At 40.4% G+C, this 477,562-nt stretch overlaps 25 protein-coding genes, 2 long non-coding RNA genes and 2 pseudogenes across 50 annotated transcripts in view; 17 read left to right on the plus strand and 12 right to left on the minus strand.

The window, feature by feature from the left end:
• fam20b (FAM20B glycosaminoglycan xylosylkinase) overlaps nt 1-38,497 on the plus strand; it is a 52,296-nt gene extending 13,799 nt beyond the window's left edge. For all 3 annotated transcript variants that reach the window (XM_026158067.1, XM_026158068.1, XM_026158069.1), the window contains 4 exons: nt 30,730-30,901; nt 34,173-34,364; nt 37,214-37,273; nt 37,359-38,497. In XM_026158067.1, the coding sequence (XP_026013852.1) occupies nt 30,730-30,901; nt 34,173-34,364; nt 37,214-37,273; nt 37,359-37,590 (656 nt within the window). In that variant the 3' untranslated portion in view covers nt 37,591-38,497. The remainder of the gene's footprint in view (nt 1-30,729; nt 30,902-34,172; nt 34,365-37,213; nt 37,274-37,358) is intronic.
• LOC113015785 (histone H1-like) lies at nt 2,531-3,630 on the minus strand. The gene has a single exon (XM_026158070.1). The coding sequence runs from the start codon at nt 3,124-3,126 to the stop codon at nt 2,650-2,652; it is 477 nt and encodes a 158-aa protein (XP_026013855.1). The 5' UTR covers nt 3,127-3,630; the 3' UTR covers nt 2,531-2,649.
• A 43,038-nt stretch (nt 38,498-81,535) lies between the features above and the next one.
• LOC113016564 (uncharacterized) lies at nt 81,536-109,725 on the minus strand. Its single transcript, XR_003271257.1, has 4 exons — nt 109,549-109,725; nt 86,123-86,204; nt 85,590-85,690; nt 81,536-81,667 (listed from the first exon to the last, which is right to left on the minus strand). It is a non-coding gene; the product is annotated as an uncharacterized LOC113016564 (long non-coding RNA).
• A 5,866-nt stretch (nt 109,726-115,591) lies between these two features.
• Nucleotides 115,592-117,519, minus strand: faslg (Fas ligand (TNF superfamily, member 6)). The gene is made up of 4 exons (XM_026159922.1): nt 117,160-117,519; nt 116,562-116,607; nt 116,412-116,474; nt 115,592-116,328 (listed from the first exon to the last, which is right to left on the minus strand). The coding sequence occupies exons 1-4, from the start codon at nt 117,457-117,459 to the stop codon at nt 115,910-115,912; spliced, it is 828 nt and encodes a 275-aa protein (XP_026015707.1). The 5' UTR covers nt 117,460-117,519; the 3' UTR covers nt 115,592-115,909.
• Nucleotides 117,520-119,345: 1,826 nt separating this feature from the next.
• On the minus strand, nt 119,346-123,647 carry LOC113016791 (uncharacterized). The gene is made up of 5 exons (XM_026159921.1): nt 123,492-123,647; nt 122,440-122,480; nt 122,271-122,345; nt 121,998-122,187; nt 119,346-119,883 (listed from the first exon to the last, which is right to left on the minus strand). Exons 1-5 carry the CDS (start codon nt 123,556-123,558, stop codon nt 119,396-119,398), a joined length of 861 nt encoding a protein of 286 aa, XP_026015706.1. The 5' UTR covers nt 123,559-123,647; the 3' UTR covers nt 119,346-119,395.
• An 11,084-nt stretch (nt 123,648-134,731) lies between these two features.
• caiap (CARD- and ANK-containing Inflammasome Adaptor Protein) lies at nt 134,732-138,046 on the minus strand. Its single transcript, XM_026159336.1, has 4 exons — nt 136,660-138,046; nt 136,362-136,545; nt 135,598-135,820; nt 134,732-135,515 (listed from the first exon to the last, which is right to left on the minus strand). The coding sequence occupies exons 1-4, from the start codon at nt 137,825-137,827 to the stop codon at nt 134,769-134,771; spliced, it is 2,322 nt and encodes a 773-aa protein (XP_026015121.1). The 5' UTR covers nt 137,828-138,046; the 3' UTR covers nt 134,732-134,768.
• A 2,572-nt stretch (nt 138,047-140,618) lies between these two features.
• Nucleotides 140,619-142,540, minus strand: jun (Jun proto-oncogene, AP-1 transcription factor subunit). The gene has a single exon (XM_026159791.1). The coding sequence runs from the start codon at nt 142,349-142,351 to the stop codon at nt 141,368-141,370; it is 984 nt and encodes a 327-aa protein (XP_026015576.1). The 5' UTR covers nt 142,352-142,540; the 3' UTR covers nt 140,619-141,367.
• A 34,677-nt stretch (nt 142,541-177,217) lies between these two features.
• LOC113016929 (uncharacterized) lies at nt 177,218-188,292 on the plus strand. The gene is made up of 3 exons (XR_003271331.1): nt 177,218-177,393; nt 177,691-178,003; nt 186,040-188,292. It is a non-coding gene; the product is annotated as an uncharacterized LOC113016929 (long non-coding RNA).
• Nucleotides 188,293-221,842: 33,550 nt separating this feature from the next.
• Nucleotides 221,843-228,456, minus strand: prdx6 (peroxiredoxin 6). The gene is made up of 5 exons (XM_026158697.1): nt 228,234-228,456; nt 226,178-226,334; nt 224,728-224,871; nt 222,840-222,986; nt 221,843-222,137 (listed from the first exon to the last, which is right to left on the minus strand). Exons 1-5 carry the CDS (start codon nt 228,323-228,325, stop codon nt 222,012-222,014), a joined length of 666 nt encoding a protein of 221 aa, XP_026014482.1. The 5' UTR covers nt 228,326-228,456; the 3' UTR covers nt 221,843-222,011.
• Nucleotides 228,457-228,939: 483 nt separating this feature from the next.
• On the plus strand, nt 228,940-233,834 carry plpp6 (phospholipid phosphatase 6). Its single transcript, XM_026158696.1, has 2 exons — nt 228,940-229,651; nt 231,758-233,834. Exons 1-2 carry the CDS (start codon nt 229,159-229,161, stop codon nt 232,123-232,125), a joined length of 861 nt encoding a protein of 286 aa, XP_026014481.1. The 5' UTR covers nt 228,940-229,158; the 3' UTR covers nt 232,126-233,834.
• Nucleotides 233,835-237,575: 3,741 nt separating this feature from the next.
• LOC113016364 (dimethylaniline monooxygenase [N-oxide-forming] 5-like) lies at nt 237,576-243,317 on the plus strand. 2 transcript variants are annotated; one of them, XM_026159150.1, is made up of 11 exons: nt 237,576-238,247; nt 239,156-239,294; nt 239,394-239,582; nt 239,696-239,861; nt 240,004-240,146; nt 240,248-240,447; nt 241,394-241,529; nt 241,615-241,834; nt 241,930-242,002; nt 242,665-242,917; nt 243,012-243,317. In XM_026159150.1, the coding sequence occupies exons 2-11, from the start codon at nt 239,163-239,165 to the stop codon at nt 243,159-243,161; spliced, it is 1,662 nt and encodes a 553-aa protein (XP_026014935.1). In that variant the 5' UTR covers nt 237,576-238,247; nt 239,156-239,162; the 3' UTR covers nt 243,162-243,317. The 2 variants fall into 2 exon arrangements, with proteins under 2 accessions (XP_026014935.1, XP_026014934.1); XM_026159149.1 differs by lacking the exon at nt 237,576-238,247 and adding an exon at nt 238,635-238,655.
• A 2,372-nt stretch (nt 243,318-245,689) lies between these two features.
• On the plus strand, nt 245,690-255,910 carry LOC113016489 (dimethylaniline monooxygenase [N-oxide-forming] 5-like). Of its 3 annotated transcripts, none has more exons than XM_026159351.1 (11): nt 245,690-245,805; nt 249,770-249,908; nt 250,030-250,218; nt 250,315-250,480; nt 250,558-250,700; nt 250,912-251,108; nt 251,695-251,830; nt 251,928-252,147; nt 254,730-254,802; nt 254,986-255,238; nt 255,341-255,910. In XM_026159351.1, the coding sequence occupies exons 2-11, from the start codon at nt 249,777-249,779 to the stop codon at nt 255,485-255,487; spliced, it is 1,656 nt and encodes a 551-aa protein (XP_026015136.1). In that variant the 5' UTR covers nt 245,690-245,805; nt 249,770-249,776; the 3' UTR covers nt 255,488-255,910. The 3 variants fall into 3 exon arrangements, with proteins under 3 accessions (XP_026015136.1, XP_026015138.1, XP_026015137.1); XM_026159353.1 differs by lacking the exon at nt 245,690-245,805 and adding an exon at nt 247,136-247,320; XM_026159352.1 differs by lacking the exon at nt 245,690-245,805 and adding an exon at nt 247,348-249,387.
• A 5,291-nt stretch (nt 255,911-261,201) lies between these two features.
• LOC113016660 (dimethylaniline monooxygenase [N-oxide-forming] 5-like) lies at nt 261,202-266,225 on the plus strand. Of its 4 annotated transcripts, none has more exons than XM_026159649.1 (11): nt 261,202-261,222; nt 263,252-263,392; nt 263,584-263,772; nt 263,867-264,032; nt 264,131-264,273; nt 264,360-264,559; nt 264,832-265,065; nt 265,255-265,376; nt 265,451-265,523; nt 265,619-265,688; nt 265,767-266,225. In XM_026159649.1, exons 2-11 carry the CDS (start codon nt 263,261-263,263, stop codon nt 266,142-266,144), a joined length of 1,707 nt encoding a protein of 568 aa, XP_026015434.1. In that variant the 5' UTR covers nt 261,202-261,222; nt 263,252-263,260; the 3' UTR covers nt 266,145-266,225. The 4 variants fall into 4 exon arrangements, with proteins under 4 accessions (XP_026015434.1, XP_026015432.1, XP_026015431.1 ...); XM_026159647.1 differs by lacking the exon at nt 261,202-261,222 and adding an exon at nt 261,332-263,069; XM_026159646.1 differs by lacking the exon at nt 261,202-261,222 and having other exon boundaries at nt 261,332-263,392.
• Nucleotides 266,226-268,669: 2,444 nt separating this feature from the next.
• On the plus strand, nt 268,670-272,511 carry LOC113016860 (dimethylaniline monooxygenase [N-oxide-forming] 5-like; annotated as a pseudogene).
• Nucleotides 272,512-274,395: 1,884 nt separating this feature from the next.
• On the plus strand, nt 274,396-280,394 carry LOC113016685 (dimethylaniline monooxygenase [N-oxide-forming] 5-like). 2 transcript variants are annotated; one of them, XM_026159699.1, is made up of 10 exons: nt 274,396-274,458; nt 276,365-276,505; nt 277,306-277,494; nt 277,645-277,810; nt 278,244-278,386; nt 278,616-278,812; nt 278,911-279,058; nt 279,144-279,351; nt 279,464-279,536; nt 279,619-280,394. In XM_026159699.1, exons 2-10 carry the CDS (start codon nt 276,374-276,376, stop codon nt 280,025-280,027), a joined length of 1,665 nt encoding a protein of 554 aa, XP_026015484.1. In that variant the 5' UTR covers nt 274,396-274,458; nt 276,365-276,373; the 3' UTR covers nt 280,028-280,394. The 2 variants fall into 2 exon arrangements, with proteins under 2 accessions (XP_026015484.1, XP_026015483.1); XM_026159698.1 differs by lacking the exon at nt 274,396-274,458 and adding an exon at nt 276,129-276,281.
• Nucleotides 280,395-282,294: 1,900 nt separating this feature from the next.
• On the plus strand, nt 282,295-286,958 carry LOC113016615 (dimethylaniline monooxygenase [N-oxide-forming] 5-like). Of its 2 annotated transcripts, none has more exons than XM_026159555.1 (10): nt 282,295-282,380; nt 282,791-282,931; nt 283,489-283,677; nt 283,829-283,994; nt 284,202-284,344; nt 284,623-284,819; nt 285,546-285,693; nt 285,779-285,986; nt 286,099-286,171; nt 286,254-286,958. In XM_026159555.1, exons 2-10 carry the CDS (start codon nt 282,800-282,802, stop codon nt 286,666-286,668), a joined length of 1,671 nt encoding a protein of 556 aa, XP_026015340.1. In that variant the 5' UTR covers nt 282,295-282,380; nt 282,791-282,799; the 3' UTR covers nt 286,669-286,958. The 2 variants fall into 2 exon arrangements, with proteins under 2 accessions (XP_026015340.1, XP_026015338.1); XM_026159553.1 differs by lacking the exon at nt 282,295-282,380 and adding an exon at nt 282,401-282,682.
• Nucleotides 286,959-289,643: 2,685 nt separating this feature from the next.
• LOC113016864 (dimethylaniline monooxygenase [N-oxide-forming] 5-like) lies at nt 289,644-294,116 on the plus strand (annotated as a pseudogene).
• Nucleotides 294,117-301,148: 7,032 nt separating this feature from the next.
• Nucleotides 301,149-322,941, plus strand: prrc2c (proline-rich coiled-coil 2C). The gene is made up of 34 exons (XM_026158213.1): nt 301,149-301,575; nt 306,793-306,962; nt 307,384-307,558; nt 307,747-307,856; nt 308,196-308,315; nt 308,622-308,920; nt 309,033-309,112; nt 309,322-309,458; nt 309,567-309,654; nt 310,264-310,447; nt 310,593-311,211; nt 311,304-311,476; nt 311,732-312,005; nt 312,105-312,315; nt 312,423-314,888; nt 315,535-315,695; nt 315,784-315,938; nt 316,023-316,413; nt 316,519-316,604; nt 316,689-316,883; nt 316,989-317,246; nt 317,795-317,887; nt 317,989-318,090; nt 318,192-318,363; nt 318,458-318,679; nt 318,785-318,906; nt 318,998-319,152; nt 319,238-319,469; nt 319,555-319,665; nt 319,792-319,974; nt 320,057-320,157; nt 320,385-320,511; nt 320,614-320,856; nt 320,948-322,941. The coding sequence occupies exons 2-34, from the start codon at nt 306,848-306,850 to the stop codon at nt 321,212-321,214; spliced, it is 8,427 nt and encodes a 2,808-aa protein (XP_026013998.1). The 5' UTR covers nt 301,149-301,575; nt 306,793-306,847; the 3' UTR covers nt 321,215-322,941.
• A 1,542-nt stretch (nt 322,942-324,483) lies between these two features.
• Nucleotides 324,484-331,132, minus strand: myoc (myocilin). The gene is made up of 5 exons (XM_026159849.1): nt 330,326-331,132; nt 327,565-327,630; nt 327,396-327,488; nt 325,687-325,898; nt 324,484-325,599 (listed from the first exon to the last, which is right to left on the minus strand). The coding sequence occupies exons 1-5, from the start codon at nt 330,819-330,821 to the stop codon at nt 325,018-325,020; spliced, it is 1,449 nt and encodes a 482-aa protein (XP_026015634.1). The 5' UTR covers nt 330,822-331,132; the 3' UTR covers nt 324,484-325,017.
• A 2,065-nt stretch (nt 331,133-333,197) lies between these two features.
• vamp4 (vesicle-associated membrane protein 4) lies at nt 333,198-345,786 on the minus strand. Of its 5 annotated transcripts, none has more exons than XM_026159269.1 (9): nt 344,143-344,385; nt 343,313-343,450; nt 342,418-342,519; nt 338,210-338,256; nt 337,846-337,896; nt 336,834-336,934; nt 335,059-335,138; nt 334,590-334,641; nt 333,198-334,493 (listed from the first exon to the last, which is right to left on the minus strand). In XM_026159269.1, exons 2-9 carry the CDS (start codon nt 343,313-343,315, stop codon nt 334,468-334,470), a joined length of 462 nt encoding a protein of 153 aa, XP_026015054.1. In that variant the 5' UTR covers nt 343,316-343,450; nt 344,143-344,385; the 3' UTR covers nt 333,198-334,467. The 5 variants fall into 5 exon arrangements, with proteins under 5 accessions (XP_026015054.1, XP_026015053.1, XP_026015057.1 ...); XM_026159268.1 differs by having other exon boundaries at nt 344,086-344,385; XM_026159272.1 differs by lacking the exons at nt 343,313-343,450; nt 344,143-344,385 and adding an exon at nt 345,745-345,786.
• On the plus strand, nt 345,582-346,929 carry rangrf (RAN guanine nucleotide release factor). 3 transcript variants are annotated; one of them, XM_026159266.1, is made up of 2 exons: nt 345,582-345,644; nt 345,770-346,929. In XM_026159266.1, the coding sequence occupies exon 2, from the start codon at nt 345,783-345,785 to the stop codon at nt 346,362-346,364; it is 582 nt and encodes a 193-aa protein (XP_026015051.1). In that variant the 5' UTR covers nt 345,582-345,644; nt 345,770-345,782; the 3' UTR covers nt 346,365-346,929. The 3 variants fall into 3 exon arrangements, with proteins under 3 accessions (XP_026015051.1, XP_026015052.1, XP_026015050.1); XM_026159267.1 differs by having other exon boundaries at nt 345,590-345,652; XM_026159265.1 differs by having other exon boundaries at nt 345,609-345,665.
• Nucleotides 346,930-357,308: 10,379 nt separating this feature from the next.
• itpa (inosine triphosphatase (nucleoside triphosphate pyrophosphatase)) lies at nt 357,309-359,798 on the minus strand. The gene is made up of 8 exons (XM_026159835.1): nt 359,683-359,798; nt 359,374-359,431; nt 359,219-359,283; nt 359,065-359,138; nt 358,942-358,973; nt 358,011-358,123; nt 357,854-357,930; nt 357,309-357,657 (listed from the first exon to the last, which is right to left on the minus strand). Exons 1-8 carry the CDS (start codon nt 359,743-359,745, stop codon nt 357,522-357,524), a joined length of 618 nt encoding a protein of 205 aa, XP_026015620.1. The 5' UTR covers nt 359,746-359,798; the 3' UTR covers nt 357,309-357,521.
• Nucleotides 359,799-359,855: 57 nt separating this feature from the next.
• Nucleotides 359,856-364,465, plus strand: mettl13 (methyltransferase 13, eEF1A lysine and N-terminal methyltransferase). Its single transcript, XM_026159834.1, has 9 exons — nt 359,856-360,144; nt 361,425-361,697; nt 361,779-362,247; nt 362,335-362,534; nt 362,633-362,822; nt 363,064-363,228; nt 363,335-363,547; nt 363,647-363,778; nt 363,994-364,465. Exons 1-9 carry the CDS (start codon nt 359,992-359,994, stop codon nt 364,284-364,286), a joined length of 2,088 nt encoding a protein of 695 aa, XP_026015619.1. The 5' UTR covers nt 359,856-359,991; the 3' UTR covers nt 364,287-364,465.
• Nucleotides 364,466-364,848: 383 nt separating this feature from the next.
• dnm3a (dynamin 3a) lies at nt 364,849-385,326 on the plus strand. Of its 4 annotated transcripts, XM_026158564.1 has the most exons (21): nt 364,851-365,471; nt 368,981-369,054; nt 369,459-369,608; nt 369,712-369,915; nt 370,554-370,652; nt 371,457-371,617; nt 371,694-371,836; nt 371,917-372,052; nt 372,464-372,531; nt 372,621-372,759; nt 372,860-372,946; nt 373,053-373,123; nt 373,219-373,279; nt 373,879-373,905; nt 374,600-374,713; nt 379,327-379,436; nt 382,071-382,182; nt 382,833-382,994; nt 383,272-383,495; nt 383,591-383,740; nt 384,937-385,326. In XM_026158564.1, exons 1-21 carry the CDS (start codon nt 365,311-365,313, stop codon nt 384,968-384,970), a joined length of 2,487 nt encoding a protein of 828 aa, XP_026014349.1. In that variant the 5' UTR covers nt 364,851-365,310; the 3' UTR covers nt 384,971-385,326. The 4 variants fall into 4 exon arrangements, with proteins under 4 accessions (XP_026014351.1, XP_026014352.1, XP_026014349.1 ...); XM_026158565.1 differs by lacking the exon at nt 373,879-373,905; XM_026158566.1 differs by lacking the exons at nt 383,591-383,740; nt 384,937-385,326 and having other exon boundaries at nt 364,849-365,471; nt 382,071-382,208; nt 383,272-383,338.
• A 783-nt stretch (nt 385,327-386,109) lies between these two features.
• Nucleotides 386,110-388,742, minus strand: pigc (phosphatidylinositol glycan anchor biosynthesis, class C). Its single transcript, XM_026159470.1, has 3 exons — nt 388,607-388,742; nt 387,731-387,962; nt 386,110-387,632 (listed from the first exon to the last, which is right to left on the minus strand). The coding sequence occupies exons 2-3, from the start codon at nt 387,956-387,958 to the stop codon at nt 386,976-386,978; spliced, it is 885 nt and encodes a 294-aa protein (XP_026015255.1). The 5' UTR covers nt 387,959-387,962; nt 388,607-388,742; the 3' UTR covers nt 386,110-386,975.
• Nucleotides 388,743-391,735: 2,993 nt separating this feature from the next.
• tmed5 (transmembrane p24 trafficking protein 5) lies at nt 391,736-395,877 on the minus strand. The gene is made up of 4 exons (XM_026159471.1): nt 395,546-395,877; nt 394,470-394,567; nt 394,202-394,382; nt 391,736-393,578 (listed from the first exon to the last, which is right to left on the minus strand). The coding sequence occupies exons 1-4, from the start codon at nt 395,744-395,746 to the stop codon at nt 393,360-393,362; spliced, it is 699 nt and encodes a 232-aa protein (XP_026015256.1). The 5' UTR covers nt 395,747-395,877; the 3' UTR covers nt 391,736-393,359.
• Nucleotides 395,878-396,879: 1,002 nt separating this feature from the next.
• suco (SUN domain containing ossification factor) lies at nt 396,880-439,495 on the plus strand. 5 transcript variants are annotated; one of them, XM_026160130.1, is made up of 23 exons: nt 396,880-397,151; nt 417,792-417,906; nt 419,683-419,784; nt 420,865-421,184; nt 422,464-422,650; nt 423,603-423,714; nt 424,124-424,251; nt 424,502-424,569; nt 424,678-424,785; nt 426,226-426,331; nt 427,716-427,736; nt 427,972-428,027; nt 429,036-429,127; nt 429,395-429,460; nt 430,591-430,674; nt 432,639-432,708; nt 432,825-434,216; nt 434,367-434,454; nt 434,600-434,704; nt 435,670-435,824; nt 436,043-436,134; nt 436,915-436,970; nt 437,410-439,495. In XM_026160130.1, the coding sequence occupies exons 1-23, from the start codon at nt 397,099-397,101 to the stop codon at nt 437,974-437,976; spliced, it is 4,143 nt and encodes a 1,380-aa protein (XP_026015915.1). In that variant the 5' UTR covers nt 396,880-397,098; the 3' UTR covers nt 437,977-439,495. The 5 variants fall into 5 exon arrangements, with proteins under 5 accessions (XP_026015915.1, XP_026015916.1, XP_026015919.1 ...); XM_026160131.1 differs by lacking the exon at nt 427,716-427,736; XM_026160134.1 differs by lacking the exon at nt 436,915-436,970 and having other exon boundaries at nt 437,410-437,519.
• Nucleotides 439,496-442,183: 2,688 nt separating this feature from the next.
• mysm1 (Myb-like, SWIRM and MPN domains 1) lies at nt 442,184-447,959 on the plus strand. The gene is made up of 20 exons (XM_026160135.1): nt 442,184-442,363; nt 442,538-442,610; nt 442,686-442,756; nt 443,129-443,203; nt 443,296-443,380; nt 443,523-443,621; nt 443,821-444,343; nt 444,423-444,657; nt 444,738-444,868; nt 444,950-445,053; nt 445,146-445,223; nt 445,312-445,394; nt 445,486-445,540; nt 446,186-446,236; nt 446,330-446,404; nt 446,504-446,692; nt 446,796-446,928; nt 447,128-447,233; nt 447,364-447,421; nt 447,536-447,959. Exons 1-20 carry the CDS (start codon nt 442,308-442,310, stop codon nt 447,830-447,832), a joined length of 2,577 nt encoding a protein of 858 aa, XP_026015920.1. The 5' UTR covers nt 442,184-442,307; the 3' UTR covers nt 447,833-447,959.
• Nucleotides 447,960-448,032: 73 nt separating this feature from the next.
• oma1 (OMA1 zinc metallopeptidase) lies at nt 448,033-462,407 on the plus strand. The gene is given in 9 exon segments (XM_026160137.1): nt 448,033-449,692; nt 453,096-453,324; nt 453,500-453,673; nt 453,779-453,886; nt 458,041-458,169; nt 458,314-458,388; nt 458,797-458,946; nt 460,920-461,023; nt 461,025-462,407. Coding segments are annotated over 9 exon segments (1,539 nt in total). The 5' UTR covers nt 448,033-449,354; the 3' UTR covers nt 461,257-462,407.
• Nucleotides 462,408-477,562: the final 15,155 nt, after the last annotated feature.

A 477,562-nucleotide genomic window follows, 5' to 3' on the forward strand; every position in this document is an offset into this window, starting at 1 on the left:
TGGACACACCCATGCGTCAACTCACCAAACCTGGATTCCAGTCTTAAAGAAAAAGATTAGCTAGATCATATCCCAGGCAACATCAGGGCATCTCCTCCCCTGGAGCAGCACCACCCTGGACCTATAATCCTGCAATGAAAATGTTAGTGAGCTTTGCATATTAAGTTTGCTTAACACCTGGCCCTCCCAGGAGCCTGCATACACACCATCATGGCCTGGAAAACAAAATCTGCAAGTAAAATCAAACTCCATACCTGTAAACAATTGTATCATAAGGACAAGAAGCATTCAACATCAGCAAGACAAGTGTCATGTGCAGGTTTTCTCAAATCAGTAAACTACAATTATTTTCATAAGTCGCCTCAGACATGGATCATCCCATGTACTCAGGCAACATTAATGTAATCGGTGACTGCTCTTAAGCAAAGTCACTCCACTTATATATTACTATGGGCTCAAAAGTGGCCAGCTAATGAGCCCATATCAAACTATCCCAGAAACACTGTATCTCTTATTTGTTTTACTCATGTCACTTGTCCGTTTCAGCTGAATCTTCCACAGCATTCTCAAAGAAACTAACATTAGCAATACACATTGACTGTAGTCAGACAGAGGTCAGACACAGGTCAACAGGTTCCAGAGGTGCCATAAAAACACCATAAAGTCAACCCTAGCTGTGGAAAGAAGTAACACCAGTTCTCAACACAGGAAATTTCACACATGTTATTCACATTATCAAAGTAACCTTCACATTTTCCCATCAACACAATGCAACAGCATCACCACTCATAACCTGTAAACACAGTTTTCCTCACACATAAACCCAGAAATCCTGTAGTAGGAAAAAACATCAACCAGTTGTCCTGGTATAAATCGCATCATCAATTCACATGAAGAACTGGCATGCTGTAAGAAAAGAAAATGCAAATATTAGCGCTTGCGCAGGCGTATGCATACTTTGTCACAGTTATCTCTGTGAGCAACTCAAGCCTATGAATAACACACCTGATAAATGCACAGACACAGAAAATGGCATTTAAAAGGTTAAATCATCATGCAACCTCGAGTGTTGCTGTCATCTTTCTGCTCCTGTAAAAGGAAACACATGGGTTCATCTGCACCTTTGTCAGGTGGGGGTTAACTTCACACAATCATGTTCAGTCAGTCAGTCAGTTATTTTAAAATTCTTACTCATTCACTCAGTGGTTCCTTCTTTTGCTAATTGTGGAAATTATCATCGCATTCGTTTCCACGCTCAGCAAACCGATGTTATTTCAAAAAGAAAAATAATTTAGACTGGATTTCCTCGTTGAATCCTTTTTGGGGGGGACTCTCATTTCCTAATTGTCCCAAATAAGTGGCTTTCTCCTGAACCCATTTTAAATGTGGAGAAACTCACTTGCAACAATTTTCTTGACGACGTGTAACGCTTTTAATTCCCGACTCGCAGATCTGCTCAAAGAACAGAGATTATCGAACAAAACTTTCAGTGCACTGTGAAAGTATCAAAATAAAAAGGCCTTGTTAAGTCATGACACAAACTCCTCATCATCTTCACAACAGGAGAAGAATCATCAGCTAGATTCACTCCAAACCAACCATCAGCTGCACAACACACAACATAACCCTAATGTCATATTAGCTATGAGTTTAATCACCCGGTCTGTGCTCTTCACTCATTTAAGCCACAGATCTATTTTATTCAATTTTTCCTTTTTCCCTTCATCATAAAACATGTGACATGCTGTCATGCACTTCACAAAAGACGTTTGTTCTGATGTATTCAGAGTTGTGTATCTAAATACAGGATTCACTCGCACATCAAAACAGGAAACTCAGTGTTTTAGAGTCTCCACTCAACACACAACAACTCCAACACATCTCATTCACTCGTGCTAGAATTCAATCACCTTTCATTAATCTAAAACCGATCAACTAATTTGCATATCAGCTATTAACCCACTAAGTTGACAGGACGACAGAAAAGCATGTTCAAAATAGTATCACAAAAGACAATTTCCCTCATACAGTAAATTACATGTGCTGCATCAATCAAGCAGGAAGCTTCTCCCAATTTACCATTTTAACAACTAAATTTATTGTCTGATCACTGGTTGGTCAAACCAGGATCTTTTTTCCCACAAAAGTTAAACTGTTGTCCTGCAACCTGGAGAGTCAATTTTTTGCATTGGATACATTCAGTATTTAATAACAAGTGTCTGCTAAATTGACACTAATTTAACACTGATGAAAGATAACAAGCTAATTTTCATTGCATGTGTGTTTGTGTTATTAGGCAGGTCTAATGCATGTCTGTGGAGCTGCATCTCCAGCAGAGCATGTTCTTAAAGCTGCCTTTCCTACACACTTCTCTGCTATTATTTAATCATTTCTTAACTAATGTGCTATGAGTCTTCATGAGTCATTTTGTGTTTGGAATTGTTAGTAGGGTTAATGCATGTTCTGCTTGTGTGTGTGTGATTTTGTATATGTTTCAGACTCCGTCTCAATTTTCCAACTTAAGCAGTCAGTTTTCTTTTCCCCAGGTTTGCTAACCCAAATTTTGATTTCCCACATTAAATAATTCCTATGTGTTCTCACCTAGTCTTCTCACTCTGTTGTCCTCTCACTCTTTTGTCCTCTCCCACTTCAACAGTCCCGGCAGTTCTCCTTCAGCTTTGTCCTGTCTAGTAGCTGAAGTGCTGCTGCTGCCTTCTTGGGCGACTTCTTAGCAGCTGCTGCCGGTTTCTTGACTTTGGCCGCGGCGGGCTTCTTGGCTTTGCTCTCAGTAGCCTTGTTCATCTTGAAGGATCCGGAGGTCCTGGTGCCCTTGGTCTGCACCAGAGTGCCCTTCGCCACCAGGCTCTTGATGGCGGTCTTGACACGGGCCTTGTTCTTGTCCACATCGTAGCCTCCGGCAGCCAGAGCCTTCTTGAGGGCGGCCACAGACAGGCCGTTGCGCTCCTTGGAAGCGGCCACGGCTTTCACAATCAGCTCGCCCACGCTGAGGCCGACCTTCTTGGGCTTGGAAGTCATCGTCTTCTTCTTCTTGGCCTGAACCTCGGCGCAGGGCGTGTTTATGATGGAGCCTTTCCCACCACAGCGCTGGCACGTTGAACGCATCATGAAGGGTCCATTTCTTTCATGTCGCTAGCCAGCATGCTAGCTGCATGTGGCTTGCCCGAGTCACTCAGTCCTTTTTGAGCATTTCAACATGCTGCCGCCGCAGAACCTGACCTCAAATCCAGCAAGCTTAGCGCGCTGATCTCCAAAAAAGTCCCGAAGGCCAGAAAGACGTCAAATAAGTGTCTCGTGCTGAGAACTCAAACAAAAACTATTCTTCACGCCACCATCTTGCTCGCCCTTCCGTGGAATTCATCCAATCAGACAGGAAGATGGGTTTGCTTTCTTCTTCTGCTGCTGTTTATCCACATTGCTGCTGCTTGTTGGGACTTTTTTGCTCAGGACTTGATGCTGTCTCTTTATCATGTTATTGCTTTGGAGCTGCATTCCTTGTCTTCAGGGAGGGGTGAGAGCTTGCTTGCTTGTGAGGTTGAGAGACACATACACATTGCGCTTTAAATAAGTCAGCCAGAAACTTGGCCTGCATGTTTCCAATGATGTTAAACTATAACTTTCTTCCGACTGTTGCATGTGGAAAATTGATACAGGTCTGCTTTTCACCTGAAAGTGACAAACTAAAACATGTTCATTATTATCATCACTGCTTAATCAACACACATCTCTCTCTCTCTCTCTGTCTGTGTTTGTGTGAACAATCCTTTCTTAAAAGCAGAAAATGACATTGTAGTTGTTTTTCGGCTGATCAACACAAAACCTTTTTCCTATGATTATTTCTCTTCGTCTACAATGTAGTAATTTGTCTCTTTTTCACTCTTTTTTTTTTCTTCACAATAGCTGGTGGTCTGCAAAATCACCGCTCTCACTCACAATCAGAGGCAATCACTTTTACACAGTGCACAAAAACACTGTGATGTCAGACACATTCACACTCACTTTTTCATCTGCATAAATAAACCATATGGCTGGAGATATGTGCCATGGTGATCCATAAGCATGATCACCAGTTTATTTAATTATTTTTAATCCAACAAAACAAATAAACAAAAACATGATGCTGATGCTACACACACACACGAGTCAAGGTGCAGAAAAACTGCTCATGGAAACGCTGCACACTCTCTGTTTCCCTCTCTTTGAGTAGTTCTCAGACAGCTCTTGATCTGATAATGTGTAGCTTGCTCATCAGCTCAAAAAACAAAAACAAAACTGCAACGCGACATCACACAGTAGTTGCATGCTCTGCCCACAGTGGCAAAGTCTTACACTTACATATTCAACACAGCTTCTCCATCATGTATTTTTAGATGTTTCATACAGGGTTGAGCATATTAGTTGTTTTCACAGATGTGCTCTATATCTCAACAATGGCTCATAATAAGACGACAGTCTTTCACACAGGTCAAGTGCCTCTATGCACTTCATGAGTTTAAATATTTACCTATATCACTTCACCTCACATGTCATTGTACTGAATTTAAGCAACCACAAGCTTAATGTAGATTACTTTTAACAACTATCCACCTCAATTACGTCTATGGTCTGGCACACAGGCTGTTGTCGATCAGGGCAAGCTAAAGAATAAACATTTTGTGTCAGCTGCCAGGAGCAAAGTCCAGCACAAACGTCTGTCTCCCTCCAACTCACTCTTGGTTGCTTAGAAACCCATGATAACAACAACAGTCGGTGTCACAGACCACATGTTCTGCTCCGCACACACTCACACACAACAACAACAAAAACGACGACGACGACAACAATGACAACAACACAAAATAGGCCTACTCCGGACTCACACCGGACCGCTCGGGACCCTGACCCAGTTGTGGGACGCTCACCCACTCGCGCGACAAAACCCAATGAAGGGACGCTCGGGACACACACCCAGGGCGATTTCAAAACCGGACACTCACCGGACGCTTGGGACCCTTGGGCGATTTAACCAAAACTTCTTTTTCGGGACACTAACCCAGTTATCGCTCCACAAAGCAGCGAACTTCTCAACGCCTCACAAAATGGCGGAGACTGCACAACGACACGGTTATAGAGTCGGCCTCTTTAAACTTACTTGGCGTTGCTTAGCGTGTAATATCAGCCTGAATCCCGCCGATCGCCATTCATCGAGGAGAAAGACAGACAGCGAATCCACAGGAACTTCCTGGCTGACGTCAGTCTTTCAGCGTGCATCCCCCCCCTCGGTGAATGCGATCCCAGGGCTCTGGCATCGAAGGACCAATTAATGTTAGGTTTGTAGCTTGAACCTATTCGCTGGAACGTTAAGACAATATAATTACACTGCAAGCAAGACGCAAGTAGGCAAACTTCTTCATGGTACTCGTGCACGGGAGAGACTGGACAGAGCGCCGTCCCTTCGCTTGACCCCAGTAGCTCTCGTCCGTTCCCCCATACACTGTCCTTTTATTGAGGTTACATGAATATGCATAGGTTCATTAACATACGACGTCTACATACACAAAGAGTACCTTGCCTGTGTGTGTGTGTGTGTGTGTGTGTGTGTGTGTGTGTGTGTGTGTGTGTGTGTGTGTGTGTGTGTGTGTGTGTGTGTGTGGACTGCTGATCAAAGGGTCAAACATCCTTGGTCAGGAAGAGGGTAGCCTCCCCCTCCCCCTAGATGGTTCATCCTAGATAACACGGTGAGGAAGTCCTGCAGTTCATCTAAACAAAGAGCACTTAGACTAGAACAGACGCAACTACATTAATCCTACCATAAAATAATAAGACACGGTATGACCTCTCATGCTCCCAAAGTGCTGTCTAATACACACAAAGTTTGCAGACTATCAAGGATCAAAACCTCTACCAATCTACAACTAATTACAAAACTCTAAGCATATATAAGTAAATATTTCTAAGCGTAAATGACAATCAACAATACAAATCTAACAGTTTCTGTCTGGCCAGTCCATCATATAGGCCGGATTGGTCGAATGTTTCAGAAATTATAGTCCTTTTGGAAGGTTCTCCTTTTTCCTCAAAGCCATCTTGGAGTTCTGATGAATGAATGAATGAATGAGCATCTGGTTCTTGGTCACCTCTCTGATTAAAACCTTCTGCCTTGATTACTCAAAATTATTTGGTGGCCAGCTCAAGTGAGAGTTGTGGTGTTTTTTGGATTTCTTCCTTTTATGGATGATGGAGGCCATTGTGCTCACTGGGACCTTTGGTGCTGCAGAGTTTTTTCTTTACCGTCCCCCAGATCTGCGCCTCGATATTATCCTGTCACGGAGGTCTACAGACAATTCCTTGCTCTGACATGCACTGTCACCTATAAGACCTTATCTAGACAGGTGTGTGACTTTCCAAATGATCTTCACTCAACTGAATTTACCACAGGCGGACCTATTACCACAGGTGGGCTTGGACGAATTAAGTTATGGAAAAATCTACAAGGTGATCAGTGGAAACCAGCTGCACCTATGCTCAGTTTTAACTGTCATGGCAAAGGCTGTAAATACTTACTGACAAAATGAGGAACAAGTCAACTACTGTAAATACTTTCTGGAGGCACGGTATGTTTTCGCCACGTTTGGCATAACTTTAAACTTGGATTTTGTGGATGCAGTAACAAAATGTGTTTACAGACGGACCATCAGGCCATGCACTGATTTCCTCTACTTGGAAATCCTCTACTTATAATGGTTTACCACTGAGGTTCAAGTTTGGCTTTTGTTTTACTCCCTCATTTAGCAATTTAAAAGTAAACTAGAAAAATTTGCATTTCCTGCGAAAATGCTGTGTGGATGCTTTAAAGCTGAAGCTGTCTTCAAAAACTAGCTGAAAAAGCTGAAAAGTTGCAGAAATTGTAAAAACTTTGCATAAGCAGAGGAACTTTGCTAAAATGTAATAACTTAGCAGAACTGCAATATCTTAGAGGAAACATAATACTTGGCAGAAATACAATAGCATAGCAGAACATAGCAGAAATATTGTAACTTACCAGAAACATGATAACTTCTCAAAAATACAAGAATTGAGGAGAAATAGTATAAGATAACAGAAAGAATATATTTAGCCAAAAATACAGAAACACTATGATTTAGAAAAATAGTACAACATAGCAGAAATACTGTGATTTACCAGTGACACTGTGATGAACTATGAATATTGTAATTTTTAAATTAATACTATGTTTTAGCACAAATACTATCACTTGGCAGAAATACTATCATTTTGCAGAAATACTATGTTCCAGCACAAATACTCTGGTTTAGTACAAATATTATAACATAGCAGAAATACAATTATATACCAGAAATGCTATATTTAGAAAGAAAAATATAATATAGTAGAAATAGTATGATTTAGCAGAAATACTGTAATCAGCACATATACTGTAACATGACAGAAATTCCTCCACTTAGTAGTAATACTATAACATAACACAAATGTTATGATTTGGCACAAAAACCATGATTTGGCAAAAATACTATGATTTAGCAGAAATACTATGATTGAGCAGAAGTACTAAGATGTAGTAAAAGTACTTTGATTTAACAGAAATAAAATTATGGAGGAGTAATACTTTAAAATGGGAGAAATATTGATACCCACACACATACACAGAGCCTAAAGGGAACAGTATTTGTGCCATGGAGTGTTAACAAGAATCTGAGGTCCATATTAGAAAAGCTGGTAAAATCATAAAAGTTTGCAGAATTGTAATAAATGATCAATATGAATTACTGGTCTGTGATAGTGTATTCATTTGTAGGGAAAAAACATGTTGACCAAGGTAGAATTGAACCCACGACCTTTGTGTTGCAGACCCGTGTCATTACCAACTGCGCCACTGGTTCAAGGTTCTTTATTTGTCACATGCATAGTTATACGAGTATAACAAGTATATGACTGGGAAAGAGAGCGAGCGCCTGGAAAACAGGGTGATGAGCAGTCAGAATTAGATCGCGGTGAGAAGCGAAAAACGCAGTTTTTTGGAGTTACAAAACGTTGTCTAACTCAAAAACTAGGTGGGATAGAAGCATAATTCTTGTACTGGCTGAATCAGCGGACTTTGGTGTACTTTGACCGCGATTTTCATTGCTCTTTGTACAACCGTCGCTGAGATATGACGAGAGAGGAAACGGAAGACCTCAGATATGATTGGCTGGCTGTGAACCCGTGCAGGCCCTGATATGTATATTTGAATGTCTCAATCCTCACAGAGGATTGGCTGCCTGGGTACCTGGCAGTAATATATAGAAATAGTATGATTAAGCATAAATACTATATTTAGCAGAAATACTATATTAAGCACAAATCCTATAAAAAGCAGAAATACTACATTAAGCACAAATCCTATAAAAAGCAGAAATACTATATTAAGCACAAATCTTATAAAAAGCAGAAATAGTATATTAAGCACAAATCTTATGAAACAGCAGAAATAGTATGATTTAGCACAATAGTAATAACTTAAACAGAAAAATTGGAAAAGCAAAATGGACAGCTGAAAAAATGCTGAACATGCTGAGGGTCCCTCAAATATACTTGTTAAATGAAAAAAATCAGGAAAAAAAATCTATAACAGCCACACAATCACAAATATGTACACATAAGGAAACACACATGCACAGAGAGACACACACACAAGATCCAATTCAGTCAACCAGTCTAAATATATTGAATTTGAATCTTACAATGAGATCATCCCATTAAAAGGCGCTCTCTCTCTCTCTCTCTCTCTCTCTCTCTCTCTCTCTCTGTGTGTGTCTCACACACACACACACACACAGGGAGAGAGAAGTAAGTTTCTAGGTCAGCCTGGGAGCTGCTGAATTTGAATCCACCAATCAGAGAGGCTGTGTACTTTTTCCCGCCAAAACTGGTGCCTGCAGCACACAGAGAGACACAGGATTATTGCAGTCTATTTCTCATAGTGAGGACTGCCCTCAAACAAATGACTATAATTTCCTAACCGTAGGGGCTAGAGCGGTCATTCTTACACCGTTTTGTTCAGAAAAGATGGGGGAATCTTCCAGTGTTGACAATCTATCATTAAAATATGAATTATTAAAGATATTTGACTTCTAATGCACCATAACTGAGTAGAGCGAAGCAAAAACTGCCTTGACTTGCCCTCAAACAACGCTTTGTAACTCTAAATCTATTTGGAGTATCGATATCATTCTTTCACCGTAAGAGACAGCAGGCTTTGGTGAACAGTCATGGAAATTTTCAGGTCTCTGTGGAAATCCAACAAAAAGTTATGACGAGAGAAAAAAGTGGTTCATTTCCAGAGTTTGAAATCTGAAGAAATCTGAGCGACGGACGAATTTCCTACCCTCAAACAAGTCCAACTCATTTCAGAACGGTAATAGGTGAGAAAGAAATTCTTGAATTGTGAGCGTCAGGAGTGTCTGAAGATATGTCTTAACTTTGCTTCGTTAAGGAGATATGACGATTCGAATATGCCTCTCATTACAGAAATCAAGCGGTGATTTTGAACAAACTCTCCATTGACTTTATATGGAGAGTTTTCTGACTTTCTGTTGGTCTGAGGAGATTTGCCAAAATTCTATGAATCCCACAACAATGATAGTGACATTTTCTGAAAGCCAGCAAAAATACCTACGTTTTGATGTATAATTTGTGGAAGTTGAGTGAAAATTGAGCAAGTAGCAAGAAGTTGTTTGGACATTAAGAGAAGACTGCAAAACCTTCAGTGGCACACTGGAAGCCAAGTGCATAGCAACCATAACGACGCATGTATTTTGTGAAAAATCACAATTTTGCAACTCAAAACTTTAAGAGGCATAAAAGTAAAACGGTAAAAGATTTGAAAAAGCTGATTTATACCTGAATAGCCCAATAATTTGAGAACATTTTAAAGTTTGAATGGTTGCTCTATGTGAAAATATGAGGAAGTAGTTAAGTTTCAAAAACAAGCAAATTTTAGCAGAATTGCAGAAGTTTCCCATTCATTTCAAATTAAAGGAAAAAAGCTTAATATTTTAAAAAGTATAATAGTGAAAAATACCAAAAGACATAGCCGTCATTAGCAGAAATAGCTGAATAGTTTAAAATTTGAACGGTGAAAATAGCACAAAAATTGTGGAAGTAGATCCACGGTGAAAAGTGTACGGAAACACCAAGAAGGAACTCAATAGTGTGGATGCTTAAAGCATCCACACAATAAAGTTTAAAGAATAAAGAGAAACAGGAACTCAATAGTGTGGATGCCTTAAAGCATCCACACAATAAATAAATGGCTGCAGTTCATTGCATTTGGGCATGTAGATATTGTCACCTGCTGAAGTTCAAATTAAGCATGTAAGCTTGCAAATGAAATGTAAATGTAAGTTCAAAATAAGCATGAATGGGGAGGAGAGAGCACCTTTAAAGTTTAAAAAACTGCTCATCTACTGGGAATTTTGCAGAGCAACCTCTAGAGAAAATATCCAGTGATTAACTATTCTCACTGGATTTGTCTTGTTGAGGTCAGAGGCGAATGAGAAGACTGCTTTGAAGGAAGGAAGGTAGCAGTTACTAACCAGAATACCATAACCAAGGTATTCTGAAGAGGGGCACATTTGGATTGTAGGGTCAGAAAGTGGCATAAACAACAGAGAAGCATGGATGCATCCTGACTTATATGAACGGTGAAGGTGTAATGGTGTAGAGATACATTCTTGGCAGCGTTTGGGTGCCTTATGCCTGAATTAGGCTGCAGTTGGAAATCTACATGAAAACTTACAACGTTGCTAGCGACCAGAGATGGGCAGTAACGCGTTACTGTAATCTGATTACTTTTTTCAAGTAACGAGTAAAGTAAGGGATTACTATTGCAAAAACAGTAATTAGATTACCGTTACTTTCCCGTAGGAACACTGCGTTACTAAAACCGTGATTTTTTGCGAGAATGTCTCACGATAGTGACGTAAGCGAGTGCGCCGTTAGTGACAACAGCTGTGTGCAGATCAACAATGGATCACATATCGATTGTGGGAGAGCGTACAGCGTTTAAAGCGTGGAAGTACTGACCTTACTTTGAGTTTGATTCCATAAAAAGTGACAAAAACATTAGCGTCCATCGTGCGTGGGAAGAAAACTTCTTTTTACAGCGAAAAAAACCCCTAAACTTCCAAGCAAGGACCGAGTGCGCAACGACGTAATGGGAAATTCACAGAGAAACTCGCGGATTCTTCAACTGACCGCGGCACACCTGCACCTGGGTAAACCTCCGCCTACCGCAGTCCTGCTTTACAGGTGAAAATAGAGCAACAGGACCGCTGAGTCTTTGACTTTATTTATTTTCTGCTGTGTTTTACTTGCATCTATTTGAAAGAGTGAGTGTAAACACAAAAAATATTTTATTTTATGTGCTGGAATGTGTAGAAAATAGGTTTAAATGTTAAACTACTTTATTCAAGTCAGAGAATGTTGCATATAATTAAATTTTTGCTTGATGCATAAAGTTAAAAGATTAAAACTGATAAAACAAGTAAAAAAAAAAAGAGACTTCCATTTGATTACATTTTGTATGATGGATTATGTAGAAAAAGTAGAATTGGGCTGAAAGATCTATCGCTTTATCACCTCTTCAGGTTGTAAATCGTGTTTTTTAAAAGTAACTAAGTAACTAAGTAATTAATTACTTTTGAAAATAAGTAATCAGTAAAGTAACGGGATTACTTTTTTGGGGAGGAATCAGTAATTAGTTACTGATTACTTTTTTCAAGTAACTTGACCAACACTGCTAGCGACCTCTCTTAATGTACGCCATAACATTCCACGCCAATCAGAGATGTTGTGGGCTGCATCGACCAGATGTGTTACATTCCTCGGGATGTCTACGGCATAGAGATATACTATACTGTACAAGTTTACTACTTTAACATGACTGCACTACATCAGTTCTCTATCAAGCACAGCACCTTTAGGATTGTTGAATCTGTTCCACATAGAATTAAAGTAGTTTTGAAGGCAAAACGGCATGCAGCCCAGTGCCAACAAGGCACTAGCCGAATGTCTTTATTTGTGAAAGAATAAATCTTTCTGGGATTCTTTTTTTCTGTATATCCAGTCATAACCAGCGGTTTTATTACCAATGTCCCAACATTTCTTTGCATTTTTTAAGCCACTTATAGTGTTTAAACAGCTTGGAAGTCATGTATGTTGGCAGTATACAACTTCTTTTTTTATGGGTAATCAATTCTAAATTAATAACTAAATCCTAACCATCTGTAGTTTGTGTGATAAATGACACTTTGTTTCTGTTTGTAGTTATTTATTCATTCATTTATTTATTTATTTTCTTGCCTGAAAATCAAAATTTGTCTTGTTTGGTTTTGTCATTAACACGGTGTAAAAGTGTTTTGTTTTTTAGTTTTGTTTTGTTTTTCCCCATATTTCATTACCAGCTTTTCAGGCCATTCATATAGTTGGCTTTGTAATGTAAAGCCAATTCTTTCTTTCAATGAACTCATGAGTCGTCTCTAAAAGGTACAGCATAAAAGCTGCATACCCGGGGCAACGGCAGCTACACAGATGTGTCATTTACTTCTTACTGGTGGTGTTTAATAAAGGAGAACTTCAAAGAGGTGTTTGACGCTAAAGAGGCCCCCACCTTCATTTAGTCAAGCATGAAGTTTTGGTTTTATTGTCCAGATTTGTACAAACATTACACATTTTCTGATATGTTTCAATGGAATTTCGTTCTGTAGAAAAAACCCGCTAGAAATTTGCAAAACGATGTCTCGATTACCAAGAGCCGCTGTGAGAAAATATTAGCCTTTGATGTGAGTGAGCGAAACATTTACAGCTGCATCAGCAAACATAGATGTTAGAAGAAGTCATTATCTGAATATCTTTTAGAGTTGAAACCACTTCCGTGTACAAGTTTGATCTCGTAATTTAGATAATTTGTCCTAAGAATTCATTGTCAAAAGCCTGTCTTAAATGAGCTGAGTACACAAACATCACCAAGTGTTAGATTTTTTTTTTTTCTTCACAAAGCCAACTTTGAGCAGAAAGAAGTGGAGACAATGTTATTTAATCACACACCATCAGTTCACAGTGAATTAAACATAAATGTGCTATAACTAAAATGTTCACACCCACTTACAGTGGGGCAAAAAAGTATTTAGTCAGCCACCGATTGTGCAAGTTCCCCCACCTAAAATGATGACAGAGGTCAGTAATTTGCACCAGAGGTACACTTCAACTGTGAGAGACAGAATGTGAAAAAAAAAAATCCATGAATCCACATGGTAGGATTTGTAAAGAATTTATTCGTAAATCAGGGTGGAAAATAAGTATTTGGTCAATAACAAAAATACAACTCAATACTTTGTAACATAACCTTTCTTGGCAATAACAGAGGTCAAACGTTTACTATAGGTCTTTACCAGGTTTGCACACACAGTAGCTGGTATTTTGGCCCATTCCTCCATGCAGATCTTCTCGAGAGCAGTGATGTTTTGGGGCTGTCGCCGAGCAACACGGACTTTCAACTCCCGCCACAGATTTTCTATGGGGTTGAGGTCTGGAGACTGGCTAGGCCACTCCAGGACTTTCAAATGCTTCTTACGGAGCCACTCCTTTGTTGCCCGGGCGGTGTGTTTTGGATCATTGTCATGTTGGAAGACCCAGCCTCGTTTCATCTTCAAAGTTCCCACTGATGGAAGGAGGTTTTGGCTCAAAATCTCACGATACATGGCCCCATTCATTCTGTCCTTAACACGGATCAGTCGTCCTGTCCCCTTGGCAGAAAAACAGCCCCATAGCATGATGTTTCCACCCCCATGCTTCACAGTAGGTATGGTGTTCTTGGGATGCAACTCAGTATTCTTCCTCCAAACACGACGAGTTGAGTTTATACCAAAAAGTTCTACTTTGGTTTCATCTGACCACATGACATTCTCCCAATCCTCTGCTGTATCATCCATGTGCTCTCTGGCAAACTTCAGACGGGCCTGGACATGCACTGGCTTCAGCAGCGGAACACGTCTGGCACTGCGGGATTTGATTCCCTGCCGTTGTAGTATGTTACTGATGGTGACCTTTGTTACTTTGGTCCCAGCTCTCTGCAGGTCATTCACCAGGTCCCCCCGTGTGGTTCTGGGATCTTTGCTCACCGTTCTCATGATCATTTTGACCCCACGGGATGAGATCTTGCGTGGAGCCCCAGATCGAGGGAGATTATCAGTGGTCTTGTATGTCTTCCATTTTCTGATGATTGCTCCCACAGTTGATTTTTTCACACCAAGCTGCTTGCCTATTGTAGATTCACTCTTCCCAGTCTGGTGCAGGTCTACAATACTTTTCCTGGTGTCCTTCGAAAGCTCTTTGGTCTTGGCCATGGCGGAGTTTGGAGTCTGACTGTTTGAGGCTGTGGACAGGTGTCTTTTATACAGATGAGTTCAAACAGGTGCCTTTCATACAGGTAACGAGTGGGGGACAGAAAAGCTTCTTACAGAAGACGTTACAGGTCTGTGAGAGCCAGAGATTTTCCTTGTTTGAGGTGACCAAATACTTATTTTCCACCCTGATTTACGAATAAATTCTTTACAAATCCTACCATGTGGATTCATGGATTTTTTTTTTTTTTTCACATTCTGTCTCTCACAGTTGAAGTGTACCTCTGGTGCAAATTACTGACCTCTGTCATCATTTTAAGTGGGGGAACTTGCACAATCGGTGGCTGACTAAATACTTTTTTGCCCCACTTAGCAGCAGCAGTAAATGAACCACGTCATACAGCAGCTGTTAGCTCAGACCTTGACATAAATGGAGATAAAATTGGACCTTTGAACATATTAACTCAGTTTTTATGTTGTGCTTGTGGAATGAAATACCGTATGGATAGTGTGAACTTTGTATCAAGTTGATGAAACAGTCATGGCATTACTGCTACACAGGTGGGCATTTATAAATAAATTTAGATTTTTTTTTAAAAAAATTATATGCATTTATAAGTTTTTGCTTTTGGGAGTTTTAATTTGTTCCATTTAGTTTTACAATAGTAGAAAAAGAAAAGCTTAATGTGACCTTGCAGATAAGTGTAATTCTCTTTGATACTGATTCACACATCCAGCATGAAGAATACAGCTTTATTAATTTATCTTAATCTATTTTAAAGCAAGAAAAATAAGGGATTTTTTTTCCTTGTGAGTTTTGTAACTTGCCATGTAAAAGTGACATTAGAACATGTAAATTGTGTAAATTGCTTTCACTCAGAATCTAGAGTCACATATAAACTCACCAGCAATTAGCTAGCACTAGGTTGGACTCCCTGTTTGCCTTTAGGACTGCCTCAAATCTTTATGAGATAGATTCAACCAGGTGTTCAAAACATTCCTCAGTATCACACAGTTTCTGCTGACTTTTACCGGTGCAAATCTCTCGTTCTGCCACATCCCAAAGGTGCACTATTGGATTGAGATCTGATGCCTGTGGAAGCCAAGTACAGTGAACTCAATATCATGTTGAAGCAGCCAGTTTAAGATTATTTGAGTTTTGTGACATGCCTCGTTATCTTATGGTAGCATACTTGGGTAGCATGTAAGTTTGTCTATGTTTTGTTTTGTTTTAAATTTCATCTTTTTTAACACCTCCACCATCCAAAATTGCAGCACAAATCAGATCAGGCAACATGGCAATCTTAATCTTCGGGCAATCTTCTGTCCAGTTTTGGTAAACCTGTGTAAACTGTAGATTTTCTGTGCTGTAACGCAAGATCAGCTTTGGGTCAGGAGGATAAGACACTAGCTTATAGGTTGCTTGTAAGCCCCCTTAATCTACTTTCAATGGTAGTTTAAATAATATTTTAAATATTCAGAACTTACTAATACCAGACTCTAAGACCAACAGCTTTACCGCTTTGGTAGACTGAAATGACTATTTTAAAGTGCTCTGCAGTCTTATTGGTATCTCTTTGAATTTCTGCAGAAATTTATTTTATGATTTGCCTGTTAGATACCCAGCAGAAATTAATCAGTATGTTTTTTAAAAGTGAAAATGGATTCCCTGTATTTCATTTGAGTGTAAATTAGGGTTTTGAAATGATTAAGAAAAGTATGCCACTAACCACAGAATAAAGTTCAAGTGGTTATCTATTTATGAATCTGTCTGTGCGTGCTGTGGGAATGCATGTTCTATGCAGTTCACTGTCATTTCTTTCACTTTTCCTAAGAACTACCTAACAGTGGTTTGTAGACTACTGACAGCCTGTGTCTAGCATTTTCTGCAGAGTCCCACAATTATAAACATGCCCCAACAATATTTTCACGGACCGGCCTTTAAGGTGTCGCGGATAAATGCAACAAAATAAAAACAGTACCAGTACCCACGGCAGAGCCTCAACGCTTGCGGCCTGGTACTGGTCTGTGGCCTGGGGGTTGGGGACCACTGCTCTAGATCAAGTGGACTGGACTAGTAAAATCATTACAAAGTAACTGGAAAAATGTTGGGTTACTTAACGTAATCCCTGGTTCTTTTTTTTTTATTTTATTATTATTATTTTTTTAATAAATTTTATTTTCAGTCACAGCAGCATGTTAACAACAAAACATTGAACATACAGTAGTTTGCTGTTCAGTATTTACAATACCCCATAAGATAACAGAAATAGAGAAGGAAAAAACAAACAAACCAAAGAAACCCCCACAAAACAACAAACAACAAACAAACAACAACAAACAAATATAAAAATAAAATGTATAAGGGACATTCAGTGTACAGTTAACTATGATAGTGATATAGAGATATGGCATCCGGTCACGATAAGGTGGTCATTTTAAATGTTTCCATGTACATCAGGAATGGCTGCCATGCCTTAAGAAATTTGGTGGTTGAACCTGCCAGTGTATATCTCATCTTTTCTAAATGTAAAAACCTCATGAGCTCCGCAAGCCACTGTTCATGTGTGGGAGGAGCTTCCTGCTTCCATCTTAAAAATATAAGGCGTTTTGCGATAAGTGAAGCAAAGGCAATAGAATTTGAATAGCATTTTGGCAAAGTGATGTCTTGAGGTATCACCCCAAAGATAGCCGTTAGAGCAGAAGGATCATATTTAACGTTATACATCTCTGACAAAGTGTTAAATATAGACACCCAATAGTTATGAAGATTGGGGCATGTCCAAAAGGTATGAAGGAGCAAACCTGTTTCTGCTTTACATCTGTTACACAGAGGGTCAGCTCCTGGATAGAACTTGGCTAACTTTTCCTTGGAGATATGTAATCGGTGTAGGACCTTGAATTGAAGGAGCCCATGCCTGGCACAGATTGCCAGAGCTCATCTGTTATAGTCATCCCAAGGTCTTTCTTCCACTGTGCTTTAAGGATGAAGAGAGAAGGAGATTGAAGATCTAATAGTATAGCATAGATTTCTTTAGTCGCCCCTCTCTCATGAACGTTTATATTAATAATTTTATCCAAAGAAGTTTCCTCAGGTAGTTCCGGAAATGAAGGAAATCGACTCTTTACAAAGTGACGAACTTGTAAATAGCGGAAAAAATGTTGCCGAGGAACATTAAACTGCTTCAGGAGCTGCGTGAATGAGGCAAAAATCCCATCTACAAAAAGGTCTTTGATATTTCTAAGGCCATTACTTTTCCATATTTTAAAGGCAGAATCCATCATGGAAGGTGGGAACATATGATTTGAGCAGATAGGTGCTTTAATTGACATTAAGTGTAACCCCAACCTTTTCCTACATTGCACCCAGATTCTGAGCGAGTCATACAACAAAGGGTTACGTTTATAGGTGTATAGTTCTAATGGGAGAGCTGAACTCAACAAAGCTGATAGGCAAATTTTGCCACAATTGGATGACTCAATTTGGAGCCAAGCTGGAGTCTCTGTAGTAACATTACTCATCCAGTACAGCATATTACGAATATTTGCTGCCCAATAATAAGACTGAAAGTTTGGCAAGGCTAATCCACCCATTGGCCTAGTCCTCTGCATGAAATCTTTACGAATTCGTGGACTTTTGCCATTCCAAATAAATGCAGAGATATGCTTATGCAGTGTTATAAAATACTTATTGGGTAAGTAGCATGGGATACATTGAAATAAATAAAGGAACTTGGGTAGTATGTTCATTTTGATAGAATTGATGCGGCCAATTAATGACAGTGGTAAATTGTTCCATCTCTGAAGATCTGTCTCAGTATTTTTAAGCAGCAGGACAAAGTTTCTTTCATAAAGATCTTTGTATGAGTGGGTAACCTTAACCCCCAGATAGGTCACATACCCTGATTTAACGTTAAATTGAAAATCTGAAAATGAAATCTTTCTGGCTATAGAGTTGACACAGAGAAGTTCACTTTTATGCAGGTTCAACTTGTAACCTGAAATATTACCAAAACATTCAAAAATGGCGAGAGCACGGGGAAGAGAGCATAAAGGCTCTGACATATATACAGCAGGAGGTCGTCAGCATATAAGGATATTTTGTGCTCCTGGTCACCTCTGAAGATGCCCTTAATGCAACTGTCAGCTCGCAGTTTAATCGCCAGTGGTTCAATTGATAATGCAAAAAGAAGAGGGGATAAGGGACAACCTTGTCTCGTACCACGGAGAAGTGGGAAATAAGAAGAGAATAACGAATTTGTTCTAACACGTGCCATAGGTGAGGAGTAAAGTAACTGAATCCATGAAATGAAATTAGGGCCAAATCCAAATTTATGTAGAGTATAAAACAGATAATCCCACTCCACCCGGTCAAATGCCTTCTCAGCATCAAGTAATAAGGCAATTTCAGGGGTTGTAGTTGACTTGGTGTGTAATATGTTTAAAAACCTGCGCAGGTTGAAAAAACCATGCCTACCCTTCACGAAACCTGTCTGATCTGGAGAAATTAACAATGGTAGATATTGCTCTAGCCTGAGAGCAAGTGTTTTTGACAGTATTTTTAAATCTACATTTAAGAGTGATATAGGACGATATGATGAACACTCTAATGGATCCTTATTTGGCTTCAATAGGAGTGAGATGGTCGCTTGTCGAAGCGTTAGGGGAAGACATTTTGAAACCAATGACTCAATGAGCATGTCTCGTAATAAAGGTGATAAACTGTCTTTAAAGGTCTTGAAAAATTCAACCGGATACCCATCCGGACCCGGGGATTTGCCATTCTGCGTTGAGCTAATTGCCAATTTAATTTCTTCCACTGTAATTTGCTCCTCCAATTGGTCTCTGAATGCCGAGGTTAAAGTCGGAACTGTCATTCCATCAAAAAAAGCCTCAAACAGTCCAGGCGTGTTTAAAGATTCAGAATCATAGAGACTGGAATAGAATATTTTGAAACTCTCATTTATTTTTTGTGGTGTAGTGGTGACATGTCCAGATTCAGTCCTAATTTCAGGGATTATACGAGTTGCTTCTGATTTACGAAGCTGATGTGCTAAAATTTTAGATGCTTTTTCTCCGTGCTCATACCATCTTCCTCTAGATTTAAGAATCATAGACTCTGACTGCTGGGTTGAGATTAAATTAAATTCAGTTTGTAACGTTAGTCTTTGTTTATACAAATCTGGAGAGGGGGTTGTAGAGTGTTGCTCATCCAATTGCGAAATAAGGTGTATCAATTCAGAAAGACGTTTCTGTTTCTGTTTTCTAGTATATGAACAGTATGATATAATATGGCCCCGTAAGAATGCTTTTAAGCTTTCCCAAACCGTACTATAGGCCATGCCAGGCGTAATGTTTGTTCTTATAAAGATATCAGTTTGTTTGGAAAGATATTCCACAAACTCCTTATCTGACAAAGAAAGAGGATTGTGTCTCCAGGAGTACACAAAGGGTTCATCCGGGAAGCCGAGTTCCAAAACAAGTGGACTGTGATCAGATATTACTATGCTATTGTATTTACAAGTCTTGATATTGGGAAGCAATTTTTTGTCAACAAAAAAGTAGACTATACGAGAATACATTTGATGCACTGCAGAAAAAAAGGAATATTGTTTAGTGGAGGGGTAGAGAAATCGCCACGCATCAACAGCCCCATAGGTTTGTAAATATGACTGTAACACTAATGAGGATTTAGGGAGTTGAAGTCTTTTATCTGAGGAGCGATCTAGTACTGGATCCATAACAGTATTCATGTCCCCTCCAAGGATCAATTGGTGTGTATTGATCTGTGGAAGGGAATTAAGAAAGTCATTGAAAAAAGTTGAGTCATTCCAATTCGGAGCATATACGTTTGCCAAAATAAGTGAAGTATTAAACAGGGACCCTGTCACAACTACATAGCGACCATTTGGGTCAGCTATTGTGTGAGAGACTATAAACGGAGTATTCTTATTAATCAAAATTGCTGCACCTCTGGCTTTACCATTGAATTTGGAATGAAAAATTTGTCCAACCCAATTTTGTCTTAATCTGGCATGATCTGTATTCTTAAGGTGTGTTTCTTGAAGAAACGCTACATGTACTTTAAGATAAAGAAGATGAGAGAGTACCTTATTTCGTTTCACTGGGTGGTTCAATCCCTTCACATTCCAACTAATAAAGTTAACATGGCAGCCATTACTCACAGCAGTTGAAGTGTCATCAACAGAAGTCATCACCATATAAGTACATGATGAAAAAGGCGGTTCCAAACACAAATACCAATCCTATCATGGGTGCACACTGAAACGTCGTTGTTAACAATAATCTGAGCAAATAATATACAACAAAAAAGAAAAAAAAAAACAAAAGAAAAAAAAGAAAAAGTAGGTAAATCCCTCCCACCCACCTCCCCGTGTTCAGTGTTGTCCCCAAACGACACACACCAATTTCCCAAAGCTCCCCTGCTTCTATTAAGAGGTCCCATTCACCTTATTCATAACCACAGCCCCACATGAGCAGAAGCATCTGAACTATGAATCACACATGTAGTCCAAAATATATTCAAATTAGAAAGTCACAAAGTCCAACATAATAGAGTAAAATAATTAAGAGAAGGAAAGAGAAAAACTCCCACGTCACATTTACCCGTAACCAAAAAACGGACCTGTTTCACTTCTCATCAAAGCTGACCCCGGAGTCCCTTTTAAGTGACAAGTACTGGAATATAGTTAACCTCCCAGGAAACAAGGGCAAACTCACCAACATCTGAGATTTCTAAATGAACATTGAACATGAAACTAAGCTAAACCAGAGATCGTCCGTTTATTGATTGACAAAAATATAGTCACGATGGTATGAAAGTCCCGGTGGTTCTTATGAAATGTCATTCGGGAGATGACTCAAACTTGGAGTCAATGAAATCTTTCACTGCTTTAGGAGAGTCAAATACCTGTGTTTCTCCATTAAACGAGATCCGAAGCCGGGCAGGATAAAGAAGACCGTAGCGAACTCCGTCTTTTTTCCGTAGTAGTCCCTTCACCTCGCTGAAAGCAGCCCGGCGTCTGGCCAGGTCGGCGCTGTAGTCAGGAAAGATGAAGATCTGCTTCCCTTGAAACTCCAGCCGGCCTTTCTGTCTGGCTAAGCGCTGTATCCGCTCCTTCTCCTGGTAGTAATGAATGCGAACAATGAACGGCCGCGGTCGCCCTCCCTCCGTGGGCAGCGCAACCGCCGCCCGGTGAGCTCTGTCCAGGATCGGAGCCTGCTCCAAACCGCCGGGACCACCCAGTACAACGTGCAACAGATCAGCAACAAACTTAGTGGGGTTTCCTTATTCGGCTCCCTCCGGCACTCCTAAGTACGCAAGTTGCATCGTCTTCCCCGATTCTCCAAGTCGTCCGTTTTCAGCAGCAACTTCTTGTATTGGTTACTCAGATCTGTGAAACATGTCTCCATAACTTCTAGCCGCTTGTCCAGATTATTCGAGCCTTCTTCGTGTTCGCCCAACTTCTCAGTACATTCGTCAAGAGTGGTTTGGATGGACGAAATGGCTCGTTTAATTTCGTCCCGTAGGTTGTCATTTTCCTCTTGAATCACTTCTTTGACAATGTCGCGGAAAGCTAGCAGTGTCGCTGGGTCAACGGTAGTTTTGCTAGCGGTCTCTGAGCAGCTAGCCTGCGCTCCTTTAGCAGACTGCTTAGGAGGCATTTCACTTCGAGATAAGGCAAAAAGACGGAAAGAACAACAGCTAAAACAATGCTGACTTTCTTAATAGAGCTTAAGAAATCTCTGAATTGGGCCACAATAGGTGAACCATAAAGTAATTTAACAGATAAACGGGACCTCGTGGTTTGCGCGTCTACTCCATAACGCGCCCCCTAGCGGACCCCCATCCCTGGTTCTTTGATAACAGAGTGAGGTGTTTCACTATGGGAATCGCCTCGGTGTGACCAACTACGGAAGCTCCAACGACACCACGTCTGTCTATGATAGACCTGTCGAGCCGTGCTCAGGGCTCTACCCCCACATTCTAACACGGCCGACCAGCTCCTCCTAACTCATTCCAAGCAGATTTCTTTCCGTGCCTAAGCAAGGAGGGAAGTGTTGGTGAAACTCCTCACTCCGTTATCAAAGAACCAGGGATTACGTTAAGTAACCCAACGTTCTTTTTCTAACTCCGCTCGGTGTTTCACTATGGGAGATATGGCCAGCTCCCGAAGCTACTCTCCAGTACTACTCCAGGATCTCAGGTTGAACCTGAGGCCCCAGAATCCAGCACTACCGGAGCCATGGATGATTGTGAAACATCCAGCCGATAAAACCGGACAAACGTGTGCGGCATAGCCCAGCTTGCTGCCGCACAAATATCCTGGACTGATACACCTCTGAACAAAGCCCAGGATGTGGCCACACCCCTAGTGGAGTGAGCTCGGAGTCCCGGGGGGGCCTGCGAGCCCTTACAGCTATAAGCCAGAGCTATGGCCTCTACGATCCAATGAGCTGGCATGATACGGGCCTGCCCTTGTGAGGGGAGGCCCAGGAAACAAACAGCTGATCCGACTTCCTGAATCCAGCTGTTCTGTCAACATAAGTTGACATAAGTCCCCAAGGCACAAAGTGTTCAGCCTCTGCTCCCTCTCTGAAGAGAATGGAGGGGGGTGAAAAGCTAGGAGCTCTACTGTAGAGCACCTGTATGACGTTTCCAGCACTTTAGGGACAAAGGCTGGGTTAGGCCTCAGGCGTGCTTTAGTGAGTCCCGGGGCCAGCTGTAGACAAGAGGGGTGAATAGACAGAGCCTGTAATTCACTAACTCGCTTGGCTGTGGTTAGAGCCAACAGCAGAGTGGTTTTAAGAGAGAGAAACTTCAACCCCACTGCCCCAATAGGCTCAAAGGGGTGGTGGGAGAGGGCATCTAAAACGACTGACAGATCCCATAAAGGCACCAGTAGTCTAGAAACTGGAAGCGTTTGACGCGCCCCTCTCATGAAGCGACATACAAGGGGGTGCTGACCGGCAGGTTTATCACCAAACCCCACGTGGCAGGCTGAAATGGCTGCTAAATAGACCTTTATGGTGGAAAAAGCGCTCCTTTTGTCCAGCAAGTCTTGAAGAAATCACAACAGCTCCACCACTGAACACTGAAAAGGGATAATCTGCTTTTCATGGTACCACTCTTCAAAAACACGCCATTTACTGCTGTAAATGGAACGAGTGGAGGAGGCTCTGGCATTCTGAATGGTTTCAATAACCTTCAGAGGCATGCCTGCTGCCTTCAAATTCCACCTTTCACAGGCCAGGCCCAGAGAGCAACCTGGTCTGGATGTGGATGGTATATCTCCAGCCCCTGATCCCTCACTCTGATCAGTGTTGGGGAGATCGGGCTGAGGGGAGGGAAAGCATACAGCAGAGTTTTTGGCCATGGATGGGCCAGTGCATCCACGCCCAGTGGCGCATCTGCGTCTGACAGGGAGAAAAACAGAGGGCACTGTGTGTTTTCTCGCGAGGCGAAGAGATCTACGGCAGCCCGGCCGTATCTCTGCCAAATCTGCTCCACCACCTGTGCGTGAAGCCTCCATTCTCCGAACAGTGGATTTCCTCTGGACAGGAGGTCCGCCCCCCTGTTCAGAATTCCTGGCAGCCGAGTGCTGCTCCACACAATTATTTCCCTGGCTAACCTGTGTAGCTGCTGGGAATGGGTGCCTCCCTGGCGGTTGATATAAGCAACTACAGTGGAGTTGTCTGTTTTCACTAAAATATGTTGTCCCCGGAGATACGGCAGAAAATGCCGTAAGGCTAGGAGCACCGCACGGAGCTCCAGCACATTTATGTGATTCAGAGCGAGTCTCTGTGACCAAACGCCATTCACTGCTCTGCCCGTCATAGTTGCACCCCAACCTGACAGGGGTGCATCTGTGGTCAGCGTCACCCTGGATGATACTGCCCCGAGAGGTACCCCCGCAGCGAGAGCTGTCGGGCTCCTCCAAGGCCGGAGAGCCGCGATACACGGCTGCGTTATTTTTACACCACGACTGAGATGTTCTCGAGGGCGCAGCTGCAGAGAAGCGACCCATCGCTGAAAATCTCTCATCATAAGAAGCCCCAAATGTACCACCGATATCACCAAGGCCATGAGGCCAAGGAGGCGGAGACAGAGTCGGAACTGCACGACTTTCCCCAGCTGAAAACGGGAAAGACAGTGAGTGAAGGATGCGATCCTCTGCTCTGAAAGTGCGATACGATAAGAGATGGAGTCTATTCTGAGCCCCAGATACTCTGTAAACTGTGCGGGTTCCAAGTGGCTCTTTTCCAGGTTGATTGTGAACCCAAGCTCCGTGAGGTGATTCACTACCACCTCGGAGTCTTTGATCGCGCGATCGTGAGCATATTAGATAATCGTCTGTGTAAGAGAATATTCTGATGCCGCTGTTCCTTAACGGAGACAGCGCTGCCTCCACACATTTGCTGAACACCCTTGGGGCTAAGGATAGCCCGAATGGGATAGTTTAAAACTCGTACGCTACGCTCTGATAAGTGAACCTGAGATATTTCCTGTGTGGAGGATAAATGGCGATGTGGAAATATGCGTCTGATAGGTCGATTGTAACAAACCAATCGCCTGTGTGAGTTGAGCGGCTATGCGTTTTGTGTGTGAGCATTCTGAATGTGTACTGTTGGGTTTAGATTTTATTATTGTCATTTGTATTAGGAAACATTTAACCATATATGCTTAGAGGTGTATAATCAATTGTGTAGTGATAAGTTGTGTGATCTTTAACAGGCTACAGAGGCTTGGTGTGTATTCCACACTGGAATGCACCCCTGCATCTTGGGGGCATGGGAAAAGTTTGCATCTTGTCTTATTGTTTTATGGTAGGATTAACGTAGCTACGTCTGTTCTAGTCTAAGTGCTTTTCTGTTTAGATGAACTGCTGGACTTCCTCACCGGGGGGGGTCTAGTCTACCCTCTTCCTGACCAAGGATGTTATATGACCCTTTGATCAGCAGTAACACACACACACACACACACACACACGCACACACACAGTATTCTTTGTTCACATGTATACCTATGTAAGATGTTATATGTTAATGACCCTATGCATAGTCATGTAACCACAATAAAAGGAGTGCTGTGGGGAAACCTGGCTGAGAGTCTGACAGAGGTCAAGTGGTGGAACGACGCTTGGCTCCAGCCAGGTCTCCCTCATGCATGAGTAACCAGAGAACTTTGGTGCCTTGAGTCTTGCTTTTTGCTGTGTAGCAGATTGTCCTTAACGTTCCATAATAGGTTTATGCTACAAACCTATCATTAATTGGTCCTTCGAGCCGGAGTCGAACCAGCGACCTAAGGACCAATTAATGATAGGTTTGTAGCATAAACCTATTATGGAACGTTAAGGACAATCTGCTACACAGCAAAAAGCAAGACTCAAGGCACCAAAGTTCTCTGGTTACTCATGCATGAGGGAGACCTGGCTGGAGCCAAGCGTCGTTCCACCACTTGACCTCTGTCAGACTCTCAGCCAGGTTTCCCCACAGCACTCCTTTTATTGTGGTTACATGAATATGCATAGGGTCATTAACATATAGCATCTTACATAGGTATACATGTGAACAAAGAATACTGTGTGTGTGTGTGTGTGTGTGTGTGTGTGTTACTGCTGATCAAAGGGTCATATAACATCCTTGGTCAGGAAGAGGGTAGACTAGACCCCCCCGGTGAGGAAGTCCAGCAGTTCATCTAAACAGAAAAGCACTTAGACTAGAACAGACGTAGCTACGTTAATCCTACCATAAAACAATAAGACAAGATGCAAACTTTTCCCATGCCCCCAAGATGCAGGGGTGCATTCCAGTGTGGAATACACACCAAGCCTCTGTAGCCTGTTAAAGATCACACAACTTATCACTACACAATTGATTATACACCTCTAAGCATATATGGTTAAATGTTTCCTAATACAAATGACAATAATAAAATCTAAACCCAACATGTACTTTCTCAAATGCTTGTTTAACACACGCAGATCCAGAATAGGACGGAGCGACGTTCCGTCCTTTTTCGGGATGAGGAAATAGTGTAAGTAAAAGCCCTGCTGAGCTTCTTCACTCGGAACCGCTCTGATCGCCTGTTTCCTCCTCCAGCACATTTGCTGAATCGCCACTGGCCACAGAAGCTAACACTCCGCTGAATCTCGGTGGTTTTACCGCAAACTGTAGTCTGTTACATGGGAAATGGTTGACAAGACCCAGGGATGAACCACGCATGCGTGCCACCGCTCCAGCCGCGCCGCGAGCGGGCCTCTGAAGATGCGGAAGCGTGACGTCACCCCTGTTTCCCGGAAGGAGTTGGGGCTCTCCCCCTCGGGAAGAGCGTGAGCTCCCCCCGCTGGGAACAAAGACAAATGGCAGTGATTTCCTTTTGTTTTTATTTTGAAACTGGGGGAACATTCTGCCCTTGGCAAACTGCCTGGCTGCAGAAATGCGCGTTTTATTTCTTTTGTTACCCCCAAACCACAGTGAAGTGTCTGGTGACTCTGGGCAGTGCTTGGTAACACAGACAGAGTGCTTAGGAGTGCTTGGTGACGCTGCGCCATTTGTCCACAAGTCTGTCCTTCCTGAACTGGAGGAGGAGACTGAGAGGGTGCTCCTGGTGAACTGGAAACTTCCGGAGACCCTGAACCTTGGAGTGATTTGGTTACCCCTTCTAACACCTTCCTTCTCTTTGGGGGAGAAGAGAGGGGTGACACAGAATGTTGCAGATGTGCTAGGCTGACCGCTTCTTTTTCCCCTCTCCGGGGTGTGACGGCTTGTTCTTTGCAGCAGCTGCTGCAAAGGAATGCTTGCCCCAAAGTCTTTGGTTCTCTACCTTGGCCTGGTGGGCACCCTGCTGGTCTCCTGCTCCTCTCTGCATTCTGACCCCACTCTGTCTCCCTCTCACAGCTGTTGCTGCAAAGCCAGCTCTTGGCACCTGCTGGGGCTGAGAGTTAGGTTTTCTGGGTAAGCAGAGGTTGAATGCTTCTCCCTCCTGCTTTCTGCGAGTGCTTGTTTCTCTCATTCTCTCCAGGGCTGGGCCAAAGAGACCCTTGGTTGGGTCATAAGCTGCATCCATGACCTCAGCCTTCTGAGCATCACCTAGGCCTGACAGGTTTAGCCACAAGGCTCTCTCACCCGAGACTGCAAGGCCCATAACACGGCCACACCCTTGGACTGCGAATGAGATCATTAACCACGCAGATTTCATCCCAGGGGGCTGGGTTCGGGGAACCCGAGTCAAGCTGACGGCCCATGTCTTCCAGAATTTCTGCCTGATATGCTGATAGCAGTGTGACTGCATTAAGCGAGCATACTGACTGGCAGCATATTTGTACATCCTTTGATAAATAGATGCCCTGAGGCGATCTATCTTATTGGGCAATGAAATGCTAGAAGAAGCTGAGATTGCCCTGCGGTTAGGGTGAAGGTGATACGCCACTGAAGGCTCCACTGCTGGGGGTTCGGTCAGCCCCAGTTCACCCATCCCCTGGATCTCAAGCTTAGAGCAGCCCTTGGTCGGAAGCTTGTTTTTAAAAGGGCTTGACCAATAGCGACTCATTTCTTTCATGCAGGCCGGGACTGCTGGCAGAAGCTGCTTCGGTGGTGGCAAGGCTGGTGGGAGCCTTTTGCCGTCATACATGTCGCGTTCTGCCCCTTCGGAATCCTGGGCGGCTGGCCATGGGATGCCTAGCTTGGCAGCAGCCCATTTGCAGACCTCGTACAAATTGCTGTCCACCGGGGGTGCAACTTCAAATGCAACTTTTTTCCGTTAGTAACTTAATGCTAACCGAACCCTAGGTCGACCAACAAGCTAATGCTAGTGAGACGCTAATGTGGTTTGTGGCCTGCTAACAAGTTAATGCTAGCCGGACACTGAACGAACAGCTCGCCGTAACGCGTTAGCCCGAGTCACACAACGTCGGCTACCTCGCTACCTGAAACCAGGAACCGTTGGGACAGCTCGCCTGACGCGGTTGCTGTTCCACAGTGCAACTCTAAGTACACTTCTTTCGAAGGACTTACTCAGCACGATCCAAACTGGAACCGGAAAAACTGCGTTCGGCAACGTACTCCTACACGGGACGCCTGAGAACTGTTAAGCAGCTAATCAAGTTAGCCTGGATGCGATGAGGGAGCTCAAAGTAGTTTCTCATGGGAAGAAAGCGAGAATGAGTTAGGAGGAGGGGATGAGGGGGCGGAGCCCTGAGCACGGCTCGACAGGTCTGTCATAGACAGACGTGGTGTCATTGGAGCTTCCGTAGTTGGTCACGCCGAGGCGATTCCCATAGTGAAATACCGAGCGAAGTTAGAAAAAGAACAACACATTTTGTTTGTTTTTTTTGGTACTGAAAAAAGCACAGCTATATTATGAAATCATATACATTTATTGAATTGTCTGTTTATAAAATGGGTAAGAACAGGTTAAGAGATTTTACAGAACATGCCTGTAATTTTCTTTCTACATTCATTCAGTATACTGTCATCACAAAGAAAGACATCAGTACACCTCCTTGGTGGTAACATGATGTTTCTTCTGTTAGTTTTTTTCATTATGCAGAGCCATCCAGTGGGTTGAGGTAGTAAGCCTTTTCTGGCTTGCAGGCTTCCTATGTTTACATTCATGATATATTCAATTTTCATTTTTATTTATATAGTGCCAAGTCACAACAACTGTTGCCTGTATTTTGTAAGGTAAAGACCCACCAATAATACAAAGAAAACAGAGGTTCGACAGTAGGGGAAAAAACCCTCCTTTTTAACAGGAAGAAACCTCCGGCAGGACCAGGATCAGAAAGAGATAACAAGATGTGATTTTTTTTTTATTTATTTTTTTTACTTTAATTCAAGCAGTTAACAAAGTACTGCATTAACTGCTCAGGTCCCCATTTTCAGAGGCTTAAAAGTAATTGGACCGTTGACTGAAAAAACGTTTCATGGCCATGTGAGATTTACTACAAATGTGACTGATAAAAGGTCTGGAGTTGATTCTAGTAGTTGTTGTTGAATTGGCATTTGGTATCTTTCTTTCTGGGATTGTCTGCAGCCCAACGAAATTTCTGCTATCATGAAGATATCAAAAAATGTTAACTGATTGTTGATTTGGCCATTCCTATGTTCTTAAAAAGAATGAATGTACTAGCCAGCTAGCAACTACCGAAAGGCTCGAAAACCACAGAAGACAATTGAAGCGGATAAGGACATGATTTCCTTGGTTAAGAAAAATCTCCTTTGATACTCAATAAAAAGAAGGACAGATCAGATTAAACTTGGCCAGAAAACATCTGAAAAGATCTATCTGCTTGTTTGTGGATCTCTCTGCCTTCAGGTAAATCTTCAAATAATTGAAAGTATCGTCAAACATAGCAATGTTACAGAAAGAGCACGCATGTTTGCATGTATGGATCCAGACAACAAATCTTTCTTCATGAGGATGGTGATAGAAGCAGTAAGATGACATTTGAAGTATACAGGTTTATACTCTCTGCTCAGATCCAGATAAATGCTACAAAACTAAACAGAGCAACCCAACAGTTTATGAAAAAGAAACGGGATCATGTGCAATGGTCAGATTAGTCACTTGATACCACCCCAATAGTGCATGCTTTTCAGTTGATGAAGACAAATCCAGAGAGACCAACAACCAGCAGCATCTGAAGGAAGCTGCAGTAAAAACTTCACTGAGCATCTCAAGGCATGAGAAACAGCATTTGTTGATGTCCATGGGTTTTAGACTTAAGATAGACACTGACTGCAATGGATTTTTTTCTCCAAATAATAAAAGCAATCTTTATATAAAAATAATGTTTGTCTATCCAGTTAATTTTAAAAATTCTAAAGCAATACTTTTGTTATAACTGCTGAATTCAAGGTGAGACTGCACTTCAGCGCATCTTTTTCCAGTAAAAACAGAAAGTGTTTGGTCTCATCGTTGTATTTGGAACTTTAGGGTCATGATCTGTATGAGATCTTAGCAGCGAAACCCTGTTTCACTTGTTCATGGTTTATTTTAGTGCCTGAAGGTGCTAGCGCTGCAGTTTCAGGGATGTTTTGATGGTTTGGCCCTAAGCAAAACTGCTTTGTCAAATGTCACTGAGGTCTTTGTATCTGAAAGCACAGGATAAGGTTGTTTGATTAATCTGTGTGTGTGCGTGCTCACACTTCATAAGAACTAACCCAATTAACCTAAGCATTTTGTCCCCCACCCACCCTCCTTCCACCATTGTGCTAGTTTTTACCTCTTTGTTTGCATCTCTTGTGTCACTGATGCCAAGCTGATTTGTTTTTATCGGTTTAATTTTTTTCCCTGTGTCCCCAGGCAATAATACATGTTTCTATGGGAAGTGTTACTACTGTCGGGAGAGTGAGCCAGCATGTGCAGAGGGGGAAATCATGGAGGGGTCATTAACCCTTTGGCTGCCAGATGTCTGGCCACTGCAGAAACACAGACACCCTTGGGGACGCACATACAGAGAGGGGAAACTGGCAAGGTGGGTGTCAAGCGTGAGTCCCAAAAAGCAGCGGTTTTTACAGTTAGGGGAAATCCTCTGACTTGAATTCATTCTTGTGTTTTGATGTTGTTGTTGCTGCCAACATATTAAATAGTAAAATGTTCAGTTGCTGCTTGTTTGTGAGTCTATCTGCCTTAAATTATGTCTTCAGTTACTAAAAAGCATGATGTGTTGCATGAAATCAGGTGACAGATTTGGCCATTGAGGAATATCAAATTTCTTTGATTCTGCTTTTCCAGTATGTTTGCGTCATTATTTGTTTGTCCTGGGACGTGTTATTTAACTAGTTTTGGAACAATTAGCTGACTCTGGGCAGAGAGTATAGCTTTGCACACTTCCAAATGCATCCTGCTATTGCTCTCAGCAGTCACATCATCAATTAACACTAGGGGTCACGCATGCCCATACCATCACATGCCTCCACCATGTTCGACAGATGATGTGATAGTTTTGTATCATGAGCTGTTCTTTTCCTTCTCCATACTTTTATCTTCCAATTTTTCTGTTACAAGTTAAACTTGGTTTCATCTATCCAAAGATTGTTTTTAAAATGTTATATATATATATATATATATATATATATATATATATATATATATATATATATATATATATATATAATTTTTTTTTTTTTTTTTTTTTTTTTTTTTTTTTTTTTTTTTTTTCAGAGCTGTGCTGGCAAAATGTAGAGTTGTTTACACTTTCTCGTAAACCCTCGGTGTTTCCATTCATGAAAGCATCTCTTGAGTGAAGATTTTAACAATGATACGCCTGCCTCCTCGAGAGTGTTCTTGACTGGGGGGTTTTCTTAACAAAAGGAAAAAATTCTGCAGTTGTACATTTTAGTTGTTTTCTGTGTTTTCTAAGGCTTTTTGGTGTTGGTGAGCAGTGCTTTCATTAATCACTTGTTTATGATCATTGTTTGTAAACTTGCACATTTTTGCTCTAGAATAGACAGAAATTTATTTTACCTTTTCAACCTAATGATGGCCTCCTTCACATTTTGCTTATCTCTTTTTGGCCCTTCACCCAGCAAAATGATACCAAAAACAAGCTCAACTCCAGAGCTTTGGTGTACTTAATCTGGTGTGAAAAAATGAGTGAACAAGCTTCAACTGGCAATGAAAGCACTTGGTATTTTTGAACCTCTGTATGGAGAACTGTAGGGGAAAATTAGACTAGTTGATAAGTAAGTATTCTTATTGCTCATAAATGTTTATTAACTCTAAATACAGCACACAGGATTTCTACAGTCAGAGAAGATTACATCAGCAAGCTAATTATGATGCTAAACACAACTGATCAGTGTCATCCTGCCGTTAGATCACCATACAGCTGGATCAGAAGAGTAGCTATGTGATCTGTTCTTCACACTTAGCAGCCTTATACTCATGTGCAAAAGTCTTGAGCTTTTGTGCGTGCGCACAAACACACACACACACAATTTGTACAGTTCTAATGACCTTGAAAGTCAGTTTCTTTAAGCAGTCTTCATGAATAGTTCTCCAGGCTTCTTGAAGGACATTGAAAGCTATTCTTTGGACGTTTGATGCTATTTGCTCTGTTCTCTTTCAAGATGATTATTTTTGCATAGCTTTTGCCAGACAGACACATTCCAGAGAGTATTGCGTGGTGGATTAAAATATGATTGTATATGTCTGCTCGGAAAGACATGACAGGCTGCTAGCAACAAAGTGCCTAAAAATAGCAAAGAACCAGTTTGATATTGTTGTTGTCTTCTGTGCAGCGTGGACACAACAGTCGTTCAGCTTGTAGTTTGTAGCCTTTTCAAATTCAAGTAAAAAGAAATGAGGGTTCACTCAAGAATTTTACACTGCACTGTGTCTGTGTTTTATTACTAAATTCAAGTTAGACCCATTATTCCTCCTGTTTCAGTTTATCTCAGTTTATTCTATTACTGTAATATTGACAATGCGATGTCAAATGGGAAGAATGGTCCTCAAACTTCTTCTGGCATGCCATCCATTGGATCCCAACCACATTTTATCATTATCCCCCAAAAATAAAAAATGCTAGTTGAGTTCTAGTGATGTAAAGTTCAGAATGATTACATTTGAAAACTGTTTAGTTGCACTTTCAAAAGAAAAATCATATTCATTTGACTTAGTTTGTCAGTTTGTTGTCAGTTGTCAGTTTTTCCACCCAGTGGTCACTCATGTCCCACCTGCAGCAGCTTTATTCCACACCAGTGGGGTTTTCCAGATTGAAGTGGGGAACCGTTTTCAGTTTTTCAGTTTAACTTGCAGTTGTATGAAATTTGCAACAAATTCTGATGGAAACATTAACCTGAAAATTAAATCAGTGCTACAGACTTGCTAGAAATCTCTCCACTTCAACTACTGTATCTTACCATGAAACAAAATAGATTGCACTGTCCTTTTTTGTCAATTATTAACAATAAAAGAGGATCCAACTTGGATGTGGAACTTTTGGCATGTGGAACTTTTAGTGAAATAAAGTTCCACATGCCAGTAACAACACATGACTCGTATATTGAAGGAAATTATAAAGTTTGGTTTCACTCTCCTTTTTTCCCACCATGGTCATCTGTGCCCCCATGAGTCGTTTTTGCTCCACTCATGGGGGCATCCCCACATTTTGAGAGTCATTGACCAAAGGGAACCAAAACAAGGGAGTTGGCTTTCATTATGATAGGTCACTTGTAACCATTGTCCTTAATGTAAATATGTAAGAAAAGTTGTGTATGTTTCTGTTCCGTGTCCTGTGTACTTTGTTTGTATATGTGTCTTTTTGGCTGCTGTTACAACCAAATTTCCCCTTGTGGGACAATTAAAGGATTATTCTATTCTATTCTATTCTATTCTCACTGGTCTCAAAATATTGTGTGAAGGCCACTGAAAATAAGGGATTGTGTTGCCATCAATACCAGAAGTTTGATTGCATTTCAGCAAATTAACTCTACACTTTGACACGTGCATTTTCTTAAGTGTAAGTGTTGTTAAATGTTTCACTTTACCAGAGAACGTCTGGCGCTGCGATGCTGTATTAGTGAGCAAATTAACAGCAGTAAGAGAAGCAACCTGGTCTTATTTTTAGGATCTTTTTACTTTTTAATAATTCTGGCTTTCTAAAACCCTGAAATGACCTGAAGTGGTTTTTCTTTTCTTTTCCTGTGTGAGGGGCGTGGTTATGCACGCTCCCTGTTTGACAATATGGTGATGTGCGAAAATCTTACTTCAGACGATTTGAACGTGTGTTTATTTTTCAGGTGGGAGTATGACGAGAGCTACTGTGAGGCAGTGAAGAAGATGCCCCCATATGATGCAGGGCCAAGGCTGCTAGATGTTATTGACACGGCGATTTTTGATTACCTTATTGGAAATGCTGATCGTCATCACTACGAAAGTTTCCAGGACGATGGAGGTGCCAGCATGCTTATCCTTCTTGACAACGCCAAGAGGTGAGCTGTGGGTTTCGTGGTTTTTTTTTGTTTTTGATAGTTAGGTGGGGGGGGGGGGGGTGCTCTTCATGAAAACGGGAATCCAAAATGGGACTTTCCCTCCTCAGATGAATGTTTACTTTTTCTTACTGGCTTTAATTACTTAACCATTTCCAAACTTAAGTGGGAATACTGTCCATCCAGTAAAGAAAAACTGCAAGTTTAACCAGAAATCTTGTGTAAAATTGCAGCTAATTCTGTCAGAAACAATAACTTTTGAAATAAATCAGTGTCACGGACTTACTGGAAAATTCTGCACTCTGTTCATAACAATAGTCTGAATATTTGTTGGTTTAAAATGGAGCACTGTAACAAAAAATAATTTCCCCCAGGGATCAATAAAGTATTCTGATTCTGATTCTGATTTTTCAGACTAATAATTATATTTTCATTTTCAGGTTGTTGTTTTTTTTTTGTTGTTTTTTTTTTACATTTTCCGGTGCTCGTCTTTTATTTTATTTCTTTTTTTATTACAAGAATTCACTTATCACTATTGAAGCTACTTTATAACTGACTCATGAAGAACACCCACTTCCATGAAGTGAGGACTTTGAGATGTTAACCCGTCTTTGAAGTTATTTTTGTTTTTGCTGATCAAAACCCAGCAGTGGAAAATTTCTAAGCAGCATTTTTCAGTATTGGCAGGATGAGGTTAAGTGTGGTAAGAAACAAACCTTTTACTGGGAATAATGTATACCAATAGAAGTGCTGAGTAATTTCTTGTCTTTCCTTTTTTTAATGAAGAGTATAATCTATATTTTCTATGCAGTGAAAATACCCTGCAGCTGGTACTCTTTGCAGGCCAATAATGGCCCAATTCTTGGATTTTTATTAGAACTCTTTCAGATTAAGCTGGAAGCAATGGATTCTTGCTCTCTGTCATATAGCTGACTAGCATTGGTAAGGCTAAGTGTGGAATTCATTTTAGTTCTTACCAACATGATCAAAACAAACTACACCTTCTGTCAACAACACATGGCATATTACCGCGTGCCATTTATTTTTTCATTTATTCATTCATTCATTTATTTATTTATCTATTTATTTATTTAATTATTTCACAAAAGCTAAGCTAAAGTCCAGAAACCATGTTTAAAAAACTCTGTGCATGCCATCATTCATTAGCTGGTAGAACCACTTCTAGCGGCAAGTAGTTTTCTGTATGACTTTATCAGCCTCTCACCTCATCGTGCAGGAATTTGAGCCCACTCGCTTACCACATTGACTGAGTTTATTGAGGTTTAAATGCATTCATTTAAGCCCAACTGGCCTTTCAGTTAGAGGTCTGGATTTTTTGGTTACTGCAACACTCTGATTCTTTGAATTTTCGGCCATTGTGTTGTAGAGTTGCTGCTGTTCTGCTCGTTGTGTTGCATGACCCAGTTTAGGCCAAGCGTTAGCTGTTGGACGGATGGCTTCACCTTTGACTCTACAATACTTTGAGTCAAGCATGAACTCCTTTGTATACCAGTTACTGCTAGTTCCCCATTTCCTGTCATTACCCCTCCAACACTGTGCTGTCAGTTGCTATGAGGTGTTTGTTCTCATATGCTATGCTTGATTTTCAACAAACGTGGTTTTGTGCATTATGGGTAAATATCTCATTAAGTTACATTTACATGTAACACACTAATTGAGGCCTGTAGATTATGAGATGTAACACTTGTGTTGTTTGCAGTTTGCTGCGACGCCCACCCCTGTTTCTGAAACACATATTTTGTTTAGTATTTTGTCCTAGTTCCCTGTGATCTTTTTTTTTTCTTTCCAATGATCGGCCGCAACAAGTTGCAGCAGATGGTAGCTTCTCCCTGAGCCTGGTTCTGCTGGAGGTTTCTTCCTGTTAAAGTGGAGTTTTTCCTTTTTGAGGTTTTTCTCTTATACTGTAGCATCTTTACCTCACAGTGTAAAATCCCTCACGACAAATGCTGTGGCAAACTGGAGATATATAAATAAACTTGAAATGAAAAATTACATTTCCCACTTATGAATCTTTCTCAATGCAGAATGATGGGTTTCAAATTGTTTGCAGATGGCCTTAAACCTTTGCCAGATTGTCAGGAAGCAACAATTTCTCCTAAAATCATTCTTGATGTCTTTCCTCCTTGGCATCACACACCTAAATGCTCCATACCTGCTTGCCCTCATAATTTCTCTTAATTCAATAAGACACACACTTCTTCTGCATTCTGCCCTAGTTTTTGTTGCATAAATGATGACACAGTGTAATATGTCAAGTGTTGTTGTTCATCTGAGTTTATTTAATTTTAGAACTTTTTAAAGACCAGATGATTTTGTTTATTATGTCCTGGTACATAAAACCTTGGAACTGAAAAAACTGTGTATATTTATTTTCACATTACTGCGTTACTGTATGTATTACAATCAAATTTAATTAGAAAAGGGCTTAAGAGCCTGACACTCTCAGTCTTAAAAGTCGTGTGAATAGGAATGAATGCATTTAGCCACATTGCCAGGAGAGTTTTCACAATGGGATACAGTTAGATCTTGTAATACATGATTTAACTGTATGTAAAGATATAAAATATACAGCTCCTGTTTGTTGAAGGTCATGCTAGTTTTGGACATGGCTGGACTCAGATCCAGACTCTAGTTTGGAAAGCTTTACGGGTTTTAGATTGTCCGAGAATCTAATAACTCCTCAGGAGCTCTTCAGAAACAGGGAAACTGCTATTCTAGCAAATTCAGTCGAGGTGTGTACGTGTGTGTGTGTGTGTGTGTGTGTGTTTCAAGTGCTTTATGCTGGGGTTTTTTTTAATCTTTCGTAATTTTTCTTTTATGTCCTCGTGCAGCTTCGGGAACCCAGCTCTGGACGAGCGAAGCATTCTTGCACCACTCTACCAGTGCTGCATGTAAGTCGGAGAATTCCCAAATACAATTTCCTGTTTACCAGGTTATGTTTTTTTTCTACTGTAGTGTCTCTCCCTTTCTCGGTAGGGTTCGTGTGTCCACGTGGAATAGATTAAACCTGCTGCGAAGTGGAGCTCTGAGCTCAGCCATGCGACAGGCTCTGGCATTTGATCCCATTCACCCAGTCCTAGCTGAACCACACCTTGCAGCCCTGGATAGGCGTCTATCTGGAGTTATAGAAACCATAAAGCAGTGCATGGAGGCACAGGGCCCTGATAACACCCTAATAGAGGACCGAATGAACCTACCACATCCTTAAAAGGAAGGAAAGGAGAAAGGGAGGGGAAAAAAGCCAAGACTTTCCAGCCTGGACCTGGAGGGAGACGAGTGACCAAACAGATCAGCTCTGGTGTTTAAAGAAGGGACAGCAAAATGACAGGGTGGAATAAATGTTTCTCCCCCCGTTTCCCTTCTTTGTAATGCTGAACACTTGCACTCGAGTGATTCTCTAAAAGGTGCAAAATCATGGGATTCAAAGAGTTGAAACTGCGTCACCGTTAACCATTTAAACTTTCTCTCAGGACTGTTGTGCACTACAGGATGTGATCTGCTGTAAGGACCGCTTCTTCTATTACTACTGGTTTAGATGAAACTCATGCCTTGTGCCAAATCCTCTCTCCTGGTCACGCTTCTCCTTGACAGTCGGCTAAGGAGAAAGGATGGAGATGAACATATTCGAGAAAGGAGGAGGGAATGTTAAATTGAGCCTGTTGTGAGTTGTTGTTGGTTCAAGCAGCTTGGAGTTTACAGTCCAGGAAACTGAAAATGTTTTTCTGTAGAAATGACAGGAAATTTAAAAAAAATATTTTTTTGAGCTGATTTGTTTTTCTCCCTTTCCTCGAATTGAAAAATAACTCGAAGAAATAGAGAACTGACTCAATTCTGTGTACATAACTAAAGTAACTAGTGATGTAGAATTATGAGACAAAAGAATATAAATTTGTGGATTATAAATTAAATGATGTTAAAGCTGTGTGTTTGTGTCCGGGGGTACGCGTGTGTGTAGATGAATAACTGCCACATTGTGTCACAAATAAGAAAGCTACTGACTTGCCCGACTCGAAGGATCATGATGCAGAGGTCAGGTGTGTGTGTGTGTGTGTGTGTGTGTGTGTTCGTTCATCTTTAACAATAAACTATTGTCTATTTAATTCCGATTTCTCTCAGGCAAACTTTCTTCTCTGTGTTCAGTACTTGAAAGTTCAAATCCTGTGGTCAGATGTGTGGAAGGGACTTTCACTTTAGTCTTACTAGTTTGGATATTTTTTTTTAGTCAGATTTGACCTGAAATATGTCACAGGTCATATCTGGAACACACCAACATTCAGTTTATTATAACTAGTTTTGTTTTTCGTGTTGCCTCGTCTCACTTTCTGTAAACGATTGTTTTGAATTGTTCAAATTTGAATCACCTCTCATGTCCTAAATGTAGTTCAAATTTAATGCAGCAGTTCCATATTAGTCAAAAAAAAAAAACAGTTTGTGTCACGCTGTCTGATTTTTGTGCCATAGCTTTGATTAAAGGCTGGTTTCACTTATGGTGACCTTAGATTTTAATAGATATTGGGTTTTATAGAGCAAGTGCAGTTTGCACACATCGAGGGGAGAGAGGGGGGTATTTTAATGATTAAAGTGTGTGTGGGGGGGTATTTTCAGTTGTGGTTAGCACATCTGTGAGAAGTGAGTACCATCCATCCCCCTTTATTCTGTGATCCTCCGATGCCGTCAAGACTTCAAGAGCAGGTGATATGTCTGACTTGTGTTTTTGCTTTCAACTTTTCACCTTATATACACGCAAGAAAGCATTTAATCTCTGTTTGCTTTTTCTTTCAGAAGAAATGTTCCAGGGTGGGGGATGTAAAAGGATGTGTGTAGGCTTCTGATGATCGCACTGCTCTTCATGAGCTTTTCTCATTCTTCTGAGAGCTGAACTCGAAATACCCAGCTTGTCCAAAAAAGAAAAAAAGCCCTCATCCCTCTGAATCTGATTCGTGCCGCCGCAGTTCTTTTGGTTATGGATTTCCCCATGTGCACATATGCTTCTGTTACAGATCATCTTTCACCACTGTTACTTATAGTTATCACTTGACATTTACCTCATCTTTGTTAGTCCTGGCAGTGGTGGTACAATGTCTACAAGTGCGTCGTCTTAAACCCTTGATTGGTCTGGTTTTGTTGTGCTTTCTGTACCCACAAGGGCGGACGCTTCATTGTGAAACCATGTGGCAGGTCCCCCCCTTTCCCACAGGCAGGTGTTCACCGTCAGCTGCCTTCTCATCTTGCTGTCACATCCAGCATCTTCCGTGTTTGTGTGTGCAACAAGTCAGATGATATAGGACACCTGTTTCGTTTATGCTAAGCAGGTGTTTTACTTGGGACATATACCAAAACATTGAAACTTCATGAAAACCACAATGTTTATCATGTTGGGGCATGCCAGGTCATGTCATGTCAGAGATGCAGAGCGTGCTCTAACACAGGAGCAGCTCAAGTTTCCCGAGGCAGCCTAAATTTTCACTTCTCTCATCTGCTTAGTTATTCTCCTGCTTGTTGCGTCACCTGTGCCTACAGTGAAGGTAATGTGAACAAATGTACAATAAATAGTCCTATTACTCATGACAGCTGACACTAGATGTCCCCCTAGGATAATCTAGTAATTTTATAGATTCTCAGTGCAAACTTGGCACTGAATGTCACAAACATTTCAGAAGTCCCAACACCTATTACAGGAATATCAAAACCCAAATGTGTAGGAGATGAAGATAAAGCTGCAAAGTGTGAGAGCTGAGTCACTGTAAGTACCACAAGCACACTGTACATTACTCTTTGAATGAGGCAGCGAGGTTAGCGACATAGGATATTTTGCAAGGAAACCACAACAGTTTGAAGTCAAACTAAACGAATGACTTTGTGGGGAAACAACAGTAACAGCAACATGATGAGGTGGTGGGCTATCAAGTAGGCTCCAAACCTTTGGGGTCTCCAGGCACACTGCGCACTGGCTAGTTTGCGGTAAATCGACATACATTGAAGTAAATGCGCTGCATTTTGACTCATCTTCAAGCTTCACATAAAAGTCGATGTGTACTTTTAGTGCAAAGAAGAATTCATTGATTTTTCTTTTTACATTTTAAGTAGTTTGTATTCTCGTCAGAATATTTTGCCATTTGAAGTTTAGAGTTTGTTGAGCTGATCAATGCCGCTCTTGTAAATGTGTGACAATCACTGGCTGTCAGATTAACTTAGTGCTAAGGCTGAAAACACAGAAACAGGTTGAGTGGTTGTCCCAAGATGATAAATCCACTGGCTGTGCTTAGTGACTTTCTGGATTAAAATGACCCCAGAGCAGCCTGAGAATGGGAATAATAGCATTTCTGTCATTGATTTAGATCAATTCAACATAACAAAAAAAAAATCCTTCTCAGTGAAAGGGTATATGCTATTTTAAGACTTCAACACCACAATAATAGTTTCAGTTTGTAGGGGTGCATTCTTTTAAAATAACTGCTGCACACTGCTTTAACCCAGCAACTGGAGCGGTCACAAGCCAGTTACCCCTAATGCCAGTCCCAATCCCAGATAAATGGGAAGGGTTACATCAAGAAAAAGGCCATCTGGTGTAAAATCCTGGCAATAATCAAACATGTGGATCACAATGAATGAGATTTCCAAAAGAAGATTTATGGATGTAGTGAAGCAGGACACGTAGAGTGTTGGAGTGACAGAAGAGGATGCTGCGGACAGGTTGAGGTGGAGGCAGATGATCTCTTCTTGCGACCCCTGACAGGGTCAGCTGAACGAGGAAGAGGATGTGGCTGCTTTCACTGTAGGAGTGGAATTAAACAACGTGCTTTCAAACTTCCTGCCATTTTAAATAGAAAAAGTGCAGAGCCTAGTGTTTATAGACTTAAAAAGTTAAAGAAGAGTGACAAAGGGCAAACCAATATAGACTGTTGTCCCGCTTTGACACATTTATTGTGTTTCAGAAACTGTTCATGCATCTGTGCGAAACTGATTCAACATCATTCATCCAAATATATGGCGAGAAAGTTACCGCTCTAACAACTGCTAGTGATCAGTTTAGTAAATGCCATGGCATATGATTCACATCCTTTTCATGAAAGCTGTGCTCTACAAATAAGGCCATTGTTATTGTCACTGAAACCAACACCAATCAAGAAGGAAACGCTAATGACAGTATTAAGGTAAAGATTTTGTATTAATTAAGAATAACTTTACTTCTTGGTAGACTATTGAACTCTAAACCATCTCAGCAAAATGTCCCCCACAGCACTAAAGAGCTACAAGATACCCTCACTGTAGAGGCCAAGGCACGCACACACGCCAACCGCCGCCGCCACCAAGCTGTTTCCCATTTCTCTCAATCTTTATGCCAAGTTCAGCAGCTTCTTCATCAGTCTTCTCATTCGGGGAGGGTGATGGGAGATAGTTTGTTATTTTCTTATTAGCAGGTTGGCGGTTCGATCCCTGACTGCTCCAATCTGCATCCCAAAGTATCCATGGGCCATATACTGAACCCCAAGTTGCTCTGTGGTGCATTCATATTTTTGAATGTTAGATAAAAAGCGCTTAGATGTTGCAAAAGGTGCGTGTGTGAATTTTATTGAATGCTGTAATGAAGCACTTTGAATGCTCGAGGAGAATAGAAAAGCGCTATATAATAACCAGTCCGTTTATTATTCAATTCTTTAATGTGGATCTCAAAAGTCAGTAATAAGGATGCTGAGGATCTCCGTCCACACCACTTTTCTGAATACCCCAAACTGTTGCCACTTCTAATTTAACCTAATTGAGACAGTTCGTCTGCTTTCGGTGTTTCAAATAGTGCTCGATCATATAGGCCTCAGAGAGATGGACAATACTAAATACACCAAAAATAGCATTGTTCATTGTTTTATTTTTTTAATAAGGCCATCATCAAATCTTTACTTTTTCAGGACGATATTGGAAATTACACGCACGTCAGACACAGCAAAGGCAGACCAGTGCAGACCAGGGTTAGTTAGAAAAATAATAATAATCGTAATATTTGTGGAATAATTTGTAAAAATGTAGGACTTGCAAAGATAAATTTGCAAATTTGGTAGGGTAGGCACACACGTGTCTCCGTCAATTTCAAAGTAAAACCCACACTTTTGCCCAAAATAACAAAAAACAAAAAAACTGTTAAAAACTTTGTTAGCTTCATCATCCATTGTCTGCTCACATGTAGAGCAATAAACTAGATTTAAAGTGAACTGAGAGGTGGCAGCAGCCGTTTCTATCATTTCTCTGCTCATTAGTTAAGTCTGGGAGACCCGAAACAGACGCTGAATAAAATATCTTTTTACTTTATTTAGTTTAATCAGGTGTGTTATCACTGACACCAGATTACTGCATCACTCGTTTCCCAGAAACAATGTTTTTTCTTTCTTCCTCAGCATGCTCAAATCTCTCAGAACCCCCTGATGAATATTATGGGAACATTGATTGAAGCGCACACAATGTGGGAGGATTCACTCGGCTCGTTTTGTGTTAGAAGATCGCAAGCGTCTTGGCGCAAATCGGCACACTGACAGCCAATCAGCTCACGGTGCGCTGGTTTCGCTCCTGCTTCTCTCTCACTTTGTGAGCGTGTGCGCGTGTGCGTCTATCCCCAGCGTGTACATGGCACGAGCGCGCTGCAACCCCCCCACCCACACGATCTCAGACACAATAAAGTTAAGACCGTGAGCGATTTCCTTCCAGTCACTCCCCTCCTTTGCACTTGCCCACTCGCGTTTAAAGCCTCGCTGAGCTCCTGCAGGGAGCTCAGAGCACTGATGGAACAGGGGATGATGGATGCTGAGAGAGGTCGTGTGATCCACCGGAGAAAGCGCACAGGGACACTCGCGGTGGTGGTCGCCGTGCAGAACGTGGTCGTGGCCGCCTGCCTGATAGCCACTCTTTTCCTTTACTTGGACTTCCCGAAGGATGTGAGTACGCTGTGAGTGGAGAGGTTAAGTGGAGAGCTCGTGGGCAAGGATGCGCACACTTGGTTTGTCTTTAAGAACATTTTGGATGATTTTTTAAAACACCTGCAGTTCAATACCGAGTAAAACTCCTTAATGCACATTTATCTATCAACTTAAAGTTAATATTATAAGCAGCTCTGTTCATCCAGACGTTTTCTAGCTCTGGAACTCTTTTTGAAAGCTTGATACTATTATTACACTATTGTTATTTCAATATGATTAATATCTCTTAAAATAGTGTGGGGACTGCATGTTCTCAGAAGGGAAAGGAGACTGCAGAAACAAACTGTCAAATTACGATTAAAATATAAGAGTTATAACTAAAATGTTCTATCAGGTTTGGAAAGTTACTATAAAAGCTCCTGCTGCTATCTTAAGTTTCCCTTTGTGTCTGAGTGAACTATACGGAGCGAGATTATTTAAGATAACTTGCGCGGATAAAGGAAACTTTGCGAAAGTAACTGGTTGCATTAGGTAATCACAGCTGGAAATGCAAGTGGTACAGCACAGATTAGAAAAGTGCTCAGACTATTTTTTTAGGCTATTTGTACCCGATAATATTAATTTGTCTTTGATCTGCCCGCAAAACTGAAGCGCTTTCCGCTTATCTTTATTTAAAGTACACTACAGCGTGACATCTGAGAACACAGATGCCCTGTGATGTTCAAATGCATCGGGTCTAACACTTCTCACCCTTATGTGCAGCTGTCACATTAAACTAAGCGGTGGCGGGCGATAACAGCAGATATATGAGCTCATCAGTTCACCAGAGCGATTTTCTGCATGATCGATCCCTTATTTTCGGCACATTTTGCCGCTAAAGCAAATAAACAAACAAAAACAAAAAAGCCTAATAATATTTCTTTCTTTTTGATCACATCATTTGACCAAATCTCCTACTTAAGTAGGCGGAACTCGTTCCGTCAATTTTGAACGGAAGAAGAGTGAAATGACGCATCAGACGCCCCCTTTATGCACAGCAGAGGCTGAATCAGAAAGCCTGACTTATAACAGAGAAAGTTGATAACCGCCGTCGTGGCACCTCTTATCTCTGACTGGGTTTTTTTTTTTTTTCATAAAGTTGATCGAACTAGCTAAAACAGAGAAAAGTTGTGTTCAAATGTGCTGATAAAACGTGTAAAGTAAGTAACCTAATGTTTCACGTGGCTCTGCATCAAGTCATGCTGTTTCAACTCGATAAGGTGGATGCTATATTTTAAGCGTCTGCGGCTCTCCTCTTTGAGAGAGATGCGTGTTACTATTCCATCCATCCATTTTTTCCCGCTTGTCCAATTCAGCGTCTCGGGTGTCTGGAGTCTATCGCAGCTGTCATAGGGCGAGAGGCGGGGCACGCCCTGGACAGGTCGCCAGTGTATCGCAGGGCTATCAAAATTCCAGATTATTGAATTAGAGGTGGATTGATTTGGTGCAGTAGTAGTAGTACTAGTAGTAGGTGCTGTTGCTTGTTATCACAGCGATGCCTTGAGGCGTGAATAGTCATCCAGGAAATCCCAAAAAGTTGATTCTGTTCATCTGGATGTAGCGTAGTGTCTTAAAGATCCGCGTTTAACTTTTGATTTTCAGTTTTAATTTTAAATTCTACAGTAACATAAGGCTTTCAGAGATTTGCTTGAGAAAACAAAAGTCAAAGTCAAAGTCAACTTTATTTGTCGATTCTGCCACATGTACAGGACATACAGAGAATAGAAATTGCGTTACTCTCAATCCCTAGATAAATAGCAAATGAACATTTAAATAAACATTTAATAAACAGCTTTATTAGTGACACAAAAAAAGGAAAAAAGACGAAGCTAAACCGAGAGACAACCTGAATAGGCGCACTTTTTGAGGCTCTCCATATTCTTTGACCCGGATGACTGACAATCTGCATAGAAATAGCTGCACGGTTACTGTATAATGATGATTGTATTAGTGACTAACATTTGTTCTACTTTTAGGACATCTTGTTTATTCTTGAGATGCTACTCTCACTACTGTTTTTAATCAAGCTGCTGTGAGACTTTCCCTAGTTTCTGTCAGCCTGTCTATTTTCACACCGCATCACTTAACCGCTGTATCAAGCAAGTTTGTGCTTCCCAGAGTGAAACATCAAGAAATTGCAAAACAGAGCTGTGTGACCTTTACAAAGAAAAAAACAAAACAAAACACACAGAGGGCAATAAGAGCAACGAAGAAAATCTAGAAACCCAATAAGCCTCTAATCTTTGCGTTTTTTCTTTCCTCAGCAGACGTCAACTGACACGATTGTGCACATAGAGTTTGAACCTTTAACAGGTGAGAAAAATAAAACCTTTAGTTTCTGCTCTGATCTTCCCACCCACAGAGATACTGAAAAAGACTACAGAAAGTCATATCAAGTAAAAAGCGTGCTTTCACCTTAAAAAACAAAAAACAAAACCAAAAAACATGCTGCTCTCTTTGTCTCACATTGTATTTTCATTTTTCAGTCCCCCTAGGAAATATGACACTGAAGTTTAAGGAAATTGCAAGCAAGTACAAAATGGATGTAAATACGGATAAAAATAAGATCGACATCACATGCAAGGGGCCCTACATTTGGTATATGGATGTGTGCTACAAGTCGTTGACAAATGGGATGGTGACCACAGGGATACTGCAGCTGAAGATGGATGATACTGTTGTCAGTAACGTCACACTGACTGTTTCAGATGTGTTAGATGTCTGCAGGGGGCACCAGAGCGTAGTTTATCTCAGGGCAAACACGAAGTCTAGTCTGGACTTGAACCAAATAGATGGTTTCAAGGTCTTGAATGTGACCGTGGGCCTAAGCTATCTGCTGGGAAAAAGGTGTGAATTCTGATGAGGGCCAAGACGTGCCTTCAGGAGACCAAACCCAGAACTGGCTGGCATGAAAAGAAAACTCGACACTGAGCTGTGCTCATCTGCCAAGTGACAGCAGACACACTAAGCCTGATTCACGCTGATGACACGAGTTGTGTTGACAGAGTCTCTTTTTGTTTTCTTTAATCACCTCAGCCAGGGTTGCAGTGAAATCTCTACAGTGTGCGCGCAGCCCTGGGCACGAGCAACTTGGTGGATTTTGGTGGTGACACAATCTGTTTTCTTTAACACAAAATAGCTAAAAAAAAAAAAGAAAAGAAAAGAACAAAAAAAAAAAGAAAGACAGTGTATTTGACTTCTTGAATAAGCATATTTTTTTATGCACAAAGACCACACTGATTCCCATTCTTAAACCATTCGGATTGAGGCTGTAACTGACTGTTATTTTTCTTATTGATTTATCCTCCATTTATTTATTAATTTTTATTTTTTACCATTGATGGTTTGATTCAGAAAACGAACCGAATACTGATTGTTTTTCCTTTTTCCTTTTAAACTCCTCGTGTTTATCTCCATTTCCTGGTGCCAAAAAGTGACTTTTTCAGCATCCAAAACCAAAGTTATTCAGCTTACTCATATATAGAAGATTGTTGTTGTTGTTGTTATTATTATTATTTTTTACATAAATGTTTGTTGTACCAAATGAATGTATTTGTTATGGTCCATTTGTCTCCTGTGTAGCTCCGATCTGAGTCTGTGAACTTTCTGTGTGCCAAAAAAAACATTCCTCACACATTTCTATGTTGGATTTTCTGTCATAATACCAGCACGACTACAGCAGAAACATGCAGGAGAGCCTTTTTTGCGGCTCTTTTTTGCCTACATGCTGTTAGACATTGTCTAATCTACTCTGTGCTTGTGGTGATGGATTATTACTTATCAGGCTAAATGATGCTGCAGTTACACTGGCACACAGACCTCTCAGAGTAAAGACCAGAGAGGAGATGAATGTAATGGGACTTTTTGATTGTATATGCACTTGCAGTGTGCACAGTCCTTGGATTTGTGTGTGTGCGTGTGTGCGCGTGTGTGTGTGTTTAAATTATGCATAAAGCACAGACCAAGTGTTGACTGAAGTTCATCATATTGTGGTGTATTAGTTAAGCTATTATATTTAAAATAAGAAGCCACATTTCATGATTGTTTGGCACACTGTAAAACATCTCGTACAATGTTTTAAGCAATGTCACATTCCGTGTCATTTTTGCTTACACTGGATGGTTTGATTTTTTTAAATAAAACATTTTATGCAGGCTGAAAAAAAAACTGTGTTTACATTTTTGTTTTCAAATGATCTGGTACTGGTGATACTTTGAATGATTGCAAACTGAGCTAAAGGAGGCTTCTTGTTTTAGCTGGATTTTCTGCTGCATGATTTAACAATGCATACTTAATCCAGGGTTTCTACCTCCTGTAAGGTTTGGCCTAGTTCAAATGTTGGGATGAAACTTTAATAAAAAAAAGAGTTTCCATTCATTTTGCAATAAGCTTCACTTCTTTGTTTTGATCGTTCCGACTCTCGCTCTGCCCCTCCCTTTCTGTGTGTACATGTGGCTCCTGTGAGAGTAAGCAGTTTCATCATCATTACCTGATAATTCAGCCTTGCTTAACCAAAAGTGAAAGTGAATTGCACAACTAGCCTTTCCATGTCACCCAGTGACTTAATGTGACACAACTTATGTACACTTCTGAACTTTCTACACTTTGAGTGTCAAACTCACTTTAACCCATTAAGCTTAGAGGTCTACGGTACTGTGCAAAAGTCTTGACCCACCTCGTCTTTATATTTTGCTTCCAAGCAGCTGGACTTTCTGTGACTTTTAAAAGTGGGTTTAGAGACAATAGTGTTGCTGGACATTGTTTGCTTTTTCACTAATTTACAGTCCAGTCCTTGTACCTGACTATTTTTAGAGGAATGTTTTTTTGTTTGTTTGTCGAATCACTTAGAACTGACCTATGAATCATTCAAGCATAAAAAGCACCTAACTCATGGAATGAACAAATGTTGTCTACACATAACAGACAGCTTAGCTAAGACTCGGCTTTAAATTGTATCTTTCGGGACTTTGTTCCTATCAGCCTGTCACAAAAGCAAAAAATAATTTGATCCATAAACATCATTTATTTTGTTAGCTGAGTCTACAAATAATGACAATGATAACACAATTTGGCAGAAAAAGAATGGCATTTTTTTTACTAACAAGGCGATCCTTAAAAAGCTATTAGCTGAAAAGTTTGCATATTTCAGCATATTGTGTGTCATTAAAAAAATACTGAGGAAACTTGACAAGTGGAGGAAAGAAGAAAAAGTGGTGGGCCTAAAAAACAAAAATGGCCTACAGCAAATGAACAGTATCTGAAAGTCATGTCCTTAAGAAATAGGACAAATTCCAGCAAAGACCTGATGTAGGACCTGAGAAATGCATCTGAACCTTCAGCTGATCCATCTACTATTTACTGAAGCCTCATCAGAAAAGGAGTCAGTGAAGGGTGGTCTTTGAGAAGCCATTTGTCAGGAAGAGAAACGGCGAGAAAAGGCTGATGTATGAACACAGGTCTGATTAGAAGTCCAATCATCATCAGTATGTACGGAGGAGGTACAACAGTGAGCATCTACAGCTATCTGTAAGACACCACGAAGGCCTGTCGCTGTTTTGGGCTGCATTTCAGCATAACAGTGATCTCGATGACACTGCCAGTGCAGTAAAAGCAGAAATAAATCACACACTGGAATGCTATCGTTGAAGAAGTGTCATCTTGACAGAGAACAGAAGCATATATGTTGCATGAATGTAACTAAAGTCCAAGGCCTAACTGAGCAACATCTATAAATAAGATAATCTTGGGAGAATTTCAAAATTTGTCATGGTCCTGGGTCGGTGACCCAGCGTTATGAGTTTATTGTTATTATTTTTTAGTTTATTCTGATTTTATATTAGTTCTTTGGGTTTGGTTCTCTTGTTTTAATTATCCCTACCTGTGTCTTCCCCCTGTGCTCTGTTCGTGCCCCTGAGTTTCCTGTTTTACTTTGAAGGTTTGTTTCTAACTAGGTTCAGCTGTGTTCCCCTCTTCTGTGTCTCGTTTCCTTTGGTTGTATTTATAGTGTGTGCCTGCCTGTGTTCTTCATCGGTTTGTCTGCCCTGCCCTGCCCTCCCCTCTCTGTGCCATTTCCGTGTATCTTCCGGTGTCTTTATGTTTTCAGGTTTGTTTTTTTAGTTTCTCCCAGTTTAGGTTTATTTTTAGTTCAGCCCTTGCTTTTGTTATGTTTTGTGCACTGTAAATAAACTCACTCACATCACCGCCGCTGTCTGCTACTTGGATCCTCCTTCTCATCTCCACACGACTGCTGCCCCAGCCGTGACAAAATTCAAATATTAATTTCATAATCAGAGTGAAAGTGAGATTTGAGTGAGCCTCCTATTTTACATTGACAATCTCTGGGAACCACCAGCCTGCACTCCGAGACCTTTGTGCTCTGTCAGCATAAAATGTTGCAAAGAGGAATCCCGTTTCGGACTTTAAAGTGGTTTTTAAATTCCATCCATCCATCCATACGCTTCCGCTTATCCTTTTCAGGGTCGCTGGGGGTGCTGGAGCCTATCCCACCTGTCATAGGGCGAGAGGCGGGGTACACCCTGGACAGGTCGCCAGTCGGTCGCAGGGTTTTTAAATTCAGTTCTTATTTAACAGGAAGCACCGAAGAGAAGCTTATATGAGAGAGATATCTCTCTGTGATCCTCTTTTGGTACTCTTGATCTTGTTGTGGAAAAACTGGAGACTTTTCTAGGAGCATTTATAACAACCTGCTAAAAAGAAATAGTCCACCCTGTCATGTGGGCTCATGGATGAATACAACTGGATATCATCTGCAAACAAATTGGAATTTATACCATGTATTCTAATAGTCCCTTATGTATCCTAATAGGGAAGCATGTATAATGTTAAAAGTGCACAGCACCTTGGGGAACTCCATGACTTCTCCTCGACAAGAAAAAACTAAACTCTATCAGATAAATATGATTTAAAACAATGCATTACGTTTTCTTTAATACTAATGGTGCATTCTGTAGTAAAAGGTCTAACAGGGCAAAGACGGAGATGTGTCAGAGGCCATAAAAAGATGATTAATAACCTTCATAAGCCTTGTTTCCGGTTGGATTGCCCCCGACGCTCTGTCAATAAATCACTCCTCTGCAGATGAAATTCTGCAATAAAGGAAGATTGGAAATTGGTTCGTTATTAGTTAGAACATCTGGATGAGGTAATAATAGAAGTTAGGTTAGAGAGATCAAAAGAGCTGTCTAAATAAAGATTAGCATCACTCAGTTGCTGTGCTTGAGGATACAAATAGCAATAGCTGTGGTGAGGCTGTGGTTATTTTTTTTTTTTTTTTTTTTTTTTTTTTTGCCTGTCCCATTTGGCTCTTTTGCCATCAGAATTGTTGTCTAAAGGCAAAGAAAGATGCCCAACGGATTTACTTTACCAAACTGACCATCCCAGCCTTGCCGTAATGGTCCATTTGATTCACCTTTTATTGTTTATTTTATTTTCACTTACTGAATACGGGACAGACTTGACTGGGGGAAAGAAGGGGAGAAAGAAAGAGGGAAAGAAAAACAGCTGAGAAGAGGGACGGGGGAGAAGGGCAAAAACCAAAAACCAACAGAACGGGCAGAGAAAAAAAAATGCATATATCAATCACCTGGATCACCTGCTGAGAAAGAAAAAAGAAAGCAAGCAGAAGAGAACAAGAGTAATAGAATAAACAACATCACAATGATATATGGGAATATGACAGTAAATACTAAATGTTAAACATTATTGTGCAGCACATAAGATCAACAGAACACAGTGTGCTTTGAGGTAGGAGCCAAAAAGGGTGTAGTTTGTGGGTGTGATCACCCGTGTGTACACCTGTGAGCATGGACGCGCTTGTTTTTTGTTTTTTAAAAGGTTCCTTCATGTAATAATCTGCTAGAGGGTGTGGGGGGGCCACAGCCCCGTCCTCCAGGGCATGAAGCAGGTGTGGAGGAGATCAAAACTCCAGACATCCAGAGGCCCCCAGAACACAAGAGACCAAGGAAGACCAACAGAGGGGCAGCTGCACCACTGTCCCGGAAAGAGCTGAGGAGAGTCCCAGATGAGGGCTCACTCAGCAGCCGCGGAGCAGAAGCCAGGGGGAGTTGCAGTGACGCGCCCGTGAGCTCCGCCGGCAGCCAGCTGCGCCTGAGTGACCGGGCCCCAGGCCGAGAGGCCGGGGGCACCCCACCTCCGAAGTGGCCCGAGCGAGCCCCAGGCTCCAGGCCCCGATAAGCGGCCGCCAAGGAGTGAGCCGGTGTGTACCTGGACGCCCATCCCCGGACACAAAGAACCACCAACGCACCGATGTCTGAGGGGGTCCGCCACTGGCAGGGGAAGTGGTGGTAGGGGGAGATAGGCCTCCAAACCTTGGAGGGCCTGAGATGTCCCCAGAGAGGTGGCGCCTGACACCCAACCTGACATATAGACACAGACATACAGGCACACACAGATACAAACATCCATTCCCACCCTCATGCTCTCATATGCACTTACTCCACACTCAACCAACGTGGAGACAGACATAAAGAGACGTTGTACTAGGGCTGGGCGATATGACCCAAAATTCATATCTCGATATTTTTTAGCTGGATGGCGATATAGGATATATATCTCGATTTTTTTTAAGCCATAAAGTAAGAACAAAAAGAGAGTTCTTAGTCAAAGCTGTGTCCCAGATGTCACACAGGCACTTTTATTAACATACAGCACAGATGTACATGAAAAATTACTCAAAATTAAATTATGAGAATTCATTAAATAATAAGGCTCCATAAATAAAAGAAAACAAGGTTGTTTTTGTGCTAAACAAAGAGCTCACAATTGTGCAGTCATGTAAACTAAAAGACGCTGAGCGTAATAACAAAGACAGATTTCACAGCTGCTCTGTTCCCAAGTTTTACTGTGTGACTGATAGCCTGGAGTTTGAAATCCGCTTCATAACCACCTCTCTTACAGGTGCCATTTATGGTCCTTATACACACACAATACGGTAATATTACGTTGATGCACAGTACGTATCACTCCGCGAAGCTCCTCGGTAGCCGTAATGCGCCGACAATCTATCAAGCGGTGCAGCTCCGTAGCTTACCAAAGTCGTACTCAAACATTTTTGACAGATTGCTGAGCGCCGTGTACCACATAAAATCGGTTCGCGGCCATCAAGCACAACCAGAATTCATACATAAGGCGCGCTATCAACTTTTGAGAGAATGAAAGGATTTTAGGGTTAGCGCTGTTAGCTCGTTAGCATGTTTAGCTCGTTAGCACGTTGACGCCGTCCAGCCCCACGCATGGGGCGATGCGCAGTAACTCGTTAACGGAGATTTGCCGTGTCCGTCTTGTCGCTGCCTGCACGTGAAGCGATGGGGGAGGAGGGGGAGTTGTCTTCAGTGAAGGCGAGGCGGAGTAACGTTGCGTAGAGACAAAAGTGGACGAAAGAGAGGCAAACTTGCGGCTCCACAACTATAATTATAACGTAACATAGACTATATCGATATAAAGGATATTGTCACATCTTATATCTCGTATAAAAATATATCGATATGTTTTAAAAACTCGATATATCGCCCAGCTCTACGTTGTACACACGATCACACTCCCCAAGCGTACTCTACAAACCGGGTCTAGGTACCCCCGCCCCTGGAGGGGGGAACTGCACCCAGACCCAGGTGGTGTTTCCCTTTTCCCTGCGGTGGGGGGAGGCAGACCGCCCCGACTCCGCAGCAGCAGGAAGGCTCCACACTCCAGACCGCAGTCGGACGGCCAACTCCTCCTCCTAGTCCTAGCCCCCCTGCTCCAGCAGGTCGCAGAGAATGGGGGTGAGAGAAGACTCCAAACCTCCCTCCACCCGCTCATTGTAATGTTGATGCATGTGTGTTCTAAGGTGCATTTAAAACCCAGGAGGGCTTGGAGCTACCTGCCAGAGAGCAGCAGGTAAGCGCATGGTCCCTCCTGCTAGCCCTCAATGTCTACGTGTATTTAAAATTGAGAGGTGGGCAACGATGCCAGGGGTGGGGTGTACACCCTGATGGTACTTTGGACTCCGTGTATCGTGCCCACCCCCAAGATCCTATATGTATGTGTAATGAGAGTGTGAGTAATGTGAATGTCTAAGTTGTGGGATAAAATTGAGGCAGAGGCAGCCAGAAGGGGACAGAGGGGGGGGTGGCCTCCTCTGCACCCTGGTGACATACCCCTACTCCAAGGCCCTGCATGTGTGGGTGGTTGTGTTGGAGCGGGAAGAGGGAGGCAGCTGGAGATGGGGAGGGAAGGAAGGGAGGGGCAAGTGACCCCTCCCTGGGGCCAGCTCCCCCGCTGACCCCAGTAGGCACCCCCATACTCCGCGACCCGCCAGGGAAAGGGGCCCCAGGCCCATCCAGACCGGGCCCAGTGGTTATTTTTGTCTCTTATGATTACAATTTTATTTGTAAAGATGTTCAGTATGGCGTCACTACTTAGAGCGAAACACATACAAGCTCAAACTGTAGCTCAGACAGACTGGCTACATCATTTGTTTCTATCAGCGATGATCTTTTTTTTATTATATAAGAGCACACTTTTTTTTTGACAAAAGTTTAATGCAACTTCCTTATTAAAGCGCACATTTGTAATGTGTACCAGGGAGTCACATAGCATTGAAATAAAATTGAAATAATAGTGGAATCGCTTCCTTAAACTGGATTACAGCCCTTTCTCATAAACTACCATAATGGAAGTCTTACCTGGTCAGGCAAGAAGAGTCTATTCAGCAACTTTCTAACACGTGCTCCCTAGTCCCCGTGCATGCACATTACAGTTTAACGGTTGAATTGGATTTTAATTATTATTAGTATTTTTTTCCATCTCAGCTTAATGTCCGGAAATTCTCAGCTTGGCTTTCCTATTACTAGCTCCCGTCTCTTCTATTAATAGAACAATAGGCTTTCCATCACATATGGCAGTTGAAAGACTTGAAACATTCCGAGATGTTTTTGTGGAAAATTTCATCACTCAATCCTTTCATCACGCTGTTAGGAAATCAGAAGAAGCCGCAGCAAGTTTAAACATGAACAGTCGGACCATCGATTGCGTCTCTGAGGTTATTTTTAGCCTGAAACTAAGTGTGAGAAATTGAAATTCTTCATGTAACACCATTTGCAGTCAGTTTGTCATGTCTGATTAAATCAGCAGATGGAAATATAGCATTATATGTATTTTTTTTTTAATCTTTAAAAACATTAAACCGCTCATAGGTGGAGTAAAAGTATACAGAATCTGTGCCCAGTCTGGATCACCTAGATTCTGGTGATTCTGAGCAAAGCAAAGACAATTTGAAGGGTTGAACTGCAGGTTAGCAACTTGTGTGTCTGTTTAAGTTAAGGCAATGCCATTATATAACAGGGAAAAGTACCAAAATTCATTGTGATATGCAGAAGTGAAACACACAAATTGATTAGTAACAAAACTATAGAGACTAAAATCAACTGACACTGTTTGTATGGTTCTTAGGAAACCTGATAGACAGGTATTGTCAACCACCAATAGCATTCAGTTGGGGAATTTCCTCACAATGAAATGAAAAGTGCTTGCAACAAAGAAACCTTTCCACCCTTTCTCATTCTTTTTGCATGAATAGAAATGTATTATGTCATTATCAGTGTTTAATGGACTTCTCCTGCTTATTATTATTTTTTGTTAAAGTTTGTACATAGAAGTTGGATATGTAGTGTGATAACTTCTTAATTTAAAACCCTTTTTTTTTTTATGTCTAAACGAAAACAGTCACTGTACATCATATCCTTGTAAATGGTGAGTGACTTGTTTACAACATTCACCATAGTTTTAGAGAATTACCTGTCATAATATTTGTTTTGCAGAGCTTTGATGTTTTGTCGCTACTGTAGAAAGACAAACTGAGCTACGTCACATTTAAGAGGATGGCTGTCTCAAATGATACAGCCGCACTCAGCAACTTGCAGAAGGCCAAAAACGTCCAGAGCTAGAGGCTGGGGATTCCACTTTAGTTTTATGGTTTAGAGAAAAAAATGTTAGAAGCTAATAAACGTTTGTCCATAAAGGGATGCATGTGACAAGCAACAGGTTGCAACACATACGTCACAAGCACCAAGAAGTGGAATTCCCCACTGTGTTATGCTATAACCAGCCTGCTGTGTTAATACTAGCTAGTTTGACTCTATGGATGTGTGCTGATTCATGAAGCTTCAGAAAAAGGAAATTCCTTTTAGTTAATTGTAGGACCTCAGCAGTCATTTAGGAATGACTCCAGCTAGTTATTTTACACACCTACTATTTATTATGTTCAGCTTCTTGTTAATGCAAGAAGGCATGGAGCATAACATGGTTGTTGGTGCCAGACTGGCTGGACTGAGTATTTCAGAAACTGCGGCTACTGGGATTTTCCCACACAACCATCTCCAGGATTACAGAGAGCAGAAAAAAAAATCCAGTTCAGTCAGTATTTATCTCGGCAAAAATGCCTTGTTGTTGTTTACAGAAGTCAGACAAGAGAGGCCATACTCCTTCAAACTGGACCGTAAGGCAACAGTAACTCAACCAAGATATGCAGAAGAGCACACTGGGTACCACTCCTGCAAGCTAAGAATGGGAACTGAGGCTCCAGTTTGCTTGGACTCACAAAAATTGGACAGAAGATTTGAAAAAAATACTACCCGGTCTGATGAGTCTGCTGTGTTGGCCATAATATGACATAAACAACATGAATGCATGGATCAAATCCAACTATATTTGCATATAATTATAGAATATAGTATATAACATATAGTTTGACATAATTACAGCTTTAATAACAAAGGGCATTTCCAAAAGCACTGGTCAAATGCCAAATAATGGTATGCAATGAAAAGTCATACAAAAAGCAAGAATCTTAAATTAGGTTTACACTAAAGTGAATGCTTCACCACACAGCTAAACTGCTAAACAGTTGTGCCCCTCTCCAGCACTGTGTGCATTTGTCAGTGTAACAACATCGATGGTACAACAGCCTCAAAAAGGACTAACACATCTCTTTTGTGCTGTCAGAAATCTCTCATACGGGTTTCTTTGTGTGTAACATCTCCTCCTTAAATAATGCCCATGGGACAAGTCAATGGCTCAGGATCTGTAATTCTATGCTTTAGCTCTCTGGCATTGGTGAGTCTTTGCCATTTATGCCTTCGGATGCTCTTTGCTGACAAAAATTGAAAGTGAAATGGTCGCCTGCAAATCCATCCACCTCAAGGTTTGACAACTCTGAGATTTTCTTTCTTCTCAGTGCAGTAGTAAACAGTCATAATCTCACCTACAACAGCCTTTCTTTTAGCTCCAAGCAGTTTGACCTTCTCCCTGACCATCTCATTATGACAAAGGTTTTTTCCGCATAAATGCCACTCACCAAAGACTTTTTTTTTGTTATTCGCACCTTTCTGACAAATCTCTAAAGACAGTTGCTATTAGCACTTTATTGGAGTCTAAGATGTTTCCATTATTTTCACCTCTCTTTTAAAGTAGCGAACTATTGCATCATGTTCTGGATGCTTAATTTCTAGTTTTCAGGTTGACATGAACCTTTGAACACAACTGCAATAAATTGACATCATAAAACAACATTCAGGTAAATCATTTCACAGTGAGATTAAAGTTTAGTAGGTTTGTGATGACTGCGAAAGACATCCAGCCACATAAACCCGGTGATCCAGTATCCAGTACAATGAATTAAAAATGGCCGACGACATAGAGTACAGTAAGATAATCCATTGTTTTTATAGAGTGCTCTAAATGTAAGTAATTAAGTAATCAAAAAAACAAACAAAACTGGAGTATATCTGAGTTAAAAGTGAACTAAAATTGCCTCTTTTTCTGTGTGAGCGAGAACTACCTGCTCTTTGACACATGCTTCAAAGTGTCAACCAATCTGTTATTGGTTTACACACACCGCTTTGCATTGGAAAGTGGTCGAAAGGCAGCGCAGATGAAATGTCATCATCCTCACAAAGATGGTAAAAAACAATTCGTATAGCGCTGTTGAGCTTTACCATATATGTATAAAGAAAAAGTAAGCCCTGTTTGTCTGCTGAAGACGAGATCACAGATAAAACACAGTCTATAACCTTTCCAAAATACTGCATGTCATATTAGTGTGTGGGACAAAAATACAGCTTTGACGCTTTGGGTGAGAAAGAACGTTTTTGTTGTTGTTAGTTTTTTTTCTTTGTTTTTCACTTTGACTACTCAGAGAATTGTTTTTCATATTTTTATCCCCGGTAAATTCTGCACATATGCTCTTAATCTCATACTGAGCTGCAGGTTTGCTTTCATGAGGCTTGCAGGTAGCATTGTGGTCTGCCACCACAGATTTGCAGGTACTGAACTCTGACCACAGAAAGTTTTAGGGACATCAAGTAAAAGCTAAAGGCGTCAATGGAAGCACTGTAATTAATACAAATATGAATTTAAGTTACATTTCTAAATTAAGTCACACTTGTCGGTTAGACAGCTTACCTTCCAATCTAATTATACTCCTGATACCAGAGGTGTCATATTCATTTTACATTGTAAGTCACATACAGCCAACACAGCACCTTCTTTCTCCTTCATTATAAAGAAGCGCTTCGCTTGCCGTTGTAAATCCATGAAACCCATCAGTGCAACTCTTTGATTTAGGAACTTTATTGTTTATTAAATGTAATTCTAACAAAACAAACAACAAAAGAACACCTAATTTTCAATTACTGAGTGGTTTATCTTTACATACTTACTTTTGTAGCATGCCAGACTTTGTCAGTTAGAAGCCTGTGAAAACTGATGAGTTCAAAGACCAAGGGCAAGCCTTCTTTTGCGTGTGACATCTGTGATCTATAACCTCAATAAAACAGATTACATGCAGGTACATCAGAGCAGGGCCACGGGAGAGGCTCATTTGAATTCATATGACTCGTGCAGAGAAAAAAACAAAGATTTTGGTGATTCTTTTAGGCTGAATTTCATTATGATTCAACTTGGATCCTTTGTACTTGCTTACTAACCCTGCCTGTGTTGGTTGAGGAGTCTTGGTGCATGTGTCAGTGATCTAAAATGTCAAAAAAAGTAAGCGTTACACTTGGCATGTTACTAGAATTGTTGTTCACATGCCAGCTTTTAGTAATATAGCATGCAACCTGAAGTACTTTAGTGTGGTTGCACAGATCTGCTTGCATTGTTTTGCAGCAACTGTGTGCAGCAAACAAATCTTTACAGGCAGTGTGAACCACAAGTCGCAGCCTTATGAGTTTGGCAGGTATATCACCTTGGTCAAATGTTAGAGAGGGACATGAGAATGTCAAAGGTTTCCAGTAGAACTACTCATTTTACCCTGTCCACTTCAGGTCAGAGATTCATTACAAAACAGCGCTCTTAAAAAAAAAAGCCTTGTTGACTGTATGGCTAAAATTGGGTCTTCAGAGAGGGTACAGGGTAAATCCCTGTGTGGTCAGCAATTACTCCATGGTGGTTTCAAGTTAACAACAGGTTTTCCCTACAGGTAGCATGCTAATAGAAAAATTGTCAAAAGTTGCCACTTTGGTTAAGTGACCTTTGAATAGTTGCTGTTAGTTTTGGTTGTGAACCATTTACTCAGATTTTTTTTTTTAACAGTTACGTCAAGAAGCCACAAACATCCCTGTGTGCCTGTGTGCTTCATGACTTAATATGAACATTGACATTAGGAAATTCAGTGTAGTTAACAGGTTTTGATATACTACTGAATGTAATTTAAAAACATGTTTTTAAAGGTTCTGTGCTTCTGAGTCATTGATGTACTTTGAGATCTTTGCTTTAACCTACCTACACCTACCTAGATTTTGTTGCTGTTTCCCCCTCTCACCTAAGTTTGCTAACTCTTCCAGAAAGCCCAGTTTTCAACTAAATCTTTATCAGACCAATAATTTTGTCTGTAAAATCACACAAAAAATACTTTTGTATGATTTCTTTAATTTTTTTTTTATATGTATGTTTATTTTTACTGTGAATCAAAGCTCAATACATTTCTATCTGTGTCATTCATTGGGTTATTCCATGGTGACTGGATTACTGTGGTGCACTTAGATCTTGCCTGACACAAGAAAGCCTCAGCTGGAATAAGGTCGATTATATTTAAAAGGTTATTATGTTTAATTTAACTTTTTATTAACAGTTTACTAGTTTAATTGTTTTTGATCATATGTTTTAAAACATAACATATTTTAAATATCAGACCAAAACATTTGAAAATGGACTGTTAACCACATTCATCAGATCATCAGCATTTAAAAAATTATGCGACTCTATTAAAATAAAACTTTATCATCTCATGTTTTACGACTTTTCCTAAAATGAGTTTATTGGTTACACAGAAAATTTTGGTGTGTGTGAGATAAACTAGAACTGGAGGGGAGATGGGCGGAGGTGTGATTTGTCACAAAAGGACAGCAAGAGTGAAAGGGAAGGTTTGCAAGATGGTAGTGACACCTGCTATGATGTATGATTTGGAGATATTGCACTTGCTAACCCTGCTTTGACCTCAACCTCTGCAACCTCCACCTCAGACAAGGCTGAGGTGGAAAAAGATGGTGTTTATGGAGCTGAAAGGTGGAATGAAAATAGGAAGACCACAGAGAAGATTCATAGAAGCAGTGAAGGACATGAAGACAATTGATGTGACAGACTAAGACGGTAGGGATTGGGTGAGATGGAGTATAAGAATGAGTCTAAGTAAGTTGTTAAACTAATGAAACCCCTAACATTTAATCTTAAATATATATTTTTGTCAAATTTTATTCATAATAAAAAAATAGATGAAAATTAACAACTTCTTTAAGAAATCACTGCTGCTGTTGTTGTGGGACGCGGTCAAAATGACCCCCGCTGGCAGTTCTAGTGTTAATACATTCAGTTTTTACTAGTACAGTAAAAAGCCATATTCAGCTTCTCCATGAATGCCTCTGTTGACACAAGCCACATTTCAAGAATGATTCCTCAAGTGCAGTTTCTAAACAAACTAGAGATGGACCGATCCGATATTACGTATCGGTATCGGTCCGATACTGACCTAAATTACTGGATCGGATATCGGAGAAAAATAAAAAATGTAATCCGATCCATTAAATATCACGAAAGCACCTCACAAAACTTGCAACACACCGTAACTCACCTCAGAACGTTAGCAGTCGGAGCAGTATGCGTCACGTGATAGAGCGGCTGTGGCATGCAGGACCTGTCGGTGGTCTGGATAGCATTTGGAGCTTCGCTAGCAACCTGGCATTTCATCTCCGACAAAGTTATCCGGAGAGAAGTAAAGCACGTGTGTAAGTCCATCTCTGAATGTTTGTAAAGCATTCCCACGTTAAGCTTAACGAGCGACTGCCTCTCGCTCTCCGGCTGCTACTTCAATCGTGAAACTGCTTAAATGATCAGCTGATCGGCTTTTCTGTCGTGAGTCCGTCTCTCTTGTTTGTTTTTGGTCCACTTTGCACCAGACAGAGGAAACCAGCGGCTGAACAACAGCAGCACGTTTAAGCTTGATCAGCTGTTGTTACAATTTATTTAATATTACTTTCTACTCCAGGATCTTTTTCTACGTAGCTGACGCTGGTAACTGTGCAGGGGCGGATCTAGCAAAGTTTAGCCAGGGGGGCCGATAGGGCATTAACTGGGAAAAGGGGGCACAAAGACATACTTTTCTTTCTTATTCTCATTTAAAATGTCGAGCTTTTAATAAATAATTATCTGACACCCAAAGTTTTAATTTGATGTAAAATGAATAGAAGTCAATTACTGTATATAGTGACTATTAAGTCTAATATATATACCCTAGTAAGCTATAGTACTTTTTACTTTGGGAAGGTACCATCTGTGCAGTCTGCAATTTTGTTGAAGAAAGATGTTGAATCTATTTAATATTTCTTGAAAAAGAATTGATTTCTGTGCATTTTTTTTTCACACTGCATCAAATTAAGGTTGATTACGTCGATTAAGCATCATGAGGTGGAGCGTGAGGGGTGGTTCCCTATTTTTTATTTATTTATTTTTGTTGTTGCTGGGAGTTGGAACCCTATTAGTTAGGTTGCTTAATATTTACGCTAAGTACTCTTTAAAATACCAGAATAGGGAGGATGGTGTAGGTCTAAGTTTATTAGATTGATCAGTATTGCTGAACTATGAAATATTTTTTTTGTATACAGGTATAACAGAATAGCTTTAGTGTAGTTGTTGTTTTAAACTTGAGTATGAACTTGCAGACTTGCAAAATGCAGCAAGATATTTTAAAAAACAGTTTTGTTGATTAAAAAACACTATATCGGATTCATATCGGTATCGGCAGATATCCAAATTTATGATATCGGTATCGGTATCGGACATAAAAAAGTGGTATCGTGCCATCTCTAAAACAAACATTATGATGAATGCCAGGAGGGCCAGCTCTGCTGCAGAGCTCACTGCGGTTTCAGGGATCAGAAACAGAATTAACAGTATTGCAGAGTTAATGCAACAGGAAGGCTTTGTAGTTTCATCACAATTAGCTGATGAAGCGTGCAGATCATGACAAATGATACAGTATTCTTGGAACATTTATTGTGAAAAAGAGTTTCATAATTTTCTGCCACACAATAGCCTCATTAATGCCTTGCGTACTGTACAGTGGTGAAACCTGCCTAGTTGAAAACATCAAAAATGACTTCTTGTCTTTAAACTGGGTTTTAAATTTCTAGAACACACATGCAATAAGCAGCTAACAATCGATGTTGTATTTTCTTATGAATTGTAAGAATGTGAAATACAGATTTGGTCTTTTTTGGAGGGGAGAAATAAAGTAAGCAAGCTACCTTTAACAGAAATTTAGTGAAAATGAACTGTAACTGTATAAATAAATGATCTGCCCTACTCTCTATGACTCGGCCATGGTGGGAGTCATGAAATAGTCATAAGAACTTATGAACTCAGCATAACATACAATGTAATTTATCTTTGAATGCCAACCAATTCATTTTAGTGAAAGCCAATTAATCTCAACCACTTTGTTTGGCAGAAACTGTGGGTAAATAGTTGTAGCCTGTCACTTTCTGTGCTTGTTATCAATAGTGCAAACAATGAGACTATGCAGACACTCTTTTCCAACCCCGCAAGCCCGGCCCATTTCAAATATTTCAACAGTCCATTCATTTTTGCTTTGACAGCAAAGAATTTCTTGTCCTTGCAGCACGACTGACCCAGATGGAAATGCATACAACTTTCTGTAGTTTTGTATGCTTGCAACATAAGGTAAAGGATTCTCCACAAGCCTGTGTGTAAATGTCACCCCAACTTAACTCCTAGATGAACATTTGCTATTTGTGATCGTTGAATTATGCATATGTATTGCAAATGCCCCCAAACTTGTTCACATCGCTTCTTTTAAGATGTGATCTAAATATTTGTGGTTTGAAACTGAAAATAAGTAAAGAGGCCTGTGCTCCATTTATGGTGATTCATTTCTGTTCTGGTCTCGGCCATTTAACTGAAAAAACCTTGAAATAACCACAACTTGAATCATGCTCATGATCAGTCTCATGCTTCCAGAGAAATCCAGTCTTGTTTTAATCGTCTGTCATTCTATTTTAGGGTATAATTTCCTCTCGTTTTCTTCCTGGTCCCTGGATATGACACCTCAGTTTCGTAATCTCATTTACCGCCTACAACGCCCACAGTATATGATCTCCGGATTGTGCAACCACACCTTGTCAGATTATTCCGTGAGCTCACACAATGAGAAATGCTCACAGGTCAGCTTCAGGTTTGCCTCGCTTACAGCTACTACTTTCCTGTTTACTAGCCTTACCTGAATGTTTGGTTCCAGCATCATGCTGCTGCCACAACCCTGTTGCAGGCTCCAAACTAACTTTTCATTTTCACAAAAACAAAGACACTTATTATCTATTGATTACCCCAAATTTTAAATCTTTACTCTGCCTGCAATTATTGAAAACATGCAGCATAATCAGTGATTTCTGTAAAGTGATAACTAACCCAGGCCTGTTATCACAGCAGTAGACTTCATAAAGCCCACAGTATGCATGTTTAACATGTTGTCAGCCATTCGCCTTTACTCTTTTGTATATTTCCTATGGATGGTGACAAAGCACCTTTGTTATTTAACTGTGACTCCTCCTGTCCTCTGTTCTCGTGTCTATGACCCACTTTCAATACATCATGTTGAAAGATGTTTCATTTCCTAAAATGCATCGTGAAATCAGAGGAGAGAGGTAGTTATTATATAACTGACACTGCTTAAGCTGATGGCTCCCAGACAAGGATATTTAATTTCAACAATTGCTCCTTGTGTCTCTTCTTCACCTCCTCTTCTCACATCTTCGGTGGGAGGGACTACGACATGAGTAGAGGAAGTGAGAATGTGCAGTTTGGGAAATGAGTTAATGGAGATTGCTTTGTCTCATCAAATGGTATGCTGCTTCACACACAAACCATGTGCTCTCACAACTCCTACACACAGGAGGCTACTCTGTGACAGCTCTAAACACAACTAGGTGACACTTTCCTCTGTGACCTTACAGCTCGCTTCGGGCATGGTTATGGCACATGTTACCAGAAATGCATGATGTCAGTTTGGTTAGCTGTCTAACCACACTGTCTGATAGACTGGAGCAAGTTTCATTTTCTCTGGTTACTGAAATTCTGCACGTTGTAACACGAATGAGATTTCATGGAAAAGTGGCACACGTAAAATAAAGGGGAATGAAGCGCCTTGAGGTGACTTTTGTTGCGATTTGGCGCTATATAAATAAAATTGAATTGAATTGAATATTTGTAATATATAATATGTAACCAGCCTGCTGTATTTTTATACTGTGTGTTTTGAAACTTGAATACAGCCTAATTTCCCCTGAGGATTTACTTAGGAAATCTGTAAAAGGCTGTGTGAAACCTGACGTAACCTCTCATCTGATCGTCAATGAAACTGAGGAGACACAAATGTGATAAGGAAGTGCAGAAGTCTGGGATGCATTAACAGCCAGACAAACAAGGAGTTCTTGTCTGTGTGCGTACGTGCATGCATGTGTGTGTGTCTGTAGCTTCAGTCAAGTCTTAAAGCTTGTGACCCAACCTTACTAGTTGGAATAAGGCCAAAAGGTATAAAACAATGCTGATGCAAGAGCTACCCCTTTGTACACGTGGGTGGAACAATAACACGATGTGATGTAAATGCAGTCAGTTTCTCTGTTGGAGGAATTTCCTGGTAAATAGGTGAAACAGAAAACCTAAAACAGACTGAGACTGAGAGAGAGATGGAAATACCATTTTCGTGTTCTTGTTTATCTTTGTTTCAGTCGAGCTTTTTTTTTTTTTTTTTAAATGTGGACTTGAGTGAAACAGGTGAAGCCAAAAGACAAGACAGTGCATGTATAAGAAATAAATGCTTCCTGCCAAGTGTCATTGTGCAATCTCACTGAATCGTTAATTCTGTGACATAATTCACACTACATGCAGTGCATATATTAGACTAGTGTCATAGGAGACACCAGAGGAGACAGGAGCTTCAAAGTGCAAGAAAAATACCAAACTGGCATCGAGCATGTACAGTAAACAGGCCTTTACAATTATTCCCACATACAACCTGGATATAAGTCAAGTTTTCCAGAATTAAATGCTAAATATCTGACTAATATCCCTTTTATCATTTCACAATAATCTCCTTTATTTTCTCCACCAGAGATCATTTCACAATCGTCTCCTTTCCCAGTCTTCAGGTGACAATAACTAATTGCATCCGTCTTTGCAGGTCTTCACAGGTCTTTACAAACAAAGCTGCAGTAGGGATGTGAGTCAGTTTTTCCACAATTAAATTCAAAATATCCAGTAATGATCATTTCACCATTTAATCATTTCACAACCGGACATAACGGCATCCCAGAAGCTCAATAGCAATACATCTGTTCATAACAAGTATGTAAACTCTTCATTAGCAGATCATAAGAGGCGATCTAAGCTTAATCTTGGTTATAAATATAGACAAACTGATATGCATAGGCTATAATAAAAGCATAGAACATTCCCAGTCTTGCATATCACATGCGCACAACAGCACAACACAGTAAAACTAGAGCGTGTGCCACAAGGCTAAATTTATTTCCATTTGTAGACAGTCAGACCTACATGCCTTTCCAGCTTCAAGCAGGTGTGGAATTGGGGGTAACATCAGCAGATGCTTACTGTGAACATGAATTAGCCAAAGTAGCTACACCTTTAATCTTTTCTTGCTTAAATGTCTGTACTCCCACATGCTATTTGAGCGCACATTAACACTGACACTACTAGTGGAGATGCAGTACATTCGTATTGTTGGATGTGAGGCACTCCAATATCACTTTATATGGTCCTGTAATGCAGAACTGTATTAAATTCAGAAATAACACACAATTGTATAATTACTTTTTTTTTTACTTTGACTTCCAACAGTGCACAAAAAAAAGATTTTTAAAAATCCCATTAACCTTTTATGTCATCCTCTGGTTTTACAGAATGGAAAATTCCAAATTAAACAAGTACAAAACATTGGCTTTTTCGTTTTCCCATTCCACTAGGGAGACGTCAACCTCATGTTTTTTGGATCCTGAAAGAGTTTGGCAGATAGCCAAAATAAACTGCCGTAAACAAAAACAGAAAAAGAAAAAGGGTAATCATTAAACCAGCTCTTATGCGTGGGTGTAAAGGGATTCCCTTGTCCCTTTCTATTTGCTTTTTATTGCATGGGGAGGGAATTGAGCTCGGGATTCCCACTTTCACTGTCTGTACGTGGGAAGAAATGGGCTATATTAAGAGCAGCACACAGCAAGTAAACACTTCACTCAATATGGACAGACAACAGGCAGAACAGCAGGATAAACTAGTGGAGGTGAAAATCCAGACAGACTGTATGGAAGACAGTCTTCAGCCCAGAGGTTCACATGGCTTGATTAAGTGTGCACTGACTTTCATGGCAGGGATAGTTGTGGCTCTGGCTGCGGGCTTCATCCTTCATTATTTTCTGTTCAAACCCTCATGGAACCAGGTAAGAAACACTTCATATCAGTAATAGAAAGTCTTCCATATATGAATTGTCATTGATATGTTCGTTCACTTATATTTATAACTAATCTATCTACAGGATGCTCCAGCACTGAGTGACACATCAAAAGTCATCATGACTTGCAAACTAAAAAGTAAGTGTCGTTTAGATTTCAGCTGCTTCCAAAATCTCATCAGATGTAAATGTTGCCTTGTATTAATGGGAGATATTTCCATTTCTTCTGTAGTGACCGATCAGCTGGGAAGATATGACATCTTCACAGCTAATAAAACTGGAACCTATCTTGTCTACGGATGGGTGAAGGTCCCAAAACCGGTCACCGAAGAAGAAATTGTGCTGGAGCAGGGGAGAGAGGGGAACACCATAGAAATGGAAACAAAGCAAATTATATCCGAAGAAGTGTTTCTGTTTTGTAGAGTCATGCTTGCTGAGAACACTACAGTGAGTGTTAGATTCAAGTCTAATTACACAGACAACTCTTTCCATGTCTATGAGCTCTAATTAAGCTGATACCAGTTTGAATTTGAAAAACTCTCAGCTTTTTTGTGGCACTCAACTGTACTCAACTGAGTCTGCAGATGTTCAGTTTATCTACATCAAGATTTGTACTCATGCAGTAGTTTCATGGCAAGAGAAGCAGTTTCGTGTTTGATATGTCTGCTCTGGGTAGAGTGGGTGTGGCTTTATGAACTCTCCAAAGAGCGGATGCGACTTTTCTCGGGAACTGGGTGAGCAGGCGAAAGACTAGAGAGTCATTCACAGCTTTGCTCTAGGAGGAATATAATATTTTGACAGCAACTCACACTCATAGTGTGATCGTCCTCTGTACCAGCCATCATTCAAACACTTCACCACAAAAATTATTTAAATCTCACTTTCACAAGAAAAAGTTTCCTTTCTTGTCATCTTCTTCTCTGATTGACTACCTTTACCTGTGAAGATAATCCACCTAGCACAAAAAGCTATATTTAAAAGATTGTAAAACAGAATATTTGAAGGTGTTAAAATCATGTAAAAAGTCAAATGACACTTTGTTCTGTTAATGTTGCTTTGAAAATCGAAACTGTGTGTATATAGTTTTGGTATTGTTAATTGTAACTATGTTGGTATTGGTCAAGCTTTGTATTTTGTTCATATCATGGTTGTAACTGTACAGTATGCTGTGCATTATATGGATTGAAAACCTGTAATTAAATGTCACTACTATATTGGGAATGTGATTCTCAGCTTTTACTTGTGTTGTTTCCATGAAAGCTTCAAGTTTGAAACATTTTCAGCACACGCACACACACGCTGTCTCAGGATATGCTTGTCTAAAAACGACTTTTTGGACAAAAAAATGTTAAAAATATATTTTATTTACATAAATTATTTACATAATTACATAATTTAGGAATTTATTCCCTTGATTCCATATCAGCAGGTATGATTTGTTTGGGGTTTTTGGTATTATTCACTACACGTACTTGTATAAATGTGTTCTCACTCTTGATGGAACTGGTGTCACAAGTCAATATTTGGATAGAATACTGACTTACTGATAGTGTAATTCAAACAAAATAAATACAAGTGTTATTTGAAACGTGCAGTCTATGTATAACATGCCTTCTCATTATTAGATTATCAGCAACATCTGGTATGAATGTGTATGGAGGTATGCATGTGAATGGACTGTGATGGACTGACGACTAAAAGCTTTGACTGACTTGATACTGAGACAATGACTGCACCCACTTTAGGATTAGTAAATGCCAATAAACAATTCACCCAGCCGACAAGAGAAGGGTGGATGCTTCGCTTTGTTTTGTTTTGTTTTTTCAGGAGCAGGAGGATAAGAGAGACTGGAGGAGGAGACTCTAGCTTCACATAAGTATGAACTGCAGACTTAACACTGTGGTTGCTGATTTTGAGTTACTGATGTTTGCATTAAGAAAACTGTGCTATATTAGCTGTGTTTTGATTAAGGTATCATGTTATATTATTGGGAATGCCAAATGCTACAGTGGAGATAACTATTGATATCACTCATGACTGGAATATGTTACTATTAACCACAGCAGGCCACTGTAAAAAAGTCAATTAAATTTTATAGAGGAAAATCGCCAAAATTGAACAATACCTATGAATGACTGGCCACATTCAGAATAGAGATATGCAATAATAAACATTGGTCCACGTGATTTAGGTTCTCACTTGAAATAGTAAGTTATTAAATGTAGAATATAATCGACAGGGACATTTGATAGGATGTGGTACTGAAAAAGAACAAGAGCAAAGTAAATAAAGAAAATATTGTGTTTAGTTTGGATAAATTCAAATTAAAATGTACCATTACACTCAGAGGATCAATATGAAATAAAACATATGCAAAATTTGTAGGAAGTACATGACTGATAACTGTTCTGTCCTGAGCGTTTGTTTCCAGAGCACCCACTTGACCACACCAACAGTTTCTCGCCACCGAGGAGGGGTACTTGCAAAAAGAATAAAATAAAAATCTGAGTTTAACAAAACATTTTAAATGTAAATATCAAGCTTACCTTTCTTTTTCCATGAAATGTGCTTGTGGGCACGCCAGCCATTTTGAAAAGGTGGGCAAAACAATTGGCAAGGCCACACCCCCACACATGTGATATAATTTTAAAGGTACTGTTGCCTTCTCTAAGAAACATCAGGACTTAGAGGAGTGGCAAGTAGAGTATGCGAGCTACAAGCAAAAACTAAAATGTGTACTACAGTGTGCAAAAATGAAATACTGGGTCATCAGGGGGACATGAGGGACATTTATAAAACTAAAAGTCCCACTAACCTTAAAGTGCACTTGAAAAGCCCACACAAGAAGGCTAACCTAGCTTACCTAGAAGACCTCATCAGGGGGAGCACACTCCCCCTCCTTGAAGAGCTCACCCACTCAACCCGCATCCCCAGAAAACAGCTAACCCCAGATAAGGCAGCGTGATGTATCCCGAGACAACAGGACTGGGACATCTAAATAAAGGTGTGAAACAATCGCCTTCAAAAGGTTATCAATTCACTTCAACCAAAATTAGGACCACACGGTGCGGCAAGAGTTAATAGTTATTAGTCTCAACACCCAAGGATAACCAGAAGAGCATGACTGATATGATGGAACTGGGATTTTGTTACACTTAATTTTTGCAAAACACAAATAAAACTAAATTGAAACTAAGGATTTTCAGAAAATAAAAACTAAACTAAACTAGCAAACAATTGGTAAAAACTGATTAAAACTGATGAAAATTGCAAAACTATTACAACCCTGGTCCAGACTAAGATGGTGTTGGACATCTTCAGGGCAGAAAAGGGTTGGTGTGACCAAGGTGTGGTTTGGCTTGTTGTATGTACATTTCAAAATGTTACAGCTCTGGATGGACCAGTTACCAGGGCATGGAAGGATGACAGACTTTATTACATGAGGAGAAGGGACATTTTCGGGATCGAAGATCCTCAGGGATGACAAGGCTGGAGCAACGGTACTCGAGAGAAGAATTTCTGATACTTTCTGAGATATGATGTCACCAACCTTCTCTTTTAATTGTCTAGCTCCAATGAATTGACACATGGGAGTGTGTCAAAAAGGGGGAGTTGAGTCCGAACATCAAACAATGGTTTTATGAACATCTTATGACGTTATTTCTGTGTTTAATAATTTAGCTATGGTAAAACTTAAGCTTATAATGTATTAGACTTAGAAAGGGTTCAATAATTTTTGATTTCTTTTACACACACATAGATTATGATTAGAATAGGTCCTGAACATAATATTTTAAACCAAATTTGAATCATTAGAAGAACAATGGATAACAATATTAGATTATCAAGGCTAGGGAGAGAGGTGTTTTGGTTTTCTGTCTCTTGCAGAGAAAGGAAGAGACACCAGACGGGGACACGGAGATGTGAGGACCCTTCACAGCAGAGACAGATGTAGGGACAGCCGAGACAGCAACTGGGGTCAAGTGTCATGACGTTTGGGCTCCTGGAGAAGATGGATCCCACAAACACAGCAATAACCATGAAGGGGTTGGCGAAAACCAGGAACACCAGACCAACGAGGTTCGAGAGGCTCTTGGAAAAAAGGGGGACACGCCGGTGAACCCAAAACACACAGATCCTTGTTTGAAATCGGGGCAGAATAATCCCCAGAACTGTGCAATGACTAAAGGGTGGTCTAACCCCGGAGGTCGAAGAAAGAAGCTGAGAATCACCCAACTGGAAGACACTGGTAGCTGCAGCAATAAAAATAAAGGTTAAAGATTCAAAGAATTGGGAGATTTCAACATCATTTTGCATATTATTTATCAAAACATGAATAATCAGTCAGTCACTTGAACTCTGTGATGAATCAATGAAAACCTTTCATCACCTTTTAACAGCCAACTCATCAAATATTACTGACTTTGGGAAGAGTTCTGCAAAGAACTAAACAAAACAAAAAACAAAAAATGCAGGCCTAGTGAAGAGTAAAAGTTTTTCAGAAACAAAAATAAAATGTGAAAGATTTTTTCAAAACTTTACAAAACTGATGGAATCGAGAATATATATATATATATATATATATATATATATATATATATATATATATATATATATATATATATATATATATATATATATATATATATATATATATATATATATATATGATCTAAGAATATAGCACCAACTACTGTACAGTCCAGTAAAGTCATGCTACACACATTCAGGAACCAGTTTATTAAGTCCGCCTGTTTCACTGCTCGTCACAGTAATCCACATATCTAGTCAGCAGCAACTCAAAGCATTTATGAATGCAGTCATAACCAAAACAGCCTGCTGAAGTTCAAACCGTATTTCAGACATTGCTGAATTCCTGGGATTTTCCAACACAATAAATTCAATTCAATTCAATTTTATTTATATAGCGCCAAATCACAACAAAAGTCGCCTCAAGGCATCTGGAATGAGGACAGGGAGCGTCAGTTCACTGCAAATACCTTGCTGATGTCAGAGGAAAATCGTAAGACTAGTTTGAGCTGATTGGAAGGCAACAGTTACTCAAATAACCACTCATTAAAAACAAGTTATGCACAAAAGCATCTCTGAAGGTACAGCACATCTGGCCTTGAAGCAGATGGGCTATAACAACAGTAGGCCGCACTGGGGGCCTCACCTGTCAGGTAAGAACAGGAAACCGAGGCTACATTTTGCACAGAGGATAAAAGACTAAAAAGCGTACCCTCCCACTCTCACCAGTCGAGTAGAGCATCCTTGGGATGTGGTTTTGTTGAGCAGCTGTGATACAAGACTGTAGGTTTTTATTTGTATTTGTTGCAAGAAATTCTCTGAAAATGTGTTACGGGATTTGCTCTTTCACACATATTTGAGAAAAGCTTGAAGTAATTTAATTGAAAACACTACTAGATTGCTGGACAGTAGTGAGGAAAGTCAGAAATCTAGAGTTGAGACTAAAAAAAGTACAAAAAGTCTGTTTTGATGAGTTGTCATATTCAAGTGAGAAGTGCATGAACACACTAACAAATATCTTTCGTAGTGAAGTACGTGTAGGAACCAGTGTGTGTAATAGCAATAAAAAAAAAGTCTAAAGTGGGTGAGGAAATGTTTTACTGATTTGAGAAGTGCACTAAAAGTAGTGAGAATGACTTTTCTGCTATGAGAATTGAGGCAGAAGTGATCAAGAAAGACAGTAACGTGTAATTTCATACCATGAACAGTGCTCCAATCCTCATCTGACCCTAACTGTCTTTTTTCTACAGGCTAAAGCTTAAAATGAATAGACAGGAACTACATGTGCTTTAAGTAGTATACTTTCACACACAATGCCATCCTAAGTTGGAAACATGTTGACAGAGTGTTTTTAGTGTTGTTTTTCCCATTATAATCTTATGTAGGGCAGAAATACATGTTTGGTCTTACATGCTGAAATTAAAATATCTATAAATAAAGATATTTTGTTTGATGATTAGGCTTTCATCTTATCATCTTAGAAACAATAGTAACATTTATTCAAAAAAGGCTAACTATTTATTGTCCGGTATCTGGATAACAAAAGGTTTCATTGCGACATTTTTACATTACGGCATGTGTCATATCCCCACACAGTTGGTAAACTTCCGTTCTCCTGCTTTTGTAAATCTCTCTTGTTCAAGCGGAAGTGAAAGTTTTAATGCGGCGGCTTAGTCTAGGCTACAAGGCAGTGTTTCATCATCATGATGCAATATCTGAAGTAACACCTCTGGCTCTCCTGCCCCAAGTATCCACCTATACACATTCAAGTATCTGTGCTTCACCCAGCCAAAACCAGATACCTAACACCACGTTCCTATTACACTCAGGGGACTTTCAGTGACTCAAATATTGCCATATTTTTGGGAAATGTGGGAAATATAGATGAGGCTTGGGACTTTGAATTAGAATGTGACTAACAAAGTTGCAAAAAAGAGCAGCTCACAAGCACACGTTATGAGCCTTTTTTAAATACCAAGTATGACTGACAAATCTCAATGAATAATGCACTTGAATGTCATAAAAGTTTCAACTCTAAACTGGAACTGATGAAAGTGACTGAGATGAAATAAGGTTCTTAGTTTAGAGCCGTTCTTAAAACAATTATAGCAAAGAAACAAAATGCAATGTGAGACGACATCACGGTGAATTTAGTTCAGCTTGTCAGTGAATGACAACCTCTACAAAAATAATAACTGCCTGTAGTGGTCTGTAGTTATGTAGGAACCAACACATTACAGTTTCTCTCAGGTTTAGTGGAAGCACCACACTCGAATAACAAAGGTTTGAGTTTAAGGTAGGATGTTTAAAATAATCCAAAATTTAATAAATCACAAATTTAACCCAAGTTGTCTCCAGCTCGGGGGCTACATGCTGGTCAGACATCATTAAAATGATTAAAAGTTTTCTATATCCTGCAACCTCTTCTTCGGTGTTGTCCTTGAGCTATATCAGATCGAAGATATAATACGCAAACCTTTTGATAATGAAGTTTCAGTCTGCCTGAGCTTTATTTGTTGATATTGAGGTTTCTGGGGGGTTTCTTTTCAGTTAGTTTAGCCTTTAATGCTCCCACACAAATTCGTAACGGAAGCATAATACTCTCTGTTTGTGCCAAGATCTCTTTTAAACTGTTAACTGGTCACATCCAAGTCTCTTCCGCATGAATTTTCAAATCTATGAAAGTTTCCCTAAAACCCAGAAAAATGGGTGCACAGCACAGTCTTTGACCGAGCCATTGCGATGCCTCGATTCTTTTCTTTTTCAGCCATTCTGTTGTAGATTTGATGCTGTGCCTAGGTTCATTTTCATGTTTTGTGATCCACTTTTGGCCCAGTTTAAGCAGCTGAGCAGATAGTCTCACATTTTGCTCTAGAATACTTGTGTTTGACCTGTGGCTGGAAAACAAGTCCAGTTGGTATAGTATTTAGTTTCTTGGTTTTTACCAAAAATGCCATTAGGTGAACTTCTCCACTTTGTTCTTATCAAAGGACACTGATAATTATTAGCAAAATGAAATCATTCGACTTGTCATTTCGGTGGTATATGTCCTGTATTCTATAACCTTTTCTTAGGTCTTGTCCTTGAGCTATAGCAGATCAAAGATAGTGTAAATGCCAAAATGGCAAAGCCACTTTACTTTGTGCTTTTATTTACAAGAGTACCTTAGCACTTCCTCTTTTATTGTGTCACACTACCTGTTCTGTTCTCAGTAAAACGACACAGACACGTTGCTTCAGAGTAAAAAAAAACTTTACTTTTGGAAATATTCATGTAAAACCTTGTACTTTATTTGCCTGTCACATGCTATAACTTGGGAACGTTTATACAATGTGGTTGAATTCTGTGTTTTTCTATATGCATGTCATTTGTTTGTGGTGTGGAAAGACTGGCTAAGAGATGCTCATGGAGGAGGTTGTTAGCAGGTTCAGCATGATTGGCACACTTGGAAGCAGAAAGACTTTGGTTTAATGATTGCAAACGATTGTTTATGCATTTAAGAGACAGAAAGGTTGTCTTTAATTCATTTTATTAAATGCTGTAACATAAATTATTTAAACGCTATTGATTTATGTCAGTGTCATGAATTGAGTTCATCAAAATAATTTTCTATATAGTAAAATGTGAACATTTCTGCACTTTCTACTAAAATGTTATAATGGCATTTGTTTTTGCATCTTTATAGTTTTCACAGTGCCACATTGTCCGTGGTTTAACCCTTTAAGACAGGCATACTGATGTGAAGAAATGTTTTTTTTTAAATTATTATACGAAAAATGGTTTAATATGATGGCAGAGTGTTACAGGCATGGCCCTTTAAGACTGTAGCCTCATGGGCGGTGTAGTCCTTGCTGCAGGGAGAATTTGTGGGACCGCCCCTCCCGCTGTGTATGTGTGAACATGAGGGAGGGAGAAAAAGGAAAGTGAAAAGTACGAGGTGCTACCAAGCAGAAATGGGAGATGGAAGCATGTAAATATAAAAATAACCACTGCAGCCAAAAAGAGTGCCTGACGAGCCCAGTAAGCTATTAAGACTCGACTGTACACTGTGTTTGTATTTTCCTCCCAAACAATAAAGTTCTGCTGGAGCAGCCTTTCAACGCCTCTCTCTCGCTAGCAAAGTTGACCCAGACAGTAAAGCTAGTTCCTGGCTACGAGCCCGACATAGAACCCAAAGTATTAGCCAGAGGTCACCTTACCACGGTTCGGAGCCGCGGACCTGGCCGAGGTAACAAGAGAGTGCAAACATGTTGAGGGATTGGCTGTGTTAGTTCAGTGAGAGATTTATTTGGAAAGAAAACAATTTTCACTTGCAGTCGAAAACTAATGCGTACGCTTATGCCTGCATTTTTATTTTGTTAAATACAAACAAAATTGTAGCAAAAAGTGCTGCCATGTGTCTGGCCAGAAAGAGCTGTTTATTTGGTAGTTCAATGAAACGACTGTACTATACTGCTGAGTGACTGTCTTCTGCTCGTCAAATACATTTCATTGCAATGTTGACCCTGTGCTGACTTACATATGACAAATGAAACTGAAAGGCTTCAGATAGTTAATAGTGAGAAAAAAAAATTGCGTTCATGTTTGCAATTTTGTCTTGTTACACAACAAAACAAACAAAACACTACATTTTAGTGGGTGTTTTCGTGTTTTGTTTTTTTGTACTACTTGGACACTAAAGTGGCCCTCCAATGAGATGACGGTGCCAGAAGTGGCCCGCGGCTTATTTGAGTTTGCGACCCCTGCTTTAAGACCTACCATAGAATCAAGTCCGCCAGAGCTTATCTTGATATTTTTACATGCTGTAGAGCCATTTTTGGGAGCATTTCAAGTTGCTATACATCAATATAATCGTTATAGCCCAAATTTTAATAATATCTATGCATTAAATCAAAAGAAACTACATAAATTGCAAAAAAAGTGCACTAAACTAAAAAAATCGTTTGAAAATCTTTTTTTTTTTTTTACATATATTTCTAGTTAGAGAAATTTAAGAGGTTGATTGCTCAAAACTGTAAATATAAAAAGTTGCACAAAATAGTTTCCAATCACAGTAAATTTATTTTTAGTGTCTTCATAGTTTTATTTTTGAGATACACCAATTTTTATATACTGCAAGAAAAATGAAAATAAATATTATAATGCGAATTTGCAAAAAAACAGCATGTGCATCAAAATAAACTATTTCCAGCAGTGCAACTTGAGTTCTAAGCATCCCAGAAACCATACAGAAAAGATTAAAGCCAAATACGACTTTTAAAAACACAAGTATAGGCTTATAAGGCCCTGAAGGTAAAAAAAAAAAGAAATTCAGTGAAAATGACGTCATATTTCTCCTGTAATGCAATACATGTCTATGTTTAAACTGTGACAAAACTATCAATAAAAATTACAGTGTCAAAAAAAAAGAAAATGACGCCACTTCCGGTTTCGGCCAGGTAATGGCGGACATAGGATAGTTTGCGCTGACGTCGATTCCAACATCCTCCGGTTTCATATGCAAAATAATTATTGTGCTACCTTACGTGGTTCCAGTTCTACAGAGATTTAAAAATAGCTATGCTAAACGGAGCGTGCCCGCTCCGATCGGTTTTAAAGGGCTAAAAGAGGAGAGAATAAAGTTGAATCTGTCGAAGCTCTCTGCGTCACGAGTGGTAATTCCAAATGGGCAGCTACAGATAGTGCACGCAAGTCTGTTGATAATAGATAGTAGATTCAATCTGTCTTAACTTTATTTTTCCATATTGAGGTTTCTGGGGGTTTCTTTTCACTTACATGTACTGTCATAAAGTTTAATATTGAACATGCTGAGGCCTATAAAGTCTGAGATGCATCTCTTGGGTTTTTTTGCAGTTTCTCTGCACATCGTCTGGTTTTAGGGTAAATTTGCTGGGACATTCACTTCTGGGAAGACAAGTGTCTTGAATATTTTCCACTTGTGAATAAACTTTCTTGGTGTATAATAATGGACTTCAAATTGTTTAGAAATGGTCTTATAAGTCTTTCCAGAACTTGCTCTGATCATTTTATCATGCATGCGTCTTGAATATAGCAAACTGTCTCAAACAGAGTGCCAAATAAACTGATCTTTAAATATAGATATATAGACTGGCTGTTACAAAAATAAACACGACCCCATTTACACAACCAAAGAAAGTTGCTCAGGGACAGATCTTACTCATTTAGAGAGGCACTATGACAAGGTGAGGCAGTTTCAAGAAATTCTACATAGAAAACAAATGTATGTTCTTCGTGATCCAGATGTTTAAATTTGCAAAGATTTATACCGGATGTCCTTCCTGACGCAGCCCTCTGACGATTGGGGCTTGTGATTCCCACATAGCTGGGTTCAGACAAAATGCAACATATACACACACACACAACACACAAAAACTAGTTTTATATTGATATGTAACTGTATATTGACATTTTCAAATATAAATAAATGATTTAAACAGCATCTGAATTACTTTGGCTCTCAGAGGAGGCGGGCGCATCTTTCACCCTCTCCTTCCCTTATCTCCCCTGCTGCTGCTTCTATGTCTTTGTGTACTCACCCTATTAGAGCACTTCGCTCTCGCTCTGCAGGCCTACTTGTTGTTCCTAGAGTATTTAAAAGTAGAATGGGAGGGACAGCCTTCAGTTTTCAGGCCCCTCTTCTGTGGAACCAGCTTCCAGTTTGGATTCGGGAGACAGACACTATCTCTACTGTCAAGATTAGGCTTAAAACTTTACTTTTTGCTAAAGCATATAGTTAGGGCTGGATCAGGTGACCCTGAATCCTCCCTTAGTTATGCTGCAATAGATGTAGGCTGCTGGGGATTCCCATGATGCATTGAGTTTTTCCTTTCCAGTCACCTTTCTCACTCACTATGTGTTAATAGACCTCTCTGCATTGAATCATATCTGTTATTAACCTCTGTCTCTCTACCACAACATGTCTTTTATCCTGTCTTCCTTCTCTCACCCCAACCGGTCGCAGCAGATGGCCCCGCCCCTCCCTGAGCCTGGTTCTGCCCGAGGTTTCTTCCTGTTAAAAGGGAGTTTTTCCTTCCCACTGTCGCCAAAGTGCTTGCTCATAGGGGGTCATATGATTGTTGGGTTTTTCTCTGTATCTATGAAGCGCCTTGAGGCAACTTTTGTTGTGATTTGGCGCTATATAAATAAAATTGAATTGAATACTCGTCTAACTCTAACCCTCAAAGAGTCTCTCAATCTTGTTCTCTAAAACTGAAAGGATTATGGATTTGATCAACTGATTCCGTAACGAAATTGACACCCTCCTGGGCTTGGGAGAGCCTAATTGTCCTGCTGAGACGTTTGCTGTCGTCGATGGTCGGTTGCATCATGTGTCTGGCGACACTCTCGATGGAGGACATTGAACAACATCTACCAATTCGGAACCACGTTCTGGCTGATTGGAGCTGGCTTTGTGTATTGTATGTATGGTCAGCAAGGTCTGTCATCTCTGTTGTGGGCAATTGAAACTGACAAATAAAGGCTATCTCATCATCATCATCATCATCTACATACAGATGTGTGGAGTGTTTGATTCACAAGAAATTTGGAAGCAGGGCCCACCAAATCTGCAGGTGTACTGAGGCTGTTACTGCTGAAACAGAACTTACACATGATGCAATGATATCACAAAGCGCTTTATTAAGAACACCTTTAATGCACTTATCCAATGAGCCAGTCATGTAACGACAATGCAGTATATAAAATTCAGATACAGGTTGTAAGCTTTGGGATTAGGAAAGCCTTAAATGTGATATGTTTTTTTTCTCAGGATTGTCTAAGTGTTTCTAAAGGAGAGCTAATCTCCTTAGATTTTCAGAACTACAATTTAATTCTCTCTAATTTGTGCAAAACAACAAAACCCTCACCACCACCCTGTATCAATATGGTTTTCCTACAAAGCTATCTTCAGGCCTGAAAAACTTAACCAAACCCAGACACATTCCAGGCTGTTAAAATGTACTGGCGAGATCAGTTTTTCCAAAACCTTGAAGTTTGGGGAATACCAAAATTCTTGTTTTGGTTACTGTGAGGAGAGATAAAAGAAATAACATTTGGGTGATGTCTAATCTGCAGACAGTGGTTCAAGGCCATGTTTCTGTCTCGTCTGTGACAGAAAAACTCATTTTCTAAAACAGGTCCAAAATAAAGGTAATCCCTATAAACTACCATTTGTTAGGGGGACGGAGGAGCCCTGTAATCAGGCCAGAATTGCTAGTTATATGGCTGATGGAGTCAGTTCACTACCAGGAGAGAATTTACTAAATAAGAGTCTGCCTGTGTGTGTGTGTGTGTGTGTGTGTGTGTATGGATGTCTTATAATGTCTTTTTTTTAAAAATCTCATCTATTTTAACTTTTTAGAAAATGTTATACGTTATCCCTCTGTTCAGCACTTTGGCCGACTCTTGATGTTTTTTTAAATGTGCTATATAAATAAAGCTGACTTGACTAAAAAATAAATGAACAAAGGAGACAAAGAGATTAAACATAAAAATTACAAACAGTCTATCTGGCCAGAAAGAATGAACAGCGCTGTGTGGCGATAGGAATAGATAAGAATCGAATGATTCCGATTCCATTCTCAATATCACTAATCACTTATTGTTACTCAAAACAGTAATTTATTACACAGAACACTTTTCTTAAAAGTGATTGCCGCAGTGATTCTACTCTAGAAACATGAGCAGGTAGAAACGGAGGCTATAGTCTGAATGCTCATCATTGCTTTTGTTACCTGTTAAACTTTAGCATCTGGCTGCTGGGCTGGGGTCGCCATTCAGTTTTAACATCATTCTGGGCTCTTGGCAGGATTAGCGTTAGCATGCTGTCTGTGCGGATGCTTGCAAAAAGCCAAAGTTATATTAGTAGCACAATGCAGTTGTTTCTGTCCTGGATGTAGTTTTGCACTTTTCCATTGCGCCCTTGTCCTTTTCAGCAATAAAAGTAAAAGTAATTTCCATGCTGTGGACAACACCCTTATTTTCCCCCTCCAGCACATGAACAGTACAGCTGAGATCACTTTCTCGGAAATCCCGAAGTTCGGAGAATATAAATGTCATTCCTGTGGCATTCTTGTTGGTTACTGTGATAAAAATGTGGTAGCAGAAATAACATTCGGTTGATGCTTAGACTAATCTGCAGACAGTGGTTCAAGGTCGTGTTTCTGTCTCATCTGTGCATTCATTTTCTACAACAGCTCCAAAAGAAAGCTGCCATCCTACAATGCATAATCAAGTCGTTTTTAAAACTATCTTTACAGACTGGCACAAAAATGGTTTCACTATCTTTGGATAGATTCAAAACAACTGTACAGTGTAAGGTTCTTAAAAAAATCTCATAGCTGTCTGGCAGGCTGCACCTCCGCTAAAGAGCTGTGAAAAAGTATTTACCCACTTCCTTTCTTGGTTTTTTTTTTAAAATTTGGTTGGTTTTTTGCATATTTGTCACACTTACATGTTTAAAAAAATAGCCAGAGTAAATTAAAAAAGCAGTTTTTAAATGATAACTTTATATATTAATGGATGTAACAAAGATGTTTAAACCTATCTGGGCTCCATTTAAAAGAAATGTCCTCCAAACCCACTGAGAATATTATAATAAAGCTTTGATTCCTTATTTGTCTCAGAAAAATCTAAATAAAATTGTCCACACTTTTCTTAAACTGGTCTGGTGTCAAGAAACAAAAAGTACCAATGACACAAATACTTGAAAAACAAAAATCTTTATTTAGAATTGTGTTCATTAAACGTTGTAATAAAGCATCCTTATCTGATCTCTCACCCAACCTTTAATGAGCAATCCACACATGACAGGCTTTCATCCAAAATTTGGGCAAAACACAGTGAGTAACTCAGGTTATCAATAACAGCTATAAAAGCCCAACTGAGACGCTGATCGGCCTTTTTCTTTCTTTTCTCTCTCTCGCGCTCGCTCTCTCCTCCTCTCTGTCGCCGGGGCGGAACTCATTGTGGGTCTTCGCTGGATCGTTGTCTACCACGCGACAGTGAGAGTCAAGCTACAGCTCAAGATAAGTCAAGTGTCTTTTGTGAATATCGCACTCATTCCTGATTCCTCATCTACAGACCCCCTGGATTACCTTTCCCGTGTGAATCTGTGTGTCAAGTGTGAAGAAAGGAACTGCAGTCGTGTATGTGGAGAGTTGGAGAGCGAGTGATTCCCCCCTTGGATTTCCCTGGAGCCCCGTCCCTCACATTGTTGTATATAGCACTGCCCGGCACTCTCTGTATATACACCTGGTGAACTCTGTAAATAAATACTTGTGTTCAGCTGATTCAGGAGTCCCGCGTTTGAGTCCCCTGCGTTGAACCTTAATAGGCTGATGGATTCAGGTCACAATCAGGAGAGAATTTACTAAAATTTAATGAAGAAAGGAGACAAACAGAGATTAAACACAGAAAGCACAAATGGTCCATTGTCTAAAAAGAATGAACAGTGCTGTGTAGGGACATCCATCCAGCTTCTTCTGCTTATTCGGGGCCAAGTCGCGGGGGCAGGAGCCTAAGCGGATAAGCCCAGACCTCCCTCTCTCCAGCCAACTCCTCCAGCTTGTCCGGGAGATATAATCGTCCCGGTGGGACATGCCCGGGAGGCAATCAGGAGGCATCCTTGTCAGATGCCTGAACCACTTCAAATGGCTCCTTTTCACTCTGAGCTCACTGAGCATGGTGCTGTAATAGTCAGTTCCTGAAGTATATCCCCTCTTAAATATTCCACAATCAGCCATCTGTGGTATTATTGCAAAATGGAACCGTTAAGCAACTAAAGCAACTCAGACACAAAGTGGCAGACCACGTAAAACTGTGTGCTGAGAACTTCACGGCAGGGTAATGTGTAGGTGGCCCAGAACAGCCAGTTCAACAAAAGTTGGGAAGCTGTTGTAAAATGCAAATAAAAGCAGAATTAAAAGATTTGCAAATGTCATAATCCCAAACTCTATTAACAATATCAAACATTTAAAATGAGAAAATATTACTATTTTAATAGAAATAATGGCTTGTTTTAATTTTGATGGCAGCAACGTGTCTCCAAAAAAGTTGGGACAGGGTGGGAACTGAGGAGACGGGTTTCTGGACTTCCCATTGTTGTCTGATAGGATTCTAGCTTTTGTTTCAGGTGAAAAATCTGGGCTTTGCGCAGGCTGGTTCAGCAGCTGGGGTCTTCTACTACGATGCCATGCTGTTCTAATAGATATACTATGCAGTTTAGCATTGTATTGCTGAAATTTGCATTGCCTTCCTTGAAAAATACATCAACTGGATGGGAGCATATGTTACTCTAAAACCTTTCAGCTTCTATGGTGCCTTCAAGTGTGCAGACTGCCAATTCAGTAGGAACTATTGCTGGGTATACAGTGTGCAATTTTTGGCTAATTTTGAGACGATTTTTCAGTCGTTCGACCGTTTTGGTGATCGGCCCGAGTTTTGCCTTCATGTGTCGTGCATCGTGGAGGTACGTGGAGTAACGATAAGCGATTAACACCCCACAACTAGCTCCCGATCATCAATCGCTTGGTTGTAAGAAAATCAAACCTGTTTGAAATCCTGGCGACCATCGTGAGGGTGTCAACGCAGCCTCTCACACTGTGCACGCGCAAACACAAAAAAAAAAAACCCACTGAAATATACACTACAATGGGAAAGTACAAGAGGAAAAAAAGAGACCTCTACTCATGCTGGGCTCCTGGGAGGACAGCGTGAGAACAGGAAACAAAAAAACTCCTCTGCACAAAAAAGCACATAAATGTCCACAGCACAACATTATGGGACACGTGACAAGCCACAGGGTCGGGTGGGGGGATGAAGTGTCTATGTTTTCAAAGAAATTCTGCCTCCGTAAGATGCTTTGTTTTGTTTTACCAATCATGTCACTGATCTGTTGCCAGTTAACGTAATTAGTTGAAAATCTTTCTCTGTTATTTTAATTACCATTTAATTCTATAGACTTTGTTGTCCCTATCCCAACTTTTTTGAGACATGTTCCTGCCATCAAATTCAAAATTAGCTTGTAATTTTTTACAATTTTGACACTTGATATTTTTTCTGTTGCAAATAAAATATTTGGTTATGATATTTACAAATCATTGAATTCTGCTTATGCATTTTTCAGAGCATCACGACTTTTGCGCAACTGAGTTTTATATAGATAATTCAGTGTTTAAAGATTAATGTACAAAAAAGAAATACAAATTACATTTAAACTGGCATATACAGTTGTGATCAAAGGTTTAAGTACCCTCTTCATGGATACATGAATGGTATGCTAATTGTGTGCTTTTAATGTTTTTTTGAACTGTTCTTGTCCATGGTGGAATGATTGTACTGCATACATGAAACAGCATAAACAAGTTTGAGGGTCAAAGTATACATACAGACCCACTAATATTTGGTTAAATATTCCCAAAACTTCAATCTTAACCCTATTAAAATTTGTGGATTGTGCTTAAAAGCTGTGCTTCTGCAAAAAACAAAACAAAAAACAGCCTAGTTTTATGAATTCTAACATTTCTGTCATAAAAGTCAAATATCCAACCAGAATTATGTCAGAGACCTGCTGGTGAGTGCCAAAAGTATCAGATTGCAATATACAGTGGGGCAAAAAAGTATTTAGTCAGCCACCAATTGTGCAAGTTCCCCCACCTAAAATGATGACAGAGGTCAGTAATTTGCACCAGAGGTACACTTCAACTGTGAGAGACAGAATGTGAAACAAAAATCCATGAATCCACATGGTAGGATTTGTAAAGAATTTATTCGTAAATCAGGGTGGAAAATAAGTATTTGGTCAATAACAAAAATACAACTCAATACTTTGTAACATAACCTTTGTTGGCAATAACAGAGGTCAAACGTTTACTATAGGTCTTTACCAGGTTTGCACACACAGTAGCTGGTATTTTGGCCCATTCCTCCATGCAGATCTTCTCGAGAGCAGTGATGTTTTGGGGCTGTCGCCGAGCAACACGGACTTTCAACTCCCGCCACAGATTTTCTATGGGGTTGAGGTCTGGCTAGGCCACTCCAGGACTTTCAAATGCTTCTTACTCCTTTGTTGCCCGGGCGGTGTGTTTTGGATCATTGTCATGTTGGAAGACCCAGCCTCGTTTCATCTTCAAAGTTCTCACTGATGGAAGGAGGTTTTGGCTCAAAATCTCACGATACATGGCCCCATTCATTCTGTCCTTAACACGGATCAGTCGTCCTGTCCCCTTGGCAGAAAAACAGCCCCATAGCATGATGTTTCCACCCCCATGCTTCACAGTAGGTATGGTGTTCTTGGGATGCAACTCAGTATTCTTCCTCCAAACACGACGAGTTGAGTTTATACCAAAAAGTTCTACTTTGGTTTCATCTGACCACATGACATTCTCCCAATCCTCTGCTGTATCATCCATGTGCTCTCTGGCAAACTTCAGACGGGCCTGGACATGCACTGGCTTCAGCAGCGGAACACGTCTGGCACTGCGGGATTTGATTCCCTGCCGTTGTAGTGTGTTACTGATGGTGACCTTTGTTACTTTGGTCCCAGCTCTCTGCAGGTCATTCACCAGGTCCCCCCGTGTGGTTCTGGGATCTTTGCTCACCGTTCTCATGATCATTTTGACCCCACGGGATGAGATCTTGCGTGGAGCCCCAGATCGAGGGAGATTATCAGTGGTCTTGTATGTCTTCCATTTTCTGATGATTGCTCCCACAGTTGATTTTTTCACACCAAGCTGCTTGCCTATTGTAGATTCACTCTTCCCAGTCTGGTGCAGGTCTACAATACTTTTCCTGGTGTCCTTCGAAAGCTCTTTGGTCTTGGCCATGGCGGAGTTTGGAGTCTGACTGTTTGAGGCTGTGGACAGGTGTCTTTTATACAGATGATGAGTTCAAACAGGTGCCATTCATACAGGTAACGAGTGGGGGACAGAAAGGCTTCTCACAGAAGACGTTACAGGTCTGTGAGAGCCAGAGATTTTCCTTGTTTGAGGTGACCAAATACTTATTTTCCACCCTGATTTACGAATAAATTCTTTACAAATCCTACCATGTGAATTCATGGATTTTTTTTTCACATTCTGTCTCTCACAGTTGAAGTGTACCTCTGGTGCAAATTACTGACCTCTGTCATCATTTTAAGTGGGGGAACTTGCACAATCGGTGGCTGACTAAATACTTTTTTGCCCCACTGTATCTTGCTAAGGGACAGTAAAGTAAATATGAGCCTACTTTTAATGTATATATTTGAGCCAGTATGTACAATTTTGATCCTCTGTGCATGAGAGGAAATCCAAATTAAATTCAAACCTGTGTACCTAACTTTTTTCTCTTTTTTAAAAGTCTTTGAAGTAGTACACTCCAAAATCATTCCACTTTCGAAAATGAACAGTTCAAAGAAATCATGAAAAATTCCAAATTACGACAACCACGATGAAAAGATGGAAATTTTTTACCACAACCGTATTGCATATGGTAATCGATACTTTCCCAAATAGGAAACTAGTGAAACTGAGAGCACTAAAAAGTAAAAACAGCATAAATATATCACATACACTAAGTATCAAACTATTCATTAAGTATTTGGAAAAAGTGAAGAATCTCTCTTTATAATAACGTATGATCATGTATGTACTTGTGTAGGTGGTGAATAATCTGAATACCTCTGACCTTGCTGTAAGGTCATGGAACTGTATGTTGTAGCTTGCAGGTATACGCAGGTGTCACAGAGTGATAGAGAGCAGCCAAGGTGAAGACACTGATGGGTTTATCTGTAAACGTTTAAAAGGATCTTTTTCACACACGTATCACCATTTAAAACTCTTTTCTTAGGAACAGCATGCAAATCTCGGAGAACTTTGTATTCTCAGTGGGGAAGATTTTGAATAGTCATAGAACAAGATGTCTCTCCTCATTTCAGTTGATCATTTCACAAACTGTAGAACAGTAGAAGATGTCAAATAAGTCAAACTTTTAACCTTATTACTTTTAACCTAATATCGCTTGCATGATATCTTTTTTACTTTTCCATCTCTGAAGGAGGTTTTAAGCTTCTATGTGAATGAGGTCATGGTATTATAAAGACTTAAAATACTGATCAACAGTGTAGGTTTATTTTCCAGCAAGATACCCTTTACATTTTCATTAAGTGTGAGAATATAATCGTGTGAAATATCAAGAAACCTTACCACGTCTACACCTACCTATGTTAGCTGACATTTCTGGTAATTTTGATCATGGTCTTGGTTTGTAGGTGATCAATGTCATCTGGCTCCAAACTTAGGGCTCATTGGAGAGAGAGAGAGAGAGAGAGGGAGAATCATCAGAATCTTCACTTTCAATTTATCTTTCATTTGATCCTTTTTGTAGTTTATTGTTTTCTCTTTTCTGTTCTACAAATTCATTTGATTTTACGTTTCTTGTTTTAAAGTGGCTGTAATGCAACATTTTTAGAAAGGTCTTGACAGAGTATGGCATCTGTGTGGAGCTCCTTTTTATAAAAGTGTCAATGAATTTCATCTCATTGTTTAGCTGTCACTACAAATTTAACTTTCTGTCAAGATTATGTGTAGTGCTCATATCCGATCACGTCACATACTTACACATCATTATGGAAAGAAGCCCAACCACTTCCCGTGACCACACATATGCATGTAATTAATAACAGAAAAAAATGAACGAGTCGCTTATTCAACTTATAATATTAAATTATTTAAACATGACATTCATGCAGCAATGTAACACTTGCATTTGTACTTGGATATGAAGGAATGCAGTTTTAATTGCAAAAAATAATTACATAGTGTAGTGCTGCTAGCGTTAATCTCGTTAAAATGATGTTAACGCCATTAGCGAGTTAGCGTGGATCGCCCCATGCGTGGGGCTGCACGCATTAGGGTGGTTAGCTCATTAACGCCGTGTTGCGTTAACGTCATTTTAATGAGATCAACGCTGACAGCACTTCTACATACACATTTCAGTTTCTAATAAAGAGAAAAAAAAAGTTGTAGCCTTGTAAGAGTAAATCTTGAAAATCAGGGTAAAAAGACTATTGTTCATTAGTGTGACTTATGTTTATTTGGCCCATACAGTGTATATGAGAGATGGACATAATTTGAAGAGTTAACAGTGAATCCCCTTAAACCACTTTCATCCTTATATATATATATATATATATATATATATATATATATATATATATATATATATATATATATATATATACTGCATATATGTGTACACACATTTTGCTTTTTTTGTATTATTGTTGGGTCCTTACTAGGGGTGGGTTTTTATAATCGATTCATCGATTAAAATAGATTCTGGCTTGGATAAAGTAAAATCGATTCATTAAAATCCTGAATCGATTTTTTTAATATAAATTTATTTTGCCCGAAATGCCAGAATCTCTGGTGACATCTCACAAAATTTCAAGAACCACCAAACAGTTAAGACAGTAAATGACAGCAGGTACACAGATTCTAAAAAGAAAAGAAAAAAAAAGGTACATGGATTCTGCACATAGACTTAAACACACAGCGCGACCCGCGGATCAGAATCAGTTAGATGTCGCCTTTCTCACGGTCGGGGCTGAAAGCCGACAGCTCGCTGATTCTGATCTGTCGGCGGGTCCGTGCTTTGTGTTCACGCCCTTTATGAGCCGATTCTAAAGCTGTTAGTTTGATCTCTCTCCAAACAATATTGACCGAACCAGCAGCAAAAGAAGACCCAAATGCTTCACATAAACATCGTCATGACTTCACTCTGACTTTTACTGTTTTGCTTCCACCGTGATGCACAGCTCTCTCTCTCTCTCTCTCTCTCTCCCTCCCCCCCCTCTCTCTCTCTGTACTTCAAGAACAGTTTCCCTTTCTTCATTATTCGCTTGCTTGTTACGCACCAGTCTACTGTTGTTTACAGCGCTGTCAGCCGCTGTTTTTTTCCCTTTTACATTCTTCCGAAAAGAAAACCTCATTTCTGCTGTTCAATACTGAACAAATTTAAACTTTTTAAAATTATTCAAAATGCAAAACGCTTAACCGTGTCTCTAATAAAACCGCTGTAACTTCAGAGGTAATGTTCATATGTTGATTAATGGTTTTCTTTCATTTTTGATGTACTGCAGAATATTTTTATAAAATCCCAGGCCAGGAAAATCACCTTCATGTTTTTCTGTGTTTTATCTTCAGCTACTTTGACACAAAGGCATCTGCTGTGATGCTCACACCTTTGATAAAGTCTTGCGTGTGTCAGCTTGCTTTTTATTGATACAAAAATATGTAAATGTACTGATCTGAATTATAATATTTCTGACTGTCAAAATTTCCCAGATTTAAATCGAATCGAATCGAATTAAATCGAATCGTGGATCGAATCGATTCGGGACCTTGTGAATCGGAATTTAATTGATTCTAGAAATCAGTGACGATACCTAGCCCTAGTCCTTACTATACAACAGGGGTTGGCAACCCTGGGCAAGCGTGCCACAGCTGGCACGCGAAGGGTTAACTGATGGCATGACCATAGCTGGACTGGCCATCGGGCATATTTGCACATTTGCTCGGTGGGCCGATGGTGATTTTTCGTTTTTATGGGCCAATGATTTATTTATTTTTTTGTAACGGCATAAACAATGAAAGTAACATTAGCAAGTGGTGAAGGCCAGCAGGTACATGAGGGAAAGGGGAGGCAAGAGGAGAGACCTTCAGGTAAGAAGTTATGACCTGCAGTCTATCTGGGTCAGATATAAACCAAGTTTAGGTGGAGTTTATTTTTGTTTTGCTGACTTTTTACAGTCAGTTACAATAACTCGTACTGCATGCTAGCTAGCATGACGGAGTTTCTATACAGCTGGGTGGGTGCTATGATGTTACTGATAGTGAACTTTATTTTATTCATAAGGTTAATTAGTAGAGTTGCCAACCATCCCGTAAAAAGACTGAATTGCCCCACATTCAGAGAAAATATTAGGCATTTCGTATTGAGCTGAAAAGGAACGCAGTTTGTCCCGGACTTCAGCTAGAATGGAAAAAGACAGAAAGCTGGAGTTATTCTGTGTCTTTACACTGCAGCTGCCTTTTCTTTTCTTATTCTCTCCCCCTCTCCCTCCTGTTGCTACTTCAATCATCAAACTGATCAATGATCAGCTGTTGTTAGAATTTATTTAATATTAATTTCTAGTATCAGCTGATGTTTGCTGGAGCCACAGCTGTAAAGCTGCTGGTCATTATGTTGTTTTGGATATGTGAGAGGGAAACATACAGATGAAACCAGGAGATGTTCTTACTGAATCATCAGAACTGAACAGGTGATGGAGAAACAGGTTTACCTTTTAGGTGACATGAATGAGTTGAAAGGAAGTTGTGAAATTTTCAAATGTATATCGTGATAAATATTTTTGGTCATATCGCCCTGCTCTATTTGGCATCATTCTTTTCAGCACAACCTCACATGTCTGAATTTACTTATTTTTTCATTTTGACATACTGTATCAACACAACTGATCTAAAATCACACAAAAAGCATCTCTGAGTAGAAAAACATGATACAACCATTTAAACCAACTACTAAAACTAAAATTAGAGAACAAAAACGTGTCACAATAAGATGCCACACAAATTATTTGTGGAAGTCCAGAAAATATTTTCTGTCAACCACAAAAGGAGGAGCACACCGCAGGCCTAAAACCTGCAGGCCTGACAGCAGGAGACGTATCACTCCCCCTGTTTTCCACCTGGACACAGCATTTGTATTGCAGTTTACATTTGGTGACTTTTTAGCAGCAACTGTGACATTCACTAGTGCCCTCATTGTTGTGACACACAAAACAAAACAAATGACCACACCGCACACTAACTACACACTCCAAACATGCTAAATGTTACAAATCTCTCACATGTGAAAACTCGCTTGCTCACTCTGTCGTGCCGCCGTCACTCCCAAAACATCCCCCTATTTCTAAACAACCACATGTTGCCATATAATTTTTTTGTCCATCCATCCATCCTCATCCGCTTTGTCCGGGGCCGGGTCGCGGGGGCAGCAGCCTAAGCAAATAATTTTTTTGATTGGTCAATATGGTACATTTTTTCACCAATATGAAAGGGGTCATGGTTTTTATTCATGCACTGTCCTGTAAGATTAGGATTTGACCCCAGGGGGTTAACCAGTTGATGACTTCATGGTGGCTAGAGGCATCTTTTATTTACAGTCTGTGGTTTGTACTTTTTCTCTTGATCTTTTATCACCACCACATCTGCGGTAACAATTATTTCCCCCATTCAGATGACATGACTCTTTCCACCACAGATGCAACGTTGACCCCTGAGTTGGTTGTTCAGGTCTCGTATTCAGGAAACCTGCTAGTTCTTTCACCGTAACTTTCTCACATTTTTGGTTTAAACGTGGCAGAAGAGGAAATAAGGGTGATGGTTGGGGATTTTTTTTTTTGGTAAGCATTGATCAAAACTTCCGTTTTTCTGAGAATCAAAACTTAAAAGAGATTAGAGCATGTCTTGTGTCCTTGGTTTTTGGTCATAAAAACCCCCCAAAACAAACAAAAATGCATAGAGATGACACAGGTAGTGAACTGCTTGTGTGCATGTGCCCTAAATATCAGTCAAACTAATGAATTATTTCATAAGAAGGTCATCACAGTTCTTAGGATAATGTGTAACATAAGCAAACAAAAACTCACTGAAACTTGACCACATGTTTTAAATTGTTTAGCATGCTTCCCAGTGGACTCAGAGTAAAAGACGGCCCAGTGAGTTACATGATAGTGAAGATGACATTTAGCTTGTGCTGAATGTGCATTTTAGGAAGTTCAATCAAAGCATAAACTGGGGTTAGTATATATATAAATATTTTTCCCTTCTTATGTATTCGGGAAAGTCTGTGGTGTGCTGCTGTACGTCATAAAACCATTTATTTTTCCATCTATACCACAGTCCATCAGGTTGCCCCGAGATCAACTTTATACTCCCCCCGCTGTGTCTATCTGTGTTTCTGTGTGTATGTCTTGTACATGTAGCGCACGCCCACAGTCTCTCCACCATCATCCATTTCCTCTATTTTTTTCCTCAGCCGGGGGAGGTGAAGCTGGAACACACTATGTCTAGCATTATCAGTGGTCTTAATTTCCGTTGTGACACATAAACATCCTCTTTCTGTCACCATAGATCGCCCCACACAGGCCAGCTGAGTTCCTCTGTAACTGCCTGGTGCTCAGGGCAGGTAAACAAACTGTCCATTCAGATACTCTCACATATACTCTCAAATTTAGGTATAGTTGATAAATTGATTGTTTATTCAAACTCACAGTCATAGCATTCATATGATTATATTCTACTGTGAATGATAGAGTTAATTTGTGTTTTGTTTGTTTCGTTGCTTTTTTTTGTCTGCAGTAATTGATATTTGGCGTTATGGTGCCGCTGTGGGATCATTGTGCTTTAATGCACATATATGGAAAGCTTAAGGTTGGGTGTGCAACAGTAAAAGCCACAGCTTAAGGACTTTTTTGGGATTACTGGTGTTGTTTTACAATTGTTTTTGGTTGTATCTATCTGAGAGATCTTTTGCTGTCTGTATGCATCTAGTGTTGTCTGAAACATCAGTTCTGCCTTCCGGGGTATCTCAAGGATCAGTTTTAGGTCCGGATCTCTTTTTGCTTTACATACTCCCTATAGACCAAATTATCAGATGTTACAGTAATATTTCTTATCATCTGTTCTTTTAAAGCTTCTGAGTTTTATAAATGGTCTTGTTTAAATAATTGTCTGTCAGAAATCAAACAATGGTTAAATGACAACTTCCTCCAGTTAAATACATATAAAACAGAAACTTTGATTATTAAACCTGATCACATGTTCTCAGAAATTAAGCAGCATATCAGTTTTTTAGACCCTGCATTTCAGTTGATTCTCAGAAATGTAGGTGTTATATTTGACAGTTCAATGTCTCTTGAAAAACACTTCAAACAACTGTTTCATAACTGTTTTTATCATTTAAGAAACATTTCTAAACTCAGACTACAGGTGTTTTAAGCTACGTTCACACTGCAGGCGAAAGCACATCAAATCCCACTTTTTTCACCCTATGTGACCCATATCCGATCATGGTATGACAGTGTGAACAGCATAAATCTGATATTTTCAAATCCTATCCGGGTCACTTTCGTATGTCGTACTTCTTCTCGTTTGGATTATTTTAATGGTCTTTTTACTTGTCTCAACAAATCAGCTTTGGATCAAGACTCTTAACTGGCACAAACAACAGGTCAGACAGTTTCGGCTTCTCTTCATTGGTTGCCAGTAAATTTTAGGGTTCATTTCAAAATTTTAGTCGTAACTTTTAGAGCTCTTCACAGCAAAGCTCCCCAGTACATCTCTGACCTGTTGAAACCTTATGCTTCATCCTGAGCACTTAGGTCTTCAGGTCAGAGGTTACTATTGGTCCTACGTACTAATTTCAAAACACGTGGGCATTGGCTTATCAGGCACTGGCACCAAGGCTGTGGAAATCTCTTCTGTTGTCTTTATGCTGTCTAGACTCCACTGACTCCTTTAAAAAGCAACTGAAGACATTTTTTTTTATACAAACAAGCTTTTTAATAAATTTTTCATTGTTTTATATTATTTTATTTATATTTCTGGTTTTATTGTGAAGCACTTTGTGATTTTTATCTGTTAAAAGTGCTATGTAAATATTTTATTTATTTACTTACTTACTATCTCAAATAGCGAGACCTGATATGTCACTGATTATGTCAAACATTGTATGAAAAGGAGGGGCTGGAGTTGAAGTTGGTTTGCAAAGAGGCTCATCATCTGTGGACAGGTAAACGGTGAGCCCTATATTGATTTGCCAATTGAATGCATGATTGGCAATTGGCTAAGCTATCGGCTATTGTGCTGACATCAAGTGAGCTTAGACTTTGTGACCTGCCTGTCTGATATACTTAATGTAATAAGTCTCTAAAGGTTCTCAGTCATCCAGGTGATTGTAGTCTAAGCAGCTTGGAAAGAAAAGCATCTGGACTTCTTTAAGTTGCTTGAAGATTGTGGTCTGTGGTTTCAGGCCCAGCCACACACTCAGTCAAAAACTGATTCATCCCAAAGACAGAACTCCTAAACAAAAACTTAACAATGTGGTGTATGCTGTACAGTGTAGCAAGGAATGCCCAGACCTCTACATTGGAGAGACCAAACAGCCACTTCATAAAGCCATGGTACAGCATAGAAGAGCCACCTCCACTGGACAAGACGGCTGTCCATCTGCATTTAAAGGACAAAGGTCACTCTTTTGAGGACGCCAACATTCACATTTTGGACAGAGAAGACAGATGGTTTGAAAAAGGAGTAAAAGAGTCCATCTATGTCCACTGTGAATGACCATCTTTGAACAGAGGCAGTGGTAATGATACTAAGTGCCTGTCATATATAATCCAGTTTTGAGATCCTTTCCCAGACGCCTTAACGCCTACTCACATCCTGGGCCTTTTGGCCTCCAGAAATCACATGATTAGGGTGGGGCTAGGTTTCAGAATGGGTTCACCCGAAACCTTGGCTGATTGTGACCTACACACATTTTCACACCTTGGCTTGTGCAATTAGGTAGAGGATCAACAGGGGGTCCATGTCTCTCTTGGGGGGTCACTCCCATAGGGCGTAAACCTGGGACTCTCCACCATTTGACCTTAGAACTGAAGAAGCTTCTCGGATGAGAGGCGAAACATCTTCAAGCAACTTAAAGAAGTCCAGATGCTTTTCTTTCCAAACTCCTTAGACGACAAGGAGCTTGTCGTCATGTAATAAAATGACTATTCTCTGAAAAGCAAAAAAGACAGAACAATGCTGATCTGAAAGAATAATAATGGTTTGAAGTTACATTATAGTCACAATCCACTTCAAATGTTTGATAAAAAATACATGCATAGTGCTTTCAAGGGTGAGAAAACAGTGGTCCAAATGGAGATGCAATGCTAAGGCTGTAATGAAGAAAAGGTCAGTGATTCAGGTGCAGATAAAGGGGATTTCCTTCAGTGTGTCACAGCATTAATGGTAATAAAGCTGTCACATCCGAGTCTTCATCTTTCCTTTTATCTGTGTCTCTATCTAAGTGAAAGAAACCATTGAAAGTAAACAGATCGTGGAGATACTGTGGTTTCACTAATCGGTTTATGAACCTGCAATTTTTTTTTTAAACCTGTCCTGTTCAGCAGTTGTAGCAAGCAGAATTATGGGCTGAATGCTTTGTTGTGGTAGACGTATTTTCTTTCCCAAGAGGAGCACCGTAGACTCTCTGTTGGCATCTCTTGGTAATGTTTTTCCCTAGTGGATGTTTTGCTGGAGCAGACAGCGGATAAAGGCCAGATGCTGGGTCTCCAACTGCTGCTTCCACCCCAGCCTCTGAAGTGTGGACTGACAGGTGCCACCCCATAGCCAGCAGTGATCCTGGGATGCAGTTAACCTGTCCCTAGACCCAGCCAACCCCAACGCCAGAATCGTGTAGGAAGTGGGGATGTAGAAGACCCGCCTACTCCCCCTCCCTGCTTGTCGATGTTAAAAATGGCCTGTTTGATTCGTGTGTTGGTATACGTGAGTGAATGAGATGTAGAAAGCGAGTATGACTGTATGAAAACTTGAATGCTGTTAAAATTCACATGAGCCCATTGGCAACAGCATACCCAGCAAAGCCACTTGAATGGTCCGACCAACTGTGGTCTATGCAGCTCATGTTCACCCACCGAGACCCTACGTGTGTCAGTGATGTGTTGTCAGAGGAAGTGGGTGGAAGAGAAGGCTAGGGATGATTAAGACTGAGATTCAGAGGAGAGAGCCAGGAAAGCAGGTTCAGTAAGCTCTTTAGTTTTTATAATTATATTTTTATATTTACAGTAATGCCTTTGGATTTAGTCTTTAACATTTTTAGGAACACTGCAAACATATTAAGCAACTATTTATCAATGAAGCCGATGATACAAATCCACTAGTTGAATTACAGGCACGTCTTGAATTCATAAATTCAGACAAAACTGAATTTATGAATTAAATGAATTAAAAATCTGAGAAACATGGTGTCTAACCAGATACCGATAATGCCACAATCAAAATGCCCATCTTGACCAGGGTATGTCCTTCAGTATGCATATTAAACAAATATGTATTTATATTGTGCATTCGCCCAATATTTTCAAACGTAAAAATTTAAATAATGCCATAAAATATCTCTAAGCTGTCTCATAGTCATGCTGAGAAAACTGGGCTCGATTATTATCTGGTTCTAAAAACTATCCCTGAAAAGTCTTCACAGTGGAGGCTCCTTTAACCTCCTAGGACCTGGCATCCACATATGTGGACACCACATTTTGGGCTATTTAGACCAAAATACTCAATTTTGCTCTACAAGGGCCTGATATCCACTTACGAGGATATTATACCATTACTGTTCTATCAAAATTTTAAACAAATATCCTCATATGTGGCTCTCATTTTCCTAGAAACAAAAATTAGGTAAAAAAAAAAATCTGGTAATTCTTTGTTTTTAACATTCATCAGGTCCCAATATGCCCAAATATCAAAGAGAAATTAAAAATGCATGCCATGAATGAGTTCGGGTCTTAGGAGGTTAAAGCACCCATGTCCTAACTATCTGGTAAAAAAAATTGTATGTAAAGTAATTAGACAATTTAAATTAAAAAAAAAGGCATATTCTGACATAAAAGTGAAATAATGTGTCTGTTTCTATCACCAAGTATGTTTAGACTTTGATTTACACATATGTATACAGTGAGCTTCCTCGGTTGCTATTCATCAGTGGTTAAGCATTTAAAACTTGGCTACACCTACAAAAACAAATGAAAGTCAGAACTCGATTAGAGTGGGCAGAAGTTGTACATGACATCACCGTTGTCGCCCACTTCAACCCAGTGAGAAAAGTTTGTGTCCTACATCATATGCTCAGATACCAAATGAGAACATTTATTTTAAGGGCCTTCAGAGGGGACCTATTAGGCTCTTTTGCAATTCAGAGAAGTTCCCAGTTCTATATAATAATGTGTCTTAAACTTGACCTTGGAGCAGCAACTTAGTTCATCCACTGCCTGAAATTGTGCCTTTATGTCAGGAAATATTCATTAATGTTGTTTAGGCATTCAGCAGTTATCCGTCGCGCCACCTGTTAATCACAATTTTCTCACATTCCACACTTTGGACTCAACCACATTAAGATTAAAAGAGTCCAAGAAGTCTTTCTTTAATGGCCTAATATATTACATATTGCTTTTAAATGCTTTTACCCAGTGGACCTTGTTGTGATGGCAAAACACAGACTCTGCTATTAGTGTTTCTTTTTTTACTCGCCCTGTGTTTATACACCACTTTACATTTAATCATTGGTTGTTATTATTAATCTCTGACTCTTTTACACAGTTTGACCTTTGTCCTATCTCCTTCCGCTCACCCACAACCAGTCGCATTAGATGGCTGGTTCTGCCAGATGTTTCTTCCTGTTAAAAGGGAGTTTTTTCATTCCCACTCTCACCAAGTGCTTGTTTCTAGTTTTCTTTCTATTATTGTAGGGGACTGACCTTAAAACATAAAGTGTCTTGAGGTGAGTGCCTTGTTGAGATTTGGTTCTATATGAACTGAATTTAATTTAATATTAACAGAGTCTCATCCCAGCTACCATTAATTTTATTATAATGATCACAGCATTGGCCCACCATTGCTTTGATATACAGCTATATCAATACTGAGTTCACAACTTGTGCCTGTTGTTCCCAGCAGGGGAGGCCAAACAAACATTTAATCAGTTACTGCAGATTTCAATATTTCAGATTTGCCACTTTATTTCTAAAGCCTCTTCCTGATGCTTGTGAGTGGCACTAGGAATACACTGGATGGAGGTGGAGGTAAGCACTGATAACAAGAGAAATGAAAGTAAGTAGAAGATGTGTGTAAAACAGAAATAGGCAGGTAGAAAGGTAAAAATGCTAGTAGTAGAGGTCATGAAAGTGGATGAGTTTAAATAACTGGGTTCAGTCATCCAAAGCAATGGATAGTGCACAAGGGAAGTGGAGAAGAGAGTGCGGGCAGGGAGGAGTGGGTGGAGTGTTAGGAGTGATATGTGATAGAAGGATAGAGCAAGAGTGAAAGGGAAGTTCGTGCGACAGTAGTGAGATATGCCGTTTGGTTTGGAGACAAACAAAAAGGAGGTGGAGTTTGTGGTGGCAGCTGAAGATGTCATGATTTTCATTGGGAGTGACCAGGATGGACAAGATTAGAAATGAGCACATCTGAGGGACAGCTGAGGTTGAGCAGTTTGGAGACAAAGTATGAGTTGTAAAGACGAGATGGTCTGGATATGTGCGCAGGAGGTATAATGTTTATACTGGACAAAGTATGTTGAAGATGGGGCTGCCAGTCAGGAGGACCAGTCGAGGTTTGTGGATGTAGTGAAGGACATTAAAAGGGCTGATGTGACAGAGGAGGATGCTAGGATAGGGTGAGATACAGGCTGATGGTCAGCTGTGCTCACTTCTAAAGGAATCGGTCAAAAGATCTGCTACTAGTGTCAAAGCTAAAACATTGAACCATGCTGTTCATAAATCGTTTTGTGAGAGGTTGCAAAGGCAGCATAATTATCCTTATTACCCTTCTTTGCAACATTACCACTCTTTTCCATGCACTTGATTTGCATTTATAGAAAAACACTTTCTTTCCATTTTCACTTTTTCCAGAAATTTACATTTTGTGTAATTTGTGTGTCTTTATCTTTATCGCACTTTCAGGCTTGCAATCTTGGATGTACTGATTTAAATAAGTAAAAAAAGATAAATTTTTTGTATTCTTGCTTTCCAGTGAGCTTGTCCAGAAAGTAAAAACCGCTTAGTTATTTGCAGAAATGATTGTTTGTTTAATCAAATGATCTGCAGCCCACATTTCTGGTAAATTCATACTTTCCATTTCATTCACACAGGGAGAAGATGGGCACATTTCTTGGACAATACACCCACACTTTTTGGTACTCTGCTCCCAAAACAGCAAAGTGTGATGGTTGTGGGGAGTGGGGAGCACTGTGGAAAAGTTTTCTGCAGCTGGCTGAGTCATTATGAACCTATTTATGCATCAGAAAGGACAGAACCAGAGGGACAATGAAGGGGAGAGAAGCCTAGATAAACATTTGACACTTTTCTATAGAAAATCAAAAGTGCACACGTGGCAGGGCAAGATCAAACTACAGTGGATAGATAGGAGATTGAAATTGAGATACAAAGAAAAAAGAAAGGGAGAGGAGAGGGAAAAAAACTGACAGCGAGAGAAAGAGAGAATCAGAGACAAAAAGAGAGATAGGTGTCCCTACATATGGACAGGGGAGTCCCCAAGGCCCTGCTATGGTGAGGCTTATTTGTCCCACCTCCACATTGGGCTAGAGGCTTTATCTTGTATCTCGAGTGGGCTTTTGTCAAAAGTGTTTATGTCTGGCTATTTAATGTCACCTTTCCTAAACAGACTCATAGAGCTTTAAGATGGTATGGGGATTCCCCCCTGTAGCTTTCTGCCCGTATCTGTCAAGTTCTCCAGCCTGCAAAAAGCTTCATAGACATGTTAAAGGCATTTGTGAGCAATTTATAGACATTAAAGGCATACTGTACAATTCCAGGAAGCCTTCTGCTGACTAAAATAATAAAAACTGGTGGACCCCCTTAGAGCTGTTGTTAATGCACTGTCAAAAGAAAAGGTACAGTCCCTGTAGACATTGGATGCCACTCTAGCTTTTTTTTTTTCTTTTCTTTTTTTGGGAGAACGTTGTAGTCTCAGTTTCAGACAGGCAGTTGAGTTCTGTCTATGAGTGCTATCTTCATAATAAGTGAAGTTTGAAAGAATCAGTTGAGATTACATTAGAAATCGAGTTTCTGTGACTGCCGTGTTAGTCAGTGGCAGATGCACAGAATGATAAAGATACTACAAGAATGTATGTGGAAAATGCTGAACACTAATCATGCAAATTACACATAAGTATAAGCACAGGCTTGACTTGCATCTTTGTACATCATTCACAGTGTTGGCTTCTTTGTCTTTTTACCCTATCTTGCACAGACACATATGGGTTAGATGCTTAATGATCTCTTGAGACCTTTCTGCAAGAGACCATGTTCTGCAAATTTCACAGAGTCAGAGATCTGTGTGTGCATGGTTAAGGTCAAGTGCATTACATCAACAATAGAAACGGGAGTGCTTAATGTACCTATAAGTAGAAATGATTTCATTCGCTATCTCATATAATGATGTGGCTTTTCAAAGTGTAGCCTGCAGACCAAAGATGTATGTAACACAATCTCAGTGGTGATAGGATTTAGGACAGGACCACCCTCCCCCAGAGTCTAAATGGTGGTGGTGGTGAAGATGAAGACTGAGGTTTGAATGGACCTCTGGTTTAGGTGTCTGAGGGGAGGTGGGGGAGGGGGGGGGGTCTGAAAGGGAGATTTAAACCATGTGAAGCACAAGCTCCAAGATGATGGGTGAGAAGATTTGACTACAGTACTGATGTCAGTATTGTGATTGACAGCGTGGGAAAGATGTAGTCATGTAAGGAACAGAAAAGCAGCCAAACACCCAGGAAAGCAGGCAGATGAGTGATTACAGATCTACCTTATTAAACTTCATAAAATAGAGATAGTATCAAGAATTCGACCAGCCATCTCAACTAGTGGTTAAAAAACCCCCCAACAACACATGAGCACCAATATAAAATACTAAAAGTGCAGGCATTTTCCCCACGCAGCCTTTAATCATATGCTCATACCACTCAGTCATAAATGAATAATTAGAAACTTGAGCTGTATTTCAGGAAGGCAACTTTAAGTGTGATGATTTTATTGATAATAAATGAGAAAAGAGACAATTTGCAATGTTACGGGAAACATTTTGATTGCTTTTACCAAATGTAAGACTGCTGCACCTGTGCAGTTTGGTGTCTCATAAATCCTTTCATATATGGCACAGCATTTAGAACAATTTAACTCCTGCATGGCTCAACAATGGCACAATTAAAGCCAGTGACAAAAGTCCCTATCGTTTTAAAGTTTGTAAGATTAAGTAATTTAGGACTAGTGTTTAGTTATTCAAAACTTGAACTAATTAACTTGAATATTAAGTAGTATGAAAAGGTGAAGGAAATGCCTTATTAATGTTTATTATTATTATTATTAGTCAAATTTGTCAGTGCAACCTGTCTGTTGAGAATTTTTTTTTTTTGCCCGCCCCGTTTGGCTATTTTGCCATCAGAATTATTGTCTAAAGGCGTCCGTTGAGATTTTGAGATGAGGGATGTTGACATGACTGTAAGTAAATAAGTCTGTCCTACACTATTTCTGCAATAACTCAGAGGTTAACAATACTGATAAATTGTAGCTAAAAGTGGGATGGGTTTTTCAGATCACAGCTACATAAATCAACCGTCAGTCAAGAAAAGACCACAACAATGGAATGATTGCATTCAAATCTGCCAGTCATATTGCTTTTACTTTTTTGATATCACAGAAACCAACCTTTATGCTGTGGGAGGGTGATATAACCAAGTTTTTGTTTACTGCTGAGTAAATGAACCGTTTAACTGTTTTAAATGTAATTAGTGGTGGGCCCCAAGTGAAACCTAAAGGGCAAATAAACTCACTGTTCAACTAAGAAGGTAGTCCCAGCTTTGACGTTACTCATTTTTCATGCTAACGCAGACACACACTGACAAGGTGAAAAAAATCCATACACGTGCTCACACACACCTTCACATATCTTAGAAACATTACGCATCATTTAGAAATGATTTACAGCAACAGTGGGGATCTCAGGTCTGTTTTGACCTCCTTTCAGTTTATTCTTTTTTTGGCTAGGAGAAAGATAAAATCTGTACATCGAATATGAAGAGAGACATTGTTAGCTTAGTTGGAATTTAAAAACTGTCATTATGTGAAATTGCTGCCCTGTAACCAAAACCCCAAAGCCCCCAAATTAATATTTTATATCTAATTTGTTACATCTATATGAAAACCAAAGTTCAATCAAGAGCAACATGGCTGCATAAACCTTAACCCGTAGTTAGAGTCAGGCTATTTCTGACCCACCCTTTGAAATCTTGAGTAAAAAAAAACACAAATAAAATCAGTGATTAAACTAGCAGGTGAAAGCAGCAGCTTCTTCTTTTTCCATTTTTTCTTTTAGCCAAAAATCTTTAAAGTTTAATTTTGGCTTTGATAGTCTGTTGTTTTCTCTTAAAAGCTGAAGTCTTTTTGTTATCTTTGTTAATTCCTTTAATGCCATTTTCCAGGGCTGACAATTAGACTCCTGCTTTGGATATAGCTTACAATCCAGTTCTAGAAGTCAGAATAGAAACGGAGACTATTTTTGTTGCAGGTATTCCAGAAAAAGATACTACGGATGTGGGTGGCATGGTGGTGCAGCGGTTATCGTGCGAAGCAGGCTATCACTTTCCTGGCTGTCTAAGGCCTTCTTCTCCTTCTCTGGAGTTCCTTTTGGTATTCAACCTTCAGTCCAAAGACAATAATGTTTGGTTCATCAGTGACTTGAGGTGACTTGACTGTAGATGTACAGATGTATAGACTTCTGTATAGCTTGGCAGCCTTTTCAGGCTGTAGCCCTTCTCTCACCCTGTGACAGCTGAAAGAGACTCAAATCTCCCCATGACCCTGATTTGGATGAGTGTTAAATGAAGGAAAACTGTTATCTTTGCTTGAGTAAATAAAAGAAACCCTGCAATAACAGAAAGCCCACTAATTAAAATGTTGTATCTGAGTTACATTTGTATGAAAACCAAAGTGTAGCAACAAGTAGCGTGCATATTCTAACATAACTTTGATATTTCTGTTTTTGTTTTTTCTGGGCAATCCTGCTTCCTCTGGGAATCTATAGAAATCGATGTTTGGTTATTCACTGACTCGAGGAATTTACTGCAGATGTGGATGTGAGAGTGTGTGGTGTGTCTCTATTTCTCTTTAGACTTGCAACCCCTGCAGGGTATTAACATTTTGCAGACACATGACCACTAACCAAGAGACATTAACTTAAATTTTGAACAGGTGATAGTCAGGCTGACAGTTTATGGTAAAGTGTCATGCAGGCCTGCAGGCTTTGGTCAGCGGTCCCCTGGCAACCACCCCTTGCTGGAAAAACATGCATTGCCCAACTGGGTGGAAAAACCTTACATTGCCTTGGTCATGCTATCATATTGCTGTGGTCGTAGTTTAAATGAAAGTGATGGATTTTTCTGGAAACTCTGTCCAGCTACACTCCAAGCTGAAAAGTGCAGCACAAACAGGTAAAAAAAGCAAAAAGTATGCCTTTTGAAACACCTTCTCCGTTATTTTCTTTTGTGTTGCACTATTTCAAGTTTAATAGAATAGCCTATTATTTTCATTGTAAATGTTCAACAGTTACAGCTGTTGAACATTTACAATGAAAATTGTAAATGTAAAAATTGTAAACCCCCCCCCCCCCCCCCAAAAAAACAAACAAACAAAAAAAACAGCATCCCCTGTTTCATCCAAGAGTCAGCAAGCTCCATAAAGCACTGGCAGATAGTCGGGAAAGCACATTTTTCCCGGCAACAAGTGGTTGTGTCATGAGGGCCAACTCTTGAGCAAAGTGCAAATTGACATGAGAAATCTCAATATCCCACCTCTATCTATGTGTCACACACACACACAAGCCGCCCACACACACACCCACGCACAGGGCTAATACGTAAGGCTAATTCTTACCTGCTGTTATGAAATACCTTATGATTTTTTTTCTTTAAAGTTTCATTTTGGGATTTTAAATGTAAACATGAATTTTTGTTTAATGACTTACAAAATTTAGTTATCTCTGTTATTTTGTAAAACACTGAATTGTTGTGTGTAATGTCATTTCACATGGCAAACAATAAATACATTTGGAGAACTTCTAATCTTGTACAAACTTGTTCTTGTTCTTGATGCCACAACAGAAAGTGAGAGCATTGGCATGTCAGGTATGCCAGTAAAATATGTTACTGTTGTTTTTGTGGGTTACTCAGTTCCTGGTTTCACCATCCTGGTGGTCTGGGGCCTTTCTATGTAGAGTATGCATCTTTCTGTGTCTCTGTAGATTTTCTGTGAATATTCCAGGAAATCTACAAATACCAGAGGAATAAATGTTTGATTAGTCAGTCATGACTAATCAGTTGATGAGTTTGTAAACTTTAAACTTTTCCTTGTGATTTGGTCTCTTTTCTTTTCACATGGAGATAAATCCAAGTGAACTCCAAGTGAACCAAAATGCACCACTACAAGCCACTAGAGAATGTTCGGCTTGCTTATTGGCCAGGTGTGTAGGACAGGAGCAACAAAAGGTAATACAGGAAGAAGGTGCTGTGTTCCAGACAACTGGAGAAGATGGAGAATTTACATTTATTTCATGGCTAGCTGCCCGAACAGACCTTTGCACATCTATAGTACCTTGTCGTATTCAGAATTAAAAGCATATGTGTCTACAGGAAGTCTTTTTTTTTAGCTCATACTTGCAATGTACACTTGGTAGTTGGGTTGGATCAAAGTAAACAAACAAACCGCACTGAACTTCATTTGGAGGAGACCACCTCCTCCAAAGGGTCTTGGTGCGGTTGTTTTTGTTGGCACCTGAGTGCGATTACTGTGTTCACACATACGCAAGCGAACCACACCAATGGGGAAAATTCACCAGTGACCACAGACCAGCAACACAAGTGACATCACACCAATGACCAAATGACCACTGGCATGGATGTAATTGTGTGTGGTTGACTCTCTCTCTCTCTCTGTTAGCTTGTAATGGACTGCCTACCTGTCCAGGATGTATCCCACCTCTTGACCCATGACAGCTGGCAGAGGCTGTTTACTTTTTGCAACCTACTTTTAGTCTATTGTTATTTGTTGTGAAACTTCAAATTGAACTGAGCTATATTTTGAACAATATTTTTCTGGATGCACACATGTCAACCCACGCTAATGATGTCAAGATCAAAGCTCGGAAAGTTCCAATTCAAATGCCAGATGCTTATCTTAAAAATAACCATCTTTATCTTAAAAAGCATCTTTATCTTAAAAATCCGTATTGCATGACTGAAAAATGAAGCAACTCAAATACTAAAAGACAAAACAAAAACTGGAGCTGCAAGCCATAGCAATGGTCGAGCAGAGCTATGGCTCAGGTGTCATGCACACTTGGGGTGCACCGATACACAAAATTCACGGTTCGATATTTTTTTGATACAAAAGAATGTTCATGCCTTTTTAATTTGTCATTTATTAAAATTACAAATATATATTTTAACTCAAAAGTACCGTTTTTAAATTTAATGTTGCTGAAACAACAAAGTAATAAAAAAAAAAAAATCTATCTGATGGAGAAATCACTCATCTTTGGAAAAGAGAGTTTATTACAGAGAAATGGCTCTTTCCAAAATAAAAGCTATACTATATGCTTCTTCTGGGCTATATTCTCAGCAGCATATTAAACATATCAGGTCCCCATAAGGAGAATCATGTGCTAACGGCTGTCTAAATGACTCGGGTAAAGTTTGTAGCATGCGTGCTTGTTGTTTTTGTCTGCTTTCACTTGTCTTTGCACTAGGATGATGTCGGCGTAAATGTGCCGTCATATTCGTTGTGTTCCCACTAGTGCTGTCAGCGTTAATCTGAAATGACGTTAACGCCACAACACGGCAAATCTCTGTTAAAGAACTACCGCGGATCGCCCCGTGCGTGGGGCTGGACGGCCAACACCTTAACAAGCTAACTGCGCTAACGCACTAGTTCCCACCAATGTAATTGAGCATTGCGTGGCACATCCGACATGCTGTTTTACTTTTGTCCATGACGCGCTTACCTTCAGGGTCATAATTCACATGAAAACCAAAATAGTTCCAAACGCCAGATCTGAATGAGGGTGGGGGAGGTTCAATTTGCCATGTTGCAAGGAGAGCTTAACTTCTGTCTCGCTAGCTTGCCCTGTGCTCAGTGAATCTGCGTTGCATCCCTAATTATCACCTACAGTATATTTCTTGTTGCTACTAGGTGGCACTATGACTCTGACAAAATATTGACACCTACACACCTTCACATTTGGAATCTGGAAAACCTATACTTGAGACATAAAATTTCGGATACTGCCACAAATGACCCAACTACTGCCATTACCACATCCTTTCATTCAAAATTTAACAACACTGAGATCTTTAAATTGAACTCCCCAAAGATCATGTTGATTAAATTAAATCTCCGGGAGGATTTTGTTATAGTACAAGGCCTGAGAATGGCAAAAATGTTGGCAGCATTACAAAATTTAAATCAAAATGGCTAACTTCCTGTCGGGTTTAGAGTATAGCTCCAAGAGACTTTTTTTTCCAACCTTAAGACATTACATAAGGCTGCTGAATCTCAGAGACCTTGATTAAACTAATATATATTTTTTTATATTGTAGGTGGCACTATGGAACCAGTTTGCAAAACCCAGAAAAAGCCACCATAAATTTTTAAAGCCATACACTCCCGGAGGGTGTGTGCTAAGTTTCATGACTTTTTAAGCTTTCCAATCCTCTCCACAACAACTTCTTTTTTCATGGCAAATCGCCATACCACCAGGGTCTGCTGTTAAATAAAAATTCAGAACTTTCACACTGAAGCGCTGCAACTATAGTTAACTATTATCATAGTCATTTGTTCTGGACTGGACAGGTTATCACACTACTATGAGATTTGGGCCTGATTGGATAATGTACATGTGAATGATAGCAACTTAAAATTTCATGGCTGAATGATCAAAATTTAACATTGTGCATTGGACACACTCTTCAATAAAAACAGAAAACTTTCCCAATTTAGATTGATTAACTTAAGCTGATAAAATCAAGGGGCCTTGGGATTATTTTGTACATTGGCATTTGTTTACCAAATTTCATGTAGCTCGAACTATGTGTAGGTTATATTCTAGAGCAGTGCTCCCCAGCCCCTGCACCACAGACCGGCACCGGTCGTTTGGTACTGCACAGCGAGAGTTGAGGCTCAGGTGTAAAATGAATGTTTTTCAGGGTTTTTATCAGTTTTTAGCGTCATTTTTAAAAATAAAAAATCTTTTTTATCGTTAACTCTGTTTCCCTGGTTCTTTCCCCTTGTGTTATGAATAAATCTTCTCTTTTTTTGTTGTTGCATTTATCCGCGACATTTTAAAGGCCGGTCCATGAAAATATTGTCAGACATAAGCCGGTCCGTGGCACAAAAAAGGTTTGGGACCATTGTTCTAGAGTCATTGCACAAAGCCCATTTCCAAAACCAATGAAAGAGGTAAAATTTCACCAGACCTGATGTGAACTTTTATGAGTTTCTAAGCATGGTTAGGCAATCTAAAAGGTGATGAGTTATTCCATTGATGTTTAACCCCACACACTGCACTACAAACTGTCATCAAGACAGCAGTTTTATATCTGAGTGTGTGTACAGTAAACATATAGTATCATCACATTTAGTCAAACTCAACATGTCACATACAATTTACATTAAATTTAAAGTTGAAATTGAACATTAGAATTGGAATTATCGGAATTAATACAATATTTATGAAGTAATTTTACATATGCAAAAGAGTTACTTGTGCTTCCTAAATACTGGCTGGCAGTACCAAGGAGTGTTATAAAATGATAATTTGGCGCCCTCTAGTGATAGAACCTGAACTTGCATGTTGACATAAAGTGAATCCAGCGGTGGGGAACCCCAGGCCTCAAGGGCTGGTGTCCTGCAGGTTTTAGATCTAACCCTGGGTCAACACACCTGAAACAAATAAATTACCAGGCCTCCAGAGAACTTCAAGACACGTTGAGGATGTAATTTAGCCATATAAATCAGGACACATCTAAAACCTGCAGGACATCTGTCCTTGAGGCCTGGAGTTCCCCCAGCCTGCATTATAAAGAGCAAGGTTCTGGAATATTACACATTCAATTATTTATTTATTTATTTATTTCAATTTTTAAGTAATTTATGACACATTTCATTAATTAATTATATATGTAATTAATTATTGGCACATTTAATTGTGGGGTTTTTTTTCAAATTTTAATTAATTATTGACACATTTAATACATTATTTAATGATGTATTTATTTAATTCAATTTTTCATTTCTGGCCCTCCATACTGGAAATTTATGGAGCATAGTTATAAAAGGTCCTCTGCTAACTGCCGCTGACAAAATAACATCAGCACAAAAAGGAGCTTCAGGGCAAGGGTTTCTATGGCTGAGCAGCACCTGTAGGCTGTGTCCACATATAGATAATATAGTGGCTAAATATTATTATTAATGCACAGAAAGAAAATTAAATTCAGTTTAAAATTGCACATGCGCTTGTATATGATAAATAATCACGTTCCAATATTGTCTGTGGCTGAAGTGCTGTGGTTTCTAAACGCTTCCACTTTGCAATATTACATCTTATGGCTGGTTGCGAAATGTCTAGGAGGGAAGATTTAATAGACTGACATGTTGCAATGATGACACCTTATTACAGCACCATGGTTAAATGTAGCAACCTCTTTAAAATAACCTTTACAAGTTGTGTAAAAACAGAATGCATGGACTACGCTCTTCCTCACATCAATGGGAAAGATTCCAAGATAAAACATCTATACATTTATATCTTCAGATTTGAGCATTTATTTCACTGGCATTAATAATTATATTGTTATTCAACCAATCCATCCATTTATTTTTATATATTTAGGGTTTCCAGCGGGCTGGTGCCTATCGCTGTTATCATAGGGTGAAAGGTGGGGTATGCCAGGTCACCAGTCTATTCTCACATTCACACCGATTGCCAATTTAGAACTGGAGTCCATGCATATCTTTGGACTGCTGGTTGCTGGTGCATCTGGAATGAACCCATGAAAGCAGGTGGAGAACATGCACTGGCAGGCGGATTAAACGCCCTGTTTTGTTTTCTCTTTTCTTTTCTTTTCTTCTCTTTTCTTTTCTTTTCTTTTCTTTTCTTTTCAGGAAGAGGCTTTTCATTTTCACAGTATAGTTTTAGTCTACCGTAGTGTGATGTGAAAGTAGCTCAGTATGTAAGAATTTTTCTGGATGCACACGTCTGTATAAACACCCACACTAATGATGTCAAAAACAAGGCATGGAAAGTTCCAGTGCTTATCGCTCATAAAATCAGTATCGCATGACTGAAAAATGAAGAAAACTCAAATACTAGGAAAAAAAAGGGCAGTTCATGTGTGATAATGACTTGATATGGGGAATTTTGACATAGCTTTGTATCATGAAGGTGGTCCCGAGCAACTGAAACTCTAGATGTGTCAATAACCGCACTACATGAAATTCCCGATTTAGGCTCTCTTTTAAACAATGTTGCTGTTTAACCCCACTACAAACTGTCAACAAGACAACAGTTCTATATGTGAATAAGTTTACAGTTACTTTAAGTGCAATATTACCTGCCAATCATTTTCATAAAAAACTATCAAGTAGCACAATTTTATCTTCCAACTCAAGTTGTACTTCAATGTATTGTTGTGTTCTTTTCGCCACAAAATTATACGTAGTTTAAACATGATTTTCACTTGGTTGCACGGTCGGTTTGAAGTTTGGTGACTTCATAGTTTCGTGCAAACATCTGCCCACCTGTGGCTGAAGATGAATTACAATCAGTGCCATGATGTGCTTTTTGATAGAGCCAGTAAAGGGCGCCAAAGTACTACTGTTTGGATTTAATGTGAATCAACCTCTATGTTCAGGAGTAACATCATTACAAGCACCGATATTAATATTCGCCTTAACCCCGAAGAAAATGATTTAGTTCGCCGAAACAGTGTAGTGAGAAAAAATAAAGTGAGCCGTAGCCTTTCACTTCTTGTCACAGCTTCAGCCAAATGATGGTGCCAGGCACATGACTCAGTGGCTGTGTGACTTATTTACAGTAACACAACAGAATAGCAAAAGTTTAGAACAACTGAATATCTGTTCTCAAGATCTAGCCTTTTTTTCTTTTAGTATTAATCCGCTATTATTTATTCATTTTGCTTTGCAAACCCAAAATCTTCTTATTCCGGCTGCTCCCTTTAGGGGTCGCTAAAGTGGAGCTCTAGCTGAGATCCTCCTCTGCAACACCAAACCGAAGGGAGACAAGCCATGCCTCCCTTCACTAAACCTCCCCTGTTGTGTTTTCCTCTTACCTGTGTATCCACCATCTCTCCTTTTCACATTTCCACACCATCTAACCGAGCCTGTCGAACTTTATCAACCTGTGTGTGTATATGTAGTAGTCAGTCTTTTTCTAATGGATGTTTATTTTTTGCTTTTAAACCACTTTAGCTTCAGACACACACTCAAGCTCTCCTTTTCACACAGCGTGTTTAATCTATGTCTCCAAACGCGTCAGTTCCTACAGCTATTTAATGGTGAATCACATTCACCGTAGGCTGCGCCTTTCAGTTTCAGTTTCCTTACCAGCTAACGTAGAAGTCTTTTTTCTTAAATCTGATGAGTGTTTAGTCCAATTACTGGCTGCTACACCGCCGAACAGACATCGGGAAAGGTTTATTCCTGCAGGCCTACCTTTGATGACTGCAGCTCTGTCAAGGCCACGTGCTGCCAAAATAACTGGTTTATCCAAACTGCTGCTTGAGGCTTCGGACGAGGACCTTTGTGATGACTTTGTCTGTTGATGACTCTTACGGTGACAAACTGTTTGTGCATCAAAGCTGGAACACGTCTCACGTGTAAACTAAACCTTCCTGCAGCCGCTTTGAAGTCACAGCTACGTGGTTTTGCTTTGTCTTTCAGCCTGATAGATGTGAAACCTTATGAAGACTCCTTTGATCTTCCTCAGTCTGATTTTTTTTTTTAGATGAGTCCATTGCTGAAGTGATCTGTCTTACAAGTACTGAAGGGTAAATTAAGACATAAGCACATAAATAACCTCATTATGATTTGGGGAAATGCTCTTGTTTGAGTCTGATTGCTACAGGGGTGTGTGTTATTTCTTTTAACCAATCTGGACGCTGCTGTGTAACTATGAGATCAAACTTTATTTGATTGCCTTCCTTACTCTATTAAAAACAAAACCCCCTGCAGTTTACTGAATATCAAGCCTGTGGCCAGAGCCGTGGGTTAACCCCTTGAAGTTAGGGGAACTGAAATAAGTGTCTCTGTATTTGTTCTTGTCTGGTGTGTAAAACAGGCAAAACTTAAATTACCTGCCCCACACACTCGAGAAACGTATATCATTACTGTGCCAAAAAGGTGATCCACTGCCAAAAAGTGATTTCCGGTATTTGCCAAAAACTGATTGCCTGTATTTAGAATGCTATAAATGAATTGTTGGCCTATAATATGTGAAGCATATGCCAAATGTATCCCTATAATAATTCATAATATCAATTCATCTTGAGCCACAAACAGCATTCCTGTCACAGGGTAGAAGCCACAATCAAACTTATATACAGTCAAGCGCATAATTATTCATACCCCTGGCAAATTTTGACTTAAAGTTACTTTTATTCAACCAGCAAGTTTTGTTTTGGGGTTTTTGTTTTTACTGGAAATTACACAGGCGTCTCCCCAAAAAATAATAAGACAATGTACAAAAAGCATCATTGTGGAAAAAATATTTCTCAGCTTTTATTTATATTTTAGCAAAAAGTGTCATGTCCAGAATTATTCATACCATTCTCAATAATCAGTTGAAAAGCCTTTATTGGCATTACAGCAATCAAACGCTTCCTATAATTGGAGACCAGCTTTTTGCGTGTCTCCACAGGTATTTTTGCCCATTCATCTTTAGCGATGAGCTGCAAATCTTTCAGGTTGAAGGGTCTTCTTGCCATCACCCTGATCTTTGGCTCCCTTCACAGAATCTCAATTGGATTCAAGTCAGGACTCTGGCTGGGTCACTGCAAAACATGAATGTTTTTGTCTGCTAACCATTTCTTCACCACTTTTGCTGTGTGTTCTGGGTTGATGTCACGCTGAAATGTCCACTGGTGCCCAAGGCCAAGTTTCTCCGCAGACTGCCTGATTTTGTTGTTGCGAATCTTCATGTATTGCTCTTTTTGCATGGTGCCGTTTACTGTGATTAGGTTCCATGGTCCATTGGCTGAAAAACACCCCAAACGCATTAGGTTACCACCACCGTGTTTAACAGTGGGGATGGTGTTCTTAGGGTTGAAGGCTTCTCCTTTTTTACGCCAAATGAAGGAAACATCATTGTGACCAACCAATTCAATTTTTGTTTCATCTGACGTAGGCTGCCGGGGATTCCCATGCATTGAGTTTTTCCTTTCCAGTCACCTTTCTCACTCACTATGTGTTAATAGACCTCGCTGCATTGAATCATATCTGTTATTAACCTCTGTCTCTCTTCCACAGCATGTCTTTTATCCTGTCTTCCTTCTCTCACCCCAACCGGTCGCGGCAGATGGCCGCCCCTCCCTGAGCCTGGTTCTGCCGGAGGTTTCTTCCTTCCTTTTCCTTCCCACTGTCGCCAAAGTGCTTGCTCATAGGGGGTCATATGATTGTTGGGTTTTTCTCTGTATCGATGAAGCGCCTTGAGGCGACTTTTGTTGTGATTTGGCGCTATATAAATAAAATTGAATTGAATTGAATTGACCATAACACAGAAGACCACAAGTCTTCTTCTTTGTCCAGATGAGCATTTGCAAAGGCCAAGCAAGCTTTTGTGTGCCTTATCTGGAGAAGTGGCGCCCTCTGTGGAACACAGCAGTGTGCAGTGTCCGTTGGACTGTCTGCCTTGAGACATTGCCACCAGCAGAGCCCAGATTCACCAGGATGGCCTTGGTGGTGATCCTTGGATTCTTTTTCACCTCTTTCACTATCCTCCTGGCCAGCACAGGTGTCACTTTTGGCTTCTGACCACGTCCTCTGAGATTTTCCACAGTGCAGAACATTTTGCATTTTTTAATAATACTTTGCACTGTAGCCACTGGAACTTGAAAACATTTAGATATGGCCTTGTAGCCCTTTCCTGACTTGTGAGCAGCCACATTGTGCAGCCGCAGGTCCTCACTGAGTTCCTTTGTCTTAGCCATGTCTGTCCACAAACCAACTGCAGAGAGCTGCTGTTTTTCACCTGTTGAGTTGATTAAAACAGTGATTCTCAATTAACCAGGGTACTTAGGATGCTTTAGAACAGCTTGGACTATTTGGAATGATATAGAACTTTGAATTTTCCCAGAGACTGTGACAGTTTGTGAAGCATATGAATAATTCTGGACATGACACTTTTTGCTCAAATGTAAATAAAAGCTAGGAAATTTTTTTCCCCCATAATAATGCCTCTTGTACATCATCTTATTATCTTTTGGGCGACACCTGTGTCATTTCCAGTCAACAAAAAAAAAAAAAATGCTGGTTGCATAAAAGTAACTTTAAGTTAAAATTTGAATAATTATGAGCGTGACTGTATCCTTTATTTACCCAGTTAAATAAAGTCTTGTTGACATCAAAAATGTAGTTTTGAAATGTCCAAGACATTAACAGAGATTGCAGCTAATATAACATCATAATTCTATAAAGATATTTTAAGTGACCAAAAGGGACTGGATTGATTATAGTGAAGGTACAATAATGCAGTCATAAAGATACCTCTTTCATAATTTCTTTATTTTATATAGAAATTTATTTATAAATCCTGTTCACTATAGTCTATTTACTAATATAAGTAGACAAAACACATATTAAAAAAACACATTAAAACAATTGAAATCACTTTTTGCCCGGCTTACACACATTATTCTAACACAGGTGCGACCTGGCCCTCAGAAGTTTAGGAGATAAATATCCTGAAATATCCAGAGAGGCACCAGCTTGTTCAAAATGTCTGTAAGGACATTCATCAGGGACGGTGTGTGAATCTCTTTTGTGTCATGGTGGTCGATAACCATGTTTTTAATCCCAAATTAGAGAATGATACTCAGATGAGGGGAAAATTCCAAGAATTTCCAGGGGGATGAAGGTCATTAATCTGATGCTTTTCTAACCTTGTAGTTGGTCTTTAGCATGTAACGTCATTTGAATCAGATGTTGTACACCATAGGACGTGTTTCAGCATCTTTATCTACAGTACTATTGTTTTCACTTTTGCACGGGTCTTGTGATGTCTGCCTTTTGCGACAGGGGGTGCTGCAGACCCCCGCCTCCCTCCTTTTTGGGTTCTTGCATGTGGCACTAAAAATATGATGAAGTGTGCAATTTGAAAAAGGTTATTAGGCTTTGGAAACAGGGGCAGTTGGCAACACAAATGGTAAGGCGGCGAATTGAAGCTTTAATGAAGTGATGCATCAGGCAGCAATTACTCACACATTTAAATTCACTTGATGAATAAGATCTCGGTTTTTTTAAATTTGTTTTTATCACTATGATCATGGGTTTTAGAGCATCACCCTAACGTATGAGACTTATACATTAAAAAAAGAAACTCAAAATCACACCTTTGCGTATTTGTTAAACGTACCACTCCAAAACCATGCCCACTACAATAAAAACTCCACTCATCTCAAGACTCTGGAACTGCAGAGAACAGTGAGGTTGATGGTGATAACGTGAGAAGGTCGGTGTGATGCTTTGCATTCCATCTGAAACTCAGTCGGATACTCAGTGTTGTCAAGTGGGCAGAGCTTGGTTGGAAAAAGGTGATGACAATGGGTATTTTCCTATTTAATCATTAAAACAAACCTCAGTATTTAGAGTCCTTGTTACTTGCATAAATACATCTCAACGTACAAGTTCAATTACTATGAAGCTGTTCTGTGAGTTGGCTCCTAAAATATTTCTATATTGACCAGAATTCTTTCCTTACTTCACATCAGCTTTGGTAAAACCTTTGGCACAGAGAGTGTAACTTCGATCCTTTGATCTCTTGCACTTATTTGGAAAACACTACCACCGTCACTACTAGTATGCATAAGAAAAGTAGAACAGAGCGACAGTGCGCGAGAATTCATAATAGCAAAAAATAAACCAGAGACTCTGTATGGGTGGCAAATAAATTTTTAATCTTTCTAGTCATCTACTTGACTTTAATTTTCAACATGTTTGTGTCAGCCTCTTTGGTGGATCTAAAAGCCACAGGGGATGTTTTGCTCAGGCAGAGAGTAACCGCTTATCGCTTAGCTTGATCGTGTGATTGAGTTATACATATATCTATATATATATATATATACAACACTCTTTTGCCACATACTATCTAATCTAGTTGTCAGACGTATAAGGTTGCGATTAAGTCTTACCGAGGAACTCATTTTAATGTGTGTTTTTGTTTGGCAACTTTTTACGCAAAGTTACAAAAGCTTAAACGTAAGGATTTCAGTTGCAGGGCCACCACAGTGAAATGTGTGTACAATAAAGATTGTGCAGTAATGCAATAATTTGGATTTGTTTTATAAAGTGCAGCAATTATATTCCTGTCTTCAGAGGTTTAGAGGGCTTTGGAGGCAAAAGCGAGACTTAGTATAGAGTATTGCTTTCAACAGCCAGTATCGAGATGATTATAAACAGTGAATATTGGAACAAGATGAAACCACAAGCCTAGACCAAGGCTTCACCAGACGGATTTATACCGATGAGTTAACGCTGAACACCTTCACAGCAGTGGTTTGAATAACGCTTTCTAGATAACTCTGTACAGCTGCATCTGGAGGAGAGGCCTCAGCAAAGTAGAACAGACGTGGTTCACTAAATGACGCTGAATTTGTTTAGCACAGCAAAAGAAACACAATTAAATGCACTTCACTTGCTCAACTGTAGACTTCCTTTAAGGACTGCACAGTGCATGAAAAATATGTTTCATTTTTGCTCTTACTGATCATTAAAGACTGTGAAAACAGTAACTGCTGAGATAGTTTAATCCAAATTATGATGTTTTAAAGGATTAGTCAGGTCTCATTCACAGTTGTACAAGTGTCTTTTAAGCACAAAGTCTTTCACATAAATCAGGATGCACGCATGCACGACCCTCGTGATAGTCTCACAGGAAGGAAACACGTCAACCCTGTTTCAGTTTTGTCCCTTCATTTGTGCCCAAGCTGCATTTTCTCACATCTACTAACATGTGTGTTTGTGGTGTACAGAAAAAGAACAGAGCAATGAGGGTGCTAAACTGAAAAAAAAAAAAAAAAAAGTTGCAAAAATGCAAGTACAGATGCAGCGTGGTCTCTAAATCATCTATGAAACGATTAGCAGGAAAAGGAGCTTTTAATGACTGGCTGGTTTTCAGGCTCCTTTTCAGATTTAACTGAAAGCTTTAAAGAAAATCTCCTGAAGTGTTAAACTGATGCTGAATCTGAGTGGAACATATGGAAATGAGGGTCATTATCAGTAGTAAATTCAGGTTGGTGTCTTCATGTGAATACTTTCCAGTGGTCATACTCAAAACTCATGTAGGTGTTCCTCATAAGACAGACTCCTCACACACCAGATGTCAAATGGAAATACTTTATTTATTAACAAATGTTTGCTCTTTCGTCTCCTGTTGAAAGAAAATAGGAGTATATACTTTATCTGTATATACTTTTAAACTTAAGCATAACAACATTAGTTTTATAGACAAATATTTAGATCAAAACCAAAATAAATACTTAGAAAATGCTGAAATTAAATCAGAACTTTAGTGTCAAGTGACTCCCCCATTATCAACAAAACACACAATACTTCTTTCTGCATGTGGTTAATTTAATGTCACTGCCTTTTTTAAGGTGCCATTCACGAGAATGTGCACTATTTCCCTGTTTTTACCTTCAAAGATCATATTATGCAGAGTGCAGTTATTGTGTATGATAGAAATAACATTCGATATATCAGTCAAATAAAGTAATGAGTAAGTTTCACTTCTGCCTGAGTTGTTTACATTCAGTTGTGTACAATTTCAATATAGGACACAATGCCCAACACCCCGGATTCTTTAGATTTTGTATAGACCAAAGAAGTTGCCATAATGCGAGTGACTAAGATATCTTGGGTGGGATACATTCACATAAACTCTGTCATATTTTTCCAAGTGCTCGACCGAGCCGAGGTAACTCTCTGTGGTCCACGAGTAGCTCGTCTGCTGAGGGCAGAAGCCCCCCCTGTGGGCTTTCATCAAAGTCCGAGGTCGGGTATCTGTTGCTCTCCTCACAAACACAGTGTGATCAAATGAGGATATACGTGAGCATTCCTTAAAGATCAACTCAACCCGTGAGTAAATGTGGTAGAATCCGGTCTCATTGACCTGCAGAGCACCATCTGCAGTGAGATAAGCTACTGCTCCGGAGATGAATGCCCGACTCGCCCTTGAATCCCATCTTAAAGTCATAGGGTGTTCTGTTTTCTCAATTCGCCCTGCCAAATGAAAGATCTGATGTTAACAAATGTGCAGTTTGTAACAATCAAAGAGCATGGCTTAAATTTAAAAAAAGACTTACCTATCACATGTGCTGCAGATCTTTTGCTTTTGTCCTGACCATTAAGGCCAGATTCATCAAGACCTGAAACAACACACAGATTAGAGTCACATCATCTTTTCTTATTCTTTAATGGGAAAAAAAAAAAGCTGTGTGATGAGAGAGGCCTACCGATTTGCTTCTGGGGTACACTAAACTCAGCCGCAGGTTGGTTCACCTTCAGTAAAACAAAAGTGACATAGAAGTCTCAATACCACATCATAGACGCTGTGTCTCAGTGCTTATTTCTAAAACTCGCAGAGAGAGGATATCCTGTCTCACTGGACTGGTGACCACAGATGGAACAATGAAGCCCTTGGTATGCCTTTTAAATGTCAAGGCACAGCTAAAGAATAACACATCTGTAAACAGTGCCAAACCGAAGTTAATTAATTAGTAAACTTTGCTGGTCTGCTAAACTTTCCAACTACTCTTCCATTCTCCCACCTTACACCTACCCATCACTCCCCCTCTATGCATGGGTGACAGTAGTCACCTTTTTCACTTTTGGTGCGTGTCACCAATTAACACATCTGAAAAACCAAAACCGAACATAAAGGAATGTTATTAAAATTATGTCTTTGCAAATGTTACTTACTCCCCTGCTTTGTTAAGAGTCATCACATCATTACTGTATCTCTTTCTTGATTGCACTAATCATTAGCTTATTAACTCACTGTAAGATCGTTGGATTTGTTCATTCTTATGAATTTTCCATGTTAGTCCTTACCTCTCCATCACTGTTCCTCAGTTGGTCCTCTATCCTGGAAATCTTAAAGGCTTCAAATCCCAGGGCTGCAAACACGAGCAGAAACAGAAAGAGCACGACCAATGCAAGCCCGGGGCTGATTCCCATGCAGCCCTTACTCTTCCCACGGCTCTTCATTCTCTCCTGGGCAGGCGGGAAGGACCAGCAGGGTATAAGACTTGGAGGCTGAGCAGAATCCTGCTGTCTTCCTCCTCCTCCTCCATCCACAAGAAACATTTGTGGAAATGGATAGTTCTGCTCAAAGTTCACGGTGCAGGCCATACCACTGATCTGTGATGTGTGACAGATATGTGCATCTATGTCCTCTGCAAAAAGGTGGTGTGTGCTTCTGTCTGAGCACCTCTGACTTAAAAGAAGCTGTCAAGGCATTCACCACCCACAACCCTCCCACGCATTGAAGCGAGCATGTCATTTTACATGAAAATTTTAACCACTGCTTATTTCCTCTGGGCTGTTTTGTTGTTTTGGGTTCGTTTGTGTTTTTCAAAATATTGCCATGTAACTTTTTATTTAAACGTTATCAAATAATTTGGTTTTTCTATGCTTCATAGGTCACCTATATGAGTGTACTGTGCAACTAAGTCTGAGAAGAAAGGAAGTTAGAGGTTTCAATTGACCCTCACCTCACTAACCACCTTACAAGTCACTTGAGACATGAAACTTTTTCACAAATTCCACAAAAGGAAAGATTGAGCAACTACAATCACCTGCACTGGATGTTAGAAAAGTGTAAAAAGTCTAGCTGCCCAGTTGACATAGTTCTGAGCTTCTTTACTGGCCTTTCTGGTTTGACAAACTGAAACTTGAAATTTGAACCAGAGAGAGATGTCGCACAAATCTGAATCGTTTTAGAGAATAAACACGTCATTATCAAATGGTATTTTTCCTTTGATTTACTCTTAATGAGACACAGTCTGTTAGTAAACAGTGATACAGCAGTTTCAATAGCACACAGAGTATTCTTGGTGGGATGATTGTGCTGCCACATAAAAGAACGCACATCTCTGCACTGGCTTTCCTGCCGTCTGCTTGTGAAGACTTGACAGCAACGATACTTCAGAGGTGAGACTCAACCCCAACCAATACCTCAGAGATGGGCTTCCAGGAAAGCTGAGCACACACCGCTTCCCTCCCTGCTCAGTGCATTGTTAATAGCGTTGTGGTCTTACTGACATTTTGGGTTGGTTTCCTAGGATATGGAGCAAATGCGCCTGCCATCTCATAGTTGTGGGTGCAGCAGTTTCCATTACCTATTATCTTTCAATCACAAAATTCTGCTTACAAGCACAAGTAACCCCTATTAGTGGGCTCTTGGGACAAAAAAAAGTGTCTTTCGAGTTTCGACCTTGCAGCTGTGAGAGCTGCAAGACATTTAGAACTGCATCGAAGCAAACGATTTACATCAGCTGTGAATTTAACTAATAACGCCCATTGTCTAGATTCTGTAGTCTTTATCTTTTTTTGGTATTGGTATATTTTAATCAGTTCGGTGCAAGTCCTCAGTCCTGTCCACAACTGTTTCATTTTTCCAAGTTCATGCAGAGACAGTGGGAACTCCACCATAAAGTGTGCAATAGGTTCGAAGTAAAATGGCAACTACGTCACACTTAACCATAAATTGCACAGACTGCATTTAGTCTACAAGCTGATGTATCTGTTTCCCAGAAGTGTCATGCTGAAAGCGGTCCTCGCAGCAACAGTAGCAACAGCTTTAGCAGCAAAGAATGGGTTAGGTGGGAGGGTGGGGTTTTGGGGTCTAACCAGGCCGTCTACGCGGCTGCTCCAGTTAATATAACCTGAAAGAGAAGACTAAAATGAATCACTGAATCAGCAAGTGACTCTATCAATTAGTTGTCTTCTCACACATTCTTCTTCTGTTGCATAATGGAAGTTGATGTGGTCAGGATGACTGACTTTGCTCAGAAGTGCCTGAAAATGACAATGAACTTCTCTACCTGAAATCAACGACATTACTCATCCTCTTTGGAAACATGCAATTTCCTTACACAGCAGGTTTTGTAACTTTGTCCTAAAATACTTCATAGTTTTCATAAATGAAGCTATTGTTATGACATTATATGACAAGAGACATTTATATGCCAATATAAACTTTGGATGGATGTGCTAAATGAACACAGGAGATGAAAGAGTTTTCAATAAACCATTGTATTATAAAATATGTAATATAAAAAACAAGTTATGTGTCAGAGTCATCATCAGAAGAAGAATAACAGTCTAGTCCCAAGACATGACCAGTCCTTTCCTCCATTGTCTCAATGTTGGATGACTTCCCAGGTATCCTCCCTGCTGCTCCACAGTTTGAGTTATTCTCTTGGAAGGCAGCTTTCTGCCCAACAGTCTCTGATACCCCATCTTTGCTTTTCTCTGAATATATTTGTCTTGAATGGGAATTATTAAGATTTGGCAAGCCACACTGCAGGATCCTGGCAAGACTCTGCGTTTGAGAGGAACTAGGCTGAACTGGTGTTCCTCTGAATGAAGCAGCAGCCACTGCCAGCCGAGTTTGATCAAAAGAAAGCGGCTGGTCCTGAACTGCGCACATGGCCTTTGAGGTTTCAGAGACCAGCTTAGTGGGTGCAAAACATCCTGCCATTCTGCTAATAAAGACACTTTCATTTTGCTGACTGCCATCGTTTTGTGAGTCACAGGTCCGAGGGTTTTTAACTGTAAATAAAAATGAACACACGTGAGATATATGTATGACCAATACCACTGTCTTAAAGCAACAACAAAACACACAATGTTAATTTCACAGGATAACAATTTGTGTTAAAGATGATTATGTTTTAATATAATTTTTTTACGCTACATCTGGCAATTTAAAAATTGTGTTGTTACTGATATAACTGTTTGTTCTAATTTTTATATTATTATTTTTTTTCCAGGTGGTCTCAAAAATATTATAGAATATTTTACTGAGTATCAATATGACAGATTGAAATGCATTATGTAGCATGAACGTAATGATGCATTAACCTTCTCTTTCATGGCGTGCATTTTTAATTTCTCTTTGCTATTTGGGCTGATTGGGACCTGATAAAAAAAACAAAAAAACAAAACAAAGAACTGACTTTTTACCTGACTTTGCTCTACAAGGGCCTGATATCCACATGAGGACATTTGTTTTAAAATTTGATAGAACAGTGGCAGCATAATGTCCTTGTAGAGCCAAATTTAGTACTGTGGTCTAGACCAGCAGTCCCCAACCCCCGGGCCTCGGACCGGTACCGGGCCGTGAGAGTTGAGGCTCAGGTGTGAAATGTGCGGTTTTCAGGGTTTTTATCGGTTTTCAGCGTTATTTTGTTATCGTTTTGATCGTTAACTCAGTTTTCCTGGGTCTTTTCACGTGTGTTATGAATAAATCTTCTTTTTTTCGGTACCGGTACTAGTTTTATTTTGTTGTATTTATCCGCGACACATTAAAGACCGGTCCGTGAAAATATTGTCGGGCATAAACCGGTCCGTGGTGCAAAAAAGGTTGGAGACCGCTGGTCTAGACAACCCAAAATGTGATGTCCACATATGTGGACACCAGGTCCTAGGAGGTTAATATTTACAAGGTAAACACCTTACATTAGTCAAATGTAATGTCAGCTCAAAATAAAAAAAAGATGTATATGCTAACTCACAGATTCTATATTGTTTAGTAAAGTCTTGTTACAAGGCCTTGCGTTACAGTTGTGGTCTGCAGTTTCCATCCAGTCATCATGAGCATGAATGTAAGGATAGTTGTAGGCTCTTCATGATTTCCTTGAATTGTTTTTTTTTTCCAGAGAAGATTAATTATGTAACATTAAAATTAAATGACTTTAAAAAACAGGAATTGGGGCGCAGAAGTTTAAATTATCACTTATTCTAATTATTATTATTGAATTTCTCTAATTCACACAAGATCAAAATTTAGGATGAAATATATAATTTGATAACTCTCGCTGGATGTTTTCCCACTGTTCTTGGCAAAATTACTAGAGTTCATTTAAATTGGTTATTTTCATGTCACAGACCTGGTTATTCAATAGGATTGAGGCTGTGGCTTTGGCAAAGCCATTCCAGGATCTAAACACATCAAAAAACATGTGGACACTTGTGTCCATGTTTCAACCATTTGGCTGTTAAACTGAAGGGAAGTTGTAGAAGTTGAATGTAGTCCCCTTTCATTATATCGTCTACTTTGTGTAATGTACCTGTACCACTGACAGCAAAATGGCCCCACAGCTTCATGCTACCACCATTACCAGATTTACCTGAAGGTGCATATACTTTTGACCCTCTGAAAAGAAAATTCAAAATAAACTCATCCTGGAAAAAGAACTGTTCAAAGAAATCATGAAAAATTGCCATTCATGGTATTGATGGTACCATTCATTCCTCTTATTCATGCCCATGTTGAGTGTATACAAACAACTAAGTGTTTTCACCGTCAACATCTTGGAGTTTTGAAACCTGATGCCACGAGCTGGTGATGGATCTGAATGCGAAACTCAAAGAACACACTCACCAGCTCAGCTTGCCCTGGTCTATCCTGCTTTCTGAAACTAATAATGGCCATCATTTACAAATATTTTATTCAGTATGAACTAAAAGTAGCAAAGTTGTTACTTAGGAGTCACTTAAGCTTTAGCTTCACTTTTCAGACTTGGAAATTATGTATATGGTTTATCTTATTTCCACATTACACATTCAGACTGTATTTTTTGTGACATTCTAAGATGAAATATTCTCATAAGTCAAAAAGAAAAACTATTAGTTTCACTCAAAGCAGAAGATTAACTTCTTACCAATTGCTGGAGAATCTTGCATATCTGCTCTTCGTTTGCAATAAGCTCGAGGAGTCCATGGCTTGTGTTTACAAGATGGATCAAGAACTCGTAGTTTGGCAATGAAGCGTTTGTACTCTTTCTCTAAGGCCTCAATGTGCAGCTGAAACTCTCCTATCTTCCTCTCCGGGTAATGAGAAAGTTGTGATTGCTGGAAAAACAACAAGAACTTGGTAAAGTATAAATAAATAAATAATAAAATAAACCCAATCTTGCTTTGTTACAAACACTCACCTGTAGATAATACTCAATTTCATTCTTGATGCTGGGGATCCACTTTTTCACAGCAGCAGCTGAATTAAGAGTAGACTGTGAAAGGAAATGGCTTGATGAAATTAGCCAGTTAAGTGAATTATGGTGACAATTTCATGACTTTTGTGTGTTTTGTTTGCTTCTTCATTACCAGCTTTGGTCGACGCTCGTGAATATCTCTGAGGCGTCCCTCTGTAAAGGAAAAGAAACCAGTGTAGCCAAAGTCCATCTAGAACATAAGTGAGCCCCCCAGCGAGGTGCAATACCATCTTAGATAAAGTGCACAAAGTGCCAGTGAATATCTTCATCAAAACATGGTCAAAGGTCACAAGGAAGATATTACTAATAACATAGATAAATTAACTAACGAACAAAAAAATCCTGCTAAATATTCTTTTCAGTAGCACAACAGTTACTTGCCTTGAGATTCTTAGCATAATGTTGCCTCTTATTAATTATTTTGTTTTCCTGCAGAATAGCCCACAGGCCATATTTTATGTGTCTGTAATCTAGAAACATGTCTAACCACTCAGCCATCTTGGTCGACCTAAAGGCAGTTATTTGGGCAGTTATTCTGCAGCCTTATGAAAATGACCTTAAATTTCATTAGCCATCTGGGCATGAAATATTTATTTACAGATTCACTTGATGAAAATGCTTCTAGTATCATCCACCTAACTTTATAGATAGATATAGATAAAAGTTACTCCCCTCTTGTTTTATATCTGGGGAAGTTTCTGATTAAGAAGTACTTACTTGTCCCTACTGGGAAATCATCCACAATCACCTTAAAGCTTTTATGTAACAGTCATCTTACTCTTCTTTTTTCTATTTTCGAACATAACAACAGGTAAAAATGCAAACTTATATTTTAGTTGCTTTTGTCTCTGGTTATCTCTGGGTTTCAGAAGGGATCGCTTATGGTCGGATATGCGTTTTCACGTGGGCTAAAGCCTGTGTATTAAACCAAGTGAATATGTGAGAATGAGAGACAGTGGACAAATAATGCTATGTAGTCCAGCAAAACTCCTACTTTTTGAGCTTTGGTGAGTGTGTAAACTACAAGATTTCAATGTATGTTTTTAATTGGACTAGCAGCTGAGGGTTAGCACTACTGTAGTTAACAGGCAGAGCTAGCTGCCCCCAAAGCGGCTTGTTTTTATCAACTGAATGCATATCGCACTAAACGTATTACCCGCTTACCCTCTCTCTCTTTCTGGAGCCACAGTCTGTTCAGTCTGCCCTGCTGTTTTTCCTCATTTCTCGCCATTTCCACTTCGTCCACAAAAACCGCTGCGAATAAGGAAAAACAATATCACGTGACACACAACAGCCCTCACGTGATCTCAACCAACATAACGCGAGAGCAGCAGTTAAAATCGCAAAATACATGCAATCCCTCGTAAAACCAAACCCAAAATGTTTGTCTTGTGGTTCGTTGGTAAGCGAACGAAATGAAATGTAATATATGGGTTAAAGCGTGCAAACCAAGTGCATTTCTTTTTCTTTTTATTATTATTATATTATTATTTTTTTAAATATTATTATTATTATATTTTTTAATCTATTACCTGCAAAGGAGCAGGAAATCCGAATATTCAAGCAGAATCTGTGTAGAAAATAGTGTACATAACAATCGCCCCTGTTACAGATTTATTACATGCAAAGTTGTTAGACATGATTAGATATGTTTTGTGCTGGATAATTATTTAAAAAAAACAGACATTACTTAAAAATATCTAATAATACTTAAGTAGCTTTAAAAAGTTCGGGCGATTTAAAATATAATTAAGCTACTTAAATGTAGAATTGCACTTTTCATAATCACAGACGTTATACATATTCTTAAATGGAAATTATTCATTCATATATGTGCATATCAATTTAATGAGTAAATGTATCTATAACAATTAAGTTGACATATCTGCAACAAAATGTAAACAATCATTTATACTGTTTATTTTATTTCAAGCAACTAAGATGTTCAAATGAATTATATGGAGTAGAAAGAACAACATTTTCATCCAAAATATAGAACAGGGAAAGTAACAAGAAGCCCCTTTAAAAAAAGACAGTAGCGCAACATTGAAATACTAATATAAATTACATTAAACCTGTACTTCAGTAAGGTATTTGAGTAAATGTACGTTAAGTTACATTCCTAATCGCTGTCATTGATATCCAGTGACGTTTACCACTGTAAGATTAACAGCACTCTAGTCCAGCCTAGTCAAGCACAACAACTACTGGCAATATTTGGGTAACAAAATACATCCTCAAACATATTCTTTAAATTTGTTATTTACATATTTCTTCACAAGCCTTGACATGATAACAGTCTAGCCTATGGGTGTGCAATCTGCTCCATATATGGTGGCCTCCATAATGTTTAGGATAAAGTCACATTTCTATAGTTTTGCCTCTGAAGTGCAGATTTTCAAATGTAATTCAAGGGTTTTTACATAAATCGTGCATGAACCAGAATTACAGCCATTTTTATAAACAGTCCCCCATTTTCAGAGGCTCAAAATGAATAGGAAAATTGACTGACCAAGAGGTTTCATGGTCAAGTGAAACCTGTTTCACTGTTATTTCATGACAAACAAAGCAGACATACATCTCAGCAACACCAAAAGGCCAGAAAGATCACAGAAAACAGAGAAGTGAATAATTTTGTATTATAAATTATTTCCATAGTTAAGAATAACAGCTTTGCAATATCTAACCAAGTCCAGAACTGTCAAGAGACATAAACCATGAAAGGAAATACTGAGAGTGCAAACCACTGATTACACTCAGGAACATAAAGGTCACATTTGAGTTTTCCAAAAAACATCTAAAGACGCCTGCTTAGTTCTGTTTAAAAAAATTCTTTGGAAAGTTGAAACCAAGTTGAACTTGTGCCAGAATGGGAGGAGACAAATATGCTCATGAACCAAATTGCATTATCTTTCAAACATTGTGGACTTCAAGTAGTCATTGACTGCAAAGGGTTTTTTTTTATCCAAGTATTAAAAAGAGTCTATAGTTTTTACATATATTTTAGTTTGTCCTATTAATTTTGAGCCTCTATAAATGGGGCACTGTGTATAAAAATGACTGTAAATCTTAAATGGTTCATACAAAAAAATTTAACACCTCGAATTAAAGTTGAACATCTGCACTTGAATCAAATATTGATTGTTTGATTTGAATTGAATTTGATTTAAAAGTTGTATCCAAACTTTATGGATGACACTCATTTGGGAGTTTTTTGGAACCTATATTGACTGAAAAATGGCAGTGTGCGGCCACTGAACCTATAGTTTAATTATAAATTTGTTTAAAAAAGGAGCCGTATCAGACTCGATGACTTTATAAAGCTTTTCAACATATTTTATTTACACTTTCCTCACAGTTGCTGTACACACAGTTAGATGCCGCTCTCCCACTGCCAGCCACACAACTCCACAACAACAACGACATAGGACCCCAGTCAGTCTTTTAACCCGGCGAGGCGTGATTGCGGATGCCGTTGCAGATGCGTTCGCCTACCCTGTAGCGACACCACCGACCACGACCCGCCACACCGACACTTTCATCGCGCAGCTGGGGTGAAGAAATATAGAAATAAAAAGAAGAATCTGTGAATTCTTTCAGTGAATCAGATTATAGAACTAGTCCAGGCAGTAAAAATGCATTTAAGCTTTTACATTTCCAATATACCCACTTGATGAGACCTGATATTACCTAAACGTTAGGAAAATTTAGTCTAGTTCTTTGAGGACAGAGCAGTTGACCTCTATCTAATTTGCATTGATCTATATTTTGTGTTAGTAAACTTGTAAAACAGGAGCGATGTCATTTAGTTTTACCCAGTGTAGCAGATGGTGTGAGGGATAGCTGAGCAGTGGAAGCACAGATGAAAGGGCCTAAAGATAAAAGGCCAAAACTAAATACAGCAACTAGGAAAATCGTTCAGGCCCAGTTTATTAGTTTATTTTGATGACTACTAATGACGCTCAAGAGGAGTTGAAGTTCTTGCCTAAATAGTCCAGGAAGGACTCTTCCTATTCCTTGAGACCAAGTAACCATAAAGTAAAGTCCTGTGCATAAGTCTTGAGTCACATCTCTCTCTCTCTCTCTCTCTCTCTCTCTCTTTTTTTTTTTTTTATTAAAAAAATTGTTTCCAATGATTCAGTTTTTCTTGTAAAATTTTCAAGTGCTCTTTTTATGTCTACTTTTCCCTCATTTTTGGCCCATTTTCAGATGATTTTTTTGGAACCACTTTACATTGACCTTTGGGTCATTCATCATGAACAATGCACATAACTCAAGGGATGAACCAGTGTTGTGTCTACACATAATAGAAAACCTAGTAAAGAATCAATTTTCAATTGTATGATTTGCCACTCTTTTTTTTTTTTTAGCAATTAGACTCTATATGGAATCCTTACGTTGGGTGAGTGCTGAGTGTTTGTATATGTGTGCATGAGGGTGGGAATGCATGTTTGTGTCTGTGTGTGCCTGTTTGTCTGTGTCTATATGTCAGGTCGGGTCTTAGACTCCACCTCTCTGGGAACTCCCAGGCCCTCCAAGGCCTATCTCCCCTCACCACACTCCCTGCTGGTGACTGATGCCCTCAGGGGTCAGTGTGTTGGTGGTTCTTGGTGTCCGGGGCTGGGCACTCAGGTATGTACCAGCTCACTCCCGGTGGCTACCTGGCGGGGCCTGGCGCCTGTTGCTCGGTCAGGCCTCCTCCGGGGTGCGGGGGGCCCTCGGGCCTCCGGCCTCTGGGCCTGCGGCTCGGTTCACTCTGGCACAGCTGGCTGCCGGCAGAGCCGGCGGGCACGCCAGTGCAGCCCCCTCTAGCTTCTGCTCGGTGGCTACTGGGTTACACCTCATCTGGGGATCCTCAGCCCTTCCCATGAGGGTGGCACGGATGCCCCTCCGGTGGTCCTTCTTGGGCTCTCGCACTCTGAGGCCTCTGGATGTCTGGGGCCTGGATCTCCTCCATGCCTGCTTCATGCCCTAGGGGACGGGGCTATGGCTCGCTACATCCTCTTGCAGACCATTACATGTGGAAACCATTTGAATACAAGCGCACAGGTATGCACACGGGTGTTCACTGCTCGTAGACTTAAATTACACCTTTCTTGGCTGCTACTTCAAAGCACATTGTGCGCTGTCTGTCCTGCGTGCTGCACAACAACATTGAATTTTTAGTATTTACTGCTGTTTACACTTAGCTAGATTAATGCGATGGTGTTGTGTTTAGTATATTGCTTTGTTTGTTTTTTTACTTGTTCTCTGTTCTTCTTCTCTCAACAGGTGATCCAGGAGATTTTTTTTTCTCCCCCCCTTTCTCACTGTCCCTCTCCCCTTCTGTTTTTCTTTTCCTTCCTCTTTCTTTCTCCCTTTCCTATCCCTCACTCATGTCTGTCCCATCTGTAACATCTGAAAATAAAATATAATAAATAATAAAAACAAAGGTCGATCAAATGGACCAATACGGCAATGCCACGATGATCCATTTGGCAAAATAAATCCATTGGGTATCCTTGTTGGTCTTCAGACAACAATTCTGATGGCTAAAGAACCAAATGGGACAGGCAAAAAAAAAAAAAAAAAGACTATATGGAATTATTGTTGATCGTCAGATCAGTCTTTTGACCTTGAAGGAGAGGTCAAAGGTTAAATGGAACACAAGCTTTTACATTTGATGTTGTACTTTCTATATGTTAATATTGTGATGTGAGAGTGGCTATAAAACTGACATTTTCTAAATCTCTGAAAAAATCTCTAAAGAGTATACTGATTTAATTGTGTTTTTGGTTTTTTTTGGACACATTTTCAGTGAATTATTTTAGTTCACTAGTTCCAGGAGGTCAAAGTTCAGACTTGTGATGTCATCAGTAAGTGCAAGAAGGAAAAAAGTAAACAGCGTGTGGAACGTGACAGCATGGGTTGCTGATGATATGCTATGCTGCCTGTAAACTCCAAACCTGAACTGAGGAAAATAAAGTTGCCAAAAGGAGAACGGAGCCATGTCTGTCTGAGGGTGCAACATTAACAATACGCATCACACTTGTGAATGTGAGAACTGAGAAACTTCACAGACATCTTGTGACTTAAAAGGCTTTTTGTAAAATTTCAACCAACAAATCATTAAATTGACCTTGCAGACCCCGGTGGATGTAAGCCAAGTTTTAATGGATTGTTAACACAACCCCACTATAAACACCCAAAAAGTTTAATCACAGTTCACTCAAATCTATCTTGTTTATAGATGGAATGATGACACGCATTTGTGCTCACATGCCTGCAAGCATACGAGCACACATGCATGCAATAAACGCTATCAAAAACATAACCACTCAGCAGAGATAAAAATCCAGCAAAGATCTGACATGAGTCCCGAGAGCTGCATCTGGCTGTTTCATACGGTAAAACATAACCATACAGCAGGGGAAAAAAGCTGCATCTGGCGCTTCAGTTGAACCATCTACACTTTGCCAAGCCTAATCAGACCTCATCATGCGCTTAGTGGAAGAGCAGCTGTCAAAAAACATTCTTGAAGAAGAGAAACAGGGACAAAAGCTCAGGTGTGCAAAATTAAACACAGAATGAGCTAAAAATCACTGGCAAAAAATACTGTCAAATTGAATCCTTATATAATTTGTTATAATTCTATTACTTAACACCAAATAATACAATACATTTTTATGATGAATATTTTAGCATTGTCCTACGATATTTTTGACCCTTGATGGAAAAAAGTACATTTTACACACTTTAACAGTTGTTAGTGCGAAGTTTCGTTGACATTTCTTATTCATATAACAGCGTTGGAAAAGTAACAGTTAGCCTGATGAGAAGGAAGCGCACATTTTTCCTGTTGTCATTAAACCTCAAAAAAAAAAAAAAAATCCCACCCTAGTGCTAATAGGTCTTCAGGGGTTTTGCTGCCAGGACCACAATCACACAGGAAGATCTAAATGACGGTAAATGCAGATAATAATCACCGCTGCACAATCATCTACAACATTTTGCAGCTATACCAAGCTTTTGTAAAGCATTTAAATGCATCAAAATCTGTGTGAGTGAAAGATAATCTAGTGTGTGAAATTACTGTTCTTAGAATTTTCAGGTATTTGTATTTTACTCAGCATTGTATTTTCATAGTTTTTATTTTCTCAGAACTTTCCCCCCAAGTTTTCACACAAATTTCTACTCCTACCATTTGCAAAATAAACTCATTGCTTTAGGTTAAAGACATTTGAGGCAAGTTTATATTTATCATCACTGCAGGCCTTCAAACATCAAAGTGATCTGAGCGTGTATTCTCCATCACTGGAGCTTATCAGACAGAAAGAGATAAAATCATATCGTTTATGCATCATTTATAGCAGTTTTAGAAGTGGAGCGAGTGTAAGAAGTAATGTTTTTAAGTGGCAGGTAATTTTAAAATGCAAAGTTTCTAAAACTTCAACAAAAATCAGCAAAATACAGAAAGTAACTCTATTACAGATCTTTTTGGGTTTGTGCCAAGAATTCATTTGTCAAATCAAATATACGAGCTATCTGTTGTTGTGATCCCTTAAGGGGGAGCAGCTAAAAGAATCTAAGGAGGCAGAAAGTAGAGTAACATAGAAACACTTAAGTAAATTAAACCTTTACTTCAGTAAGATACTCAAGTACATGTACTAAGTTAAATTCCTACCGATCCTCACTATTCCATCCAATGATGTTTGCCAAGATTAACAAGTCCAATGTGTTGGATGAGTTGCTTAACCTAGTCCAACACAATAACAGCAACTGGCAACACAAGTGCCAGGAACCAAGCAATAAGACATAAAGACAAGGACAAAGGTATAAAAAGTACTTTTTGTAACTTTAATTAAATGAAAAATTTTTAACTGTATCACTAAAATCCAAATCTGTATAGAGAAAGTAGATAAAAGTAAATGCTAAATAGGAGAAAACTCAAAATGAGGTCAACTAAATGAAAACCCTACCCTACCAAGGTTAATATAACATAGCTGACTTGCTTACCAGTTAGTGCACAAGGCAACATTGGCTAGCCTACCAGACACAAAAAGGGGGCTGATGGTTACACAAATACCACATAAATCTAGAAACCCTATAACATACGGTAATTCCATCCTAACCCTAACCCTGCCTTAACCTCCTAGGACCTGGCGTCCATATATAGGGACATCACATTTTGGGTTGTCTAGACGACAATACTAAATTTTGCTCTTTCAAATGGCTTTTAAATGAGCCATATTGCTCAAAGGGGCACAATTGTTGTTTTTCCTTTTGTTTTTGCACTCAGGAAAAATGCTGCTGTGTTCAAACACCAAATAAGGAGTTTTGCACATGATTACTCAATTGTGACTTTATAGTGTTCGAACACTATAAAGTCACAACAGCAAAGAGAAATTAAAAATGCATGCCATGAAATAATTTGGGTCTTAGGAGGCTAAATAAGGCAACATTGTGCCATCTCATTTCAATATTTATGTGAAAAATAACCACTAACCACTAACTAATCAAAAATACTTACACTGAAGGGTGGTGAAGCCGTCCCAATCGAGGTAACACATTACATCCTCAAAACTAAAATGCTCAACTTTTTTAATGTGTCGTTTACATACTTTTTCATAAAGCCTGACAAGATAACTCAGCATGATAACTGATTTTGTGAAAAATGATCAATATACAGTGACTACTGTAATGTTTGGGACAAAATTAGTTTTTTTTGTTGTTTTTTTGCAGTTTTGCCTCTGTACACCACCACCACATGGATTATAAGTCAAATATATGTAAACAACCATATTGTGATTGAAGTGCAGACTTTCTGCTGCAATTCAAGGGAAAAATGCATTAACTATTTTAGAATTGCAGCCATATTTATACACAGTTTCTCATTTTCACAGGCTCTCCTCTTCCCAAGGAGGCCCAAATCACTGTCACTTTATAAGGACCCTTGATTTTTATTTTATTCAACTTAAGTGCATGTGTAATTTTTTCCATGACAAATTTTTCTATTCTTTCCTTTTCCTAATGCAAAAATGGTATTGCAAAATTATGTTAATATATTTAAGACATGCAAAACTTTACTTTCACATGATAAAGTCCAGGGGTGGGTAGAAATAACAAAAGAACCAAAAAACGACCTGGCCCTAAAAAAGTAATATTTCCCAAGAAACATATTGCAAATAAGTAGCGACTTACTATCTGAAGTTGAGGTGTTGAATTTGTATTTTATGGATTTTCACTGTAATTATGTCATTGTCATTTTAAATGTGAGACCCAAAAGAGTTGCAAGCCATGCAAGCCATGCTGTGGCCATCATTAGGCTGAAAACTCCAAATAAACAGAGAGAGAGCAACAGCGCTGGAAGTGGACGAATAAACAATCTGGTGCATTGTTAAAATGAATGAATGACTGCACTGACCAGCTCAGCAACACTAAAGGGGCTGAAAGACCACAGAAGAAAACCAACCAAAGTGGATGATGATTTATTTCCATAATATCAGCAAATACAGAAGCTGTTTGTGTGCAATTTTTCCACATAATGTGTCTTCTAACTAAAGGTCGAGCTGCTGCATTTCCCAGAAAGAGAAAAGAATGAAAGATAACTTAATTCAGAGATAAAGACAGATAAAACAAGAAGGAGCAGAAGAAGAGCGTTTATATATAAAAGCAAGGATTGCTCAGTGTGTTTTGTAATGTCTTCATTTTTAAATCAAATATTGGATCTGTATATGATGTGAAGTTGTTTTTTTTTCTATTGTGAAACATCCTTAAAAACAAACTAAGCTATATCACCTTTGGATTATTCAAATTCTCAGCAGTTTAGTGCAGGGTAAACAGGTTGGTTTGCCATATTGTGGTGAATCTATAGCACTGAGCTGTTCAAGGTGGGAGTTAGGATACATCAAGAGTAGCAGAAATGTATTTGAATGTAAGCTGATTATTAGATTCCTTCACTGAAGTTAACCCTTATACCAGCTGTATGCTGTCTTGTAAAGACAGTATAAACAGAATGCTGCCAGTGTTCGGGATGGAGCTCCGGCAACATAGCATGGGAAACGTGCTTACATCTAGCTGAATTCAGCTGTGCAAATCCACAAAAAGCAGCAGCATAACTGCAAAAAAACCTACTGGAGCTCGCATTAGAAATGATTGTGAGTTGTGATCCTTCCCCATGCTGAGCCACTAAAACTGCTCTCTCCCCACCTGTTCCCCACCTTCATCCCTGGCTGTAATCATTTTTCTGGCTCCCTCCGGGTACTCTGGCTTCCTCCCACCGTCCAAAGACATGCAGTTTGTGGGGATAGGTTAATTGATTAATCCAAATTGTCTATAGGTATGAAGGCGGGAGTGTGAGTGCGAATGGTTGTCTGTCTCTGTGTGTTAGCCCTGTGACAGACTGGTGACCTGTCCAGGGTGTACCCTGCCTCTTGCCCCATGACAGCTGGGATAGGCTCCAGTGAAAAGGATAAGCGGAAGCGAATGGATGGATATTATTTTATTATGTTACAGCATGAGGTTCAGTTAGCTTTGCACAAAGTTCTACAAAAGGGTACTTTTTACTTTCTTACTTTCAGTACATTTCAGAGCCTGAACTTCTTTTTTTTTTTACTTTTATTTGAGTAAATAAGTTGAATGAGTACTTCAGTACTATGACTGGAGTATTTTTCTTAACACAAGTATCTGTATTTTTACTGAAGTGAAGAACGCCCGTGTCACTTCTTGTGTCAACAACAAACCACTTGTTTTCAACAACAACCTAAAGTTGCAGATATCATAACACTTCCTTCCTGCTTTTTTTTTTTTTTTTTTTAGATTTAGAGATGGATTAATTTAGTGTCAGTAGAAAAAGAGTTAGGTATGCTTAAGTTATACCTACATAGCTTATATATTTTGATATAACAAAAATATCTTGGCATCAGAAACTAACATTTCCAAGCAGAAATAACTTCCAGGGGTTTGCATTACTGTCAACTATTAAGTTTAGTTCAACATTACTTATAGTGGACCAATTCGGCAGTCTTCAGGGAACTTTATGCTCCAAGCTAAACATGGTATACAGAGGAATACCCTCTATTCTCTTCCCTGGGTGGATGGGGGGAGCAGAAGCTAAACAAAATATCTATGGAGAAACAGCAAACATTACCAGATTAGAAAATGCACAAACTGTGCAAGGGACGAGAACCAAAGCTAAATTGTGTCATTTGCAAATAATATTCTCTAAAATTGGTTTGCTTTGACTCCATCAACCAATACAAATTATTTGAAAGGCAATAGATAGACTATTGTGACTTAAGTTAATCTTTTTTTATTATCTTAGATATTCTGCAGTCCTTTTCTAAAGGCCTCGGAGAGCTCTGTAGGTCTTGGCATCACACTACCCCAGACTCTCAGCAGCTTCACCAGCCTCTTCCTAAGGAGGCCCAAATCACTGGCACCTTATGAGGACCTTTGATTCATATTTCATTTAGCCCAAGTGCATGGGTGTACCAACTTTTTCATCACAAATTTTTCTTTTCTTCTCTTACTGCAAAAAGCTATTGCAAAATAAAATTAATATTTTTTTTGAGTTTGAGTCCCATTAAAGCTGGCTTGAACTAAACTTTAACAGTAGTAATGTGATGGTCTGAGGCTGCTTTACTGCTTCAGGACCTGAAAGACTTGCCCTAATTGATGGAACCATGTACCAGAACTCATTCTTGCTAAAGGGGACAATCATAGCTTCTGAGGCCAAAAGCTTGGGTTTTCCTATTACGTCAAATGATATTTTTATAGAGTATTGTTCAAGTAGGCCACCTCCATATACAGACATTAGACCTTTACTTGTCCAAAAAAAACAACAACAAACTGAAATAAAAATAAATAAATGGAGGAATAAAATCGTTATTCAGCTTGCCATGTGCTCTATTCTTATGAAGGATGTGGTTCAAAATAGCTGTCACCAAGCACTGCTGTCTTTCTGTGCTTGGAGTTTGACCCAACGCTTGCAAACCCAGGCTTGCATACAATTTGCATAACCTTTAAAGAGGATCTGCAAAGGTGTAAGCTGGGCTAGATGCTATCAACATACTTTCCTGTATGGTCGTTGAAGTGACTAACTCTAAAACCACAGGTGGGCAAAAAGAAGCAATGGTTAGATTTTTTTTAATGCTTCACCACAAAAAGGTATCAGTCAGCTTAGCCGAAGGTGTATTCGGTAGAAGGTGCTAGGAAAAGTCTGAGTTTCATTTTAATCTGGATGAAAGTAGAAGAGCAAAAAATAATCAACCTTTAGGTGCATGCCTAAGAATAAAATATGAACAGTTGACTGCAAGAATACATAGCAAACAGGAAGAAATACAATGAATCAAGAGCGATATATGCAAAACGAGAAAAATATAACCAAAAATAAGAGAAAGACACACACTAGAGAACAAGTTGCAAAGTGCTTGGATCAACATCGTTCACAAATTATGATGCTTACTTCATAAGAAACATCTTCCTCTTGAGTAAAATTGCAGTGTTCTCATGCTCTGGTGTGTGTTTAGTTTCTGCAACTTGCAATGGTGTCTTCCCTATATTATTTTTAGCCTGCAGATTGGCTTTATTCCTCCATCCTACATTTCCAGCTTGTCCCCAGTTTACAAGTATTTTCATTACTTTGTGGTGTCCACCACGTGCAGCACAGTGCAGAGGTGTGTCTTTATTGTGATCTGTAGCATTTATCTTGGCCCCAGCTTCCAGGAGCCGCAGAGCTACACTATCATGTCCCTTCTCAGCTGCAGCATGAAGTGGTGTTTTCCTCCATGCATTCCTGTCTTCAGTCCCCTTATTGTTGAGCGGCTGAAGAAGGGCTGTAACCACACTGTGCCCACCAGCTGCTGCGTAATGAAGAGGAGTGGAGCCATCCATGTCTCTAGCTCGCCTCTTTGCCCTGTGGGAAAGCAGTGAAATCGCCACGTCTACTTTTCCCTCCATAGCAGCCAGGTGGAGGGGAGTTTTTTTCTCATTATCAGTGGCATCTGGGTCAGCTTTGGCTGACAGCAGCAAGTCCACCACACAACTATCTACCTGGGAAAAGGCTGCCCAGTGCAGGGCTGTCCTCCCCAGCCGGTCTTTGACTCCAGGTTCTGCCTTGTTATGAAGAAGTTGGATCACTGTGTCTGTGTGACCCTGCATGCTGGCTATATGCAGAGGGGTCAGACCATCCTGGCCTACTACATTTACCTATAGCAATGACACACAACTTTGCATTAATATACTGAAAATCTACAGAACTGATAGCAATCGTTAATGCTTTGACAATTACCTGTGCTCCACCTTTTAACAGCAGACCAGTTATGTCAGGCCCATCACATTGAGCTGCCAGGTGGAGAGGGGTGTGGCCTTTAGCTCCCTTAATGTTTGGGTCCAGTCCTTTTTCTAGCAGTGTGTGCACTATGGGCTTGCTACCACTGCGAGCAGCCAAGTGCAATGCTGAAGAGAGGTCAGATAAAGTAGCATCCAGTTTTGCATTTTTTGCTACGAGAACACTAGAATAAAAAAAGCCAAAATGTAAGATATTACATATTTGGCTTAGCTGCTAAAAAAAATACAGAAAAGGGACAGTTAAAATAGATGCATATGCTCTGCACCAAATATGTACAACACAACATAAATGATGATATATATAAAATTAGAAACAAACATGGAAAATACATATTTGTTATAGAAGGACAATGATGAGCATTTTGCCTTTTCTAAACCCATTTGTGTCATTGCGCCTGTACAGTCGTGATTTTATTCTGCTATTTGACTTGGACCAGCATCTGGTGCCACAAATATCTCACTGCTATTTTTTTTTAACATATACATAAATTATATTTGTGAATATAAACATTTATGAGGCAGGGTGGATTTTATAAAGGTAGTTAGACAGTGTTCTTCTTATTCTAGTATGTTCTTTAAGTAAACTACATAATTACGTGATTCCCACAATGATATGATTGATTTTGTTGAAATGCTCTTGAGTGTGAGTGTGAAGGCCTACGGGGGCTACTTTATTGCCACTGAATTTATTTTGAAAGAGGTCACCTGAAGACTTCTGAGTGTCCCAGCTCAGCTGACAGTAGGAGAGGCGTATATCTGCGACCGTCGCGCATGTTCACATCTGCTCCACTGTCTATCAGTGCACTCACCGCACCATCAAAGTTCATTCGAACAGCTGAAAAGAGAGCAGAGCCCAGGGCATCTTTGTTCAGGACTCCTCTGGCATTAGCTGTGGTTTGAACAAAACTGACCGTGAGCTTGGATGTTTTGCAGGTTTATTCTGTATTTGTGTAACATCTCAAAAACAAAGCAATGAATTGAAATAGAACTGGACCAAACTCACCAAGCAACAGCTGGAGAATTGATTCTTGATGAAGATTAATGGCTTCATATATGACATCATAGTCAGCTTTAGCCCCTGCATTGAGAAGGACAGTCATTGTTTTCTCATTGCTCTCCTTGACTGCATAAAACAGAGCTGCTTTGTTATGGCTGTTTAAGGCATCAACAGTGGCCCCGCTCTGCAACAGCAACTCAGCCAACCTCCAATCATCTTCCATGGCAGTCATGTGCAGAAACATATTCTGTCTGTGACTTTCAGACTGCCTGGCTTCCTCCTCCACCAGGAGTTTTACAGATTTCAGATGCCTATTTTCTGCTGCCAGGTGAATGGGAGTTTTGCCTTTCAAATCCAGAGTATGTATAGGGGCCCCAGCCTTCACTAGGGTCTTCATGAGCTCTGTGTGCCCTCTGCTGGCTGCTCTGTGAAGAGCTGTGTGGCCAGCGTCATTCTGGAGGTCCAATCTAGCCCCTTTTTGAATCAAGAGCTCAGCGATGGATAAATGCCCATTTTCTGCAGCTACATGTAATAGAGTTTCTTTGGAAGAATTGACAGTGTTGATATCACTGTCTTTTAACAGCTCCTCAAGTAATAAGAGATCCCCTTTTCTAGCAGCCATGTAAATGAGGCTTTCTGGTTTACTTTGAGCTGGTGTATGCTCTGATGTTGCAAGTACTATGGTACCACTTCCTTTCTTTGTAACACTAGATCCTTTTTTAATCCTTTTAGTATAAGTTCTCTGGGTTCCAGTTTGATCTGTTAATTTCCCCCCCCATTCACAATCTCTCTCCAGCAAATACCCAATCAGCTGTCTCCTGTTATCTTGAACTTGCTCGTTCATACTCCTTACATAGGTCTTGATTCGCTGGTATAGTTCAGGTTCTGCCAGCATAAGACACGGATGGAAGAATTTCCGACATGCTCGTTCACCTCTGGCCTCCAGGATGTCCAGGACCCTGGAGTTCTGATCTTTATGGGTCCTGATGGACAAAACAATAGATCTCCTTGCTGTTGTCATAACCCCCTCTGCAACCAAAAGATTCAGGAGATCCTCAGTATGTGAGATACCATAAACCAAATCCCTTCTCTTTGTCCGGATCACATCCACGGCATAAGGGTTCTTAGAATTTGATGCTGCATGGCTTTCAAAACCTTTGACATTATTCCACATTTTAAATTTGCAGGAAAATAAAAAAATGTTCCTTCAGCCTTCATGCGCCACAGTTGTTAGAATTTGTTGTTCTGATTTCTGTTTGTGTATTTTGTACCATATTGCTTAGTAAAATACCCCGCCCATAGCAACTACAACAGACAGAAGCCTTTCACTGTACAGATTCAGCCGGCTCAACCTGACCTTTGTGCAATTACGCGGTCAAGTTTCCATTAGATGCAGTTAATTGTTTTATCTAGTAATAGCACTTCAATCCTCAATCACTGTGAAATTATTGTATTAGTATTGTATTAGTAAGAGGTGACAAGAATAATAGCTGTGTAAAAATAACATTGTTTTGCATGTTTGTGAAAGCGATAAAATAGATAATGGTGTGTGGGGGAGAAGAAAGATTCTCCCTTATGTCTGAATCACTCTTGGCCTAAATGTCAAAATCGGTTTGATATATAATAATGACAACTTTTGATTTCCTTTTATCATTTGATGAAGAGATATAGAGCTATTAATAATATTTATGAGTAAAATTAGCAGAAGTTTTATACCCTGAAAGACACTCCCCCAATACAAGTACAGTTAGACTTTATGCAGCAGAATGCTGCTGCATAAAGTCTCATGGAGACAGTCTAACAGTATTTATTAGCATGAAGCAGCATGTTTTTGTATAACAATCCATTTTATTTTATAGATTAGATGCGTAAATTAAAGACTCTATAGTGTGACTAAGGGAGTGGCTGAAGCCTGTACTATAATGCAAACATTTGCGAAGTAACTTTAACTTTCAAATACATGTAAACTTCTTTAGTAAAAATATACATATGCCCCCTTTGAATGTGGGGAAGTTTAGGTATAAAATAGCCTGGATACCAAGCAACTAGATCGATCAACATATTATTTCTGTTCTATTGTTCCTATTATCATTTATGTGAGCTGTTAGTGAACTATTCTACAGAATGCGGATTTTGTTAAAGAACGTTTGTTTTTATTATGATCTCCTGATATTTAACATCTAGACGTCTGCTTTTAGTCGCCCTTGGAGTCATTTGATGGATTTGCCTGTTTAATTAAGTCCGGTCTATTCTTTAGATTACGTCTCAGGACACATCGTATTATGCAAAGAGGAGATTATGTAGTCAGTCGATTCACTTCCCGTAATAAACGCCTCCTCGGTCCTGACGTGGGTCTTCCGAGCGTTCCCTCTCCTTATATGGCAGGGGAGGGCACTGCTTTCCGGAATGATGTCACAATGCCCCAAGTTTGAGAAATCAGAGCAGATTTGTAGAGAAATCGGGATTCCTGAAGGAATAATTAAAGGGAAAGGGAGAAAAGTGTCTATTTGGATATGTCTCCCACAGAGATTGTCTCTATTAAGGAAAAATAATACAAACAATTAAAACAAAGACAACACCTGAATTCCCTTATTTGACGTGTTCAAACAGGTTGTGTTATAAAGATATTTGATGTTTGTTTGTATATAAAAGAATTAAAAAGCAAACAAAAAATAAAATCGGAAAATATAAAGATTGAAAAGAAAGAGAACATTTAATATTCTGTCAGCCTTAGCATCGCAGTGTGTCAGAGACTTCGTTAGGTTTTCAGTCAACAACCCGTTCTGTTTTATTTACACTCTATATGACAGTCTCTATTAATTTCCACAAAAATTAATATCTGATAACCCGATATAAATTGCAACAGATCTGTGGAGATTTCGAGCACCGGTAATCCACCCCAATGTATGTCGCCCTCCAGTGTTTCATTAAGAGCAGCACACGTGCTGATGTCCAGCAGTATTTGAAAGCCCACTCCTTTTATCTGCTGTAGGCCACGCCTGAGCTGCACCTGCTGCGTAAGCATGAACGAGACTCACTTTAATTGCTGGGTTTAGTGAAGACATCAAGAAAAAAAATTTACGCCTGTTTTTTTATAAGTGAAAAATTTGACCCCCCCCCCCCCCCCCCCCCCAAAAAAAATCCCAATTTATTTCAAAAGTGCTCATAACATATTTATAGGCCCACATTGCTGTACCGTAAATAAGTTAAAGAATATTCAGCACTTTGAGATACTGAGCTCCAGGCTTGTATTTTCTTTTTTCTTGTGGTTAAAGCCATCACCACAAAGCCTTTGTTTGGGTTATTGTTTGTTCTTTTAGCTGGTACTGACTGAAAGATGACTATGTGATTAAAAAAAAAGACTCACCATATATATACATAATCCCACCAAGCCACAGTTTATTGTATTAATTTATCCCATACAGAGATTTGCACTTCAGAACCTAACACTTCTTTTTTTTCTTTGACATGCTGAAACCTTTTTGAATACTTACAAAAGGACAGAGCAATGGTGAATAACTGAATGATGAAATAGCAAGGGAGATGTTGTATTAATCAAATCAGTTCCAGATTTCTTAATTAAGGGTTGCACACCTTAGCCTATTGTGACTGAGTGTTACATGATGTGAAAATGTTACTTATTGCTCAAAGCAATGGGAGACTTTATAGGGCAGTTACACTTTTCTTCTTCTGAGCCTGTGTGAGCTGAGACACAAAAGTGGAGATCGCAAACTCTACAACCCCAATTTGCAGAACTGGCCTCCATCAGGAGTAAGTGAGCCCGGCCTGCCAGCTGAAACACAATCACTCAGCTTCAATCAATACCAGTACTAATGGAATTTAGCTTGAGGTACTCAGCACTAGCAGCTCTTACAACATGTTGCAACATGTTTTATTGTTTGACTTCTTCGTGGCACACCCACTTTTTATGTCACACTCTTACAAGTACACAGAGGCGATGTTGCTTCATTTTATCTGGTTTATTTTCTTAAATATTGATTAATTTCTTAAGTGCTCAGAAAACAAACATAAAAAATTATACAGTATTCTTATTACAAATGGTAAACATAAGTACTCCAAGTTGATCTTATATACATATAACAATGAGTGAAACCCCATTAACAGCTTTAGAAAAAAACAAGTAAATCTTGAAGCTTTTCTAACTTAATTTCTTACAATTAAGAAAAAAATGTACATTGTACTTTAACTCATGAGTCAGGCAGCATTTGTTGCAACTTTTCAGCCGTTTAGAGTTGACCAACACGCCTAAAAAGTGAGGCCATTAATTATGGCTACAGCAAGAAAAGTCTGTATTGCGTGTGATTTAAAAAAAAAAAAAATCCTCTAATACTGAGTTTTTCCATTGATGGTCATGATGAAGTCCATGCAGGGCTCGGTGTAAATCAAGAAAACGTCAGTCCTGTCCAGTTCTGTAAAGAAAAACAGCACGACACAGAAACAGAAGGGGTTTCTGCCTGTTGCCATGTCCCTTCTGGTTCATGGCTATTGTCACAGTCCTGAGCCCATCTCTAGGACGCGCCACTGGGGAGCGCGTGGCACTCAGTTTGGTACCGTCCCCGGTCCCGCCAGTGTCGCGCCACATCATCCCAAATACCGGAACGATTTCGGGAGTCGCAGACACTCACTACCACAGGAAGCGTCCTATTCTTTCAACTACAGTCTTTTCTCTCTCTCCTCTGTCGCTGACACCACCTCAGAAGGTCTGGAGCTGCTGCGTTAACATAAGCTGGCACCCGCTGTTTACGTGGTTCATCACCTTCTGCTTCAGCTGGGCCACCTGCTCGCGCAACATGTTGGCGGTGGATGCGAGCTCGGAGTTCTGTGACTTTAGGGTCTTCACTTTCTCCTCCAGCCTTGAGATCCGCTCCAGCTTCCTCTTCCGGCATTTGGAGGCAGCGATGCGGTTTCTCATCCGCTTTCTCTCAGCCTTGATGCGCTCCTGACTCTCCATATCGATTGGAGAAAGAGGAGGGGTCTCCCCTGGCATCTCGGGCACGGTTTGGGGCTCCTCTTTGAGCGCAGTGAGCCGGGGGAGCTGGGCAGGGGAAGGCTGGCCGTAGATGGGAAGCTGAGGCGGGGCAGCAGAGAAGGACATAGTGGGGGCTGAGGTGGTGTAGTTTGGTGCCGACACGGTACTGATGGCCGGGTTGAAAGTGTTCAAGTCCTCATAAACCGGCGACTCAGAGCGCATGGCAGCATTGTTGTTGTATACGGTGGCACCGGCAACAGATGAAACAGGCGGCAGCGCAGTGTTGACAGTTGCCGGTGGAGTCGAGGTGACACTCACGTTTGTTGTGCCCGGCATGTTCTGGTGGTGGAGCTCAGCCAGGGCGCGCACAAACCCCTCCGCGAAGCCCTCCTGCTCGTCAGTGACATTCTTGGGGCACAGGAACTGGGTCGGGGTCGGCGTGGTGGTGATGAGTCCGTTGCTGGACTGGATGATCAGCCTCTCCAGCTCCGGAGAGGCCAGCTTCAGCAAACCCACGTCGGGGGAGGTGAGGATGTCGCCAGCTTTGGCGCGGAGGTGAGGTTTCAGAGCGCTCGGCGGGTCGGTGAGGTTCAGTGTCATGTTGTGTTTCAGCGCTTTGGGGTTGCTGTATCCGTAGCCGGCGTTGTCGTGCTGGGAGAAAGCGTTGAGTGAGTCGTCATAGAAAGTAGTTTCCATCTTGGTATACATAGAAGAAAAAATAAAACAAAAACCGAATGTAGCTACACAGTCTTCTACAAAAACAGCTTTCCGTCCCCCCTTCTCTTCTTCCTGGTTACCGAGGAGGAAAACACTGGTTTCCAAACGTCCTCTCTGTGCGTAAAAACTTCCAAACTTTGAGAGCGCACTTTTCTCGACACAGGAATCAGAACTTACTTCTTTCACCAAGCGATGGTCGGTTGTTCTATGTTGAGTGGAAATTGTTCACAAAGCTTTTGTCAAAGTATCCAGACTTATATTGAGTCCGTGAATGAAAAGCGCCTCGCGGCTCTAACTTTTCCTGTCAGCCACCGAGCGTCTCCGGTGTGCTCACCGCTTGCGTGTGTGTATACTCTGAGCGGTCCAGCGTGGAGGCAAACCTTATCTGCTGCCGCTGCCTCTCTAAAAATAACCATGATGTCATGACGGGGCTCTCCCATTGGCTGAGGGGCGTGTCTCTGAGGCGGGGCTGAGTCCTCCGATAAGGCGCGTTGCCTAGACGACCACCACCCAGAAGATTCTTAATCTCGCGGTGGATTGTGGGATGAGGTAATGCTGTAAAGGAGAACGTAAGCGCGCTGCATTGTGGGATGACGTATTGTTTTTGAATATTTGGTTACCCGCTTTACTGTCAGTGGCGGGACAGGCAGCGATCAGAGCAGCGCGTCCAGACCCCAGTCTCTCTTATTACGATGATTTTGTTGTGAACCAGCCCAAATACTCATCTGCTAACTTTTACTGTTACTTTTATTTATGCCTTTTTTTATTTGCTTAAAGTTTTTTGCACACATGGAAGCTTTTCATTTAGTCGTTTAGAACCACGCGAAAGTAAAAATAAATCATAATATATGATGAATTTCATCAGGCTAAACTTTTCAAAGTTTCTATGACTTTAAAATAGATGATACTATGTGGAGAAGTGATATTTTCCTTCAACACTCAAACTGCTTGAAATTAAATACTTGTCTTTTTATATAGGGTAAGAAAGGTGTATGCACTCAGTAATAGCTCTGGTTTACTAATAATGATAAAGAATATATTGCTGAATTTGAGACAAAAAAATCAAAGTTACACCTGACTCATAATATTTTGTAGCAGGCCTGTATTTGTTTCTTGTTTTTATCAGTTTGTAGAGTTTTATTTAATTTTATCTATGTTACTTTATAAAAGTAAATAAATTGTTTAAAAAATAATAAAATAGGGTGGCTTTAAAGTGTTATATATAGATTATTATTATTATTTTTATTTTATTTTATTTTTTACAAATTGAACTCTTTTTATTGCAGGTTTCTTTGTAATTAACCTCATTTCTTTTGTTTTTGTTTAAGTAAAACATGGATAATTCTGAAAACTTACAGATGAAATCACCGAAACCCTTTTTGTATGAACAAATTACAGCTTATTTTTCCATGTATATGCAGACTTGCGATGGAAAGTCTTTGTGACGTTTTACTTATTGGTCTCGGAATATTATGGTGGTCTTGGGTTGGTGGTCCCATATAATTTGTCTTACCTAGCACATAGACACACCCTGCATTTCCTTGTGACTGTACTGTGTACGGTAAATGCTGAGGGAGTTAAAATTTGACACCTAAGAAAGGTTAATATAAACACAGACATATTTAGTCACAATCCACCTAGCACTGCACATTCTGGGTGGATTGGCATCAACCAGTAGTCTGACATTTCAAGACAACTGTCTGTTGATTCAGTCATCAAGAGACATGTTTTAATCAAGTCTCTTGCTTCTGCAAAGACGGCACACTGCAAAGCCATATTTAAGACCTTTTATTTCTGCTAAAACTGCAAGTTGTTAAAGAGATCTACAGACGTCTGTTTGTTCTCATAAAGAGCAAGTATATGTCCTATTATCTGTGTCAGGGTGTGTAATTAGTGCAGTACACTCCATTGTCCCATGGCCCTTGGTCAGAAATCAAGCTGGTTTAATGGCAGGAGGTTAACTGGTGTGTCTTATGTGTCTCCCCCACACTCCCACTGTCTGGGTCATCCACTGCCCTGCCAGCTTTACTGCACACTCTCTCCAGCACATCCAGTCTAAATATGTCCCCCTTGTGTGACAAGTAAATCAGTCCCCTGGCGCTAGCTGGCTCAGAGAGGCACCTAAGGAGGCTGAACTGGATCATAAAAAACCACCACCGTCTGACTTTTTATGGCTGCTAATGTTGTCTTTATGTACTGTTTTATGTGTCAAACTCGGGCTATTAATAAAGTCAAATATAATCTGATCTAACTGGTTGGCTTAACAGATCTTATTTTGTTTCAGTTATGAGACAAATTGCTTTTCTTTAAGGCGACGGGACACATTAGGAAACGCTTAAGATGAGTTTTGCAAAGTAAATTTATGCAGTGTTTCCTATTATGTTACGTTCTGTCAGTTTCATTCACTGTTTTGTAGTTTCATAACAATCACTCTAGTAACAAAATAAGAGGAAGCAGAATATGTACGAGTTCTTTAGATGCCTGCTTACGATGTTCAACCAGCACATTCTGAAATATTTATCCATCTTTGCTCATTAATCTATTCATGACTTCTTTTCATTTAAGTTAAAGCACACACACACACAAAAGAAATCAGTGTTCTTGTGGTCGCCACCAGACAGCAGGGATCCATGTGTATGGCTTCACCCATTGTCCTGAATAGACGAATTAAGTTAAGGCAAAACATATGATGTCATTTAAAGTTATTATCTCATTTAAATTAAAGTGCTTTTAAGAGTCAAATCCCATGGCAAAAGTCAGGCCTTGGTGAATTCTGTTTTATATACTTTCAAATGGTGTTTAATACAGAACCCTTAAATGCTTCAATATGACTGAAGCCTGGATGAATGAATTGGGCCTGCTTTTCTTCCCTGGTTGCCATGCATAAAAAGTTATAAAGGGGTAACCACAGCATGGTAGTTTGCCAAAGTGATTTTCTGTGCAGGAACGTATGGGATAAGTACCCATACATTTACCATAAGAGTAAGAAATCATGTAGTTGGCTGTTCCCGGACCTGGACATTTAGGCAGCAGTGGATGCAAACATCAAGTAGCCATAATGGTAACCATAAAAAATATATAATGTTTGACCTGTAATTTTTACATGCACTTTTGCAGTCATTGTTGAGCATATTTAAAGATTAACATCCACAGTTTCTTATATGATTTTCCTCATGCTCACTAAAAGAATACATGAATATGTTAATAAGTAAATTTAAAAAAGAAAAAGAAGCAAAACAAAACAGAGGTCATCAACATTTTTAAGTGAAAAAAAAATAGGATGTCATCGTAATATTTAATCCAGATGTGAAAACAAAAACAGATGTTTATTTATAGGACAGATTTTACAGAAACACTTTGTTTTATATGCAACACAAAGGCCAGAGACACTTTCCTGGCTGCTTCTGGGGTTTATTTTCAAGATAAAGAATCAACATTGTCACACAAACATGTTTTTTTTTTGTTGTTTTTTTTTTTTGTCTTTCTTAGTGCTTTGTTCCTGCTCAGCTGCATCCTGTCCCGAAGTGGTACAATTGTGCCTTCTAAGTTGCCTCGTCTTTCCTCTGGTTAACTAACCCTTGCTGCTTGCTCAACATTTGTGTATTTTATCATAACCTTTTCCTCTCCGGCCTTTCATTCGTATGTTTCACCCCCTACATTCTTACGGTACCTCTGCGCTGTTTTCCCTCTGGACTGGATCACAGATGTCCTCCTCACGTATCCCCCCACACTTTGCTTTTCTCTTATCATTCTCATCCTCCTCTCTCACTCTTTCTCTCGTCTCACTCCTATCAGTGGCCAACCAGGCAGCAGGATTTCCCCTGTGATGGAAACAGGCTGTGGCCTAATTGTATTGTTACAGCAGCTCATTTCAGTAAAATCTCAGACTGCTCTCCGTGTTTGTGTTGGTATCAGTAGCTTAAACTGAAACACTGGCCAAAGCACCACACAGTGAGAAAGAAAAGCACAAGTGCAAAAGCAGTGAAACGTTTTAGAAACTTTTGCTCTTTACGTCAAACTGGGCATCCCTCGAGATTTGCAGGGTGAGTGAGAGACAAGGAGACAGACTGTTGAAGCGTTTGAGACAGTGCACACACACAATGGTCTTACGCTGTGAGAACAATTGTTGTTTCAGCTGCTATGTGACGGAAAAAAGCACCCAGCTGTGGCGATTGTGTGTGTCCTGCTGGACTGTAAGCAAGCTCGCACATTCGGCGTATGTGTGTAAATGTCTGGGTCTGTAGACTGAGGCCATCATAACACCTGAACCACACAATTAGAGTGCAGTAAAAGTGCACAAAAACACTGATCAAGCAGATAAATCAGTTGATAAACATGCAGATGAAAAGGAAAGCTAAACTTTAGATCCAAATGGCTGAAATATTCAGCTGAAAGTAATGGATTAAAGAAAGAGCAAGCATTTGCTTTAGAGTACAGATCCAGCTCTGGAGACTCCATGTGGACCCGGTTTACAAAGGAACTGAAGTTAAAAATGAACACAATTAAAATATTTCATGCACAGTTTCTTTGGGATTTTGAGGATCATGTCAGAAACTTTAGCTTATACTTCTTGAGAAAGTCATTTACTTTATTTTAAGGTATGTTTAGGATCTGTATGTTGTTTTAGAAGCCATTCTATTCAGCTTTTACATGCATTGTGATGTTTGCCTCCAGGATTTGCTGTGGATTAATTTAATCCTTCCATTCCATGCTACTGACTGCACGATCCATGCAGCCCTGTCCTCGGGATTTGAAAAGGTGTTGCTTTTATACATTTCCGCACCCCTTTTCCCTCAAAACACATTTGCGTTCATTGCACGCCCTCTGAAATTTCATTTTACCATCATCAGTCTACAGGACTGTTTTTCAGAATGCATCAGGTTTGTTTAGACTTTTATTTGCAGAAGTCTGGATGGAGAATTTTGGGTTGTGGATAGTGGAAAGTTTTTCTTCTGATGATTCTTCCATGAAGGTGGCACTCTATTTGTGCAGGTGTCGCTGCTCGGCAGAACTGTGCACCACCACCACAGAGTCTGCTAAATGTTCCTGAGGGGCTTACTGCTGTCAAATGGGTGCTCTGACTTTTTTTTTAAGACGTCAACTTGACCTCCACTGTTTCGTGTTTGCATTATGAACTGAAGAACCAGCATCCTAAAAATATGTTGCTTCAGCTCTTCTGGTTTACCGGCATCAGTTATTTAGTCAGTTTAATTTTGTGAGGCTTAGAGGAGTCTCGACGGTGATAGTTAGGCAGACACAGCATATAGTTGAGGACACACCGTATTTGGAAGGCTTTGAAATTTGCTTCACCTGGACTTTTTTAAATGATAACTGTGAACAGATCATAGCCCAAAACAAGCCATTCAAAGTTTGAGATCTTGCTAAAAAATTTCAGAGAGATAAAATTTTCTCAGGACCTTTCCCCTTAATAATACACCAATTTTGGTAAATATGTTGAAAAGAAGGTCTGAATTCTGACTTTGGGTCATTTGGGGAAAAAAGGTTAATCTTTTATTTACATAATTGTTCAAAGTAACACAATTTCTAGTTTTGGTTTCCAAATTTTGCAATGCACATGGATGCTTAATTGTTAGATTAGACGTAACTGAGTGAATTTGAAAAATAGATCAACTTGAGCTATTTAAGTTTATGTTACCTGTCACAAGGATGCCAACCGCTAATTTACTGGTTTAAGAGTGGACAAACTTCACTACAAAGTTTAAACTGAACCGAGGCTCTGAGACAAAAACAGTGGCACAGTTCATCATCCATAACAATGTCATTTTCCCCCTCATGCTCTCCTTTGTTAGCCTCTGCGTCTTTATCCTAGAAAAGATCTCCCCCCCCCCCCCCCCCCCCTCCTTGCTTTTTTTTTAACCACCATTTGAGAATTATGTTGGGTGCATGCACACTTTCACGTGGACCCATCTTTACACATGCTCATAGCTCTTACACGGTAATAAGATACCGTGGCAGCAATTTTTATAATGAAAGAGGAAAGACAGTGCTAAATGACAAATGTCCCTCTTTCCTTTCTAGATTTACAACATGGAGTAAAGGAAGGAATCATTGTGTTTGATTATTACACACACTCAGACACACATTGAATCTCCCAGATTGATGTCTCTTTGTTCTGCCCTTCCCTGAGTGTACAATGACTGTTTGATGCCGGACTTTGACTGGGATTTTTAAGGCGCCGTTTTAATTAATTTGCTCGTAAAATCAACACGATTCCCAGCAGCCTCTCTGGCACCCTCACACTCAAAGGACTTTATTAGCTTAGCCAATTAATCGTCGCTAACTACCCTGACTAATCACATCTTAGATTTATTGGTCAGAATCATATGGAATATCGATTGGCTCTCCCTCATTTTGACCCTTTTCAGATCACTGTAACTCACTCACAAGTGTGCGATGACGTCATTGGGTGAGGGTGGGCACACTGCAGGTTCTCAGAGTTGACTTTTTCTTTACAGTTGCTCTTTTACCACGGCCAAAGCAAAAGAACAACTCCAGTGAAAGGGTTACATACTGAGATTTGTATATTTGTAGGGGTGCTTGTCTGTATTCATTTTTATTTGTTGTCTCAGAGTAATTCAATCTATGAGAGTGAGCCTGGGCCTCATTATGTAAATTAAATAACCTCATCTAAAAAGAAAGGCAGAGTGAGCCGCAGCAGGTCTCTTTCATTTTCTCTCCACGCACGTTTACACACGCACACACACAGACCAAAAAAAGGGCTTTTTGGTACTGTATTATTAGGTTGTGTGCAAATGTGCAGTGTGTGCCTTTGTGTATACTCTTGGGGACCTGTATGAGTCCTCAGCTGGCTCTGTTTGGCCTGTAACAGGGAGGTGAGTGTGTGAGTGTGTCACCAGGGAAAATGATCGATAGCTATTAAAACCCACCAGTGCCTCAGTCCAGATGGAGCACTATTAGTGTGTGTCCGTGTCCATGTCTGTGTCTGTGTGTGAGCCTTTTTAGCCACGATCAGGCACTGTGTTTGTACAGGTGGGACACTATAAGGCAGCAGTGCTAACCTGTTCCACTCCATTTACCTCTGCAAGCTGGGGGAACCTTACCCAACCGCACAAGGTGCGTGTGTGTTTTTGTTTTAGTATGTCTCGGGCTGCATTTGTGTGTTGTTTGTGTGTACAAGTGTGACTGGGAGGTTGTCAGCATGTGTTTGGACTTGCTGGTTATTCCAGCCTGGCTTTTCAGAGGCAATAAAAAAGTAGAGGGAAGGGGGAGGGAGAAGAAGGTAGAGGGAGGGAGAAAGTGACAGGACTGAGCGATTGTTTTAAGCTGAGCAGCAGTTTTAGCCTGTGGGTGAAAGAAGGAAGAATGGATGTTTGTTCTTTTGTATTTACTGAAGAGGAAAGAACGTAAATGCAGGGTTGTCAAAAAGCTTAAGATAAATACAGAGTTACTCAGAGCACAGTGAATGTTTTGTTTAAATTATATTCAGGTCTACCTGATATATATATGAATATACGCTATCTCTATCTTGCTGAATGCTCTCCTATGAAACCAGAGATGTGCAACAGTAAAAAGAGACTCTCTTCTCTCTGTTTTCATCTTCCTCTCTCTATCTCTCATGGATCCACACATGTACAGGCCAGCACATTAACACACTCCAGCACATAGAGATCTTTCTCAAAACACTCCTCTGAGACGGCTATGAAACCTGATCATAGATCAATATTGAGTGGTATTATGATTTTAGAGGAGGAGGCTCAGACTTTGATCGCTCTTTGGCTGTTAACGATGCTGTATTAACACTGTAGCAAATACTTCAGTCATATTGGCTTACATGTGTCCATTAAAATGACACTCTAGACCACCAATTTAAATTTATTTTAAACAGAAACATAAGCATTTTATAGCAGATAGTAAGTTTCTATACTGTAAACTTTCGCAAACAGCCACCGAAGTTGGAACAAGACAAAATTACAATAAATAATAAAACACAGAGTAGCAACAGCAACATGACAGGGTAAGTATTATCTTAGATAAGTTGCTTGTCATACTGATGTGGCAAGATCTGCAGTTGTTCTGAGGCTAGGTCCAAAGCCAGGTAAGCTCCCACAGACTAGAAATTAGTACTAAGGGCCCTGAATTAAAGCAAGGAAATATCTCCCACACTATTACACCACAACCAGCAGGCTGAACCGTTGATACCAGGTGGGTTGGATTCATGAAATTGTGACTGTGGCATCAGAATATTGCAGCAGAAATCAAAGCATTTTTCCAAACTTCTATTCTGCTCTGTTGACGGGAGAGGCAACCGGAGTATTCTTCTGCTGCTGTAGGCCATCACAGCACATCAAACCTTCATGGGTGCTCTCCCAGAGAACTGGATATTTTCTTTGATTTTCTCTGTAAAATGTTAGAAATCGTACCCAAGTAGAGCAGCAGTTTCTGAAATATTCAGACCAACCTGTCTGATGCTCTCAGCCATGTCGCATTCAAAGTAATCTAAATTGCCTTTCTGCTCTTTGCTGGTGCTCAGTTTGAAAAATGTCTGCACGCCCAAATACACTGAGTTGCTGTCAGATTAGATATTTGGATTGGCAAGTAGGTGATCAGGTGTACTGAATAAGGTGTAGATGTTGTCTACAACAAGGTACAGAAAATGTTTTGGTGTCTATAGTTAATTTCCCTGTTAATGAACCCTATATGTCTGTCATTGGAATTGTATTAACTTGTAAGATTATGCATGATTAAGGGCGTGGTAGCTTAATCATTACAGTGTGTGCTGACACTGATTTCTATCATCTTCATCAGTTTATTCTATATAAACAGATTCTGCATATCATAGGGAGAATCTGTAGGCGAAGGACAAAATTTTTAGCAGCAGAAACTTTCTTCTCTGTAGCTTTGGTTGCATGAATTAGATTTACTAAAATGCTCAGACAGCCATTGGTTATTGTGTGATGGTAATTTGGTTTTATAACAGTTTTTAAATATTTATTTGTATTCCTAAACAATTACTGTTCAATGAAAATACATATCTTGGTAACTACAGCACAATTGGTCAAGAGAGTAATCAAAGGATTCACAAATGACTGATCTGGACTTCTTGGCCATGTTTTTGATTTTTTGAGTATTTTTAACCAGCAGACCACCCAAGAAGTCTTTCCTCCAGTGTTTACAGTGCGTGGAGCTTGTGGGGATGAACAAAAGCTCTACTTTCATTTTTATTATGTTTGCACTAATTAACTGGAATCTGTGTGTCTGTGCATTACAGACATTAGAAGATAACGAATTTAATGCACCGAGTGTTTCTTCTTCACTCACGGGTGCTATATAAATAAAATTAAACTGAACTGAATTGAATTGAATAATAAAAATTAACAAAACCAAATGATATCAGTGCCAAATTTTATATATGGTTATCAGATTATACGATTGGGGAAACCTGCAGTCAGCTGAGACTGAAGAAGTCACTTGGATGAGTGACAACACGTTTCTCCTACAAAACGCTATGTCCAGATGAACAGAATCAACTTTTGGAGATTTACTTACCTGGATGATTGAGCACGCATCAAGACGTGAGACTGTCAGTTTATTGAACTGAAAAATTGTATAGCTTTGCATTCAATTTATCATTTTTGTTTCTCAAAGGGATAAAGACTCCCAGAATCTATTTTGTTCTTTTTTGCATTGTTAACTTTCCACAGTGTGCGCTAGTAATGGAGCATTACATTTCCTAATTTGATCACCTTGCTGTATGCATCATCATATATGGTGACAGCAGACAGCAGAGAACTGGGAGAACATGGGAGATTTCCCTCCTTTGTGTGTGTTTAAGGCTAAGTTGGGTGAATCTGAGGGAAGCAAACGGCCTCCATAGTTGAGTGACAATAGTTTGTTCTGTTCGCCATGTGTTGCTCCACTTGCAGCTGTGTGCAGCTACAGATACCTGTAGCTTCCACTGTACGTGGTTATGTGAACATGTTGGTATTTCCACCCTGCATTTACCAATGTAAAGTCAACAATGAAAGTCACAGGCTGTCTCTTTTTATTGTTCAGCCCTGTTGTGTGTGCGTTTTTTTTTTAATGATAACTTTTTGTTCCCTATCACGGCCGTCATTCCTTTTCACTGGGTGTTTCCTCTACTTCTCTGGACTCGCTGGTATCGTGGTAGGGATTTGCTAATAAACACAACGGTTGTCCTGTTGCCGTGCCGACAGAGCAACAAATATTTTGGAACAATGTAGCACCTTCCACCAACATTCCAGGATCTGCTGTTTTGGAAAGTCTTTCTGTCAGTCGTCTTTCTCTTCTCTGTCCTCGCTCTCTGTTAGTCTTCGCTGCCTCCTCCTTCTCTCGCTGCCTCCCCTTAGATAAATGGACTCTTTGTCTGCTGGTAAAATGAACTTGAAAACAGTAGTTGGGACAAGTGGTTTTGTCTAACAGCAGGAACACACACTATGACTGGGCAACAGCACAGATCTGGGACATCAGCTGCTTTGTTATTATCTGCATCTGTACTGTACAATTTATCTGAGAGTGACAGTTATACCAGATAGAGGTATATGGATATGCAATTTCATGCTTTTCTTGAGTTTAGGCTGGGGAAATACAGCATCACTACATGGGGTATTAAAGGGTACTTCAGATTTTAAAAAAGTCAGTACATTTAATCCAAGTAGTTTTCTTGTAGTGTTACCTTTGAGTCTACTAGAATAGAAGCAAGCTATTTTTTTAGCTCCTTTTCCTCTGTTAAGCCAGCTTTGTTCTGATTGGCTGCCCCCTGCAAACCGAATATTAGAACAGTAGGTGGGTGGGGCTTCTGTGCTTACAGCTTAAAGAGTTGTGCCTGAGATGACACTGCTCTCATTCAAGCTGATGTCAGTGAAAAATTTTATGATTAGAGCAGCCCAATACCTGAGCATCCATTACTTAACTCTATATAAAAATATATATATATAGTATATTTATATAAAATACCATATTATGACATATTAGGACATTATGACTCTTTAATTATCCTTGTGAAATTCTTAAGTGCTGCTTTTCAATTTTATGCTACTTACTTTTTGTACATTTTGACAGATAGTGCTACAATAGAGACTTGATGGTTGAAAATATGAAGTCGAATGTTTCCAAGGTTATAACGTTGCAGTTAGGCCCACCTTTGCAGAGAGCTGGAAATACAAGCATATGGTATGTAATGACTTCGAGCGAGGTAAGACTGAGATGACAGATGAGAACTTCCCCTAACTGACATGCTGCTTCGATTTCATTTCGAGTTTTCCTTCCTGTTCGTTCTTTTTAAATTTAAATCAGTGTTGGGCGGCTCTTTGGTTAATCATTGCATTACCTAGCAGAGCAATACTGGGTTGCTGGAAGACAATCAATTCCTTGTGCACGAAATCTGAAACTTCTTGCATGTTGTACACAGCTGGTCCCTGAAAGTGTGCCCGCTTAAGGATTTAGATGCAAGCTTGCACATATACTGTGCACCCATGTCAGATCAGTTTGAGGAGTACGTGCTATAACTTGCATGCACAAACATTTGTAAGTGTTGTAATGGGCAATAATGCAGCATGCTGATGGAAGCCTGAAGCAGTGGAATTCTGCAAAATTCCAGTTCATCTGGTCCATCTTGTACAATTCATCTAAAAGTGTTACACCATGATTTTACAAGTGTGTGCTAGATGAATTTTGCTTAAATGTGCAGAAAAACAATGTATTCTCTGTTTATTGCTGTACAGAAGAAACAACAGTGACTGTTCTTGTAAACTGAGCTTTTTAGCATCCTGTAACTGCTCAGGCTACAGAATTTATGGGATCAATGCATCTCATTTTCTTTGGCTGTGTGGGGTTTGTTTTGTTGTTGTTATTGATGTCCTCTGTGTTTTAGGACATACATGCAAGTTTTCTTGGTGACCTTAAATCTGTAGGAGACCTTAGTTTATGTGTCTCTAATTAAACTGTGTTTGCAACCTAGTCCAGTAGGAAAATGAAGGAGCTTAATGTCTACCTACTTCCTACAGAGTTGACAGAAGAGATAGTAGTCTTGCAATATGCAGCATTAGTGTGCATTTATAGTTTGTTGTGCACACTGGCTAATTCTGTGGAATGCACTTCCAGCCTCTCTACCAATCAATCAGTATTTGCTCAGTGCAGACCGGGGCACTCTGGCCGTGAGAAATCTTTCACAAATCACCTCTCTACTTTAGCACACTTATGTATGCACATTTTTGTGCATGTGTTTGTTTCTACTAGTGTGTGTGTGTGTGTGTGTGTGTGTGTGTGTGTGTGTGTGTGTGTGTGTGTGTGTGTGTGTGTGTGTGTGCGCGCGCGCGTGCGTGTGAATATGTGTGCAGTCAGACTGGTTTGTCAGAGAGAAAAAGAAACACGTCTCAGCCGAAACTAACTCCGATACATTCACATGTAGGCACACACTGTCCATGTTTCACATACATACACACACGAGTGATTGAGAGAGCAGTAGAATTCCTGTCTGCACTTAAAGTTCTCCCTCTGTCTCAGAGGGTTAAGGGCTGCAGCACTTATCACATACTGCGACTGTGAATGCACATGCATGTGTGTGATCGTGTGTGTTTGTGTGCATGTTTGAGAAAACACAGACTGACCCACGGGACTTGCTCAGGCTGTATGTTTTGGCTCTGTCAGGCAGACCATTACTATGGCGTCGAAGGTCAGGTGGTCTGGCAAAAAGGCCCAGATATATTTCTGTGTTTGAATTAGATATGCTGGCTGATGAATAATCTCACTGGGAAGTAGATGTGCACTTCCTTAGTTGCTAGTTGGGTTTGTGGGACTTTCAGGACCAGCATGTATATCTTTTAACTGCTTAAAGGTAAATCTGTAACGAGACAATTCACCCTGGAAGTTAAAGCTTCTTCTTGATCCATCAGCTATTATTTCCTTTGTATGCCATTTTGTTATCGCTAAGATGTGAAATAACAGGGACAGGGACATATGAATATATTTATGTCCCTGTCGTTTTCGTTAAAATCACCTTGATTTCCAAACATTTAATTATGGAGTTACAAGAGAGTGACAAAGTATGTTTTCATTACTATTGCTATTTTCTCAGTGTTTGTTTGGCATTTCTTATCAGATCATGATTAATAAGAAAACTTGAGGTGATTGATCACATATAGCAATGCAACAATCAAAACCAAATACTAACAGTAATACTATTAGTTTGATTAGTGGGATTTCTGGCCGACTTTACAAATTCAAGTTGGGACCCATCCTACTTTACCCAAGGTGAGCGTGCTGAAAGGCTAATATTACTTCTTCTTCTCTCAGCTCGTTCCCAATTCTTCAGTGTTTCAAACTGGTGCTGTTATGCATTTTAGCTGTCTGCATTAATAATGAATGTTCAGAGGCCTCCGTTTCTCTCTTTGTTGTTTCTGTCTTTTTAAATCCAGGTCAACAATCATGTAAATCCTTGGCGTTGAAGGCCTCAGTGGTGCTTTGCAACACTGACTGCCTCACAAGTTTCAGCACGCAAAGGTAAAAGGGCAGATATTATCAAAATAAACGTCTTGAACTTACCTAAGCTTCTAAAGATATCTGGAAGCTGTATTTGATGCTATCTTTTAATTCAGAAAAGATGTTCACTTTTTGTCAGTGTTTTTCTCCTGTTCTTAAATGGGATCATATTTATTCAACTTATAGTTGGACGTTTTTGATGAAACACGCTTATTCAGTGTTCTGGCAGAGAGTTAGATAAGTTCTTTGCCTCCAGGGTTTGAGTTAGATTAGCTAACAGGCTCCTGGCAATAGCTTCCTAATAACTGCAAATATTTGCATCAAGCTGTCTGCAAAAATTGACAGAAGACTCAGAAAATTCAACAACTCATTAAGAAATTCACATTTATTAATAAAACATGGCGCAAATGTAAAAGATACATTTTAAAACATTTTGTGTCCACTTGATGCACCTGTGACGGGAAAATAAACTAAAACGTGGTCATTTAGACTATGATTGTATTCTTTCTGTTAGAATGTGTGCAGGTTGTAATGACCTGCTGGATGTCAGAGGTTGCAGCTGAAAATAAATGCCGTATTTAAGTTTTGTCAGGACACCAGCTCTTATTTGTGAAAGCATTTGAGAAAGTAGTTAGTAAGTAAAATGCACGTGATTTACATTAATTGCAAAATTGTGACTAGTCTGCCAAGCCCACATGCTTAAATGGTATTTCCACACTGATGTGCATTCAAATGGGCAGTGGAGGAAGTCATTTTGGTGTAATAGCAACAAATGAGTGGGCTAACTGGCAGTAATTACCCATTGTGCATGTATGTGTGTCAGAGTGGGTGAGTCTTTGACAGGTTGTACAGACACCAATGATAACACAGCTGTGTCTTATTCCCCTGGGTCTGGGAGTGATTAAACTGAAACTGAATAGTCCCCTTTTTATTATTGCCTTACCATTTTTATTTAATATTTGTCTTATATTTTAGCTTTATCTGCGCTCATGTTGTTCCTATTGTTCTCCGTCTGTCTTGCACGTGGGATGGAGAAATGGAGAAAGAGATGGAGGTGGAGAGAATGGACAGACGTCACTGTCAGTCGATGTAGGAACAATCAGACACTCACACACTTTCATTCAGCTCATCACAAGCGCTGCCTTTAACTGTCTGGGTGCCATGCCGGGCAGCAGTGGGCGTGTGACGTTATAGGGGGAGTAGGATTCCACTCTTTGCTCTTGACGTACGTCCGCCCTCAGCCACGCTTGTGTGAGTGTTTGTGTTGACGTGGTACTGTGAGGGGACGTATTTGTATGTGTGGTTTTGCAGAGCGGAGAAGCGAAACCAGTGAAGCCTCAGAGCAGGCACCATCCTCCCTGTATCAACCAGAATATAAAATTCACAAATCGAAAGAGCTTCATGTCACGTACAGCCACCTCACAGACCTGCAGTATCTGCTGGTTATTTTGCAGCAACAATTACAATCTTGCACCAACAGCAGAAGTTATAACCATGCTAAAATAAAGTTTATGGATTGCATCTTGACAGTGACACAGAGATATTTCATATGAAGAACACAAAATGTGAGGAATGCACTGCTACCCAGAAGACCAACCTATTTTGTCAGTAAACCATCACACTGGCATTTTACAGTGCCATGCCAGTTTTGGGTAGCATTCTGCCACAACACTTAACAGCTGTGTTTCTGGTATCTTGGACATCACTGGCAAAAAGACAGGCCCAGTAAAGCATAGTTATGCCTTTCGAGAACTGCAGGAAGGACTTACAATACAACTACTCAGGCTGCTTCCTTTCTGTGCAGAGGCTCTGAAAGAGAGGCACAGGGCCAATTTCTCCTCCCCTCGCCTGAGGTGGGGTTTTTATAGTGTTCTGCTCGAGAGTTTGGGAACATACAGAACAAATAGCGTGATAGGCTGTTGACTGATTGATTAATGACCGTGTTTGTCAAGGTGTTGCAAAAACGGTTCAGGTGTGGCATTAATACACATTAAAAACAGACCACGTTATTACATGGCTGTTTTGTTTTATTTCCTATGTGCAAACTGTTGAGTGAATTTTCTTGCATGCACCTGGTTATACGGTTAAAAATAAGGCAAGGTGCTGATGCACACACTCGAGTCATTGTGCTTCTGCACCTGAAAGCTGTGTTTATTTTCACTGCTGCTGTAAATGCAAGATCTGTTTTGTGCTTCAGTCCTGAGAGTCACTTCCTGAGGTTCCCTCCAAGCTTCCTCTCGGAGAAGTCAGAGGTTATCTGCAAATACCGCCCCTTTCAACCCACACAGGTCCACGCAGATGTTTCCTCAGATGATTATGGATCAGCCTGATTCACACACACATGCATACATGTACTGGGATTTAACAAAGGCTGCAAGAAGCATACACATTACTCAGAAAATTATGTTTCTGCAAAGTTGCAATGCCCTTTCATGTGAGAGGGGGGGGGGGGGGGATGCTTTTCTGTATCTGATGTGTTCCATAACTTCCCTTTTTTACTTCAATTTGAGTTTGTACGTGTTTAGAAGAGGTGAAGCTGTACTTTCAGTTCCAGGACAGGAACTACATGCTCCAAATGTGTGTTTGCATCAGTGTGTCTCTGCATGTTTTCTTTAACATCTGCTCCTTGTTGGCTCTCTTTTCTGTATCCTGCATGACCCACCCCTGCAATGGGTGCCTGACTCCCAAGCTGTCTTATTGGCTTTCTATGAAAAGAAGAGCAACAGAAAGGTGAAGTAAGGGAGCGAGATAGAAATAAATCAAGATGCAAGTTTGTGCAGTTAATTTTTTTAGTAAGGTTTAGGTGTTTCTATCTCATCAGGTTATGAAAGCTGGTTTCTGCAAACTGTAGTGTGCCATTCAACTTTTTTCCTCTTCATACTTTCTTCAGTACACTTGGTCTCTGTGTTCAACTTCCTTATAATAGCAGATGTTGGGTCAGTGTCCAGATGTTTTATGTTTATCACTCTTCAATCACATCTGTAAAAAAAACCCTCTCATACAGTAAACATTTACGGAGGTGTCTCGTCTACTCTACTGGACAAGAACAGTCCCGAGAAAAGAAAGAAAAGCAATACTGACATGACACAGGCAGCAGAATAGAGCAGAGTGTGAAAATGAAAAAAATTGTTGTCACCTGCACATTCATATTCTTGTTGCTAAGAGCTAAAGCTGTCCTTGATTTTCTCAGTTTATAAGATGAACACACAGTGTACTGAAGCACACACAGACACATGCACGTACACGTGGAAAGAAGTGTGCATGCTCCTCACAGTTTCTGTACTTGTTTGAGTAAAACTTTGCTTTGTGTTTACTTAACAACAGTCAGTCGCCTGTTGTCAGACAAAAGGAAGTCTTCAGATCTTCTTTTGCACTCACTCCAGAAATCATTCATTTCACTCTCTGCTGGCTCCCCTCTTGTTTTCATATCTGTGGCTTCCCCAGATATGAAACGAGAGGGGAGTAACCTTTATCGATTTCTGTTTTGCATTTGACTGACAGACATAATAATTGTATCCCTGCTGCTCTCTCACACACAATTATGAAATGTAGCATCAGCTATAAATTTTAAGCAACTCAGCAATGATATACTAATAATAAGACGATAAATAATTCTCTTGGTCACCTGACTGAGACTATATGCTAGTTATTAGATATGCATGGACAGAACCAGCAATAATAAACTTAGCTCCTGTACCCCTCCTTTGCTGCTGTTGCATGGACAGAGTTGCTTTCCTTTGCTTTCCATTTTAAAACAACTGCATGTGAGGATGGTTGTGGGTTTGGGGGTGACATCCACATTTCTTGTTACTTTCAGTTTACCCCAAGGCTGACACTGTAACACCCCTTTCGCTCCTTTTCTATAGCCACTGCATTGTGCAATCATCTTTTACATCACAGAGCTAAGATGAAGCCAAAAACAGGTCTGTAGTCAGTGTTAAGCAATAGCTTGTAAATGTCTTTATGCCTGGCAGTGTTGGTCTGACAGCTGGCCACCATTGTGGTCCAGATATGACACTTTTGATACCCAGAAAAAAAACAATTATTCGTTTAGGTAGTGCCCTGACTTTTCTTTTGTCATTACACTGGTATTTGTGGCTTATGTGGCTTAAAAGATGTTTCCCATAATTTCAACATTTTAATTTGTCCTATTCTTTAGTGCATGACTCATCAAATTTTTTATTCAAACAAAGATTTTAAAAAAAGAAAAGGGGATACTGAGAAAGATAGAAAAAGTAGACAAGAGTAATGGCATAGGTAAACAGCAAAGTGAGACGCAAAAAAGAGGCTTAACGTCAGTTGCACGTGATGCTAGAGATGAACAGATAAGTTATATCAATTAACAAGGGAGAAAAGGAGGTGGAAAGGATGTGCAACAGATTAGGATGATTAATACAGAGCTGAAAATGTACTAATGGGTAATGACAGCGTGCTGAGAAAGTGAACAAAATACTTTGAGAAGCTGTTCAGAATCCTAATCAGAAGCAGAGAAACTTTATTAATCCCAGAGGGAAAGTGAGTTGTCTTAGCAGCAAATATACAGCAAACAACAAGCACTCCTATAAAATGAGTGTAGAAACATAGTTATGATAGATAAATATTAAGATAAATAGATAAATATAGAGATATAGGTATAAACATAAATATACAAGTATGTGTGCAAATATGTCATGGTGTACAAAAGTGACAGTGTGATTAATTCTGTTCCACATGTGTGGACCCAAGTGGATGAATTAAAGAGTCTGCACTGAAAAAAATATGTTGTTGGATTTACTTAATTCAATGGTGGACATTTGTTGCACACAGATGTTTTGCTTTGGCAGCAACTTAAACAATTGAATTAAATTAACACAATTTATTCATGTTCAATAAACTTGTGCAATTTGTGTTGATAAAATGTGACTTAAACATGTTTTGATGAAGTAATTTGAGCTCTTGGAATATTTTAATCCTTCACAATTTTCTCACGTTATCCCAACACGATTCAATAACTTTTACCCAATACTACTTGGTCACTTAAATACTACATGTTATCTTCAAATTACATTTTGCTATTATATTCTAGTATCAAATACACAATTTTCAAATGGAGGCCTTATAACAGATTGTATTGTTCTCTTCCAAGATGGTTGCTGGCATCCACCAGTAACCTTTCAAAACAACATGTCTAATTTCACTGCAGTAGGTAAAGAATTAAACTGACATTACTCCTCTACTGAATCTATATAAATCAACAGTTAAATAATGTCAGTTCTTCCGTGTTCTCTGGAATCAATCACAGCAAAGAAATTGGACTGTTTCTTTTGAAAAATGTTACAGGACAATACAAAACATTCTATTTAAGGCCTCTAACGTCAAGATTCAGTTAAACAACAATTATAACTAAACAATTTGAGGTAATGTTAGTTTCCATTAACATTAAATTAGGTTACTGAATTGGCAAACACCTTCCTATTAACACTACCCATTTTACCCCAATAACTAAAGAAATTAGCACTTGCAGGTCAAAACCTTTATTCAAGAGACGCAAAAATAACATTGATACAGTGACTGTCAAAAATTACAGCACTGATCATACTGTGACATCTTGGTTCAAAACAGCACACTTAGAAATATTCAACGTTCTTTACTTCAACTGAATGAAACTGAAAATACCATTTCACACGACCCATATGGGATATTTAGACTGTATAACTGTTCACGCTACATCTCTTCACTAGTAAAAGAAAGAAAAAATACAAAGAGAAATTTAAAAATGCTGCCAAACAGACCTTGTACAGAGCAAAAGGAAAAACAAACAACAACAAAAAACGGCTCGTCCTCATGGCAGTTGCAGAGTATATAAAAATGAACCCTGCGATCCGTTCCTGGAATTGAGCTTCAAAAATGCAGCAGAACAAGTGTGAGATTTAAATGTCCTCTCACCTAGAGCTGGTCACCTCACATGCATAACAGTGAGCTTCGTTGCAGGAGCAGTTTTGTCTTAGTTGTGAGCTTTTCTTGAGCGCTGAGTTGCATCCAACTCCATTACCACCCATTGAATCACCTGAAAAGTGTAGCAGAGTTGTGATGGGTAACTCATGTTGAAGGAATAAAAAAGGTCCAAACAGCATGGCTACTGCAAAGGTCACGTTATCCAGATCTTGAAGAACAACATCAGAAAAGTCATTGCCTGGCGCATCTCTGGAGACAGATGTTCATTGTGGTTTTCTCAATCTGTGCAGTGGCCTCAGTCAAGTCCTGGTTAAACACAAAACATTTCTTTAAGATTCCTTTTTAAACTCATCTCTTTTTAATCTACCAGTTCTAATGTTAGAGTAATTTAAACCAATGCAAGCAACATAGTAAATAGCTATAGCCAAAGAGTGGCCTGCCATGCTGCCATTCATGGTCTAACAGAGTTTCTAAGAGAGGGTGAAAAACATAATAATTTCAAATGCTTTACATTAGTTTTTGTTAGAAAGACACCGGCCCATCAGAAATCCAGGCTATGTCACTCAGAAGATGTTAGAATTTAGACTTTCAGCCCCACAATTTGGTTAGCTGTTGGTCAGTTGGTCATTTTTTCAAACAAAAGCTAATATAAATATTGGTGGGATTTTCCTTTGTTCATTAGAATGACAAATTTAAAGTTTTTTCACACTGATGTGACCCCTAATACAGGGGTGGGGATGGGGCCTCAAGGGCCGGCGGCCGAGTTCACTACCAGGCCTCATGTGAACTTCAAATTATTAAAGAGTACTACTGGTCCTAACCAGTCCAATGAGGATCAAGTGGATAACTAAATGCATTTTTAAATGTTGCAAAGCCACAATCTACTCATAAAACACTCACCATGAACTCCTGCACCAAGATGTTGCAATTGTCTTTCACACAGATGCGGAGCACTTTGATGAGGGACTCCGAGCATTAATGTCATCCTTGACTATTATAACAAAGAAAACAGAGATTTGTGAACTTTTCAGTAGCACAGAAGAAAATGATCCCAGACAAAAACTCTTGACTTTTTAAACCAGTCAACATGCAACACCAGCATCTACAAAGCAATATCAAAAGTTCCTGTTTGACATCAACTTTATGGATATATAGTTTCCAGAACATTTATTTTTAAAAAAAGATAATTTTTTCTCAGTGGGCCAGTAAATGCATGACGAAAATTATGGCATCCTTTTAGTGGAATCAGTACTCACAGGTAATAGTTGACTGTTTCAATGGATGTAGCATAAAAATCTTTTACTGACCTAATGCAATACATATACACTTTGTAGTTAAAGAATTTTAAAGTTCTTACTGTCATTATGGCAGCTACATCCTTTAGCTTTGTGCCCTGTTCCCCCGATCACTTTGCAAACACTTTCAGCAGACTGTCAGAGAAAAACTCAGCTCCGTCAGAAACCTTGACTGTAAAGGCATGGTTGGGATGCACTGGAATGCTGCATTTTATCTGAAATGACATAAAATTATTTTGAAATAACAGCAGGCACTGTGCTTGGTTAATCAGTAATGTTTTGTTGAATAAAAACTGTGTTTCCAGATCTTATGGGATTAAAAAAAATCCAAAGATGTTTGTTTTTGATTTGCAACCCAACAACCCACAAGTTACAACCTCATTTCAGTTCAAGTGTGCATTAATGCGAGTCCAGTAATCACCTTTCTGGCAATACATACAGGTATAAGTTAAACCTATGGCAGATTTTGGATCTCTCAGTTGTATTAATAGGGTGAGTATGCATGCACCTAATAATTATAAAAAACCTATTATAATTAAGTTACAGAAACGAAAATAGAATATACTTTCTTACCATAACACCTTGAACCCACAATCCATCAGCTGACTCCTGGTGAAATGCAGAATAGAGGTCATCTCTCAATGTGCAGCAACAAAAACAAAAACAAAAGGACAGCAGGTGAGGGCAGGAGGGGTAGGGATGTAAGCTAGCATAATGCCGCTGATGATATTAGCTAAAGCTGTTCAATGTCCAAAATCTCACTAACACCACGGTGCAGTAAATACACAATGTAACTGAAGAGTCAGTTGACAAATCTATTCACACAGAAAACCAAATTATGTTATGAGTGCCTCGTAATTAGGTTTAATGTGATATTACGGCTCTTGTGCCAAAGACAAATTCAAATGAAAAAGCGCCAATTCTTTGACAACAGATAAAACAGCAAATAAGCTAACGGCTCTTTTTTAGCATGTTACATGGCGACACTCTAGACGTTTAACTACATTTGGCTGAAATATGGTAAAAATGAATTCAAAAAATCAAGACATACCAAAAACGTAGAGTTGGCTGCTCGACTTGACTGAGATGGATGCCTTTTTTAAACCACGATCCAAAGCCCGCGAGATGAAATCACGCGTGGTTTCACGAGATTTAACGTTGCTATCTTATTGACTTACTTCACCTGAACATGATATGAACAATTTAATACACCCTTTCTGCATATCATGTAGTTTTTACACTATATAGTTACATTTAACTTTAAAACATGAGGCAATTGTGTTAAATGCATGCAAGATGCTTACATAAATCCAAGAGATGGCCAGTCCCTTTTTTTCAGTGTGATAGCACCTGCAAGGAACGACCTCCTGTAACGTTCCCTCAGACAGCGAGGTTGAAGGAACCTGTTGCTGGAACTGCTCTTCAGATTGTCTAGTGTGTTATGGAGCGGGTGCGAGTCATTGTCCATGATTGCCAGCAGTCTTGCCGCCATTCTGTCACTGATCACCTCAGCTCAAGGTGCTGAGCTTCATGCCAACAACAGACTCGGCCTTCCTGATGAGTTTGTTCAGTCTGTTTGCGTCCTTTGCTTTGATGCCTGCACCCCAGCATGCCAACAGACTGATAAAACCTATAGAGCATCTAAACATATAGATACATGTGGAAACTAAGGGGACAGTTAGTAAATCAGGAGGTGTGAAGGATTAGAAAGGAGGACAAAGACTGAAGAGGATGAAGAGCGAAAGAATACCTCAGGGTGGTATGAAAATGTCTTGGAGAGAGTGGCGTGGACTTTGCAGGACATGTATGAGAATAGTGAGACACTGGTGAGGTTTGTGCTCGAGTACCAGATGACTTCAAGGAGGGGGTGGGACTACATCAGTGATCGGCTCGGAGCCCCTTCCTGTTTGGGATGGTGATGGACAGATTTACAGATGAGGTCAGGCAGGAGTCTCTGTGGACTCAGATGTTTGCAGATGACCATTGTGATTGTAGTGAGCTTAGGGAGTAGGTAGGGAAAAATGGAGGTATGCACTAAAGAGAAGAGGAATGAAAGTCAACAGAAACAAGGACAGCAGGAAGAATGAAAGGGCAGCCAGGGAGTTGTCCAGAAGTACTTACCAAAAGAGAAACATTAAATGGTAAATGGTAAATGGCCTGTATTTATATAGCGCTTTTCTAGTCCCTAAGGACCCCAAAGCGCTTTACATATCCAGTCATCCACCCATTCACACACACATTCACACACTGGTGATGGCAAGCTACATTGTAGCCACAGCCGCCCTGGGGCGCACTGACAGAGGCGAGGCTGCCGGACACTGGCGCCACCGGGCCCTCTGACCACCACCAGTAGGCAACGGGTGAAATGTCTTGCCCAAGGACACAACGACCGAGACTGTCCGAGCCGGGGCTCGAACCGGCAACCTTCCGATTACAAGGCGAACTCCCAACTCTTGAGCCACGATCGCCCCGATTAACAGAACATCATCTCAAGCTCAAAGCAGAAAGGTGCAAAAAGAGGTGGTTGTTGGAAGAAGGTTCATCAAACACACAGACTTTAACAAGAAACGGCCTGATTACCACACTGGTTAGGCAGACAATCTGGAGACCGGATGCAAGAAATGACACTGAAGTATTAGTTAACTGATGACGAGAATCTGCAACAGGTGCAGCAGCTCCACCCAAAAGTGAGGCCCGCCTTGCCCATCCCAACCTAGTCCTCAGGAAGAAACAAAAGACACAAAAACAAGCACAACCATTGACAACCATGACTACAACAGAGGGCTGTGATGAAACAGGAGGATGCTGTACAGAAGGTGAGATGGAGGCAGATAATCTCCTGTGGCAACCACTAAAGGCAACGTGAAAGAAGAAGAATAATTTAGCGTGTCACTGAAACACCAGTAAAATAAATGACATTCTTATCAGCCTCAGCCGCACCTTTTTAGCCTGCATAAAAAACAAACAAGTAGTACGGAGCTTAAACAGATAGGTTGGTAACATGGTAAACCTCATACCTTGTTACTATGTTTTTAATGCTAGTTTATGCATTTTAACATTTGCTTAAAAGGGATTGTATCAAAAATATTTTTTTACACAGGTTGTGACTCTTTGTCGTGTTCTGTGAAAGCAACTGTCATTGTTTTCAAAAGAAAAAGATACCTTATCAGTCATTTCAGCATAATGACATTTTAACATTCAAGTGCTCTCTACCAGCTGCGGGACATACTGCTATTTATAGTGCAACAAAGTTTGTGTAAAGACGAGGTTGAGATGGTTGCATGAGTCAACAACACAGCAAAGTTTAATACACAAGGTTGTCTTGCATTCTGAAAACAATCTTGTGTATACATACTGTATGCATATAGTATAACTGCAAAATTTCCACATGTTAAGAAGCAGTGTTAAACTTTTTAACAGTGAGTTGTTCTGCCGACAGTAGCATCAGAAAAACACTTTTTGTCTTATTTATTGCAAATAGACAAAATCGCATGGCTAACAAGTCAAGGTGCAAAGTATATGGAAAGCAACAAGGGTGTCAGCCTGACAGGTCAGCGGAAAAGAAGCTAAAGGAGTGGCAAGCAAAGTGACAGCAACTAATATTCCAGTGAGTAACAATGCTGAACCTCATGTTGCTGAACTTGACCGCAGGCCCAGACTCTGACATGGAAGTGTGATCCTCGGCTTGACGACATTCACAAGGTGCTGCCAAATACAGGGGATTCCCTCCATCTCCTGCTCGCCTTTCCTCTGCTCCCATTTCACTTTTTCTTGTGTTCACCTGTTCTGTTTAATGTCAGAGCTGACGAATGGCCAACGGTTTATTACTTCCACAGGCACTGCAGATATGGACCCACCTCACCTCCTTCTACAACTGCCTTCCACCGCTTGTTTTTGACAGAAAGCATACTTCTGTATCATACCTTTTTCACTCCTGGTTTCTCCTCCTCTTTTTGCTCTCAGCTCCTCAGCACTTTGGTCATTCATCTCATCGCCCTCCCAGGTGATGACATTCATCTCATGTCGAGTCAGACTGGCTGCTTTGTGTGAAGTCCAGGTGCTTAATCCTTTACTTATATTCAGTTAGCCTCTGTTAGCCCTGTGACACACCGGGCCGGGGACATGGAGCCAGGGTGTGAGCACATCAGACAGACACCTGCTGCTTTTAGGGTGGCAGCCCAACCCCATGCAAAGGTCTCTCCAAAACACAAAGGCTTTTTTTGACGTATAACCAGATGAGGACGGTACATTGCGTACCTCTTGATAATCATAACCTTATGCCTCACAGCTGAATAGCTAACTCTGCTCTGTCATTCAAATCTTTCCTCTGCAAAGACATATAACGTGTATTCAGTATAAAAACATGAACAAAGGGACTGCACATGTAGAACATGAATATTTTAATAAAAGGGGAGGAAATCCAGCAGACCAGACACCAAAAGATGTACCAGTTGGGGGTGTCGGATTTGTTAGTTTTATATTTCTCACTGAATTCATCTTTATTTGTCATATTTGACTACAAACAGACATTCAGGCTAGACAGTAGACAGTTCTATTAGCTGGAACAGCTCAATACAATTCATAGAAAATGGGAATGCAGCAGCAGTAGCACTTGGCCTTTATAGGGAAGCTTTTCACTTCTATGTGACTGGAAATGAATGATAAGAAATAAGTGATGACTTTCCTTCTCACACTTTTGCTGGCAACATCTGCCTCCATATGACAGGAAATAGTGAGAGGTTTAATATGAAAGCTTACTGGAAGAAAAGTACCCAGGATGGTAAGATGTTTGTTTATGGCTGAAAAAAAAAGAGTCTGCTAGTAAACAAGACTGCATATGAGGATACAGAACACACACATACACACACGCATGCACGCACGCACGCACGCACACACACACACACACACACACACACACACACACACACACAGTAAAGCACATTTACTTCTTCCACTTAGTGGTTCTGAGAAGGAGCTTTGCTCCCCATAAAGTACTGAGTCATGAGTATGGCCTAGAATTCAATCGTCACTTTCCCTCTGCTTTCATAGCTTGATTCCCTTCAGGCACACACACGCATATACATGCACATACACACGTATGGTGTCTTTTTCCTATCAAAACAGACTATTGTCCATTGGTGTTTAGTGGCTAATGAATTTTTGTGCCCACCAAGCGATGTGCTTCTCTAGTCTCTTATAAAACACAGGGCCAAATTGGGTTAGTGCATACCCCTGGGTATATGAATAATTAAATAAAAGGGCTGATTTTATAGTAATTGCTTACAGTACAAGGCCCATCCCATAAGGTGCCTGGCTTCCATTTTGTTTATTGTTTTAAATGGAAATAGCGGAAAGGAGTGGATTTCTTGCTTGTGTCAAATATGTTTTGAGAAAAATGTCAATGACAGTTGGCTGAAAAAAAAACATATTGAAAGAAGGCATAGAGAAAGGAAAGTGAGAAGATGCACTGATAGAAGATGTTTGGTGGGTTTCAGTTTAGGGGAGGCGGAGGAGTGAGATAGGATGATGAGGAGTATGTGAGATGCAGAGGTCATGGAATGAAAGTAGGGGAAGTCCCTCAGGGAGGCTTATCTGTCCACATATGTAATGAAAAGATAGTGATTCGTGTACCAGCCTAATGTAGTGTATTGATGAACAGCTAATAGCTGCTCTCTCTCTTGCTCGCTCTAATCATTTGTGTTAGCTGAGAGGTTACAGGCTTTGTTGAGGTCTCCCTGCTTGGAGGCAAACCAGAGCAACTCCGTGGATTGTGGACCACCCTGTCCCACAGTGTATGCACTCTATTCCTCTCTATCCCCAGCTCTGTATCATAGGTCACGGGTCAGGAGCTGGCAGGTGATTGGATGTTGTCGTGGTAAGGGAATACTGCACCACTAAGTGCTGCAAAAACACCAACTGTCTCTGATATTACTGCCCACAGGCCTTTAGACTGCCTGTAATGAATGTGTATGAATGTGTGCATGTGTGCATGTGTGTGTGTGTGTGTGTGTGTGTGTGTGTGTGTGTGTGTGTGTGTGTGTGTGTGCGTGTTTTCAGGTCAAGAAGGGACAAGGACCAGATTTTGCTGATTTTAGTCTTGAACTAGACCTTGTAAACTCCCCCTCCACCTGGAAACTAACAGGATCCATGTGTCTGTGTGTGTGTGTGTGCACATGAGACCAAATAACTTCACATTAGTGGATACCAGATCATTTTTTGCCATTAGGTTGTAGTTAGAGCTTTAAACAGACAGGCAGTAACAGCTGGATACATACATGCATTCAGACAGCTTGTTTTCTGGACCTGTTAAGTCAGGGGGAGAGCAGACAATCTCTCCAGTAATGTTTTTGTTGACCCAGCTGTGATATTGTAAAGTAGAACCAGTATGGGGGTGTAAAGGGGAAGATACAGTATATTAAAGACAAAAAAAATAGCTTGTTGAATCAACTGCCTCAGGAAAATATTTCTTGAAGTGCTACCTAACGTTTTGCTTCACATGCTATGTGGTTACTGGGATGCTAGGTGTTAAATGGTTGCAAGTCAGCTGTGGTTGCTAAAGGCTTACTTGTAGTAAAGACTACTACAAAGATTTATAGCACTTTCCTGTTTTAGCTGCAGGGCGTGATCATCTTTAATGCGTAAAGTTTAATGCATAAAAGACAGCACAAAAAAAAGTTTAACTGATCAGAATTTGTGTGTGTGAGTATGCACAATGAACAAAAAGTAGACTCTCGCCTCGCTTGTATCTACAACTGATCAAGTTTCAAGTTTTGAGGAGCTGTGGTCTGTATCAGCATGTGTCAGCGTGTAAATGAAAGCAGCAACACACTGATGACACGTGATGTGACATTTATAGAGTGCGTACATAGATTTTGAGATGTGACTCAGAGTTTGGTAGCTAGATGAATGACACAAGTGTGCACGCACAATCACTGTTTTTCCAACAGAGGTTGAAGAATGAAAGAATTCTCTAGTAATTGTGGGTCTGTTCTCATCACTCTTCATCTGAAGGCTAAAGTGCTCTCTTGGCATTCCCTTCTTCTTTTTAGTTTGATTGAAAAGCCTCTGGTTTAGCTGAAAAACATACATTACATACACACAGAACATGCAAGTGATAGAAACAAAACACAGATGCAAACGCACACCGCAGCTGTTGTATAATATATATATATATTTTTTTTTTTGGCCTGTCCCGTTTGGCTCTTTTGCCATCAGAATTGTTGTCTAAAGGCAAAGAAAGATGCCCAACGGATTTACTTTACCAAACTGACCATCCCAGCCTTGCCGTAATGGTCCATTTGATTCACCTTTTATTTGTTTATTTTATTTTCACTTACTGAATACGGGACAGACTTGACTGGGGGAAAGAAGGGGAGAAAGAAAGAGGGAAAGAGAAACAGCTGAGAAGAGGGACGGGGGAGAAGGGCAAAAACCAAAAACCAACAGAACGGGCAGAGAAAAAAAATGCATATATCAATCACCTGGATCACCTGCTGAGAAAGAAAAAAGAAAGCAAGCAGAAGAGAACAAGAGTAATAGAATAAACAACATCACAATGATATATGGGAATAACAGTAAATACTAAATGTTAAACATTATTGTGCAGCACATAAGATCAACAGAACACAGTGTGCTTTGAGGTAGGAGCCAAAAAGGGTGTAGTTTGTGGGTGTGATCACCCGTGTGTACACCTGTGAGCATGGACGCGCTTGTTTTTTGTTTTTTTAAAAGGTTCCTTCATGTAATAATCTGCTAGAGGGTGTGGGGGGGCCACAGCCCCGTCCTCCAGGGCGTGAAGCAGGTATGGAGGAGATCAAAACTCCAGACATCCAGAGGCCCCCAGAACACAAGAGACCAAGGAAGACCAACAGAGGGGCAGCTGCGCCACTGTCCTGGAAAGAGCTGAGGAGAGTCCCAGATGAGGGCTCACTCAGCAGCCGCGGAGCAGAAGCCAGGGGGAGTTGCAGTGACGCGCCCGTGAGCTCCGCCGGCAGCCAGCTGCGCCTGAGTGACCGAGCCCCAGGCCGAGAGGCCGGGGGCACCCCACCTCCGAAGTGGCCCGAGCGAGCCCCAGGCTCCAGGCCCCGATAAGCGGCCGCCAAGGAGTGAGCCGGTGTGTACCTGGACGCCCATCCCCGGACACAAAGAACCACCAACGCACCGATGTCTGAGGGGGTCCGCCACTGGCAGGGGAAGTGGTGGTAGGGGGAGATAGGCCTCCAAACCTTGGAGGGCCTGAGATGTCCCCAGAGAGGTGGCGCCTGACACCCAACCTGACATATAGACACAGACATACAGGCACACACAGATACAAACATCCATTCCCACCCTCATGCTCTCATATGCACTTACTCCACACTCAACCAACGTGGAGACAGACATAAAGAGACGTTGTACACACGATCACACTCCCCAAGCGTACTCTACAAACCGGGTCTAGGTACCCTTGCCCCTGGAGGGGGGAACTGCACCCAGACCCAGCTGGTGTTTCCCTTTTCCCTGCGGTGGGGGGAGGCAGACCGCCCCGACTCCGCAGCAGCAGGAAGGCTCCACACTCCAGACCGCAGTCGGACGGCCAACTCCTCCTCCTCCTCCTAGCCCCCCTGCTCCAGCAGGTCGCAGAGAATGGGGGTGAGAGAAGACTCCAAACCTCCCTCCACCCGCTCATTGTAATGTTGATGCATGTGTGTTCTAAGGTGCATTTAAAACCCAGGAGGGCTTGGAGCTACCTGCCAGAGAGCAGCAGGTAAGCGCATGGTCCCTCCTGCCAGCCCTCAATGTCTACGTGTATTTAAAATTGAGAGGTGGGCAACGATGCCAGGGGTGGGGTGTACACCCTGATGGTACTTTGGACTCCGTGTATCGTGCCCACCCCCAAGATGTTGTATAATATTTTTACGAGTGCACAATGCTCTCTTGGCAGCATCTTGCTTCATCAAAGTTCAAGCACCCTATAGTTGATATTCTGGGTTAATGCCAAACTGACTCACTACTCTCTCTTAACACACACACATACACACACATACACACTCGTACGCAGCCCTTAAGCTTTGATTGTTCAGTGCCCTTGCCAAATGTTTCACTGCAACAGGGAACTAACTCCAGCCATTCCTCATGTAAGCTGCACTCTTCTCTCACCTTTTCTCCACTGCTCTGGCTCAACACTCCCTATGCGCGCAATAAATAATCACAAAGTGATGCTCAATAATTAGTTGGCATTGGTGTGAGAGGGCTATCAAAATGAGGAAATGCCCATAGGAGTGAGGTGATACTGAGGGAGGGAGTGGAGAATAACGGTAGACTGAGAGGAGACAAAGATTAAGAGGTGATGGAAACACACAGGAACAACCAAACGAACCCAGTGACCTCTCTTTTCATCCAAGTGCTTTCCATTTCTGTTGTTCTTCTATTTTGGCAGCAGCAAGACATCTCCATCCTAGTCTGGCCTTGATCATCCGTTGAGCCTCACCTTGTGTACCAAACACTGGTCCAGACCAGAAGAACAGCGTGAGCCAGCCCCGCCCGACAGCTCATCCAGCCCTGCAGGAGGCAAAGCATGAAACCTCTGCTGCTCACATGAAGCAAGCGCTGGAAAACTTTTATAGCTCCATATTAAACCTCTCCCCTCAACTCTTTTTTCCACTTCTCTTATGAAGCAGTCACATTCTTTGTTCACGTGCCCTAGCTTTCCTGCCTTTATTGTAGCACTCTTACTGCCATCTCATTTTCCTCTCTATCTCTTTCCCTTTCTTTGATTTCTCTTTCTCCATCTTCACCCCTCACACCCACTTCACCACAATCTCCACCATTTCGCTGCCTCTCTGTCTCGCTGGCTTGCTATAACAGGATCATGGGCTTAGAGAGCAGTCAGCACTGAGATCCTGCACAATGCAAAGCAGATGTGTGACACACACAAACACACACACATTCACACACGTGGAAGAGCAGCCTAGAGGATTTTGGGCCAGAGGGTGGAGAGAGAAGTAAGCAGAAACAGCTCTGTTGCTAGGATATAGCAAAATAAAACAGACTCTGACGCTACAGTCTCCAGCTGAAACAGGCGGTTTGTTTCACATACGCTACTAACTGTCAAGAGGAGAAAACAATGTTTTAAAAGAGTCCTGGGAAAATGAACGGGTTGAGCCTGTAGACTTTTATAAAAGTTGTTGTGTCAGATGTCGCGTACAACCCCCAACTCCACAAAAACTGGGACGTAAATGAAAAGAGTGCAATGATTGGAGATTTCATAAACCTGTATTTTTTTTCACAACAGAACATTGTAAACAAATTTGTTGTTTAAATTGAATAAATATTCCATTTAAAGAAAATTTTGATGGCAGCAACACGTGGGCGCTTTTAGCAACATTCCGTAAACATCTGGGAACTGAGGAGACCCGTTGCCAGATTTTTGGGAGAGGAATGTGGTCCTGTTTTTGTCCGATAGGGGATTCTAGGTGCTCAACAGTCCTGGATCTGCTTTTGTACTTGTAAAGTCTGAACTGCAGGCAGGCTAGTTCTTCACCTGGACTTTTTTACTGCAAAGCTATACTGATGTGATAGCTGAGGTACATGGTTTAGCATTGTGTTACTGAAACATGCAGTAACTATGTTGCCTGGATGGCAACATGAGCATCTTTTACGTCTTTGAGTATTGACGGTGCATTTCCAATGTGCAAGGTGCTAATTCCATGTGCACGAATGTGCCCCTCTTTTCTGAGATGTGTTTCAACATCAAACAAACATTTTCCTTTCTTGCATTCTGTTTTTATTTGTATTTTACACAATGTCCCAACTTTTTGGAATTGTGGATGTGCCTTTCTGTCTGTGTCAAGTGAAAAAAACCTGCTTGCTTTTGCATTTTGTTGCTGTTTATATTTCACAGTCACACTTAAGAATCTGGGAGAGTATTTAAGTGTGTTGTGTTTAACAGATTCCTGTGTTTTGGTGGATCAGGTAAAGGCCTGCTGCTTCATGCAGAGCATGGTAGAGCAGTGTGTGAGATGCAGGGTGGCAGATGTTCATTGTTGTGTGTCATTCTTTCATAGGTTTTCTATCATCCACCTCTATATTTATCTTTCTTTTCCTGTTATTTTCATTTTTTACACCTTGCTCCAAAGTCTGCAACAGGAGGAGGTATACAACACAAGAGAGGTGTTTATCCCCAGTGAGGGGATATGTATGGGCAGAGTAAGAAGCCACTTATTTAAACCTAGTCCACTCCTTCACACAGAAGTCTTCAGTTAGTGACAGCAGCTACACACCAGGGTATGGATCTCATTCCTGCAGATTTATACACAAGATGTCCTCTGGTGGTGTTTCATTATGCATTACATCAGTGATTTGAGAATGTTACCCCCAAAGTTTGATAATCGTAAGACAGGGGCAGCATTTTACAAAACACTGGTATGTGACTTCCAGGGATGAGATGCATTGCACGCATGGTATTCCTTTTAGATGTTTGTTTTTTGTTTTTGACCTAACCTTCCTCAAACACAAAGACTGCAGGAATGCTATTTCCCTGTTCTTCAGAACAGGTGCTATCTTCTGAGAAATCTGATGGTGTAAGTACTGTGTTTCTCTTTCTCTCTCTTACAAACACACACACACACACACACTGTGTGCACGTAACCCAGGACATTGCACTGACTTACATTCATTTCCTGGAGAGTCTAACCGTAACCATAACTACTCCTTGCTTAACCATTGCCTTTACAATAACTTTTAAAAAAGCTTAAAACCTTAAAATATACTGACCTAAGCTACGGGGACTTGCTTTTTCTTGTCGTCATAAGAAACAAATGCAGCCAAATAGTGAATGTTTAAACAGAAGTGCGTCCCCACAACACTGAAACAACCTGGTCCAAACACACACACGCGCATGCTTGCACACTCACACTCGCACATACACATGTGCACAAAGCCATGGGGAATTCCTGGGACTAATGTTTAACAGGGAGAAACTGGACTGCACCATCAATTTTACCTTTTTTTCCTGCAGACTCTGCGGTTTACTCTAGATAGCCCGGCCAAGCCTCAGAGATAAGATGACTCTCAGCCTGCTTGTGGGAAAGATGAAAGCATTCTCTTTAAAGCTGACTTCTCTTTTTGCTAACCACTACCCCCCACTCTAAGTGTAGCGTGTGTGAATGTGTGTGAAAGAGCAACACTATGTGAGTGACCTGTAAGCCTTGAGAACATGGAGATAAGTCATGATTTTGCATCTTTAAATTTAGATACATGTTAATGTGAGTAAATTTAATATAATGCATGCATTTGCAGTCACCATGCACAGTGCTTGGATGTTATTATTACCCATCAAGGAATACAATCAGGGAGACATTTAAATGATCCCAGAATACTAATTCATTCTGAGGTGTAATTCCTGTTTCCAGACCAAACTTTGCAGGTGACTGGATGGGACAAATGGGAAGATATCTGGAAATTTAACATCTTCTCATCATTTCTTCCTAGATGCTATCTGAATGTATTTGCTAGCAAAAATGTGAAACAGCATAACTTGGTGCAAATGTATCAAAAAAAGACTACTTTTGTGATTGCTGCACTGAAATTAGTTTGTAACTATTTTCTTAATCTTTAGGTACGTATAATCAGTACATTATGTTTGTTTGTATTATAACTGTTATTTCTCTTCCCCTCTTGGCCAGGTCATTCTCGAAAATTATATTTTTATTTTCAGTGAGGCTTTTAAATTAATGAAGTATACAATAACATAAAATAAAATAGTTGAATAAAGCACAATGACCATACACATACGCTGCAGCGTCATCAAGTTATTGAGGATACTGAGGAAGCCTAACTCACAAAAGAATGGCGAGTTCCAAAATACGTGCAGCTTCTTAACCTGATGTTTTAAAAGCAAATGCATTTTCTGAATTGGTGAGCATTACTCACTTCACCTATAGCAGCTAGGGAGTTCTTTGCAGTATCATACATGTCAGATGTTCTCTACTTTTTTAATGGGTGGCAAATCAACACCCATTAAAAGATCTTTCCATATTTGTGCCGTTTTGGAGATTAAATACATAAACTGTCATATATGATGAAAACCTGTGTACTTAACCGCATGAAGTAAGACATTTTCAATTTGACTTGGCGACAGCTTTGGATTTTTACAGCTGGATATCATCATGTTTTCCATTTTTGCTCCTATAGTGGCTTTTGCCAGTAACTTCTACAGGTAAGTAATTTCTATTTGCTAAATTTCTGATTCCCACAGTCTTTAAAACACATTATGTCACAGTTTAACACAACATGCATTTAACTGTCATGAATTGTGTGTCATGAATTTGTCTTTCTTTTTTCTTTTTTCTTTTTTCTTTTTTCTTTTTTTATCTCAGTGTGAGTTTATACACATATTTATGACCAACAAGGATAAGCAGAAGGAAAAATAGTGGTTAATCTGTGACTTGTCCAAGCAACCAGCCATCACACACATACTCTGCGCATATGCACATGCACACACTCGTGTACACCCATGCACAAACAGACCTACAATGATGAACCCACTGAGTAACTGTAGATTACAGAGCTGTCAAACTGGCTGCTGAAAGGAGGCAATCAGAGGAGAGGAGGTCTTGCTAATGGGCTGCCTGACCCTGGGCACACACTAACCACACCTACATACAGGCAGAAACAGAATTTCTCAATTACCTTCTTGCCCCAAACAAAGGCAGAGCACTGTTAAAATTAGAAGCCTAGAGGACTACACATACACACACACACACACACACACACACACACACACACACACACACACACACACACACACACACACTTAAACCTAGAGTTCAGGATATGCAGAGACATGCACCACACTAAGCCCTGACTAACAGGTATGAAAAAGACTCCACAAAAAAAACCTCACTGCAATACTTCACTGTTTCCCAGGATCTCCCAGTTATTAATAAACACTATGTGTGTTTTGTGTGTGTATTTGAGTGGTTCCTAAGACTATATATATATTCTGTGTGCATGTGCGGGTGTGTGTGTGTGTGTGTGTGTGTGTGTGTGTGTGTGTGTGTGTGTGTGTGTGTGTGTGTGTGTGTGTGTGTGTGCGCGCGCAAGTGGGCGTGTTCCATTTTAGAAACACAGAGGATTCATTGTGATATGTCTATGTCCCTGAAGGCGCTGGAATCTGGCGCATTGTCTTTATCGGAAACTCAAACTATTCGCAACTCTTGACTTGTTTTGATCCTTTCAGAAGATTCCATTTCCTGCGGTCGTTTGGGGAGCGACTGCAGAAAAGCCTCTGGAAGGAAAAGTCTCATTATGGCTTCTGTGTGAGTTGGAAGACTTTACTTGAAGGTCAGTGCCAGCCAGGCCGCTGTAGTTTCCCTCCATGTGAGAAATGAAAAAATGACTGTTAGATTAATAAGCACTGGGAGTTCTTTTCATTGGGAGGTGGTGGACGGGCAAATGTAATCATTTCAAAGGGATACACCTGCTAATAAAATGTGATCATTGTGATGGTTTGTGCAGTTTTTAATACATTAATTAATTTGAAATGTCAGCACGCTGTAGTGTTAATAAAGTCTAAATCAACTATTCTGGAGTTTTCCTGAGTCTTCATGTGCGCTCCTTTTCCACTTCTTTTAATCCCAGGCCTCGCCCTGCTCGTCGGACAAACTTCAGTTTTCTCCAGAATAAGGAGATGGGCCCTCACATCACCTTAGGTTAAGACTTAAAGCCTCAACTTGTTTCTTTCTACTGTTTTCTACAGTTTGCTTTTGCGCCCATACAACACATGTGTCTGTTTGTCAGTTAGTAAGGATACATGTGTGATTTTGAATGTGAGGTAATGTCTAAAGGAGCCACTGTGCCTGCTGCCAGAGTGCCACTGCTCCAGAAATACAACAAGTATGACATCAACTGATGCAAATTTCATACACCAAGTGAATCAAGGAACTGGAGCATAGTAAGTAAAACAGTACATGTGGGGGTTAGGGTTAGGGGAAGCCTGAAGCTTCTGTATGCTGCCAGAAGTATGTCACCACATGTCTTGTGCACATATTTTTGTTCAATTTTGGTGCATAGCTTCTATTTTAGTAATATTGAAAGCTAGGCTGTAGACTGTATCACATCATTTACTGCCAAGATAGTATTTGGCATTTTCTTGAAATGTTATCTAGTTTATGGTTGTGGGGGAACTGGTAAATGGTAAATGCACTGGTTCTTATAAAGCATTTCTCTACTTTACCTGAGCACTCAAAGCTCGTTATACAGCTTGCCTCATTCACCCATGTTTTGCTCCACCTCCTGAGCTACAACCACCTCTATCTTCGCTTGAAGATGGGAGCGGCTGTAGCTTAGCTTCACTGGCAGTGAGTGCGAGATGGGGTACATGCTGGACAGTTTGAGAATCCATTCTAGGCCTAAGGTAGAGAGACAAAAAGTAATGATTCCCAGTCACATCCACAATTATTGCCAATTTAAAATCGCCAACCAGTCTAACAATGCAGGTCTTTGCACTGAGGAAAGAAGCCAGCGTACCCAGAGAGGACCAATAAAAATGAAAGGCCTCAGTCTGCCAGCAGCTTTGAAGCCTCTGATGCTAACCACTGCACCACCCTGTCACCAAGCTTTGATAAAAACGGTTAATATTCCACAATAGTAATGTAAGTGCACCTCTTATGCTCAATCCCAGCTGCATTTGTTTAGTCTCTGACTATACTAGAGTAGCTATGCATGAGACACAGTTGAAAATGATCATAATTACACTTGGTGTAGCTAGAGATCTCATTTTCTGTGTGAAACAAGCCATTTTAGCCCACCTACCACACTCTCTTTTGATTGGTTGCCTCTTGCAAACAGAAGGTTTGAGAATCAGGTGTGTGGGGGTGCTGTGCCAACAGTCACAATTGTTGCACGTGTATTGTGTCTGCACACACAGACACACATGCTGTCTGTTTGGGGTGAACATGTTCAATGAAGGGGATTTTCTGAGCCAGCTCTCTGACAGATTTCTTCTTCTTTTTTTTTTTTGTTTCGCTATGAAAAATGTTCTTTATACATACATGTACACAGATGTATGTATGCAGATGAATGCTGGGTTTGTGTCAGGAAGAAAGAGCAAGAGTGAGAGACAGAAAGAACGAGGGAGAGGTTATTTGTGCATGACAGAGACTAGGCTGTATCTGTAGCGTGTGACACACAGTGCTCTCTCTACAGCAGCTAGGCCACAGTTTAGGGACCTGTGCCAAGGGACAGAATAGCGTGTCTGTTTCATGCCTCTTACTGAATGCTGATTGACAGCTGGGCTTCTTTGTGTGCGTGTGTGTCTATGTGTCCCACTTATGTTACTCCACGCGTACGTGTGTATCAAACTGACAGGCTGGGAGAAACACGCCACACATCGCAGGAAGGCAAATGTAAGGAAGTTGGGTTTTCCACAGAGAAATGACACCCTTTCGTCAAATTGTCAACTATTCAGCGGTGTATTCATCTACTCATTTTCTTCACAATATCGCACATATGTAACTACACTCATGTACACAAGCCTGTAGTTCACACGCATGTTCACAGACCAGTCAGCCTCTAATTTAAATAAACAATTTCTCCCCAGAACACGCTGCACTTTGTTTACTCAGTATCATATTACACAGATGAACACGCATGCACACACATGCACAGTCACTCATCCGGATCTAAGTTGCCGCTTCTCTTGAGTGTCACGTTTTGAAGAGCAGAAAGGGACGCTTCACCTCTGACCTCACCGCGGTCCTTCGAGGTTGTGAAGACTGCAGACGCGTAACACGTACATCTGAGATTTCAGAATTCTGAAAGAGGAAGACCAGAGATCGATGAAGCAAGGGTTAGGGTGTGACTGGAGGTCAAACCATCTGCAGAGGAGATAAAGCACAGAGATGAAAAAATAAAAAATAAAAAAGCTGTTTGCGTACAGGAAAAAACTTATAGAGTTAAGGATGCCGCTGAAAAAAAGCAGAAGTTAAAAGTGGTGTGATAGGAACCTGTTTACCACATGATTTGTAATGCAGAAGAGTCTGTTAGAATATTTTGTCCTTTCTCAGGCTGAGTACATACTATAAGAAAGACTTTCAATCAATAAAAATGATTAAATTCTTATGCACTGGCTGACCCATAACTTGGGTTGTTAAGAACAACTCCAAAAGTGACTTCCATGTTAAAATGTCCGATTTAACAACCTTCAAAACATGTTCACTGCCTCGTACAAAACCAATTTTGGTGTCCCGTCATAACAAGTGTCCAATGTGTCATTGTGATATATGATAATTTGCTCACACATTCTCCCTCATTCCGCCATTAGGACGCAAAGTCCACCATGCAAGGCGATGGGATTAAACCAAAAGTCCTGTTGTTAGTGGATACCCACACTTCCAGTGGAGCACTGGCCACCAAGTGAAAGCTACAACTTAGCCGTGAATCCAAAACTATATCTTGTGTTCAGGGTGATTCAAACTTCAAGCCTTCCACAACATTCCTGTTGCTTCTTTTTACTGCTGTTCTCATGGGTATCATAAAAACTCACTAGCATTCAGTGGACAGTTTATCTTGATACAGATCTAGTTGTGTAAGAGGCATTGACTGAAAGTGAGTTTTCCTTTTAAGACAAGTTGGCATAAACAAACTAGGACATCCATTCAGCCATATGAAAGTGTCAAAATAAAAATACTGTATTTACAGAAGATGCATCACTTTAGATACTAGCTGAGTTTTGTTTTTTGCGCACTCAGTGACGCTGTTTGTGACGAGGCAAAGTGGTTAAAAACGATGAAAAGCAGAATATGAAGAATATATGCGTTTGCTGAGGGCGCTGTGTGGTTTCTGTGTTGTTCCTTAACTCGAGTGGTTGAAAAAGAGATGCGAGCAGAGAAAAGAAGTGAAGCAAGGAGACAGGAACTATAAACAACAGAAACTGGACACATCATCAAGAGTAACTGATAGTCCCCCCCCCACCCTCGAGCAGCCCCGCCTGTTCCCTGCAGTGAGCCCCCAGAAATTCACTGGAGGACTAAACAGGAATCCCCCACAGCCCCACGACAGACTGACTGACTCTGCATGGTCTACATCACACATACACACACACTGAATCACTCGTATTCACATACAGAGACACTCATATACACACATGAATTCACACACAGGCTTTTACAGACAGTCCAGAAATAGTCCCGTCAGGGGTATTACCATACACGCTATCTCCCCCAAACATCACCTCATCCTATAATATCACTCTGTAGGGCTGTATGTCTGTGCCACCTGGAGTCATTTATATTAAAAAAGTAAATCTTGCTCATATGTTTGCCACTTGGTCATATTCATTTCACATTTTTCACCCTACACTCTTTTTCCTCTGACTGATCTCACCTATTACTTTCTTTTTTGTTTGCCTTTTCTTCTGTTTTCATTTCTGTTTCACTTTCAGTCAGAAACACATACATTAACATGCAAAACTAATCTGTTGTGTGTGCTGTGCTTCCTGAAAGCATTGTTCATACTCTGTTTTCTGTTGTTTTTTAAAAATCGGTTTTCATTCTCCCAGCCCTCCCACATTTCACAATGACACTCAGTGATGCATAGATGTCAGATTGACAGAAAGTACAGATGATAGGAAAGGTCAGGAGTTCCTCAGCCTCTAGTTCCTGACATTGCAACACCTCCCACAGCAGCACCAGTGTGCTTTGGTGTGCCTCAGTGTTCAGTGAAGCATGTGCCTCACGTACCGGGGGGGCTTTCTTCCACCCTTTCCCCTCAGTATTTGCATGGGACTTACAATCAGGGTTTTCCCTCAAACAGAGAATACCACATAAAGTGAGACACAAGGGAATAGTATGTATATTACTGTATGTTGTGTGAATAATTGTATGTACGCTGTGCTGTGTTTGAAAATTAGAGCTCACTCGCAAACTCAGAAACTGGACAAACAAGTTTAAATTGCTAAAAGGTATGACATAACTGAGAGTCCTCATGGACACTGAAGCCTTTCGCGGAAACACTTAAAGGAATTTACTAGGAGCACATTTTCTGGTTTAGGAATCAAACCTTCAGCAGAAAACAGTTTACAGGAAGCTGCCCAACTGAAAACAGCTTATTTTCAGTTGGTTGCTGCTGTGTGCAATCATGTCAGCCTCAATCCCTATAACTGACAATGCAGCAAATCTTTTAAAGTGCCCTCAACTCAGTTTGAGATGAGCTATGAGCGAAAATAAATACAATAAAAAGAAGAAGAATAAAAAATACAAGTTTCCAATATGGTCTGTGAACTAGCTAAGCCTCACACATACAGATCTGTCTAGATTTATATATTTTATTAACTTGATTATCTTGTGTCACTTTTGCTCCTTTTGATTTACTGAAGTAAGTCATTTCATGCCTCCAATAAAGGGGTGAAGCGTCTTCATCAGCGACATTCAGATGATTCAGTGGTTTCGAGCAACAGAGGTACTCAAGCATTAAAGAGTTTTTCATAAGGTTGTGTCATGTCAGCAGCAATATTGGCTGCTGTGTTTAGCTGCTATTTGATGGTGCTAACAAGAGGGCAGATGGCATCATCGGCACATGGCCATGGGCTTTGAATTTAAAAGAATGAAAGCATGATTTGCTTTCTTTTCCTGTTTGTCTTAGGGAGTTTAAACCAGTATATGTAAGTTTGCATAATGCTAAGATTGGAAAGAGCAGGAGTGTCTGTTTATCCCAGTTTTTTTTAATCTTATTGCTAACCTATAATTGCTAATAAGTAATAACATGCTTCATATTAACCTTTATGATATTTTCAGCTATCAGTAAGTTATGAATATTCTTATCAAAGTCTCAGCAAGATATTACAAAAGTTTAAATATTTATATTAAAACAAAGATTAAGCCACACAATTAAAGTTATTAAATATTCAACAAACTACAGTGAGAAGTCCAAAAACATTGATAGCAGTTATCAGAAGGTCATGATGTGAATGGCTGGATTCTGTTTTCCTCTGCTCAATAGGCTTGTCCTGGCCCACATGCTAACAACTTAAAAGAAATGAGTGGCGTTTCCACTTCAGGCTGACGTTCAGTTCTGCACGAGGCTGTGGGCAGATTTGCTTTGTCATGATGGCCGCCCAGGACACACGATCCTCCCCGCAGCACGCACCCTGCTGCTTTCTGTATCAGATCAGGCTTGCTGTCAAGTATGCCATCTATTTCTAGTTCGCCTACCATGACAGCTAGTTATAAACCAGGGTTATGTGATTTGGGCTGCCCGAGCTGAGGTGGTGGTGGAGGATGAGGAAGATAAGTGTGGGGTTTCCTGGGAAGCTCCCAGCCAGACCACCTGCTGCCATCAGTCTATCACCCTCCCACCACTTCCCTCACACTCTGCCATCATACTGTCACTGTACCTGCTTTTACCCCACTTCTGTGTCAGTGTGTTAGAGATGGCTCTTTGTGGCGAGCAGCAGCAGCTCACTGAATAATTCAAAGAGCGGGCACGAACAGAGGGCGAATTAAGTCCCTGTAGAGGAAAAGGCAAAGCGATGAAACAGCAGGAGGACAGGGGGGATTTTAGCCCATTAGAAATGTGGAAGGGAAATTTGATGGGAGGAAGAGGGTAGCTGGGGGTGCCACTGTTAAACCAGGGGGGCAGCTGCAGTCAAAAGTGAAAGAAGAAAGGGAGGTGAGAGAGAGGAGAAAGCTCGTGAGCAAATGAATGGGCACATGTCAGGTGACCGTGGGGAGATCCCTGACGAGAGCTGGTCACCTGACTGACTGGAAATGCAGCCTGCTGCTTGAGAGCAATTCCCAGAAGTCAAAACAAGTTGTTAACACAGACTACAGTTTTTAACAGCAGTGCTGTAAATGATCATGATGATCATGATCATTTTTTAAAATACAAAATATTTAAATATATAACATCAGAATAAAAAAAAAGTGTATTCTTCAGTCAACCATGGCAGTAGAAAAAAAGAAGATGATGGCCCACAGATGTCTATTATTGCTTAAGTGCTGACAGTTTCAGAGGTGCTGGAAGAGTGGAGTGTGACGGATCACAGTCTAAACTGGGGTAATTCTCTTTTTATTTCTTCTGCTGCTGCTGGACTTTTGGGCCAGCTGGCTCACACCCACTCAGTCACACTCAAGCGCACAATTTTACACAACAAAACAGCCAGAATGGCATTTACAGTTCAGCATGCTTATCGTTTAGAAAGTCAGGGGGATTTGATCAGTTGCCTTTCTCAGAATAACAGTACTCTAAATCTTAATTATACACTCTCTAAGTGGAAGTTCACTGCCAAACCTAAATATGTTCTTGATAATAAGATACCACATGTTGGTCCGTAAGCTGAGGCCACGGTGGTGAATGACTAACCAGTTAGTGGCTATATGTGGGTGTGATCAAGATTGTTTGATCAATCCAGTTTCTTTCATTTGTAAAATGTTTTGCGGTTGAAGATTGTTTTTCCCTTCTCACTCATGTTTTTCAGTTTTATATTTAAATTAGAAAATCACTATTGAACTGAATTGACAGAGCTGTTTTAGATCTATAAGTTTCTTAATCAATATAATGCTTATTGAAGTTCCATATTCATTAGATATGAGCAGATGTAATGCAAGCCATGAGAAATTTTAATTAATTGGGAATGAAGCAGGTAGCATTAAAAGTTTCAAAATAAACCCTTATAATGTTTGTTTTTTTTCTTTCAACACTTTATCTCAAAGAAGTCTCGATTTCAGCTTCTATAAAAAATAGCAAGGGTCCTGACATAAATGCTTTGAGTGAAAAGTAGTAAAAGGTTTTTCAAAATATAGATTTGATGGATAACTTAAAATGCAGTTGCCTTATCATGCCACACTTCATATGAAGGACAGTGCTGAGAAGTCATTAGTAATAGGGGTCTGAAAGAGGTTTAGAAGATAACTTCTGCTTTTTGGAAAGTAACATGCAACATATTCTGCCCCAAGTGTTGCTCACACCACAGTTGATCAGCATTTAAAGCACTGTGCATTCTGGGTAACTAAATAAACACATTTCAACCATAGCCGCATAGTTCGTTGATGGACTTTATGGCCCGTCTCACTGCGTGCAGGCACTGAAAAACGCGCTCGCCATGAAAAGACGTTAAATACTTTCCATGCGCACATACTGGTTTATGTGCCCTGGAGGATGCCCTGGCACTAGTTTATACATCCCTGATGGGAATCTGCTTGCTTTAGTTCCGGGTGGTTTGCTGGTCGCTTTGCGTGCCAGTAGCGCCAGAAACAGGACGAGGCTGAATTTCTTTGTTTTTAAAAGGAAGTGCTGTAGCTGGTGTCTCTCATCTCCATCAGATGTCTGTAAAGGAAGGAGAATCGTGAAAAAAATAATCAGCGGTTCCAGGTAAATGTAGGAGAAATAAATATTCTTACAACTTTACTGAAATACACGTAACCAATCTGGTTTCACAGCGCCCACGCCTGTTTCAGAGCATCACTAAGAAACACAGTTCTGTTATGATCTAACGTAGGCCATCATCACGGCAATAATAATAATAATAAACAGCTCTGTTGTGGCAATAAATAATCAGACAGATAACTAGAGAGTTTTTCTGTTTTGCATTTGCTTTCCCTTGCCACTGCCCCCACCTTGATTCATCTCTCTCCATCTCTCTTCCTCTGTAGCATAATTGAAGCGAGTGAGCTTTTGCTCTCCTATGTAACCCAATGCTCGTCCCACAGCACTGAAGTGTCGTTTGGGCAGCAGCTTAAGTACTCTGTGTGCTTTGTGCTGTGCTCTAACCCTTACAGATCAGCAGAAACCCAGATTAGACAGATGAATAATTCACATGATTGCCTTAAATGCAGTTTGTAGTATAAGACGGTATTAAAAACTATTAGACTTCTGATTCTGTTTATTTCACTGTTGTCACTCGTGTAGCCTGTCTTGACCAACAAGATGGAGCAGATCAAAGCAAGTGGAACCGCAAAGTATCAATCTTTTGCTCTCTTTCTTCCTTTTAAGGGTGATCTCCTCAGAAGTATGCTTACTTGGAGGCTGAACAACATTTATACACAAGGCTGTGTGACGGGCAGAGGCGGGACCCAAATGCTGGACTGAGAAACACAAGCTGGTTTAATTAAAGTAAAATGAAACACAAAACAACATGAATAACGAAACTCACACCTTTGCCACACCAGTGACCACAGACTGCTAGGGAGGACTGTCCCATGAGAGAAATGCAGACAATATGTACACAAAGAGGATAACGAGCGAACAGGCCACAGGTGGAGCACAGCTGACACTAATCTGACTGAAGAGACAGGGGAAGCAAAACCGAACATAATACACAGTAAACAGAAGACTATCAAAATAAAACAGGAAGTCACACACACAATGAGACGCAGGCTAAGACGTGTGCTTCATACAGGAAATAGGTAGAAACAGATGAATAACCAAAGCCAGAAACTAGAAATAAACTCAGCAAACTCAACAAACTGAAAACGCTGGGTCAGAGATCCAGGACCATGAAAGACATTAATCATTTACTGGTAATTAGTTTGAAGTTTTTCAAAAACTGAAAGAAACGGCAGTAAATGCTCAGATATTCAGATCATCCAACCTTCTATCTGATCTATGCAGCATCTACTTCCTCTTCTTCTTCTTCCTTTTCTTTTGGCTGTTCCTGTCAAGAGACGCTACTGCGAGTCATCCGCCACCATCCCTTCCTCATCTTGCATCTTTTTTATCCTGTCACACCAACAATCCAAACATTCACACTCACTACATCCACAAACCTCTGTGGCCTTACAATGCAACCTGTCCTTTGTTTTTGCTGCCTCAGAACACACCTCTGTCATCACCCAGCAGTAGCACAGTTTCCACCAGCACCCTCCTTGTTGACATCATCGGTGGTGTTATCCCAGGCCAATTCAATATGAAAATCTACTTCTTGATGATCTGCATGTTTTATTTGGCAAAGACTTTATGCCAAATGCACTTTGTGACACAACTATACTCATTTATCCTGGCTTGGAACCAGCACTAGGATTGTGGATGACTTTGACCTGTGTAATATTGTAATGTAAATTAAGATGAAGATGATGCCAACATCAGTTATTGATCAAGAATAAAGTATAATGCAGGTTGTGTTAAGCAAAGATAATGTTACATTTTAGTGCTGATACTCTCCAAACAGATAAGGATGATAAAACAATAATGTTTTTAATCTGTTTCTGCTTTGTGCTGATCTGTATCTGGGTGAGATTAAACTGATGATCTCATACTCTGGGTGATGCAGTGTTACCGCAGGTGAGTCATCAGGCGATGCTGTGGGCCTCTTACTGGAACTAAGATATGTTCAGATGATCTCCTCTGCAGCATTTAGTTGCTGTACGTACTGCTGCATCATCTCCCCATCCTTCCTCCCTCTGCCTCCACCTCATCACACAGCACATCTCACATTCCTCCTTCATCCTCCACCCGCTACACTGTTATGACTTCACTGTCCTTCACTCTCATCTTCTTTCAGTCCCCACAATCCGTGGGTTGTTCTGTTTCTCCTCTTCTTCTCCAGCCTCACCGCAGTACCTTTTGTCTTCTTTCTAACCTCAAATCAAGGTACGCTAACACATAAAAATTACAATTCAGAAAGTATAAAATTCTGACAAATTAACTTTTGGAAAATTAGCTGTTGCACAATAAAGAATCCAACAAAAAAGAACAAATACAGGTGTAACCATATTCACAGTTAGAACAGCACAAACACTAAAATCAGAAAAGACCAGTGTTTGTAATTTAATGAGTCATTTTTATATTTTCTTGGACATATTAAACAAATAAGGCTTACATGTTAACTGGTGAACTTTAGAGATTATTCTACATTTTGGCATATCCAGATAAGCTATTTCCCTATATTTCCAGTCATTATGCTATCCTAATTGAACCAGCTGCTGGCAATGCCTTCATATTTACCAAGCAGAGATCACATTTCAGTAAGAAATAATTAGACACAAATGTCAAACAATTCCCACTGCACCAAAAGCCAATAAATAAATGTTTTTTTCCCTCAAAGCCTTACTTAAAGCCGACTCCTCTCTCATCAGTTCATTTCTCCTTTCTTTGTCCTTTGCCTCTTTTCATCTGGCTCTATGTCACCATGCCTTCTATTTGCATTTCTACTGCTGCTTGTATTTTATGCCCTCCATCACAGAGCAGTAAACACAAGAGCCGCAGAGACGGCTGGTTTGTTTTTTTAATTAGGTAAATGGGCCTAGGTCTGTGGGACCAGACAGAGAAATCACTCTTTGGACTCCAGATCTGTCATAACGATTTCTTAAATTAATGAGCTTCAACTCAATGTTATTAAAATCTTGCTGTGTAGTGGATTATGCATACAAACCCACTGCTTTATTGCTTTTCTTTCTTAACCTCCTACAAGGTGAATGCTCCAGTTTCCAAGGACCAAATATTGTTGATGCCAAAAGGGGGAATTCACCCACACAGTGGGTGACCTCAAACCTCAGCCTTATGCCTGATCCTGACAGGCTGCAGTCTCACTCTCCCACACCCACACCTGGCTGAGTTCAGCTGGTGCAGAGGTGGCACTGCCCATCTTTCCAGGGAGGATCCTTTCAGACACAACAACAAACATGCACTCAGACAGAGCGGTATTATCTGTTGTTATCATTGGAGATAATTATGTTGGATAATTATATCTATTAGGTACACTGTGTCTTTTTAGCCACTCCAATGTCAATATTTTTTCAATTTAAGTCTTGAGTGTTCGGGAGCCCCATGGGAAAATACTGTGAGGTGGTTGTAGAAGGGGCTTGTCGGGACCTAAAAAATGAATGGGTTCTGTGCATTTTGTTTAATTTCTGGAGTAAAGCTCAAATAATAATAAGTTAAATGTTTTGTATGCGTGCAGCGATTTTTGAGGCATGTAATGACACATCTGATCAAACAAGAGAAAGCCAAATTATAATTTCGTTTTTTTAAAAATCACTTAGAATAAAAAAAACTGAAAAAATGTGAAAATAGTTGCTATTAATCAATTCAGTTTACTCCACTAAAGCTATGATATTAATACATTTTATGTCAACCTGTTGGCTTAATAGAAAGTCAAGTCTACCTTTTAACTTATTATGCTCAACATACCTTGTTTTCTTGTCGTAGACAAGCATTTCTGACTTTTGAGTGACTGTTTCGCTCACAGAGGGCTTTTGTGTGCTGCAGGTGTTGAGGTATATGAGGCTGTGCTGAAGAGTGTTTTATTCCTATGGGCCCCCTGAGGCCCCAAGGCCTGTTCCAAGAGAAAGACCAGAAGCTGTTTCAACTTCCTCCACTGTTTTTTTGCATGGAACACCACTTCAAACACTGTACGTCAAAGCACGTAGCTGCACACACAACACATGAATACAGCATGTTTTTATTACACAAACTGCCCACAAAATTAAAGCTGTTTTTTCCGTGGGGTTTCTAAAATAAAGACATGACCAAGCATTATTTTAGCCTTGAACAACAATGTTTTTTTCTTTTCCCCTTTTGTAAAAAGACAGCTTAAAACTGAACTTTTTGTATGGTTCAGATTTTCTAAAGTGAAAAATTTGCAGTGACATTTCAATGAAGGAGTGAACTGATATGATTTTGGCAGGTGAAATAATCAAGCAAGTGTTTGCTGATGTTATGCTGCTGAGCTTTCAATAAAAATCTATTTTGAGCTTCTCATATTGTTAAATTTTTTTTTTTTTAAAGTAGAGTATGTGAATCTGTACTTCTAGCTCAGCTCAGTTATATACCATGTGTTATTTTTTTCAGTAGTGGAAGAAATGTTAAGATTGGTTGCCAGTTACACAAAGTTAATATCTTTAAAAATAAATTTAAAAAAGCCCTTTAAACTACACACACACTGCACACAAGTAATACATATCCAGAATTGTACTTTATTATTTTTCAGACATGTTGCTAAATACATAAAGACGATTCCTTTAAAATATAACAATCATGTGTTTTGCATTTAAAATCTTCATAGCTACTGCTGTAAAAACTACAGTAAAACTGGATAACGATATGAACATTTGTTTAATATGGTTTCTTGTTTCCATTTTAGGAAATATTGCTGGATGCGATGTCGGATATAAATTGGATATCTGAGTTTTCCTAGACGGCACTTCTTACTTTCAAGATAAAACAACTTTAGAATGCAATTGTTAAAAGATAAAATCCCCACAGAGTAATTTGTGCTAAATATAATATAGAAAATCTGAGTCCAGAGATAACTGATGATATATGGTGATATACTTTACAGTGTTTAATATTAGACTGTAGCAGTAAACGGAGTCCAGTAAACTGGTACTGTAGAGCAGGAAAGCAGCAAGCTCCCAGAATGGATTTTGTTAGCGTCTCTAAAGCCCCTGGAGCCACAACACTGACCTTTCCTGTTATGGAAATGTACTGCTGGCTGTTCTAGGCCCTCAGCCACACGCTGCCTGTTTGAATGGTCACACAGGCCCCCTTTTGCTGCCTGCCTCTTTCCTGAGGACTGCTTTTGCAGTTTGTGCTGCTCTTTGAGTGCAAGTTCATAGAGCATTGTTCAACATAATGGGCACAACTTGTTCCCTTTTTATTTTATTCTGTCTTTATTTTGGCACCCTTTTACTCTACGGCATGGCACAATTGAGTGGAATTTTACTTTGAACAACCCAATAAACAAAAGCCTGCTTCTATCTGTGTGTGTGTGTGTGTGTGTGTGTGTGTGTGTGTGTGTGTGTGTGTGTGTGTGTGTGTGTGTGTGTGTGTGTGTGTGTGTGTGTGTGTGTGTGTGTGTGTGTGTGTGTGTGTTGGATGCAGACCAGTTGATACGTGACTCAAAATAAAAAAAATTTAAAAAATCGTGATCGTAGACTGCTTACTGATCATCTTGCAGATCGCTTCAAGGCGCCTGCCTCCTTCCAGCCAGTCGCTGTGATTATTGGCTAAACTGGGGCAAATGAAGTGACATGTTTTCCTTTGCAATGAAAACATAGCTGTGCTAATACTTGCATACAGCCGAGAAGCAGCGCCATGCTCTGTCCGCCATTATCTGAACTTTCCATGTGTGATGTGATTACAAAGCAATTTGCTTCTTGACAATCTGACCCAAGAAAAACACCTTCTTTATTAAAACAAAACAAATTACCCAATTTAGCCCAAAAGACACAGAACTGAATGGTTTAGCAGCCTTCAATACATCACATGGGTGGATTATTATAAACAAATGGAGGCTTTAGCAATAAATCAGAGAACACAGAACATGATCCATATCGTGATGTTGATTGTAGCGGTCCCCTAAAACTGAAGGTCTTAAAGAAACCGAGTTGAACAAAGCTATTTAAGCCAATGTTTCTAAGTGTCAGAATTTTAGTAAAGCATACACAAAATTTCCCACACTGTTTGGCATCTAGGTCCCCCATTTTAAAAAGGTACTTTTTATTTTATCCTGTGTAGCGTAGAATGAACTTCAATTTTCTGCAAAGCTAGCAGAAGCATGCAAAGGCTTTTTATATGATATTGGGGTTGTATGCATCATTTAAAAATGAAACAAATTGCACCTCAGGGAATTAAACAATGTTGGATTACATACAAAACAAGCTACCTTGTAAAATAAATGTTCTTTGATTGATGTGGCTTAAATTAGAGAGATCTGCAGCAGTGTTTCCAACACGTTCTGTATAAATGGGATTTTAATGACAATGCCTTTGGCTAGAGAGCTGTAACCACAAGAAAGCCTCCTCAAGCAACGGGGATTAAACACTGTGATATAAACAATGATCAGCCTTTCTGTGCTTGTAAAAATAGATTTACTAAACATCTTGCCAGCAGGAATTTGTGTTAACTTGGACTTGGATTTTTATCCTAGAAATGCCATGCAGCTTAGCTCTGCTTGTGCTTGTGACGTCTATCATTGTGAGACTGGGGGGGGGGGGTTCCTAGCAAGCCCTTAATCGTCTTCCCAGGATTGGTGAGACATTAGAGCGCAATAGTGTAGATTAGTCAGCTGTAAGCCTAGATTGTTTCTGATTCGTCAGAGAACATAAGCACAGCTTGGTAATTGTGAGGCTTCTGGAATGTCCTTTCAGTTTTGATTCTATAGCTTTTGGATGTTGCACATACACAATGAGGAGTTTTTAAAGATTTGTTAGACTAGCAAACCTCAGCTGGAGGTGTGTTTCACTCAGAAATCAGTTTCAGTTCTGAGGTTCGGCAGAAATCTGTGGTACGCTGTGCATTTTTTATGGTTGCAATTTCCAGGACACACTTTTCCCCAGGTGTTTTCAGATGAGTCCTTTGTATGAGAAAACTCTATCAAGCGTGACGGTGGTCTTCTGTAGAAACTCAAGAACTCTCGGGGTTATCTCCCCTTTCCAACAGGGTTTCTCTGTATCGAACAGGGTTACCCCCCCTCCATCTATCTTTATCTCCTAAAGACGGTAAGCTCTGTAAAAGGAAGGAAGAGCAGTGGCTCCAGCCTGACATATATTTCCTGTTCCTCTCTGTTCTGAGATGGACTGTTTTCTCACTTCTATATGCAAAATCATTCTTCTTCTTTTGTATGCTTCAGAGGATATTTGCTTTCAGCTTTTTGGTGAGGTTTTTCTTCCGCTCGCTCTCTATTCCGCTAAACATAGATGTCCAGTTGGTCTTTGTGTCCGACTGTGTTGCTTTTTTTTTTTTTTTCGTGAGTAGGATGCAAGACAATGATGACCAAAAGCAGGAGCTTAGACACGTGAAAACAAAACTAAAAATACAATTCTGAGCCAATATTTTTATACAAGTAGTTCCAAATGTTTTCTCATTACGCTGTGCTTAATAGTAAAGTCTAGACAGATTTTACTGTTAAAATAATGATTAGGGGTGGTTGCAAAAGCATCAGTCATGAAAACAGTTTGGGTTTTTTAAATTTTTAACTGGATTATTACAGTTGCCACATTTACCTTGATTGTGGTACATTTATTTTCAGTTTTCTTAACTAAGCTTCAGGCTTAGCTTAACGAGAAACCAGAAAGTACACTAAATACTACTTCAATATCCCCCCACTAACAACATAACCTCTGAATATAATTGAACCGTGCTGGAGTAGAGCACGTCCAAGTCACCAAGCGTCGGTTCAGATTCGCCGGTCATATCCTTCGGCTACCGGACCCGAGACCCGCCCGCGTTGCGGTCCTGTGGAACCTGAGAAATGGAAAGAGACAGCGAGGAAGACCCAAAATAATGTGGAGGAGTACGTTCCTCAAAGATTTACACTTGGTCGAACTGTCATGGGATGAAGCAGTAACCGCCGCGATGGACTGAGTTCGATGGCATTCTCTTGTCGTCCAATGCGCCGATCAGTGCGGGAGGACCTAAGTCTAAGTAAGTAATGGAATAAACCAGTAATTTATTGGAAAACGATTTAATTTTAGCAAGCTTTTTTTTCTATACACAACAAAGTGCTTGCTTACTTTTCCTGTCATGATTTTAAGTGACCTTTTTGCTTCACACAGCCTGAAATTAGGCCCTACAGCTATGCTACTACTTAGTGGTGCTCACAAGGCATAACTAAAGCTATGGTGCTAATGGCATTAGCTTTGCATGTAATTGTTTAAAGACAAAACTATTGGCTAAATTCAAACTTAAAGCTGATTCTGGTCCCAAAAAATATCACAAGAGTGATTTATGACCTTAAATAACTTTAATGTTTCAGTCTTGTGAGGCAAAAGTTAGCATGCAGCTAGCAGGACAAAAATTAAGACAATCATTTCTTTTTTATTTAACAGCCTACAGCAGCGTGGTTTTAAAGCTAAGACAAACTTTTGTCTCGCTGCTGTTAAATGCCAGAGTCAGCCGAATATAGCACACATCTGCTGCCAGCGGTCACGTCTTAATGTCCGTTAAGAATATCAGACGCATTGATGTTTCACACATTTGATTTATGAGTTGAATTTAGCAACGGCTCAGTATTATTTGAAAAATGACCCGTTGCGTTCTCTGGCAACAAGATACCCAGCTGACTTGGCTATACAAGGATTTTAAGCAAATGATACTTTGTTTTTCCAGTATTTATTACGACCACAGTGACAACTCCAGGCCAACGGTAAGCAGGAATCTGTCTTTCGAGGAGTTGGCCTACTTACACCAAGAACACAAAAGTCTAAATCTGTTCTTTCAGCACTTCTCGGCATCACAGCAAGACAGACAAGGTTTCAGCACTGGTGCCAGCCCTAATAACATCCATGCCTGTTTAACGACCTTGTGCACGTGCATGAGTTTGCGAGTGTCAGCACGGATGAGTTTGTGTACAAGAGAATGAGAGTGTTAGTGATTTTCTGTGAGCAGCGTGGTTGGCTGAAAAGAGAGATGAAGCAGATGCTATTTCTCAGTTAGGATAAACTCTGGACTGTGCCATGAGGCAGCAGGGACTAAGTGTGCATGTGTGTGTGCATGTGTAGTGTCAGACTAATTACAAATGTATTAGCTGTGCCCTTATACAGGAAAGATGGGAGTGGGATATAGTGTTCTCACACTGAAATGCTATATTAAACAAACACCATGCAGTGGGTGGTGAAGCAGTATGTGTGTGGAGAAATGGTGTCTATCTCTGTGTGAGGCCTTTACTGGCTTCACAAGCTGGAACACCACAGTCCTCTTGGTGTAAAAATAGACTTTTACATAGTTTTACTTTCTACTTGCTCTGTATAGACAGCCAAAAATATTCAGGCTCAATTATTGTTAAGGAGAACTGTTCTTCTTAAATGTACTGGTTGCATGAAAATGGACATGAGGATATAATTGCGAATATTATTACTGCAGGACGGTAAAACATTTAACAATAATCACATTCCTCAGATAAGGTTACAAAGATTAACACAAAAACATAATACAAAGGCTGGAAGTTTGTTGCCCATTGGGTTTTTGAACAGTTTAGTGATGTGTGTCATGAACTGTGTCCCCCATCAGAGTATTTATAGCCTAAAGCCTCAGTCACATAGACCTAATGATTGGTCAGTGACCTCCTGACAACCTTCCCAACCAGTTGGGGTGTGGCTGCCTGGGGTTTCTGGTTGTTCCTGAATGAAAATGATCACAGAGAGGTTGTTGCACCAAAACCCTTGAGACATTGTTGGTGACTAGCAGAATGCTAAGGTCGCCCATGGTGTGAATTTACTTGCGAGTACTCATTAGCTAACCACCAAATCTTGAAAAAGTGCAAAGCATCTCAGAAATTCAGTATATTTGCCTTCAAAGGAAAACATGTGCCTTACCACTGACACCAACACACTTCCAAATGTGGAATTTTTACTATGAAAGCAAATAGTTTCCAGTTTTTGTCCCAATGCTCTTAGTAGTTTTTGAGCTATGGGCAACCACAGCATCCTGCTGTTGTCCTAAGGAATCACAACCTGCAACCAAATTCACCTAGCAACAGCAAGCAATCTTTCACAACCATTCGCCAGCAAATTGAGGAAGCAGTCCTTGGCAACCTGTTATTATCAAGGGGTCACTGACCAGTCTTTAGACCTGCGTAAAGGGGTCTGTAGGAGTTGATTTCACAGCAACTTCCAACAACCTTTGTATAGACAAACACTGCATTTCGTACACTACAACCATAATTTCCTGTGAGTTAGTTATGTTCTGTGACGGCAGACTGCCTCCGACAAAGGAGGCTGCATACAGAAAGGTAGGTAATGCCCTTAAATTCATTGAAAGACATTTTTTTTTTGGCTTCATATTCACTCATAGTTTGATGTGTCTCAGTGTTTAAGGTGTTTTCCCTTCCCCTTTCTTCCCTTGTTCCTTCTTCCTTCTCTCAGTTCTCATCTTTCCTCTTGTTTCCCTTAAGGTCACAGCTGAGCATGTGTGTGGCTCACTCCATCAGCTCCAAGCAGCTGGCCCAGATTGACCCCAGCGGTATGATCCAGCACCAACACACACACACTCAGTAAACAAGAAGGCATACACAGAGATGTCTGCATAAAACACACATGCACACACACACAAGCAGTTTATTATGTCTGTGCCACGTTGTGTTGTGTGAATCAGGCTCTATGCATCTGATAAACTTTCACTCCTCTTTTATGAAAATGAAGAACACATGGACACTAAATTACTGGGTAGAACAGTCTACTTAAAAGAAGCTAGAAATATATAATTAAACATACTTGCATCATCCTGTCATTTTAAAATCCCAATAATGTGTTTTTAGAAGCTATTTAAGAAGCTCGTGGAGAAGACTGGACTGCTAGACTTTCACATCCTAGGTCAAGTGGCTGAACAAGACGTTAAACTGTCTTTCACTGTGTAGCAACCCCCACCCATGCACATTAATTGATTCATTAAGAGTCTTTAGCTCCACTCTTTCTGCTACAAATTGAGTGATTTTTGAAAAAGTCAAAAATGAGCATGCAGCTACTAGAGTAGTAAACATATGATTCATATCTCTATACAAGAGGCTGTTCGCAAATGTCAACCTTTGCATGCATGCACATGGCTTTATAGTGGAAACGTTTGATGATCTATCTATCTATCTATCTATCTATCTATCTATCTATCTATCTATCTATCTATCTATCTATCTATATATATATATATATATATATATATATATATATACATATATATAGATATTCCATTTTGGAATTTGCACAATTTGGTCATTTAATGGGGTTCTGATTAAATTTTATTGTCTGCCTTTGAAAATGTTGATTAAAAATGAACACTAAATCAAAGTCGACATAATTGACCCAAATCATTTTGCTCTGTTGAGTCTCACTATTGAATGAGCATACAGTTGTTTTCTGGGACTGGAACCAGCAGAGCATCTTTACTATACTCTTGCCCAGAGAAACAATGGATTGGCTGATTCTTAACATTGGGGTGTTTATGCTGCTCCGTGGGTATCCGTGTCCATGTGTGTTAATATGTGTAGGGCTCCTCGCAGATGTAGGACTGGCCGTTTGCCAGCCATAGGGATCTTTGGGAGTAGGCCTAGGCATGATGTCATTGCCAGTCAGGCCAGGGAGCTGCAGTAATCTGTGACATGATGCCTTTCAAGGAAAAAGCCAAGCAGCTTGTGTTTTAACATTACTACTCAATAGTGTGTGACTATGCACATTTGTATGGTGATGGAATAGTTGTTGTTTTTTTCAGCTTTCTTTGGATCAGTCACACGCCTTTATGGTCTCCTCTGTCCGATCATGGAATGATGACCCTCAGATATTGTTTTGGGGTATATATTTCTTAAGTGTGAGAGCATTTGTGTGTTACTCTTGGTAAAGAAAGGCAAGACTTTCTTGCTGTTTTTCCTCATCTATTTCAGGTTTGTGACTATGAAGAAGAACAAGCAGATATCTAATGGGATGGCAGTGAAGCAGTGACAGTCAGAGAGTCTAATCCAATTGGTCATTTTATTGAATGGAAACAACAAAATTTACCATGACGCTTTTTGCTTTTACTTGTTCACTTACAGGCTGGTGTTTCTTTGCGATGTATGGAGGCTGTCTGATGCTTTTCCATGTCATATTTATTTATGCTTGGAAACTGACGAGAGAGGTGAAGGGTGAGGTTTAGAAAGAGGAATCATTGAAGTGTTTGCCAGTGTTTATGTTTGTGTCTGGGTTTCCCTCTCTCTCCTTTCCATCACACCCATAACAGCAAGCCACTTCATTCTCGTCACTACACTCTCTCGCTCGCTCGCTCGCTCGCTCACCTTCTTTTCCCTTTCACCCTACCTGTCTCACCCTCTCCAACTCTGAAAGTACAATTCAAGTCAGCCCAACTTTCCCTTCACCCTGCTGTCTCTCTATACACCTGCCAAACCTTTACTCTCCTGCCTGTGTTTGTACTCCAGTCTGGGTTTTGGCGTGGTCCGTCTGGACGCAGAGGAAGAGGAAAACCTATCAGGTGGGGCGCAGATGGGAGGAGCTTTTGAGCTGCACAGAAAGAACGCCTGTGGTACTGGTTTCAGGATTTTCCATTGGAACCCAGACGTCTGTGCAAGCTTTATCTGGAGGAAGTTTGCTTCAAATGCACATGCTGTGCAATAACACAGACTGCTTTTGAGAGAAGAAGATGTGTGCTTGTTTGCGAACTCTTTCTTTCTTTCTTTTCTTGTCAGTGCATGCTTTCGTGAATGTGACCAAATTCAATCAGCACTTCAGGTTTCACATGTCACCAGAGTGCTCTGTTTTCAGAAGCTAGGTTTCAAATGACAACCCAGTCCCGTGTCTGCATCTCTTTCCAACCAAACACATTAACACTCACACTACTGCTGCAACAAGGCCTCTGACCTATGAAGTATGACATTAATCCCGCAGTCTTTAACTTATTTTACCCCATTTTAGCACTTCAGAGGTACCACCACATCAGACATACAAAACCACTAACCTGACTGTTACCACTCAACATGATGTAAGACATGATATAACACCTCCACCCAACTCTGGATTTTTGAGCGGACCATAAGCATTAAATGCTGAAAAGTATAGTGCAATATAGTAAAATATGTGGTAATGCCTTTTAACCTTAGAGGATCTTTGTCATTCACACAACATGGGCATGAAAGCTACCATGCAACTGCCATGCAGAGTAATTTCAGAATTCAGTGTTTTTATAATTGGACCACCAACCATGTGCAAAAGCCACCCAACACCTACTACATAGGATGCATGCCTACATAAAACACACAGGAATATGTGTAATATGAAGATAACTGAAATATTCTTAAACCAGCATCCATTTTTCTCCAGCATCAACGTGTTTTGAGTTACCACACGCCAACCGCATCTGCGTGTGTTATTTCCAAATTAGGCTACTTGCTTCTGCTCTATTCAAGTAAATGTCACAAGTTTGTGCCCACACATACAGTAACGGAGGACTGCTGTTTTCCCAGAAGACAAACAGTCAAAATGGCCGGTCATTTAACACAGGGCCACCAAGCTTGTCAGCTGAACTAACTTTTACTGGAAGTAAAAGTTTGTATTTTCAGTATGACTCCTTCTTGTGAAACTGCAAACTGAGCTCACTTTGTTTATGCAGTGTTTGTTTTTATCCTTTTCCAGGTGAAATTGATCTCTCTTGATGTTTATGAAGTTGCATCACATAATTTCCCTTTTTGCATTTTTAAATATCAGGAACGTATCAACACACTGATATAGACAGTCATCAAGTTAAGGCTTCTCAGGACATTTGTGACTGCTGGTTTACTTGAAATTAAGGGAAAGTTTCCACGACACCTAGCTGTTTCTCAGCTGGGATTTTTTGGTGTAATTTACAAATGAGAAAAGTGTAAACATGTGAAGAAACCTTTGACCTTTCTGTCCACCTCTGCACCATCTGCAGAGCACTGAATCTCTACAGCGCAACTTCAACTACTGAGGTTTAATTTATGCGTACATCTGTATCCTTTAACTCACCACACCTCTTCTGAGCAGCCTGAGAGGGATTCCCAGCTAGTTTATGGTTAGTTTTAAACCCCCCTGCATCGCTCTCACCTCCCACCTCCTTTGTGGTTTTTCTTGCCTACACTGTGGTGAGCGTGTCACTGTTTGTGAGTCAGTTAAATGCAAAGGTGGAGAAATGCTGTGGTTACCTGATCTTTATGGAATCCATAAGGAGACCCCCATCTCGTCTACTCATAACCGCACAAGGACACAAATACAACAAATACAAAATCTGCACTTAAACTCTCGGTTATGCAAAAATGAAACTAAGTTAAGTGACAGGTTGGATTGTTTTTGCAACTATGAGATAATTAGTTTTTCCTAAAGCTTGACATTGTGTAAATATTACATATCTATGGTGAAAAATTATATTAACTTTATACATCATGGCAACCTGTGATTGTTAGGGAAAATCGTAAAGCGGGTAATGCAACAAAAACTTCCTCATGTTTGCTTTGGTCTCTAGCAGATTGCTGCAGTTGCCCATAATTTGCATGGAAGATGAAAACTGTAAACTGAGAAAGTTTGTCTTCAAAGTAAATTTTGCCCCTCACAGCTGCAACTAACACCTTTGAAAAGTTGTCACTTTTTCTTTAAAGACAAATGTTCTCTGTTTCTGGTTTGCATCACACATTTTCACTTGGTGTTTACAGACAATTCAGTAACTTCTATGCAAACTATAGGCAAGCGTGGCAACCAAAGCAATCCCAAGGAGGTTTTTGGTGCAGCACCGTATACCTTTTGTGACCAGTTTCCAGGAAATTCCAGCAACCATTTGCCAACTGGTCACAGAATACATATTTTTCCAAGTAATGGATGGTTTCTGGGGATCACTAAACACCAGGCCTGCGTGAACAAGGCTTTAGCAATTGATTTTAGAGTGAGTCTGACAACAAGTGGTTAGGAAATTATTTATATTTTTTAATACCAACTGTAAAGCTGGTTTTGCCACCTAAGGTAGCATGTTAGCAGACTTGTTTTTACCCATGAGCACTAAACACAAAGAGTCTGTTTTTTGTTTTGCAGGAATTTACCCAGATCTCACCAAATTGCAGTGAACCAGAATTGCACTTTAGATGCTCTGTAACTGGGTGTAACAGTAAATCAGAGGACTCATTTTCTTCGTTTTTTCAGAATTGACCTGCTGCTGACAGATGAGTTTTTGATGAGAGAAAATTTACCATAATCCATCAACCTTTTACGATACCGCATTTTATTTAAATGTCACTTTGTGGTGCACAGGGGATCCCAAGAAGACACAAACCCAGCAGAAGATCACAAATGTAAGCAGAGCGCTGACATGGACCCCACGCTGTGTGTGGGCAGAGTGATGCTCGTCAGTGTCTCAGCTGTGGGGGAAACTTGTGAGGGAAAAGGAAAGCCCTCATTGCACAAATTTCATGTGTCTGTGTGCATGAGTGAGCACTGACGGTTGACAGACAGAGTTGAGGTTGAGAAGACGGTGGTCTTTATCACACCCACGCATCCTCTTTTTCAAACCTGAAGCTGCTTTACTTGATTTCGCCAACTTCCACTCATTCTTAATCTGCCTCACTACATTTCACACACTTTGTTCTGAACCACACTTAGAAACGGATTAAGTTTCAGAGAGGCATTACATCTCCATCCATCAAACATGATCCTTCAAGTGATAGATGCCATTTATCATGTGGTTTAAGATGAAGTATGTTAAAATTACAGGGTTACTTCTTTTCTTTTTTTTCTGCTGCTGCTGCTGCTTGTTTGTTTTTCATATATGCTGATTACCAGTTGCCATCCAGCAACATTTGCAGATGCAGCAATAAGGAAATGAACCACTCCCACTAGCACTGAAGCCAGTTTTCTTGCCAACATATTTCTGTTAATTAAAAGTGCAGTTTCACTATTTTGTGAGGACCTTAATCTTACTGGAAGTCCCAGCTTTGTATGACTGGTCATGGGTTCAACTCACAGCAAAAGAGGATGCACGACCATTTAGCATAAAGGTGATATAGTGCTGAACTTTAGCTAGCAGAGGATATGGGGACTTAGCATAAAGCTGCGAAGGCGCTGTTGTTCTCAGCAAGTGGCTGTCCTGGTCGATAATTAGGTCAGCACAGCCCTCCTGGGAGAGGAGGGCAGAGGGGACACTGTAGAAATCCCTTAGCCCCATCACAGCCAGATGAAAAGAAAACAGTCCCAGTACAGGTTCCACATGTCGAGGCAAAGGGTAAAAATGTGTTTTAGATTTTCCTCCTTCCCTCTCCTCTCTGCTCTTGTTTGATTCTGAGCTGCAAGGGGATAACCTCCTAAGAGCTCCTATAACACCTTGCTATCTTGGCCTTTAGGTTTTTTCCTACAATATATGAGTTTGTGTGCATACTGTGATGTGGTCTAGCATATCTATTTCTTCCTTCCTCTGGGTTTTAGCTAATCCATATCTCTAGGCTTCCTTCCCAGAACAGTGAGACCTTTTTAAAGAAAACAGAGCTGAGCAGCACCTTGGAAATCCCACCACCTTTCTCATTAAAGATGAGGATGAAGACGAAGTTGATTTTCCTGATTCAATTTAAGCCCATGAAACTGGACCTTAGCCACAGCACTTCAAGAAAGGGATGAAAGAGAGACAGCTGGAGAGAGAGGAGGGGTGCTTAAGTGAGCCATGATGGCTCTGTTAAATTACTTTTCTTCAGTCCTGATTTCAGGATATACAGGTTACTGTGTGGGGAGCATGTTTTTAACATCTGTGCATGTGGTAGGCCAGTGGGTCAGTCACGGCTTTAGTGTGACGCAGTCAATAAAAACACTGAAAAAATATTTTTGTCCTTTTAATATACTGTTTGGTACATACTGAAATTTTGGCAATCTGATTAGTAAATCTGCAAAACACAGAAAAAGAAAGCTAGGCGATAATCGCAGTTATATGCTTTATGCTAACTGCGACTCTAATGCAGCTAAACTGTCTTTCATTTGAATGCGGGACAGTTTAGCTGCATTCAAATGTCAGTTTGACTTTAAGTTGACAAGTCAAGAGGTAATGTGAAGAGGATGACCTTAAATTTAGAGATAAAGACAGACACATTCGCGTGTGTGGCTGTACCCTGCACGTGCACATCCAAGCACGTGCATGTGGTTGAGAACGACATAATGACCCACCAGCAAAACTGCACGCCACGCAAATGACAGACCTACACAGATAAAGACTGTTCTTATGTTCATGTAATTCAAACAATAATCTACTGTGGGCTCACTGATATCCTGCCAAGCTGGGTATCTTCTCTGTAATCACAGTTGTCACGTTTGGACAGAAGAAGAGAGCAAAGATTCCTGTTCTCTACCAGGCTCCTGCTTTCTTTAAATCTTGTATTAATGCCCTTATAACAAGAATACTTAGTCTGTAGATCTGTGACGCTTGGGTTAAATATATAAAATTGTCACGTATCTAAACATATACATATAATGTGGGATTCAGCTGGCCCCAACTTCATCCTGGCTACATTCAGAAGGCTAGAAGAATCATTTTGGGAAAGTGCAGAGTTTTACAGATTTCAGGTGGATAGTTAAAATCCTCCTCTAACATATGTGAGTGTCCACTCTACAGTACATTTGTCTCTGTCAGCAGGCCTTCAGCAACAGTGAGGATCAAACCCATAAAGTAACAATCCAGGAAACCAAGCTTGCTCAAACTGACCAAAGTCTACAGTGTCTACTGGCAGAGGAAATCAGTAAAAATGTTTTTCTAGGGAGATATTTTTGTCCCGCTTTGGAAAAACGACAGTTGAAAAAGGGAGAAAACGAATCATGGGCAATAGAGAATTATGCAAAGGTGGAGTTTAAAAAAAGACTGTTTCTCCTTAAAACATTAGTAGTACAGATGAGTGTTCAAAATACCCACTGGGCAGTTATGCCTCCTGTTTTTTTTCTGGACCAGGCGCTACTATCTGGTTTTTATGAATCACATGTGGCATCTGCTTACTGAAATAGGCTCTTACTTACCGAACTAAAAAGGGATATGGCTACTGTATTCTCAATAAGATTAACAGTGAACATTAATATGAGTCAAAATAAAGTTAAATTGAACAGAAAATGACAATTAAATCTTGCTTAACCTAATCTTTGTTGTTACATTATCTTAAACTTAAGAGCCAATTAAACCAATGGCTGACTGTAGTTCCCCTCGGAATATGGTTTTCTATCTAGACCGAAAGTGTGTTTTCACAACGTTAATCTGAGACTTTTTGGTCTCATCTCATACCACCAGCTGTGTTTTTGTTGTCTTTCCCTAAGTTTCTGTCTTTCTCTTCATATCAGAACAACTGTTGACAGGGTCTTTCAAACATTTTGAAGATTGCTTTTTCTTTAGACTCTTTCACTATTGTTCACTCTGAGTTGAACTGTCAAAGTCTTTATGTCCACACAATGCATGTGTAGACTATATTTAAGCCTTCAAATGCTATAAAGAGTCCAGCAGCACTTCATTCTATGGTCCAGATTGTAATGTGTGTGTGTTGTATGAAATAATCAATTGTGTGACTAATTGAGTATATTAAGCAGATGTCCACCCGTGATTTAAACCTATGGTCGACAACTGCATATCTGCTGGAAAAATCATCCTCTTCACACACCCCCACACCCTTAACTTTAAGCTCCACACACATCCCCTACAGTCTCTCTGGGGAGCTACTGCAGGCAGCCTGGCTCCAGTGTTCTTCACTATGACCCAGGGGGTCTGCACATACCCAAACTGTGATTCCCTCCTGGGGGCACAGGTACACTAATCGTCCTGGAATCACTGGAAGAAGAAGGTCATGTGTGGTCATAAACACGGTACAAACACGTTTAATGAGTCCCAGTAAATCCTGTATCTTGGCTGACATTCTGCATTGTTTGGTGGAAATTTATTCAGGGAAGTTATTGTGGAAAATGTCTGTCTCCCAACGTTTTCACTCATTATCCACAAGCACTCTCTCTGCCTCTCTTAAATCTTTTCCTAAATGTGACCTTCAGTAAAAAAAAGAACTTTGTCTGAACTCAGAAGGGAATTGAAGTTATGTAAAAAAAATAAATAATAATAATAATAAAGATTGCATTTCTTACATTGCTAATGCAACAAAAGGTCACAAAACCAGCAGTCTCTCATTTTGATGCATTTCAATTAAAATCTGCCTGCATAGAATCCTTTAACACTTGATCTTTTTTTTTTTTTAAAAAGAGGGTTTTTTATGTACAGTTTGTGTAGCATTTCATAAACTAAACAAAGGACATCTTAACAGTCTTAAGATACTCGATCACACTTCAACTGGCATTGCCAGTTATTTTATTCTTGCTGACGTTATGGCTTTAGGAATTCACCTCCACCATGTTCGACTACCTTTAGTAGCCATAACTCAAAATGATTTTCTGTATGATTGGCTCTGTATCAGTCTCTCTTTCGATGATGCATCAATTCATGGGGGTTTGTTTATGCAGAACTCTCTTGAAGTCTCTTGAAGTCTGGACTTTGACTGGGCCATTGCATCACTTTGACAGGTCAGACAGGTCTCACATTTGATTCTTGAATAGTGTAGCATGCAGAGAGTTCATAGTTGACTCAGTGACTGCGAGACAACCAGGTCATGTGGCTGTCAAGCAAGCCCTAATACACTAATACTAATACACTGTAATAACTGGCACACTGACATGTTATGCATCATTCACACTCTAATGAGCACAACTTGGGGTTCAGTATTTTGCCCAAGAATACTTTGGCATGCACACTGGAGCAGCCAGGGATTGAACCTGAAACCTCCTACTTAGTAGATGATCTGCTCTACCTCTACTGAGCTACAACCAGACCAATAATAATAATACTACTAATGCAGATAATTCATAATTATGATTGGTAACTACTTTATCAATGCAGTGATTATCATTCTCTTTTGCAGACTTCTGTTTTTGCCTCACTGTGACTGATTCATTTGTGAAATCCCCTTTTAGAGACCCACAGGCCACTTAGAGCCTGTTGACCTCTGACCTCTGGGAGGGGTTAAGTATGGGAATGAGAGGGTCACTGAGAATTCAAGGGTTAATTGTCGTTCTTCTTAGAAGCAATCGCCAACATCTCCCACACTTGATACCCTCCCACTGCCTCCAAGCAGACACACACATATATTTGACAGCTACAACAGCAGCTCGGCTTTCTGTCCTCTGCAGTGTCTCCTCGTATCCTAGCCTGCAGGCAAACAGTTCCCCTTTCTGTGGACAGATAGATGTTCTTCTTGTTTCCTGCTACATATTTAGCATACCAAAGGGAGCTAGAAGGTCAAGCCTTGCCAAGGCCTCTCCCCTAAGGACTTTGTCTGGACTCTACCCAAGGGATCCAAATACACAACCCCACCACAGTTTCAGACATGGAGCCCCTGTTTTGTCTGGATACATCAGGGACCATCTTCTAGTCTGATATAGCTGAAAGTTTTGGCCTCTGTAGATAGTTTACTCATTGATAACAACACTGAAGTGGGTCTCACAACTGTGTTTGTCATGTGGGGAGCATTTTTACTGGAATTATCTAAAAAATCATATCAGATCAAAAGAACATCTATCTGTCTACAGAAAGGGGAACTGTTTGCCTGCAGGCCAGGATACGAGGAGACACTGCAGAGGACAGAAATCCGAGCTGCTGTTGTAGCTGTCAAATATATGTGTAATAGCTGTGACTATTACAGCAGCCATCCAAAATGCTCACATTTCAGTTTTACTGAGAGAATTTTCTAATATTCCATTAGTCTGTTACTTATCAGTAGGCACTTAGAAATAATTAGCAGTAACTGTGTATGCACACTGCAGTTTATGGATGCAGCTTACTACCATTAGCTGATAACATCACTCCACCATCTCATCCAATCACGGTCACTTCTGGCTCCAAGAAAATACTCCCAAATAATGCTATTATGGGTGGGTAATGTCAAGGTGGTTACATTCATCTTTTATGTTCCTTTTATGGTTACATCCCAGGACACTTCGGAATGATACTGGAAAATGTAACATTAGTTGGAGTGGAATTTTCTTTTTTTTTTAAATAATTCTTAATTCTTTTATCAATTATCGTATATCAATTTATTCCAGCTGTTCATATGAAGGACACTGGCACATGTGTGTGAAGAGTAACAGGCATGTGTGTGGTCATGTGAAGCAAAATAGATCTGATTAGTGGACTGGATGGAGCGCAGCAGGGTAAGAGGGTGAGATGCAAAGACAGAGGAAAGCCAGGTTGGAATGGAAGGGTAATTGGCTAGGATGAAAAATGAGAGTCCTTGACCTTTTGTTACCTCCAGGGATTGCTGATAGCATGAGAGCCCATCCCATTGCCCCATCTCTATGCCACTCCCTCACCCATAAAGATCTTTAACTACAGGGATGGAGGACAGGAGGGATAGAGGTAAAAACAGCCGGAGAAGCTTGAGGGTGGGGGGGAGGTTCTTGGCCGTTCTGGGGTGTGGTGGTGATCTTTTATTGTGTGTGTGTGTGTGTGTGTGTGTGTGTGTGTGTGTGTGTGTGTGTGTGTGTGTGTGTGTGTGTGTACATCAGGGTCTCAGCTGTCTTTGCCTCCATTAGTCCCTAATAGGGCTGTCACTCTGGGCTTTTAACTCTGCTTGTTAGCATGGCAGACAACCAGCAAACTCGCTGCTGATGGCTTTCTGTTCACCCGCTTCCAGTTCCACAGATGTCTCCATTAGAATTCCTATCAATCCAGGTCAATGCCCTTCATGTATAAATAAGAGCGTGTATGCATTATGAGGCCTACCTGAACTCCAACACCTGGAAAGATTCTCAACAGTGCTGCTTTCTTTAGAGCAGATCAGCAACTACTTCATAATCTGATGTGCAGTACAGTTTAGCAGGAATTCCCCAGCGCCCTCAGTGTGACCTGCTGGGTCTGTGCACAGCATGGTGACAGGTGTGTCCGTTAATTAAAGCTCTGAGGTAATAACAGGGCGGCAATTGAAGCCTGGCTGTAAAGAACAGAGGCCCAGGGGATGGAGAGTTACTGGCACGAGTTTACCTGTAGACTGAAAAGTCCTCTTTGTTGAAGAATGGTGAAGTCTGGTGAACAAAAAGGTATACTGATTTTGAATTTGAAGTTTTCAGTAGAGTCAAGTTAAATTTATGCATGTTGTTTTGGAAACTGCTGCTCAAGGTCGGCCTCAAATGTCCACTCTACTTAAAAGAAGTACATTTTGCGCTTTAGGGTGTCACAGCAAGTGAAACAAGAGACATAGCCGTCAGTGTCAGGGAGCTAAGTGAGTAAATAGTTTGGGCTAGTTAGTCAGAAAAAGTGATCAAGGAAGGGTTTCAGAGAAAGGATTCAACTCAAGAGAGCAAGCAGCTGTGAGGAGGTGCAGTTTGTCCTTGTTAAACTCACAGCCATATGGCTGGCAACTGAGCTGGTTTTGGAGTTGATTTTTATGGCTGCTTTTATAACCTGGCAGGCTCACACCGCTCCAATGAGAAAGTGCCTGCCTACCTGCCAGTACACGACCATTCAGCTGATGGAGAGGAATAAACGTGAATAATGTGCTGAACTTTATTCTACATTTGGTATATTAAAAAGCACCGAGATTCTTGGTCTTGAAAAAAGATTAGTGAGGATAATTAGGAAATACTTTTAGTGGCTGCTCACATGTCCTTACCCTTTTGTCTTTGCTTTTCTTTGTTACATTACTTTGTCCCCTGCTCTATCCATCATCCATCCCTTCAGGCCCTTTACGCCTATTAAAGGCTCCCAGTGAAATGTGTCCATTTGAAATGAAAACAAACAGTGCTAATTTCAGTCCCCCCCCCCCCCCCCCCCCCCCCATTCTCTAACCTGATGGGTGTGCTACAATAGCTGTGTGTGCACTGAAGACCTCTCTGAAAGTGTCTCTGTGAAGTAGGATTGGATCACAATTTAAGTTTCACCAACCAGCAAAGAAAATATTTTACCCTCCACTTGTTCTCCGTCACATGTATCCCATTACTTGGCCATTGCAATCAGCGATAAATGCTTAACAAACAATTATGCTTGATACTAAAAACAGTGTGATTACTGCATTTTTCTTTAGATCTGCACATGCTTATCTGTGCACAGAAACAATTTTTTACTGTTACATTGCTACATGGTTTTCTTCTTTGTTAAACAGTTAAAGAAGCTCAATTAATTCTAAGAAAAACCATGGTATGGGAACCTGCCCTCAATCAGACTCACACACATGCATTATATCTGCCACGAAACTAATTGCGATTCATCTTTTCCCACAAAGTTCATTAGGTTCTGCTGCCGTTGTTGTTTGACTTGCCAAGCCTTTCCACCAAATTGCATTTCTCAGGCATTTCTTTCAGCGTTTGAACTTGAAATATGAGGGAGATCAGGTTTCTACTGAGGAGAATTAGTGAGTGCGTGTGTTTGTGTGTGTGGCTGACTGGCGGTTTCTCGTCTGCTGAGAGACTCCTGTGCGGACCAACAGATGCTCCACACACAAGCAGAGAGAACGGGTTAAGCTTTTGCACTCAAAAATCTACTTTTACTGTAGATGTTTAACGTAGCTTCTTGTTGTTCTCAGTTTGATACATCTGGTATCAAACTAAAACGGTAATGAAAGACTGCATACTTTGCCAAAGCAAACAACCCTTCTGGCTCATTTTATTATCAAGAACATTATCTGGATCTACACCAACGGTTTATGGTCTTTTCCTTTAGCTATATGCTCCTCCTCATCGAGTTATAAGATTTCCAGCTCAGTAATTTTTAAGTAATCTTGCTGACAGCCGAAAAAACAACAAATAAACTTCTGTCTTCCAATGTGCAGTGGAAAATAACTGTTGAAATAAACAACAGTTTAAAGCATCCTTTAAATTTCTCTGAAGAGACAAAAAGCTTGCAACATATGAAATCATGAAACAACTTTATCTTCATGGATTCCATCATTTGATTCTTATAGTCTGTGGGTTTTATTGAATTAATACAATTTATGGCACAAACTGTTTATCTCTAGAACTAACTATTCATTCCGTATGGCAATATTCACTAATGTTTCCACCTGCATGGAAATTCTATTCAAATTTGTGCTAAAATAATTTTGCATTATATTCAAACACACTATGTAAACAAATAACTTCACATTGATCTGAATGAGAAAGCTGAAACATTTTAGATGTGTCAGAGGTAAAAGGCCAATCCTCCACTGTACACGGTACAGTCTAAGATAAACTTTAGATCCTTCGTGAAGATATCGGTCAGAATTGATCATCAGATTTCCATCCACCAACCTGGCAGCAAAGATGCGCTTGAGATCAAAGTGAAACTCACACTGACGCACATGTTGGCTGGGGAGGTGATTCAGAAGACTGATCGTTTATCTCTGTGTTCAGGTAACCACATCTGTGGGTGCTGTATTCATGTTTACATCACGATGATAGAGTCTCAACTAACCACACTGCTTCACTCCTCTCTCTCTCTCTCTCTCTCTCTCTCTTTCATCGTGACATTGTGTTGTGGAGGACTCATGGATCACGGCCAGAAAGCAGTTCCCCCTCTCCTCCACCCTCCCCTCGCCTCCTTGCTCTCACATCAAACCTGACCTTCAGAAACTAACTGCAGGCCCACTTCAAGCTTGTGTTGCGGTTTTGGCAAATGGCAAAAAGAGGCAATGTAGGAGGGAGATGGTGATAGGAACGCAACAATTACATTGGAGGAGAAAAGATGGTTAAAAAGATTTGATTTGACATTATTCATGCAGCTATGTGGAGGCAGAGAAAAGGATAGTGGAGGGGAACTGAAAAGAAGGGTGGTACAAAGCTGAAATCTGAACTGCTGCCAAAGTATTGTAAGAGTAACTGCTCCGCCTGCAGCTGTCCTGGTAATCTTTCCCACAGCACTCCCCCCCCCCCCCCCCCCCCCAACCTCCACATCTGTCCTCATTCCTCCTCTCCTCTCCTCTGATGAGGATCCGATCACCAAAACAAAGGAGCATTCTTGGTGCTATAGGAAACCTGGCCACACACTAACATAATCTAAAAGTGGGTTTTCCAAAGAAAGAGAGAGACAAAGTTGAAACGACTCCCGAGCTGATGCACTTGTGTTTAAATGGAGGAGAAAGGAGGGGACGTTAAATGGAAAATGGCTGTGTGCCAAGTGGCAAAGTGCCCTTTCAGCTGTCTGCTTGTTTTATACCGACTCCTCCATCACAAACATTGCCGAGGACAAGCTTTGGTTTATGTGTGCGCGCGTGCAAGCGTACCTGCAATAACTTGTTCTGTTTACCACCCACTGTAAAAGGCCTTGTTTCGCAGACAGTTCAGACGTGTCTGTTTTGGACTGGGGACAGAGAGACATGTAATTTAGAGTGCAGCCTTATTTCCTGTCAAAGACTCATAAAGACAGATGATAGCACACTCGTGAACGTGTGCCTGTCACAGACCTCTTGACAAATATGCTACTATGTGTGTGTGCGTGCCTGTAAGTGCGCTGATCAGTCAAACTCCTCTCTTCCCTGCATGCATTCAAAGAAATGTATTGTCTGCTCTTATCTGTGCATCAGTGCAGAAGGAGGAGAGGAGGAGGAGCTGCAAGGGTGTAGTTAACCCTCCTCCCCCATCCCCCCATCCCTACCCTGCTTTTGAGCTGTGAGATATATTCACCTTTTAGCGCTGACAAAACAACATATAGTGCATGCTACTGAATGATGAATGTTGCTATTGATGGCGAAACTGGTGTCCTCTCAGTCTTTGAGACGACTTCAATTAACAAGGCAGAAAATTAAAGATGGAAAAGCAAAGACAAAAATATTATACATATGAATGTTTCCTTACAGAGGGGCTGAATGAGCATACAAAATGTGGACATTATATATATGACCATCATTGTCAGCAGCTCCCAAACTAGGTGACTACATATAAAATGTTTTGAAGAAATATGTTAAACCACATTCATAACAATACAAAATCGTTCACAATGAAGCCAATGTTCCCTTAAGCCAGTACTATTGACGAACGGTCTTCATAAGACCCTTCATGTTGCTCTTTTCCATATCTTGGCATTTATAAGGAAAATGTAACAACATCCAACCACAGTGTATGTAAAAGGTGAACAAAGCATCAACTTTTGGCATTCCTGATTTTTAGAGAAACTTCACAGATCCTGGTGAGTCTAAATGAGAAACTGAGGGATGCTGAATGCTAATACAATAGCAATGTGTGGATTACAAGGTAGCCAGGCTCTAAGAATACCCGGCTTTCATTTTTATTTCATGCTACATGAAATTTAAGAGGCGTTATGTTGAATTAAATAAGACATGAATCTACAAAATCTGAAGATAATCTGATTAGCAAAACAGTCACAGAAGCTATAAAAGTGAGCGGCAGGGACATTTTTTTCACAGGCGTCTATATAGTTCAAGGATCAAATAAGTTAGCCCCTTGTCTACCATTGAAATCATAATTTCTATATGGTCTGTGCATGGAATAAATATAAAATATGTATTTAGAATATGTGTTTACTAATAGTGTCAAAGAATGCTAATCCACGTAGCCTTTATCGTGGTACCGCTAGCGCAGCCTTCTGGGCAAATAATGGGGAGTTTATTCCTGTTTTGTGGTGAAAGGAGCCACTGGTTGCTTTGTCTTGCTGCTTTGTCTCTAATTCAGAAAATGTTTTATAGCCCTTGTCAGCATGGTGGACTTGCAGCCTTGCATGTCTCCTCATGCAGGATCAACAACATACACTATTAATAAGGGGAACCATTACAAGCAATGTTTCAGAGCAGAACTGAATGAATAAATGAATGCAGTTACACTGCAAGCAGGAAAATTTAAAAAAGGTTAAAAATGTCTAAAAATCTGTGAACTCATCAACATCCTCCAAATTCTTTTAAAAGTCTCCTTCATTCATTGACAGTCAGTGAATGAATATTGATTTCATTTATTATACTTGATTATACCTGAAATTGACTTGCTATTGGAAAAATATAATTACTGCATTAACGTTGTCAAGTAGAGCAACTTATATTAAGACATCCAAAAAGCACAAGTCCATAAAAAACTACTTAACCTCAGTATGAGGGTACTTGTGATTAGTTAACTTCCATAAGTGTTTAAATGTTAAGTAGTTTGAGTTGGCAAACTTGAGTCTCTCAGTACAGTATGGTAGCATTGGTATATAAAACCATTCACTCTGGTACAGTATAAGTATTGTTTCTGCTTAGTTCCCAGCAGAGTAGTAACAACAGTGAATGCAATAAAACAAAGACCTCTCTTTAAAAAGGTCTCTGTTTGCTGTTAAATCCTAGAACAGATCTGGAGGCTTTGCCCAGTATATTCTGTAAATGGTATCAAGTGGGTTTTAGCTGCTATTTTGTTAAGTTAAGATAAGAAACATGCTCAAAATTCCCCAGCATCCAGTATACCCCACTGTGCCTGATTGTCTGTGTCCTGACATGAGAAAGCCTGGCTGGGTACAGGCCAGCTGGAGCAGCGTTGAGCTCCTCTGAGAACCTGAGTTACAAAGACTCACTGTGCTGGAGTGGCACAGAAAACCTCTCCCTGGCAGCAGCTCTGAGGGTTAACCAATGCTGGGCAACACTTAAAAAGTGATTTTCTGTCTGCCTTTCACCTCCACGCTCTTTGCTCTGCTTTCTTACTGGCATCAGCTTTTCTGTCTGTCCCTGTCAATCGGTTCTCTCCGGTTCTCTTCAGGTGGATCCATTTAGCAGGTTGAATGACTCATCCCGTCTTTCTCTTTCCGTCCGTCAACTTTCTCTTTCCTTTCCTGTCTCTTTCTTTTTCATTTGTCTCTGGCTCTCTGTGTAAGTGTGATTGGTTATTTATCCAGCAGCCACTACATGTGATTAGTTTCGAAATAGCTTGCCCTTTTGTCCGTTACTCCATCAGCAGCATTGTTTTTTCAAAAAAGAGTCAGAGTGATTATCCTGCCCTGTTTTTATAAGTGTTTTATACATAATCCCTTGACAACAAGACTGTGATGTCATCACCGTGAGAATTTTAGACCAAGATCAGGCTCACTGAGCTTGAAACATGGCACTAATCCCACTGTAAGTGGCCTAAAATCCAGTCCAGGTGACAACTGAGCAGACGGAGAAAGTAAGGCTGCGGGGAAATCCCTTTCTATTTGGAGATCTGAATTCCCCACCCTCCCACCCGCTCTTCCCCGTCCTGCTGCCGTTACCTTGAACTTAAGCTGTTTACAAAAAATCCCCACCAAAAAAAACTGTCAAAGAGCCAAAGCCCTACCTGAGACAAGGTAGTACACTAGTCTGTCTTTCATTGCCATAGCTACAGAAGTTTTAATCACATTGCCGTTTTGTGGAAAAACACATGTAACCCCAAAAGTTATCTGCAACATTTAACAGGATTTCCAATTTTTCAGATATTTTTGTTTTGTCATTCAGGAGTTAAACGGAAAGCCAAAGAATGTCTTGGACTGAGCTTTGGGTGTAATCCCTTGATCCCTGCTGGTTACTGCAGTGCTCCTGTCCTAAACACGCTAATGCAAATACTACACCGTATCAAGAATAAGACTAAGACCTTTGAGAGAGCCATAAATACCCACTGGTTATTCAAATAAGTCACATTTTATTTTCTGTAATCCAAGAACAAACAGCAAATATTTGACTTTCAGTTTTTGTTCAGCATCAGATAAGCTCAGATCCTACAACAGGTGGGGACTCTCAGCTTTACTACCCTGAAGGTGAGCAAAGACCTGATCAAAGAGATGAGCAAAGGTGACCAAAGAGAAGAGTCATTTTACTGCTAATGGCATGTAGGTTTGTCAAAAGCTTAGCTCTTTTAAGTGTTAATATTTAAAGTCATTATGGTTTGACTGCTTATTTACTTTCCTGCCAAGAGTTAGATGGGAGCAGCTATCCCAGCACAGTAGTAGAGGAATCCAGTCATGTACGTTTCTTCTTCTTCTTCTTCTTCTTCTTCTTCTTCTTCTTCTTCTTCTTCTTCTTCTTCTTCTTCTTCTTCTTCTTCTTCTTCTTCCTCCAGCTGTTCCCTTTAGGGGTTGTCCTTAGTTCCCTCCTCTGTCACACCTTGAGCATCTTTAAAGTTCATTAATTGACAAATTCTAAACAATTTTATTTCTACAAAAACAACAATTTGCCACTTTTTGGAGTCTCTTGGCCAAAAACCATGCTATTCCAAATATCTTAGCTGGATGAATCGCAAACAACCAGAATAAACAAAATTGCAAGAATAAAGAAAATATATTATTAATTTTGCCCAGACTGCTGAAAATGAAGTGTTTTGCTTAAAATCTCTCGCGGATCTAAATTTGTTGTAGGTCTAGTTCCTCGTGTCAGCAGGTAATAATGTAAAACCTAATCAAGTGTTGGCTATAACACACATGTGTATATTAGTTTGCAAAGTTCACTTGGTCAGGTGACAAGTTTGTATTCAGCGGCACCCTCAGGTGAACTATACCCACATTCATATGGACTTCAGTAAAGGGCAGCTCCTGACCTGTGACCCCTATAAAGGTTTGGGGTAAGCTAGAGGGGATGAGTAGCTGACTTAGTTGACCTGTTTAGCATGTTTAGAGCTAAGGTTGACCTCAGAATCATGGCCACTGGGTCAGTCCAAGGTGTGAAGCCAATGACCCGACATCTAAGCTGTTACTCCTTTGTCTTTTTGCTTCCAGTACAGAAACCCAAGCAAGAAATCGAAGTCACACCAGCTTATTCTCCCTTCCCTGTTTCCACCTTCTCAAATCCCCGGGCCGACCTATGTAAATAAACGTGTGTACACGCGGTCGACTCACCTCTACTCCCCACCATCTCCTACTTAAATAAACATATGGGGGGAAGTGAGGGGTTAATAAGGCCAAGTTTAGGGAGAAGAAGAAGAACGGGGGGAGCGATGGAGGCATGGAAGGAGGGGTGGAAGGTGAGGGAGACCCAGGGGAGCTCATTATACTAAGTCAAAGTGCACACGCACACACACACATTCTGATGCACACCTCCAAACTTTTTTAACACACACACGGAGACTTGTTACTCTCCATGTGTAACATATGCTGGCTTAAAGCCCCATTAACACACAAGTTTTATAAGCGCACTTACTGAAAGCAGTAACCCAAAAACCTTACTGTTTGCTGGTGAGGTGAAGCCCACAAGTGACAAAATAACAGTAACTTTCAAGGATATTAAACTGAGTGTAGCAATGATCTTAGTGTTTTTTTCTCTCTCTCTCTAGAGTTTAAGATAACATTTTCTTCAGGAGCAGGCAGGTATATATGTGTTGCACTACAAATATATTTTGTTTTTTAGCTTTTCTCTGAATCTCTCCAGCTTGGCACTGTTTATTTACAAGTGCTTGTTTTATGATCATCGCTTTAATTGATAGTTAACTATGGCTCTGCACTCCCACTGTTGGATGAACATAAACAAGTGCTAAAGAAAAACACGTGTTACCCTCTCTCAGCTCTGTGTGTGTGTGCATGCACATGACCTGGGGTGTGAGAGCCAGGAAAGCCAGACTGGTTTCATTATGCTCCAAACTAGCCCATTACAGTTCAGGGAGAATCGTCCAAACCTTTAAAAAGTTTCTATGGCATTACCATCTCAACTTCAACTTTCCCCACTCTCTTCTTGTTCCTCACCTCTGCCTCCACTTTCCTCCCCCTCTCTGTCCACCACATGACACACACACAAACGTGCAAACACACACACACACACACACACACACACAAATGTGCAAACTGCCACGCACACAAGCTCACGTGCATGCAAACACACACACACACATAGAGGAACGTGGCATTCATTCTCTTTTCCCCCAGCGATAAAGTTTCACAGCCACCTTCTCTCTGCCCTCTCAGATTGACTGCCCTCTGCTTAAACATAAATAAACTGGTGGAAAAGTTTTATTTTCATCAAATATTCTTATTGCTGGAGCATTTTGGGCTCCTCACTTTCATTCCCTGTGATGTTCAATTCAGGTTTCTGCGAAAGGGCGACAACAACAGGAGGACTCGCTCTGTCAGAGCCTGGTTAGTGGTCAGTTTTTAACTAGGTCAAGGTGATTTTATCACAGTGGATTCACAGTGGTTCTCAGACTCTAACCCCCAAATAGAAATGTAACAGCTTTTATAGTTTTAGGTCTTTCTATAGTTTAATACTGATAATTAAACTTCAGGACCTGAAGTGGGAGCCCACCATCACCTCCGTCATCAAGAAAGCCCAGCAGAGGATGTACTTCCTGAGGCAGCTGAAGAAATTCAACCTGCCAACACGGACGATGATGCAGTTCTACACCGCAATCATCGAGTCCATCCTCACCTCCTCCATCACCGTGTGGTACGCTGGAGCCACTATCAGGGACAAACAGAGACTGCAGCGTGTTGTGCGCTCTGCTGAGAAGGTGATTGGCTGCAGACTCCCATCTTTGCAGGACCTGTACACCTCCAGGACACTGGGGCGTGCAGCTCGGATCTCAGCTGACCCTTCTCACCCTGGACACAGTCTGTTTGACCTGCTACCCTCAGGCAGGAGGCTCCGGTCCATTCGCACCAGAACCTCTCGCCATAAGAACAGTTTCTTCCCCTCTGCTGTTGGACACATGAACAATAACCATATGACTGTCCCCGCCACTAACACATGACCCTACGCTGTGTCACTGCATCATTCCATGTTTGGCACTGATCACCACCTGCACTCATGTATATATCTATCTACGTAGCACTTTTAATTCTTATTCTCATGTATATATCTCATGTATATCTCATGCACATATCTTTCTACGTAGCACTTTTAATTCTTATTCCTACTTTTATTTTTTCATGTCTATTTAAGTGCTATTTATGACACTATGTTTGCACTGAAGCACCGCAGCAATTTCCTAATGTTGTAAACCTGCTCAACATTTGGCAATAAACCCCCTTTCTGATTCTGATTCTGATTCTGATTCTGATAATGGTGAAATTCATAGACTCCATAAGAAGGATGGATGCTCCCACCAAGTCACCACACTAAACTTTAGAAAGATGACTGTCACCATCTTGCTAAAGTTGTTTTTTAGTTATCAGAAGAAACTTGTCTTTGGATTTGGTGCATCACAAAGATGTGCCTGCTAATCAGTGCCAAGTTACATACAGATAAATACTATGATTTCACTCACCAAAACTAACACTGACACCACACACATGGTTGAGAGAAGCAGTTTGGGGACTCCATTTAACTGAGTATAGGCCCTAATTATACAAAATTAAGCTGCAACAGAATTTAAACCTCTTCAGTTGTAATGAATGGGGGAAAATGTCAACCAAACCAAATCCATTTCTTCTACAAGGCTGGAAATATGTGTATTTGCTGCTCTAAAGTTAGGCATTTTACCACGGGAGTCCATAGGGGTTAACTCCCCTTTTTAGTTAGCCTTAAAATAACTATTGGAGGAACTACCATGTTCACCCTTCCATGTTTGCTTTATTTTTCAGGCCCAGTTGCCACCTGGTAGCCTTACCCGATTTTGCATTAAGCCAAAAAGGAGCTGAGCAAACAAACTGTGTGCTTTTGCCAACAGATTTGACATCAGTTTCTTCATCTAACTCTAACCAACAAATGAGTATGTTTCAGAAAAGTCCAAACTACTCATTTAGGAGAGAAGTAGGAGAAACTGCACTTTCAATAATTACAGTGCAGATGTCTCTGTTGCAAAGCATTTTAATGACTCAAAGAGGTCTAGCACATCTGCGTTGTATGGCAGGGCTGGTGGTCTGTGATTCTTATTGGGTTGTGTTTGATTTCTCATCTTAATGTGCCCTGCATTATGATCGTGCACACATACACATCGCACACTCTATTATATGAGCCATTTACCGTGTCGCCATGATAAAGCTCTTGGCGCTCTGCTGAAGCTGTTTTAAAGCCCAGACACCCTTAGCCATTACTCAGGTGATATGCCAGCAGCCCGTGATCAATGTGTCTCTAATAGAGAGGATGAGGGAGGGCAAAAAGCGAGAGAAAGGCAGCAATATTGATAGAGAGAGGCAAAGATAAGCACATAGAGGGATTGCACTTTTACCTTCACATTTATCACCTTCTTCATTCAGAGCAATAGCCGGCCCTGACCTGTGCTGCAGTAATAGCCTGTCTGGATGCTGTATTTACGAGGTGTCATCAAAACAATTGCATTTATCTCGGCACCCAGATCATACACTTTCATCATTATGTCTTCACCTCTGTGTATGCAGGTGTGTGTGTGTGTCATGACCCATGCTTCAGCAGGAGTGAGGAAAGCTCAGGGGTGACTGTTGACTGTGATGCGGTTAATACTTCTTAAAGTTCAGCCAAATCCTGAGGTCATCACTCATGTGTCTGACCTTCAATCTGTTCACGTAGCTTATGTCCTATCAGTAAGTCTATCTAAGTCATACTTGGGCGGTCGGTACACAGAAATGCCTTCGGGCTTTGCAGCAGTTTTCAGAATGTAAACACTGTGAATCATAAAGAGGATTGAAGAGCACTGTGATGGAAGAAGAAACAAAGTGAGGGCTTTGGCTGTGCAGTGTTATGTCTGTGCATGGGAAAGGGAAGCTGAAGAAGCGAAAACTTTGATAAGCCGGGTTGAGTGAAATGGGGGAGGTGCCATTGTGTGAGTGTGTGTTAGACTGGTTTAACGTGTGTGGGAGATGTGGAGAGCGGAGCGGGTGAGAGTGCCAGGCGATGTAGGGTGGAGAGAGAGCGGGGGCGCGTCTGGAAAGTATCAAACCTCAGCTTTGCATATGTGTGAGTGCACGTGCATATGTGGTGCGTTGTGGAGCCCCTCTGGTCTCTGGCTTGTTAACCTGCAGGTCACGGGCAGCTTCAGGTGATGAAGTCAATGCCTGGCACACAAGACGAGAATAATGAGCTCTTCCAGAAAAAGCACATGTTCGTGAATAAGAATACATACATACATACATGTGTTCGGGTGTTTTTAATGCTCTTTACATCGAAGTGCTGTTTTCACATTTAGGAAATCGTGCTTACTTGTCAACCGATTCCCCTCTTGTGGCTAAATAGCAACATACACAGCAACCAACTGGCTGTAGATTCATATGTAACCTGCAACATATTTTGACTTACAGTATGATTTTGGCATACCAGGTGCATGCATAAAGCTTATCTCCATTCTATTTAAATCACTTCTCCAGAAAACCCTCATCTGAAGCATCTGAGAGGAAAACATCTTATTTTCTGAGATGGACTGAAGGCCACTCCTTTTAGAGCAGCCTGTATTTCTTTGATCATGGGTATTGTGTGTGTGTGTGTGTGTGTGTGTGTGTGTGTGTGTGTGTGTGTGTGTGTGTGTGTGTGTGTGTGTGTGTGTGTGTGTGTGTGTGTGTGTGTGCTCATTCTACAGAAAGAAAGGGGCCAGCAGCTGGTATTGTGTGTGTTACCCCGTGAGACCTGGTTGGGGCTGGTGTTGTATTACATGTACTGGTGTTGCTGAGGCGAGGTGGGGTGAGTTGGTTCGATAGCCAAGAAGTGAGGGGTGATAGATGAACATGGTGATGCAGGGTGAGTGGTGAGGGGGTGGATACTGGCCAATTATGCCCAGACATCCAAAGCCGTTCTCATGCTCTGGCACTGGCTATTGTAGTCTGGAATTTGAGAAATCCATTTGATCAGCACGGTGTGTCTGTGTGGGTGTTATTTTGGATGGCTCCTGAGGACAAAACAGCCATCAGACAAGGAAAAGAGAGAACAGACAGAGGAGACACAGTGCAAGGCTTACCTGATGAATACACGAACCTTCAACACACATTTGAAAGCTTAGGCCACGGCCTAAGACTCAACATTTTCATCAGTAAGAATGCAGCACTACATGTTTGGAAAACTGCAAACTATATGCAATCTTTTAGAAAAAAAATGTTGTCCAGGCGATGGAAAAGAAAAAAGAACAACATTCCAGTTCACATTGTGTGGATGACAAGGGTGGAAAGGAGGAGCACTCTGAGATATTTTATCTGCCCCTGCACTATTTTGCACCTCTGCACTCAAAGGGAATCCCATCTTTTCTCTTTGACCTCAGCATTCCTCAGACTGAGAGTGAATGCAAGGTCAGAGCATGTGTGTGTATGTGTGTGAGAGACACAAGTGCTCACCTTCAGACTACTTAAGGTAATTAATTCGATCCTCAGCCATGCAGTTTTGATGGTTGAATAACCCAAAGAGAAAACCTACACCTGGGTTTAATGTCTCAGTTAAGGTCGTCCTGCTGAGATGATTTTTCTGCAGCTGAAAGTTCGAGTCTTTCATCAGTCTCTGGAAGTTTGTGATGCTTTATAGATTTACGAACACATGACTATGTGTCTTTGAAATGAATAATAAAGTGTGTGTGTGTGTGTGGGAGGGGGGGGGGGGGTTCAGCTATACAAAACTGGAATTATTCATTTCCTTTCTCTGGCTTTTCACTACACAGGGTGCATCCTGCACAGGCCACCCATCTGTTGCAGGGCTAACAGAGAGACAGCAACTCACACTTGCATTCAGATCTATGGGCAATTTAGAATCACCAGTTAACCTAACCCATTTAATTCTGTGTCTTTGGAGTATTGGAGGAAGCCAGAGTGCACAGGGACAACCCATGCAAACTCTACACAGAAATGCTCCAGCCAGATGGTGAAGTCCAACTCAGGACCTTGCTGTGAGGCAACAGTGCTAATTACGCCGTCACCACACCTCTACATGGAGTGTAGGGAGGGGCGGGTAGCTCTTTGGAAGTACTGCTAAAAACCTGAAACTCTGAAAAGTGAAGTGCCTCAATCCCACATCTTTTAATGTTACTCTTTGTGGCTGGAAATCACAAATCCATTATCTAGCAAGGTTTCTGCTTCATAATTCTAAATGTGGTGTTATGAACTAAAGTACAATCAGATAAATAGTAAAAGATTTAGCTTAATTAAAAACATATTCCAGTAGCATAATGCTCATTGGTACATTAAAGACATAATTATGCATAATCTGCAAGCTGAGGCAGCGCAACGAAAACAGAAAAGCGTGAGAAGGTTTTGAAAGTCTGCATATTATGAGAAATACAACATTACTGAAAGTAGAGCTCACCTTTACTACCAGTGTCCTCTATCATCTTTTTAATGTGTGAAAATACAAGTAGTCATTTCATTACATGTGGTACCACTCCCTATCACTGCAGTTGTTGAGAACAAGTTGGTTCTTTTGCCAATAGCTCAGAGAGGATTCCATTTAACACATACTGCCACCTACTGACAGAAAGCACTACTGCAGCAAAGGCAGCATGGTAATATTTCCATGCCAGGTTGTAGGAGGACACCTAGTGGCAAATTACACATGAGGACCTTGTTTAAAACTGTTGAAAAATTGTACAAAAAGGGAAAGGCTCAGAAAGCACAAAACAAATGTGAAAAATGTGTTTATTTGGGGATAAGTAGTTTGGGGATAAGGCATTTCTGCTTCAGTGTTGGAAATGTTGCATGACTGAAAATACAAGTCACCTAACTGGGTACGTGCACCGATTTATGTGAATTATTAACCAAAGATTTCCAGGTCAAAGAGTAATGTGATTTCAGATGTGGGTGTAGCGCAGGTATTTCTTTCCAGAAGGCACTTCTTCAGTTGTCACACCATTAGGAAACAGAGACGCAGCTTCAGCATCTGAGAGCGAGGGAATGACCATGACTTTGTCACCGGGCTGAAAAACATGTAAGGGTATTTTAGACACAGGGTATACGCCTTTACTATTTCATCATACGACATTCCCCCAATAAACCACTTTTTAGGAATAAACCTAAAATGTTAAATGAAATTTAGGAGGCAGTTAGCCGACCTTAAAAATGGTTGGTGCTTCAGACCAAGAAAAGTTTAACACAAATTTAAAACTGACCCCCCAAAAAACAAGACGTAACATGCTATTGGTGGATTTTGAGTCAGCTAGCTTGGAAAGAACCATTCTGCATTCAGCCTTAGTGCTAGGCCAATTGTCTACTCACTGCAGGCCCATATTTAATAGAACTTAAAAGCACTTTATGAGTCTTTATTAGCAAAAAGTGAATATTTCCCAACTATTTAAATCATTTCTATAAAACACTAATGTTTTATAATATGACAGACTGCTATAGTCTTAGTTGGAGAAAAATTTCAATGGAAAAAAAAAATAATAATAATAATAAAATGAACAGGCTGGGTCCCAGGACGATATTTACCAGATACTGAATGTGAGTTTTTACATTTGTCATAATGACATTATTTGCTATTTGCAGTCTAGTTCAATTATGCACACTTGGCATGGATAACTTATTAAGAGCTGCTGCTCAGTAGCTGCGCAGGTGGCGTTACATCAGTTCTTGTTCTCTGTTGATGACCTCGCTTGCTGACTGATGCCTTCACTACGTACCTTCCAGTCAACTGGTGTGGCAACCTTCTTCTGTGCAGTCAGCTGCAGAGAGTCAATAACTCTTAGCAGCTCATCAAAGTTTCTTCCTGTAGTTGCAGGGTATAGGATGGACAACTTCAGCTTCTTGTCAGGGCCGATCACAAACACCTAAAGTGGAACGAGATAACACTCCTTAACCACAACACTCTGGATATACTCTGTGTTTTAGATTTAAAAAAATTCAATATGTCCAAAAATGCTAAAACAGTAAAAAGGGTTTCCTTGCTAACTGAATTAAAATAATTAAATAACTGGCCACCTTGTTAGGTATGTCTGAAGTTCAATGAAGAAGAAAAGGGGATTTAAGTGAACATTGTTGTTTTTGCCATGTGGGCTCTCTGAGCATTTCAGAAAATGTTGAGAATGTTTAAAAAAACAAAAAAAAGAAAAACATTTTTAAAAACTGTGAGCAGTAGTTCTCTGTGTGAAAAGTGCCTTGTTGATGCCACAGGTCATCAACAATGACACACCAGTCAGGTTAGAACAGGACACTGAGGCTAGGGCTGTTCGATATAACAATATATATCGGATGACCATATAAAAACGTCTATCGTTTCATTTTACGCTATCGTTTGTTTCGTGGTGTCGCAAAATAAACTGTTTACGGCAATATTTTTTCATCATTTTGATGGCTATATTAATTTCTTAAAGTTCTCTCTTTCTCTTATATTTAATATAACCACACTACGGAAGGACAAGCGTGGTTAGCAACAACGACAGTAACAGCATCGCGTGTCCGCTTGTTTATGTTCCACATAAACCTTTCACAATAAAGCTCAAGATCCTGTTGAGACTTTTCAAAATAAACTGAATCACGTGAAAGAGCAGATTATTTACGGATGAGAATTAAAAAAAGAGCCGCCAGGTGCTAAAAAAATAAACCTTAGACTCAAACGTTAGAACAGGCTTTTCCTCGCAGCACGCTGTGTAATAATTACTCACAAAGAAAACGGCGGCCTTTACAACTTATGTCTAAAAATGTATAGTTTCATGCATCGGTTAATTAAAACACTCGACTCCAGCTACATGACGCGCAGCTGGAAACACTTCCCACAAGACAAGCTGCCTGAGATTCACAGAATTTACAGAAAATGTTACATTTTTGTGATTTATATCGTTATTAGACGATAGAATTCTTATATCGGGATATGAGATTTTGGTCATATCGCACAGCCCTAACTGAGGCTACAGTTCACACACCAAAACAGGACAACAAAAAGGAAAGACAATACTGGATCTGATAAATCTAAATTTCGGCAGTGAGATTTGGATAGTATGGTCAACTTTGACATTTGTGTCATGTCACAAATCTCAAATGATCTCAAACTGGTTTCTTGAACATGAAAATGAGTTCACTATCCACCAATGACTCATTGCTATCCACCAATGGCCCTCTCAGTCACCAGATCTCAAACCAATGAAGCACCTTCGGGATGTGGTGGAATGGGAGCGTCGCGTCATAAATGTGCAGCTGACAAATCTACAGCAACTGTGTAATGCGATCGTGTCAACACGGACCAAAAACCTCTGAGGAATGTTTCCAGCACCTTATTGAATCTGAACATTGCCCGGGACTAGCAAGGTGTGGCTAACAGAGTGGCCAGCAAGTGTACATTTCTGTTTAACTGTAAAAATCAATACTTTTTTCAAGTATTAACTACCAGGTATGGTGGGTAATTAAAACAGCAAGTATAAAGCCAAAACATTTCACAAGCATGCAAGTCAGTGCAGATCTTATTGCAAAATAAAAATATGCATCTAATTGTTGTCTGTTCTTTCACAATTATAGTGCTATTTTTTGTTTTACTTTTATTTATTGAAGAAAATAAAAAGTGAATGGGTTTCTCACACAGCGAGCCGTGAGGGGCATGCCATCTTTGTCTTTCTCATCTGGGTCCAGCATACCCATCAGGACTGACAGCTCCCTCTTGTCATCAGCGATGATGGGGAAAGGCAGGTCAGTATCAGCGTTTTTGCTAACAGCCATCACATCCTGTTCAGAGACAAGAGATACAGTCAGCTTTTAAATGGTTGTTAGTTCACATTTCATCCTCTGTTAATAATTGTGTCCCTCCTGGCAGCCATCTCTCCACTATTGCAGCACAGGTTTGATGAGTGATCACAGATCCTCGGCATGTAATCTTTAACTACTGGATAAGGAACAGCAGCATGTTTTATAAAGGCCATAAGTATATTCGCCTGTAGTACTATCATTGTTAATTTGAAGAATAAACGTGGTAGAAGTAGAAGAAGAAAAAGAATCCATAATAGTTTAACTTTCTTTGACAAACAAAATACATTAAAAATAGTTTACATTGGTAAAAAAAAGTTTAAATGATATGTAGAATTATATATTTAAGTCAAAATTAAATCTGTATTTTTATAAAGTAAAAAGGTAAAACCACAGCTGGTGACCAAAGTGCTCTACTGTATTATACTCTATTATAAATACTTAATACTCCAGATTATTTTAAGTAGAAGATTTCACAGATTTAAAGAAAAAGAAAAAGCAGCACAGCTCTGATCCACTCAGAGAAACATTTTGTAGACTATTATAAAAGTTTGGTGCTTTTTGCTTGACCAGGATCAGCTATGATTCCTTACACTCAAAGTAATGTACAAATAACAGCTGTAGTAAAGTCCACATTAAAAAAGTGTGATAACAATAATAATAATATACACTACAACAGAAACAAGAAAAACAAGAAAGAGACAATAATTAAGTAAGTAATCATTATAATAAACATTATTTCTTCCTCAGTGTATTTTACACTTAATATCATTTTCATACTTTAGTTCCAGTTGAAGGTTGTAAATTTACTTTCATATTCCTTCTTTCTTGCCATGCAAAACTATTTCATTACACCCCTTGCTGGTTTTGAAAATAACTACCATTTAGTGCTTCTGATGAGGTGCATGTTTCTATATACTATTTGCAGCACTTAACCTACTGTATGTGCTTCTTACTGGAAACTTAACTCGAGTTGGGACTTGAAGGCTAAATTACTTAATTACTCTTAGACCAGACATGTAGGAGCACTAAAGTTAAGATAAACAGGGTTTTCCTCCCAACGGAGCAGACAGAACCAGATCTTCCCAGTCCACGGACATGAGACAATTATTATCTCTGGAAATGTGAAGAAATTAAGCTTAGGATAGATTGTATAACCTGATAATACCAGGTTGAGTTTGAAAATAATGGTCAATATCTCAATAATATGTACTTTTCAGCAAGGGTGTCCTGAAGAACTTAAATTAAAAAAAAGTTCTTATACAGTTTGTGCTTGTGCATTCCTAACCTTGCTCCAGCTGTTGTGATCAGCAACACTGTCAATGGACAAGGCAATCATCTTTACGCCTCGTTTCTTGAACTCATTGCTGATGTTGGCAGCACGGGCGAGCTCAGTGGTGCATACAGGAGTGAAGTCCCTCGGGTGGGAGAACAGGATACCCCATCTGCAGGGGAAAAGAGATGTTGTTCCAACTCAACAAGGCCTCTGTTTGGAGCATCAATTAAAAGTAAAAATAAAATGTTAAAATAAAAAGTTCCGATGTGTTCGATCATCTTTATAATAGTCATCGTGTGCAATTCAAATCTTTATAGACAGGGTGTGTTACAAAAAACAAGTCACAAGTTCAAGGTAACCACAAGCTGAAGAGACTTGTAAAACAATAAGCAAGTTTTCATGCTTTCACCACCTTGTGCTTCCAACATGCTTTACAAACTGATACTGAGAAATATTCTGAAAGAAAAAGATAATTAAAGAGTAGGAGCCGAAACAAAAGAAAAAAAATAAAAAAAAAAGGAGGATGAAATAGCAGAGAAAGGGGAACAAAAGGAGGAGAGTAATTTCCAAACACAGGCTAAAGCAACAGGCATCTGTGAGTATGACAGAGAGAACAAGACTTTAAATCCACTAAGGAGTTACCTGTTGGTCTTTTTAAAGTAGCTTTGGAATCATGTGAGTTTGGGGTCTGCCATGACTTCGATGGATTTGCCCTTCAGTCTGTTGTGACCCCTCATCACATGGTTTAGAAGCATTATGATCAGCTGATTATTGGGTGACTAAACCAGTTTGGGTTTTTTGTTTGCTTCTTTGATGTTTTTGGCTAAATATCCTACGACTACCAGGCTTCAAATGAGGCTGAACAAAGTTTGTTCACCTCTTGGGATTAGAATTTGAACTGGTAGGGAAAAAAAAAAAAAATCCAAATGAGGGGGGAAAGGCACAAGGAAAAGCTTGAAACGGTTTGAACAGATGGCAGTCACCAAAACTGGGTGGTGTTCTCATGTTGATGAAAGCTGGAATTATCTGATCCAGTTATACCTTTGATAACGCAATGTGTGCCAAAACTTTAGGATAGCAGAATGACTGTTTTCATTCTTTTTTTCCCCCAAATATTCTGCTTTCTCTGGCAAAAACTGCAAGGCGTTTGATTTGTAGGGATATAAAACTGCATATAGGAGAAGCCTGAATTTTGAATGGTTTGCCATAAATCATTGCAAATTATTTTCTTGGGTATTTACAAATCAGCTAACAACTACATGTTTCAGTTTTTCCGAAGGAAAGAAAAACACCCCAGATATTTAAGTAGTGTTGAAAAGTGTTCCTGTTTAAAGCACATCGTTTCCCCCACTCTTCTCTCCTCCCCATAAAAAACGATGTGCTTTAAACAGGAACACTTTTCAACACTACTTAAATATCTGGGGTGTTTTTCAAAGGACGTTGCATCATGTTATTGGGACACCTCACAGCAAAATGTGCATTTCCACATTTCACCTCGAGCTGTGTGTGGGGGTGTGTTAAATATTATACATGCACACAGTGCTCTTTTTTTCTCTGCTCTTTTAACCAATCGAGCCTATTATTGTTGGATGTTTGAAGGATGTGTGCACTGCCAAGTTCAACAATAGGCACACAACAAGGAGTGCAATTAAACCTAAGTGGAGAACAGACTAGAGGGAAAACAAACAGCCACGCACACAACCGTTTCACATAGTTTACACCTCCAGTATCTAATGAACTGCTTCTTGTAGTCGATTTTATTGTCTAACAGTTTACCTGTTAACAGCGTGTAGTTAAGACTGTTAACTAAGTTTTTTGTTTGTGTAGTTGACAAACTACAAGTGTCTCTAAACCAATAGGTCACGCTTGTGTAACGCCGTCTATGTCAGCCGCCATAACTGGCGAGTAAGATCTGGGAAAAATCTGCTAAAGCTTTTAATCGAGAGGAATCGCGAAGGGATGGTAACTGACTGAGCACGCAATAAGCTGCACTGTTGCAGCATTATTACCAAAACCCACTTAAAACAAGTTACAGTGCGACGTCTGTATGCTGCAAGATGACACTCACGAGTTGCCCAGGAAGTCGTGAAACTTGATCCTGCCGATGCTGGTGTCGGCCTCGAAATTTGGGAATTCGTCTCCCAACAGAAGTCCAGGCATGCTCGACTCTCCTGTTCAGCTCAAACACCAGAGATAACGGACAGGAGCAAAATGCTGACCCCACTGCGCAATATGTCAATGGATCCGGATAGAGGCGGATCCATTCGGTCCAGCGTAGCTCACCGACCAACCAGAGAAGAGTCCTAAAACACGTGGGTTTTTTCCGACATCTTTCGACATTAACTATCGAAACAAACAGAGAATAACGACGCAAACGTATTAGAAAAAAATAATTAAAAACTTTTCAAAAAATAATGTGCAAAGTGTAAGAAAGATATATTGCTAATGTAAAAACGAAGACCAAAATTAATAAATTAATTCATTAAAATATGGCGAACTCGTCATAAATTTTAGGCCTTGTCAGTTTGCTATAAAAAAAATCATTTTTATAGAAAATGAATTAAACGAACGTTCTCTAAAAAATAAATAGACTTAAAAACAAAAGATAAAAAAGATTGCAAATATTAAACCGTACTAACTCAGTTTTATAGAAATCAAATACATGCAAACTTAAAACTACTCAATTTTATACATGTATTTATTCAATTATTTGTTTATTTATTTTGAAAATACACAATTTCTACACAATTTTAGTCGCGATAACTTTGCTAAGGGAATAAAATAGTTTCGAAAACACAGCTTCCCAGGATACTTTGCGAGAAGAACAACAAATATGGCGTCACGGCTCATCTTTTCCTGGACGTGATAAGAATTGTGAAACGTACAACAGATGAGCTAAAGAAGCGACAACCGGGACAGCACTGCAGAAAATTTACCGCTGCTGTGCATCTACACTACACATACCTGTCTACGCCGGTGAGTTAACGGACACCATGCCCTCTCCTAAAGCGAAAAACCCCGGTCGCAGCGGAGGAAGCCCGGTGCTCGGGAGCTCCAACGGTCGCTACGAGTTCATGTCTCTGACAAAGCCGCTAAACCGGTCTTCACCGCCACACCTGCTCCAGCGCCAGGGCTCCGACCCGACCACGGCCCGCCTTCGAGCCTCTGAAAGCCCCACTCGGCGCCGGGGCTCCGGCTCCTCCACGGGCTCCGCGAGCGGTCAGGGGCCACCTGAAGAGGATGGTATCCGGCTCAACCCCTCCCTCATTCGCGTAGCGCTCAGCTCCTTGTTGGCCATCGACCTGTGGCTGTCCAAGCAGCTGGGAGTGTGTGCCTGTGAGGACTCGTCCTGGGGCAGTGTGCGCCCCTTAATGAAGCTCTTAGAGATATCGGGACATGGTATCCCGTGGCTGGCTGGTACCGCCTACTGTCTGTACAAGAGCGACAGTGCTGCAGGACAAGAAGTCATGCTCAACCTTTTCATGGGTAAAACTCTGCTTTTTGTGTTCTTTCATGTTGCTTCTTCTTCCAGCATCGTATGTAATCACAGATAAACCCCTCTCAATACATATCAGTGCGCCACTGAGCTGGGTTTGGTGTCACAGCTCCTTGCTCCTTCCCGGTCCTGATTTGTCCTGCACAGTTCTTCTTTCATAATTTCTTCACTTAAGCAACAGAAGAGCTGATCCCACCTCTCATAACGCGTCAGATAATGAGTATATAGGGTTATCTTTGTGTAATTGGTGTTGGCTGGCTCTCACCTGTAGATGTCACCTGTTACACCTTTTGTGATGTTCCTTCACAGCTTGGGAAACTGGTAAAAGTATAAGATTATATGAAATAGGTCTTAATCTGGAAAACTGGATAGCTATGTAAAATGTTGACTGAAGTGCCAAAGTGGTCTGGGGCTTCTTTGCCTCCAGGGAGTGTCCATGTGATGCTGTGTGAAGCCACAGCAAGGAAATGCATGTGATAGTGATGTTTTCAGAAGAGTAGGGTCAAGACCGGAGTATTCTGCAGTGAAACCAGAAATGCCAAAGACCTATATTTGGATTCTAGACCGAGTTATAAACAGTTCTTTAATTACCGAGGTTGTGTTCAGAGTCATAATTGGATTAAGCAGTTGGTATCAGTAAAGCCCACAGTGTCGTGATTGCATGTACTTATTTATTGTGGTTTTACATTATACATTTATTGCTGTTCGGTGGCAGTATTACCTCGGTAATATCATAGGAAAACAAACATGCAGAGTTTCAGAATGTTTAATGGGCTTCTAAGCTAAAAATATGAGTAATAGTTTCATATGAAATTGACCTATGACAAAGTGTGATGGACATTTTCTCTATTTTATGACCTGCTTTCCACTTTCAGATATTAAGGAGAAGTCAGAAACTGAATTAAGCTGCCGTTTAAGCTGGATCAGGCAGAAACTTTATGTTAAGGGGCATTAAATAACAGACTATTGAATAAGGGCTTCCCTAGTTAAACCTCATTTACCACAATAGAGAGATGTGCCCCAAGGGTATTGAATAAAAAGTTCAATATGTCCCCATAGTCTTTCAGTAATCATTTAATATTTACTTGCCAACCCTCCCAAATGCATAATGTTAGTGAGTAAGCACCAACTACTGTGGTTCATATCAGCATTAAATAAACACAAGGCTTTAAGAAGTATTACCTTAAGTAGTTTAGAGCCAGTAAGCATTGGTATTGGTAAAATCCCAGCTCTTCATCAAAACATGTTTGGAACAAGACTCCCTCTTACACAGCACTCTGATGTGGGGGCTAAGTAGTGCACTTACTTCAAAAGAACAGCTTAAAAGGGAAGCAGCAAGCTGCTGTGTGATAATGCAAACCGTCTAAACCCTTTTCTCTCTATGGTTATTAACCTCAGGTCTTAAAAGCAGCAGATAATAATGTAACCACATAGTAGTTGTCAGTAATGATGGATGCAATGTGCATTTCTGTTTTCATTTTGCTGAAGCCCTTTCATTAGATTCGTAGAAGCGAATTGGCTTCATGCCACCTGAGTGTTGCATTAATTTTTCAGTGCTGCAGCCCAGGAGACCAAAAGCTTTTCATTCTCTCAATGCAGAAACACGACTTAAAAACTGCAGTCATTCCTGTAATCAGTGCTGCTGTTGTATCTTTCCCTTTCATCATACTGTGAAATTCTTTGTGATATCATTGTGGTGCAAATAACAGTTAGGTTTTGTTTTTTGTTTTTTTCAATAAGAAAACCCTGGTTCAAACAACAACAATCTTTACCAGATTGCAGATTATTGTAGGCCTTCTACAAGTCTAAAAATCTGCAAGTCAAGTTAACTTTTCACTTTTAATAGGAAAAAATAAAGGTTAACACAAAGTTTAATTCATCTGCTTAATCTTCAAGATCCTGGAGGATTTGCTGGCACTGAAATGGACTAAATAGTCTATGGTCTGGTTCTTACCTGGTGCTTTTCTACTCTACTTGATCACTGTAAACACTTCATACAACATGCTTCATTCACATTTGTTTGTTTGTTTTAATGTGGCTGTGTTGTTGTTGTTGTTTCATGCATTGTAGCATATCTCCATCTTCTTCCCCTGCAGGCCTGCTGCTGGACCTGATCTTGGTTGGCATTGTTAAGGCGGTGGTGCGTCGGCGTCGGCCAGCACATAATCGTATGGACATGTTCGCCACCTTTTCTGTGGACCGCTACTCCTTCCCCTCCGGACATGCCACGCGTGCCGCCATGTGTGGCCGCTTCCTGCTGGCTCACCTCGTGCTGGCTGCCCCGTTGAGAGTCCTCGTTCTGCTGTGGGTGGGCCTGGTAGGGTTGAGTCGAGTGATGCTGGGCAGGCACAATGTGACTGATGTGATGTTTGGGTTCTGGATGGGCTATTGCCAGTACAACCTTGTGGAAATGCTGTGGCTGTCCCCTCAAACACTGCAAGGGCTGCTGGGACAGTCAGCTTAAGGACTTAAGGAAATGGTAGTTTATATTTGAGTAAAGGAGCACGTACACACCTTTTTCCCTTATAGTAATATATTCTCACTGAATTGAAAGCAGCACTATTTCTAAGGTTGGGATCATTTTAAAAATACATTTACTTTGTAACAAAACGATATTTGCTGAAGAGAAATATGAATAATGTTGTGGAGCATAAAGTTGTGTTAAAACAAAAATTGTTTTGTTATAAAATAAATGTTTTTATACATTCAAATAAATATTAAGAATACTTTTTACATCCCATAAGTGTTGTATTGGAGATTATGCTGACACTAGAGAGTAGATCTTTATCAAAAAAAAAAACCCCAAAAAAACGAAGAGTTTTTCATGTTGTGTGACAACTAAGTCCACTACTAGCCCTCTTTCTGAGGTAGCTGCTAGCTCGTCTATAACAAGTAGCAGGTTAATCCCAACAGATTACAGGAGAACAGGTTTGACCATTTACCTTGAAGTTCTCTAACTCACTTATGACACTTCTGTAGCTTGATTCAAGGATACAATATAAAGTCTAAACTCAATTTTACATTCACAACACAGTTTAATGGGCTCTTACTTACTTTACACATCCACAAACTTTATAAGCAAGCTCAGTTCAGTCTTTACAAAATCTAGCAAAAAGTTTTTAAAAGTGAAACAGATGTGTTGAACACAATGTTATGCTACCACAACATTCCACCAGTGGCAGCTTATTCGCGTGCATCAAAAGAAGTGTACTTTAGAGTTGCTGCACAGCTTTAAACACTGTCTGAAAGTTTACAGTGAAATAAGTTGTTCAATCTGGAAACCATGGCAAAAACGTATTAAATAGTAGTATTTATTAAACATAACGGGAAAAACTGAATTAAAAATATCCAGAATGTAACTTGTTTTATAATTTATGAATCAGACATGCTGGGTTTTTGTTTTTGTTTTTTAATGAAAGATTGTATAACTACTCTGTGAATAGTTTTTTTTTTTTTTTTTCACAATTCACATTTACTTGCTGACATCAAATGAAAACTGCACATATAGCAAACTTGCTTACCTGTCTTCACCTGCCCCCCTCTAGCCTTTCTAGGTGCTAATCATGATATAAGCCCTAACATGTCCTCAAAGCTTTGTTCACAGAGCACAGAGGGCCTTTTTTCTTCTTTACGTGACTACTGATCAGATAAGAAGACATAACATTCTTTTAAGGAGGCACATCCAAACCCTCATAAAGATTAATTGCACCCCATATATTTGTCTGTTTCACTTTAACACTATCTCTCTTTCATTAATAGTCAACCAAAACTGTACATGTAACTGATAACTTATCAGCTCTGAAGGATTACATACACTTAACCGTAATGTTATCAGGTCGTCTACATATATCACTTGCAGAAATTTGCAAACGCAGTATAGTTGGCATATCAGAATTGTACAGTGTATTTGCTTAAAGGGACAATTCACCCAAAAATCAATTGGCTTAAGAGTTGTCTTCACTTAAATGGAATAAGACACTGCACATTTGTCTTTATTAGGCAGGAATGCAGTATAATGCACACACTTGGGTCTTAAGTACTACAGGAGTATATACTGTATATAGACATTTTCATTGTGAAATTTACTGAAAAACTAATGAAAAAAGTAACTTGATTCACTTGAATGACTCACAGGTGTGCTGTTTTAAATATATATAAAAGATTGTAAATATATTGCATGGTTAGGTTTTTTCATTCACATTTAAATGCTCTTGGACATTAAATACATAATCGTATATGAAGGGGGAAAAAATAATGATCTGTAGTTTCATTAACCAATTTTTCAGTCTTGTTTTCTGGTTTTCTTTTAAGCCCTTTGCTGCATTAGAACTTTGCACAAAAAGTAAAAGTTTGGTTGATTATGTCTTTGTTGTAGCAATGCTTCTGGGCGATAAATCTTATACTGCTGGAGAACCTGTTGTTTCCCCCTAAATGGTGCCACATTTGTAAGGGAAATGCATTTGTGGGTTGTGCAGCAGAGTTGAGTATTTGCGTTGCACCTATGAGAAACTTGCCAAATCTTCTCTGCCAATGCCAAACAGCTTATTCTGCTATTGATTCTTTGTTTTTGAGCTTCTGACTAGCAGCACCAGTGACCCTGCCAGTTAGTGCTCCAAACATGTTACGTTTGACTGATCTGGATAGGGCTCTTGCCAACTTCAAGAGCAACTTCAAGGGGATGTTGTCCAAAATAAAATTGCAGCATTATTTGGAGTGAGCTCTAATACCTTCTCCAAATTAAAGATCAAGTTCCATATAACGGATGAAGTCAGAAGTAGGCCATGAAGCGCATGTCACAAGAAGACAACACCACATGAAAACCGTTTCCTCACCCTGTCAGAACCTCGAAACTGCAGGCTGTCTTCTACAGAGGACAAAATGCTGGACAATATGGTGAGACAATCCAGAACAGACTCCACACAGCCAGTCTTATGAGGCCGCCAGGAGGCCTACCATGACTGCCCTTCACAGTAAGGCCCATTTGCATTGTTGGTGTGAGTAACATGTGCACTGAAACCTGAAAGTGTGGAGGAACATTCAGTAATGCGTCCAGATTCTGTCCACAGCAGTCAGATCGCCTCTTAAAGTATGGACTCACTACTTTTGAACATTGAACGGGGTCCTTCCAGAGTTTGGAAGTTGAGAGGATGGTGTTCGTTGATTTCCAATGAACACATATGGGATCAACTTGTGCGTGCTGTTTGTGCGAGAGTTACCAGCACAACCAGACTGGCTGATTTGTGACAAATACTGGTTGAAGAATGGGATGCGATCCCATAGCAGTGTGTGACCAACCTGGTAACCAGCATGAGCAGGAGATGCCAGGTTATTGTGGCTGCGTATGGTTCGTCCGCATGCTACTGAAGCCCGATTGTTAATTTACAAACTGCTAAATTGCCAACATGTCTTGTGTCTTCAAACCTCAATAATTCAACTCAATAAACGACACAAACAAGAGTAAAGAGCAGACTAAGTTTTGCATTGCCAGAGGAGATTTGGCAAGGTTTTCATGGGGGCAAACCACGTACTCAATACTTCTGCTCAAACCACAAAAGCATTTTTCTTACAAATATGGCAGCATTTAAGGGGAAATAAACAGGGTTTCCAACGGTATGAAATATATAGTGTTACAACAAAGAAATAACTGAGCAAACACAAATTTCCTGACTTTTGTGATAAATTTGGAAGCAAATTAGAAGATAGCTGCAGGGGCGTAATTTCCAGGGGGGTTAGGGGTGTTATGACCCCCACCCCCCCACCCAATAATCAGACCCAACCAATATAACCCACCCAATAAAATTATGAATTATCTTGCATACATAGACTGTTTATTTTCTTTACTCATTTCAGTTATTATCTACAAAATAGTTGGATGTTTAATCATCTGGGAATTTACCCACATTTATTTATTTAGACAGAGATCTTGACACCCCCCCCCCCCCCCCCCCCCCCCCCCCCCCAAATGCATGGAATGCATGGGTAAACACCTGGAATGAAATAATTTCCTCAAGTCCATACCTGATTGCTCTGTCTGAAAATTAAAAATTTCAGTCCAAGAAAATATTGCCTAAAATTTTCTTATTGAAAATTTGTCCTAATTCCTACACTGTGAAATAATTCCTAACAATACTAGAGTTTTACTTTTTTACTTCTTTTTAATGCTCCACCAATGTTTAAAAAAATGAGGGCAATAATCTAGATAAGTAAATAGAAAACTAATAAGCTGATTTCTTTTAAATTACACAATTTATTTGCCACTTGTGCCAAAGCAGCAAGCAGTTATTTTGTTGGTATCACATTTAGGTGATGCCATGTTAGGTTTACTATTTCATTTATTATGTTATGATATGGTGTGTGCTGCAAGGGGTTCATGGATGAATGGACATGAGGTATATGGTTTTGTTTCTGCATTGTACATGTACTAAGATGCATCGATAAATGTGGAATATGCATTTGTGGAAATCGCCATCGCCAAAAGGACTGAATAATGTCTCTTTTTCAACTACAATAATGAGTGATATAATGTTCGTAGATTATATATTTGATGACCTGGCTCTTTGACCTACTGAACCCGATGTGAATTTCAATTTTTAGTCAAAACACAAGAAACAGTCATGTTTCACTGGGTTAGGTATCACTGGGTTAATAATTATCCACACCGACCCAATGACTGAACCTGTACGCGAAGTTTTTCAGTTCACATATTGCTGTATTTCCCAGATTTATTTTGATGTTTAATCCATTTTGGTGCAATGCCACTATCAGTAGTTGATTAAATGCCCAAGTGAGGTCCAACATTAACAATAAAATTTTAAATGACGCAAGTAGTTAAGATGTTGTAACTGAAATGTGTGTTTGACGTTGGCATTGTCACAGAGGCTATTGACCCTTCCCATTAGAACGTGGAGGGCGTGAGAAGAGACGTAGTTAACCTTTTTGTGTCCTTGAAGCTGCTCCACTTGTGTGCCAAATCTGAGTGAATGTTTATTTCTTCTTCTTCTTCTTCTTCCTGGTAAAATTGCAGTGTTATTTAGGAAATTTTGCTTCTACTAGGGATGCATATTGGCTCCATAGATGATGGCAGTGGCTAATATTTAATCTGTAATCGGTGCATTCATTTTGCACTCACTTACTGTTCAAAGATGTGGGATTAGAAGGTGAAAGTACATTTTCAAATAGTTTTTTTAATGATAAATATTTTTTTCTTTCCCAGTACAACAGAGAAAATGAAGGGATATGAACATTAGCTGCCAGTCGAATCAATACTTCAAATAGCAGTATCAGCTAATCACCATCAGTCCATCATTATAAAACTAAGCTCAGTAAGTTGAATGGGAATTTTAAATCCTTTTTGATTGGTTTATAATTCAAGAAAGGAAAAAATAGTTGTGCTAGTACTACAAAGAAAAGCAAAGAAACATTATGAATATGTTTTTGAATCTGTGAATGAGTTTTAATGCCGTGTTTGAAGTGTATGGCTAAACCACTCTGTCAGGAGGGAGAAAATACTTGAGTCAGTTGCACAACAGCTTGCTCACTTCAAACACACACCTCAGTACTGCCAGAGACAAGAAGTTACATCAGTTTTTTTGTCCTGTATTACGTGTATTTGACAAAAAGAAAGTTTCGTGTCCGTCTCTGGGGTCTTTTTTTTTTTCCCACCGGTTTGTGCTAGTTGGTCTAAGCCAGATCCAGATACCTGTATGAACTCAGCAGACTGTTCCCACTCAGATATTTTATTGACCTTGTGCAATCTGTGCTGTCTCTGCAATAACTAACCAATGATCTTCCCAGTGCCAGTGAGAAAGGTTTCAGCTTTGAAGATTTTCACTTCATTACACTTTGGTTGTAAATCTAAATATGCTGGATGGTAATTTTTGTGACCAAATAATTTTTATGATTGATTCTTTTCTTTTTTTAAGACTAAAAATGTTTAAAAAATTAGTTGTGTATGTTGTGTACTGAAAGATTTTGCACATTTCTCATAACCTGTACTGTAACAGTTGAGAAACTTTATGAACAAAATGTATTTCTTATTCTATACATTTTTCAAACATGAAGCTTCTATACATTTTACTGCACTCATTGCCTGCTAAATACTATGAACTTCACTGTACATCACTTGTATAGATCTTATAATGTACATTTATGTATACGTCTGTGTGTGTGGTTATGCTGTATTATAGTCTGTGGATTTGAATTTGCTGTTGAAAATTATCCCGTAATTTGATTGTAAGAATTTGTAATTAAATGGGGAACCAATCTAAAACTGTTTTGCGTCATGTGTAATAGATGGATACATTAATAGAGTTCTGTGCGTATCATTATTGCTCCTTCTTCCCATTGCTCACTATTGTCACTCATTTGCACTCCTCTTCCTACTTAAAATAACACGAATTGAACTTTAGTCAAAGTCAAACCCATTTTGATTTTGGTAAACATGGTTCAGCTTGGTAGCTTCCTTTTTTGGACAGGACTGAGAGAAAGAAAAAAAGAGTGTGTATTAGTTACCCTGTATAAAAGTCTGTGGTCAGGTGATGCTTGCCCCACTTGAGAGGCACACCAAATCACCACAGGAAGATCAAGGTAAGCAAAAATAGACACTTTCTGCAATATAAAGCTTCCATATGTGTGTCGGGATTTTTAAATCAGCAATATTTCTAAGTGTGTCATGGGGTACAAAGGGTTTAAAATAGCTTGTGATTACTTGAATATAAGATGGCGTATTTCTTTTAATTTATTAACATAATTTTGCATTGTTATGATATTGTTATGATAACCATGCTCCAATGATATAATGACAAAATGGTAAATGGCCTGCATTTGTATAGCGCTTTACTCAGTCCCTAAGGACTCAGTCCCTAAGGACTTCACACACTGGCAATGGCAAGCTACGTTGTAGCCACAGCTGCCCTGGGGCGCACTGACAGAGGCGAGGCTGCCAGACACTGGCGCCACCAGGCCCTCTGACCACCACAAGTAGGCAAACATGGGGTTAGTATCTTGCCCAAGGACATTTGGCATGCTTGAGGTCTTTCAAAGAACTTTGATGTCACCTTTGCTCTTCTGTTTCTGAGAAGAATGTTTTATGACAGATGCCAGGATTAGGAATTTGTAGAGTTCAGTCATGTAAAACATGGTTAAACCATCAATTGCTCTAAATTGTTGCAGTCACTACTTTAAATCAAGTAAACTAACTGAGGATTATTGGAAAGGGATTGCCACGTGACCGTTTTATCTCGGTCTGGTAAAAATCTCTCGAGCATTTTAAACGAGCTGGAAACTAATTTAAGCTTCATTCTTAAACAGGAAAACTGTTCAGTATTAATACAGTTTTCTATGCATGTTTTCTTTTGTATTTCTTTTTTAACATTAAGATCTTGTCACCTGAATATAGTGCAATTGACGGTTTCCTTGGTTACAAATTTACATTTTCATACTTAATTTCACAAATGTTCAAAATTACAGGTACATTTTCCAACATCTGGTTGCAGGTCCATCATGGTGCACAGAGTAGCAGTGATCGGGGCAGGACCCTCTGGTCTGACCAGCATAAAGGCTTGTCTGGAAGAAGGCATGGAGCCAACCTGCTTTGAAAGTAGTGACGACATGGGCGGACTGTGGAAATTCAAGGCAAGTCTACATTTAAGAAGACAAACATGTTGACAAGCAAACTGTTCGTGTGAAACTGAGTAAAATTCTTTGTTGTCTTTTAAAACTATTTCTCTGCAGGAAGTTTCGGAGCCCAACAGGGCTAGTATCTACCGGTCACTTACAATCAATATCTCAAAGGAGATGATGTGCTACAGTGACTTCCCCATTCCCTCTGATTATCCCAACTACATGCATCACTCTAAAATCCTGAACTACTTCCGAATGTATGCAGACCACTTTAAACTCCTAAAATACATTCGCTTCCAGGTAATAAAAACAAAGAAGAGTAGAATGAGAGAAAAGCACATTCTTCAAAACTGTTTTGGTGACATTTGGCAGATATCTGAAAACCTGAATCGGCCTACATTGTTATTTTTTAGACCTTAGTGAAAAGTGTGAGAAAAGCACCGGACTATTCTCGCACTGGCAGGTGGGAGGTGTTGACTGAAAAGAGAGATGGACATGAGGAGAGGCATGTCTTTGATGCAGTGATCTGCTGCTCTGGTCACTACACCTACCCTAACCTCCCACTCAAAGATTTCCCAGGTAAAATGTTTTGCATTTATCCTGAAAAGGCTTTGATTAAAATATGGCTGATTTTTAAAAATCAACCCTTAAAAAAATAACTGTCTTGTTTTTATACCTTTGTGTGTTAGTCTTTTCATATGACACCTCTGTTATGTTGCAGGAATTGAGACATTTGAAGGAAAATATCTCCACAGCTGGGACTACAAAGGACCTGAAGACATGTATGGAAAAAGAGTGGTGGTAATCGGAATTGGAAACTCTGGAGGTGACATTGCTGTGGAAACCAGCAGAGTTGCAGAGCAGGTTGAAGAAAGCTTTTTCGTTCTTCTTATCTTCTTTTGATTAGAGATAGAAAAAAAACTCCTTCATGAGTTTTGGTGAATTCTGTCTTTTCCATTCTCCAGGTGTACATGAGCACTCGTCGTGGTGCTTGGATCATCCGGCAAGTTTCCGACAATGGTGTGCCAGTTGACATGAAGTACAACACACGCTTTGTTCATATCCTGTTTCAGCTATTCCCAATCAACTTCTTCAATTGGTTTGGTGAGAAGAAACTCAATGCCATGTATGACCACACCATGTACGCCCTAAAACCCAAACACAGGTAGGTGGTGTCACGCCCACATAGATTTTGACTCAGGCCAAGGTAATGAGATCAATCACAGTGCGTTAGTTCCCTATAATATACACCAATCAGGCATGACATTGTGACCACCTGCCCAATACTGTGTTGGTCCCCCTTTTGTTCCCAAAACAGCCCTTACCTTTTAAGGCGCTGACTCCACTAGACCCCTGAAGGTGTGCAGTGCTATCTGGCACAAAGATGTTAGCAACAAATCATTTGAGTCCTGTAAACTACAAGGTGGGATCTCTGTAGGTCAGATTTGTTTGTCCCACACATCCCACAGGATTGCGATTTGGGGAACTTGGAGGCCAAGTCAACACCTCAAGCTCATTGTGCTTCTCATATCATTGCTGGACCATTTTTGCTTTGTGGCAAGGCACATTATCCTGCTGAAATAGGCATCAGGGAACACAGTTTCCATGGAAACTGCAACAATGCTTAGGTTGGTGGTACATGTCAAAGTAACTTCTCCATGGATGGCAGGACCCAAGGTTTCCCTTCAGAACAGTACCTACAGCATCACGCTGCCTCCGGCAGCTTTCCTTGTTCCTATAGCGCCATCCTGTTTACAGATGTTCCTCAAGGTAAGCGATGCACACTTAGCCAGCCAGCAACGTGATATAAAAGAAAACATTAACAATACTAATCCCTGCAGACTGGGAACACCCCACATGAGCTGTAATTTTGGAGGTGCTCTGCTCCAGTCATCTGGTCATCACAAACTCTCTCAATCCCCTATGTTTAGCCAATTCTCTGTTTTTAACACATTGAATCTGAGGACAAAATGTTCACTTGCTCCCTTATAAAGAGATAACTGGTGTTACTGACTTCACCTGTCAGTTGTCGTAATGTTATGCCAGATTGGTGTATAACGCTGTGCTGTCAGATGAGGGATTCTGCTTCTCATTAAAATACTCTACTCTAGGCTCTTCAGTCAGATCCCAGTAATCAATGATGACTTACCAATGAAGATTCTGTCCGGGGCAGTCATCATCAAACCAAATGTGAAGGAAATCTGTGGGTGCACTGTGGTGTTTGATGATGGAAGTACTGTGGAAAAGGTCAGAGAAGAGTTTTCTTCAACTTTCTCCAAGATCTTTGTTCAGTGAAGACTTAGTTTAATACCATATTTCTTTGTTGTCACAGGTGGACACTATTGTATTTGCCACAGGGTACAACTATGATTTCCCCTACTTGCCAAAAAACGCCATGTACAAGTCTGGGCACCGTGCGGGTCTGTACAAGCATGTTTTCCCCCCAACCCTAGAGCATCCTACTTTGGCTGTCGTGGGTTTCATTCATGCCCTTGGAGCCATCATGCCTCAGGCTGAAATGCAGGCCCGTTGGGTCACTCGTGTCTTCAAAGGTAAGGTAGTCTGTTATTACTAACAGTTAGCATGCCTAACTGTTAGTTACAAATTAGTTCATTTATATTTACAAATTACCTTTTTTGCTGCCTAGGACATAAAAAACTGCCGTCAAGCCAGTCCATGATCAAGGCTGTTGAAAAAGATACAAAAAATATTGAAAAAAGGTAACTATTTGTCTTATTAAATACTTCAACCTGTCTTTTACCATTGTCCTTTCTCCTGTTATATGTCAGAAGATGCTCTAGCTATAGTGAGATTGGTTAGCAAGGTGCATAGAGAGGTTAGACAGGTGTATTGTCATAATACCTAAACATACAAATGCTCATTAGTCTGAACATGTAAATAAATTAATACTCACATTCTTTTTTCTTTGTAAGCAAACTGTACACATACATAATTTTCATTATCCATGTAATTGCATTTAAAAAGCAAACGGCACCATTTTAAAAAATCCAGTTAGAAATCTGAATTTGAAGCCAGCTGCTTGCATACCCTGACAATTCTAGCATGTGATTTTTTTTTCCTTTTTTCCTTTTAAAGTTCAGACTGTAAAGGTTGCAGCTGCGTCATACCACATTTTAATCTTACACATTTTATAGCCATTAAAAGGTGTTTAATTTTAGACTTTTAATATTGCAATGATCAAGAACACTTAGCATTGGAATTTTTAGACTCTGGAAGCAATCATAATATCAAACCTAAGTATAAACAAGGAATGCTTTATTCTAGCATATCTATTCTGCGCTATACTCTTATATCTTATACTTCTATACCATGTTAGTGCCACTTTAGAATAATACTATTCTTTATATTATTCTCTCCACAGTTACATTGTTTCAAAGCTGACCCCACTGCAGGTGGACTTTGTTTCCTACATGGATGAAATAGCTGGAGAGATTGGTGTAAGGCCAAGCCTCCTCTGGCTCTTCTTCACAGACTACCCCTTGTTCAAGAGGGTTCTCTGGGGGCCCGTTACCGCCTACCAGTACCGGCTGATGGGACCAGGGAAATGGGAGGGAGCCCACAGGGCAATCTTTACCCAGTTTGATCGCATGTTCCAGCCTCTAAAAACCAGAAAGGTTTGATGTTACACTTTTTCTTCTGCAGTCTTCTTTGTTACTGTTGTGCATGATTTTAACATGAAGTAAAAATCATCACCACCACCCCCCGTAGCTGGAACCAGAACAGCCCTCCACTGCTCGTCGACTGGTTAAAATGAGCTTGACTGTCATGGTTGGAGGAGCTGCTATCTACTACTTTCATACTCGCAAGCCAGATGTCATCCCCACACTGCTGTCCAACATGCGTCCACAAAGAGTCTGATCAAGCTTCAGGGTCCAACAATGAGCAGAGGACTCTGAAACACACCAAATGAAATAAAGAAAAACACAAATTCTACTATTTCTGTAGTTCTTTAAAATATTTAGTTCACTATACTCCTGTTTGGAATTATTGAGCGATTAAAAAGGTGTCTGCTGATTTGTGTGTTATTCTATTTTTCATATGTGTGGTTATTTTAATGCATAGATTTAAAGCAACATTTTTTCTTTAAAAAACCCAGAAACATTTAGTTATAACACATTTAAAGTGCATTCCTTGCAGTACAGGAACTTAGGCTGACAGTGGATAGAAATGAATAAGTTCATACCAATGCAGATGACAGATTTTTTAAAATTATATTATTATTCTTTATTCTTTCTTTTATTGACAGATTTTCTGGATTGTTGAATCTCAACCAGGAAAACAGTTAGAAAAAGGTCTTATTCACATCACATTTTAAGTTATAACTGTAGAGTGTGAGTCCGGTGTGGATAAAGTAGTGTATGATCTGAATGGTATCTTGCTCTACTCAAACAAAAAAGGGTATCTTCTGAGAAGAAAATGCAAAATCATTTCCTGATTCCCAAGTTCCTAATGTTGCAAAATGACTGGTGGCTTGTGTCAGCCAAACACTTTTATTGTGATAATAATGAAATAATGAAAATAACTATTCAAAATATGAAAAGGCATATCTGCTGATTTAAGAACTTCTGGAAATTACAGCTGTATACAGTACAGCTAGTATGACTAAGTCATTTATTAATGTATATATTTCCACCTCTGAGTAGCTCCCTATAGCACAGGTGTCAAACTCCAGGCCCCGACGGCCGGTGTCCTGCAGGTTTTAGATGTGTTCTTGATCCAACACAGCTGATTCAAATGACTAAATCACCTCCTCAACATATCTTGAAGTTCTCCAGAGGCCTGGTAATGAACTAATCATTTGATTCAGGTGTGTTGACCCAGAGTGATATCTAAAACCTGCAGGACACTGGCCCTCAAGTCCTGGAGTTTGACACCCCTGCCCTATAGTAAAAACATGGTGTCAAAGAAAAAAAACACCTCTGGTTTTTAACTTGGGAACTACTGCAGGCCAAAATACCAGTTAGACCAGACAGTGACTGATCCTGTAAAGGAAAATGTTTCTTTAAAAAAAAAAAAAAGGGGGGGGGTTTATAAACCCGTTCAACCCCCTTTGCCGTCATTTGATACCTTTCCATGCATTTCAACACACTGAACCTTTTTTAGCCAAACAAAACAGTACAGATGGAAATCAAGCCAATTATTCACACTCCCCAGCATGTTCGTACATACAGAAAAAAGCACACTGTATCTATTGAAATATTTTTTTAGCCAAAAAACAATAATAAAAGCAGGTTTGCTTTGCATTTCAGTTTGTTATTACCCTCCTGACTAAACCTGAAAACCATAAAGAAAAGATTTTAACATGAAGAACACAGAAGTGTGTTCCAGACTGTCCCAGAATTCAAAGCTTTTATTGCTTAAGATTAATTATTGTTTCATTTATTTATACGTATAGTATTGGTGGAATGTCTCCGTTAACAACTACAATCTAACGAGTGGACCTTGTTTTGTTGTTTTGCATTATGCTTAACTTAATCTGAACATTAGATTTCGTTTCACTGCCAGAGTGGAAATTTCCATCAGGCTGGGCAAAGTCTGTTTCTCTCTGTCAGTGTTACTTTTCTGTCCTTTTTCCCTCTGTATTATCTCTCCACTACCTTGTATGCTCTCTTTGATTTTCTGATATGCGGCTTATTCTTCTTTTTTTTTCGTCACTATTCTGCAACTCAAATGTACATTTTTTTGGTTGTTGTTTTTTTTTTTTACACCCAACTCAGAGAAGCAACAAAGTGGGCACTGGGGGCATTTTTTGAACCCATGAACCTCTTGACCCCAATTTTAACTGATTTATGGCTTCTAGTAGCCATTCATAATTACACAATGAGTTTGCAAGCCATCTGTGATCTATGTCCAGGCTGGGCACACAGTCAGGGAGGCAGCTGGCTATCAATCATTTACCTATTTTGCGGCATGCGCACACATTCACGCACTACAAAGAGCATCTCTTACAGTTGTTTATTAGCCTCTGCTCAAACACACCACCTACTGTAAAGCAAAGAATATTTGTTTTACAACTAGATCCAGTTTTTGTTACCTTTTTATAAAAGTCATCTAACAACATGCTAAATTAACAGTCCGATTAGCTTTACTTCCCTAATGAGCTTATGCCTGTCCACAGCTACAAAGGACTCTGGGTTGGCTGCCAATTACACCCATGAGGTGAGAACTGCTTTATTAAATCATCCGAGCTAAGACCGCCCCCATTTCCAGTACATGCTACAGGAATATATTATTACTATTTTTTCTGTATGTTTCTTTGAAAGAAAAAACAACTTAAATTCTTTTTTTTTCTTCAATATTCAAATAAAATGCATCTATATACATGACGCATACCACGTCCTTTCTAATCGATCTTAGAAGAACATTTGGTCTTTTCATCCCTATGTTGGGGAGGGGGAAGCCTGTCATTGGTCGCTGTCTCAGTGGGGCTATAAAAGTCGGTGCTCTGATGATTCTCTTTCCTCTTTCCAGACACAGAGCCAACAAACATACCAGGATCAAGGTAAGAAAGAAACCTGGCGTCCTTCAGTTTTGTTTCCCTACACACTCTGACACACATGCACACACATTTTTTGGGATAGCACAAGTAAATTTATCATTTCTAATCCCTGAATTTTCTGCATTTTCAGGGGCTGATTCCCACATGTGCACATAAAAAATAATTGCATGACAGTCGAGGCTGAAAAATTATACAAAGTGACTACCCAAAAAAGAATATTTGCATTTTCATTCTTGCATTTCTGTGCTGTGCACGGTTGCGATAAAGAAATAATCTGTAAAATGCATAACTGCAGAGATGAAAGTGAAAAGTACAGAATAGGTTTGACATCCAAAGCAAGCTTGTAAAAGCAAAGTATCAACAGGCTGCAAAAATATGACTGCAGAGCAAATTAGCTGAGCAAACTACATCCAAAGGGTCATTCCAAAGTTTCAGTGCTATTACAGCAAAATCACCTTTGGCCTTCATGCAAGTTCTAGGAACTGACAAAGTTTTATGACAGAAGTGGGGACTAAGGGTTGCTGTGCTGTGCAGTATCCTGGGAATCCAGAAATATAAATGAAGCTAAACCCATTAGTGCTTACTGTGTAATCAGCAAAATGCTGGGAACAGTTTGTTCTGCTATTTGTACTGTAAAGCACCTAAATGACACATGAAGTTTGTTTTTTTTAAACTAAATAATGATTTATTTGTATTCCACTTGGAGCTAACCCCCATTTTCCACTCAATAGCAGTATGCTCACACTTAACTAGTGGCAAAACTATTGTATTTCTAAATAAAACATTATATAGCAGTGTCTCATGACCACCATATTTACATGTCATAGTGCAGCATGTGACAAATGTAAACAGCTAACACTGTGCACTTCTTAAAGCATGGAAACAATCAAGGGGGATTCACTTCTTGTCTTTTTGGCAAAACATTGCAGTAGTGAGTTGCTGCATGTTAGATATATCAGTCTGAAAAAGTGTGATTATTTCAACAGATAATTTTACTGTATAAGTAGAATGAACCAATATTAGGTGATGGAGAAATGACTATTGTTATATATATATATATATATATATATATATATATATATATATATATATATATATATATATATATATATATATATATATATATATATATGAGAAGATTTTGCAATTGTTTAATGTCGAGACAGCATCTATTTTGTTGGGAAGCGTGCAAGAAGATAAAATAACAACAAATTTTAACACATTTTTTAATAAAAACAGTATTAATATTCTGTGATTTATCTAAGGAGGTTACACAGGTATAGGACATGTTTTATAAGATACGTTTGAGAATTTTTTTTTAAGTAAACTTTGTTTATTTCCTCCCTTACTGTTAAATATTAAGTGTTATCTGTGATCTACGAAGTGGTCTGAATCGGGTCACTTGAGATTGATTGCTTTTGTCTCCACCCATTTAGCTGGGGGAAATCCTCATTCGAGTAAAAGTTCTCAGTGAGGAAGCACCAGCTTGTCACTTTTGTGGTTATTTCTCCCCTGCAGGTATGCTTACAGTGTTGAGTGTTACTAAAATGAGTTATGGAGGGAAAAAAAGGTGCATGTTAATACTATTCCAAGTATGAAAAGAATATGTATATTAGTTAGAAAGTTTTGCAATGTGTGAGCAAACTCCCAGCAATGGGTTAAATACAGCCTGTGATAGAGCTGTAATGTACGAGTGTAAACCCATTAATCTAGTTAATTCTAAATTGTTTATATATTTGAGATATATCATTTGAGTAAAAGTTTTCAGTGAGGAAACACCCGCTTGTTACATTTGGGATCATTCAGGGGTGTAACATGAGACCCAAGCTTTTTACTCTCAGATTCCACAGAGGGTGGGTCAAGAGTGTCATGGGGGTAGGAATCTGAAAGAAGCCTTCTGCCTTTCTTGGCAAAGAATACAGAAAGAAGTGAGTTCTCGCCAGAAATGAGGCAACTGTTGTTAGCTGGCTTTATATAAATGAAATAAAATTAAAATGATTTGAACTGGAAGCTAACTGACAAAACAAGCAGAAGCTGGATTTAGTTTGGGAGGAAAAAGGAAGAAAAAAAGAAGAAAATTAATTATATCTGGAAACTGTGTGCGAGCGTGGGAACACAGAAAACAGAGATCTCAAGCGGGCAGGTCCCAAGGATTTAGGATAGGGTAAGACAAATGGGACCTGTGGAGAGTGCCAAGCCAGACAGGAGTTTGGCAACATAGATAAATTCCTTGTGGAGACTGGTCATGTGGCCAATGGTGGAGGCTGAGATGGTTGTATCATTTGCAGGGGTAGATGATTTATACATGAATGAGACACAAGTGAGAATAATCCAAATAATTCCAAAGGAGCAAGTAAAAGTAATGCAAGATACTCAGGAACTAACCAAAACATGGAGACTAGACTTTCACTGGACATAGAGGCAGGTAATCAGGCATTAACAGAAAGACAAGAGGGAGCTGAAATCACTGCAAACAATAAAAATCAAGACATAAACCAGAACACACAATCTTAAAATCAGACTCATCACTTAAATATCCATCAAGGAAAACAGAAACAGATTCAATTATATCAAAAGAAATAACACAAAACTGCTGGAAAAACTAGATGAATCAAAACAGGAATCCAGATGTCCAATAAAAAAGAATCAAAACTACAGATACTAGGGAAAAAACACTCAAAACTCAAACACCACAAAATAGCCAAGGACTGAAACATTGGGGGCATTTGAATACTGCAAAGTCTGTTTGCCAAATTTCAGAGAGCTAAAGATAAAAAAGAACATAAGGTTGGTAATCTGCTTCTCAAGGGTTCGAATCTGCAGCATGTTTACTTACAAAAGAAAGAGAGAAGCCAAAGCATAGATACTGAGTCAAACCTATCAATGCCTCCAAACACAAAAATCGATTGGTCTGATAAGGAAATGCTGACATTTGTGTTTCAAAGCAAATACTTTATAAAAATGTGCAGAAGCCCCTGGTCACGTAGAGTGTTTGGAGTGCCTGTGTCTCACTCTTCATATGTTTAGATTTTCGCCTTTCTTCAACATGAAAACAAACATGATGAAAAGACATTTTATGTGGTTTATAGACTGCCTGTGCAAATTAGATCAATATTCAGATTGATTCTTGCCTGAACTTTTACGTAAGTGTTATTTTCATGTAAGATATATTTTAAGTGTACAAAGAGCAGGTAAGGTCAAACTACTGTTTTTGCTTTTCAAACTATTTTTTAAAGACACTTATTGAACTTATTGATCAACAAGAACTCTCTCGTAATATCTTTCCTGACATTTATCCCCCTCGTTTTCAGGACCTATATTTTAAGTTATATTTTAATCAAGGTATTCCATTTACACGGCACACAGTTTTGCATTCTTCTTTACATTCTTAATGGTTCTAAATAGCGTCATAAAAGCAATGCAGAAACGATCTTCTTAAGAGTATTTCTTAACTTATTGACTTGTTTTGGGACTTTTGAGCTGATCAATCATCCGCCTTTCATGTTTGCGTGTTTGTTAAAATCTGACTGAGTATTTAAACTGGAGGACAGGATCACTCATTTCATCTCGCTCTATACAGAAGAGGTAAGGCTGACACAGGGCTCGTGTTTATGGTAATATGACTTTTAAATGCAATCGGTTACAGACTGTAAGATATGCTCTAAGACGTACGGCTTCATTATCTGTGTAATCTATCTGTAACAGGAGTTATCTGACTTTCGTAAAATTTTAAATGTGTAGAGTTACATGAATATTACGGCAAGTAAATGTGCAACTGTATAAGCAATGCAATACATGTTGCAATGGAAACAACCAATAAGGTTTCCCTTTTTCTTTACAAAAGCTTTCGGTATTGAGTTTCACTGCAACTTTGTCTCTTCCTGTACGATATCGTACTATACGGTGTCTTGTTTAACTTTAATTTTCCCTTTTTTCTCCTTTGATAAATATTTTTCTCCTGTTGCAGATCCATCATGGTTCACAAAGTAGCAGTGATCGGGGCAGGACCCTGTGGTCTGACCAGCGTAAAGGCTTGTCTGGATGAGGGCATGGAGCCAACCTGCTTTGAAAGCAGTGATGACATGGGTGGACTGTGGAAATTCAAGGCAAGACTTTAGTCTAGAGAAAGATTCACTACTGACTGTGACTATTTTTCATATAAAATTTAATGTACAATTTTAAACTATTATTTCTTAACATCTGTTGTCTGGAACGTCTTCTCTGCAGGAAGTGTCAGAACCAAACAGAGCTAGTATCTATCGTTCCCTTACTATCAATGTGTGGAAGGAGATGATGTGCTACAGTGACTACCCAATCCCTGCAGACTACCCCAACTACATGCACCACTCTAAAATCTTGAACTACTTCAGAATGTATGCAGACCACTTTAAACTACTGCAATACATTCGCTTCCAGGTAGCAAGATAGAAAGAAGAGCGATCAATTTTATTATACCCTATATTAATATTTATATGTATAAACTGACCTGCTATTATATTTATTGTATCTTAGACCAAAGTCAAGAGTGTGAAACAGAGACCGGACTTTTCTCGCACTGGTCAGTGGGATGTGGTGACTGAGACTAGAGATGGATACGAGGAGAACCACATTTTTGATGCCATTATCTGCTGCACTGGTCACTTCAACTATCCTAACCTGCCACTCAAAGACTTCCCAGGTGAGTGAATATCTGTACCACCACATGATAAATGTTAAAACATGACTGTATAAAAATTCCACTCTGTTGTCTGAAAGGAATTGAGACATTTGAAGGAAAATACTCCCATAGCTGGGACTACAAGGGGCCTGAAGACATGCATGGGAAGAGAGTTGTGGTCATCGGCATCGGCAACTCAGGAGGTGACATCGCGGTGGAGGGCAGCAGAGTTGCAGAGCAGGTTGGTAGTGCTCTCTAAGTGCTCAGCTTTCTTCCTAACATTTTAGTGTCCCTTTTTTTGTCTGATAGTGTGCCAATTTGATGTGCCTTTTGCATCCTCATTCCTCAAGCTTTACCTCCTAAAATAAAGAGTACAAGGATGCCCTTCATCCCGTGAGATAAGACAATTTCACGTTAGTGTTACTTCTTTCTTTCTGTGTCTTGTCTTACAGATGTATCTGAGCACTCGTAGTGGTGCTTGGGTCATTCGTCAGGTTTCTGACAATGGTCTTCCAGTGGACAGGTTCAACACACGCTTTGTCCATATCATGTTCAGGCTGTTGCCAATGAGATTTCTCAACTGGCTTGGTGAGAAAAAGCTCAACTCCATGTATGATCACGCCATGTATGGCCTCAAACCCAAACACAGGTGGGATATGTAAATTCTTCCCTAACGCCACGGTTTCGCTGAATGCAATCTATCACATATAAGCTGATTGTCTCATCTTGTTTGCTAAACTGTTCACCATACCAAAATTGTCCATAGACTGTGTATCTGCTATGAAGTGAACACTATTTAAATCATAATTTGTCTATTGGGCATGTGGGCAATCGTGGCTCAAGAGTTGGGAGTTTGCCTCGTAATCGGAAGGCTGCCGGTTCGAGACCCGGCTTGGACAGTCTCGGTCGTTGTGTCCTTGGGCAAGATACTTCACCCGTTGCCTACTGGTGGTGGTCAGAGGGCCCGGTGGCGCCAGTGTCCGGCAGCCTCGCCTCTGTCAGTGCGCCCCAGGGTGGCTGTAGCTACAATGTAGCTTGCCATCACCAGTGGGTGAATGTGTGTATGAATGGGTGAATGACTGGATGTGTAAAGCGCTTTGGGGTCCTTAGGGACTAGTAAAGCGCTATATAAATGCAGGGCATTTACCATGTAGTTTACCACGTAGTTATCAGAATATATTATTATATATGAATTTTACATGTCTGTCTTTCCTCTGCTGCCCTCACCTCATCAGGCTCTTCAGCCAGATCCCAGTGATCAATGACGATCTGCCCTTCCGGATTTTGTCTGGGTCGGTCATCGTCAAACCAAACATAAAAGAGATCCGTGGTTCCACTGTGGTGTTTGATGATGGCAGTACTGCAGAAAATGTCAGAGAACCAAATTATCTGATGTGCTTTAAATATTCCAGTTCTTAATGTCATTAAAAACAATTTCAGCTCTTCTTTCTTGTCCTCTTTATTACAGGTGGACCTGATTGTGTTTGCCACAGGATATAACTACGATTTCCCCTACTTGCCAAAAAATGCCATATACAAGTCTGGGCACCGTATTGGACTATACAAACATGTTTTTCCTCCAATCCTAGAGCAGCCTACCCTAGCTATTGTGGGTTTTATCCATTCTGACGGAGCCATCATGCCTCAAGCTGAAATGCAGGCCCGTTTTGTCACTCGTGTCTTCAAAGGTAAGGAATTTCCAATAAAAGAAAATTTAAAAACTGAGGTGAAATAAAATCTTTTACAGTAAAATATCAAATACATTGCATTTTACTAATGATTGACGCTGTGTTGTCTTCGTAGCGCTTGTTAAAAATAACACAGCATCCACTTATGCTTTGCGAGCTACCGCTCCAAACATTTTATTAACATCCTTATACCACACCACAGACCAGTCTTCTTTTATGCGCTCTCCCTGGAGGCATTCATGACCTCCTCAATACATGTTCTGAAACAACTTCACTTTTCTTCACAGTTTCATGTCCATCTAGTAGTTTCAAATCAGACACCGTCTCTGCATGTGACACATCAACATTTTCATCTTCCTCACCACATTGTTCCTCCCTTAATGTCTCTTTAGTCTTCAGTAAGTTGCGATGGTTCCTTCTGAGCACATGATCTTCTTCAGTTCTTACGTTCTTACATATGATCTTGGACCTGCTTCCTGAAGAACAATGGCTTTCCTGTTCCATGCATTCTGATCTTGGATTCTCACTACATCATCCTTTGCAAGCAATCCAAGTGCTCTTGTTCCCTTGTCATATTGCTGTTTTTGTTTCCATTTCAGATGCTCTTGCTTTTTATAATTTCTTCACTCTGCTTGCTCTCTGCATAGCAGGGCAAAGTTGTGTGTAGCTTACGACTCGTCAGCAGTTCTGCAGGGGATAAACCACAGTCAAGAGGAGCAGCCCTGTAGCTCAGCAGAGCTAAATAAGGATCTGATTGACTGTCTGTAGCCTTCTTCAGAAGCTGCTTGATGATATGCACTCCTTTTTCAGCCTGTGGATGTTGAGGACTTGATGTGACATGTTTAAAGCCATATTCTCTTGCGAAATTCTGCCATTCTTTGCAATTATAGCAAGGACCATTGTCACAAATGACAGTTTCTGGTATTCCATGCCTGGCAAAGATGGACTTCACATGTGTGATCACATTATTAGCAGTAGTACTTGTAAGTAGAGCAATCTCAGGAAAGTTAGAGTAATAATCTATAACCAACAGATAGTCTTTCCCATTAAAATGAAATAAATCTGTTCCTACTTTCCTCCACGGTGCTGTAGGACGTTCAGGAATCATCATGGGTTCCCTTGCCTGTCTGCTCTGAAACTTCTTACATGTTTCACACTTTCCGATCATGTTCTCAATGTCTTTATTAATACCAGGCCAGTACACAGCATCTCTAGCCCTCCTTTTACACTTTTCTATTCCCAGGTGTCCCTCACGTATTCTTTGAAGTACCACCTGTCTCAGACTACCGGTATGTGGTATCACGATCCTATTGCCTCTCAACAGCAGTCCATTTACCATGCTAAGCTCTGATCTAACATGATAATACTTTGAACAGGATCCTTTGGGTCAGTCTCCTTGGATATTTTCCATCACTGTTTGCAGCTCCCTGTCTGCAGCTGTCTCCTCACATACTTGTTTTATCTTTGCGTCAGACACTGGCAGAGACTCCACTATCATATTAACATGATCATCTACTTCTTTCTCAGTGGAGCTTGCTTGACACACCTGTGATGCTCGTGACAGTGCATCTGCTAAAGCTAAATACTTGCCTGGTGTGTATATCAAGTCAAAACTATACCTCTGCAGTTTCATCATGAGACGCTGAATCCTCGGCGACATCTCATTCAGATTTTTCTTAATGATTGACACAAGAGGACAATGATCTGTCTCAACTGTAAAGGTAGGAAGACCATAAACATAACAGTGAAAAATATCAAGTCTATATGCCAGCCCAAGACATTCTTTCTCAATCTGAGCATATTTGGTTTCAGCCTTAGTCATGGATCTAGAAGCATAAGCAATTGGTTTCCAGCTCCCCTCTTCAGCTTGAAGTAAAAAAGCTCCAAGCCCATCCTTTGAGGCATCTGTTGAGATTTTCAGACTCTTAGTTGGATCATAATATGCAAGCACTGGGCGCGTTGTCAGTGTGGTCTTTAAATCATTCCATTCTTGTTCATGCCTCGCTGTCCATTTAAATTCCATGGAATCACGAAGTAACTCCCTTAGTGCTGATGTTCTCACTGACAAGTTAGGTATGAATTTTCCAACAAAGTTGATCATTCCCATCACTCTGAGCACACCTCTCTTATCTGTTGGGTGTGGTATGGTTGCAATGGCTTTTATTTTTCTTTCATCTTGCTCAAGACCTCCAGCAGAGAATTTGTCTCCCAAAAATGTTATTTCCTTTACACCAAAATGACAATGCTTCCGGTGGCTTCAAATTTCCATCTCAAACAGAACTTTGAACTGCTATCGCTTCCACACTCTCGCTTTTACTCCTGGTACTATTTCTTGTCTTCATAGGGCTTGTTAAAAATAACACAGCATCCACTTATGCTTTGCGAGCTACCGCTCCAAAACATTTTATTAACATCCTTATGCCACGCCACAGACTAGTCTTCTTTTATGTGCTCCCCCTGGAGGCATTCATCAGCTTTCTTAAATGCAGTGCCCCCTGCTGGTCAGCCTTATCATTACATCAACATCTGCATGTCAACACAGTCACTATCTTTACTCTTGCTTTCTCTCTTTTGCTCTTCAGGACATAAGAAACTGCCCTCAAACCAGGCCATGATCAAAGCTGTTGAGAATGACACCAAGAAGATTGCAAAAAAGTATTTAAAAACTAATTTTCCCCTCTTAGATTTAGTAATAATAAGAATATTTTTTGCAAATCATTTACCAAAAAAGTGAAGAAATCATTTAAACCTTTCAACCCTTCCTTGTTTAAAACTAGGTGTGTGGATCTAATATTCTATTGGTTAACTTATTTGTTTTTTGACTTATCCTCTTTACAGCTACGTTGTGTCAAAGTTAACACCTCTGCAGGTGGACTTTGTTGAGCACATGGACGACTTAGCAAAGGACATTGGAGTGCAACCAAATCTCCTCTGGCTCTTCCTCACAGACTTCCCTCTATTTAAGAAAGTTCTGTGGGGGCCTGTTACAGCCTACCAGTACCGGTTGATGGGACCAGGAAAATGGGAGGGGGCACGCAAGGCAATCTTCACTCAGTATGACCGCATGTACCAACCTCTAAAAACTAGACAGGTCTGAAAAAAGCGTTTATTTTGCATACTCTGAGTTTTGCTGTATGCACCAGTCAGCCAATCAAAGATGCATTCTTATAATCTTTTCATATGTCTCCTCCAGCTGAATGCACAACAGAGTTCAACGACAGGTTTCCTGATCAAGCTTAGCTTGACATTCATGGCTGGAGGAGCTGCAATCTACTACATCCACCGCAACCCAACCACCATCTCCACCCTCGTGTCCAAGCTGCGTCCACAATCAGTCTGATTGAATGAGAAACCCAGCACCAGTATCTCATCTTGCACCTCCTTTGATACTTAGGGTTTCAAAATAATTTGAGAAATAACAGTGAAGCTATTAAGAGACAATACCAGTCACTAATTCCCATAGTTAGTAACACCACACTGAAAACAATGACAGAGGCTTGACTTGGATTTGACATGTTGCATAAAATACCATTATAAGAAGATCTGTTAATGTCATATACTGACTCATTTAAGTACTGTAACCATTTCTAGGGTAACATATAATTAGGATCCTATGATTACTTATTTCTTTGATATGCTAAGAGGTTATACACTGTAAGATATTACAGCAGATTATCATGTTTTCTGTCAGCAGTATATTACATTATTAAAGACTTTAAAAGCTGTACTGAATAATTTATAAATATTCAGTATGTGCTCCGAATTGTTTGTTTTATTTATTAATTTATACGTTCTGTTTTTGATGTCTCTTGGCCTGTTGTATGAGGTTTAACAATATCAGTCTCTGTGAATCTGTTCACTTAACTTCTTATCAAATACAAGGTCAAGGGGTCATCGACACACTTGGTGTATGTGAGACAATGAAATAAGATAAACTTCTGTCAGTGCGTCCCAGGGTGGCTGTGGCTACAATGTAGCTTGCCATCACCAGTGTGTGAATGTGTGTGTGAATGGGTGGATGACTGGATGTGTAAAGCGCTTTGGGGTCAATAGGGACTAGTAAGGCGCTATACAAATATCGCGATGGGCGTAGCTCAAGAGTTGGGAGTTCGCCTTGTAATTGGGAGGCTGCCGGTTTGAGCCCCGGCTTGGACAGTCGCTGTGTCCTTGGGCAAGACACTTCACCCGTTGCCTACTGGTGGTGGTCAGAGGGCCTGGTGGCGCCAGTGTCCGGCAGCCTCGCCTCTGTCAGTGTGCCCCAGGGTGGCTGTAGCTACAATGTAGCTTGCCATCACCAGTGTGTGAATGGGTGGATGACTGGATTTGTAAAGCGCTTTGGGGTCCCTAGGGACTAGTAAAGCGCTATACAAATACTTACCATTTACCATATAAAAGATGTGGTCAAATCATTGTAATTTTGTCATTAAACTACCTCAGAGCTGTTTGAGTGAGAGAAGGCAAAAATACTTTTAACTAATATTTAACTAATATTGATGACCTTTATTACATTTTCTGTTAGTTATCTAAAAGATATAGTTTGGAAAATATTTTAGAAGTCCATGTCCATGAATGTTGTTTTCTGCTAGAGAAAGTAGTTAAAAAAAAATAAAAGACCAATGATAAGTTTATTTATTACACTGTCAGAATCAGAAAGACATATCTTCATTGATACGAAGACATGTCTTTTACATTCTGCCCACTGGAGGCGTTGTTCTACAGCGCAGTCATGACTGTTGCAGGGACAAACACAAACATCTGCAGGTGCAATATCAAACTGTAATCTGGGTATAGTTTTACAAGGATGATGATTTTGTTAATAACTCTGTAAGTGATTATGGTTTTTGTAATTGTTTCAACTGTTTACACCTTTGGACAGTGTTGGGGAGTAACAGAATACATGTACCGCCGTTACGTATTTAAAATAAAAAGTATGAGTAACTGTATTCCGTTACAGTTACCGTTTAAAAAGGTGGTATTTAGAATACAGTTACTTTGTTGAAATAAATGGATTACTTTATTATTTTCCTGTTTCATATTGTGGCGGGTCAGGCCGGTTTGGGTTTTTTTTTTTTTTTTTTGCCTGTTTGGGTTTTGTTTGACAGCTATGTTCTGTTGTTCCAGGCAGCAGCGTTACTGTTGCCATGGTGACGCGCTCTCTCTGCGAGCGCTTTTGTTGTTGTTGTTGTTGTTGTTGTTGTTGTTGTTGTGCTAAGCTAATAGGCTTAAAAAATGTAGCCTAATGGTATGGGGCACCGTTTGTAAAGTGAAACATGCTGAAATTAACGGCAACATTTTTCCACATTTAGCTCAAAACAAGTCCTTTTTTACAACATTTAGTAAAATATTTGTAACTTTTCATATTTAAAACAGAATTTTAAATGTTAAATATTCAATCTAAATGTTAAATCTAAATATTATATTTATATCTAAATGTTAAATGTTAAATCTAAATATTATATTTAAATCTAAATCTAAATTTTAATTCTATATATTATATTTAAATCTAAATGCTAAATCTAAATATTATATTTAAATCTAAATCTAAATGTTAAATCTAAATGTTTAGGCTAACATGCAAATTTATTGCACGGATCAGCGGAAATACCAAAATAAAAGCTTTCCGAAAACCTCCGGTGCAAAAGTGTGCCGGTAGTGGTCAGACACGGTCTCACTCCCTAAGCGTAATAATTTTCGCTAGGTGACAAATTGTCAACATTTTATGCTTTCGGGTACACAACACGTTCCTAAATGATGGCATCGAAAACAGGAGAACACATGAGAACCGTTTGGACTCAATCTACACATGTTCGATCATTTTCTAAAAATCGCTTTGGAAAACACTATTTTACGTAATTTAACTGCTAGTTAAGGTTAGGAATGAGGTTATGGTTAAGGTTAGGTTTAGGGCTGGAACACATGGCTGGAACGACTATTATGGCGGGACCTTCATTCCACTGGAATTCAGCCATAACCCGGCACAGACCACTAGAAAGCACGTCCGGTGTTCCAGATCAACTGGCGTTTAGATCAACTGGCGTTGGTCGAACAGATGTGTGGCAGTCTTGCGTTTCAGGAGCTGCTACCGACAAACCAGCAAAAAAACGCCAAATGTGTCATCTGTGACACTTGTGAGGTTGTCTCAAACACACTCCGTCAGTCTTGATGCTGTTGAACAACAAAATGTTTAAAAATGTGGCGAGTTTACCTGGTGATATCCTCATGCGCGACGCGATCGCGAAAACAGCAAACAAGTAACACCACGCCGTTGTTGTTCACAGGACACAAAGAGTAAACGATCGGGAGACTCTTGTCGTCGTTATCGTTCCACTCGCACGGTTTATGTCACCGAATTCAGCGTTTTTGCTCCACAACTAAAGCGAGCAGTTTGCTCTGTGCACCAACATGGAGTCGAGTCAACCAGCGCCACCTCTGGCCAAGTGCCACAGCCTACAGCCAGATCAACTGGTGACACACATCTGCAGCACGTTTGAATTCGTGTCATGCACATTTGTACCTTTCAATTGTGTGTTTGTGCGTCATGCAAATAAACCTTTGAAATGAATGAAATGATATCATGTATTTATTATCAGCCTACATTTGTACAAAATGCCAAATGACATACACATAGTCATAAGAATCACCATCCTGATATCAATACTTTTGCCCATAAGAAAAATGTCGTGAACAAATATATGACACACCAATATTTCACCAGTGTTGTAACTCACATGTCGCCAGCATAGTCTGCCTGTGTCTCCCCTCTGCAAACGCACATTTCAGAGTTGGATGTGATATACAGTCTGCATAAGTGTGGTCAATCCCATAACGATCCGTAAGGGGATGGCAGCTACGCTGAATGTACAGCAGTCACACAGTGATCAGCAATAAACAGTCCCCAAAACTTGCATATAATCCCCAATGTGGAGCCCATCTACTGACTACCACATAGCAGCTGGACCAGTCCCCAATGCAGGTCAGTCCACTGCTGCCACCTGTGGCCAAGTACCATAGCCTACCACTAGATTAACTTGTGACACACATCTGCACCTGCTGCTATGATCACATTGAGTAAAGGCTGAGTGGCTGCACTCACACGTGGTGCATCTAAATCTACCCACAAATATGTTGAAAGATGCAATGCCAGCAATGTGGATTGTCAACACTGACAACAATCAGTAAGCAAAGACAACAGGGATCATTTGTTTCTGTTTATTTAGCACCCACAACATTTGTAGTCGCCTTCTGCACAGGGGAAGTCCACACACACTGTGTGGTACCACTTTCCACAGAAGGTGCAATCTGCAAGATTGAATGAGATTGTCAGGGTCATTGTCTGACTGTTTATTACTAATCACTGTGTAACTGCTGTACATTCACAGTAACTGCCATCTCCTTATAAATGTTTATTAGATTGACCACACTTGTGCAGACTGTATATCACAACCAACTCTAACATGTTTGTTTGCAGAGGGCAGACACAGACAGACTACGCTAACGACATGTGATGTTACAACACTGGTGAAATATTAGTGTGTTCACGACATTTTTCGTATGGGCAAAAGTATTGATATCAGGATGGTGATTCTTATGTGTATGTCATTTGGCATTTTGTACAAATGTAGGCTGATAATAAATACATGATATCATTTCATTCATTTCAAAGGTTTATTTGCATGACGCACAAACACACAATTGAAAGGTACAAATGTGCATGACACGATTTCAAACGTGCTGCAGATGTGTGTCACAGGTTGATCTGGCTGTAGGCTGTGGCACTTGGCCAGAGGTGGCGCTGGTTGACTCGACTCCATGTTGGTGCACAGAGCAAACTGCACGCTGTAGTTGTGAAGCAAAAACGCTGAATTCGGTGACATAAACCGTGCGAGTGGAACGATAACGACGACAAGAGTCTCCCGATCGTTTACTCTTGCTGTCCTGTGAACAACAACGGCGTGGTGTTACTTGTTTGCTGTTTTCGCGATCGCGTCGCGCATGAGGATATCACCAGGTGAACTCGCCACATTTTTATACATTTTGTTGTTCAACAGCATCAAGACTGACGGAGTGTGTTTGAGATAACCTCACAAGTGTCACAGATGACACATTTGGCGTTTTTTTTGCTGGTTTGTCGGTAGCAGCTCCTGAAACGCAAGACTGCCACACATCTGTTCGACCAACGCCAGTTGATCTAAACGCCAGTTGATCTGGAACACCGGCAATTTAGCTGAAAACATCGGAAGATCCATTTTGTCGGCCATCCAAAGGTTCAGCAGTAGTGCACTCTTAGCAGCTGCAGTCTCCACTTCACAATCACTGCAGCACATGTCCAGCGATTTTGCTGGACATGGTCGTAGGCAAGAAGTGAAGCAGCACATGGCGAGGAGAAGTGAGGGGGAGAGCAGACACAATTTTGCACCGGAGGTTTTCGGGAAGCTTTTATTTTGGTATTTCCGTTGATCCGTACAATAAATTTGCATGTTAGCCTAAATATTTAGTTTTCTGTAACATTTAGATTTAACATTTAGCATTTAAATATAATGTTTAGATTTAATATTTAACATTTAGATTTAATATTTAACATTTGATGAAAAGTTAAAAATATTTTACTAAATGTTGTAAAAAATTACTCGAAAAAACATGTTTTTGTAAGGTTTGAGCTAAATGTGGAAAAATGTTGCCGTTAATTTCAGCATGGTTCACTTTACAAACGGCGCCCCATATTATGGCAGTGTAGTCCGTGCTGCAGGGAGAATGGACTGCCATACCCATTATGTGTCTGTGAGCGCGAGGAGGGAGAAAAATGTGAGTGGAAAAGTACGAGCTGTCACCGAGCAGAAACAATAATAACCACTGCAGCCAAGAAGAGTGCCTGACGAGCCCAGTTGTAAGTAAGCTATTAAGACTCTGCTGTAGCTACACTGTGTTCCTGTTTTCCTCCGAAACAACAAGTTCCGTTGGAGCAGCCTTTCAACGCCTCTCTCTGTCTTTATTTTTCAGCTACGAGCCCGACACGGAACCAACGTATTAGCCAGAGGTCCCTTTACTACAGTTCGGAGCCGCGGACCTTCAGTAATAGTAATAAATTACACAGCAACAGTACATTCATGCAGTTGTAAAAAGCATGATAATATATTAAGTAATCCAAAGTATTCAGAATACGTTACTCTCATTGAGTAACGTAACGGAATCTGTAGTGGAATACATTTTAAAAGTAACCTTCCCAACACTGCCTTTGGATTATATCATCAGATAATTCAACAGGCTGATGTTTTTGGTGTCCTTAAAAGGAATGTTTAGGGGCAAGAGGGTGGCAACATCATCAACAATGTTTTAATGAAATAAGAAATAAATTACAGGGAATTCAGCCAAACTAACATTAGTTCAGAGAAACACCCAAAGCATGCTGTGAACTTCTCTGTCCTTCTTCTGAATCACTGAGTGCCCCATTAATTCTCCAGGAAATAACAATACCATTAGCAAGATAGCAAGAAGATCTAGAGTCTTTGTCTTTCCTGTCTTTACAGGATCAGTAACAAATATAAATAAATTCTTACTTGTCATTTTATGTCCTGGTTGTTTTCCAAAACACAGGCCATATTGTTTGGTCCTCCACTATTAAATGAGAGTTAAAAGATTACCTGCACTTTAACTCGTTTTATTAAAGCACCGGTTAAAAATCTTGGTGTAATCTTTCACACAAATTTAAAATGTGAAAAGCAAATCAGCGCTGTGGTCAAGAGCAGTTTGTCCCAGCTCAGGTGAATCTCAAGATTAAAATCTTTAAAAAAAGAAGCACATCTGGCAATGATTATGGAAATGAATATGCATTCTTTTGTTATGTCTAGAGTGGACTTCTGTAATACACTGTATACTGGAATTAGTTAATCATTAATGTCTGCTTTCCAGTCACTCTTCATCCAGTCATGTTGTGGTTGAAGCTTATTTTGAAAGGGGGCCATACACAAATCTAAACAATTACTAAGAATGACTAACACAACAATTATTATCCAATTATTATCTGATTCTCCCATGAATTACTGAATACTGAATAAGTCCGGTAACTTATACAGTTTGCTTTTTGGCCAGCTTTCCTTTTAGTCTGGTATTAGAATAGACTTTATTAAGATAGCATCTCCACTTCAGTCTTAGTGACTAAAGTACAAACCTTCTTTGTGGTACAAACCCCAGTGATACCTGATTCCTAAGTACAACAAACTAGACTCCTGAATCTTACTTCCTATAATATGTAAATCAAGAGAAAACAGTGAAAAAAAAAAAAAGAAGGAAAGAAGCAGTTCAGCCTTTATATTTGATAACAAATTTATGTATTTACATGATAGAACACTTAATACAAACCACACTAACAAACACTGGGCCTAAAGAGACTTCTCCTCTATAACAGAAAGAGTATAGCAGGGTTTGGAGGTCTGGGCCAAGTTGCTGTCAGGAGAGTAATATAGAAACCCGAACCTTTAAACAGCAGGATGTCATGGAGGAGCCAATCAGCAGCAAACACATCGATAGGCAAGCCCAAGAATCAAGCCATTCAGAACAGAGCCATTGAAGCCTACAGAAGGATCTTCAAAGATCCTCAAATTGAAAGATGTCACACTATTACAAAAGATTTGGATAAAAACCGCAATAAAGGACACACACTACGTCACATATGACCCAGATGCAACAATGCAAAGATGTACAGATCTGAGAAACTGAGTCTTCCCATCATGTGGGTTCTAATAAGAAGCACCTCTTTTACTCATTCCAGCTCTCATTTATAGAATATTTGAAGAGAAGGGTTAAAGTCCCTCCTCTGGCATATTGTTTAACTGATTGCACAACAAGAGTTCAGGTCATGGGAGCTTACACACCGTTTAACGCCCAACACCGGCTAAACAGGACCGACAAGCATATAACTGAAGAAGGTGAGAACAACTGACATGTCTTTCAAACTTACCGGTACCTATTTTTGTGCACATAGCTTACAATGTTACTACTTTTGAGGTAGTTGATTATGGAAGACAGAAGAAGAAACATAAAAATGTGCATGCAGTCTCATGTTTGTGCATGAAACATGTCTGACTCACAGTGTCTTTCCATACCCAAGTGTTCAGTAATGGTTCGACGTGTGGCAGTAGTTGGAGCAGGCTGTTCTGGTTTGGCCTGTATCAAGATCTGTGTGGATGAGGGGCTCGAGCCTGTCTGCTTTGAAAGCAGTGATGACATTGGCGGCATGTGGAATTTTAGAGTAAGTGGGGGCACAACCACATTGCAAAGTTTGATGATTGTTCTTACTGTTGTTGAATCCTGTTATTACTGTATATGGAGAAAGGGTTTAGCTTGTCCACAACAATCATTATAAACACTGCATTAAAGTGTAGAATGGTTGCAGAGAGATGTTTTTACCTGCTTTGCTCTTGTTTTCATGTGTGTCAACAGGAGACACCTGAGCCAGATCGAACCAGCATCTACCGGTCCTTGGTGGTCAATACCTCCAAAGAAATGATGTGCTTCAGTGATTTTCCAATGCCATCTGACTATCCCAACTTCATGCATAACTCACAGCTTCTGCAGTACTTCAGGCTCTATGCTGAACACTTTGACCTGCTTAGATACATTAACTTTCAGGTAGATGGCATCTCATCAGCTCAAGTATTCTATGAAAGCAGTGTTGTTGATATTAATGTATATTTTTCTGTGAATGTGGGCATGCACACCTCAGACCACAGTGAGGAGTGTTTTGCAAAGGCCGGATTTCTCTCTATCCGGCCAATGGGAAGTAGTGACCATAAACAAGAACGGACAGGAAGAGAGGCACATCTTTGATGCCATTCTGGTGTGCTCAGGTCACTACACCCATCCAACATTACCATTGTCTGACTTTCAAGGTAAATAAATGGACATCTTAGAGTAATAGTATTTAAATCATGACATTCTTGGAAAAAATGTTTTCCTTGTGACTGTAGCAAAATCTGTATTCCTCCAGGGCATGAAACCTTTTCTGGCAGGTGTCTTCACAGCTGGGAATATAAAGATGCAAATGCCTTCACAGGAAAAAGGGTGGTGGTGGTCGGCACTGGCAATTCTGGAGGTGATATTGCTGTGGAGATTAGCAGATCGGCCGAGAAGGTGAAATGCAAACGTTTGGTTTGTCACGGAGGTACGGGACTGAGAGAGATGATCAAATGTCGACTGTACCGCTTTTGTATCGACAGACCTTTCTCAGTACACGTCAAGGGGCCTGGGTGCTGGGCAGGATGTCCACCAATGGCGTTCCTCTCGACATTGCAGTAATCAAACGGATCAACAACGTCCTCTTCCAATTGCTCCCCAAGACTTTGGTCAACTGGGCAGCAGAGAGAGCACTGAACAATAAATATGACCACATATTGTATGGTCTAAAACCCAAACACAGGTAATGTACGTGCTTTTGAAATAGTCGTCACAACTTCACGAAACTTTAAAAAAGACAGCACAATCCCCTCAAACCTGAAAGACACTTACAATTGTAATTCCTACCTAATAAAGACGAAAATTAATCAGAATTATTTCTATATTTTTTCTTGTCTGACATAAGTCTTTCTCGAGTTTTACTCATAATTTCATCAGTACCAGCATGGCATGAGCTGACAATTAGACAACAGCATTTGTAGCAACAGAGACTTCACTACTTTACTTCTTTCACAGACATATGGAGAGAAACCTTATGATCAATGACGATCTCCCAGGCCGAATCCTTCAGGGGGCAATAGTCATGAAGAACAATCTGGAAGGGTTCAAGGACTCTAGAGTTGTATTTGAAGATGGCACGGTGGAGAAGAACATTGACGCCGTGGTATTTTGCACAGGTTACATTGCAAAGTTCCCATTCCTACCATCAACTCTGTCAGAGGGACCATATGAAGAGGTGACACTGTACAAGTAAGTTTATGGTGGACAGAGTGGATCACTGACTTGCATGGGTATCCTCTCAAATGTAAAGTCTAGAGATTAAAGTTTGAATCATACATGATACGTTTTTTGGGGGTTGGTGCTGCAGGCAACTTTTACAGTGCTATCATATTAAAATTCTTAAAGTACCACCACAAAGTTTTATCTTTCATGTTTTAGGAGAGCGTTTCCTCCATCCCTGCAACCTCCCACACTGGCCGTCATGGGACTTTTCCAAGTAAAAGGTCCACTCATGCCTACAGTGGAAATGCAGGCTCGCTGGGCTGTTAAGGTCTTTTTAGGTAAACTCTTCAAACAAACACATAAGCTTACACTGGGTTTGGGGAAATAGTAGCTGAAACATCATATCTTTAAGGTCAGAGTCGTCTTCCAACCAAAGAGAAAATGCTGGATGTCATTGAATCTGAGAGGAGGAGAAACATGCAAAGGTAGACATCATTTCTGAAAGTTATTAAATGGCCCTGGTCGATTACTTATTCCCACTAAGTCCTGTTAATGACACAAGCAAATATTTCTTTCTCAGCTATCCCTGTCCACGGCAGGCTGTTCTACAGGTTGATTACATCCCATATCTGGATTTTATGGCTGGGGAAGTGAGTTCACTTTAGCTATAAATAAAATTTTCAACATTAATCATAGACAAATCCTTCATAACAGATTTTTATTCACAGGTAGGTGTTCGACCAAAACTCCTGAGGCTTTTTCTGAGAGACCCTGTGCTCTGGGCAAAGGTCTTCTTTGGTCCCTGCACACCTTATCAATATCGTCTTAGTGGGCCTGGAAATTGGTCTGGTGCCAGACAAGCTATCTTCACTCAGTGGGAGCGGGTTTCTCAACCGTTCAGAACCAGAGAAATACCAGACAACACCAGTAAATTTGGCTTGTGTTCTCCGCTGATGCTCACATTCACAGGAACTGTAATAATAGTCGTGCTTTTTTCTAAAGGCAAGATCGTTACGACCCTGGAAGCTGCTACTGAGATGCTGAACAAAAGCACAGTTTTTCTGAGGGAGTTGTGGTTCAGCTTACCACAGAATCCTGATATGTAATGTATTAATAGACTTAATTAACATAACAACAATTTTAACAACAAAATTATTTAACATGGATTAAAGAGGAAAGAAAACAGGTCTGTGAATCACAGAAAATCTGTTTATTTTTTATTTCTGTGTATTCATTTCCTGCTGGCCTGCAGGGAAAGAGGAGATAAATTGGGAGTCTCCTTTTCTTGTCGTAGTGTAAAAATCATGTGCTGCAATTATGTAATATTATACAGTTGTAAAAGTACCTTCCAGTTCCAAAGGTCTGCATAATCTTCACACTGAGGCCTGCAAATGCAAATGCAAAAGGAAAAAAGAAGTCATGCACACTACAGTGCAGTTGGAGTGATTCTTAAAAACTATGTGGTTCAAACAAATGGACGGAAGTCTGAAATAAAAGAGGAAATTAAGTTTATATGTGCAAGGCTCATGTCAGAGAAAATGATAACCAACTGCAGAAGATTTTGTTAATGAAATGTTCAGTGATAGATAACAGTGCATTATGTGTATTTTGATTGACTCCTTAATATGTCGAATAGCCTGTAGTTCATAACAAGGTCCACGGGGTGTAGATTTGTCACCAAATGCATATCTAAATTTAGATGCACCATCAGATATCTTTGTTTGCTTTGACAGTTTTACTTTAGATTATACCTTTAGGTTTCTGTTAACTAAAAAAAATGAACCTTTAGTTTCTGGGTACTGATGATGAGCAGTGTGTGCCATTTAAAATATGTGAAAATGTACAAATGCACCATTTTCTACCTGCAGTTCTTCTTGTCTAACACTCATGAAAAAAGCAAATAAAGACATTGCCTAAAATACTGAAAAAAAATGTTTTCATTTATATAAAACTGTGTTCTTTCGTGGTTCAGGATATGAACACTCACTCCTGGAAAAAAATATTTTAATTTGCATTGATTCTTTTGACAGACTTGAGCCCAAAAACATTTTAGGATATGGAAGATATGAATATGATATAAATATGAAAGATAATTAACAAAACCAAAAACTTAAACAGGCAGACCAATAAAAGAGGTCAAGTCAATAAATTAAACTCAAAATAACAACTAACAAAAACTCAAACAAACATAAGACAAACTGACTTCCTGAAATGACACATGTGGGAACTTAAATACTAGCTTAGCTAAATCATATGACACACAAGGGGGGGGGGGGGGGGGTGACTGACATATAACCAGCTAACACAAAACTGTTAAACAAACTCCAAACACTCCCCAGGCAATGAAGCATGTGGTTTAGTCCACTGAGGCTGTCAGCAGTACTTCAGATCCCCCAGCCCTTTTGCCAGCCAGGAAGGAGAAGCCAAAACCCCAGGTAGCTCAAACAAAGAAAGATGTAACATAAAACAGAACTTTGACCTTACAGCGTTGATATGTGTGCACCCCATATTAATATTGGAAGGTTTGAACGGGGAAAAAAAACTAATTTAATAAGGAAACAGTATATTTGAAAATAAGTGTAGTGACTGCAAAGTAAACTAAAGTGAAGCAACTAGTGGTGAGGTGTGGAGCTTGCCATGTGTGGCTTGCCATCACGGGCCCTAAACAGGAAACCCAGCGTTTTCTGTTTATGGAGAACAATGCAACCAGGCCCTGTAGTGTGTTATGTGTGTGTTGTCATTCATGTACAGTCTCAAGAAGTTAAAACTGCTGACCTCCCTAAAACATCCATGGTTATCCTGGGACCTCCCAAAAACTGCTAAATTAGAGCTAATCCAAAAGAACTAAGTCCAAAAGGGCAAGTAAGGAGATACAATCATCTATCTTGCTTAAGGTTGAGTTGGCATATTGTAACTCCAGTGTGTCTGTTGAAGCTCCAGTGAGGAGTAGATTATGGTTTGCAGAGTTAATGCTAAAGAAAACCACTTCGATATTAATGCTGGTATTTACTTGGAATCTGATGCTTCCGTGCACAAAGGCCCTCCCACTGGAATTTAAATTATTGCTGTTACTCAAAGACACTGACTTGAGCTCATAACAATGCTTTATTTGGCCACTTGAGCATTACTAAGGCATATAAATTAATAATAATATATTTCCTATGGGCCTGGATTGAAGTCAGATGTTATATTTTCATACTTGTCACATATGTCACATAACCATGTGATTCCTCCTGTACCTCCTACTAGTACTACTATTACTTCGTTTGGGGAACTTTTTGTTACAGCATGAAAATCAATGGAGGAACCCCTTTTTTGCGACTAATGTTATTAATCTGTGTTTTACAAGTGAAAATCTCTACAGTAAATTAGGTCTGTTTGCTCCAAACACTTAGGTATTAGACCAAATCACAGCACCATTGCTAAGGACAAGTAAAACTAATTGGATTCATTTTTGCAGGAAAACTGAAGAAAATGTAAATGTTCAGTCTCATTCAGCACTTCTCTGCGTGCTGCTGAATTTAATGTAATTATCCTTGATTGACTCAAGTAATGAAAAAAAGGCACACTCACATGCAAGTTAACAACTCCAAAACAATGGGTGTGAAACAGTCATGCTATAAACATAAAACTCAACCATTTTTCAAACTGCAAACATCTGTAACAGATCAGCTAGCTGTGCAAGCATGGTTCAGAGAGTGGCAGTGATCGGTGCAGGACCCTCGGGAGTGACGAGCATCAAAGGCTGTCTGGATGAAGGTCTGGAGCCCACATGTTTTGAAAGCAGTGATGACATTGGAGGTCTTTGGAGATTTAAGGTGGGAAACAATGGGGTTTTTGGGGGGGATATAAATGACAGCATATTGAAGTGAAGCTTAACATTCAAATTGTTGAATCGTTTCTTGCAAGGTTTACTGTTTTTAAATACAGACACGTAAATGGAAGTTCAAAATTTAGAAAAGAAATTGTAAAAAAAAAAAAAAAAGTAAAAAACGAGCTTTTGAAAAAAGTTGAAAAATTAGTTGCTTTAAATTCTTGAATCATGTATTTCAAACAACCTTTGTTGGGAATATGTGACAATGTGATCTGCAGTGCTATTTTTTCTGTAGTGACACACACAGAGATGCAGCTTTGCTGAGAATGACTTGTGCAACGTTAAAGCAGAGATCCCAGAAAATGTACTTAACTGGCTGGTCTAACATGGATCAAGTGTTAAAATGAAGAGCAGTTCAGTTATTTTGATACTGAAGTGAAGTGCAGAATCTGTTCTCAGCTGTTTTGTGGTTTTAACAAAAGCTACATTACTAAAGTAGCTTTGTAAAATGTAAATTCCTTAATGCACTGCTCATACATCAATTCAAAGTTTAAAATAAACAATTTAAATTTCACTGGAGTGAAGGAGAGAGATGGTATCAAAGTTGGAGAGAGTGGGCAACTATCCCACAGAAACGTGTGAAAATAGAGAAGACACATCCAGGGATTAAGAGACCTGTAAGACACTGACAGAGTTTTGAAATATACTTAAAGTCAGAGTTTAAATAGAAGCAAAGTTGCATTGTGTTTCGTTTTTTGTCTTTATGTTCTCCTCCTTCAGGAGAAGCCAGAGCCGGGGCGGGCCAACATCTATAAGTCAGTGATCATCAACAGCTCCAAAGAGATGATGTCTTTCAGCGACTTCCCGCCTCCTGCTGACCTCCCTAACAACATGCACCACTCTGAGGTCCTGCTGTATCTGCGTCTGTATGCTCAGACGTTCAACCTGCTGCCACGCATACGCTTCCAGGTTGGTGATCTTCATAAAAAAGAAAAAACTGTGTTTGTGTTTGTGTCAGACTACTGTAATCAGCGTGAGGCAGACGACAAATTTTGAAGTGACGGGTCAGTGGGAGGTGGAGACGGAGAGCAGAGAGGGTCAGAGGGAGACCCGTGTTTTTGATGCCGTGATGGTTTGCACTGGACATTTCACCCAGCCTCACCTGCCACTCAGAGACTTCCCAGGTAAATTTAAGAAATGCAGCAGCTGCTCTTGCTCCAACACAACAGATGTCACACACTGTGTTGTCTGTTAATGTTTCCAATGGTGGTTGAAATGACTGACAAATATTTATATTTAGCGACAAATTCAGTATTTATTTATTTTTAATCATTCCAGGTATTGAGAGTTTCCGAGCCAAATATTTCCACAATTGGGAATACTGCAGTGCTGAGGGTCTGGAGGAGAAAAGGGTGGTGGTCATCGGGATTGGGAACTCTGGTGGTGATATTGCTGTGGATGTCAGCAGGGTTGCGGAGAAGGTAAGCTGCTGTGCTACATTTCTTTACTTCTATGTTGTATTCAAAAAGAACAGTGATGTTTATGAATATGAAAGCACTGTATTCTTAAAGGAATATAACTCGTGAATCTGAAACCTCCTTGTGCTGACATGACCTGCAGGTGTACCTCAGTACCAGAAGTGGAGCATGGGTTGTTGGCCGTGTAGGGCCAGGGGGACTTCCACTAAATGTTGTCGGGAGTTCTTGAATGGACGCACTGATACGAAAGCTCTTCCCCTCATGGACCAACACAATGTTGGAGAAGAAGCTGAATCAAGCGCTGGACCACAAACTATATGGCCTGAAACCGAAACATGGGTAAAAGCATGGTCAAACGTTTGAATTAAAAATACATCATCATAACCGAGAACTTCAAAAATTATGTGTTAAATGTTCCAAAGGAATTGTAACAAAAGGTAAATGCAATACTAAAGTATATATTTGTTAAAAGAGCGAGAATCTGAAACACACATGGTGTAATGTGCAGCATGTTTATATAAACAAAGTTTTTTATGTATGTATGAATGTATTTATTTAGATAACAGTGACTTGATATCTTGCCATGACTACTGTATGTTTGCACCAGGTATTTGTGTCTAACTGCCTTGGTCACTAACATAGCTCCTGTAAAACTGCATTCAGCTTTTTTGCACAGATTCCTGTAGTGAATGATGACTTGCCGGCTCGAATCATCTCAGGTCGTGTTGCAGTGAAACCAAACGTGGGGGAGTTCTGTGGGTCTACAGTAGTGTGGTCTTTGTTGATGGAAGCACCATAGACAAGGTGTTTATGACTTCAACAACTATTCTGTTCAGGTGAAAAATATAGGATATCCAAGTAGTAATTCTTGGACTGTCCCTTTTCATTTGGTTTTATTTTTGAAATGATGTAAAGGGGATTTAAATGCACATGTTCATCTAATCCCAGGGTTGTTTGTCTGTCATACAGGTGGATGTGGTTGTGTCTGCCACAGGGTACAACTACAGCTTTCCTTTCCTGCCCTCAGCTCTACAGGCTAAATGTGGTTACAGGCTGCAGCTCTACAAACATGTGTTCCCTCCTGCACTGACCTCACCAACACTGGCAGTGGTGGGCTTCATACATGGCTTTGGTGCTATTAACCCTCTGGCTGAGATGCAGGCTTGTTGGGCTACAAGAGTGTTTAAAGGTAAAACATAAAAAGGTGTAGGAGAATATTTTGATTGTGCAAAGTCATGGAAGGGGTTTCAGTAGGAATTCTGCGATGTATACTTTATATTTTGAATTGAGAAAACACTAGAGCTATTAATGCAAACCTAAAGTATATGCTCCAGTGCAAATCATCATGCAATAACTCTGTGTTTGAAATTGTTCTGAATTTTTCCATGACAGGTTTAACAGCCCTCCTCACAGAGGAGAACATGATGAAGGAAATTGAGAAGGACACGGCAACCATGTATCAGATCAGAAGAAGGAAATTATTTTTAAGATATGTTAAAAGGCTGCTCATCTCCACCAGAATCCTTATTTTTTGTATTCTGATTAATGTTTTACAAAGTCTCTTAGCTTAGACTGGTTAATATATGCTTTTTCAGTGTCATCTGTTATTTCTTTATTTGCTTCTCTGTTAGGTTTGCATGCTCAGAACGCAACCCACTGGAAGTTCACTACATCCCTTACATGGACTCTCTGTCTGAAGAGGTGGGGGTAAGGCCAAACATACCATGGCTCTTTTTTAAGGACCCAACACTGGCACTGCAGGTTTTTTTTAGGACCCTGCACACCATACCAATACCGTCTGACTGGACCAGGAAAGTGGGCTGGAGCCCGTCAGGCTATCCTCACTCAGTGGGACCGGGTGTTTCAGCCTTTTAAGACCAGAGTGGTAACAGAACCAAAGCCAGACATCAAACATTCTTCTAAACTGAGCATAATAATGTTTCTCTCAGGTGCTGCTCTGTTGTGTTGTATCTTCTACAATAAGCTCCACTTTGTCTCTTACTTCTCTGCTTCTTCATTCCAGAGATCTCTTCAGTTAATTGCAGGGTGAATGAAGGAGATGTAGGCAGAGATTGTTTTTACACTACAGTGCATAACTTGTCAAGCTGAATAAGAAATAAAAAATATATATTAAAATTAAAATATTAAAAATGAAAAAACTGGATTTGTTAAATCTGCACAATTGATTGTGTTTGTTTTTCGTGGTGTGGTTTTTGGTAACTGTTGCTTTTTTGCATCATGCCTATCTACAGAAACTTGTATTTGAGTCACTGTTTAATACTGGCAGCAGAAAATTATTTTCAATGATTAATTTTATATGGTATGGTTCAAACAAAGTTGCTAAAGTTAAACTTATGCACTCACTGGCCAGTTTGTTAGGTACAGAAAACTCAATGCATTTAAGCCTTCAGACATTGCTAAGACAACATGTTGAAGTTCAACCCGAGCATCAGAATGGAGATAAAAGTTGATTGAACTGACTGAATGTGGCTTGCATGTGGTTGTTTGTGGCATATCCGATATTTCAGAAACTGCTGATCTGTGGGATTTCCCCGCAAGTCACCTCCAGAGTTTTTAGAGAATGGTCCAAAAAATAGAATAATGGATTGGATTTATATAGCGCTTTTCAAGGCACCCAAAGCGCTTTACAATACCACTATTCATTCACTCACACATTCATACACTAGTGGAGGCAAGCTACAGTTGTAGCCACAGCTGCCCTGGGGCAGACTGACAGAAGCGAGGCTGCCATATCGCGCCATCGGCCCCTCTGGCCAACACCAGTAGGCAAGTAGGATAAAGTGTCTTGCCCAGGGACACAACGACCAGGACAGAGAGCCCAGGGATCGAACCAGCGACCTTCCGGTTACAGATGCGATTCTCAACCGCCTGAGCCACGGTCGCCCGAGAAAAATGTTAACCACACATTATAACTAAGGTATTCAGAAGATCATCACTGAATATACAAAAACACATTAAAGCAAAGGGGCTACAGCAGCATACCATTGTGGGTGCAACAACCAGAAAACAATTCATACAAGCTCAAAAAAAATTCTCAAGATTGATATTAATATCGCTGAACAATCAAAGTGCAACAGCATGAGCTATTCAATAGATGTCAGTGATTAGCTGCTATACACAGCATGCCACGACATTTTCCTCACAGTAAAGTAAGGTGCACTAAAGTTCATCAGAAACTGAACATTAGTGCATCTTACTTGTGGAACCATAAGAAAATCTTTTATCTATAGGAATGAATAATCATTAAATATTGTTAGTACAGATAAAAGTGTCCAATCTGCAAAATGAAGACTGAGTAATTCACCCCCTGGTGGTACATACGAAAGCCTGATCCTGTGAGCCTGATCCGCAAGGTCAAGGAATCATCCACTTACAGACAAACCAATCCACACCAATACAAATCACTGCACAGATCTGTTGCTGTGCAAGTGTAGCAAAAGTCACGTGTTTAAAAAAAACAAAAACCAGCCAGAACTTAAGCATGGTTGTGAATACGCACACCCAAACAGATGAAATCCCACTTAAAACACAGTACATTACAAATGTAAATTAAAAGAATTCCTTTTTTTCCCCATCCTGTACTGTAGTAATTGGAATTATTGTCTGAAGGCCAAGAAACAGGAAAGTGACAGGTGACAGGAAAGAAAAAGAAGAAGGAAAGAAAAGTTGGGAAGAGAGTTAACAGAAGGAGAGGAAAGAAAAATGGAGGAGAAGAGGGATAGAGAGAAAAGACACTGGAAATCTGCTTGATCACCTGCTGAAAAAAAGCAAAAATAAAGCAACAACCAACATAAGCATAAGTAAGAATAAATAAGTAAATAGTAAGAGTAAATAATTAAAAGAAATGCTAAACTAGCGTGGACAAAGTACCCCTTGCACTTAGCCACAGAGTTAGCCTCAGTCATTGTAGTTGGACCAGAGATGGTGAGTTCAGAGTTCATTTCAGTCTCATTCTGTTTGCTCATAGTAACGCTCCTTGGACAGGTCCATCCAAGGGCTTGCTTGCTTTGGAATCAATGATTAGCACCCTACTTGCACAGCTCTCACTCTAGCTACTACTAGGCTGCAGGCAACACAAAAATTATTTTTTTCTTCAACGTACTAGAGGTAAGAACTTTGTATAACATTTGAGTTCATAAGTGTAGCAGAATCAAGAGTAATATTTACAGCACTTTGTAATGTATGTAGGCTACCACTCCTGCAGGCAGTAGCCTATTGGCTATCAGTGATTCCTGAGATTAGGGACGAAACAGGTTTTAATTTTCTAAAATATATTTTTTTGATTTTTCAAAAACATATTTACATATAATTGTTACACAAAGTTTTGGCTGTCTCACCATGTTTTGGTACAATCTCCCAGGTGTAACATTTTTTAATAATTTATGTTTTTGCTGGAGAAGTGCAAGGTTTTTGTCAACACCGTCAGACACAAAGAAATGCAAAAATATATATTTTAAATTAAGTTGTTTCAGCTATTTTGACTATTAGCAGCTTCTCTATTCTATTGTTTATGCACATATGTTTTCAAAGTAATTATACTACATTCAAAAGTAAGATTGTTTTGGCTTTTTATTATTAAAGTTACAGTCATACATATTTTCAGAAGCTTGTATTTAATCTCTATAAGAAACAATCATATTAAGCAGAATGCAAATTACACATTTATTGAAAAAATTAAGTATTTTTATTGGAAGATCATGAGGGAGGAAAATATATGGTTCTCCAAAAGAGAAAAATGAACCAAAACTCCATATTATGGAGTTGACAAGGTGCTGATGGTGGTGACACAAATCTGACGGTGTTGACACACTAGTAGCAAACAAGATATTATTTCTTTCAAAATAACTATTAAACCTTAGCAACCTTTGTAATATCACAAGACACATAACAATTCTGTTTTTGCACATGTCAAGTTCTACATCTTAATAGTTCACCAGCAAGTAGCTACCTACTACTCCTTGATTCCTAAAGTACTCTGTGGTTGTGTGTTTAGACCCTGCTGTACTTCCTCTCCTTTTGTCTCTCTGTGCTTTCTTCCAAAACCTTCTCTTCTGCCTTTTTTCTCTTTCTTTCAGATCACTGATGTTCTTTATTTTTCTCTTTTTCACTCTATTTCTCCATCTTTCCCTTTCCTTTATGAGAAACTCTTTCTTCAACTCGGGCTGGCTGTTAATTTTTTCTCTCCTTCTTTTTTGATACTCCCTGTTCCTTCTCTTTCATTTCTCTACTGACAGGTTTCCCTTTGCTATTCTAGCCTGAAATGAACCATTTTGTAATCACTATAATTTTTCTGAACCTTATGCTTTTTTACAAGATAACAGAATAAAGATCAACGCTGTCAATAATAATAATATTGAACGGGTTGCATTGTTGCACTTTGTCATGTTTCTCAGGTCTTTGTCTGAATGTCCTATGAACATTACCTGTCATGTTCTCATGTTGTTGCTAAGGATTGTCTCATTGCACTGAAGTCACACTGGGTTAAATATTTACACTTAGGTTTTAAGGGGTATTTTTTTTTCTTCATTATTTTATTTACGGGTTGTACGGAAGCCCCAAACGCAATTTCATTGTTCTTTGACAATGACAATAAATAAATACTTGACTTGACTGTCGTCATATCATCTAGGGCAGGACTAGGCAACTCCAGGCCTCAAGTGCTGGTGTCCTGCAGGTTTTAGATGTGTCTTTGATCCAACACAGCACTTTCAAATTGCCAAATTACCAACTCAGCATGTCTTGAAGTCCTCCAGAGGCCTGGTAATGAACTAATCATTTAATTCAGGTGCGTTGAGCCAGGGTAATATCTACAAAATCTAAAAACCTGCAGGACACAGGCACTCGAGGCCTGGATTTGCCTACCCCTGGTCAAGAAGAAACTGCTACATCAGGTTAAAAGTCTGTTTCAGCTTTTTCTGTTTCTTCCGAAGGTAATTACTTGTTGCGTACAGCTCTTTGGCTGCAGTTTGTTAACAGTAAACATTTTTGAACCGATCTGATGTCTCCTTCGCAGAGCTGCAGCATGAGTCGTCGTGTGGCAGTGATTGGTGGAGGGGCTTCAGGTCTGGCCTGTATCAAGTGCTGTTTGGATGAGGGGCTGGAGCCTGTGTGCTTCGAAAGTAGTGATGATATTGGTGGTCTGTGGAGGTTTAAGGTTGGTGCTTTCCTTTTACTAGATTAATTATGTAAGCGGTAATAAAAAGAAACATCTGGATGAGCACTTTAAAACTAATTGGCCACAGGTTTATTTAAATTGGAGACTTCTAAGTACAAAATAAATCTAAATTTGAAACCCTTTTTAGAAAAAATGGGTGCCTATTCTCTGGACTAAAAATGTGAGGGACCATCTGGCAAACCTAATCAATGTGGAAAGGTATAAAAGCGCTACAACTTTTTTTTTGAGTAGTGTTGCTGCCATAAATTTTTAAAATTACATTTCACACAGCAGAACATCTCAGCATCTCAATTTTAAATTTTCATTTTGAAAATCATCAGGTACAAGAGCCAAACTAAAACTGACTGAAAAGACAGCCGATGTCTAAAGAAAATCTCAAAAACCTCCAGAAAGCCTGGAGAAGCAGCACTCAAGACCACTTTATAAAATTGTCTGGTTCCTTTCAAGAAAAATATAAATGGATGGCTCTAGATTTTTGCACAATACTGTAGATATTATTGAAGTAATTAAGTCTCCAACAGCAAGTGTTATATGAAGTATATGTCACCTTATGCACTGTAAAGTAGTCTTATCAATAATACAGCAGACTTATATTGGTAGATTTATACTCTAAAATAAATGGCGTGAAAAACAAAGTACAATATTTGCAGTAGATGTGTAATAACATAGATATAAATGAACTACAAATGTAATAAAACTGTGCTCAAGCCTATGACGAGCATTGAAAGAGTAATGGTGCTTCAGCTCAATTATCTTTTTAAATAAATTTCCCCCTTTAGGAGAATCCAGAGCCAGACAGGGCCAGCATCTACCACTCTGTCATCATCAACACCTCAAAGGAGATGATGTGTTTCAGTGACTTTCCCATCTCGGCACACTTCCCAAACTACATGCACAACTCCCTCATCATGGACTACTTTCGGCTGTATGCTGACCACTTCCAGCTCACCAAGCACATACGCTTTAATGTAAGAATGCTTTATGATGTCTGAAATGGTAAATTGTATCACATAATTAAAAAATAAATAATTTAAATTAAATCCTAATTACTCCAACATTAATTTCATAGAAAAAAAAAACTTTGTTCTGTCCCCTGTGTCTGTCTTTCTGTTGTCCAGACCAAAGTCTTGCAGGTGAAGCAGAAATCAGATTTTTCTCATTCAGGCGAGTGGGTTGTTGAAACGGAGAACAAGGATGGCAAGAAGGAGAAACACATTTTTGAAGCTGTGATGATCTGTATTGGACATCACTGCAACCCCAATATGCCTCTTCATGACTTTCCAGGTAACCCTTGCACTACAAGCTATCAACATTCAATTCAGTGCCAGTTTGGGAGTAAGCGGATGAAGACAGGACAAAGAAATGCTGTGGAAGTGAGCCAGAGATTAATAATAACTAATAATTAAATCCAGAGAGGTGTATTAACACATACTAAGCAAAAAAGATGACTGATGAAGAAACACAAAATGCATCGGTGGAATCCTAGACCTATTGCAGTATAACTAAGGGAGGATTTTGGGTCACCTGATCCAACTATATACTTTATCAAAAGGAACGTTATTCTTATCTTATAGTTCACTCAAGGGGCAGAACTAATCAACCTTCAACAAAGCATGAGTGAAACTTTTGCGTGTCTTCAAATATAGATCAGTCTTTTTATAGCAGAAGTATTGAAACATTGTGTCTACCCACCATAAGTCTGTCTTATTTTCTTCAGGCATTGACACTTTCACGGGGAAGTATTTCCACAGCAGAGACTACAAGACTCCCGAGGAGTGGAGGAATAAAAAGGTCGTGGTGATTGGAATTGGAAACTCTGGAGGAGACATAGCAGTGGAACTGAGTAGAGTCACCAAGCAGGTTGGAATGAGTTGGTCGCATCATTAGAGAAAAAATGTGTCTGAACTGGTTGAGTATTTAACATTCTTAGTGATGAAAATAATTTCACGTGACGTTTCAACATTCTCACAGTTTTAGGCTGAAAACAGTTTAAATACTACACAAGCAGTGACCTGTGACACATGGATGTGGACATTAAAGAAGACGTAACAGCAAAACTTGCTAATTTTTTTTGTTTCCTTCATTCAAGCTTTACCTGAGCACTCGAAGGGGAGCATGGATTCTGAATAGAGTCTGGGACAATGGGATTCCTGTTGACTTGTTTTCTAACAGGGCGACAGGTTTCCTAAGAAAAAATCTTCCCTTTGGTGCTTTCTGTAGTCTGAGAGAGAGCCGGCTCAACAAAAAATTTGATCACGCTCTGTACAACCTAAAGCCAAGGCACAGGTATAGTATTCTACTAATACATTACATTTTACAATGTAATTGGTGTCTGGATTGTTTCATGTCGGAATTTGTTTTGTATTTTTGACTTTTTATTTCAGGGTGTTCAGCCAACATCCCACAGTGAATGATGAGCTTCCCAACCGCATCCTCTCTGGAACAGTTCAGGTGAAACCCAACATCTGCAGATTTCAAGGTTCCAGTGTGGAGTTTGATGATGGCAGTGTAGTGGAAGATGTTGACTTGGTGGTAGGTCTGGAATTACATACTTTTCTTCACCTTCATAGAGATCAGTGAAATTGACTTTCGACTAACATGGACCGCTGTCTTTCAGGTGTTTGCTACAGGATACCAGTTTTCCTTTCCATTCCTGGCTTCACAGGTGGTCTCTGTGTCTAACAACAAAGCATCTCTGTACAAATATGTGTTTCCTCCTGAGCTCGAACGCCCGACTCTGGCTATCATTGGTCTAGTGCAGCCACTGGGAGCCATTATGCCCATCTCTGAGATGCAGGCCAGATGGGCTACACGTGTCTTCAAAGGTAAAAAATTACTTTTTCTTTAACACAGCTTTTTCTCATCACTCAGGATTTTAGAATTTTTATAGAGTTGTTATTTTTACTACAGTAAACAGCTTTGTCCCCTTTCAAACAGGCTGCATAAAGCTTCCTCCATCAGCTGCCATGCTAAAAGATATTCAGTGTAAGCAGGAGGCCATGGCTCAAAGGTAATGAAGTGGATTTACTCAGCTTTATAGAAACCTATGTTTAAGATCTGCATCTTCATATGTTCAACTCAAACTTTTTTAGGTATGTCACCAGTCAGAGACACACCATCCAGGTGGACTACATCAGCTACATGGATGAAATAGCAGAGCTAGTGGGAGTTCAACCCAACATCCCAAGGATGCTGCTGACTGACCCCAGGCTGGGAATGAATGTGCTCTTTGGTCCCTGCACGCCGTACCAGTATCGTCTCAGGGGGCCAGGAAAGTGGGCTGGAGCCCGCCAGGCAATCCTCACTCAGTGGGAGAGAGTGACTCAACCTATGCAGACCAGACCATGTGATGAGCTCAAACCCAGCAGATCATATAAGTGGCCTCTGCTTCTGTCGGCTGCTGCTTTGTCCTTCACTGTCTATGTTAAAAGGAACAACCTTCCAGCTTTCCTTCAGGATCCCACTGCTTTGCTATACAGGCTTAAAATAATGAAAGTTTAATCAGTTTACTTGGCTGAAGTCAGCCAGGCCATCATCACATAGTGAGAACGAATGGTTCGACTTCTAATGACCACAGTGGCATGAGGACCACAATAGACCTTCTAATAGTATAATAGTACTAATGTTAACGAAGAGGCTGCATTAGACTGTTTTTAACAATGAAAGACATGAGTTTTTAAAATATACATTCTGGATTTGTTTAACTCTGCACTAGAATCTGAACAGAAGTGTTTCTGCAGCTTTCTTAAAATTTTGTTTTTTAATTTTATTTTCTGGCAAATAACTCAGCCAACAATCTGTGGTCGTTCCAGTAGCCAGTAATGAAATTTTCTAATAAAATTTCTAATAAATAATTTCCATAAGTCTACATGTTTTCTACAGTTACTTTATGGCCACTTGCGGCTTTTGCTTAGAGTGTAAAGCTTAAGAGTCCATGATTTTTCTTTCTTCTTTTAAAGTATTTATTATTTTTAGGGCTCAAAGATTTGTGTCATGTTTAGAGGCAGGACTCGCACCCACGGCTGCATACAGTGCATTTATTCACAGTCAACAGAAAAAACACCGTTCAAAAAATATCTTAGCAGTTGGAAGGTCCAGTCTCCACAAGGTTTCCTTTTAGATGCAGACAAAGTAGCTTTGTCACACCAGAGTCAGCTCACCACTCGATATCTCACAATTTCTAAATGCTGTGCACAGGGACAGACCAGTTAACGTATCTTCACAATTAACCCAAAAAATAGGAGCAGGAGCAACGCTTCATTTACCGCTTTCAAGGCAACAATCCAGCAAAGACTGATCCACTGCTCCTTCCTTATGAAGCTGCCCAAACGAGATCATCAGAGCAGGTGTGTTCCTGCCACCAGGTGTGTGTCTGAAACTTGGTCCCCACAATGCAGAAAGGCCAGTGCATACAAACGCACATAAATACAAACAAACAGAGAAAATGAGAGAATGAAGACAGACTAAAACGCAACAATTGGCAGGTTGAGGACTTGCAGTACCCTGGCAGTTTTTTAACACTTAAAGGCTGATTTAATAATGCATGAAAACATACGCAAGCATATCAGTGCTGTTTGACAGTGTTTCATTAGAAGTAGCAAAGTAAGTTAAAAAAAATATTTAAGCAGTGTCACTGCGGTATTTGAAGATCCTGTTTCATCAGCAGGAAATGTCCCTGCTTCCTTAAAATCCTTTACTTACCTCTCAGCTGGTCCAACATATAACAAAGCTTGATACTGCTTGACGTTTGTTGCTGAATTTTCAGTTGAAACTGGTATCGACATAAATGACTGCTTGGAAAAACTTTCAGTTGCCACTGTAGAATTCAGCTTGTGGCACATAATTTGAAGAGGGAATTGATGCTGCTTCACTTTGTCCGGCTGTTTCTGAAATTTAGGGTCATGCATTTCATGGTGGAAAGCTAAACCAGGTCATTTTGAAACAGTCACGTCTGACATTGGACGTTGGACTTTAACAACTTGAAAACAAAACCAATAAGCTTTTCATTCCAAGACCCCGGGTAGTCAGTCCCACTTTTCCTCTGATACAAAGACATATCTCTATCGTATAACCTCTTAGGTGTAGGGCTTTATGAAAGGTGCCGCTCCTTGACTTTAGCCCACAGAAAACCCTAAAAATGTAACCGTTTCATTTGAGTCCAGAACATTTCATATCCTTTTTTTCTTTTTTAACACAAAGAAGACAAAGACTTACAGAAGTAAACACATATTAGTATGACAGTTTTACAATGAGGCTTACTTCTTTATGCAGAAAAAGATCTTGAGTGAGCTTGTAAATTCACACTGACGTTATACACGGTTGGATTTCTGTAAATAAATAACCAGAACAAACCACTGATCACACCGGTTGGCTGGCAGCGGGATCCGTGCCATCTAAAGACAAACACAGCATGTAGTATCTCCGGATGACTGTTAAATGCAGCATATAACATGATGTTTTTCATTTTACATGCTTTGGAAATTGAGTGCAAAACACAACAAAAGGAAAAATTCATGAACACAAAATAAAAAATAAATCTGAATGTCCTTTGAAATGTGATTTATTTGTAGTTATTTTATCTTTTTTCTTCCTCTTTTGTAATAGAATATATCTCCTGTTGTGCTCTTGCGCTTTGTGAACTATTGTTTTTCTATTTTTATAGGTGTGTTGTGCACATCAGTCCTGCCATGCAGAGGCGTTGTCTGTTTGCTTTTCCCTCGGTCTTATTCTGACGCCACAGTGAATCAAGGGTCAGCATGCTACTTCATAAATTCAGGGGAGCAGCTCTCGCTCCGCCCACAGTTGAGTTGCTTGCAGCACGATAAACATTGTTTCTTTCTTCGAGGCATCAAAGGTAGGAAACGAGCATATGCGATCGCAGCTGATGAGTGCTTCCTGGAACAGATTTAAAGCCGATGATTGCGGCTGTCGGAGACTGTTTGTACTGTCCGTGAAGTCTGTTAAAGTTTGGCAACGATTGCACTCTTTACTGAGTTGTCTGCGTTGTGTGGCGTTTCGAACAGCTAATAAACATATTAAGTCACTTTGATTTTTGCCAAGTTTTAAATGTGGAACATATTCAGTATTAGAGGAAGTGTTGTTCGGCAGTAATGTAAACATAACTGGAGAGCCTGCGATTTAACGGGGGAAATGAATGTAACGTTGTTATTACTCTTGTTTTCTGCACAACTTCCTGCTCTGCGTAGCTCATTGGCTGCAGCTTCTTGTTAACAGTAAACATATTTTGCACTGTCTCCTTCGCAGAGCTGCAGTATGACCCGTCGTGTGGCAGTGATCGGAGGAGGGTCTTCGGGTCTGGCTTGCATAAAGTGCTGTTTGGATGAGGGGCTGGAGCCTGTGTGCTTCGAAAGCAGCGATGACATTGGTGGTCTGTGGAGGTTTAAGGTTGGCTGACGCTATGTGAATCACTTTACTTTTTGGTCATGTTTTATCATTTTTCATACATATGAAGTGGATTTCCTTCATTTCGGGGGCACATGGTGCGCACTGAGAATCAGAATTTGATCCGAAATAAATATTATGCTAAAAATGGTGCGGGCACAAGGGTTGAAGCACTGTTTTGAATTAGGCATCTTGTTTGCTCAGTGACAAAACAAGTATTTAGATTTCTTACTTGAGAAAAAGTGGTAATCTTTCTCAAGAAGCCTAATACCTAGTTCAAAAGTTTTAGCATTAAATATTCTTAATTTCAATAATTATCAGTAATAGAGCAGATTATATTGGGAAATGTAAACTCTAAAATAAATGGTGTGAAAAACAAAGTACAATATTTGCATCATATTTATTAGACGTGTAAAAACATAGATATAACTAAACTACAAATGCAATAAAACTGTACTCAGGCCTCTGACGAGCATTGAAAGAGTAATGGTGCTTCAGCTCAATTATTTATTTATTTATTTATTTATTTATTTATTTATTTATTTATTTTTTAACTTTAGGAGAATCCAGAGCCAGACAGGGCCAGCATCTACCACTCTGTCATCATCAACACCTCAAAGGAGATGATGTGTTTCAGTGACTTTCCCATCCCGGCACACTTCCCAAACTTCATGCACAACTCCCTCATCATGGACTACTTTCGGCTGTACTCTGACCACTTCCAGCTCACCAAGCACATACGCTTTAATGTAAGAATGCTTTATGATGTCTGAAATGGTAAATTGTATCACATAATTAAAAAATAAATAAATAAAATTAAATCCTAATTACTACAACATTAATTTCATAGAAAAAAAAAAACTTTGTTCTGTCCCCTGCGTCTGTCTTTCTGTTGTCCAGACCAAAGTCTTGCAGGTGAAGCAGAAATCAGATTTTTCTCATTCAGGTGAGTGGGTTGTTGAAACGGAGAACAAGGATGGCAAGAAGGAGAAACACATTTTTGAAGCTGTGATGATCTGTATTGGACATCACTGCAACCCCAACATGCCTCTTCATGACTTTCCAGGTAACCCTTGGCCTACAATCGATTACCTCTTAGTTACCTCAAGGGGGGGGAAAAACTACTGACTCTGCAGTTGTAGCAAGATAAAGAGGGAATTGTGTTATTGTTTAAATCAACCCTTGATACTTTCACGTATCTTCAAATATAGGTCAGAGCAGAAGTATTGAAACATTGTGTCTACCCACCATAAGTCTGTCTTATTTTCTTCAGGCATTGACACTTTCACAGGGAAGTATTTCCACAGCAGAGACTACAAGACTCCCGAGGAGTGGAGGAATAAAAAGGTCGTGGTGATTGGAATTGGAAACTCTGGAGGAGACATAGCAGTGGAACTGAGTAGAGTCACCAAGCAGGTTGGAATGAGTTGGTCGCATCATTAGAGAAAAAATGTGTCTGAACTGATTTAGTATTTAACATGTGAAACTTCATGATTCTCACAGTTTTAAAGCTGAATCCAATATAAATACAAGCATGTAAAACCAAACAATGGGCATAATTATTTAACTTGTACATCTTCTTAATGCTTTATTTACATATTAGTAATTAGTAATATTAGTAGTTTAGAAAGTAAAATTGAGACAATTCAGACAGAACCAACAAGAGAGCTAACTACTCTTTCTTTCCTTCAAAGCTTTACCTGAGCACTCGAAGAGGAGCCTGGGTTCTGAACAGAGTTGGAGACAATGGGGTGCCCCTTGACCTGACTTTTAATAGAATCCTGGACATTCTGAGGAAAATCCTTCCCTTTGATTTTTTCTGTAGTATGGCAGAGAGTCGGCTCAACCAAAGATTCAATCATGGTCTTTACAATCTAAAGCCAAAACACAGGTACTGTATTTGTAGCTAGTATAGAATGTAATATAATCTGCCACGTTAGATTTTTCCAAGTAGTTGTTCTAAGACAAAAATGATGGCCTTTTTGTGCTCACCTTTGTCCTTCTGAACAGTGGCACACACCAGAAGCAGCGTGATATGTTACTTGCAATATTTTGCTTTTTTAGGTGTATCATGCACCCCTTGAGTTTTGTAACCTGGCCCACAAAGCTGGCACAGTGAAGCTGGATGAGTGGTTTGGCCATTTCAGTGATCTATCAGTGCAGGTTCTCAGAAAAGTCCCAGCTTATGCATCTGCAGATGCTTCAGCAGCTGGAAAAGATGAGAATTTTCTGCATGCAGTCACTTTGCTTCCTGTATTGATTACTGCATATATCATCATTGTTGCCTCTTTTTTTTTTTTTTCCTGAGCAGTGACACATATTGTTCAGGATACGATCAACTCTGACACATTTTAAGCACCATTATTAATTTTGATGGGGCTGTGCTGGCGTCAATGTTGGTGTTATTTTATGCAACAACAGTGCAATGTCCAGTGTAAACAACCAGTTCAAAGTATGAAACTTCTGGCTACAACAACAACCCCTTGTCAAAATCAGTGCCTGACAACGTTGACATTTTCTGATATTCATGTTTGCAATTAGATTTTTTTGTATAAATAAAATAATATGAAAAAACTCCTTTCTGAATTTGTTTTGTATTTTTGACTTTTTATTTCAGGCTGTTCAGCCAACATCCCACAGTGAATGATGAGCTTCCCAACCGCATCCTCTCTGGAACAGTTCAGGTGAAACCCAACATCCGCAGATTTCAAGGTTCCAGTGTGGAGTTTGATGATGGCAGTGTAGTGGAAGATGTTGACTTGGTGGTAGGTCTGAAATTACATACTTTTCTTCACCTTCATAGAGATCAGTGAAATTGACTTTCGACTAACATGGACCGCTGTCTTTCAGGTGTTTGCTACAGGATACCAGTTTTCCTTTCCATTCCTGGCTTCACAGGTGGTCTCTGTGTCTAACAACAAAGCATCTCTGTACAAATATGTGTTTCCTCCTGAGCTCGAACGCCCGACTCTGGCTATCATTGGTCTAGTGCAGCCACTGGGAGCCATTATGCCCATCTCTGAGATGCAGGCCAGATGGGCTACACGTGTCTTCAAAGGTAAAAAATTACTTTTTCTTTAACACAGCTTTTTCTCATCACTCAGGATTTTAGAATTTTTATAGAGTTGTTATTTTTACTACAGTAAACAGCTTTGTCCCCTTTCAAACAGGCTGCATAAAGCTTCCTCCATCAGCTGCCATGCTAAAAGATATTCAGTGTAAGCAGGAGGCCATGGCTCAAAGGTAATGAAGTGGATTTACTCAGCTTTATAGAAACCTATGTTTAAGATCTGCATCTTCATATGTTCAACTCAAACTTTTTCAGGTATGTCACCAGTCAGAGACACACCATCCAGGTGGACTACATCAGCTACATGGATGAAATAGCAGAGCTAGTGGGAGTTCAACCCAACATCCCAAGGATGCTGCTGACTGACCCCAGGCTGGGAATGAATGTGCTCTTTGGTCCCTGCACGCCGTACCAGTATCGTCTCAGGGGGCCAGGAAAGTGGGCTGGAGCCCGCGAGGCAATCCTCACTCAGTGGGAGAGAATGGCTCAACCTATGCAGACCAGGCAATGCGATGAGCCCAAACCCAGGAGATCATATAAGTGGCCTCTGCTTCTGTCGGCTGCTGCTGTGGGCTCGGCTGCCTACATTAGCAAGAACAACCTTCCAGCTTTCCTCCAGGATCCCACTGCTTTGCTGGACAGGGTTAAAATGTACCTGCCTACACAATGATGGAAAATTCATAACTCATCAGCTTACTAAGTGAGTGATGCAATTGTATATTAACATCAAAGACCAGCTGATCTTAAATGACTAAAAGCTACAGTTACAGCTACATTCATGTGTATTGTCTCAGGTTTCTTGCTTTATACCTTCAGAATTGTGTAACTGGAAAGATCTCCTTTTTCAATTACACAATTTCTGCAGGTTATTTGTTTTAACCCTTAACAGGATGCTGTGACATAGAATCTAATTTAAGCCGATTAAAAAAGAAAAAAAATTGTTTTCCAACAAAAAAAAAATACATTAATAGCGCTTTAATCCAGATTTGTTTGCAATATATGAGCATAAACATGGGTAAAAAGAAATTATGCTAGCACAGAATGCCATTGTAGAGGGGTAAACTGTTGTTATCCTTTTTTTAACATCAGCACTGTTACTCTACATTGACATGCTGCTCTGTTTTCTCTCATTATATTAATTGAAGTATTCAAATGTTTTTACAACATTACTGATACACAGCACAGATAGTTTGCTATTGTTTCTTTCAAATAAAAATAAATCACAGTGTTGTCACATCTTTCACTACATTTTTAAAATGTTGTTTTATCCATTACTATGTCCCAGTGACTCTAAAGTATGAAAAACATGACTCATAACTATAAATAAAAGTTCAGCACTTGAAACAAATCCATTTTCATGTCTTTTATTAGTAAATAAATCTTTTAAGCCACAAAGATCTGAGATTGTTTGCTGAAAAAATAAAGATCTCTTTTCTCTGCTTTGACTTGGTATTAATACTAAAGACCAGTGCAAGCACGCCTCTTTTTGATGGTGATTGATTGATTGATTGATTGATTGATTGATTGATTATGCTTTTAATTGTCACTTGCAATGTTATACATTTGTTAAACAAATTTCCCACGTGTGGGACTAATAAAGGTTATCTTATCTTATACGTACATCTTACCTGCAGTGAAATGGGACCCCTTCCTCCATACATACATTATTGGGGTGCTCAGGAGGTAGAGCGGGTCAGCTGCTGATGAGAAGGTTTGATCCCTGGCTCCCCCAGTTTGCATGCCAAATATCCTTGGGCAAGATACTAACCCCGACTTGCTTTCCAATGCTTCCATCGGAGTATGAATGCGTATGAACGATAGTTAGAAAGCACTCAAAGTAGATAATAGTGCTTGTGTGAATGGGTGTGTGTGGGGTGAATGCGGCGTGTTGTCTAGAGCGCTTTGAGTACTCCAGGAGGCTAGAAAAGCGCTATATAAGAATCAGTCCATTTACCATCATTGTTTGCAATGATAATGGATGAGGCTTCAGTTTTAAAGCTGAATTGAGCTTTCAGTTAACTTTCTAGTGTAGATTGTTAATAATTCAACACAATCTAAACCCAAAGCACAGGTACTGTGTTTGTAGCTTGTATAGAATGTAATATAATCTGTCATGTTAGATTTTTCCAAGTGGTTGTTCTAAGACAAAAATGATGGCCTTTTTGTGCTCACCTTTGTCCTTCTGAACAGTGGCACACACATGAAGTGTGTGTTACAGTTGCTGACGTGCAGTGTTTATTGTGCACGTCTTCACTTTTATATTCTGGCACTTACAGCTGGAACAATCAAGCTGGAGACTCCAGTGTGTAAGTGGCTTGGTCATTTCAGTGATATACAAGTCCAGGTTCTCAGAAGGTCCCAACTTATGCAGATGCAGATGCTTCAGCAGCTGAAAAAGACAAGATTTTTCCGGATAAAAATTTTCCAAAATTTTCCAGCTTCTGCGTGCAGTCACTTTGCTTCCCTTATTCATTACTTCCTATATCAGCACCTCTGTATCAGCAGAGGGTTTTTTTCTGAGAAGTGACGCATATTGTTCAGGATATGGTCAACTCTGACATGCTTCAAGCACCATTATAAATTTTGATGGTGCTGTGATGGCGTCAATGTTGGTGTGCGTAACAACCAGTGCAATGTCCAGTATGAACAATCAGTTCAAAGTGTGAAACTTCTGGCTACAGTGCCTGACAATGTGACATTTTCTGCTATTCATGTTTGTAATTAGATTTTTTGGTAGCAGAGATAAAAGTGTTAAATAGAAACAGCTAACAAAGGAGGAGACAACATAGGAACTGAGAGAAAAGTGTGATCCAGGGAGGGAGGGGGTGAATCTGTACGCAAGTGAGAACTTCAGTCATCACCAATCATCTGAGAAACGTCAGAAAGGTGTGCTTATCCAAGTCATGCAAGAATATGTACAAAAAAGTTTGGAAGCTATGTACATGAAAATATGAATGCAGTGAGTTTCAAATATAAACCCGTAATTCATTATAGAACACTAAAAACATGCCCGTCTACAAAATTTTACATCAGGGAACGTCATCCTAAAATTGCTGAACAATTGTGCCCCTCTGCCAATCTTTACCTCTGAGAAACTTTTTATAGTTACGTTCCTGATTTACTGCCAGTTAACCGAATAACTGGCAAACTGTTCCTCCAGATATTTTTCAGTAACACTTACTATTCCGGTATTTTGTTACCACCTCCCAGCACTTCGGAGATGTGGTGGTGCCATCAAATTCAAAATGCGCTAACATTTTTAAGCATTTGATGTTTGTCGTGTTCTGCTGTGAATAAAATGTGGGTTAGGGGATTTGCAGATTGTTGTTTTTTGTTTTCTGTTTACAATCTACTCAGAAACCTAACTTTTTCAGAATTGTTTTGTATTGAGTGAATCACTGAAAAGCAAAGTACCATTTTAGAAAACCATTGAAATCCTTTTAAGATGAAACTCGGTATATTTTCAAATTTTACTGTGCTTTTCTTTTTAACACCAGGTTTTGTATAATGGTAATTTTTGCTTTTTGGTGTCACTGACATGCAAAATATAACATACTGAGGATTTGTTTGCTTTTCCTTCAGTCCTGGAGTCAAATAACTGACCCTCCTGTGAAGCAAGGGTTCATAGGCTCCTTTTATATTTAGACCAACCATTTTCATTCCTACTCTCTGCTGAGTTAAATGCAGTATGAAAGCTCTCTTAATTTCTTCAAACAAGGTAAGAAATTTGGATTCTTTATCATAACTGCTGAGTGCATTAAGGGCTGTTGTATCAGGGTTAGCTGTTTCTTCATTTTTAGTTCTGAACTGTACATTTAGGTGTTCTCATCTGTTTATGATTGCTTCGTTTTGTTGTGAGATATGGGGCATGTGGCAGTTTATATATGTTTATAGAAAGTTTCTGAGTCTAGGTGTTTCACAGAGTATTGAGGATTCAAATTCAAGAAGCAAAAGTCAAAAAAAAATATATTTCAGTCAAAAACATAAAACAAACTTTAGAAATCAAAGGCAAGGCAAGGCAAGTAGGTTAACAGACACTTACAGTGAGCAAAGAAACAACAGGACTATATATACTCACACAATGAGGGTTAATGGGGAAACAATAGGCAAGTCCACACAATCAATGCAATCAAAGGAGAGGAAGTAAAACTATAAACAAGGCACAGAAAAAAACAACTAGCAAACTAAACCAGGAAATAAGTAACAATGACCAAAGAGGGAAACTTAGACACAAATGTAAAGTCAACATGAGGAAAACACAGAAGGAAAAAACACATTATTGTGTATAGAAACTCAGATATGCACAATAATGGGAAATAAGATCTTAAGATTCAAAATACTAAGGATATACATGAAGAACAAAAATGTGAACAATAAGTTGAACTATAAATCAAATAAAAACTATTTAATAGTAATAATTAATAATAGAATAATTAATTATTATCAATCCTGCATTGGCAGACTGAGGTGGGTGTTTCCATCTTTAAGAAGGGGTACCGGAGGCTGTGTTCCAACTATAGGGGGATCAAACTCCTCAGCCTCCCTGGGAAAGTCTGTGCCGGGATGCTGGAAAGGAGAGTCCATCCATTGGTCGAACCTCGGATACAGAAGCAACAATATGTTTTTTTGACCTGGTCGTGGAACACTGGATCAGCTCTTTAACCTCTGATGATGATTCTTGGGAGTTTGCCCAACCAGTCTACTCTACATGTGTTTTGTGGACTTGGAGAAGGCATTTGAGCATGTCCTGTTGGAGGTGCTTTGGGAGTATGTGGTGTGTGGCCCATTGGTACCGGCCATTGGATACTTATGCCTCCATTGCAAGAGCTTGGCTTCGTCAAGTGACAGCCTCCAGCTTGCACTGGAACTGTTTGCATCCATCCGGAAGGGGCTCAGAGTAGAGCCGCTGCTCCTCCAAATCAAAAGGAGCCTGTTGAGGTGGTTTAAGCATCTGACAAGGATGCCTCCTGGGCGCCTCCTGGGTGAGGTGTTTCGGGCATGTCCAACTGGGAAGCAGACCCAGGACACGCTGGAGAGATTATATCTCTTGGCTGGCCTGGGGACACCTTGGCGTTTCCCTGGAGAAGTTGGAGGAGGTGGCCATGTGTTCTGCCTGCTTGCCTACCTGCTTAGTTCCATGTGTATTCCCAGTTTAGTTAGTTTTATATATCTGGTGTTCAGCAATAAAGCTGCCTTTTGAGTTCTTTTGAGTTGGTCTTATCACCTGACTAAATGTTGACTCCCAAGAGTATTTTGTGAAGACATGTTGCCTTGCAACATTAAATTACCTGGGAACGTGAAATCCAAAGCCAGAGTGGACTATAGCTATGGCCAAAACAAAGCAGCAATGACATTGGTGGTCTGTGGAGGTTTAAGGTGGGTTAGACAACATACAGATCGGACTTTGCTTTGCTCTGACAGATGAGATTTGTTTTTCTCTATTCATGGCTTTCTCTGCAGGAGACAGGGCCAGTATTTACTTTTCTGTCATAATCAACTCTTCCAAGGAGATGATGTGTTTCAGTGATTTTCCCATCCCTGCGCACTTCTCAAACTACATGCACAATTCCCTCATCGTGGACTACTTTGGACCACTTCCAGCTCACCAAGCACATACTCTTTAACGTAAGGATGTTTTGCTATTTTTCTGTATTCTGTTGGCAAAACTTAACGTATCACCAAGTTTTCAAAGAAAAAAGCTTTTTTAGTACTTTTTTAGTACTGATATATATAAATGGGGCATACCCACACTCTTATCAAAAACCTGCGTCTGTCTTTCTGTTGTCCAGACCAAAGTCTTGCAGGTGAAGCAGAAATCAGATTTTCCTCATTCAGGCGAGTGGGTTGTTGAAACAGAGAACAAGGATGGCAAGAAAGAGAAACACAGTTTTTGAAGCTGTAATGATCTGTATTGGACGCCACTGCTACCTCAACATGCCTCTTCATGACTTTCCAGGTAACACATGTCTGCGGGCTAGCAATAAACTACATGTAGATTTTATGTAGCCTTATAGAGTTTGGCTGTAGCAATAGAAAGAGGAAGTAATAATATTTAATAACAGTGTTTGACATTCTTTAACCATGTCTGTCGTGGAAACAGAAAGGGAGATTGTGTCTTGTTGTTTTATTTTCTTCAGGCATTGAAACTTTCCAGGGGAAGTATTTCCACAGCAGAGACTACAAGACTCCTGAGGAGTGGAGGAATAAAAAGGTCGTGGTGATTGGAATTGGAAACTCTGGAGCAGAAATAGGAGTGGAACTGAGTAGAGTCACCAAGCAGGTTGGACTGAGATGAACTGATTCCTCATTTAACATTTTTTTAAAATAATAAAAATTTACCCCAAAATTCATTCAGTTAAATTCAGTTCTGTCATTTTTGGACCTGAATCCATACCACCAAAACATACACCTTATACATGAATTATTAACCTATCAGTAGTTCAGACGCTATCAATATGATGAGAATTACATTTTTAAAAAAATATACCAAGAACCAGAGCAATGGCTGACAATGATTAATTTCATCCTAGGTTTACCTGAGCACTTGAAGGGGAGCCTGGATTCTGAACAGACTTGGGGATAACAGGATTCCCATTGACTTGTATTTTAACCGAGTGTTCGACTTTCTAAGGAAAACTGTTCCCTTTGTTTTTTTTCTGTAGTCTGGGAGAGAGACGACTAAACAAAATATTTGATCATGCTCTGTACAATCTAAAGCCAAAGCACAGGTATTGTGTTAATATCTACAACTGCACTAATGCAGTAGGCAGACTCCCTTGAATCTTGTGTTGGGCAAATCTTTATTACTATTTTGATGACTTTATTGCATTTCTTCCTATCAGATATTTTGGACAAAAACTTGGCTTCATGATTGCATGACTGGAAAGCCAGTAAATTCATTTTTTTCATCATATCAGTAGGGCAACGTTTAACTTTCCATTTCAGGCTGTTTAGCCAACATCCCACAGTGAATGATGAGCTTTCCAACCGCATCCTCTCTGGAACAGTTCAGGTGAAACCCAACATCCGCAGATTTCAAGGTTCCAGTGTGGAGTTTGATGATGGCAGTGTAGTGGAAGATGTTGACTTGGTGGTAGGTCTGGAATTACATACTTTTCTTCACCTTCATAGAGATCAGTGAAATTGACTTTTGACTAACATGGACCGCTGTCTTTCAGGTGTTTGCTACAGGATACCAGTTTTCCTTTCCATTCCTGGCTTCACAGGTGGTCTCTGTGTCTAACAACAAAGCATCTCTGTACAAATATGTGTTTCATCCTGAGCTTGAACACCCCACGCTGGCTATCATTGGTCTAGTGCAGCCATTGGGATCTATTATGGCTATATCCAAGTTGCAGGCCAGGTGGGCCACACGTGTCTTTAAAGGTCAGAGTTTAATTTAAAATACTTTTCTTTTTCAACTTAGGCATTTACAGGTTTTCATTATTACTAAAGTAAACTGTTGTGTTCTTTAACAGGCTGCATAAAGCTTCCTTCTGTAGTTGTTATGCTGAAGGATATACAGTGGAAGCAGGCAGCCATGGCTCAAAGGTAATAAAGTATATTTACTTGATTTTGTGGTTGCTTAAATATATAGGATCTGTAACACGCCACTTTTTGTTCTGCACATGTTCAACCTAAATGTCATTTTCAGGTATGTCACCAGTCAGAGACACACCATCCAGGTGGACTACATCAGCTACATGGATGAAATAGCAGAGCTAGTGGGAGTTCAACCCAACATCTCAATGATGCTGCTGACTGACCCCAGGCTGGGAATGAATGTGCTCTTTGGTCCCTGCACGCCGTACCAGTATCGTCTCAGGGGGCCAGGAAAGTGGGCTGGAGCCCGCGAGGCCATCCTCACTCAGCGGGAGAGAGTGACTCAACCCCTGCAGACCAGGCAATGCGATGAGCCCAAACCCAGCAGATCATATAAGTGGCCTCTGCTTCTGTCGGCTGCTGCTTTGTCCTTCACTGTCTATGTTAAGAGGAACAACCTTCCAGCTTTCCTACAGGATCCTGATAGTTTGCTGCACAGGGTTAAAATCTACCTGCCTACACAGTAATGCAAAATGTATAACTGAACAGAAATAAAAGATCTGATTAGTCTTGTAATAGTTTAATAGTTGGTAATGCTTTTGCAAGAAATAACATGAGCGTTGGAAATGGACTAATTACTGAAATATATTAGTGAGTGGTGCAATGATTTAATTACTTCAAAGGCCAACTACAATATGTGTCACAATCTGCAGAGGCAGACTGCATGAATTGTTTATGTGAGGACCCAAAAGCAGACCACAGACAGATGGAAACTGGAATTTAACTGAAAGTGTGCTATTTATTAAGGCAGATATACCAAACAGGGAGAAACATAAATAACAAAAATTAAACACAGGATCGTCTGAACTGGAGAGACTAAGAAAATAAGACAAGAACTGGAATACTAGAAAAACCTGGGGAAACCTTGGAAACACGAGAGGAAGCATGGAAGAGCCGTGGGGGGAAAACAGACACAATACAGCAAAGGTCAGAGGAAAACTCAGACAATATATACAGACAGGAGGTGATCAGGGGAAAACATGGGGAACACAGGTGAATGAACAAGACGCCACAGTGGAAGCAAAACTAAACACACTGAACATGGACCATGAGACTGTCAAAATAAAACAGTAAAAAGGCAGACTAAAACACTTGGACTTAACAAGAGAACAGGGAATTGACAATGGGAGACGAGACGCAAACATAAATATGGAACACATACAGAGGATATGACGGGCTGGTGAGAACACACATAACAGATGGGGAAGACCTAGCATGAGACACAAAGGGAAACATGTAAACAAGAGGAGGAGATGAAAACAGAGAGAGAGAGAAGGAGGGGTGACCCGAGAGAGAGGGAACGAGAGCGAGAAGGGGCACAAGGGTCAGGGAGAGACAGGCTGGGGAAACATGGGCAAACATTACAGACAGGGGAGGCATGAAATAAATGCAAAGAGGGGAACATGGGGACTAAATAGGGAAAACCCAGACATGAGCATCACACACACGCATATAAATGGAGACACCGAGAGAGGGGCACAGAGGACAAAGACTCAAGGGAACCTAATAAACAAGGAACTAAACTGATGATAAGTGAACTCAGAGATGTAATAGGAATGAACTCAGAACTAACCAGTTAAATCAAAATAATCATAATAATGCATAACAAATATGAAAACACAAGAAAACTCATCAAATAACCCAGAACCATGATAATATGATTGTTTCTGTATCATCTTAGCATTATTCAATTGAACGGATGCCTCGTTCAGGAGTGTCATTATGCCTTTCTGTGCCCTCTGGCTAGAGTTTCAAAAATTCTATTTAAATGACTAATTATAGTTTTTTAACATTTATTATGAATTTCATTGAGTCTGAACAGTTAAAAAATATTAAAACATTTTCATGTAAAGCAGTACTGTATACCCCTGTGTTCCTTTCTCTGGTTTACATTATTGTTTCACTTTTGTATTGAGTAATATAAAATGCTTCTCAACTCTCAGGCACCATTTTGGCCGAGAGGTTCTGTAGAGCTTGTGAGAAGAAAACAGCTCGAAGTAAGTGTAAGGTTAATATGATCATTGTAGACAATATTTTTTCTAAGTGTCCTATAATGTCAGGACTTAAAATTGTAGAATTGCATATGCTCAATTTATGCTCAGATCTAGCAAAGGAAGTAAATAAAAAACTTTTTCTAATAAGAAATGAAACAGCCTCAACATTCCCCTTAAAAGTTTGTTTTTTTGTGTTTTCAGTTCGTGCTGTTGACACTGTGTTAAAGGTTCATGCCTCCTATTCATTTGGCTTTTCTATTAATCAGGTTGTCATGAAAAGTTTGGACACTTTTTTATTTGTGTGTGTGTGTGTGTGTGTATGTGCGCGCGCGTGTGTGTGTGTGTGTGTGTGTGTGCGCGCGCGCGCGCGCGTGCGTGTGCGTGCATGTGCGTGTGTGACATTTAATACATGCACATGGCAAATGAGTCCGTTTTTCAGTATATTGCACACTGGAACTGATGCATAATTTACATAATGCATAATTTATCCCAAAGGAGTTTTGTGTACTCATAATATCTGTTTCTCCGCAAATCTGATCTAAAAAAGTCAGCAGATTTCTGAGGTATATAGTTACCCTATGGCATTTATTTTACTGACTTCACAGTCCATTTTGACTGGACTTTGATCTTCTCTGTTATATCAGCTCCATGAATGAGATAACAAAATTCCTGAATGAACCCAGGTTGCCACTCAGTGTTGCACAATCCCTGTATTCTATAAGAGCATTTGCAGTGTCCACCTCATCAACCTGTGCAAAGCAGACCTAAAGGTGGGTTCTGTTAGCTTGTTAAATGCTATTAGATTGTTGTTATAACAAGAAGGCATAAGGGAACAAGGGATGAGAAACGGGTGCTGTTACATGAAGTGGATGTGGGGCCTATTTTAAGGAGCTTGGAAAGAAAAGCGTCTGGACTTCTTTAAGTTGCTTGAAGGTCTTCAAGCAACTTAAAGAAGTCCAGACGCTTTTCTTGCTTGAAGGTCTTCAAGCAACTTAAAGAAGTCCAGACGCTTTTCTTTCCAAGCTCCCGATGCCCTGGATGACTGAGAACCTTCACAGACATGTGGGGCCTATGTTATTTTCTGTACCCAACATCTAGACTAAAAGTGAAACAACTAATAGCTCAGTGTTCCAACATTAGGGACAAGCAACTGCTATCACAACTAGAGATTGATGAGCTACAGCATAATTGTTACGACAAGGGGAAACCAGCATGTCAGGTCGGGGGGAGATATTATCATCCCCACCCCACCTAAGATTGAGTACCGAGCCCCAAGTACAACTTGCACATTGAAGGCGTTGAGCGCTTTACCTGAGAGATAGTATCATGGCTAAGCTGAAAACTTGGACCCTCCATGACCAATTTTGTGAAGTACCCTCTGAAGGTCTACTAGAAGATGTGAATGCAACGTCAGGGGAAACCAGGCAGAAACAAACTGATCTACAACATGTCTGTGAAGGTTCTCAGTCATCCAGGTCATCGTAGTCAAAGGAGCTTGCAAAGAAAAGCGTCTGGACTTCTTTAAGTTGCTTGAAGACGTTTCACCTCTCATCCGAGAAGCTTCTTCAGTTCTAAGGTCAAATGGTGGAGAGTCCCAGATATAAACCTAGTGGGAGTGACCCCCCACAGAGGGACAAAAGGATCCCCTGATGATCCTCTAGTCGCCTGAGCCAAGGTGGGTTTACGACACCAACTCTCTGCCATCTATAATCCAGTTTTGAGATCCCTTCCCAGTCGCCTTAACGCCCACTCACATCCTGGGCCATCTGACCTCAGGAATTCGCATGATAAGGTGGGGCCAGGTTTCACAATGAACATACCCGAAACTCTGGCTGATTGGGACCCACGCCCAGTTTCCCACCTTGGCTCAGGCGACTAGAGGATCATCAGGGGGTCCTTTTGTCCCTCTGTGGGGGGTCACTCCCACTAGGTTTATATCTGGGACTCTCCACCATTTGACCTTAGAACTGAAGAAGCTTCTCGGATGAGAGGTGAAACGTCTTCAAGCAACTTAAAGAAGTCCAGACGCTTTTCTTTGCAAGCTCCTTTGACTGATCTACAACATGAAAACAGTGATCAGCTGTGCCTTTCTGGAAAAAGAGACTAGAGGCCAAGATCAAGATAGCACACAGGGAAGCCAACTATCAGAGCTGCAGAAAAGTGTGATGAAGAAAGGGTAGTACAGCAAGGAAAGCCTAAGAAATACAGCAAGCTATCCATACCTGAGACTTGACATAACCCATAACAACAGTGCTCAGTGGCTATAGTGGATCTAAGAGCAGACCATAGCAACCTCCCTGAACAGCTCCAGTAAGCATCACAGTGGCAGACATCCAAGAAAGGGTCTCCTTAGGCTCCTTAGGCTACGGATACCAACTGGGGAATGGAGCAATTGTCAGCCCCCTAATCTAGATAGATGACATCAAGCTGTATGCCAAGGATGAACGAGACATTGATTCACTGATCCACACCACCAGGATCTACGGGATGTCATTCGGAGTCAAGAAGTGTATAGTCGGATGGTAACAAAGAGAAGGAAGGTAGTCAGAACTCTGTGTGTGTGTGTGTGTGTGTGTGTGTGTGTGTGTGTGTGTGTGTGTGTGTGTGTGTGTTGAGAGAGCTCATTGGTTGATTTTTTGACATGTTCAATACTTTTTCCCTGTTTCATTTCACATTGTTGCACACAATGTGTGGATTGGATGGGTTGATACTAACATATGGTGAGGATTCCATGTCAATGGCAACTTCACGCAAGTACATTTACTTAGAAAAAACGTCTTCAATAGCCAACTGCTCACATATGCACCATCCTCTTGTAACTCACCTAAATCCTCTAACACAGGGGTTTCCAACTCCAGTCCTCAAGAGCTACTGTCCTGCAGCTTTTAGATGCATCATTACTCCTACACAGCTGAATCAAATGGTCGAATTACCTCTTCAGCATGCCATCAAGTTTGGCAAAGACCTGGTAACAAGCCAATCATTTGATTCAGGCATTCCGGAGCAAGGATGCATCTAAAAGCTGCAGGACAGTAGCTCTCGGGTACTGGAGACCTCTGCTCGAGTCCATGCATGAATTGCACACACCAAGTACTTTTCTAAATTTATTACCTTTACCCCCTGGGCAGTTCTTATTACATAACTCCATATCAAGGCTGAATCATGGACTGATAATGTAGCCTAAATTAATCAGTAATGCCACCTAATGGTGCTTTGGGTATTTGCATGATGTTTTGCTTCAAAAAGCCACATGAAACTACAGTATGTTTTTCGTATTGTCCTTTGTGTCTCACTGCATCACACTGGAAGCCACATGGAAGCATGTGATTATGAATCTCCCTCTTGCAGCCAAATCAGTGACTATGATTAACTAAGATTGCTTTTTAAGGATGGCATAGTACCATTGTGTCATGCAATTGTCCGTTAAAGCAGGATAAAAACGTGAGAAAGTTAAAATAAATAAATAAATAAATAATAATAATAATTTGATGTTTGTAAGAGTGAAATGAGAATTATAACCCAAAAGGTAGTTTGTCACTGTGTTTATTATTCTATAAAATTCTATAAAAGTTTACAAAAGAATTTTTTTTGTCTTTTATTTTAGTTCAGTAATATATAATCGTTGTGTTTTAAAATAAACCTTTTGTTTGTTTTTATTAATAGATAGATAGATAGATAGATAGATAGATAGATAGATAGATAGATAGATAGATAGATTGATTGATTGATTGATTGATTGAGTGATTGAGTGATTGATTGAGTGATTGATTTTTTATTTTTTTTTTACTGTACATACTAAGTTATCCGCCGTTCACGAGCCGCCGCTAAACACCCCAGAAGAAGCTTCGTCCACGCGTGATTTCTTAACATTTGGGTTGCCAGATTTAGAGATAACAAGATATGGAGAAAAATACGTGAAGGAAAATTCACGTATTTGACGCTAGAGACTGCTAATTTGTCTTTTGAGTGAGTTCGCCATGAACTGACGGTGTATAAATAACACTGAAATGAACTGAACTGAAATGATAACATGCTAACTTAAAAATGCAACGTCTGGCTTTACTTAGAGAAGTCCAAATGAATTTATTCTAAACCAAAAGATGCCATGCAAGTAATGAAAGCGCCACACCTTGACTTCCATGGCACTTGACTCTAGTTTCTGAAGGTAAGTGTCTGACAAATGGACAGAGAATACTAAACTGGAATTTTTTAAACATTCCAGATAGTTGTGGGGTATTTATTTATTTGTTTATTTATTTGAGTATTGAGTAAAGAATAAATACATTAAAAAAAATAGTAAGTTAAAAAATCCTTTAGCTTTTCTCCACAGATCTTCCTGTCTTGATGCATGTTCGATCATTCGGGTAAGAAAATCTAAGAAAGTTGAGTCTGTTCACCCGGATGCATGCATTCTCAGTGGGAGAAACCTTTCATTCCAAGATACTTTTTCAGTTTCTTGGTGTCTCCCACTGATTTCCAGATGAGCAGAATCAACTTTCGGGCATACCTTCTCACCTTCCTCTTTTGGGTATTCCTTTTAGAGGTCCCGACAGTGGATCATCGGTCTCTCACCTTATCCACATCCTCCTCTAGCACATTGACAAATTTGCATGTCCTCCTTCATCACAAGATATGGAGAAAAATACGTGAAGGAAAATTCACGTATGCTCAACCTGAGCTGTCCCTCTGAGGTATTCTTTTTCTAATAATGTTCATCATGGTCACTCTACAGTGCTATAGTGTCCAAACCATACATAATGGCAGCTCTCACTACTATATTTTAAACCTTCCCTTTCACACTTGCTCCTTTTGTGTCACAAATCACCCCAGGACCCCCCCGCCCGCCCCCCTCCACCCAGCCTGCCTGCACTCTCTTCTTCACTGCTTTTGTGCACCATCGGGATGGATGGTTGACTCCAGGTAGATTTGGAATCATTATTCAGAATCAGAATATTTTATTAGTTCTAGATGAAATTATGTGGTCACAGTTGCTCCAAGACAATACGAATAGTAGTGACCAGGTTAAAGTACCAATATTAAATATTACAAAATATTACAAAATAGCTCTAATAATCCAGATAGTTCTAATAAATAAATATCCTGATATATTACAGAGAATTGAAAGTTGGACTTAAGGTGACCCTTTTATACATTTATAACGGGTTTTTGTCTCTGTAGAAGATGAACAGATATCAGGTTTGTGCAACATATGCAGTGTATGCTTGTGCTTTTAGATGGGATATTGTTGCACATTAAAACTTTTTTTAAAATATATTTATAGACGATGTCAAGATCTAGTTGAAATAAGATAGTTATGGGGGATTGGTTAATTGTGATCATAAACAAATCAAGGTTCAGTAATACTTACATGTTGTATTATTTTAACTCAGTATAACAGAAAACAATTTAATTGCAGCGTAAAAAAAGGATACCTCAGAATTTTTCAATTATCATCTCAATTAATTATAATTTTTTAATATAAAATCTGAAATCTGGAATTTCAATCAAATGTTGGTGCACCTGCACGGGATGTGAGAAGCTTTTAGAGAGGGGGATGTCAGAAAGCATATCTGGCAACCGCGGTCTGCCATCTTTGATTGTGAGACAGGCCGCGGCGCGAGCGGGGCCTCACTCAACTACAAAAACGGTCTGGTACGAGATAACGGGTGGGGAGACATACGGAACCACGAGAAGACTGCGAACCGGTTCCCGCTGTAACGGCCGAGCAGACGAGAAGAGACCGGTGGCGTGAAACTGCGGAGAAGACAGAAAGTGCAGGACCGCGCATGTGGAGAGCGGTTTGTTGGCAGCCAGCGAGCGGAGTAGCTAACCATCGTTAGCCGAACTGGGTTAGCAGGCTAGCCAGCTTTTGTAATCCGCCGGCCAGACACTCACTGGTCCACTACAAACCAGGCCGAAACCGGATTTCAAGTAAAGCCGTACAGCACCCGAAAGGATAAAGGAGGCACCGGCGGTGGCAGGTGGGTCTGTGTGTCATGCAAGTTGAAAGTGTGAAGTTTTGTTCAGTCACTGATGGGCTGGTGTGCACACAGCGTTAGCTGGTTAGCATGCTTTGGCCACTGACGGGCTGGAAGTGGAGGTGATGGCGACTAGTAAGAAACGGAACTGTGCTAAACCGTGCAAGCTGACGGCCTGCTTTCAAACGCCACCTATAATGACATTTTACGTTAAAAGCTGGCCCGTTGGCTGCGTTATAATGTTGGCGGTTTTGTGCCTAGCTTTTGTGAGAGTGAGGTGATATTTGAGCCCGGTTTGGTTGAGTTCCGGCGAATAGGGCCTGCACTCCCCTGCCGGTATGAGCCACCCAGCCCACCACAGGGTCGATTCATGGGGAGAGATGGCCTGCAGATTCATGAATGGCAGTAATTTAAGAAAAGTAAACTGCACGGAACAGTGAAACCTTTATATCTGATCTGGCATTTAACCAAGGAACATGTCCTGGTGTTATTTTCCTTTATGTTAAAATGAAACTTTAGCGCACTGCTTTCATTTCCAGCCATGATGAGGTGCAGATTTAACGAATTGTGGTCGTAAAGAACATTTTTACTCTGTGAGTATGCATGTTGGCAGGGTTGAGTTGTCTAAGACTCCATATGATTCATAAGCATCTCTTGGATGTGGAAAATACTTGGAAGATAATTAATTGGCTTCATGGTGATGCTTTCTGCTTATGCATTTTAGATTAGTAATGGGTCTACATCTGAATGGTTTCAAGGAGGCCATTCAGGGAAATATTGATTAGAGTAGTACTTATTGATCCACCAGTCAGTGATGGTGCCTGATCAGAGAGGCACAGGGACAAGAAGGGAACAGTCTTTGGGAAGCAGTGATTTATAAAGATAAAGATAAGTTATTTTTATCCTTCATTTGGCATAAAAAACAACTTTAAAGGGACTGATATCAGTTTACTTTTTTATCACACCACTTAATCCCATGACATGACTTTAATTCATTTGAATGTCCAATCTAAGCACCTACCCATCCTCATACTGAAAACAAAACCATACTTCACCTTCTTATGGGCACAATGGAATTGCAGACAATTCCCAAAGGAAATGGATTCATTAGGATTGATGCCATTGAATAAACATAATAATTTCCAGTCCTTTCACCCAGCTTTATGTTCACTGTGCCAAAAACACTAAGCAGTCATTAATGATGGCTTACTAAGCCTCTTTCATTGGCCCTGACCAATGTGAATGTCAGTTGATAGATGCTGAGTGGGTTCTAATTATTAATGTTTTCTATTTATGGGCCATATCATGTGGCAGGTTATTATTTGACAGATATTGCTGGCAAAGTCGATTGTTGACAGGGCTTGCATTATTAAGGGTTTAATATTTTCTGTATTCTCTGCATTTTCTCTAACTTTGACTGGTGTATATATAAATTGTAGCCCATTATGGCCAGTGTAGATTCTTCTTTTTCTTTTCTTCTTCCTTTTTTTTTTTTTTTTTTTTTTTTTTTAAACTGCACCATTACAGTGCAAAACATAGAGGACCATCAAGAACAAGACTGTTAGTCACATTACAGGTGAAAAAGTACTGCTATCAAGAAGAGACAAAACAAATGCTTTGTAGTAGTAATCATATTCTAACGTTTATTTAGTTGTATTATTGCTGTAAATCAAAATTGCAATTGCATTATGACCAAATTAATCATCTAGCCCCACTGCAAACAGAATGGTGTAGACATCAGCAATATACAGACACGTAACCTCAGTCTACTAAACTTGCAAGTAGAGCTCACCTGTAAAAGGGAGTCTTGCAAATTAAAAAAATTATTTTTACTAGAGATGCACAAATTAAACTTGTCCAGTTTCGAGTTGAGAGAAATCACACTGCTCAGCTTATTGTTACCAACACCGGAGTCTCTATTGGACCATTATTTAATCCAAATGTCAGATCAGCGCATCCCTTGTCCTAACCTTCATTTAGAGTGCCAATAACCACACAAAACCAATAGTGTTCCTAATTTTTGAGTGTGGATTTATGAGCAATTTTGAACTCTAGTCATATTTCATTGCAGAATAATGTCCACATGTGTTTGCATAATGTGTGTATACATTGTTCTAGTTAAGTGGTTGTATGGCAGTTTACTCTGACACAACCAGCATACAACAATTGATTTTGCACTGCAGAACCACACCACTTTCTTATCCACCTTGCCTGTTTACAACTTCCTGTCACAATGTTAGAGGGGAGCAGGTGGCAGCATAACATCTGAGACCCAGTAGTTACCTGGCATATTTAGTTTAAGTATGTCTTTTCCTGTCAAGTGAGGGCAGCACTGTTTAAATGTCTTGTTAATTAGTTATGCTCTACTTTCAAGTGTAAGCACAGTGGCGACAGTTATTAATGCCTTCTCAAATGTGTCAAAAACATCATCTTTGTTTATTAACTTTGTTATCCAGAACAGGAAAATATTTTCACTGCCAACATGCTAGAGCTGAGCGAGTAATAGTTTTATTTTTAATTAAGAATTTGGGCTTCCAGCGATTATTTAAAAAAAAAAAAAAAAAAAAACAATTAAGATGAACTATTATTGTGCTGTATTATGTTTAATAGTGAAGCACTGGACCGATCTTGCTCTGATGTGAAACTTGGTGTTAATGTTGCCCTGTGGTGATTTTGTTACTGCAGTAGTAATCCTCAGAATGAGAGGAACTACAGCTTTGCTGCTGACTTTGGTCTCCCCTCTTCTGTGTTTGCGGGCAACTTTGGGGCCACATCAGTTGCCAATAACCTGTTTTATCTCACTCTTTTTAAAATTCAACTCAGGAAAAAAGCTAGTTAAAGAACATTTTACAGTTAATTGCCAATTATTTTTTTCTAATGTTTCATGTCAAATGATTCTGATCTTATTATTTAATAAATATCTGATCTAGACTCAGTAATTTTACCTTCATTAAACCGTCAAAATCTCTGAGAACTGCACACAAACTATTTGATGCACAAAAGAAACGCCAAAGTGCTGATAGTTTGAGTATTTAATAAGGGGAAGAAAAGAGCTCATGCGTGTAAACGCTAATGCAGAGCAGTTGCAGGTGTGCAGGGTTGCACTGGAGGTCAGGCTAGACAAATTAGGGCTGGAGAGCTGGGATGTTATTACAAATCTTTCTCTCTCACTCCTAATATAATCATTCAAAAACTCTTACAATATAGTCTCTTTAAGTGAATGTTGATTAAGAGCAAGTCCACAACATATTAAATACTAAATTACCCCATTTGGTGTAGAGAGCTCATTCTTGAGTAACTTCAGACTTTGGATTTTTATAAATGTGCTTGTTGAACGTTTAAGAAAAATTGTATTCATTAATGAGCTTAACAAAAGAATCTTGATTTAGTTTCCCCTGTGTTATTCTTATCATCTCAGGTTAATAGGACCTGTCAAAACTTGTCACCACTGTAGCCCCTTTTATCACTTTATAAGTGATAAAAGAAGAGCATCACTGGAGGGACACAAAAAGGATTAACCACAATAGCTGTTTTACATCTGTTATCTTGCTTTCATAAGTCATCATGAAGGCCTTTACTGATAGTTATTTTATTTTTTTTACCTCCCCTCGTGCAGAGGGATTCCTACTCAATCACCTTGGAGTTAGTGGCACCTGATGCCAGTTCTCTACCTGCGAGGGGGTTTGGTTAGACAGATCCTTTTTGAGGAAACAGCTGGATGAAGTTGAGAACTGCCCTTATAGAAATGTGGCCAGCAAACAAAAAGCTTGAGTGAAGAATTGTCCGCTAATAAACTGATTGTGGGTGCCTCTGGGGAAAAAATGTAAAATTCTAAAATGAGTCATAAAATCTATTTTGGGGCAATTAATAAACCTGGTCTAAGTTGGGAGGAAAAAGAATGAAGAAACCAACAAAAAATAAAAAGGTTTCTTTTTAAAAATGAATAAATAAGCTGAACTGAACAGAATGGAGATGTGTTTTTGGTTTAATAAAGGCACTATGGATTTGTATTGGCTACCATCGCTACAGAAACCAGGGGTAATGTTCATACTCTCATACTTACAGAAAATAAGAGGAAATCTTTTTGAAAGTATTTTGTAAAATGAGAGCCACATTGTCCTGAATATGATTTTTTTTTTTTTTTTTCCCCTTTTAAGTTAGTTTGTTGGTGTTCACCGGCAGCATTTTGGATAGTGTGGACTGATCTGAGCTGTCGGCTCCCCCAAGCGCGCACATACACACACCAACATAATCTCACACTTACAGACTATGTTACACCACTTCCCCCGTTAATAATAAATGACCTTTGTGTGACATAGGAAAGACACTGCAGCTGTAAATGTGTCGCCTCTCTGTTCTTGGAGCTGCTCACTCCAATTCACTTTCTGGTGTTTCCTTTTCTTGGTTACTGAACTGTGTATCTTAAATCCTACTCTATTTCCTGTCATCGCCCCATTGCCATAACTGAGCAGAGTGCCTTTTCTTGTGTCATTTCTTATGTTGTCTTTGTACTACTAAAAGGTTTTGGTGGGTATTCTTTTCTTTTTTCTTTTTTTTTTTGATAAAAGTCATTATGGCTACGTTCACACTGCAGGCAAAAGCGCATCAAATCCGATTTTTCTTTACCCTCTGCGACCCATATCCGATCATGGTATGACAGTGTGAACGGCACAAATCCGATATTTTCAAATCCGATCTGGGTCACTTTCGTATGTGGTACTGAATCCGATACATATCCGATGTTTTAGAAAGCGACTGCTGTTTGAACGGTCATGTCGCATTAAATCCGCCTTTTACGTCACTGACACAAGACAGACGCCAATTATCAGCGATTAGTCGACTAGTCACGATTACATCAACTATCAAAATCGTCGACGAGTAATTTAATAGTCGACGCGTCGTTTGAAGCTTTGTAAGATCCCAAAAGACGCTGGAATAAGTAGTAGGATTTAAGAGTTTAATAACGGACAGAAACAGAAGATGGCAGCACTGCATGTACAAGGATACCAGCTGCTGTTAAACCCCGAAGAAGAAGAAGCTGTGTCCCAGTATTCATAGCGCGGCCCTGCTCAGTTTTCAACAATGGTGGCAGCTAGTTGGTTTTAATATTACTCTTATTATTCTTTCATGGTCACAAAATAAACTTAACAGATTTTCAGGCGAGAATATAACTGTGTAAACCTCTTCTCTGATCTTATTTTTCTCTCCCTTGTGCTATAGGAGGCTGGTTCTGGGGGCGAGGCCAAAGGACCAGACTCAATGAGTTTCCAGCGAAATGTCCGAGAAGTCAGGGCAGAGCACCAAGGCAAAGGATGGCAAAACAAAGTATGCAACCCTTAGCCTCTTCAACACCTACAAAGGCAAATCTCTGGAAACCCAGAAAACTGCAGGTAAGCTTCCAGTAATAAAGCATGGAAGCAAAGAATTGTAGGATATTTTTTTTTTTATCTAATTATTCTAAGTACTCGATGAATCTTTGATTTGGCTTAACTGTTTTTATATTCATGTTCATAGGCAGTTATGAGGTTGTTTGTTGGTATACTTCAGATAAAGAATTATACAGAGAGAATGCATATAAACAAACGGGTATCTTTTGTCTGTGTTCTTTTTAATTGTCAAGTTTATCACTGACGTGTTGGGACTACACTGCAGGCTGCATGAGGAGCAGTGTGACAGCTGTGTTATGAATAAATCCAAAATAAGTCAAACAAGCTGACCCCTATTACTCATGTGAACATTGTTTAAAAGCAGTTCAGGGGGGCAAAATATCCTAATCTTGATCTTCTTCTGCATAATGTTTCTTCATTCCAGTGGCTGCCAGACATGGGCTCCAGAGTTTGGGCAAAGTTGCTGTCAGCCGGCGCATGCCCCCTCCGGCCAACCTCCCCAGCCTGAAAGCAGAGAACAAGGGAAACGATCCCAACGTCAACATTGTCCCCAAAGACGGCAGTGGATGGGCATCTCGAACTGAAGCCGGGGAGGAGAGGTGCATTTAACTTGCTTGCATTAAATATCTTAGATCCACATTTGTTTTTTTCATACAGAGGAAAATAGTCTAAACGTTTTACCCCAAGTTACTTAACAGTAGCTGTAATTATCTAATATAAAGTGAAGTACCATTCATATTTCAGATTCATGTTGTTGAAAGCTTTACCCTGTTTTTATGTACCATAGGCAACAGGAGACACCACCACCTCAAAACAAACCAGCAGTGGTCCAGCCACAGGACCTTTCTGTTGGGGGCAGTCGTTCCTGGGCAAACAGCAAGCAGACACAGCTAGACGGTAAATATGCGTACCATTTGCTCCGTAAGCCTTACACCTGCTCAAAAAACTATTATCTATGTGTACACCATGGTTGTGCTAGGAAATTATGTAAAAGATTGTAAACAGTATCCAGCACATTCCCTACTTGTGTTCACCAAACAAAGTCCCAATCCTCAGTCTGCCATTATAGTCCGCTTGGAATGCAGATCATTTGAACTCTGCATAATGTAATGTTAGGGTGTAGAACTTCTGTGTACCAAATTGCGGATTAGACCCTTCAGTGCATCTGTAAATGACTGTTATATATTTAACCTTGTGATTTCTTCACATTTATAATGATCTGCTTGTCCTGGACAGGTTCTCCCCGTGTGAGCAGCCATTTTCACCAGGAGTTTCCCAGCTTGCAGGCGGCTGGTGAGGTCAAGGACGGTCAAGAAGAGGAGCCTTATGGACCAGGCCCAAGCCTTAGACCTCAAAGTATGGACACAGCCACGACGGGGGAACGGGGGGGATTGCGTTCACGTTTGCAGTTTTCTCTTGTTATACAATATTTAAAATTTAAAAAAAAAAAAAAAAAACTACACTTTTTGAAATATTTTGGGGTGTTTTCTTGTTTGTTTGGTGTTTTTTGGTTTTATGTACTACTTGAACACTACAGTGGCCCTCCAATGAAATGACAGTGCCAGCAGTGGCCCACAGCTCATTTAAGTTTGAGACCCCTGGTCTAAAAGATTCCTAACTGTAATCAGACAATTAAAACCTCTTTTCTGTCTGTCCTGGTAGATGTTGGCAGTTGGCGTGAGGGTGGCGGCAGGAATTTGAACACTGCACCTAGCCCCCCGGAGATGGAGAACAGGGCTGTGGAGGAGGGTAGCACGGCCCCTGGTACCTCTACGCCACCTGTCGAAGCTGATGAACCTGGCCGAAACACAACCACTGATGGCCAAAGGGAGAAGAAGGATCCCAGGGAGAGGTTACCTCCCTCTGGCCCCCCTCAACCTAAAGTTAATGGAGGCCAACAGCCTCCTGCTGGCGTACCAACTCACTTTGACCCTGCTTTCAGGAGCATGATGCCACCTTATGTACGTAATATTGTTACATATTCTGGATGGGCAAAACAAAAATATCACAACTGCAAAAACTAGTGGTTGTTTTTCTTTACGCTGTGTGTTGATTGCTGTCTCTGTGATTTAGATGTTCCACGCCTATCCGCAAATGTCCTTTGGTGCAGGGCAGGGGAACTTCAGATACCCTGTACCACAAGATGGGGCAAAGTGAGTTTAAGGGATAAGCGCTTGATACTTGGATTGCAGAAAAAAAAGATCAATTTTGAGTTTTTATTAGTACGGTATTTTTGGATTATTTTAAACATGAAACATTAACATCATTGCTACACAAATTACATGATCACAGAAGCACATTGTGTACACAAGTAATTTATGTATTTGTTAGGTTTAAAAATCAACTTTCCTTTATTTTTCAGGGCTCCTCGTTCAGCACGACCTCAGCAGCCACCCCCACAATCCTGGCTTCAAGACCCAGACAGACCCTCTATTATCAGTGCAACTGAACTGAAGGAACTCGACAACTTGGACACTGATGCTGATGAGGGCTGGGCAGGTCAGTAGATTTATATCTTCTATAAATGACAACATCTAATTGTAATAGAAATTTGTGCGTCTCTGATAATTCTAGCTTCTTATCAGTCATGTCTATTTTGCAATTCAGGAGCTCAGATGGAGGTGGACTACACTGAGAAACTTAACTTCAGTGATGATGAGGAGAACCAAGCTGCTAAAGACAAGGGAGAAAACTGGTTAGCATTTTTTTTAATATATTCATTTACTCATTTACTATATCCTGCTTTTACTTTTTGTGTTCTTCACTTGCACCACACAAGTGTTTCCCAGTATTGGCAAAATTTGAACTGAGTTGGTCCAAAGTTTTATTAACTTATGATTAATACAGATGGCTACAGTAGGGGAAACAGTCGTATGCATTTGAATGAGGTGGACAACATTATGAATGATTGTTGGTAAATGGACCAATACACGATAAAACAGTGCAGTAATGGGCAGTTGTTAAAGATGATTTACAGCGCTTGACGATTCATTCACTTCCATGAGCAAAGAAAGAAATTGATATTCACATATTGCTGGGAGGCCACAGCATGAGAATGGTTGTTTAATGGAAGCATTATTGTCACTTGTTGATGGGCAAAGTGGCAAATAATTTATGCAAAGTGAAATAATAAAACATTTTTTTTTTTATTTTAAATGGAAGTTTGGCTGCATTTGTGGTGAAGTCATTAATGAAACTAGCAATTCAGGTTAGTTGAAAATTGGGCATGCGTGTTAGGTGTTTGTTTGGGTTTTTTTTTTTTTTTTTTTTTTTTTTTTTTTTTACTTAACTATCTTCTTTTCAGGGAATGGCTGGGTAAAGTGGATCGTATGAGAGCTCGGCCAACGGACGGTCAGGAGGGCTGGAAGGAGGGATCTGAGGACCGTGGAGGAAGTAAAGCTTCATGGGCTGAGAGTGTTGATCCCAGAGCCCCATCACCTGGGAGTATGGGGCAATATAATAAATCAGCTGCTACACAGGACTTCCAGGTAAAGCATGTGCAAGTTACAGAAGCCTACTATCATGTCTTAATTTTATTAACACTGTTACTTCCCCCTCACCGCCTGGACCCGTTTAGGGGAACGTAACAACACTGTGATCACTTTGTTTATGACTTTATTCTCCGTTTTTCAGGCTGGCAGTCGCTCTGGTGGTGGTGGAGCTCAGCGTGGGGGCAAAGCACAGGCTGCAGGGGCACCTGGTGCTGAGGAGGATTCTGAAGCCTGGCGGCAAAAACGGAAAAAGTCTTCTGAAATTTCTGAAGCTGTAGAGCGAGCAAGACGGAGGAGAGAGGAAGAGGAACGCCGGATGGAGGAGCAACGACTTGCTGCTTGTGCTGAAAAACTTAAACGTTTAAATGAAAAACACCGCCAGGCTAATGAGGGCAAGCCTTCCCCTGCTCAGACCACCAATGATGAGGCAGGAGCTCCCCGTGAGGAAGCATCTTTATCAACTCCTCCTGTTTCTAGTCCTGCACCTTCAGTCCCAATTTCACAATCACAAGCCACAGTCATGCAGACTTCCTTACCTGAGAGAGGGGAGCGAGATAGAGCAGAACCAAATGCTGAGGAAGAGGTTCACCTGCCTCGTCAGCCCACCCCGCCTGTCCAGAGACCTGTAGCCTTAGCTCCAGAGCAGCCACAGGGCGAGGGAGAGACCTCCTTGGCTGAGGTTGGTCCCATAATGGACGAGAACCAAACTGATAGGACCTCAGTGCCAATCCGAGACTATTTTAACATGGAGGACAACAGAGGTAAGCTAACTCTGAACAATGATCAAGTTGCAAAAAAATTATCTGACTACCACTTGTTAATTAATGCCAATACTGTTTTTGTTTTTCCACAGTGGATGAGCCCCACATGTCTTTGCCTCACAAGGAAACCCCTGCTGGTGATGAAGTCCCTATTGCACAATCACCGCTGGAAGGGGAGGCAGCAGCTGCTATGCGTCCTTCTGTCATCTCAGGCTATTCCAAACAGTTTCAGAAGTCTTTACCACCTCGATTCCTCAGACAGCAGGTAAGGGTTTGGCCTTACTTGGTAAATCATTATCTGGTTGTACCATAGGCTAGTTGGGGATCTTAGAAGGCCTGTCAAGCAACATTTCCACACCTGAGCTGTTTCTTTGCAATAGCTTTAACTGTGACATATGGTGATCAGGTTGAGCGCTTGGTAGAATAATTTGATAAGATGTGTCTGTTTGATGGGTTAAGTTGGCTTGAGTTTTTTTTTTTTTTTTTAACATTTCTTAAATGTTCTTCAATGCACTTGTAGGAACAGATGAAGCAGCAGCAATGGCAACAACAGCAGCAACAGCAGAGTGGGGGCTCTGTGTCTCCCTCAAGTGGTGGCAGCGTTCCAGCTGCCCAACAACAGCAGCAGCAGCAGCAACAACAGCACCGCTCCATGTACCAACCCATAGGCCCTCACCACCAACACTTGGCCTCCATGGGATTTGATCCCCGTTGGCTTATGATGCAGTCCTACATGGACCCTCGGATGATGTCAGGCCGGCCACCTATGGACATGCCAACTAACATTCACCCTGGTAAGTAGATATGCAAAATAAATTTGGTGTGGGTGTGATAAGTGTTGCTGTGTGGGGTTTTTTTGTTTTTTTTCAAAGTACATCTTTTGTCAACTTCAGGGAGGATGCCACCTAAGCAGATTGTACGCAGGGAGCCAGGGGACAACTCAAGCTCTAGCTCGGATTCATTTGACCACTTAACCCGACCAGTTCGTGACCACGGCCTGGCCTCAGACTCACGGATGGTCTGGGGATCAGACCCATACCCACAGTCAGAGCCATTACCTTCTGTGACTCCTCCAAAAGGAAGGGATGATAACAAGGAGCAAAGGTTAAAAAATATTAATTGACAGAAAAAAATATGAATGGAAGTAATTGGTAATTAACTTCTTTCATGCTTTAAACATCTCAATTAAAATTTGGTGTTTTTATTTATAGGATGGATTCTGTTTTGGCTCTGGACAGGGGTCTTCCAGCTATCTATCCCCAAGATCACGGTTCATTGGACTCTCGTAAAAGTAACTTCTTCCGGGACCCTTCAGAGTCTCTATCAGCATTTACGCAGGGCCCGGAAGACTTGCCAGGACCTCTTGACAGAGTCCCTGTAGGCACAGGTTTTGACCCAGAGGAGCCAGGCTTACCAAGTGGGGAGGAGGTAGAAGCTCTTGGCCAAGCCATGCTCCAGAGAAATGTCTCACAGGGCTCCAGCCACTCTCTTAAGCTTGAAGAGCCTAGGTTTGACGGGCTACCCCTGGGAACAAAATCACTAGAGATACAGGAAGCAGGGGAACGAACTGATGATAAGCCCCAGAATGAGCTCTACTCTCAGGCTGCTGTAACAAATAACAGAGCTACCCCTCCTGCTGATGGATTACACAAACAAGAGAAGTTGCCTCTGCCAGCACCCAGCAAGCAGAAGACTGAGCTGCGGTGGGGTGGAAGATCAGGAGCTGGACGCAGAGAAGGACCAGGAGGAGACAGACCTGCACGTAGATCTGGGCCAATAAAGAAACCTGTCTTAAGGGACATGAAAGAAGAGAGGGAGCAAAGAGAAGAAAGAGAGAAGCGTCATGAGAGAGGGGAAAGAGGGGATAGGCCCAAAAAGGAACAGTCGTCCAAAGCTCCATCTGCAGCTGCTGTTGTATCAGAAGACTCCAGGCCTCACGGTGAGGGAAAGAGAGAAACTGCAGAGGCGGAGGAAACTCCAACTGCCCATCAGAGGGCCAGAGACTCTCAGCCTTCTTCTGGGGCTCCCACCTCTTCTTCTCAGGAGGAGAAGGTGGAAAAGGCACCCAGCAATGAGAAACATCCAGAACCCAAACTGCCCTCTCGGAAAGAGTCCAACCTCCCTCCACGTTCCTACCGGCGAGAGGAAAGAGAGAGGGGGCGAGAGGAAAGAGAGAGGGAACGAGAGCGGGAGAAGGAAATGGATAAGGACAGAGAGCGAGAATGGCCGGCAGACTCAAATTTCAAAGGTCGTGGTCGAGGGGAGTATTATTCCAGAGGACGAAGCTACCGTGGGACTTACAGTGGTAGAGGCAGGGGGAGTCGGGGTAGAAGCCGGGCAGAATACCCCTATCGAGAGCCCCGATCACGCTCAGATTTACCATCTGCTGCAGGTACTGCTGCCTTTCGCAACAGGGAGGAAAGTGAAACGCGAAGTGAGAGCTCTGACTTTGAGGTTATACCAAAACGTAGACGGCGCCGTGGTTCAGACACAGACTCTGAAAGTGAAGGCGGGAGGGAGTCTGCCAGTGATACTGGACCATCTGACCGTGAGCCTAGCACCAAACCTAGCCGTCCACTGAGAAGAGAGCTCCCTGGGGAGGGCCGCTCAGTATCTCACAAGCCAGGCTTTGGACCACCTCACATGGGGGAAAAGGTTGGATCAAGAGCAGATGATGAAAGCCGCCCCAAACCAGGATTCCTTCCTAAAGGAGAGCCTTCTCGGCGAGGAAGAGGGGGATTATACAGCAGACGAGGTGGCGCGAGGGAGCGTGGAGGCCCACGCTCAGCCCCTCTTAGACGACCAGCACCCAGAGAACCTTCGTCCCAGTGGCCCTCTAAACCCATGGAGACATTCAGGCCTGAAGATGCAGAGTCCACATCAAGATTTGACAATCCTCCTACTGACCGACGACCCCCAAAATCTGAGGGGAAGAAATTTGGGGAGGGGGGTCCTCAAAGTAGCAGAGAGAGGCCTCGTCGATCTAGACCAGCACGGCCCCCAAGGCAAGATAAACCGCCCCGCTTTAGGCGTTTAAAGGAGCGTGAGGCTGCAGTTTTGGCTAGTGGAGAGTCAGCCCCCAGTCCCCCTGTTTCTTTACCCTCAGTGCCTCCTGCTGCTGCTGTGCCCAGCACTGCAACTGCCCCAATCCCCCTCTCCCCAACTCTCTCTAGAGCTCCAGGAACCCCATTAACTGTGCCTGCAGAAACGGCAGCCTCTATGCCCACACCTGACCTGCCGTCTCCTTTAGAAGCGCCTTTGCCTGATACAAGTAGTCCCACTATTACTGCTGCTGGTACCAAGTCGCCTGATTTGTCAAATCAGAACTCGTCAGATCAGGCGAATGAGGAATGGGAAACTGCTTCTGAGAGCAGTGACTTTAATGAAAGGAGAGAGCGAGAAGAGAAGAAAGGAGCAGTGGAGCCTGCTAATGGAGCAGCTACAGCATCTGCACCAGCCCCTGCACCACCCCAGGGCTCTTTGACTCCCAGTAAAAGCTCACCTGATGGAGGGCTGACACCAAAACGTGATGGAGCTCCTGGAGCCAAGAGGAGCTTCTCGAGTCAGAGGCCTACAGAGAGACAGAATCGTAGAGGCAACAGTGGAGCCAAACCAGGGCGCAGCTACACAGGGGGCAAGGGAGAGAGGAGAGGAGGGGCCAAAGCTGGCCGCAAAGGGTGAGTGTGAGACAATGAGGCTTTTGTCACTTGCACAAAGAAGTTGAACAGAGTTTATTTTCAAACAATAAACCATTTGTGTAGTTATTATGCCTAATTAAGAGTTCAACTGAATAGCACCAGTGCAGAATGTAAATATCGCAGTAGTTTGAAGTGGCATGTTCTTGTTGTTTTAAGTTCAAGACTGGGTTTCTTTCCCTGGTAAATAAATCTGGAAATGATCTTGTTAAGATGAAAGAAATTTCCAGAAGAATTTCTACTGGAAGTGCATTTAAAAAAGGAAAGGGGTATAATCATCCTAGTATATTTATTATACACAATCAGTTTTATGGGATGTAGGAACTAAATTCAATCCTTGTATTTGAGCTTTAAGTTTTGTTAAAAGGGGCCATTATTTCTGCAATTATTTAGAAGGATTCTTCACTCTGGTGATCAGTATGCTATAATGGCTGTCATAAAAGTAGCTAAATACGGAATCAGACTGGTGGTATTTTTAGACTTTTACTGTGTCTCAGGTTTCTGAAGGAAAGCAGAAAGATTCTCACTGTTTCTTGTACAAGCTGCCTGTGGTTTTGTTTTTTGCATAAATATACAGGAATTAAAGGTTTAAATGTTTTTGCTTTCTACTTGTCTCTTAATGAAACAGCCCTGCAGCCCAGAACTCAGAGACAGCAGCGCTAGCACCTGGAGGAGCAGCCCAGCGACCTGCAAAAGAGCAGCCTGCGCGTCGCAAAGATGAAGCTAAGCAGGCCACCAAGAAGCCCAAGGAGAATGCTCTTTCTCAGTTTGATCTCAATAATTATGCCAGTCAGTAAACATGCTCATAGATTAAGCCTGTACTGCACTCGAGCTGTTTATCACTTGAAAACTGAGGTTAAATTTGTTGTTATTGTAGGTGTTGTGATTATTGATGACCACCCAGAGGTTACCACCACAGAGGACCCACAGTCCAGTGCCAACGATGATGGTTTCACAGAGGTTGTCTCCCGAAAACAACAGAAGCGTCTGCAGGATGAAGAGAAACGGAAAAAAGAAGAGCAAACTACTCAGGTGGGGGAATGATAGTTTGTGTGGTGCAATGTTTAAAGTTAAAAAAATGTAGGTGTGTAACTAATATCCACACATGTCCTACAGAACTGGGGTAAAAAAGGCCCCGGTGAGAAGAGCAGAGGAAGTGGAGGAAAGCTGCCACCAAGATTTGCTAAAAAGCAGTCATCGCAGCAGCAGCAGCAGCAACAACAACAGGCCCCTCAGTCTCAGCCTCCTGTAGCTGCTGCCCCCCAGGCCCAACAGCAGCCTTCAGTTCCTGCTGCCCAACATCCTCATCATGCCTCCTCCCAGCCTGCTGCTTCACCTCAGACTCTGGAAGGAACAGTGGCTCCTCTGCCTTCTGTTCCACCTGCTGCTGCAGACTTCACGTCAAAGAGCCTACCCCCTGCACCTGCACAGACACACAGTACTCTGGGTACTGAATTGTGGGAGAACAAGGTAGCGGGTGGTACCGTCCTTCCGGATGTCAAGAAGCGTGAGTGGAAAAGTTCATTTTGGTCTTAATCTTTTGACTCTTGAAATTATCTTTGGTTGAATTGTGGATGGCTTTCTAATCTAAAATATACAATGTTTATTCCAGTTGGTCCAATAAGCCCTCCCCAGCCACCTTCTGTGAGTGCCTGGAACAAACCTCTTACCTCCTTTACTGGTACTGTCTCCTCTGAGGTAGGTAAAATGCTTCTCGCACCTTCCTCTTTATTGTTTTAATGCTTTTGTCACACGATAAACCATGAAACATGTGTTTTTTAGGGTATAAAGCCTGGAGCGGAGGGCAGCGTGGAGCTGGGGATAGACAGTATTCAGTTTGGAGCGCCATCATCTGCAGGCAGCACTGACAGTGATGGAGTTCCTGCATTGCTTGAAAGTGGCTCTGAAAACAAACTACCTGCTCCCAAAGAACAGAGACAGAAACAACCTCGAGCTGGCCCAATCAAAACACAGAAGGTACACATAGTCTTCTAGAAATGCAGTTTTGTGTTAAATGACACTGGCTTGTGTCATTTCTGTAAATATTTACTCCAGCCTAAATGTTTAATCACTTCTCCTCAGCTACCAGAGATGGAACCAGTGGAAACCAAGGAGTACAAGCCAGGTCCCATTGGTAAAGAGCGCTCTCTAAAAAATCGTAAGGCCAAAGATGCACGTGGAGGAGAAGCTGATGGGATGGAGGGAGGAGTACCTGGAGGAGGTGCTAGCAGAGCAGCAGACTCCAGTCCTCCCACTAGCGACACCACAGTACCAGAGCTGGGTGGAGACATTGAGGGCATGATCACAGTCCCCTCAGCAGAGTACAACAGCAACTCTAAGGTATACTACAACTGTTTTACAACCGTTCACATTGAGCTAGATGAAGTCCTGCTATAATTAACCCATATAGTCTGATGACTGAAATGGGGGAGAGTTTAGTTTATGTCCTCAATTTATTGTTTACAGATGGAGCTAAAAAAAATACAATGATAAAGAAACCACTTCTCTTCAGACAATATCAGGTCATTATTGACTGCATGTAAGCAAACACCATCCATCTTTTGCTCACCACACATTGTGGTTACTGGCAGGCAACCAAAGTCTGTTCAAATGTGATCAGTTAGTAGCACTTGGGCTACAAGCAAACTACAAATGGAAATCAGAGAACACCGGGCATCAAATCCTGTCCCTCAAACTCTGTTGAATGACTTCATTTGGGACTTCATTCATGGCTGGCACAATATTCAAATTATTACTTAACCAGTGATGTTTTTTCCTCCCCAAAATTCTTTACTTTTTCATCATGAACAACATTTAGTTAACACTTATAGTACTTTTGTTACTCTGTTTTAATATGAATGCCTTCATATTAAATTATTGTCCCTCAGGAGTCTGTCACTGACTATACCACCCCCTCCTCGTCGTTGGCCGACAGCGTTCCCACAGCAGGCAACAAAATGGAAGAGAGTTTAGTGGCCAATGTGAGTATATGTCTTTACACAGGCTCAAAATGTTACACACCATTTTTAATTTGAGGAGATTACGTCTTTTTTTTCCCTCCCTCTGGTTCTATGTTTTTTAGGTGGCACTACCGCACTCATTGCCTCTCCCTCGCCGCGAGACCCTCCAGCAGAGCTCCAGTCTCAGTACAGTCTCTCCAGCTACTGTTGACCTAACACTAAAGGTACACAGATGTACAGAAAACTCTAAGCAACATTATTTTCTGCAAAATTTTGTTCTCTGAACCATCACTTAAACACTTTTTTCTTTCTTTTACCTCTTCAGATGGAATCCGCACGCAAAGCATGGGAAAATTCTCCAAGTCTGGAGAAGAGTTCTCCTGTCACCACCTCCTCATCCCCCATCACCTCCTGCGCTTCCTCATACTCCTCCTTCTCCTCAGCCTCCATGCCACAGATCCCGGTGGCTTCTGTTACCCCCAGTACCTCACTATCAGGTAATGTAACTCCCACTCAAACATATCCTACTTCCCACAGTATTGTTTTTGCAAACTTGTTAAAACACATCTTTTAATCATTTTCACCTCGCAGGCTCTGCCACTTATACGACATCGTCCCTCAGTACCAAAACCACCACAGCCTCTGACCCCCCTAACATCTGTAAGGTGAAGCCCCAGCAGCTGCAAGGTGGAAGCCTGTCCTCTTCTAGCAATAGCAGCAGTAGCAGCAGCTTCTCTCAGCTTGGCTGTGTGCCTCCCCTCCTGCCCCAGCAACAGCAGACCCCACAGGTGTACGTCTCTCAGTCTGCAGCAGGTGAGGGGAAAACTTCTGTTATACAGATTTTAAAGGTTTTGTTATTACGTGTGTGTGTGTGTGTGTTTGTTTCTGTGATTGATCTGTAATGTTTAACATGTGTAGGTTCTGCAGCTCAGATTCCAGCCTTCTACATGGACACTAGCCACCTCTTCAGCACACCCCATCCTCGTTTGGCTCCTCCTTCCCTGGCGCAGCAGCAAGGTTTCCAGCCCGGCCTCTCACAGGTAGGAATAAAACAATACAGTTAAGTCTTTAGAGAAATATTAAAAGACAAAACCATTATTTAAATTTTTTTCTTCTTCCCCCACCTTATAGCCAACTGCCGTGCAGCAGATTCCCATCCCTATATATGCTCCTCTGCAAGGTCAGCCTCAGCATCAACACACTCATCAGGCTCAGCTAGGACTCAGCGCCGGCCCTCCAGTCTCACAGCCACAGGACCTCTTTAGCTCTTCACTGCAGCCTTACAGGTAACGGCATCACAGGCTTTCAGTTTGCTTCTCCCTTCCCGCCATTGTTTCTTTCATCTCATTCTTTGGTTTTGTCATCCATCAGGTCCCAGCAGGCATTCATGCAGAGCAACTTATCACAGCCCTCTATGATGCTCTCAGGACCATCCCTCCACAGTTATCCTGGTGTGCAGGCACCTGAGCTGGGCAAGCCTCAGTCCAACTTGGCTTATCAACAACCCTCCTCCACCCAGCACATTCCCATTCTGTTTGAGCCGCAGCTGAACCAGCCCTCTGGCATGGGTGGGTCTCAGCTCATTGATACACACCTGCTGCAGGTAAACGGAAAATCATATGGACAGTGAATTTGATTAATTTGTATATGCATGCATTTCATCTCACTTTTTTGTGCCTTTGGTTCAGACTCGACAGGGAATGAATCAGCACTCGAACATGTACTCAGGGCAGGTGCAACAGCATGGTCAGAGTAGCTACTACAGCAACACACAGTCACCCAGTTCTGCAATGCAGCAGGTAACCTACATGCAAAAATAACAAATAATAATAAATTTATGAACCTGTTCTGGGTTTTAAATGTTGGACCACACTTTATTTTTCTTCTTCTCACTTGGGGTTACCATTGTTTTAATTTCTCCCCAGGTGACGGTCCCTCAGCTGTCCCTGCCTAACTTTGGCTCGGGTGGAGGCCAGCCCCTCTTGGCACTACCTCCCACTCCTCCCCAAACCCAGCCCCCCAATATCAACCGACAGCCCCCAGTCTCTCAGCCGTACCGAGGCATCATGGGCCCCAACCACAGCATGATGCAGCCTCCCACCAGCAAGGTATTGAACCATCTGTATTTGACAATTTAAATAAACAGAAGTTTTTACGTGAGACTCAGTGGCTTATTGTGACGTGTTGTAGATGGACATGGATATGAAACTATTTGGCAGTGGGATGGACGTGAAGCCAGGGACTCCTCCTGTCAGCGGCAGGAGCACTACACCCACCTCTAGTCCTTACAGGTAAATGCGTAAAAGTACAGTTAACATTGTTATCATTTTTATTTGAAGCCTTATTTAATGTGGACAAAACAGAAGAGAACAAACTGTAATGAAAACCAGTCATTTTATATAGATATTCCTGTGTCACAAACTAAAAATGTACCTTAAGGCGCTTCTTATTCTCAGGAGTGTTCATAGGTTTTGTTAATATCATGTTTCTGTAATGTTTCTTTGACTTCTCTCTGCAGGGCCAGCTCCACCTCTCCTAGCAGCCAGTCAAGCAAGATTAACAGTATGCTCTACCAGAAGCAGTTTCAGCCCAGCTCTGCCGGCATGAGAATGACGCAGCACTTTCCTGGCCAGTTCAACCCACAGGTAATAATCAAATTTTGTTTTTCTTTGGTAACTTGTATAAAGCACTAATTTTGAACTATTAATTCCAAATGATTGAGTTTATTCTGCTCCCTTTTTATTCAGCTTCTGTCTCAGCCCAGCATAGTCTCTCCTCTGGTTCGCCCTCCTCATGCTAACTCCTTCGCTGGAGGTGTCCAGCGCTCTCCCATGGGCCCTCCAATGTCACCCAATGTAAGCGGTGGGCTCATGCCTCACCCCAGACCGCAGCACCCACAGCACAGCCACCACTCCCCACGGGGACCACCTGGCTCAACCCTTGCACCCAGAGGCACGCAAGCAGCTCTAAAGGCTGAACAGGACCTAAAGGTGTGTCTGCTGTTATTTGTTTGTTGGAGTAGCCTGTGCAGTCTAATGGATATATTAGTTGAATTATTTGTATTTTTCTTTCCCTCTTTAGGCAAAGCAGCGGGCTGAGGTGCTCCAGTCCACTCACAAGTTCTTCTCAGAACAGCAGCAACAACAGCAGCAGCAGCTCAAGGCCCCGCAAGCCAGCAAAGCATCTCGAATCGATCAAGGAGGAAAACCCCCGCTTGACACATCAGCTCCAAACCACCAGACAGGAGGCGAGCGCCCAGATTCTGAAAAACCCTCCGCATCCACGGCCAAGCCCATACGGACTGGCCCCATAAAGCCGCAGGCCATCAAACCAGAGGAGGGAAAGTAAAGCACTTCTGACCCTCTTCAGATAATGAAACGAAAGGATGGAAGAGTGAATCTAGCCCCATTCACTCAGCCACCACCTCACATCAGCCCCGAGGACAGCGTGGGGGAGGAGTTGGGTAGAGATACAGATGGTAGTGGTTACTGACAGTAGGCCCTTTGGAGTGTAAACAAAATCCTCTTCCTCATCTTCCTTCCCCCGTCTTGTCCCGCTGTAGGTGGGGGCATTTGAGTTGGGTTGTTCCATCACATTTAGCTGCCGGTAAAGTTGCTGAGCAAGCTGTTCCATAGAAATCTACTGTGACGGTAGATGACGAGAGAGTTGGGGGGAGAGAGAGAGAAATCTGAAATTTGCTGCTGAGTTTGCCATTTTTTTATAGCTCCTCATTTCTGTTCAGTTTACCCTCCCACCCACCAAATAGGATCACACATTATATCAGATCCCTGTTTTGTTAACAAGAGAATGAATCAAATTTGATTTTGTAGTTGAAGCAATCTTAAGATGTCATTTAGTGAAGCACACGTTTTGTTCCCCAATCTCCCATTATAACTAATCCAGAGATCCGTGCAGGCGTGCACACCCTCTCGCTCAACGGTTTGATCTGATTACTGCTCGAAGATATGAATTCTGAAATCCTGTTGTCATTTGTTTTGTTTTCTTTCTTTTTTTTACCAGAATTGAAATGTGAAAATCGCAGCTTTTGATTGACTTTAATAATCGATTGAGTTCTTGATTCGTCTGCCTGTGAGCCTTTGCTCCTGCCTTCTGCTCTCATCTCCTTGCCTGAGATTTTACCGATGTGTTGGGGGTGGGTGTGTGTCGGGTCTGTGCGTGTGGTAAAAACAGAGGGAGAGCTTGTAGCTGGACTCTCCTGTTTATTTAGCCAAAGGTTAAAGCAGAGCAGAGATGAAGTCGCAGCCTTTTTAAGATTGCTGAGATTTGAGTGGATTTACAGGTTTACATGGATGATGTATGATCACTACTTGCAGTTGTTCCAGTGTAGGAGCTGCTGTCACACACACACACACACACACCCATTCACTGCTTTCACACCCATCCTTGCTATCACACAAACACACACATACACACCTCACTGTCAAACACCGAGACCTGCTGCTATTGACTGATTTTTAGAGTTTAGCTAGAGTTTAGCAGGATAGGGCTGGGTAGAGGAATCAGTGAGCCGATCGTTTAAAACAAATCTTTTTGTGTGTGTGTGTGTGTGTGTGTGTGTGTGTGTATTGACCTTTATGGCGAGAGGGAACAGGAACAGGACGGAGAACAAGTTTAAAATAAAAATAAAAAAAGACGGAGGGAGAGAAGCCTCAAATTCTGAAGTGTTTGGGCAGAAGGACAGTTATTATTTTGTTGTCTTTGCTGATGAGAGCAATCAGTGCTGTTTTCTCTCTGCCTCACCTCCACTGGCTGCCCCACCCACAATGCTCTCATCTTGGGGTTGCGGTGACAATGGTCCTTCAGAAATGTACAGTAGTATGCGCCCTGAGGTGGTGAGGGGACTCCTCACGTCTACCCTGGTTGAGGGAAAAGTCCTTACTCTGGAGGGGGGATTAGGGAGGGAGGGTAATGAATTGTTTGTTTTGTTTTGTTTTTGATTTTATTTTATTTTTGTTGTACTTGTACAGGGGTTTCATCGCTGTATTAAAATATGTACGGTCTTATTTACATTCTCTTGGTTTGGTTACAGAAACTAATAAATAATATACTGTTGAGATGTTTTTCAGTGAAGTGTGCTTTTTACTTCCAAATCCTTTTCGATGATCATGCTGTGAAATTTCTAATCAATTTAATTCTGGTTTTGATTGCATCTGACCACTAGGTGTCAGTAAACACCATTTTAAATGGGAACAATGGAGAGCTTACATGAGGAAAACCCATTTTCTTCTAGTTCCACCTTCTTTTGAAGAGCTGATGGAAAGGTCTTATGACTGGTCAGTAAATCACTGATGTTTTATTACCCCTTAACCCTCTCAGGCTTAAATTAAACTTTTTGTTGCTAATGCACAACCAAGTCCTGCAGTGGTACTTCTGAGTAAAAGAAACTCATAACTAACTCATGTATGTTGGGTAATCACGTTGTTAGTATTTAACTGTTGCAAATCTGCAACGCCTGCCTGGAGAGGGTTAAAGTCACTGCTTGACCAGGTTAACAGGGTTTTGTCTCGAGAGAAAGTACTTTAAAAACCTTTCAAATATGCTAAATATCATTTTATTTATTTGAAAATTAGATTAAATCTTTGCTAATTGGTAAGACTTGGTTTTTATTCATTTGAATCGCCAGTAATCAGCAGTGCTTTGAGCCCTTTCAGTTTTCCAAGACTTAGAATGGTATTTTAGTAGTATTAAAGTAATATTTCCTGAACCATATAATTTGAAAACCTCAGCTTATGAGCTAAAAACAACAGTTCCGTTTTAGCTGTGTTACCAACAACGACTTTAGACACCTGTTCAGCTGAACATATATTATACTTCAGGGATATCGAGCTGTCCATTCTACCTGCTTTGGTACAAATGAAAGTGGCGAGCAGCAGCTCAACTGGCAACTTATTAACGTCTACCAGATGCTCTGGGTTAAACTGCTGTCATCTGTGAAGTCGACAGTGGTGTTCTCTGGCAGATACCAGTTCAGCTGCATAATCTACAGCTGTGAACACAAGTCTCACTAAAGAATTGCAGAACCCGATGAGACCCTTATGGAATCAATTTCTAACCGTTTAGTTGAACATATCCACCAGTAGCCCTCTGGACATAATTTGGTAGTGCTTCTGTTCTTCCTTGCACAAAGGAGCATATGCTGGTCCTTATGCGGCCCTGTCCAGGTGCCATCATGTAACACCCCATCTCCACACTCTTGAGACTGTTTTGGGAGAGACGACAAACTTTGCAGTGCCTGTGTATGTGTCATCCTGGGGGAGCTGGAAGAAGTTGGGACATGCCAGTCGAGCTGCATGGTCCTGGTGGTGAGAAGAGGGTGCAATAAAAGACCTGTCTCATGGTATCTTCTCCACACTCTTGAAACTGTGCTGGGAGACTGGGTGTGAAATGGATTCACACTGGTTTCTGCTCCCTACCTGGATAGATTTATACCCCTGACGTTTAAGTGAGCATGTGCAATACTTTGATCAGAATAATTGTTTTATTTTTAATCAATCTAGTTTTAATAGCTAGAAAGCGATGAAATTGCATTAAATCTTTGGCTTTTCTTTAAAAATTGAACGTCTCAACATCTTAAGATAACAAATAATCACTCAGACTTTCTAATTCAGGTTTATTTCATGATGATTTTGAACATTACATCATTATTTTGACTACATTGTACAAGTACATGCATTATTCAGTAAGTAAGAGCGCAGTTTATTTGATAAAAGATGTTGACTGGTGAAACAACTGTATAGGGTGTATGTAGTACCACAGGAGTTTTTGTCATATATTTTTAATTCCACATAGAAAAATTCTGTGTTCTTTTCTTTCAACCTCAAATATACATAGCTTAACAAGAAAACAACAAAATTATACATCTGGATTAAAGGCGGTACAAAAATAATTCCTCTAAAAACATGTTTGTGGACCATACCACAGCCAAAGCTCCTCACATCTGAGGAAAAAAGCACCTGCCTGGAACACTGTTCCTCAGATGTTTTCATCTCACTTTTAAGTTTGGTAGTTAGGCTCCTCTACACATGGATACTGAAGGTGTTAGGTTTCTAACAACTGCTGCCACTCATGCTCTAAAGCTGTGAGTCTTTGAAGCGGGAACAGCCAAGCAAATGTCACTTTTCGTGCTGGCCTCAGTTGGCCTGCTGGCGCCCGAGCCTGACGTCATAGGACACTATGTGGAAGTTGTCCCAACCAAAGAGCTTCCTCTGAGCCAGGCTGTAGTCGATCATGCTGTTGTAGCCGTACTTGTTCTTGAAGGGGATGGCCAGGTTCTTCCCCTGGCTGGTTTTGGTGTCGTACATGTAGTTGATGGTGGTTTCACGAGATGCATAACTAGCTACGGTGTACAGCTTGCCGCAGATGATGAAAGAGTTGGCCACAGAGTTCTTCCTGATGTTGGTTTCCCAGCTCTTCTTCACCCCCAGGCTTTCTGGGTCCAGCTGTGAGATAACGATTGCTCCCTTGGCCTTATTGGTGGAGTAGACGGCCCACAGCCCATTCTCGTCCACAGACAAGTCGATGTCGGTGTAGCCTCCCCAGGAGTATGGGAACTGGCCATGGAAGCCAGCGTGAGGAAGCTCACGGCGAGCTGCGACGCTCTCAGAAGCCAGGTCGTATCGGATGAGAGTGCGGCTGTTGCGTCTCTGATAATACAGGGAACCTCTATACACAGTGGCACCAGTGCTCTCTAACAACTCCGGCAGCAGCAGGACCTACCGAGGGGAAACAAGAACAATAATCAAGATTTAATTAAGATCAAAGATGTGTTCCATCCTGAACATCAACCATGTGACACCTGCCTTGGATGGGAAGCCTTTAGAGAGTTGCTCCAAGTCCTCATACCCAAACATCTGCTTGACCTCAGCACCAATGGCATCAATGCGCCAGAGCATGTTGGGTCCGTAAGGAGAAACAGCCTCAGGGTCTTGCATCCAAATACCATATTTACCTGCTATATTATCAGCTTTCCTGTGAGTTACCGGCTCACCAACTGAAAGGAGCTCCCCACATCCTGCAAACAGGAAGGATAGAAATTACTATTATTTTCTCAAAAAACACAAATGTTCCCTGATAGTTAAACATTTAGGCCATGGGATCATTTAAGGTGGCTCAAACGAGGAGATCTACATGCGCATGACTGAGGGGTGACGACAGGAATCTGATCGAGGTCACGGTTTCTCCTCATGGAAGCAGACAACAGGTCTGGAGATGCAACTCGACAACAAGTCCAACTTTGCCTGAGTCACCATGACCAGAGCAGCAGCAGCTGTAGTACGACTCATCCTGCGCGGGAACTCTATGCTTCTCTTATTTGGAAAACGATAAGGCAGGCTGTATATTTACCACTTCCTTAAATACACCCTTGCTCTCAGGTTCAGGAAGTAAAGCCGGATTTAAGGTTAAATAGGAGTATGTCTTATAAATATACTGGTTAGTGTGGCCTCATCTAAGATCTAATGACTATCTGTGTTGACTGCATGTGTATTTTCATGATGTCCATGAAAAAGAAACTAGCCCAGAAATGAGCGGTGACGTGGCTTTGGGAAGGTTCAAGCGTGTCATCGCTAGAGGTGCTTTCCCTCTACACTTAGAAGACAAATATGAAACTCAGGATTGCGCTCATACCTACAGACAGGCATGACTGTGGTATTCTCACCCCAAATGCCCCAGTATTAATAGTAGTATTTGCTTTGAGACTGTCAGCAGAGGTGGGGGGGCGAGTGTCATGTTTGGCAAGTCAGATGGATGCACGGGGAGAAGGGTGAAGGGAGGGAGGGAAGTAGGAGCTGTAAAAACTGGACACTTTAAAGGGTCATACTGGTGTGTTTGTACTATAAACCTTATAAAACGTAGTCATGGTGACATCATCCACTGGTTTATGAGCACCGTGTTTTTCTGGAGTCAGGAGTGACCATGTCGGGATGAGAGGATGAGAGGGTAGAGTGCTACAATATCATCTCTAGTAATCTACAGTATAATCTGTATGGGTGTGTTACACAGACACACATACCTGCTAATTAGACTAGAGTCTCACAAAAGTGGTGCACAAGACCAACACCAGGATCTCATAGGTTAATTTAAAATATTATACCAAAGGAGACAAAACATTAAACACAACCTATAACAATATAGTTTATATCAGGTGGAAAAGTTAAATAATATCTCACTGAGATAAAAATGACACAGAAAGAGAACAAAAATTAAAAAAAAAAACAATAAAAGTGAAATAAATAATAAGTATTGTGGTATTAAAACTCTTCAAAAGGCACAAACATGTTCAAGGAGTCCCGTTTAGGAACAAGTAAGTTATTTTAAAGAAAACCACTTTTTAAATGACCCACCGTACAACTGTAAAATATTTGTTTCCATTATTCCATTTTGCAACTAGTAGTTCAGTACTGCACAACATGCATTTAATTGGTGTGTATAGACAATATGTATCTACTGGTCTCTATTTGTGATTCCATAAATAGCAATAAGCCTCAGTTCAAATACACCATCCAACTACCTGTGTTGTCCTCGTTGCCACCTGGAGCGGGTACCTCTGTCACGGCAGCCTTCAGCTCCTGAAAGCCCGGAGCTCCATACTGCCATGCTGAATCTGAACAGAGAGAGACCTGGGGTGAGCTGAAGAAGATACAGGAGACAGTGAAAGTTCTGCAGAAAAGTCATCTCACCTCTCAAATTGCTGCTGTCTTCCTGCCTGCTGGGTCTGGTTATGAGGCGAGACATCGGATTCAACCCTAAACACAGACAGGCACATCATAGGTTTTTGTTGCACACTTTTCTTGTAGTTGGAGAGAGTTTATGTATACCCAAATATGTCTATGGCATCAATGACAGCAGGGAATCTGACAGCAGAAAAGAAACACCCCTAAATGGATTCCCAGCTGCTCTGGAGTCAGACAGTCGGTAGATTGACCGACCATAACACACACATACATAACACACAAGTCAACACACTTGACACCCCGTTCCACCCCACCGTCAGCTCAACTTCAAACCACCCGTTTTGCTCTTCTTCCCCTATATCACTCTTCTCTTCTCTTCTCTTCTCTTCTCTTCTCTTCTCCTTTTCTCTCCTTTTCTCTCCTTCATGAAATACTCAAACCTAAACAATGTCAAACAATAACTGCAAACTGTGTACCCCTCAGAAACTTGAAGACGTAAACACGGTGATGTTTACAAAAGAAAAAAAATGATACGCAGTCTATGTCTGGGTATGGCCGTCCTCTGGGACTAATTGCATGGGTGTGAGCATGTGAAAGCCGTGCTTTTCATAATCAAGCCTAATGATGCAGAGAACGTTTTCATCTGGAAGCAAATCTTGATTTATGATAAAGACGGGAAGAAGGATGGTAAATGACGAACAACAGTTGTGTTGTAAAAAACGTTCCCAAATGTTCCCAAAAATTAAAGGTTTTTAAAGCAAAAGCACCAGTCGTGATTTAACTGTAGCAGGAAGTTTAATGTCTGCCTCTGCTCTGAGGACAGTCCCACAGAGTAACAGCCATTTATCATCATCACAGGTAAACAGCCACATTCTCCTACTGTCTTTTCCCTAGTGTGTATGGCAGTGATTGCCATATGGGCCCTCATATCCTGCCTCTTTTGTTTGGGATGTCACTGAGTAAAATACCATAAACCTCATTAATTTCCCGCCGGAGGATTTATGTGAGGATGGAGGAGTCTAATTGACCCCAGCTAGCAGACTTCGGCTCGGCTGCTGTAAACATTTTGCATCTGGATATTTATTCTTCCTGTATACTCATGAGTCAGTGTTTGAAGTATACCACACAGAAGATTTTCTTAAGCTGCAGTTCCTCTACCTGTTGCATGTGAAGCCCTGTGCCTGAGGCATCTTGCAAATATTATTTACTACTGCAAATCCTGCTGGCTGCACATTCAGGAAGTTGAAGAAACTCTTCTAAAAGACAATGAAGCAGACTGTATTTATTCCTCTCCTGTGACTTAAAACTAAAATAACCTTTTTCTATATAAATCTGACTTCTACTGCTTGTCTTCTACTGGCTTCATCGATTTTCCACCATTTTCAAGTTGTAAACTTTGATTTTCTTGGATCTTAGTTCAGCTGTCTACCTTAAAAAAGGTTTGTGTTATCACTTCCAGTGTAAATTCTATGTGAATATCTTTTTATAAGACCTAGAATAACATTACACAGTGCGGCTCGTATATTTTGAGTGGCAACTACTACTAGAGATCATAACCACTGCATGGGTTGTAAACAATAAAAAAATGTTCCTGTCAGAGTTTCCTTACTCCTAAACACAACCTGGTTTGACATTTATCTCTTCTCTCCTCCTGCATGTCTTCCTCAGACTCTGATCTATTCGACATCTGCCTGTCACCCTGAGGGAGCCTCTCTGTGTATTTCAGTCTGCAGGTGCAAACATGAGGAGCTCAGCAGATAGCCTGGAGTATGCAGGAGATAGAGCTTATAAGCTCTCCTGATGCACAGGGAGTAGGGATGTCTGGCAGGAATTAGAAAAGCAGGATTTACTGCTGATGGCAAGCTCAGCCTTAAAAGCAACTTACGACGAGAGCCAGGAGGGTGGACGGAGTGACGGCGTAGAAAAAAAGAAGAGAGTGCTTACCAACAATATTATGGCCATGTCAGTTCTACTTGTGTTTGGCCACTTATAACCTCAGTGGCTCTAAGATAACTTCTAAGCTCCGTGGAGCCCTCTAACCCCTGTTCTTGGCCACAGACCCACATCCTCAACAATCCCAGCCCACCAGCTATCATCAAAAGCCCTCAGATGAGATCTGGGCAAAGGAACAACCGCTTCCAGAGAGTGCATCACATTTCAGTCCCCCTTCCCTCCCCAGCAGAGCTATTCGCACACTTCTTGCCATGCAGAGGGAAACACCAGTCATAAAGAAAGCAACCTCTGCCCATAAATACTAAGCTGACCCCCTCTGGGCTGCGTGTTTATCATCCCTAAATGCAGTGCAGGAAGTGGGAAGCACAGAAACCTGAGCTGAGTGTAGCTGCAGACAAAAGGGGCAACCAAAACATTAACAGCATGCAAACAGGTGTGAATCATTAAAACATGAACTCACTGATGATTTAAACAGTGACCATAAACAGACTTCCACACGATCCACATACATGAGCAGTGCTTTGGTATTTTGTGCAACTCTACATAGAAGAATTTGTTGTGTCATCCCTTCGCTGCTCTGATGCACCCAATATTCTTCACTGAAACGCTCATTATATATTTCAACTAAATGACAGCCTGTGTGCAGACAGTAGCTCCTTCTGTTGTGCATTTTAATTACTGATGTAGATATAAAATGACCTGGTAGATTTCTTTAATTTGATGATAAAAATAGGATATTGTCAAGTAAAGATATTCTTTTTTTATTTGCAAATGTTATTAAGCATTGCACGTAAGTATGTGGTGGTTCTCTTACCACTACCAGGTCTTTTTGAGACCCTGTCCTGCAGAGTGGGGCTGGGTGGGACCATGGGTGTCTGTTGAGGACAGGGTTTGTTCCTCAGCCTCTCTGTCTCCCTCCTCATCTCCTCCATTCGAAGCTGAAGCCCATTCAGTTCCCTCTCTAGGTGCTCCTTTTCGCTCTGCAGCAGGTTCCTCTCTCCAACAGCCCGGTTCAGTGCCTCCTGCAGCTCAGACTGAACTCTGGCTCCAGACCCTTGTTGAACCCCTGGGAGCCGAGAGTCCCCTGCACTCAGCTGGGACACCAGGACCTCCAATAGGTTGAGTCTGGCCTTCAGTCCTTCCACCTCCGGACCTCCAACTTGTGGGCAGCTGGACTCAACAGGGCTAGGAACCGTGAAGGTGTAGTGGCATCGCCCACCTCGGTCATTTCCCCTCCACAGAGTAGCTCTGTCCTGTGCCTCACCTCGCATCAGAAGACCGCATAAACAGAATGAGAGTAGAGCAAACATGTTTGAGACAGCTCACAGTTAACTCTAAAAACTTTTTCTTTCTTTTGCCCACTCTTGGATTTATTGTGGAATTATCCTAAACCTTTCGCAACTCCTAATTTCAACTGATGGCTTTCTTCTTCTTTTTTTTTAAGTCTTCCCTCAGGTATTTTCTCTTTTTCTGCAGTTTTGCCCCTCTCCTCCCACTCTTGCTCTCTCCTCTGTCTCTCCTCTATAAACAGGTCTGCAACACTGAGCTCTCCCCCGACAGCTCACAGATATTTATACATTCTGGAGGGGACGAAAGGAGGGAAATGAAAAGGAGATGAGAGGAGAGGTGTAGAGGAGGGAGGAAGAGAAGGGAGGGAAGAAAAAGAAAGTAAAGAAATACTGGTTGTTTTGAGAAAAAAAAAGTCTCATTCATGCACAAGCTGTTTATGCTTACAGATTTAGGAATCAGACGTTACAGCTTGCTGTCTTTTCATTATTTTCAATTACTGCTATAATTATACCCTTTATTGTGTAAAAGCCTCCAATAATATGCCTCATCCTGTGTGTCAAAGGCGATTTGCTTGACATTTCGGTCAATAATAGAGGGGAAAGCTTGTCCTTGTTGGATACAATTACCTTCTGAGAAGACAGTGTTCCCTTCCCAAATTGGAAGGGGGGGGCGGGGGTGATGCAATCGGCAAGTAAGAGCCGTCCTCCTGAGTGGTCAAAGGTTATAAGTCCTTTGACAACTGGATACCTGACGTTGATCCCCATGAGTGAAAATTCCCAGCACTTGTTGGCTGAGTGGATTTGTTTCTGTCTTTTCTGACACACTGCCTGTAGTGACTCATTCCTACAGTTATCAGATACGAGGATAGCTTTAGAGAGCCAGAATAAAAGATCTGAAAGAGAAACACTCCAGGTGCAGATAAACATACTTTCCAGTTGAAACTAATCTTTACAGCTCTCAGCTTACCTTCATATCCTGCCTTTGTTTGCATTTCTTGAATCTCTCCTGGCTCCTTTCCTACTCCTCTTATTCTCATGCCTCCTTACTTTTCTATGTTCTCAATTCTTGACCTGGCAGATCACTCTGATGCCTAAATCGTCTACTTTAGGGATGCCAAAGGGAAAAGAGGGAAAAGGACAGCCAGTCAGCTAGAAAGTAAACAAGATAAGACATGCAGACGTAATACTGCTTCTGGTAATACTTACTTGACACATTTACCTTTATCGAAGCAATGACTGGCTGGAAAGATGGATGAACAGATGAATAGGGTACACTATGCTTAAAATCAACTTTTCTTTTATGTGGTATTGTTAGATATTAATTTCATTAATATTTTCCAATAATTTAAATTAAAGAGAAGTTTAAAGGCGAAACCAAAAGAACCACAGGTAAACACTCACGAGGAGAATTAAAATAAAGAGCAAAGAGTCTCCTAAAACCACTGACACTATGATCTTCTGTTTGATCATTCTCAGATGAAGAGGGTGTGTGCTCGTTAACTGGCTGCCATATTATCCATTCTGCTTTCTTGTGGGTTTAATTCACTTTTATACGACTCATAAATTCGTCGCTATGCCCGGAATCTGAAGTCATCAGATATCAGCACCTTGCAGAGGACCAAAACATCCTCGGCTGCCAATGTGAGAGTGTCTCAGCAGGGGCAACGGATAAAAGTGTCTCATAGATTTAAGTAGTAGTGTGGCCCAAATCTTTTTTCCTGACCAGTAGCAAAATTCAAAACTCCAAGCTCTAACTCTTGACAGGGCAGCAGCTTTTACAGCCAGGACTTTACAGCCTCTGTGATTACCATCGAGCAACATGCACCTTTATCACCACAGCTTTAACGACATTCAGGCAAGTGCATGACATGAAATGACCTCTCTCCTCTTCATAGCTGAAATTAAGTCATCCCCCCTACTGTGTGCATCACTAATGAGCACGAACTGGAATGCCATTTGCGTATGATCAATAAAAGGCAAGGTCCCTATGGGCCAATTTAATTCCTCCTCCTTTAGAAGACTTGGGTAGTGCTGGCTAAGTAAAGGGCAGAGCTGTCAGTGTGCGTTTGCGTCTACTGTCCAGGGAACGAGAGGCAGCGCGTCTGTCAGAACAATAACACCTCACGAGCTCCAGTCCCTCCAACTTTAGTGCCATCATGGGACGCCAAACTGCCAGTAAAGCCACAAGCCAATAAAACTGTCGGGTAATGAGAAGAGATAAAAGGACTTTGCAGGCTCTGTGAGCATGAGGATAGTTAAGGGTGTTTCAAAGTGGAGGTACAGCATGAGAATTACTTTTTCCCCCTCTATACATATTTCCCCATTTCCATCCATAATCATCTATTCTGACTTCCTATAAGACAGTGTACTAGTTCAGACCACAGCAAAGCAGACAAGTGCCCTTTAAAATCATTTTATTTCAGAGCAAAAAAAAGGATCACAGTCTTCCAATGCAATGCCAGAGTATTATACATCATTACAGAATCAATATTTACAGCCAAAATAAATTAAAAAAAAAAAAGACCATGTAGAGTTAATTCCAGACAGTTACACCTACTCTTGTTTCACAGCTCAGCTTTCACCACATAAATCACCCCCCCTCCTTATAACGTAACCATACAGTGAACCATACAATCCCTCCAACGACGACGGGAACACCAGCAGCTAAACAATTGAGCGAATAAGAAATCGAAAACGGTGGAGAAAAAGAAAAAGACAGAAGCAGCCTATAAACCAAACAGAACCATCTGCAGCGTGAGAGATGATGTAATGTCACAAGCGGGAAAACAAATTTGACAGCTGTGACCAAGCTCAGCATCTGAGAACAGAATGGTTAGGAGACATTCATAACCTTGGTGTTTTGGTTTGACATGGTTCTTCTGTACACTAACAATCTATGGTGATATTTGTTACAGAGCAGGTTCTTGTATGAATACATGTAGTTCCTTTCTAGTCTCGTGTTTCTGTGAGAACGAGGAAAGATACCTGAAAAGTGAAAGCAGTCAAAGCCACTGAAATGATTAAGAAAGAAACACCACTTTAGACCCCACAGATGAACCTCAGATGTTCTCCCACCTTGTGATGGGCAGAAAACATTCTCAGTGTCCAAGCCTCAGAGTAAGTGAGCACACAAGGAAATCGTGGGCAGACATCAGAGGTTTATCTGCTGGAAGTTCACAGCCTCTTTATATAAGACTGCTGCAGCAGAAACAGACTGGCTAAACTAAGAGATGGTTGGCATCGATTCCCTGCCTTTACAATATCGATGTATATGATGCTACATGCAGGACTTGTTGTCACGTCCTGCATGCGATATGTATCATGGAATGGAGCACTCCTTCACATTGACTAGAGGGCTGAGAGGTTTCTCCCAAACAGCACTGGTGGAATATCTCCCCATTTTTTCCCCATGTGTCCCATTTCTGGAGCTTAGTTTCAAGTTGGGGATCAAACCAAGCCTTAGTACAGACCTCACTGTAGATTTATGTGAGAATACAGTGATAAGATCTGTACTAAGTGGAAAGTAGAGACCAGATCCTTGAGGGTATACAGGATGATACTGAAGAGGGTGTGGGAAGCTGGCTGCCGCCCCCTAGCTGGAGTGGAGGATTGTGTGCAGGGGTAGCTAGAGGAAGAGGAAGGTTGTTCCCATCCTCCTCCGAAGTCACTAGCGATATCGAAGAATCACTGGAACTGATGAAGAGAAGAAAAGAAAAAGTAACAGTAAGAGAGAAGTCCCGCGCACTTTGTAAATTTACACTCTGTTCATGTATTTGGTATAATACTTACTAATGATAATCAGCAGGAGAGCAACCACCACCAGTGCAATAATCATCTTCATCTGAGAGAGAAACAACACATTAGACACAGAACACACAACGGTGAACATCTCCCGTGGAGGACCAAAAACTGTCATAATCGTAAATACATGCAAAAAATAACTCATTAAATGCATTAAAAATAACACTAAAAGTTAATGTAGGCATTCATTAATATGTAAAATGTTCATATAAAATTTGTATAATTTCTCCTTCATTATCCAAATGAAGGGCGCTATCATGGGGTTCAATGCTTTGCCTATTTGTAGATCAACTTTGGAAATAGCTACTTGCAGACTACAAATAACTACAGAACTTAAAACTTTTGCTAATCAAGCTGATTTGCTAGATTACCTCCTCATTTCCATAATGAGCAGATATTTAAATGTTATCTGTGTTGCATTTAAATATATATATTAAATAAGAAATGGATGCCCCACCTTCATATCTCTCCACCACATCCTCCTGTGCAGCTGTTTGGCTCGGCTGCTGAAAGCAGAAGCGTTGTCCGATAGGCTCTCTGCAACATCACATGATTACGGCACAGATGAGTGAAGGACACGTGAGGAGGGAAGTAAATCGAAGAGGACAAAAAAAAAAAAAAAAAAAAAAAAAAGGACATCTGTTTATTAGTAAAGTAAACAATAATTTTCAAACTGGATAGGGTCACTCAAGTTTTTTGGCTCGGTGTTGTGCATGTGTAGGAGTTATGTAAGACTTAACTGTGATGGTGAAGTCACTCCTCTAAACAGCTTCTTTTTTTTTTTTTAAACCAACTCTATTGGCATCAATTGTTGTACAAGTTTCCACATTAAAACACAATGGAGCAAAAACACATTTCCTCCAGCCCTTCTCCAAACGACTCACCCGCACCGCCGATTTTCTGTTTCTTGGATACTGTTGTTAACTTTATGTTTATGCATGATAACATGAAGGTAGGGTTGAGCTCCCTAGTGTGCACTGTATTACTTATCTAAGCTTGCGTCCCTATTTAAAGTCTTTGTCTCTGCTGTTTCCATCTCCATGTTTACAACCTGTCACCACTACAGAGCAGTGCTCAGGCTTCTAAAAAGACTCTTGTGGAATTTAACCACAGACTACCTGCACATGGGTCAGAGGGCAAACTGCTAGTGTCGATTACATGATTGTAAATTTCTCACGTAAACGCAGAAGGAAGGCTGAAGGGCGACAGGCACAGCGAAGCCACAATTAGACACAGACATGTCCACATGCACAAAGACTCACATCAAAGACACACAAAGATGTGTTCCAGATGTGCGTCATTGTCTTGCTTGTCTGGTCAACACAATAGACCTAAGCTGGAGTACAATGTACAACATCTGTGTGTGTGTGTGTGTGTGTGTGTGTGTGTGTGTGTGTGTGTGTGTGTGTGTGTGTGTGTGTGTGTGTGTGTGTGTGTGTGTGTGTGTGTGACACCAAAAAGGAAAAAAAAAAAAAAAAAAAAAAAACAACAACAAGTGCAATGCAGCAATGTGTTTTCATTAGCGGCGAAAAAGATGAGCTGTGCGTGTCCAACAAAGAGCAGTAAGAGCACAGAACCTGTCGAACGCTTTAAGTTGCATACCTGGAAACAGTTACACAAGGATGCATGCAAGGTATTTTTAACATTGCATGTATGGAGCCTATTCACATGCCATCGTTGCCACTGCACACCCGAGTGTGTGCAGTAGCAACTTTGCATAATGTTAATGCTTTTATCCTTGTTAAGAGCCAAAACATATTTAATATTTTAAGGTTTACAGAAATTGTTCCATTTAATTTACTTAACACATCGACACAATGTAAAGGTAGGATATCTTCAGTGCACAGTAACACTTGGCTGTTTGTTTGACTTTGGACCTTCTTACCAGTTGAATACATCTGTTAAAAACTATTCTAAATTAGTCTCACACTGTAATGAGAGCTAACCACATGCTTGCATTACCGTTAAAGTTGAGGGCATTCAACTTTAAGGTTGTTTGCATGCTACGAATGTCCAAGCCTCATTAGTAAATGACTTTCTTCTGAATTTGATGCACATAGCATCAAATTTATTAAATACCTAGGTAACCCAAAATAAAATAAGTCTGTAGGGTCTTTCTGGAAACTAAACCTTAAAACAAACAATAATAGTAATGGTATTTCCTGCCTTTCATGCTTGAGTAGTGCACACATGTCTGGTAAATATGCACACGCGGTGGCTGGTGTGTCTCACCTGACTTGTCCTGCAGGTCATCGAGTCGCTCGCCCCTCTCTATCACCTTGGAGATGTTCTCCTGCATCACATCAATCACCTCGTCGACCTGCGACTGCACCCTGAGGACACAGAATCACAACGGTAGGACCGGTCTTATTTTGGTACAGTAGAAAGATTCTCTATGTCTGGCCTTGTCCAGCTGGCAGACAATGAAAAGCCTGACAGCCTCAGCGTGACCTGTCTGCACCTGTTAGGTATCTGCAGCATTAAGTTCAAATCCTTTATTTATACTACTCATAACTGAGTATGGCATGAGTAGTTCACATTACCCTTAGGTCACCCTTATTTTAGAGTAATACCACTTGGAGGCCTGCATGGTTAACAAGCGGAAAGAAGTTGGCAAGGAAACTCACGAGGGAGGAAAAGTAATGATATAAAACTGTGGAATTTCTCTCTATAACAACTGTCTGCTCTCACTCACAATCAAACTGACTGTTTCAAACAAAAGCTCTGCAGTAAATTATCAGACTTGGCTTTCAGCTTGATTGCATGCTGAAGGTAGTATACAGTCATAAGCCAGAGCAAAACAAACAAGAAAGAAAGACATAAAAGAAGTATGAGCTGCCATCATGACACATAAACAACTACAGTGACCACAGCGGTTAAGGTTCAAGAGCCCCGTGAATTTAACATTTGTCAAATGTGCAGCTATGGCATCTAGTTTCATATGCTCACAACAATAACAAACTATAAAGTATGAATGGAGTGTGGAGAAACGAGTCAGAGTGTGAGACGATCTAAACAATGACCTCCTCTGTTCTCTGTTAGTCTGCAGAGGGACTGAGACATCCTGAGAAGGTTACACAATAACCTGCACATGATGGGTTCTCTTACACAATCTGGTAATAACCAGCAGCTTTTGGTAAACATTACGAACCATAGTTACATAACACCAATATCAAAACCAGTAATGGAAATACTACTCTGACCTCTGATTCTTTGTTGTAATGAGGTATGCGTTTGTACTTACTGCTTGATTTTGTCATTCTGAGGTCCAAACCTGGGTCCTGTTGGCCCTCTCCTGAAAAACAAGCATGGATGAAGTCAAATGTACAGACTACAAGCATGAATTGTGCTGATTAGTTAGTGTACTATGCTCTAACAATCAATATTACTCCCATAGACTGGCTGCAACTTTAGACTGGCTATTAAACTTTCTCAATTTGGTGGTTGGTTGTTTTCTCCATGCTCTAAAACCTGGTCAGTATATGTCAGAAAAACATAACATCTTCACAACCTGATTCATCTGAGCAAATTAATGCTCTACTGTTTGAAATGCAACTTAATTTTAAATATCTAATGTATTATTAATAAATTAATTAACAAACACTCACAGAAAGAAGTCTTCCTCCTCATCAGAGTCCTCCTCCAACAAATTCCTCTGTAAAAGAGAAAAAGGTCAGAGGTCACAGAAGTTGGGACTATTGCCTGCCTGATATCTACTTTGGATAAGGAGGGACTTGGTCAGAGCGCTAGTCTATAACCAATATTAAAGCCTGAGCAGATTGCTGAGGAGTAGTCCTGGTGACGAGAACTCAAGAAACTGGATGCACTTTATTCACCACAAGGCCACAATGCTGCTTTAGGGATCAATGACAGTCTTTGACTTACTATCCTTCGAAGGTCAATACAGTGAATACAACATTAGCCCAGTGCATCGATCAGCCAAAACATTAAAACCACTAACAGATTGTCTAAATACAGTCAAACTGATCAGCTTGTTAAAAAGCAGTTGTTTGCTAGGAAACCTTGGGTCCTGGCAATTAATCAACATGTTACTTTCACACCTGAACACCCTGCCTAAACACTGATGCCAAAACAGCGCAACCCCATAGCAGCCCACTGCAGGATAATAATCCCCAGCACACTGCAAGAAAATCACCCAGGAATACAACAAGTCTGACTAATGCAGGCCCCATCCTACAAAATTCAAGTTCCACAGGATCCATGCTACAACGGGCCAAAGTTACAAAGGGCTCCAATATCAGGCTGTTGTATGGTGGCTGAAAAGTAGAGATGGACCGATCCGATATTACGTATCGGTCCGATACTGACCTAAATTACTGGATCGGATATCGGAGAAAAATAAAAAATGTAATCCGATCCATTAAATATCAGGAAAGCACCTCACAAAACTTGCAACACGCCAGAACGTTAGCACGTCGGAGCAGTATGCATCACGTGATAGAGCGGCTGTGGCATGCGGGACCTGTCGGTGGTCTGGATAGCATTTGGAGCTTCGCTAGCAACCCGGCATTTCATCTCCGACAAAGTTATCCCGAGAGAAGTAAAGCAAGTGTGTAAGTCCATCTCTGAATGTTTGTAAAGCATTCCTGCGTTAAGCTTAACAAACGATATATGGAGCGACTGCCTCTCCGGCTGCTACTTCAATCATGAAACTGCTTACGGATCAGCTGATCGGCTTTTCTGTCGCGAGTCCGTCTCTCTTGTTTGCTTTTGGCCCACTTTGCACCAGAAAGAGGAAACCAGCGGCTGAACAACAGCAGCACGTTTAAGCTTGATCAGCTGTTGTTAGAATGTATTTAATATTACTTTCTACTCGAGGATCTTTTTCTACGTAGCTGACGCTGGTAACTGTGCAGGGGCGGATCTAGCAAAGTTTAGCCAGGGGGGCCGATAGGGCATTAACAGGGAAAAGGGGGCACAAAGACATACTTTTCTTCCTTATTCTCATTTAAAATGTCTAGCTTTTAATAAATAATTATCTGACACCCAAAGTTTTAATTTGATGTAAAATGAATAGAAGTCAATTACTGTATATAGTAACTATTAAGTCTAATATATATACCCTAGTAAGCTATAGTACTTTTTCCTTTGGGAAGGTACCATCTGTGCAGTCTGCAATTTTGTTGAAGAAAGATGTTGAATCTATTTAATATTTCTTGAAAAATAATTGATTTCTGTGCATTTTTTTTTTTTCACACTGCATCAAATTAAGGTTGATTATGTCGATTAAGCATCATGAGGTGGAGCGTGAGGGGTGGTTCCCTATTTTTTATTTATTTATTTTTGTTGTTGCTGGGAGTTGGAACCCTATTAGTTAGGTTGCTTAATATTTATGCTAAGTACTCTTTAAAATACCAGAATAGGGAGGATGGTGCAGGTTTAAGTTTATTAGATTGATCAGTATTGCTGAACTATGAATTTTTTTTTTTGCATACAGGTATAACAGAATAGCTTTAGTGTAGTTGTTGTTTTAAACTTGAGTATGAACTTATACAAAATGCAGCAAGATATTTAAAAAACAGTTTTGTTGATTAAAAAACACTATATCGGATTCATATCGGTATCGGCAGATATCCAAATTTATGATATCGGTATCGGTATCGGACATAAAAAAGTGGTATCGTGCCATCTCTACTGAAAAGCAAAAAAAAAAAAAAAAAGCTGAATTTCTGCTGGCCAAAGCCCAATAAAAACTCCTTCATCTGTTCTAAGTAGAGGTTGTTAGTGATGACCCAAAATAAGGGCATCACTAAAATAATGCATAATAATTGGAGGAACACATAACCAATATGTGTGTGTAAACACACTGCCTACTTACAAAGAGCTATGTGACTACTAAAACAGACACCCGATGTGTTTTCTTGTCTTATTTCTAAGACAGGCTCAATACAAACCCAAGCTTCTGTTGCATGACTGGCTGAATTCAGGCACACCATTAACTTTTCCCCAGATTTTGTTTTCCAGCCTGGTGCCTTGTTATTACTGGCCAGGTGGGCAGTCGTCACAGTGTGCAGCAATAAAAGTTCAAGTCTGTTGATCTAAGAATGTGATGTGTGAGAGCAGCCACTACATTACACAAGCACTGGAGTGAAATGGTTTCAGAGCAGGACGATCATTATGCTATATCACTACCCTCACCTATGGTCATGCTCTTTAGATAGTGACTAAAAGAATGAGAGTGTGAATTCAAGTGGCAGAAGTTAGCTTTCTCTCAAGGGTGGCTGGCCTCTTCTTTATATTCAAGAAGGGCTCGGAGTACAGACGCTGCTCCTCCACATCAAAAGGAGCCAGTTGAAGTGGTTGGGATGCCTCCTGTGTGAGATTTTCCAGGCATGTCCTGCCCGAAGGAGGCCACAGGGTAGACCAGGGACACACTGAAGAGATTATATCTCTCAGATAGCCAGGGAATACCTTAGTGTTCCCCTGGATAAGATGGAGGACTAGGATAGGGAGAGGGAGGTTTGGGTGGCTCTGCTTAGGCTGCTACCCCAGCGAACCGGATAAGTGGAGGAAAATGGATGAATGGATGGACAATCAGTATGCTGAGAATCCAACATAAAAATTTACAGATCAGATAAAAAAGTAAAAAGAAAAGGATGGGACAAACTGTCTGGCATCTTACGGTGAATTACGCCACAATATCCCTGCAGTGACGACAAGTCTGAGCCACTGCTGGCTGTAATCAGGTCAAAAAGCACTCTGGTGTAAATTGTTAATTATAAAGAATAAGTGAGGACAGCTGCATTGAATTCTCACAGGAGAAGAGAACGAGTCTGTTTCTTATTGGACTGAAGGCAGGTGGACTTTATCCACTGCTACTAGATACTACACAAGAAAGGTAATCGATATTAAAACCCAACAGTGTGAAATTTTTATGAGAAAGATCAATTACATTTGAATTTCATTACCTTAGCAGTAACCAAGGTTAAAATCTCAATTCTTTCAGCCATGGCATTCACCTTCTAATAACTGCGGCGCCTATGGATGCACTGTAGTGTCAATTCTGCCAGTCAATGTCGAGCCAATACAATTTATTCTCCTGTAAATAACACGGCATCTGCAAAAAATCTGTGGGAATGGTGGCCATATGATCATAAAATGCTTTATAAGTTAAGGCACTAACAATCTCCTTCTGTACAAACGTCTTTCTTTCTTTCCATTTGAGACAGCAGACGTGAAGGAAACTGTTAGCAATTATTGTAAGACAGGAGGCCGGGCACTGAAGGAAAAGCATGGGAGGTTATTTTGTTATGCAAGCCTCCCGGTAAGCTTTGCTTTGATCTCAGCTCAGCACAACAGCAAACAGGATGACACAGAGGAATGAACACAATAAAGAATAGGAGGGAGGACAGGGGAGGTGCAGGTGCGTGGGACGGGGTGATCAACCTGATGAGAACCAGACATTTGGCCGTAGCAGTTTCTAAAGCTTCACCCCTTAAAAAAAGTCGCTTTGGTTCTCTCCCCTTATTTTTGTTGTTTTTCCATTATGACTAATCTGACAAATAAACTTGGAAAAATCTACATCTGATACGGGGCTTTTTCTTGCTCAGGATGGGCTCAATCAGTCAATCCACAGTAAAAGTAATGTGTTACCCTATGAGATAGAAGTCCAGCATGTACAATACCCTCTTGCCTAACATCTGAAGGAACAGGCTCCATCTCTCTCCAACCATGAATGGTATAAGTGGTTAAGAAAATATACTACATGTCCTACTTTACTTCTCTAACTGCAGATGCAATTTGTTGCAAACCCAAATGCCAAGCACCAGCTCCTTCATGTCTATTTGTGTCTCACCCTCTCGCTGCGAATGGATCCCGTGACCTCATCGTCATTGAGGTGTCGTTTAAACTTCGGTGGCATGTTGTCTTCAGGCTGCTCCTCCCGGTCTGGCTCCCTCTGTAGGGCAGGAGAAGAAAAATCATCAATGAAGCTTTACCACACTGTGGGAGAACTTAAAACAGAGTTAGATACCTGAATAGAGAAGATTTCAGTATTGGTAAGAGGAAAAGAGTTACAGACATAACCACATGCAGAGTTTACAAACATACTGAGAATCTAAACATTATAAATGACTAAATGTGAATTCACGGTTCAGCAATACAACTCTATTTGTTTGTTTAGCTACTTTATTTCACTCTTATTGTTCTGGATATATTGAGCCACTTTAATGCAAGACATCTGTATTCTATTTTATTCACCTGAGCTATTTTACTTTACATAGCCTGTTTACTGTATCAGGTTTAGGACTCTCAAGAGTGTAGCTCAAGATAACTGATTATTGCAGTCCCCAAAGTAATTGGATGTGATGTTGGATCAGATATTGAGTTTCCAGCTTCTCATATACAAGAAACATAATATTTTTTTAAAACAGTCCAAAAACAGATATCTTATTTTCTGTTTTAAATCCAAATCCTTCTGGTGGAGCAGGTGTTGAGTCTCACTAGATATGAAAGGAAATGTCATCATTGCTCTCCATGTAACACGGAAATGGAAAACATGCTGTTCTTCCAATTATGCACCCTGGAGTCTGTGTTTGGGTGTTTCATGCTCCAAAGAGCGAGACAAAACACACACAGATGCCTCATTAAAGGGCCTCTGTGACACTGAACTAAACAACATGTGACCCTCAGTGGTAATATAATCACAAACACACACACAACCTCTGCTAACCCAACAATACAACTTATACCATTGAATCCAGCTAGTTCTGACACAGTGGCTTTCTCAGATTCTTTTTCTGGCACTGCAGCTGGAAAACTGGGCCTTTCAGCGGTCAGGAGAGGAGAAGAGCTTTCCAGTAAACAGAGAAGAGAGGCAGGGGACAGATCTGAAGCAGGAATAGTGTGAAGAGAAAGAAGCCAGAGTTACATCTATGTAACATGTTAAGGCTCAGGCAGGAAAGCAGGATGAGTCAATTTTAAAAAACAGAAAAACAGAAAGAAAAGCAGTAATTTATTACATAAATGAAAGGCTTGGTTTCAAATTGGAACAAAAGACCTGTGGAAATTGCTTAATGTTGGCTGTTGATTATTAATGACCCTAATCAATTAATTGATTGCAACTTTACGCAAACAGAAGAAGACTGAAAAATCAACCCCACAATCAATTTCTATCAAGGGAGGAATACCAGATGAGTAAAGCTTGGCTTGGGGTTAGGGGTTAACCCTTAGCTTGGCCGATTTCCCCCCCCCCCTTTTTTTCTATTACATGTAAAGTAATAGCTTTAAGGGTCCCTCAGTTTAGCAAAGGAGTAAAACTGAACACTCAAGCTCACAATCTCATAAGCTAATTAACATTATATCACAGCCGTCAACAACTTTAGCAGGTCGAGCTATTTGACAACCTAAATCTTAGCAAATAATATTCCTGTCAACCTAATTAACAATGAAGCTTCAACTCCACAATACGAAAAACAATTTAAAAGCTACTATAGCTTAGTTACACTCTTCTTTATTATTTTACCTGTATGAAACAGGCCGCTTAGCTACCAAGCTAAGCTAAGGATGCTAACGCGGCTACCTGCTGTTTTCCACAGGATCCGCCGCTCGCTCGAAGCAGGTAAACTCCTCCACACAGAAACTCAGAAATTAACACGAAGGCTTAATGCGACTTTACGGATCTGTTTGATTCATCGCAAATGCTATCAATGACCATGAAACACGATGATCATTGTGGATGTCAGCTCTCCTCGTCCTATCTTTGCTCGGTCTGAATCAGCTGACCAGGAAATCAACACAAACAGCTGGTGGAGGAGGAGGAGAGAATGCCGCAGATGTTTGACGGCCTGCGGAAAATGTTTTACCTTACGTTCTTTTGAGAGTGAGTGAATAGTGGAATTGTACAGCGCTTTGAGAGCCCCGAAAAGCGCTATATAAATGCAATCCATTATTATTTTATGCAGTAAATATTCCACTTCTACACAGAAAGTTCAAATGGGATCAAAGTGATATATTTTTGGAAAGAAGAAAAATCTGGTCTCTTCAAAGAAACAAATAATTTTACCAATGTATTTATGGTGCCTTTACCTTATTTATTGCAAACAATCACCAGTGCTGAGACAGAGAATTGTGCCAAGGGTATTGCCACTTGTTTCTTCAAATAAATACGATAAAATAAGTTTTAGCTGATCTATAAATAGACAGGTTCTTCCGCTCTTTCTGTACATGCTTTCTTCCTTGTTACATTTGGGTTGCTTAAAAATGTTGAGCTGATAACACTGACAACTTCACATTTTCAAACAAAAAATACGTTATTTTTTACTCACAAAGGAAAAGACTGAGTCGTTTCTTTCCCACAAATCCAATTGAGACCAAACATAATTAATATACCCAACATCTTTTAAAGGTACAATCCACCCTCCCAAAAAAAGTTGAAAAAAAAGTTGAATCCGTATCCAAGGTGTAATTTATCACATAAAGGCAAAGTCTGATTTCAAATAGGAACAAAAGACCTGTGGAAACTGCATAGTTATGGCTGCTGATTATTAATGAACCTAATCAATTCATGCAACAAAAAAATTAATGTAAATCAATTTATCCATCTTTTTACCTCGTTAAGGGAGTCTTTTGTTTATTTGTGTCATTTGTCATTTGTGTCATTTCCAGGTAATTTGAAAGAAAGTTGAATCTGGCTATGAAACAGAAAGCAGGAGTGGGATCATATAAGTTTATACTTATCCTTTTAGCACAAAATTTGTGTTACTTTTATGCAGATGAATAATATATTGGGAACTTTGTTTTGTTGAACGTCCACGTCATTTGGACATTCAGCATTTAAATGTTCGAATTAAACCTACTTATATCTTTCTTTCTTTTTTTGCTATGTATGTTATGAGCTTTAAAACAAAATCAGAAATTTTAGATTTTTATTTTTTAAGTTTATTCTGCGAAATCGTCTCTGTCGAGGTCTGCCACACCTGTAGGTGGCAGCAGCGTGTTTGTTATAATGGCAAAAAAAAAAAGCCACACGCGCAAGAAGAAGATTAAGTTTTCACCGGAACCACATTGAGCGTGCAGTGGGAGGTGAGTTGGTGAGCTGCAGATGTGTGTTTATAAGCTTCTTTTTTTTCCTTTACAATTTTTGTTAAGTAGGTGGTGTTTATATGGGTGGAGACGGTCTCACCTGTGGTGTTTCTTTCTGTTTACAGGCTTCACAGAGAAATGCAGAGTGCAGCAGGCAGCGCTAACGAGGCTCATCCTCTGTTTGGAGGAGCCCTGTCAGCTGTGATCCCTCACAGCGCCACAGACATCAGCGAGCTGAGGGAAATCCCGGACAACCAGGAGGTGTTTGCCCACGCCCACACAGACCAGAGCCTGATCGTCGAGTTGGTGGAGTACCAGGGTCAGGTGGCTGACCAGGATGCAGCCAGGTACCACTTTGAGGACATCGCGGGTAGCAACAAAGCTCTGGAGCCGGGGGCTTTTGAAGTGACCAGTGTTGTGGCTCTGCCCAAATCTGAGCTGTCCCTGTCAGAGTGCAGCACTGCGTGGATGCTGTCTGGGACTCAGTGCGTCTCTAAGTTCAATGAAGAAGCAAGGAATTCAGTGACCATCCACTTGGGCCTGTTCCGTCTGCCGCAGTTCTCCACAGATGTCCTCATAACATTTAATGACCCGCAGAGTATCAGCCCTGAGAGCAGCAGTGCCTGTGCAGTGGGGACACACCAACAGCCCTGGATGGTGAAGGACTTCCAGCACCTCGTACAGACTCTGACTCTGCATAACCCTGGGGTCTTCGGGTAGAGCAAGTCCACTTTTATGATGTGGTGTCTCTCGGTCTCTCTCCCTGGGGGACATTAACAACATTTTTAAAAGGCAGGCTGGTTATAGACTATATTTTTGAAATTCTGAGCTTATTCTGTTTGCATCAAATGTCACACAACACATCTCCCCCGGTGGAATAGACCCTTTATTTAAAGCCACCTTCCCCCTATACCATAATGCAGTTGCTATCTTTTTAAAAAGTGCTATTATGGGGGGAAATGCTTTGTTGAATAACCTCATAGTTAAACTTTTTTAAATCTCTCAATCAGTTCAGTAGTTAATTACATATTTTAAGAATATTTTATGCATGGCGTCAATGCTATGGTCTGTTTTAGGGCTGAGATATAGTCAGATGTATGTTTTGATGCAAATAAAGTTTTCAGAGAGCAGCAGTCATGCTTCTTCCCTGAAACACAGGAGTCCCTGTTATGCTTTGTTCTATTTAAAAACTGAACTATTGTTTAGTTTTATTTAAAGTTCAAATGATTGGTATGTACCATGCCACTATATTCTGTAGTAAATCTCACATATTGGATTAATATGAGCAAGTTATCGTTCATTTGAAGACATTTCCTTTCCACGTAAAGGTACAGTTGGGTCTTGAAATGTTTACAAGGTGATAAAATTTCAAAATCAACTTTAATTTAAGGGCTGAAACAAAAACAATTAAATGTTGAAAAAATTAATGACTTTATTATACATGTCTGGAATTATTTGTCTCATTCTCTCTGTATTTTACTCTAAAACACTGCTGTTGTACTCAAGCATGTTTTATGCAGACTTACTTATTTTATTTAAACTTTATTTATACAGGTAGTCCTATTGAGACTCAGTGTCTCATTTACAAGAGAGACCTGTTTCAGACAAGACACAAGTAAATTAGAAATGACTAACGAAGAGAAATACCTTATTCTTATGTATAAATCGCAGTCTTCCCCTTAGGACTACTTGATTTTAAGTTTGTAACACTCAGCTTCTGATATGCTCTTTATACTGGCTGTTTTTACAGTACAGTGGTGATAAAAGTAGTGCCAAAAGTCATTGTACAAGTCAGAAGGTTTTGGCTAAAATTAGATCCCAACATCTCTCTGGAGAAGTTAAAAACAGGAAAATATTCATGGAGCCCTCTGTGCCTCCACAGAGAGCTCCATGGTTTTGTCATAAACAGTGAAAATGGAGAGGAGCAGTCCCAGCAGGAATATGTATTAGGTCAACTGTTTCCATCATGCACACCAGTGGCCTCATGGTGGATTAATTCATTAGTCTGAACCCTAAAATCCCTTGGAGACACTTCATTCAAGAGTGAGTTTGGTGAAACCAAATTTATAGAGTGGAATATGGCCTCTATTAAGTGTCCTTCTGCAGTCAGTTTTTTTTTTAGATTTCAGCATTGTAAGTCATGTGGTGTATAATCAAAGCCTTTTCCAGGTACACGTGTTATTGTAGGAAGAAAAAAATATTTTTAACTTGAATCTGCTGTTAAATAAAACTTGTCACAGCAGGAGAATTCAGGTGAGTCGTGCATAACAAATAAAAATGAAGTAAAGTCTGTCTCCCCAGTGCCACATCAAGCCCTCCCTCTCCTCTGGCACAACCACGACTGATTAAGAATCTCGTAAAGTCAGGCGTCCTTTCCTCTCAGTGATCCCTAAGCAGCACATTCCTTCTTTAACCAAAGCATACTCTCTTATTAGAACAGCAAGTTTCCTTGAATAAGCATTGTGTTGGTTCTGTTTGTAATAAAGAATGAAAACATCCTGTGTTTCCCCATGAGGGCTTTGGGGAAAGGTATTTGATTTGCAGGTCATGTCAGGAGACGCTTTTCCAGCTACCATGGGCTTTCAGTGCCTGGAAAAAAGCCTACTACTGACGGGCTCCTGGGCAAGTTCTATAGTCTCCAGGTTTTTGGCTTGCAATGCTTGTCGTATGCACATGAGTGAGAGTCAGTTTCAAACAAAAGAACCATTGTCTGTTTCTGCCATGGTAAAGGAAATTGAAATATAAGAAATATAGTCACAAATTTAAAAAAAAGAATAGATATATAAGATAAGATAAGATAAGATAAGATAACCTTTATTAGTCCCACACGTGGGAAATTTGTTTTGTCACAGCAGGAAGTGGACAGTGCAAAAGTTATGAGGCAAAAATTAGAATACAATAAGAATAAATACAGTACACAACTGTACAGAATAGAATAAAATAAAATACTATATACAGTAGAATAAAATAAAATAAATATACAATAAGATAAAAATAGAATACAAATACAAATACTATATACAACTGAGTAAAAATACAACGATGACAGAAAGGATTATTGCACTTAGTATTACTGCATATGTATGGATGTGTGTGCTTGATCAGTTAAAGTCTTTATTATGGAGTCTGACAGCAGTGGGGAGGAAAGACCTGCGAAATCTCTCCGTCCCACACCGTGGGTGCCGCAGTCTCCCACTGAAGGAGCTGCTCAGTGCTGTCACAGTTTGCTGCATGGGGTGGGAGACGTTGTCCATCAGGGATGACAGCTTAGCCGCCGTTCTCCTGTCACTCACCACCTCCACTGGGTCCAGAGGGCATCCTAGAACAGAGCTGGCCCTTCGGATCACCCTGTTCAGTCTCTTCCTGTCCCCAGCAGAGATGCTGCCGCCCCAGCAGACCACGCCATAAAAGATAGCAGAAGCCACAACAGAGTCATAGAATTTCTTCAGGAGTGTAAATATATGTAAATATATGTAAATGGAAAAATATGTAAAAATATGTAAATGGAAAATGGCGCTTTACACAATCAGTCATCCACACACTGGTGATGGCAAGCTACATTGTAGCCACAGCTGCCCTGGGGCGCACTGACAGAGGCGAGGCTGCCGGACACTTTTCTTCCAACTCTTGAGCCACGATCAATATATATATATATATATATATATATATATATATATATATATATATATATATATATATATATATATATATATTTTAGGGGTGCAACGTAGAGCTGGGCGATATGAGATTTTTTTCATATCACGATATGTTTTTTTCATTTCAGGCGATAACGATATCTATCACGATATAAGCCAAATAACTATATTTGTAAGATTTAAATGTGCCGTTGCTCACAAGTAAAATGTGAAATAATCAGCAGCTTGTTTTGATTTAAATATTTATTTCCCATAATAAGTTCAACAGGGTAGATGTACTTAAGGAACATGAGACTTTTTCAGATAAATAAAGGCAAATATTGCAAACTACACAAAAGGCAGCCGCTAAAGCGTTTAAGTTTCAAAATAGGACAAACGAAACAGACTACTAAATTGTCAATTCCACTTAGAAACAAAATATTAATTCTAAAAATAAATCTTAGTTTGTTTTACAGAAGAACAGACAAAACTGACTAACTTTTGTCAATATCAAATAAACTGAGAACTAAAAGGAAATTCTCAATCTCTCCTTGTTGTATAGCTGAGCTTTTCAAACAGTTTTAACAGTTACTTTAGTCTGACAAAAGCCGAATGACGAATTAGCGCTTCCAGTCAGAGACTGAGGCTACGTCCACACGTACACGGGTATTTTTGAAAACGGAGATTTTCCGTTTTCGTTTTAAAAAATAATCCCGTCCACACATAAAGGCAGAAATGAAGGAAAACGCTGCTATGAACATGCCAAAGCAGCAGGTGGCGCTAGATTCCTAACCGTGCCTAAATGTTGGCCAATCAGAAGTCTAGAAGCCTCGGTGGGAAAAAGTAAACAAAGCTGGGGCATAGAAGCAGAACCGAGTCGTAAGTGTGGAGGGACAGTAACTGTGTGTATATGTAAGCATTTAAACACTGCAGAGAGTAGAATTAACAGTATTGTAGAAATTCATTTCACCGAAACAATAACGTGGCGCACAGTGTGACGCATGCACCAGTTTATTGTATTTCCAGACTTGCTTTCGGCACAATTTACAGTGCACGCTACTCTGTTTTTTGTCAGACTTGAAATAGCCGAAATACCTTCACACTACGGAACTTCTATGGCTCTTCCGTTTGACAATCTCTCCGGCATTGGAACCATCATCTGTTTTCTCTTCGGTCACGCTCGGTTGATTTTTCTAGTCGGCACACTCATTTCCTCCATTACGCGCTGGCTCCATTACCCGCTGGCTGCTTCCCAAACAAACACACGTGCGGCTTGGCACTTGTGCTGTACGTAACAAGTCACGCGACGTGACGCTGCGGCTGTGATTGGTTCGGCTCTGCGCTACTTAATTTGGATTGGCTGACCTTTTTTTTTTTTTTTTTTTGAGGACAAGAGCAGCGAGGTCTATCGCGATAGCTTAATTTCTCTATCGAGTAAAAGTTATATCGCGATACATATCGTTATCGTTCTGTCGCCCAGCTCTAGTGCAACGATACTCGTATCGATATTGAACCGTTTGATACAGTGCTTTCGGTTCGGTACGCATATGTATGAACAATACAAAATTTGTAATTTATTTTATCAACTTTCCTTCTGACGATGCTGTCTGTGTTGAGCGCTCAGTAAATCTGCGTTCGACTACTCAGCCTAGGCTGCACTGTCGAGCGCAGATCCACTGAGCGCTCAACACAGACAGCATCATCAGAAGGACGAGCGCAGGGCAAGCTAGCGAGACAGAAGTTAAGCTCTCCTTGCAACATGGCAAATTGAACCTTCCCCACCCTCATTCAGATGTGGCGTTTGGAATTATTTTGGTTTTCATGTGACGTATGACCCTGAAGGTAAGCGCGTCATGGACTAAAGTAAAACAGTATGTTGGATGTGCCACGCAATGCTCAATTACATGGGTGGGAACTAGTGTGTTAGCGAGCAGTTAGCTCGTTAAAGTGTTAGCCGTCTAGCCCCACGCAGGGGTAGCTCGATAACGGAGCACTAGTGGGAACACAACGAATATGACTGCACATTTACGCCGACATCATCCTAGTGCAAAGACAAGTGGAAGCAGACAAAAACAACAAGCATGCATGTTACAAACTTTACCCCAGTCATTTAGACAGCCGTTAGCACATGATTCTCCTTATGGGGACCTGATATGTTTAATATTGTGGCGAGCTCAGACAACGAGGAGAGGGAGGTGTCGTTTGGTCTTGCTTACCATGAGCTAGCCAGGGAGCACAGCCGTTTATTGACATCTGCAGAAGAACACTGCCGCTAGCTAACTGCTCAGCGCGGCAACCGCACAGCAACAACAACACACAGAGCGCCCTCTGACCCCGGAAGGACACACCGTCGCAGCGAGAAGGCGTCACCCGTCACTATGGCAACATAAACAAACCATAACTGTACAAACAGAACCCTGAACAGCCCTGACCCGCTACATAGCCCCCGCCTAAGGGGTCAGTCGTCCCCGACGACCCCATTGCCCCACACAAAGTCCTGCAAATGTCCAGGTGCCTTCTTTTGGCGCACCGGCCGGTCACGACCGGCGGGGGAAAAGTCACTCGGGTCAGAACATGGGGTGCCACCATCATCCCACTTCTGACACTAATGTGGCGAGCTCAGACAACGAGGAGACGGAGGTGTCGTTTGGTCTTGCTTCCCGTGAGCTAGCCAGGGAGCACAGCCGTTTATTGACATCTGCAGAAGAACACTGCCGCTAGCTAACTGCTCAGCGCGGCAACCGCACAGCAACAACAACAACACACAGGGCGCCCTCTGACCCCGGAAGGACACACCGGCGCAGCGAGAGGGCGTCACCCGTCACTATGGCAACATAAACAAAACATAACTGTACAAACAGAACCCCGAACAGCCCTGACCCGCTACAATATGCTGCTGAGAATATAGCCCAGAAGAAGCGTATAGTATAGCTTTTATTTTGGAAAGAGCCATTTCTCTGTAATAAACTCTCTTTTCCAAAGATGAGTGACTCCTCAATCAGATACAGGTGTTACCGCGCCAGATCCGCGGCCCCGAACCGTAGTAAGGAAACCTCTGGCAGTTACTTGAAGGTTCCGTAACTGACTCGTAGCCGGCAACAGCTTACTATACAGGTCAACTCCGCTAGCAAAAAGATCGAAGGAGGCGTAGGAAACTGCTTCACCGAACTTTATTTCTTCTCTAAGGCACGAACACAGCGTACAGTGGGCTGAAACAGTTTACTCACAGCGAGCATCGCCGACACAACTCTGGCTGTCGAGGGAGTTATTATATTCCTTTTATTTATTTTCTTTCCGTCTCTTCTGTAGCTAACCGTTACTTTTTCCCCTTCTCCGCTCTCTCTCTTCACACACACACACACACCAGGCAGTCCCGCTACACACATCCCGAATACATTTCCCATCAGGCTTCATCCTTAAAGGGCCATGCCTGTAACACAGGGCTTGCAAAATCGGGCTAGCGATTTTTCCAGTCCGGCTACCAAAATCTATCTCTGCCCTGCCCGTCGGGCTATTGTAGGAAGGAAAAATATATGTCAATGCTTTTGCATTCTTTCGGAAATGTAGCTGGGTAATTATGTCATTGGCATCGGTGAGCCACTGTCAATATGTGACATATTGAAATCGCGTTTGAATTTGCGCTTGTTTTTTGCTTTCACTTTGCAAATATCCAGGTGCCTTCTTTTGGCGCACCGCCGGTCACGACAGGCGGGGGAAAAGTCACTCGGGTCAGAACATGGGGTGCCACCATCATCCCACTTCTGACACCAATGTGGCGAGCTCAGACAACGAGGAGACGGAGGTGTTGTTTGGTCTTGCTTCCCGTGAGCTAGCCAGGGAGCACAGCCGTTTATTGACATCTGCAGAAGAACACTGCCGCTAGCTAACTGCTCAGCGCGGCAACCGCACAGCCACAACAACAACACACAGGGCGCCCTCTGACCCCGGAAGGACACACCGTCGCAGCGAGAGGGCGTCACCCGTCACTATGGCAACATAAACAAAACATAACTGTACAAACAGAACCCCGAACAGCCCTGACCCGCTACAATATGCTGCTGAGAATATAGCCCAGAAGAAGCGTATAGTATAGCTTTTATTTTGGAAAGAGCCATTTCTCTGTAATAAACTCTCTTTTCCAAAGATGAGTGACTCCTCAATCAGATACAGGTGTTACCGCGCCAGATCCGCGGCCCCGAACCGTAGTAAGGAAACCTCTGGCAGTTACTTGAAGGTTCCGTAACTGACTCGTAGCCGGCAACAGCTTACTATACAGGTCAACTCCGCTAGCAAAAAGATCGAAGGAGGCGTAGGAAACTGCTTCATCGAACTTTATTTCTTCTCTAAGGCACGAACACAGCGTACAGTGGGCTGAAACAGTTTACTCACAGCGAGCATCGCCGACACAACTCTGGCTGTCGAGGGAGTTATTATATTCCTTTTATTTATTTTCTTTCCGTCTCTTCTGTAGCTAACCATTACTTTTTCCCCTTCTCCGCTCTCTCTCTTCACACACACACACACCAGGCAGTCCCGCTACACACATCCCGAATACATTTCCCATCAGGCTTCATCCTTAAAGGGCCATGCCTGTAACACAGGGCTTGCAAAATCGGGCTAGCGATTTTTCCAGTCCGGCTACCAAAATCTATCTCTGCCCTGCCCGTCGGGCTATTGTAGGAAGGAAAAATATATGTCAATGCTTTTGCATTCTTTCGGAAATGTAGCTGGGTAATTATGTCATTGGCATCGGTGAGCCACTGTCAATATGTGACATATTGAAATCGCGTTTGAATTTGCCCTTGTTTTTTGCTTTCACTTTGCAAATATCCAGGTGCCTTCTTTTGGGTCACGACAGGCGGGGGAAAAGTCACTCGGGTCAGAACATGGGGTGCCACCATCATCCCACTTCTGACACCAATGTGGCGAGCTCAGACAACGAGGAGACGGAGGTGTTGTTTGGTCTTGCTTCCCGTGAGCTAGCCAGGGAGCACAGCCGTTTATTGACATCTGCAGAAGAACACTGCCGCTAGCTAACTGCTCAGCGCGGCAACCGCACAGCCACAACAACAACACACAGGGCGCCCTCTGACCCCGGAAGGACACACCGTCGCAGCGAGAGGGCGTCACCCGTCACTATAGCAACATAAACAAAACATAACTGTACAAACAGAACCCCGAACAGCCCTGACCCGCTACAATATGCTGCTGAGAATATAGCCCAGAAGAAGCGTATAGTATAGCTTTTATTTTGGAAAGAGCCATTTCTCTGTAATAAACTCTCTTTTCCAAAGATGAGTGATTCCTCAATCAGATACAGGTGTTACCGCGCCAGATCCGCGGCCCCGAACCGTAGTAAGGAAACCTCTGGCAGTTACTTGAAGGTTCCGTAACTGACTCGTAGCGGGCAACAGCTTACTATACAGGTCAACTCCGCTAGCAAAAAGATCGAAGGAGGCGTAGGAAACTGCTTCACCGAACTTTATTTCTTCTCTAAGGCACGAACACAGCGTACAGTGGGCTGAAACAGTTTACTCACAGCGAGCATCGCCGACACAACTCTGGCTGTCGAGGGAGTTATTATATTCCTTTTATTTATTTTCTTTCCGTCTCTTCTGTAGCTAACCGTTACTTTTTCCCCTTCTCCGCTCTCTCTCTTCACACACACACACACCAGGCAGTCCCGCTACACACATCCCGAATACATTTCCCATCAGGCTTCATCCTTAAAGGGCCATGCCTGTAACACAGGGCTTGCAAAATCGGGCTAGCGATTTTTCCAGTCCGGCTACCAAAATCTATCTCTGCCCTGCCCGTCGGGCTATTGTAGGAAGGAAAAATATATGTCAATGCTTTTGCATTCTTTCGGAAATGTAGCTGGGTAATTATGTCATTGGCATCGGTGAGCCACTGTCAATATGTGACATATTGAAATCGCGTTTGAATTTGCGCTTGTTTTTTGCTTTCACTTTGCAAATATCCAGGTGCCTTCTTTTGGCGCACCGCCGGTCACGACAGGCGGGGGAAAAGTCACTCGGGTCAGAACATGGGGTGCCACCATCATCCCACTTCTGACACCAATGTGGCGAGCTCAGACAACGAGGAGACGGAGGTGTTGTTTGGTCTTGCTTCCCGTGAGCTAGCCAGGGAGCACAGCCGTTTATTGACATCTGCAGAAGAACACTGCCGCTAGCTAACTGCTCAGTGCGGCAACCGCACAGCAACAACAACAACAACAACACACAGGGCGCCCTCTGACCCCGGAAGGACACACCGTCGCAGCAAGAGGGCGTCACCCGTCACTATGGCAACATAAACAAAACATAACTGTACAAACAGAACCCCGAACAGCCCTGACCCGCTACAATATGCTGCTGAGAATATAGCCCAGAAGAAGCGTATAGTATAGCTTTTATTTTGGAAAGAGCCATTTCTCTGTAATAAACTCTCTTTTCCAAAGATGAGTGATTCCTCAATCAGATATATTTATTTTTTTAATTATTTTTGTTTCAGCAACATTAAATTTAAAAACTGTACTTTTGAGTTAAAATATATATTTATAATTTTAATAAATGACAAATTAAAAAGGCATGAACATTTTTTTTGTATCGAAAAAATATCGAACCGTGACACCAAAGTATCGAACCGAACCGAACCGTGAATTTTGTGTATCGTTGCACCCCTAATGTATATATATGTGTGTGTGTGTGTATATATATATATATATATATATATATATATATATAATTTTTATTTATTTATTTTCCTATTCCAGAAATCAGTATCTGGATTACAACATTTTTTTTAAAACTCTGTCCAAAAACTTTAAATCTGAATGGCTTTTTAAGAAAATTCAGAAACTTTAGCATTATTAATCTCTATAGTTTGGATGGTACCAGGAGTAGAACTCTTTTTCTTGGAAACAGATTTTTTAAGTGCTGCAGACACTCTTTAGTACAAAAAAGGCAAGAAAAAATGAGCTGCAAGTAGTACTAAAGTAAGTAAAGTGGAGTGAATGAAATATATTGTGAGATTTCTACATATGAGGCTGAAGACACTTAGAAATCTACATAAATAGACCCCAGGGACGACATAACACATTATCAGCCAAAAACTGTATCATATTAAAATCATGAATATTGTTCCTGTTAGTAGGCTTGGACAGTGTATTGAAATTTAGGTATCATGCCCTTATCATACCTTTCAAATGATCCAACATTCACACAGACAGTGGGGCTTTGATTAATGCTTCAGCACTTACAGTAATTGTTTTGTCTTTTACCTCTAGTAACCTGAAGCCTGGCAGGCAGACTTCGTATTCTGGGAAAAACTGGTAATGTTTCCTGACGAGAACAAAACAGCTCCCATGTTCTTTTTTTTTTTGCAACTTGTTATTTCAACTCCCAAATGAGAGTCAGAGGTCTAGGGAAACAGGGTGGTCGGTCCTGTGTTTGCACTTTTATTTCTGAAACTGTTACTTTTACTGATTATCAATGTTATTAACTAGATGGGAAAAATTTACAGTGTGCAGTGCTTCATGTAGGAAAGATAAGTGAGAACAATACACAACTGATTCAAGTGATTGAAGTGATTAAACAGTTGGTAACAGTAGAAGCAGACACATGCTTCTACTGCTGTGGAAGCATGCATCACTGATTCAATACATGTGGGAGATATTAGTCACAGGTGTATGCATAGTTCCTGCTTGGAGGCTTTCACTTCATGGGTCATTTATAACCCAAGATTCTTTGTTATCACTGTGGTGTTTGTACTGAACACCCCGCTCTCCCTTTCAGGGACCCTCCCCTCTCTGGACTCTAGCCCTGTGCTTCCCTCCCCAAATCCAGGAGCCAGTCTCAGCCACAGAGGAGTCTGCTGCTCTCATCAGGACCCTGGAGCTCTTGTTTTTTATGAATTATACTCTTCCTCAGTCTATCTCTGTCAGTCCTTGGAAGCAAAAACTCAGAAGGTTGTCTCAGAGTATCCAAGAGGTAATATTCAAAGAGAAATGTTCACATGGACTATTGCATTTGTTCAAAACCATTTATTAAAAAAATAAGAGAAAACAGATATTACGCAGCACTTTGCCCGCTTAAGAGACTACGGGTACGCATCAAAAATGTTTTATCTTTTGTATTCTTCTGGGCTAACAAACAGTGTCTTATTAAGGAATATTTTCTCCCTTTATATTTGATGCATAATACTGCAACTTCAAAGCCTGAAGTTGGAGCAAAAGTTATCTTTAGTCTTCCTCCTTTTTCTTCTTCTTGGTCTGTGGTGTGGTATTGTTGGTTTGCGAGAAATACTCAGACATGGCAGCAAGCGCCCGGTACCGGTGGGAGATTGAATTTTTAACTTCTTTGGGCAGTTCAGCATAGCTGCAGAGAAGTGAGAAGAAATTAGTAGTGAAAATTATTATTTGATACAAATGTTAAATAATAACAGTAATACTTCATCCCAAGTGCACCGCATGAAGCAAAAAGGATTTTGTATGGTTGATAATGCAGAGGCAGTGTGTTAACCTCTGGCTCCCCTTGTTGGTCGAAAGGGGGAAATGCAAATTGTTTTGCTTACGTTTTGTCATATCCATCTGGCTGGAAACAGGGATCCCAGCCAAAGTCTCGAGGCCCTCTGGGTTCTACAATGCACCCCTGAAAATACCACAGGAGTCAATTCAAAATGCACGCACAAAAGCACAAACACCAGGACAGATTTACAGAGACAGACTGACCTCTGTTTTCCCTCTGAAGAGCTGAATGGGTTCATCTTTCCCAGCAGAGTACGCAAAAGTGCAGAGAGCCCATGCAGATTTATCCTCAAATCCAGCTAGAAGTTTGTACAAGCCTAAAACGTATTTTAAAAATAATAATTTAAAGAGAAAAAAAAAACAACAACAACAAAAAACAAACAAACAACACCCCTCAAAAGTCAAGACTAGTTTTTCTAAAGAAGCTCTGCATAATACCAGAATGTTGATTTGGTTTATGTGAAGTGACCGTGTGACTTCTTCAGTATCAGCTGACTGCAGGTTTATAAACAGATTGTAAAATTTAACTATTAAGGTGCTTGCATAAGAATGAGCCACACGATCAGTTGATGACTGCTGATATGCAAATATGAATGGCCATGAGTACTACTAACAAAGAACTGGGGAATGGCTCCAATCACGGCATTGTAAGATGGTAGGAGATTTACTTTTAGAACTGAGGAAGGGGGCCTCTATTTTTATATCAATGCCCTCCTCGCTCAAACCTTCATTCTTTCCTGTCCAGAATCTGCACATCTTCATCAAAAGATTGGCCTCTGGCTTGTAAGTGTAGACTGCCAAGTTCTGGCCTGCTTAGGTAACACTTCCGTGCAACATGCCTAGCCAGCAGTTCTTTGGTTTTTCTGAAGAAAATTCTAATTGGCATATCTGGTCACGTGAGTCATTGTTAAGCAATGGTGCTGATCTTTATGCAACCGTACTGTCTATAAGGTTTGGGAGCCTGCAGTGAAGTCATCTGGATAAGGGATGACAGGTTTCTCCAATTGAAAGCAATCTGCCCAAATGAACTGAATCAACTTTCTGGGATTTCCTAACTTGATTATCAAGCATTCATCAAGCTCTGAATACGTTTGTTTAAACAACACATTTTGATAGCATTTATTTCATTACTTACCTTCTGGTTTGAGTTTTTCCAGGAACCATTTACTATGGAAACAGATATTTGTTTTAAAATTGACGCTCACTATCACTATGTAAGATGATACCGTTGAATACATACTTTAGATAGTTGACTTACATGTAAGGACCAGGTAATCCCCCCAAAGCTCTGAAACATAGACAGGTGTCCTCTACTATGACTGGTCCATCAATCTGAATTGGGGGGGGGGGGGGGGGGTGTTAAGGCACTGTCTTTAATTAATACGTGATATGGCAGTGGTATTACATTGTACCTGTCGTGCAGCCTCCTTACACTTCTGTATGGAGATCTCATCTGGCTCTCCCTGGTATTCAGGCACTGCATAAAGAAAATTTTGCAAAAGCAATGACCACATAATTTTAATGTATTTATTTTTCTTTAGCCGGTGGTGTTACTTTTGATACTCACAGTCGATCTTTTTCGCCACTAGTTTGTAGGGAAACTTGTCGCCCAGTATCTGAATGACCTGATGGATCACAAACAAGCAGACGAAGCATAAATCTTCATAAATCTTGTGAGGCCTTTTTGTGGCAAACGAAACAAGGGATTTCTGGATTAAGTTACTGCTCCAGTCTCAATCTCACTTTAACTGGCTAGCTCAACATGCAGCATGAAAAGGACCGTTAAATGAACACTATTCTTCCTGGAACGGATTAGAAAGGCCACTCCGACCGTAAACATACAATCCATCTCAGGTATGAAGTATTTGTTTCTTACTTCTTCAAGTTTTTTTGCGTTCCCTGTCACGAAAACCACAGACCTTCCAGCGGGTACCGCCATGATGAATTGAACCCGGATGACTAACAACAGCGAACCGAGCACTTCCACATATGCAGCGACCAATAACAGCAACTCTGAAAGCCTCAGCCAATCATCGTTAAATCTGTAGGGGCACTCCACCAATCAGCAAGCGGTACTGGAAGCAATGTTGTCCGGGTGGAAATCAGAGCCAAGTGCCATGTGTAGAAGTGGCTGTAGGTAAAGTTACGGTAAAATCTGCAACGTTTTGAACCATCACAGACGACCATGAGTCTTTTACCTCGCACCGCCGAGGAGTTCAGCTCTGCTGAGTACTGGGAGAAGTTTTTTAAGAAGAGAGGGGAGAAGGCTTTTGAATGGTATGGAGACTACAACAAACTGTGCGGTGTGCTGCACAAATACATCAAAGTCCAAGATAAGGTAAATTGGGTGACGAAGGGGTTTGGCGAAACACTCACTGTTTCTTTTAATACTGCATTAAGAAATTTAGTTTGCCACATGATTTCAAGAGCAACAGTGATATGCAGAGCTGCAGTAACTACAGAGAGCTGATGTGCCAGATCATCAAGATTGAGGAGAGAACTGATGATCAGCAAGCAACAGTATGCCTTTATAAAGAGAAAGAACACTACAGAGGCAATGTTTGTTTTGAGTGTTTTAATGGAGAAATATAGAGAAGGTCTGAAGGAGTAGCACTGTGCTTTAGAGAAAGCATATGATAGGGAGTCAAGAAAGTAACTGTGGTACTATGTGAGGAAGTCAGGAGAAGTATGGTAGGGTAATGCAGACATATATGAGGTGTCCGGTAGGGGTGACAGATTGGTTGAAGGTGGGGGTGGGATTACATCGGGGATCTGTTTTGAGCCCCTTCTTGTTTGCTGTGGTGATGAATAGATTGACCGTTGATGTCGGGCAGGAATTTCTGCAGATGACAGACAGACACATGACCTGTGGTGAGAGTAGGGATGCAGACGGGAGGGAGCCTTGAGAGATCCAGTATTCTCTGGATAGAAGCCCAATGAAAGTCAGTGAAACGAGACAGAATACATGTTTGTGAGTGAGAGGGAGATAGGTGTAAAGAGGAAGAGGCGTAAAGGTTGCAAGTTTAAAAAGTTGGGGGCAATGAACAGTGAACAAGAGAGATGAAGTGGGGTGGAGAATTTTCAGGGTAATTTGTAACAGAATTATGAAAGCAAGAATGAAAGTGAAGGTTTACAAGATGGGACTGAGACCTGCTATGATGTATATTCTGAAGACAGTGGCACTAACAAAAAGATAGGAGGCCGAGCTGGAGGCAGAAGAGTTGAGTGTATCAGAGGAAAAACGCAGGTCAAGCAGTTTGGAGACAAAGTCAGAGAAGCAAGGACGGGTTTGGACCTTTACAGAGAAGAGATGGTGGATATATTGGACAAAGAATGCTGAATATGAAGCTGTCAGGCAGGAAGAAAAGAGAAAGACTTCAGAGAAGGTTCATGGATGTAGTGAAAGTGGACATAGGAGGATGTGAGGGACTGGATGAGATGGAAGCAGGTCATCTGCTCTGATGACACCTAAATAGGAAAGCTGAGCAAAGAAGAAAAGTTTACCAAATCATCCACCTCCTGAAATGTTTATATACTTGGGTGTTGCTAACACTGATTGTGCCTTGGTATATTTCTTGCCTTGATAAGTGACCGCTAGGCTTTATTTCTGTCCTTCAGGTGCTGGTGGTTGGTTGTGGTAACTCTGAGCTGAGTGAACAGATGTATGATGTTGGCTACAAGCATCTGACCAATATAGACATTAGTGAGACTGTGGTCAACAACATGAACCAGCGAAATGCTGAGCGCAGGCCAGGCCTTACCTTCCATCAGGTGGATGCTACTAAAACTCCATATGAGGATGCAAGCTATCAGGCTGCTCTGGACAAGGGCACCTTAGATGCTATGGCATCTGAAGAAGAAGGAGCTTTGGCCAGGAACATGCTCACAGAGGTGAGAAGCAGGTTGATCAGGCTGTGCATCATCAATATACACCTCTGCATGAACTTCACTGTATTTTTCTTGTGTTTCCAGGTGGGTCGTGTGCTAAGTGTCGGGGGTCGTTATGTCTGTGTGACACTGGCTCAGGAGAGCGTGATCAAGTTGGCTGTGGAGCATTTTGTTCAGCTCGGCTGGGCAGTGAGGCTCCACTGCCTGCAGGAAGAAAACAGGACAGAAGAAGACTCGTTTGCTCTGCCTGTTTTTGTTCTGGTTTGCACCAAGTTCCGTCAGCCTATGCCCACACCCATTCTTGAGATGTGCCTCGGAGAGGATGGAGCCCCTGTCCGTCACACGCATGTTTCTGAACTGTTGTCAGCTGTGAGGGAGCATCAGGCTTACTCCGTCTTGAGAAAGAGGCTCCGGACGAACACTGATGCCAACTCAAACCTCTCACTCACGCTCTGCCATGCAAAGACCGGCCTTCCCAGATACACTCTTACAATACAAGATTCTCCACCAGGTGCTAAGGTTCCAAGAGCAAACCAGTTTGCTATATTTATCGGTGAGCCCAGGCTTCAATTCATCAAGTTTCTGCCTTCTAATGGAATTGGGTGTATTTAGTCCTTTGATTTGTTGTTTGTTTTGTCAGTTCCTCAAGGGAGTGAGACAGCCTGGCTCTACAGCTCTGGTGAGGGGCGGAGGCAGCTAGCAGCCAGTGCTAACTTTCGGCGCTTGGTTATTGTATCAATGCACAGGAATCAGGAGTACACAGAGATGCAAGCTGTCCAGTCAGAACTCTCACCAGTGGTGATGGACCTGGCTCCCCCGGGTATGCCAGCCAACCACCAGGTAACCACTCATAAGCATCCCTTTTTTAAAAACATGCTATGTAAAATATTAACAGTCTAAAGAAGCACTTTCCTTTGTGCTCCTTTCCCTGTTTTCAGGTGCCATTTCTGTCTGTGGGAGGTGACCTTGGCTGGCGAGAGGAGGTTAGCAGGGGAGTGAGTCAGCTGAGTGGGGAGTATTGCGTGGAGAATGTCAAAGGAGAGGACGGAGAACTGTATCGCCGACTTGTTTTCCTGTCTAATGCTGCCCTTGTCCAATCAGAGAGCCGTCTGGTCTCATCAAATACAGGTAATGTCTTGTACTTTCCTGATTTGTTTCACTTAATAATAAAGTATTTTTTATGAATGGTCTTTTTACAAGTAAATAATTAACCTACTGAGCACAACCAATGATGCACAGACATACAGTATAGGGAGATTACCAGTTAATACCAGAATGCATGAAACTGAGCAAACCAAAACGCAAAAGGAAAAAACAGAAGATGTTGAAGTTGTACAGCTCTTAATTTTATTGTTTTGTATTTGGGCAGCGACAAGTCAGAAGAAAAAGAACAAAAGGAAGGCCAAGGCATCAGCAGCTCCAGTAGCATCTTCAACCTCCATGACTGTGGACAGTGGCTTCCTCTGCTGTGCTCACCATGAAGTCATGGTGGCTTGTCTTGCTATGCTTGGCGTGGGCATGCCACAGAACAAAGGTGTGTGTATGTAGGAAGAACCTATCATGTAATTCATGCATTTATCACTCTTCAGTTGCTCTAAAATATCACATTCAATTAAACTTCATTCCCTAATCCTTCCTAGACATCCCAGTGTCAGTGCTCCTGGTGGGGCTCGGTGGAGGAGGCCTTCCACAGTTTCTGCGGGACTTTATGCCCAATGTAACTATTGAAGTTGTGGAACTAGACCCAGTTGTGTTGGAGGTGGCTAAACAATGGTTCGGGTTTCAACCAGATGACCGTTTGACTGTCACTCTTGGGGATGGTCTGGAACGCATTTGTGCACTGGAAAAAGAAGGTCAGTGAGGGTGTGGATTACAGTGCAATTAAAAGTAATCCAGTGAATATAATGGTTCATCGGTATTAAAAATAAAGTATGTTTTTTCCTTTTCTCTAGGTGGTCATTTGTTTGATGCCATCATGTTTGATGTAGACAATAAAGATAGCACTCTGGGTATGAGCTGTCCTCCTGCTGCCTTTGTAGAAACCCCAATCCTGCAGAAAGTCCGTAACTTGCTAACTCCCAGAGGTACAGAATCATTTTAAAATACTTTATCTCTTATGCTTAAATCTTATCTTTTTTGCTAAATTGATGTGACACTTGCAACCAAAATAAAATAGACTAATAAACAGCCATACTTTTATCAGTCTCAAATATGACATGTTACTTTTTGATACAAACAGTTTATCAAAGTTATGTGCTTAGTTTTCAAGTAATATCCTTTCTTTATCTCTCCCTGCCAGGTCTGTTCATACTGAACCTTGCATGTCGAGACCCAGCCTTGAGGAAAAGCGTGCTTGAGCGTGTCAGCGGCGTGTTTCCCACCATCCTGTCTCGAAAGATCGAGGAAGAGATAAATGAAGTCCTTCTGTGCACTCGTGGTGAAAAGGAGACAACGGACGCCACCCACATTTTGCCATCCTTAAACCAGGCAGCCAAGAATCTGCAGAGTGCACTGTGCTCCAGCGGGACTGAACCCAGCCGTAGGCCGCATATAGACATTGCAGAGTTGCTAAAAGACTTGAGAATAGTGTGAAGCATGTTTGTGACCATTGAGGGCTGAGGTTAACCACGTGTCGGGACAGTGTTTGAGATTGTACGACAAACATATTAAAATATGGGAAAAAGTGCTTTGACTTTGCCATTCAGTACAATGTCATTTAAAGTGTACATGTGTAACATAAGCAGTCACAAATAAACGTTTTATCCTTTAAACTTAAGTAGTAGAGTGGTACTGAAACTATTCTAACTATGCTGTTAGATGTCATAGATGGGACTGCATTATTTCACCACTAAATGCCTTCACTTTCTCTTTTACTTGTCTGTTTTCCATTGCACTGCACAGTGCTGGCTCCCTGCTCTGGTGAAGAATGCAGCAGCGTTATTTACAGTAGATGAATCGCACACTCTGGTTCTTGTTGCAAGTGTTGAGAGGGGAGCAGCGCAGACCTCCCCACACTGGATACGTGGGATTTTAAATAGCTGGAGGAGTGAATCCTCGCGTGCGCTCTCTTAATTCGGGGTACCTTCATAACTGGCTGTGAAGTTTGTCTATCTCCTGTTTAAGGGGTGGGGGCTGCTGAGTTAAACTTCTTTATTACCGCGCATGCGCACAAAACTGTTCCGTAAGCTGTCAAATCAGAGCGTTTTCTACTGAACAGAGACCAGACATAGCACGGTGAGCGGTGACTAACTAATTAAAAATGTCCCGAGTTTAAGGAAAGCGACTCCCGTTACGAATTGCTGGAGTTTTAAAACAACGGAAAATGACTTCGAAGAGCTTTTTTCGGAGAGCAGAGGGGCGTGAGTACAAATGTGGACACTATCGTCGTTCCCAGACACACTAACCAGACCGTACTAACGACTCCTTAAAGCTGCGGATCTTTAAAAGTTCACACCGATCTTCAAGAAAACTCTAATTTGCAGTTTTTAATAACAGCAATAATAATTCTGGTTACCAGCAGCCACTCACTATGATAGTTACTTTATCAAGTGGTGTAGACTAGAAGCGGAGGTAAAGAGGCTTGGCAGGAGCTGGACAGGTAGCTACTCCCGTTGCGATGGGCAACCGCGGGATGGAGGATCTAATTCCGCTGGTCAACCGCCTTCGAGATGCCCTGAGCAGCGTGGGGGAAAGATGCAGCCTCCACCTGCCCCAGATTGCTGTGGTGGGCGGCCAGAGCGCAGGCAAGAGCTCCGTGCTGGAAAACTTTGTTGGCAGGTAAACCAAAGATACTCATCTCTATACAACAGAGACCACTGATACCAAGAGAGCATTTTCATTTGTAACAGATCTTTTACAAATTAGTCATAACCATTATGAACAAGTTTCATATTCATGACTTTCCCCTAAGTGACTCACTCTTTACTAAAGAACGGTGAAGTTACAGTGTTATAACTGATGATGATTATTTGAGTCATACCAAATCTATGAACCATCATGAACCAAATGCTATACTCACCATTAATTAATCAAATTGTCACAACTTAGTTAGGCTGATCATAAACCAGTGAGCTTAATGTGGAGTAATGACTACGTTTGTGTGAGACTACTGGGGACACATTACTCGGGTTTGGCATGGCAAAAAATGTACTGTATACACTTTATATACAGTACTTTAAATCATTTTATATATATTACAGTATATACTTGTTATACACACAGTATTATACAGAAAATACTGTGATCTTGACCCACAGCTCATTTTTTTGTTTCTAAGTAGCCAGACTTTCTTGTAATTTTTTTTTAAATGTTCTTTTGTTGAAAATTGTCTTTTCCCCACCAATTTTCTGTCAATTTCTGACTATTTTCAAAGGTATTGTTTGTCTTCTTTTTTTAACTTAACACATCTAAAAATCACTGAAGAATCAAAAAGGCAACTAAGTAATGAACCAGTGTTGTGTTTACACATAACAGACAACTTAGCAAAGAATCCACTTTAAATTGTATCTTTGGGTATTTTGCTGCTAACAGCCTGTTGCAAAAACACACAGTTTCGTCCAATTTCTTTAGTTGAATCTCCAAAAAACAACAAAGAAGATTGTCAGGCATAAGTAGTATTTTTGCACCAACAAGATGATAGGCCCCTTCAGCTGATCCATCCGCTGTTCACTGCAGCTTCATCATAAATTATCTTAGTGGAAAAGTGGCTGTCAATAAGCCATTCCCAATGAAGGGAAACAGGTGGAAAATACTGAGAACTGGATTGAAAATCAGTGGTAACAAGTCTTTGAAGCGATAAATTCAAATTTTGATTCAAATTATCATCAACAACATCGTCAACAGCCTGCATCGTTGTCAGAAAATATGTATTTTTTTTATTTAAATAACTTGTTAATTGTATTAAAATACAATTGGTGAGTTTTTTCTGTTGTCAAAACTGTTCAAGGTTGGGCCTGTGAAATGCATGATTTCCCTAAAGTGAAAGGAAAACTTAATACAGCTGCCTGTGTTCATACTTTCTACATCATGGCATCCATCCAACTCTAGTCTTAAATGCTATGTTGCTAGTCTGGAGTGGTGGATGCCGGGCATGTCAGGGTCTGTATGTAAGTAGTCAGTATAGCAGCTTATCTCATAGAGAGGTGTCACTGAATAGGTGACAGTTAATATGACTTCTGAAACACAATCAAAGCAGAATTCTTGCTATCTTGTAAGTCATTACGTTCACCAAGGTGGAGCTAAACAAGCTTTGTTTTGTTTCATCTTTTTCTGCCCTTTAACAGATTTCAAGGTCCTAAAAATATCCTCGCTTGCTTATGAATAACAGTGTTGTCTGGGTAAAGTTTAAATGCAACTGAGAGCATTTGGTGTGTGATGAGGAGACCAAGTACTTCTATCCTGTCCGGAAGGAAAACTGATGATTAAGTCAATAGTCTTCAAGCTTCCTGAGACAGTAAAGCTTTGTTAGCCGTAGGAGGCCTATGCATTGTTCTGATCTGTAGGCCGTCTATGCAATAATCTGTGGCATTCCAGCAGCAGGCTGTTCACGTCCTGATATTTTGTAACATACCTGTTGGACATGAGTATGTTCTTTTTGTGAATGACTGCAACAGCTGTTTAAACTAAGACAGGATGTAATAAAACAAACTTCCTGAATCTGATTTTAAAAGGAAAGGGAGTGTTATTTATACCCGGTGCATTTGGTTTCTCTAGAATTAACCCTTTATTTAGCTTTATTACCCAATCTAATCCATGCTGTTTTAATGCAACAATTGACAGCAACAGTCACCTCAGACTGCTTTATTTTGTAAGGTGCTATACCCTATAATATTGGAGAGAAAACCCCAATGATGAGACAATCCTTTGTGAGCAAGCACTTGGAAACAGTGGGAAGGAAGATCTCCTTTTTAACAGGAAGAGACCTCGTTTAAGGAGGAGCAGTTATCTTTTGTGACTTGTTGGGGGTTGAGAGGGGAAAAAAGAGAGAAAAGGCAAGCATAGCAAGACCACGAAACAAAAAGGACAAAGCACAAACTATGGGAGAGGGTAGAAAAATTTATGACATGTGATAGTTATATTAAAAAAACACTGGGAGTGAACAAAAGGGAAGTGGAGAAGAAATACTGTGTTCCTCATGGAAAGTCCCATGGCAGCCTGAGTTAATAGCAACAAAAGTAAGGGATGGTTCAGGGTCAGCTGATTCAGTGGAAACTGTTAGCTGTATCAAAAAGGGAGGCTTTAAGTCTATCTACTGAACCTAAATTGGGAGCTGGTTCCACAGAAGAACAGCCTAGCAGTAAAGGCTCAGCCTCCCATTCTACTTTTGGAAACTCTAGGAACCACAAGTAATCCTGCAGTCTGACAGAGAAGTGCTTGGTTTGGATAATATGGGATAATATGATTTTAAATTCAACTGGATTTAAAAGAGCGTTAGTGAAAAGGAGATGATATGGGAGAAATTCTCTTTCTAGTCCATGTTAGTACTCTTATTGCAGAATTTTAGATCAGCTCAAGGCTTTGGGGGGAGTGACAATACAGAATTACAATAGTGCAGCCTAGAAGTAACAATAGAGATGAAAGAAGGCAGTCCTATATATCAGTTTATTGTGTCTCTTAAAGGACATATAGTGGTGAAAATCATAGGTCTCTTTACAGTATTACTAGAGGCCAGGTTAATACCATCCAGGTTACATATCTGATTATTCCTCAATTCTTCATCTGGTTCAGCGGATTAAATGCTAATCATTTTCTTGGTCTTGGTAACAAGAACGTTGCTGATGTTTTAGGACAGGGCTGTCAAACACAGGCTCAAACCTGGCCCAGCAGATGGCTTACAAAGACCAGGGAAGTTAAAATTGTAGTGTCTTGTATATCTTCACTTTACTACATAGGTATACACATGTACTGAAAATTTGATTTCTAGATCTTGACAATTTGTACAGTAACGTAAATTAAAGTTATGCAGTTGCTTTACTGGTCCGGCCCAGGTGAGCACCAACAAAACACATGAGGTCCATGAACTGAAGTGAGTGTGACACCCCTTTTTTAAGCAGTATGGCAACTGAACTAAACCTAATACTGGGTGCTATTGTGTCTAATGCTATAAAGGTACTCCCTAAATACTTTCAGTTTAATGGTCATATCTGTGGGCAAAGTATGTAAAATTATTAATATGGTATGGTAAACTTAATGTTTTATATTTGGTTTGGTGGTGGCGGGGAAGATGAATCAGCACCAGTAATAATACGCACATCTATGTGTATATTCTTTTATCTTTCCTCTAACAGAGACTTCCTTCCGCGGGGTTCAGGAATTGTTACTCGGAGACCTTTAATTCTCCAGCTGCTAAGTGATAACACAGGTAAGAGAGCTCATAGGGATGTCATGCCGTAGCATTTCTTTAAAACTGGCACCAGATGGCAGTATGGCGTCTTATGATGACTGTGCCTCATAGAGTCCTGCTTTTTATTGCCCTTTTCTATAAAAAAAAGAGGATTGGCATGATGGATAGCATTTTTATTTTTTCTCAGAAACAGTCAAAGTATTTTAAGACAGCTGCTAGAAGAAAACAGTTGCAAGAAAAATTGGTTATATTGAAAGTTAGTGCTATGTTATTGTGTTAGCCAGTTGACTAATTTTAAGAACAGCTATAGATTTGGTGGACTAGGCAGAGTTTTTCCAAAGATACTGTAATGCTAAGATGATATTATGAGCCTCTTATTGTTTAGGTGCTGCATGTATTCAAATGCTCTGTGTCTCCCCCAGAGTATGGTGAATTTCTACATTGTCAGGGAAAGAAGTTTACAGATTTTGACGAGATCCGCAAGGAAATCGAGACAGAAACACACAGACTTACGGGATCTAATAAAGCCATCTCTCCTGTTCCCATCCACCTACGGATCCACTCACCACATGGTACTGTGCAGGTCCTTGTGTTTTACTTGCCCCGCTTAACTTACTTTTGGTCTAGTTCTTAAACAAACCTTATGTCCATGTGTGTTTATTTGTATGTGTACAGTGCTGAACCTGACTCTTGTAGACCTACCTGGCATCACCAAAGTGCCTGTAGGCGATCAGCCAACAGACATAGAGTACCAGGTACGAGACATGATCATGCAGTACATCTGTAAGGAAAACTGTCTCATCCTGGCTGTCACACCTGCCAACACTGACCTGGCCAACTCTGATGCACTTAAACTGGCCAAAGATGTTGACCCTCAAGGTAAGCCCCGTGACTGTGAATGTCCTGCTGTTTTTAAATAGTGACATTATTAAAATATAAAACCAGTTCCAAAGAAGTTGGGATGTTGCGTAAGAGCTTATTAAAAGTAAAGATGGGTAGAATTTTGGAATTGTTTCTTTACATAAGGCCTTACAAAGACCTTGCATACTTAAGTAACACAATACTAAACTGCATACTGCATGTATCAAAACAGCATGGCTTTGTAGCCCAGAGTTTTCACCCGCTGAAAACATTTGGCACATTGAAGAATACAACAAAGAAGACCAGGGACTGTTGACCTAGAATCCTTTTTCAGACAAGAATGGGACAACATTTTCTGCCAAAAGTCCAGCAGCTGCTCTCTTCAGTCCCTAGATGTTTATAGACTGTTGTTAAATGAATAGGGGATATTACACAATGGTTAACAAGCTGCTGTCCCAACTCTTTTGAGTTGATGTGTTGCTGCCATCAAATTTAAAATAACTTTCATTTTTGCTAAAATCATACATTTTCTCAGTTTAACCATTTGAAAAAAAATTTCATGCTCTGTTGTTAATAAAAGATGGATGGATGGATGGATGTTATATTCCTTATTCACATTTGTATGGAAATATGCATGTTTTTTCTCTTCTCTTTAGGGCTGCGCACAATAGGTGTAATCACCAAGCTGGACCTGATGGATGAAGGAACAAATGCCAGACAAATACTAGAGAACAAGTTGCTTCCTTTACGCAGAGGTGTGTTGCTTGTGTGTGTGTTCTTGCTCAGTGTGCTATCAAATCGCAATAGAGACTCTCTGGAGAGGATTGACATAATCATTGTGTATTTATTACCAGCCACAAGCTCACTCACAGCCAAGCACAAAGATAACTTTAGCTCTTTACGTGACATCACTGTACTCCCATTCAGTGTGTGCGTGTATGTGCATGTATTCTATGTATGCAGCAAGAGATAAAGAGTAAGAAATGGATTATTGATGGTGTTGGTTTGTGTATCAGCCAGAAGTGTAGAGTCTGACAAGTGGGAACTGATAGGCACCAGCCCAGCTGTTAGCTTAGAAAAGTTTGTAATTTGTGTCTGTGAGAGAGCGGAAGAGACAGAGGCCTGGAATTGGGCAATGCAGGCAGTGTACAGACTGGCTAAAGCACCACCAGGTGCTGGCTGCTTCATGCTTTTCCTACAGCACTAATGCATTAGCCATGGAAGCCCTCTGAAATAATTCCGCCGGTAGCAGCATTGAGCTGAAGTATTAGATGTGAAGCCTAGTGCTATTACATCTATTACTGTACCAAATAGGCAATTTGGCCTGCCCCTCACAATCCGCCCTGCTGTTGCAGAAACACACACATTTCCTGCTTGTATGCTACAGTTATAATGGAACAAATGGTGGTCTGGGAAGAGTTCCCAGGCACCCTCCAGAAAATGCGAGTTGAATCTATCTTACATCAGAGGCCTGTAATTTCTCCTTCCTGTTAGTGCACATTGTCATCCTTATCCTTACATACCTTTTTATAATTTCCCTTTCAACTCCTTCTCCCCAGGTTACATAGGGGTGGTGAACCGTAGTCAGAAGGACATTGATGGGAAAAAGGACATTAAGGAAGCTCTGAGGGCAGAGAAGGAGTTCTTCCTGTCCCACCCAGCCTACAAACACATGTCTGAAAAAATGGGAACACCTTATTTACAAAGAATACTCAACCAGGTTCAATATGTGAACTTTTAAACTGAGAAATATTACATTATGTGCTTGTGTTATTACTAACAATATTTGTTTTCAGCAATTCACAAACCACATTCGGGACACACTGCCAGCCTTCCGTAGTCATCTGCAGAGCCAGCTTCTGGCATTGAAGAAAGAAGCTGAAGATTACATGCAGTTTAATCCAAATGACCCCGCACGAAGGACCAAGACATTGCTACAGTGAGTCAGTCATTCTGTGTATACATATTCTATGTATATATATTTCTGTGTTTTTCATAGCCTGCATGTTTGTCTTTTAGATTAGTTCAGCGCTTTGCTGTTGACTTTGAGAAGCTGATTGAGGGCTCAGGTGACAAAGTAGACACCGTCAACCTGTCCGGAGGAGCTAAGATCAATCGAATCTTCCATGAACGTTTCCCCTATGAACTAATCAAGGTGTGTGTGTGTGTGTGTGTGTCAGAATGAGAATCAGAAACAAAATACTTTATTAATTCCTAAGGAAATTATGTGGTTACAGTTGATCCAACACAATAAGAACAGTTACAGACTGGACAAAATTAAATAATACAATGTATTACAAAGTTACAAATATAAGAAATAGGTTCAATATATACAAATAGCTTCTAGAATAATACAGAGATTTTATATATATATGATTGGCATCATTTCATGTGTGTGTGTGGGTGCCTTGTTTATTTGTTTGGATTATGATGTTTATGGTTTTGGTGATTGGTTTATGTTCTTCGGGCACCTGCATTTCCTTTAATAAGTGTAATGATAAACCAAGTTGCTCCTTAGCCAAGTGCTGTTTTTTATGAAGTACTGTGCATCTTTGCATGTCTTAAGATCGGGTCTGATGAAGGGAAGCTGCGGACGGAAATCAACTATGCCATCAGAAACACCCATGGTGTCAGGTTCAGTACAGTAGCAGTGTCAAGTGATTTTATTGTTTTGGTCTTTTTTTGTTTTTCTACTGTAACATCTTATATTTTTTTCCCTACAGGACGGGTTTGTTCACCCCTGACACGGCCTTTGAAGCCATAGTAAAGAAACAGATATCGAGGTTAAAAGGGCCATGTGTTAAATTTATTGACATGGTCAGTCAGGAACTAACCACCACTCTGTACCAGTGTATCGACAAGGTATAAATACTCTTGTTTCATGTATTTGTGTGTTGCTTTCTACACTTCGTGGTGTAGTAACTGTGTCATATCTCATTTGTGGTCTGTTTTTACTCTGTAGCTCAGTTCCTTTCCCAAGCTGCGAGATGAGACAGAAAGAATTGTTACCACTGAAATTCGAGAACTAGAGACTAAATGCAGAGACCAGGTAATCCATATTTGTGTAAGGGATGAATTGTTTTGGATTACTCAGTTGCATTCTTATGTTGTGTATTGTTTTATTTCATGAGTTAACATATGTTCGCACTGTCCAGGTCATGTTGCTTATTGACATACAGGTAGCCTACATAAATACCAAACATGAAGACTTTGTTGGCTTCAATAAGTGAGTCTCCACATCACCTTTAAGATTTCTAGCTAATAATAAGCATCGTTAATTATACACTATATTAAATCAGACTTGCTTTTCATTTATCTTAGTTCCCCCCAGATGCACAATCACACCAATACCAAGATTGCTGCACGGATTGGAGGAAAACAGGTGAGAGTCTAAATGGCTTGGCTTAATAAAATGAACCAGGGATCATGCAGCCCTAAAATGCAAATGAAGGCATTCTGAGACAGTGTGTCAGTTGAACCAGTCCATTGATCCTTAGCTTTACTTTTGTCTGAGTTAAATCTCCTGACAACTTAATTATTATTAATTATTATCAGTACAAGGAATCTGCAAAAATACAAACAAAATTCAAACTTTAAACGCATTTAATTTATGTGCTGTGGCACATAGCATATCTGTGTGCCACAGCACAAATAAGACATTTTAGTCTTTTTCTATTAGATTTATATGTAGACATATTTATGTGACACATTTTGATTTAGCAGTGATAATTAAATACACATTTCTACTATAACTGGAACATTGATATGTGGTGTTGTTAATATTTGCTAAACAGCAGTAAATTTCAACCACAGCTTCAAAGGTAAATAAAAAAAAATTTATTTTCAAAGTCCCGAGTGATGCTTTGCTAATAGTTAACTGTTAAATGTAGTCATTGTTGGCGCCATCCCCAAAAATTGTCATATAATGAAAAAATTAACTCCATCTTTCTGTTGCTGCTTCATCTCCTGTTTTTTCTCTAGGGTGTGGCGCCTCATTCAAGTCTAATAGTAGGAGACCCGTTTCTTTAAATCTTCTCACTCACTGCTGCCTCTGCTGGCAATATGTGTGCACAGCGGTGAAGCTTAAGGGTTGTGGGTTGGCATGCTACTGATTGCAGCAAACACAGCAAAATGGCTCCTTGTAGCTTTAATAATCACATCTTTCATCATCTGCAACTTTCTCAGAAAGTGTTTTTTCTTTTTCTTGTTCAGTCTGTGCTAATCTTATAATTTCTCTTTCACAGTTCCCCCACTGTAAAAATATACATTTGCAGGAAGTATATGTTATCTTGGTATAATATGTCTCATTTCCTATAACTTGACACATCTTTCCTTTACAGTGCCTTTGTCTGTCACCTTTGACCGCTCTTCCTGTTTTCTCCCAAATTTGAACAGCCAGGCTCTGATTCCTGTGCTTGCTCGACCGTCTTTACCCTTTTAGGTTCTCTTAAACACCTGTGCAAGCTGTTTTTCAGTTAAATATTTTGTTGATTGCATCACTGTGTATCTCACAAATGTCTAACCCGCACAAATTTTATTTTTTTCCTCCAGTGTCAGCTGTTTGACTTTTACTCTTATTTTCGTCAGCACAATCTGCTCTCATTGTATGACCTGCTTTTCATGCTTTCATGTGAATTGTGCCTTGCTGTGAACAATTGTCTGCTGTGTTGCCTTCTGAGCTTCTTACCCTTGACTGATGCAGGTCATACGCAAGGGTTGGCTGACCATCAATAACATTGGCATCATGAAAGGTGGAGCCAAGGAATACTGGTTCATACTTTCTGCAGAGAACCTCTCATGGTTCAAGGATGACAAGGTAAGGCCTTCACATTTATTTAATGACAAACTGAATTGAATATCTATTATCAAGATGAATTACACTTCAAATATTTTATTTATATAGTCCAAAACACAGAAATGCACTTAAGCCATCATCAGTTTATTTAAATAAATAAACTAAGCTTGAAATAGTGTGTTAATTGTTCATTTTAGAGAGGCAAAGTAAAATTGTTCATCTGTTCAGATCACATTCTTAAAAAAAAGAAGAAGTAGGTGGCAGAGATCTTAGTGGCCCTCTGCTCTGATGTCAGTGGGGCTGCCATCTGTCTGCCTGTCTGTGCCTGCTGTACAGGAGCAGAAGGTCTGCACAGCAAGTGTAGACAGGCAGACACACCACAACAGTCTCATCCTGTCACAGCTGATGTCATGGGAAGAGGGAAGGGCAGAGTAGAGGGAAAGAGATCAGAGAAGGGGAAACACATTGGAGCATTTCTCTACGGATAGAAACAAGCACCTGTAAACATTCACATCTGGATGAAAACTCTACGGCTGGATAGTTAACATTTGTGACTGTGAACGCGATAAAGAAACTGACATTGTTTGACAGACTGAGAATTGAGTGTTTTTTAGCAACAGTATGTTGATTGTTTTACAAATAAGTTATTGTTCTTGGTAACCACACTAAAATAGTTTGAAGGTTTAAGCTAAACAAACAGTGACATCATTCTAGTCACAACTAAAAGCACATCTTTAACCCCCTTCTCTCTGTCCAGCTAACTCTTGCTGTTCTCTCCTACCACCTGGACCTGTAATTGAACCCCACCATTTCCTCCATTCATTCCTCTGACACCCCCCTTCCCATTCGTGCTGCTCTCCCTTCAGTCTTCCCCCTTGCTCCCCCCTTTTCTTCCTCTTCTGGGAGTTTAGGCATTTGGAGCGGCTCACTCTGACACAGCTGGAGCTGCCCCAAGCCAAACTGAGACTCACACACATACACACATGCACACACAAACGCACTCAGTGGACAGGGTTGTATATACAGTATACAGTACACATGCAGACTCTGATGTAAACAAAGTGACATGCAAATAGTGGAGAAAAATATACACTCACTCAGACAGACACATGGTCACTTTTCAGATAAACACTGGATTGCTTGAACGCTGTGTTCCAAACATAGCCCCAGGCATCCATATTATACACACAGTGTTTTAGGTTTCCTCTTGCTGTCATTCCCTTACTAAGCATTTGCAAATCAACTCAGTCATACAAAGCCTTTTTTGCACACAGGCAAGAAGTAATACAACTGCAGGCAAGTAATCATCTGTCGACCACATCAGAGCAGCAAGCTGGTTCTCTGCTAATGATCAAAATGAGACATGTATGCTTCACTACATGGATTAAAGCTACTATAAGAATTAAAATTTAAAAAAAAATCTTTATACATTTTTGCTATGGTTGTTTAATCTCTGCACCTCATCACCATGTTTATCACTCGTTTATGTGCATTTTAAGTCACCCATGGTATCACAGGAGATGAGATCTACTGATTTTTTTTATGTGCACATAGACATACACACAGACGCATAAGCCAAACTCCTGCTTCTTCTCCCTCACAGCTCACAGTTCCCGCTCTCATAACCCCCCGCCCACACTACCTCCACACATTACTTTTTTCTTTGACTGCTGCCCCCCCCAACACGCACACACACTTATTTTTTTCTTTCTTTCTCTTGCCTCTGTTGCCTTTTACTCCTCCTTTCTCTCTCTCTCCCTCTCTCTGTCTGTCTCACCCTCTTTCTCTCTTTCTCCCCCTTTCTGTGGTTGGCAGTCTCCCTGGGACTGTGCACATTCCTGGCTGGAAAATCTGAAGCTTTGTCCAAACACCAGCTTCCAAGATCTGCCCAGAGAAATCCCACATGGCTGTTTCTACACTGCAGACCTCCCCTTTTGACTCCCCCTCTCTCCTCTCAACTACTCCACAGTCTTACTCCCAAAAACCCCTCTTCCCCCCTCTTCACCCCCCAAAACTCCCCTGCCACCCTCCCTTCATCATCTCTGTGTTGATTGCTTCCATGCACACAGTTTTAACCTGTTTGAATTACATCTTCATTCTATTATATATGTACCCTGCACTGACCTCATGCTGAAAGTGCAGCTTAACCGTTCAGAGTTTAATCTTCACAGCACATTGAACAGACGAACATTCCTTCACCCCTCAACTGCCAGAACTCCACCAGGGAGCTGAAGAAAAAAAGACGGCTCATGACTATACATTTAATCTACATGCACTCCTCTATGTGTTTGCATGTGAGGCCTATCTCAGGTCCATTAGCCTCTAGGAAGGGGGGACATAGCTTCAGACACAGCAGCTCTGATGTATGATCCTTCACGACCACCCTGACACCACTGCGATTACGACACACACACATAAATACACAAATGTGTATACAAAGCAATGCCACAATGTCCTTTAACCACAAGAGCAATCATATTGCAAAGCAGATGCACATGCAAAATGTGTGAGGCAATCTGTGGAAAAAGTTAGGTTAGAGCTTTTCTGAAGTTGCTGTGCGCAAAATAAGCTCAGCTCATTAGCTGATTTGTAGCCTTCTTAGTTTGCAGCCCTAAAAGACAGGAAAAACAGTCAAGTTATACTTCACATGTGTTATTCTCACTAGTCAACAAAGACAGTTAATTCAAGCTGACAAATACCACAAAATGGATGAGAGATTGTGCAACTTAGTATAAAGCTGGTCACAGTGATTAAAGATATGAAATCGTGTGATAGTATATGCATATTTAAAGGCACTTGCACATCTGCAAGCGAGAAACATCACAAAATAATAGACCTTATATTTGCCAGCATAGACTATGTGCAGTTTTCATCTTCTCTTGTGTATTTGTAGATGGCATTAGTATAAGCTGCTGATGCACTTCCTTGCACAGTCTAACCAATGTGCAGACTACTGTACACCAGTAAGATCCTGAACAGGTAGTCTGAACACTGGGATGACGGAGCAGGACCCTTTCTCGTTTGTGTTCGGCCTTGCCTTTTCCATCTCTGGCTGTTTTCTTGCAGTCCTGCATGAGGCGTTGGAGAGTTGACAAAAGGTTTCCTCTGTTTTTCTCATATTTCTTATCCGGTTCCAATGCTGGGTCGTAGGGCAAGACACACACATCAGACATCCACTCCTATGGGCATCTCTCCTTCAGACATGTTAGTGTACCTTGATTCGGTCGTCCGCAGGGCTGTGTCCCGATGTAGTATCCAGTCTTGACGTGGCACATTCACCCATTCAGCCAGGGATCTGCCTGTTCACTCAGGGAAGGCATAAGGAAATAAGGGGAGTGAGAGAAGGAGAGAGAGTTAGGGAGGAACTTAGCAGCCATATATGGGTTGATGGGACCCATGGGGGAATCAACTTTGGAGTGGTCTGGAGTTTCTCCCCATTTCTTCTTCACAATCGCTCCTGCTTTCTATGTTCCTCAACATTTCCTTGTCTACTTTTGCGAAATTCACCTCCCTCTGTCCATGTCTATCCCTCCGCTTCCTCTCTTTCTCATCTCTACTTTCTATTTCTACCCCATCGGAGCACCCTATACTCACTCCGGTCTCCTCCCTCTCCGTCTAAAGCGATCCCAGATGTTGCTGTATGAGCGCCAATCGCGTTCTGTCATTTTTTTTCAACCTCTGTTACAGGAAGTGGGCCCCTTTGTTAAAAAAAAAAAAAAAAAAAAAGGAAAGAGGAGCAAAGGAAGAGAGTCGTAGGGTTCAGGGAAGCACTGGGAGAAAGACTGATGACCAAAATGTACTTCCAGAATAGTCGCCTCTCATTTCATTCGTGCACATGATCAAACGCATGAGCACATATTCGAATCTACACATTGTTAAAAAATGCTCTTCTGGCGTTAGGTATTCTGACTCTGGTGGTCACTTTTTTCTTTGAACTCTCCATCCATCCATGGCTGTACCTATAACCAGGCTTTATGGAAGGCCCTTTCTCAAAGGCTAGACAGAAAGAGCAGGCTGGAGAATAGAGAGATGAGGGGGAAGGGCTTGACTTTAGGAGAAATGTTGTGTTAGAGCTTGAGTCTGAGTAATGACTTTCACATGTGGCCCGGCCTCTCTACCTCTTTTTTTCATACTACTTCTCTCGTTCCCTCCCTCCCTGCTTCACTTTTCTGCATCCTGCTTCCATACTGTCTGGTTCTCCTCACACTAGCCGCTCCACTCCTCCAACTGTTCTCCGTCATTCATAAGTCCCCATGGTGATGACAGACTATAGACTTATGGCAACTCTCCCCCTCCCCCACTGATTCTCCTGAACTAGTTTGTGAGTTGTTAATGTGAGTCAGTCTGACAGTCAGACACATCATCTTATATGAACTCGGATGCACTCCTAGAACAATGTTCCACATCTCCATTTCGCCTTGCCTTCTGACACTTTTCCCATTACAGTTCATGTCTCTTGGCTCCACTTTCTTCTCTAGGTGCACGCTAAGAAATATTTACTACCAGACACATGCAAACTGGCCTTAGTCTCTGGTGGTTTTTGCTATCAACGCTGTTATTGCCTCTATGGTGTCGTATATTACTCTGCATACCAATGTCAAAATTTTATCTTTTCATATTCTGTCTTTTTTCAGGAGAAGGAAAAGAAGTACATGCTTCCACTGGACAACTTAAAGCTCAGAGACGTGGAAAAGGGCTTCATGTCCAGCAAATATGTTTTTGCTATCTTCAACACAGAGTTAAGGTTTGTGTGTGGTTGGAGGCGTGTGCTTTTTCATATGTGCCTGTTTGGTGAGTGAATGCGTGAGTCAGAAAAGGGAGTTCTGTTCTTGTCACCTGCTCGATGAAACTTTTGTGATATTTTACGAGGGTGGACATGTTGGAGGAGGAAAGGGAGGAGATGTCAGAGTGGCGTTTTGCCCTTCCGCCGACCTCTTCCATTCAACTTTGCCACCGGAACCAAAAGGGATATCCAGCGGGTACTGGAGCGGATGCCGTTTTTTTTTTTTGCTCTCTAAGTATATGCCAGGCTTTTGAGGGCAGAGCTGGGTTTGGGGTTTGCTAAGTTTATGGGTGTGAAACAGATTGAGAAGGACAGAGAGACAAAGGGAAAACATAAGAGGCAAGAGAGAGAGAGTGTTTAGGAGCTGGAGCTGACCCAAAGCCTGGCTGATTGTACCAGAGCATGTGGGCTTTGTTTATAATGCTTTGCTATGCTACATTCGGACACACAAACTGAATTCATAAGTGCGTGTGTGTGTTTCCACATGTGTGTATGTGCCTTTGCAAAGAGCATGCGTATAGACCACAGCATACCGACGGCAGGCTCATTAAGCAGCTAATCAAAGCCAGAGCGCTTGGATCAGAGATGAGGCTGCTCTTGTTTGGAAAGAATTGCTCGACTCACCACAAAAAGGAGGGAGAGGGAAGAACTGGAAGGGTTGGGGGGGAGAAAGAAAGCAGCAGAGAGAGAGAGAGAGAGTATCAGAGCCAATGGCCAGGAATGTGTCAAAGTCTGTCCTGTGGCGCCCCCCCCCCCAATCCAACCCCTCTACCCCCCTTTCCTGCGCCCTCACTCTGTTTCTCTTTCTGTATTTGTGTGTGTGGCTTTGTCCCTGTCTGACAGTAATCAAAACCTCAGGAAACTCTTCAAATCTAAAGCAGTCATAGTGCTGCAGAAATTCCTTCAGATTAGTGAAAAAGCTCCCAGTGAGCTGAGGAGAGAGCATAAAAAAAGGCCGTTTAAAACAAATGTTGGTGTAAGTGATAAATCAACATAGAGAACAATTTTCTTATGCGCTCACTGGTGTAAACGAATGTTCAGTGTCCTGATCTTAGTGTAATAGCACTCCAGTATTGTCATGGTTGGCCCGGCTCCCCGTCTGTTAGCCACCACACCCTGATTTATTAGCCTCACCCATACTAGCCCAGTTATAAGCACACAAACTAAAAGCCTATTTCTTCATCGCTCTGTATACCTCTCTGTCACCACAGTGTAGTTTCTCAGTTTCTGCTGTCTGTTGTTCTCACACACAGTCTTCACATTTTTGAGGTTAATTGCTACGTGTTCTGAATGTGAGGAGGGAACAACAAAAGGGGGGAAAAAAACAATCGAGTGATTAAAGAAAAATGTTTAACAGATGGGCCACGGCCTGCTCCAGATTCTTTACTTGTTTCTGACTTTGTTACTAAGCGTTGAGATGTCAGATGATGTGAAGAGGGACGTGAGAGGACAAACAGAGAGCAAGCTGAGTTTGGGTATGAATCACGGTGAAAAAATACGTGATGATGATGATAAGGAGATAAGCTGCCGTGAATAAGGTCGTGTGAAGCATTGCGTTTGGGAAGCAATAAATGATGTATGTGTTATATGTGTGTATATCGGTGCCGTGTATGTTTCTGTGTGTGTTTTAATCTAGTTGAAAGTGTCTGCGTCTGTCTTTATGCCCTTTAGATCTGCAAGTGTCCAACATGTTACACGGGGAGGGTTGCCTACTTGAAAGTGTAACATAGACCTGACACACATCAGTTTACATAGAGCCTGATAGCTTCTGTTACCCGTGTATCACTTGATGTATACTTATATTTTTATTATTACTATACAGGATGCAGTAATGGGACACAGGTCAGCCAGTGCTCCATTTAAACAAAGTAAATTTAAAAAGATTCCATTGGCTGATTTTACAAACAAATTTATCAGCATGAACGAGAAATATTTGCAGGACACACTGCACATTGCTTTACAAAGCAGACTGAATAATACGGTACCCAGACTGACAAACAATAAAACTGTTAAACGTTTGTTATGGAAACACAAGAAATTATTTTTTCTGTACAAACAAAATGCTACTTATGTTTGTTTCACACAAAGACTGTATATAAAGATATATATACAGTCTGTGGGTTAGCGCATGAAGGCATCCTTGTGCCAGTAACATTTCACTTGTGTACAGATTGGGTCAGAGGCTTAGTAAATAATATTTGTATATAAAGAATTTCGAACACAAACAGTGAAATCGTCCAAGTGGCCTTGATGTTCTCTTTTAAACACTCTACACCCTAGCTGATAAGTTCGCAACTATAACTAAATGTTTGGCTTAATCACCTACACAGAGTTCACAAGAAAAGGTTAAAGTTCCTGTTATGGATAATAGGTCTTGTATACGTTCATCAGAGTTCCCATGAAACACATCGGAAAATGTGTTTGGTACGAACTGTATATTTTCTTAACCGTAAGGTAAGCACTGGGCCAGTCTCCCGTACAACGTATATAAGGTTTTGTGTATATTACTCCGTATTGCAGAAAGCTCCCTTGAGTTAAAAGTGTTATTGCTGTATATTTTTTGGACATTTCTGACAGGATTGTAATGAATTGCAGGAATGTGTATAAGGACTACAAATGCCTGGAGTTGGCCTGTAACTCTCAGGAGGAGCTGGACAGCTGGAAGGCTTCTCTGCTACGGGCCGGAGTCTACCCTGAGAAAGTTGCTGTTAGTACTTTGACCCCTAATTCAACGTAATTAAACCCAGTCCTGACCTTAGCTTTGGGGAACTGCACCTGTCTGCACCTTACCTTTGAGTTATATGCACTCATTGGCTTTGCTAACCTTAAACCCTGTCTGTAACCCCTTACCCCTCTCTCTCCATGTTCCCCTTTCTCTCCCCCTGCCAAAGAGAAAAAGCAAGTCCCCCACCCCTTCCATCCCGCTCTGTCGTTGGCTCTTTAGTACAGCATTCTTGGTCCATGATGTCACTACAATATGTGTGTGTGTGTGTGTGTGTGTGTGTTCTGGTCTGTTTCTAATCAGCAGTTCCTCGTCCCTCACACACTCCCCCTTTTTTTTTTTCTTCTGCCCATTCCTCCTTGACTCCTTCTTTTTTGTTCCTTGTGTTCAACTCTCCTTGTTCTTATCCTATCAAATGTGTTTCTTCTTGTTACTAACATGGAATAGATGTGGCCACTAAATATAAAAGAAAGCTTTGTCTCTTTACACATCTGTATTTGTATTAAATTACTAGCTGTGGTATATCAGCAGTCCCTGTAGCATGGCACACTACACTGTAGATTATTGCTTAAATGGGTTGTCTGTATAGTGTTAAGATGTATGTATATGTCCCAACTTGTGTGTTTTTTACTAAGGTGGATGAGCAGGGGAATGGACCTCCTGAAAACCTCTCCAACCCCCAGCTGGAACGTCAAGTGGAGACCATTAGTAACCTGGTTGATTCCTACATGGGCATCATCTATAAGACGGTCAGGGACTTAATGCCAAAGACCATGATGCACCTCATGATTAACAGTGTAAGCTCTCCAGACCACACTTTTAACTGTTATTTTTATTTTTTATGGTGCAGCAAATCCTTTTCACTTTTTTTTCTACATTTTTTGTTTTTTTGAAATTTGAAATTCCACTTGATCCATATCCTGACCAACAGAAAAAAGAAACTTTCAGGGGGTAAAAAAAACATTTTTTGCCACCGATTAAGAATATAGATTCGTTTTTCTGAATTAGAATAAAATACCACTTCACAAAGTTACATTTTAACTTCTCACAGTAGTTTATAATCCCTCTCTGTAGGTTAAGGAGTTCATTAGCTCTGAGCTCCTGGCCCAACTCTACGCTCTGGGAGAATGCTCAGCTCTGATGGATGAGTCACCAGAGCAGCAACAGCACCGAGTTGAAGTGCTCCAAAAGCATGCTGCCCTGAAGGAGGCGCTCGCTGCCATTGGAGAAATCTCCACCTCTACCTGCACTACCCCTTTGCCTCCACCTGTGGATTCTTCCTGGATAAAACCATCCAGGTGCAAATGTACACATATACATAGATGGATTCATTGAAACAAATCTGTACAACCTATCACTTAAGCTTCTCTCGTCTTCTGCTTCTCTTGCCAAGCCTCCCTAAAACTGCAGCCAGTGGTAAGCCTGGGATCCGTAGCCATGCTCCACCTGTTCCTCGGGTGCCCAGCGCTGGACCCAAAAGCTCCCCTAATGGCTCTCGGCAGCACACTAGTCAACAAAATCGTACCCCAGCCTTGGTGCCAAGGTGACTGTGAAACCAGAGAGATTAGCCCATGAAACCTGACCTGTTGTATAAATGATGACCTCTAGGCTTCGCCAAGCCTGGCATTTATGCATACACATGCGCACACATGCAAAATCAAATGTTCCCGTACAAAGGCACAGGGTTAGAAAAAGTTGTTATTTGAGCTGGGTGGGGGTCTGCTGGAAAATGTGTTTCTCATATTCTCCTTCCCATCAGCCTCAGTAGACAAGACCTCCGCATGCTTTCTACTGGAGCCAGATACAACAGGCTGAGCGCCCTGTCAACTTTTCATCTTTCTCTCTGTCCTTCATTCCCCCTTTTTCTTCTAGCATGCATTTGTTTTATTGCCTTCCTCAGTTTCCCTCATGCAATAACCATTATTTTTCCTTTTGCCCGTACCTCTTTTTCTTCAACTTTTTCTTTACTTCTCCTCTTTCACTGGTTCCTCCCCTGCTTTTGGCCCGTCTCTCCTTTTTCTCTCTGCCTCATTTCCTCTGTGCTCTCCAATGGTTCTTTAGGTTCTTTCCCTCATACACTCTCTTTCCTTGCCTGAGTCTTTCCATCCAGCCTAATGCTTGTCTGGCTCCCCTATAGATATAGAGTCATTGGGACACGATCTTACTGTAATCAGTCTTGTACTTGTACTCTACTTGTATGCTCTATGCAGCTTTATGAGTCTTGCCTTTATGTGCATTTTCTCATCATTATAAAGTCTATTTAGCTTATCATGTGTGGAGCTACGGGCAAATAAAAACACAGTAAAGAAATATAGAAATATGTAAATTATAACTTGGAATTAGGAACAACTGAAAGCCCCAGCTGGCACTGCTACACTTGGATCAACTCCTTGCTAATAATAAGGCATCTCCTAATTCATGAACATCTTTATCCAGGGTTCAGAATTATCTTATTCCTTTATTTATTTAGGAAGGCTGAATGTATAAAGCTTATAAAGTCCTGACTGCTTAGCCCCAGACTGTACCTCTCTGCAGATTAACTAGAAATTTAAATGCGGATGATTAAGAAAGCTACAGTGAGAGACAGCACCGTCCCATCAGAGATACCATGTCCTCAAAATCATGCATAAGTCTTTCAAATTTTGAAAGATGTTATAAGATCTAATGTAGAGAAACTTTTATAGAAACTTTGCTAATATAAACCATATAGTAATGTCTTTGATCTAATATTGTCTCCAGGAGGCTTCCCCCAGCAATCCCAAGTGTGAAATAAGCCCCCTCTGCTCTGAACTCCATTACCCATCTGCCCCCATGGTCCTTTCAGCTGCAGCTGGCTGCTACCCGGAGACACTCCTGACCTGCATGATGTATAATACAGCTGAAGCACGATGATGGGCTTTTCTCTGTCTCCTCTGGGAGCTGCTGTCTGCAAAACTCACTCCATCCTGAGCCTGTTTTGTACATAATATCAACGGCCACAAACGATGGAATGTGCACAACTGTCTGCTGGCTTCTCTCAAGTGCCTGAACCTTTTGTAGATAAAAATATCAATCTGAATTATTATACTGAAAAGAATATACATGCACTGTTTCTATTTTCCGTGAATAAACAGGTATTTTATTTTTGAATGCATGTGCAAATGTCATTATTTGGAAGCTAGCTATCGCTGACTTGATCAGCATTAGTGTAAGCAGAACCCTATGCTGATTTATTTTATTTATTTATTTCTTTTGGGGGGGTTCAGTGGCCTACAAGGTGTTAAAACCAGCTAACTTAAAACCTTAGAAATTACCTTATGGGGTTGCAGTGGTCTCCAGTAAAGTCGTTAAATAATTTTAGTTGTAAAGCTAAAGCTATGGTCTTCAAATCCAATTTGAAGATAATGTTCATAATACCCGTTTATATGTAGGTGTGTGTGTGTGTGTGTGCGTGTTTGTAAAGTGTATGCGTTCTCACTGGTGTGTAAATAAACTCCGACTGGAAGACGAAGGAAAAAAAAACTAAACATAAACATTTTAACCTGTGACGCGTTGTTACCACGGCACACTCTCTACTGTAGTTCTTCGAAGGAGGCCGCACAGCTACAAGCAGCTCGGCTGAACATCTTACCTGCTGCGCTGTTCAGACCATGGGGCCAACACTGCAGTCAAAACCAGCTGCAAAGCCCGCCGTCAAACGTCGCACCAGGACAAAGAAAGAAGTGAAGGTATGACACCTAGCGACCACCGCGCATTGTTGCCAGGTCGGCTGCACTAGTGCCCGCTGATGCCGTCATAGCTCACTTATTTGGTCATTAGCTGCTAACACAGAGGCTCCTAAACAACATATAGCAGTAGTTCTGGTGTAGTTTCTACAGCAAATTTTTGTTTTTTACATGTTGCAATTAAAGCAAAAAGCAAGAGGAGACAATGTGTCGCCATGTAGTTGTTCTTTAATCTGAGCCAAAAATTAAAAATAAACAGAGGAACCCCGGTCTGTTTCACACTGTGTGCTGAGCAAACTGGGAGGTCATCAGCATAAAGTTGTTTTTGGTTTTTTTAATGGAAGTTTGACTAAATTAGGTAGGCAAACTTCCGCCATGTTGCTCTCTGTCGACCGAAAACACCTTGTCAACAGGTGTTGCTCATCGGATGTGACGTCACTGATTGGGATTTGAACGGAAGGCGACATGAAAGACCCTCATCTTTTTCATTGACTGGAGAAAACGTCTACATTTTCTTACCTCAGTGCTTGTGAACAAGGGACATGGTAACTCTAAAAACTGCGGCTATGTCTTATATTAAGCTTGTGGTGTGTAGCAGGTAAAACAGCTTCTTGTAGTATTGTATTGAATAACACTGAAGAAATACTCTCATTACCAAAATACACAATGAAATCCTAAAAGTCTTCTAATATTTACAAATAATTTGTGGAAAATGGAATTACAGCCCTTTATATGTGATTTCATTTTTTCTTACAGAGATTTGCAAACCATTAACATCCTGTAACAAGTCATATTATTAGTTGAGACCTTTCGCACAAACTGAGGTAAATTACAAAACAGTAGCAGCTTGAACATTAAAAACCATCCTCATACTACCTGGAAGAGAATAATAGTTTGTCATTGCTTTCCAATCATACATGAACCAGTGATAAAAAAAAACAAAACAGTTAAAATTAGTCCTTTTACATGCACAGCACCAAGAAACCAGCACTATGACAGTGAATTGGTTCATATAAAATTCAGTTACACTTTTAATATCAGTTTGTTTAGGAGCTGCTTGTGCTAGGCTGCTTATTAGTGAAGGAAGCGGCTCAGGTCCTCACGAATCTCAGCCTCATCCCAGGGTCCATGAATGTTGTCTTTGTGCCTCTGCAGCCTGACAAGCAGGAAAGGACAGAGCAGTGTTACACTTGCTAAAGCCAGGGTTAAGAGCACAGCTCCACCCAGCGTCTGAGACCCCAGACCTACTATCCCTCCAATGCAAACTCCCATGCACACCCCAGTAAAATGGCCAGGGGCATTCTCCCTCAGCGTCTGCAGCAGGCAGGGCCACAGAGCAAACACCAGCAGGGCGCAGCTTAGCATGGCGAAAGTGTGCAGAGCTCCGGGTAACCTAGAGGCTAGGCACACCGAGGCAAACAGAGCTGCATTTAAAGAGAGGCTTCCAGGAGGCGATGGCTGGGCGTAAGGAAACGACACCAAATGGGCCAGCAGCATCAAAGCAGACATGGCGTACACAGTGTCTGTACTCACAGACTCTGTTAGTGTCTTAAGAACTGGCGAGAAGCCAAAGGTGAAGGAAAGGAAAATGGCTGCACTCTGTAAATCGGCCAGATGAGTGCGGGGTTCACCACATGATTCAACGCGAGATGTCAAGGCTTGATGAAGTCCATAACCCAGTAGGGCACAGATGAGGCTGGACCACAGCAACGTCTCAGGCAGCAGCAGACCCTGTGAAGAAAGTAGAGCTCTTTAATAACCCGCTCCATTTGGTAAAGACACTTTGTGCTTCAAAGATTGGGGGGGGGGGGGGGGACCCAAAGCAGTACCTGCTCCATGTAGAGCCAGAGGGTGATAAAAATGGCCACACAAGACAGCTGCTGTCCTACAAATCCAGCTTCCTTCACTACAGCCCAGTAACGGTACTGCCGGATGCCCTCGTTCCTGCGTAACTCCTCCAAGAACCGCTGGTCTACGTAGTTATCTGGAAAAGGCTGGCGTTCCCACAGCACCTTACGCCATGGCACAGCTGGACCTGGGGCACCATCTGGCCCCATCACCCTGATTTCAACACACAAAACACAGACGGTGGAGAGTTTGAGACCAGCAGGGGTGTTTTATCCACTACTTAAATGATCTGTCATACCTGCAATCTTTGTTATGTGGTTTTCATTATTTGTGGTTTCCTCGTAGTCTTTTGCACTGCTTACCCAGTAATGTCCCATTATAAACACATTATGTTTCTGAATATTGCACGACTGGAAAGCCCTTTGGTTAAAGTTACTACCGTTTTGTGACATGACTTGACTCAAAGTGGCTAGGGAAATTTATCATTATTTTACTAAACATATTAAGCCTTACAGACAAGGCTTAAAGTAGCAGGCCAACCAGGGTCCTTTTCTGGGTTCATAAAAAGACTTCAAAAGCTCTAAAGCTGATATAATATTATGTTGTTTTTAGGTAGTTCACCCACAGCTCTGTTAGCCAAACAAATGTTGGATCTGAACAACATTTGAAGCGTTTTCTTTGCTGTCAAGTGAATGGATATAATCTCTGAGTCTGTCTATTATAAAACTACTGGTTCTTCCGGTTTAAAAAAGGGACAATAAGCCCGCGCATCTCCGGTACGCACGAGTGTAAAAACAATAATGTGCTGAGTTAACTGAAATACCTACAAAAATATTTCTTAGGTGTTTTCCACCTACCTGGAATATGGTTTTACTCAGCGCCGATGCTACAATCTCATCCTGACAGTATCCCGGAAGTAAAGCGCTTTAGCTGCAGCGACCTCTTGGAGAACTCTGTTCTTCTTCTTCTGGCGCTCTCTGAAGTAGCTACACTGGCGTGCTGCTGCCCTCTACTGTCTGCTGGTCAGACTCTTCTTGACATTTTTATATGTCATTAATACAGTCCAAGACCTCTTATTATATATATTGTACGATATAATAATAATAATAATAATAATAATAATAATAATAATAATAATAATAATAATAATAATAATAATAATAATAATAATAATATGATGGATCCACCTAAATGAGGAAAAAAAAAATTATAATCAAGCAAGGTGTAAAGAATAAATACAGTTTATTTACCTCTGCTCTCAGGTATTTAATCAACCTCTGAAGTGAGTATTTGCTTCAGTGGTTGTTTCTAGTTATTACTTGGATATTTTACATTCACAGCCAGCCCACTGAACATATTTGGGAGTGAGCTAGGAATGTGGAGATTTAGCTCATCCCACAACCTGGGATTTCTCTTTCTACTTATTTCAGGGAAGTAAGAACTCCTCTTCCACCTTTCCCCACATATCCTGACTCAGTTCTTTAACAAAATTGTTTATACCAGATTGGCATCATGAAAGTCTGCATGCTAAATGTTTCCCTCTACTCCCATGTGTACTGGTACTAACATCATTAGAATTGCCTATTGTATACAGTATGATAAATGTTCGTATATGAAATCTGGGTTTGGATATAGTTTTCTCTTGCTCTCTTCATGAATGTGAGTGCATCTTTGCAGGGAACCTTACGATCTGATATAATAATCTGTGGTTAGCATGCCACGCGCCTGTGCTGAAAATGAAATTGTAGATCTGTGTATGAATTTCATCTGCGTTCACCAGTCTGAAAGGGTATGCCCCTTGATTTTGATTTTTTTTTTAATATGTCAGGATTCAAAAGTCAACTTTGGTATCTGTGAATAACCGTGCTTTGTTTGAAAAGCACATTGGCGCTGTCTGTCCACTTTATGACAGTACCTTTTTTTCTTTTGCAAGTTGCCTGTGCTGAACATACGTAGCCCATTCTGTGCTGAAGTTATAAGACCAAACCCACAGACCGAAGTGGCTTCAAAAAGGTAATCAGGCATTTTAAAGTTCTAGGAAAATATTCTTAGAGTGGCAATAGTTTATGTCAATTTTAAAATTGTTTGTCTTGTTGATTGTGATATTAATCAATACGCTCATCTGTATCGTGATAATAACAGCTTCTCAAAGTGTAGACCACAGCCCCATGTCTCCCTGACAACAGCTCAGGCAGCCAGCAGTCATGTCAGCTCCAGCTCGGGGTCAAAGGAGCCACAAACGCCGACCACCACGGTAAATTCTGCCAACACAAAGAAACCCTGGAAAAGAACATTTAATTCCCAACAAGGTTTCTACATTCTCTACTCTTCCACTTTCCACTAAATTCATGTTGTTGTATTATTACTTTATGATTTAATCTTTGCCACATCTGTTCTATATTTGACTTTACAGAGGAAATCATTTCATAACGGTGTTTCCATGAGTACCCGGTCGTGCATACAGGGTGTGATAGGCCCGTAAGTATCATGAAACGTGATATTTTGTGGATTGACTAAAGCAAGTAAGTCGCAGTAACGTTTTCATTCTGCTTCTTCCCACCGTGTTACATTCACTGTACTTTGGAAGGGCCTGTGTTACTACACTACAAGAATGTCTGATCATCACATCTCTGCACCACCGCACCACGAAGGACATGTTAGAAGCCAAGCAGCTTCACGGCAGGGTAAATTATCCTTACAGATACCCTAGGTATTCTACAAGCATCTGCATAACTGGTTTATACACCCCGCTCATATGCAGTAAAACCAGGCTTGTTACTGTATGCACAAACATGTCGAAATGATTGTAAAAGAAGGTCTATTCATAACGCTGTTTCAAAAAAAGGTTTGGATGCTTTGGAAAAAGATGATATTTACAACATATCAAATGCTCCAAGTGAGAATCTTAAATTGTTTTTTTTTTTAAATATATATATAAATAAATATTAAGTTGATTTGTTGCATTTTAACTTCCATAATTATCGAAACTGTTGTAAATTTGTATTTTTCTTTTTTTGGTGACTGGTCTGGACTGCTGGTTGCCATGTAGCTACTATAATACAGCCAGAACATGGTTTGCATTGTCTTACTGACCTAAGGAAGCCTTCTCTGAAACAGACATCATCTAGATGGCAGCATTTGTTGTGTGCCAAAATCTGTTTAGCAGATGCACAAGTTGTCCTTGCTGTATGCATGACCGCCCCTATATACTGTCACAGATGCTGGTATTTTTAACAGTACAGTGAGATTAAGCCAGATGGTCTTCTTTAGCCTGAAGAATACACCAACCAAGAAAAAGATCAAATAAAATTTTGAATGATTTGATAACAGCTCAGTTATCATTTAGCCAGGAAGTCTTACGTTTTTAAATCTCTTTTTCTTAAATGTCCTGGGCCAAGAGAGGCAGCACACCTTGTACGGTTGCATGCAGTAGTTTTTCAAAGTATTCCTAAGCCTATTGAAACACTTGACACTTCTCTACGGGATGCTCTTTTTTTTAAAAAATACCCATCCCTATTACTAATAAACCTAATTACCTGTGGGAACATTTCACCAGATGTTGCCCTTGTCTCACCTTTTTTGAAAGATGTTACTGTCATTAGCATATGCTAACCAAAAAAAATAAAATTTCTCACTTTGAGCATCGAATATAATGGCTTTGCATTGATGACAAAGATAATTTCTGTTTTTAAATCTACATTTGAATCACAGTATCACACTCTTTGGGGGGGAATATAACAACAGAATGCAGAGGTCAGAAAAAAGGTGAAGCTGTTTAATCTGCAGAAATTTTCAACTGCAGGATATTAGCTAAATAAATATGATGCCACTTTCCCTCTTCTCCCACTGCTGTTTTATGACAGAAAACATTTCTCAAAGACAATGAAGCTGTAGACACAAACTTTTATTACTCAGTAACATAGAAATACTTTAAAAAAAAAACGTTATTCTTTTGTTTTTGTAGAATTCTGAAAGCATGTTAAAAATTGATCAAAAAATATTTTTTATTACCAATACATCACTTATTAGAATCCAGACATACAGTACGTAAATACCAGTGACAGCAACCATACATGAGAATAAGGAAAAGCACTGAAACTGAGGCAGATGATGACCATTTCTCACAACCAGACATCCAATATTATTACAGGAATCCAAAGAATTTGTGATTGACATATGCACATACCGTGTGGCAAAATGTTATAACTGTAAACCAATTAGTCTACTCAGTTTGGTTTTATTCACTTCTAACAAAAGATAGTGTAAATCACAAAGGCATAAACTCACTGTATGATCTTCACCTTACAGCACAAGGCAAAAATCAGAAGACTGCAACATGAAGCATCGAGCCAAGGTAGTGAGCAGCCAGGGTTCCACAGTGGAGATGAATAAACATCAATAAAAACTACAACCGCAGTAGCAGTTTAATACAATACAAGTAACAGGTAACAAACTGGTGTTATTCCAACCGTGTAGACTGTGGACCCATTTTTGTTTGCCAAAATGGGGTTCTGTGGGATCTGAGGCAGTGCAAGGACCTGGAAAAGTATGTTGAAAAGAGGAAAACAAACAAACAAACAAACAAAAAAAAAAAAAAAAAAACAAAACCACAAGGCAAAGGATAGTTTATGCATATTAAACCAACCAGTGCATTGAAGTAGTGGCAATGACCTTCCAGATGTCACTCAGATAGAAATAGACTTCTGTCACAGGAGAGACGGGCAGGCTCAACATCTTCACACAGTAGGTGGCTGTAAGTAGACACCCAGCAGCAGCAGACAGGCTTCACAGCGGCGGCGCTGGCTGGCAGCCATTCAGGCCACAAGTCCACAAATCATGGCAGAGGAGAGTGGGGCAGTAGTTATAAAGAGATTTGGAGATGGCCCGTTTCCTTCTCTTGCGGTCTTTTGGGTGCCAAAGAGCAGCATTGCAGTGCAGCCCTGTATTTTCAGTATTGGCATGAAGGGGAATATGTGGCTGAATTGTAACAACATAAATATTTGTGGCAATAAGAAAAGTATTCAAAGGCCTCACCAATAGGCAAAAGGCTGGGAGCGAAATCCAAATGAATAAGGCATCTTATTGTAAGGGGAAGACACACTAACAGACTGGCAGCACCTCTCACTCCTATCTGACAGAAATAACAGGCCCCAGACCATTCCTTCATCTAGTTTAGCTTAACCTATGTTGAAATTAATTTTTTTTTTTAAAAAGGAAGAAAAAAAGAAGACATTTTTGCATTTGGCCTGGCTCCATTAGAAAAATAGTTGCATTGTAAATGTGCTTCTATCACTGATGAACTACAGCAGTTGGGGGGACCTATCAAACAAGATGCATGTTTTTTCAAGAAAGACAGAGCTAGGTTGTATGTAAAGTTGAGAGTCATAAGTTTTTCCAAACCTGGGGTTTCCTTCAAGCTGCAACGACTTAAAAGACCAGAGCAACAACTGTGGTAAATTGGCTCTTTATCATTGTGTGTGTAAGTGTGCATATATATATATATAATATCCTTGATTAAAAGTCACAAAAGGGGAAATCAGCTGAAAAAATCCATAAGGTTTTTGTGGGCAACTGTGTCAGTCTCTCTGTTTCACTCCATTTCAGGTTGTGTTATGTTCGAATTTTCCGTTTATCTTCAAACAGCGAGCGGACTAGGTAGACCTGAACCCCCGAGACCAGAACCATAGCAATGAGATTGACCACTGACCAAAAGTTCACCCTTTCAAAGTTACTCTCCTGGATGTTTCGGTCACGAGCCTCGAACGCTCGCAGAAGCGTCTGGATCTGAGAGCTTTTTCCCAGCCGAGCCTTCACATTGTTGATGGTGTCCTGAAGGAGAGGAGAAAAGCAGGTCATACTGAGGGAATCTGAGAAGAAAGCTAATAGATCCACTGTACTCTTTATGTAAATTTTACTTGACCAATGTTAAACAAAAACAAAGCAGGTAATCAGAGTGAGTCTGAAATGGTGTTCCTTCCTCCTTGAAAAAACTACTTCCTCAACAGCTGGGGGACAAATTTCCTACCTCTTACCAAGATGACAAGGCTATGTGACTTATGCCACAAATTTAGGCTATTTTTAGCAAATGAGTGGTGCAAGCTGAAACAATTGGCCGCCCTCAGCCAGTAGGTGAGAGTTCATGACATTGTCCTTTCTTGTGACACACTTCGTGTAACTTTACATGTTGGTGATGGATTATGTGCTATTTTGTTGGCAGTGTGTTCGGTCACTTTGCACCCCCCGTGTCATCCTGGATGATCCTCTGAAATATCTCAGGCAACAGAGGGACAAAGTCTAAAAATGCAAGTGGGAATAAAACCAACACACTCTGAATCTAATTTAACCACCTACCATCTATCAGTGCTATTAAGGTTTAAAGCTCACACATTCAAATCTATTAAAACGACAGGTTTGGAATGTGTTGAATTTATTCAAACAAGACCAACTCTCACCATAATGTCTTCCAGCTTCATGTCCAGGATGTCTGTTCCCTGGACGTACTCCTTCCAGTCATCTGGGTCTTCATCTGTATCCATGTTGTCCAGGATCAACTCGAAGAAGATGAGCTTCTCAGAGACTGAGCTGAACGTGTTGTCAAAGCAGAACATGTAGTCTCCCTCCTCAGTGTCTATGCTGGAAGAAAGCACAAGCAGTAAGATCTTCCCCCAAACACCTGAGTTATTAATGTCAGTTTTTAAATAGAAGATCGAAGCTACTTACGTGTGGACACCATCAGACTTGTGGTAGTCACTGAATAGCATTTGGCCCGATGGAGAGAAGACAGTGAAGTCTACATCAAGGCCTGCACCATCTAACACCTGCGGATGGAAGCATTCATATCAGCCCTCAACCCCTGAGAAATTCACATCTGTTGTGGCTTACTAATGCTTGTTTTAACACATGAGATGTCAGGAATATTGTTTTTTTTTGTAAGGAGTCTGACATTTATGCAGCTAAATAACAAATTAAAACTCTGTGACGTCACACAGGAAGAATAGATTCCGATTCTCTGCGTAACCTGCACACTGACCTGCAAAACAGGTTCCCAACAATATGAAAATCAAGGTGTGAACCAATTTACTTGTTGCTTCTTTTGCTCTGGATTTAAAACAGTAGTAAACGAGTGTAGGCTGCATGTGGTTTGAATGATGTAACTGAAGAAAGTATTCGCATCCTGTACTGAAGTAAAAGTACAAATGCAACACTTTTAAATGTACTCCGTTACAAGTAAAAATAGCTACTATTGAAATCATTACATTATACTTAAAGTTTTAAAAGCATCACCCAAATTTTAATGTAACAGTTAAGTTTTACTGCTGTATCTGGTTTAAGTGGACTCCATTTGAGCTCTTTTTAAAATTCAACTATTTTCTGAACATTGCGAATATAATACTGAGAAATACCTTTAGAATTTCTGGCACCCAGTAAAATGATTATTTTTATATCTCTACGCCTTTACTTGTATGGACTGCTCGGTAGCTTAACTGATAAAATAATCATTAGTCAAATAAAAGCTGTAAAGCAAATAGCTACCAGTAAAACACTTCGAAATAAAAGTAGAACATTAGTTAGATATAGAAAGCATAAATACCTTAAACGTGTACCTGGCTAAATTGCCTTAATTATATTCCATTATTGGAATAAGTACCACAACTAAAGATCTAATCAACAGGTTTCACAAGTGTAATATGTCAACGCTGATTTGATTTGGCAGATAGCAGTGTGAAGTTTTGGGTTGACCAGCTAACCCCATACAAACCCCAAAACAACATCCCTATTTTATGAGGCTTTATGACCTGATATTCAATCTCCAGTGAGGCATCATTCTTCATGGTCTGGTAGAAGCACTCCTTTCGACCGGCGGGCAGAGTGAACGTGAAGTCGCTGTCAAGAGACTGAGAGAAGGCAGCCAGCACCACTAACCTCTCCGAGACCAGTGAGACAAACACGGACAGGACACACAAAAATAGCCGGACCATCTTCATGGTCAAAGCCATGACCCTAAAAGTCCCAAAGACCCAGAAATGTGATTAAAGAGGCCGGCCACAGTGCTGGTCAGTCAGCGGCTGTTAGCTACCTTCGCCCGAAGTTGACTTCTAGTTGAAATGTTCTGAAGATTGGCGACAGCTTAGGACCCCGCCGAAATAAAAATTAAAAAATGTGTTTTATAATTTGCTAAAAAAAACCCACCTTTTTATTTCACTGTTGATCCAAGCATCTGGTGTATGTACTTTTTTGTATTTATTAAGTATGTGAAATAAACCACACACAATTTTAAAAAAGTCAGGCAAATTATTCAGGGCCTCAATGGAATTGCACTTTGGGATTTGTAGTCCTATTGTTCCATGCGGTATGAGCGTACGTAGAAAACCACCCTACTTTAAATGTGTTTTATGTGGTAAATGAAATAAACCAAGACTTGTATTTGTTTTGATCTTTTTGTTTTCCACAAACGTGTAAGTGACGAAGTGTTAACTTGTTAAAAGCAGAGTTTAAACAAAATCTAAAGTAGGAACGTGACTAATAGCATGCAAAAGTGTAAAATGTGTTTTTAACGAACCAGATATTTTTGTTCTCTTGTTTCTTTATAGTCTAAAAATACAATAGAAACGGATAAGATTACAGTTAAGATAATGTCCCATTATATGATATATAATAAATATAAAAAATTATGTCGGCAGAAAAAAATAATTAGCCCATTTCTCATTAAACACCGATAACCATTTTCCAGGATTTAAAAATATTTATGGGTTTAACTACTTGAAGGTGTTTTCCAGTGGTGAAGAAGGAAGTATACAGTGTACAAATTCTTTCACTCACCCTCATTCATACACCTCATATTTGAATGAATGTAAGTTAATTTACATTTTTTTAAAAAGTGCTAGGACTATATATTCACGTCGACACATTTCACAGTTGAGCAATAACTTTAACTATTGCATGCTTAAGTGATTTGCTTATCAAGAAATAGGTGACGCGTCCTGCTCCACAGCTACCAACTCATCCTCAATCGAAAGGGGTGGGGCTTTCAAATTAAACTAGTGTCGCTAAACGCCTTTTCATTGGGCTACGAATTCTCAACGCTTATTTGATTGGTTAGATTTTTCAGCGGGGGTTGAACATAGCGAGATCCAGCTACTCGTCAACAGCAGTGGCCACAGGAGCCTAAAAGGAGGCGGACAGCTGGTCCGCATAATGAAAAATAGCACCCCCTCAAGTGTGGGATTTGCTGTTTTTCATGTTTAAATTAACACAGGTACTTAAAGATTCTCTTCGGTGTGTTGTGTAGCCGTGATCCATTAGGAGAAAAACCCCAAGGAGCGAGGATGTTGGTCCCCGCGGGAAGATAATGAAGAGACTGCGCGTTTTGTTGGTGTGCCTCATTGTAGCTCTCCTGTGCTGGTAAGCTTTCATCGACATCTAATTCTACATCCTCACTATAATCAACATGTCAGGCAAAACACAGTCCTAACAATAGGTGGAGCAGGCTTTGTGATGCTCGTCCCCACGTAGCTTTGCTTGGTGTCTTCTGCCGCATAATATCCGTCAGTCATCAATGCCCCTGCTACACAGCTAACATTAACAACATTAACAACAATCTGTGGCGTTTTCTGGACTTTCTTATCCTAAGAACAGCTCTGAAATTGTTTTGTTTGTACCCAACTTACTGATAAGCTTTATTTATTAAATGACTTAAATTATGTCAGAAGGTTTGGTAGCCAGCTGTTGACTAGCGGCATAGCTAGCTAACCTAAAAACCAGTGAAGTCGGGCTACTTGTCAGGTAACATCAGTGACCACCAAGGCAAGCTGGAGGCGACCAACTAAACTCTTTATCTCTTAACTTTTTAATGCTAAAAAAATTCAGTCCATCTCCCCTTGATTTAAACTATATTTCATGACTGTTTATTTTCCAATGCCAAATCCATAAGGGCATCAACTGCTATCCTGAAATCGACCAGTCAGTCTGACCGGCTCATAAAAACTCGAGATGACATGTATGTTGTCATATGAAACAAAAAAGCAGCTAAATCAAGGAAATGCTACCATTGTTTGTCCAATGATTTATAAGTTACTACAGTTATAAAACTTCAATGTGTCTTTGTATATTGTACAGAGAAAACCATACTCACAAGAGCTAGCTTATTGTAAAATCATTGTAAAATCACCGAACTTCTACATACTTAACATAGATTTAACAGCGACATATTGGAGATCTGTTATTACATTCTGGTAAATAAGTTCCCCTCCTAAAAATGATAGTTGTTCTCCAAAGTATGTGCGCACAGAGGTCTGGTAGATTAAACAAATTCATGAGTTGTATTAATCTCGGAGGCATGCAGCAGGTAACAGTACGCAGGGTTTGTGGAATGGGATTAGCAGTCTGGCTAAAGTGCCACCTTTATCCAGATTGGTGACTCAGAAGCAGGTAGCTGTCCAGCTTTCTCTGCCATTCTGGTAATTTCTTTGTGATAAATATGTCAGTCTCACTTTATTTGAGAATGTAGATTAGTTTGCTCTTTAGGAGACTAAATAACCTAAAAAATAAATAAATAAAGACACATTTGATGTACGTGAAAATCCACCCATCCGTTTTCTTTGGCTTATCGGTGCTCAGGTTGTGGGTATAGCACAGCTTTTAACTTTTCCTGGGGGATACTGAGGTGTTCCCAAGACAGCCGAGAGACATGGTGTGTGGCGTAGGCCTCCCTTGGGGTAGAGGCGGAAATTTAAAACTCCCAAGCTGTACAAGAAAATTTCGCGTTACTTAAAGTGTGTAGTACGTTTCCAGGAAATAATCACCTAATATTTGTGTTCCAAGATCCAGCAATGGTTCTGGTTGCTTTCCTGTAATGGTTATTTGATTCACACTGTTGACTATAGTGTTAAAGGAAGCATGTTTGTCCTTATTTCCTTAAAGCACTGAATTTTAGTAGTCATGTTTTATGGATCATGTCAGGCATTCGTCTTATATAATGTCTTCATGAATAAGTAAAACTTGCACTCCAGCACTTAGTGTACTGTAGCTCCTTCATAGGGTTGCATATTTTGAAAAAGAGTTGCATATTGGCACAAGCAAACAAGAGCTGTTATTGGATTGCAAACCTGGTACTTCATAGCTATTACACAAATAAGATTTGATTTGATGATGAATTGTTATTTATAAATTCCTAATTTAGTCATTTTAAGCACACTTTATATTCTTTTGTAAAGACCCAACATATTATATAGCAAGAAAGCTAACTATTCCAGCAGGCCTGCTGCTTGCAAGTCAAGTGTCTGCTTGCCTATATTAATGGGCCCTTTTTCCACTTTCCCACAAACTAATGACAATGCTGCTACACATACAAACTTCATTAGTAATGCAAACCCTTTTTAGCGTGCAGCTTCTCACTCCTCCTTGCCAACTCTCACACGTCTTGGTAGGAGCAAAGAAATGGGGAATGTGATCCTTGCAGTAATCCGATGGTCTCCAAGGCAGCTGTGATTTTTAGGCTTTGAAAAGGGGGCTCTGTATTAGATTGCTGGTAACAAGTGTCTATGGGTAGGTGTGTCATGATCATTGACCTGATGCTTTTAATAACTCTGCTTGTCCTGCTTCAAATGACCTAGCCTGATGTTGTTTTTGTTGTTCTTTTATGGATCAAAATCTATGCTTTTATTTTATTTATTTGTGTGTGTGTGTTTGTGGTTGAATTGTTGCCTGTTTTTATAGGGTGTTTTAAAGCTGCTTGGCAGTACATCTCTATGCTGCAGTACTCAGAGAAGCACAACAAAGTGTTCTGCATGTGTCATGCTGCCCCTTCACGTGTGGTCAGCAAAAGGGATCTTACTGTGCCCACAATAAGCTAGCTCAGACTGTTGACATCAGCATTGAGGGGAGGTGTGTGTGTGTGTGTGTGTGTGTGTGTGTGTGTGCTCTTGACACCGTTTGCATGAAACTGCATATTTCCAGGATGATTATCTGTAATGATAGCTCACCAGATATGTATTTTCTTCTTATTTAGATGCTAACTTTAGCGCAGAAATGTTGTCTGAGTCTGGTGGTTCAGCATTTAAGATAAGAGAGAGATAAGATAAAACTTTATTAATCCCTCGGGTGGGTTCCTCTGGGAAATTTGGTAAGCTGTGAATTGGGATTCATTAGAAGCAGAAGGTAACTTAAAACCCACACAGTCCTCACTCTACAGGTGATTTAGGAAAGTAAACGGGTTGGTCTTGCATGTGTTCTCCTTCTAGGTTAGCACCAAAGCAAATGAACAAACACGTCTTTTGGCATCACAAGCAGATGCAAATAAAACGCCAAAGCACCCTAAAGCAATTTTAACTACACTAATATAATGACATATAAAAGTCCAAGTTAACAGCACAATTAAATTATTCCAGGTTAGAAACTGTTAGAACTTGTTTGACTTTCTGTTAGACAATTGGCATCTTTCTCTTAGTTGTATATTCTGGAAAATTACCCGAGATCCACAAAAGGTTTTCTTTATTTAATTTTTGGGGTGTGTACTCAACGCCCTTTACTGCATATATTGTCACCATCTCATTCTGTCCTTCTGAAGGATGGCATAGAAAGATAATTATTATATAACCTGATTAGTACTTAAGAGATACCTCTGCAACCAAGTGATCAGTTGGGGGTTTTCTATTATATTCCATTAGAGTGTAGATATTGTTAATCATCCAGTTGTTAACAAAATCAGCAAAACATACAGTTTTTGAACATGTTCATTTAGATTGGGCTGTGTGCTGATCGTGTTGAATTTTAATCTACTGACCTTTGTGATTTTTTTTTTTTTTTTTTTTTATGATTTTTTTTATTTATTTATTTATTTTTTAATTGTGCTGTTAACTTGGACTTTTATATGTCATTATATTAGTGCAGTTAAAATTGCTTTAGGGTGCTTTGGCATTTTATTTGCATCTGCTTGTGATGCCAAAAGACGTGTTTGTTCATTTGCTTTGGTGCTAACCTAGAAGGAGAACACATGCAAGACCAACCCGTTTACTTTCCTAAATCACCTGTAGAGTGAGGACTGTGTGGGTTTTAAGTTACCTTCTGCTTCTAGTGAATCCCAATTCACAGCTCCAGTCCTTGAGCAACTCTGAGGGTGAGGCTGTGTTTTGCAGTGCAAATATTTTGCTAGGAAGAAAACCTAATAGACGGCTCACAATGAGCAGTAGTTCAACAAATATAAGATGAGATCATTTTCTTTTCACTCTATATAAGCTGAAAGAGACAGAGTGTCAGGCTTCAGACTGCTCTGAATGCTCCGATTCAGGCTTTAACTTTACAAAGTTAAAAAGTGAGGATTTACTGACGTTTAGCAAATGCAACTTGCAATCTCACCCACCTGATGCTCGTACCTTGTGTTTTCAAGAAGCGTCCAATCAGAAGGAATTTGGCTTTTGTGTAATGTGTTCTTAAAATGAGAGGTGCTAAAATTGCTTGTTTCGGATAGTGGGTAAACTGAGGGGCTTCACCAATGCCCAGTAAAAGATTAATGAGGATTACTTGGAGCACTTTCATACAGTATTGTGCTACTAGAACAAAATGAAAGAAGTGGAAATAAGTTTAATAGAGCGTTTGTACAAAAAACATATTTCTTCACTGTGAGCTCCAGTTTCTGTCAAATTTTGCTGTTAGGGATTCTGAGTGCCTTACAAAGAAGGAAGTCAGGATATAGCTTGTGGACATTCTTGTTATAAGAACTGTGTTCTGCCCACATTGTAAAAGTTCCTTTTTGGTGGGGGTAGTTGTTACATAATACAGTCCTCCTTATGTTCCCCACATGCACCATGAGTACACACTCACGGAGCACCCATACTGGGAACTGTAAGTAAATGTCACAGTGAAAACTTTGTGTGCTTTGGCTGTTTCAGCTGGGAAATGGGAGGCTGGTTGGACCGTAAATCGGAAGGTTACAAAGGAGGCCTTGAAAGAAGACGATAATGCTTACTGGGCGTTCTCGTAGCTCACCCCCTCGCAGCTTCTCATTTCATCAGCTGGCTTGTGGCTGTACTGTGATGCGTCTGTGATTCAAAGAATGTAGCACAATGTCATAAGCTCATACATGTGTTACCTGCTCATCTGTCCATGTGAACGCAACTTGCATAATAGAAAAAGAATGGTCTGCAAAGATGCTTTTAAGGGTTATAAGTTTACATAGTGGTGTGCTATTTTGTTTTTTTTCTTCTTTATAGAAGTTGGACTCTAGGTTGAGTGTATACAAACATTGCTACTGCCTGCGCCTGCTCACTGACTATTTGGTACAGTAATTTGGGGGGTTATGGTAAGCTATTTACACTGTCTTTAATGACTGAGTTTAAACATAAAAACAAAACTTGCTAAATCTATGCATGTAGGAAGAAGGAATATATAAGTAATAGATTTGTTTTGTAACATAAGGGATTCCATCATGAAATATGCCAACTGGAGACCTGCTCATTGCTTCCATTAACTTGTTATCTTACCCTTCACTTAATTTTTGAGTGAAAAGGCAGTTTATCTCAGCTAAGGTCCTATTGATTTCAAATGCTGGATTTTAAAACGTTGAGGTATGTAACTGAACAGGTTTCTAAAGAGGGGGAATAAATAAATAAATCACAGCAAACATGACATTTGACCTAAAAGCCAGAAAAATCTGGAGTCATCCTTTTCATGTTACAAACCAAACCCAGGCACTATTGTTCGCAGCCTTTTCTCTTGAGTTTAATCCAAACCTTTTACACAATCCATCTCTTGCTTCTGTTTTTCACAAAAACAGGACAGAGCCAGGAAGTTTAGCTCGATCATTGTTTATTTCAGTCAGTATTGAATAAAATAAATTGCTTTCTGAATTTGTTTTTAAACTGATCATTTTAAAATGCGTTTGTTTTTCACAGCCAAAATGCGCAGCTTGAATGCATGATTTTTGGAAGCTGTAGGTAATCTCACTTTGTCTCTGCTTGTCTCTACTGCAAGCCCAGAGAATAGAAGCTGAATAACACAGTCCAAATTTGTGTTGTTGTTGTTGAACCAAGGTCTTGCCCTGCGGGCTGGTTGCTTTAGTTTTTATGTGAGGAGACAGAGCTGGACTGGCACTAAAGCACATGCCTTTGTTCCTGCCCACTGGCCATGGAGCCTGATGAGCACATAAAACTCTCTTGCTTTCTAGCCTTCTCATGTCCCAGCTGCATACCCCTCTGTATGCTAATGCTTTCTGCTGCCACTTTTTCTTTTAGCAGTCAACAACTGTGAAGTGTGCCACCAAGGCAGTGCTAGACAAAATGGTCTGATGTGGTTTATATAAAACTGCCCTGAACTTTTCTAGCCATTACCCAGAGTTGCTGCATGTTAAAACCCAAATGTCCACATCAGTTGCAATCTGCATTAAGACTTTACCCCTGTTTTTTACGTTGGTCTTGTCTTGTGTTAAAAGTTATGTGCAGCCCTTTCATTTACAGCAGTTTTGATTCTCCTTTGTTAAGATCAAGCCAACATGCCTGGAAAGAGAACCTTTTAATCAACAAGGTCTGTGAGATCTAGGTAAACCTGTCCATTAACGGTTGCCTTCACCTGATTGTTGTCTCCAAAGCTCCAGTGGTCTCTAACCTGATCTGCTTTCTGTGACATGAGTGTCTGATACTTGCTGGCTCTCTTGTGCTCCCCATGGCTTCTATGCAGGTCTCCTGAGGTGCACAAAGCCACCTGGTTGGATCTCTGTTGTCCCTGTCTGCAACCATCTGGATGAATCTATGCCCATCACCATCTCTTTATTTATTTGCTTTACACTTGAATCATTAACAAAAAAAATCACCTTTGAAATTAGACTTTTAAAAACCACCAGTCCATTTGTTTTTGATCGTTTACAGGTAGCCAGAATAATTGTAATAATGAGTTTTGCTGTTGTCAATCTGCCAACTTCACTTGTCAACTTGTCAATCAGAGCAACTTCAGACTTGGGTACTGCGTGATTTTTCCTGACATTTTCCAGAGCTTATGTTAAAATAGCTTTTGTCTTGATCTCTCACTTCCGTCACTTAAAAAAGATTTTAGTAATCACATTCAAAGTGTGATGTCCCTCAGTTGTATTTAAGACGCACAATACATATATGCGTAACTTTAAATTATTATTTTTTTTTTTTATCTCAGACCTGATGATATGAGGAGGAACGTATTTGCACAATCTTTCTTCACAAACATAATCATTTTCTGGGAAGTCGTTCAGTGAGCGCTGAATACGGGCCAACAGCCTGAGGCTTTGTCAGTGGTTTGAAAGAAAATACTACTGTTTGCTGCGATGGAGAATAGTATTCAGAGGGTGGAGATTGAAAGGTTTTAAAGGTGGAGATGTACGTCAGAAAACTAATAAAATATCACTGCATGTGTTTACTTGTATGACACAAGGGCATGGTAAAGGTTAGGGAGGGGATTCATTTCACTTGCTTTTCTTACTAGATCTCCTTTTCTTCTTGTGGTTACATTGTTTATGATTCCTGACTAATTAATGCTGCAAATAATTTACAACATTTGAAAGTATATGCTAAGTATATAATAAGTCTAAAATAATTCATAGAAGATGTGTTTTATCTTCAGTTGTGTTATGGGTCTGAGGTCATTTGTAATAGCTGTATACAGTAAATACTCCCAAGTTTGGTGTATAAATTTCCTTTGCTTTTTCTTGCCCTTTTTGAGAAAGGTACTACTTTTTTCCGCCCTGTGAAAATCTTCTGTTTCTTCTTTTCTCCCTTCCCCCTCTCACTCACTGCTCTTCACTGTTTACCTTTTAGCTGCTACTGACAGGCTCTCATGCATGAGTTTTGTGTGTGTGTGTGGGACCATTTCTGTCCCTTTTTCTTGTTGGTATGGTTTGGTCTTCTAATGCATGAAGCGTGTCTGTCGGCAATTCCCAGCAGGAGGCCTTTTTTCCCAACAAGGCTTAGACAATTTTAAAGATAAAGAGATGTTTTGCTGGAGCTTGTACATTAAGAGAATATCATCAAATCGTCTTTACTTTACTGAATCCAAATTGATTGATAAGCTGTTATTATATTAAAAATCAACATATCACAGCATTTTTCTTTGCAAGCTCCTTTGACTACGATGACCTGGATGACTGAGAACCTTCACAGACAACATATCACAGTACTTGTCACTTTCCAGTCTTTTATTTTTCAAACCTGGCTCCCTTCTTGGTTTTTACAGGGTCCAGTTTGCAGTGAAACATCTACGACAGATGTAAATGTTTCACCACGCTGCAGCACTTTGGTACACTTTGTGCCAAGTTGAATTTTTAATGGGTTTTTGTTCTCCTGCTGTGCTGGCTGATGTATCCATGCAGGCCAAGAATGCACATGTATTGTTGTTGTATCCACAGCCACCCATGCTAACTCTCACTGGCAAAGTGGCTTTTCCTATCAAATTGGATTATATCACATGAGTGCATCTTTCAGTCCCATTGGTCTGGGTCCATGGTCCTGATGTCTCATCGGCAAGCCTCTGTGGGACGACTGCAGTAATGTACAATGTCACTGCTGCTAATGGGATCTTTTCTCTAGTAGAGATTTGTTTATTTTTGGCTATAATAGTTTTAAAGCGTGGTGTTTAACAGTAAATATGGGTGTCAGCTCAGTTTTTAATTAGTTTTCCTTGGCCTCATATAGTTCCTTAATCTTATAAAAATGAGTATAAACATATTTATGAAATCTGGAGGCTGAAGTAAGACAGACATATTTATTTATAAGCCATCATCATTCAGTGGAAATTTAAATAAAATGCCCTTACTAGGTTTAGTCCTATTTGATTATAATACAAAACTCAGTGTGGTATGTTTTTGATGTATGATACATCATATATGGAACACAGCAGGAGCAGGGCATTGGCAGCCAAAAAACACCGTTAAATCCTCCAATTTTCTCCTTGACTTTTTGGGTTAGTAGCACTCAGGACTAGCTGTTTATGTGTTTGCATTCATGCTAACCACTGCAGTTGAATTTCAGCAAAATTAAAAGGATCATTTTTATATTAATTTAGTTTTGTGTCAGACTTATAGGGAGCCAGATGGACAAAAAAGCCACATAAGACTCTGGAGCCCTGGGTTTGAAACCCCTGGGTTAGGCATTTAATCAGTAACAATTATAGTATCCAGTTCATGAATGCTAAAGTGCAAACATTTTCTGCAGGTTTTTCAGTGTGAAGTTTTAATGTTCATAGGGGAAACTGGTTGCATTTATTGATAATGATGATAATAATAATAAAAAACAACAACAATTAATTGAATTATTTAAAAAATGAATAAAAATAACTTTATCCACAAAATCATACTAAACAATCTGGATATGTGACAAAGGGCTGCATGCATTTGTTTCAGTTTATGCAGTTTTATTTTTCTTACTAGATCGAAGAACTAAGCGAAACGTGAATGATGGTGAAAAAAAATCTGTGAATAATAAAATACAAATCTTATTTGGCTTTGTCTTTGCAAATGTGTTTAAAATTAGGTGCTCAATGGTGTTTTTGCGCAAACAGTCTTTGCCAGCGTGACTTTAAAATGTTTATCCAACTGGTGTTAAAATGGTTATTGCATTTTACTGTAGCTCTTTTATTTTGGATTCATTTTATTTGCAGCTGGATTCCAGAGTCCTGTTTTAGTCTTCCTTCTTTTTTTCTTTTTTTTTTTTTTTTTAGTTTCAGTTTTAGCTGTTTTTATGATAGGAGTGGCATTTATCAGAAGTTAAGAACCAGTTTTACAATAAAAGCAGTCATGCATGTAGAAGTGTCACTGTCAATAGGCATTTTCACCAAAGCCTCAAACTGGTTGCTTTACCAAATTAAGTAAAGACTAAAACTTAAGACTTTTTTGTCTTTTTTTTTTTTTTCCAGTTATGTTGTTTTTTTTTTTGTTTGTTTTTTCCCCTCTAAAATATATTAATTTATTTGTGATTTATTCCCAGGTTTTTTTTTTATAAAATCAGTAGACTGCTGGCTGGTTTAGTGAATTATGCCTGTAGAAGCAGCAGTGCTGGTGACTTGGCCTACTTGGTGCACCATGGGATAGCTCCCAAATAGAGGTGTGTCTGTTCATTCAAACTACATCCTGGATAAAGGCTCCTGTGTAAATGTTGAAGGTGCGTCACAGTGCTGGTATACTCAGAGTGATCCGTATAAATCATAAAGACAAGTTTCACAAATACTTTAAAGTGGTTTGGATTATAAGCGTATGTGTCCTTTCAGGATCTAAAGTCTACTCAAGTGTGTTATTAAATTGTAATTATGTGATATTGAGAAGGAACAGGACGAGGTTTTGGCGTTATGTAACAAACTGTCACGTACACGTTAAAGTCTGACGTCTGTTTTTAAGGGATGCAGAATAAAAGCTTTATCACTCTGAGCTTTAATACAGTTTAAATATTCATTTGTGACATGCAAATTTTGGCTCAGCGTCTGTTTTCGTATCAGACAGCTTTCAAATAAATGCAGTTAATTGAATAATAAAAGTGGCACATATGATTAAAACTTAACCAGAACGTCACTGATGATGCGTTTCATCTGGTACCCGATTAATCAAAGTTCTCATTATATTAGCTATAAAATCACAGATGTCACCTTGTTGTTGACCTTGGGACACCGTTTTAAGTTAAGACACTAAGATCTGACAAGTACTCAAGGAAAGGCAGTATTTCTTGTGAAAATGGATAAGTGCCTGTAAAATGACTGATGTGGCCTTGACCTTAGAGCAGCGGTCCCCAACTTTTTTTGGCGCCACGGACCGGTTTATGACAACAATATTTTCACAGACTGGCCTTTAAGGTGTCGCAGATAAATACAACAAAATAAAACTAGTACCGGTACCGAAAAATAGATTTATTCATAACACACATGAAAAGACCGAGGAAAACAGAGTTAACGATAAAAACGATAACCAAATAATGCTGAAAACTGATTTAAAAAAACCCTGAAAACTATACATTTCACACCTGAGCCTCAACTCTCACGGGCTCAGGTACCAAACGACTCACGGACCGGTACCGGTCCGAGGCCCGGGGGTCGGGGACCGCTGCCTTAGAGCACACTTTGGGTGAGGACCCATCATGTCTTTATTGCGTGTACACTTGATTATAGTCTGACTAATATTTGATGAGGTGTAGCCATTAATAAATTTGTGAATTGTGGCTTGGTTAATGATGGACACATTGCCGAAACAAACTCATAGCCCATTGACCAGATAACCTAACTGGTGTTCTGCTCCTTCAAAACTAGCTCTAAATGGTCCATTAGACTCCATTATTTACTGTTGCAACTTCCTCAGTATTTTGTTCCACACTTAGTTGGGTTATCATAAAGCAGTTTTACGATTTAAATTGGTTGATCCCTCGTTAACTGTTAACAGACGCTTAACCTTCACCTTTTCTATCTATCCATTAGTTGCGTTAAAGCTTTTGTGCAATTAGTCTGACAGGGATTTTTTTTCCAATTTGTCCTTTAATTTCAATCTTCTGTTCACTTAGTTGTTGCACAGACTTTTTTTCCTTTTACTTTCCAGCTACTGGGAAATCCTGACAGATTAGGACCGCTGCGAACTCCACTTTGATTCTAAGGAAAAGACTGAGATATTTCAACCTGTAAGCAAAAATTAGGCAAGTAAGTAAATGAAGCAACACCCTCTGAGTCAGGTGTGACTGCTTTCTGATCTGATCTGATGCTTGATAAGTACAGGCCTGTATCTTTGTGTCAGAAGGCAGGGCTAGTTATTCTTAATGGCTGAAGTATATTGCAGTGCCTCTACTCCTCCAAAACGTCAAGTCAGCACATAGCATTATAGCACTTAGGCAAATGAACCCAGTACTCAAACCCCATTACAGTAACTTGGATCACTCCAAGCGGAGGAAGGCAGTAAGAAAAATGCAGCATTGCTAATGTTTACAGGTTAATGCGTCTGCAGCACTAGGTAGTAAACATGAGCATTTGACAAGTGTTGAATATAGAGGGGGAAAATGCATTCAGTGATAGTTATCAGTCACCTTATAGGTGACAAAATAGGGTACAAATTTTGACATGGTTTTTCATGGAAAGGTTAAATTGCATGGCAAGTTTGATGATCGCAGATGAGGAAAAAGATGAAATGATTATCAAAAGATTTAAAAAGAAAATGTAGTCTGCATAAAGACTATAAAAAGGCTGACATGAGACTGGAGATAATCAGAAAAGGGAGATTCAGTATTTTAAAAAGCAAATTAAGAATTTTGCGGTCAGCGGTGAGGAAAATTCTTTATCATCTTTGATAAAGAATTTTATCACTCTCGTTGCGTGACGCGAGTGATAAGGAACTCTCGGAGCTCTCAAGGCTGAATCATGTGAACAAGGAGCTGTGTAAACTAGTGCATGACCATGTAGTGCTTGAAAATGAAAAATCTTGAAGATCCCTGATGTACTTCACCAGCGGTCAATAAACCAGGCCAGAACACCTGCTTATACCAGCAATGTGCTGCAGCTAGACCCTGGTTAAGAACTCTCTGAGTTGGGAAGCGAGCAGTTTTCCAGTTCAGCCGCTCTGTCCTGGTGGCTACGAGGATGCATCAGTGAAGAGGATTATGGAGGATCAGCAAGCTTTAGAACAAACTGCTGTTGTCCGTTATTTCATGCTTCAATGTGGAGCAAAACTGGCGTGCACACAGACTCCAACTTGCACACGCAAACATGGTCAGTCCTCTTAAGGCCGAGCTTTAGGCACTGCCCTCTGTTTTCCTCCAAACAGTGACGGCATGTTTTTGTCTGCTTGGCAGATGCTCTGGCCTACTTTTCCAGGCAAGCCCTGGCACATCTCCACGCCCCATAATCCACCTCTGGCCACGTGGATCCTGGATTCTCTCCTCAGCTCTTTTACCTCTCCCATGTTCCTGTCTCTATTCAGTGTGAAAGTAAAACATTGTGTGTCTTTCTGTCAATTTCTGTGGCTAAGGAAAATAAATCCTCAGCAATTGGGATTTTTGAATTTCTTGTTTGTTCGTTTTTTAAAATTCTGTGTGTGGTTAGGCTGGGTTGGCTTTACAGTCAAATTTAAAGAGAAAAGTTGAACTCAAGTTTAAGCTGTTATTGACATGGTTTTCCTTCTTAACTCACTCCAGCCAGCAACTCCCCTCATATCTGGAATAATGTGAACATCACAAGACTCTCCTTTCCCTGTGGACACAGGACAGATAATGTAGTATTCACTCTGCTCTTTATTATGAATTTAAAACCATAGTAATTTGAGTAATTTAACCTTATTTGACATTTCTCCTTTTAACTTGTTGTTTGTGTCAAAATAGAAAGTTTTTCTTTAATGGATTTCTAAACTTATCACATGCTGTTGGTTATTTAAAATGAATATGTGTGTCAGGGAGAGTTTATGTAATGGAGAGCAACAAGCTGGTCAGAGATTTAGGTCAGGAAATCGAAAGACGGCAACTAATCTCCTGTGACTGACGTTGAAGGCTACATGTGCTGCAGTGTCATGTTGGGACCAAGATCAGTTTGTATGACAGGGCAGGATGATGACCTTTTGTATATGTTATTGAGATTTCATTTAAAAAAAACTAATTGGTGAAAGAGGAGAAAGGTCATAGGCGTACATCAATATGTCTAAAATCTTTAAGACAGAAGGAAAACTTCCTGCGTGACAAGAGATCAGAGGGCACTTTGCATGCCGTGCAGCTGGTGATAAAATTAGACTTGTTGTCGGCAGATTAAACGGTTCTCGCTTTGTTGCCTCTGCAGTTTTGTCTCCTGTGTCAACCCAGTCAGTTAGTATAGTACAGTTGATTCGATGAGGCTGAATCGTGTCTCCCGATTCTGAATGCGCCTAAAGCCAACAGGAAATATCAGGGGATTTGTGTGCTCGGAACCAGCACAGACATGTAGCTATTGCCTCTCTGTGCATCTGGCTATAAAGTGTTATCTTCATCATTATTAGGAATATTTCTTGCTTTTAGAGACTAATATGCAAAAGGCAAAAGACTTACTGAAAATCCTAGGACTGTATCAGTTCGGTCAGGAAACAAGAAGAGAAGCAGAATGGGGAAGACTCTGCCGACTGCTGACTCATGCTCGTCCTTCTTGAGGTTAACCCACTACTGGTATGTAATAAATGCCATACAGTGTGTTGCAGTGTTCTCCCCACTTCTTCACTTGTGGGTACTATGTTCCCCCTCCCACTGTTGCATACACTTTTGAATTTTAAAAAGTAGGTCACAGTATACCCCCAAAGCTGATACTCTCACATCGGCTCCTCTTTTTTGTTTTTATTTAGTTATATTTTATCTGTTTTTGTTTTTGTTTGAGGTTTTTGGGGGTTTTTTTTGTTTGTTTTTCCTCCTCTCTTCACCAGCCTTGCCTCCTTACCTTTGGAAGAAATGTCAACACTGAGGTCTTTCTGCATCATCCCCATGAATGAATGGAGCCAGGCCAACCGTGCCTCCCACTTGTTTGACATTTTGGTTTGGGTTTAAATGTCTCAGTACAAACAGCATATTTTTGTCCTCTTGAATTGCTCCGTATACAACCCCAATTCAAAAAGCAGAACACTGTAAAGCTAAAAAAGGAACGCAATCATCTGTAAATATTGTAAACCCATATTTTATTCACAATTGAACTTAGAAAACTTAGCAAATGTTTACCTGCCTTTTACACAGTGTCCCACTTTTGGGGGGGAATTGAGGTTATTTATTAATCTTTGTATTTGAATGTTTTTCATTTGATTAGACACATTTATGACTTTGCAAGTTTCCCTTTAAACATTTTCCCAGTGAGTCACATTGGGGATGATTGTGAGATTTGCATTCATGATCAAGGAAGTTTATACAGACGTGTACTGTACTGTGAGATCTGTTTGTCACCCATCTGCATTTTACACAAGGGCGCTTATCTGAGAGATTGAATGATAGCTTTAAAAAAATGATAACAAGCAGTGTTTAGTTGATGTGTTTAGTTGATGCATCACTGAGCATGCTTTGCACAGAAGCAGCAGCTGCAAAGTCACTTCTGAAGTCACCTTTTTTACTTTTTCCATTTGACCTTATTGGCCTTTATCTGAAACTTGAAAGTGAAAAAGTCTAGGTTTCATCAGGCAAAAATAAGGAAATAATCATATCAGAACTTGGCAAAGTATCCAGAGGATGTCCGATCTTTGCAAAATTTGAAATTATTCTAAGGCTTTGTGGCAGTTGTAGAACGGCTTTACGTAAGCAGATCATGCAGAGTCAAGAAATCACAGGACAAAGCTGCAGGCGTCTTATAGCTAAAGGTTTCTGACCAAAACCACACAGGATCTTGTTTTAAAAAGACAGCTCAGACTCCAAAATTATCTGGTACCTGTCACTTATTCTATTTCCTCTATAACAATAAAAGTACAGTTGGTGTGAGATGCACATTTAAAATTTATATGTTAAATTGATGGGTTTGCACTGTATTTCAGCTTCTGAATTGGTGTAATACATGCATAGAGGGAAAGTGAAAATAACATTATTACTTCATCTTACTCCTATTTTTGCTATATTGATTGTTTGTTTTCTTTCAGACTCTTAACTCAGACACAACCTCTTTTATCTTCCGTCTCATGATCGACTGCTTGTCTCTGTGTAATTCCAGGCCACGCATGCACTTTCAAGTTATAAATGATTTTTGGATAAGTCACGAAGACTAAAAAGGTGGAAGCAACCAAAAGGAAGCTGCACAGCACAGCTGTTGCATGTTGACGTGATGTGTTTTCACTGATTGTTAGCAATGCCATTATTGATTCTGCTTTACTGGTCAGATTATTTCCTTGACTCGACACACATGTGATTCAATAGATCTGCAATGCAACAGTTGATTGGTTTAGGAAAAGCTTGCACTACAAGCTTTACGACTATGTACAGGAAGAGAAATAAGGGAACAAAAACCATCACTGCAAAGAGTATGGAAGAGTTTTGCAGGCAAGGACCTGGTAAGCGATTTGAGGTGGCTGTAGCCTGAAAAGTTTAACAGAAGTCTATTATAATCCAAAATAAAATGAATTGGCATGTTGGTGTCAGGCACATGGCATGGATTTTCCTGGAATTTTTGTTTTTTCAGAAGATTTTTGAGTACATTTTGTTCCTTTTTGATATTAGGGTAAAGAGTCTGTATTTGACTGTGTGGGCATCTATGATTCATGTGTCTGTGTGTGAAACACTGGTTTAGCTTTTGAAGGCATGGAGTAGCTCTGACTTGACTAAACATGTGTTTTAATGATTTTTCTGCTCTTTAGTCAGCACGTGATTATTAGGTAACGAATCAATATTTTCATGAACGTTCATGTTTGTTTAAAATTGAAGTTAAAAGTATTTTAGGATAAAACCATTAATCATCCCTGTTGCATACATGGATGCCACGCTGACCTCAAGATATGCTAATGGTCTGTTACATAATATCGTGACGTCACTGAATGGACGAGGTCTTCCCTTTACATTCATGTGTGTTTGAGTTATAAGGGGTCACAGGAGACATTTGAAACGCAACACAAAATAGCTTAAAGCTATGGATCTAAGTTTAGTCAGGAAGATACATTAGCTTGTGCTCCATATTTACTCCTTAGTGTCTGTCTAGTGATTGGCTCTTAGGGTTCCCCCTCTGGCTTTGTGGCTCATTTTATCACCTTTGGGGGAACGCTTACACTACGAGGTGTTAACACATATACGTTCGTGCACATATTTCATCATTTCATTTTGACAGCTGTGTCAGGGTTTTTGCTGGCTTGGAGATGGCTATGCTTGTAAGCATGAACAATCCACATACAAAAGAGTCGATGAGTCTGTATGACTTTAATTTAAGAGCGATCTATAAATGTTTCTGTTTAACAAGATAAGATGTCTGTAGTACTTGAATAAATGAAATGACAATTAACAAATGTGGTTAAAATATGCTTGTGTAGCAACCTGTTTCTAAACCAATAGTAAATTTAATTCCTCGGTTTTAGAGTTTAATACTCTTTAGAATTGAGCTCTGGCACAGATATAACACTTTGCTCCTCTGCCCAATATATATACTGGGGTAAAACCATAGACTGGGCTGTGATTCATTTTGTAATAAACTGAGTCATCTTTATTAACAATGGCTTTGTTGTATTACTAAATTGATCCCCTTTTAAATTTGTTGCATTTATTTTTGTAAGGACTTGTAGATAACATGTTATTCAGTTATAGGGGGGGAAAAAAAGCACTTTATCAAATCACCAAATGTTGGCATCAGCCGTGTTATACTGGGGCTTGGTGAATCCCATCAGTAGAGCCTGACTGACTATAGCATTTGTTTTTAATGATATTATTTTTATTATTATACTGATGTGATAATGATATTTGATTGTGGGTTTGTTAATTTTTTTTTGATTTATTTTGTTCACTTTTAAAGTGAGAATTCAGTCGATCACCATAAAGCATGAACAGATTTCCCTTAGATTTATGTAATTATTTACACTCTGCCCAACTCTGCTCAGATCTGCTGATTGTGTTTTTGCTGCATCAAGTGTTTGTGTACACTTGATGAATGCTGTTACTGATAAATCAGCAAAAAGCATATATCGCCTGATGATATCGGGCCTGCCACCAAAGACACTAGACCTCAGTTTCTCTAATATCTGAAAGAGAAACAATCTAATTTAACCATCCCTTTAAGCCAGCTTCTTATTGCCTGACCTTCCTAAACAGAAGGTTTGGTGAATGTCTGTGCCCGAGATGATTATATTAGAGGGGTCAAAGCTTTCAAAAGATGTTCTTCTCATGTTTTTTGTTTTGTTTTTTTTTGTTTTTTTTGGTCTTGTCTATTTAGTCTCTTCAAACATAGAATATACGGATGGCAGGGCTCTCTGAGTGACAGGACACTGACTTGCACAGATGCTTGTCTGTCAGTGATTGCGTATGTTGCTCACTGTGCATCTCCTTACTCCTGACAGCCAGGCTGACAGAGCGCTAACATGATTGTCCATGTGCTTCGCTCTCTCCTGACATTTGAGCACTCAAGGCTAACTGTTTCAGCCTGAGGATCACATGGCACTTGCGAGTAGAGTTGTGTCTTTCTGTCTGTCTGTGCAACAGTTACTGATGGGTGTTTTTTATGCTTCAGGTTTGAGCTTTGTATGCTTACTTTCATAAGTGCACATGAGCTCTAGTTTAAATGAGCAGGCAGTTTCCATATTGTGGTTTCTTACATTGGAAGCTTTGACACGGTTTGTTGATTTTTCACCGACGTGAACTAAATTATTTAATCAGTTTAAGTTTTCTGTTTTGCTTCCCAAATGTGTGAGTTCTTTCTTTAAAGCTAAAGCCATTCAGTTTAACTAAATCTATAAGCCAAATGAATGGCTCAAAGTCTGTATGCTGACTAACTTGTTCACCCTGTTATAATATCAACTAACTGACAGATGGCTTAAGTTAACTTGTTAACACAGTTGAGACCTACCTCTTGTTTCATTTTGCTTTTGCATGTCATGTGCCTGCCTGCTTCAAGTCCTCTACCATAATCCCTGTCCCCAAGAAACCTAGGATCACTGGACTAAATGACTACAGACCCGTGGCTCTGACATCTGTGGTCATGAAGTCATTTGAGCGCCTAGTTCTCTCCCATCTCAAGACCCTCACGGCCCCCCTCCTGGACCCCCTGCAGTTTGCATATAGAGCCAACAGGTCTGTAGACGACGCCATCAACATGGCCCTACACTTCATCCTGCAGCATCTGGACTCCCCAGGAACCTACGCCAGGATCCTGTTTGTGGACTTCAGCTCTGCCTTCAACACCATCCTTCCAGACCATCTCCGAGGCAAGCTTTCCCAGATGAATGTGCCTGATCCCATCTGCCGGTGGATCACCGACTTCCTGACGGACAGGAAGCAGCACGTGAGGCTGGGAAAGAATGTCTCGGACTCCCGGACCATCAGCACCGGCTCCCCTCAGGGCTGTGTTCTTTCTCCTCTGCTCTTCTCCCTGTACACCAACTGCTGCACCTCCACCCACCAGTCTGTCAAGCTAATCAAGTTCGCAGATGACACCACCGTCATTGGGCTCATCTCGGACGGGGACGAGTCTGCCTACAGGAGGGAGGTTGAACGTCTGGTGTCCTGGTGCAGCCACAACAACCTGGTGCTGAATGCCCAGAAGACAGTGGAGATTATTGTGGACTTCAGGAAGCACACAGGCCCACTCCCCCCCATCATCCTGACTGACACCCCCATCACCTCTGTAGACTCATTCCGCTTCCTGGGTACCACCATCACCCAGGACCTGAAGTGGGAGCCCACCATCACCTCCGTCATCAAGAAAGCCCAGCAGAGGATGTACTTCCTGAGGCAGCTGAAGAAATTCAACCTGCCAACACGGACGATGATGCAATTCTACACTGCAATCATCGAGTCCATCCTCACCTCCTCCATCACCGTGTGGTACGCTGGAGCCACTATCAGGGACAAACAGAGACTGCAGCGTGTTGTGCGCTCTGCTGAGAAGGTGATTGGCTGCAGACTCCCATCTCTGCAGGACCTGTACACCTCCAGGACACTGCGGCGTGCAGCCCGGATCTCAGCTGACCCTTCTCACCCTGGACACAGTCTGTTTGACCTGCTCCCCTCAGGCAGGAGGCTCCGGTCCATTCGCACCAGAACCTCTCGCCACAAGAACAGTTTCTTCCCCTCTGCTGTTGGACACATGAACAATAACCACATGACTGTCCCCGCCACTCACACATGACCCTACGCTGTGTCACTGCATCATTTCATGTCTGGCACTGATCACCACCTGCACTCATGTATATATCCTTCTACGTAGCACTCTTAATTCTTATTCTCATGTATATATCTCATGTATATCTCATGCACATAATCTTTCTTTCTACATAGCACTTTAATTCTTATTGTTTGCACTGAAGCACCGCAGCAAATTCCTAATGTTGTAAACCTCAACATCTGGCAATAAACCCATTCTGATTCTGATTCTGATTCTTTTCATTTCTACTCCACTAATATAGTAATAACTGAGAAACAGTTGTGCCTATCTTTCCCGCCTCCCTGCCTTGTTTCTTTGTTCGGTCTCTTGCTTTGTTTGCCTTTTATTAGCTCTGGTCTTGTGGTTTCATAACCTTTCCATCCTTGTTTGATCTCCTTTTTATTAACTTACTGTTGAAGTTGACATTCATTTGATATAAGGTTAACGTGCCCCCCCACCACCACTCGCACGCGCACACACACACCCCACCCCAGTAATTTTTGAGATCATGTGAGTTTGAACACGCTGCAGGTTGGTGGAAGTTGGTGAACATAACCGCGAGTCATGGGAATCTCAATATCTCACAAAATGCTCATTTCACCTGAAGTATGAAACTTGTGTAATTTAAAAAAAAAAAAAAACAAAAACAAAAAAAAAACCCACAATAGTGTGTGTCTTTGCAACTTTGTCAATTCAGTAAAAGTACTTTTATTCTCCTCACAGTCGGTGATTTAATGCGACACCATTAAGAGCTACGAATTAGCGAAATTTTCAGAACAGCTGGTGTAGAACACCTGCGTGTTTAAATTGATAGGCATTAGTAGTTTGACAACAAGATACGTGAAGAAGCAGTGCAGAAAGTGCTCAGGCTACACTTTTTTTTTTTCACTTGACTTTCAGATGGCTAAAAGAATTACAGCAATATCCTAAGCCAAATTTGAATCAAAGAAAATAGTTTGCCTTGAGCAGCTTATAAGAATACACATGACAAAAGGAATTTGGTTTACCCTGTTTTGTTCATGCAATTCTGTTCCTGTCTCTCTCTCCTTGTAACTTAATGTGGACTCCTTCCTTTGGTTTTAGCCCTTGTTTTGAATCTCTACTTTTGCTCTCCTGTACTCGAAGCTTTCTTTGTTCTCCTATAGTCAGTGCTTTAATTAACTGTGTGAGTGGCTCTTTCCCCCAAGGCTACTTAGGCTAGCCTAAGTATTTCTATAGTAATCCTTGTTTTGTTTGTTTGTTTTTTAAATGTGTGTGTGTGTACAAAGGCTTATAAATGTTCTAACAAATCTTCTCTTGTTTGTCTTTCAGGTACCCTAGTCAACATGTCTATTGTTCAGAGCAGAGCTTGTCTGGCTCAGGTCAGCCTCGACAGGAGAAAGATCCTGATGGCCTCGAGCAGGAGCAGGACTCCACGCAAAACAAGGTGTGTAGAAGTTCTGGCCTTTTCATGTATCTCAGCTTTTGACTGTAACCGATTACAATTTGGAGACCTGTATAATCGTTCTTAATGTGAAAAACAGAAACGGTCATCTTAACACCGAGTTGGGTCATGAACTTTAGTGACCCAGTAAACGTTGACGAAAAATGGGCTGGTGTGTTTGCTAAGTTGGCACCTATTGATCCAGTTTTGCGCTCCAAGGCCCTTCTTTTTTTGGCTAAGGTTCTTGTTATTTCAGTGACCTGCTGTTCTGAGTAGGAAAGTCTTCAATTAGCAGTGTTTAAATGGAGTACACCTTTAAGTGCTTAAGTGCTTAAAAACTCACTGATATCCTGGAGACCAATATGTTGGTCCGTCAGAAGTGGATCACTGTCTGCCCAACTAAAATTCCTGTTTTACAAATAAGGTTAGGGAGCATTTTCGAAGTATCCCTCCAGCAATTAATAATTGTATATATTTTTGGGTAGGATCATATCAGACACTCTGAGCTTTTATTGCCTATTTTCTTTATCTTCTTCCTGTGATCTGATGGCTCACAAGTGCTGTATTTCAATTAATACTTTGCCAGTGTTGCGATGTTTATAATAGCCTAAAGATACCCAGCTAGCTGTTGAGTGGCAGATAAATGTGTCAACTAGTGTAAAACCCTCCAAAATCTTTCTAGTATTTACTTTTTTCTTCTTTACATCAATCACAACCCATCTTTATACATCAACTAGGTAACTATAGCTTACCAATACCTTCTAACATCTGGAAGAACGGCTCAGCTGATCACTTTAATGGAGTTTAGTGAATCTGGGCTGTTTTTAAACATGAATGGTACCTCTGAACATCTTTGCTTAAGGCAAACAAAAGAGTATTTGGATCTGAAAATAGCTAATTACATCAGACTTAACAAGCACAAAGAGAACCAGAAGACTTTATCTGGGAACACATTAAAAAATAGCTTCCTGAGACTATCCAAAGTGTAGTCAGTGGCTATCCAGGCCAAGACTTCCTGTTCCATCTGCCACCATCAAATGTTGATAAGATTAATAAAATGACAATCTGAGTAGTTGGCAGACAATAATCGATGGTTATGACACTGCATTTTGGAGAGAAAAAAATAGACAAAAAGTGGAACCAAATCCAGGTAAATGGTTACTCTGAGTAACTCAGTAAGCTGAGTAACCAGCCCAGTTACACGCAGTCAGAACCTGGTCTGCTCTGCAGAATCAGTCATAGAGGTTGATGTGATTTAGGTTAGGACCTGCCCTATGGGTTCAAAGCGCTACATGTTTTCTCAGGCTTTCATGGCTAAATATTGTCTAAACTGAAAGTAGTTCATACAAAGTGTGTCAATGTCATTGCAGCCATTCGAAGTAGGACGAGGAAAATTGTAGATCGCCTCACTTTTAAAAACATTTGAAATGCTTCTCTGTATTCATGTGTCAGTGAGTATCAGAAATGAATGATAATTTGGGGAAGTGAATGAGTTTTGGTATGCATTTGTGGGCACAGAAGAAAAAGAATCATTGTTTGAGGTCCAACAACAAACAGCTCTGCCAGCAGCCCTGGCAGTCAGTCATTAGCCTTATAATGTTGCCTTTGTCCATCGACAAAAGGCTTTTTCACATCAGGAGGTGGAAAGACCTTTTGCTTTTGACATTTTTACATACAAAAAAACTAATTTTTAGAATAAAACTCAATCTAGTAACAATGCCAGTAATGTCATTAACTTGTATTTCTTATCCTGTGTTCTTATTATTCATTTTCTCCTAGGTGGTGGAAGAGTGGAAGACACACACATCATACGATATGGGGCTAGAAACCGAGAGAGCAGCACGAGAGAAACTACAAAAACAGAGCATACACCATGAAGAGGTAAAAAGACACATCAGTTATTGGAAGTTTTCCAGAGTATCGCTCAAAAAGTTAAGTTACAGTGAACAGGATACTAAGGCAGGCTTTAAAAAAAAAAAAAAAAAAAAGTGTCAATATAAAAAGGGAAATTGAGGTTGTAAATACCTTAAAGGTGGAGTGTGAGGCAGAGCTCAGCTTTTAAGTGTGCACCATAAACTCTTAAAAGTATATTATGTATGTGGGACACAAACACATGAACTGGAAAAGGAAAATGATAAATAATGTTGATCTTAATCTGATGGCACTGATCTAGGTGAGCAGTTAAATTGCATCAGAAATAGGGCTGTGCGATATGACCAAAACCTCATATCCCGATATAATACATCTATCGTCCGATAACTATATAAATCACAAAAATTTAACATTTTCTGTAAATTCTGTGAATCTCGGGCAGCTCGACTTGCGTGAAGTGTTTCCAGCTGGGCGTCATGTAGCTGGAGTCAAGTGTTTTAACCGATGCATGAAACTATATTTATTTTTTTTTAGACATAAGTTGTAAAGGCAGCCATTTTCTTTGAGTATTTATTACACGACGTGCTGCGGGGAAGAGCATGTTCTAACGTTTGAGTCTAAGGTTTATTTATTTATATATTTATTTATTTATTTTAGCACCTGACTGCTATTTTTTGCTTCTCATCCGTAGATACTCTGCATACTCTTTCACGTGATTCAGTTTATTTTGAAAAGTCTCAACAGGATCTTGAGCTTTATTGTGAAGGGTTTATGTGGAAAATAAACAAGCGGACAGCGATGGTTTTACCGTCGTTGTTGCTAACGACAACGCATTAAAAACAGGCGCTTGTCCGTCTGAAGTGTGGTTATATTAAATATAAGAGAAAGAGAGAACTTTAAGAAATAAATATAACCACTACGGTGACTATCAAAACGATGAAAAAATATTGCCGTAAACGTTTATTTTGCGACACCACGAAACAAACGATAGCGTAAAATGAAACTGTAGATGTTTTTATATCGTCATCCGATATATGTCGTTATGTCGAACAGCCCTAATCAGAAATGTACTTTTTCTTCTGTTACCAGACTGTGAAGCCACAAGAAGCTGGAGAGGAAGAGACAAAGCTAGACCCAGAGTCGGATACTGTACCTGTTGCCCCTGAGCCAGAACCTACCCCAGATCCCCAGGCTGACTTGGGCCTGCAGATTCACACACAGGACCACGACCATGATGCCCCAGTGCTCGCCACTCCAGAACCAGTTCCAGCACAGGGCCAAGTGACCACAGATACCCCAGCAGAGACTTCAAGTGAACCAATTCCCAATCTAGACTCAAACCCAGACACATCCCCCGATGAAGCTGAAAACAAACCTACCTCACAGAGTGCTGGGCTGACCCACACAGGGTAAGCTCAGATTCACTTCATCAAGCCAATGATCTGGTGTCTTTCAAGAGAAGTTGGCTATAACCACAAAACTGAAATTGGAGAACTGAATTTCTAACCCTACATCGCTAAAAAAAACAAAACATAGAACATGTTGTTCTTCTTAAGGTTAAAGCCAATTTCATGACAGTCCAGGTCTAACGTAATCCGTTTCAGTGCCACTATTGTCATGTCAGACATTGCAAATGTGTTTTGGTATTTTTGTTTGACTTATGTTTCCCTCAGTTGCTTTTTCTTCACAATTATTTACGCAAAGTGACTCATCACACACTAGAAGATGAGTCTAAAGAAGATCTGACCCCATGGATGTTTCAGTTATTTTTCATGGAGCATTGTGCTGGAGCAAGGGACTGTTTATTTATTTTCTAATGGTTTTTGTAATGGAAGTTTAAAAAAAATAAAGAGAATCATCCCTATGGACCTGGAACTTTGACCCAGATTAGTCTAAATATCTCCTACAACAACAACATGTCCTTCCCATGGTATCTTCTGTATTCAGAGCTGGGGCATTTCAATCAGCATTTCAAGTCCTAATCAGCTAGCCACCAGCAGCAGCCAACCACTCTGCCCCCCTCTTCCTTTTCTCTCCCTCCCGCTCTCATGCCTCTGTGTCATTTATCTCCTCCCCATTGTCCCCATCCCGCCCTCTCCCCCACCCTACCCTCCACCCTACCCTCCTGTCTACCTTCCCCAGTGTAAGGAGGTGTGGTAAACGCCATGTCCTTTCTTTCCCTCAGTGCAGTGCGGGTTGCCAGTGCAGGAGATGAATTCCCAGTAGACAGCTTTGTCTTTGCTGAGCACTCTGATTCACAGTGCGGGGTCATTCCCCCCGAACTGGCAACCTGTGAAAGCTCCCCTTTTGGCAGCCCTCTCCTCAGGTGAGTTTCTAACCACCAGAAGCCAATCAAAGCACAGAGACTGATAATGAAGGTACAAGCTACACCTCTCTGCTGTGCCCAACCGTCGACCGCTGGCCTTGCTCTCTACTTAATGTTGCTTTTTTTTTTTTTCTTTTTTCTTTTAAAATTTCCCTTCTTTGTTTTGCCTGCTCCAACCAAGGATTTAAAAAAAAAAACAACAAAAAACGTCAAATTAAATTTTGTTATTATTTTTTTTAACTCACATATTTGACATAGCCTTAAACTTATATTTATTCCATGCCCTTCTGTTCCTTTATTCTTCCCCTGTCCATTTCTTTCTGTTCCCTCTACTCCACATTGGTCCCCTCTCTGTGATGTAGCATGGATGAGGCTGTCACAGAGGACCAGCAGACAGATCAGAGGCACAGCTCTGGTCCTGAAACAGAAATTCAGTCGACTCCAGGCCTAGTGGACCAGGAACAAGAGCAGCGTGAGGTGCTCGAAGATGGGCTGTCTGTTTTGGAACAAGTGGGCAACACCTCACACCACCAACACAAAAAACAGCAGGTTAGAGGCTTTGTGGTGTTTGGGAATTGTTATTTCTGTTGTGAAAGAAGCAAATCGCATGTAGCATATGGCTTGAGGCATTACAAAACTGCTGGTATCATGATGGAAAATTTGACAGTTGGACACGTGGTGGGAGAAAAAACTTAGACCAAGGTACAGTCAACGTCCTTATTTCAGGTGAGATGTTCCTGAAATATGATCTGAGGGAGAAGATTATTTTGGAACAACTGCAACGACATGAGCACTGAGCTTGGATATAATAAGATCGGTGGCCTGAGGCTGAGTAAGTCCACCTGTCCGCACAGACTGCAAAACTTTCCGAAACCTGCCGTCTAGGTGGCCATGAACATTATAAATATTCAGCATGCACATCTGTTCTAGCAAAGGGCAACATTTGAATGTTTCAGTTTGAAAATGTTGAGTCAGCCTGCTGTCAGTTGCTTTTTCATGGTTGAAGGACGATTGTATCTGGGGAAAGTATTTAGTTTCGGAGGACGGGAGGGCTTGTGTTCATAGTGTATTTGTACCTCATTTTGCTGATTTGGAGCTGAGATCTGATGACTAATCTGTATGTGGCTGGCAATGACTCTTGTTGGGCTGTTAGGGTGTTTTACATAAGAGGCTGTCTGAGTTGTGGATTTTCAGAATCAGGCTGTCTTGTGAGGCTCAAAGGGGCACTTACATAATCCATCAAAATATTAATCACAGCTCAGTGCATCTCAGTGCTTCAGTCACCACGGGCTAGCTTTACTACCACGAATAGAGGATGGGCATCTTTTAGTTGTTCTACCACATGCTATGCTTTTATAATAAGGTACTTGCTTAGTGAGTCACTGATGCCAACTAACCTTGTTAACAGAAATTCAAGGTTCACTTCTTCCACCATGTAAATATTTTTGCATATTTTTTTGGTGTCTGATATTTACATTCTGGATATGTGTGTATGTTTCAGACAGGGGAAACAAACGCTCCCAGGGAGACTGATCCCTCTGTGCCCAGCAAAGAGGACATCCCTACCTTTGATGAATGGAAGAAGCAAGTCATGGAGGTGGAAAAGGAGAAAAGTATGTGGATTTATTGTACAGACACGAGACAGCTCGTACAGGGATGACTAGAGACACGTCACATGAACAACTAAGTTCTTGTTTAAGTTTGGGTTCAGGCACCTCAAAAATAGCTTGCTGATGTTAATCTGACTGTGACACAACATGTTTATGCCATTGCTTCTGTAAAGAAGACTACTTGCTACCCGTTTGTATGCTGCGTCTTTTCTCGGTTGCATCCTTCCTTATGTTCTGTTCCTGTATAGCTTCCTTCTTTTTTCCCCTTCCTTTTCACGCTATGCACACTGTGTGCAGCAGTCAGTGGAGCATGTGTTTATGCATGTTGTGCAATATGTCTATTCTTTGCGGTTTGGCACCACTCATTTTCAAGGCTCTCGAAAAGACCTAATGTAGTGCTTTCTCTGTCCAGGTCAGTCTCTCCATACCTCAACCAGCAGCAGCCCCCATCCAACAAAGAAGGTCCAGAAAAACTTCAAGAATAACTACGCTTCTGTAGAGTGTGGAGCCAAGATACTCTCTGCCAACAGTGAGGCCAAGGTTAGTCGCACATCACGCTCTGCCGCCTACACACAAACGCGAATCCTCACGTAATGCTGTCATTATGTGTCAACAGATGTGTCAAATGACTTTATACTTGTTCGCTTAGCATTTAAGCTGAGACCAGACATCTAAGCACGCATGAAACAATTTTTGTCACATTTTGACTGCAATTGTATAAGGAAACAAGCAAGATTAACAATGTTGGGGTGATGGTAGGATTTTAATTCAACTTTTTTTCTTCTTTCAGAGCACGTCTGCTATTCTCATGGAGAATATGGACTTATACATGCTGAATCCATGCAGCAACAAAATTTGGTGGGTCCCACAATAATGGTGGGGTTTAACTGAGCCCAATTTTTAGCTTTAAAAGTTTTATAATAATTATTATTTTTTTGTTTTTGGTTTTTTTTTGCTTCTCTACAGGTTTGTGATAGAACTCTGTGAGCCTATTCAAGTGAAGCAGTTGGACATTGCAAACTTTGAGCTTTTCTCATCTACACCCAAAGACTTTCTAGTTTCCATCAGTGACAGGTATTCACTTGTTTTTTTTTTTTTTGTTTGTTTGTTTTTTTTGTCCTTTTAAGCTAGTGTGCAATTGAAAAACTACACTCAGCATGCTGTCAGACAGTTATAGCAGACAAAGCTCTGTAAGCCCCATGCCACACCATTTACTTCCCCTGTTCATAATGGCATGTTCATGCATCGATTTTTAAATTTTTATTTTATTTATTTTTTTTTTTAATCTCATTTCGTTATCTTAACCATGATATTTGTAGTATTTGCATTGACAAGCAGTGAAAAATAGTAACCACAAAGCTTCATATGTTCTTTTAAATTACTGACATAATACTTTTGTCCACACTGGGATTCTGTTAGGACTAACATTCATTTAAAGCCCACCCTTTAATACCACAAACTCAGTTATGTAATGTTGCTTATTGCTACGTCAGTATGACTATCAACAGATCTTTTTACTGTCAGTTTTGCTGACAGCCATGCGCCTCAGGTGTAGGGGGAAAAAACTGAAACAAACAGGCACCATGCCAAAAACGAAATTATGTACCGCTGCAGCAAGGCTCAAGCCGTCCCACAAACACGCATCTCACAAGCTGCGTAGCTGCACTAACCTGCTCAAATGATTTGCATAGGCCTTGCATCTACATTTCTAGTGTTGTATAGAAAGTAGTATATTTTCAGTTCATTTCCACATGAAATTAAAAGTCAGTAGATGAGCGAAGGAAGAGGAAAGCTCAATGTGTCACTAAAAAATATTAAAAACCAAATTTTTATTATTTATTTATTTTTAGCTAAGGACATACATAGTGGTTACCAACTTAAGCATATAGAGACCTTTCATGTTTCCCATTTCCAAACTTGCACTGTGGCTAAATAAAGTTTCACAATAGTTTTGCATAATTTTTTTTTGTTATTTTTTGCTCATAATAGATTAATATTAAATGTTTTTTGTTTGTTAGTTGTTTTTTTAATCAAGTACTTTTCTTTCTATCATCACTGGCTGGATCATATTCAGTTCCTCCTAGAAGAAGTCAGTTGTGAACTGGTGGTATATATATATCACCAGTTCACAACAGTTGCCTTACAGCTCTTTATATTGTAAGGTAAAGGTCCTACAATATTAGCAAGAAACTGACAAGTTTCCACCATAACCCATTTAGAGATGAGGGGAAAGCCAGTACTCTATAATTAAAGCAGTTTCTTAACCAGTTTTGCATTCATTTTTGTCCCCTAGTATTATCACCTCTAAATTTAGTGCAGTCAGGGCTTGTGTTGTCTTTGTTAAAGATTTATATCTAGCGCTGTCTTGCTCCATAATGCCGATAATTGCCACTCTTAGACATGGCATGAATATAATGACATTTGTATCCACCCTGTGAGGTCATGCCAGATGACATGTTACAAAATCGATCTTCCTCACATTCACATCGTACGTTTCCCCTCTCTCTGTTGCAGATATCCTACCAACAAGTGGGTAAAGCTGGGAACTTTCCATGCTCGCGATGAACGGATAGTCCAGAGCTTCCCACTAGATGAACAGCTTTATGCTAAATATGTGAAGGTACTCCTGTTTACTTGCAGATAGAATAATAACATATCATAAAGTATACATAAAATGTCCCCATTTTCAGTGGTATATTAGAAATCTTAGACATGGATATACACACATACTGACATGGTTATATACAGAAGTTAAAGGTGTAGGTCCAGGGAGTGTCTTGTGACTTAATAGAAAGTTACTGATGACATCAGGGCAGTCATCTTTTGAATAGCTAAATTATGGTGACTGTGAGGGCGTAACTGTTTACATGTGAGAATTGCATAGTAGAGGAACTCGACGACTGTTTTGATTGTATTTAACATGTGAGCGTCACGACTGGCCGTCTTGGACTGTGTGGATTGTACTTACATCACGCTAGAGTTTATATTAAGCCGTGATCCTTTTTCAGGGCGCTTACAGTAGTTTCCACTAAAATGAATTTAAATTTCAGATGGTTAAACATTAGGTTTGCCACTGAATGTTAAGGAAAACTAAACAGACAAGAAGCATTAAAATAATTTTTGTCCCTACGCTCATGGTTCAGATTCCTAAATGCTCCCATATCTGGGATTCTGTCTCCATCCGTAAGTCAAACCAGATGTGCCTCATTTCTGCTTAAATTGCAGCGTAACAAACAAAGCAAGGTGTTCATCGATGGATATCACTTTATTATCATTTTTTTCTTTTTTGTCATACACATAGCCTCCTAAGGAAATTTGTTGTCCATTGTATTTATGAAATCTGCTTCTTTCTGATTAAGTGTGTTAAAGGTTGGCTATGTAGTTATGTCTGTGAGCTTTCACACAACAGCCCATTATTATCTATAAAAATGGGTTTGAAAGTGTGATCTAAATCGGTGCTCTTCTAAACGGTCTCTTTCCTTACAATCACTTTTGCCAATAAATATTCAGTGTAGACTTGTTAAGCAGGTGATTAATACTTGGATAATTATCCTTTTTTATGTAACTCGTGGGTGTTTTGTGTAGGAGCTTACTGTTGATTCACATCTATTCTGAACCAGTTTTGTTTCTATTACATAAACTTGTTTTTTTTTTTGTTTTTTTTAGATTTCAGCTTCATCTATTTTTAGTTTCTACTTCCTGAGCATCTTATTCTTTTTTTTTTTTTCTTCTTTTTTTAATGAGTAGTGAGCCTGTAAGTCTGTCTGTCTTTCCCTCAGTCTTGCTTGTGTCTTTCTTGCAGCTCATTAGAAACATCTGTTTAGTGTCTTGCCTGTGTTCTGTTGCAGAATGGTGATCTTGCATATATCAGCTGTGTGTGTGTCGTAGAAGAGAGCTGAACCGTACACAGATTCTTGACTTCCTTGTAGCTTGAATCAGCTCTTACTGATTTCTTTTTCTTGTTTTATTTCTCTCTCCTTCTCTTTGTCTTCTTCTCGCATCAGATGTTCATCAAGTACATAAAGGTTAGCACTCTTCTCTTTCTGTCAGAGGTTATAATGGGCTGAAATAAGAACACTTTTATTTTTTGTATACTCAAATGGGCGAGTAGAGTTTCATCTTTAATGCATGTGGATAATAAACAAGTAAAACATGCACAAACTGTCAAAGCTTGGCAGTTCTACTAATTTGGTGGGTTGTGGGTTCATGGAGTTGTGCATATTTTTATACTGTTTAATAGCTTAACTATTGTACCTGCAGGTTGAACTTCTCTCTCATTTCGGATCTGAACACTTCTGTCCCCTCAGTCTTATCAGGTAAGTTAAAGAATTTCCTTTATCTTTCTAGACCTTTCTCTAATCTTATCAACCCATGGGTGGCTGTAGCTCATCTACTAATTGGGAGGTTGGTGGTTCGATCCCTAGCTGCTTCCTGGCTCTGCATGGCAGCTATCCTTGGGCAGGATGCTAACCACAACTGTTTTACAATGCGTTTATATAGAAAAAGCATAGGAAAAAGTGCTTGTGCGATTGGGTAAATTATGCAAATTGTAAGAAGCACTATTTAATAAAACCAAATAAAAGTTAATATTTTCTAACAGTTATGCCATTCCTTTTTTTGAAGAAGAAGAATTAGAAGAAGAACAGTCTTATCGTCTTGTCTTGTTCCAGTTTACTTAATTAGATCTTGAAAGTTTCTGGAATCTGTCTTTTAAAACACAACCGCCTTTATCATAAGCAGTGTTGACAAACAAACACTTTGATTTTATTACATCAATGCAAATTGTTATCCAGGCAGCTGTAATTACAGGAGCGCCGCTATATCATGAAAGGTCTGTTATGATTAGATTTTGTTGTTTACTTATTAGGCACCACCTTAATAGTTGTTGTTGTTGTTTTAGATTAAATTCTGAATGTTGTAACACAGCTAAAATGCCTTTTCTTGCACAGTGAGTCTGATGATGAGGGTTCCTTAAGAATGTCCACTTTAAAGACTTTAACTGCACAATCACAATAAGGGAAAAAAAGGAATTTAAAAAAAAAAAGAAACAAAAAAAAGATTGTTTTGGTGTTTTTTTTTTTTTAAGTTAATTTCCCTCAGATGGTACTTCTTATATACAGTCATCACTTGTGCGTCCATATCCAACACATTGTTCAGTTTCCGTGAGTTTTTATCTTTTATCTCAAAATGTGCTCAACTGGCATTGTTTTCTTAGAGCTGCATCAAAAAATTCCACTGCCTCCGCTGTGTGGTAATTTCAAGTCTTGACCTTTTCTGTAGGTCTGTTTGTGTAACGTATTGTTTTTTTTTTTTGTGTTGTGTAGGGTGTTTGGTACCAGCATGGTGGAGGAGTATGAGGAGATAGCAGATTCTCAGTACCCCTCAGAGAGACTTGAGTATTTGGATGAGGACTATGGTAAGATGTTGACGTCGATTTCAAATGTACAAATTTCAAATTTGTATGTAAAAGACCAGAAATGGATGTGTTAACATTAAATGAATTCATACTGTACTTTCATCATTGTGCAAACCAGTGCCACAAATCTATAGGTTATACCAGGCTCAAAAAGCCAAAATAAATTATTCTTCAAAGTAGTTACCAAATACATTACTTCGATTTCTTGCCTTTTGTTTTCCAATTAATATGATTTTATTTTAACTGCTACCACGTGTTTCTCTTCAGACTATCCTCCTGGCTACCAACCAACAGAAGACAAGGCCTCCAAAAACCTGCTTGGTTCAGCAACCAGTATGTACACATACACACGTTCTTATAAATGCAGTCGTGAAAAATAGATTTTCACAGAACTTTATGCAGTTGAGCTGGTTCACTAGCTTGTTTGAACCACTTTTAGTGGCAATAACTTGAAGATCAGTGTCTCACATCTTTAAGGGGGAATTCTTCATGTTGGCGCAGCCCTCATGAGGTCCCTTCACACCATTTCAGTCAGATTGAGGTCTGGACTTGGCACCATTGTTGCACCCTGATTCTTTTTTTTTTTAATATTTGCTGCTGTGCTCTGTATCTTATATTCCTGTAACGTAACCCAGTTTGGGCCGAGCTTTTGCTGTTGGTCAGATGGCTTCAGCACAAAAGCGGACAGCCCTACCTGATCGAATTTAAAAAAGGAATAAGAAAATGTGTCAACTGTCATGAAAAATGTTAATGAAAATGTTTCGTTACATGTCATCAAACTGCAGCTACAGTAATCTGGTGTTTCCATCCTATGTTAAAGAAGAACTATTTTATGATTTGTGCAAGTTTGGCTTTTATACTGTTGTATCCAGTCATAGTGCACACAGTTTTTTCAATTATCTCAGACCTCATACAGTTGTTGGTACAGCAGCCAACTTTATGGCCTGTTGGGTATGAACTCATTCACATACTGTTCAACTTGAAGTATTTTAACCCACTTGGTATCCTGCGTACACACTGTGGGCTTTTTGAGTTGCATAAATTTTGCTGCTTGGCTTTATTTATCTATTTATTTTTTCCGGAAACCACACACACATGCACAAATACACTGGTGCCCTTCTGTCTCCTGAGTTAGCGAAGGAGGGGAACGGTGCACCCCTGAAAATGTACCGTGCACACAAGTCTCAGAGCTCTAACCATAAACCATAAAAGGGCTTCAGAGTGGATGGACCCTGGAGGAAAGGCTTAAAATAAAACTCATGACAGTAAATCCAGGGGACATAATATAGAAGGAGAATACAGTCATCAGAGAGAATGGTTAAGAAAATAAAGCAAAAACATATGGCACAATATGTGGTTTGGCTTTGATGTGTTTGGCCTGAAGCTGCTGTCAGTCAGAAATCTCATGTCATGGAAAATAAATGCATTGCGTGGATGTTCTTCTTCTTTGTTTTTGTTTTTAGATGCCATCCTAAACATGGTAAACAACATTGCTGCTAATGTGCTGGGAGGAAAGCCAGAGCTGGAGACTGGAGCAGAAATGGGAGGTACTGATTTCTCAGAGGCCACTTTTTAGACCTTTTTTTTTAAAAGTTTACTTTTCTGGGTTTTTTTTTTTTTTTTTTTTTTGGGGGGGGGGATTTTTCTACCATCACATTTTCACATGCAACACTTGAACAGTACACCATACACAAGTCAACATTTTCAGCCATCTTACATTCATCAGAGTATCTTAGACTTATTTATATTGCTTCATTTTTAATTTTCTTAAAAAAATAACCTCAAAATAAATCCATTCATACTGATTTTGGGGTTAGCCCAAATGGGCGCTGAAGTAACTTATATTTGCACTGCTCTAAGCATAAGTGTAAGGCAAAGTATAAACACATCCATGCACATGTGTAACATAAGCTAAAATTTGTTTGGCTTCCCATTCAACTGCCAATAAAGAGCTGATAAACTCAAGTTTCCTGTTTTTATAGACATCACATTTAGGTGATCTGTTACTGTCTCTTTAAAAGTTAAAGTAAATTACAGATTTAAACTACAGATTGCCAGGAGAACGTTACACATGCTGATTAGGGGCACATTTTTTTATGTGTGTAATGTACATGTAAAAATGGTCTAGTACTCGTGTTTCGCAAACTACTTGTGTAACTATACTAAGAGATACTTGGTCCACCTCTGCAGGTCAGATTTAATCAGCAATCTGACATTGATGGCTCAGCCTCTTCACATATTCCCCTTTGTTAGAAAAGACCTTGACTTGAATTCTGTTGCATGTTGCTCCCACACCTTAGCTCGAGGTAATATGACTGGTCTATCTGTATGAAGTGTTATGGAGCAGGGATTTCCGAGTCAGCACTATAAAAGACTTTTACTGAGATTGTTGAGCATGAATCATCCATCCAACAGGTTTTGTTTTGTGAAGGTGCGTGCATGTGTGAAAAGCTAATTGGAAATTCCGGTTAAGAAACGTCCAGATTACATAATAGGTTTCACACCTTCCTGAGGTTTAGATGAAAACTTCCTTAATGTGAAAGCAAATTGTAGTTGTGCTTCTTCTATAGACCGTATAGCGTTATCTTATGAAATCCCTTTAAAAACAAATTCAAATGTATTTAACACTTATAAACCAAACTGTAATGCTGTGTTTTCACTCCTGTACTCTGCTCTTACTGTGTGACTGCCTTTTTCCTCGCGTTCTCCAGCCAGCCTGTCTTTCCACATCTTGTTTAGATTAACTGCTTCAAAAACTGGGTCACTTTATTTCCTTGGCTAAAGTGCAAACATATGCATAGACTGAATGTTCATGTGTATATGTGCTAAGAGAGCCAGATGTTTACTTGGCTCTTAGCAGGAGGTCCCTAGCGGTATTTCAGCAGAACTTTGGCTATCTTTGTTTCAGTTCTTCTTGGCAAGGAGCTCAGCTAAATTAAGACAGTTAGGCCTATGACGCTGAGCTTTCTTCTAGTTCTGTCTACCACACAGAGCGCTATCAAAATGACTCCTTAGACAACTTTTCTCTAGTGTGGTTGACTTAAAGAGGGGAGGAATCTATTAACAGATTTGGCTCTTATGTTTCTTTATGCTTTTAAAAATTCATTGTATTTAGACCTGTTGGTTATGACAACTGATAAAAAAAAAAAAACATTAAAAACCCCACAAATTCATCCTTTCAATTATTAGCACAACTCTATAGTGTCTTTTTACTGCTTGCTCTCTACAGTGGCTGTTTTTATTCCCATTTACACCCACTGAGTGAGGCAGAATTTGGGAGAGACACAATCAGTTCAAACTGGAACAGACTGGTTCACAGCATTTCTCCCTTTGCCTAAACATGGGCATTCCAGCCTGGAGGGACTGTGCACCTACACTGTCCCTCCTACAAGAGGGTGGAAAGAAACGAGCCACTGCCAAGTTAGAGGGTTCTACGCAATCTTAAAAACAGTAGCCAAGTGTTATTGCTGTGCTGTGTTTGTTAATTGTTGTGTGTTTCTCCAACCCCCAGGTAACGCAACAGAGGGGGGTGAAAAGGAGAGCACAGAGTCAGCTAAACCAACTGAGGCCCTACACACAGTGTAAGAGCCATCAGAGATATACCTTTATTCATTTAAATTGAATTCAGTTCCACGTGATGAGCTTTTCAACTCCAAATCCCACAGAAAGCATGTTTTTTGTTTTTTCTTTTCTTCAGACTGCAACCTTCAAAGCCAGAACAACCTACAACAGAAGAGGTCTCTGTCTCTAGTGACTCCCCCACATCTTCCCACTCATCATCTGATCCACATAAGGATGTGGATCAGATTGTCACTCTAGTAGAGGAGGAGGAAGAGGATGAGGAGATCAGACTGTCAACTGTTACTCTATTGGAGGAGGAGGGAGAGGATGATGAAGAAGGGGAAAAGAGCGAGGAGGAGATGAGGAAGGGGGCAGACAGGAACCAGTGGGAGAGCCAGGCTTACTGTCCTTTCACCTCCTTCTCCTCCCTCTCTCTGTCTTGCATGGTCACTCTGCCTGAGCTGCTCCATCGCTGGTGCTCTGCCAGGCTGGCCAAGGAGAGACTGCGCAGCCTTAAGAAGAGGCAGCTTAGCACTCAAACACAGACTCACCCTACTGTGAGCACACCTGTCCTCACACACACACCTCCACTGATTCCTATTCCTGCCCCCACACCTATCCAAGAACCCCTTCCTCTCACAGAAAAAGCTCCAGAACTCGAGGTGCCTGAGAAGGGGCAAAATGAGTGCAAAGCTCTCAGTGAGGAGTACACCACTGACACGCCTCTCAGCACTGACACACCTGATTCATACACTCCCGAGCTCAACATCCTCCTAGAGCCCAGCAGAACCTCCACCATCCCCCCTCAGAGTTTCTCAAACAGCCACAGCTCCCTAACACAGCCTACCCCAACCCCTAAGGAGAACTTGTTACCTTTAGTTAAAGACGCAACCCTAGATCCTGTCCCCACTCCTCTCCTCCAAGCTGTCTCTATCCCAAAGACGCAGCACGCCAGCAGCGTCACCCCCACGCTTTCTGCCAGCACTCCCCCGTTATCTCAATCTTCTGAGACGGCTTCTCCTGTCGTCACGGTTCCTCCTGTCAAAGATCAGCCTGTTCAGCCTCTTCCCACTGCTTCAAGACCTGAGGATTTTATCTCCCCTCCCACTGAGCTGCCAGCAGCTTTGCCTTCAAATGACATTCACACAGACTCAGTTAAGTCAGGCGTAGACAGCGGGGACTCGCAGAGACAAAATGTTCAGGCCTCCCAGACCCACGGGGAGCAGGCTGATTCACTTCCTCAGACAGGAGAGCCTCATCGGGTGGAAGAGACTGTAGAAGAGGAACTGCTGAATGCTAGTGGTAATGGCAATGCTCAGCGGACGGCTACAGACTTCTATGCAGAGCTGCAGAACGGTGGAGATTATAATGGTGGAGCAGTGAATGGGAACAGCGTGTTAGTTAACGGAGGCGCAGTCCACGGATCCAGCCAGAAAGAGAGTGTGTTCATGAGGCTGAACAACAGGATCAAAGCTCTGGAGATGAACATGAGTCTGTCCAGCAGATACTTGGAGGAACTCAGCCAGAGGTGAAACCACTGGCCATGTTGAACTTTTCAAATCTAAACTGCAACAAAAAGCAAAGTTTCAGTACAGATTTTACTGCCCTAATTTGTTTCGGATATTTGCAATCTGGGAGAGATTATTAGAAGTTATTTATATGTATCTGTGATTTCCAGATATCGTAAACAGATGGAAGAGATGCAGAAAGCGTTCAATAAGACCATCATCAAGCTGCAAAACACCTCCCGTATTGCTGAGGAACAGGTCTCATTGCATTAATCATCTTAAATCACAGTAAAATATGTTTGCAGTTAAGAGTCTTATTTACTCAATCTACTGACACCTGAGCAGCTGTGCTGACTAATATCTTCTTTTTTTTTTTCTTCTTTTTTTTTTTGTATATTTTCAGGACCAGAAGCAGACAGAGTCCATCCAAGTCCTGCAGAGTCAGTTGGAAAACGTCACTAAACTGATGCTCAATCTCACAGCTACAGTCAGCGAGCTGCAGAGAGAGGTATATTGCTATCGTTGATTGCTGAGTAGACTATCTATTGCTTAGTTTTTAACAGAATTGTCTTTTTGTGTTTGGCTTAAAACCTTGTTGCTTGTGTTCAGAGAAAGATTTATTCTTCCTGTTGAAAATAGATCATGATGCTTCTGGCTCATTAACATAATGTAGTTTAAACACCATCTGTTGTCAGATCTCTTGCTGTTCCAGATATAGTCCAGGTTTGATTTTTATGTTCGGAGTAATGATTTTAGTAGTCGGGACCTTGAAATCCATCTGAAATGGAGTATGCCAGATAGTAGGTACCAGCCAGAGTAACTAGAGGTGAAATTAAGTATAATGGAATATAACATTCGTTTTACCTACAAGTTTGTTTATAAGTAGATAAACAGACAATTTAAGTAGTTTTTTTTTTTTTTCACATAAGTATAGTGTCTGTGTGAAACCTTAATATTCATGGCCATCATGTATTGTTTTAACTTTTTTTGTTTTGTTGTTTATTTAAAGTCTTTTGCTTCTTCCAAAACACGTGCAGAGTTTGACTTGAGTGGAAAACATTTTTCTGACTTGAATATTTCAACATGTTTGGCTTTGACTTTTCACCAAGGCACATTTTCTGAGCCCACATGATTAAATGCAGTTACATTAAAAAGGATAGAGGATAAAGTTTGTGTATCCTTTTTAGAATAACAATTTGTGGGTAGTTTGTCTTGGTTTTTCCTTCTCTCTCTCTCTCTTTTTTTTTTATTTTATTTTTATTTTTTTTTTATTATATAAATTCACTGGGCCTTTTGCATACAGTGTTTAGGCCAAACTAAAAGTGCTTTTGGAGTAAGGTCACGGAGGACATGGTACAAAACATCACAACTGGGGAAAAGGACCACTCACGGTATCATAAGTCGACGTAGCTGTTGAATGTTTGATGTGTTGTGCATTGTTTCACTGTTGACTGCTGAAATCGTCCTCTGCAGGTATCTGACCGTCAGAGCTACCTGGTGGTCTCTCTGGTTCTGTGTCTATTTCTGGGGATCCTGCTGTGTCTGCAGTGCTGCCGCAGCTCGGCCCCCGGCCCCAGCACCAACTCTACTGCTCTTCCCAAGAGCAACCACTACCCCAGTCCCAAGAGGTTTGTCACCCGCATGCATGAATAGGATATTTTATTTCTGAAGCTTTGCTATGACATTTGTTAAGTGTTGTTCAGTGTTTTCGTATTAGACTGAATACTGAAGCTGTTGTCTGTCGGTTGCTGTCATTCCCGTCTTGCTACTAACTGTAGAAAGATTGACAATCAAGGAATGAATGTAGCATCTTGTAAATGTCAGTCATTTTTCCCTCCCTTATCAGATGCTTCTCCTCTTACGATGACATGAGCCTGAAGCGCAGGGTGACCTGCCCACTTGTTCGCTCCAAGTCGTTTCACCTGTCCTCTACAGAAGGTAAGAGGTCTTCTTCCTACGTGCCCATTCACTTTTCAAAAATCTCTCCTCCAACACACTTTTGTTTTACCCATATGTTTCCTCCTTTTGTTTTTCCAACTGAAACATAAGCAGCATTGAGATCTGACACTACAGTCACGCTGCAAACATCATGTAATCTTGCCTTTAGGCACTTTCAGGCTAACTGCTTTTGATCACTGCGTCTATTGCCACATATCTCTCCCCATCCAAACACTACTTAGCCTTGCTTCATTCTCTCCATCGCTCACTCTTTGTACCTTTGCTGTTGCTTTAAGACATTTTGCCAGGTTTAGTGACTGATATCCCTCTTGTTGCCACTGCCTAAAGCAACACACGCCCACAAGGAAAGGCTGGTGCAAGCAATAAAAGTATCAGCTCTTGAAACCTTAAACTCCCGCTGCTGTTCATTACCCCCTAATGACGTGCATGCGTGTGTGTGTGTGTGTGAGAGAGAGAGTTTGCCCTTGAGGGTGGGAGGCTGTCATTGCCAGCTTGCCACATGCAGGCATAAGGAGTTTAATAATAGAGCACAATGCTTTGCTGGCTCATGGTAGACATTTGCAAGTAGTATTCCTTAATAAAAACAACACCTGCTTTTCTATGATTTCAAATCTTGTTTTAACAACAAGCTATTACTACAATATGGATTTATGCCTTTTCATCTTTAAAACTACTTGCAAGGTCGCTTCATGCTTATTACATGTACGTATTCCTGTATCCCATTCCATCATTAACCTAGCCCCTTTCTCCCCTCCCCAGTAGGTCCAGATGACTTGTACATTGTAGAACCTCTAAGGTTTTCTCCAGAGAAAAAGGTACAGTGTCTGTTGGCTGTGATGGCCGTCGTATACAAGTACTGTGTTTTCTCGTCTCAATGAGTCTTTCTAATACGTCTGTTTTAGAAAAGGGAATTCTTTATTTTGTGGAGTAAATGAGATGAGGTATCAGCTGAGCAGTGGAAAGAATTGGCGAAATACCCATTAGCGCGTGTGTGTGTGTGTGTGTGTGTGTGTGTGTGTGTGTGTGTGTGTGTGTGTGTCTGTGTGTGTACTGCCAGCTTTATTCGCTTCAAGTTTTTAATATTTTTAGATAAGCAGGTTGAGTAGTATGTTTTTGTTTTCCTCATTTCCATCATTCCCTTTTGAACTTTCCCACCTTCCTCCGACTATTGTTTGTGACTTAACGTTATTAGTTGTTTAGTTTTCTGCTGATCTTTCTTAAGTAATTTCTCCATCTCTTATGTTTACCTTGCAGAAAAAACGCTGCAAGGCAAAGTCTTTGGACAAAGTTGAGACTCTGAAGGCATTCGATCCTTCTGCTCTCCTCACTAACGGGGATCCCAAGTTTAACAGCTTCCACCCGTGTCTCCCTGCGCCACCATCCTCAACACGCCCCCTACCTCTTCCTCCTCCTCCTCCACCTCCTCCTCCCTTGCCTCCTCCCCCTTCAACACCACAGGAGGGCCCATTATTGCCCCGTCGCGCCTCTAAGGAGTTCCCCTCAGAGACTAGCAGCTGCAGCTCGTCCACCCATTCTGAGGAGTCGTACGCCAGCCGGCTCCCCCCTCCTTCTCCCGTCTTCCCCGCTGATGGCGTGTGCAACGGCCACGGCCTTTCTTTCCCCCTCAGCCAGCCGGTTGCTAAGTCCCGTCAGGAGAAGCGCTCAACGAAGCGGCGGAAGTCTCGCCAGACCGAGCTGCAGTTCCCGCACATGCCAGTGGGGAGCGTTGGTTCTCTGCCCAGCCTGCAGCAGCTTATGAAGGGAAACAAGGAGATGAGTGTCGGGACCATCGGGGTGACAGCCGTCACCGGACATGTCTGAATCCTCACGCGTCACCTTTACACGATTATCTGCTCACACCTGTGCACACACTACACGGTAGCAGACATGACAGACAGAAGAGGTCTTACCACAACCCAAAGAACCACATTTCCCATGAGCACCCAGGCGCACCGTGGAACTGAATTGGCTATGGCAGCAGTAGCTCAACATCATTCAGTTCTTATTCACTCCTGTCAAAGACCCGTTTACGGTTATGTGCCTTTATATCTGTTCTAGACCTTCTAACTCTTAAAAACGTGAAATGTAAACAGTTGTTGATGTGCACAAAAAGACACTGTGATAGGAAGTGAAACACCAAGAAGAGTCAAAACTATTGAAGTGTGTTTGAGAGATTTTATTTTATTTTCATTTTTCTACTGGATAAGCACATTTACCCATGAAAGTGGAGCACCAGTGAATTCATTTCCCCACTCTGAGCACAGTGAGGAGAGGTGCTGGTCTCAACTCCGTGTTCCTTGAAAAGTATTAGGCTGCTCTTTGGGATGAAATATGTCATTATAAGAGGACTGTGGAGCATGACAAATGACTTCTCTTATTCTTATTTCCTCCTGTCTTTCATTGCCATCATTTAACCTTTTCCATCCTGCCTTAGTCTCTAAATGACTGCAGGTGTTTGTTTGGGACCAGTGGGTAAAACCGTCTCATTCTCGCCTTCTGTCTCTGTCAGTTTGTTCCAAACCAACCACGAGAGCTGAATGAAGAAAAGTCTACATGAGCGTATTAGCCCTTTTCTTTTCTTTTCTTTTTTTTTAAGTGTCTCAATTAACTTCATAAAACAAATACAGTAGCAGCAGTCCAGCTCCTGTAGACCCTGCTCAGTTTGGGCTGGGCCCAAAAATGCTGTCACATTAGATTTTGTAACTGTGATAAAACAGCTCAGAGGCAAGAAGCTGTAATATATTGTTTCATTACTTTTATAGTTCTTTCATTTGTAACTGAGCCATGTTTCTCTTAGCATTGCTGGTTCGGCTTGTTTGAGTTGCTGTCAGAGCCAGTATGGGGCAAAGTGTTTCCTGTTAAGGGCACAGTTTACTGTAGGGTAACCTTGGGTAACAGAGCTGAATGTTTACGCACACCCTCTCGTGGACCTTGCAGATGGGTCTGACAGATCAGCTTTATTTATCTATTTATTTATTTAAATGAACAGAGAATTTTCTAACCTAGTCGCTGGTTTGCCAGTCTCCCAGTCTTGCAGCGTCACAGTGGCTCAATGCAAGTTTGTTACATAGAATTACTACTCAGTGGTACTGACACATACAGTCATGGTGGATGGCTCAAACACATTTGCTTTCTTTCGTTTTCTTACCTTATAACGTCGTCTAATTGTACTTGGCTCAGCCTGAAATATCGGACAGTAATCGCATTTTATATCCAACAAAATAACAGTTAAAGGCTACATGTATGTTGGGAACACGCTGCTGCTTCTGTGTGTTTTCAGAGCTGCTGGAAAGTTGGAGATGCTTTTATTAAAGAAAAAAGAGAGAGGCTATAACAATGACTGTAGTACTGTGCTGTCTTCTGTCTGCCTTTTCAGCATCTCTGCTGGATTGGCTAACTGATTTTATGTTACCCTGGCTGTTTTGTTAATGTATATTCAATATAACAATTCAGCAAAAACACTGCAGGAAGCTGCAGATTTATTTTTGTTTGCTTTTAAAGAATAAATTTAACAGAGGTTTTTTTTTTTATTCCCCCTTCTATTTATGCAATTTCATAGAGGTTCTGCATGGTTGGCGTTGGACGTCTTGACAGAATTTTCTTCTAATGCTACCATCCCATATGAGTGTCATTACCTGTTTTGACCAGCTTCTACTGCTCTTCTTTCCTTACATATCTTTATCCAGAAATGTCACCTCTGACCCCCTGTGCACGACTTCTGTCTGTGACTGTGAAGAAAACTTTAAATATGCCTGCTTTGATTAACCACTCTACCATGTTCCTATTGGCTTCAAATGCTTTTTCATTCTGCTTGCCTGCTTTTCTGACTAGCTTTTTTGCTTTTTTTTTTTTTTTTTTTCTTGTGCATTCTTACTGTGGTCGTACACTCCTTTTTAAGTCTTTTTTTTGTCATGTGTTTGCCCCACATCGAATGACAGCGGTCGTTTGTGAGGAAGAAATGAATTGTTGCTGAATAAAAGGGAACGCAGTAAAGATTAATCCAATTCAGAACACTATTAATGTGGTTACTTATATTCCAAGAGCCGAGCAAATCCAGAGGGTGGTTTGTTTGTTTTTTGTTTTTTTTTTTTTGTTTGTTTTTTTTTTAAATCCCTGTTTGAATGTGTAATATGTTTGTGTGTAAACCTGTACGCATGCGAGATTTTTTTTTTTCTTGTCTCGTGTGTGTGTGTGTGTGTGTGTGTGTGTGTGTGGGTGGGTCTGTGTTATGAAAAAGACTACTTTAAATCGATTTAAACACATAACACAGCAAACAACAAGAAAGCACTTGGAGAGAAATTCTAAATGCTCAGTGTGCACTTTGTATGACTCCTTATGCCTTTTTGTTTTTCTACCCTTTATGTCAAGTGCTACCTTCTCTCTATCCCTCTCTCTCGCCCTCTCTTTGTCTCTGTGAGTACTCTGAAGAGCTGCACAGTATTTTTGAGCAGGAGTGAGTTACTACAAAAAACTGTAGTGCCATTAGAAACTGTGAATTCTTTCTAAATAAAATGTTTTTGTTTCTTTTTGTCTTTCAGTTGGAGTTGTTTCATGTCAGATTTTAGCAAAATTGCTATTTCACTTCTGTTGTCCCTAGGCAGGAAACATTTATTAAAGAAAAGTAGTGATAGCAGTATACAGATTTGGGTATACACGTACTTCATAGAATCCCATCCTCAGAGTCTCAAAAGTAATTGGAAAGTTGGCTTAAAAAGAAATTAATAGCCATGTGACACCTGTTGTTTTGTTCTTTTATGATGAAATGAGTATCAGGAGCGACCACATCAATGATCTGGTGCTTTCTTAAAAAGAATGAATACGCTGTCCAGCTTAGCAACAGCAAGAAAAACCCTTCACAATATCTAACCAAATCAGTAACACCCTCAGAGAGAATGGCATATCCCCAAAATCTACAGTTAAAAGATGCTTTCATAAATGCAAATACAAAGGTTTTATAAAAAGGTGTAAACCACTGGTTACAGAGCAAAATGTGGCGAAGGTAAGGAACGCCACATGACACAAAGGATACTGCATTATCTGTCAAACATGGTGGGGGCAATGCTGTGTCATGGGTGTGTATAGCTGCCACAGTAAATGGATCATTAGTTTACTGATGTGACTGCTGACAAAAGTAGCACGAGGCTATACTCTCTCCTTACGTTCAGCAAAAAGATGCAAAACCAATCAGAAAGAGCTTTATAGTGCTAATGGATAATAACCCAATACAGTCTCAAGGCAAAGAAATGGCATAGTCCAAGTCAGTGAAGATCCATGAAGAAGTAAAAACTAAAGGTGGTTGTGGTAAAAGTCTAGCAGAGTATCTCAAGGGAAGGGAAACAGAATTCGGTCATATCAAAATGCTGTAGATATCATCAAATGTGGATATGCTGTATCCGAAAGGATTCTCAACCTCTGGAAGACAATGAATGTAAGTTTTAAAAGGAATCCTCATATTTAAAGCTGTTTGTTTCTTCAATGACTTTGAACCCTCCCCGGGCTTTTATGCCTACTCATTCCTATGAGTTTCTAGGGAATCACTATCCATCTTTATTATGTTGGGGGAAGAAATATATCAATAACATATAAAATATTACATATGTAACAGCAGTATATGTTTAAATTTGATGAATTAGAAGTGTAATACAACTGAACATTAAAGTGCGCATCTTATGCTCATCATTATTTATTTACTTATTTATCTTGCGGTGGGCATCACAATGATTTGTGGTCTAAAATGAACCATTTTTACCTCTTCTCACTGCAGGGACAGCTTCCCTTTAAGGCTGACTTGCTGCCGCTATTAAACAGAAGGTTTAAGGGTGGGTAGTTGGGACTGTTGTGCTCATGATATCCTGTAATATGTCTCTGACATCATATAGATCCAAGAGAAAAATAAGAGCAATTAGAGAACTCTGAAGCCTGAACTTAAGGATAGCAACGTTTTTTGTTTTTGTTTTTAATAAGCGTCCAATATAAAAAAGCATAATAAACCCACTTTAAGGTGAATTTAAACCAGAAGGTGGCAGTAAAGCAACTTTAAACATATTAAACGACATCCAGCCACAGGGTGTCGCTGTGAGTCACACTGGCCTCTGTTCTCCTCCAGTGCGCGTTCTCTGTTTTCTCTCTGCTGTTTACGTTTATCGAGTAACATGGAGGACGAGGTGGATGTTGACATCGAAGGAGATGACTTTGATAACAATATTGGGTAATGACGCCTGTTTATTTGGATTAATTGATGGCTGTGCTGTTTGGTGGGCTTCTGTGCTGTGGTCTACGCGAGTTAGCGGTGACCCGGATGTTGGCGCAGGATAACAGCAGCTGGGATTAGCTCTGGAGGCATCTGCTCTGCTGATCACAGCTTCTTTCCTCGCTGTTTTAGGGAGATGGACGGAGGAGGTTTGGTGCAGGAGCAGTTCATGCAGCCTACAGGGAAGAGCAGCGCCTGGATACTGGTATGACTTCGTCAAGCTCCGTTGTTTTTCTGGCTGTGGGTGCTCGTGTTGACTCTCCGTCTCTCCTTTGTACAGCCCTGGGAGCTGGACAGCTCCATCAGCCCGGAGAACAGAGAGGTGATAGAGAGGATGCTGCTAGAGGAACAGTATCCTTTTACTGACCTTAAACGCACTGCATAGTGATGCATTGAGGTTAACTACAGGAATCACAGGACGTAGCTGGGAAAGCTTCGGATTACCTAATAACTGCCCCATGCTGTGGCTAATGTAAACATACGGACAGATGACAAATTAAAAGAAAAAAATGTAACGCTTGACCTTACAGTAAATGGAATTACAGTGGGGGAATATGTTATATTATTTTATGTTCACTTGTCCTGTTAGTGCAGGAGTAACCCAAAACATCTCAACCTAGTTTCAACCAGTAGCTGAAGCTCCTTATATTGTGTTGATTACATAGTTTAAATACTAATTTTGTTGCTGGTTATGAAATCAGTTGTCCTCAACTATAATCGAAGATATTACCTGACAGGTAAGGAGATTCCCGACCACATTTGGCACAGTGATCCTCACAAAAAAAACAAAGTGAAAAAGTGAGTAATTTCTTCCATCAGCCTTGATGATGAGCGCAGTACACTGATTCCTCATTTCCTTGCTATTCATGAACTTGTCTGTGTGTGGACAGGTCTCCGGCCAAGAACATAGCTTCGTCTGCTGGTTCATCCTCTCGATGGTCCCAACAGGAGAAAGAACTGTTTGAGGAAGGCCTGGTATGCTTACACTGCAAGTTAACTTTTGTGTCTGAAATGTAATTTCTGTTTGGGAAGGTCAGCTTTTAATGGATTTAATAATTATTTTAAGTGAGTCAGATTGTGTGTATTGTCCAAGTTGCCGAGGTGTGTTGTTCTACAGGCTCGGTTTGGTCGAAGGTGGACTAAGATTGCTAAGCTTATGGAAAGCCGTACCGTTCTTCAGGTTAAGAGTTACGCCAGGCAGTATTTTAAACATAAGGTAAGACAGTCCATCTGGATTATACTAACAGCACAAGACAGGTTTCTGTTATGTAAGCTTAGTTGTAGTCATCTGCAGATATAAACCTGCAATTTAGTCGAACTACATACGCTCTATGCAACCAGAAGGAGTCCTTAGCAATGGTATGTTGGAAAATAAAAATCAAGAATAAACAAACTTTTGTGTACACATTTTTCAGGCAAAATCAGATCCTGGTCCTGCGGCTCCCTCTGTAGCTCCCATAATACACCTACAACCTCCTCAGCCCACCTCCAGTCAAGTGTCTACTCTTGCCAACGCTGTCCGCATAGAGAAGCTTTCTGACGATGAGGATGAGGATGTAGACATCACTGATGACTTGAGTGATGACGAAGAAGGCAATAAACCACAGGCAGTCCTCAGCAGTGATTTCTGTGGGCCTGAGGAGAAAACAGATTCTGGGAGTCAAAGCCCCACAGAAGAACATGTAAGTCTGAGTGGGGTAGAGAGCATCCATGAGACGAAGGAGAAACCGAGCCACACCTCTCTTTCTCCGCAAAGTCTTCAACCCTCATCTTTCCCTGGTTGCTCAGAAGATCCTGGAGTAACAGAGCGAGATGAGAAGGTCAACAAGACGGCATCGGTATTTCCACAAAGCTGTCAGACACCGCCTCACGCAGACTCAAAGCAGATGTTCTCAACAGGCATTGCTCAACTGGAAGAAGCTTACAGTGATGGAATGGGTACTTCACACTTACTGTGCTTTGTGTATTTACCTCACTGTCATAGGAAAAATTAATGACACACATTATGATGTCCTAGATTCTTCAGACAAGATTGAGAAGAATCTAAATGATAGACCATACAATGACCAGGAGGAGGAGGAGAATGAAGATGATGAAGAGGAGGAGCTGAAGGCCCCCGAACAAGAAATAGAGATGGACACAGAGACCATCACCGAGGATGAGAAGCAGGCTATCCCAGAGTTCTTTGAGGGGCGACCATCAAAAACCCCTGAAAGATATCTGAAGATTAGAAACTATATCCTGGATCAATGGTAAACTAAGTTTACATGTTCGATAACTTTGTTTACACAACTTTGCACAGAAAGTGGTTATTACTGTTTTTGTCCACTAGGCTGAAGAGCAAGCCCAAGTACCTAAACAAGACATCGGTCCGCCCTGGTCTAAAGAACTGTGGAGATGTCAACTGCATTGGGAGAATACACACCTATCTGGAACTCATTGGAGCAATCAACTTCAACTGCGGTAAGTCTATTTCTCTGAGTCTTCTGATTTATGAATTTTTATCTTCTTTTTGATGTTAAAGCTCTGACTTCCTTTTTGTAGAGCAAGCTGTGTACAATCGTCCAAAGGTGATGGACCGCTCCAAGCATAAGGAAGGCAAAGATGTACTGGAGGCCTATCAGCTCGCCCAGAGGCTGCAGAGCATGGTCGGTACCCATAAAGCAATAGACTCTGACACTGGAAGCATTTAAATTTTAAGCATGCCAGAACTTGACTTGTAACTTCTGACTGGTTGTAGCGAACCAGGAAGCGGCGTGTGCGGGACATTTGGGGGAACTGGTGTGATGCTAAAGACTTGGAGGGACAGACATATGAGGTATGGACACTGCACAACAACTTTTAATCAAATTACGATTTACATTCTTACTAATATGTTTACTGATTCTGTGTTTTTTCTTTATCAGCATCTAAGTGCAGAAGAATTAGCTCTGCGGAGAGAGGAGATGAAGAAGCAGCCTAAACCTTACAAGATGTCCAGATACCGAGGGTGAGCACAGTGGACTGATGCAAAGTGTACCAAATTATAAGCACAAGGAGGTTTATGATGTGGATGTTTATAATCCCACTCTATCCACCAGCTCTTTTGACCCCTTCCAGCTGATTCCCTGCAGATATTTTGAAGAGGATATAAAGGTCAGTGATCATTCTTATCAAGATTTTTCACCGATACACTGACTAACCACACCACTTTAAAAAAAAAAACCGGAAAAATCATGGATGTGTCTCTAATTGGCGTGGCCTCTATTGATCAGGTTTGTTCTGTTGCATCTTCCAGATACAGAATGGATACTAGACTATTTGTTTCTTGAGAAATTCTTCAGGAGATTTTTCAGTGTAATTAGTCCAGCTGGGGTAGACTAATGAGGGAGAGCCATTTTCATGGGGATGGGGAATGCTTAATCTGCAGTTAATGGGTGGTACATGTCAAAATTACATCCACATGAATACCACCACAGGACTTCTAATGGTGCCTTTGCTCCAATTGAAAGCACACATCCCAGGTTAGGTGGGCAAAGCTAAATTCAGTGTGATGTCAGTGTGTCTGTTGTTGGCCCTGTGAGGGACTGGCAGACTCTCCAGGGTGCTCATTGCCCTATGTCAGCTGTAATATACTTCAGCCCAGCCTATGTTGGATAAGGAGTAGGTGACTGGATTATTAGATATACCTTATATCTAATAAGATTATATTTTCTTCATTTTTTGTTGCATAAACTAAGAGGATCCTTTCTCCAAAGTAGTCATCATTTATTCTAAGCTGTTCTTTACTGATCACCCTAGGAACCATTCCAGGTTATAGTCTGTGCTGAGACTCTTCTCATCATGGATATGGTATGTTATACACACAGTCACAAGCTGATTCGTTTTTTTCATATATGTACAACAGATTTTACCTATACTGACAGATAACTTTTCTGTAATCAGCATGCACATGTGTCAAGGGGGGAAGTCATTGGTCTGCTAGGTGGAACTTTTAATGAAGAAGCAAAAGTATTGAAGGTAGGTCAAGAAGTCTGAACCAATGTGACAAACAGGATAAAACTCTAATCACATTATATTCAGAAAACTATATTTTGTGATTAATAAATCTGTGTTTAGATCTGTGCAGCAGAGCCATGTAACAGTGTGAGCACAGGTCTGCAGTGTGAGATGGATCCAGTGTCTCAGACACAGGCCTGTGATGTGCTGTCATCCCTGGGATTCAGTGTAGTGGGCTGGTACCACTCGCATCCCTCCTTCCACCCTAACCCTTCATTGCGAGACATAAACACGCAGCACCAATTCCAGGTAAAACTGACTGAATGAAATAAGTTTGCACATGAGTTACTTGTGAACTTCTGGTTTTATTTTCACTTCTGGTATTATTATTTATTTATTTTTAATCTTTCAGAGTTATTTTTCACGTGGTGGAGCCCCGTTTATTGGGATGATAGTGAGCCCATATGACCCAGCTAATGCTTCCCCCCACTCCCAGACTACCTGCCTATTGGTAAAAGAGAACCAGGAGCCTTCAGGCCCCCAGAGTAAGTCTAACACACACACACACACACACACACACACACACACACACACACACACACACACACACACACGACTCAAACTTCAAAACAGTTAAGATCAAGAGGCTTTGAAATCAAGCTGACAATGTAGGTCAGTGATTTTGTGTACGCAGTAACACACTTTATCCTCTGGCTCAGTCTCTCAGCCTCTGTTCCTCCCCAGAGCTGCCGTACAGATTCGACTTCCTGTCATCACAAGACATCCCGGACTGGGAGCAGACGATGAGGAGGGCTCAGTGGATCATCCACAAATATTCTCAAGCACCAGGGTGAGTGAGACACAAGACGGTATTGTGTAATCTTGAACTGGTGCCCTAAAGCTGATCCTAAATTTTATTGAAATTGTTTTGGGTGGTGTGTCTAAGCATTTTATTTTTCATTTTTGCCATGGCTGGTCAGGAGTGTGCAGATGGACAGACTATTTCGGAGAGACTCCCATCTCACATGTTTGGAGAAGGTCAGTTCGACCATCAGTCCTCCCAGTTTGCAAATTTCAGTGACTCTATGGAGTGACTTTGAGCTGCTTTTACAGTTTTAATGTGTGCCTAACTACACGACCTTCATCATGTAGATGCTGGCATCACTGGCGAGATACTTGGAACCCCTCCCAGATGAGGTGGGAGACTCCTTTCTCACCCAGATCCAGGCCCTTTTCAAATCTGACTTTATTTCCAAGCAGCAGTTGCCTGATTCTGAAGAAGGAGAACCTTTAAATATCTCATCCAAGCTGGTGGACTCGGGCGAACTAACTTTTGATCAGCCGATCAGCCCAGAGGAAGAGAAGGACCAAGAAGAATCTGAGACTACTGGCAGCACCGTGTTGCATTTAGGCTCTGTATTGTCGACCGAACATGACTATTTACTGTGAATAACCATACAGCAGCATACTTAATAGTGAATGACACCTTTTGTGAATACATTGTGGCATTCATTACTGGGTGTGTGTGAGATAGTTTTTGTCAGTGAAGTTATCATGAACGTTTTTTCTCAGTTTAACAGATTTCTTTTTGACATCAAAATAAAAATCTATTTTTATATTTCAGGTCTTTTTATGAATGTTCAGTGCAACACATGAATATATATTTTAATGATTTATGTTTAAAGTTTTGTCATTTACTCCTCACTAAGGTTTACTGTCCAAGGGGACAGTACTATGTTTTTAGAACATGTGGTGGCCAAGACATTCAAAGGGGCTCTTGATAAATCAGATAATCAGACAGGCAGTAGTACGGTTAGGTTAACTGGTGATTCTAAACTAGTTGTATGTGTATGATGGACTGTCCAGGGTGTACACTGGCTCTCATGCTATGGCAGCTGGGATAGGATGTAGCCCCCACCTGTGACTCTAAGTTGGATTAGCAGAAGAAAATGGATGGATAGTTACACTAAAGTGTAAAAATACCCTTAAGTGAAAAACCCGCATTCCAGTTCCCATTTATGTTAAAATTAGGATCAAAATAAACTGAAAATACCAAAAGTGAAAGTGCTCATGATGCCAAAGTAATCCCATGAAGCAATCGAACATTGATTGATCATTGATCAATCAGTGGTTTATTTCACTTTAATGTTGAAGCCGGAGCTAATGTTAAAAATACTTTATATACACAACTGGTTAACATAATCAGCGGTTTTCACACACTTGTGTTCATGTCTGAAGTTTGACAGTTATTGAGATTGGTAGTTATGGCATTAATCTGGCACACGATTTGGGAACCTCTACAATAAAATAGGATAATTTATTAGTTGATGTGTGTTATTTTAACTGCAAAAAAAGTTAAATAGTAAAACATGAAAATAAATGTGCTTGAGTACAAAGTAGAATATTTGCCTCCAAACTATGGTGGATTAAAAGCAGTAGCCTGGGTATGATTTAAAAAAAAAAAAAAGAAAAAAAAAAGACACACACTTAACATGTAAATATATTCAGTTAACTTCCAGCTCTATAATATAACGCTTAGCTCGTTTATAATATAACTTTGAGCTGTGTGTGCGGAACGTTCGTAACGGGGCTGTTTCTAGGTGGAATCATTTGGGAGGAGCGCGCGTTCCAGAAACTACAGTTAACGCTAGTTTGTAATTTTAAAGCGCGTCCTTTTGGCTCACCGGGCATTAATGTGTTTCAGCTCAGCGTGTAATGGTGTTAAAAACCAACTTTTGGACTGGTGAAGGCATTTCAGAGTTCCGCGGCTCCCCCCAATAACCAAATTTACGTGTACGTAAATTTCACTTCTAGCGATGACATTGACAGCTGAGAGCAGCTCCCCAGGTGTCACTACCGGATTTATTTTGACCTTTAGGATGAGATAACCGCATTGCGTTGACTGTTTTTGGTCAGTCCTCGTATAAATTAAAAAAAATTGTATCATTAAAAAATCAAATTAAATTAAAACATGGCTCTACTTTGCGGAAGTCTTTTCAGGAGCTGTCACTTCAGTTTGCTTTCGTCGCATCTTATCGGGAACCTCCGGGTATGCACACGAGCTGTTTACCCTCAGAGCAGTTGGCGAAATACCATAAGCACATCTGTACGCTTGAGAGCTTCTTTGACTGGACGGACAACGAGTTATCAGATTTACTCCAAAGCCACTGCTCCTCTTCCCTGTGGTCCTGTCCTGACCCCATGTGGACACTACTTCCACACTTCTGCCCGCCTGAGGGCCCTGCCTGCTCCCCTCATTTGGATGATAATCAAACCTCTGCAAAAGATTATGGCTATAATACTGGGCAGGTAGGAAAAACATAGTGTTTGCAGGAAGGTCCACAAGCTTTTGGATAGACACAGTTTTTGTAGTTTGTGCTTTGAACACCACCACAGTGGATTGTAAAAAATTTAAGGGTTCAAATGCAGTCTTTGAGCTTTTATTTAAGGGGTTTCAGAAAAGAATTGCAATAAATATTTAGAAATTACAGGCATTTTTATACATGGCCCCCTCTTCTGAATAATAATTTTACACAGTATCAATTATTTTGTTATGTAGCTCCTTGTCCAATTTGGGGACAAGGAGGCAGGCCAATACACCACAGACTTTTTCATCACCAAGTAATCTCCAATGAACCTTACCCCACTAACTGCATGTCTTTAGACTGGGGTTAGGAGCTGGAGTACAGAGAGAAAGACCCAAGTCATATGGTGGATTCAAACCCAGGAGCTTCTTGCTGTAAGGCAGTTGGGCTAACCACTGTGCTACCATGCTGGCTGATTGTGATGCTCCTTGGCTGTAGTCTCCGATAAAAGGCTGGCAGAATATTGTGAATCCAATGAAGCTTGGATGAAAATCCTTCTTTGGCTGAGAGTATAGCCCTCTAGACTCCAGATGTGCTAGTTCTATCTGTGGCCACATCATCAGTAAACTCTAATTAGTAATTTTTTGGCAGCTATACCTGCCGTGCCATAACATTGCCTCCACGATGTTTGACAGATCTCTGTAACCAGTGGTCTACACCTTTTTGAAAATCTGCTGTATTTCCACTTTTGAATGCATCTTTTAATTTTACACTTTAATGTCGTCTACCTATTTTTGTGCTTCTGACAATAAGGAACTTGGATAAAATTGGCTGTAAACAGCTAATGGAAGACTTTTGTTAAACAACTTGAATTAAAGTTGAAAGTTTGCACTTCAAACATAACTTAATCTTTTAAATAATATTAAGTAAAGTGTGGTGGTGAACAGGGGCAAAATCACAACCAATGTGTCACCCCCCCTAAAAAGTATACAGAGGTGTGGACTCGAGTCACATGACTTGGACTCGAGTCAGACTCGAGTCATTAATTTTATGACTTTAGACTTGACTTGAAAAAATGTTCTAAGACTTGTGACTTGACTTGGACTTTTACACCAATGACTTGGGACTTGAATTGGACTTGAACCGGTTTACTTGAAAAGACTTGATATTTTACCCCAAATACAAAATTTAACATGCATATTATATAGAGATTGAAAATGTGACGTCATTCACGGGTAGAACCGCAAAGGATTCTGGGAACTCGTGGCAAGCGGTACTAACGCACGCAGGCTTTCAATTAAAATCAGTTATACAGCGATAAAAAGAAACACAAGAAGCCGTTGTATTATTAACTGCAATAGCCGGTCGCATGACAGCCACGGGAAGCCGACGGGTAAAGAGATCGGTTGTTATCGGATTACCTCGTTGAAGAGAAATTGTTCGAGCCATGTTTCCGAAGTAACAAAGAGGCGACGGATGGTCTGGATTGCAGCCATTCAAAGGTCAAATATAACGTCCCAGAACACTCCAGCTCACAGGTTAGTCTGCTCCAAGCATTTACACGAAGGTCAGTGTTTTTTAGTAGTTAATACGTCATTTTCATAACATAATTGGTGATATAGGTTACAAGCAAGTCTGGCGCTGAACAGAAATTGTCGCGCTATGCTCCTTTATTTATTGTGCATAAATAGTGAATTGTCCTGACACAATATTGCGTTTCGCTTCTGTTATTATGGTACATTAACAAAAACATATACTTTTATTCACAGGATAAAACAGGTTTTTTGTATCACTAATTGCCCAGTACGATTACAGCATACAGTATTGTTGTCACTGCTACATTTCTGTGATGCTACCAGAAATTATTTCCACTACTAATTAATTACCGTTGAGCTCAAAGGTCCTATTAATAAACGGTTAACGAATGTGTATTTATGACAACAATTTGTGAGACTGGTAAACTTATGATACGTACGATGGTCTTTCGTTCTACACGGTGCGTTTCAAGGTCCTGCACCCATCTGTCGGTAAACTGTACCTGGGCTTGTTGCAGTGACCTGAAGTTACTAAACTTCATGAGTGTATGCACTCACTCCAAGAACCATATGATTATAAATATGCATATAAATATGCTACGATGAGATAGCTGACTTCATCTAACTAGCAAATGTTGTCCAGGCTACGTTGGTGATACAGTTTTTTTAATGTGTGTGATATTTTTGTCATGCGATTTTAAAGCTGGTCCTACAACCGCATCCAAGAATAACATGCAGCTTATCTCAGAACTGTCGGTGAAAACTATTCTTGGAGCTAAGTTTAATTGAGCTGCATTTTAAAGAGGTGCAATTTCACAATTTGTGTATATTTTCTAAGTTCACTATTTTGTCATGTGTTGAGAAAAACACAGATTTTAAAATTACATGGTCTAATATTTACATTTAGCATAACTGCAACATTATTTTTTCATTGTTTTTTTTTTTTTTTAAAGACTCGAAAGGACTTGAAATTCAAAGTTTCAGACTTGTGACTTGACTCGGACTTTTACACCAGTGACTTGAGACTCGACTCTGACTTGCCTGACATTACTTGAGACTTGACTTGAGACTTGAGGATAAAGACTTGAGACTTACTTGAGACTTGCAAAACAATGACTTGGTCCCACCTCTGAAAGTATAGACTGAAGTGGTTAATCAGTATAAATACGACACTATAGTCTATAATGGTCTACAAATTCAAATAGATGTAACATTTTAAATTTGGAATGTAAATAAAAAGCAAGACTTTAATAAGGTGTGTCAATAGAAAAGCTCTTAATACAGATGATAAATTGAGCATCCTTTTTGCTTTAAGGCATAATATCATTTAACAACACTTAATGTTTAATTAAATAATGAACACGCTCCTAATTGTTTTATCAACTGTTTTAATTATTGGATTTAAATAAGAACAAATAAATTACTGTCTAAATTGTTTCCATGCTTTATGTTTTAATTAACTGGTACAAAGTAATCCATGAAACCGAGTGACTGTGATGGTATCATTTAGCAGACATAGCAGACATTATTTTGTCTCCCCCTCCCTGCCTCCAACAGAATAGAGAGCAGGCATTTTTTTTGGCCTTTGAGCAGTACTACAAAATTTACCTGCCGAATTTATGCACGTTTTAGCACTTTATTTGAGGTTAGGCTTCTCTGGAAAGAAAAGAGGTTATTGTTCTGCATTATTATCTTACATTATTATGGGAAACTTTGGTTGCTAATCTTTCATCAGGCTTTTTCTCCGAGCATTTTTTTTTAAACATGCTTCAGATAATTAATTTAGTTCTAATTGTTGGAATAAGGTGTTAAATGTACTGCCTGAGCTACATAAGGATTTACAGCAGCACTAAAGCCCCTCTTTTTGTACAGGAGCATAAGGAAGTGGTGGGTGGCCTTACCAGACAAACGGCAGCAGCTGGTGCGCAAATATGCATGGCAGAAGCGCTGGCAAATAGCAGGGGGTGCAGGTGTTGCTATTATGATTGTAACCCTCTTCCTCCTAACGCACCTTGACGAGTCCCCCCTGACAGGACGGACCCGCCTTCTTGTGTTCAGTAAAGAGAACTACATGGAGATGGCAGCTCTGACTTCAGATGCGGTGAGAGACGTTGTGTTGCATGTGACATTGTGAGAAAATCACAAATATCCATTCCACAAACATTTCTAAGAAGATTTATTGAGTCAACAAGTAAGAAGGTGAATAGTTAAATGGAAAAAATGTCATTTTTAATGAAATTCTTCCTTAAATATTTGTTGTCATCTCTGTGTTTCAGTACATGGAGGAGTATGCAGAGCTGCTTGTTCCAGTCACTGACCCTCGTCACCAGGTGGTGAAGTGGGTGGTGCAGCACCTGGCACAAAGGAACAAGGACATCCCTGAAGTGAATGACATCAGCTGGACTGTCCATGTGGTGCAAAGTCCCAGCGTTAATGCCTTTGTACTACCGGTAAGTAAAGACAAGCTGAACACTAAAAATTTTACTATTATAAGGTGCAATCTAGTGTTTACACACCTACAAAGATTAAAAAGTTATTTCCCATTCTTTGAGTAGAATGGAAATGTCTTCATGTTTACTGGAATGCTGGAAGCCATTGCAGATGTTCACCAGCTCACTATTATACTGGGACACGAGATGGCTCATGCCTTACTGGGACACGCTGTAAGTACATAACCCTCCACGGACTGTTTGCTGTTATAGCATAGTTTGTACTCCACATCATAAATTTACCTTAAGACTTGACCTTGAGAGTGAATAGGTTTATTTTTTACAATTAATACAGGGTTTCTCTGGATCATTAAAAAGTCTTAAACTCTGAAATTGAATTCAAGAAAAATAAGACCTTAAAATATTTCATATTTCCCCAATATCTGCTGTAGGTATTAACTTTGGAAATGGTTTGTTTAAGCCTGGTATGTGTGGGAAAGAATATAATGTGAAGTACTGGGTTGTATGGATTGTTGAATTGTTGAAAATGGCTTGTGTATAAAAGCCTAAAAATAGTGCATAATTTTGACATTATTGGATCTTAATTCTTATTTCTTGAAGTCCTAAATGGACCTTAAAAAGCATTTATTTTGATTGTTAAAATGATGTTGGAACTAGAGCAGGGCGATATGGCCAAAAATATTTATCACGATATATATTTGAAAATTTGCGATAACGATATAACTGACGATATAATTGATGCGAGACAAAATACAACTCCACAACATTACTAACGCAAAAAGACAACCTTCCATTTATTTTCACTTAAACAAGAAGCTGGTTTTTATGTACATTAAAACTTTATAAAAATGTAACAGTGCAAATGCAAATTCCTAGCTGAAAGTTTAACCAAAAGGCATTTCCAGTAGAAATGGGCTGACATATCCTGAGCATAACCATGTATAATATCCACTGAAGTTAAAAAGAGGTGCTTTGCAACATTAAACTGCAGTGTGCAGTACGTATTTTTCGGACCATAAGGTGCACAGGATTATAAGGCACATTAAGCGAAACAAAGCAGTCAGATAAATCAAACTTTATTAAACTCATTCTTCTTGCTTCCTCCACTTCTGTACCATTGATTCATTAATGTTGAATTCTCTGGCAGCTGCTCTATTCCCATTAGTGATGGGATTTCTGGCTCTTTTTAGAGATCCGGCTCTTTCAGTTCGGCTCACTAAAAAGAGCCGGCTCTTTCGGCTCCGAACCGGCTCTTCAGGTTGTTTTGTTGCTTTAATTAATTTATTATTAACAATAATATAAAATTATGCACAAAAGGAATTACTAACATAAAAACAAGTGGTTTTATTTATATATGTTTATATATAAATATATGCGGTGGCCCCTAGAGACAAAACACGTACAAACTCCAAAACACATTTCTAGCATGAACTGAACTTCCAAAGCCGAGCTACTAGATCACTTAAATTACACAATTGAAAGCATGTGTGTATTGTTTGTATATTTATACACAGGCACTCATATATATTTTCAAATAATTTTAAAAAAAGTTCATTTACCTGTTATTACCACACACCAAATCCGGTCGTTGGTACTTGCTGGCTTGTGTAGCCACAAGATAACAAAGGCTCAACACTGCGCCCAGCATCCTGGAGCACTTCTGTTGTCTATTGTACGTTTTTTGAGTTTTTATGTGCTTCTGAGTTTTTATATGCTTCTGAGTTTTTACGTGCTTCGGAGTTTGTACGTGTTTTTACGTGTTTTTGGAGTTTTTACGTGTTTTGGAGTTTGTACGTGTTTTTACGTGTTTTGGAGTTTGTACATGCTTCAGAGTTCGTACGTGATTTGAAGTTTGTATGTGCTTTGTCTCTAGGGGCCACCGTAAATATACTTTTATTTATTCACTCCACATAAAATGTAATAAATAAATCATATAATACAAAAATCAACTATTCACATTTCAAGTTTTAACTATTTAAATTTTCAGCTTTTTCCTTTCACAAATTTAAAGTGAAAAGAACACAAAACACTGCAAACCACAACACAATTAAATATAAATTATAATATGAAAACTAAAAGAACATGCATATTCTCTGTCATATGGACCTGCATGAATAAACTTTCTCAATCCTTTATCATCTGCAACCGAAAATAGTTGTGGATGATTACTATACCTTTCTAATGTTGTTGTCCCTGCCTCTCTTTCTCTCTCTCTGGCTCTGTTCCTGTGCTACTGAGTGTAACTACCGCCCCTCCCCCCTCTGCCCAGCCTAAAGCACAAGGCTCGTGTGCAGAGTGAAGCGGAAAAAAAGCGCGAGAGAGAGGCTGAGAGAAAGAAAAAAAAAAAAAAAACCCACGTGACGGCTCGCGATAAGGAGCCGGCTCGCGTCGTTCACGTCAAAGAGCCGGCTCTAAGAGCCATTTCGTTCGCGAACGACCCATCACTAGTTCCCATGTTGTTGCAGTATATTAATGACTGACCTCGTATTGTGGATGGATTATCTCAGTTGTTCTTCTGACTGAAGTTTGGTCCGTTTACAGCATCCTGCCATGCGATTGCATTTGTCTCTAACTATCAGAAACCTTAACGTTAACCTTTTTAAGTGGAAAAGTGTTAGTGTTCGTCCTCCAGCTTCACTGTTTATATTATGCTAACATAGCTGTGTTGCTAGCGATCACGTAGCACATCATTAAATACCAGCTAGCCCAACTTCAGTAACCCTATAAACGTCACTGCTGTTTAGTTTCCTGTCTTCATTTATGTTGGAAGTGATAGCAGAGCTGTACGTTTGATTTTTTTCAGAAATCTCTCAGTCTCTCAGTCAGAACATGCTAGCGAAACTAGCGAGCTAACTTCCGCTAGCTTCCTGCTAACTTCTAACTCCGTTAAATGTAATAAATTTTGTTTTCATGGATGCCTGGAAGTTAAACTTCATAGTTACACCTGGTAAAGCAGCAATGCTGATCGTTTTATTAAAGATGAAAGAATTTAGACAATTTTTAATTCTCAGTGATGCTGCAGTGTTCGTTTGACCTGAAGAATGTGGAGTTTAGGACCCAGATTACTCCCAGATTTAAGAGCATCTTAGTCCGACAATAACGACGGCCGCTTGCATGTTCTGCAAAAAAATGTGCTTTGTCATGTATCTGACGGACAAACACCAAACCAGTTCCACATCACTGAAGTTGCACCATTTTTACAAACCAATTCTGGTTCATTTGTTTCACTCAACAATCGGCCATGTGCGTATGAAAACAAAGCCACTGCGCATGCGCGTTTTACTCATATTCTATCGCGATATTTCATTTTCCTATCGTTGCATAACATTATACCGGTATTACCGTGAACGGTATAATATGGCCCAGCCCTAGTTGGAACTATTTATTATAAGTGGAGTTATACAATAGGCAAAGAATTACGCCTGCCACTGGTATTATTAACAGAAACAAATTCCTTGATTGTATGTTTTCTCTCATGCATTGAGTGCACACTCTTCCGTAACAGACAAGCACTCAGTTGAATGCAGCAAACCTCACACCTGTTTAGCTTCTGAGGCTGAAGTGCTGCAGTGCACAAAGACCTGTGCAGTATGCTGACATCTAATAGGCTTAGCTGATCAGCAGCAGATGTTGCAGTGAATGAGTCACTGAAAACACTTAAAGTGCAAATATTGCTCAAGAACAAACTTTAGTCATTTATTAGCCCTTGGCACAGTCTTGGAGGTTCCACACAGCACTGTAAAATATGCATGTGGACCCCCTACAGGTGCAGAATATACTGCATTATACACTGAGATCTCCTGACTATTCATCACTTCTGCTCTGTCTCGGAAGTATCATATCAGCTGAAGTGGCATCTGTTGCAGTCTTGTTGCATCAGCCGTTGATAAAAGACTCGGTGACAATCACATCCAAACAGTCACTAATCCTGCCGGTGCTGTGATGACCAAAGTGACCTCAGGCACTGCTGTGCTTTATTAATTCTCCGCAGATGGCTGTCTTTTTCTCTCTCTCCAGCTTTAAAGCCCATTCTTCTTGTTCTAAAAAAGTGTCTAATGAAGTTGTGGGTATTTCAAGACTTTAAACGTCCTCAGAGGAAATGCTTGAAGGAGATTTTAATTAGATGAAGGGAATGAGCATCGATGGGCTTGGTATTACCCAGTAGGTGTGCTCTATTGGATTGGCTGTTAAAACCTCTAAATCTGTTACAGCGTAAATGTTCCACTAAAATAGATGGGAACAATCAATATGTTTCAGCAGCCTCAATCACCTCCCCAAAACTTTTTACCTCTATTTTTCTGTTCTTATATTTTTCTCTTTTATCCTCCTTCCTTCCTTTTCTTTTCCTTCCCTCACTGCCTCCACAGGCAGAACAGGCCAGTATGTCGCATGTCCTGGAGCTCCTGTCTGTTGTTCTCCTGATAGCCATCTGGGCCATGTGTCCTCACGACAGCCTGTCAATGCTGGGACACTGGGTACAGGGCAAGCTTAGAGAGGTGAGGAATTAATATTCATTATCTGAAAATGTATATGAAGTATTAAAGTTACAGCAGTTTAAAAAAATGACTGGAAGATAAAAATGTACAATAATCTTGTAGTTTTTACACACCTACACAGAAATCTGCTTTTTTCTTTTCTAGCTGCTGTTTCAACGCCCTTTCAGTCGGAAACTGGAGGCTGAGGCAGATCAAGTCGGATTGCAATTGGCTGCTAAGGTATCACTGTCACCAATTTGGTCACCATTTATCTGGCTCAAGCGGTGCCTTCTTTTGTGTTTTCACCTGTGTTTTTTCGTTGGTTGCATTCACTCCGATGATATTTTTAGGGTTAAAAACATGCAACCAGGCTAATGACTCGAGGAAAAGTGTTAAATCCAGCTTTTTGGAGCTTGAGATTGAAAGAAAAATTCAGGAATAATTTTAAAATGTTTTTACTTTTTATAAGCTGTTCTTTATTTTAACCTCATTCAGTTTCCTCTAATGTTCCCCAATCATACAATCTGTCCACGGGACACTAGGGGGCACTGTTGTCAAAGGAAACTAAAGTGAAGATTTTTATCTCAGAACAAAACAGTGGGATGCCACTTCTTGTGTGTGTTTCTGAGGTGTGTGTATTATTTACAGGCATGTGCCGATGTGCGAGCAGGACCTGTATTCTGGCAGCAGATGGAACTCAGAGACCAACTATCAGGAGAGCCCACCTTGCCTGAATGGCTGTCCACACACCCATCGCACAGGAACAGAGTCGCTCAGCTGGACCGTCTCATACCAGAGGTATAGACACACGCAGTATTTTTTCCTTAGATTGTTTCCCCCTAAACTGTTGTGTCGGTTCTTAGTCATATGTTTGTCCCAACTTTGAAGTGAAGAAATCTGTGAGGCCTGTGTGGGGACACAGCCCTACTCCTTTCTGTTTTTCAGGAGAAACAGTGTAGCTTTAGGAGCTGTTGGAAAGATTCTTAATGGAACTAATGAAGCGTCTGGAGAGATATAAATCCACCTGCAGACATGGAGAGGAGGGCAGAAAGGAAGGAGAAACGTGGGGTTTTAGGAAGACAGCAAAAACATTTTGCTGTGCCAGGGCCTGGATGTCTGCTTAGCTGAATGTCTTGAAGGATTTGAGTTGAGTGCCTGAAAGAAAACAGCCCCACATTAGCAGCTCAGTGTTGGCAGTGTGACCAGCCAATCAATGGTATCTTAAGTCTATAAGGAAATCAACAACCAGTTAAGACAGCAGTTTCAGTTGTGAGGACTGTCAGCATCCACAGTCCTCACAACTTTTTCTGTGCGTGTAAGTGTTAGCAGAAAGGTGGATTAATAATCTATGTATTAGACAGCAGTGAGGTTAACCTTGACTGTTATTTGGACTGTTGGAGCACTGTCAGATGCTCCAAGCACAAAGACGAACAGATGGGTAAACCACTAATTGTCCATCAGGTGCCTATGTCGTTGAATATGTGCATGTTCTGTGTATGTGCTCGTGCACCCGGTCGTATCCCTGTGAGGTAGATTGACCTCTAGCAGCAGTTGTTGTCGAGACCAGGCTGTAGCCACAGGCAGTGAAGTGATGAAGACTGTTGTTTGGGGATTAATTGCCCTGCTTTGTGTGTGTGGTGCTGAGAAGACTCGGTTTCTGGTACCTCCAATGCTTAACTGTTCGATCCAGCATAGCAGCATGTATGAGTCAGTTAACAGCCGAGCTCAGTCTGGTGAAAGCGATGCATAATGTGATGTTTTTAACCTTGCAAAGGGTGACAGCCTCAAGCTACCTAACCCGACTCTTGTGGGGGCACTCCACCTCCACGAGCGCGCTCATCATCCTTAAGCACAGCACATCAAGTCCACCGGTAACATGAGAGGGAGAGCCTGTTGAGTGGGAAGTACACGTATGTGCTCAGTCTTGTAGGTGGTGCTAAGTGAGAGATTAATGACTTGGGATGTGCGTAGGTGTGTGAGACAGACGGAGAGAATATATTTATCGGCCGGGGTGTGATTGAAGTTTCCATTAGCTCCGTCACATACTGGAATATTTTTAACCATAACCATTTTAGCCAAGCTAGTTACATGGCTCTTTCATGCTAATGTTGGCCTACAATAGCTGCTTCCATGTCTTTTACTCAGAGACACTTTATAATTTTCTGTTTCTCTATAAAACCATAGAATGTATATAAAAGATGGACGTGGCTTCCAAGTCAGTGCAGAAGTGCATCAAAACTGCATTCTTTCAAATGGCCAGTAGTGGGCAGTACATCTGTTTGTGAAAAGAAGTCTATGAGGAAACGATGCTACTCCTCAGTAAACACTTTCCTCATGAGTTTTTGCTCTTAATTGCTAGTTTTAAGACTGATTTAGCATAGCACGAGGTTCGTTCAGTTAATTAAGATCCCATTAAGAGTAAAGTAGACATTAAAACAGGTATGCTTTACGGCATAATTTAAAAGTCGCTCAAGTCAGATCCTCCACTTGTCAGATTTAGAAAAACTAAGACAAAACTTAAGTCCAAAGGAGGCTTTAAAAATGTGACTCTGCTGTAGCGTTTGAGCTTTTGACAAGCAGGAGGGCACATGACTGTTTGAAAGGTGTCAGATGGTAACTATAAATGTGACTTTGCATGAATTACGTTTAATGTGCCTGCACGTAAGCTAGCATTTTAGTTTGTACATAGAGTTTTCACCAGCCCTGGTTAATCTTGTTTTGTTTTGCTTAAAGTGTTTGTGTGTCTGTCCTTTTGCTTTATATCTGTTCAGGCTCTGGAGCTGAGGGAAAGATGCGTCTGTCCTGCTCTGCCTGCTACTGATCCTCGTGATGTTTTCTCCAAGAGCGTCCGTGTGTTGCTGAAAAACACCAGGGAGTGAAGGGCCAGAGAGGGGAGACAAACCTGTGTTGACCCACAGCCCCACCTCAGTCCCCACAAGACTGCCTGCAGCATTCATTGCCCAAACTGCACTTCCTTCTTCCCCAGATGCAGATCATTTAAGCAAAGGCCCGGTCCCAGCTGCAATTCCAGAGAGAGTTATGGCAGCCCGTGCCACTGCTACTGCTGCAGAGGAGGGATCCCAGCACGTATTGCAGAGCACCAGCTGACAGGGGTGTTAAATCATCACCAACTTCCTTGAATAAACTTGACTGACTATAGTGGAGTATGAACTGCAGCTAGCAACCTTTCTCTTATTGTCTATTAAATTGAAAAAAAAATGCACCTGAGTGCGTAGGTGCTAAAAGGGTTAAATTCTCACCCACCATTGCAGAGACTGCAGATACCACCACAATCGAGGGTGGAGCTGGCGGTTGTTTTACAAAGGAAGTGACTGCGGGTCATTATATAAATCAGTAGAAAATTGAGGTAAAAGGCTGACGAAGATAAATCAAGAATTTTATCCATGCCTAATGACTACAAAGATACCACATTAATTAGATAACCTTGAATAGGAAAATACTGAATTAATTAGCTTCCATACATTGCCAGATTAATATGTGCATTATTCATTGACACACGGCAACAGACGAGAGTAAGCACTTACGTGTGCTTGTTGGAGGCAGCGTCCATGGCATCCAGAGGACATCTACATTCTCATTATGACTACTGCATTCTCATGCCACACGCACAGCACTTTATCTGTTTTCTAGCCCGGGGGACTTAATGGTGTAAATTTATGCTGGGTTGTTTGCGGGTTTTAAAACACAGCGCACTGCACGGGAATGCCAATATCAGCCGTCAAGCTTTGAGAAATCTTTCATGGGATTTTGTAAAATCTTATTTAACAAGGCAAGTTGACTGAGAAAACATTCATATTTACAACAACAGCCTGCGGGAGAAGACATACTGTGAAGAGGGGAGGGCAGTTATGGTTCAAATCTTGGTAATGTTTTATGTGTGTGTGTGTGTGCGCGCGGAGACGAAATGGTACACTTGGTTACACTGTGAAATCAAAAATGATACTACTATGTTTTTTTTGGGTGGGGAGGTAAATTATTTCATTTGTGTCACGCTTTTTAGGCACCGAACCTGAACTAGCCTCCAAAAACAACAGTTGGGAGTCTTACACCTGCTGTGGAGGCTTTCTCTTACAGGGTAAAACACAGGGTAGGTCTATATTAGGGTTGGTTTCTCCTTTAGAGTAAGTGGTCAGTCCATAACAAGCCAATGAAAAGCACATATTGGTTTTTTCACATTCATAACTCAGCGGATATGTATTCTGTTTGCAGGTGACTAGCGAATAAAATTCAAACTTGGATATCTCTTCTTTTTTTCTCCTTTATTCTAAAATCTATAAATTGACATCGATCAAAGGGGCGCATACAGCTAAACAAACAGAAATGTAATATGGATGTGCGTAAAATTATCTGCCTGTGTGACATTACGTAAGGGAACATCAAACGCCTTGCATCGTCACACCAACCAATTAGATTCTGGGGTGAAAGATGAGTTTCTTTTGAAGTGTGCGTGTGGCGGCAGCGGTTTACTTATTGATGCTTGGCTCCTGGGGAATATCCTTGCTGTCTGTTCACAGCTGATCAGAGAGATGTAAAGTTTTGAAATCTCATTGACCACATTATGCAAAGCCAGTTGTAATCAAATGGAAGCTACTAGGATATCCATCAGTCAGCCTCATCCCAGCTCTTTTGTAATGTCTGCCAACTGCTACAAGTTGTAGCTTCTTGAATACGAGATCAATTTTGTGTAAATTATGTGTATTAAACAGCTTTGGAGTATGGGCCTTTTCACTATCTGCTGCTGAACACAAGTTGTCTCTTTTCGCAATTTTGACCTTTTTATGGACTTTTGAATACACAGGTCCCATTCATTATAATGTAGATAATCTATTTCAGGGTCATATTGTTGCATGCACACTGTGGCAGCTGGATGCAGCTTCCTCCCCACTCGCAGAGAAATTGGAACATGAGCAGGCAACAGATGACACACTCACACCCAGAGGTAATTGTAATGAGCGTGATACAATACACACACTGCGCTGAGTAATTGTAGCCTACTGCTGGAGTCTAAACAATACTTTGACAGAGGGCTTAATCAAGGGAAACAAAGAGACAGCAGTCAGATGGATTGAAAGGACAGAAATAGAAAACAAACTGGAACCATGGGGATTGACAGGAGAAAAGAAAAGATTTCATTTCAAGTGTGTGAAAGAGAGAATCTTTTGGGGTGATTTACATGCAAATCAGATGTTTAATTTTTAACATGCAGCACGAATCCTGCATGGGAAAGTCCTGTTCGATGTGGTTTCTCTGTTCGCATGCGCAGCCTTGAGCAGATAAGATCTTTTCCACAAACTAAGTTCAAAATCAAATGTCTACTTTATGTCTGTAAATTCACCTTAAGTCTCACATTGTTTTGAGTTTGTATAGTCTTCCACCCACTAGAGACATCAGACAGCTTCTGAGACCTCTGCAAACCGCTCACAGGTATTTTGAGGTATTGACATAAACACAGAACTGTTGAAAAGTAGAAGAAGGAGCAGTGAAGGCAGCACACCCACACCACAGAAAGCTGAATGCTTGATAAGTGGCAAACTAAAGATGCTGTTTTCCCAACAAAAACACTCCCAGAGAGAGTAAAGGCAGTGAAAGAGCAACACAACACATCTGCTGTGTAGGTGGCTGAATGATGTCCCAGAATGCAGTCTGGCTAACCTTTGACCTCCCTGTGGAGTATTGCTCGAAGTGGCTCATCCACGGTTCCATTTCTTGGATCCGCCCCGACAAAGACAGACACACAAATGCAGCAGCTGGCTGTTATGTGCAGAGGGAATATGGTGATGGAAAAAGCGTGTGTATGTGTGTCGCTGGTGTAAAAGTTGCTGCGTCCTTCCGCTGCACATTAATTATACATGTGGCATGTGGGTGTCTGATTGAAATGAATATTTTACTCCTTTTAATCACTGCCATTGCCAGAGTGATGGAGCATCTGGATGTGTTACCTGGGTAATTAAAGACGCTGTCTCAAACATGCACACATTCAAGTCTCAGAGGTTGTGTCTGCAGTATGAGACAGGAGCACCCCAGAGGCTTACTAATGAGTCAGAATTAGATTTGGAATGTTTTACAGCAATGAGGCTCATAGAAAAGTAAAGACCGCTTTTTAAAATATTTTGTTATTGTCGACATGAGCCATTAAAAAAAGTGCTAGACATTGTATAAATGTAATAAAAACAGAATGTGGCAGTTTTTAAATCACCTAAAACCTAAATTTGTTATTTGAAAATAGTGCTTTTTTGTAATTTGTACGCTGCATATTTTCTGTGGGCCCATTTATAGCTCAGGCTCTTAATGCAGAGCAGTGCTGTTGTGTTATATGCAGAATGTGGATTGCTGAAAAAAGCAATGTCTTCCCTAAAGAAGACATTGGTGAGCTAGCAGCACCGTTTAGGCTGAAGCGGCACTGTCTAGCCTCTTGATGTCACAGACTTCACAGATCCTGACTTTTTAAAACTCGATCTTTTTCTTAATTTCTTGCATTTTTATGCTAAAAACCATAATTCTTAATGTGTTCCCTGCAGTCTTTCACAGAGTGTTGAAAACCTTGCTATCTTTATTCATAGAAGGCTCCTTTTATACTCCAAAGACTCGTCTTGTTGCTGACTTGTTGCCAATTGACCTAATTGGTTGTGGGATGTTGATTTTCAAATGATTCTATTTTCTTTTTACTTTGTTTACCTAGTGTCCCAGGAGTTTTGGAAATGGGTTTGAATAGCCCAAGGCTTTTCCAACTCTCTTTTGGGCCGTGTGGCATGCAGAGTGTTGGGCTGAATGTAATCTTAGCAAAAAGAGTAGCTATTTTAAACTCCTCATATGCTTTCTGTAGTTATGCAATCTGAGCATATTACAGGAGAAGCCACAAGTATGAACTATATAAACTATTTGTGTATTTACTATACAGCTCTAAATATCAGTGAGAGTTAATCAGTTCATCTTTTACTTTTGGATTACATGATTATGGTGCTATTAGGATTTTTTGTGTTTCGTTCCCAGTTTAAAATTGTCACTTTATGTGCCTTTCTCTCTTCTCTGAATATGTCTGCCACCAACATTTTATTTTTAGCAAATAGGGCAAAACCATGTTGCTTAGAAAGGCAAGAGTTGTTCTTTCTCAGCCTGGAGTTGTTTAAGTAGGTTGATGATAGTCTCTTTTCTCCCACATACAAATTTTGTCTAGTGCAGCTTCATTATGAGTTGCACTACTGTGCAAAAGTCACCTTTCATTTCTTTATACTTTGCTTTGAAAGTGGGAAATAGGTAGAGTGATTTATTGAAACATCTGCAAACATAAATGTAAACAGAAAGTAGCAAAAATTTAGTGCGGACAATATTTGGTATGATCACTATAATTCATCAACAAAGCCTGAACTCTCTTAGGCAAGATTTCTTGTAATTTTTTTAAGTAGTCTTCAGCAATAGTTCTCCAGGCTTCTTATTCTTAAAGGGCATTCAAAGCTCGTCTTTGGCTGTTTTCTGCTTTAATAATGTCGAGATCGTTGGGTTTGTGGAGGCCAGTCAATGACTGATAATAGTCCATTGTGTTTTTTTCCATCCAGGTATACTTTTCCTGGATTGCCAATGAGTTTGGGATCATTGTCATGTTGAAAAGCTGTCATGCTGTTGCCACTTGGACGCTTTCCATACGGTGTTATATCCTGAATCTGACAGTACTATTCTACATTCATAATTCCATCAGTTTTGACAAAGTCCCCTAAGATGCAAACCATGGCAGAGCCTCTTCTCTATTTTATTACTTAGATACTCTCTGGACCGTCTCCATACATACTGATGATTTGAAGTTAACATTTCAAATTGGGATTCCTCACTCCCTCAGAACTGATTTGACTGATTTTCTGTCCAGTTCTTGTCCTTGTGTAATTTTGCAAACCAGCCTTTTCTCCCTGTTGGCTTTCGTTGAAAATCCTTTCTTGGCTTCTTGACAGCCATCCTTCCACTACAACCATTTCTGATGAGCTTTTGGTGAAGAGTAAAAAGTATGAACTGAATGACCAGATGCATCTCTCGGGTCCCATGCCAAGTCTTTGTTGGATTTCTTATCCTAAGAACATGACTTTCAGATACTATTTGTTTGCTGCAGATTTTTTAAGGCCTACTACTTCTTTCTTTATGACCTATATTTGTCTGGTTTCAAATTTGCACACCATGCTGAGATTTGCCAAGTTTTTCACCTATAGCACTTTGGGAATCACTTTCTTGGTGCAAAAATACTATTTTATGCCTGTCAAACTGTGTTATCTCTGTTATTTCTCATAGATTCAACTAAAGAAATGAGAAAAAAATAATGTGTTTTTGTGACAAAATCAGTTGCTAAGTTGTCTATTATGTGTAGACACATGACTGGGTCGTCCTTTGAGTTAGGTGTCTTTTTTTATGCCTGAATGATTAGTGATCAGTGTTAAGTGGCTGGAGAACTATTGTTGAAGACCTCTTTAAAAGATAATTGACTCCTTGGAAGCAAAACGTAAGTAAATGAAAACTTTTGCAGAGTGTTGTATATCTGAAGCTCATATCTGCATTGCTCACACAGAACAGCTGAAATATTCGATTTCAGATACTCCTTAAAATAACACAGTAAAAACTGTAGCTGAATGAATCAATCTGGTGTTTTTTTACATGCTCTTTGGGCTGTGGGTTCCAGTGAGCTGAGCTTCTTTGTGAACAGCAGTGAAGAACATGTATGGGGTCATCAGGGCTATCTGGGTATGCTCTTTCAGCACACAATGCAGGTATTCCTCTAATGGCTCCTTGTGTCCCCTCAGTCTGTCTTATCATCTTGATCTATGCTTGTGTGCGTGTGTGTGTGCATAGCTGAACTGGTGGAGGTTTTTATAGTCTGGCTGCTCTGATGCTATTAGAGATTAGGATGTTAACACAGTCCCTCATCTGACTGCATCGATCTCAACCCTTGCGGTGGAATCACATTAATACTAACAACGTCAGGTTACAAGCTTTGTAGCTCTCTTTACCCCCCTCTCTCCTTTTACATCTGCTTCTCTGTCAGTGTTGATTTAAATTTGAATAACCAGCTTTCTTGTCAGTCTTTCAACAAGGAGAGGGGCCAGTTTAATGAATGGAACGATGGAAGGAAGATTGCAGAAGCAGAGGGAGACTAGAGGATGTGGAAATGACATGAGATGAAATTGTTTAAATCAGTCTTCCTCAGCTGCTTTGACACTAGTTGCGTTCACTGGTGGAGTGCATCAAGTCACAACTTAGGGTAAATGTAAAACTTTGTTTCATGGGAAATGGGAAAAATAAATAGCATGAATCAGTTTTGTCCATTTGTGGGCGGGCAATGAAAAATAATAATACTGAAAAAAAGGTTTGAAACTTAGCTGTGAATGCAAAATACTACATTTTCCTTCTTTAATACTTGCTATTTTTGTAATGAGTTTGAAGGCACAGTCTGAATATTTTGGTGTCCATCTCTCAATAGAGAAATGTTTGGTCCACTGGTATAAATCAAAGGAAAAACCAAAGTACTCTTTTCCATATCTGTGTCCGTCAGTGCAGTAGTGCATTGTATACTTCCTCTCACCTCCTCTGTGATCCCTGTGAATCCATCAAAACAACATGGGGGAGTAGGATTCAGACCAAAACACTGTCAGTCAGTGTCAGCCAAATTCAAGAAACTGTGACGGAGCAGTTGTGCATTTAGACCTAAAGTAAGCTACAATTGGAAAGCCCAGCAGGTGTGTTTTGATGACTTCCACTTCAGGAGAACACCTTCAACACAGCTTTTAGGGAAAGTTTTCATATGGTGAACTCCCAAATCTCTGAGCCTCTCAATACATGTTTTTTTGTGGTACACAGTACAATACATAAAGGTACAGTAATAATATGACGGTACAAAAATTATAATGTAATCATTGATTCTGAACAGTTTCCTGTAATATTAATACTGTCACCAATGGTGATGAATTGAATAATGTATTTGAATAAGTCCACCTAAAATGTGAACTGTACAACAATACATGCTGGTACCCATGGGCCATAATTACTCTAGGCCTTGACTCTTAGTCAGGGTTCTGTATTAATGTTACTCACGTGTTACTCATAACATTGACGCTGTTTACCAAAAGGCCATTAATTTACAGCATTTATAAAGTTCAGATAATAATGATGGCTAACAAGGGCAACAAGAAATGCAGGGAGATTTTAACTGGGACTTTATCTAATCAGTCAAAGAGAAACCACCTGAGTTTACTGTAGGTCTCCGGCTCTGTTTTTACTACAATTACAGCATTAGTTGCGTCCATTATTAGTTAATATAGTCAGTTAGTTGCTAAAAATGTTTTTCAGAAGCACAGTTGGGATAATTTCCTTCTTTTACCATAAAGTTGCAGCACTGTGCACATCATGTCTTGGCGTTAATTCAGCTGGAGCCGTGGAGAGTTACAAGCTAGCAAAAGGTAAGATGGTTATTTTAACTTAAGGAAAATAATTATTCATGTTTGTAATAAAATAATACATAAGGAAAAATTAATTTTAATTCAGTTTGGCGAAAAGAGGCAACATTTTAAGAATTGTCTTCTAAAAAAGCCATGGTTAAAATAAACAGTTGGCTAATGCATTTACCTAAACATGCTGTTAATTGTCCTATAAACATGGTAAACCTCCAGCAGATTAACATTTATGAAGGCAAAAAAAAAAAAATGAAGATACCACATGCTGAAGCCTGCCACTACATGATTTTGTTTGGCTAAAACATGCTGCATGTTAGATTTTCTAGGGTAAAGATGCTCTCAAAGTTGTTTTCTGGCTTTACAATGAATGCGAATGCATAGTATCACCTGACAGAATGAACAAGAAAGACATGCTATCTGTCTACTCCTAGTGATGGCTACTTTGGAAAAGAGGCCTGACTCAGGTATTACTGCCCGTGTGAGCTTGTGTGCATTTGTCTGCTTACAGCTACTTAAGAGGGATATTATGAGGGATTAAGTCTGGAATAAATTAGAATAAATTCACATTAATCCTTGTATGTTTGTTTTTAGTGACATTTGTTTTAAATTTGACATTATAATTCCAGCTTGGTGCTCGGGGGGAAACTAGCTTAACATTGTAAGCCACTGCAAGCTTTTAGCTAAGGTTCATAAAACAGACTTAGTGCCAAAACCTCTGTGACTGGGAATAACTGTGTGCTTTCTGTTGGTTTGAGTCCAGCTTAGTTCCGTGGGCTGTATATGTTTAATGAGTAACTTTGATAGCTGAGACTTGGAAATTGTGAAGAAAACCCCCACAGAGCCCTTATTAAACCAAAGCACCGGCTCACATTATGCCTCAAAGTCCTGCAGATCTGCCAAGAAAGTGAAGTTCCACACACGGTGTATGCTGAAGTGTGTGTCTGTAAATGTACATCTGTGTTATTCAGACATATGTGTAAGGGGGAGGGTGTGGAAAACCAGTGTTGAGAATCATATTATTTTTTTCAGCATATATTCTCAGTTCACTTCCCCTTCAGCTGTCCTCTCAGAAAACCCGTCTATCCATAGGTTCATCCATCCTTGCTCACGCTAAGCAGTGCTGTCTCGTTGCTATGGTTTCCATTATACTTCCTGCCTCCTTTGGTTTGAAGGACAAAGCACTGACAATAGGTAGATGGGTAGTATTTAAACAGAAGGGAAAGAGAAAGACTTAGTAAGCACACATATATGCTACTTTTTCTTTATTGTCACCCGTTGTTTAAGGTTATCGCTCACTCTCTGGTCTTTGAGCCACATCCCCTCAGTTCCAGGGGAGGTAGAAAGTCAGCTCAACACCAACACCTCCTTTGGCATTTGATGTTTAACTCTGTAGGCCGTATCTTTTAGCTGATCAATAAGCAGGTGGTACAGCACTCCCTCTACTCTCTACGGGACAGGCTGCAGTTACACAGGACTGCACCAAACGAAATCAGCTTGCATCAGGGCTGTGTTATGCTCAATGACTGTGCTGCACACTGCCAAACAGTACAGGAAAAAGGATTTGCTCCCAGATCTATAACCAGCAATTGCACATGCACACGCAACTGCTTTTGTGTGTTCGCATTGTGTTTGTATAAAGTCTTCAGGCTGTCAGAAATTAGGCTAAAACTGTGGACTTTATATAGCTGACCTGGTTGGAGAGTGAGGAGGATTCACTGCAGATGAGTGGGAAGAAAGAGGGTCTTGGGGTTTGTGTGTGTGTGTGTGTGTGTGTGTGAGACTGAAAAAGGAAAGGAAGGAATAGAGAGAGCAATGGAAAGCGCTTAAACACAATCCTTTCCCTCCCACACGCATCATCCCCTTCACTGTGTGATTCACTCACCCCCTCGCTTATTGTAAGGTTCTTAGGGCCTTCCTTAACTTTTAATAAGAGTCTTTAATAAGTCCCCAGATCATGGCTTGGTCGGTCAGGGCTTCTATTTCAACACAGCTCTGCTTAAGCTTACTCTAAAATAGATCTGCTCCCTCTTTTCTCTTCCCCCCCTCTGCCCCCGTTCTCTCGTCTCTATATTTCTCCACGAGATTGTAAAAATATTTAATAAACTTTGGACGAATGAAACAAGGTTGTATCGACCTCTGTGGTTTGTGTGAATATAATCAGTCTGACAAAGTTGTTTGACAGGGGATATTCCAGTTTTAGTACTACTTCCATCCTGAAGGTCAAATGTGGCAAAAATGTGATGTGAGATTTGTGTCATGTTGTTGTTTAACTCTTTCCCTCATAAGGAGATGATATTTGACTGCCTCCCCTGTGCCCTTAACGGCAGATATAGATGTTGTTTGATGACAATTAGACCATTCTTTTTAACTAACATCTAATGCAAACCCAGCTATTTTGTTCTATAAGTATGCCTGACATGTAACAGAAACTGCTTGGTTTAGAAAAGCCCTTCAAGGGTTACTCCTAACAGGCTTTCAAGGAGTAAAGAGGGATCATTTGGATTCCTAAACCTTCTCAACCAGGTATGTCTAAACCTAATACTGAGTCCCAAACCTAAAGACAGTCTTTATCATGAAATGTAAGAAATTATGTTAGAATGACTTGCTTTTTTTGTCCATAAAGTGAAATCAGCACGAGGAAAACAAGCCACACACACATGAACCGAATTGCTAAAGCAGCTTGGAAAATATGTAATCTTGCAGTTGCCAATTTCTACATGGTTTACTTTGGTGATTTTTTTTTGTTGCGTCTCTGTGTCATACTTAAGTCAGTCTCTTTGGCCTACTTAGGCGTATTGTAAGTAGCACACTGAGCTGCAAGTCCTTTCCCTGTAGATTCAGGCTGAATAATTGAGTGGTGCCGAGGCAGGGTAATAAGCTACACTGCCACTGTAATAACCTGCTGGACAATGTGTGAGTGTGCGCTCATGTTGCATGGGCGCGGTAATGGCTGCTATTACTCGAGGGCTGGGGAAGCAGACAGACGCTGCTTAAGGAACCAGACATGTTATGTGAGCATATGTGCTTCGGTGTCTTTCGCATGCAGGCTGCAGTACAGATGCATGACCAGTTTAGTAATCTCAGTATCTAATGAATCATCTAGAGTAGGTTTCTGCCACAATTTACATCAGTTTATTCCCCATATAGTGATTTTCTCTTAATATATGTATGTCGTTTTTTATTCACTCAGTTTGATATAATATGAATTAGAATGTGAATTACAATGATATCATATCTATAAATAACTTCTACACATTAATAGACGTACAGAGAAAAATAAGAAGTTTAAAGACAGACAGCTGAAGTTGCCATGTGTGACCAGATGTATCAAACAAAACAAAAAAAAAATGTCACTGACAGGTTTCATGTTAAATCTCATAATTGGTATGCTACTCAGTTTGACCCACTTTCAAAGGTGCTCTTGTTACCTGAAGGTAGAATTTTTATATACCAAATATTTTTTCTGCCCCCCACTGGTTTGCTTCAACTTTCTCCTCTTGTGTGTGTATATCTGAGAAATACTCCCCACTGTGAAATGGTACACACAACTCAGCAGTTTCCTCGCTGCCAAGCGCCAGTATCACTCTACAGCTGAATGAACCCCACCCCTGCTGTAATCTCAAACCAGCATCACTTAGATCCCATAAATTCTTAATGCACAGTCCTAAACCTGAAATTCTTCAAAACCTCCCTCAAGTTTCGCTCTGCTCGGTCCTCTTTTCATCTGTTTCTCTTTGGACGACAGACCGATTGGCTGCTTATTTGATTGATTTCTTGATTCTACTTAATAATTAAAAACTAAATGATAAACAAAATCCAGGTCCTTAACAGAGACTATACATCACATTGCCTGATGTCACCATCCTTCCTCCTTCTGCTTTGTACCTTTCACAGATGAAAGCAATGCCTCCTGGTTACTGAAACATGACAAATCAGAAGGAGAGTGGAAGAAAAGCCATTCATCACAAAGTTGGAGTTGACAACAGTTTTTCTGCAGCGTTGTGCATAGGTGAGTGTTTTTTCTCCCCTGGCTCTGTGTACACTTTGAAATACCCATCTCTTGCTGTTGTACTAGTGTATATGAGAACTGTGCAGAAATATTGTTCTTTTTGTGTTGTGCACAAAACCGACTGCTGCAAACGAACACCCAGACATTTCTTCTTGGCAGCCGTGTCTCCCTCCTTTTGTCAGTCTGTCCATGTCTTCATTTTGATTCTGACGTTTATCCACCGCCCCACGTTGACAACCAATATAATACCCTGTCATTCATTCACCTTGTTGCTTGGCTTGGGTCGCTCTAACAGAATCACCCTATTACCCAACTAACTAACTTGTGATATCACACACACATACATACACAGGCATTGAGTTTAAGCTGTCTATGTGATGGATGTGCCCTCTCAGACAGGACTGCTGTGTGTTGCATCTCAACCTTCAGCCTCACCTTCAGGCTATTACTAAGGCAGTGCTCTGTGTGTGTGAAGAGGGAGAGTGTTTGATCATCAGGACTTTTACCCAAAGTACTGTGCACTGTGTTAAAACACACACACCCACACACACACACACAGGGAATCTCCCCCTTTCACTTTCTCTCTCTGTCACACACATGCACACACAGGCTCCTAGTGTCTGATAAAGACCTTTTTGGCAGAGGCTCTCCTCTGTGCTGTGGGCTCATTAATGCTCCGAGTGTGTCCCTGTGACTGAGGACTAAGCCCTCAGCCCTTATCAACAACAGCAGGCCTCGTCGGCTACACACATACACACCAACACGCACAAAAATAGACACACAATGGATTATGAAGAGTGTGGATAAGTCGCCAACATCAGCTCAGATATCCCCTTACAGGACAATGACAGACACCCCCTCTCCCATCCCACTGTCACAGTCATGGAGAGTGTGTTTGTGCTTAAGGGCTGGAGGGGAAGTGGATAGTACTGCTTTCCAATTGATCCGTTTGTATTTGTTGATCCATCTGTACACAGTCCCTATCATGGATAGGTCATTTTTGTCTGAGCGTGTTGGGTGCAAACTTGGGCATTGTTCGCCGTGTGTTATTTCAGCTCAGGATGACACAAAAGCTTACGCCTACTCTCCTTGCGAGTACTATTTGTTTCCTTTAGCGCACACACAGATGCTCGCCCAAACACAAACTGTGTGGTTATTTGCATATTTATTACTGCACTGTGCTTGTGCTCAACAAATTGATTGTCTGTGTGTGTGTGGTTAACTGGGTGTTGGTGTGGACTAACGTTACAAACCTGGTTCAGGAAGGACAGTATGGACAGATGCTGGTTTATGGCTATTTCACATTGGCACAATTTGTTCAGCTTGGTGTACTATTATTATTCCTTTATCCTGATGCACAGCAACACCCACCTAGCACATTCAGCCACGTGCACATACCTGCATACCTGGGCAGAATGCTACACATGCATTACCACCATAGGACTTGTAAGGCATTTGAACTCTGGAGGGATTTTTACTGTAGTGGTTGTGTTCTCATTGCGTTGGGGTTTTTAATGGGTGTGCTTAGGTGTACATATATGTCAACAGGAAGTGCAGATACTGTCTTAAATGACATAATACTGTTTATTAGTGTATAAGCAACAGGTTATCAATAAAACAGGTTCCTTGTGGGTCTCTTTCTGCAGAGAGCATTTGATGATGGTAGGACTTTCTACAGAATAGTGGCACGAGCAGCATTTCTTCTTCAACAAGATTGCAGCACTTGCTGTGTAGCAACAACTGAATGAACTGACTGTGGATGGTGTCATTATCCCAGATGGATAAAATTACTAAATTAATTAAAAAAAAAAAAATAGAATAAGTTGACAAATACAAATAAGTGGACTTTAAAACACCTCTATTTGGCATGCCTCTGTACTGTAGCAGCACTGTACTGTTTTTATCCTTTCATTGTTTTATTTAAAAAAAAAAGTGTGTTATTAAAAAATTGTTTTTCAGGAATGCATGCACAAATTCTGCATTTTAATAAATGTTCTCATAGATTTTCAGTGGATTTTATTGGCCTGGGAGTCATGACAGTTGTTCCGCCTCTTAAAGCCCTCCGAGCAAAAACAATGCAAATTACCAAAATGTATGTTGTCATTTTTATTTTTATTTATTTATTTATTTTTTAGATGCACGGGTTTCATCTCATCACGTCCCTCTTTCTTCTTCATCTCACTCCCGAAATTACTCTTGGAGCAGCAGATGCAGAATTTACAGCATATACAAAAACATTGTTTTTAAATTTAATTCGGAGCTTTTTAATCTTAGCTCTTTATACAAGAGAACAAGTGGACCGGATGTCCTCTGGTGGGTTCAGATCTAATCATGTTGAAAGGCAGCCAGTGTTGCTTGCGGCGCTCGATAATTGGTTGACCTCAGAACCGCTCCAACTCTTTTTGAGGATTTGATATTTTAAAGCTGATGTTAGAATGGAAACGGCTGGTACTAACGATGGTTCTCCCTGCTTTGCTGTCTAATTCATCAGATTGTCCTCCTAGATTTGGAACAGTCAGGCGTCTGGCTTCTTACTCACAGCGATGTTATGATTAATATGGCTCATTAATAACTACATCTCAGGCCTGGAGAGATGGAGAAGCAGAAAGGGCAGGGTTTGAGTGAGAAACAGTGGGAAAGCTTTGTCAGTGATGTAACAACACTTGGAGAGGGAGCCGAACTTGAGAACACAATCTGAAATGAGTTTGTCGGTTTACTTGTCAATGGTTTATTATGTTGGAAAATTTGGGAAATTTATATATCTGCCTTTTTGTTTATGTGTTGAGTGGGCAGGATGTGGTGGGCTATATGTGCTGTGTTAGTTTTGTGTATGTGTATGATTGTAGCCTTGGCATATCTGGTGCATGTGTGTGTTCCTTTTTTCTGTTAAGGGAATTGAGAAGCATCTCTTTAATTTGGCCTATAATTGAATTTGGCCCATGGGCATGCCATAATCTTCAGAGAGATGGCAGCAGATGAGAAGGGGATGAGAAGAAGTGGCAGAGAGAAAGAGAAGGGGACAAGAGGAGAGGCAGCAGAGAGAGGGAGAGGGTGGAGAAAAAGGAGGTGGCATATGGACGGGAGATGAGAAAATGTATAGTGGGAAGAAAAGGGGGATAGTAGGGAGGCAGGGGATGGGGGAGGACACAGCATTGCATCCTCAGTCATCTGTGAGACTTCATAAGTACTGGGTGCATGGGCGAGTGGCTGGCAGTCAAGTCAATATGACATATGAATATTGCAGGAGCCATTCTCTCGCCTCCTGCCCTCCTCAATTATTAACGTCTGGCTCAGAGTTGGCTCAACTTTTACTTGAGGCATTCCTCTCCAATACTCCTGAAAACGAATGAGAAACACAGACAGATGGACAAATAGACATAAAGACAGCAGAAAAAAGGCAACAGTCAAGTAGACAGCGAGGCACACAATGTAGATGGAGCAGAAAGAGATGAGGTTTTCAACATTCCCGACAGTTCATGTCTGCAGAGAAGAAATGGACTTTGTTGGCTCATTTCAAACAGACCAAAATAAACGAAAGATCTGCAGCACTAGCCATACAGATGGCCACCCTGCTCAGGTCAGTGTGTCTTCAGGCAACATGTTTGATAACAAGATGTCTGTTACACTCCATATTCACAAATGTGCTAATGTTAAATGTTTTTGAAGGGTGTGAAAGAAATTAAAGATCTTACCCTTTGAAAAATATCAATACTGTGGAGTTGTGTGTAATGGTAATTTGCAAACATCAGGTTAAAAAACACATGGAAGTCATAAATAATTTGTTTAACTGTAATGGTTTCAGTTTTAAATTACAGATCAAAGCTCATTATATTTCTGATTTCTTTTTGTCTGCTTTATAAGGCCTGACTATACTTACTGACCACTTTATTAGGCACACCTGTTCTGCTCATTAGCAGAAAAAAATCGAATCAGCCAATCACTTGGGGCGATCGTGGCTCAAGAGTTGGGAGTTTGCCTTGTAATCGGAAGGTTGCCGGTTCGAGCCCCGGCTTGGACAGTCTCGGTCGTTGTGTCCTTGGGCAAGACACTTCACCCGTTGCCTACTGGCGGTAGTCAGAGGGCCCGGTGGCGCCAGTGTCCGACAGCCTCGCCTCTGTCAGTGGCTACAATGTAGCTTGCCATCATGTGTGTGATAGTGCGTGTGAATGGGTGGATGACTGAACGTGTAAAGCGCTTTGGGGTCCTTAGGGACTAGTAAAGCGCTATACAAATACAGGGCATTTACCATTTGGCAGCATTTGGGCGTGTAGACATCCTCAAGATGGCATACTGAGTTCCCTGTACCCAAAGATCCCAGTCCAATGCAGCACCTTTGGTGGAACAGGAGAGTCTCATCGTGATTGTGCAGACAACAAATCTGCAGTAACTGTGTGATCTTATCACATTAGTACGACCTAAGAAAACATGAGGATTTTTTCCAGCACTGGTTACTACAACAAATTAGGGTAGTTCTGAAGGCAAATGAGGGTCCTGGCAAGGTGTACCTAATAATAAAGCAGCTGTTATATTTATATTAAACTAATAACTAGTCTGTTATGGTAACTTGTAGGGAATGTCATCATTTTTACTGCACCCCGTACTCAAGGGTGGAGTGCTAGAGAAAGCTAACACTTATTTTTAGGGCTATAATCTTTAAAGAGTGGTCGAAACATGCCCAGGGAGTGTCAGAAAGTATTTTTACTTTAAATTACATCATTGGTTTCTGAATTCATCTGAAACATATGGTTTGTGATATATATTTTTTTCAGTATAAATTGGAAATGTGCAAAAAAAAGGAGCTTAATCTATAATTGAGAAAACTTTTGTTTTGGTGCCATGCTGTCATCTTTCATCCATACTGCATAAGTGCACAGAAATGTAAGGTAGTAGTTATTCACAGCAGACTCTAATTGGCTTCAGTCATTGTGTCAGGAGGTGGACCCAGTCAACCTACGTGCTA

Source organism: Astatotilapia calliptera, chromosome 23 (assembly GCF_900246225.1).
Source record: "Astatotilapia calliptera chromosome 23, fAstCal1.2, whole genome shotgun sequence".
Lineage (NCBI taxonomy): Eukaryota > Metazoa > Chordata > Actinopteri > Cichliformes > Cichlidae > Astatotilapia > Astatotilapia calliptera.

Excerpts from the sequence above, each read along its gene's own strand:
- vamp4 (XM_026159269.1), bottom strand. Across the intron at positions 338,257-342,417 it reads GATCCATTCGCAGCGAGAGG|AGGAATTTGTTGGAGGAGGA; the intron begins GTGAGACACAAA and ends TCTCTTTTACAG. Across the intron at positions 335,139-336,833 it reads TGACCTGCAGGACAAGTCAG|AGAGCCTATCGGACAACGCT; the intron begins GTGAGACACACC and ends GTGATGTTGCAG.
- myoc (XM_026159849.1), bottom strand. The coding sequence starts at position 330,821 with ATGTTTGCTCTACTCTCATTCTGTTTATGCGGTCTTCTGATGCGAGGT. Across the intron at positions 325,899-327,395 it reads TGGCAACGAGGACAACACAG|GATGTGGGGAGCTCCTTTCA; the intron begins GTAGTTGGATGG and ends TCCTGTTTGCAG. Across the intron at positions 325,600-325,686 it reads CTAAAGGCTTCCCATCCAAG|GTCCTGCTGCTGCCGGAGTT; the intron begins GCAGGTGTCACA and ends TCCCCTCGGTAG.
- mettl13 (XM_026159834.1), top strand. The coding sequence starts at position 359,992 with ATGAGTCTTTTACCTCGCACCGCCGAGGAGTTCAGCTCTGCTGAGTAC. Across the intron at positions 363,229-363,334 it reads GGGCATGCCACAGAACAAAG|ACATCCCAGTGTCAGTGCTC; the intron begins GTGTGTGTATGT and ends AATCCTTCCTAG. Across the intron at positions 363,548-363,646 it reads TTGTGCACTGGAAAAAGAAG|GTGGTCATTTGTTTGATGCC; the intron begins GTCAGTGAGGGT and ends CCTTTTCTCTAG.
- LOC113015785 (XM_026158070.1), bottom strand. The coding sequence starts at position 3,126 with ATGATGCGTTCAACGTGCCAGCGCTGTGGTGGGAAAGGCTCCATCATA.
- LOC113016489 (XM_026159351.1), top strand. The coding sequence starts at position 249,777 with ATGGTTCACAAAGTAGCAGTGATCGGGGCAGGACCCTGTGGTCTGACC. Across the intron at positions 250,219-250,314 it reads TGCAATACATTCGCTTCCAG|ACCAAAGTCAAGAGTGTGAA; the intron begins GTAGCAAGATAG and ends ATTGTATCTTAG. Across the intron at positions 250,481-250,557 it reads GCCACTCAAAGACTTCCCAG|GAATTGAGACATTTGAAGGA; the intron begins GTGAGTGAATAT and ends GTTGTCTGAAAG.
- LOC113016364 (XM_026159149.1), top strand. Across the intron at positions 240,448-241,393 it reads GCCCTAAAACCCAAACACAG|GCTCTTCAGTCAGATCCCAG; the intron begins GTAGGTGGTGTC and ends ACTCTACTCTAG. Across the intron at positions 241,835-241,929 it reads GGTCACTCGTGTCTTCAAAG|GACATAAAAAACTGCCGTCA; the intron begins GTAAGGTAGTCT and ends TTTGCTGCCTAG.
- LOC113016685 (XM_026159699.1), top strand. The coding sequence starts at position 276,374 with ATGAGTCGTCGTGTGGCAGTGATTGGTGGAGGGGCTTCAGGTCTGGCC. Across the intron at positions 278,813-278,910 it reads AACCTAAAGCCAAGGCACAG|GGTGTTCAGCCAACATCCCA; the intron begins GTATAGTATTCT and ends TTTTTATTTCAG. Across the intron at positions 279,352-279,463 it reads GGCTACACGTGTCTTCAAAG|GCTGCATAAAGCTTCCTCCA; the intron begins GTAAAAAATTAC and ends CCTTTCAAACAG.
- prrc2c (XM_026158213.1), top strand. The coding sequence starts at position 306,848 with ATGTCCGAGAAGTCAGGGCAGAGCACCAAGGCAAAGGATGGCAAAACA. Across the intron at positions 306,963-307,383 it reads GGAAACCCAGAAAACTGCAG|TGGCTGCCAGACATGGGCTC; the intron begins GTAAGCTTCCAG and ends TCTTCATTCCAG. Across the intron at positions 310,448-310,592 it reads CTGCTACACAGGACTTCCAG|GCTGGCAGTCGCTCTGGTGG; the intron begins GTAAAGCATGTG and ends TCCGTTTTTCAG.
- mysm1 (XM_026160135.1), top strand. The coding sequence starts at position 442,308 with ATGGAGGACGAGGTGGATGTTGACATCGAAGGAGATGACTTTGATAAC. Across the intron at positions 443,622-443,820 it reads GGCAGTATTTTAAACATAAG|GCAAAATCAGATCCTGGTCC; the intron begins GTAAGACAGTCC and ends CACATTTTTCAG. Across the intron at positions 444,658-444,737 it reads AACTATATCCTGGATCAATG|GCTGAAGAGCAAGCCCAAGT; the intron begins GTAAACTAAGTT and ends TTTGTCCACTAG.
- prdx6 (XM_026158697.1), bottom strand. The coding sequence starts at position 228,325 with ATGCCTGGACTTCTGTTGGGAGACGAATTCCCAAATTTCGAGGCCGAC. Across the intron at positions 224,872-226,177 it reads ATCACAACAGCTGGAGCAAG|GATGTGATGGCTGTTAGCAA; the intron begins GTTAGGAATGCA and ends GTCTCTGAACAG. Across the intron at positions 222,987-224,727 it reads TGCCCCTCACGGCTCGCTGT|GTGTTTGTGATCGGCCCTGA; the intron begins GTGAGAAACCCA and ends GTTCCACTTTAG.
- LOC113016615 (XM_026159553.1), top strand. Across the intron at positions 285,987-286,098 it reads GGCTACACGTGTCTTCAAAG|GCTGCATAAAGCTTCCTCCA; the intron begins GTAAAAAATTAC and ends CCTTTCAAACAG. Across the intron at positions 286,172-286,253 it reads CAGGAGGCCATGGCTCAAAG|GTATGTCACCAGTCAGAGAC; the intron begins GTAATGAAGTGG and ends AAACTTTTTCAG.
- suco (XM_026160130.1), top strand. The coding sequence starts at position 397,099 with ATGAAGAGACTGCGCGTTTTGTTGGTGTGCCTCATTGTAGCTCTCCTG. Across the intron at positions 432,709-432,824 it reads ACTGAGGCCCTACACACAGT|ACTGCAACCTTCAAAGCCAG; the intron begins GTAAGAGCCATC and ends TCTTTTCTTCAG. Across the intron at positions 434,217-434,366 it reads TTGGAGGAACTCAGCCAGAG|ATATCGTAAACAGATGGAAG; the intron begins GTGAAACCACTG and ends TGTGATTTCCAG.
- tmed5 (XM_026159471.1), bottom strand. The coding sequence starts at position 395,746 with ATGGCTTTGACCATGAAGATGGTCCGGCTATTTTTGTGTGTCCTGTCC. Across the intron at positions 394,568-395,545 it reads CACTGGAGATTGAATATCAG|GTGTTAGATGGTGCAGGCCT; the intron begins GTCATAAAGCCT and ends TTCCATCCGCAG. Across the intron at positions 394,383-394,469 it reads AAGTCTGATGGTGTCCACAC|CATAGACACTGAGGAGGGAG; the intron begins GTAAGTAGCTTC and ends GCTTTCTTCCAG.
- plpp6 (XM_026158696.1), top strand. The coding sequence starts at position 229,159 with ATGCCCTCTCCTAAAGCGAAAAACCCCGGTCGCAGCGGAGGAAGCCCG. Across the intron at positions 229,652-231,757 it reads CATGCTCAACCTTTTCATGG|GCCTGCTGCTGGACCTGATC; the intron begins GTAAAACTCTGC and ends CTTCCCCTGCAG.
- caiap (XM_026159336.1), bottom strand. The coding sequence starts at position 137,827 with ATGTGGAATAATGTCAAAGGTTTTGAAAGCCATGCAGCATCAAATTCT. Across the intron at positions 136,546-136,659 it reads AATTCTCCAGCTGTTGCTTG|CTAATGCCAGAGGAGTCCTG; the intron begins GTGAGTTTGGTC and ends TTCAAACCACAG. Across the intron at positions 135,821-136,361 it reads GGACACTCAGAAGTCTTCAG|TGTTCTCGTAGCAAAAAATG; the intron begins GTGACCTCTTTC and ends TTTTTATTCTAG.
- itpa (XM_026159835.1), bottom strand. The coding sequence starts at position 359,745 with ATGGCGGTACCCGCTGGAAGGTCTGTGGTTTTCGTGACAGGGAACGCA. Across the intron at positions 357,931-358,010 it reads TCTTCAGAGGGAAAACAGAG|GGGTGCATTGTAGAACCCAG; the intron begins GTCAGTCTGTCT and ends TGGTATTTTCAG. Across the intron at positions 357,658-357,853 it reads CCAGATGGATATGACAAAAC|CTATGCTGAACTGCCCAAAG; the intron begins GTAAGCAAAACA and ends ACTTCTCTGCAG.
- pigc (XM_026159470.1), bottom strand. The coding sequence starts at position 387,958 with ATGGGGCCAGATGGTGCCCCAGGTCCAGCTGTGCCATGGCGTAAGGTG. Across the intron at positions 387,633-387,730 it reads TCTGGCTCTACATGGAGCAG|GGTCTGCTGCTGCCTGAGAC; the intron begins GTACTGCTTTGG and ends CTTTCTTCACAG.
- LOC113016791 (XM_026159921.1), bottom strand. The coding sequence starts at position 123,558 with ATGGCGAGAAATGAGGAAAAACAGCAGGGCAGACTGAACAGACTGTGG. Across the intron at positions 122,346-122,439 it reads ACGAGCGTCGACCAAAGCTG|TCTACTCTTAATTCAGCTGC; the intron begins GTAATGAAGAAG and ends TTCCTTTCACAG. Across the intron at positions 119,884-121,997 it reads GCAAGATTCTCCAGCAATTG|TTAAAAACCCTCGGACCTGT; the intron begins GTAAGAAGTTAA and ends TTTTATTTACAG.
- dnm3a (XM_026158564.1), top strand. The coding sequence starts at position 365,311 with ATGGGCAACCGCGGGATGGAGGATCTAATTCCGCTGGTCAACCGCCTT. Across the intron at positions 369,916-370,553 it reads CAAAGATGTTGACCCTCAAG|GGCTGCGCACAATAGGTGTA; the intron begins GTAAGCCCCGTG and ends TCTTCTCTTTAG. Across the intron at positions 371,837-371,916 it reads AGGACCAAGACATTGCTACA|ATTAGTTCAGCGCTTTGCTG; the intron begins GTGAGTCAGTCA and ends TTTGTCTTTTAG.
- LOC113016660 (XM_026159646.1), top strand. The coding sequence starts at position 263,219 with ATGTCTGACTCACAGTGTCTTTCCATACCCAAGTGTTCAGTAATGGTT. Across the intron at positions 264,274-264,359 it reads TTAGCAGATCGGCCGAGAAG|ACCTTTCTCAGTACACGTCA; the intron begins GTGAAATGCAAA and ends TTGTATCGACAG. Across the intron at positions 265,689-265,766 it reads TGGATTTTATGGCTGGGGAA|GTAGGTGTTCGACCAAAACT; the intron begins GTGAGTTCACTT and ends TTTTATTCACAG.
- faslg (XM_026159922.1), bottom strand. The coding sequence starts at position 117,459 with ATGGCCTGCACCGTGAACTTTGAGCAGAACTATCCATTTCCACAAATG. Across the intron at positions 116,608-117,159 it reads TGAGGAACAGTGATGGAGAG|GTGAACCAACCTGCGGCTGA; the intron begins GTAAGGACTAAC and ends GTTTTACTGAAG. Across the intron at positions 116,329-116,411 it reads ATCTGCAGCACATGTGATAG|GGCGAATTGAGAAAACAGAA; the intron begins GTAAGTCTTTTT and ends TTCATTTGGCAG.
- jun (XM_026159791.1), bottom strand. The coding sequence starts at position 142,351 with ATGTATACCAAGATGGAAACTACTTTCTATGACGACTCACTCAACGCT.